The sequence below is a fragment of the Plectropomus leopardus genome, chromosome 19, assembly GCF_026936395.1.
Source record: "Plectropomus leopardus strain MGB_pleo_1.0 chromosome 19, ASM2693639v1, whole genome shotgun sequence".
Lineage (NCBI taxonomy): Eukaryota > Metazoa > Chordata > Actinopteri > Perciformes > Serranidae > Plectropomus > Plectropomus leopardus.
In genome coordinates this window covers 28,491,932-29,062,197 of record NC_142194.1, presented here as the reverse complement: position 1 = coordinate 29,062,197, position 570,266 = coordinate 28,491,932, and the positions used below count along the sequence as shown (strand labels likewise).

Sequence of the window (570,266 nt, the reverse complement as noted above, 5' to 3'; positions counted from 1 at the left end):
GCAGATAGAAAGAAATCTGACTGACAAATATATACAGATCTGCAATACTGTCTCAGCTGGCCAAAAATCGTATCGTCTATGGTCGAGTACAGAGCTTTACACAAGCATGTTAGGGATTACATGTTTAACATTAAACTAATTTGTCAAAGATGTTGTGTTATTTATCTATAGAATAATCTGTTAGAAATACAAGGTCAGGTGTCCCTTACCCCAAAAATCGTACAAAGACAAAGGAGCTTACAGCTAGCCTGAAAGATCCAGTGGTATAAGATTTTGTCTTTCACATAGATATCTAGAAAATATCTCATCTGTTGCATATGCTTCTTGTCCATAAACATATCCTATAAGATACCAGTCATACTGTATATTGAACAGATAGATGTCATGATTCTGGATTTTTCAGGGTCCAATCTTGTTTATGGATGTGTGTGTGTGTGTGGACGCACACACACACACACACACACACACACACACACACACACATGCATGCATGCATACACACACACACACACACACACACACACACACACACACACACACACACACACACACACACACACACACACACACACACACACACACACACACACACACACATACTTGCATGTACACACAGGACCTATAGACCTATATGGATTACATATTTAAGGGTAAAATCGTGAGTGATATTACAGTTATTGTTAACATGAGAATTTAAATGAGACCAAACATCCATTGTTATTTTACACTGAGAAAAAAGGATTAAAGTCTCATCAGCCTGCCCACAAAGAGATCATGGTTGTAACGTAACATAGGCTGTTAGCAACATGTGATGAAGTTAACACAACAAACTGTTTTAAGTGCATGTCAAGATGCAAGGATGCAAGCTGCATGGTCACTTAATTACACCTACAATATAATGCTATCCAATACAACAACAGCTCTGCATAAATTCTGCCTTAAAGGGAAACAACAGCCATTAAAAAAAGAAGATATTATTCAGGAGGCTATATAACATGATGGAAGAAATACAAGAACCTGCTCATGAACGTGCATATTGCGACGGTGTGCAAAGAAAGAAGTCTGAAAAGGCTGAAAAGGCATTTTATTACTTAATCTAAAAATAAGGCCTTAACTGATATTAAAATGTCTTAAATAAATCTTACCCATACAGTGGCAGCTCATCTGTCACCTGCTCATGGGTGATCTGGCAGTGGAGGCTACTACCCAAAAAATAAGTAATGGAATATGTTTCTGTTTTTTTTTTAAAGTTTTGTTTTAATTAATTGATTTTTTTTTTTTGTTTTTTATTTAGTTGATATTCCCCTTTTTGTGCTCAGCTGATGTGGTGGGGGAATACATTAAGTTTTTTTAATTGCACATAGTTTTAAATAGACATATTTTGTTTGTTATACCAGTAAATGTTTTTTTATTGTAAAGTACTTCTTTATCAAATATTTAAAGAAAAAGGTCCCTTGGTAATAATAGTCCCATGCGAATGGGCCTTACGTCTGTGCTGTGTTTTTGGCCACTGTGCCATTACTATCCCTCTATATCTCCTTATTCTTTTGTCTTTCTACCAGTCCACACTCCTCCTGGACTCCTGGACTCCAACACAGCACCCTCTGGTTCCCACACCAGACTGAGCTACCGTCACCAAATTAGATCTACGAATAGTAAGGGCCATTTTTATTTTCTTTAAGTCTGTGTTGTAGTTTTGATTGGCTGCTGTGCCGCTGTGCCAACAGATCTGTTTGATTACTGATCGTGGCCGCCGTGTGATAACTATCCATCTCCCATCTCTGTAACTATCTCTTATCTCTGGCTTTACCTCTCTATCTCTGTCTATCTCTATTCCTCATCCCTCTTTATCTATTTGTGGCCACCGTGCCCTGACTATCTCTATATATCTCCTGTCTATCTCTCTATCTGCTGTGAGATAAGCGTCATTTGCATTTTGCCACCTTAGAATTATGAGTTTCTATCTGCATTCTGAGCGGTTTTGAGATATTGTGCTTCAAAAGTTTGCATTCATAATTGCAAAAATTATAAGAACAGTTTTTGTTTTCAAAATAAATAGTCCCAAAATACATATAACTTTTATGAAACACCTCAAATTGTGTTAATAAGTTGTAACAGAATAAGAATACCTTTGACCTTTTGTTTGGGTGATTTGACCATGACTATCTGTTGTCTATCTGCTTGGATCTATTAGTTTACAACTATATAATACAATAATTGCCAAAATTGAATATTACACTCTGTTATTATTATTTATTACACACGCACACACACATGCACACACAGGACCTATAGACATGCATTAGTTGCAGAGAGATGTTAGACTGATGGAGATGACACATACTCAGAGCTCCAAGCAGGTAGAGCCTCAGTGCCTTGCTCAAAGGCACCATCCTCCAGTTTCCACGTCAAGTCCCTGTAGACTGACCTATTGCCGCCCAACAAGATCTACATAAAGTGAGTGCCATTTTTACTTTTTATGTTTGTGTTGTGCTGACAGAACTCAATCTGTCATGGCCGCCGTGCTAACATGTCTGTTTGGTTATATTTGATGACCACTGTGCCATGACTATCCCTCCATATATCACCCTAAAGTGTCTTTCCCTCATCTTTCCAACTATATCTCTATTTATCTCTATATCTGCCTCATCTCTTTTGCCTCTTACATAAGATATATAGTGTTTTTATTTTCTTAAAATCTGTCATGTGTTTCTGGTTGGCCGCTGTGCTGACTTATCTCTTGGAATGATCTTGTATGGCCGCCATGCAATGACTGTCTGTTATGCTTCTATATTTTTTAGCTTGAACCTATATTAATACAATAATATATTTTTGATTATTAATCCCTCAATGGGGAAAAATTTGTTTTTTTTCTTTTGTAATACCTACATACATAGATACACCAAAAATACACACATTGGCACACAGGACCTGTACGCATGTCAATAACTGTAGAGTGATTCAGAGAGATAGAGCTGCTACATAGTGAGCACTTCAAGCAATTAGGGCTTCGGTTCGTTTTGGTTTTCAAGATAAGCTGTCTGTTCTTTCCAATACCCCCACTACCATACTACACTGTCAGAAAAAGCGGTATGGTTGGGGTACATTCATGTTCTTTAAGGTACAACTGCTGTTGATGTACTGTCAAAGGGTCATAGTTGGTCCATAAGATACTATCATGTACCTTTTCTAGGTTGAAAGGGTACATATAAGTACCAAACTGAGAAAAGGTACATGTCTGTACCATTTTTCCAACACAGATGTCAGATGCAAGGATGGTCATTGTGCAAGGAAAATTGTGAAGTTCAGTTAGTGTATCTATATAAATAAAATTATTATTATTATTATTATTATTATTATTATTATTATTATTATTATTATTATTATTAATCTGTATATTAAGCCTAGGTTCTGTGGTGGGGTAAAGGGCATATATTATTAATGCTAGTGAACTTAGGAAAACTCAGCAATGTAGTGAACAGAGCATTTGATTTCTATCAAAAGGAAAAAATAAAACAAAACAAAAAAACACACTTACATACTTACATACAGTAGCCTGTAGGTTTAGACGTGTTTCGAGGGAGCTCCGCTTCAACTTCAGATTAAAACCTCACCAAGCAGATATTCAACACTTATTTATTCATGTTTTGATCTAAATGTAACATACTGCGCCATATGAAAAGACATGGTAAAGGGAGGAGGCCAGAGAAAGGTTCCAGAGAGGAAGATTCTGGTGACAACTAGTCAACGGTAGCAGACATAGAGGAAGCTAATGCTAACTCTGCTAGTGCCACTGCTACTATTGAACACATCCTGACAGCAATAAGCACACTAAGCAGCACAGTGGACAAGAGGTTTGCTGAGCATAACTCAATCACAAGTCTCAAATCTGCTTTATCTGATGTTTGTGAGAATGTGTTTTTGACTGAGGCTGCAACCCATTCGCATGAGAAGCGAAGAGCTGGAACAGCGCCATGATAGCTTAGCTATGCTAGTTGAACAACAGCAGGCTAAGCTAGATGAACTGGAGGGATGCCGACGGGAACGGGCATCCACATCATAGGGGTTAAGGAGAAGACTGAAGGCAGCAGACCTACAGAATTTGTTGCCCAACTGCTTCCAAAGCTACTGGGGGAGGATCACTTCGACCGCCCAGTTAGTGTGGACCGAGCTCACAGTAGCCCCGCACCAGCTCAAGAGAGTAAATCCAGTGCTATCACTGCAAGGCTACACCGATACCAGGTGAAGGAGCTGGTGCTGAGGCTCGCTAGAGAGAAGACTCAGCTACAATATGATGGTTGCCCGGTGTTTACCTTTCCTGATCCCACTTCAACCACCATGAAGAAACGTGAGGTGTTTCAACAGTTAAGGAAGCAATGCAGAGCCAATGAAATCAGATGTGGGAAATCATTGCTTTAAGGTATGAATTTAACTCAATAATGCGAAAAAAAATTTCAAAGCTTCTCATGCAGGTCAAACAAAGGTATTTCGAGTTAGGTGAGAAACCTCACAGGTTGCTTGCTCGTCAGTTTAGACATAAGGCTTTGAGAGCTATACATCATATCAAGTCCAGCGATGGTACCTTGCTGACAGACCCTGAAAAAATTCTAAATGTTTTACAGACTTTTATAATTGTTTATCAATGGCAGGGTGAACCAGATTATAATGCAATGAAAGGTTTCTTTGAAAAATTAGTTCTACCTAAATGGTCTGAAGACCCAGTAAAGGCACTAGATGCTGAAATCAGTGAGGAAGAGATCAATAGTGTTATTCCCTCCTGTCCGAACAACAAGGCTCCAGGGCCGGATGGCTTTCTTGAAAACTTTCAGCCCTAAAATAGTTTCCTTGCTCTTACATATGTTAAATCACTCTAAATTGACCTCACTGCTGCCATCTACTTTGTACAAAGCAAATGTATCGCTGATTCTGAAACCTAGTCGTGACCTGGGGGTGGTTTCGTCATGTCGCCCCATTTCTTTGCTGCCTATGGAAACAAAAATTCTTGGTAAAGTGTTAGCCAATAGATTGAAAGATTGTATTTGCTCCATCAAAATATTTTTGCCTCTTTTCCAGTTTGTTGAGGAACCCAGCAAGCTGCCCCCTCTCACTGTTTCTGTTTTCAGTGATCATAGAACTATTATCAGCTAGTATCAGACAGAGCCCTCAGATTTCCCCTTTGAACTTGAATGGATACAAAAAATAAACTTGCCCTGACGATATTTTATTATGTCTCAAAACCAAGAGAATACATGTCCCCTCTACTGACTTTAATCAAAACTTTTGGCAGTTTCTCAGGGTTTTCTATAAAAAAAAGACCAAGTTAATGCTGATTTCAATAGCAGATGATGCAACTTATTTACAATCTGTCCCTTTCAAAAAAATCCTTTGATAATTTTCCATATCTTGGGGTGACTATAACGAAAAATTCAAGTGATCTTCTAAGGTTAAATTGGCAAAACAAAATTCAACTTAAACATGATATTGACTTCTGGAAAACACTTCCAATGTCTTTAGCTGGGAAGATTAAATGACAGACAATAAAAATGACAGTTCTGCCATGCTGTCTTCACCTTTTTCAGTCAATTCCATGTTATATTGCTCAGACATACTTCAAACAACTAGACTCAATAGTAATACCCTCCATTTGGAACTATAAGGCTGTCAGGATATCTAAAAAACACTAATCAAAGTCGAAGGGGGCTGGTGGCTTTACCTTACAGAATTTTAAATTGTATTATTGGGCTGCTCATTTATCTGTTATTGCATGGTGGAAAAGAGGCCCCCCCATCCTCCACTGGTGCATGCCCTGCATGGTTAGCAATGGAACGGCTGTTCTGTAAGAAGACCTCTCTTATTGCTCTTATTCGAAAACATTTTTCCAACTTGAAACTGTGACGAAAAGTAAGTCCTTCCTTTTACCCTGGAGCAATTTCTCATTTTTATAAGATCCTACATGGTGTAGGTCCATTGGACACTTAAGGACTTCAACAGGCTTGGGCAGACGAATTGGGTGTAGAACTTAAGGATGAGATCTGGGATGAATGTTTGAAAAGTATACATGGCTTTTCGGTTAATTTAAGACATAATCTCATGCAGTTGAAAACACTCAATAGAATTTATTACTCCAGGGAGAAGCTTCATAGCTTCTTTATTGGTGTTTCACCTCTTTGTTACAGGTGTAAGACTTCTGTTGGTAATTTAACACATACTTTTTGGTGATATAATAAACTGTCATCATTCAGAAAAAGTATTTTTCATTGTTTTTCTGTCGCATTTAAAAAATGTTGGAGACCTTATCCACTTGTAGCCAGCCTTGGAGGTACAAGCCCCTTAACTGCTGCTAACAAATATGAGAAATAAAGCTGTTTTGTTCGGTATGGTGGCTGCAAAAAAAAAAAAAAAGATCCTGAGAGTGTGTAAGATGGATTTTTTACCCACTTACAATCTATGGTTGGGGGAAATGGCGAATGCTTTGCATCTGGAGAGATTGAGACTGTATAATTAGGACAGGGGGAGTCTGTTTTGATTTGAAGATTTGGGACCGTTTACTGAAGTATTTTTATGGTAAAAATTCATGTGTGTTTGACATATGCCATATGCGTCTATGTGTACATTTATTTATTTTTTTTTAAATTTATTTTTATTTTATTTTATTCTTTTTATTCTTTTTATTTTGGTGTCTAGGCAAGAACTGCTTTGTATGTGGTCTGATTTGAAATAGTGTTTGATATGGATGTGCTGCTTTTGTTTCTTTTGGGGGGGCAGGGGTGGGAGGGGTCTTTTTCTATTTTATCTCTGTTTTTTCAAGATATGTTTTGTATATTTCTATAAAAACCAATAAATATGAGTGGAAAAAAATCTGAGGAGCAATAGGGCTGCATTTTCACCTCTGAACTATGACTGTGGATACTGCGTCACTGCGTAACTGCGTCTTTCAACGGTCGCTGTGGATGGAGGATGGAGCCCCCAAACTGATGAGGAGCTTTCAATAGATACGTAGGATACGTTAAAGATGCAGTTAATACTGTATATGAAAAATGCGTCAAAGATCTTTAGCAGATTTGAATGCAGGCTACTATATGCATATTTAAGGATATCAGAGATGCATTAAATATATGGAATCATATACAAATCATAGTAGGATACGTCAAAGATGGTGGTAATATATGAAAAGATCCTACACATAGATCTTAAGCAGATTACATTGTAGGATATTTTATGTATATTTCATCGATGGGTATCCAGATTCCGGATTTTTCAGGGTCCAATTTTATCTGTTTACAGAGATACGTCACGATAGGATCCATCAAAGATGCAATGTCCACATCTCTAACATATACAAACATATTCAAACTTGTGAAATGTGGCTTGAGCTGGTAGGCATACATATGAGCCGAATCCTGTCAGTGTCTGCGATAAATGAAGTTAGCCTAAAATTCAAGGAAAGCAATAAATCTTTATTATACTTAGAATAACAAAACAATTTGACACATTAGAAAAAAGATTTAAACAAAGTTAGAGCTTTTGTATAAGGAACCCCTCATAATATGATGGTTATAGTAAAGTATTCAAACGCAAATAAGAAACCATATTTCGCATGGCTGTGCCTTTATCCTACATTCTAAGGAAAACTGGTTCTTGACAAGTGCTCTGGAGAACCTTTTAATGCTTAAGAATATTTTCTTTCCATTTAAGTTTTTTGGAGAACTGAATGCAAAACAAATAGTTCTTTAAGTCAAACATCGCAGCACTCTCAATGCTGTGAAGAACCTTTTTCTGTTTAACAATCAATAAAAAGCTCCTTAAGAATTATGTCTTAGACCTGGTATTGGTTTTCTAAAGCACTAAATTACATTGGTTCTTTAGAGAACAGCTAAACAAAATGTATTTTAAAACTTGATTATAAGTGGTTCTTTTAAGAAGCGATAATAGTTCCTTGCAGAACCTGAAAAGAGTTCCCATACGGCATCACAATGGGAATCACATTAAGTTCTAACATGAACCCTTATTTTAAATGGTGTAGTGGACATGAAATTGAAAGGAGTTTTTTGTAGACCTGCTGTATTCACGTCCCCAGCTTGATATACAGACAAGGCCATAGCAACAAATGCTGGGCCCCATGCATCAGCTGTCTCTTACCCCTGATCCATGTCTGTCTCACACATCTTTTAAATATACATTTTTTTTCTTTCTTTCTTTCTTTTTGAAATGCCTATTTATCTTCCTTGGGGAAAGACATGGCCATTTATTTTGCTCTTTTAGCAGCATAAGCTACTCATCAGGCTTCACTTGCGTTTGGAGAGAATCCCAGTGCAGGGCTGGACCAAACCATTTTGTACCTTTAATGGGTAAGAGGGGCCTCAGAGAGCTTCCACATTAGTATAATAATTATTATTATTTTATACAAGCTTCAGTCATTCCACAGATTAGTCATCCAGTTTTAGTTTAGTTATGGCACTGATTATTTCTTTTAAAAAATGCAAACAAAACTAGGCTTCTAATTTCAGTTTTTAAACAGCAAAAATAATCCATGCATGTTTGGTTTAAAATTGGATCCTGTTGGTAGATTCAATGTTTTATTCTATTATTGTAATGAGATCCTTAATTTACAGATATATATTTTTATATTTTTATTTTTTTGATATGATGGATAACGATATATATGTGTAACTGGCATTGGCAACTTCAGCCCAAAAATATTAGAAAAAATAAATAACTCTCTCCAAAAAACGTAAGTGCTTAAACTCAGTTTTTTGATGTGATAGGGTAAAAAGGCTCCTCCATAGACAATGAATTGGGGAAATGCTATTATGTGGTAAAGTCTGAAAAATTATATCGAAATTTATGAGGTGATCATATATTTTGGATAACATTTTGTAAACTAATATGGGATTTGCTTGCCTGACACAATTCATAACAGTGGACATTATTTTTTCTTTCATTTATTTCATGATGACCTCACCACATTAATTAGCAATTTATAATCCCTGCCACGATTGCCTTGGAAATTTTGAGTAAATATAGCTGTAAATCTTAATTAATTTATGTTTACCATCTAATTGTTAAGTTTACTTACAAATTGTGTTAGGCTATATTTATGTTATAACATTTGTGCAACCTAAAAATGACAAGTTTAATTAATACACTTTTTCTAATTTGTAGTAACTTTAGTAAACCAGTTTCACAGTGCTATATATCTGTATTTTATTAGTCATATTTATTTTTTCTTAGACGCTCAAAAGCCATAACTCGCAGATCTCCTGTTTTCATTGTTGGCGAAATCCTCTTTGTCATGATCAAGTGAAGTCAGACTAACCTAGTGAACAAGCTAACACTTAAAAAAGAACAATGCTTGCCATGACAATCTGAAGAATTTCATTGGCTGATAGAACAGAAAGCTCTGCAGCCTGCAGACGTTGGCTCATGCTCTGTGCCTCGCTGCATGTCTGGCTACATTATGATGTACACATGATTTGCGTTTAAAATAAATAAGCTCAATTTGTTGTTTATCATTTCTTTTAATATTTTGATTTACTAGACAACTTGCTCTCTCCTGCTAATGTAATTGCTAGCCAGCTATTAAAAAATATGGACATTGGGGGACGACATTTTACAAATCAGGCCCATCACTGGGAGGCCAGCTTGGAAAATGTAACTTCAACTTAAAGATGGGAACTCAATCATTGAACTCAATCATTGCTCTTCACTCTGCTATTTGCCTCCTGATTTCCTGAAGAATCAAAGGCAGCCACAGATGAGCAAACAGTCGAGTCCATGTCAATGATCGTCCCATCACCACATTCAACTTCAAATAGCTTATCGTCCAGTTCTCATGCAAACACTGTGAGTGGGAGTTTTTCGGTAAGTAGATTAGGTTAATGATTGAGTGAACCCTCAGAGCAGCAGGGACAGCAGGAAGATACCAAGCACTGATTGATACATACAATATGTCCACAGTCCTTTTTAACAGAAGACATGATCATACTTGTTGAGACTGACAGTGTTTCTGAGGCTGATCTGGAAATATTACAAAATACATATTACCGTTAGACGAGATTTTTAATGGATTAAAGCTCATTGCTCTTGTAACCTTGTTGGTGTTACATTACTGAGGTTCAATGGCCTCACACATACGGGACAATTCCAAAACCAACAGTATGCACATTGATCTCAGCCTCTGTATTGTGTAATGGTTCACAAATTGTGCAGGGTAAAGTCAATATTTGGACAAATAGCCCACACGGTCGCTGGGTGAAATGTTCAGCAGATAGCTGCTTGATTCCAAAGTGCCTGTCTGATGTGGCCAATTCACACACACACACACACGCACGCACGCACGCACGCACGCACGCACGCACGCACGCACGCACGCACGCACGCACGCACGCACGCACGCACACACACACACACACACACTTTCTTTCTTTCTCTTAATGGTGCTCGGTGGTGGTTACGCATTGTGCCTCATGATGATAAAACTTATTTCAGTTTTAGCAACGTGAGGATAAAGAAAACCAGGTTTTATTTTTAGCTGACCTGTTAAAACTGACACATACACTCGGTGGCCACTTGTTTTTTTTTTTATAAAGTTTACTGATATTATGCCAATAATTTGTTTAAATCAACAACACGTTTTAGTATTTAGGTTATATTTAGAGCAGAGCAAGCACTAACCTGCATTGTATTTGGACATGTCTATGATATTCTCATATATGTCAATTAAAACTCATTTCTGACAATGTCACCAAAAACTACATATTATGAGCTTCATAAAGACAGATGTTCTGGCAGAGCTGTTGTACAGATGTACCTGATAAAGTGATAAAGTGACTACTGAGTGTACATTACTGTAGTACTCTGTAACTGGGTTGATTTAGATGATAAACGTGATTAATATATCATGCATTAATTCAAAGTTATTTTTACAACTCTGCACCCGTGCTAGCCATGGTTGGAGACATTATGTTTTCCGTCCGTTTGTTCCATTCTTGTAAACGTTATATCTCAAGAACACCTTGAGGGAATTTCTACAAATTTGGCACGAACATCCACTTGGACTAAACAATGAACTGACTGTATTTTGGTGGTTATAGGTCTATAGTCAAGGTCACTGTGACTTCCTCTGTGTCATTCTTGTGAACGTCATGTCTCAATACACCTTACAGCAATTTCTCCAAATTATGCACAGATGTCCAGTTGCAACCAAGGTTAAACTGATTAAATTTTGGTGGTCAAAGGTCAAAGTTACTGTGACCTTGTGATTCTCTAATTCTCATGATAGTGATATCTTAACAAGTGTCCGCTTGGACTCAATGATGAAGTTTTTAGAATTTAGGCTGCAAACGTGAAAGGTGAAAGTCACTGTGACCTCACAAAACATTTTTTCACCATAACAAAAAAATCATATGGTAATTATGAAAAGAAATCACAAAAATGTATAATGGATATAATGGATAAAATTATGTAAGGATATCATACCCAAAAGGTCAAAGGTCAAAGGTCAACTTCACTTTGACATCATAATATCCTGCAAAAACACTTCCATTCTACTGTCCATTACTCAGTACAATAAGTGAGGAACAGAAGGGCAGACTGTTGGGCAGATACTGAGTTGGTGACACTAATCTTGAAACAGTGCTGATTGTAGAGATACTCTGTTCTGTCGGGGAGGGAGATGTGTGTGAAGCACCCATGTTTTCACAGACAGACGAGGGGATAATTATTGATTACCAGATTATCATTATGACATATACTGTGGAAGCCATTAGAGCCAGCCCTTTCCATTATTGGATATAAGCAGATCTGAAAAAAGATGCGTTTTTAATTAAAAAGACACAATAAAAGATAAAAAAACTTCCCAGACAAAACCTGACAACATTTCATGGCATTTATATATATATATATATATATATATATATATGTGTGTGTGTTTGTGTGTGTGCGTGTATATATATATATACATATACACACACACACACACACACACACATATATACATATACATATATAAACTGTAGTCTTTTTAAGTTTTGCTGCTTAAAGGTCTTATTTTAGTCTTCACACGCTTATTTGTACAGCACATTGTGTCTGATTAACCCCATGAAGCCTGAAAGAATTAGGTTGAGCTCTGTCAAAAACATGGGATGAAGGCAATGAGCATTGAAAGAGGAAATTACCCAGAAAATTAGCAAGAAATTCTACACAGCATCTGCGCAACCAAGGCCACAGGTTTTTCAAGAAAAAAAAAAGCCAATTTGCACAGGTTTTATAAGGTAACTCAACCAAAGGGTTTTTATTAACTTCTTTTTATTAAATTGAATTAAATAGAGAAACAGTGACAGAACCAATCAACCTGACCAATTACTGTAACTTAATCAAAGCCCTGAAAAACTGACTATTAAATAGGTAAAACAATGTTTTTGCTCTTTAACAGAAACTGACATCAGGTGTCATCAGTGTGGGCAAAGTATTTGATTTCTCTGTCGCTGTTATCATAAGTTACAGAACTTGATCATTCCAATATTCTTTGTTTCACCTCTTTAATAGGATGAAACCCTCATAGACAGACGAGACAGTATTAACACAGCTCACTATCTATTAGCTGTGTGTGTGTGTGTGTGTGTGTGTGTGTTATTGGTGGAAACAAGTTAATGTTTGGTTATATTTGAACGACTGAGGAATGTGTTGACTGTTGACCTTGGCCAAATGGAAGCCATTATCTCCTCCCCGCTGAGGCCCCCCTCCTTCACCCAGCTGATAAATTAATGAGAGAAAACACCGCTTACATCGATACTGGTGTCGCCAGTAGCCGCAGAGACACAGAGAGGGAGAGAGAAGGGGGAGAGAGAGACAGAAGAGGAAACAGAGAGAAGGACATTGAGAAATACAAATATCAGAATGGCAAATATCCTTTCTTTAAAGCATTAAAGAAAAAAAAATGTATTCAGCATTATATTCCTATACACAGTAAATAACAAAGAGGTTACACAATTACCTTTGAAAACCTTTGTGCAAATTGGAATTATTTCTTTTTTTTAAAAGCATATGAAGGAGTTGCCCAGTAGCTTGGTGGATAATGTGGGTGCCCCATGTATATATAATTTTTGGGCAACTTTTATTGTACTTTTTTTTTCTGATTTATTGCTACTTTGGGACTTTTTTCAATTTAAGTTGCCCATTACTTCTTTCCATGTTCTTGAAAGAAATCAGGCCACTTTTTGGTGGTTTCAAATGGTAAATATTAGTGAAAATGCTAGTGCAGAACAGTTATAACAATATTATAACAGATTGGTAACCAGATGTGATGGTAGGTAGTCAGTCTAAGATCCTTCACTACCAGTGAAGTGACCCCTGTTGCTAATGGGTAAAGGAATCACCCCTGGTCAGCAGATACACCCAGAATAAAAGGGGGGAAAACACAAATTACAAAGCTAAAATTATTAATTTCTTTCAATTATGTCAATAAATAATATAAAATATATTTTTATTGACGTAAGATATATTATTAATATTTCCTAAAATGTCTAAAAAAAGCTTACAGTAAAAATAGTTATTTTGGTATTTTATTTAAAAAAAGAGAATAAATGATGTTAAGGTGTTGAATTAAAACAAAACTAGTATTATAGCCTGGCAGCTGTATGCCTCTACTAGTGATAAAGTCCCTTATAGGTGAATTGAAATTGTGGATTCAAAACTTCCGGATGATCCACTCAACTTTTAAAGAGTTATGTGATGCAATAACACCTCTTGTAGCGCCTGCTGCACCATGCCCGAGGGAGCCAGTTCCTACTGACAAGCACATAGCCATAGCATCATGTGACTTAGGAAAGCCAAAAAAGTGTTTTCATTGCAGTTTTGCCAAATATGTTTTTTTTCTAATCGCCTGAAATACCACCTCGTGCAAGCAGAAAAACTTTTTGGAGTTCTTTCAAAATTGATGTGTTCCCATTAGGCGTATTTTATATTTGCATTTAATGTGCGTAATTTGAGTGTTGATAGAAAGCCGCATACACAGAGGACCCAGCTATAACACTGAAGGTAACAGAGTTCTTGTTACAGCCGGGGGCCATTTAGTCATGTGAACAGTTCTGAGTGTGGAGGAACTACGAGTTAAATTGGCCGTGTGCTGATGAGTGTTGAAAGAGAACAAACAGTGGCTCATGTGCTCTGCTGGGTGGCACACAGGTCCAAACAGCTTTCTGAAGACCTGTAATGATGACAAATGTGTGTTTGTGTCCCATGAAAGAAATAGGAGCTGCACACCACCACCTCCTCTGCCCTTAACCTGCCACGAGGACAGTGTGCTGCTTGTTCCAGTCACTTGTTTGGGATGAGAAGTGTTTCAAATGGACTGTTTTTCATTTCAGTTCACATTTTGTATAATTTTATGTTTTTACTTAAATGCATTCAGGATGCCACTAATCCATCTGTACTATCTCAGAGACAGAAGGCCTAGATATAAATAGTTGGTTGATAGGAGGAAGAAATGGCATGTATCTAGGGCATCTAAGTAAAGCTAGAAAACTGATTTACAGATGTCTCTTTCCCAATGTAAGTCAATGGGAAAAAGTCTGTCTGGATCCCATAGCATCACATGGTGGACCCAGCCAGTGTAATTCCACTTTTGGCAACTATGTAAAATTTAACTCGTTCCCAACTCGTCACATGGTGCTGCTCTGTCAGAAACCTTCTGTGTCCACTTATACAGTTTGAGGTATCCCTAAAACGTTCATGTGCGTCATGTTGTGTAAACATGATGCACATGGCAACCAACACGACTGTCACTATGGTTAAGATTAGGCAACAAAGTCACAGCTGGTTAGGTTTAAGCAAAAGAGGCACATGGTAAGGTGCAGAAAAAAACAACCTCACATCCAATCAGGAGGCAAACTCCAGATTCCTGCATGAATGTCAATTGTTTGTGGGATCCTCCCTTAACCCCTTCTGCCAACCCTTAAAGCACATGTGCGTTCCTTATATTAAGTCGTTACCAGTAGCGTTATTACCTGATGCCATCCTTCAGCGTTTCAACTGGTTCCATGTGGACATGAAAGGTGGCTTTTGCCGTCAAGCTCATACACAGAAAAACACTGACAGAGCAGACGTGGTTGAAGAGTTCCTGACGGCTAGATTTTAGTTTAGTCTTGAATGTCTCAGAGGGGCAATTTTGTTTACAACAGTAGTCAGCACAACCAACATACATCATTATAAATAATACAATAGTAAAACCCATTTTACATGCACAGGAAGTCATCATAAGTTCTAAGAGTTCATCAGTCCATGTTTAATCAATCAATCAATCAATCAAATCTTTATTTGTATGGCACTTTTCATACAAAGAGTAACACAAAGTGCCTAACAGAGATTAAAAACAATAACAGAAATGAAAAACATCAAAGAAAATCAAGAAAAATACAGACATCCTGACCCTCCCACCCCCACATATACGTACACAACAAAACACACACATTCATGTAGATATTCCCACACATATTTGCAAAGGCACCTGAACACCCCCCCTCACCACCCAAACACACGCACACACACACCAACACACACCAGCTGTTACTAAAGAGACATGGCTAGGCACTGAGACCTGAGGCGAGGGAGAAGCTACCTTTGGGGGCCAACCTCACTGAGAGAGGTCACGGTCCAGCACCGCCGGGGCGCTGCCACAGAGACCATCCAAACCCGGGCGGACAGGAATGCCCGCACCAAGATGCCGAGCCCTCTAGCCACCCGGGCCGAAACAGTCCACGGTACAGCACCCCCAATGGTGGACCAGAGACAACTCCCAGTCCGGTAGGCCCCGATGAGGAAACACTGGAGCTAAAAACTAACACAATAAAATAAGGTAAAGAACATAAAAGCTAAGAACATAAGGGACTAAAACAGTAAAATAAGACAAAGAATACAAGTGCACAGTAAAATAGTTTAAAGATTATAACCGCTAATAAATAAATAAATAAATAAATGGGAGACTAAAACAGTGGAATAAGATAAAATAAAAAAGTAGAATAAATAAATAAATAAATAAATAAATAGTTAGTTAGTTAGTTAGTTAGTTAAAGGCCTGATTGAAAAGATGGGTCTTGAGCCTCTTTTTAAAAACCTCAACACTGTCTGTGATCCTGTTCACAGGTTCTCCAGCAGGCTGTTCCACAGACGGGGGCCATAGTAACTGAAAGCTGCCTCCCCATTTCTTTTAGAGCTAACTTGTGGTATGGTTAAAAGGCCAGTGCCGGAGGACCTCAGGATCCGCGAGGGTTGATAAGGTAAAAGCAGCTCAGTTAGGTAAGAAGGCCCAAGACCTTTGAGACACTTAAAAACAAGTAAAAGAACCTTAAAATCAATCCTGAAACGCACCGGGAGCCAATGAAGCGATTTTAAAATCGGTGTAATGTGCTCCTGCCCTCTGGTCCTCGTCAGCACTCGAGTGGCTGAGTTTTGCAATAGTTGTAAATTGGAAATGCTGTTTTTGGGAAGACCAGAGAGCAGGGCATTACAATAATCTAGACGACAAGAGATAAAAGCATGCATCAGTACTTCCGTGCTGGCCTGAGAGAGAAACGGGCGGACTCTGCCTATATTCTTTAGATGATAAAAACCAATTTTTATTGTGTTTTTGATGTGTGGGATAAAAGTAAGCTCAGAGTCAAAAATCACACCCAGATTTATTACAGATTGTGATGTTCTAAAAGCCTGTAACTTTGGTAAAAGTTTCTCTTTCTGGCCTTCAGGACCGATGACTAAAACCTCTGTTTTGTCCTGGTTGAGCTGTAGGAAATTTGCTGCCATCCATGACTTTATGTCTGAAATGCAATTAAAAAGGGCATCAATAGGCCCTGTGTCATCAGGAGACACAGCGATGTACAGTTGAGTATCGTCAGCATAACTATGAAAGCTGATGCCGTGACTCCTGATGACGTCCCCAAGGGGAAGCATGTACAGATTAAAAAGAGTTGGGCCTAAAATTGACCCTTGGGGAACCCCACACTTTATCTCATGGATTCCTGAGGAACATGTATCCATACTTACAAAGAAGTGTCGATCTGTGAGGTAGGAGTCAAACCAGTTCAGAACAGTACCAGCAGGGCAACTAGGTCTACAGTTTGTTCAAGAATCCAATAGCCGAAGAACAAATGATCTGTTTGATTTGGCCTTGAATGGAAAAGTATACCTCCTCCCTGATCACAGGAGCCGAAACTTTGTGTGAAGAGGATGATGAGGGTCTGCCAAGATAGCCTTTGCCCTCCGAGTGGCTTTGACTTGATAAACGTGGCCAAAATCATTCAAATCAGTGCTGATAATTTTTTTGGCAGAGTTTAACAACATTTCCCAGCCTATTTTTGTTAACCATACTAAGTTTGCCAAACCAACAGATCAATGCAAAAGTTAAAATAGACTTAATAAAAGATGAATAAAACATTTTCAAGAGCGATTTGTCGATGTTAGGACACCTCAGTTTTAACATGGGGGTCTATGGGGATTTGCTCTGTTTTGAATTCAGCCTCAAATGTACATTAGAGGAATGGGAAGTTTTGGCATTTCTGCACTGGCTTCATTTTTCAGCCTCAGAGGATGCCACTTGATCATGACTGTCTGTAACATGAATCAGGTTCTCCCTGAGTATTTTTCTAAGATGCTCCCTGCCCTCTAGATGCCGACGTCATTCAAACTGCCTCCAGTTTGTACCTCAGGCTAAATCTTAAGTATCCATAATTAAACTGACACAACCCTGATGACATCATTGTAGGGAATTATACAACTCTATTCACAGGCTGAGTAGTACTCTGCCTTTTCTCCTTTCAGACACACCATGATGACACACAGTGATGCTGTCTTTACTGTAACAGTCCAAGCTGAGTGGACGACTTTCAAGTGAGACACTGCCGACCCCAGTGCTCAAAACAAAGAAGTGAAACCACTGTGTGCTCCAAAGAAAACAGCAAAGTGCCTGTCAGCAGGGCTGCAGCCCATGGCATACATTAGAGCATTCACTACATGCACACTCCAAGGGCTCGAGAATACTGCGACACACAAGTGCTCCTGCATCAAGTCAAAGACCCACCAGTCTTGCAAGACACTACAGACAAAGCAGAGGCATACAGACGAGGCTCAGAAACTCAGATAGATGTAAAGTTGATTGGAGTAAGAGCCATCCTTCATTTGGGCTCTCTGATTCATGGTCTAAAAGAGTTATGAAGAACAGCTACAGCTGGCTTTAAATGCTACATGATGTAAAGGCAATGGAGTGGTGCAGGGATGACATTTTCTAAAGGTCCACATACAACTTAGCGTCGCCCTGGTTCCCTCCTCAAAAGGCCTATAGAATTATTCCATAGGACTTTGTATTATTGCAGAAAATAAGCTCTATGGTAAACAAACATTTATATTACTTCCATGGAAGTAGTTCAGCAAGATAATCCTCACAAACAAACACCACATTTGGGATTTTTGAAGCCTAAATGTGCCTCCTCCCCCTAATTCTTGACGTTGTGAATTTATGCCAAAAGCGCTGTCAAAGTGGTGCTATATTACAAGTACAAAATGAGAACAGGCTGATATACCTGATAACTGATATAGGAGTGGGGCGTTCATATGGCCTTCTCTTGTGAAAACAGTACACTGACCCCATTTGAATGCAAAAATGATCACAATGACAAGCAGTATTGGTACATAAATATATCAAAATGTGAGTTGGTTATCCACAAATCGAGTCATTAACGTACCACTAGCTGACTTTTATTTGTTATGCTGGTTATAAAGAAAAGGACCATAATATAAACGACAAACTATGGTCATGGTAATTTAAAATCTTTATTATCAAAGGACTTATATTTGGGTGTGTCTTTTATTTCTTGTGCAGCCATCTTGCTGTCTCTTATAACACTTGGAGTATGCCTCTGAAAACCATCAGTCATGAGGATCATGACCTTACACTCAAGCCTACTCCTCTACCTCAACAAGAATCAGGACATCCTACTGCTAGGGCTAAGTGGTAGAAGCAAGGGGTGTATTGAGATTGCGCCTTTAGATATTGCAGAAAGAGATTTCATACAATAGAATAAATGGACCCAACTGTAAAATCTGACAAGCTGATCTATCTCTGAACAATCTAGAAAACCAATTCTCTTAAAAAAGGTGAGTGTTGACTTTATATGTATATATTGTGAAGGCTACATCTATATAAATATAACTTGAGACTAATCCTTAGATTAGCAAATTGGCTTGATTTCTTTCAGAAACATGGGAAGAGGGCAAAGAGCAACAAAAATAGATATGAAAAAAATTAACAAGAAAATCTGTAAAAAAAAAACCCAAAACAAAACAAATAAAGGAAAATAACCTGATTTTTATAACAAACAAACAAACAAAACAAATAAAAAAGAAAGAGTATAAACTTTTTTAAGAACTGCTTTAAAAATTATTGTTATAATAATAATATTGTGAACATAATTTTAAAAATGTAATTATGATAATTATAAATGAGTTTTCCCTAGCTTCATTTTTTTCTTTTTTCCCTACACAATTTCCTATAACTTTTTATAATTTTTTTTTTATAATTTTCAAAATCTATCAAATTCTTGCAAATTCTTTGTGGGACATTTCTTCCCAACTTGCCTATTGCAGTGTGCTCAAAGTTTTGAATGCTTTTGAAAGGCGTCTGAAAGCAGCACAAAAAATTTATGTCACTCCAGGTTTCAAAGGGTTAGGTAGGATCAGCTTTTGGTGAAACAATACTTCCCCTTCCAAAATACACACTTGATCAATAAAATCCCATCATCATCATCATCATCACTTTTTGATCATCCCTTTTTTGTTCAAATTAATTTCTCATTTTGGAAAACCCTCTCCGCATTCACCTCGTACATTGGGAGTATCAGCCTGCCTTTGTTTAGCATCCCATCTGGTGAGTCAACAGTGAGACCTGGAGTTGTCACAGAAACCACTTATTGGTGTGTGTGAAAAGGATCCACATCCAGACATTAATCCCCAAAACAATAATCCAATAGATAATGCGTGATGGAGGCCATTTGAAGCAATGGAAAACAGGAGAGAGGGCGAGGGGACTCTACAAAAGAGATTCATTCCTCTGGCAGCTAAGGAGATATCACTCACCAATTCATGGGTGCACTCAAGTGTACTATTTGTTTTGCAATTAGCCCATATCCAAATGGAAGATAGGGAGGTTTTAAAAGTATTAACATACTAGTTAAAAGAGTACAGGATTTTCTGCCTCACCATCCAATTTAAATAGAGTCCATCTGAACGATTAGCTGCTCAAACAAGCTGCCCCGGCAGAGCACACACACTGATAATAAATAGTTATGGCCAAATGTTGCAAACATCCGACTGAATTAAGGTGCTATTAGGGCACAAGTGACATTTTAGGAACAATATAAAAGGATATGTCCTGAGGTAAGGCGGGTGGCTTCTGGGAGAGAGAATATTGTTTAATTTTCTGTTGACTGTCATAACAGTCAACCTTTTACATTAGGTGATTTAAAAGGAAATCCCATAATAATGCATTTCCAGAAAGGAACTCATAATTTTTTTAAGGGCAGTTTATGCGGCAACCGTTCTTGCATTAAACATAACCTTTTTTTGCTGTTTGGCCTTTTGTTCACACAGCAACCGCATTTTGGAAACGCAAACTTTTGAAACCAGCTTTCAGAGTTTAATCTTTTGACAACGTCACCCCTTCTGCCGCCATATAAAATAGCAATGCGTAGATCCTGTAAGGTAGAAGAAGGTAGACCAAGGAAATTACAATTATTTTTGATCCTGCTACATCTTTGGAGTTGAAGGTTGAATTGATTAAAATCAGCAGCTACTATGAAGATTCCATCCGGTTGCCTGGTGATGTTGCTGCTGATGGTATCGTTCACTTCCTGCAGCGTTTTTTGAACTTGCATCAGAGTCTTGTGTCTAAATAACCCCTACAAGGTCGGTCCATCCAGTGTAACAGCTTGAGCTGGGATGTCAGGTGTTAACCATGTCTCTGTGAAGATGTGCGCAGAGCAGTCCCAGATCTATAAGATAAGCCAAAATCACATCTCATCCACTTCACTCTCCTGCGATCAGACACTACACAGAGGAAGGCTTGGTAGAGGAACAGCTCCCGCTCCAATCAGGCCAGCCTCACCATGATACCGACTATTCTCCCTCTTTTTGTCTGGCACTTTCAGTTTAGTCCCCTCTGGTTCGACCTACCTGTTAATGTGTGCCGTTGGTGGCTTCGCGGTCTGCTGCATTCAGTCCAAACCCCACACAACTTTTCCCGATGCTGATAAGTGCCACTGTATCGTAGAGAAGTTGTGCTTCAGGAGAAGGGGCCATGGTGTTGAAAAACCATAGGTGAATGAGCCTTACTCGCATCTCATCCACTTTTTTCTCCCGCATGTGGACATTAGACAGATGAATAAAAACACGGCCACAGCGCATATGCGTGGTGTTCTTCTATGTGTCATTACAAAATTACATTATTACAACTACTGTTCTTTTTTTAAATGTGAGGGAAGAACTTTCCATTTTTAATAGAGCCACTCTCTTCTAAACGTGGCCTCAAACCCTACCATATTATTTTAATATTCAGTCTTTACATTTTCCTTAAAGTGTGAAAAGCTACCACTGATGAAGCAGTCACACATACAGAAGACACTAAACGGAAACAAACAAGCAAATAAATAAATGCATGCGTAAACGCATTTCAAAACAGTCTTAAAGTCCATATTGACGGTAAAGCAGCTCTCATCAACTCTTCTTGTCTGCGAATCAGAAGACAGCATTAGCATTTTTCATGGGTTTTAGTTGCTTTCTCTGAGTCATACACGTCTTGTATGTGTGAAACTATACTACATTAAGGTAAGGCAATTTCAAGCAATTTTAAGACCGTTTAGAGACCCCAATATGCAGAAATATTCAAATACAATAGGCCAAAACAACACATTTATGCTGCATGCAAAAACGGCATGATTTTTGCCCGAAGCTGCATGGGACTAGCATGAAGTGGGCATGTCAGTAAAGAGGAGACTCATGGGTATCCATACAACTCATTTTCATTCAGGCATCTGGAGGTCAGAGGTTAAGGGACCCTGTGAAATGACCATGCCATTTTTCATGCTAAAATTTAGCCTAACTTTGAAATGTTATTTTAGCCCCTTCCTGGGATGCTAGCATGATGTGTTTGGTACCACTGGATTCCTCAGGTCTTGTAGTGTCATACAACTCAACCCAGAACAGCCTCTTCAAGAGAGGAATGTCGGCTGAGAGTGCCCTTTATTGACACAATAAAAACAAGAGTCATGTGGTAACTTTAATCACATCTCGATTAAAGTGCTGCGGCCCTAATGAAAAACACAACTGAAATTGGTCTACAGACTGTGTTGTTCTTTCATGGGGTGTTGTGTTTCCAAATGATATTCTCTCTCTCAGAAGGTCAATGTTAGATTTCAGTGCATATAAGTTTGCCATCTCACCACACTGAATTAGAGTATAATTTCAATAACAACCTTTGTGTGTGTGTGTGTGTGTGTGCGTGCGCGTGTGTGTGTGTGTGTGTGTGTGTGTGTGTGTGGTGGTGGGGGGACATAAAAGCCCTCATTTTACAATCATCAGAGAAACATCAGATCATAAATCTCATTCTGTCTCTCTGTACACACAAAGCCAGTATTGTGATGTCTGAGTGGAGTCATGGAATGTCAGAGGAAATGGATCAAACGTGTGGCTTGTGTCTTATCAGCCTGACCCCCATGTCATTGTTGTACAGTGACGCTTTTCTATTACCAGCACTGATTACAGCAGTTACACTTTAAAAACTACTGTGTAAAACAGTAAAACAGTGAAACACATAGTAGAACTGTTGAGTTTTGTAACATGATCCATAGCTGCTGAGGACAGTAAACCTAAACTTAGCTCACCCTGGATCAATTGAAAGGACAGTGTTCACACTTTTTTTCTTATAAATTCATAGTGATAGTGAGGTTTAGAGGATGAATTTATACTATATTAAGTTTAGAAAGAGAATGTGGTTTTGGTTTAAAAAAAAACCAACTGCACACAGGTTGTAAGTAATGTAAACGTTGTATAGTCACAAAAAGAACCTACATAAAGAACTTTGCATAGTTAGTACATAAAGTCCTTAAAGTCCCGTAACTATATTGACTTTTGGTTTGAAAACAAGACACAAACAACAGTCTCACAATTGAAAACCTTTTTTCTTTCACCCAATCATCCACCACCTGTCCTGTACACTATGTGTGAACTTTCTTGCTCATTATACTCGTTCGTCTACCACAACAAAATATCCTCAATGACTTTGCATTGGTATCGTTTTCATGTTGCCAGGATGTAAAAGTTTGTGTCCATTTCACATATTTGCATGAGGCTGTATAAAGTAATGATATGAAAAACAGAATGTGTTTTCTGTTCTCACTCAGAAATCACCTGTGGTGGATTCTAGCTTATTTTGCTGATTAAGCCATTAGACATGAACCATCATATTTGCATAATGCAAGTCTCAAAGGGGCTGAGCAACACGTTCTCATACTCATCACATATTACCGCTCTAAAGGGGACTTCTGTGTCTACATATAAAGCTCTGGGTATTCTTCTTCATCTACTTTTACGTTCCAAGATGCTACAACTGTGATGTCAACAAATGCATGTGGGAACCAACACCGTGACATCATCAAATGCACATGCTGGTACAAATAGTTAGGATTAGGCAAAAGAGACACATGATAAGGATCCCATCTTGCAGCGTATCATGTGGATGCGACAATTTCTATCTGCATGCATTCTCACACTGCCTGTCCGCATATCATGCTGATCTGCCTGGTTGTGTTTCAGCTGATCTGGCCCAGAAAGGTGGATTTTAGTGTTGGGGTCTTGTGCCAAAATCACGACAAAAGCAGCAGTATTTCAAGACCTTGGAATGAGAATGGGCTGGGCTGAGAGGTCAGGGAGCACAATAATATGACTGCTCCAGTTTAGTTACAGTTCAGCTGATGTGCATTATTAGGTATTATCTGAGCAACATATCTATTCACTCAAAGCCGTATGGATGTGTAGAGGCATGTTTGTTTATAGGATAAACGTAGCTTGTATCTAGTTTTACAGTGTGGAATAGCAGCTCTTATCATCCCCTGATAGAGACAAACAGACCCAAATGATCCAGTTATAAGCTTTTATCGATCTGCTGCTGGTGCTTTTATGACATGCTTGTGCTGTTGTTCCCATCCCACACCATTGATTTTTACTGCCCATGTAAACAGCAGGCCCCCTTGTAAAAGTGCCTCAGTCCACAGCGATGTGTTGGGCAGGTTGTGTGTGTGTGTGTGTGTGTGTGTGTGTGTGTGTGTGTGTGTGTGTGTGTGTGTGTGGGTTCAATGATATGTTGATAATCTCAGATCAAACGGGGGATAATGTTTAAAGATGCTACTCTTTCTACTGACAGATGGGAGCCTGATACTGTTAACCAAACCACACAAATATATTTAACTGTCTTTGTTAGAGGGCCCAGTGTCTGCTCTTCCATTGTTCAACAGGATGTCATCGACATACTAGAGGAACTGTCAGGCTAGCCTGACATTATGGCTTCTTCATCTCCACAATCTTCTGCGCCTGATTATTCACCCTGTTTATCCCTTTGAAAAAAGAGAGAAAATCTTTGCACACAGTAAGTAAGCCTACTTCAGGGTTTGAGGTACTGTCAACTGCAAGATAAACACCTAATCACAAAACAAACTCATCACAATTGCTTATAGAAGTTAGACTGCCACCTAAACCCACTAAACTATAATATACAAATATTTTATTTATTATTCTATTTTAAAGGTGGCATGTGTAATACCTGGCCACATGCTCCAAAATACTGAGGGGCAGCATTCCACCTACAAGCCATCTACTAACTAACAGCATGACAAGATTACCCAGTTTTATGTAAGAACAGTTTATAAGTAGTGTTTTGTGCGGCTTTTCAAAACATTTTGTTAAAGTAAAATTGAAAATAAATGATTGTGTATTATGTCCTATGGCTAAGGCAAATATGTTTTGGTGCAGTTTGTGATGTCATTAGATGCCGCCCATTTGTGTGAACATATGCCGTGGAAACGCCATCCAGCCATCTGTATGACGATTTTTGGACTGGGAACAGGCTACTCCTCCACAGCCACTTTGGCACTACTCAAATTCTTCATCAACCTCCTAGCCATAGCAACCAATGCTAACAGTTGGTCCGGATACACAAACATCATCCTGCTATTCTACTATTCAGCAGATTCAAGTCAAGATTGGCTTTATTTTATATTTTGAGGGAAAATAGTTACTGTTATTCCATATGCAAACTAAACAAAGTACAAAGTAACAAAAGTGTACTGAGGCGTAATTAGCAGTAGTCAATGAAAAGCCAAAGACAGGTTGGGGTATTGAAAGGAAGACAAATAATTGAGCTTTAAGTCCTTTACTAGGCCTACACACACGCGTGCGCACACACACACACTTACACACACACAATCACTGCTGGCCTTTGCTTATTAATGTGTGGTTTCAGGAAACTATTGTTGCGCTGATGTTTCCAGCTATACTGTGACTGGCCAGAACAATGCGGTGTTAATTTGTTTGGTTTCCGGCGACGGACTGTGAAAACAGTGATGGCCAGAGAGACAGGAAAGGACATTAATAGATGAAGGAATGCTGGGGGGTGGTGTCGGGGTACTGCCTTACATCCTCAGTAAAGGAGGATGTTGGACAGAGAAAGAGAAGGTTAAAACTAGCAGTGTGCTAGCAATAGGGCGATGAATTAAAACACACATTTTATCACCAAAATACAGTTAGCATTTAGCTCATCGATGAAGGCAATAGAGACTAGTGTTTAGGAATATGATTAGTTGTGTGTATGGAGCACTATGAGTTGGGAAATTCTTAAAGGTCTTTTTCACAATAGGCATTTTGACTTGTCCTGGTGGGAAAAAGCACAGGGGTTACTACAAACAACAGTCACAGTGGCTCTTTTCTATTCAAGTGTCCCAGTAACTCATGGCAGTGTGACTATGAGCCGGCATGAACAACGTCAGGACTCTGACTCACACAGTAACAAAACATGTAGTTCAAACCTAATTATTTTCAACATTTACACCTGTTTGTTGTCTTATTTTAAGGTGGCATAGGAAGCCATTAAGTCATGTCCAGTTTAGGACACTCAGAATTGCCCCGCTTTTTGCAGATGATGAGGTTCACTTGGCTTCATCTCACTGTGACCGTCAGCATGCTCTGGGGCAGTTTGCAGTCAAGCTCAAAGTGGTTTAGGCATCTGATAAGGGTGCTTCCTGGGCACATTACTTTGGGCATTCCCTGTAAATGTCTGGAAGGAGACTCCATAACATGCTGGAGATGGTAAATATCTCATCTGACTTGGGAATGCCTCAGGATCCCCCATTAATATATAGTCCTTATTGGCTGTTTGCTCATGTGGCTTTTGTTTCCCTTACAGTGGCATGGTGAGTGTGGTTGTTGTAAACTCCCCCTACTCCACTGTCTGTCTCTCCTCTTGTGGTAAAACCAACAAATTCTCATTCCGAGGTGCAACATATTGCCACTTTGCAGTGGACTTCCATGTCTACATATTACACTCCGGGTATCCTTCTGCGTCTGTTGTTGCAACAGCAGCACATGGCAATCAACACCAGGACGTCAACAAATGCTCATGCTGGTGCTGATGGTTAGTTTTAGGGGAAGAGGGCACATGGTAAAGTTAAAAAAATCCCAACCAAAACAACACATTTAGACAGGAAAAGAACACTGGACTTCGACCTGAAAGTCAGGGTTTGTTAGATCCATCCACCGCCCCTCTCACCCACCCTTTGGGCGCCTACACGCTCCTTCAGTTACATTGTTGCTGACAGTGTTTCAACTTGAAGCCTCACTTGTCTGCATTTCAGGCTGACGTGGCAGCCTAATATCACAGCAACTGGTTCAGTCCGGCAACTGTCCTCAACTGATGCCATCCAGGAGCATATTATACAGACGCAAAAGGTGCCTTTTGACGTTGGGATCATATGCTGAAAGAACTGTCAAAGCAGCGGTTGGAGATGAAAGTTGCCTCCATGTACATTACTTGCCACCAGATCAGCCAATATTAAATTGTAGATCAATTTAACCAAATGAATTATCATGGCACTCACTTCAGTTGCCTGTTCCAACTAGGGAATATCACAGAGACAGTCAGGATAATCTATAATAAAAGTTGAATGCGTGTTGTTTATAGAGGGGGTGGCATGGAAACCCCATCAAATGCCTGTAACAATTTAATATTCCTCATCATACTTTGATTAAAATGTAACACTGAATAATACTGTACGCACAGCAGACTTATAGTTTAGTTGTGACAGATCAGTCTGGGCAATATTTACATGGATGCTTTGGTGGTGAAGTAGTTAAGTAAAAAACATTTAAATAAATTAAAAATAAACTCAACAAATTGAGAAAGAATTTAAATTACCCCTATCAACAGTAAAGCAATGACTCACAAGATACACATTACATTTTACATTATTCAAGTTGTGCCACTAGTTTTTCAGAGCGTGTAACTTTTCCTTTGGCTTAGTTTTGTTTGTTTGTTTGATGTTCAGTTGTTTTACAAGGCATTTTATAACTGTTTACAACTAAAATTCATCAGTTTTTTTTTCAACTTATTCTTACTGGCACAGCAGACGAGTCAATTGTGTATGTGAGGTGTTTTTTGCAACATATTACAGTAAGTCTAGTGATTTCATTTACAAAAAAAACCCAAAACAAACTCTCCATGGACCCTGCTGCATTCTTGTTATCCATGAAAAGCGTTATCTGAGACAATGAGGGTCACAGGATGTGCTGTTTTATCACTTCCTCCCAGTCCCACTTTGTTTAGGACTGTATCACAGCGAGGGAAAAGAGAAGGAGGTGGAAAGAAACTGAAGAATTGAAGGGGTAAAGAGGAAATTACATTTGATGTGGTCTAAGTAGTGATGGAGATTTTACAAAGTCTAGAGAAATATATAAATATATATATTTTTAGTTTTTCAAGCAGTGTGAGAACTTGTTCTTTCCATATTTCTAGCAAAAAAAAATAAATGCAATGTTAACAGCCAGAGTAACCTTATTTAAAATCCTTTCATTTCTTTTAATTAGTACTTTATGACTGAATGTTGTATTTACATGTTTACTTCAAAGAGCAATATTAGCTATCACTACTAAGAAAACATTAACAGTAGACAACAAATTCGTTTAAAAAAGTAATCATTGCTTTTTTCAACCCTTAGCAGTGCCTGCAGGTGTTCATTACAGTTATAATATAGCTGACTGTCTTCATGCTAAACTCATAAAATAGCAGCGCTCTTGGCAGTGCTTTTGGTGCCAGATCACAACGCCAAAAGCCACCTTAGCATACGCATGAAATACTACTGGGTGGCGTCAGGTGGGAACCTAACTGGAGAGAAACAGTTGCATTGTTATTATACACCGGTGGTTGGCCAGATGGCGGCAGGTTGAAACGCTGTTGGTAACAATGTAATATAAGGAATGCGAGGGCATCTTCTGGGCAGGTGAAAGGGACAGTGGATTGGTCCAACAAACCCAAGACTTTCATGTTGGAGTCTAGTATTCGCTACTGTCTGAATGTGATGGGTTTTGTTTTTTTACACCTTATCATGTACTTCTTTCCCTAATCCTAATTATCTGTGTCCGCATGTGCATTTGTTGACATCATTGTATCGTTTGCCATGTGCTGTTGTTGTCATAGTCAACATAGTATGTGCCATGTCATGCCACCATGTGCATTTATTGGCATCATTCTAGCGCCATCCTGGAGCATAAACAGCAGATGCAAAAGGATAGCTAAAGTAATATGTAGACACACAGGTCCACTGCAAAGCGGCAAACTGTGGGGACTTGGGATGAGAACGTGTTGAATATAGCCTTGATAATAAAATAAGCTGCTTGTGTATAGCTAGAGAGGTGAAACCCAGGTGATAACTAAAAATGAGTGAAAAATACAATTATCAACTCAGATCTTCTCTCAACTGGACTTTATTTTGAAAATCGCCCCAAAACTATAAAAGTGATAGGGGAAAACCATACGAAATTCCTTTTCTTTAGACTGGGCATCCATGTTTTGTGGGTGTGGGCGTAACTTACTATGACTACACCATTCATGGTGCAACCCTAAGGGTTACCCGATTGCCAGGGGCAAATAAAATGCCATGTCGGGCTAGTAAATCTACCAGCCTCATCTCTCTTCCTGCAGGTCTTTGTTATGAGTTGCACACGTGCAGCAACAATTGGGAACTTGAGAGAAAAAAGGGGCAGGTAAAGGCAAAGTTTAAGTACTGAAGTGCAAGTGAGAATTTCAATGATCCTCTAAGCAGGAGTTTAGTTGGGGTCGTGATGTGAGCAAAACTCCAACTATGTAATGCGCAGTTTGCCACAAGTTTGTTTTTCATGACAATTAACCTAACCCTTAGGGACTGTTCAGCATATTTTATGTGCTTTCCAGCACAGCTCAGTCTAAAATACACTGTGGAAACAAAACTGTTCCATTCAAGTGCAAAAAATAACACTTTTTAATTTTTAATCCTACAGCCATCAAAGCATAGAAACATGCATTGTATTATTTCTGGGTGCTAGTCTGGGCTTTTGGCTTTGAATTTGTCATTTTTACTACTTCCCACTTGATGATGTGATTTTCAAAAACATGTTAATGTATAATATTTTTGTAGCCTGATTTCAAAAAGGGCATTTTGTGTGCAGAGGTGTATGGTACGGAGGTTGTATGGAGGTTATGAGTATTGTGTATTGAACCACCCAGATCATATTTTTTAAAAAAATATGATCTGGGTGGTTCAATACAAAAAAATTTTTTTTGTATCCATGTGGTCTCTTGGGCTTTCTGTTGTTTTCCCCTCGCAGTCTCCTTTGACCACTGTCTGTGAGTGTGTCTCTGTGTGTCTTTGTGTTGGTTGAGTGGTGTGGGGGCTCCTTCTCCGCGCGCTGCAGTCAATGATGGTACCCAAAGGATTTGCCTATCAGTTAAAGCACATGTTCTCCTGTTCAAAAACAACAAGCTATCTGAGACCACACATTGTGTCTGCGAGGGCGTATGACTGCATTGCTTTACTGAACATTGTGTGTAAGAGTGTGTGTGTGTGTTTGTTTGTACATATCTCTGCCTCTCTTTCACTTCCCCATTCTAAATGATTGAGAAGCCAGTTTCACAAGTCTTTCACACAGACTTGATTAGCGTGCATGTATTGTGTCTGTGCGTGTGTATGTGTGTAAGTATTTGTGTGTGTGTGTGTGTGTGTTGTAACTGTTGCCTATTGAGTTTGTGGTAAGTGTTCATATTTATTTTATGACTTTGATGATGACAACATAAATTGATGGCTGATAAACTGGTAGCTGGTGCATCAAAAATGCATTTCCAGTAACAGCCTCTTCTCATTCCACATGATGCGTCCCTGGATGGCATCAGTTGAGAATGTGGAGAACTGGTCAAGTTGCTATTACATGCTACCAGATGGCTGGACAGCACCTTCTGCATCAGCCTGATAGGCTGACGGGCGGCGTCACTTGAAAACACCGCTGGATGGAATGTGTTGTGTGTGCATGATATGCCACAGAGCAGCCTCAGGTTGAAACACTATCGCTAACAACATAACAGAGGGGGCACAGGAGCACCTGTAGGGTGGGTGGGAGGGGTAAATGGTAAATGGACTGTACTTGCGTGGCACTTTTCTAGTCTTTTTGACCACTCAAAGCACTTTCACACTACATGTCACATTCACCTATTCACACACACATTCATACACTGGTACAAGGTGCCACCTGCTACTCATTAACCATTCATATGCACTCACACTCCGATGACACAGCATCGGGAGCAATTTGGGTTTCAGTATCTTGCCCAAGGATCCTTCAGCATGTTGCTTGGAGGAGCTGGGGATTGAACCGAGGTTCTGATTAGAGGACGACCTGCTCTACCTCTGAGCCACAGCCTCTCCAGTGGATGGGTCCAATAAACTCTGGACACCTCCTGTCTAAATAGGATGTTTTTTACACCTCCTTCCCCTAATGCTCACTATCTGCACCAGCATGTGTGTTTGTTGATGTTCCAGCGTTGGTTGCCATGTGCTTTTCTTGTGTAAACATCGGCGTGCAGCGTAATCCCATCATGTGCTTATGTTGACATCACAGCAGCAGAATCCCAGAAGATAACAAGCAGACATAGAAGGACATCTAAAATGTAATATGTAGACACATTTGTCCATTTCAAAGTGGCAACATGTCACGACTTAGGATGAGAATGTGTTGCCAGTTATCACATCACATACAAACCAACACCATTTAAGCTCATTTTTGGGATTAATGGGAACTTCAGAGAATGGGTATTTTTGACTGTCAGAACAATGGCATGGTACCTGAAAAGCTTCACTATGTTTGCCTTTTAACAGACCAACAACAGTCACTGACAGTGATTTCCACACGCACAGTTTGAATCTGTGCTCAAATATTCACAAAAGTGAGCTTCAAAGTTCAATCTTGACCTTTGAAACAACAGATTCATTTCATAGCTGGTCTGGGACTTTCAGTTATATCACATAATCTTTATCAGTATGATGGCAAACTCCAGCCACTGATAGAAATCCTGTGTATAATCAAAATTGACCTTATGGTGAGGAAAATTATTCAACTATTCACAGTTTGTTTTTCAGATTCTTTGTCGAACCTCACAGGTGAAACAACTTTATCTGCAACTATAAATATATTTCCCACATCTGCAGATGTTTGTTTGGATAAATCTTCGTTTTATACTTTCACCAAGGGTGAAATACAGCTGGCTGTAAAATGAAGTCTGAACATGAACAAGTTGAGAATCTTTTAGTGTCAGTCTTGAGGCTACAGAAGGCAGAGGGAGACCATTATCTTTGTTTGACTTCCTCCTCTTAGTGTTTGATAAATCTCCATGGCAGGATGATCTTGACCTCTTCATTCAGAGAAAAAGAGGGGTGAAGAGTCCACAGCTCCGCAGACAGAATGACTACACTGCAAATAATCCAGAGTCTACTGGGATTCAGCCTGCAGTCTGCTGCTGCACTGAGAACATTTGGTTTGTATTTATAACCTTTATTTTCTAAACCTTAGGAAAGAAATAAGAATCTAAAAGAAGTTGTGTCACTTTGATGTCTATTCACTTTCATTTGTTTAATAGTATAACCACATTTTCTTCACTGATGGTCTCTGAGCACTTCAAGCATGAGGAAAGTTCACAAATTATACTTTGAGACATCATCCCCTAAATCTAGTACATGAATAAACAAAATGCAAACACTCTCAGTACACAGGTTTCCATTATCGATTTGTGCAAAACTTAAGTTTCATTTTTTAATTTGAAACACAATTATGAAATCAGCGTTTCAACTGAGTGATGAACTGAAGTTCTGCGACTTCTCCTCTGGTGATAACATTCCAAGAAGCATGTTGATGGATGTTCAAAACATTAGCAGCTTTATTTCTATTGCAGCCACCACACTAGCCGTAGTTATTTCCAATCCAAGGCCATGCAGGCCTGTTATGGAGCCATAATGGAAAGGCAAATCCCTTATACTGTACATGGGAGCGGCATCGTATGAGGGATTTCTGCGAGGTGATAGTCCACGATTTCACAGAGGAATTGTGGATTTAAAACTTCCGGATAATCCACTCAGCTTTTGAAGAGTTGTGCGATGCATTAACACCTCTTGTAGTTCCACCTGCATCATGAGGGAGCCAGTTCCTACCGACAAGCATATAGCTATAGCATCATGTGACCTATGAAAGCCAAAAAGTGCAGTTTTGCAAAATATGGCTTCTTATAATTGCCTGAAATATCACCTCATGCAAGTGTAAAAACTATGTTGCGATAAATGGGAGTTTTTCCAAAATTGTTGTGTTTACATTAGGCGTATTTTATATTTGCAATTTCAATATGCACAATTTGAGGGTTATTGAAAATCCGGCTAGTCTTGTGTTGTGTTGTGTTTTTGCAGTTTGTGAAGGAGAAAAAGATAAAAGAGAAAGAGAGAGAGGTGGATAAAAAAAAATGTGTGTACACATGTTAACATTCCTCCTGGTTCCTGTCCACTTAAAGGAGACAGCTGACAGCCTCTGAGAGGTTTATGTCTGCTGAGCAATTATCATGCATGTCAGTGTTATATGTGTGTGAGTGTTATGTGTGAGTGTGTCAGTGAATTTGGCTGAGTAAACTAGACACTAAGAGAGACCCTCAAAGAGCCATCGGGCTTTTTGTCCCGCTCACAAGAGCTCTTCATAGAGACAGACATCCATCCAGAACAGCTTTTTCAGAGCCAAGCCCCCTGTTCATGACTATTACCTCCACAAGCAGAAATCTAGCAGCTCCTTTCAAAGCCAGCTGTATTCAACACTGAAGCCGTTGTGTGCTATCTTTTTTTCTTTTTTCTTTTTTTAAGAAATCAGATCACTCCTAATCATATGCCTCCTAACAGGCTCCAAAAACGACAAATGTGTTTTCACATGGATGGATTTCTTAAGAGCTTATCACGAACAGGCACAGGGGCTCCAAAATGTCCATGGGTGTCTGATCTTCACCTGCATCAAAGTCAGTTAACTTTGATAAGTGTGCGTACATATCAAGCTATGCATGAAGTCTTGTTGCAGCGTGTCATTACTCACCAGAACATTTTCCTGGTAAATCAGATAAAACTCTACAAGTTGTTTTAAATCTGTTTTGAAATCAAGTTTTATTGAAAAGGGGAATTGTGCAAATAGTATCTAACTTGGATAGAAATAACAAATTACATGATCAGTGAAACCTTTTACCTATAGTACTAATTAATGTCAGTGTACTGAAAGTAAGTGAGGAGAAAGTGCCACAGGGTTATTACAGTACAGAGCTCCTGAGTGATGTTGCATAAATCACAGGGCTGCAGCTGACGATTATTTTCATTGTATATTAATCTGCTGCCCAGTTTCACCATTAACTGATTAATATTTGTATATACAATGCCAAACAGTTATGAAAGATGTTGATAATAAAATATCACATTTAAAAAGCTGGAACAAGCAAATGTTTGACATTATTTCTTGAAAAGTGACTGATTAATTAATCACTATTGATTTCAGCTCTAATAAACAGGGCTGTGTTTGACCCTGTAGTGTACCCACGTGTAAATTAATGTGTATCAGATGTATAATTGTGTGCAATAGGGCAAAATAATAAGATAGAGGAAAAAATAACAAGAAACATGCAGTGAGAGAAAATCATGTTAATGAAAATGTAGGAGAGACACATGAGATAATGTACATAAGGAGCACGGAGGTTATGGATTATAGATATTTCATTCATGTGTGCCTTAAAATGTGTTTTTTAATATGCTATATTTCAAAGAAAACAAAAACATGTAATTTGATTGGACAAATCCACAAAACACATGACATCACATGAGGACAGATGGAGAAAGTCAGGCCGGTGGCATCTGCATGTTCTCTGTGGGTCCCTCTGCAGGCCAGCTTCAGTTAGTGCTGCTTCACAATCAGCTGCTTCAACTGTTGTACATAAAAACATGGAAGAAAGCGACAAGCAACTAAACTTTTGCATGACCTCCCAAAATAGCAACACAGTAATAAATAATTACATGAAAATTACCTAAAAAAGAAGTTAAAAATGGGAAATAAATAAATAAAACAGGTTAAATAAATTAAAACTAAAAAATATATTATAATAATTATAAAGGTTATGTATATAGTTTTATTAGTACTACTTATTTACGTTTCCTTAAAGTTGCTTTTGATGTTTTCCTCCCATATTTCTGAAAGAAATCAAACCTATTTCTCAAGTATAAGAGGTTCAAATGCTTGTAAAAGGTGAACTCAGCACTACAAATTGATGTCAATCCAGGTGTAAATTAATAAATAGTGTATTTTAGTTAAGGCCAGATCCCTTTAAGAGAGAGTCGGTCATCGTTGTTTGCTCCAATGGACCGTTTTTTCACAGCAATGACAGAACGTGGAGCATCTCAACAGTTCCCGGAAGTAACATTGATTGCTAGTGGTGCAGTGGAGTTACAGCAGAGAAGACCATTTGTGATGGGCTATGAAGACGTCTAAATTATCGTTTGTCATATTATCAGCATATCTTAGCTAAATTAACATGTGCATTAAAGCATGATATTGTATTATCTTCCGCTAAATTAGTAAGTTTACGAAGCAATAACAGACATGCTAACAGAGTAAGCTGACGTTACAGTACACTATCCTGTATATACTGAACACATATTGTTGGCAGCTAACAGGCTGTTAATTTAAAATGTCCTACTCTTAGATAATTTCATCTAAGATCGGGGAGTTTAAGGGGAGAAAAGGCTTGTGCGATATATTTTACAGCTCAGAGTGAGTTACATGTCAGTCTGATAACAAGATAACATGGTGCTTGATAGCGGAGTGCTCTTTTATGGTACATAAGTATTGATATTACTGTAAACAGAAATGTAATTTAAGGGTGAGTGTTTTCAGCTTCGTGATTCTGTTGACTCCATTTGTCTTTATTATGTTTCAGCTCAGCTGATTTTCCATTGATGGCAAAGGGAGGGAAGCTGAAAGACCTGAATGAGATCACAGGGTAAATCATTTTTTAAAAAAATGAAAGGTACTTGGCCTATGTAATCTTGTTATTTTATTTTGGTAACTTACGATAGGAGCACTGGGTGCTGGAGGAACTATTTCGAAGCTGGTTATAAAAACACAGAGGGCTCTAGTTTAAAGCAGTTCATTAATGTATAAATCCAGTAGAAGACAATATTACGCAGCCTAATGAAGGCTCTCCTCTGGAGCGCAGATCAGACTAATTCATGCTTTCACATACAGTGGTTTACACTTTGTATTAAAATCACTCTCTTATATTAACAGTAGTGTGACGACATAGAACAATGAAATACCCTAGACCTTCTTTTTAAACAAAGGAAAAAGCTTGGACAGAGGGACAGACAAGCTGACAAAGGATCAAAGTCTGATAAATGATTAAAAAATGATCAATATTTGTAGGCCTTTCATATGAAACACTATAGACAAATGCTGAGGTTGACACAGCAAAAGCTAATTTCCAAGCAAGTAATTTACTACGATAAGAACAAACTTAACACAGCTAACAAAGTTTCAGAACTGAAGTTGGGGAACAAACACACCTCATTTCCCAAAGTGGTTTCCCACCCAGGCCTATAAAGGTATGTCTAACCCTCTCTCCTGTCCTTTGCTCCTTCCCTCTTTCAGCAGAGGAGCTACACAGGATTAAATGAAGCCTGGAGATTCCCTGCACGAAAACAGCCCCCTCATCCTGAGTGTCAGCTCCCTGTCTTCTGCAAGCCTTTCTCTGTTTCTTATTTTTGTTAAACCATATACAAGGCTTCCCAATGGTGTGCTGTTTGTTTGGGTAAAATGTGCTGATGCAGTTTTTTAAAATGATAACCTCACATATTCTTTGTAGTTGTAATCTGTGGTGAGTGTAAGACTACTTCTGCTGGCATTACTCAACAACATTTTCCTCATCTGCGTGTCAGTCGAGAAAATGTGCATGCGTACCTCTTTTCTCTTCACGCCTGGATCATCCCCATGCAGCACAGAAAAGTATGGTGGAGACTATCTGAGAGGACACCACAAAAGGACATATACCAACAGCTTGATGTGCTATTTCTGTTTCTGAGTTTATTAGATATAAGATGGATATTAATTTCATTAATTGCAGTTAGTAAGTCAGTAGAAAGACAAAGAATAATAAAATACACATTTTTATATATATAAGCAATAAACAGCAACCTGCTCCTTTATCATGGTAAGGTAAGTCTAAAATATGTCAGCATAACCATGAATGTCATATCCACATCACTCATATTTATATTATGTAATTATACATTTTACATATGAAAGTATCATACATATACAATATGTGTGTGTGTGTATATAGATTTGATATATTTTGTATTTTAAAATATATTTTATTTTTTTGTATTTTAATCATATTTAACCCTTATTTAGCACCCAGTTGCTTCTTTTCTGTTACCTCTGACTCTTGAGCTGCTGAAATGTGAAATGTGTGAATCTCCCGAGTGTGAGATTAATCAGTCTGATCTAACCCTGGCTGTTAACATTAATCTTCAAATATAAGCATGTTTTACTTTAAAAAAACAATATAATAATGAAACTACACACAATTGTAAATCAATGCAGTTATTGACTGCTATTTAGTGAAAATCAGAGTTTTGTCTCTTTGCCTAATATAGTCAAATTGCCCGTCAGACACTTCATGAGTCATGTGACGCCCGAGCATTTTGAACTTCCGTTGTCATTACTCTGTTTATTCTAGTGTACTAGTTCAGGCTAACAAATGTGTTTTTTAAGTTTGATTAAGATTTTTTTGTTGTTTGTGTTTGAATTGTGTTTCCATTCCTTTAGCCAACAGTTCTCTGTAAAAGTAACCCTGAAACTTGAATAAAGTGTTACGTGTTGACGCGTGATATTTTGACACAAGGTAGTACATAATTGTGCTGATATCATATGGGGGTCAAAAATGGCTGTGAACTTTTCATTGTGGCATTTTCTATCCCACAATATGATGTGTGCCAGTTTCTGTCTATGCATGGAGACTGACCCAGCCAGGCCTCAGAGACTGCAGATCATGACTAACTGTTAGAAAGGCAGCTATATTTTGCAGTCATGCAGCCCACAGTAAAGAAATATAACAGATGAACTTCAGTCGTGGTGATACTAAGAAAGGGACAGTTCTATTCATACACTATGAAACAATGCATGAAAACTACAGGCAAAAATATAAAAGAGCTTTACAGTCTTTACAGTACAGTTTACAGAACACATAATTGACTTCTGCATTACTTTGTAAAAATAATAATGTAGAAAAATATTTAGAACATATAATACCTGTGTTTACAGTGTAATTCAAAATGAAAATGCCAGCCTATAGTACAGATGCGGGAGCAGACCACCATTCCAAACAATCTTTACATTGCTGCTTAGATCAACTCCTGAGGGAGGTATCCATCTCTTAATCTGCTGAATCCTCCACTGTGTTTACTAGCGAGCCTCCAACTGTGTCTATCTGCTGTTTGCTGCAGGGCAGGTGGTGAACACTGAATTTTTAGAGATTTTTTCTCTGAAAAAACCTTACTGCCAACAAAAACAATGCTATGAGCCTGGTAGTTGTGAACCAAAACAATAAAGTGACAGAGAGACCCTGAAACGATGAACTGAAACTCACTATAATGCTCTGTAAAGTTGAGGGGAGTGAAAGATTTATGTGATTCTCTGTAGACTTATCACTTTTACATAGAAACAATGTTTTCACTTTGTGTCATTTGATACACGGTTATCGTAAAAAATCTTTTTATTGCTTTAAATTTTTGAAACCTGGTGCAATATTGATTTTTTTCATTTTCTACTTTCAGATGTGTTTCTCAAGTATTTAAATTGTATTGTCTTTAAAAAATATAAGGAATAAAGGTAAGGAATAAATATAAGGAACAAAAAATTGCAAGAAATTAGTAGATTTAGAAAAAAATTTTAAAGCCTAGGGCAAAATGTATAGGAAAAAATGTATAGAGAAAAAGAACAAGCTAGGGAGGGCAAAAATAATTTTACAATTACATATTTAAAAGAGCTAATTTTTTCATATTTTTTATTAATATCTTGCTAATTTTTGGGTTATTTCTTCTTTTGTTACTAATTACCCACTTGCTATATTTTGAAAGACATCAAGAAATCAAGGTTTTATAGGGTTAAGCCAAAGCTAACAGGGCAACATGGCTATTCTCAGATCTACTGGTGACTGACTAGTTTGCTAAGAGCACAACATTTAGCCTAAATAGGACAATTTCTATTTGTTTTTTTTAAACCATACTAAGTCTTTTATGACTGCTTCCAGCCTTTGTTTCAAAGCTACTGTAAACACAGTTTTCAATTTGGTGTGTTGACCAACTTTTGTATTTACCAAAATGTCAAACTGAGATTTAAAACATTGTTTAGTTGGCCCCTGGCCTTGTCTGAAACATCTGGACACCCTGCCTGACTTTAGCAGAGGACCGTCTCCATTCCAGGATGTCCTTCACTGGTATTTGTAAAGAGTGTAACTTACAATGGAGGTCAGCAGTTGTATAGCAGCCTGTGCTCCGGACAGACACAGGAAGCTGGCAGGAAGCTGGCAGAGCATGGACAGGAAGAGCACTTGGAGAGAAGAATAGGCTGAGGGACAGTTCATAGCAGAGCCTCACTGCTGTGATCCATATATCCTCTTTCAAATGGGACACATGCACACATAGTTATCACTTGGTCTGAATTATACATCATTGTTCTCTCCAAACTTTACTTAAAGCATTCTAATGTAGGCAATTTGTAGGCTTTTATTGGTGCTTGATTATACTCACACAGGTCTGATCCAACATGGCTGAAGAACATTATTGTAAAAGTTTGTCACATTGACACAACCAGTCACAAAAATCACTATTCTACATCCCAACATGAAGGTCTAAATGTTGTATCAGTCCTCCAGTCCTCCAGACTGAATTCCCATCACATTCTCATCCCAAATCGTCACATGTTGCCACTTTGCAGTGGACACCCGTGTCTATTCATTACATTTAGGTATCCTTGTGCATCTCCTCTTTAGGCTCTGGGATGCTGCTACCATGATATCAAAACAAGCACATAGTGGGATTATGCTACATGTGATTATGTTTAGGCAATAAGAGCACATGGCAACCAACACTGGGATGTAAATGCTCATAAATAAATATACATGCTATAAATGCACATGCTATAAATGCACATGCTGGCATGAGTGGTTAGGATTAGGCAAAAACATTTAGGAATGGTTAGAATTAGAGGAAGAGGCACATACCATCACATTTAGATGGGAAGCAAACACTACACTCCAACATGAAAGTCCAGGGTTTGTTGAACCTATCCACCGCTCTATAGGCATCCTCGCACACTTTATATTACAATGTTACTGGCAGCATTTCATCCTGATGTTGTCCTGGCACATATCATGTAGACACAACAAGTTCTATCTGGCTGTGTTCTTTTTTTTATAACTTATTTTTTATTAACATTTTCTTTGAACAATTACAGTTAGAAGGTGTATCCTGAATAGTTCATTGGTCAGTTATAGTTTTCTCAAAGTCCTTATTGTCCAGTGGTAATGGTGGTGTCCTCTTCCTGGCTTCTGTATTCAGTCCATTTTTCCCATTTTTCATTGAATTGCGTCTCCTGCAATCTCAATTTATGTGTCAATTTTTCCATAACAAATAACTCCTCCACAATGCACAGCCACTGCTCCTCGGTCGGTGGGTCCACTTTATACCATAGTCTTGTAATTGCCTTTTTGCTTGCCGATAACAATATTTTAAGTAGATACTCGTCCTCTTTTTGTACTATATCCTGTGTCAAATTTCCTAGATAAAATATCTTACATGATTTGGGTATCTTATACCCAATTATTTTTTTAAGGCCTCGCCATATTATTTCCCAAAATCCTTTTATCTTTTGGCAAGACCAAAATATATGTGTGTGACCTACCTGTTGGAGAGCATGTGTCCACATGCTCTCCAACATGGCTGCTGGTTAGATTCCTTCCTAATTTTTGGAGTAATAAAAAATCTATTCATATTTTTCCAGTTGAACTCTCTCCAGATCTTGGAGCTGGTGGCCGTGCACTGCGTTTTACAAATAGCAAACCATTCTTCTTCAGTTATTTGTTCCTTCAACTCTTTTTCCCATTTTTCTTTGATATACAAAGAGGAAACCTTTCTACATTCCATCAAACCTTTGTATGGAGCTGAAATCACTCTGCATTTTTTGCCCTCATAGGCTTTCTGAAAAACCTCAATAACTTCATTTGTTGTATCTTATTTTATCTCCTTTTCATAAAAATCCCTTATTTGTAAATATCGAAATCGCTCGTGTTCATCTAATCCAAATGTTTCCTTTAATCTTTCAAAACTCTGCAATTTACCCCGTTCAGTCATTATATATTTTCATGGTTCCTGCATCTCCTCCCCCTCACTGCCATTAAAATTCCACTCACCTTCCTCTGACCTGCTCTACCTGCAAGCCCCGCCCACTGCTGCAGCCTGCTCTCCCCACAGCTGCAGCTCATCAGCAATCAACCCGGTATTTAAGACATTCCAGCCCACACACACATTGCCAGATCGTCCTCTGCAGCATGCATGTCTTTCCAGCACTCTCCAAACAGATCACCCGTTGCCGACTCTGCCTGTCCCCGACCTGCTCTCCTCGCCTGACTCCTCGTGAACCTACCTGCCTTCTGTCCCTGATCACGTGCTTAGTTTCGGCATTCCAGAAATCTGACGGATTCCCTGGTAAAGACCTCTCTGCTCTGTTTCGACGATTCTCCTGCCTGATCCCTGCTGGTACTGTTGTTTCCGTGACAGATCTTCCCGGTAACTGAACTCTGCCTGCTCCTCGACCACCTCTCCGCCGATCCCTACAACGTCACACATCGTGTTGTCGGCTCACGGAGCTACGGGTTTCGTCACCAGCCACATTGGTACAAGCTTGGTCTTCGTCAGGATTCCCAGAGACATTGCTAGGGCTCACAGCTCAAGAACTAACTCTCAGTCTGTATCCTGTTTTCCATTCGTGTTGGTTATAATAAAAGTTATTACCAACCGCCAGTGAAGTGTACTGTACTGCATCTGGGTCCTCCATACACCTGTTACAGTACGATCTGGCCAGAAATGGACCCAGCAGACTCCGGTGCTCTTCAGTCCCGCCTAGCCCGAGTTGAGGGAATGCTTCAACAGCATGAAGCTCAACTCACTCGAACGCCGGGCGGAGGCTCGCCAGTCTGCTTCAGCATTGAACGGGCGCTTAACTCAGCTAGCCACGCAGGGGTACAACAGATGGCAACCACGCTGACTCACCACGCCGCCTCCAGCTCCGGGTTCCTGCCCAGCCCTGCTCAAGCACCCTACATCATCATCCAGCGCCCCCAGAACCCCCGGTGGGGGCTTCAGAACTCGGTGGGCTCCTGAACGCCACGCTTGGAGATCCTGAGGGTTGCAATACGCTCCTAACTAACTGTTCAATCCTGTTCGCATTGCAACCCCACACCTTCGCCTCAGAAGCAGCCAGAGTTGCCTTCGCCATTAACCACCTCACGGGTCGAGCTCGGGGGGGACGTGCAGAATGGGAGAGGGGCACGCCAGCCTGCTTGTCATTTCCTGCCTTCGCTGAGGAATTACGCAAGGTTTTTGGTCCGATTCCTGTGGGTCCAGACGCCACTGGGGGCTCTGAATCAACGCTTAGGGCAATCGATCCGTCAGCAGACTTCGCCATACAGAGTTCGTGACGACGGCTTGACTGAGTGATTGGAACCCAGCCGCCTAGTGACGCTTTACCTGAACGGTTCTTGCCCCATACATCAAAGATGAACTGGTTTCGCTTGATCTGCCACATTCTTAGACGGCTTGATCGAACTCACCACTGCTTGGACAGAAGAATCCTGGCGAGGAGAAGAGAACGGTTCGGGAGGGGGGGAGACTGGTCGGACTCCCTCGCCATTCAGCCTGGTCCTTCCCTCCAAACCTCCCTCGAACTCTGTACAGGGGACAGAACCCATGCAGGTGGGTCGCATCTGCTGACAGCAGAGGAGCGGGAGAGACGCAAGGCCGGGCAACTTATGTCTTTATCAGGGTCAAGCCGGACACTTCGTGATCCAGTTGCTCGGTAAAAGGGCGGGCTCAGCAGTAGGAGGGGGCATTCTGCTGAGCCGATCCCGGAACTCTGCCTCCAGTCCACGTCCTCTGTTCCATGTCCAGCTCCAGCTCAAGGAGGGACTCCACCCCCTCACCACATTCATTGACTCTGGGGCCGATGTTAACTCTGATTGACGAGGAGCTTTCGTCAGTTAGGGGTGCAACAGGTTCCCTTCCTCGCCCCAGCCTCGCTAGCGCCTTTGATGGTCATCTGTTGGGGACCACACTCATCAAACCACTCCCATCGCCATGCAATTAGCGGGAGACATCACGAGACTATTCAATTTCACATTCTGAGGTCTCCTAATCTGCTCTCAATCCTGGGTATCCCTGGCTTCACCACATAACCCCTCATATCGACTGGTCCACTGGCTCGATCCTGAACTGAGTCCGCTTTGTCAACAGGTCTTTTCTCAAACAACCGGAACCCAAGACCATCCTGCCTGCTCTCCTCGGATGTTTCCATGGTGCCGCCAGAATACCACACTTCAGGAGGTATTCAACAGGCACGGGCTACTTTCTCCCTCCTCACCGAGCCTATGATTGTGCCATCGACTCCTTCCGGTTCTACTCCACCTAAGGGCGCCTCACTCCCTCTCCGGGCCAGAGAGGGAGGCCATGGGAGACTACATCAAAGACGCCTGGCTTCTGGCATCATCCGCCTTCCTCGCTCCGCTGGGGCAGGGTTCTTCTTCGTGGGGGAAGAAGGATGAGCCTTACCCGCCCCTGCATTGATTACAGGGGCCTGAATGACATTACGGGTTAAGAATCAAGCTATCCTCTCTCTCATCGCCTTCTGCTTTTTGAACTTTGCAAGGTGCCACCATTTTTACCAAGCTTGGACCTTCAAATGCTTACCACTTGGTCCGGGTCCGAGAGGGAGATGAGTGGAAGATTGCATTCAACACACCCAATGGTCATTACGAAAATTACCTGGTGATGCCATTTAGTCTCACCAACGCCCTGCCGCCTTTCCAGGCGCTCATCAACGACGTCCTGAGAGACTTTTTGAATAAGTTTGTTTTTGTTTACCTGGACGATATTTTGATTTTTTCCCAGTCCCGACAAGACCATGTCCAGACAGTCCTGCAACGTCTGCTGCAGAATTCATTGTTCGTCAAGGCAGAGAAATGTGAATTCCACGCAGCCTCCATCTCCTTCCTGGGTTACATCATTGGACACAACCGGATGGAGATGGATCCCGCCAAAGTCTCTGCCGTCTCCGCCTGGCCAGTTCCCGATTCACGCAAGCAACTCCAGCGTTCCTGGCTTTTATGCGAACTTTACCGCAGATTCATCCGCTACAGCACTGTGGCAGCTCCTCTATCTGCACTCACCTCACCCAAGATCCCGTTTCACTGGTCCCCGGCCGCAGATGAAGCGTTCCGGCACCTATTCTCCTCATCCCTGATCCCGAGAAGCAGTTCGTGGTGGAAGTCGACGCCTCGGATGTTGGTGTGGGCTGCCCATCCCAACGCCGGCCGACGACGGAAGTTGCATCCCTGTGCCTTCTTCTCCAGACGCCTATCCTCGCCGAGCGCAATTATGACATTGGGAATCGGAGTTGCTGGCGTTGTTGGCGCTGGAGGAATGGCGTCACTGGCTGGAGGGTACCCAGGTTCCGTTCTTGGTTTGGACGGACCACAAGAACCTCGAATACATCGTCAGCCAAAAGACTGAATTCCCGCCAGGCCCAGTGGGCCCTGTTCTTTGCCCGGTTCCTCTTCACGCTCTCCTACAGACCTGGTTCCCGGAACATTAAACCGGATGCGCTGTCCTGGCAGTTCCTGGTGGGGGAGGATGAGGAGGTTTCCCGTTCTGACAGCATCCTCCCTGCTTCCCGCCTCCTCCTGGCCGCCTCCTCACTTGGGAGTTGGAGGAGCGGATCAAGACAGCGCTGGAGGAACAGCTGGTCCCAGTTCCTGTCCGCAGAACCGCCCACGAGAATTCCGGGTCTGAGGTTCTGCAGTGGGCCCACGATCTCGGGCCTGACCGGTCACCCAGGGGCTGCCCGGACCAGGGAGGTCCTGCAGCGACGCTTTTGGTGGGCGACTCTGGACCAAGACACCAAAGACTTTGTAAATGCCTGCCTGATCTGCAACCAGAGTAAGACGCTTCGCCAAGCTCCCTATGGGTCTCCTGAAACCTCTCCCGTCCCTCATCATCCCTGGTCCCATCTCTCCTTGGACTTTGTCACCGGTCTGCCACTGTCAGACGGCAACACTGCCATCTTGACGGTGGTGGACCGGTTTAGTAAGATGGCCCACTTCATCGCTCTGCCCAAGCTCCCCTCCGCTAAAGAGACTGCTGAACTGATGCCGTTCCACGTCTTCCGTCTGCACGGTCTGCCTACTGACGTGGTGTCGGATCAAGGGCCTCAGTTTACGTCTGCATTCTGGAGGGAGTTCTGTCGCCTACTGGGGGCGTCCACCAGCCTGTCATCCGGATACCACCCCCAGTCCAACGGCCAGACAGAGCGGATGAATCAGCATATGGAGACCACTCTTCGCTGCATGGCATCCAACCAACCCACTTCCTGGTCCTCCCAGCTCCTTTGGGTGGAATACGCCCACAACTCTTTGGTCAGTTCTGCCACCAGACTCACACCATTCCAGTGTGCCTATGGCTTCCAGCCTCCACTGTTCCCGGCCCAAGAGATTGAGACTGTTTACCCGTCAGTGGAGAACTTCATCCGCCGCTGTCGCCGAACCTGGTCCCAAGCCCGGTCTGCACTCCTGAAAACCGCCGCCTGCTACACCTCCTCAGCCAATCGTCGCCGCTCCCAGGCACCTACATATCAGGTGGGACAAAAAGTGTGGCTCTCCACCAAGGATCTTCCCCTGAGGGTGGAGTCCCGGAAGCTGGCTCCCAAGTTTGTTGGTCCCTTCCCGGTCGAGAAGGTGGTGAACGAGGTCGCGGTCCGCCTCAAGCTGCCCCGCTCCATGCGCATTCACCCGACCTTCCACGTCTCCAAGCTCAAGCCTGTCAGGGAGCCCTTTATCATGAATACCGGGTATAAACCTTGAATCATCTGCGAACCAACTCAAAATCTTCGTCTCCTTTTCCAGCTTATATCTTTCAACCACTGTGTTCCATATTCCAATTGTAGTTTTTGTTATTAGATCTAAATGATTACTTAATTTGCCCAATAATCCTTTATGTGTTATTAAATTTCGTACTTCTATGTCCTTTATCCCTACTTCTAAATTTTTCCATCTTGCATTATACCCGTCTTTGCACCAGTATATTAAAGGTCTGATCTGTGCAGCGTAAAAGTATTCCTTAAGGCTTGGTAAAGCCACACCTTCTTTATCTTTAGGGAGCTGCAGAGTTTTGTATCTAATCCTGGGTTTCTTTCCTCCCCATATAAACCTTGATATCCACTTATCCCATTCTATAAATTGTTTTTGTGGGATCATCACTGGAAGCGACTGAAACAAATACAACAGCCTTGGTAAAATATTTATCTTAATTATCTCTATCCTTGAGCTAAAATCCAAACTAGTAAGTGACCATCTCTCCAAATCTTTCCTTATTTCTTGATTTATTTTCATATAGTTTGCATCATATAGCTTATCTATTCTTTTTGTGATATTTACACCTAAATATTTTATAGAATTTTCATTCCACTTGAGCTTGTATGTCTCCCTCATCTCCTGTAATGGAGAGTAATTTATTGTCAAAATCTGTGTTTTTGTGACATTAATTTTGTACCCTGAATAGCTTCTGTAATTCTCTAATAATCTCATTAATTTTGGAAAACTTTCATTAGGTTCTTTTAAGAAGATTAAAATATCATCTGCGAACAATCCTTTCTTATGTTCCTCCCCTCCTATCTTCACTCCTCTTACCTCTTCTTCCTGTCTAATCATCTGAGCTAAAGGTTCAATAAACAGTGCGAAGAGACTCGGCGAGAGGCAACATAACTGTCTAGTCCCCCTTTCCAGATTAAATCGTTTCGTCAGATGACCATTTATTTTTATCCTTGCCGTTGGTTCCTGATATATTGATCTAATACAATTCACAGATTCCTCATTAAATCTGAATTTTTTTAATACCCTGTACAGAAATAGCCAGTTTACGCTATCAAAAGCCTTTTCTGCATCTATACTTACCAAAATTGCACTTTCTCCTTTCCTTTGTACATGTTCTATGATGTGTAAACACCTTCTTATGTTGTCTTGCATTTGCCTTTCTTTAATAAAACCAGTCTGATCCTCATCGATCAAATCCTGCATGAATTCCTCTAATGTCTTTGCTATGATGGAGGTATAAAGTTTGTAGTCTACATTTAAGACCGATATAGGTCTATAATTACAACAATATTCTTTGTTTTTCCCTTCTTTTGGGATGATGGAGATGATAGCCTCTTTCCATGAGGGAGGGATCTTGCCTGTCCTGAGAGTATAATTAAATGAGTCATACAATAATGGAATTAACTCCTGTTTAAAGGTTTTATAGAAGGAGGCCCCCAATCCATCAGCTCCCGGTGATTTCCCTGATTTGGCCCGACTAATTGCCTTTTCTATCTCTTCTACTGTTATTATTGAAGTAAACTGCATTTTGTTTTGAGCCTATTGCTGGCAGATCTAATTTGTCTAAAAACTCTAAAAACTGTAATATTCCTCAAATACCTTTTCTATTTCCTCTGGTTCGTATAAGATTTTATTAGTTATTGGATCTCTTATTTTATGTATATTCCTTAATCCTTGCTGTTTTTTTATTCGTCTAGCCAAGATTTTAGTGGCTTTAGATCCTCCCTCATAGTAAGTTTGTTTTATGAACCTTGCTTTCCTTTCCACCTCTTCCATCAGAATATCATCAATTTTTTTCCTCTGGCTGTGTTCTTAAGTGAAATATAATAACCCTGACTGGTTCATGCGGATGCGAAAAGTGGCTTTTGGCATTGCACTCTTACACCAAAACCAACATCAAAGTGGTTGTATTTTACACGTTCAGAATGAAAACAGGCTGGAAAAACTGAATCCTTTTGTTATTGATTGATTTTGTTGGCCTACACATAACTGCACCACGCAATCTTTTTTATTTAAAAATATACTTTTTTATTCATCTATAGCATGAGGTGTGACTTAAATAAAGTAGAGCTGGTCTTGCAAAGTCAGTTTTAACTTTGAGACTCGGTTGGTGATGAAAGTAGCCAAGCCAATAGCAAAATTAAATTGCAATAGCAGGTTTCAACCTTTAGATGGCAGTCACTATGCATATTCATACACAATATGTAGAATTTTAATACTCTGCATTGAAATGTCAATAGCTGGACCTGATTCAATCAACAACACTACTAAATACACATATATATTGGTTTTCAACTGAAAATAAGAAAACGTTTTGGGTTTTCTTTACTCTTAAACTGTAGAAAAACTTATTCTCCTACCATCTATCTGTCAACTTATATCTTAACATACATTCCTGCCTCTTGTTCCCCCACTGTATAGCATCAAACCATCTGTGTGTCTGTTCCTGAAACTCTGATACATTTCCTCTACTGCTGGTGTGTGTGTGTGTGTGTGTGTGTGCGCGCGTGCGTGCGTGTGTTACCACTTCTTGTTTTTGGTGGAGTAATAAGGAAACTCATAGTCAGGGCTTTTGTAAGAGAGTTTATTGTCAACTACTACCTCCACACTCCTAATGGGCCAATCCATTTCAAGAAGAATAGCAGGAAACAGAAAGTGGTTGTGTAAGTTGGTCAAGGCCTGCCGCCTTACTCAAAATGTAGTTTCAGAAAATGTTGCAACCTTTCTGTGGTTCCATTTATTAATATCCACACCCCTCAAGCGGCTCACTTACACATTGACACAGTTATTCATTACACCTTAGTAATGTAGTGAATATTGGAAGAGTATGAGGAAATACAAGCCTTTGGCTAATAATAACATGCACATACACACATGCACACTGAATATATTTAAAAAATCTTCTATAAACTTAAGTGATTAAAAAAATATGTACTTTAATGTACCATATTATAGCACTTAGTACATATAGTAGTGTACTTAAATACAGGTCTGATGTACTTCACTTCTGTAGCCATTTTAATTAACTTCCACTTCCGCTAGATTTCAGAGATAATATTGCAGCAATTTGCAACTTCATGGCACAGTGCACAATGGACAGTGGTGGAGAAAGTATTCAGTTCCTTTACTTAAGTTAAAGTACTAACACCACACTATAAAAAGAACCTGTAACAAGTAAAAGTCCCTCATTAAAATGTTACTTAAGTCAAAGTAAGTAAATATCATCAAGAGCATGTACTTAAAGTATTAAAAGTAAAAGTACCTAATGTAAAAACAAAAAAACTTAAATAAAAGAGAAAACAACACACCCCAAAACCACAAATGTATAATGATTTTTCAAAAAAAATAAAAAACACACACCCAAAACTCAAAATTATTTTTAAAAAGTGAAAGAAATACCCCTGAAAACTCTAAATTGTTAAAAAAGAAGAAAAAAACACACACTGAAACCCCCCAAAATAATATGATAATAATAATAATAATAAATAATAATAATAATAATAAAGAGTTATTTAAAAAAATAAACAAAGAACACTGTCCAAAACTGAAAATTCGTATCTATCGAGAAATCGAGAAAAAAGAAAACACCCAAATAAATGTTTATCAAAAAAGACGACAAATAATTTTCTGCAAAAGCTGTTTGATAAGTTATCCTTAACAAAACATCATACTTTAGAAACTCTTAAGTTTTTAATGCAGGAATCTTAATTTGTAAAGTAACTAAAGATGTCATAGAAACATAGTGAAGTAAAATAGAAAGTAAAATATTTCCCTTTTTTTGTTTTTTGTTCTTTCTCAGGTTTCACTTTTTGCTGTTAAATAAAGTTCAGCATAATTTCAGTCAGGAAAACTTTCTTTATACCCCATTCACTCCCAGTTCTCTCTCCAGCTCACTCCCACTGCTTCCTCCAATCAGCTTACTGTAGGTGTTTGCTCTCTTTGTAAACCAATCAAACTCGGCCACCATCTCTATCAGCCAAACATATTGCTACTATCAAACTTTAAATCTGTTCTCCTCTCTGCTGCTGTCAGCTGTCATTTTAGGCAGAATTGTTGCACCTTTCTCCACCCGATTCACCTCCAGTCACCTTATCCAGACCTCAGCACGAGCTCATCAAGGCCTATTCCACTACACCAGTGTTGCCAGATTGGAAATGTTAAACTATTGTACCAGATGCTCAAAATTATCATACTTTGAGGAAAATTATTGTACGGCAGTTACAATAACGAGAACATATTGGTTAAATTCAAAACTTAAGTAAACAAGTATTTAAACAACTTTTTGACACATCTACAAATCTACCCATACCCAGTGCCTCAGAGAGAAGCTGTTTCTCAGTCCACACAGCTCAGTTGTTTTTTTTTTTCTTCCCAGCATGCTGACATACAGTAGTATATGAATGGAAAGGTTCGGGTCACAATCATGTCATCATGGCCTACACTAAATATGACTGGCTGTAAGGAGATCCTGTGAGACATGATTCGTAAACACAGATGTAGGAGCCAAGAAATTAGTTAAAATGCGACATATAAACTAAACTTGGTGCTTATTGTAAGTGTCACAATGGTCAAATTATCGTACATTACAGCAGTTTTGGAATTATTGATTGTACATCATACAGAAGGCAAAATTATCACACAAATACAATAATTTTCGTACATCTGCCAACACTGCTCTACGCATTCAGATCATCAGCTCCCTCGTCTCGTCTCGTCTCGTCTCGTCTCGTCTCGTCACCACCAGCATCGGGACCTGGTGGTTTTAATGTTGTACTGAACTAGGGATGGTTCCCTATTCCACCCTCCAAAAAGTACTATATGTCATCAAGCTGGATGATGGATGATAGAGCTAATTATGGATGAATAGACTCCACTCCATATATATGACAACCATATTTTGCAGTTACATTGCAGATTTAGATTTTCATACAAAGCACATGATTGACCTTCTCAGGTTCTCACAAGAAAAAAGCAAGTGTGTATTATGCAAAACTATTGCTAAAAGACCAAAGACAGCAGTTGCATATGAGGAGGTTTCTAAAAACCCGGAGCATTAATCACTACCAAAGGCCACAGTTACCACGATACCACTTTATAATCCATTTATGGCCTCAAACTAAAACTTTGGCATCTGCATTTAGTTGTAGCTGCAGTCTGTCTGCAGATTTTTAGATTTTTTTTGGTCCCCCATTTAAAGTCAAGAGGAGAGCAAACCAAAGCAAGAGGATGATTATTGCTGTGTGTTTCAGGAGAGAAAAGACAAAGTTGGTGAAGTTTTTACCATGATACCAGAGGTATAAATATTGTTTATTTTTTATAAGGATTAGATTGTCATACCACCTCCTCACTCTCGAGCATTTTTATTAATTCATTTTTCTACTTGTTGCCTAAAACCAAAAATCAATATATAATATCCAGTCTGACTGCTGCCTGGATTTTGATGTTTCAGTTGTGAAAACAGCCAACAAAGAAAGTCCTCTTGATGGTGTTTCTTCAGGTTTTATTAAACTACAACACAAGAGACTTGTGCTCCAGAAAAGGATAAGCACTCAATGAGGATCCTAGGGTCACTGATCAGCAATTGTGACTTAAAATGAATGCCAGAGAGAGGTCAGAGAGAGTCAGAGAGCAGTGAAGACTAACACATCTTTGGGGTCATCAGGTGGGAACCTCCTTTCATCAGTGTTTCACCTCGTTGGTCCCACAACACCTCCAGGAGGCTAGGCAGTGAGGAGGCTAGGCGTCCCAAAGCCACTCCCCTAGTGCCAGCCCTCACTGCTCCTGTGCAGCCCAAACAGCCCTGCCACCTTCAACAGACCCAGGCTCCGTTTATGTGAGCTCCAGGTAGTGGCAGTACCACCTGGCTATCACAGATAGAAGGCTAAGTTAAACTACTACAAAGTTCTCACAGATACAAGCTAAACTACTACAAAGCTATCACAGTTACAAGGCTAAGCTACACTAAAATGTGGCAATCACAGATACAAGGCTAAGGCTGAAGGCTAAGCTACGCTAGCCATGCTAGCTAGGCTAGTTCTTGCATGGCTATCACAGCCTACAGACACATACCACAGGCTACCACAGATACAAAGCTAAGCTAAGCTAACACATGGCTATCCCCCAGGAGGCTAAACTGAGCTAACTAAGCTAGCTAGGCTGGCTATCACAGCTCAAACAGCAATACCACCTTCAATAGACCCAGGCTCTATTTATGCAGACTCCAGGTAGTGACTGTACTGATGCTACCTTCCCTAGCACATGCATCACAATTGCCAATATACTAAAACTCACATACAAGACTCAAACTAAGAGAAATAAGGGTGAATGGTAGTGATGTGTCCTTCTGTGTTGAGGCTTCGAAGCGTGTGTCGAGTAATTCATGAAGATTTCTGTGAAGCGCGTATCGAGGCTTGTATCAATGATGTATGTGGTGATGTTCGAAGCCTCGGGAGCCGACTATACCACGTGACTAATTCAGGAAATGGTTCGCGGGTTTGGCGTGCGATGCGATTCGAAATATAAGGGGCAACGAAACACAATGGACCTCCACTGTCCCCTCACATTTTGTTGACTTTAGACTTTATTGTGCGTTTGTTTGCAATCTATTCGAGCTTATTAATGAGTATATTATTGGTTTATTGGCATTATCATTTAAGCACAATTCAATTGATAGCTTCACGCACCAAAGCCATAGTGTCATTATAATCACTCTGCCTGTTTTACATTTATTGTCCACTTGATGGCACAGTAGAGCAAATGAAGCACCGTGAAGCTTCGGCCCATGAGTGAACTAACTGGATGGAAAGCTTTGGTGCTTCATGACACTTCATCTCACCATCACTAGTGAATGGATCAACAAACACACTTACTTGGATGACAGCATGGTCTCACACAGAGAGACTCAAACAGACCACTCCCACTCCTAAATACCCTCACACTTCCTGGATTTTCTCCTGAGAGGACTGATTGGTGGATCTCTCCATCTGATCTCAAGGAGTTGTCCATTCATTGGGTCCCCCTGCTGGTCCCCAATTACCATTGTTTCTCCTAATCCAAATCCACTGACTGGATTTAACTGCCTCATCTGACACTTCCCTCACTGTCTTCCTCAAACTTTGTCCCCTTACTACCAGTTCCCCCAGGAGAGAGATAGCTGATCCAGCTACAAGTCAACTACATCCCACTTCAACTGGGCGAACTCTAGCTTTCCATCCTTTCTGCTCAGCTTCTGTCTGTAAGTCTGTGTACCTCATTTTATTCCTTTCATAGGCTTCTCCCACTGAAGCCTCCCAAAGGACTGTAAGCTCAATGAAATAAATGATCCATTGACTCAACGACCACAGCACTATGTCAGGCCTCAAATTAGTACAGACTATTTCCTGGGGGATAACAAGCTTTCCTCCTAAATCTACCTGCATTTCCCAGTCACAAGCTCCCTCCAGGTGACCACACCCCTGCCTCCTCCCTAACTTACTGCCTCTATGTTTCTCCCCCTCACGTACAAACTGGATATCTAGACTCTCCTTTTTAAAACCTCCTTAATTCACGTGTCGTCTTCCCCCCTAAATACCTGCAGCTAAGCTTCTCAACACCTGATTATGTCGCCACGTATACCGGCCCTGTGATAAACTAATTTTGCAGCTTGACAAAATATGTCTTAAAGTTGCTGTACCTGAACACAATGGGCATGATGGGTCGCCATTTACCCAGAGCTTCAGGTTCTGGAGGGCTGGCAACACATCATATGTAGCCCCTATCAGAAATCTAATGCAGCTCTCCTCCATACTCCACAGGTCCCTCCAGCTAAGCTTCCTCCTCTCTACACTTTCCCAATTCAACCAGTGTCCCTGCTTAGCCTGAGCCACTGCCTTAGCCCCCTTACAGTTTCCTCCTGCCTACTGCTGCACTTGGGTTCCATTTTCTCCCCTCGGAAGGATTTGGAACCACATTTATAACTATTACATCCTTACTCCCGTCTAACAACAAATCTGCCCTAACCTTGGTGCACTTAAACTCCTCTGTTGAGCTAGATACTGGCAGCTGAAGTATCCTTCTCCCCTACATTGCCACACTACTTAGACACCTGGGAGTGCCTAACCCCTTTCTAATATATGAGCTAACCACCTTTTCCATTCTCTCCACAACAGATACTGGGACTTCATCAACTGACAGTGGCCATTAACCTAGGAAATAACCCAAACTGCAAACACCACAACTTCAACTTTCCTGGGAGTCCTGACTCATCTATTTTATCCAGTCCTTCAGCGACATCTTTTCTAAATTGCACAACCTGCTCAACATCATTCAAATCCACATTGTACCACCTACTTAGGCTCTTCACTGACTTTTCCCTAATTGTTGGAATTTCCTCATCATCTATGATAAATTTCCTATCATTTAATTTCCTCTCTAGACTTACTTGGCTTGATTTTCATGCTGGCCCACTTGAGGTTCTTATTTACCTTCTCTAATAGTCTTGTTGTACAAGGCACTGCTCTAGTAACTATTGTCATGTCATCCATGTATATATGAGACAAATGTACACAAAGGGAGCAGCTGAAGTTAGTTTTGTTGGCTTCAAAGTCCGGCGAATCACAAGGTCTCTTTTTCCTGTTGCTCCCTCTTTTTCTGCTGACCATAGCAGGTGCCCTAGAATGAAACAGACACATTCTCTCGCTCTCTCTCTCTCTCTCTCTCTCTCTCTCACACACACACACACACACACACACACACACACACACACACACTGTTCTTGAGTTTCCTTCTCTTTCAAACATGTAAAAATTTAGTCCTCATACTTTGAATCAGAGGATAGAGATGGCCAGTGACAGGGTGCATGCTGCTTTACCCGTCCCTCCCAATCAAAGTGAGGAAGAGAACAAAGAAGAAGAGAAAACTTTTGGAAATATTTTTGCTGAGTTAGAGTCTGTGGACCTGCCTCTTGGAACCACTATAAGGTAAACTCATGCAATATTTAGGAAACATTTTTTATAACTTCATCTGCTGACTACCACTGAAGATAGACTCATTACTCTGACTTTGAAATTGAGTGATTTAAAATGCTTATTGATCCTGATAAAGACATCAAGGGATACCAACAACCAAAGAAACTTCTTACATATTTATTTCATATTTGCTTAACATGTCAAAAGTATAATGTGCATTTCTAGCTATATATATATATAATTATTAACATGGTGTGTGTGTTTCATATATATGACACAGCTGAAAGTGCTTTATATAGTGTATCATGCACAACTTGTGTAGTTGGAAAAAAAAGTTGTCTCTGTTTATTGTTTCAAATCATTTAGCAGTTTAACCCTTTAAACCCCGGATTAACATCTGACACTTTTCACAAGCATTTCAATCCCGGAAAAATGAGAAAATTTGGTTTAATTTCTTTCACGAAAACAAATTACAAAAAAACTGCAAAATGTGACAAGAAAATGACCTGGAAATTAGCTTTAAAAAATGAAAGGAGAACCATTAGAAAGTTATCAAATAACAAGGGAAAATATAACAAAAACTATATTCATATTTATTATAACTGTATATTTAATTTTAATTTTGCACTTTTTAAGATCATTTCCTGTTTTTTTCTTCTTTTACTTTACTTTTATTTATTGTGCTTATTTCAGGCACTTGTTTTGTAACTTTTAAAAATATATATTATTATTTATTTATGTATTTGTACTTATTTAGTTTTGGGCAGTCATTTTTTGTTAAGATGCTCATTGACTTTTTTCCTTGTTTTTGAAAGAAAAACCAAGCCACTTTGCTCAAATTGCAAAGGATTAATACTTTTGAAAGGCCACAGTTACCAATATACAAGTTTTATTTATTCCATAGCCTATGTGGGCTTAAACTGAAGCAATTTAAATAGCCTAATTATTTTGTTCTTATGGAAACATTATGACCTATTTAATTATATTAAGTTACTTCCTTGGTTATTAGAAATTCTACAATTCAACAATGACAACAACAGCCATTATGGTCTGGCTACAGTGTTTTGAAGTAAACACTTTGTGTCCATGTGAACAATGTGACAGTAGTGTACAGGATATGTGGCAACACAGCTGCTGACGTTGAGTTAAGCGCAGCTGTAGAGCGCCCACCACAGGCCAGAGCGCGCACTGCCCTGCAGGCTGTCCTCCGCTGGAGCTGCAGTCACAGCTTCAACAGACACACACAACAATCATGGCGGAGAATGAAACCCTGGAGTGTATAACGGAGCACGAGCGGATTTTACAGGAAATAGAGAGTACCGACACGGCTTGTGTTGGTCCCACTCTTCGGTAAGAATATAACGCTTGTCAGACAGTCATCGCCGATCACAATATTCATGTGTGTCGTTGCATCTCCTGCGTTATCAGACCTTTTGTTCATGAGCTAGCTTAGCAACCTTAGCCACCGGTAGGCTAACATTAGCTATTTTAGCCAACAGGCTACATGGTGTTGAAATGAAGAGTGAGCCTAGATGGCTTGTGAGCTAACAGGCCAACTCTGACCACTGTTTGACTCAGTTGACAGCAGCGCTAGTAAAAACGCGTTTGTGTGTGATTTTGGTGGTTGTGTGTGTTGATGGAGGGCTGGTGACCTGTCAGAATGTAAACATGAACTGTGGGTGTGGCTGTGAACTCCACATCTTGTTATCATTATGCAGCTGATGAGAGCTAACGGTGCTAACAATTTCCGCTAGCAGAAATTAGAACATGAACCGAACTGACATTCTGACAAACATGGCTGGATGAGTCATCCTGGAAACCCGGTGTTGTGGTGATTAAAGAGCTGGGTGGTGGTGAAATGGGATGTGGGGTTCTTTGGTTCACTGCGTTGGTTCTGTTCGGTAGCTACCATGCTAGCTTCCAAGGCCATAATGTATGACTTTAGTTTTACAAGCTAGTGTTTATAGAGTGATTGCTGAATGTCTCCACCTCTCACACACACCTGTCCCAGATACATGCCTGCAGGCCGTGCTTGTTTGTCTGCATACCACCTGCGAAAATATGCCCAGAAGGTAACATTATATCAATACATCAGCTTGTTTCAGTTTCACAGATTTTTTATTTTATTTTATTAAAACTGTCATTGTTTTAGCAGATAGACACAATGACAGTACCCTTTGGTTTGACATACCATACATCTCTTGGATTGTTCATTCAAAATTTGAGTTCAGAAAGACACCATCTTTTGTCTATTTGTGCTTCATTTTCAAGCCTTTTTTTCTAGTATGCCACTTGTTTTTTTCTAGGTGTTTACCTGCCTGAAGGGAAAATCCTGGTTTTATTAATAATTGTGTGCTTCCTGTATTGATGCTATGTTCATGTGATGTCAGAAGGTTGTGGTTTCTGAGTTGGGAAGTCATTCTTCCAACTTGGTTGTGTTCATGTGCTTTGAGGTGGTAAAGTGGGAACAACATGGAAGCTACATAGGAGACTGGTGGCATTTTAATGGCCAGAGCATTTAGACAAGAGTTTAATAGCTGTTTTCACTTTATTTATATTTTTCTATCTTATTTTATGTATAATAATATATTTTATGTATTGCATGTTTTATTTTTATATGTCATCTAGGTCACTCTACTGGGACAGCAGTTAACATTAATACCATATTACACTTAACATGTGATCAAAAATAGATATTTAATATATGTGCATTGACCAAACATTGACTTTTGCCCACCATGTTTATGCATTTGTGACATCAAGCCGGCAACTGGTGTTATAAAATAACCTTATCAGTGTTAGTATACTCATTGGCATGCATCATCAAAAGTTTGCTTGCTTGCCACAGCTAAGAGATGCACATTCTAAAATGTGCAACTACTAAAGTACATGATAGCTACAAGGAACAAAATAATGTTTTTCTTTTTGAAAGGCAATTGTTGACCCTGTTTTCATGCTTTCCACCGTCTCTGCTGCCCTGAATGATTATGCAAATGTCACAACTTAACAACTTGGGGATCATTGAAATTTTCCTATGTCCCACTCATGATTACGACTTTGGAGGGCCGTTCATGTGCTCGCAACTTGTATATAAGATATTTGAAAGGAGCACATGAATGCAGTATAAGTTCACTATTGAATGGACTCATTATTGGTTATACTGCATGATGTCTGCTGACAGATATCTAAGCTGATATACAGAAATCATGCTGCCTTTATGATTGATGAGTTTAACTCTCACTATACACTGACTAGAACTAATGTTGAAGTTAGAAACAATATCTGCTCTGTTTATAGCAGTTAGGGAACTGGCAGGTTCTCTCTTCCTCTGCAGTCTGGGATGGAGACATTATGTATTTATTTGTAAATACATTTAAATGATTTTTTCCTTGTGCTTAAAGGTGAAGTATGTAAAATTTGGGGGGATTTGGTGGCATCTGGCAGTAAACTGCAGATTGCAACCAGCTTCTCCCAGCTAGAATTCCTTCAGTTTTCATTATTTTGAGTTTTTTATTGGGAGCTGAATTATCCGTAGAGGTCTCTTTCTTTCTAAAACAAACAGACCTGCTGATTTAAACTGATCAAAAACCATACAAAGCAGTTTCACTTTAAGAATCCATGTCTCTCTGTTGCACTTTGGCATGTCGCTGGTGGCTGCTAGTCCAACACATGCTTATGTGATGTCACCTTCTTTCTCCAATAACTGAAGACTCAGATGTGCAGCAGGTTTTCACCAGAAGCCAAATTATCCACAAAGGTATCTTTCTCAACAAAACAAATGCATCCGATGATTTAAACTGTTACAAACACTGAATAAAGCACTCCAGTGCTGCTCATTGCAGTTGGGCTTCTTACTACAAGGGCCTACATGAAAACGTGTGGCCGTATCTAGACCCAGTGTTTGGTTTTTCCGTTCTGGGCTACTGTAGAAACATGGTTGTGCAACATGTTTATCTCCATAAAAGAGGACCTGTTCCCCATATAAATATAAATTACTTATTCTAAGCTAAGAAAACACAACAATTCTTATTTTCAGGTGATTAAACACTAAAGAAAACAGACTTGTTATATCATATTCCATTTCCATATTCCCCTAAATCCTACACACTGGTTCTTTACAATATGTATTTAGTGGCACGATGAAACTCTAGGTAGGTCTCTAAACCATCTGGCCACGCTAACACCATATTTTCAACTAATGGTGTATGATGCCTGCATACATTTACTAACTTAGTATCATTTTTCTATAAACACTAAACATCATCCTAATGTTTTTTCTTCAGCACACCTGTGATTATGAGAAATGTATTATCCATGACCTTTGTACAGTGACAGTGCAATACAGCACCCCTGCAGGGCAGCAGTCCTACGCTCACCAACAGCCCACATGTGTCAGTCTCATGTTTTGCTTAAAAGAGTCACATTGTAGTGTATTTGTTGTTTGTAGTGGAAAAAAGCCCTACATATATTGTACAGGGTCAGAGAAATTGAAAGTATGCATTCTGGTCATAGTCAAGAAATCTTAGCTCACCATGGAGCACTTTGTCCTGATTGGCTGTTGAGAGTATTTGCAGCTGAATAATCACTCGCTCTCGCAGGCAGTAAAAGATGTTGTTCCAGCATCTGTTTCAAAAGCAGTTTAGCCATCTTTGTTAACATTCACTACCAGAGCTGAGAAGTGAACTGTGCTCCCCTTCTCTCTGTTTTCATCTCCCTTCTCCAGTTCTATTAGAAAGTGTTTATTACTTACATTTTAAGCAATACAAATTGTGTAGAGCACAATATTTGGGTTATTCCAGGGCCACAGATCTCGTGAAGGGAACTGCAGCCATACCACACTAGTGGAGTTTAAACTGTGAGAATGTCACATGCCTTTTATTTATCAGTTTAAGTTACTGCCACCTCACTTGTGGCAGTACTGTAGACCAGAGATACAGGAGGTCAGGGGCCAGTTGCAGCAGCCCCATACATGTTTCTAGGATTTTAAGATATTTCCAGAATTGTAGGACATATATAGGATTTTAGAATGTTTATACGACTTTAGGATGTTTCCAGGATTTTAGGACATTAGGAACTTACCCTGTCAGGGGATGCAGGGGATCGTCTGGAACTCGCACACTCTGGAACCTAGCATAAAAATAGAAAACAATTCCCAGAGTGAATCATTTTTTTATTGTGAATTAGGAGAATGGTTGGGGAGCCACCCAGCACCCTATGGTGGGCCAGATTTGGCCTGCAGGCTGTAAGTTGAGTATCGCTGCTGCTGTAAACACTGAAAATTCCCCTGAAAATCAACTGGTAAACACACTGGAAGGTAGAAAAAGCATCCTGTTACCCAGAGACCACACTAGGCTGGCTGAAGCTGGCTTCCTATCCTGGCAGGAAGTAGGAAAGCAGTGACCTATTTGTCTTAACAACCACCTGCTTTCAATTATTAATAACAGGAAAGAGGAACCTCATGGCAGCATGGAGGCTGATGATAACCGCGCTGTATGAGCGTGCATGCATCCAGCGTGCAAGTGCTGTGGTGTGCTGTCAGGCCTAGTTCCTAGCTTCAGTTCCTTTAATGGTAATCACTCAGTCATTTATAAAAAACACCAAACGTTAGCCAGTGCCAGCTTTCCAATGCAAGGATTCGCTGCATTTCTCTGTCATCGTGGTATACATAGAATATCTTGGGATTTTTCGCACCGTAAATTAAAGCTATTTATTCAGTTTGTTTTTGCGTGCTATAGATTAGCCCTTAAAAACTGGAAGTGACATCACTTTGCTTGTGCTGCTTCCAGGGGCCTTCCACAAGGGTTTAAACCTTCGAACCCCTTTAACTATTTCAAAAACAGGGGGAAAAAGGGAATGAGCAACTTGGTAGGAAATGCTCCACCAATTGCAAGAAACTAGATATTGAAAATATGTTTTAAAAGCTAGGGGAAAAAGTTCAAGAGAAAAAAAAGAAAAAGGCTACAGAAACACAGTGCTTATAATTATCATAATTACATATTTAAAATTATGTTCTCATTTTTAAGTCCTTTCTTTCTTTGTGTTTTGTTTTAAGTTTTATTTTTTAAACTTATTTTCAGGTACCTTTCTCATACTTTTTAGTAAAATCTTACTAACCTTTGAGTCATTTCCTCTTTTGTTGTTAATTGCCTCCTTCTTATGTTTGAAAGAAAGCAAGCTATTTGCTCAGGCTTCAAAGGGTTGAAGAAATCTGAAAAAAATGAGCCCCCTCAAAGTCGAGGATTTGAATCATCAGTTTAACTGCGATTACCTCAAATCAACTCATCTTCAGTTGTTGCTGTTTTGTCAGTCAGTGTGCTTTGTCGACTGTTCAGCGCTCCTCATTTTCACGCTGCTCTTCAGTACAGTCAGCTGTGGATCCAGTCCCAGGGTGGGTCTGAGAGCCTGTGTAGACCTGCTATTAGCATGCATTTCAGATTCAAATTCAGAAAACTTTATTGTCTGCTGTGACAGAAAATAGTCTTAAACATGGCTCAAAATACAATATATAGTGCAAAATAAACTTGAACAATAAACATACAGCATGTGTCTCTAAAAACAGAATAAATACTAAATGAAAATAAGTTGGACAGAATAAAAATTACAATATACTACAATGTGCAAAGTGGCATAGAGCTTATGTAGATGTGTGGATCATAGTTATTTGTTTGAGATGTTTATGGAAGTGGGAATGAAGGAGTTTGTATAAGTGTTTTTCTTGGCCAAGGAGGCTTATAGCGGCAGCCTGATGGTAATGTCTGGACCTATGCAGACGGTGAGTGGGATCTTTTGTTGTGTTTTGCTTTCCTTTCAGCTGCTTGGGTATACAGTACTGACAGTAGAGTCTGAGTTTTGCCAGTTATTTTCCTTGATTTCTTTTTTGATGATTCAAAACACAAGTGGAACGCTGAGACATATTGCTGTTCATATCTGTGTCTATCATGCGTCTCCAGCTGACCAGTTGTGTTTAGATTTTGCAACTACCCTGTGCACAGTTATAACTTTCACACTTCCTAGCTGCTCTGTAGCTGCTTGCTACTCACGTTTGCAAGTCCAAGGACAAGATATAGGAGCATTAGCACACTGTCACCAAAACAACTACACGTCCTGCAATGAAGATGTGGTCCTTGTGGGAGATGCAGTAGAATGGCGTTAGTGCTTATATTACAAAAGATGTGTGGTCAAGTGCACAGACCACCTCCGCAAGTGGTTTGAGTTATGAGATTGAAAATGTGTCTTGGTGGGCTTTTACACCTGTATTCAGCGCTATCCAGCTGTGATCAGATCACCTGGGATGCATGTTGATGCCAGGTCTAAACAGGCTGTGAGTGAGACGGAGGCAGCTGAGGGAGGACAACAGGCCGGTCAGACTCTGAGATAACATTATTATCTGCCTTCTGCTTAGAAGTAGTAAAATAAAGGTCAAAGAAACTTTTGTTTGATTTTTTTTTTGTGTTGGCAATAAATGTTGTTGTACAATTCCAATCTGCCATCAGCATAGTTAGTTAGCATTTAGCTTTAATTTCTAAGTGTTTGTGATTGGCAGCTTCTGCCAGCAGCTGGATCTGACCAAAAGAAATCCAATATCTAGCAAGGCAACATTTTCTTTTTTATGACAGTTCCGATATGAGGATATCATCAATATGTTTAATTTGTGTGACTTTAAAAGAATCCATGTGTGAAAATATAATTTCAGCTGACTTTCCTTGTATAGTAATGTGCAGAGAAAGTACTTCAAATGTTATTACAGTCAGAGGAACATTTTGATTAAGCTTTTCAGCAAACCTATTATGAAAACTTTTTGTCTTTTAAATACCGGGAATTCTTAAGTGACGTCAATACAAGACTTAAAGTAAATTATTACTGTAATGCATGTCTCTATATCATTTTGAGGGCTTCTAATAACATAACCATAGCAGCATGAATAGACACACATCAAAATCTAGATGCTGCTGGGTTGACCGGATTTTACACACTGCAGCTATTGCTCTGTGGTGCTCTGTCTGTGCACTGTCAGTGTCCTCTTTTAGCTCTGTGACGTTATGGGTTATAAATTAGTTTTCACTGCATGACACAATAGACGTGTGGCGTGGAGTCTCACAGTCACTGGATGACACTTTGCAGCCCTACACATTTTCTGTACTAAGATACACCATTGCATTTAGAGCTGTCAATAACGTGCACAGCTTTACACTTTATTTGCACTACCATGCAGATGCAAGTGGGATTTTGAGCCCTGACTTGTCCTGGAGCTGCAGCTGAGCTGACTTCAAACTCCTCTGCAAATTATGTGAAAGTAAGGATGAACATTTGTTTAGGTGAAGCATCATCTGATTTGTTTAACAAAATATCTCCAACTTCTGGCCACTGCATAGCTCCACAGAGGCCATGTCTAATGCGCAGGGCTTGTTTGCTGTATGAGTATCAATTCGGAGTACAAAAATAAACTGGGCATCCCAAATGTGAAGATAATTAGTAAAACATTTGCAAAATAAAAAAAAGAGGGCAAGTAGGCTATTTGTGCTAATACGTAGTAAAATGATCACAATCTTTTAATTGTGTTCTTATTGCCATAGGGCTGCACTTAACAATTATTTTTAAATGATTAATCTATTGGTTTTTTTTGATTAATTGTTTTTTTTATTTATCTAATTATTATTTTTTATTACTCGATTAATATTTTTTTTTACTGAAAATTAAATTTAAAACTTGTCATACACTGCTGGGGATATTTCCCAACAAAAAATAGCCCAGTCCTAACTGGTAATCTGTGACTTACAGTCAATGCAAGAGCTTGGTCCACTCAAGTAAAAGGAATGTAGTGCAATCTACATTTAACAATCCAACAGCAAAATAAATAAAACAATGTAAAATTCAAGTCAACAAAACATCTTACAGTAAAATTAGTGCAATTTGAATATTAATTATAACTAGTCCATTCTTTCTGCATCATAATAGTCCAGCCTTAACGCACGTTACGTGAATCGACGTATTCACATAATGGATTACGTCGACGCGTCGCCCCAGCCCTATACTGCAGCAGCCACAGGTTCGACTCCGGCCTGCAGCCCTTCGTTGCATGTCATCAACTTCCGCGGTATGCGGCCCACTGAATATGTGCCGCAGTGTTTCTCCCACTGGCCTCAAGGCGAGTTCCCACCCTTGCATTGTGATTATGTCAGAGGTTTTGAAATAAACCTTCTCTTTGGGAATGTTTTACAAATATAAATATACCATGGCTCAAAAATTCAGAATTCAGTTCAATTTCATTTATAAAGCCCATTATCACAAAACACAGTCTACCTCACAGGGCTTTACAGCATATGGCATCCCTCTGCCCTTAGACCCCACATCTTCTAAGGAAAAATCCCAAAATAAACCCTGTAGTGAGGGGAAAAAATGGTAGAAGCCTCAGGAAGAGCAACTGAGGAAGGGATCCCTTTTCCAGGTCGGACAATCTTGTTTGCAGTTGGAGGTATCCTGTCAACAGTTTAACAGACATCTCTTTTATAATGGTGGTCTATGGAGAAAATGTTCTGTGGGCTGCAAGGGATTTTTTCACTACAATACCACGAGTAGTCACTGGGAAAATTTGCTGCGAGGCTGAGCAGCTTTCCTGGAGGTTTCCTGGTTGGTCCTCAAAGAATTTGTAAACTATAAAGCAGGCCCACAGGAAAGCCACTTTCCATTTTTCCAATAGACACTCATTGTAAAAGAGTTTCTAAAGTGTCTAAAACTGTTGACAGGACACCTCCAACTGCTAATAAGGTCAATTATGAATCTCTCAACTCTGAATTTTTGAGCCATGACAGTTTTTATATTTATAAACTTTCCTAGAGAAAATGATTTAAAAATCCTTGACATTATTACATTGTGAAGTCTATAAGCCAAGTGGGAACTTGCAGGCGCATTACTGTGCATATTGAGTGGGTCAGATACCCTGAAAGTAAGTTTTGTTGGTGTATGTGCATTTTTTGGGCCAGTTGAGAGCTCTATTCTGTAGCTGAGGAATGCTTTTGATATATAGTGCGGTTATGCATTGCACCACACTTTCAGGGCGCAGAGCGTACTCTGGAGCAGATGGAGCAGTAGAACAGCAGGCCAGCAGCTGCTCCTCTCATCCATCGATTTGATCTGATGAGCTCTGACTGGGTAGACTGATCAATTATCCTCCCGTGACTCAAACTTCACAAACTGCTACTGAGGAAAATAGAACCCACAAAGAGGTCAGCCTGTGTTGGACTGCTCTGCGGTCAATCCAAAAATCCTCTGCTCATGCTCCATGCTCGCTAGCACTCCACTGCTCTACTTATCAACAATGTCTATATTTTCAATAAACCTATTGTTAAATATTAACAAAAACTATGGGGGTGATCAGTTGACACAAAAGTAATTATGGTTTTAATTTGAAGGCCACATTTACCATATTCTGTGTTTGGATGGTTGTGTTAAGGGTATGTAAATAATCAGCCCAGGTGCTCCATGTACCTGTGTTTTTCGTAGATTTCCTTGTAGGTTTATCAGTAATGACCTTCAGCAATGAGTTTCAGATAAAATGTCTTTTGGCAAATGATTTCTATTTCTCTTAACTGGATTAAGTGCTTAAATCAGCACAGCTCTTGTCTGTCAACCTCCAACCACCTACACAGGAAGCTTTGGCAGTCAGATAAAGAGAAGGGGGAAGATGTTGAAAGGGAAATTATGTAGGCTGACAGAAATATCTGAACATTGATCAGGCTTTTTTTATTAGTTTAGATTATTCAGCCAGCACGGCCGATACTTCAGCACGGCAGTTTGAGGAAACTGAGCTTTTGTCCTGTTTGCCTCAATCAACAAAGACTTTGTGAAGAAAAATGGCGTTAAATAAGATGGCTTTCAGGAAAAAAAAAGTGTTTCGTAATAAAAGCAGCTGGAATTCAATAGAAATGAACTGCAATAACCAGTGCTATTGTGAAAGTCAGTTCCTTGCAGCCGTTTGGCAGTTTTTGGCATGAGATGCAGCTTTGGAACAGTGATAATTTGGGTCTGTCACATCTAGGGCTGAGATTGTTCAAGCAAAAAAACTGCATTATTTATTCTAGTATGTTGTGACACATTTTCCCTTCAGCAAAACATTTGCAGTGCCTGCAATTTTGGATATTGCACTTGGCTATATTGCGATTTCAACAGTATTGTAGTAATCTTGCAACTCTGGGCTCTGATAGCGTAATCTTCTGCCTTCTGCTTAGAAGTGGAGAATTTACAGCTAACAGCAACTTCATGCAATGCAGTTTAGTATCAGCAAAAAACACAACACAAACTGTATGTTTTCCTATAAAAAGTGATGCTCCCAAATTCATACACAAAAGTCCAGACTTTCCTCTGCAGACACGTGTTTGGAAATGTGTGCAGTCTGAGTGAACTAGGGTCATTTTAAGGTACATCCTTGCCATGTTTCTTTTTCGAAACATAACCATGGTAACTTTTTTTTGCCTAAATCTTACCTCCGTACCTGTACATTAATTACATAACTGTTCATTGAGGACCTAATGTCATTCGTCGGATGCTAATTTGTATGATATCATTATAAGTGTTGCGTGCATTTACATAGGATTTAGTATGACTTATTGTACAAGAGCACGTTGAACGTGGCCTGTTAACTATAATTCACCAATGTCACTGTTACCCAGAATGTCCTACCAAGCCCTCTTCAGAAATCTAGCAGTTCAGTTAAGTGTATCTTGATAGTCAAAATGAATAAAAAGGAACCTATTGTTAAATATTTGTAACAGCTAAATCTCATTGAAGTGACAAAATTCTTGAGTCGGGTGCAGATGTAGCCACAACCAGCTATTTCAGTACTGTTAGCTCTTCTATTCTGTCTTTATGATAGATGTGAATTCACATGATGTTTTCAAAGAGTGGACAGAGGTACTACAACTCCATACTGACTGGACTGGGTAGTGGTGTACCAGTTCACAAAATTCACAGTTCAGTTCATGGTGAGTTTCTTAGGCACTTTGGAAATGATTGCAAATGGCCTGCCTTGTCCCCGGCACCCCTGGAGTTGTGCTCCTGAAAACCGTTACAAGCACCTGTGAACGCATGTCTGATATTATCATAAAGGTGGTTAACAGGTGGGTTTAACATTTCCCATGAACAGTCCGGCAGTTAAAGACTCTGTGGGAGCAATTATGCTGATAATTTGGATAATTCAGTCTAATTTGCATTTGGATGTAAGTATCCAAAACTATAAAACTCTTATGTTATCAAAGTTCCTTCTCCACTTTATTGCTCCTCGACTTGGGTGCTTTTGGCTCACTGTGCAGAAAGATAAGAGTAGAGTTTGTTGTCACATTTATCTCCCAAATTCTGAGTTTAATCACATAGTCAGCCTACCTACAAGCAGGGCTGGAGGGGATCTTTAAATTTTACATGAAATAGAATAACTAAAAATAGATTCACATTAAATATGGCTGGTTAATATAAATGCTAAGATTGGCCATTGTACCATCAGATTTTCATTTAAAAAGAAATGCTGTTATTTTTAGACAGTGTTTTTTCAACAGTGATGGGTCAGTTATCCTGAGAAACAAAGGGGGACAATACATATTTTTTGATGTTGTTGTGTTTGAAATTTTAACCACAAAAAAATAGTGTGGGCAAAACAAAGGCCTCTTATTTCATGGTGGTTAACTACTACATTTAGCCGTTAATGCTCCAGCAAATGTTTTCACTTCAGTTTTTATCATCTCATCTCACCTCTATCAAGCCATATCTGTATGCTGGGTTTGCCCAACTACATGCAGGTGTGTTTAAATAAACCACCCACAGTGTTCAGGAGGTGCGCAATGGTCCACATAAGTCAGAGAAGTTACCCTGCGATTCCCTCCCCTATTCAACAGCTCATCATGTCAGTGCCAGTTTGAAACAGACAGCAGTGCATCTGTCACAGACATTAAAATCCTCTGTGTGGTGACTGAGGTATCATTTTACCCATCTCTGGGTCACATTTTTTTTAAATTAAGGAACATTTAAAACATTTATGTGTATGAACACTGAACAAAAACTATCCCAAAAGGCCACAACTACTGGTTAGAACTACAGGTACTGACAGGCTACAGAGCTGAACAGCATATACTATGAAACTGAGATTACTAAAATACAGCAAACAGTTCAAATTACATTTTTTTGGAGGAGTGGTTTAATTCATTCTACCTTGGCTATACTGAAACATACAAAGCAACCAGATTTAGAACCAAGGATGTTGTTAGATGGAAAGTCAGAGGAACCACAAAGTCTTCATGATTTCTCCTTTGGGCACCATGGTATCTGCATCAAATGTCACGGTAATCCATCAAATTATTCTCTTGAGACAGGCTTCTCCAGTCTGAACCAAAGCATTGGATCAACTTTGTCATCCCGCGAGCATGACTAAAAGTTATTGTTTTATTCAACAAAATACAGACCTTCCTTACTTTCATGGGATTAGTTTGAATGTTGCTGTGAAGTATGGTAAAATAACAAGACTTAATGAGTGGATTAAATGAGCTATGTATGACAGGTCCTTCTGCTGTTTACTCACCAGCATGTCACCAAGGCAAACACAGAATTTTAATGTGTCAAATGGAATAGCATTGTTTAGTCCTTCCTGAACTCTGATTTTTCACTCCTGATGCGGCACGAGTGTTGCAACTGTAAGGGAAGGCTGATATTGTAAAATCAGTTGTAATAGCTGAACTAAGTGTTACACAACACGTGTAGTAAAAGCCCTGTAGGTAAGCATAGTCACTCACACGTCCATAATAAATATAAAACCATTGCCAGAGTAAAGAGTAAGTGAGAAACTGCTAATTTTTCCGTACAACTATTATTATTTTTATCTGTTTATTTACAGTTTTATGAAAAAATTTGAACTTGAAATTGTTTGGCAGTAAATGCTCCTGTTTTCTATCATATAAAATGCAGTGTTTAGGATCTCTGAATTTTGCTTGACAGGAAATGTTATAGAGTTCTAGGGGTAAATCTAACATAATTTTAAATAGAAAATTGTTATAATTCTAAATATAGTTTTGTGGATATTTCCCCAACTTTTGGGGCTACTTTGCTAATAATCCCCCCTCTTTTTTAAAACTATTTTATAGGTAATTTTCTTATCACGTTACTACTTTCTCGCAATTTGTGGCACATTTCTTACCAAGTTGCTCATTGACTTTTCTCCCCACATCTTCCAAAGAAAAAGTAGCTCAAATTTCTATTAGAAACAGTCTAATAGCTTGTGAAAGGAATCTGAATGCAGCACAAGAAATATATATGTTATACATTATATATTTTTTCCCCTTTGATGGGATAATATCTGGGATAATAAGTCATTTTAAAGTCATCACCTTTTACCTTTTTTTTAAAATTTTATTTTTTATATTTATTCTCTGGACATTTTTTGCCATGTTGTCCAAACATTAATGCCAGACATGTTGACAGAAAATAACCCTGCCCATATAAATTAAATTGTGTACTCTGAGATCATGAGTGTAGCATTGCCATCACATTGGCACTAGATGGAACTGTTACTCCAGTCACAATAAATGGCCACTGTTGGTAGTGTAGTTTGGGATCCTCATTGATCATTTCCTAACCCTTGCTATATCAGAAGCATCTCAAACTTAAAGGCTAATCTATTTGATGTTTTTGATTTCTAGTTGTGCTAATAAATCAATGTTATGGCTTTACAATCAACTGTAGTATTCTTTTTGCCCAGGATGAGTTTGCTCTATGATCTATCTACACTGAGTCATTCAAAAAACAGTCGGTTTTTGACCGAGTTCAGGTCATTGCAGCTTGTGACAAGTTACAATATATAATGACTGGGTATCATTAACAAAGTGAAATTCTCATTTTATTTTATGCATGTTGAATTAAAAAAAAATATATTTAAATAGCATACTTTCAGAAGGAATGAAAATATTGACATGCATTGGGGCCATCTATTACACACTTGGGACACTTTTTTCAGTGTTACTCAATGGGGCAACATATGAAGGTAGAAGGTAGATTTATTAGTTTTTTTTTTTAAACAAATTTTAAAAAACGAAATTACATTTTTCCTTGATCTTGCTACATCTTTGCAGTTGAACCATGTTGAACGAAGTTGAAATAGGTCATTGAGATTGAGACTTGCAATGTAATATGAGATGCAGCCCTATAGGTTGTAAATGTTTTCCTTTCTTAGGATTTTTTTTAATAGCTATGTTTCAATGTTTCAAAGAAAAATGTGAAAGCAGTGTTTCAATGTGAAAAGTGTCCCTCATAGGGATCCACCCAGAATCAGCTGATTCTGCAGCTCCCCTCAGCTTTACAAAGCTTTATTGGCAGTCTGTTCGTTGTTTAGCTTTATGCTTTGTAAATTACATGCTTTGGTTCATTGTCATTGCTCTCTGTTTTTTTCACATTTTTTTCCATTTCTCCATCTGCTGGTCAAACAGTCAATTACACCTAAAGACGTGTCAGCATATTGTGGCCCACTGACACCATTAAAAACTCATTCAGTTGATTCATTGTTGCGTTTTATGAGTGGAAACAAGCAGGTGATAACTTAATTGGCATTAGCTGTATTCAAAATCATCCCCTATCACAGATATAGAGCACTACATAGTGTGTTCACCATTTTGTAGTGGTGTTCGAAGTCTCTGCTGGTAATCTAATCCACAATATAGTGCGCTCTTAAATGCCCACAATGCACAGCAAATTTAAGGGTACATACGATGTACCCTACATATAACTCCCGTCTACCACAATGCAATGCGGTCTTGTATTTCCAACGTAGTGTCCGAAATCTCTTTTGGTTATTTACTATATAGTGCACTATTTAATACACACATAGTGAATAGTGAGTGAGTGAATGAGGGGACGGTTTCAAACACAGCTATAGTCTTTTGGTGTAACAGGCATTTCTTCCTTGCTTTCAAATTCAACATAAGACATTAATAGTTCATTTTCATTTTTAAATTGTTTAACTGTGGTAATATTGTTTCAAAACCATCTCTGAATGATCAGGATTTTGTGTTTGAAGTGAATATCTCAGCATTTCTGTAATATTTCTATGGAGAGTAGTTGTGGTTATAAGCCAGGTTGGGCTAGGTTAATGCTAACCTGCTTATACACAAATACACACATTTCACTTACTTTTACACACCAACACACAGTGACCCACAATATTACACAGCCACAGTAGAGCTCTCTCCTTCCCTCTCACACACACTCATATGTACACACAACCATCTGTGCCTGCTGAAGCCAGGCCAAAATATGACAGATAGCTGTGTGTGTTTGTGTGTGTGTGTGTGTGTGGTTTGTGAGATGCTCAGTAGTGATTCATAGCCAGATTCTTTACAATAATGTGTGTGTGTGTGTGTGTGTGTGTGTGTGTGTGTGTGTGTGTGTGTGTGTGTGTGTTTGGTTTGTGAGATGCTAAGTAGTGATTCATAGCCAGATTCTTTACAATAATGTGTGTGTGTGTGTTTGGTTTGTGAGATGCTCAGTAGTGATTCATAGCCAGATTCTTTACAATAATGTGTGTGTGTGTGTTTGGTTTGTGAGATGCTCAGTAGTGATTCATAGCCAGATTCTTTACAATAACGTGCAAACAAACAACTAGCCACCGAGGCCTCCCCACTAGCACAGGAATTCTGGTTCTCAGTGTTTTTGTAGCGCTGTTGTTCAGTGTGCAGACACTGGTGGTGAATTTCAGTATGACAAGTTACACACAGCACTGCTTATCAAAAACTGGCTTTGAAAATGTGCCTTGTAGAGTTCTTCATCATGTGTAGGCTCGTTGAAGGGCACCATCTCTGGTGCAGTATGCGAGTACTGTGTGACCTCAACCATCATAGATACTGAACAAGAAAGAATTTTTGTTCTGCTTGAGCTAATGACTACTTTACAGCTCAGGTTTGGTTTACTGCATCACTTCACAGATAGAGGAGGTGTCTGATACACCCAAAGTTATTTGGTCCACCTCTGCAGCCTCGATTTAGTCTGCCAGAAAAAATGGTTTTGGATCAGGCCCAGTTGAACCAGCAGATGGCGGGAAAATTTTGTGAATGCGATTGTGGTCTGTGGGGAGTGGAAGGAAAAGTTAAGCATGTCCAGAGCATCACTCATATCTCTGTGTGAGCTCCTTCATCTTTACATTAAGGAAGAATCCATAGCTAACGCCAGTGAGTATTTGCAGTCGTTTCACATTCTAGTGTGGTCATAAATATATATTCTAAAACTAAAGCTGTACTGTCAGATTTTTTTTTAACGGGGAAAGTACTAGGTTTACCACTTGAAAGTCGGAGATCTAAATCATTTGTCAGAGACTCTCAGTCGACTGAGCAGGTGTTTTTTTTCTCTGGTCAGTGTACTTCTGGGGACGTCTTGGTCGACATATAGCGACAGTGGTGCGAGGTAGCAGTGTGTTAAAATCAGCGCCGACAACATTAAAAGCCGATATTTGGATACACAAAGTCGATAGTAGTTACGTGGTGTGTGAGCCTTGTGAGTCAGTGTTTAAACACTGCAACAATACGACAAACCTACCTAACCATTTGAGCCGACACCACCCAGATGTTTTGGAACCTGTTGCTAATGCTAAAGCTGTGGATCACACACAAATGCAGGTTGACAAATCCTGCTTAAATGTTTATTACTTTTGTTAAGTTCAGCTCAGGCAAAAATGTGCACTTTTCTGTACTTAATATTTATTTTAGTTTTAATTTTTATTTAATAAAGAATAATGTAATGGTAAAATAAGTTTTGGTGTCAGTTTGTTCTAAATCAATAAAGATAATGCACGCATTATTGAACACATATCAGAAGGTATACGAATGAATTATCTGGGTATTTCTGACATCAACACACATAACTGAATCAATATTGAAGCAACTGGATGAATATCGAATCAAATTGAAATCAAATCGAATTGTGACCCATAGAATAGAAATTGAATTGAATTGCGAGGTTCTTGACAATACCCAGCCCTATTGCTTGTTATACATAATAAAAAATTCTGCCACTTTGTAAATATCGTACATGTACACACACACTGCCATAAACTGACGAGCAAACATGCAAATACTAATAATAATGTGTCAGCTTTACCATTCTGTTAAGTGCATCTGTCTTGAGGAACCTCCATCAGGCTGCAGACAGACATATGCAAATCCTTTTTCATTTTAACAGTACTGACACTTTTCTCTTTTTGCTCATCTGTGCCCTTCTGTCTTACCCCTCTTCTTTTTCTTTTAACTCTGCTGTTTGTCTCTCCCAGATCTATTTATGATGACCAGCCCAACGCACACAAGCGCTTCATGGAAAAGCTGGATGCCAGGATAAGGAACCATGACCGTGAGATTGAGAAAATGTGCAATTTCCACCACCAAGGCTTCGTGGATGCCATCACAGAGCTCCTTAAAGTCCGAGCTGATGCAGAGAAGCTGATGGTAAGTGGGATCACTGTACTGGTTTCCAGGCCAGAGGAGGTCATAGCAGGACAGTTTGCAACACACGTTGGTTGCTAAATGCCAATACATAGCATTCACATGCACCCCAACCACATACCAACTAGATTGTTAAGAGAATTTAAGAGATATGCTTCACCATCATTGGGTTTGTCAGAGTGGACATCTTATAGAGACATCTGAGCTCATTTTGAAATAATCCGATACATATAGGGCTAATCTTTGTGAAAGAATCCCTCTGTGATAATCTAAATAAATATATATAAATCTGAAAGTGTTAATCAGTTGATTACCTTCAATAAAATCACATTTTAGACACATTAAGAGAGCTTTTTACATTCTGATGCATTATTGCATTATACAGGTGTTATCATTAGTTGGAACCATGCTTTAGTGAAATTGTCATCATTACAGGCCTGTAGCCTGTGTGTGTCCTTGTGCATTCTCCCCTCACACTGTGAAGATTAAAAAGTCTGTTTATCATTGTGACTTACTTCAGTGTATTGTGCTGCAGTCCTCAAAAACGTGTATAAAAGTAATATGGTGGGAAAGGACACAAGAATGATAAAATCACAAATGTACGTGTAGGCCATGTGTAGCTATAATATTTTAACTTGACACGTCGTGATAGATGAAGACCCAATCAAGAGGCAAACATGGTGTCTGCGCCATCCTTATCACAAAGATGGTGCTGAAGGGCCGCAGCAAAGTCCCCCCTTTTATACCGCCCCATCATTTTTATACAGAACCAAACGATGGCGGCATCTTTCCGCTCCAGTGTGTATTTATAAACTACATTGCAACGTCCCCCGAGGAGGCATGACAAGCATGACATTTAACACGTGACATAGAATGTATGTGTCAGCAGCACTATCTGAACAATAACAAAGGCATAACATGTCAACCACAATCATTTACCTTATCTGTTATAGTGACAGCTGATCTCATCCTCTGCTCAGAGTAAGGAGCTCCCAAATCTCATTGTTTTCCAAGTTTTACCTCCTGTAATTAGCCACTATGCTAACAGCTGCTATTTAAGTTTCCTGTGGTAGGTTGCACACATAAATATCTTGTCAAAATGTCAAACCCACGCCGCCCATGGTCACGTCTTTTTGGTTTTACATTTTACACAGATCTTGTTTTGGGACTGTTACTACCTTTGGTCCCAGCTCAGAGGTGAGACCACTCTGTCCCCCCTTTCTGCGATTGGACATTATATACAGAACAGCGAGGTGGTATAATGTGTGATATTTCCACCTTGAATTGGCAGTTTAAATGCAGCTATTGTTCTGTTTCCAACCGTCCAGACTACAACGCAACCCCAGAATTTTCAAACTTAAGTAAATCAGTGTCAGTGTTTCCTAAGGTCTCCTTTTTAGGGGGTCCAAAACAGCAGAGTAGTGTGGATGCTTGGCATAAATGTAGCAATAGTCACTCATTTGAGAATGAAAATGTATTAGCATGGATGTGGCCTTAGCCATTCAGGTCATTCATAGGAAACCAAAAGATCTGAATCAAAAGCAACTGGCCCTGCTGTAAATTTTTCAAAACATTTCACCTCTAATCCAAACTCAACAAAGGAAGCCTTTCTAATGAGAAGTGAAACATTTTCAAGAATGGGTTAGCTCTTCTAAATAAAGCTACTCAGGGCTTTTCTCTGTAATGGGACAAGGTAGCTAATGAGAACAGACACTGTCCCATAATGGAAAGGTCATAGGTTCTACTTCCTGGCCTGACCTATGCAACATGTTTTTTTTTTTTTTTAGATAACAGTCTAGGTTAAGTTTCTAGAAATATCACTTATCTCTTTGCTCTGAAGCACTTCGGCTTTGTTGCTGTGCCCTATCTGAATGAAAAAAAGAAGCAGTGATTATGTAGTCGGTCCCCCCTTGTTTGGAAGCTTCCCTGTTGAAAGGATTGTCATCAAAAAGCCGACTGGTCAATTGGGTCATGGCTCTCAGCCGTGTGACAAGAGCCGAGAGTTCAAAAATCCCCATCCAGAATCGAGAAGTTTGTCACTGAATCTGTGAGAAAGAGCCTGTCACAAGCCATTAAACCCCATGAAAGGCCCAGTACACTGATGATGGGTTCAGGTCCTCGCTGCCTGGTTAATCTGAATTTGCCCGCCTTTGTCCTTGCCCCTTCATGGACAATGAGCTGATTACAAGGCTGAGCAGCTGCGGCGAGGGAGGTAGAGAGGGAAAAGAGAGGGCATGAAGAGGGGGAGCAGACAGAGGACGGACAGATAGACATGTGACAGGGGGTACGGCTGAGCCCAGACCAACTCATTCATACATTCTAAAAAAGTATCCAACTATGTAAGAAAACACAACAAATTCACATTTTCCCCATGAGAATGCCATGGGATAAAATGAAAATTTGGGTCTGTTGGGTGTTTTAAAAAAAAAACAAAACCTTTACATGGCAACAATGGCGGAACATTTTCGTCACCTTTAAATTAATCACACTAAGAGAAAGACTTTATACTTTCAAGATACAATATTGTTTGTGTTTTCATCATGCAGAAGTTGCCTGCAGTTTTAAATGATAAGGCTGGTTTTATTGCATGTTTCTTTTTTTTATTTTTTTTTTGTTTTCAATTCTACTGAGAAGACCAAGTCCAACAATGTCTGTCTCTGTCTGATTCCTACCATTGGCCTAAATCTTCACAAATAGTTCACAAATGTCATATATTATTATTAAATGTCATATTTCTCAGAAATTTCCTAAAACAGCTGGTCACTGTAGCTTTTATCAAACATTACTTACACAGGAAAAATAGTGCATTTGTTGGGGACTATTTTCAGCGGAGGATTAATCTACAATTGGAGTTCAAGCTAGTATTTACAGCTGCAGGATGTTGTATTACAGTGTATGTGTGTTCATGGTAATGAGGGAATGTTTCACCCAGTGCATCAGTGTGACTCACTTATGTGTTTTTTATAGTTTGTTTCTAGGATTTTAGAACATTTTTAGGATTTTAGGATATTTCTCAGATTTTAGGACATTTCGGATTGAAGGACATCTCTTGGATTTGTAGGATCCTTCTAGGATTTTAAAACATTTTTATGATTTTAGGACATTTTTGTGGGTTTAGAACATTTCGAGGACATTAGGATCTTTCTAGGATTTTAGAACATTTCTAGGATTTTTGGACATTTCAAAGGACTTTAGGATGTTACCAGGATTAAGGACCTTCACTGCCACTTTTTTGATAAAAAAGCTATATTTTAATGCTGTTTTATGCAGTCTGGCACCTTATGTATACTAAAAGTACAAAACAATTCTCAGTGTGAGTCACTTTATTTTTATTGTGAATAAGAAAATGGTTGGGGGGCCACCCCGCACCCCATCAGGGGCCAGATTTAGCCTGTGGCCTGTAAGTTGAGAATCACTGCTCGATGGAATAGAGCAGAGGAATAAGACATGTGCTATTTGTTACCAGTTATCAAAAAATTGTTGGAACCATGGGTAGAAGAAAGACAGAATAAAAGGAGAGATTGTAAGGCTGTACCGTTAAACTGCTGTCTGTTTGTTTTGAAAGGGTCAAGTGACAGACACTAATCGAAGACTACAAGAAGCTGGGAGGGAGGTAAGTCCACGTATGCATGAATGTGCAGACGTCAAAATGGTGCTGTGCTGGTGCTGTCAAACATTTGCCTGCTCGTTAACTGCGAAGACAGTTCTGCATTAGACATGACTGTTTTTGAACCCAGTAGTTAGCAGAGGTGACCTCTCTCATTGTTTTCTTCCATTGTGCACTCTTTCCCTCAGGTGACAGCTCAGACAGAGGAGGTCATTCGCTGTCGGATCCAGCAGAGGAACATGGCCACCACTGTGGAGAAGCTCCAGCTCTGTATACCAGGTACTGCTGCTGCTTGTGCATCAATATCATGGTCACCTCACTTCAAGTGTTACTGAGGTGTGAGTGCTGCTCACCTCAGTGAACTCAGGGTGCCTCTGGAGTACATGTATGTGTAGAATATGATGAGTTCACACCTTCTTCAAATCATGGGTGTGTTATGTGAGAAGACATAGACTAGATGAATAGACAAGTATTTAGATGGCAGTGATGCCAGTTTATCTTATTCTCAAAATCTCCTTCCTGTCTTTTCTCCTATGGCCTATATAATTCAGAGCCATTTTTTACAAAAGGAGAGGAGATACTGCAGTCCCACAGCTTCTTACTCATTTGTCTGACAGCTTACTGTTAAAGGCCACACTAGAGACAGTTTCAATAGTCCAGTCTTGCTGAGTGCTTTTTAAGTAGCTGTGATAAGCAATGTTTTTTGCCATGCAGGATTTTGTTTTTGGAACAGATGGGTGATACAGAAAGTAAAATAGTTTAGAAGTTAACGACTTCACTCCTGACTTGTTGAGGCTGTCTTGCCTAAATTCCAGACATACTCAACTGGTATCGGAGAACTCGCAGCAACAAAAGTCGCCTGCTATGTTGCCTCATGTTGCTGTGTGTTGGACAAAAAGTTGTACATGAACTCACCAAAACGATGACCAACAAGCATGTATGTTCTGTCCGTAAGAAGAGATAGAGAAGAGAAGGGCTCTCTCTGCTCTGTGATTGGCTGTGGTTAACTCTCTCTGCTTTGTGATTGGCTGTAGTTAACCCTCTCTGCTCTGTGTTTTTCTGTAGTTGCCTGTTTGATCTCTCCTGTGGCACCTACTTCCTGTTAACAAACTAATAATGAAGCGAACTTAGTGAAGCGAACTTAGTGAAGCAAACTTAGTGAAGAGAACTTAGTGTAGCAAACTTAGTGAAGCGAACTTAGTGAAGCGAACTGAGTGAAGCAAACTTAGTGAAGCAAACTTAGTGAAGCAAACTTAGTGAAGCGAACTGAGTGAAGCAAACTTAGTGAAGAGAACTTAGTGTAGCAAACTTAGTGAAGCGAACTTAGTGAAGCGAACTGAGTGAAGCAAACTTAGTGAAGCAAACTTAGTGAAGCAAACTTAGTGAATCGCTCTGTTCGGAGGGTAAATAAAGTTGAATGCGAGGTGCTCAGTGCCAACAATCTGCAAACCCCCTCAACTCTTTCTTTTTACTATCTCTGATTGCTTCACAATGCCATTGCTCTCCCTATTTCCAGTCCTATGACATTTCTCACAGTTAGGTGTGCAGCCAGAATATGTGGGATTATTTCTGTCATATCTTTAGGAAAGCACTTTTTCTTTTCTTTTTTTAATGCTGATGCCTTTTACAGTCACCAACAATCAGAGTGTGAGGCCAAGTCGTTAGCTTTCCCTGCAGCCTTTAGCAGTCTCTCGTCCACTGTTTAGAGTCCATGGTAAAGTAGTATCATTCCCACACAGTCTGTTCACCTCAACATGCACCCTTAAAAGGTGTATCTAAGTTTCAACCACTGCAATATTCTGAAAGTCACCTGTAAAGAAGAGATGACATTTAGACTGCTAACTAACTTCAGACATTCCCAGGTTTCCACTCACAGACACATGGTGTTTATATTTTTGCACACTACTCAAGAAATAATACAAATGCAGAAGTAATACAAGTAATCACAGACGGCAGTTTTTAAAACTCAAGATTGGTTGATATAACCTTTCGAAGCTGAGTATGAGGCTGTTTTGTTTATTTGAACTGGTAGAGCACTTAACACCTTGGACACACTGCTTTCATGAGCAGCACGTGAGCGTCTCAGAACCTATTGCCTTCAGTGCCCATGTTAACAAGCTAGAACAGCCACACTGTCTATGAGCAGTGCTGGTCAGGCCTGACTCAGCTGCCTCTCAGCTGCGGCACATCTAGAGAAATGGAGTCTTGTCGAGTTTTCCCGCATATGATGCATGCTGTTTACAGCAAAAATAGGATTTGAAAATGGTGTTTAGATAATTATATTGATATTATACCACATTTTACTGCAGTTTCAATTTCTTTCACACACGAGGGAATACAAAAATATCTGTTCCACCTGTGTAAGTTTCAAAATAAAAGCCATCTGACAATGTTTCTGTCTATAGAATCCCTTCAGTTGTTGACACAAGGCATTTTATTTTGAAATATTTGCAGGACAGTGTTGTTGACAAGGTTGGAGCTTGCAGGATTTCATAAATGAGTGAAATATGTGCTTATAAATGTGGAAATACAGAACTCACAGCAGCAGCGTCACAGCAACACCGCTGCCACTGTGAGCACCACAAGCTTGCAAGACACAGCAGTTCAGCAGGGCTACTGTCACGTGCTGCTCATGCATGCAGTGTGTCCAAGGTGCATTATGTTTTATTTTATATACCTATGTATCTTTTTATGCCCAATGAATTTCTGACACCACAGACCCTGCTTCTGATCCTGTTTCCTTTCTTGTCTTCCTTTGCAGTGCTTGAAATGTACAGCAAACTGAAGGAGCAGCTGGAGTCCAAAAGGTATCCATCTTATAAAGCATTTTATCACTGATGTTCAACTGTGATCTTAAAAAAAACTTGGATTCCAGATTCTTAAAGAGTAAATTCACCCAGTCGAATAACCAGCTAGTGGAGACAGCATCCATGTTTTGTCCTTCATAAAACTTGATTGTAAAAAACACTTTATGTTAAAATTGGCAGGAGGAGGGGTGGTTAACATTAGCTGTTAGCTATGAGCTGTTAGCAGCTGTTACACCTGACCACAGTCAATGACGTACAATGTTCAATGTCTACTCAGTAAAAATAATTATTGAGCAAAGATAGATTATGTTGGCATGATACCTTAAAATTTAACTTGGTAGAAATGTAGTTTTTGGTGAGAAACTTAAGAAAAAAAAATGAAGATGGCCACACAGGAGTGAGTAATGTAGACACGGGATGCACCAGATTATGCTTTTTTTAAGCTTATTTCTTTTTTATGCTCTACCCAGAGAAAACTACTGAATTAAGACTTAATTGCCATCCTCTTTATCTTTCTTTTTTAATATTAAAACTAGAGCGCTATTCTTTTAAAGCTCTTTCTTTCCGCCACATATCAGCCTAATTGGCCCTGTCTACAAACAATTGCAAAGGCAAGCAGGTGCTTGCAATTTCAGACATCACTCGGACTGCAGAAACCCACTGTCATGGGTGCAGGCAAAATTACCCTACAGACTGAGGCTGCTCAAGATAGTAAAACAGTTGAGAGCTGTTTCAGCAATTTGACAAGAAAACGAGTGTCGTTCAAAACGATCTGGACTCGATCAGAGGCTCCCTGACTACGCTTGGTGAACAGGTAGAGGAGATGCAGTAATGAATCAGTGCCAATCAGGATAACATTGAGGCGGCTGCTGAATCAGTCAGTAAACTGGACAAAGATATGGAGTCAGTGAAACAAAGAAGACACAAAAAAACAGAAGTTTGTCCGCAAACTTGAGAAATATTAGCGGCCCAAAATCTGCAGAAGGTCTCTGCGCAACAACTTTGAGATAAGTAATAAAATCAAGGTGATGTGTGAATGTAGGCTTTTGTCGTAAAGCCACGGCGAAATTGCTCCTAGTATTCATTGGAGGGTGAGGGGTGGTGGGGAGGCTTTTTTTTCTTTTCAGACAGTAATGAAAGTGCTTATTGAGACCAGTCTTACTCTCCGTTGGTGGGTATTGGGAGGTGGGATTGGAGGGATGGGGCATAGTGCAAAAAGACATGGTCTATATAAGTTCAATGGAGTTGATCTCACAAATTATAATAGTTAGAAGTTATGTGTAAAGTTGCTAACCATCCCCACCTTCTTTTTTTTTCTGATCCTTTTGTTTTATGTTCTTCTTCATGTTTATACCAGCTGCACTAGCATAAATTAGTTGGCTCTATGATGTCTAATACTTTGACATTTATGTCATTTAATGTAATAGGCATTAATAACCATATAAAAAGAAAAAAAATTAAATTACTCAAAGACCCAAGACTGCAGTGTTGCTTTCTTACAGGAATCTCATTTGACAGATGCAGAGCATTTAAAACTAAAAAGAGACTGGGTAGGGGAAATGTTTTTCTCTTCATATAACTCACGGTCAAGGGGGATGGCTATATCATGTCATAAACATATAACATTGAAGGTTTTCAACCAAGAAAAGGACCCTGCTGGGAGATTCAGATTATTCTTACATGTCATATAAATGGTAAATGGTAAATGGACTGTACTTGTATAGCGCTTTTCCGATCTTTTCGACCACTTCACCCATTCACACACACATTCACACAGTGGTGGCAGAGGCTACCGTACAACGTGCCACAAACTAGGTAGTAACCATTCATATGCATACACACTACGATTATGCAGCATGGGGAGCAATTTGGAGTTCAGTATCTTACCCAAGGACACTTAGACATGTTGGCTGGCGGAGCTGGGGATCGAACCGCTGACCCTCCGACAATGCACAGTTTTTTAAAGACATACCATTAGCCGCTGCACAGACTTATGGAACATGTATCATGGGTGGGGATTATAATTTGATACTCAACCCTTAACTAGATAGAACAAATAAGAATCCCCTCCCATGAAGCACTGCAGCTAAAGTTGTCAGGGAGGGCATGCATGATATGGGATTGGTGGACGTCTGGAGAGCACTCAGTCCACTAGAAAAGGAATTTTCATTCTTTTCATCAGTACACAATAGTTATTTGAGAATAGATTTGTTTTTAATATCTAAAACAAAGCTTCACATTGTAATGTTATGTAAATACCAAAACATTGATACCCTTAAACCCAGTTGGTGGAGATTGAAACCCTATCTCCTTAACGACCCTGAATTTGTCATCTTTATTGAAAAACAAATTGATGATTTTTTGGACATCAATGCCAACTCTGTCTCTACAAGTATGATATGGGAAGCCTTGAAAGCTTTTTTGAGAGGACAGATAACATCTTCTTGCTCTCATAAACAACAAGAAAATAGATTAGTTAGAATAGTTTAAAAGCATTAGAAAAAGAACTCCACGAATTGGAAATAGAATATGCAAGAGCCAATAAAGCTGAAACTGCCCATTTGTTATGAAAAAAGAGACTTGAATATTGTAACCTATCTACTAGACTAGCAGAATCAGATATGGCAAGAACTAAATATCACTATTATGGAAAAGGGGGGGAAAGTTGTTGCTAAGCTGGCATGTAAGAGAAGAGGAACGTTTAAAAATAATAAGGTCAATTAAAACTGAGGAAGGTGACAAGCCTGAGGAATTAAATCAATGCTTTTAAAGGTTTTTATCACAAGTTATACAGAAAGTTAATTCATATAATTGAATCCCCTAAACTGGCAAAAGATCCAACATTTGTCATATCTATGGATGCACAAAAAGCATTCGATAGTATTGAATGGGAATATCTTTTTTACATGTTGAAACATATGAACTTTGGTGAGATATTTATATTAAAATCATGTATCGCTCCTCCAAAGCTCAGGTTCTGACAAATGGAGTCTTGTCAAAACCCTTCCAGCTAGGAAGAGGGATAAGGCAGGACTGTCCCCTTTCTCCTCTTTTATTTGCCTTAGTTATTGAGCCCTTGGCTGTGGCAATTCAATCTAATACAGAGATATGTGGTGTAAAGACAGGAATAAAAGAAAATAAACTCTCCTTTAATGCTGATGACTTATTAATTTATGTTACCCAACCTGGAAAATCCGTGCCTCATTTGCTTACAGTATTAGAGAAATATAGCATAATATCAGGCTACAAGCTAAACTACTAGAAGATAATGCCCTTGAACCATAGTGCCACTTGCAACATGAACCCACTGGCATCTCACTTTAAATGGACAGTAGTACGCAATGACTTGAATAAAATATATTAAAACAATTGTTGCCCATTCGAGAAAAAATTAAAGCAGATTTTTACAATTGGAAAGATTTACATGTCTCTCTAATTGACAGAGTTAATATTGTAAAGATGTGTGTTCTACCTAAAGTTATTTATTTATTCCAGTCTATCCCACTTAACTGTTCACCAAGTTTTTTTTATCTCACTTAATAAAATTATTACAAGCTTTCTATGGTCTCTACCTGATTAACCTACCTGATTTTAAGCTATATTATTTGGCTTGCCAATCTTGTAATATCTGGTGTTGGCTTAACAGCGAGGAAGTGTCTTGCACCCCACCCCATTATATGTAATTCCTTTCACTGAAACTACAAAAACCCTTAAAGCTGTGACCACAAACCAGGTCATATGTCACACATTCAGGTGCCGGAAAGAATCCATCAAACTTATAGGTGCCCAGGATATTTTGCTGAAGAGCACCCCTCTTTGGAACAAGCCCCTTATACCTAAAAACATCAGAGACAGAATCATTGATAACTGGAAGATTAAGGGAATTAAAGTGATTAAAGATCTGTGTAACCACAATTTGTTTGCATTTGACATTCTGCCCTCTAATTTTTTATAAATATTTACAAATTAGAAATTGGTTTAAAAAGAAAAGCCCTATCTTCCCCTACATTGTAGAGACACTGATAGAAAAAATGTTAAATACAGCCAAATCACCAACAGGTCTTGTATCTAAGATGTATGCACTCCTAAACAATGAACTGAAAGACAACAGGATGGTTCAACTTAAAAATAAATGGGAAAAAGACATCCAGTATGAATACACAATGCATGAATGGCAGTCCCTACTTGAAAAGACTCAAAAGACCTTAACTAACATAAAACACAGATTAATCCAATTTAATATTTTTCATATAATATATTATACACCTCACAGGTTATATCAGTTCAGCTATGAGACATCTCCATGTTGCCTCAGATGCAATAATAGGAATGCATATGTTTTGGGAATGCGAGAGTTTGAATCATTATTGGAAATTTATATTTGACCAACTATCTAAAATCTCTCTAAAAGATCTGACCCCTGACCCCTGTATAGTTATTCTGGCCGATAGTTAAGTGCTGATAAACTGCAGCAAAAAAGTGTATATTATAACACTGGAAATCTAAGACCCCTCCCTAAAACAAACTATGGTGGACAGAGCTGTTATTTTATTGCACCCCTGAAAAAATTATGTATCATGTAAGAGGGCAACAATGACATTTTCAAAAAGTCTGGGGTCGTGTTGTAGATTATATCCCCAGTATGGGGGGTGAACTAGAGCAGCTTATGTAATATAATTGTAGCCGGTATTTGCTGTATGTTTCTTTTCTCTCCCCCCTTTTTTTTGTTTGTTTGTTGTTGTTCTTGATGTTGTTTTGAGACTCTTGAGTGAGTTCTTAGAAAAATCGTATGTGCTGTTTTCACATGTCTGCTCTTTAAAAATGAATTGTTGTTTGTGGAAATGAATCAAAATAAAATAGTTTAAAAAATGTGAATAATTAAAATGAAAATAACCAATGTTGCAACTGTATATTTTTGTCACCGTTGCATAAAAAAATATTAAACTAAGAAAATAAAGTGATGTTGTTACAGCAATATAAAAAGCATTTTACAGAAAGAATTATGATATAAATAGTAGGGAGGCACGATGATATTGGCATATCATTGGTATTGGACGATATTGGCTAATACTAAAAGTGCTTCTGAATATATTTTTTATCATCATTTGAAAATAAGTTATATTAAATTTTGTTTCATAGATGTGTACAACTGAATTTGTGCTCATTCAGAGGAAGTGTAATGAACGACTGAATGGCTTTGAAACAATTCAGTTATGTTTTTATAATTAAATATCTCTGTTTCCCTGGAATGGGGAAGGGGGAAAGAATATTAACAAAAAAAACAACAACAAGAAAACACTGGTATCACCAAAATTGTTATTTTAAACATCGGTACCTGCATTGGCCCAGAAGTTTACAATTAGTGCATCCCTACTTCATACAAATATGTGTTGCCAGCATGCAAGAGGTAGATCCCAGGAAATCCAACAATGAAAACTGACAATGAAAAACCACAGCCTCACAAACAGAATATACAAATTTAAATGAACATGACCCAACAAAACAAAATCTTCCAGTATATAAGCATCGATGTGTACATCTATTGACAGAATTATGTCCGACTCCTCCGTGACAGGTGAAGATATGCCCCTTTTCAGCTGGTTGCCACTGGACCTTCTTCTGGTTGACCTATTATATCACATATAAAACTAGTTAGCAAGTGGCAAACGGGTTGCATGTGGAACAGTGACAACATGGCTACATTTCTGGCAGAATACATTTCATCCCTACTCCACACTTTACTTGGTATCTTCATTTTGTGTTTTCTTCCCTTCTTCTCCTTTTGTTTTTCCTGACTCACTTCTGCAAATTTATACTATTTGACCTTTGGGTCAAAGCCCAGCGCGGGAACCATGGAGCATGAGCAGAATGCCTAGTCCAGTTCAGGTCCGGTTGAGGCATATACATGAACCACATTATCAAGGTGCATTAGTCTGAACAAGAAAAAATTGACAATTTAAGTCTGACTAACATGTTTTACATTGTATTTTAAAAGTCCAGTTTTAGTTGGACTAACGCAATAATTCAGCTTTTTCAAACATCATGTAAATGTGTTGAGTTAGGCTGGCTATAGTCAGAGGTTAAACTTTGAACCACAGTAGGCAGTAAAAGAGTGCTTTTGAAGCCTGGTATTGAGTTATTTTTATGGAAATGGAAATGCTACTAAATCAGTGTGCAAACCTACATACTTCTGTTGTCCATTCTAAAGGTTTTTTTTTTAACTAGACAGAGAAATTTGGTAATTAATCATCCTGCTAAACCAATCTGCAGAATTACCCAGTATTCATGCTACAGGTTTCCAAGGCTGTGTGAGTTTGATTGAACTTCATTTTACCCCATGGACTTCATGTTTGGTCATATTTACATGCCTGTCTGTAGAAAGAGGGGAGGGGGGTTCACTTTGGACAGGAAAATAATGACCCTTTCTTGTTCATTACTGTGTACCAAAGGAAGAGGCCATTCACTGGCAGGACAATTGACCCTCAGTGTGCCCTTGTTCACAACAAGGCCCCCTCACTGCTGCTCTGTCACGGCCCACAGCCAATCCAAGGCAATTAGACCATGCCGGCCACCTTGTGGGATTTGTGTGTGTGGAGTGGATGTGAATCACTAATGACATAGCCTATACATTTTCAATACATTGAAATGCGTTTGTATGCCGCAAATGCACATCCTCCTCTGTACTGTACGTGCCGATGCCCAGGTCACATTCTGTTCAGTGTCCTGCCACTTGCAGTCTTTGTGTCCTCCGTCCTGGTGCTCTGCACTCTGACAAACCTTTTCACTGTACAGTTTATGAGGCTGTCTTCTGTTCATGTGTATACAACACATTTTACACTCACTGACCGACCAATTAGATCCCTTCACAGCCTGCCTATCAGCCTAATGATGGGAGCTCAGCACACTGACCCAAGGCTGAACCCTGGTGATGTGTGCACACTGTGAAAGACCATAATATCTTTAGAACACAGGTAATAGGCATTGAGAATAACATTGCACTTCATTGCATGCAGTGTACTACACATGCAGCTCTATGATTACCTGGTTGGCCTTTACAGTGTAAGCAGCTTGTACCATCAGAAGGGGATGTTAAGGAGACCACAAGGCTTGGGCAGTATGTAATATTTCATAACGCCATGAAATCTCACCAGGGTATATAGCATATGATATTATAGGTGTGCAGCATTAACCCCTGATGTCGAGTGCCCTACTTACTTTCACCTTTTCAGACTAAACAAAGAATTACAACTGTATTCCTTTCTCTTGGTCACACATGACTGAGGAGGCTTAATTGCCTTGTTAACTCATCAAAGAACACACAATAAAACTCACCCAAACCGTCTCGGTCACTCTTGCTAGTAATCCAGTTTAGTAAGTCCACTGTTCAAACAATCACTGGCCCCGGTTTGGTCCACATACATCCTTAATTCACTAAGTAAGATGTTAAAAGCATGTTGTTATTCCCCTCAGTCTCTCTAACTGCTGGCTGCCAGTTGTTTACAGTCCTATAACTTCTCACTCCACTGCTAGTTGTCACTGTGTCTTCAGCTCGGCTGCCTGTTCCACCAGTAGAGACCACAGACTGAGCTCTGGTGGCGTGTGCTGTGCACTACATACAATGAGTTTGGTAGAAAGAGGAGCAGCTGTATTTATGATGGTATTGAAGAAAAAAACTTCTGGATTTCTAAATACCCTGGTATACTGTAATACCATGATACAGCCAAAGCCTAGAAACCACACTGTCCCACCATATTTGAGTACACTGCACACAATTTAAATGCGGTAGTGTTTAATCCACAAGGTGGATTAAAGACTAATACATTTAAAGAATTAAAGGACAAAAAAAAATTGTTGGGAGGTCATTTACATTTTTATACTTAAACTTTTTATCTCAAAAATGCTGTGGTCAGCTTTATTAAGGATTAGGCACAAACCCTCCTTGGTTATGGTTATTAAGAAAAAAACTCATATTTTAAAAAACACACTCTACCAGGTGAACATCCAGCAGCTCACCTGGTAGAGCGGACTCTCTGTGTACACAGGCTTAGTCCTTGCTGCAGGTTCGACTTCAGCCCGAGTCCTCTGTCTCTCCCCCTTTCACGCCATAGCTGTCCTGTCCAGTAAAGACACGAAAGCCAAAAAATAGTAATACTGATAATGAAAAAAACAGAACTGAAGCTGTACTTTTTGTCTTTGCAGATACTATGCTGCGTTGAAAACCATGGAGCAGCTGGAGAAGGTCTTCATTCCCAGGTAGGATTATGCCATCAAAGTGCTTGAAAAACATTGCACAAAAAATCAAGTCATGCTCATTTTATTTATAAAGCTTGATATCACAAATAATAATTTGTCTCAGAGGGCTTTATAGCATATGACATCGCCCTGTCTTATGACCGTCACAGGGGATAAGGAAAAACTACCCCCCAAAAAAACCTTTAACGGGAAAAATGGTAAAAACCTCAGGAAGAGCCACTTAGGAGGGATCCCTTTTCCAAGATGGACAGATAGAACAGATCAACATAATAAATCACAGTAGTTACAGTAAAGACAGAGAGAGAGAGAGAGAGAGAGAGAGAGAGAGAGAGACACAGAGAGAGCACAGCAAAGACAATAATAACAATAATGACACTAACAACAGCTAATAAATGTAGTTAATAATAGTATGTATGTTCACATGCCTGCATTAAAATATTTGTATGTGACTGTGAGTAAAGATAATATTTATCCTCTGTAGGTTGAAAATGCAAACCTGCAAACAACAGTATTAATATATAAAAATATCCCATTGACTATTTACAGTTAAGGCAATAACCCATGTTCCAATGTTCATGTCAATCTCTCAAACCACATCTACAGCATAATCCACTTCATTGTTTTTTGCACAACCCCTCCCCTCTAATAAATAACAAACTGTCCCTAAGTTAAATTTAAATATTCAGTTCAAATCCTGTTCTGAATTCATTATTTTTACTATAATTTATATTTTAAAAAGCTGCTATATAGTTACAAAAAAGAACTGATAAGGATTATTGATGGTTGTTTCAGAGAGTGTATGATCTCAAAGTCGTGGAAAACCATGGAAATTTATCTGTAAAAATGTGTATCAATCCTGTAGGCATACTTCCAATAAAGATGTTTTGAAGTTTCAATTATAGTGATAAAACATTTGTTTAACAAAAACTAATCATTTTGTTTTCATTTATTTAAGGGTCATTCAGACTGATAATAATAATAATTCTGTAATACTGTGAAATCGTGATATTTTCTGAGACAGTTAACGTACCATGAAAATCTCCGTTGCAACCCTAGATAAGATTTGTAGACTTTTTCAAGTGGACAGAAGTGGACAGGTTGTGCTGTGTCTCCTGCAGGGTAAGCCAGTACAGGTTCTGTCAGATCATGGCTGAAAACCTGCCCAGACTAAGAGAGGAGATCAAAGATATTTCCATGTCGGACCTCAAAGACTTCCTGGAAAGCATCAGAAAGCACTCTGACAAAGTTGGAGAGACTGCCATGAGACAGGTATGAGAATTTGTGTTATTAACAATTCTCACAAGGCATGAATCAGCTGATTGATCCGTGTGTTTTGTATGTCCCTCCAGGCACAGCAACACAGAACCTTTAACAGTGCAGTAGCCAAGCAGGCCAGTATGGGTCACTACACCAAGCCTGTGTACTCCCTTAATGGACGGACTCACACCCACAGTCACAACGGCCTGATGATGGACGACGACACAGGAGATGAGGAGGAAGCAGATGAAGAGGTGAGGATATTTTGTGTAATGGGGAGTGACAGAAAGTGATCATACAGATATAAATTGCATTTATCTTTTAATTATCTGTTTCCAATGTGATGGCTGCTTAGTGTTGATAGAAAATGTAGGTGGAGTGAGTTTCTCTGTCATATAAATGTCATAGCTTTCTCAGAATTTAGTCTATTTATTGTATATGAGTATTTGAGTCCTGATGAACTGGAGAGTCATATGCAGTGAGTTGTGAAATTATGCAATTAGTTGCATAAATAATGTTGTATCAAGAGCTTCCTTTTCATTATAAAGCAGCTCCGTAAGACCATTTTAAAAGCACTGCATTCACTTTCCGTGAAGTATATTTTCATAGTTTTCGACTCTTTTGTTAGTGTTTGCTGTATTCAGCACTGCAGTATGAATATAGAGAAATATTCCCCAGTTTCCCCGTCTGTGTCTGACAGGTTCTTACAGCTCAGGACCTGGTGGACTTCTCACCTGTCTACAGATGTTTACACATTTACACTGTGCTGGTAGGTGTCCCTCTGTCTCGCACATGTGCACACTCATCCTCAAATAGGATCACAGCAATGATGTTGAGTCAAGTCAATTTTATTTTAAAGCCCATTATCACAAATCACACGTTGTCTCAGAGGGCTTTACAGTATGCGACATCCCTCTGTCCTTAGACTCTCACATTGACTAAGGAACCCCCCCCCCCAAGAAACCCTATAACGGGAAAAAAATTGTAGAAACCTCAGGAAGAGCAACTGAGGAGGGATTCCGCTTCCAGGACAGACAGATGTGCAATGGATGTCGTAAAAAAACAATTAAATACAGTAGAAGACGAAATTACATATAAGACAGAGAGAGAGGGAGAGAGGGGGGAAGATGCACAGCAATAATGGTAACAATAACATATCATATAACAATAGTGATAGACATAAAATTAATAAATGCTATTTATGAGAGCATGATGCTACATGCAAATATTGTAAGTGGCTTTAACAGTCCCATGTGTATATTAATAGTGGAGGCAGGACCTATAATAATGGCAGTAGAGGTTGGCGTTGAGCAGGATCACGGCATCAGTGCAACCAAGGCCCATGACACCGGCGCAGCATCAGACATGACCACAGCAACAGCACAGCCATGACCACGATTCAAGCTGAGCTGGAGGTAAAGCATCAGTGCAGCTGCAGCACGAGCACGGCCAAAGGCAGGATCACAGCATCAGCACAGCTATCACAGGCGCAGCACTAGAACTCCAGAATTCAACATGATGAATAAATTACCTCCTCACACCTATTATCGGTCTTAACCAAGTGATGTCACACTCGCATTAGCCACAGTGCATTTTGGATTGATCTCCATTAAGGAGGGTCACAAGCTGTAAACAACTCAACATGGAGCAGTGACTAAATCTAAATTAACTTCCAAAGTTAACACTGGCTCTAACATACAACGAGTCTATTAAGAGAGGACACTCAGTTAATAAATAAAAGATTGGAGCTGTGAGAAAATATAACTGCATCGCACTTTGTTTAGCAAACTTTAGGCAATCATGTTTATATGATTATATGAAAATAGTACAGCAAGTCTACAGTGTAGTATCACATTCTCAGGTATTCTTACTCACTGCAGTATTCATGACATTAAAAAATCTTGTAGATTATCTCTGAATAACAAAATGAAGTTTGTTAACCAAATGAGAAGCTTGAGAGTTTACTTCTAAGATTAGATGTACTTTAATTGATCCCTCGAAGGAGAAAATCAAATTCATGACAAAAAGCAGCAGCACAATGGTAAACATTATACTCATAGAAAAATAAGAATAATACAAAATAAAGATAAAATAACAAGAGAACAAAGTACAAAACGTGCATGACAAATGATATAAAAAAGGCAGCCCGAATGCTTGTTGTGTGAAAAATGATGATTAGATCATTTTCACATCTTTCTAACTCCTATGATGTGAACATGAGGGGATTTCTTTTTCATAATAGCGTAATACACATAAATCTTTTAGAGGGTAGAAGGTAGATTTATCTGTCATTTTTTAAACCCAGTTTAAAAAACGAAATTACTTTTGTCCTTGATGCTGCTACATCTTTGGGGTTAAAGGGTGAGTTGATTCAAATCAGCTGCTACTTTGGCAATTCCATCCGGTTCTTTGGGCACGTTGCTGCTGATGGCATCATTCAGTGCCATCAGCAGTGCATTTTTTGAATTTGCATCAGAGTCTTGTGTCCAAATGGCTTTCACAAGGTCAGTCCATCCAGTGCAACAGCTTGATCTGGGATGTTAGGGGTTAACCATGTCTCTGTGAAGATGTGCGCAGAGCAGTCTCTGATCTCCTGTTGCTGAGTGAGCCTTTTATGCATATATTTGTTATAAGTAAATCAAATCAGACAAAACAAACAAACAAACCATAATCATGGTTTTAAGGTTGATATGCTGAGCACAACTTCACTTGATTACAGTCAAGTGAGCGTATCTTTGCTGTGACACCTTGCTGCCACAGTCCTGCAGTCAAAATGTAAACAGATCCTGCAACCAGCCAATAGTGAAATGTCCATGGGCTTTGAGAGATTTATAGTTTTTGAACTGTTCAGACGTATAAGCAGTGATAACATAAACAAGGTAGCTGATTGATTTGGAGGCAGCAATGTGGCGCCGCAGCTCAGTCTTTTGCTGTTAGGTCTTATGGATCTGTGTTATTGATTGTCAACAATTTAGCCAAATAACGATCCCTGGCATCCTTGTTTGTCTCAATACGGTATCTTCTCATTCCTATTGTGCTTCTCCAGTCTGGTAATTAAGTTAAAATTATTGAACTTTCCAAACGTACTACAACTTCACCAAACTGCTTCTCCCGATCCTTCTGTCGTTTACATTCACGTTACAGCCAAAAATGGCGCCTGGGGGCGTGTTAGCCAGTACACACAAGCAGGACTATGCTCTGTGGTGCCAGTACACTCTGTGATGACGACTTCATCAATCTATACTGTATTTTCCTTTTTCCACACAAAAACATGAGTGACCTTTTCAGATTGGGCATTACGGACATTTGCATTTTCAAATGTAGATTGTTTAGTGAGTGTTTCTCTTTCACTGTCTCCTCCATAATGTACCTATTTGGCTCAAAATCCATAGTTCTCTAAATTCCATGCCATTGCCACAATGGGGGAACAAGATTCCATTCCATATTATTATTTATACTATAAATAAAAGATAATATGGCTTGTATGAACAAAACACATTCTGATCTTTTTGTCATTGTGAGTAACTTGTGGAGAGGTTATTGAAGTCATATTTCTCTGTGTCTGCAGGGTGACCGAGAAACATTTGAGAGCTACTACAGGAAACAAAGGAAAAAACAGGCCCGGCTAGTGCTGCAGCCACAGGCCAACATGGTGAGCAACACACAGACAGCCTCAGATAGCTTTAGAGCCTATGGTTAATATAGTAGCACTATCATGAAACACAAATGTATTGCATTTTTACGAAATTCAAAAAACCTTTGTTAAATTTGTATTCCATACCAGGAATTCACATTCCTGACTTAAACTCTGTTCAGTTGGGCAAAATGTTTTAGATGAAGCAGATCCAAAGACGTGGCAAAGTTGAAAGCCAGTTAAGTGAATAAACATATAAGGCAGCAATACAGAGACCCTTCCAGTTACTGACTGGTGTAATGTTTGCAATTCACTAAAGGAAAAATACAGAATAAAAAGTTAAAGCTCTTAATTCCATATTTGACTTAAAGCAAATTTGTGCAAGAATTTCTGTTTTTGACATATGATGCCCCTACAGTTTCAAAGTGGTATGCCATCAATAGCTGCATTTACACTGCTTGTTCAAGGCAGAAATATCAAGCCATTATACCGCCTGGCCGTTCTTGCAGAAAGGGGGCACAGAGCGGTCTCACCTTTGAGTAGAAAATAGAGGTAGTAACAGCCTGGAAACGAGGTCTGTGTGAAACGTAAACCAGAAAGATGTGACCATGGGCCGCATGAGTGTGTCATTTTGACTACGTGTTTATGCATGCAACCCACCACAGGAGATTTAAAAAGCAGCCGCTAGCACAGTAGCTGTTCTGTGTGAAAATGCAGGGGTGGTTTAAAAAGTGGGCTTTGTTGCAGCCCTGCAGTGCCATCTCTGTGTAAAAGTGGCTAGTGTAAATATGGACCTTCAGTTAACGGCTGTAGCAACTTGAATTCATCCAGCATAAACACCAGTGCTGCAGTCATATCCTGAACAGGCCCAACTCCCTGACCCGTAGGTTAGACCCAGCGACAGAGGTCAAAGTGGGCAGGTAATCTGTCGTGGTGCTTCATTTTGTGCCTGCTGAATTTGAGTTGCTACAACCACTAACTGTCCATCTCCGCAGCTTTTGCTTGCTCTCTTCCTAGCAAACGAGTCTCCTAGCGGTGGGGAGTGAGGCTGAGAGACCACAGGATGTGCTGGCTAGCTAATTATTTCATTTCTTGTCAAAAACAGAAGCAGCTTTTACACAGAGATCACACTACAGGGCCATGAAATATGATTTAAACAATTATAAATAGTAAAAAAATTACATTTATACATGGTAGTCAGCGTTGTTGTGATAATCCGCCACAAATACAGCAATGTGTGGTTAACACTGGACATTTGCATCTATGATGAACACTCTGCTGCACAATCCAGATCATTTTTGTTCAGGGAGTGCAGTCAGCTACAGTATGAGCTCAATGATAGCCCCAACAGCTTGACAGACTACAAAGGGGCGGGCTTAGAAAAGGGTCAGTTCTTGTATTACTTGTTGCCATTTGCCAAACAGGTTTTTTCATCAAAGTTTTGGATTATAGAATTTCACTAAACCCACCAACTATGCAAAACAACACTTGCTCACAGATGCAATACCATGTGATAACCACCACAATAGTAATCTATGTGAGGTATTTAATGCATTCCTGTTCTGTGTGCAAACTTGCTGTCTTGTGTGTGTCTCCAGCATGAGACAGTCGAAGGGTACAGAAGATACTTCAATCAAATTGTAGGGTAAGATGTTCCTCACTTTTTCACTTCATTGTTAGAGCACAAAATCTCTTTTAGCCTTACATCCTGCTGACCTTTGAATCTTGCTTCATTAGTGTGCCAGTCAGCTCTGTCTTCAGTGTGAACATAAATAAAAGTTTTGAGATGTGTGTTTTCTGTATGTGTCAGGTTCTTCGTTGTGGAGGACCATATCCTCCACGCAACCCGGGGGCTGGTGACCAGAGCTTTCACCGATGAACTGTGGAACATGGCCCTGTCCAAGATTATCGCTGTGCTTCGCACACACTCTGTAGGCCCTCAAACAGACACACACACACATACACACACACGCATGAGCACACATGCATGGACACACAGACACACACACAAACAGCGGGGAGTAGACTGTGAATGAGAAGGAGTGTTTAGAGTTAATACAGATAATAGAGCCTGCTTTGGATCTTTTTATCCTGTAAGAAACTTCATTCACTGGCCGATACACGCACGCACGCAAGCACACACACACACACGCAAACCACTGTGGAGGTCGGTGCACCCACAAACACATTAATGATGTCACCCTCAAGAGAAAAGGTCAAAACACACATACGCATGCTGCCAAAGAGGAGGTCATTGGGGCCTTAATGAGAGACAGATTGCAACAATAACAGCAGATTAAGAAGGCATATTCCTGACCGCTGGGCTCCACTCAGTTGTTAATTAGCCCGAGGATTATGCTAACAGGCCAGAGAATGGGCCACACAGCATGAGGTGAGAAGACTAACAAAGGCCCCGGTCTCCCCCTGGCCTGCAGCCCCTCTGCTGGGCCGTGGCACAGGCAGCTCCACACTGCCAGGGTCCTGCCCTTACAGTCACTGCATGGTCAGCCCACAGGGAGAGAACCTTTTTCCTAAAACCAGTCAGTCCATGAGCCGGTCCACTGTCAATGCAGTGTAAAAATGTTCAAAATGAGTTTGGACACAAACTGTCCTAAGATATAAGAAACAGTTCCGCCACTGCTGTGATGTGCTGCTGTGTAGTGCAACCTCCAGCTGTTTGTTGCTGTGTGTGTGTGTGTGTGTGTGTGTGTGTGTGTGTGTGTGTGTGTGTGCGCATGTCTGTGTCTGTGTCTGTGTCTGTGTGTGTGTGTGTGTGTGTGTGTGTGTGTGTGTGTGTGTGTGAGAAAGAGAGAGAGAGAGAGAAAGAGACAGAGAGAGTAAAGAAACAGGCAGGCAGCCGCTGCGTCACGTCTAATCTCAGGCTGTGTTCATTTACTGTTGATTTACACACTCCTGAGTTTGGCAGGATCCTTGGGGTTTAGGGACTCAACTGTGCTGCTTTCAGGGTCATAAATCACTCTACCGGGTGACCAGTGGCTCAGTTGGTAGAACGGGCGCCCCATTAAAGAGGCTACGTCTTGACACAGCGATTCCAATACAGTCTCTGGCTTTTGTTCGATACATATTGCCGGCAAAAACATTGAGCATTTCTGACATGTCTATAGCACCTTTAGCATATGTACTATATTACTTAATAGTGCTGTCATACTGTACTACATAACCTGTTGAAACTTAAAACTTTTTTGGAAACAGAAAAGGAATTGTCGAATATTCATATTAAAAAGCCAAAACTGATTCGACTGACATAATTCTGAGTCTGGCACAGCCCTAATGTTAAATCAGTTGCAGTGTCATTTCCTTGTTTGGATATTTTTTATTAAAAAAAGAAAAAAAAATGACTTCAATACCAACTAGAGTTGTGCAGGAATGAGACCAAAAATGCAGAAATGAGTTCGCATTTTTGTTTTCCTTGTTCCCTCCTCAAGAAGTCAGTGTGTTTTTGGTCAACTGCCTAAGAAAATCAAGCAAGACCGTAAGAGTCAAGCTAGGGAAATTCGTTCTATGACATAAAATACATCATTTCATACCCCACACATGTATTTTAAGCTTTTACGTGTCTTGAAAAAAGGTGGTTACAAGTACCCACATGAGACTACTGAACTGAAAATGGCTTCACAGTCTTGTTGTGGTGGCAATAATGAAGTCATGTGTCACGTTGTGTAGTTCATTTATATTTTGATGTTAGTTTTTTGTTTATGGTGATTGCATTGATGCTCCAAAAATAAAAAAAAATGGTGTTCATTTGTGAAGATTATCTATCTGAACAAGTATCATAAACGTTTGTTTGCCACTGAGCTTATTTTCTGCAATAATCCAAAATCCAATGGAAAAATCCCATAGGCTTTTTGACGAGGGAACCAGGGCTATGTTAACTTCCAGGCCAACCTATGAAAAAAAGTCTTTCCTGCAGCACTCTATTGTGTCAGTTAACAGTATGTTTCACTTATACAAGAGAAAAAAAAAAAACAGGACCAGCTCATGTGCGGCAAACTCAATTCCCTTACCAGGGTCCTGTAAAACTCAAAACAAAAAGAAGACAAGGACAAAGCTACTAGGTCACATTGACGACCGCCTCCCATGCAGCTTTTTCTCGTGTAATAATGTAGCTTACTCATGATGTGCACATTCTTGGCTGTGAAAATAACACTAGATTAATGCCATAGCAGGCATGCTAATATTAGCTGTATATATTTTTAAACATTCATTGTGCACAGTGCTTTACAAATCTCATTAACATTTCTTCATAAATGATTATCCCATTGTAGTGGGACTTCTGCTTTTGGGTCTTGTTTGCTGATCCTGATGTTTGTCTTTCCCAGTCATACTGTGATGACCCAGACCTGGTCCTGGAGCTGAAGAACCTCATAGTAATCTTTGCTGACACACTACAGGTTGGTTCAAATCTCTACTTCACTTAAACACCTTGTGACTCTGAAGTGTGCAGAACTAACAGTAGCAAACACACCTGATGTTGTGTGTTCATGTGTCTGTGTGTGTGTCTGTGTGTGTGTGTGTGTGTGTGTGTGTGTGTGTGTGTGTGTGTGTGTGTGTGTGTGTGTGTGTGTCCAGGGTTATGGTTTCCCCGTGAACCGGCTGTTTGACCTGCTGTTTGAGGTCAGAGACCAGTACAATGAGACTCTGCTGAAGAAGTGGGCCCTGGTTTTCAGGTGGGCTCTGTTGATGTGTGTGACTTATAAGGTGCATGGAGAAGAGAAAGCATTCTTAAAGGACCAAAACTCCAGTGTTGGCGCGTTTTTCGTACTTCTTATCCTTCATCTTTGATAATTTTGGCTGTGTTCATGCATATAGCATACATTTTGGCAAGATTGTGTATTTTTGTTCAATCTTGGAATTTCCAGCTCAGCTCCTATAATAAGTCTAAAAAACACCGTGGAAACTAAATTGTTACATTCATACTGTTAAGTGCAAAAAATGCTCCACTGAAACCCATTCACCCATGTCAACTCCACTTTTTGATCCCATAGCCATCGAAGCATAAAAACATGCATTGTATTATTTATGAGTGTCATTCTGGGCTTTTGCCTTGGAAAGGCACCTGTTATGTATTTTTTTACCCTATTTGGCATATGGAAAAATTACATGCTTTTTTTATTAGGTGCACTGTCACAATCAATGTTGCTGCTAATCACTAACATACTCCAGGCTGTGATAATGAAAAAAAAAAGATGATGATGATGATGATGATGATGATGATAATAATAATAATAATAATTATAATAATAATCTACTACTACTACTCATTAATTATATTGAAAATAATTCATTTTTTGTGGGTCTGTGGGAGGGGGGTTTATCCAAAAACATAGTGGTGTCATGACAACAACATGGCATTCAAAGGGTTAAAATTCTGAAAATTAATAAATATTTGATATTTATGATAAGGACTGAGTTTGGTTTCAAAATTAACTCAATAAAAGTAGAAAATCATATTATTGTATTATAATATTTCAAAGCTTGATTTTGAAAAGCACATTTTGTGCGCAGAGCAATATGAGTGTGTGTGATATTAAAGTGGGCCCTCAAGGTTAAAAGACCAAAACTCCAGCAGCACCTGCAGTATTATGATCAATTTTGTTAAGATATACTTTAAGCGCAGAATGACCATTAGATGGTGAATTACTTACTGCATGTTACCTTGATTTCCTTTGTTTACCTTGACAGCTTTGTTTTTTTTTGTTTTTTTTTACATGCTTCTACGGTGAACAAGAATCCAAAAAAGCAAACACTGTTTAAAATCTGTTTACAAACTCTCACACAATTCTTGTAGTAAAGGTCTCTCATTTATCAAGCTTTTCGCTTAGTGCTTCCCAAACATGTATTTTCACTTAAAACGAAAACATGATCATGAAGCTCCATTTCAGCAAAGTTCAAACGCAAACACGTGCCCAGGCATGTTACTCAGCCATGCCTGAGACTGTTTATGCTGACGTGTTTTAATTGGTAATGTTTTAGTCAAAATTCATGTTTGGGAAGTTGTGATTATACAACTTGATAAATGAAACCCGGTTTAGACTGCAGGAGTTCAGTGAGAGTTTGTAAGTTCATGTTTCAATATAGTTTTGCTGTTGTTAAAGGCTAACTTCAATTCATGAAGTTTTTTTTGCCTCTTTTGGATTCTCCGTTCACCGTGGAGGCATGCGAGAAAACAAAACGTTCTTCAGGAATTCAAGGAAATACATGGCAAGTTGTTTTTACAAATGGTCATTTTATAGATTAATGCCAGCCACATGTTGGGACTCATCACATTTTCCTGGAACTTTGGTGCAACATTTTGGTGCATTTTTGGATGAAATTTGATTAAACAATTAAACAAACTATTATTATTTAGATCATTTGTGTATTAGAGCGGGGAATTCTCAAAGCTCTAATGCCCAAAATTGTAAGTGTGCACAGACACTAAATTGATTTTTTTTTCCACAGGGAAATCTTTGAATTGGACAACTACAGTCCCATCCCAGTGGAGACAGAGGAGGAGTATAAACTGGTAGTCAGCCGCTTTCCCTTCCACGATGCTGAGATAGAGAAGGTAACCAGTTCAAGTGCTAAAAACTCAAAAAGCTATACATTCAATGCAAGAATTAGTAGATGCTAGATAGTTCAATCTCATTAGATATTCACAAAGCAACTATAAGGGAAGTGACTGTCATGAAAAAAGACAGTCCTATATGACATATACAGTATGTTTCCCAATAATGAGTCACGAACCAATCACACTCTCTTACCCTCCTTTAACTTCCACAACATTTCTATCCATAGAACCATAGCCATGAAAGCAAAAAAAGAAAATAAATTATAACCCATAGGATAATGAGTCATTTATCATTGTTTTTTTTGTGTATGTGTGTGTGTGCATGTGTGTAAGCAGCAGGACTTCCCCAAGAAGCTGCCGATGTCCCAGTCTGTCCCTCAGATCTACACACAGGTCAAAGAGTTCATATACGCCAGCCTCAAGTTCTCTGAGTCACTACACCGGAGGTTGGCATCAGGGAAAAATCCCTATATGTTCACTCTCTTGATTATATGTTCACTCTCACATTATATGTTCGCTCTCGGAGGGGCTCATCCATGAAATGATAGTAAACATAAATCACCTTGGTACTAAAAATCTACACCAGATTCATGAATGCCTCGAGAAACTCTGATTTGATTGTAGGCACGTGTGTATGTTAATGAATGCCAATCAATCGTAGATTGAGGGCGCTCTTCTGCTAGTCAGCAATTAGCAGGCATCCCCGCCCATGCAGAGCTAGCAAGCATAATATAGGAAGGTGATTATTATTATGGATTATGTATAGGTGCATCCTGTACACCTGCGAACATGCTGCAAACAAAGACAGAGAGAGAGAGAGAGAGAGAAGGAAAGAACAGTGTTTCCGACACTGAGATTGAAGTAATTTGGAAATGGAATTGAGAATTTTTTAAAAAATTTCTCCTGTTAGTAGTGGTCAGACAAGTTTGGGCTGAGCTGTAAATTCTCACTACTGTCTCGGGCTTGAAACACTTCAGGGTCTTGCTAATTTTATGATTTTTATTTTTATTTTCTTTTATGAAACTGCTGTGAACTGTGTCGTGCTTAAATGGCACTTTTGCAGGAATTTTAATTGACTGAATTAAGAAGCAAAGAGAGATAAAGAGGAGGGAGAAAAAGGGTAAGTGATGGAACAATGGAGTTTGGGGAGAACCAAGGGAGAGAGTGCGCATGCAAGAGATGGACGAAAGAGAAAAGAAAGGAGGGCTGCAAGGTTATGTGTGTAACATGCAGTGGAGTGTGTGATCATAACCTGTGCTCTGCATCGACATGGATCACATGTGTACTAGATGCTATGAAGGGCGCAACCCACTCTGCTGAACCTGTCATGCACGAGATGACAGACTAACAGATAGAAGAGAAGAAGAAGTGGGGTGAGGAAACACGCCAGCCCTTAGCTTGTAATACATGTCTTAATATCAAAAAAGATTTATTTTATAATATATCAGATGTAATATAATATGGGCCTGTTTTTACAGAACAAATTTTGGGCCAAAAATTGAACATAACAGAGTAAAATATTAATTAAAAATTCTGATATTGTCAAGTAATATTTATATGATTCCTTATTTACACAAGGTCTACGAGCAGTCAGAAGCAGGTGTAGATTTGTTAGTGCCTAACTAACATATTGATGTTTTTTGGAAATCATGAAAATTTCCTTCTGTGAAACAGTTAACACACACATTCGCTCTGCTAACATTTTATGAATGAGACTCAATGTGAGTAGGTGGACACAAGAATACCTCTACAGTTCTAAACTTCCTCAACTTATTGTCTCTTAAACTTTGTGTATCCAGTTCAACAGAGATTGACGACATGTTGCGAAAATCAACCAACCTGCTGCTGACAAGAACACTCAGCAGCTGTCTGCAGAACCTCATCAAGAAACCTCACATAGGTCTGACTGAGGTAGCAACAACACTTCTTTCACAAATCGCACGCACATCATCTAGAACAAGAAAGTAGTCACTTAGTCTGATGATATAACCTTCTTTGTGTAGCTGGTGCAGATCATAATTAACACCACCCACCTGGAGCAGGCCTGCAGGTATCTGGAGGAGTTCATAACAAACATCACCAATGTCTCCCCCGAAACAGTACATACCACGAGACTCTACGGCTTGTCCACATTCAAGGTAAATGTGATAAATGTGTCATTGTTTTGTCTTTGTGTTAACACAGTTTGTAGAATGAGATCTTGTTTCTGATCCTTAATGTTTCAAAAATCAATCAAAGTTGCCCAAAGGGTGCTACATTACATATTATTTCCTCTGTCAATATAGACTTGCAGTTTTGTCACCTCCCATTGAAAGCACCAGATTATTGCACACTAACTTTGCTTAATAAAAGCAGCATAATGAGAGAGAGTAAACACTGATCATTGATTGGCTCAGTTCTGATCAAGTGCTTTTTCCCAAAAATGGCTGTAGTACAAAGTGTATAAACTCTTATTATGTATGTTTTATTTTCAGACACACACACACACACACACACACACACACACAATGTAAAATTAAATGAATCACAATGATAGACTTAGATCATGTAAACACAGATACTAATTGTTTATTAAAGGGAAACTCCAGGCAGCATTGGTTGGTGCTGAAGACAAGTTTGATAATTAAAAAGATCTTGAGGTGCGATGTTATAAAGTAGTAGTTCTTCATCTCTGCTGCAGGCTATGTACCACCGCCACCCAAATCTGAAAATCATGTTTTAGCAGCAGGTAAACAGTCTGTGTGGAGAGCAAACTAGGTGAAACACACTGGCTGGACTGCAACATCAGAGCCTATCACAGATCCTTTGATGGTGATTTAGCTTTATATTTCTGCGTGCCAGCCATAGCCAAGGCTGGAGGCATAATGTTTTTGGGCCGTCCGAGTGTTCGAGCGTATGTACATATGGCCAGCAGGCCCATACATGTGAATGTGATATCTCAAGGAAACCTCAAGGGGATTTCTTCAAATTTAGCACAAACATCTACTTGGACTCAAAGATGAACTGATTACACCTTGAGGGAATTTCTCCAAATTTGGCATGAATGATCAAGTGGACTTAAGGACGATCTGATTAGATTCTGGTGGTCAAAGGTCAAGGTCATGCTGAACTTGCATTCATCTCATTCTTGTTAAAGCAATATCTCAACACCTTCAGAAATTTCTTCAAATTTGAGGCAAACATTCATTTGGACTCAACAATGAGCTTCTTAGAATTTAGTGTTCAAAGGTCAAGGTCAGTGTGTTCTTTCATCCATCTCATTCTCATGCATGCAATATCTAAGGATGGCCTTGAAGGAGTTTCCTCAAAGTTGGGACAAATGGCGTATTTAATTTAAAGTATCTACAGTAACATGCAGATATTTGTTGTTTAAAATTAGCTGTAATGACCAGGTCACAGCAGAGGAAGTCTTGGCCCAGGTATCCACTTGCTATACCGGATCTCTCAAAATGCTGTCCGTTGGCCTCAGAGGCTACATGTTGTCAGACCAATGGTCTGACAAATGGCTAACTATAGCATAAGAGCTGGTGAAGCAGTTTACAGGTTTGCTGTTACACTAATCCTAAATATCTATATTTAAAACTGTATTTAGTCTAATGAAGTCTTGACAAATTGTCATATAAAATCTCTTTTCCAGGATGCTCGTCACGCTGCTGAGGGAGAGATTTATACCAAACTCAACCAGAAGATCGATGAGTTCATCCAGCTAGCAGACTATGAATGGGGCATGGCTGAGTCGGACGGTCGGGCCTCAGGATATCTCATGGACCTGATCAACTTCCTGCGTTCCACCTTCCAGGTCTTCACACACCTCCCGGTGAGTCCCATCCACCATCCACTAATCTGTGAGCCATTGAACCCACTGCCCCCCACTGTGGGACTTTCACTTTTTGGTTTTTAGACCCATTTTATCTGCTTTTTGGTTGTGCGTGTCATTTTGTTATTGTGTTTTGTTGATATTAGGGATGTGATCATTTATTTTTCCCCTAAACTCCCAACTGTTGACTTTTGTTTTGCTACGTCACATCTCTCTTAATATCTGTGCACTGTCAGAGAGTGAATTGTTCCACATTTTCTATTTCAAGTTAAACTGTGTTGCATCAGCGATCCGTCCATATGCATGGTGACGGTGCTGTTACTGACTCATGGACTGCTTTTGCACAGACTGACATTATCTTCAACAAGACACATTTGGTGATGTCAGAGTGTGTTTTGGCTCAGACAGCTGACAGCTACAGCTTGTTCAGTTCCACTCTCAGTGGGCCACTTGCCTGCTTTTCTCTCCAGCATGTCTTGAATGAGATCTTGCGTTTGTTGTTTTGTTTTTCAAGAATGCTCCTTGTCTCCCCATCTCCACCCTCCTGTAATGAACAGCACCTAACTAATTTCTTTTTCTGGCAGTTTTATTCCTTGATTAATTTGACTTGTCAAGCATGCTAGATATCTCTCGTTGAATTTACCTCCTCCTGTCCATTTATTGTTGCCACATTTCTTTTCCTGTCCTTTCCCTCTTTCCCTCCCCCTCTTCCATTTTTGGTTGGTTTGGGGGTGTCTACTCAGAATAACAACAATGACCATGCGTCGATGTCGGTGAGTATCCCTGCCTGGCTGTTCCAACACCATGCTGCCGTTCTACAGGCAGAGGGGAGATGAAAAGCATGCTTATGTTTGACTGTAGAAGCTCCACTACCCCAGCCTTTTTGGTTCTTCTGACACCTGTTGTGACCATTACTAAGGACATTGAAGAACAGTGTTTACATTAGCGTTTTAGCAATAAAGCCTCTCATCCATGGGACTTGAGAGAGGACCAAGCAGTAGCCACTGCAGCATAAAGCCTAAGCCAGATAGGAAGATCCTCTAATGCCTGCTAGATACTGGCCAAGAGAACGTATTCATTTGTTTCAAGTCAGTTCAGTCTTTATTTTTGTCTCACTAAGACACGGTTTCAGTGGCTAATATTACTCCTTAACTTTGTCTTGCTTACATGGTTGTAGGTTTGGGTTCAGAGGAGAGGGGAGGCATGAATTCAGAACAAAAGGGATACATAGAGTTTGTGTAGGTGCTATGAAATATTTTTTACAAGTCAGGCAGTAGGGTTGGGCTGGTATGAAATTTTCAAAACTAGTTTGATATTAATCCAAACACTAGACCAGACCAGTTTACCAAATTTTACCAGGTGCCCCACATGATTCAGCACTCAGTCATGAGAGGAACGTAATAACACAGTGTCTCAACAGAAAGTGAGTGTGTAACTATCACATAGCATTACATAACACCGCAGATGTCTGCTCCTCTGTCACTTCATGTAAACAAACCACGCAGCTATCAGCTGTGCGTTCAATATCAGACTGGACACTTAAAAGATGGGTGAGTAACCTACTTGCTATCTTACTACGGTATGTTTGTAATGCCACTTTTTAAATCAGAAAACAGTCATTTTATACTGTGATACTTACTGTAAATTACATAAAGTAAAGCAAACAGCAAGTAACATTAGCCTAGCTTGTTTCTAGCGATGGTCATTTAACTCAGCAGAAACTTTCAGCTGTCCAGCGATCTCCCTCCAGCCAGCTGACACTGTGTTTAGGTTATTATTGTAGAAAAAGCTTTCATACAAGTAATTCCTCATTCAAATTCATGAACCAGCCGGTTCTCATCCACCGAAGCTCTTTCAGATATAAGTAGGAGCATAGCGTCCAACGAAAATTAATCTCAAAACGATTCCTGTAGCCAGTAAGGACAGCTCTCTCATCTGCTTCAAATCCAAAATGTTGCCATATTGGTGCAGTTTTATTCTTTTTAATAGACTAACTCTGCTATCTATGGGGTATGAGAATGTATTGCGTAGGGCTAAGGAATCTTACATAAGGGATTATGGGTAATCTGGTCCCTTTGAGAAGAAGTAAGCGTCTTTGCTTTCATACAATGTCATGGTGTAGATTTTTCCCCTAAATAGAATAAACACTGGGCCAAGTGAAAGCAACACATCATTAATTGCTTTGAGAAAGCGCTCAGCCCTCATGTCGGTTTATACGGAGAAACACAAGTTCACAAGCACAACGCTTTGAAATGTCACCCTTGCTGTCAAGGCAAAAGATGCAGTTTTAATACGAAAACATATCAGTGTGGATGTAGCCTAAAGTGCAAGGGTGAGTATTCTTAGGACAATTTTTCAAAAAGTTTAGTTTTTTGGTGTCAAAAACACTGACTTAGTGTGGATCCAAGGCCAAAATTGAGTTTTAAAATTCATTACAAATTGTGTGAGCGGAAACTTGAGTGGGCATGCATGAAATAAAGCCTTTCTCTGTGGCACATGTGAGTGTGAATGGTGCCTAAGCTCACTACGAGTCTATGCAGAGTAAGCATTTACGTTTTGTGATTGAAAAAACTTGCAGTCAGTAGGCTGAGATGTTATACCAGCTTAGAGTAAAGGACAGCCCTTAAAACTGCCACACCATGTATCACTGCTTTCTGCCAGTCAACTGTCAGCATGAAGGATGTTAAAAGGGATGCTGTGGAGCTCAAACAAGGGAAAGCCAGAGATAATTCATTTGTTTCTGGAAGCTAAATGCTCACATTCCTCATGTCAAACCTCTGTGGCCATACCAGGATTCAAAGAACAACTTTATAAGATGCCATCAGTGATTTCTGTTTTTCACTCACATATCTGTAATGACAGGAATCAATGTGAGACTGCTGGCAGTGCATTGTCCTTGACATTGGGGTCACCACATCATCCCTTTGTTTAACAATTTTTGCATGAGTATCTTTGAGAGTTGATTGTGTGGAGCTGCTGTTCTGTTCACCACAAACACTAACTGGTATTTTTAGATTCATTCAAAGTTATTGTTAGCGTTTCAAACACTTGAGTGGAGGTATAACTTATTACATTCCCACTTGTTTCACTGTGGATTATAAGTTAAAAGATAGCTGCTCACAAAAGGAGCAGAAGCAAGGGCACCTCAAGTGGTAGAAATGCTCACAATTCTTACTTTCTTTGGAGTTGTAAACATGATGCTGTGAAGGTATGCGGAGTGATACATAGGTCTAATTGTTGAATTAGCTTTTGTTGTGCCTTACCTGCATGTCTTGGGCTATATGTTTTATGTGTGATGTCTTGCAAACAACACAGGTTGGGAAATTAATAGCTCTATTAATGGGCTCATACCTTTCAGTGACAGATTGGATGACCCATTAATAATTTGACTACATGGTAATGGTGTGTTTTAGCAGATTTCTGTTGTAAGGTGACCTCTTAAAAGTAAAAACAATCCACTACAGTTAAGAATTGTTTTTTTTTTGTTTGTTTGTTTTTGTTTTTATGTGTAGATACTAGGGATGCACCAATTTTAAAATTCTGGGCTGATACTGATGTGGTTTCACTCCCAATTTCATCAAATATTAACACTTAGTCATTGTCCCTCGCGGTCAGATACGGACGCACTGAGGCACCACAGAGGCATTTTTTGACACTCCGAGCGCATTCTGTAGAATAAAGGGCAAGTTAAGTCATTTTTATTATAAAGCCTAATATCACAGAGAACAATTTGCCTCAGAGGACTTTACAGCATAGGGAAAAACCCCCAAAACCCCTGGTAGAAACCTCAGAACGAGTGACTGAGGAGGGATCCCTCCTCCTGGACAGACAGGCGTGCAATAGATATCCACTAGACAAGAGAGCAGAAAGGCTCCGAAGAAGAAGCTGAGTTAGTTATAAGCAGTAATAAGACATGAATGATAGCAAATGAAGAGAGAGAAAGAGAGAGGATTGCAGTGTATTACAGGAAGTCCCCCAGTAGACAAGGCCTATATCAGCCTCACTAAGGGCTGGTCCAAGGCAAGCCTGAGCCAACCCTACCTAAAACAAGAAAGCAACATTAATTAGCCCTCCCCACCCCCAACCCACAACCCCCACCCCCTCATTTTCATCCCTGGGATGACGGGGCCCCATTAGTTTGGTAACTGATGTATGACACAATAGAACAATATCAGCCACTGCCATGGCAGAATGTCATCTTATTTGCAAGTGGCCATTTACAAGGTCAATATCAGCCAGTACCCATGTTCAGCTGAGAAATCGATGCATTCCTAGTAGATACCACAAGGGGGAAGTGATGGAATATATTTTGGGCTTTGGGGTCCAAGAAATTAAATTAAGCATAAGTAAAAAATCTTTTCTTCATTCTTTTTCTTTATCTTATTAGATGCATCACCCCTTTTTTATTCAACAAGTGCACACATGCAGGGTTCTTGCTTTCAGGATAAAGTCATAATGGCATTCATCAACAGCTTTTGTACCACCAACAGCCACATGCTCTGTCAAAGTGTTTTTCTGTCAGTTTTATGTGTACTGTCTTGCTTCTGTGTCAGTAATTCATTTTCATTGTGCCTGGTTGTTGCCATTGCAATTTGTATCGACATCATGCAGGATATCGATAAAAATCAATGCTTTAAAAGCTTCATGCACCTTTCTGTCTGCACTGATGTATACATTAGGATACATGGTGCAGAGAAGGTAGACTGTGTATGTTGTGAGTGTTGCCTTGCCAGTCTAAAGTCATGCGCTGCTCTTGCTGTGGCCAAAAGGTCTCTCAGAACGTGTGCAGCAGCGACTCCTGTTTTGTTTTGTTCGTGGTTCAAAACAGACTCGTCTTGTTGGCAATCAGCTGTTCACTTTGCGTGTGAATGCCACAGTCTTAGACAATCTTCTCCTGAAAGTCAAGTGGTCTTTTCCCAAAAAGACGTCCTCATTCTCTGTCCTTCTCATTCCCCTTCTAATCTTTGCTATGCCTTTTCATCTTTCCCTCCTCTTTTGCATCCTCTGTCACCTTCCTTCTCCTCCCTCTGTTCCCCTGTCCCTCTCTCTGCAGGGTAAAGTGGCACAGACAGCGTGTATGTCAGCGTGCAAGCATCTGTCTACATCACTGATGCAGATGCTGCTGGACACAGAGCTCAAACAGATCAGTATGGGGGCCATTCAGCAATTCAACTTAGATGTCATTCAGTGTGAATGTAAGTATAAATAAATGAAATGTTGTCATTTCCACATAAAGCTCATCATTCATCATTGTGAACGTGAGCAGAAGCTTAAATCAAATCTTTCGTCAGGTCTCAGCTCTTGAATGCAAGGACGGGCGGTGCAGCAGAGGAAATCTGGCTGAGTTGGAGACTTATTATTAGACCATATTCTGACTGCCATCCAAGTATATGCAGCCACATATCAATCACTTAAGAATGTGTAACCCCCACACTGACGCACTTTCTGTAGCTGCTTTTACATTGAAATTGTGCTTTTGGTCCGCAACAAAGTCAAGTTAAGTCGGTTTTATTTATATAGCCCATTATCACAAAACATGGTTTGCCTCAGAGGGCTTTACAGTGTACGACATCCCTCTGCCTTTAGACCCTCACATCACCCAAGGAAAAACTCCCCAAAAAGAACCCCTGTAACGGGGAAAACAAAGAGGAAGAAACCTCAGGAAGAGCGGTAGAGGATAGTGAGGGATCCCTCTTCCAGGACGGACAGACGAGCAATAGATGTCGTAAATAACAAATGAAATACAATCATGGCAAAAAAGGAAAGAGAAAGGGGGGGGGCAGCAATAATAGAAACAGATGCATGTCATATTACAATAATGGTAGGTGTGAAATTAGTAATTGCTCTCTATGATGATGTTGAGAGAGATGATAACAGTCTCATGCATATGTTGAAAGGGAGTTGTCCAAAGGCAAGATCACAGCATCGGCGCAACCAGGACCAGACCACGATCAGGGCGAGCGGGGGGCATAGAATCAGTACAGCCACAGCACGAGCACAACCAAAGGCAGGATCACAGCATCAGCACAGCTATCACCACGGTCAGGCACAGTCAAGGTTACGGCCAGGATCCAGGGAAACTAGGAAACAAGGGAGCAGGAACACTCCTGAGAGGCAACAGGATTAGCGTAGTGCAGTTCAACAGACCCAGGCTCTGTAATCGCGAGCCCCAGGTCGTGAGAGTACCACATGGCTATTACAGAGCTAAGCTAAGCTTGCACATGGCAATGCAGTTAACAGACATGCATGATTTCTGATGGCGGCATTGAGAGAAGGAAAGGAGCTCAGCGTAAGTCCCAGCTTTATACTGCCCCTAAACGTTTACATAGAACTAAGGCTGGGTAAAAAAAATCGATTCATCAGTGCTTTGCAGTATGATTTTGCCAATACAATATCAAGTCATAAAATCCTGAAATCGATTATTTCCATTGGAATGATGTCCTGCTCCCGTGGGGGCAGTGTGAGTGCCGCTGGAGTGTGATTGACGTTGTTCAGAGGCCCCGCTTGACCCCAAAACAACGTCTGTTGTTTATTCATTAAACTTTCCATTATCGTTATATACAGAACAGCAAGGCGGCATGACGGCGTGATATTTTCCTGCCTTGAACAGGCAGCGTAAATGCGGCTTCTCACAGCTGGCAGTGTCCAGGCTCTATAATTTGGTAGCCCACATGGACTGAAATTTATCAGTGACTTTAAAAAAATAACATGCTTTGTTTTTGTCATTTACAGAATGCTGAAAAGTATTAAACCACATATTTTTATATAAGTAGAAAGGGACCTAGTGGTACACTTATGCTAACCTAAAGTATACTTGATTTGATACTCCTGAGAAGTAGTCATAAATTAAATTGACCATTCATCTGTCTTGAAAAGGGTTGTTTTTCCTTGTAAAATATAGTAAACATATCAGATTATTGTGATGGGCCAACAGGAAGTGTTATCACATTTTTTCCCCTTTGCTGTCCTTTTAAGTCTTCTTGTTGGACCAACCGGGGTATTCAGACACCAACATTATCAGCCCCTCCATCTTGTCATGCTTCTAACTATATGTGGCAGAGCAAAATCTGCACAAATTAACCAGGGCAGCAACCACTTAATACTCCTACCACTGTGTTTGAAACTCCTTCCCCGCTGCTGTCTTCCCCTCATGGAAATGACTGGAGGCAGCCAGTTAGCGCATTGTGATATAAAAGCAGTTTTAGAAGTTGATCCAGAGCCATAGCTTATGACACTAGCTTAGTGGTGTGTACTGTATTCTGTTAATGTATTTGATTGTGGTATCTTTGTTTCCTTTCAGTGTTTGCCAGTTCAGAGCCGGTCCCTGGATTTCAAGGAGACACACTCCAGCTGGCCTTCATTGACCTACGACAGGTAAATTAGCACGGAAGACAAAATTAAGTAATGACATGTTTGTGTACGCAGATTTAGCCTCAGACTTACTGTGCCAATTTCTGGCTTATCCTTGTTGTGTCATTTATATGCTGAATTTCTATGTTTTTATGTTCTTATATCATGTCTTTTTTGTAGAATATTATGACAATCATGGTGCAAATGGTTGCACTGTAGAGTTGGGCCGGTGTGAAAATTTTTCAGCCAGTTTGATATTAAACCAAACAGCAGACGGGGTTGCATTACCTAATTGTCCTAAGTGTCCCACATGACTCAGCAGTAAATCCTGAAACATAACGATACCATGTCCCAACAGAAAGTCTATTACTGTCATGTAGCATTGAGTAAAACTGGAGCTCTCTGTCCACAGTGAATGCATTAAATATGCTCCTCTGTCACTTCATGTAAACAAACCTCGCAGCTGGCAAAGACTGGGAGTTGCCAAAGTTAGAAATGTTCATATCCTATATGTATAGGCTTTGAAGATCAAATTGGGAGTAATAGCAGGTTTCCTGTGTTTTGAAATCAAGCCCAGCTCAACTGAGTATTCTGAGTATTTCAGATTTAAAAGCTTTCCCTCTGTAGACACACAAAAAAACATAACTGGTTTAAGTCAAATGCTTAAACTAGCAAATAACTATGATTTTTTTTTTTATAGGGTGGAAAACTTGAATCTGTTTCCAGCATTTTCACTTCACTTTTACTTCTCAGCACTCCTCTCACAACCAACAATATTGTGTTTCACTGGCCGTTTCTTTTCCATACTCATGTTTATGTGTAACCTTTTCAACTTTCACCTGTCCCATAGTTTACCTGCTCAAGAAAATTCCTCTTTCCAGCACACACCACAAACCCCCTGCCTCCCCTTTTGTTGTCAGCAGCAGTGGTATGTGAAGTGTTGCTGGATCTCATTAACTCGTGTCTGTGGTGACCTGTTAATCTGAGCCTGAGGTAGAGGCTTGGCTCTGCATACAGTCCAGGTCACAGCAGTATACTGACAACATTTGTTAAAAACATTGCAAGAGGACTCAACGCAAGATTTTCACAGTTGCATAGGATCTCTGAACCAAAGTAAACTCGCCTCCCACAGTCAAACCTGTTAATTAGTTTTGAATCATAATTCAAGATATGTAATTAGAGTTAGGATAAGGGAAAAAAAAGGCCGAAAGGTGAAGGAGTCTCCATGCATCAGCCTATTTAAAGCTGAAACTGGTGCCTCACTGGTTCACAGACAGAACAGGACAACTAAAGCATGATTTGGAAAAATGAGATCTAGCATTTAAAAAGTACAGCAACTAACTTTTCTACAGAAAATGTAATCATCAAAGTAAGAAGAGGTAATGGTGGTACAGATATTTAAAATGCCTCTGCAGTCTCTTTGTAACACATTGTTTACGATGCCCCCTCCCCTAGGGAAAAAGGAAATCTTTTGCTCTTCTCTTATTCTAGACATGCTTAATGTTGAGACATTAGTTTTTAACACCTTATTAAAAGCTCTCAGTATATATTTGCACTCTGCATTCTTGTCTTACTAGATCTGCGTCTTAAGGTGGTGGGTGAAATTCTGTAGTGTCTCGAGTCAGTAGGTTTACATACACAGGTTAGTGGAGCTACGGTTTTAGCTCGATTAAGCCATTTAATTGGACTACTGTCCTTGTCCCAGTATACAAGCACTGGGGGAGAATCCATTTATTGACAGAGGTATGTCCAGGGTAGGTGAAGATGCGCCCCTTTCAGCTAGTTTTTGTTGGACCTTCTTCTAGTTGACCTATTGCATCACAGACAGAAGAAGTTAGCGAGCAGCAAATGTCGTTGCATGTCGAACAGTTAGGATATGGATAACTCCTCTATGCTGTACATTTCATATGTACTCTACCACCTTAGACTTAGTATTATTTCAGCCAGACTAACATGTTTACATGTATTTTTAAAGTTTTAGTTAGTTAACACAATAATTCGATCTTTATGTAAGTATACTGCTGTATTTTTTGTGTTTACTGGGTCCAGGGCCAAAGCCAGGAGTTTGGAAGTACTGAGGTCATGTGTTGAAGTCTCTAAATTGATGTAACATGTTTTAATTATTTGGATTTTTCAGCCCAGCACTGCAGTCTAAACCAGGATTTCCCACACGTTCATTGATTTGTTGTGGCCCAGCACAGTTAAAACATCTGCCGACATGTATTAATTACATATTTTTTGGAGCTGGGCCACTCATTGGGAGCGCTTTTGTGATATATATATACATGCATACACACTGTTTGGTTTGTGATTGCACCATACTCTTAGAGCACAGAGCAGACTCTGGGCACAAACAGAGCAGCAGGTTGTCAGATGCAGTGAAAGTGAAACTTAGTTGTTTATTGTGCTGGGTCTAAATGTCCGCAGCAGCTGCTTCTCTTAGCCATCAATCCGATCATATTTGACTGGATCAATTCTTATTATTGTTTATTAATTATTTGAGTTATTTTAAGCTCTACTATAAATTAATAAACACAGGGTTTAATGGATAGGTTTAATTGATTTGTACCAAAATTATAGAGGTCTTTGCTGGAAACAATTTTAAGACAAAATTGTTGAAAAATGACTGATCTGAAGGAAAAAACACTGAAATAACTACAAATAGTTTTGTTTGTTTTTTTAAGTGTAGAATTTAAATGCTACATTGTCTTCCTAAGACCCCAAAGTTTCCAGAAAAGAATACAAAGGAGCTGACCTCAGGGTTCTCAGTTGTAGCTACAGCCCAACCTGGGCCTGTTTTTAAGTTTCCTGAGATGCAGCTCGTTAGACAAGATGCATCCAGGCTGCCTTTTCTACAGGCTGCTAGTTGACATGTTAATCCTAGCCTTAGGTAAAGGGTTTGGGAGGCATCCACAGGCTAAGGTTACACGGTGGTCACCCTTTTACTTTCCCTTTATCTTATGGCTCCGGATTTCGTAGCTATAACTGCTTTTCAGATCGTTATCCTCTTACCATTTAGAGTTATTGAAAGTCAAACATTTAGGGCAACTGATGTCATATCAGCAACAAACTAGGATGAAAAAACCTGGTGAAAAAGTTGGCGCCCTTTTCTTTGCACCAATATCAAAAGTATTAACATCTTTCTGCTCCAGAGATGGTCTAGTTTTATGTAAGGATCCTCTTTATATGGATTTAATACTTCTTTAAGGACGTCATACCTTTGTGTAAAATGCTTTATATATGTAAATGTTGGGGCTTTTTCCCGATTTTGGTGAGGAATTGCAGAAATGTCTCCAGGTACTGGAGACATGGCCAGAGAAACAAATGTTACTGCTCACGCATAAAGCCGCCCTCAATCACTCAACACAGATTCATCACCCATCATACAGGCTGTTTAAGGTGTAAACATGGAGTAAGATGCAGCGTAAAAATGTTCTCATCAGACCGAGAGTTTACCTTTTCTCACCTCTGGACCATCAGTCAAGTCCTTTTATACCAAACAATACAAGGCAATGACACAATAGCATCAAACAGGAGACATCTGAAGTGAAGCTTCACGAGTGCATGAAAAGAAGGAAAGCAAAGAGGGATTTCTAGAGTTACAGAACACCCTGACTTATGATTTCAATGTAAAGGCGAAACCAAGGAGTTTCACGAAAAACCATGAACTAATGTCACAGGTATGGTGATATATCGGACACCATCCTTTTGGCAACTCTCTTTCTCTTTTCCTTCTTCTCCTTCGCTTTCTGTTAATCACAATCATTCGCCTCAGCCTAACCCTGGACATTAGCTGGATGCAGCTTCATCCCTTCTTGGTTACAGTTTAAATGTTTACTGAGAATGTTTCAGAAGTGAAGCAGCGTGTTCTTCAGAGGATCTATTTCCAATATTGTTTAGACCTATTTTTAGTGTTCTTTGTGTTTTGCAGCATACTGAAAACACATTTGAAGCTCATTTTAAAGTTGATGTGTTGATAGATACTTTGTGGCTGTTCTTCACTCATTGTAATGACTGTGTGCAGAACACTGTATTATTGTAGTGTGTATTAGTAGTGGCATTCCTTCTTCTGCTTCCCAGACTTCAGATAAGAGAAACGTGAGGACTGATTAAGACACTTTGGTCATGCATGCTGCAGACACTCGTAGGACATTTACATGATGTTAGAAAAAGTCAAATAATTGTGTTCGTCCGACTAAAACTGGACTTTTAAAATACTTATAAACATGTTTATCCACCTGAAATCATACAGTCCAATTTCCCAAAGTCGGACTAAGTCAAGTCAAATCAATTTTATTTATAAAGCCCATTATCACAAAATATGGTTTGCCTCAGAGGGCTTTACAGCATACGAAATCCCTCTGCCTTTAGACCCTCACATTACCTCAGGAAAAACTTTTGAAAAAGAACCCCTGTAACGGGGGGAAAAAGTAATAAAACCTCAGGAAGAGCAGCAGAGGATCATAAGGGGTCCCTCTTCCAGGACGGACAGACATGAAATAAATGTCGTAAATAAAAATTGAATTACAGTACTCTTTCATGTATACACCTCAACTGGACCTGAACTGGCCTAGACGGCCCTATCCCAGCTGTCATTGGGCGAGAGGAGGGGTACGCCCTGGACAGGTCGCCAGACTATCGCAGGGCCGACACATATAGACAGACAACCAGTCACACTCACAGGCACACCTATGGCAATTTGGAGTCACCAATTAACCTGACACGCATGTCTTTTGGTTTGGTTTTTATATAAATACAAAATATAAAGTATTTTCTAAAACAGTGTCAGTCCTCATTTCATATGTACCAAGACAAATGAGAAACTTTTGTGAAATTCTTATTTCCAAAAGGGTCAAATGCCAGAAAAATCTCAGCACGGTGATTGGTGTTCTGGACCAAATTTGCCGAATTTGGCACAAACATTCAACGTAATGACTCCCAGTAGATCTTTTCCAGGACTTGTACACACACACACACACACACACACACACACACACACACACACACACACACACACACACACACACACACACACACACACACACACACACACACACACACACACACACACACACAGACAGGGCTTATGTCCTTCTTTCTCTTCAATGCCAAAAGCTGAATATTTCCCAGATGTGTTTACTATTTTACTCTGATGATAACATGACTCAGCTCGCCCGGCAGAATCCCACCAGATCACACAGATTGCTGTCTTCACTGCATATAGGGTCATCTGTCAGATGTATGTGACAGAGTGGAGTGGTGTGAAGGATATTCTCCTTGGGGATGGGTGCACTGATGTGTTTATATATATATATATATATATATATATATATATATATATATATATATATATATATATATATATATATATATATATATATATATATATATATATATATATATATATATATATATATATATATATATATATATATATATATATGTAGATATAGATATAGATATAGATATATATAGATATAGATATATTACGATGTCCAAAATCTAAGACCATATCTAGTCTTATGTCACAATATCAATATAACCCTTTTAAACCTGGATCAATGTTTGTTGTCTTGTGCCGTGCTCAGATGTTTTTAACAAGCCCCTAAACCATTAAAAACTTGAGCAAATTGATTTAGTTTCTTTCAAAAACATGGGGGAAAGTTAGTGAGAAACTTTTCCAAAAATGTCCTACAAATTGCAAGAAATTATTCGATTTTTATTTTTTATTTTTAAGCAAGGGAAAAAAATTCTAGGGAAATGTCTGGGGAAAAGTAAAAAATCTAGGAAAAAAACTATGTTTGTGTGTGTTTGTGTGTGTGTGTGTGTGTGTGTATATATATTGTTTTTTTATTTTAATTTTAAAAATTAGAACCTAAGAAATTAGTAAAAATGAACAAGAAAATGCTTTGAAAATTAGTATTTTTAAGGTGGGAAATTTGTTAAAAAAAAAAAAAAAAAAAGGAAAAATGTCAAGAAAATTATATACATTTTATTGTATTTACATATTTAAAATTATCTTACAGAAAAAGTAGAAAAAGAAGTAGTTTTTTTTCTTTTTCTATCTGGTAATCTCCTTGTAACTTCTTACTAATTTCTTGCTAAATTTTGGGCCATGTCTTCTTAAGTTGGTCTTTGCCTTCTCGCATTTTTTCGCAAGAAATCAAACCAATTCACGGAGGTTTTAAAGGGGTAACATGAATACATTGCCCTGCCCTATGAGATCCTGTTATTAGTGTGAAGAGTTGAGTGAGTGTCAGAGAAAGATGGCTGCTGGTGACTCATCATTTAGCTCCAGGTGAGAAGAATGGCATTGTTGAAGAAACCCTGTGTGTGTCGGAGTCTCTCAGTCAGCTGAATAATGCTATTATCACTAAGCTGTTCTTTCACTGCTCTTTCAGCATGACCCAAACACCCAGCTGTTTCACCCTCCGCCATTAGCATATACTGTGTGTGGGTGGGGTAGGAGCGGGGGGGTCATCTCCATCAGGTTAACCAGGGGTCGTGGGGGGGTCATTTGAAATGTTCCTGTTCACACTTAACACTCATCATGTTAAGAACCTCCTCCCTCCTCCGTTCTCTCTGCAGCTCTCACTCTCCTGTCTTCTCTCTGCGAGTGACGCGGTGACTCAGGATACTTAAGTGTTTACTGTCATGACAGAATCTGAACCTGCTGCTGCCCTGGCTTTTCCTCAGCACTCACTACGCTTGGTTTTGATGCAAAAGATACATGTTGGCAGGTTTCTGCTAAAACTACAGGCTCAGGGGAAGTGCAACATTGTTTCAGGACAACTGTAAGCTTTCAGGAGATGGTGAGGGTGACCTCTGTCCTTTCAGCCATCAATCCTGTTTTTTTTTTTCAATCTAAGAAACTGTAGAATGTAAGTTTAAACAGTGACTGTAACAAGTGAAATCAGTACAATCACACCATTTCTCCTGTATGTACAGGTTAATCTGTAAACATTAATTTACCCAGCCCTCTCAGCTGCTACCAGCTTCAAGCGTCCTCTGTTCCACTCTGAGGTTCCTGAGTTATGTTGAATATATCTTTGAGTGTTGTATATCTGTGTTTTATAGCTCCTGGATCTGTTCATGGTGTGGGACTGGTCTACTTACCTGGCAGACTATGGGCAACCAACCTCCAAATACCTGAGAGTGAACCCAGCCACTGCTCTGGCTCTGCTGGAGAAGTGAGTATATCTGAGAATTACACACTGCTGGGGAAAAAGTACACAATACTTCAACTTCACTTTCTTAAGGCCAAGTAGCACTGACAGTTTACATTTGTGCTGGGGTAAAGTTTAGAATGCTGCAGTACTGATAAAGTAGTGATACTCAAAAATAAAATAAAATAAAATGATTCACACTGGGAATTTGTTTGTACTTTTAGTATACATACTCAAGGTGCCAGAGTGCATAAAACAGCATCAAAATAGGGCTTGTCCTAATATCCTAGAAAAGTCCTAAAGTCCTACAAATGTCCTAAAATCCCAGAAAAGTCCTAAAATCCTAGAAAAGTCCTAAAATGCTGCAAATGTCCCAGAATCCTAGATAATTCCTAAAATCTTACAAATGTCCCAAAATCCTAAAAACATCCTAAAATCCTTGAAACGTCCTAAAATCCTTGAAACGTCCTAAAATCCTACAAACATCCAAAAATCTTAGAAACTCCCTAAAATCCTACAATTGTCTTGGAATCCTAGAAACTTTCTAAAATACTAGAAACGTTCGAAAGTCCTACAAATGTCATAAAGTCCTAGAAATGTCCCAAAATCCTAAAAACATCCTAAAATCATTGAAATGTCCTAAAATCCTACAAACATCCGAAAATCTTAGAAACTCCCTAAAATCCTACAATTGTCTTGAAATCCTAGAAACTTTCTAAAATACTAGAAACGTTCGAAAGTCCTACAAATGTCCTGAAATCCTACAAATGTTCTAAAAATCTTAGAAACGTCCTGAAATCCTGGAAGCGTGTATTGGGCTGCTGTGACTGGCCCCTGGCCCCTGAAGGACCACCAAAACCAAGTAACATAAGCATTAGTGCTAGGATGCTTGACTTAACCATAGTAAAGTTTCCATCCAAATATAATGCAGGTTTTTAATTTCATTTTTTTCCTCTTTATTTTAGCATTTCTGATTTTTTTTAATGCACTAATTGAAAATGCAACCAAAAACAGGTGGATAGAATTGCACTGAGTAATACTGAAGAAGCTTTACTCAGACATTTGTAAGAATGTTCCAGCGTGTGGTTGTGTACATTTCATACAAACTCTATGCTTTAGGCATCATTCACTTCGGACACTAATAGGGAAAGATTTGGTGACCGGTTCCAAGATTGCTTTTCCTACATATAATTCATGACAACCCTCGATATAAATCAGCTACTTCGTCTGGTCTCCTCCTCTTTGTGTTTTGGTTTCAACCTTACAATTCTGTTCCTCTAAATCGTCTCTCTGCTGTTTCTTCTGCTGCTGCTGTTCAGAGTCTACAGAGGGTAGGTGCAGCTTCCACACTGCTTCTATTTGGTCTTCTCCATGCATGCTCTGATAATCTAAAAATGGGTCTACCTCCTCTGTAGTACAGAGCTTGTCTCCTAATATATATAAGATTTTTGTTATTGGATACATGAACATAAAGTTTACTCACATCAAACATCTTGCAACATTTTGCTGATTCCGACGACTTGCAGTCCTCCTATGTTTGTAATGTTACTTTTTAAGTCAGAAAACACATGTTTTGTATTATGATATTTACTGTAAATTACATTCAGTATAGCCAACAGCAAGTAATGTTAGCCTAGCTTGTTTTTAGCGATGCTCATTTACCTCTGCAGAAACTTTCAGCTTCTCGACGATCTCCTTCCAGCCAGCTGACACTGTGTTTAGGTTTTGGTAGTAAAGGAAGGAAGGTATTAATGATTTCTCATTTCTACTTGATGAATCAGCTGGTCCTCATCCACTGCTGCGTTTTCAAAGCGAGCAACAGGAATAAATGGTAACACAGTGTTTGAGGAAAGTTTGTCTTACAGCAGCGCCTGCAGCCTGAAAGGACTGCTGTGTCTTTGGCTACTTTTAAAATGATCAGAACATGACATATGATATATTGACCCAACTCTTTTGTCAAGATATCCTGTAGTCCGTTTGTTCTGATTTCATACCATAAATGAACCCAGCCTGTTTGGAACTTAGAGCCTCCTTTTCAGGCGGTGTCAGTTTGGGTGTTTAGTCCACAGCAGGGTTTGATTGACTTCACACTAGTCTTAACACAGCAAACTAAAGTCACCACAGTTTGTTTTAATCCAGTTACACAGGTTACATGTGAAAGCATCCTAACTGCTTGTCTGTAAAAAAAAGTCTTCCATCTCCACCAGCTGAGAAAGTGTTAATTTGTCCAACCAATACAAAGTGAACTCTGGAAAAATCAGTGTCTCATGTCACTGATGGAGAAGCAGGAAGTGACTAATGAAACCTAAATATTAACTCATGATAACAGTAAGCGAGCACACTGCTAAGACAGTACATTTTTCTGACTTGTCTCTTGGACAATCTCTGTCTCTGTCTCTGTCTCTGTCTGTCTGTCTGTCTGTCTGTCTGTCTGTCTGTTTGTTTTTTTCTGTCTGTCCAGGATGAAGGACACCAGTAAGAAGAACAACATCTTCTCCCAGTTCAGGAAGAACGACAGAGACAAACAGAAACTGATAGAGACTGTGGTCAAACAGCTGAGGAGCCTGGTCAACGGCATGTCCTCCTAAACACAGATATACACAGACACACAGACATGCGTGTCACAAAGTCATGTAAAGAATGAAACATGCATGCAGTCACATGCACACACTGAACTGCCAAGACACCCACAGAGGACGCAGATTATCACACATGTAATGAAGCGGTAAACAAACAACATGACAGACACCCAGAAGAACCACAAAGGAAACTCACACACACACACACACACACACACACACACACACACACACACACACACACACACACACACACGGGACTGATAGACAGCATTTACACACACATCACATGAAGGCACAGCAATACACTCACTAAACAAGGCATGCAGGGAACAGACTCCAACACACACATACAGTCATATCCTCTCTACTGTTATACCTGACTCAATACTCAGTGTAATTAACACACACACACACACACACACACACACACACACACACACACACACACACATACTAAACAGTTTACTGGACTCTTCACAGGAATGAACAGTGAAATGTTTGTAAAGTATTTTTAATGGCTCTGATAAGACAGACTATGTTTTTTTAAATTAGTGTTTGCAGCTGCAGAGAGAGACTGCAGGAGAGGAAGAGACACTCACAAGGAACTGGGACAATGAGGTCAAAGGTCAACACTTTTTGCATCACAAGTAAAATGAAACTCTGCAACCTTCCCATAACACCCTTCTCTGCTTCAGCTAGCGGAGATATTTAAAGGTGTCTTCAAAGCGAATTATAATTCCAGCCTGAACAGTCCCTATGTCATATCATTAACCCTATGAAACCTGGATTGACATCACTTTTCTTGTGCTGCATTTAGACACCTCTAACGAGTTTCTCAACCTTTTAACGGTGAGCAAATTGGTACAATTTCTTTTAAAAACATTGGGGAAAAAGGCAATGAGAAACTTGACAAGAAATGTCCCACACTTTGCAATAAATTTGTAGATAGAGATAACAGAGGGAAAACAAAATTTCAGAGAAATATAGTTAAAATTATAATAATTCAATATTTTAATTTTTTTCATAGAAATATTATCATTTTTAAGCTTTTTGTTTGTCTTTTACTGTCCCTTTTTTGCTGTTGTTTTCTTTGGGGGGTTTTGTTGTTTTTTGGGTTGTTTTTTTTTGCAATTTTCAGATAATTTCTTGCTAATTTTTGCCTTCTTCCCATGTTATTTAAAAAATCAAGACAATTTGCCTATGTTACAAAGGGGGCATTAATGGATTTGGCTTGTGCCACATTTTGATGTTCAGGTTGTCTGGTTTTAGCTTGATCCATGGAACCAGAGCAAATTCTGTTAAACTACACGTGTTTTAAATCTCACATTTCACTTCAACAGAAAGTAGACAGACAACCAAGAACAACGATCAGCTCATTGTCCCAGTCCTTGACCTGCTGTTACTGTGTTTGTGTGTGTGCAGAAACAAAGTGATGCTGAGCTCATGGATGGATGGAGGCAGAGATAAATGGATGATGATGTCTTGACAGACTGATGTTCATGTTTTGTTGAACTCCTGGTGGCTTTGCTTGCTGTCCGTTCTCTTTTCTGCCTCACATTGAACATTGAAACCCCCCCGAGACAGATCCTCACAGTGACTCAGCATGTGGGCAGAGAGTAGGAATGTGGGTGAGTGTTTGACACCCAGATTGTATTTGGAATCCTCACATGTTCTCTACACACAAGAATGAGGGTGTAATTCTGAAAAGTGGCTTTTTAAATGATTTGGTCCACATGCAGGCTGGACAACATAACACAACACTTTGCCAAATAATGCAGTCTGTTACAAAAACACACAGATTGATGCAGAACAAGGCCAGGTGATGACAGCTTGTTTCTACTGAATGCTTTTAGCTTGTACAAGGAGCTGGTTTGGGTTTGGGTGTCATAGTGACCACTACATGAAGCAGTCCCTATGGAGGGTCTGCATTTGATGTAGCCATACAAGGAATTTACCACAATCACAGGGAACTGGCATCTGGTATTAACATGCAGTCAGTGTCTGGATATCTTTAAAAGTAAATTGGAAATGATTTCTTTAAAAAAATAACATGGGAACAAGGCAATGAGCACAGAAAGACTAAACGACCCAAAAAATGATCAAGAAATTAGTAAAAATGATGAAGAAAATTGCCTGGAAAGTAGTTTTAAAAAATAAAAGAAAGAAAGAAAAGAAAAAATTTTTTAAAGAGTTGAAAAAAAGTGCTTTGAAAATTATATAATTTAAAATATTTAATTATGAAAAGGATAAATAAAGATTGTTTCCCTTTCTTGTTTTCTTAGACATTTTCCCTAGACATTTTTCCCCAGCTTTTAAATAATATTTTTTTAAATCTAATAATTTCTTGCAATTTGTGAAACATTTCATACCTAGTTGCTTATTGCCTTTTTTCCCATGTTTCTGAAATAAGTCGTACCCACTTGCTCATTCTTCAACGGTTTAAATACCTGTAAAAGCCATCTGAAAGCAGCACAAGTAAAAAAGAGTGGACTGTCTATGATTCGTAACATTGGCAGTTTGATCCCTGGCTTCAGTGTGTGAATGTGTGTGAATGGTAACTGAGTAGCCTCAGACACCAGTGTGTGAATGTGTGTAAATGGGTGAATGTGATATGTGGTGTGAAAGGGCTTTGAGTGGTCAGATGACAAGACAAGCACTTTACAAGTGCAGGTCCATTTAATAGTGCCAGCATGCTTCTCCACTCGCTCTGATGACCTTATTAAACTCAACATTTTCTTTTTTGTCTTTGCAGCAACACATTTATCACTTTTTCATGTCCATGTACAGCTCTGTGATCAGATGTCTTTTTCCAGATCTAGATCACATGTTAATACCAGCTGAAGATGGAGTCTTTCCATTGAGGCCTCCACAGTAGACTTGGCGTTATCCAATACTTAATAACTTCCTGAAATTTCAATGGCGTATACTGTATATGACAGTATAAATGTGTTGCGATAACCCTCCACCCCCCGACATCCAGTGCCCTCCAAATGTTATGAAAAGTAACATTCTCATGCCAGTTTTCCTTATTAAACAGAAAATACAACTGTACTTGGTCACAGAACACTGACGAGGCTTAATTGCCTCGTTTACTTATTATTAAACACACTTCATTCATATTCTACAGAAAACATAATAAAACTTAACTAAAAACTGCCAGTAATATAGTAAGTAAGTCCACTGCTACACCCCAATTTCTTAGTTTTGAGATCAATAAAGTATATCTATCTATCTATCTTACTGTTTCAACAATCACCAGCTCTGGTTTGGTTGAAATAAATCTATAATTTACCAAGTTAGATGTAAAAAACATGTTGTGGTTCCCCACTGTCTCTCTCTGCCTGCTGGCTGCCGGCTGTTTACAGTCCTGTAACTTCTCCCGCCACCTTTCAGCTCAGCTGCCTGCTCCACTAGTAGAGACCGCAGGCTTAGCTCTGGTGGTGTGTGCTGTGCACTACATACAATGAGCTTGATTGAAAGAGGAGCATCTGTTTTCATGGTGGTATTGAAAAAATACCTTCTGGATTCCTAAATACCCCGGTATACTCTAATACTGTGATTCTGTCCAAGCCTACTCCACAGACCAACTGGCACATCGTTGTTAAATCTGACTAACTTTACTTGTACAAGACTTTTACAGATAAGTTTGTTTTCCTCCCGGTATCACAGCTGTACTCAGTCCTAACATCTACAGCAGTTTGGCCCCTCAGTGGTGGTGAGGATAGTCAATGGCATCATGTGAGAGGTGACATCAGTACATGCCATCTTCCTCCCGCTTTACTTCCTGTCAGTTGTAGGGTTAAGGACACTATTTACGTGATATTAACTGCAGTTTTGTCTTACACTCTTACACACACCCACTCAAACTACTTGATTTATGCTTACACAAAAACAAGGCCCATGTGGGAAATTGTTATGTTATTAGTGATTATATATACATATATTTAACAGTAACTAAATACTTTCTTTTTGTTCCTCAGGGTGAAATGGAGCTTTAGAATCTCATAACCCACATATATTCAAAAAGCACAGCAATAATAACTTGGTTGCTTCACAGCCTTACCGGCAGGTGGAGGCTTATCTAAAACCTGCTCATGATTCCTGATGACAAACATTTTGTAACGAGACTGTTTCTATTCTGTTTATGTTTTGGGTCTGTGCTCCACTTTCAGCAGGCATTTTTGCACTGAAACTGATTGAAGTTTGTTCCTTTTAGATTCATTTTTTGCCTTTTTTAAAATTTGCTTGTAAATGCCAATGTATATACTGCATATTTTGTAAAGAAAATATTACAGCAGTACATCTGCTACGAATAGAATTGGAGGTGGACGCTGTGATATGCACCTCCAAAAACATCTAAATATGTAATTACTAAGAGTTTGAATTTGCATTTGTTGCTAATTTGGTGAACAGTTGAGTACAGTGTGAGGAGCTCAGTGATTTTTGTTGGTACCCTCTCTCCACTCATTTGCATGGTTCAGATGTGGAAAAGTCTATATCGTGTTCTAGCGTAGACCCTGTAGAACATTTCAAAGCACTGCTCCGAAAGGTTTCAACTAATTGCTCATCGATGCCATCCAAAATAAAGGACAGTTCAGTGTTTTCAGATTTAGGTCAAGAGTTTCTCTTCCACACACATCTGTTTAGGGTTCATCTCCTTACTGTGAACTGGTGTTCTTCTAGTATAGAGGTGTGTACAAGGACGAGCATTCATGTCCCATTTTACCAGAAAAAATTCTCAAATAAAAGCCGACTTTCAAATGCTGACCAAGTCTCAAATAATAGCTGGTACAGCCCTAACACAAAGGCTGTTGAAAATGTTCATTTCCACATTATGAGCTCCATCAGTAGAGCAACATGTCAGACGCATCACTCTGCTGCTCTTACTTTCTCTTTTTGCCATAAGAAGTTTGCTTTTACTTTTTTTCTAGTTCTCATTTTTTGTATTGCAACTAAGCTGCTGTCAGGGCATCTTAAGAGTCCTAAGTTCCACATTTAAAGCCATATGTCCTTTGAGTGGCTAGATAGCGATACACCTTCCCCTTGTTCTTGAGACCCCGATACGTCATCAGTAGTTGTTGATGCATGAACAGGCACAGTGAATGCTGCCGAATATCGTGAATATGCCATCTTCTTCTGTGGTGATTTCCCTTGTATAGACTGTATGCATCATTTTGCTTTTGTGAGGGTGTGGCAATTCATTTACAACTACTAAATGATCAAACAGGTCATCAAATAAAACAAGAACACTGTTTCATTACCAGACCACGAGCAATGTTGTAATCTGGGACTGTCATGCACAAATTGGGAATAATAATCTAATGTTAGCTACCTAGTTTATTAGCTACTGAGACATCAACATGTTCTCATTCCAAGTCGTCACATGTTGCTGCCATGAAGTGGACTTCACATTTACGTACATGTTACATGTTAGATATCCTTGTGCATCCGCTGTTTACATTCCAAGATGCTACTACCATGATATCAACACAAGCACATGGTGGGATTATACTGCATGTGGTTATGTTTAGGCATAACAAGCACATGGCAACCAACGCTGGGACAATAACAAACGCACATGCTGGTACGAATGGTTAGGATTGCGGGAAGGAGGTACATGGTAGGGTGTAGAAAAAAACATTCAGACAAGAAGCAAACACCAGACTTCCGCATGAAAGTCTGGGAATTGATAAATCACCCGCCCTATAGGCACCCTCATACTCCTTATGTTGGGTTGTTACCGGCAGCCTTACAACGTGACTCCATCCTGTGGTGTTTCATGCAGATCTGACCATCCGGCCGTGTTCTCAAGTGACGCTGCCTTTGTGCGCATCATGTGGATATCATGGCCATCTGGCCATCCACTGGCATATGATTTACTGCAACTGGTTCTATCTGGCCACGTTCTTAGCTGACACAATCCCGCACTGTTCCAAGTGCACATGAAAGGTGCCTTTTGGAGTCGCGATCTTAAACCCCTCCCCAAGATGCAAACATGCAAAACTGAGGGTTAAGGACAAAGTTTGTATTAGGATTGGGCCGTTAAATGTGAAAGTCCTCAGCAGACAGTGTTAGGTTTTATTGAAAGCAACGTAAAAGCAACCCAGAAAATGGCACCTTGTAGTAGTACAGAGAGCAGCAGAATGATGAATACGGCGTGACTCCTGTGTTGGAGTCAGAAGGGACATGAGTTGATATCAGCAGCAAATGAAAACAGAAGATGATCATAAAGAGGGAGGCATCAGATTCGTATACAGCCCAGCCCTGTCTCCAAGAAATTCACTTCACTTTTCTTTTCTACTCTTCTTTCTACTTTTCTTTACAAAGTGCAGGACTGTGGCAACAGAGATGAGTTCATCCTGAGGCAACACAAGCACTTTGCCAAAGATTAAGATCAGGATTCTTGTTAAGCTATAAAAATCGCTAATTGATGCTGTAGTTACTACCATAATATATTGAAACGCAAGATTTGATATTTTGGCAGAAAATAAATTGAATATGTTGTTAATGAACATTTTACTGATATACCCCCTTCACCCAGGTGTGGTGTTCCCTTCGATGCTGATCGTTGCCAGATACGATAAATATCCATGACTACTGCAGAGTCATGTGACCCAAGTGTAAATGCCGATTGTACACTTTTCCATTGCATTGAAAAGCCAAATGTTTGTGTGTTTTTTGTGTTGTAGGAATGAAGCAACACATTCAGTATCAACATTTGACCACTAATCAGATATGATCAGATATTAATTAACACTCATCCATTAACATTTCCTCATTGTTTGAGTAGAAAAGGGAATCCTGGCAATATAAATGTTTCAGTATCTTCAAAATGTATTTGCTGTTGCATATAAAAAGTCATTTCTGGGAAACAGGGTTATCAATTATACTAAGAAAACAAAGGAAGTGAAAACAAGGGCCTGACTTTTATGTATCTTCGTTAATACAATGTTTCACATAATCTTGTGCGAGACTTGAATGTAGTGGATTCAAATCCACATCTAATATAAAACTCAATAACAAAATGAATCAATCTGTGGTCTTGTGATTTGGCAGTGTTTCAAGTGTGTCCTGCTATAATGGCACAAATTAAGATTTTAAAAAATGAAGGTTTTACATTATTGCTTGTATGCCAATAATTATGTCAAATGAATAAAAAAATGTGAGATAGTTTTTCTTGCCTTCCACAGAAGTGGAGAGAGGGTACATTTTGATATCCAAAGGAATCCTTGCTTTACCTTTGTCATTGTTCTCAGTAAGAAGCCCTGACTGAGATGTTGTTTTCCTTAATTGGTTGTTTTTATTTTATGTGCTGTAATAAAAGTTTATTCAACAGTAATGTCTGCCTTTATTGTTACAGTTTTTCTCAGTTGCCCAGATGCAGTTCTTGGAACAGCTCCCCATTTTCTTAAATCTTCACACACAATTTTAAAAAAGTCACACCTCATGGTACAATCATCTAACTTCTGGATCTAATTCGATATCAGTAACATAGAATATGTGACGGTTTGTTACACACTGGAGTGGCTCCATTAAATATTTAAATATTAAATATTTCCAATAAAGAAATAATTGGGAACTTTGACAACACTGACTATTCATATAACCCTTTCAGGAATAACCTGGGAAAGACTTTACAGACATATCTCCACAGACGCCCATCATTGGTGGAAATGTTGATGCTGTCAATTAATTGGAATTGGGAATATTTAGCTCATAGAGCGAACTGATCCTTTGTTTAATGTCAGCTGTCAAACAGGTGTTTTACTTTCATGGACAGCAATGCAGAGCGCAACCTTAATCAACACTCCTCCACTCAGCTGTCTCTGTATTCAAAAACACAGTATGAGAGTGCTAATTTATGATATTGTTTCATTTCAACTCAGTTTGAGAATGTTGTGTTTCACCATCAACTATAGTGCACATTGTTTCTCCACCCTGCTTAGTGGAGAGAGGAGAGCAGTGCAGCGTTTACTTCAACCTCACTTACCGCTGCAAGTACGTGAGCTCCTCAAGCAAAAAGCCAACATGGCTTATGTAGTAATGAGGCGTAATCCACCCAAAAGAAGTGAGAATGACTGAAATAAACACCCAAGGGAAGACTTTTAATTTAGGTAACACAGGTTCAGGCTGCACTGAAGCAGCACTAACACTAGAGAATACTCGTAAAGGGACAGGAACTTCCCCAAGGCAGGCCAAAAAGATTAAAGGGAGTGTTTGTCATTTTATTCTTAATTTTGTGAACTAATTAAATTATAAAATAGCTTGCAGAGCTATTCATTTATTCATACTGTATTGCCAAGCATATGCTATACACTGGATTGATTTTACTAGCTTTAAAGAAGCCTTTAAAGTGTGCACTGTGAAACTATCATCTAGGAATATAAAAGTATTGGATTGGGACTCGGCATTGGCAGATACTCAATAGCTATACTCAGCCATCAGGGATTGACTTTCCCTCTGACAGATTATTGTAATCATCAGATTCACAAGGACAATGTCCTGCTCAGCTGTGACGAGTCTCTGTCTACCTCCAACAAATAGAGCTTCTCAGTTACTGACCTTTGGTCATCCATCACCTTGATAAAAATGACATTGGAGATTTAGTCTATTTGCACCACAACATTATGTATCACATTAACAAAAAGGAAATGTCCTTTTTTACCTTTTAAATGTACGTACAAAGAATGCAACTGACTTAGCTTCGGTTGGGTTCCACTGGCTGTCCAGCTTCATAGTCCTCCCATTTACGAGCACATAATGAACCAGGGTGGCACGAAGTTACAGTAATCAGATTACTAGTATTTGTAGTTGTGTTCCTTCTCCTCTGTGTTGGGATCCATTGTTCCAGAGCACATGGACATTCCTGGAGGCCCCTTTTATTGATCTGTGCAGTTCTGATTGGTGTGTTAACAGTTGGTGCTTATGTGGAATTGATGTGGCATTCAAGTTTAGGTTGTGATGACTTCAGTTCATTAAATTTAGAGCCTGTGTTTGCTGAATGAATACACAGTGGAATGGCAGAATGCTGGGAGTGCTTTTTTGTTGGAACACTGGGATAATGTCCCCCTCAGCACCCTGCCACTGCTTTTCTGCTGAAGAAAAACTCTGTGGACATAGGTCTTTACTCTCTGATACCACTGCTAACAACACACTGTCTATCCATGAGCTGTAAGCTACAGCCAAGTTTATGTACTTCTCTTTCCCTTCACGTTTTTCTAAAGGCTGGTGTCAGCAAAGAGCAACCCAGCAGCCAGGACCGGGATTACTAAAGATCATCCACCAAGCAGTCTTGAACAAACTTTCAATAACTTCACTGCTTACCACATAGCTTGCCTGTGTTCCAGCGGCAGTACTTTTCACAAGATTTGTGAGGGCTGATTGTTGGGCAGAGAAGGCTTATTGAACTGTTCTACCTCACATTTGCACTGTTCATCAGTGAACTTGTCGTAGGATGTGTGATTGGTCTCATTATGGCATTTAACAACCCTAACTGGACCAAAGCTTGTTAGAGGAATGGCAGAGTATTGTATTAAATGTAAGATATTTAAAGTAAAAGTACTATGACGGACAGCAAATTATTGAAATATAATGCATGCTTTTCATGTCATGTTCAGGGTCGCTTCACAAAATTCTTTTGAGGCCTGCCACTGGCCTGCAGGCTGCACTTTGAGTACCAATGCTTTAAAGCAACTGAGAGAAACGAAGGTGCCTCATCATCAACTGAAGCACCCGTCACAATGTAGATATGGGTGTTCTTTCCCTCCCTCTCCCTCTCACAAACACACACACAGACAGAAGCGTCACTTGTTCTGTGAAGGTTTTCTGTCATCTTGTATCTCGCCCTCGCAGCCTCGCTGTAGCACACGCTAACTGGGAAACAGCAAGTGAACTTTGGCCTGGGTCAACGTTTGAATGCGAGGATCCCTGTCGCCGCAGATGTAATGAGGCGAGAGACATTTGGAGAGCTCTATTATCACTGGACAGCAACCACCCTGCCAACACACACACACACACACACACACACACACACACACACACACACACACACACACACACACACACACACACACACACACACACACACACACACACACACACACACACACACACACACACAGAGAAATGTGATTGTTTTTTCCCCAGAGGGTAAAGTGTTACCACAGTCTCAGCTCTACTGTCTTCTTACATTCTGCCCTGCTCTTCTCTAACATGGTCACCTCTCAAACGCTCCCTCTGCCTCTCTTCATCTACGAGGTGGACGTGGGTTTATCTCTCAACACACATCAAACACAGCAATCTTCAATGATGTTATTTAACAGGTGTCTCAGGGTGGAAATTCATCCTTAAATGGCCATATAAATGCTCAGAGTAATGACTGTTTGGTCCACTTCTAAGGGTCAGTTTACACAGCAATGGTTCTTGCAGGAAATGTTGTACTTTTGTGGTGGTTTGGCCTTTCATTCACACTACATTTTGGACATATTTTATGTTGCAGAACAAAAATTAATATTGTTAGTTTAAATATCTTTAGCCTGTGTAACCACAGACCTTATTTAAGGTATTTTACCGAAAAGCCATTCAAAAAACGCATAGACTTTGAGATGAGGCAACCGGAAGTGCAAATAGGCTAACGGACTACTGCGTTTAAGGACTCATTACTTCACTACTCTATTATGACAAGAAATTACTAAGTGATTATGACTTGGGCTGTCAAATGATTCATTTTTGAAGTTGTGATCAGTTGCTGAACTTGGATAGTTAATCACGATCAATGGCATGTTTTTATTGCATGTTTACAATACCATTATTCTGCATTTCAAAACAGTTTTTAAGTCCAAACTGACAAGCTGAACCAGATCATAGCAGATTGTCTTGTTTGGAGTTCCATTTTTGGAAGCTGTCTCTGATTCATACAGCTCCTGTAAGTGTGAAACTAATTTTTGGTTTGTATTTTGCTTGTTTCTTGTTACTCATGTTCTGTTTCCTGTTTTATTTTGTAGTATTGCTCCTCTTGTGTCATGGCTGGTTTTACTTCCTGTCTGTGTGTGTTTTCCCGCCTTAGGGTTTGCCTGGTTAATTTTGCCTGTCCCTTATTAGATGCACAGTCCTCATCTGTTCTCACTTTCATTTTCATTTCACATGCATTTGTCACCTCTAGGCTGGATTACTGTAACTCCCTATTATTTGGTTGCCCCAACAAATCTCTTAGGTCTCTCCAACTGGTGCAGAACGCTGCTGCTCGTGTTTTAATGGGAAGCAAGACAAGGGACCATATTTCTCCTGTTTTAGCTTCGTTGCACTGGCTCCCTGTGAAATCCAAGATTGAATTTAAAATCCTCCTCTTTACTTACAAATCTCTAAATTGTCAGGCTCCATCCAATCTGTCGCAGCTCATAGTTCCTTACCAACCCTCAAGATCACTGCGCTCTGAAAATGCAGGGTTACTTGTGGTTCCCAAAGTTTCCAAATGCAGGATAAGAACCAGGGCCTTCAGCTACCACGCTCCTTTCCCTTATGGAACCATCTTCCAGTTTTGGTTAAGGAGGCAGACACCATTTCCACGTTTAAGGGTAGACTTAAGACCTTCCTCTTTGATAAAGTTTATAATTAGGGCTGGCTCAGGTTGCCTGGACCAGCCCATAGTTAGGCTGACATAGGTTTATCCTGCCTGGGGACTTCCACTGATACACTGAGCTCCTTTTCCTTCTCTCAATGCCGCCATCGCAAAATCATGCATGTCTGTTAACTGCATTGCCATTTGGAAGCTTAACTTAGCCTCAGTAGTTTAGCTTAGCCTTACATCTGTGATAACCATGTGGTACTCTCACTACCTGGGCTCCCGATTATAGAGCCTGGGTCTGTTGAATTGCACTACGCTAATCCTGTTGCCTCTCCGGAGAATTCCTGCTCCCTTGTTTCCTAGTTTTCCTGGATCCTTGCCATAACCTTGACTGTGCCTGACCGTGGTGATAGCTGTGCTGATGCTGCGACCCTGCCTTTGGTTGTGCTCGTGCTGTGGCTGTACTGATACTGTGCTCCCCGCTCGCCCTGATTGTGGTCTGGTCCTGGTTGCGCCGATGTTGTGATCTTGCCTTTGGACACCTCCCTATCAATATACGCATGAGACTGTTATCATCACCTTCGCCATCATCATAGAGTGCAATAAATAATTTCACATCTATCGTTATTGTAATATGACATGCATCTGTTTCTATTATTGCTGTGCCTCTCCTCCCCTCTCTCTTTCTCTCTCCTTTTTGCCATGATTGTATTTCATTTGTTATTTACGACATCTATTGCTCGTCTGTCCGTCCTGGAAGAGGGATCCCTCATCATCCTCGACCACTCTCCCTGAGGTTTCTTCCTTTTTTTTCCCTGTTACAGGGGTTCTTTTTGGGGAGTTTTTCCTTGGGTGATGTGAGGGTCTAAGGGCAGAGGGATGTTGTACACTGTAAACTGCCCTCTGAGGCAAACCATGTTTTGTGAGAATGGGCTCTATAAATAAAATTGACTTGACTTGACTTGACTTTCCGTTATGGTTTTGCTGTGTCCTTAGTCCTCCCTGTCTCTGTTTCCCTCCTATCACACCTGTATTTTATCAGTCTCATCTGCAGTCAGTTTTTCAGCAGTGGTGTAGTTAACTGCTTTGACTGAGTTTCTTCCACGGTTCTGTGGAGATTATCTGTTTGGCTTTGGCAATGAGCTTACCTGCTGACATCAGTCTGACTAGCTACACCTGTGTGCTTAGCTCATTGATGGGAGCAAGATTGTTCATGGACCCCAAATAAGCAGAAATGTTAAAATACATTCGGCAAAAATAACACATTTATACTGCATGCAAAAACTGCAGGGGATTAAAATAAAGTGGGTGTGTCTGTAAAGGGGAGACTCATGGGTACCCTCAGAACCAATTTTCATTTAGATACCTTGAAGTCAAAGTTCAAGGGACCCCTGTGAAATGGCCATGCCATTTTCCTTGCTTAAATTTAGCCTAACTTTGGAGCATTATTCGGCCTCTTTTCCGAGAAGCCAGCATGACATGGCTGGTCCCGCTGGACTCCTCCGGTCTTCTAGTTTCATGATACCATCGCTCAGCCTGGGACAGCCTCTGAAAGACAGGATTGTCGTCTGTGATCACCCGTAAGTAATACAATTTTAAAAAATGAAAGAGTTATGCATGTACTAATATTGCATCATGAATAATGTGTTAATGTTGACAGCCCTAATTGTTTAGTATTTCAAAAAGCTTGTGAGGCAGTAGAAATTTAGGTTCCCAATGATGCTTCACAGCCCACACAGGGTTTGCAATGTGATCTTCCGTCTTGCTCTATATTTGCAAGAAAACTATGTGATCTACTATGCCCAGGTAGAAGTACCTACTATTTTAATATATAATATAATTATAAAAATACATCTTTTAGGCCACATTTACTAATGACCTTACTGCCACTGATGTAAAGGTTAGAAAAGGGTTTGGGTTTTTTGGGGGGGGGGGTTGGAGGGGAGTATGGGTACTTCATTTAGTTTCAGTTCAGTTTTGATATCTGTCAACTTTCACTTTTACTCCGCTAAATAAAATATATACTTTTGCTCCAATATATTTCCCCATTAGTTACTACAAAATCAGCAAGGAAGGGAGGAAGGAAGGAAGGGGCGGACAGATGAATGACAGAAAGGGAGGAAAGTAAAAACTGGATATTGTTCTTTAAATCCTATAAATTGTAAAAAAAAAATAAAAAAAAAATTTAAAAAAAAGACCTGATTTTTTTTCTTGTGTAATGTGCGCTCCAATTCTAAGATGATGTTTGTTATGAAGGATTAAACTTCATAATCCTCCTGCTTTTTTATTAACTGTATTTACTTGTACTTCTATCTCTAAAACATTTAAGTAATACAATTACCATTGGCACTTAAGTACAATAAACATTAGGTATTAGGTAGACTTTTACTCAAGTAATACTCTAGGTGACTTTAACTTTTACCAAAGTCATTTTCTGGTGAGAAATCTGTACTTTTACTCAAGTGAGGCTTTCAGGTACTTCAGATCTCTGCTTACTGAAACTGCACCTGAGTAAAAAAGTACAGCACGTCATCACGATGACACACTCTGTCACACATTATACAAGCTTGGAACTCATTCTGTGAATTACTGCACATTCTTGCTGTGAGTAACTGTGTTTGGGGTGAACCCAGCAGACATTACCTTCCTGTGTCAAAGCATTAGGAAAAAGGAGGGGGGTTCCTTCCTGCAGGTCAACAGGAGTGACGATTATTTTAGAGCAGGGATCAAACACTTTAACAAGGCAGTAAACAGCTTTTACATTCACTTAAACAATACAGCAGGCAGACAGAGGAGGAAGAGGAGGAGACCAGGGACATACTGACTTGCTCTGACCTACACATGCACTAGTGTTACACTGACAGTCTTTTATCTTCTCCAAGATAATGAACCCTGTTCCTTCCTCCCATCTGTAGGATGGTATGAGACTGACAGATCAATATAACAATAAAAGGACTAATATTTCACTGCTCATTTCATATACCTTGATGCAGGTACATCCAGTGGAGGGATGCAGTTATTTCCTGTAGGAGTAAGTCTCATCCACACCAGGATGAATTCTCTCTTCAAATCTCAATTAAATATTCAATTTGTAAAACTTTTGAAAAGTATTGGAGCATAGATTTAGGCTACAGGTATGCTTATGATGAATGTAAGGAGGTCTGACAAAGAGCTCATTCTGTCCCTATACATATTTTATTAAAACTACAGCTGAAAATGTTACTCTGGTGTTTGTCGACTCAGCAAGGGATGGTCTGACCCAGTGATCCTCAACTATGGCCTACAGGCCAAAGCTGGCCGCTGAAATGAAAAAACCCTTAAAAAAACAAGAAATGACCCTAAATCCTAGAAAGGTGCTAAAATCTGAGAAATTAACCAAAATCCTAGAAATGTCCTAAAATCCTATTAACATCATAAAATCTGAGAAATGTCCCTAAATTCCTGGAAATGTTCTAAATTCCGATAGAAACATCCCCAAATCCTACAAATAACCTAAAATCCTAGAAACACACTAAAATATGAGAAATGTCCTAAAATTCTTGAAATGTGTTAATATTCTAGAAATGACCTAAAATCCTAGAATCTTGCATCTAGTATCTCTTGTCTAATCTTAATTATTTGGCTCTCTTATGTGGCTAGTTATTTGGATTCATTTTCTAACCTCTCCCATGAAAACATTCAGAGTTTGTAGAGTTTCTGCAGTGAGAGACAGAGACACACACAGAGAGAAAATTATGTCAGCAGAAAAACAGTGAGTGACCTCGTGCTGAACCAGTAGCCTGACACTCCTGCTGACCTCCTCCCGCTGGGAATGCACCTCAGATTTGCACCTCAAACTACAAATCCCAGAAGTCAGCAGAGCAGTTTCCATAAAGTGTGCTGTAAATCAAAAGCAGACTTACTCACCTAACTGAAGGATTCTTCAGCAGGAGAAGCCGTAACAGTGAGATTAGGAACGAGCTGGGGCAATTGCAACATTTCCTACATTTTTCATGACTCACACATTAACGGTCCAGTGGGTAGAATTTAGAGGGATGTTTTGGCAGAGTTGGAAAATAATATAAAAGTGTGTTTTCTTTAGTGTATAATTATCTGAACATAAGAATTGTGTTCTTACCTTAGAATGGGCCGGTTGTATAAACAAAGGGAGCGGGTCCTCGTTTATGGAGATCGTCACGTTCGTTGCCATGTTTCTGCAGTAGCCCAGAAAGGACAAACCCAACACTGGCTCCAGATATTGCTACTGGTGTTTTCAAATTGGCCACTGTAATTAAGAGTCCATCTGCGACGAGCAGCATCAGAAAAACACAGATTTTTTTAAAAGTTAAAACTACTTCATTCAGTGTCTTAACCCAACAGCTCCATTTGTTTTGTAGAGGCTTGTTGGAGACGACATACTTGCCCATCACATTTGTCATATTGTGTGCTCACCCTTTTCCTCTGATAACTTAATGTGTGCTCATCTTTGTTTCTGAACCAGGTTGGAATGGATGACACCACAGCAGCTTTCAGAGGGCTGAGGTTTGAAATCTCTGAGACTTCTGAAGAGGTTGAGATGGCTGTATTTCAACCCATAACTGTCTGTTCTCCACTGGAAGGACACCTGTCACATTTTCTCCACTAGACGGTTTTCTCCACTGGAATAAACTCAAATATACTTTGCCCCAAAGGAGACTTCATCCTGTTTTCTCCTTCAGAAGGGCACCCTATACGGAGCACTTTATCATATTCTCTCCATAGGAAGGACACCCTAGAGAGCATTTCGTCACATTTTCTCCACTGGAATGACACTCTAGAGGGCACTTCATTGCATTTCACCACTAAGACACCCTAGAGAGCATTCCATTACATTCTCTCCACTGGAAGGACACCGTAGCAGGAGCTTCATCACATTTTCTTCACTGGAAAAGCTACCTACACATTTTCTTCACTGAAGGGGTGCCCTAGAGAGCACTTCATCACATTTTCTCCACTAAAAGGACACACTGGAGGGCACTTCATCACATTTTCTCTCCTGGAATGACATTCTAGAGGGCAGTTCATTACATTTCACCACTAAGACACATTAGAGAACATTCCATTATATTCTTTCCACTCGAAGCACACTGTAGAGGAAGCTTCATCACATTTTCACTGGAAAAGCTACCTACACATTTTCAACACTGAAGAGGCACCCTAGAGAGCACTTTATCATGTTTTTTTCCATTGTAAGGGCACCCTTTAGTTATGTTTTAATGTTTTGAGGGAAAAAATTAAACTAAAACTTAAAGAACCTTGTGTGGAAGATCCTAGCCCTAAGGGCACTTTGTCTATACTGACATGGCACCCAAGAGGTCACTTTATCACTTTCTCTTTACTGGTAGGGCACCTCAGAGTGAATTTTATCATGTTTTATCTACCAAAAAGCCCCCCCCCCCACCCACCCAGCATCTAGAGTCAATGCTGTAAACTTGTTCAACTCATGTTTTACTAAAGTTGGTTAAAAGTCAAAGTTTCTTTCTCCCTATCTCTGTCTTTACGCTCTTTCTCCCTTACTCTCTAGTAATCTATTGTCTCCCTCTCTTTATCTCTCTCTCTCTCTCTCTCTCTCTCTCTCTCTCTGTTTGATAGACAGTGAACTTGGTTGAGCGTGAGAGTTCACTGAGATGTCAGGGTTACAAGCAGGTCAGCCAGCATGCAAGCTGGGGGAGGAGAGATACAAACACGTGTGCACGCGCCGCTGCACTTGTACTGAATGCACGCTCTCTGCAGGTGTGTGTGTGTGTGTGTGTGTGTGTGTGTGTGTGTGTTTTGTATGAGTACTGATAACAGGAAACACATTAACAGATCTCTGAGTGGATTCATCATCAGTATATCAGCTGTAATAGTTCTGAAACTGACACCTTGCCTGAACTTTCATCATCTCAGCAGAGAAGTAAAGTAACAACATACATTTACACAGGTTCTATATTTAATTACAGTTTACGAGAGAGTATTTATTTCTGCATATTCTGTCTATATTGTTACTTCACTACAATTCAGAGGAACTACAATTTGCACAATAATAACCCACAGCTGTGCTAAATTCTGGGCAGACTAATGTTTAGATTATAAAATACATGGTAATCTCATTTGATTTTTTGCTGTGAACTATAGGCATACCCAGTATTGTTATTTTTTTCAGACATCCACCGGGATGCTGCTTCACTTTAATTCAGCTATTTCAGAATGAGTACTTCTACTTTTCATATGTTACAATTATTCGTGTATCCATAACAACATCTGTGAATAAACACTTAATTTTAAAGATGTTTTGCCATCCTGGCATTTCTATGTGTTTGGAAGTGATCAGTCTATTAATTACAAACTGTTAGATTATATGATATGTGCAAAGGTGATATTTTGTCCTGTTGCTATTGCATAGAGTGAAAAGTTTCATCCTAGGGCTGTGATACTCAAAGCCCGTGGGCCACATCTGGCCCCAAATAGGGTGCCAGGTGGACCCCCAGTCATTTTCTAATTCACACAATGAATAATGTGTTTCACACTGGGAATGTCTTACAAACATTACAAGTCCTACAAACATCCTAAACTCCCAGAAATGTCCTAAAACCTGAGAAATGTCCTAAAATTCTACAAACGTCCTAAAATTCTACAAACGTCCTAAAATTCTACAAACGTCCTAAAATCCTAGAAACATCCAACAATCCCATTAGAAACATCTTAAAATCTTTTTAAAATCTTTCTTTTTTCACTCCCAAATTTCCTTGAAAAATTAAAAAACCAAGATGTCCTAAAATCCTAGAAATCTCTTAAAATCCTACAAATGTCCTAAAATCCTAAAAACATCCTAAAATCAAAAAATTCCTTAAGTCCTAGAAATGTGTATGGGGCTGTTGTGACTGGCCCCTGGCCTCTTATCATTTTGCAAAAGTGCCCCCCAAGCAAATCATGTTGAGTGTCACTGCTCTCGGGAGAATGAATGTGCTCATTTAGTTGGCACATTGCCAGTTAGATTATATTATTTCCAGTCTTAACGAAGTTTTTGACCTGACAATGAAGCAGGATACAGACAGTATATTTGAACCAAAGTGTTATGGACTTAGTGAAAACACAACCAAGATACTTTCAGCTGCAATTAAAGTGTACGATTACATTACACAGTGTACACGGCTGCAAATAAAGTGTACTGTTACCTGTACTGTACATGTGACAGTAGTGAAGGTGTAGGTTTCTGCTGATCCTGGAGGGAGACTCCAGCAGGTGATCAGCAGCTTTATTGTGAGTTTATGGAGCAGCAAGGTGAGGTGTAGACCTCGGAATTACTCTCCACACTTGAACCTCCCTTCACCCAGCCACCCCCTCCTCCTCTTCCTCCTCCTCCTCCTTCTCCTCCTCCTCTCTGCTTTATCACACCTGAACAGCAGAATCCTGTTTCACACTTTCACATTGTGATGAGAAAAACTCACCAGCTACAACATGAGCGGCTGGAAACCCATTCACCCTGAACATGCATCACCCACTGCTGTCTGTCTGAGCACAGATAAACAAGGATTAGTACATTAGTATTGTGGCTTCAGTTTTGTTTACACCTATATTGTTAAGCCAAAACATTTCTGTCATGGAATCTTTCTTATTTTATCACTAGACGTTTACTGTTACCATCAGGTTAGAGTTGTCAAAGCTCTTATCTTTAAGGTCCCTAACACTAAAACTGTTTATAAAATAGTAGAATTTCTAGGATTTTAGAATGTTTCTCGGATTTTAGCACATTTTGAGGATTTTAAGACATTCCCCAGATTTTAGAAAATTTCTAGGATTTTAGTACATTTTGGACATTTCTATGATTTTAGACATTTTGTGGATTTTAGGATGTTTCTAGAGTTTTAGGAGATTTTGCAGATTTTAGGACATTTCTAGGATCTTAGGACGTAGGATTTTGAGACATTTTCAGCATTTCAGGATGTTTTAGGATTTTAGGATGTTTCTTAGTTTTTAGAGAGTTTCTAGTATTTTATGACATTTCTCAGATTTTAGAATTTTTCAGGATTTTAGGACATTAGGGTCTTAGCTAGAACCTCTGTGGGGGTTGTGGGAGATCCTCCACTGGCATTTTTTAAAAAATAAAAAAGCCTGACTTTGATACTGTTTATGCACTCTGGTTTATGTATACATTAAGTACAAGTACAATTCCAAGTGTGAATCACTTTGTTTTTATGGTGAATAAGAAAATGATTGGGGGACCACCTGGCACCCTCATGGAGGCCAGATTTGGCCTGCGGGCCACAAGTTAGTATCACTGGCCTCAGTGTAGTTGTTAAAACCCCCAGTAAAAAAAATAAAATGAACTGACATGTCTGCAGTGTGGACAGCCCTGCTTGTAATTAGCAAAAAAGTCCAAATAATAGTCATGTAATTTTACATGCAAGCTTTGCTAGATGAGATTACATATCCAGGCTTTTGTGTGACTGTAATGGTGATAGTTGCCGTGCCTTCCAACGGGGTGAACCTCAGGGCGCCCTCCTTTCCAAACCTACACAGTCAGCCAGAACAGGCAGATCCGTCCATGTAATGTGTCGCTGTAAAAGCTGCAGCCAAACTGTCTCCGTGTGACTGAGCGATGGGCCCTGCCACACACACATAAACACGCGGCCTGTCGTTATGGCAGCTCGTAAAAAAACAAGAGGCCAAATGCGGAGTGAGGATGTGGCGGCTCGGCAGATGAGCGCCTTCTCTGCTCGGTGTTTACTTTTCATGCGGCGTAGCCCGGGGATAACCTTGCGTGCGTGCGTGCGCGTCCCTCCGCCTGTCTCTACTGACCCAAGTTTGAACCCGCTGAGAGAGATATCATTTTTATAGCACACACACACGCGCGCGCGGCAGAACAGAGTGCGCAGGTCAAAGTCTTCCAGTAGATTAGGAAGAGTTCAATCTGAAAGCAGCTTGATAGAGAGCGGGAGTCACGCAGAGGGCAGCGCAGAGAGGCGTTAATCATCATTTCATCACTCATAGTCAGATGCTGCCTCATTGTTCTACTGACACAACATGAAGGCGACACAGACGGATCAGGCTGCCGGTTTAAATAACTACAGAAACATGGTGAAATCTGTGGGCAGCCACATTACATGGCTACAAGAGTTGCAACGCTCCTAAATGAATTTAAAGGGATAGTTCGGAATTTTTGAAGTGGGTTTTTTTTTGTGGTGTTTATCCATAGACGGTATATTAGATACACTAGATGTCAGTTGGCAAGCCCCCATTTTGGAGGAGCAGGCAGGAGTTTGACAAAGACCTGCTCAGGAGCATTTTTAAAAATTGAGGACATTAAAGGCTTAGACCTCTATACAAAAAAATATTTTTTTGGTGAAGAAAACAGACAAGTTTAAAGGCATGTTTTCTTTTTATAAAAAATCTGGCGATTTTTCTATTTTTATAAACGTTTGGCTTTTTTTTCTTTTAAATTATTGTGTAATTTTGGCAATTTTTTTTAACCCATGGGTTTGGAAGCCATGTTTTATTTAAAAATCACCCAAAATTTTAAAAGAAACAAAAATCAGCAAAAGGTTTTAAAGAAAAAAAATCACCAATAATTTTTTTAAAGAAAATTGCCAGATTTTTTTAGAATCACAAAAAATCATGAATCTGAACTAACTCCTTAATGTTGAAGTCCCACAATAACACAAAGGAACTAACTAATCATGCAGCAGCAGACCAGCAGATCCTGTGTTCAGAGACGGTAAATCTATATGTTTCTCAATGGAGTCTGGCTTTGAAAAGAGCGACATAATGAGCTCAATTTTCTCGTTAAAATCACCGCATGATATTAAGGCGAAGCGGTGAAAATACTCTCAGTATAGTAAACACTTACATTTAAATAGATTATTTCAGGTGGGACTTTATTTTAGATGGCTAAAATTCAGTTTGCTGCTGACCCCTTCACAGCAGTACATTGCTTAGCCTTCCTGTCTGACTCCAGCCTGCTTCTTCAAACTGGGGGACTGACATTGACTCTATGAAATATTCAATCTGTGAAGCAGCCCATACAACCCAACTTCAGAAAATCTGAACTATCCCTTTCAGTTTAAGAAAATGAAAAGCAACGTTGAATGGTACCAGTGAGAGCTGGGGGGGGAGGTTAAGACATTCTTCAACCTATAGCCTCTTTTCCATTTAGCTGAAACATCTGAAAATGTGCTGCTTTAAAGATCTCGGCTGCTGAAAGGAGAGCGCTCTGCAGGTATCATTATTGATCCCACAAGCGGGGCTTAGGCCACGGTAATGAGTGTGTAAACTAGCCGCCGTGTTGCCAACAAAGACGTCTTGGGACGCGCCTCCATTGTCTCGGAGGGAATCATCACCTTTTCTCAGTAAAATCCGCCGCGGATTGTCCGCGTGCAACAGGAGGTAGGGATTAAGGATGCGGCCCCTGGAACAAATGGCGAGGCAAGTCAGTCAGTACAGGCCGGAGGCGGGGCCAAGCGACACCCACAATTAAAGATGAACTTTGAGTGAACTAATTTATCTGAGGGAGGAGAAGGTGAGCTGCTGCACGCAGTCCTGACACCCTATAAAAGCGCCGGCTGAGCAGACTGCGGGCTCCACAGCTGACAGAGCTTCACCTGCACCGTACTGCTCCTTCACTGCGCCATGGCTCTCCACACGCTGCTGGCCACTTTCCTGTGCACCATCGTGCTGCCCATCCTGCTGTTTCTAGTGGCGCTGAAGCTGTGGGAGGTTTACATGATCCGAGGCAGAGACCCGAGCTGCCCCAGCCCGCTGCCCCCCGGGTCCATGGGCTTACCTTTCATTGGAGAGACGCTGCAGCTCATCCTGCAGGTAAACGCACTCACTGACCTCCACACAGGGGCTGTTTAGGGCTTTTATCTGTTGTCAAATTGATGAACAAGTTGGATTGATTGCAAGTCTGCGCGTATTTAATTAGTAAATATGCAAATTTAATTAATAAAATGCACCAGTATGAAACGGCTTTATTCATATATATATATATATCTTTGTGTGTGTGTGTGTGTGTGTATTTATCATCGTGATATTATTTCTCAGTTATGAAGTTTTTAATTTTTTTTTGTTCGTGTTTAGGTTTTGTATTTATGTGTTCTTCAGAGCGCTATAAGTGTTACTATATTTGTTTATTTGGTTTGCATGTGCGTGTTTGCAGAGGAGAAAGTTCCTGCGGATGAAGCGGCAGAGGTACGGTTACATCTACCGCACACACCTCTTCGGGAATCCCACGGTGCGCGTGACCGGGGCGGATAACGTCCGGCAGATTCTGCTGGGGGAGCACAGGCTCGTGTCAGTGCAGTGGCCCGCTTCTGTGCGCACCATCCTGGGCTCGGATACACTGTCCAATGTGCACGGAGCGCAACACAAGAGCAAGAAGAAGGTGAGTTACGATTGAAAGGCTCCTTGTTTTACTTCGAGTGGCTGTGAAACCTCAGTGTAATGCAGCAAACTGAGACTGCTACTGCGTTATTATTTCCTCTGTGCAGTCTGAAACTACCAGCAACTTTTCAAGTAATACATTTGATCCCGAAACTACTGTCGGTTTAAATAAAAAAAATGCTGACGGATTAGGTTTGATTTTCAGTAATTAGGGAGCAAATATCCTGGATATTTCCTTACCCTTGCTTGATGCTGTTTATTTTAGATCAGGGATGCACAGCACAAACATTATGGTTGTAACTGCCTAACCCCTCACTTTCCTTGTACTTGTAAGTATTTAAACTTAACTTAAAAAAGTTAAAAACTTCAAACCTGAGCACACTGCATTTGAAAACATGATGAAAAGGCAACAAGTAACTTTGTGAGGAATGTTCCACAAATTGCAGAAATTAGTAGATTTTGAAAGTATTTTTTTAAAAAGCTAGGGAAAACGTCTAAGGCAAAAAAATGCTAGGAAAAAAAACTATATTTATAATTATCATAATTACGTTTGTAAAGTAAATATTTTTTAAAGCTCATTTTCAAGTCTTGTTTTCGTTCATTTTCATTCACTTTTTTCTTGTATTTGTTTTTCTTGGGTAATTTTCTTGCTAATTTTTTAAAACTAATTTCTTGATCATTTTGGGGTAATGTCTTCCTCTTTCTTTCTCCCACATTTTTGAAACAAATCAATTTGGTTATATTTAGAAAATATTTTTTTTATAAAACCTAGGGAAAAATGTCAAGTCAGTTTTCAAGTCAGTTTTATTTATAGAGCCCATTATCACAAAACATGGTTTGCCTCAGAGGGCTTTACAGTGTACGACATTCCTCTGCCCTTAGACCCTCACATCAGCCAAGGAAAAACTGTATAGGTAAAAGGAGAAATAGGCTAGGTAGAAATTATTTAAAAAATCAGAATTGCATATTTTTAATTATTTAAGCACTTCCTTTTTCTATTTATTTATGACTAATTTGTATTACCAAAAGTTTTGGGTCATTTCTTCTTTTGCACCTCATTGCATTCTTCTCGTGTTTTTAAATGAAATCAAGTCAATTTACCCAGGTGTCAAGGGTTAATTTTATTAAATATTTCATAGTTTAATTAGTATTGTGTCTGATAATTGGTCGCTTGAAAAATAGGTCGCAATATTAATTTGTGATGAAGGGATCCTAAAAAACACATTTTCTAAACAAAACTGGAAAAAAATGTGTTTGTGCAGCTAGACCATTTCCACCCAATAGAAATCAGCTAGATTTTGTAGAAGTTAGTGTCTGCATTTAAATACAGTACAGTACAATATAAATGCAGGTTACTGCACTAGAGTTGGGAAAGCTCTCACTTGATTTTAGGAAACTCCCAATGATTAGATTTGCATTTGACAGACAGGCCAACACTTGATCGAAGAAAAACTATAAGAGCTGAATTATGGTAAAATTTCTTCATGAGGAGATGCTACAAAAAGTAAGAAGCTTAGGAAAATAAAACTCAATGCATGGACATTTTCTGTCCTAAATCTAATACACCATCCCTCCTGTCCTCCTCCAGGCCATCATGCGGGCTTTCTCCTCTGAGGCTCTGGAGCTCTATGTCCCCGTCATCCAGGAGGAGGTGCAGGCTGCAGTGAAAGAATGGCTGGCCAAAGACTCATGCGTGCTGGTCTACCCAGAAATGAAGCGGCTGATGTTCCGCATCGCCATGAGGATCCTGCTGGGCTTTGAGCCAGAGCAGATCAAGACAGACGAGCAGCAGCTTGTGGAAGCTTTCGAAGAAATGATCAAGAATCTATTCTCTCTACCCATCGACGTGCCTTTCAGCGGACTCTACAGGGTAAGGGACAAACCCATAAAAATCATGTGTTGTGGTTATGGATAGTTTCCCTGACTAATTCATGCACAGTTGGAGGGCATTATCAGTGATTTTGCATGACATCTTAGCCAACCGTATTTAAAAATATGCTGACATGTCAACAATCAAAAAGGACATTTTTCACTGTGGAGGATTACCTAACGCAAACAAGGATACTGTAATACTGTGATAAAGCCCAAGCCTACTGACTACGTGTAATGTAAATGGATTTTAGTAAAAGGCATAAATGTTCGAAATGGTTGATATGTAGATGTATTTGATTTTGCCATTTCAGTTATGCCCTTACTCAATGTCCTAATACTGGTGCAAAATCAATAACAAGATGTGAAAAGATAGATGGATGTATTTGGATATACAGCAACAAGTGAATGCAAGTACCAGTCTAATTCATCCTCTGACATTGTTTTTCTCCTCTGCCCTTATCCTCTCATCTTTACCCTCCTGTCCTCTGTCCATCCCTCCTTCTCCTGCCACCTACCTGTCCTCAAGGGTCTGAAGGCGAGAAACTTTATCCATTCCAAGATAGAAGAGAACATCAAGAAAAAGGTGCAGGAGTCAGACAAGGAGTCCAAACACAGAGACGCTCTGCAGCAGCTCATAGACAGCAGCAAAAAGAATGGGGAGCCGTTCAGCATGCAGGTAGAGACCTGATCACGTTACATCTCCTTTGTCCAACAACGCATATGAAAAAAACCCCAAACAGAAGTGATTTCTATGGTTTTAAAGCCATTGTTTTGGCTAGAGCCTGAACAAATTCTTTGTGTCTACATGCATATTTGCAGGCCATCAAGGAGTCTGCCACAGAGCTGTTGTTTGGGGGACATGAAACCACAGCCAGCACAGCCACCTCTCTGGTCATGTTCCTGGGCCTAAACCCTGAGGTTGTGGATAGACTGAGGCAGGAACTGATGGACAAGGTAATTCAACAGTAAAACTTTCTATACATTGTTCTAACACCTTTAATAGTTACTGCTGATATTTAGCTTTTCGGCTGCATTAACAGACAGTGTGATGTCATTTTGAATTCATCTCATTCATGTGAGAATTTTATCTCATGGTCTTTACTAGCAAATTAAGTTATTGTCATAGTCACGCATGCGATAATATGTGAGCTATCTCTATGACAACTGAGACCAAAAGTAAAAGTCAATAAGAGGACTTAACATATCGTTAAGCATATTGTTAATCTAAGGGAAAGTGGGTGCCAATATCTGCTGTAATATAGGTATTATATTAAATTACACAATGGGGTTGGTAGGCCCAATGCTTGCCATATAGGTAAGAATCCAATGTGATCTGACAGAAATATGTGAAATGACCAAAATCTCTAAAACACAGCATTACGTGGTGGTGTCACTGTGTTGGTTAGGTTAAGAAAAAGATAATAGTTTACACTAAAATAACTGTTTTTGTATGGGACAAGTGCATAAAGTGATGTAAGTCAATAACGTAGGGAAGTTTGTAAGTAAAGTAAAGTAGGTAAGGTGATGCAAGCACATAAAGTGACAGGTGTACGTAAAAGTCATGTAACTACGTAACGTGACGTAACTACTTAATGTGATGTAACTACTTAACATGATTGTATGACATTATGACATAAAGGACAAATGGATGTAAAGTTAAAATAACTCAACGGTGACTTTGTTTTACATTCGACAATTTGTTTGTTTGACCTGTCCACCATGTCTACCTCCTTGCACTGACGACGACCCCCCATATATAGGATCGTAGCATTAACCATCCCCTATTGCATGATGTAGATGAACCAAAGAATAAATGAGTCCACCATGACAAAGGCTCCTAATTGACTTTCCATTGCTATTGTTTCCCTAGCCCTGGCGGTGTTTGGAGGTTGTTGTCATTTCAAGTATTTCTGTAAGATCAGGTTGTAGTAATCCACACTGAAGCTTTCTTAGAAAAGCTTATTAGTTTCAGACATGTTTAAACCCTGATCAGGAGCCAGAGCTGTGTCAAATGAACAACTAGCACTATCCCGTTTCTCACCAACTATTAATACACTTTGGTTAATACTGTCCTCAACTTCTCCTCATATGCACATTTGTTTGTGTCTTCAGGAGGAGCAGGGGATGGACCTCCACAATCTGAACATTGAGTCCTTGGAGCAGTTGAAATACACTGGCTGTGTCATTAAAGAGACTCTGAGGATCAACCCTCCTGTTCCTGGAGGCTTCAGAGTGGCCCTTAAGACCTTTGAACTCAATGTAAGTTAACACAGATCCTTTAACTAAAACTCTAAATGGCATATTAAAAAGCCACAGCTGAAAACTTTTATTTAGCTACCTGCTTACTGATAATTTCCCCTCACAATTCCAGGGTTACCAGATTCCCAAAGGCTGGAATGTCATCTACAGCATCTGTGACACCCACGATGTGGCAGAGATCTTCCCCAACAAGGAAGACTTCCAGCCGGAGCGCTTCATGACCAAACCTTCGGCCGACTCCTCCAGGTTCCAGTACATCCCGTTTGGAGGGGGCTCCAGGATGTGTGTGGGGAAAGAGTTTGCCAAGGTGCTCCTGAAGATCTTTCTGGTGGAAGTAGTCACAAAGTGTCACTGGACTCTTTTAAACGGGCCACCCACCATGAAAACAGGACCGACAGTCTATCCTGTGGACAATCTGCCAACCAAGTTTACCAGCTATGAACAAAATTAATCTGAGATGATGGGTCATGATTTCTAAAAGCAGTGTAGAGTAATTATATGTCAAAAGTATCAGATTATCTGTGTTTTACCTCCAAATCCACAGGGAAACTACTGTAAAATACAAATAGTTTGGGAGTGTTGGAATTATTCGATGCTTTAAAGAATGCAATCAAAGGCCGCATTTACATGTAATCTTTTGGACTCATGTCAGTATTATTTTTTTGACTTGACATTGATTGTACATATTGTAGATGACTTTAAGAACGTATTTTACATTTTATATTATGTTAATACATCGGATTTGTATATGTTTTGTTTGAACAAACTAAACGCGAGGCACTACACACAGACGTGGAAAACTTTAATCAGCTCAGAGGTGTATCTATAGGATTATGTACATATGTTATGTAGAGTCTGTTTATATAACTTTTGTATCTTACACAAACTTATTTAAGTGATTTATGTTATATTGTATGGGCTTTTTATTTAATAAAACTGTTTTGCGGGGAATTTTGTTTTTTATCTAACTTTCCATTTATATTAAAGAGTAAAACTGTAATGTATAAAAAGAACATGGTAACTTTTGAATAATACATTTATCTCCCCTTTTTGTGAGAGTAAGTGGAAAATATTGATATTTTAATGTCTGTATATTAGGTTGGGCGCTGAAAAGATAATTCTTAGGGCCTAGGTCTGACAGGAGCCATAAAAAATAAATCAACAGTAAGACATTTTTTCAATAAAAATCATCATTAACCCTTTGAAACCTGAGAAATTTGGCTTGATTTCTGTCAAAAACATAGGAAGAAGGCAATAAGCAAGGAAAGGAAAAATGACCCAAAATGAGTACAAATTTGAAAAAGAAAATGACCTAATAATTTTTTTTTAAAAAAAAAAAGAAAGAAAAAGAGAGAAAAAAAAGTAAATGATGTGGAAAAAGAGCATACAATTATAATTCTGTACCATAATTTTAAATATGCTATGAGATTAGATTCATTTAAATATAATTTTCCCTAGTTTTTTTTCCCTGTATGTTTTTCCCTAGTTTTTAAAATAATTTCCTAAATCTACTAATTTCTTGCAGTTAATGGAACCTATCTTACCAAGTTGCTCATTGTCTTTTTCTCCATGTTTTTGAAAGAAATCGCACCAATTTGCTCAGATTTCAAAGGCTTAATTAAATTAAGTAAACATCAAGGGATAAAGCCATGGTCCACACACCTGATATTCATATAAGGTGCTAACAGACTGCAAGCAGAGCACAGATGGAGTGCTAACAGAGCGCTAACGGAGTGCTAACAGAGCAGTGAGGAGGGTCCTTAGAGCTGAGCCTAAAGCGAAAGCCTCCACAAGAAGAGTCTGGCAACCCAAAAACCAACAGGACAGGAGAGAGAAAAAAGAGGGTATCAGTATATCACCCACTTCTTCACAAAGGAAGGCTGGTCATTGTGAGTAATGGAAACTAACCTGTTTAGTCCTCAGTGATTGATTAATCTATCGATTATTTTTTGATTAATTTATTAATCTATTGATTATTTTTTTAATTGATCTAACTATTATTTTTTTGTTACTCAATAAATATAACAATGAGTTTACTGAAAATAACATTTTAAAACTTGTCATACACTGCAGGGCCTTATTCTCCAACAAACAAATAGCCCAGTCTGTGTTTTATAGTCTGATATAAAGTCCCTCCAAACTAAAATTAATGCAAGAGGTTGTTCCACTCAAGTAAAAGGAATGTAGTGCAATCTACATTTAGCAATCCAACAGCAAAATAAATTAAACAATGTAAAACTCAAGTCTCTTTTAGGAGAAGCAAAAAAACAGTAACTCCTTGTTACAGTAACAAACCTCAAACCTAGCAGTCCAACAAAACATCTTGCAGTAAAATTAGTGCAATTTGAATAACACTATCACTTTTCTCTAACAGAAATAATTATAACTAGTACTTTCTTTCTGCATCAAAATAGACCAGCCTGAGCTGGGCCTTAAGGCATACCGCTTCCTGCTGATATGAGTGCTGTATTTTCATATTTATAAGGACCATGGATCTATTATAAATCTGGACACAGCCCATAAGCACATATTCCACTCATTTATGAAGTTATACAAGCTCCTGCGCAGCTGACAACCCTATCCTGTAAACGTTTCAAAATAAAATGCATTTAACAGCAACTGGTGACATTCTGTCCACAGAGACACAGTCAGATAGCTTTTGTTTTGAAAAGGAAGCAAGGAAGTTAAGGTAAAACAAACGTCTTTGTGTTTCCTCATCTCTGCGACACAGAGAGAGACTTAAATTGCGGTATAAGGTGGTATAGAGTCAACAAACGCGAGCGTCACGCGTAAAAAACAGCGAGCCACCGTTTCTCTGCATGTACTGACACTCAGCTCAGACCCGCCTAACAAGCACTGGTCGGGTGAGCAGTGTGCACGCTCTTACTTGATACACAAGCGCCAAAACAAAAAACAATACGCCCGGCGCTGCTCACCCTCTCATTACACGTGCTGTGGTGTGAAACGGTACAACGCGTCTACGCACTTATCGACGTATTCAGGTAATCGACCCAACACTACTTATTTATTTCATACTACGTCAGTTGTCCTCGTCCCTGCCTGTTATCAAGCCAAGAACAGATGCAGCTTCTCTGAGGTTCCTCAGCAGCCCTGTCTCCCCCCACCAATGACTCAGCCCGACTCCCTGCTGAAGAGGGAGGCGAGCAGCTTTTCTGTTAAATCGTGTCACCCGGTAGGAATTGAAAACTTTATTATGATGTATTTCCTGTGGTGGAATAAGTACTCTGATTTTTTTTTACTTAAGTAAAAGTAGATATACCACAGTGTTAAAATACTCCATTGTAAGAGAAAGTCCCAGATTTAAAATGTTACTCAGTAAACGTTCATTAGTATTAGAAAACTTAAAGTATTACAACTTAAACAAAAAAGTACTCATGGAAAATTGCACTTTTCAAAGTATCATAATGACTACTGCATCACATTAAACACATTTATCTATCTATCTATCTATATACATATACATGTACATACACATATACACACACACATGTGTGTATATATACATATATATATATACACACGTGTGTCAGTGTGTGTCTATCTATATACATATATACATACATACTTACATACATAAACACACACACACACACACACACACACACACACGTCATTTAAAAAATCACAGTTAAGTGTAAGTGTCAAATAAATGCCGTGGAGTAAAACGTCTAATATTGCAAATGTAGGTAATTTAAAGCTTTAAATGGGTCAATTGGGTTCTGAAGGTGTGATCACAATATTTGTGCAGGATGTAGAGGTTTAGCCCAATGTAATATCTTTTCATGGGGCCCAAAATTCCTTGAAACACCCCTGTTTACAGGAGTGATCATGCAGACACGTTGCATCAGAATCATACGCTGAAAGCACTGTCAAAGCGGCTGTATTTGACAAGATCAGAATGAGAACGTGCTGGGTACTTAAAATACCAAAAAAATATTTTTGAAAAACTTAGAAGCAGTGTCTCTTTCCAAGATCTGATTACTCAAGATAATCCACAGACCCTGAGAGTAGTTTCATGAATTAACTGTTTTCTTTCTATTGAACTACACCTGGCAACCATATTACTGTGGATCTCCTGCTAGCTCACCTAACATCACTGAGCTAGCTAATATTACAGCTCAGCCAAGGAGGACACTATTAGTGTTCACATCTGATGCTGTAACAATCACGAGCCTCTCATCCATGAGTCGATGCACACTTTGCTCTGCAGGGTAATCTGGTTGGTGGGTGTGGTTTGGTAGAAATAAAATAGTTCCTACACAAACTGCTCACAACAAGGTCTTTAGGTTATCTTGAGTAAACGGGTCATGATTTCTGGAAACAGACTTTGCTGTTGAGATTTCTAAATGTATTCCTTTTATGCATTTTAAGCACAACAAGCCAAATGCCTACTAGTTCCATTTAATAGGAGGGAAGGCAGACATCTCTATGGCCGATATGTCAGCACACACCCAAACTATCTAGATTGATAAAAAGCACAACTGGTAAGCAGATAAATATGATTTTTTTTTCTTTTTTGGGCTGAATTACCCATTTCATTGTACCTCTTGTGCAATGACAATAAAGGCATAAAATTAAAGAACATAATTGAATCAAAGCTTTCATGAAGTCGTTAGTGATAAGTGAAAATGAGAAGATAAAGAGCAGCTCTGTGTGGTTTATTTGCTCCAGGTAAAGTTTGCTGATGACAGTTAATGTATTTACTCTGCAGACACAGAGAGTGGGTGGTCCTGACACACACACACACACACACACACACACACACACACACACACACACACACACACACACACACACATTCCATTATCCTTACAGAATCAATAAGTTGTGAGGAGAAAAGGAAAATAGGAGAGAAATCTGGAATCCATAGAAGGAGGGAAAGCAAAGCAGAGGGCTGATGACCCTGGCAGATGAGCAGGCAGAGGGTGAAACAGAGTTCACACTGATCAGTTCAGTTTCAGGGCAATGAACCAGCATAGACCCTCAGTGGAACAGTGGAAGTAGGCCAGTAACATGGATACGTGTTTACTGTGGGAAATAAGATTCACACAAACGTCGATGAATTGCTGTGTTTATGTTGCAGTAGTGAATGTGAAGCAGACCACATCATTGGACGAAAGGACAGGGTGTGTAGCTGGTAGAGAGATCAGTTGATGATCATCAAAAACACCAGAATCCATAGAGCGACTGAATGGTGAAGCTGCTGCTCTACTGCTGTCCTCCTGCTGCCTCCATCAGCTGTTGAGGAAGGTAAAGATATATTAATTTTGTATTTTATATATATTAATATATAAAATACATATAGAATGATATTGATTTGATTTTTAGGTGGCTCAAGTATGTTTTGCTGCTGCCCCGTCCACAGCAGGACATCACTCAACTCCATGCCAGTATTGTGGGACTGCATTTTAGTGGGGAGTGGCTAGGGTGTGACTGTTTTATTTAATACAAATATAAAACACTACCTTTTCAAGTTGTATGTCCCTCACCAAAGCCAAAATTTAAAACACAAGTCCCTCCTAAGTGCTTACATTTTTTAATGCCTGACCTGTTTTGCAGTACCCTTTCCCCCCTCACACGTAATGAACAATCCCTATCCCTAATCACAGAGGGAGGCCGGCGCAGTGACAAGGAGCATGAGCAGATCACCTAGTTCAGGTAAAGTCCAACTGAGGTGTTTACATGATGGAATAACTCAACTTCCCGTTGCATTATCTGGGTGTGTTATTCCGATTATGAGAAAATTAATTTCGTCTGATGTCAGTGAGACTAGCATGTTTACATGTATTTTGAAAGTTCCGTTTCAGTCGGACTAATACAATAATTCCCTGTTTTCTAACATCATGTAAACATTCTTAGTTTGTTTCCAACCCAGACCCAAAGACCCCCAGACCCACCGGCAGATTTGGACCCCCCCAATGTAGACTCCATGGCTACGGCCTTGCTTTCTGCTGCACCTCTGATTTACACCCAGCCTCCCTCCACTCTGCGGTGACTTCTTAGCATTGTCCTGTTGTCCCTGGCCCTTGTTTATTACTGTGCTACTTGTGATTATTGGATCCACAAATGCTGAACTGTTGTACTTATTGTAAGTCACTGTTGATAAGAGTTTTAGCTTAATGGCCAAATTGTAATAGTAAATTGTAGCTGACACCTTTATGTCCAGCCATCCTATCCCTGCTAGTCCAGCCCTCGAACGATGTGAATGAACTTCTCTGAACTTTGCCTCCTCTCCTCATTCTAAAGAGCGTCTGCTTCCCTCCATTGTTCGCCATCACCCAGTGGAGACAAAACTTTGCGTGGCCAAGGCAATTTTTGTCTAAATTTGTGACCATTGTAGTGAATTTACAACACTGTGTTGAAAGAGGTTTGAAACTAGCTTGCTTTCAATTAGATCCTCGGGCCTGAACATGGTCCAGAGTAAATCATTGTAATAGCTAGAGGAGCAGTGTTATTGAAGGGAACACTTTTATATACCAACCCAGTTGGTTGCCATGAACAAGTGCATGAGAGAGGTGAGGGGTGGAGGATGCAGGAAGAAGAGACAAACAAAGAAATCAAAGGAGAGAACAAGAACAAAATCTGGTCTGCTTTTCAAGATTTTTGTCTGTGTTTGGTTCCAAGATTTTAAACATCCCTGAGACAGTGCATCGTGTAGTCTGAGCATATATGTATTTTTAAGGATGTAAATCAGATCTCTCACATAGACTTTCAATAAACAGAATAGTTTTCTGGTGGACTACTGGATGAAATCATCACTTCATGTTATCTCTACTATTAATATGTTTACATGATGTTAGAAAAAGTCGAATTATTGTGTTAGTCTGACTAAAACTGGACTTTTAAAATACATATAAACATGTTAGTCTGACGAAAATCTTACTAAGTCTGATTTCACAAAGTGGGGCTAATACACCTAGATAATGCATTTGGGGGTCAGTTTACTTTTTCCACACCTGAATTAGCCTAGGCGTTCTGTGCATGCTACATTGTTCCCTCACTGGGCTTTGACCTGGAAGGCGAACAGCAATAATTCATAGAAGAGAACTGGGAAAAACAAAAGAAGGAGAAGGGAACAAAACAAAACAAGACAAAGGTACCACATAAAGACAGTAGTCCAAAAATATGGCCCAACAGTGGCTCCACGTAACTGTGCATGTAACTGGACTGAGTTTAGTTTTACAGACTCTACTAGAGATGTCTAATGTTTTGGAAAAAACGCCTCTCTGCCATCTTACTAAAAATCAAACAAGATGTATTACTGTTATTACTATTTTTTTTTTCACACAAAGGATGATTAGCGTTTCAATAATTCACAACGAAAAAAAATCTTTCTTGACATTTATTATTCATATTTTAAACTTACAATTGGCCATTTGCACTCTGATCAGGACCTAAAAATCAAAGAAATGCTCAGTAGAGGAAGGAAATAATCTTATCAAATGAACGTCACTGTTCTTGATAGCGTCATGTGTGCGTAATCAGGCACAGTGAGGATGCACTTTAACTTCAATGGGCAGTTAGCTGGTCTGATGATCAAGGTCATTTAGAATCAATGGGTTTATAGAGTCTGTGCTGGGGAAGTCAATGCAAGTCAATGGGAGTGTTAATTCTTCAAACTGCGTTTGCACAGCGTCTGCTGGCCCCTTGGCCCCTGCTGTGGAGTCAGATGAGTGCCCAATAAGAGATGCTAATGGCGTCGTTAGCATGGCTGTTGGTGGCTCACTGTGATTATTCATAATTAGAGAGACTGTTGACAAGTTCAGCAGGTCAGACAGAGTTCAGCACCCTGGGAGAGAGGTGCTTATTACATCAGGACTTCTTTATCACACAAGCACACTGATCAAGGTTTACCTACTATTGCTGTGGTGAAATCCCTTACATTTAAAAGAGGAGCATTTACAAATGACTCTAACCAATCATATAGCTGTTATACATAATTACTTTTTTGGTGGATGTGGCAGGGGAGGGCATTGTCAGGTAGTATCCATCCATTTCTTCCGTTTTTCAAAATTAAACCCTTAAATGTTATTGTAAAACAGTGAAGAATGTAGCACAGGCAGAGGGGTTAGAGAGAAGCAGAGGAGATAATCACAGTCCCATTTATTAAAAAATCATTACAATAACTTTTATTGACAGAGGTCAGGAATAAAAAAGCAGCACTCCGACAGCTTGGTGTTTTTCTGACTTTGACTGGCTTCGCCCGTCTGTATGGTAATTTGGTGCAGAGTGCATGGTGCACGGGTGGGAGGACAGGTGAAAACAAGTGGAAGGTTCGTTCAAATGAGGCAGTGAAAAAGGAAATTGTTGGTATCATGGTTGAAGCAGGGTCTATAGACCTTTATGCAGAGGGTGGAAGTCTCAGAACTTTGGCTGCTTCTGGCTCAGTGTCAATCTGCTACCACTGTGGTGATTTTTTTAGTAAACTAACAGTCGGTGCAAATTGATAAAAGTAATGGAATAATTCTTGAAATGTAAATAAACATTAAAAAAAATTGTAACAAAAGCAGGAAAGTTGGTAATATTGCTACATTTGTTTTAAAATTAATAACCTTGATCTTAACAATATCTTGCCACCCAGCCATCTGAAGGCAGTAGGAGACGTGATAAACCTGCAAACTCTGATCTGAGAGTGCTGCACTAGAGCGCAGTAGCTGTTTGCACCGTGCATTAGAATACATCTTGAGTGACCACTTTTGATCTGATCTCACTTCTTTGCTCTAAATGCAAATAAATGCAGATATCATTTCCATTTGCAAAGACCAGGTGGGGGTTTGTTTTACTTAATGCACAGTTGCACCCTTTATTATTTAAAGAGTAACTAGACCTTCGGTCTTTTGGCTTGGATGCCTCCTCCCTGGAATTTGGAAAAAGTCTCAAAAAATGGGCATGGCTAGGAGGAGGGCTAAGACATGCCCGTCACCAAATCGTTTATTTATAATACAGTATGTTATAACAAGTATAACATTTTAATATTTTGTACTCAAATGAGAGAGAGTCGGACGTGAATCAATCAACAACATGACTAAATACCCATATAGATTGCTTTTCAACTGAAAAAAAGTCACTTGGGGATTTATTTACTCTTTAAAATGACTAAAATCTTATTTAATTGTAGGGCTTTAGGCAGCTTATTGACGGCCCCTTCGTGCTTCTCACTTTCTTTACTACCTCATGCACAGTGGTTTTTGCACTAAACTGTTCATACTGTATATTTTTGAATTACATACTGTACATTTGTATATATTCTCTATCTCTTCCTTTTGTAAATACAATTACATGTCTATGTCTGTCTTTTTTTTCTATTTTTCTTATCCCTAACTTATTTCCCTCCCCTGTACTGTGAGCATTGCCAACCTGGAAAAAATTCCTTGTTCCTTATTTGTTGAACTTGGCCAATAAACCTGATTCTGATTCTGATTCTGATTCTGATTTCTCTCTCTCTCTCTCTCTCTCTCTCTCTCTCTCTCTCTCTCTCTCTCTCTCTCTCTCTGTCTCTGTTGAGACAAGTAGCGGTAAGAGACTACTGCTGCAGGACTGTGAGCTCCATGTTGATAAGAGTCTGCCTGGCTGAGAACACACAGTGGCAGGGCTAAGTGTTAGCATCACATGGCTAGCAGTACTTCGGTGTTGGTGTCAGTTTGTCTGGAGCGTTTAACAGCTGCTGCTACAGTGTTAACTTGTGCTAACTGGGCAGACAATGAACTGACCGTTTACCAGGAGTAATGGGTTCAGAGATGGTCCCTCAGTTTAAGTTTGCTTATCTGGTCGGGCCTCAGATAAGTCATCTGAGTAGGTGGTTGTTAAGTGTGGCCCAGGACACATTAGCATTCAAACTGCTAAAAAAAATGTGGCCACATGTGACCCAGCAACACATTCTCAAATCATATTGCTGTTGAAGTCATCACATATTGCCACATTGCAGTGGACTTCCACGTCTACATATTACGCACTAGGTATCCTGCGTCTGCTCTTTACATTACAGGATACTGCTATCTTGATGTCAACACAAGCACATTCTACCTTAGTTGGTTATGTTTAGGTGGCAACAACAACACATGGCAACTAAGACGTCACCAAATGCACATTTTGGCACAGATGGTCAGGATAAGGTAACAAAGTCATGGATGGTTAGGATTAGGGGAAGGAGGCACATGGCAAAATGCAGAAAAAAACCCCCATCACACTTAGACGAGAAGCGAGCATCAGACTCCTGCATAAAAGTCTGGGGTTTGTTGGATTCATCCATCGCCCCTCCCACCTGCCCTATAGGCACCCTCATGCTCCTTATATTATGTTGTTTCTACCTTACGCGTCCTGCTGTGTTTCAAGGGTAGGCAACAGTTTCAGTCCGGCTGCATTCTCAAGTCACGCAGCAGGTGCTGTCTGGCTATCCACGATCATGTCTACTTGGCATGTTTTAACCTGACGCTGTCCAGCGGCGTTTCATGTGGAAGGGAAAGGTAACTTTTGGCACTGTGATATTAAGCCAAAAGCACTGTCAAAGTGGCAGTATTTTACGAATCCGGAATGACATAGGGCTGGACCCAGACCACCTCTGAATGTGGTCTGTGTAATGGCTGACAGTGCGTCTTTGTGGTCGTTTAAACTGTTTTTTGTTTTTTTTTTGATCAGATCACCCAAGATGCATAATACCAGGTCTAAACAGGTTCACAGATGATTCTGAGGAAGTGTTTTGTTTTTGTTTTCGTACTGTGCTGGCAGGGTTTGTGCTGCTGAAGGGGTTTTGGAGTTGAAGGTGTCTGTATGATTCAGTGACTCCACAGTTAGCTGCTATAGATGATTTCACCGTTCACAGCTGAACGTAAAACATCTGACAGTTATCATGTCATTCTCTGTCCTAGACAGGTCAACAACACAAACAGGAATAAAGGAAAAAGGGAGAAAGGAAAGGAAAGTAATACGATCCAGGCAAAGTATTTTAAAAAGTGTAATCTTAGCATTTCCATGCCAGATTTTGACGGATGGTGAAAACCAAAAGGGAAGCAGTGATATCTTGCTATGCCACAGTGAGCAGTTTAAAGAAACAAACCATTAATGAACCTCTGAGGCACTTCTAACTGTTCCAGCAAAAGACAGGAAAATATAACCTAGGCACCTAGGCAAAGGACTCAACCCACATGTTTGTGTAACCTCCTGGATGCTACTTGTTTGTTGGTGCTCTACAAATAAGATTATTATTATTAAATGTTAATTTTAGCATATATTTTTTATAATACTAGCAGACAGTCTGTAGGTCCATCCATCTTCCCAACTTGTCCTCACAAAAATAAGTGAAATGACAACAACCTCTCAACTCTGCATCACTTGGTGGTGCCACGTACTGTGTTAAAATTTCATGTTGGCTCCACGAAAACATTGGAAATGTAAAGTCAATTACAAACCATTGCAGTTTCAAACATGTGGTTGTAAAATAGAAGCAGTTTGGGTAGGTTTGGGGAAAAATACTTGGTGAGGTTTAGTATGTGACATAGCATGGCATAAAGTTCCTTCCTAAAGTATGTTGATGTGATGAGGTTGTGGTCAGTTCATGTTTATCTGTCAGACCAGACTAACTTTCTACCACTTTAATCCAAAGCATGATATCTCCACAACTGCTGTACAGTAGGGACACTTGTATCCTGTCTTAAAACTGCTGATGTCCACAATACAGTAAGTTAAGTGACCTCATGTGACAGCATTTCCTTAAGGTCAACTGGGCACTTCTAGGAGTTGGACTTGGCCCCAGAGAAAGGTTGAAGAAATATCAGTGAACCTCCATCTGTTAACTGGTTTGTACTTTGAGGCCTCTGTCCATGCAACAGCGTAACCATTACTAGTTTTGATGTCATGAATTTGTATTCAGCCAACCAACAGCCTGCAATAAAAGTAAATACATTCTCTAAGAAACCCATAGGTCAGGTGTCACCACAGATATGTAAACTGTAAACCCACATAGTAAGAGCTTGTTTTCCTTGCAGTTAAATGAGCAGTAGTATACTGATTCTTTGAACTGATGCTGTTCTGTGGGGTGTCATGCAGATGTGGCAGGTTCCTTCCAGCCGCATTCTCAAGTGCAGCCAGAAGTCCACATATCAGGTGCTGTCCAACAGGGTATAATAACAACCGGTTCTGTCGGGATGCATTCTTAAATGATGCCATCCAGTGGCATATCACATGCATGGGAAAGGGGTCTTTTGGTGATGTGATTGTATGCAGAAAGCGCCGTCAAAACAGTGGAATTTTACCAGTTCGGAATGAGAACAGGCTGGGTATTTGGATATGCTTAATATTAGTTGTCCATAGTTATATTACTCTCTTATTGTCGACGTACAAGCTGAAGAAAAGCTTTGCATAGGAGCATCGTCTTGATCTATTGCATATGTTTTATTGGCACTGACATGGTTTGTACAGAGTAGGCTTACACACACTTACACCACATTGTCCTGAGAGCTCAGTAGAACAACAGCAGTTGTTTTGGTCTCGGATGGGGAAATCCTCTCCGTTTCACTGCTGTCAAAGTCCACAGGGATTACAGTGTGCAGATTTTCCTGGCTGCCTATTGCCCTCAAACATACTTGGCCAAGTTCAAAAGTTCAGCACAGCTCTGAACTCTGTCAGGGACTCTGGAGGCAGGCAGTCCATTCTTCTGTGTTAGTCTGTACTTCCAATAAAAGCTATTCCCTATAAGGTTCAGGGAATACTTTGGATACCAGGGGAGTTACACCTTAAGGCCAATGTGAGGGTGACACTAATGACTTAGCAAAGAGGTCATCCAGGAGGCAGGCGCACACACACACACACACACACACACACACACACACACACACACACACACACACACACACACACACACAAAACGTGGTTCAGTGGTCGGCAGTTATTTCTACTAAATTAATACTAAGGGGTAAATTCACAAAGAAGGGATTGTAGCTGCTGATAGCACTGGGAACTGTGCATCTCTTGGAATCGCATCTCATAGTTCAGTTCAAAATATTGTGCTAATGATATTATGGCGCAGACATATCCATACGTTTTTGCGGCTTCGACTTATTTATTCCCGGTTGCAATTATTCATGTGGCAATGTTTAAATATTGCCTTTGTGCCTTTGAGGCAGAACAATGTGTCAGAACTTGTTTTTTTTTAGGTTGAAAAAGAAGGGTTATACACACATCACATAGGTGCAAAGCTGTTAAAAAACTTGCATTTAGAAAAAAGGTAATGCCTGGAGTAAGTGCGCTATTTTTTTTACCCACAAAACAGTATCAAGGGTTTTTACGCTTACTGTCATAACTCTCAAACTTACTTTATTTGACCTCCACAGTAATTAAAAGATTTTATATCTTTTGGTTCAAGATAGTGCATCAGAGGAACCTGACTTCTCAGCTATGTAGATCCCTCCTAGAGGATAGTAACGTAAGTGAGGATAGTAAGGATAATAACAGCAGAGAGGGTTGATGAAAAAGAAGTGATGTGTCAACGTAAAATTTACACAAAGTTGTCCATTGTTTGTACAACTCAAGTCAAGTCAAGTCAAGTCAAGTCAAGTCAAGTCAAGTCAAGTCAATTTTATTTATAGAGGCCATTATCACAAAACATGGTTTGCCTCAGAGGGCTTTACAGTGTACAACATCCCTCTGCCCTTAGACCCTCACATCACCAAAGGAAAAAGAACCCCTGTAATGGGGGGGCTCACATGAGCGGTAGAGGATGATGAGGGATCCCTCTTCCAGGACGGACAAATGTGCAATAGATGTTGTAAATAAATGAAATACAGTCATGGCAAAAAGAAAAGAGAAGGAGAGAAGGGAGGAGAGGGGGAGAGAGGCACGGCAATAATGGAAACAGACGCATGTCATATTACAATAACGATAGGTGTGAAATTATTAAATGCACTCTATGATGATGCTGAGGGAGATGATAAGAGTCTCATGCATATATTGATAGGAAGGTGTCCAAAGACAAGATCATTGGCATTGGCGCAACCAGGACCAGACCACAATCAGGGCGAACAGGGGGTACAGTATCAGTGCAGCCACAGCATGAGCACAACCAAAGGCAGGGTCACAGCACCAGCACAGCTATCACCACGATCAGGCACAGCCAAGGTTATGGCCAGGATCCGGGAAAACTAGGAAACAAGGGAGCAGGAATGCTCTGGAGAGGCAACGGGATTAGCGTAGTGCAGTTCAACAGACCCAGGCTCTGTAATCGTGAGCCCAGGTAGTGACAGTACCACTTGGCTATCACAGATGCAAGGCTAAGCTAACCTACTGAGGCTAAGCTAAGCTTGCAAATGGCTGTCACTGATATAAGACTAAGCTTAACAGTAAGGGTAATGTGACAGCTAGGATGGAGCCTGACCATTTAGAGATTTGTAAGTAAGGAGGAGGATTTTAAATTCAATCCTGGATTTTACAGGGAGCCAGTGTAAAGAAGCTAAAACAGGAGAAAAAAAATCCCTTTTCTTGGTTCCCGTTAGAACACGAGCAGCAGCGTTCTGCAACAGTTGGAGAGACCTAAGAGATTTGTTGAGGCAACCGAATAATAGGGAGTTACAGTAATCCAGTCAAGAGGTGACAAATACATATACTAATTTTTCAGTATCTGTTTGGGGTAGGATATGTCTAATTTTTGCGATGTTACACAAGTGAAAGAAAGCAGTCCTTGAGGCACAAGAATAATCTTGATCAAATAAAACTCAGAGGTTCCTTAAAGGTGTGCTAGAGGTCAAGGTAAAGCCATCTAGAGAAATTACATCTTCAGAAAAGGAGCTTCTAAGGTGTTTGGGGCCAGGAATAACAACTTCAGTTTTGTCTGAATTCAACATCAGGAAGTCAATGCTTATCCAGGCTTTTACGTCCAAGACATGTTTGAAGTCTAGATAGCTCATCAGTTTCATCTAGTTTCATAGATAGATATAATTGCATATCATCAGCATAACAATGGAAATTTATAGAGTGTTTGGCAGAGTGTCATGTTGCCTAGAGGAAGCATATATAAAGTAAAAAGGATTGGTCCAAGCACAGAACCCTGTGGCACTCCTAAGACCTTAGTATGTGCGGAGGATTGATCATTGATGTGAACAAATTGGGAACAATCTGATAAGTGTAATTTAACCAGGCTAGTGCTGTTCCTTTAAGGCCAATTAACTGTTCCTGTCTGTGCAGTAAGATTTGATGGTCAATGATGTCAAATGCAGCACTGAGATCTAATAAAGAGACAGGAGTGTGTCCCTCCATGGACTGATCAGCGTCTGTGTGATCAGAGCCACATGGAGGGAGCAGCCAGAGGACCCAGTCTGAGCAGGGACGCGGGAGGATTCACCTCCTTATCTCTTGTTCTGAAGATGCAGAAATATGCAACAGGACACCTGGCAACTCTTAAAGAGTAGTCTGCCTGGGATGTTGAGCTCATCTCCCTTTCTCTCTCTGTCTTCATTTGCAAACATTCATGTCTTATAATTGCTTACTCTCCAGAGCCTTTGTGCTCCCTTGTCTCATGATTGTGGCTGTGCCTGGATTATGGGTCGTTATTGTGTTGATGCCATTGTACTGTTTGATGCCAACTGCTACTGCTATTATTATCAGTCATACTTCCACTTTTATTATACACATATGATCATTATTGTCATATACATGTACTACAATATATGCTTGTAACATACATATATGCATATATACATATACACATATAGTGTGTGATAGAAGTGAGATAGATTAAAGACGCATAGTTAGTGGTAACGTTGGTGTAGTTTAAGTCACAAACTCAGATCAGTGTTGTTTCATTCTCACTGGAACAAGTTGCCTGTGATTTGTAATGAAACATACAAAATAACCTCAACCATTGTTGCAATTTTTGCTTGCCCCTGCAATTTAATTGCAAAAAAAACCATTGCATTAAAAAAAAAAACTGCTGTGATGTCAGGCATTTCAGGCCGCAAAAAGCCTGTGAAATCCTTGAGGGACTGTATTATTTGGAAGTTCCAAGGACATCATATGAACAATCTTGCTCTCTGGTTTTAAAAAGTAAGGCTGACTCGAAGACAGGATAGAGCAGCTGAAAAGGTCACAAAGGTCACATCCCTGAACTTTTACAAGGATTCCCAGCTTTAATGAGCCGAGGAGCAATCAAACATCTAAAAAGACAATAAAAAAGGGAATAAAAGACACAAACAACACTCGTTCCTTCGTGCTGGTAACATCTCCTCAGTGTAATTTACATCCAAATGTCACACCCTGCCTCATAAACATTGATGGATTGGATTCTCTGATGTCTTCAGGTGAGGCACACACACACACAAACACACTATATACAAATCACCTTTTTACTAAGCCGTACTGAAACATTGCATTTATAAATAGACACCCACTAAAATACACCTCAGATTATCTGATGGTGTGTTGGAGTGCCATAGAAAAACCAAAGGATCTAACAAGTATATGTCACATTTGAGTCAGTCCTTTGATGAGAAAGAAAAAGGTTATCAACCTGTCAAGACCTGTCAGGATGAACAGAAATCCCCTTCAAGCCTGCATCCACTCTCTCTCTCTCTCACACACACACACACACACATGCACGCACGCACGCACACACACACCCACACACACACACACACACACACACACACACACACACACACACACACACACACACACACACACACACACACACACACACACACACTCTAAAACAAGTGTCCTGCCTCTTCATAAAGCTGATAATGCAAGGCCAGAAACTGCTGAAGGGTACACACACAAATCACTACCATGACCATATATTTAATGATTAATATCTAATCCAAGATATGTCCCCATGTATAGAGGTTCTGTCCTCACTGCAGCGGCCGCGGGCTCAATTCCAGCCTCTGCCCTTTGCTGCATGTCACCCCCTCCCTCTCCCCTTTTCACAATTGTGCTATCCTATTAATTAAAGGTAATAACGACCAAAAACATATCGAAAAAAAAAATACAGCTTATTTGTAAGTGCTTTTGGGGTAAGTCTGCATTACCAAAAGACACATTTGCATGCGCATGAGATAGAGCTAGGCGGCATCACGTGAGAACGTGGCCAGACAGAACCACTTGCTGTGTTACTATACGCCAGTGGACAGACAGACGGCACCTGCCGCATCCACATGAAATGAGGTAGGGCGGCAACAGGTTGAAATGCTGCTGGTAACATTGCCACAACTTTCATGCAGGAGTCCAGTGTTTGCTTACCATTTGAATTAAATGTTTTCTTATTACACCTTACCATGTGCCTCCGTCTTCTAATCCTAACAATCCATGTCCCTTTTGCCTAATCTTAACCATCCCTTACTTTGTATAAATCTATTTTTTTTATTTTTTATTTGTATCCCGTACTTAATTCTGTAAAAAGCTTTTGTACTTTGCACTGAAGGAATGGAGAAGCTCTCCAATCTCGTTATACACTGTATAATGACAATAAAGAGCATTCTGATTCTGATTCTGATTGTTACCTTATCCTAACATCTATGGCAGCATGTGAGTTTGTTGACTTTTCAGTTTTGGTTGCCATGTGCTTGTGTTGTCTGCACATGCACATTTCCAAAAAGAAAGGAATGCTCTAACAACTTCTGAGAAAGGTGTCACTGTTGTGGGGGTAACATGTAAAGCTGAACATCAAGTGACCATCACACAGTGAAGCAAAGGCTGGAACAAAGGCAGGGAGGGGGACAGAGTAGGCGTGAAAGAATGCCCAGGTCTGGAATGCATTTAGAGGTTGCCATCCAAGCACTTTCCACAAAGACCAGCACTTTGCTACATGTACTGAAGGTGTAAGGGCATGCTGGTGACAGACACAGAGCATTAAGATGGAAAACAAGTCTGGTGTAAGCTTACAGTTCAACCAAGGTGCACCAGCTGAATGAATAAACAGGTAAAGGTGAGACAGAAAAGCCTAGAATTAACACATTTTTATTTATTTTTTTTATTTTGTTATTTTCTTTTACAGTCTATTTTTTTTAAATCATTTTACAAGCTATTTTTATCATTTATGTATATGTTCAAATGATTGTTATCATAAATGTGTATGAAGCACTCTCACAGTAGGTGGGTTTCCATTACATATTTGCATAAAACTTACATGATATTTTTAAAATTTCAATAAAATACAATTCTGAGATGATTGCGTTTCCACTGAGTCATTGATGTTATGCAACTTTCCTCTGGTGATATGCTTGTATGCTCATGGTGGATGTCCAGAATATTGATAGGTTTATTTCTATTGCGGCCACTCAATAAAGCTGATCTAATATCATTGTAATTTTCAAAATATATTTCTTTAACCCTTTATTCACCATGTGGTGCATACATACAAACAAATACAAAGTCAACAAAGCAATAATATGTGATTCAATATTAGATATAAGTAAGAAAGAAACAATTATGAACATAAATATGCTTTGAAAAGAAAAGTAATAAAATAAAATAAAATAAAATAAAGAAAAAAAAGACAAACAGATAAACAAAAGACAATGCAAACAAATAAACAGCTAGAGTGTTGATCGCTTGGGTTTAGTTACATTTCATGAAAGAGTTTGCGGGATGAGTTTGTTACGGCATTACTAATTCTTTCTACTTGTGTCTTTCCACACATACTTCTTTTTAAAAACTCTCTTTCCCTTTTCCTTTCTAGCTGTCCTCTTTTTCCCCCCTCCTTTCATTCCATTCACTTCCACAGCTACACAGTTGTGTTTACATTTATAACTGTATTGTATTGTGGCATCAGCACACTGGCAATGTGATGGAGCTGAGAATTGTTGAATACATTTTTCTGAATTGTTCATGTTGGTTTGATTGTAGAGCAGACTGGTTTTCCAGTGATATCTGTTGTGTTAGGAGATCTAATCATTGGGAAATATATACCTTTTTCCTGCAAATACCTCCTCTCATCTAATGATCTGATCAGCTGTGAATGTATCAACAGATCAATTATCTTGGAGGAGATAAAAAGAACTCCGCCTGCTGTGCTGCATTCATGGACCCGCAAAAACTAGAGTTAGAGTTATAATGAGACCACGGATAGAGTGACACAAACCACATAGAAAACAAACAAGAAAAACAAAAGAACAAGGTAAGTAAGAGTGTCAACAAGTTATCCATATTTTCAGTGTTCAACATTCAACCCGTTTGCTGCTTGCTGACTTGTTTGGTATGTGACATAATAGGTCAACTGGTAGAAGGTCCACCAGTAAATAGCTGAAAGGGGAGTCAGAGATGGTGCTTAGGGTTAGGGTTAGGGTTGGGGAAGAGGACAGTAGTCCAATTAAATGGACTAATCGAGCTATAACTGTAGCTCCACTTGACTGTGCATGTAAACATAAAGAGTGATACAATACTAATAGATGGAGCTAGAAACACCGCTGTCTGTCGATTTTTCAAGGACTGCAACAGAGATTGTAAATTAGCGCAGGTGCAGATGTTCCTCTGCATTGTAGGTAAAGAGAAAATACAACTATCCTGCCTACATTTTTTTTAGATTATTTTTGGGGGTATTTCCCTTTATTTTATAGGACAGTTTGAGAGAGACAGGAAAGGTGGGACAGAGAAGGGGGAACGATACGCAGCAAAGGGCCACAGGCCGGACTTGAACCCTGCTCCTGCAGGAACTTGAGGCATATGGGGTGCACACTCTAGCCAATGAGACAGAGGTCGCCCCTACCCTGCCTACATTTAACAGTACTGTCTGCAGTGAAAAAGCAACGATACAGGTTATTTATGATTCTTGCGGTATTATACCTACAGTGTTTGGAGGAAACTTAGCTTTCTGGATCAATTAAAATTGAGTAGGGAAGTGAAACCCGACCAACAGTGTTCACTGGAGACATATTCTGATGTCAGGTGTGAACTGTGTCAGCTGGACCTACACACAATCTGGAGACACGTGGATACAGGATAATGGGTCTGAGTATGGTTCCAGTTTGCCTAGTGTGATGTCCTGCACACCTACGCACATACACACATAAAGTCACATATATATGCAAAGCATCCCCCACCTACACGCACAAATACACATTTGTGCGAACACATTTATCATCCAGTTTCATTTTCTGTTTGCTCTCATGATCAATCATAGTCCCAGTGTTTGCTCTGCTACTGGCCATCTTTCATTGTCACCTTCAAAGGACTATCTTGTCTTCATTATGGAGTGGTGTGTGTGTGTGTGTATGCATGTGTGTGTTAGAATGTGAAAGACATAGACGGAGATTGTTGTAACTTTCTCGATAATCACTGGTGCTTGTATTTGGCTTTTTTTCTAAAACAGTGCAGTTTTATGTTGACTGTTCGGAAGTTATATCAATATAATACACAGCAGCAAGTAAAAGTTTGGGAAATTTAAAGGCCTTTTCACCGATGTCCCTGTGTAATAAAGTAGGAATGGATCATTTTGATAGCTGAAAGTGTTTACATTGTAGCCATATAGTTCTCAAAATCAAGCATAACCAAGAAATATTTTTTTCTCTTTGATGGAGTCAAAGTGACAGAGGATAGAGTGAGGTGGAGGGTCAGGCATCTAATTTTGCTTAATTTAAAAGCAGAAACATGCGTGATTGCCTTACTTTATTTTTAGATTTCTTTATTATGGTCACTGCTGAGTCATTGTACAGCATCTGTGTCATGTGGTGTGTTTGGCTTGTAAGGGAGTTGGTAGTTGTGACAATAAAACATCTATATTAACATATTTTTTAATATTCATTAGCTTTTTCATTTTGACTTTAGAAAACCACAAGGTGACGTCCTAGAGCTGTTCAGATTACTGTATTAAATCAGACATTGGCATTAAACCAACTTAATTTTTTACAATGTTTTCCATCTTTCTAATCTTGGGCTGTGAAGCACCTGATCAGCTGATCTTTTCAGGTCAGCTCGCGCTCACCAGCGGGGAGACTCGCTGGGAGTTTGGTGCAAATTGGACTATGCTAAATGGAAAATTATATTAATTAATGAGACAGGCAGTAGAAAGTTAGACTACATGTAGTTTTCAGCTGCCAATAACTGATTGTTACCCTATTGACTGGAAGGGTGTCTATCAATCAAATCAATCAATCAAATCTTTATTTGTATGGCACTTTTCATACAAAGAGTAACACAAAGTGCATCACAGAGATTAAAAACAATAACAGAAATGAAAAACATCAAAGAAAATCAAGACAAATACAGACAGCCTGACCCTCCCACCCCCACATATACGTACGCAACAAAACACACACATTCATGAAGATATTCCCACACATATTCACAAAGGCACCCGATCACCCCCCCTCACCACCCACACACACGCACACACACACCAACACGCACCAGCTGTTACTAAAGAGACATGGCTAGGCACTGAGACCTGAGGCGAGGGAGAAGCTACCTTTGGGGGCCAACCTCACTGAGAGAGGTCATGGTCCAGCACCGCTGGGGTGCCGCCACAGAGACCATCCCAACCCGGGCAGACAGGAGTGCCCGCACCAAGATGCCGAGCCCTCTAGCCACCCGGGCCGAAACAGTCCACGGTACAGCACCCCCAATAGTGGACCAGAGACAACTCCCAGTCCGGTAGGCCCCCATGAGGAAACACTGGAGCTAAAAACTAATACAATAAAATAAGGTAAAGAACATAAAAACTAAGAACATAAGGGACTAAAACAGTAAAATAAGACAAAGAATACAAGTGCACAGTAAAATAGTTTAAAAATTATAACCACTAATAAATAAATAAATAAATAAATGGGAGACTAAAACAGTGGAATAAGATAAAATAAAAAAGTGAAATAAATAAATAAATAAATAAATAGTTAGTTAGTTAGTTAGTTAGTTAAAACTAATGTTATGTCTTGAAATACCTTGATCTGAATTTATTGCCATAAGTCATCATTTCCAACAATCAAACCTTACAACCATGAAGAAATTGACACTATCCTGGCTGATGGCTTGACACTGCCTTATTTCAGTGGACATATTGTATACACTTGTACAGGAGCATATCAAGCCGCACTGCTTTGGTGTGTCATGTACCCTATGTGCTCTCAACATACAACGGGATATATCAATAATAGAATAAGTGATAAAAAGTATATATCATGAAAGCCCATTCAAACTGCCAGAGGGTCTAAATTCACATAGTTACAGCTGTGTTTAAGATGGCACTGAAGATGTCACTGGCATACTTTCATTACAAAAAAAATCTAATCCATTCTACTTGTTCAAAGCCTCTTTGTGCAACAATTGGGCAAAAGCAACACAGGGTCTTACAGGGTAGAAGTTCAACATTCTTTGATTTCTTGACATTACACATGTGCAGCTCATGTGCACATACAGCACCTGGTGTTAGACTGACTACAGCTATAGTGCACCTGCAGTGATTGAAATAGCTGAAGTTTTACAGTTACTCTCACTTTTATTTTATTTCAGTGTCCCACTGTAACCAAAGACGCCAGACCTAGTGGGAGGAAGAGGAGACAACATGAATCAGAGATGTTATGTCAGAGAGAGTTCTCATTGCAGCCACACCAGAGCCTTTTGCAATTTTTCAAAACAAAAACACTGAAAACAGACTTTAACGTTTACTGTGCCCATCCCATTCACCTTTCATGTTGGACAGAATCCTCTCCATCTGATTCATATGCTGCTCTCAGGTTAAGGAAATAAAATGTTACTCTGTGACACAGTCTTCGTTGTTATGACCCATTTAACCAGTGTTATTCAGTGACTTGTTTTACTGTGTAGATAAATAAGACCAACCTTTCCAAAGAACAAAACCTTGGTCAATACTGTAATTAAACTGCAAATCTCATTTCTTGTCCAGTGAAATTCTATTTATGAGATAATTATGTCTTTGGGAATTTCGTTATGTAACAGTGTACCAACAACAAAAAACTAAGCCTTAATGTGGCTCCACTAAATGTATTTTTTACTCACCAAAAACAACAACGAAAATGGGTTTGGTGAGTTTGTGTTCGGATGACCTGAAAAATAATGTGCATCTGAAGGTTTTTAAATAGAAAGCAGTTACCCTCAGACTATCAATATGTTACTACTCAGAAGTAACAGGGTATAGTCAGTATATGTCAACACTCATGGTATGGCCAATAGCAGAGCTGGTAATCTTACGTAAAAACTAACCATGTATTCAAACAGGTAATATGTGGGAGAGCTTTAAAATGTGACATTTTAACTCATGAATTGCTAGAGGAGTCAGGAAGTTTGACACTCTACTTCAGAGCTCCCAGAGCCATGAAATCAGAGACAGCTATGTGGTACGCTGGAATATGGGCCATTTAAATCTCTCTAATTTTTCACTGACTTCAAGCTTGCCCAAAGAATGATGAGAAAAGAATAACTATTCCCTCAAGGAATTTTCATAGTTAAATCAAACAGAACTTTTTTTTTCAGAACACAGAACAACATTGTTAAAAAAAGAACTTAACATTAAAAAGTTCTGTTTGATTAAACTATGAAAATTCCTGTGGAAATTCATTGTGTTGTATTCAGTTATGAGTGTGAGTTAAATCAATGATACAATGATGTTTGATTGTTGGAAATGATGACTTATGGCAATAAATTCAGATAAAGGTATTTCAAGACATAAACACCCTTAAGTCAAGTCAAGTCAAGTCAATTTTATTTATAGAGCCCATTATCACAAAACATGGTTTGCCTCAGAGGGTTTTACAGTGTACGACATCCCTCTGCCCTTAGACCCTCACATCACCCAAGAAAAAACTCCTGAAAAAGAACCTCTGTAATAGGGAAAAAAGGAAGAGGTAGAGGATGATGAGGGATCCCTCTTCCAGGACAGACAGACGGGCAATAGATGTTGTAAATAACAAATGAAATACAATCATGGCAAAAAGGAAAGAGAAAGAGAGAGGGGAGAGAGGCACAGCAATAATAGAAACAGATGCATGTCATATTACAATAACGATAGGTGTGAAATTATTAAATGCACTCAATGATGATATTGTGGGTGTTGATAAGAGACAGCACTAGTAAAAATTAATAACGACTTATTTATCGCTTCTGACACAGGTCTGGTCTCTGTTTTAATCCTATTAGATCTCAGTGCTGCATTTGACACCATTGACCATCAAATCTTATTGCACAGACTTGAAACCTCAATTGGCCTTAAAGGAACGTCACTAGCCTGGTTTAAGTCATACTTATCAGATCGTTCCCAATTTGTTCACATCAATGATCAACCCTTCGCACATACAAAGGTCTGCTTTGGAGTGCCACAAGGTTCGGTGCTTGGACCAATCCTTTTCACTTTATATATGCTTCCTCTAGGCAACATAATTAGAAAACATTCCTTAAATTTCCATTGTTATGCTGATGATACACAATTATATCTATCTATGAAACCAGATGAAACTGATCAGCTATCTAGACTTCAAACATGTCTTAAGGATGTAAAAGCCTGGATGAGCCGTAATTTCCTGATGTTGAATTCAGACAAAACTGAAGTTATTGTTCTTGGCCCAAAACACCTCAGAAGCTCCTATTCCAACAATTTAATTTCTCTAGATGGCATTACGTTGGCCTCTAGCACAACTGTAAGGAACCTCGGAGTTTCATTTGACCAGGATTTATCCTTTGCCTCCCATATAAAACAAACTTCAAGGACGGCTTTCTTTCACTTGCGTAACATCGCAAAAATTAGACATATCCTATCCCAAACAGATGCTGAAAAATTAGTACATGCATTTGTCACTTCTAGGCTGGATTACTGTAATTCCCTATTATTTGGTTGCCCCAACAAATCTCTTAGGTCTCTCCAACTGGTGCAGAACGCTGCTGCTCGTGTTTTAACGGGAAGCAAGAAAAGGGACCATATTTCTCCTGTTTTAGCTTCTCTGCAGTGGCTCCCTGTGAAATCCAGGATTGAATTTAAAATCCTCCTCCTTACTTACAAAGCTCTAAATGGTCAGGCTCCATCCTATCTGTCACAGCTCATAGTTCCTTACCAACCCTCAAGATCACTGTGCTCTGAAAACGCAGGGTTACTTGTGGTTCCCAAAATTTCCAAAAGTAGGTTAGGAACCAGAGCATTCAGTTACCATGCTCCTCTCCTATGGAACCATCTTCCATTTTCGGTCAGGGAGGCAGACACCGTTTCAACTTTTAAGGGTAGACTTAAGACCTTCCTCTTTGATAAAGCTTATAATTAGGGCTGGCTCAGGCTGCCTGGACCAGCCCATAGTTAGGCTGACATAGGTTTAACCTGGGGACTTCCTCTGATATGCTGAGCTCCTTTCCTTCTCTCAATGCTGCCATCAGAAATCATGCTTGTCTGTTAACTGCATTGCCATGTGCAAGCTTAGCTTAGCTCTGTGATAGCCATATGGTACTCTCACTGCCTGGGGCTCGCGATTACAGAGCCTGGGTCTGTTGAACTGCACTACGCTAATCCTGTTGCCTCTCGGGAGCATTCCTGCTCCCTTGTTTCCTAGTTTCCCTGGATCCTGGCCGTAACCTTGACTGTGCCTGACCGTAGTGATAGCTGTGCTGATGCCGCGACCCTGCTTTTGGTTGTGCTCGTGCTGTGGCTGTACTGATTCTGTGCCCCCCGCTCGCCCTGATTGTGGTCTGGTCCTGGTTGCGCTGATGCTGTGATCTTGCCTTTGGACACCTCCCTTTCAACATATGCATGAGACTGTTATCATCTCTATCAACATCATCATAGAGAGCAATTACTAATTCCACACCTACCATTATTGTAATATGACATGCATCTGTTTCTAATATTGCTGTGCCCCCCCCTCTTTTTGGGGAGTTTTTCCTTGGGTGATGTGAGGGTCTAAGGGCAGAGGGATGTCGTACACTGTAAAGCCCTCTGAGGCAAACCATGTTTTGTGATAATGGGCTATATAAATAAAACTGACTTGACTTGACTTGACTTGATAAGAGTCTCATGCATATATTGATAGGGATGTGTCCAAAGGCAAGATCACTGCATCGGTGCAACCAGGACCAGACCATGATCAGGGCGAGCAGGGGGCACAGTATCAGTGCAGCCACAGAACAAGCACAACCAAAGCAGGGTCACAGTGCCAGCACAGCTAAAGTTATGGTGAGGATCCAGGAAAACTAGGAAACAAGGGAGGAGGAATGCTTCATACATTTACAGCCTGTAATGATGTGGCATGGTCTGATCTACACCAAACCTGCAGTGAGTCTTCTCACTGACAAGCGTGAGTTACTCTAAAAAAAAATCAGCTCTCAAAGTGCTTTCCAGCCCGAATTACCAAGTTTTATTTCGACATGGTTACTTTTTACTTCCATGTAACGTGACCGTCCTAATTCATTTTTTCACTATTTTCTATTAAATCACAAAAAGAAATGGACATAAACACAATTCTACCATTATTTTGAAATTCGTTTTCTCAATTTTGGTTTCTGACCAAACATTGGATCATAGAAAAACGGCTCTGAACTTCCGTTTTCTTGTTTAATGGTTTAAAACAAGTAAATGATTTCTCATTTTTCATGCAGTTCAATCCCACCTAAAAACGAATTATACTTTCATACCCTGACTGCTCTGTCTTTCAAAGTCCATCTAGTGTATTTGAAGTCTGCATGTCCAACACATTCTCACCTCCACCTCATCAAATACCAATGCTTGGTCAGTGGCCCTACATATCACACTTTGACGCTCTAGATAGCCCTCTAGGCCACTTTTAAATGCTTAGGGACAGTGTGCGAATTTCCACTTGTTATATGCATTGTATCTTTCGAAATTGAACTTCCATGTAGAGTTATTATGTAATGTGCAATACACCTTGGTGGACCATATCAATATATTTATTTGTCATATTTGAATTTATCAATGCTCTTGAGGTGTTTATTTGTCTCGGCTGTTTGCAAAGGCTTTGGGTCAATGTGTGCTTCATTACTAGAGGGGCCACAGAGGAGTGACAGTGTGCCATGAGCACCCCTCGACACATACTGTTTATTGCATTGTTTTTGTTTTTGTTTTTGTTTTTGTTTTTGTTTTTGTTTTTTTTCTTTTCTTTTCTTTTCTTTTCTTTTCTTTTCTTTTCTTTTCTTGATCGTTGTGGATGTATGTATGGTTTGGTGGACTGCCAAACTGAATTGCCCTTTGGAATAAATAAAGTTGTCTGAATCTGAATCTGAATCTGAATCTGAAATTGAACTTCCATGTTCACAGTTTCTGCTTGTGGAATATATAATTGCTTTTCTAAATAAACTTCCAACATAGGTTTACCTAGTCTTTAAGTTTACTTCTTTAAAGGTGTTTTCACACAGGCATTGTTTAGGTTGGCCCAATCGAACTTTGGGCCCAAGTGTGGTGCATCTGGACCAGTGTGAACACAGCAGTCACACTCTGGTGCAGAACAAAACAGCTGTACTGAAACCTCCCAGAGGGGGTGGTCTTGGTATGGCTACCAGCGAACTCTGGTGTGGTTCGTTTGTGGTGTGAAAGCGCTCAACCTCAATCCATGGTGTGTCAGTATCTGGTGTAGAGGGCCACTGACTAAGCATCAGTATTTAATGAGTTTAGGAGTGAGAATAGGTTGGCAATGTCATGTCATGGAATGGTTAACGTCAGTCTTTTGATAACAACTTTAAATAATTTAAAGTAAAATTTTCATTATTGCTGTATCACACTTTATGTCCTTTGATCATATTTATGTTTAATAATGTGTGCAGTCCCTGACAGATAGACAAATGAAATTGTAAATTTGAGTGAATAAAGGTAAAAATATCAAAGTGAAGCAAAATTTACAAGGAGAGAGTGATTCAGTTGTCCACAAATTTAGGGAGTAGCAGGGTGGCAGCAGAGCAGGACTGTGCTGATGGTCCATCATTTCCACATGCGTGACAAGTTTGGCAAAGCAAGAAATCAACAAAATACCCCATGAAACCTCTGAACTGAGATCAGCATTTGTGCTGAAGGGCTTTTGCTGACACAAGTAAAGGGCAGACGCTGTGACAGCCCTTCCTCCATCTCAAACTGTCACCTGGCCTGCACATGAACCCTGCTCATCTCCGAACCCCAAAGTAGCAGCATGCCTGGCGGTGAGTGGGTTTCTCTTGACTATCATATATAAACATCTTGCTGTGCTTCATGCGGCTGCAGCAGGTTCCGGACGGCTGTCTGGTGTAAAATAACACTGCAACCTGTTCTGTCTGGCCTTGTTCTCACCTGTCACCGTACAGTGGTGTTTAATGTGCATGCGAAAAGTGGTTTTTGGCATTGGTATCTTACACCAAAAGTACTGTTAAAGTGACTATATGAAGTATTTTATGGATTAGGAATGAGAAGGGGCTGGTGTATCTGAGGTGGCACCTGACTCTCCACCCTCCCCAGGTTTCAACAGTAAAAAGAGTCACGCCATCAATCATATCTTCATTGGTCAGGCTAGTGTTATTGGGTTCCTGGTGGGGGAAAACACTTCCTGACAACAAGCTGCTAACACACGTGCGCACACACACACACACACACACACACACACACACACACACTTCCTCAGGGGTCATCAAGAAAAAAAGAACAATAGAAGTAACCAGACGACCTGACTCCTGGCTGATGGCTTACCTCTTAGAGCTGACACACACACACACACACGCACACACACATGCACACGCGCACTCACACACACACACACACAGAGAGTATCTATTTAAAGGAAAGGGGTCATCAAAGGATTTCTACACCATCAAAATAATTTACTGTATCATATCATTTTATTGATGGTGATAAACAATCTGTGGCAGTTTATCTGTCTGTTATCCCTCAACATATCTGTTTATCTATCCACACATCCATCCATGTTTTGTGTACCTGCACAGGGCAGTAAGTGTGTGTGCTGTAGTAACATGGTATGATGAATCTGTCTATAAATCAGAGTTGTCAGGGTTCGAGTGAACTATTGGCCTTTAATGGCCAATAAATACAGGTTAGCAGGACAGAGGTTGACTGCAGGTCACAGGGTGGAGGAGTGTGTCTTATTTGCTGTTGTTGGGGTGGGTTTAAAGGGTTTACAAATGGGGCTGAAAGAGAGAAAATTAGAATTGCTAATTCAAACCACTCCTTCAGTCAAAACAACTATAAAACAACTGACATCCTAGAATCACTGTCCTCACATAATACATGTAAATACTGTATGCCCCCCAGTAAAGTACCTGTAATACTGTCATTCTGCTGTTCTGTTATTATGCATTGCATAACCATAATATTTTCATCATCATTTTTTTTTAAGCGTTCTCTCTCTTTCTACCTTCTGAACTCACTGTCTTCCCTCTGACTGGTTTTCCAGCTGGAATCATCAACAGCCTCCCCCTCGTCTCATCTGTCCGTGTCTGTCTCACTGAGACAGCAGTCACCTTTTAGCCCCGTGAAAGGCTCGCCCTTCAGTCACACCTCCCACCGAGACAAAGGGGTCAAAAGCGATCCAACCCAGGAAGTGATTTTACGCCCTTCACACATGTGAGGAACTTTTTAAGAGCACAGGGAGAAGACAGGAGGCTGAATGTGCAATGATAAGCACCACAGGCCTCAGATCTCCTTACTAGTCATTTAATGAGAACATGTTTATTCCACATTCACCTCTCATCTGCCCTACTATCCCTTCTTTTCTATTCCACCCTCCTTCCCCACTACCACAAGCCCAAATCATTCTCTTCCTCCCACCAGTTTTTATCATAATTTGTCATCATTTTTTCTGTCTCCACCTTCTGTCTCCAAGATAAAATAATTGACCCTTTGAAACCTTAGCAAATTAGCCTGATCTCTATCAAAAACATGAAAAGAAGACAATGAGCAACTTAAGAAGACATGAACGAAAATTAGCAAGAAATCTGTAAAAGGTAGAAGAAAATGACCTGAAAATTAGAACAAAAAAATACAAAAGAATTCAAAAAAAGAAATAAAGAAATGACCTGAAAAAAGGATAAAATATAATTCTGCTTCATCAATGTCAATACAAACAAAAACAGTGCAATGGAATTACAATTTATATGTAAAATAAGAGACACTTATGGCTGTTCTGACCATGTTTTACGACCCAATGTTTATTTTTATTCTAGATTCTATATATTTGCAGTGAATATTTTAGGTCTACTTAAAATCAAGAAAGCAATTGTTTGTTATAGCTGAATAGCTATGCATTAGGAAAATATTGTTTGCTATAGGCCTAATATTTTGTATAGTTTTCCATATCCCAGTATTTTTTATTTTCCTGGTATTTTCTATTTTTCTATATTCTTAGGGATGACTCGATCAGTTTCGGCCTCTAATCTAATCTGAGTTATTTAATATCAAATACTTGCTGATACAGAGTCCCAATCCAATTTGTCTGTTTTTCTAGATACAGCTAAATACTGTGCACTTTAAGTAGGCTTCTTTAAAAAGTAATCCAGTGTATGGTCTGTGCTTGACAATATGAATAACTAAATAGCTCTGCAATGTTATTAGCCATTTTATTAACTCACTGATTGCCAGCTCTGTTATATAACGGAAATTGGCTTGTGCCAGCTTTTCTGGCCATTTTGAGTCATCTTTCAAGACGCACAGAATATTTTGTACAAAGACTCTGAAAACACCGAATAGCTCAAGTGAAAGAAGAAACTCTCTTTTTCGTCATGGAAAAAAATGTTTGTTTGCACCTTGTTCCATTTTTGATTCATCTGAAGTTGATTAGTGGCTAGTTTGATCAGAAAGACCACTTTTTTTCTCGAAAGCTGAGAAGCATTTTTGTGAAAGGGAGTCTGTCAAGCAAAACAGGGATTTGAATGTTATAACTTTGCCTTTAATGACAAAAGACATCTGAAAATTGTATTACAAATGTTATTTTATTGTAAAATAAATATATAAACTACAGCACAATGCAATAAATCATGGCCTCAGGTCAGAGAGAAAAAAACCCACAAAATTACATTATTTCTACCTGCAGTATTCGGGCGACCAGGCCGGATTTGAACACTAGAGATGAGAGTTTCTTCTAGCGTCCACTGGCGAAATTGGCCACTTGACCCTCTCCGTTTTTGGGGGGGGCATTTTGCTGATATTGAATTCATGTAGCTTTGTTGCTGTAGTTTCGAATCACCTCCATACAGATCACTCTGCTCTCTGATCCCCGCTACTCCACTTCATGCTTTGATCTACCATCTTTTGTACTACAACTACAAATTTATACACAGAGAGCGAGAGAGCACCCCCCCGTGCCAGCCGCTGAAAACACACTTTGACATATATATACGTCAACGGCACTCAATGAGTTAATAGTTACTTATTTATTTCACAAAATAAAGTATAAAATGACAGTGTGTCTGTCCCTTTTGGAGAGTATTCCCCAGTTTTTGTTGCTTCGGTGAAGACTGTTTCTGCATTACCTAAATGAACTGTATTCCTTTGAGTGTTTATTTTTGTTGTCCGCACATCTTTTGGGCTACATCCCTAGTTATTTACTGGCTTATCCACTTATTTACTGGCATCTCTTTTCCAAAGTAAATCAATGGGGAAAAGTATTTTGGGGCCAAGTTGCATCACGTAACAGACTCAGAAGTTATACTTCACAACGAAGATTGGCTTCATAGCCTAGTTCGTTGAACCTCCTACAACTGGTCCAAAATGCTGCTGCTAAGCTGTTGAGAAGATCCACTAGAAGGTCTCATGTAACTCCTATCCTTGTGTCTTTGCGCTGGCTCCTAATTAAATTCAGGATCCAGTTTAAGATTCTTGTGATTATATGTAAAGCACTGCATGGTCAAGCACGTGCTTATATTAATGAGCTGCTGAATCCGTACAACACCAGCAGGACCCTGAGGTCCTCTGATCAGGGTATCCTGATGAGACTGTGCCTTTGAGGTTGCAGCTCCTCAACTTTGGAACTTCCTTCCTCTGGAACTGAGAACTGTGAACTCTGTGCACATTTTTAAAAGGCAGTTGAAAACCCATCTGCTTAGACCAGCCTTTGTTTGATATGAAAGGTGCTATATAGATAAGCTTTACTTACTGCTGACTTTACTATCACAATTCCTGAGAGCCTACTTATTCCACCCAGCCCACGTGTTCCTCTTCCACCACTGTCATCCAGTTTGTCATCAACAACCAGACTTTAATGCCTGCAGTGTGTTTCATGCGTGTGGTGTTCACTCATGCAGCGTTGTTGCAACGTCGCTGCTGCATCACAGCCTGCAGGTATTAGTACTGTATTTTCATATTTATAAGCACAATTTTCACTCATTTATGAAGTTGTGCAAGCTCATGCATTGCCAAAAAAATGGTCCTGTAAATGTTTAGAAATAAAATGCATTGTATCAGCAACTGATGGGATTCTGTCTACAGAGAAGTTGTCCACAGGGCTTTTGTTTTGAAAAGGAAACAAGGAAAGTTGGAGTAAAACAGCTGTCTTTGTATTTCCTCATCTCTGTGACAGAGAGAGACTTTTAAACTGCAGTAAAAAGTCATATAGAGTCAATATAATAACCAAAAAACCATATTCCTTGTCTTTTTCTGCTGACAAATGCATGCGTTACACATAAAAAATCGGCAAACCATGTGCATTTGTTGACATCACAGTAGTGGCATTAGAACATAAAGAGCAGATGCAGAAGGATACTGAAAACATGATATGTAGCTGTGTTGCCTCAGCTCTTCTTCTTCCTCCATTTCCTCCTTTGATTCTGTCCGTCTGTCCTCTATTCCTCGATCATCTGTCTCTTTCTCTTCATCCATGCTCAAACCTCCACTTTACCTCTGTTTCTGTTCGTCCAGGGATATCTATGCAGCACACCTCATCCTCAGTGTGTGTTTGTGTGTTTCTTGACAGATGAACAAGGCTTAAAATCAACTTGGTGTATTGTGTCTCTGTCTCTGTATGTTTATGGGCCTTATGTGCATAAGTGCCCCCATGTGTATTTCCAACAGTGTGTATCTTTCTGTTACTGTGCACAACTACATGTACTGTATATGGATGTCAGTGTGGATGTTTGTGTGTTAAGACAGCAGGGCGCCACCTCCGGACTTAAACCCCTGTATGACCCCTATGTGATCAACCCAGTGTTTAACACACAGCCCCAGCCCACATTCCATTCTGTAGTGTGCGCAAGTGTGTGTGTGTGTGTGTGTGTGTGTGTGTGTGTGTGTGTGTGTGTGTGTGTGTGTGTGTGTGTGTGTGTGTGTGCATGAGCCAGAGCGTGCATGATTGCATATACATGTCAGCTGTTATGAGGTGACACTTCAGACACACCAGAGCTGCACTAAATGCAGTAGAAGACTTAATTCCTTGGCGCAACAAAGTGACACACACGTGTACAGTCAGGGTGTATTAAGTAGAACTGAAATAAAGACTTGGTTAGCCTAGCTTAGCACCAAGACTGGAAGCAGGGGGAAACTGCGAGCCTTTTCATCTGTTTCTCCAAAGTAAAGTCAAAGTAAATTAAAACTGCAAGCAGCAAGTTGAGAAGATGAATATCACTCTCATATCTGTCCATTTTGTATAAGGCTACACCCAACAGCCAGTTAGCTGAGTTTAGCATAGAGACGAGGGGGCGGGGGGTTGGTAAAACCTCAGGTTTGGTCTCTCCATCTTCAAAAAAAAGCTTCAGGTGAAAGTTGTTCCAAAGAAATATCGAATTTGGACATATTGGCCATGATATTCACTGAGCACATTCATGCCCCCAGAGGACAGACCCTCACCATTTTGGACACTGTGTCCTCTGCATTGATGGATTCTAATAATAGCTAAATGAGTATGCTCTTTGTTGTGACCAACACATCACCAGATCTGTTTGTTTTGGAGAGGAAGAGATCTGTGTTGGTAATTCAGCTTCAGAATTGTTCCAAGGTGAAAACCTCTTGAGTGTCTTGATCTTAAATTATCAGAGAAAAAAGGTGACTTTCCATAAGCATGCACTGGACAAGCCACCTGCAGCAACATGCCAAAGTGCATCAGAAATATATGGATTTTTAAATCAGCAGGTCTGTTTGTTTTGGAAAGGAAGAGACCTCTACAGATAATTCAGCTTATGGTAAAAACCTTCTCAACTCCTGGATCAGAATAAGGTAAAGACAAATTAATTCAAGACAGAAAAGAGGTGAACATGTTGTGGGCGAGCAGCCCATCCCCGAGATGTCAAACCATGTCAGAGATTTACTGAATTTAATGTGAAACTTGCCTGGTTTGTTTGTTTTGGAGAGGAAAAGACCTCTGTGGATTGTTCAGCTCTTGATAAAAAAAACTCCTGAATAAATGAAAACTAAAGGAATTCTAGCCAGGAGAAGTTTAGGATGGTTGCAAATGCTATTCACTGCCAAACACCCCCAAATTTTACAAACTTCACCTTTAATGGTTCTGAAACCCCAGGCCAAATCCCCTACTGTTTCAAGTATTCAGGTTGTATTCATGTCATTGTCATTGTTTACACGGACATATAACAAACTGCTGAATAATATGTGGTAACTGTGGGGTCAGAGCCTCTGGATCAGCAGTGCAGTGCAGGAACTGCCATTTGCTAACACTCACTTCACATATCCATAGAAAACACACACACACACACACACACACACACACACACACACACACACACACAAACACAGAATGGCTGTGGTCATAGAAAAAGGCAGATGGTCCAGTGAGGAAACCCCAAAACGTGCACATACACGCCTGTGTGTGTGTGTGTGTGTGTGTGTGTGTGTGTGTGTGTGTGTGTGTGTGTATTTGTGACTTTTAATGACCACAGTCACACAGAGTTCAGCAACAGTTCATCCAGGTTAACAAAGGGTGCAGGGAGATACACTACTCTCTTTCTCCCTTGCTCTGGACATGCACACATGGTTTGTATATTGTAATAGATCAGATATTAAGGATATGTCCATTTGATGGAGTGGTGCCCAAATTCAAAAAAGAGCATATCTGTTGAGTATAGGTATTAGTATTAAGTGTTGGAACAAGCATATAAAAAATAATGAATAATGTTAAAGATGTTAGATGATAGGGCTTGGTATTGTCAAGAACCTCACAATTCATTTCAATTTTGATTGACATTCTTCGGGTCATGATTTGATTTGATTTCGATTCCATATTGATCCAGTTGCTTCCATATAGATTCAGTTATGTGTGTTGATGTCAGAAATACCCAGATAATTCATTCGAAAACCTTCTGATATTTGTTCAATAAAGTGTGCATTATCTGTATTGATTTAGAACAAACTGACACCAAAACTTATTTTACCATTACATTGTTCTTTAATAAATAAAAATTAAAACTAAAATAAATTAAAGTACAGAAAAGTGCACATTTTTGCCTGAGCTGAACTTAACAAAAGTAATAAACATTTATGCAGGATTTGTCAACCTGCATTTGTGTGTGATCCACAGCTTTAGCATTAGCAACAGGTTGCAAAACATCTGGGTGGTGTCGGCTGAAATGGTTGCATAGGTTGGTCGTATTGTTGCAGTGTTTAAACACTGACTGGTGGCATCGTGGTTAACACTGTTGCCTCACAGCAAGAGGGTCCCTGGTTCGAAACCTGGGGGGCGGGGGCCCTTCTGTGCAGAGTTTGCATGTTCTCCCCATGTCTGCGTGGGTTCTTTCTGGGGTCTCTGGCTTCCTCCCACATGCAGCTCAGGTTGATTGGTGACTCTTGCCCTTAGGTGTGACTGAGAGCGTGTATGTCTGTGAGGTTGTCTGTCTATATGTGTCGGCCCTGGGCTAGCCTATGAAGAAACGACCCCCCCACAACGACTGCCACCAGGCAGTTGACCAGGCTTGTCAGGATGCTGCCGATAGCTGATAGCTGTGCTGATGCTATGTGCTGATGTTTCCTAGTTTTCCCGGATCCTGGCCGTAACCTTGGCTGTGCCTGATCGTGGTGATAGCTGTGCTGGCGCTGTTACCCTGCCTTTGGTTGTGCTCGTGCTGTGGCTGTACTGATACTGTGCCCCCTGCTCGCCCTGATTGTGGTCTGGTCCTGGTTGCGCCGTTGATCTTACCTTTGGACACCTCCCTATCAGCATATGCATGAGACTGTTATCATCTCCCTCAACATCATCATAGAGTGCAATTAATAATTTCACAACTACCGTTATTGTAATATGACATGCATCTGTTTCTATTATTGCCGTGCCTCTCTCCCCCTCTCTCCCCTTCTCTCTTTTTCTTTCCTTTTTTGCCATGATTGTATTTAATTTGTTATTTACGACATCTATTGCTCGTCTGTCCGTCCTAGAAGAGGGATCCCTCATCATCCTCTACCGCTCTTCCTGAGGTTTCTTCCTTTTTTTTCCCCGTTCAGGGGTTCTTTTTCGGGAGTTTTTCCTTGGGTGATGTGAGGGTCTAAGGGCAGAGGGATGTCGTACACTTTTGTGATAACGGGCTCTATAAATAAAATTGACTTGACTTGACTTGACTTGCCGATAAAAGTCAGTCAACAGGGAGGGGTCCAGAATGAGGGACCCGGAAATCCAGCTACATTCTTTTGGACCATAGCCCCATCCAATCCATCAGAAACTGGAACCCCCGGCCCCAACGATGGACATCCATGATCCTGCCGTCAGTGAAAGCGGGATGCCCATCCACAAGCCGGGCGGGCAGAGGGGCGACAGAAGGAGGGCACAGATCACTGATGACGACAGGCTTGAGCTGGGACACATGGAATGTGGGATGGATCTTAAGTGCTGGTGGCAGTTTCAGACAGACAGCGGACTGATTGATAATCTTTTCAACTTCGTAGGGACCGATAAAGCGGGGTGCCAGTTTCTTGGATGGAATGTTGAGCGGAGTAACCTTGGCCAACAACCACACCTTCTGGCCCGGAAGGAAAACAGGGGCCTGAGTCCTATGACGATCCGCTATCCTCCGATTCCTCTCACAGGAGTGCAGGAGTGTAACACATGTCTTCCTCCACACCCTGGGCATCCTATGTAAGTTGTGCTGGACAGAGGGAATCGAAACTTCCTCTTCCTGGACAGGGAAGAGGGGCGACTGATAACCCAGGGAGGATTCAAATGGGGATCTACCAGAGGCCGAGCAGGTGAGTGAATTGTGCGCATATTCAATCCAAGTCAGTTGGGAACACCAGGATTTGGGGCTGCGGGCACAGACACACCGTAGCGTAGCCTCCAAACTCTGGTTTGCTCTCTCCATCTGGGCGTTTGATTGAGGATGATAACCGGATGTCAAGCTGATGGTTGCCCACAAAGCTTGACAGAACACTTTCCAGACCTGTGACGTGAACTGGGGACCCTGATCCGACACTATATCTGCAGGTATGCCATGGATGTGGAAGACATGGTTAATTAGGAGATCGGCCGTCTCTGCCGCCAAGGGCGGCTTAGACAAAGCCACAAAATGGACAGCCTTGGAAAAATGATCCACTATCATCAAAATGACAGAATTAACTCTCGTGGGGGGCAGACCAGTCACAAAGTCGACAGCGATGTGTGACCATGGGCATCGAGGTTCAGGGAGTGGTTGTAGAAGACCGGCAGGAAGGCGGTTGGAAGACTTCCCTCGAGAGCAGGTGGTGCATGCAGAGATGAAATCTCGGGTGTCCCGGGCGATGGTTGGCCACCAGAAACATTGTTGGAGGAGAGTCAAAGCCCATGAGATTCCGGGATGACAGGCAAAGTGGGAATTGTGCCCCCACTGGAGCACCTGGGAACAGACTTGGTCTGGGACAAAGAGACAATTAGGGGCCCCCCACCCGGATCAGGTTGTGTAAATTGTGCGTTTCTCACCACTGCCTCGATGGGGAATTCTGCAGCACCCAATACACAGGAGGCGGGAACGATGGTGTCTTCCGTGGCTTCCCTCTCACCGTCAGACTGGAAACTCTGGGATAGAGCGTCGGGCTTGATGTTCTTGCTTCCAGATGGGTAGGTAAGGGTGAAGTTGAACCACCCAAAGAATAAGGCCCACCGAGCCTGGCGAGAATTCAATCTCTTAGCGGTTTGGATGTAGGCCAGGTTCTTATGGTCGGTCCAGACAATGAAGGGTTTCTCTGCTCCCTCCAACCAGTGTCTCCACTCTTCCAGGGCCAGCTTGACTGCCAACAGCTCCTGATTCCCGACATCATCATTCCTCTCTGTGGGGGACAATTTTCGAGAAAAATATGAACATGTAATTTTCCATCACCTGAGGATCTCTGAGACAGAACAGCCCCAACACCCGTATCCAAGGCATCCACCTCGAGGATGAACTGGCGAGTAGGATCAGGCTGGATGAGGACAGGAGAGGAAAAGAAACGCTTCTTGAGTTCTTTAAATGCTGAATCCGCCTCGGTGGTCCACACAAAGGGAGCTGAGAGAGAGAGGTGAGACGGGCGAGAGGAGCCACAATCATGCTGCAATTTCTAACAAACCTGTAGAAAGTTGCAAACCCCAGAAAATGCTGAAGCTGTTTCCGGGTAGTAGGGACCTCCAATTCCATGACTGTCTGTATCTTGGCCGGATTCGTCTTCACCCGCCCGCTTTCCACAATGTAGCCCAGGAATGACACGGATGAAGTGTGAAATTCACACTTCTCAGCCTTGACAAACAGCTTATTTTCATGCATCCTCTGCAAAACCTGTCTGACCTGCACCACATGTTCTGGGAGGTTACGAGAAAAGATCAGGATATCATCAAGATATACGAAGACTGACATGTTTAAGAAGTCCTGGAGGACATCATTAACCAGCGCCTGGAACACTGCCAGAGCACTGGTGAGCCCAAAGGGCATGACCAAATACTCAAAATGTCCCAACAACGTGTTGAAGGCGGTCTTCCACTCACCCCCCTTCTTCATTCGAACAAGATGGTAGGCGTTTCTGAGGTCCATTTTGGAAAAGATGGTGGCTCCATGCAGAAGTTCGAATGCTAAACTGATGAGAGGGAGCAGATACTTGTTCTTGATAGTTATTGCATTTAAACCACGAAAGTCAATACACGGTCTGAGTGTACAAAGAAAAATCCGGTCCCAAGAGGAGAGGACGAGGGACGAATAATACCAGAACTGAGTGATTCATTGATGTATTTTTCCACTGACTCACATTCCGGTGCAGAGAGGTTATACAACCTACTGGTAGGTAAAGGCGCTCCTGGCAGCAAGTCAATGGAACAGTCATATGGCCAGTGGGGGGGTAGAGAGGGCTTGCTGCTTACTGAAAACGTCCGCCAGGTCGTGATATTCAGGTGGAACAGATGACAGATCAGGAGGTTTGGGTGGAGCAGAGCTGGAAATAGTTTCACATATAGGCTGGGCTGACGGCAGGCAATTAGCATGACAGAATGAACTCCAACTAATGATTTTCCCTTCTACCCAATCAACCACAGGATTATGAATTTGGAGCTAGGGAAGACCGAAAAGGATGGGAGCATGAGAATTGGGCAAAACATGAAAGGTCAATCAGAACATTGTAACAAAAAGGAGCTACACTCACCCATGTTACCACTAAATTGTACGGGGGCAGGAACAAATGGTTCTCGAGGTAGTGGAGAGAGAGCAGACTAGGTCGGAACCGTCATGGCTGGCGGAGGAGCAACTGGTGGGGTCGTGGGGTGGTTCTCCACGCTGGAGCGATGGGTGGTGAGTTTGTGCAGAGAATCCATGATGCTTTGGAAAGCTTGAGCGTGCTGTCCCAGAAACACCCCCTGACTGGAAACCACGTGTCTCAAGGCATTAATCTGGGTACTAGTATCTGTGTCAGCTGGGTCCGTGTTGGCCAGAGAATTCTGTGATGTGTTGGACATTTTCTGGACCCAAGCGCTGACACAAGACACCAGACGATGATTAAGGTGAAACAATAGTGTGATTTATTTACAAAAAGGTGAATGAGCTGAGTGGGGGAGGGTGAGTGAGGTCGAACCGTCCTTCGGTTGTGACCTGAGGTGGAAGCTCCGTGCGATCTCCACTTGCGAACACATCCAGTCCAAAACCCTCGTTATGATCCCTTTTGTGAGGTCTTGAGTGCTCGGATGATGATGGGAAGCGAGCAGGCAGGCGGGCAGGCGGGCAAGCAGGCAGGCAGGCAGGCAGGCAGGCAGGTACACCGACGAGTGAACACCAAGATGGCTGGAGCAGGAAGCAAGGAGCAGCGGTGACTCTGAGACAGGAGGCAGAAGACACAAGGACATGAGCCACACAGGCAACAACTAGAAAAAAACTTGGAACAACAGGTAATGCTGAGAGGCTGTGAGAACATCTACCACTTGGCAGGAGTAATACTCTGGCAACGAGAAGGTCTGAAGCCACTGCTAAAGTACTCCACCAGCCTGCACCTGGCCCAGCCTACAAAGAACGCCCACACTCACACATACACACAGGTTAGAGCACAGAATAATCAGCAGGGAGAAATCCACACAGAAGGAAGAGGGGGAGGGACTGCACCGCAGCCGAACATGACAACATCTGTACAATGCCAATTGGCTTTGTCAAAGTACAGCTGAGGCCGATGGGAATATCAGTGTTTTGCAGATATTTGGTCATAAACCAAAGTATTAGACAAAATGAAATTCTCAATTGCTGGTGGCACTTTATTATTAGAAATCTAAAAATATTAAAGTTATTACAGTTAGTTTTGAGGGGAGCATAACTGTGGCCAATTTTATGGTCCAACAGTTGTTGAGATATTTCAGTCAAAACAACAAACTTCATGGTGGCACTGGAAAAGTTAGAGGACCACAAAAGTCATCGGGATTTATCATCTGATAACCAGTAATGTCTGTTCCAAATGTAATACTCCTTTTGGTAAATGTTAAGATATTTCACAGGATAAGTGAAAACTCTGACCTGCTGGTGATGCAAGAGCATTTTTTGTCAGTCCATTTGATAGTGAGATATGTCATTCTAAACCAAAGTAGTGGACCATTAGATTGACCAACCCCAGTGGTGTAGTAGAGGGTATATGTGGGTAATATGGGGTAAAAAGCCATATATTGAAGAGTATACACATATACCTCATCAACTTCCTACACCACTCATTGCGTTTACATGCTAAGTTAAGTGAAGCGACAGTTATAGCTAGATTAGGTAATTTAATTAGACAACTGTCCTTGTCCCAGTATACAAGCACAGAAAACAAAAGAAATATGTTACCAAGAAATATTTCATAATAGTTCATTATCAGCATTTAGGACTTAACAGGTAGGTTGCAATAAATGTGTTGCAGATTGGGAGCATGTATAAATCATTTCCAGAAGATAAGGTTGTCCTCTGCTGATGTTTTGCCTGTTGGCCATGGACTTGTTTGTGTATGCTGGTCACCTGCCTGTGAGTACCAGGCCTTTCAACTGAACCTGATTTGCCATAACAGCATTTATGATTCTGAGTTTGAATTATTTTCTGATACCATGGCAGGGATCAGTTAATTAGTTTATTGGATAGTGAGGGTATTTCCATTAAGCAGCAATATGAAGAAGACAACTGCGCAAGTGTAAAATTGTGAATGGAGATCTTAAATGTGTGCATAAATACACAGAACCATCCCCATCCTCTTGACTTGTTAAAGCATTTCAGTAACAGTGCTTGACTTGTGAGTGTTTGTTGAATAAAAGCTACATTGTTTTTTAGGACGTATTTCCTTAGTGTGTGTGTGTGTGTGTGTGTGTGTGTGTGAGTGAGTGTGTGTAGTAGCATGTCTACTGGAGCCCATTGAGATTATGTAACATTTGAACTTGAGTCCCTCCTCCACGGTCAAATAGAGTTCACCTCGCATCGCTGCCTAGGTCATAGTGACAAAACATCACTGTAAGCCACCCTGCCTCCCCACACAACCCTCCATCTTCATTTCTTCTTTCCCGTAGTCAACAAAATAAAAAAGGGGAATACATGGAGTAAGGGTCTCACCAGGAGACAGTGCACAGTTACAATAGGAATTTATATAATATCTTTTTTGCTCACTTATTTGCTCACTCTGCTAAAGAATGAGCAGGCGTATACAGTAGTTTACCATACAGCACTACAGCAAAGTTGACACTTGAATCCACACGCCTCTGTCTCACTGTTAGATCAGGAGGACAACAAGGAAGAGATGAATAAATTAGACCTCTGACACATGCAGCACCCCCACCAATTCTGTCCAGCCACGTTTTCACCTGACATTGTCCAGTGGTATTTCATGTAGACAAGTAAGGTGGCTTTTGGCATTACAATGTTACGCCGAAAGCACTGTCAAGGCAGCAGCATTATATGAGTTTGGAATAAGAACCAGCTGTATGTTTGGCATAAAAACACAGGGGCACAGAATTAAAAGTGGGAATATATATATATTTTCACTTGATCTTTAAAGGTGCCCTTTGAAAACTTCAACTGCAATTTCAAACAACTTTATTTATCCCAGCAGGGCAATTCAGTTTAACAATCTATCCAAATCATACACAACCGACAGACAACAACACGCAACAGTAGCAGTACATAAGAGAAATCAGCACATGGGCAAGATACACACTAACAGCCTCCTGACCCATGCGATAACCAGGCAGAATAAAAAAAAATAAAAAAACAAAAACAATTCATAGAATGTATGTTCTGGCTTGCCAGCCAAGTGAAGAAAGAGGCCCAATGAATAACCAACCAACGAGTAGGGAATAAAACATTTAAAAAGACTACTGTCAACATTTATCAGCCTGATAGCAGAAGGAATAGAAGACTTGGGGTACCAATGTTTTTGTAAGAGGTGCTTTGTAGCGCTGGCCTGAGGGCATTAAAGCGAATTCACATGATAAAACATGATCAGGTTGGTTTATAATTGCTTTTGCTTTCTTGGCTACATATTTCTCCCAAATGGAGCCAAGGTCTCTCTGCTGGACACCTATAATCCTGGAGCAGACTTTAACAATAATGTTCAGACTGTTCCTGTCCTTTACAGACCCTTAAAATGGTGTTGCAGACTTTAAAGGAGTTAAGTTTCCGTAGTAGATGCATTCTTTGTTGTCCACGTCTGATGATCGACTCTGTGTTTGCATCAAGCTTAAGTTGGGAATCAAACAGGGTCCCCAAGTACTTATAATGGCGCTTTTACACTACATGGTACCGGCTCTACTCTACTTTGCTTGCCTTTTTATGTTTTTCCATTTGGAAAAAGTACCTGGTACCACTTTATGTAGTACCTGCTCTGCTGGGGTTCTAAAAACAGCCGACCAGGTACTAAAAGGTACTAAAAGGTGACATGGACACACTGCAGACCACTGATTGGTCAGAGACACACGTCACTGCGTCAGTGCATCAGTGCATCATCAATTCGCGGCACGCAAGAACACCCAGAACAGCACAAATAGCAAAGCTATTGTAGCGGCCACACTTTTGTACAATTTTTTTTCTTTCCCAAAATGGCAACCAGAAAGATCACGCCATGGTCACTCAAGGTGGAAAAGTTCCTTACTTTGCTGCCGACGAGCGTATCCAGCGAGTGCAAGTCTGTGTGTATGCATAGTTCGATTTAAGGGGGAGCTAAGGTGGGCTTGGATCCCCTGAAAGCCTTCCTTGAGACATTCAGGGGCAGCTCTAAAAATTGTTCACTTTTGTGTTACAGATTATATATTTTCTGCACATAAAGGTTCTTGAAATAATAAAAATTAGAAGTAACATGCCAATGTTGTGTGTTTATTCACTCATTACGTTCCATTTCCGAACATCTGTCTCCATTTTTTAACTTCTCTGTCTATCCCTGCTGCGGCCATCTATGCCTGAAGCGGTGCTGCGCTCAACTTCTTACATATACGTAGTCACCTGACCTCCCCATCATCCGTCATAAGCGACAGAGCAAGAGAGAGGAAATGCTGCTGCTGGTGTTAACTGCCTACAGTGGTATTAGTAGAATATTTTTTGCAGTAACCCTGTTATAAGCCCCTTTAGATAACAACCTTTTTAGTAGGTATGACTGAATTAACACAAAATGAGATATAGGACAAAACTGTGTCACAGAGCTCATCTAAGTCTTTACAAGAATCATAAAAACATTGCCAGTCAGTGCATTCAAAACATGCCTGAAGAGAAGAGACACTGTCCTCTGACCACGTCTTTACATTTTTCAAATCACACTCCAGACGCCTGAAAGAAGGTTTGTATATGGGCATAAGATTACACTGCTCACTGAACCATAACACAGATCAATCGTCGTGTTTTTTTCATGTGGTGGCACAGGTCACATATTGTTTATATGTCCTAAGAGTCTTGTCTAAATTGCAGTGATTAAAATCCCCAAGGATAAATTTGGGAGCATCTGTGCAGAGTCAAGTCTGTATGTCACCTGGCAATCATCTGTGCCGAGAAGAGCAAATAATAGTGGAAATGACCCTAATGCCTACATAGAGTCGCTGGTATACAGTCCACACACACAAGATGTTAAAAACAAGCAAAACAGTTAAAAGCGGTTAGGTAGACTGCTTGGGTCGCACACTGAGAAGTGCCCTGAATGCCACGTCAGCCATCAGCCATCAGATTTTAATAATTATAATAATAATAGCTTGGATTTATATAGCACCTTTCATGGGACCCAAAGAACCACCAGTAGGGCTACAGGCTATAGGGGCCTTCTCTTTAAGACAGGTATTTGCAAATGCTTTATAAGAAAGGAAATGCGGACAACATGTTTGTTAGAGTTTAAGGATTAATAGCTTAAGTATGTTTTGGTGAAAAACACTGAATATAAGGAGACATTTATTTCAGTTCAAGAAAAGTTCACATAAGAGCTTTCAAAGCAGGAAAGTAATATCAGTAATAATAATAATAATAATAATAATAATAATAATAATAGCAGTAATATTAATATTCCATGTTAATACCCAGTGTTTCGCTCGAGAACCTATTGTCTGACAAAGAGCTCTCATGAACCTGACATATTGCAGACTTCTGGATCAATAAGCTTAGAATTATCTGAAAAGGGTTTTTGTTTGTTTGTTTGTTTTTTACCTTTCATGTAATCCTGTACCAGATTGTATCCCACTGAGATATAATCTGCACTGAAATTCTGTCACACACATTCATAACACAATCGTACCAAACCTTACAACACTTGCACATGTTCAATTACAATTCTTCTGCTTCTCTCTCTCTCTGTCTCTCTCTATATGATCTCTCTCTCTCTCTCTCTCTCACACACACACACACACACAGAGAGAGAGCCACCCACACACACTCTGCCACACCTGTCCTTCCTGACCTTGTTGCCAGTTGGAGTCAGATCCCTGCAGAATGTTCCGGTAAAACGTTGTGAAGCGTGAAACCGGCAGTCTGCTCCATGGCTGCCAGCCCTGCACTGAAGGTGCAGGTGGGACTGTGGAAGATGAGTTTTTAACCATGGATGTGTTTAATATACCATGGGTGGGCCTACAAGTCAAAATTATTGTAGAATTACGGAATGCAGTGTTCTCATCATATTCATATTTCATTTTGCAGCCAATTTTCTGCGAATTATTTGACCAACTAGCCTGCTTTCACTCCTAATGTGTAGAATACTGCCGCTTTGACAGTTCTTTTGGCGTGAGATCCCAACGTCAAAAGCCATCTATCACGAGCCCATGAAACACTGCTGGACAGTGTCAAGTGAGAATGCAGCTGAATAGAACCTGGTCTTGGTGGTATTACACGCTGGCAGTAAGCCGGACAGCACCGATGGGACCTCTTGTGTCCACATGTAATGCGGCAGGATGGCAACAGGTTAAAAATGTGGCCAGTAATATAAGGAGCTCGAGGTCGCTTATGGGGCAGGAGGTCCCCGGACTTCCATGCTGGAGTCTGGTGTTTGCATTGACTCCCAGCCCCATTATCTACAGGTGCTGAGTTTGAGAAAATCGCATTATGATTTCAGTCAGACCAACAGGTTTACGTTTATTTTAAAAGTCCAGTTTTGGTCAGACTAACACAATAATTCGACTTTCTCTAACATTGTGTCTACAAATTCACATAAGGTGAAAAAGTCAACTTTTAAGTCGAATCATCACACTACACCATCTATTCAGTCCTGAGCACTTTAAGGACTTGACCAGGTTTAATGTAAAATCAGAGTTGTTGTTTTTTTTTTTTTAACTTTGGAAACAGTTGACAAAAACAATCTACCACAAGGTGCATTCAGCAGCTGTTCTGGTTTGATCATATCACATTGATTGTTTAGTTAGACTCTGCTTCATTACCAAGCCAATTTCAAATGTAAAATCAGAGCATTCCCTTCGGCTTAGACCAATAATTGGATGTCACAGCAATAAAGAGGTTAGAATAGTTCTTCAACTTTTCAATTTGGTGCGAGATTCACCAAACCATGTAAATATCCTGAGTAAGCATTTCAAATATTTGCTTTTTATGCTTTCATTCATCAAACAAAAATCAAAGATGAAGTAATGAGTTCATCACTACAGCACATTAGAGTGGGAAAGTGTACATTCCAGTGTGACAGAATGGATCATAGTTTTTTAAGGATTCTGTGGTTCAGCTATACATTCACACACAATTCTTTTACCTGTACCCCCCCCCCCCTCCCCTCTCTCACACACACGTACACATGCTAAGATGGGAGCCTCTTGTAGAAGTAAAGGGGGTCGTTCAGAGGACAGAAACACACAGGCAGTCTCTCGTCTGCCCTTCACTTAAACCCTTGCACACACACACAAACACACCTCCTCTCCTCTCTTTCCCCTCTGCCCTCAACTTAAACCTTCACCCCAACCTTACCCCTACCCTCTCCACACAGCCTTAACCCCCACCCAACATCCTACGCCCACTGCCCCATTCCCCTGTTACCTCTCCTGCCCCCTCCTCTACCATATCACACACACGCACACACACACACACGCACATGCACACACACACGCACGCACGCACGCACGCACGCACGCACGCACGCACACACACACACACACACACACACACACACACACACACACACAGAGCAAGCCAATCCAAATTACTTCGGATCCTTGATTGGCATTATCTGCAGCAATCAGATTGAGATAACACATTTTTCTGACCTTCCACTTCGAAAGTATTTCACTACAGAGACTTGGAATTGGTCCTTTAAAGCATGAAACTCAAATCAAACGTCTGATTAGAAACCTTATAGTTGCAGGGACTCAGTGCAGACTAATTTATGCAACACTTTAATACACAGAAATAATCCAAAGTGCTTTACCCTAAAAACCATACAATGACAAAATTCAAAAACAAAATTCAGATTGCAGCTTAATTTTTTTTTGCAAAAAGTGGCTGTTTATCAGCTGACTCTCAGGGCTTAGAGGCTGGAGGTTTCTGCAGCACATGAATAACCCTCTCCACAATGTACACAATCACACAGCAGCCTGCTACAAAGATTACAAACAGAATGAACAGCAGCTCTTTGCAAGGAAGAAGCTACCACATTGAAATGGTCTTTTCTCTTTTTTTTTAATTTCTGGCAACAGAGTCATGCAAAAGGAGCTCTGCTCAGTAGCTGGTGGGAACTATGGTGTGTGTTATGTCTTCTCTGTCAAAATATGAATTAATATGTTTTTTCTAGCAGCTACAGGTGTATAGTTACTTTCCTTCTGTGTGTCAGCCTCTCCCTAACCCAGGTATGCAGTTTCATGCATGTTGTGTGTTGAAATGTTAAAATATGTGGAACAGACTGACAGGCAGCAGGAGTGTGAGGCTGGGGTTAGAGAGCTGCTGTGTCTGTTGGAGTGTGAGAGAGGCAAGCACCTGTGCTTCACTTTTACTGGAAGCAAACCTCAGTCAGCCAAATGGAGATATGCTGAACACACAAACACGGGCGCGTGTGCACGCACGCACGCACACACACACACACACACACACACACAGCCAGCTGTTGTTAGTGAGCTGTAGGCGAGTTCACCTTGGTGAAGACACAGCAAGAGTCTGTGACCTCCACACACTGATCTGATGGTGGAATCAGGGAACGAGGGCCAAGCTTGTGTCTGATGTTGAACTCTTGTCTGAGCCTCACAGTTTCTGACAGCAGAGGTATGTTTAAACTGCTTCAGATACTGCTGAGTCATTAAGAGGGCAGTCTGTTGATTTTACATGACAACTCACTAGTGATGAGTTGACCCCGAGATGGCTGTGTTGGCAGCCAGAATCAGCCCAGTTAACCCTTTGAAACTTGAGCAAATTGGCTGGATTTCTTTTAAAAGCATGGGAAGAAGACAATGAGCTACTTGAAAAATTAAAAAACAAAAACAAATGAAAGAAAATGACATTAAAATACATAAAAAGTCTATTTTTTATATAATTTATAGATAGATAGACAGATCTGAACTACTGTTTTCTGGACATTTTTCCCTATTTTTTGTTAATATCTAATGATCATCCCTAGCTATTTTCAGGTCATTTTCTTATCACCTTTTACTATTTTTTTGCAATTGGTGGGGCATCTCTGACCAAGTTGCTCATTACCTGTTTTCCATTTTTCTGAGGTTTCTGAGGTTTAAATGAGTGTGTCTGAATGCACCACAAGAAAACTGGTGTCGATCCAGGTATTAAAGAAACCTCATATTTTCATGCAGGACTCCAGTGCTGGCTTCACGTCCCATCTTAATGTTTTTTTTCCCTTCACTTTACCATGTGCCTCTTTCCCCTAATCCCAACCATTATCATTCTTGTGTTGACATCATGGTACTGGCATCCTAGAATGTAAAGAGCAGATGCAGAAGGATACAGAGATCAAATATGCATAAATTCACTGCAAAGTGGCAACATGTGACAACTTGGGATGAGAACGTGTTGCACTACATGTTGGTCTTGCATATGGGTTCACAGCCAAAAAAGTTCAGGAAACAGGGTCCAGATAAGCGGCTGAGCCACTGCTTGGGACAAAAGCTCAAATAAATTATACCATCATCATTGTATTCTGCTCACATGTAAGAGCCTGCAGTCACTGAACCCATGTCTACCAGATGACAGTGTGTGCTATGCTTTCACTCAGATTTATCCTCATGGTTTGGGATTAAACTGGTGACTCTCTCATCACAAGCCCCCTTCTACCCTTTAGAACAGCGCTGCCCCCTATTGGGGATGACTCTGTGATCTGAGGCCTTGCCATGCTTAGTATGTATCTATGTGTTTATAGTTACAGTAGAGCTCAATTACTATAATCCAAGTCAGAATTATGCACAATTGCAGCAGTGCATGTGGTCTGATCCTGTTTGCAGGAACATGATGGACTCTGTGCTGGATTGTCCTCTCTTGTTTGCAGCTCTACTCTCCTCAGCCTCAGACAGGGAGGAGCAGCTGGAAGCTGCCTGCTGTCAACACGCACGATTTATGACACCTCGTCTCACTTTGAGGAACGACTTCTGTTTGTTTCTTCACACTGACTGCTGCAACCAGTCTCACACACACACACACACACACACACACACACACACACACACACACACACACACACACACACAGACACACACGTACACACGTACACACATACACACACACTCAGGCAAAGAGGTAGAACAAAACATACACTAACTGCTGCAACCATCCACACACACACACACACACACACACACACACACACCGACACACACGTACACACATACACACACACTCAGGCAAAGAGGTAGAACAAAACATACACTAACTGCTGCAACCACACACACACACACACACACACACACACACACACACACACACACACACACAGACACACACGTACACACATACACACACACTCAGGCAAAGAGGTAGAACAAAGCATACACTAACTGCTGCAACCACACACACACACACACACGCGCGCGCGCGCGCACACACCCACACACACACAGTAGTCATAAAGATGGTCCAGTTTAAAATCCTGATATAAGGACAAAATATCAATCATTAAAATGCTTTATGAAGCCCGGACAGACTCTATGTGTGTGTGTGTGTGAGTGTGTGTGTGTGTGTGTGTGTGTGTGTGTGGGTGTGTGGGTGTGTGTGTGTGTGGGCAGAGTTACATTGCAAATGACCTGTGGCTGAACCCTGAAGACACTTCCTCTTTCTGTACTTTGACAGAGGGCAAACACACATACACTCCTGAGTTGTTGTGGTTTGAAAAGAAGCAGTCAGCAAATAATGAATTCTGTTAAAAGGCCATTTACACTTAAGTCTCATTCTTACTGCATAAATAACACACTAACACCCACCAAACTGTTTAAAATGATCTCAAATAAGAACCATAATAGCTGAAGCATTCATTCCTTTCGCAGCAGAAAGCTAAGAGATCCATATTCCTCGTCATTGTTTTTAATGACCTTAAGTTACCTTACTTTATGTGCAAATGGTATTTTACCCTTATTAAGCCCATATTTTCCATAATAATCACCCCAGACTTCTGTTTGCATAATCCTGTAGATCCATCCATCCATCCATTTTCTTCCGCTTATCCGGGGTCGGGTCGCAGGGGCAGCAGCCTAAGCAGGGAAACCCAGACTTCCCTCTCCCCGGCCACTTCATCCAGCTCTTCCCGGGGGACCCCGAGGCGTTCCCAGGCCAGCTGAGAGACGTAGTCTCTCCAGCGTGTCCTGGGTCTTCCCCGGGGCCTCCTACCGGTGGGATGTGCCCTGAACACCTCACCAGGGAGGCGTCCTGGAGGCATCCTAATTAGATGCCCGAGCCACCTCATCTGGCTCTTCTCAACACGGAGGAGCAGCGGCTCTACTCCGAGCTCCTCCCGGATGACCGAGCTTCTCACCCTATCTCTAAGGGAGAGCCCAGCCACCCTACGGAGGAAACTCATTTCGGCCGCTTGTACCCGCGATCTTGTTCTTTCGGTCACTACCCAAAGCTCATGACCATAGGTGAGGGTAGGAACGAAGATCGACTGGTAAATCGAGAGCTTCGCCTTTCGGCTCAGCTCCCTCTTCACCAAGACAGACCGGTGCAGAGTCCGCATTACTGCAGACGCCGCACCGATCCGCCTGTCGATCTCCTGTTCCATCCTTCCCTCACTCGTGAACAAGACCCCGAGGTACTTAAACTCCTCCACTTGGGGCAGGACTTCATCCCCGATCCGGAGGGGGCACGCCACCCTTTTCCGGCTGAGAACCATGGTCTCGGATTTGGAGGTGCTGATTTTCATTCCAGCCGCTTCACACTCGGCTGCGAACCGATCCAGTGAGAGCTGATGGTCGCGGCCCGATGAAGCCAACAGGACCACATCATCTGCAAAGAGCAGAGACCTAATCCTGAGGTCACCAAACCGGACCCCTCAACACCCTGGTTGCGTACAGAGAAATTCTGTCCATAAAAGTTATGAACAGAATCAGTGACAAAGGGCAGCCCTGGCGGAGTCCAACCCTCACCGGAAACGAGTTCGACTTACTGCCGGCAATGCGGACCAAGCTCCGGCACCGGTCATACAGGGAACGGACAGCCCGTATCAGGGAGTCCGAAACCCCCGAAATCCTGTAGATATCAATCTAAAATAAAAGCCATAATAGCTAGGACATTCTTTCTTTTTGTAGCAGAAAGGTAAGACGTCTGCCTTCCCCATTAGCCTGTCATCACCTTCTGTTACCTTCTCTCACGTGCGGTGCATATGTAGAATTATGCCGGAATCTCCCTGAGAATTTCCATACTCTTTTCATAGCCCTGTATATATCAATCTAAAAAAAGCATATTAGCTAGAGCAATGATACTAAACTTACGACCCATGGTCTGACAATCCGAGAAATGTTCTAAAACTCCCAAACATAACAGAATCCTAGAAATGTCCTTTAATTCCAAAAATGTCGTAGAATCCTAGAAACATCCTAAAATGCATATGTCCTAAAATCCTAGAATAATCATAAAATCTGAGAATTTTTCTAAAATCCTAGAATCAACCTAAAATGCTAGAATTCTACTAAAATCCCAGATTTCAAACAATCCTAGAAAATCCTAGAAATGTCCTGAAATCCTAAATGTTCGAAAATTCTTGAAACATCTCAAATCCGAGAAACATACCGCAACTGACCCTGGCCTCCTGTCATTTTAAAAAATGTGGCCCCCATGCAAAGCGAGTTGAATATGCCTGAGCGAGAGCATTCTTTTTTTAATATCAAAATTTCATTACTTGAATCAGTTACAGTATTATCTTTTATTTATTTACATATCCTTTTAACTTAGGTTGTACAGATTTTAGGGATCTGAATTATTGAAGATACTACAAGAAATTACATCACAATAAGCAAAAATACCGGTGTATGCACCAGCAAACCATTTCTGTTGCAGAGTTCAAAGGGTTAATGGAAAAGGTCACAATCGGCATTCACTCCTGGGTCAAACAACTCTGCAGCAGAATTGGAGAATTAACTCTTGCAGAATTATAACACCCGTTTGGACACGCTCATTTCAGCCCCTTTGCCAGCAAGATGTGATCAAGGGCCACCTCAAAATACTTACTGTCTCCGTTCAAGCAGAGCTTGATCATCAATCAAAATTAGTTTGCACAGAGTCTGAGAGACAGACTTATTAACGCTGATGACATTTCCTCTGGCTAACCTGTTTTCTCACCAGTGACACACAAGTAAAAAAACAGAAAGGCATACTTGTATGCAGTAGAGCTGTGTACTTAACTCTGCTCTAATGGCAGTGGGAATTGATTTTGCCTATTTTTAGCAGGTTTTCCTGTCTAAAAAACAGCGTACACATGCTAAATATGGTGAAGAAAAGGTATGACAGAGGCAGAAAGGTCATGAGTGATAGATCCAGAGACATGAGACATATCAGACAGAAAGAAAAAGAGACATATAAGAAAAGAGACTGAAAGAAAGATTACTGATACTGAGAAAAAATTAAAACAGAGATGTTGATAAAAAAAAAACAAAGATACTGATGCAAGAAATGAAAGAAAGAAAAAAGGTGGAGGAGGAGGAAAGAAAGAAAACAAAGACTGAAAGGAGGAATTAGAGAGAGAGAGAGAGAGAGAGAGTGACCTCTGTATGAACTCACTGGTGAACTTCTGCCTCAGTGTACTCCAGTTAACCTGTCACACACACACACACACACAGTGCCGGGAGGCACAGTTTCAGCTGCTATAATGGGGTGCAGGAGGATAATATGTGTGTTTCCAGTTCAGCTTTGGAAGTATGAATGGGAGCTGATCCCAGCATTAGTCATGTCAGCACTGACTCCTGTCTCACACACACACACACACACACACACACACACACACAGAAATACACAAGCATGCATACACAACAGCACAAACGTTTTTCAAAGCAAACGCGTCACAACAGAGAAAACATGAAATGAGGCAGAAAAACAGGCCGAGTCCCTCACTGTCTGCTAAATGATGTCATTCTAACGCAGTTTAGTCAAAGAAAAATATCTGATTGAAAGAGGTTCACTCTGAACCTTATGGTGGAGCTGCAGTGATATGTTTAGCCTACTTTACAAATATTAAAAGAAGGCAAGTTACTGATAAATCAAAACAAACAACAGATCAGTGTAATAACCCCAGGTAATGTTTGACTGCACTACATTAGACAAAGCATTAGTGATAAGGACTAACCATGCTGATCTGCACACAGGGCTTTGGACAGTGATAATGTGTTTGCATAACCATGTATATATATACTGATTTACAATAAGAACCATAATAGCTAATTTCAACATTCATTATGTTTGCAGCACAAAGCGGCAGCTCCTGACTTTTCTGTTAGTATTTTATCAGCTGATGTTACCTTACCTATACATGTGGTGCAAATATAGTATTTCACCAAAATTACACTGAGAATTCAAAAATGAGGGGAAAAAAGTCATGGTGTAGTATGTCATAAAAATCAGAAAAAATGTCACTCTTGTATTCCATAAAAATGCAAAAAAAAGTATATGTCTTAAAATGAAAAAAAAAAAAGTCAAAATATAGTAGGTCAGTACTGATAATATAGTATTATAGTATTATAGTATTATAACATTGTATAGTATGTCAGACAGAAAGTTAAAGTGCACTTTGCAAAAATACTCCCATGTATACTACGTCATAAAAAGTGCAAAAGAATCCTCTGTATACTTTCATATTTTTGACTAATAATTTGACTGAATCAGGAATTGCTTTCATAATCAAACTGAGTACATGTGCAGGCTGTGATATATTTTGAGCATATGTTTTTATACAATGGCGAGATAGCCATTAGTTTAGATGGGTTATTGATCACGTTTTTCTCCATCCAGTGCTGTGAGTAGAGAGCTTTGTCATTTTGAAAGATGGTTAAAAAAAATTGAAAGGTGGTGTTGATTACACCTGGTGTGGTGATAAAACTTAACCTGCTTATTTTAATGCTACATCCTACTTTGCTGTTTGTTGCATCCTATCTCTTATTAGTCAGTTGTGAGGAAAGGTCAAGTTTCTTAGCTTCTGATTGGCTGGGAGGCGGGACAACAACATGCAACGCTGTGTGAGATTATTTTGTCAGTCTCTTGTTTCAGCATATGAACCAAATGTTACCGCTATTAGAATGTTTGGAGAAGAGCAGTGTTGACACCACACAGTATCTCAAGAATTCATTAACTAATTATGACAAAATTCCCAGATGTATCACAGAATGTAACGGCTGGTCTGCAGGTGGTCACTTTTTACCAGGCTAGGTCACTGTATCTGGTGGTGAGAAGCTCCCAAAATGGCTTCACCAGATAGCTGACGTGGGCCAAGCAGGCCCCCAGGATGTGCGCCACCCTCTGAAGCAAAATTTACATAATTGCCGAAAGTGGAACTACAGCCTCACATGATGCACACTGGCCCAGAAAGACTTTTCCCCATTTGTTAACATTGGGAAAGAGACGTCCTTAAATCACTGGATAATTTTTTTTGAGACATGATGACTTTTCAGAACGCATTTTTTAATAGCCATTATTGAAAACAGTCCTTAAGTCCTTAAGACGTAAAATGCGCCATTTTCCGAATAATCATTTGGAATTCTGTATTTCTCCAGACATAAAATGAACACGCATAGGACCCACGGGCCTCTACTGCATGAACGTGCATGTAACTATTGGAGTCCCTGACACAACACAGGCTTCGTGCCGGCTGTAGTAATGGATATTTTTGAATCATAATTCCTCATTTTTACCATCTTACAGCACATCCATACGCTGTTGGCTGTAAAGCCTGTAATATGGACGTCTTACCGTGTCTGTATCAGAGACTGTATATACAGTCTACGGTCTGTATTCAAACTACCGGTTATCAGTGAGCAACACAGAGCACTAGTGACAGTTACTAAATGGTACTTCGTACCATTTGGCCATCGTAGTATTTACTTAAAGTTGAGCTGTGTAAGAATACAAAGGGAAATGTTACAAGGCACTAGTTTTTACTATATTTTTGTGAGCACAACACATTTTGATTCTGTTAATTTAATTTCTCCGGTCATGATTACGATAGGATTCCCTGATAAGATGTATGTATATGTGTGTGTGTGTGTGTGTGTGTGTGTGAAGAAAGAGATAAACATACCATTATCTGATTCTCACGTTAATATTAAAACCGACAGCACTGTCGTTATACCGCTGATTAGCTGCTGTTGCTAATAAACTAAGCTACTACGTGTGAAACTTGTGTGAGTGAGCCAGTGAGTTGGAGTCAATGCTCGGGTACACTCGGCCGCACTCGGCCGCGTTCAGCTGTCGTTAATCACTTCTACCATGCTCTATGAGCCAGTAGATCCGGGTATTTTACACTTTTCTAAACCTGGAAAAAGAGTTTTCTCTGCTTCATGCGCCACTGAGCAGCTCTCATAGGAATGAATGAGGCCCCACCCCCACGGCTGTATCCAGATTTATAATAGATCCATGGGGCCAAGCCCTTTCAGCCCCAGCAACCGGCTTTGATGCTGCATGCCCCACACTGCACACAGGAAGGAGAACAATGAAAAGGACCCACTCACAAACAATTTAAAATACCACATAGCACACCGGAGGAGAGTCTACAAAACCTGACAGCCCACACCTAATTTAACACATCAAGCAGAACATAATCAGCTGCATACCTGCACACAGGAGGAGAACAATGAAAAGGACCTTCCAAGCAGGAGTGAGGTTGCTTAAGTAGTAGTGAACTCACCTAATCACACCTGCATAAAGTTACCCATTACAAACACACACATGGACACCACACCCACCAAGCACAAAACAGCACTCAACATTCATTCATTCATTCATTTTCCGCAACCGCTTGTCCTCGCAAGGGTCGTGCGGGGGTGGGGGGGCATGGAGCCAATCCCAGCTGTCATCGGGCGGAAGGCGGGGTACACCCTGGGCAGGTAGGCAGACTATCGCAGGGCCGACACTCATAGACAGACAACCTTTCACGCTCACAGTCCCAGGCAAATTTGGTGTCACCATTCAACCTGTGGGAGGAACCCACGCAGACACGGGGAGAACATGCAAACTCCGCACAGAAGGGCCCCCGACCACAGACCAAACTTTGAAACCAGTGAGGCAACACTGCCATCCACGACACCACCATGCCACCTCAACACACAACACAAAAATCTAAATAAACAATGGATACAGTTCTACCCATTACATCTGTCTTAAAAATTCAGAAAGGTCATTGTGTAGTAAGTAATCAAAATGCAATAAAAAAAGTCAGAGTGTAGTATGTCGTAAAAATAAAAGAAACTAAATTGTGATGAAAGGATGTCAACAAACAACATAATCATATGCAATAAACAAAAAAACAAGCCATAGTGTAGTATTTCATAAAAATCTTTAATAAATGTCATAGTACAGTTGGCTTAAAAATTGGGGAAAATTGCAATCAACATGCCAAAAAAAGTCCTAGAATAGTATGTCATAAAAATCAGAAAGAACATTATAATGTAGTATGTCATAAAAATGTAAAAATAAGTCAATGTATACTATGTATACTCATAAAGATACAAAAATATTATAGTATACTGTCATAAAAGTAATAAAAAAAAGTCATAAAATAGTATGTTGTAAAGATGAAAAAAAAAACAGAAAAACTTCATAGTACAGTATTTCTTGAAAGTCTAGATTAAAATTATAGTACTGTATGTACAAAATTCATAATATAGTATACATATAGTTGTAGTACATGTAAAAAAAAATCATAGTGCAGTATGTCATAAAATCAAAAATAGTCTTAAAAATGCAAAAAAAACCCCGCCATATTATAGCATGCCATCAAAATGCACAAAAAGTCATACTACATCATAAAAATCAGTAAGTCATAGTGTAGTATGTCAATAATAAGTCAATTTTTACTATGTCAAAAAAACGGTCATAGTATGCCTGAAAAAATCTAAGAAAAATATGTCTTAAAAAATGCCCAAAAAGCCATTGTATGCCATAAAAAATGCTATTAAATGCCAAAAAATACAATTAAAAGTGCATCATGGTATAGCATGTCATAAAAATACAAAAAAGGTCATAGTAAACTATGACATCAAATCTGCAAAAAAAGGCCAGAGTCAAATATGTCACAAAAGTCCGAAATACAAACTCATAGTATAGTATATCATAAAAATACAAAAAGTCATAGTATGTCATAAAAAAATTGAAAAAAAGTCATAGTATAGCATGTCTTAAAACGGCCATTAAAACGTAAAAAAAACAAAAACAAAAAAAATTATAGTATAGTATGAACATCGTAGTCTAGTCTGTCATAAAAACCCTAAAAAAATGTCATTAGTAAAGTATGCCATCAAAATAGAGGATCTGCACAAACAGCATACGCTGAGCTGCCAGTCAGACCTGAGGGGAGGAATGAAACTGAAAGCGCTGGACGAAGAGAGGGAGTAGAGCTGGCATCAGGGTGAGCCTGACAAGAATTGGACTGAGAGCTGTTTCTCTACCAAGCCTTCTTCTGGCTAATGTCTGGTCGCAAGATGTGATTGACACTCAGCAGCAGGAGATCAGAGATTGCTCTGCGCACATCTTCACAGAGACATGGTTAACCCCTAACATCCCTAATGTTAATATCTGAAGATTAATGTTAAACAGCTAGAGTTAGATTAGATTGATTAATCTCACACTTGAAAAATTCAAACATTAGCAGCTCAAGAGTCAGAGGCAATAGAAAAAAAGTTATTGAGTACTAAAAAAAGGGTTAAATTACAAAAAATAAAATATATTTTAAAATAAAAAATATACAAAATCTATATACATATAGTCTTTTTATATGTAAAATGTATAATCACATTAAATATGAGTGATGTGGATATGACATACATGGTTATGCTGACATCTTTTAGACTTACCTTACCATGATAAAGGAGCAGGCTGCTGTTTATTGCTTATATATATAAACGTGTATTTCATTCATCTTTGTCTTTCTACTGACTTACTAACTGCAATGAATTAATTTCATTGATATCTAATAAACTCAGAAACATAATTAGCATATAAAGCAGTTGGTATATGTCCTTCTTTTGTGGTGTCCTTGCAGATAGTCTCCACCATGTTTTGCTGTGCTGCACAGGGACGATCCAGGCATGTAGAGAAAGGCAGTCGGCATTCACATTTGTACACACAAATGAGGAAAATATTGTTGAGAAATGCCAGCAGAAGTAGTCTTACACTCACCCCAGATTACAATTACAAAAAATATGTGAGGTTATCATTTTCAAAAACTGCATTAGAACATTTTACCCAAACAAAGAGCACACCACTGGGAAGCCTTGTATATGTTTAAAAAAATGAGAAAAAGGGAAAGGCTTGCAGAAGACAGGGAGCTGACTTATAACCCGCTTCCAAACAGCATGACCTTCTTACATTTTATAATGCCTAGTCATTCTTCTGAGGTCATTTTGGTGAAAGTAATGCAAAATTTGTGTAATGCATTACTCTCCACAGATAGTAATATTGTACAGTAACAGTGTATATTATATATTCAGTAGAATAATTTTAAATTTTAATTCATTAATATAAAATGAAGTATAACAGGCTAACATGTAAGTATGATTGCTTATTGCTGGAACTTTTTGAAACATTAACCTTGTTAAGTTTTCAGTTCCACAAAGGTCCACTCAGTACTGATCTGCAGCATCCTCCATCACATAGCAGTCCATCCATAGCTGTTCCTCCAGCACCCAGTGCTCCTATTTTAAGTTACCAATATACAATAGCAAGATCACATATACGTATATTAACATATATATTAACACCATGATAAAATATATTTTCAGCATGATTAATAATATAAGACAGTAGTGTAACAATTTCAGTATTTAGAATAATCCCCCATTAAGCCTAGTATGTTTCATTTTTCTAAATGACATAACCTGTGATCTCATTCAGGTCTTTCAGCTTTCCTCCCTTTGCCATCAATGGAAAATCAGCTGAGCTGATACATAATAAAGACAAATGGAATCAACAAAATCACAAAGCTAAAAACATTCCCCCTTAAATTATATTTCTTTTTACAGTGATGTTTTTTTACATTCTGTTTAGATGTCTCAAATATGCACTCTTAATCCATATCAATGCTAATGTACCACAAAATAGCACTCTCCTATCAAGCACCATGTTATACTTAACAAAGCTGACATTTAACTCACACTGACTTGTAAAATAAATCACACAAGCCTTTTCTCCCCTTTAACTCCCCAATTTAAATTTACAGGCTGTTAGTGGCTGATGAGATGACGATTTAGCAGGGGATAATCCAATATCATGCTTTAATGCAAATGTTTATTTAGCTATGCTGTTTATCTATGATAATGATCTAAGATATGCTGATAATAAAAAAAAAAACGATTCTTTAGACGTCTTACCCTTTAAAAGTCCATCACAAATGGTCTTCTCTGCTGTAACTCCACTGCACTGCTAGCAATTAATGCAACTGATATGCTCCACTTTCCGCCATTGCTGTAAACCCATGACTGCACTCCCAGACATCAGGAGAATTCATGTGCAGTATGCAGACGACACCACCATCATATTACGAACAATGATGAGAGTTCATTCCAGGAGGAAATCAACAATCTTGCTGAGTGGTGCACAGAGAACAACCTACTGCTCAACGTCAGTAAAACCAAGGAGATGATTGTTGATTTTAGAAAGAAGGAGCCAAAGACACACACTCCTGTCTACATCAGTAGAGTTGAGGAGCTGAGGTGGAGTAGGTGAAAAGCTATAGGTTCCTTGGCATTAATATCACTGAGAACCTATCTTGATCATCATACAACAAAACCCAGTTAAAAAAAGCACAGAAAAGGCTTTACTTCCTACGGAATCTCAGGAAGGCTGAATTCCAGAGCAAGTTCCTGGTTATCTTCTACAGAGGCGCAATAGAAAGCATACTGACTGGAAATATCCCAAAATGGCATGGTTCATGCATCGCCCAGGACAGGAAGGCTCTACAGTGGGTGATTAAAACTGCCCAGAACATCAATGGTTCCCATTGTAGTGGATGATGAGAACAACTCTTGATAAGAAGATATTCAAATGCCTTCCTAAAACTGAAACCTCTTTTGGAGATTCCTTAGATGAACCTCAGGGTCAGCTAATGGATCTAACTGCCTTGTTGAACTTACAAATCTTGTAAGCAGAACTAAATTGCGACAAATTTTATTGCCCAACTGACAGTTTGAGTTAACTTATGACTCATTTGGGGCAAGGAGCTGTCAACTGAACTCCTGCAAAGACTCAAGGAGACATCAGGAGATCTCTACATCATAGAAACTGACAATTTATGTCTTTGTTGCACAACCAACACGTGACATATCTGCGCATCTCCAGACAGTACCCCCTGCCAGCAGCGTGCTACACACTGAACTGAAAGACTCTTAGTACAGACTTGCATTTTGATATACATCTCCTCTATCTGTATCTTAATTATCCTTCCTTTACACTGTTGCGTGCAGATTCTATATTGTTTTGTAATCGTGCAATTCGTGATTTTCTAATTATAAGTTTTGTTGATAGACCTTTGGTCATATTAAGTACTTTCATACTTTCTTATATGTTGATGCTAGTACTTGTATACCTTTACTCAAATAGGATTTTTAACAACCTTTAATTATATCAGAGTGTTTTGACACCGTAGTATTACACTTACTTTTTTTCACACATATTTGTTATGTTTGTTAAACGTGGTTAATACTGTTTTACTTAGTTAACAATCTGCCAAATAATTATTTGGTTTTCTCATACATGGTCTGGTGTCTGCACAGAGCCCAAAGGATACTGAAAAACAGCAGCCACCCCAGACAGTCTGTTCACCCTGCTGCCATCTGGAAAAAGATAAAGAAGTATCTGTTGCAGAACCACCAGACTATGGAGTAGCTTCTTTCCCCAGGCTGTGAGACTCCTCAACTCCTCCTTTCACGCCAAAAAGATGTAGCAGGATTTAGGATCAACTTTAATTATATTTCTTCTTAAACCATGTTTAAGAAAAATGACAATAAATCTACCTTCCTTCTACATTCTATGTCATATAAATTTTAAAACTAAAACGTCATTGTATCGCCTGTCTTTAAAATGCAACAAAAAAACTGTGATGATATAGTATGTCATCAAAATGAAAGAAAAAAAGTCAAAGTAACTATTAAAGTAGAAAAAAAAAAAACGTCATAGTGAAATACCTCACATACAACAAAAAATGCTCCAGCCCTGAGCTCGGGTAAAGTTGGAAAGATATTGACACATTTGATCTTCAGGGATCAATAACATAGGCATGACTGAAAGGAGACCTCTAGTTGTTGTAGTGAATTTCATGACTGTACACTGAATAGCACTGAAGACACTTAGGATTATTTCCAATAATAATTTCCACAAATTACATAAAAGCAAATCTTTCCAAACTAAGTGCATGCAAAATTTATTTTGTTAGGTAAAAGTCATGACACTAATGACACAGCAGTGACATTATTGAATTACCTATAAAAATTCCCTTTATACATGCAAAGGCACATTTTCCCTAACTAAGTGCTGTAGCATAATCACCTGTAGACCATTAATGTGTGAGGTAAATTTGGTTTTAATACACCATATAAAAATTGAGCTATTGAATATTTTCACTCTATGGTGTTGCACTTTGTAGACCTACCCTCAGCACTCGTCTGACAGCCATAGCTATTTTAGATGAAAATGAGGGTATAGCTCATTTTCAGTCCAACTGCATTTTCCTTTTGCATTTGTTGTCATATATGCAGCGTATTTCTCTATATGTAACTTATTTCTGTTTATGCAGCACGTATGAACTTGCCACCATAGACCTGCGCCCGTGGTACTCTGACAGAGCAATAGGGAGGGTGGTAGGTGGTGGGGCCCATGCACACGGCTTACAGGGATCTGAACCTGATTCTCTTTCGATCAGCCGGGGGTGAGGCAGGCCATCAGCCCACCCTACCAAACAGCGTTCGCCTATCTCTTAGGACTGACTGACCCATGTTCAACTGCTGTTAACATGGAACCCTTCTCCACTTCGGCTGTCAAAGTTCTTATTTGAATATTTGCTACTACCACCTAGATCTGTCTGGGCCTTTGCTGTAGGCTTCAGTGCTGTCTGCAGCAGCCCTTCTACTCGTCCAGGCGTAGACCTCATGGTCCCTGAGATGGCATGGTATGGGCCTGATGCTTCAGCGCCATCCATTTTCAGAGCTGGTTGAATCGGCAGGTGAGTTGTTACAGACTCCTTAGTGGATTCCCAACTCCATGGTCTGCTGTCTATATGAACCAACTCCTTTTCTGGGGTCTGATGAGTGTCTGCATCGGGCGCCTTAACCCAGCATTTGGTTTATTCCACAATGCCAGTTCTGCTCACCAAAAGTGGCCCAGAGCCAGCTGTCCTGAGGGAAACTTTGGAGGGAACCGGCTACTAGATTTCATTGCACCACAGAGTTTGGTCCACCCTCTGACTTTTGCATGCTTTAGACTCCTTGATCAGTGTTTAAAGATGGGTCAGATTGCCAATATCGCAGCTCACCCCTGGCGCCTTTTATATGGCCTGCATGGAATGCAGTTGGGGACAGACCACTCCAGTCAACATTCGCATTGGGAGCAGGGGGGCCATGTCCCTCCCTGCAAGGAAAGGGGGCACAGTGAGCGTTCCCCCGGGAAGGAGCAAGATCCGAGCGCAGGGCGCTGTAAAGCTTGTGGCCAGAGCCGCGATCCACTTTCATCCCAAGTTGACCTGGGGCCAGTTGCACGGCATTGCCTAAGAGGAAATGTGCCTGGTGAGGGTAAGGCCAGCAACTTGGAAAGGTCCCAAATGGGGATCCTCCCACAACAAGCAACCAACCCCAACCCAGCAAGTTTCATTTCCTCTTGAACTCTCTCTCTTTCCCTTAAGGTACTTGTCAACTATCGGCCTTGTGCCAGTATTGAGCCTCAGATGGAGTTTACCACCCGCTTTTGGTTGCATTCCAAAACAACCCAACTCCGAGGACACTGGACCCCAGCACGATGGGGGGCATTACCGGCCTCACACAGTCCACAGGTTGATCCTCGATCAGAAGGACTCATGTCCCCGAGCAACACCAGTCAAGCGGTCCTCCATATACCACATTTCCCCATTCTGCTCATCAGAAGGGGACTCGATGTTGGGTTCTTCCCTCCTCGCTCGCTGCAACTCAGGAAATCCTGGTTTGTTTCTTTTCCTACACTTAATAATATGCTTAAATTATGTGGATTGTCTCATCTGAGCTGAGGTCCTGTGGAAGGTAGCAGGGGGTGGCTTCAACTGCGGGAGGCTCATGACCTCTGGATGCAATGACAGTTACCCTGCAACAGTGGAGGAGGGCCTGCTAGACATCCCCAACCCTTTGTTCCTCCCTCTTGTCTCCACAGGAGCGACACATGTTTAACACGGGCAGCACAGAGACTCAGAGTCCACCAGCAGCCATGCCCACACATGCGGATCTAACAGGGCATGCCTCCCTGGCTCCAGAGTGCCGAGAGGGAGGGAAAGAGGGGAATAGCACCGATGGGATGGAGGATGGGCCAAAAGGCCCCTGCACCACAATGGGTATCCTGCCAACTGGTCTGCACTTATGGGGACAAAAGCAACGGGAGTGCCTGTGACAGCCCCAGCAGAGAGACCTTGATGTTCTCTTTAGTGATAATTACGAAGATGATGATTAGTAGTACAATTTTTTTTAAAACTGTATTTTATTGAATTTTTGAAACAAACAAAGACAACAAAAACATACATGACAGCATCTAACAGCAAGTTAGTTTCCCCTGAGAGTTCCCAAGAATTTAAGTATCAGAGGGCAACTCCAAATGCAGTGTATGCAAGACCCAACCTCTATCTGCACATGCCTCCTCCCCGAACTTGGTCCCTAGGTCCCTCTCCCAAACGCTTATGATTCTGTCGGTGTCAAATGAACGCTGATGGACTGTGATTTTCTATAACCGTGTGATATAAAAGTTTTTACTGAGGCAAGACTGTAGTAAAAGTGAGTCAATAGCAGAGGCTATTGGCTGAGTTTCAGAAAAATTAAGATTGTTAATGATGTGCCTGACCTGAAGAAAGCCACAGAAATGTTTAGAAGATATGTCATATTTGGTTTTCATTTGTTCATATGATAGTAGTTTTTCAGACTCAAATAAATCAACAAGGCTGAGTAAGGACAAAGAGGGGCAGTGCTCAGCGTCAATATGGATCTCCTGTCTAGAATTTTAAAAGTGCCTCAGCCAGTCTGACACTATACCGTGTGCCAGTTATAGAACATAAGGTTGGGCATTGAAAGAAAACACCTCTCTTTTGGCGGCTGTAGTGTTTTGAGATTGAGGTGTGTTTTTTTCCCATGCCAAATAAATTTAGAAACAGCTTTATCGATATCAGAGAACCCACACTTAATCCTTAGAGGGAGCATTTGCATTGGGTATACGATCCTTGGAAGGATGTTCATTTTAATCAGACTGACTCTACCTAACAAGGAGAAAGGGAGGTCAAACCACCTGAGTAAATCACTTTTAATTAAAGATACAATGGGGGTAAAATTAAGCTTGTATAGGTTATTTAAGTTGGCACAGATTTTAACACCTAAATATGTAAAAATAGATTCAGACCACTTAAAGGGAAAGTTGACCAAGGCACTTTTATTCCCAAAGTCACACAGTGGCAAAGCCTCGGATTTGTCGTAATTAATTCTGTAGCCTGAGAAACTGCCAAAAGAATCTATTAGTTGAAACAAGAGCAGGAATAGAAATTTTGGTTTAGTCAGGAAGAGAATGATATTAGTACAATTTAAAGTCTGAGGTGTTGGAATTTGTAGTTTTTGTTTATATTCAGCCAGGAATATGTACTACTACAGTTTAAAATTGATGTCACAATTTTACAACAGTGGGCCTTAAAAGTTATCAATAAAAAGAGATACAACCATAGCAAAAAGTGTGGCAGGACGGTAAGTTTCTAGAAAGGTGCAGACAACGCCACCTGGGGTATTTCGCCCCAGGAACTAGTTTTAGTGGGTTTGATGCAGTTAACACCCGGTAAAAGGTCACACAGGTCCGATTACACACAGAATGTCTAGAGACGTGATTCCAAAGTGTAACAAGTTTTATTGTAACAACAATTAAAATGGTCCTTACTACTACTTAAAAAAAAAAAAAAAAGATTCACACAGTCTGTTTTTTTTTGCTCTTGCTGGGCTAACTCAAAAAAAAGAAAGAATAACTATATACAACTTTAGGAACTAGGGCTTGGGCTTACCAGGGCAGCCAGCAGGGAAAAGGCTTTATGTAAAGCACCACGTGAAAAAAATCAGGGACACCCAGAGTGCACTTCACTGCAAATGAATACCACCACCAAGGGATCTGGCTGCCACGCGCTGGGGGGGCCCACAGCTCCTGTTCAACACAAAAAAAAAAAAAAACACAAAGCAATTACAAGCCCAGCAATAGAAATATTAGCAAAAATTAATCTAATCAAATATTCAAAGAAAATTAACCAAACATAATAAAATGCAAAATACCGAATGAAATGAACCAAGGTCAAATGCAAAATAACACTAAAGAGATTATGTTGACAAAAAAAAACAGTGGACAATACACAAACAATAAAACAGGCGATGGCCAAAGAATTTCAGGCCTACTGCGCACAACGACCAGCTAGGCTGGAATCAGCAGCCTAACAGGCCACGCCACCGCGTGGTTTTGATGGCATAAACCACGCTGATCAGAACAGCGGATTAAAATAAGGACACAAAGCACAGATAAAACAAATCGTGTTAACAATAACAAGAACCAGTGAAACAAAACAGCAGCTCTGTTAGGAGTGGCGGCCAGCGTTAGCAAGGCCGCACACCGAGGCTCTGAGCCGAACGATGAGTTGGCGTGTGAAACTGGGAGCTGAGATGCTGATGGCTCTACAGCTGCATGGAGAGCTAGGATTAAAGAGAAATGCAGCCATTACTAGAACGCAGCTCAGCAAAACAACTGCAGCAGCAACAGAAGAAAGGCCTACCTCACAGATGAGAAAAAAAAAACACCGCAATGAGCCGATCCCACGCAGAGTGTGAGCACTATCATCCGCTGTCAGTCAGACAATGCACCCGCTGCAGACACACAACACTAATAAATACTCCGTGAGCACCAGTGATCGGATGGGCAAAAGGGGGCAGCGCTTACCATTCAAGCAGTTTCGGAGTACCAGGTTCCAGCCGACGCCAAAACAGACCCGTATCCCACGCTTCAGCCTCACGCCAGCTGAGCCACGCCACTGGCTTTCAGGAGGTGAATGTGGGACAGGTGTGCGCCAGCACATATATACTCCAAGCGCCGTCTTCCAATCAAGGCAGCAGCGGGAGAAAGAGAGAGAGAGAGAAGGAGCGAGAGGACAGAGCAGAGCGCCACCCTCATCCTGCTACAAAAGGAAAGAGAAAGAGAGAGGGGGAGAGAGGCACAGCAATAATAGAAACAGATGCATGTCATATTACAATAACGAAAGGGGAGAAATTATTGCACTCTATGATGATGTTGAGGGTGATGATAAGAGTCTCATGCGTATATTGATAGGGAGGTGTCCAAAGACAAGATCACGGCATCGGTGCAACCAGGACCAGACCACGTTTAGGGCGAGTGGGGTTACAGAATCAGTACAGCCACAGCACGAGCACAACCAGAGGCAGGGTAACAGCCACAGCACAGATATCACCACGATCAGGCACAGCCAAGGTTACGGCCAGGATCCAGGAAAACTAGGAAACAAGGGAGCAGGAATGCTCCGGAGAGACAACGAGATTAGCATAATGCAGTTCAACAGACCCAGGCTCTGTAATCGCGAGCCCAGGTAATGACAGTACCACATGGCTATCACAGATGCAAGGCTAAGCTAAACTACTGAGGCTAAGCTAAGCTTGCAAACGGCTGTCACAGATATAACACTAAGCTTAGCAGTAAGGGTAATGCAGTAAACAGATATGCATGATTTTCCGATGGCAGGATTGAGAGAAGGAAAAGGAGCTCAGCATATCATAGGAAGTCCCCCGGCAGGTTAAACCTATGTCAGCCTAACTATGGGCTGGTCCAGGCAACCTGAGCCAGTCCTAATTATAAGCTTTATCAAAGAGGAATGTCTTAAGTCTACCCTTAAAAGCTGAAACAGTGTCTGCCTCCCTGACAGACATGGAAGATGGTTCCATAAGAGAGGAGCCATCTATTTAAAAAATGAAACACAATAGGCTTAATGGGGAAATTTCTAAATACTGACATTGTTATGCTACTGTATTATATTATTCTTTATGATGGTGTTATATATGTAATCTTGTTATTGTATATTGGTAACTTACAATAGGAGCACTGGGTGCTGGAGGAGCTATTTTGAAGTGGGTCATAAAATCACAGAAGGCTCTAGTTTAATGCAGTTCATTAATGTATGAATCCAGTAGAGGGCAAAATTACTCAGCCTAGCAAAGGCTCTCCTCTGGAGCACAGATCTGACTAATTCATGCATTCACATGCAGTGGTTTACTCTTTGTATTAAAATCACTCTCTTATATTAACAGTAATGTGACGACATAGATCAATGAAGTAGCTAGACAAACAAAAGGAAAAACCTTGGACAGAGGGACGGGCAAGTAGACAAAGGATCAAAGTCTGATAAATGATTAAAAAAGGATCAATATTTATAGGCCTATCATATGAAACACTATAGACAAATGCTGAGGTTAACACGGCAAAAGCTAATTTCCAATCCAGTAACTAACAAAGTTCCGTAACAAACACACCTCATCTCCCAAAGCAGTTTCCCACCCAGGCCTATAAAGGTATGTCGAACCCTCTCTCCTGTCATTTTCTCCCTCCCTCTTTCAGCAAAAGAGCTACACAGGATTCAATGGAGCCTGGAGTCTCCGGCACTAAGACAGCACCCTCATCCTGAGAATCAGCTCCCTGTCTTTTGCAAGCCTTTCCCTGTTTCTTATTTTTATTAAACCATATACAAGGCTTCCCAATGGTGTTGCAGGGTTTGAGGTTCCTGTCTGTCACTTCCTGTTTTATTTTGTATTCTCCACTTCCCCTGTGTTATCTCTGACTTTACTTCCTCCCTTTGTTCCCTTTCCCACCACTGGTGATTACCCTCATTTGTCTCACCTGTGTCTCGTTCTGCCCCTCCCTCGTGTGTATATATGCCAAACTCTCCCGTCCCTCTGTGCCAGTTCATCTTGTCTTCCCCTTGAGCAAACGTCCCAGCGTTTTTGTATATTGATTCATGACCTTCGTGACCAGTTTCCAGACCTGTGAGCCTTGCCTGATCCTGTACTGTTGCCACGAGTTTTGATTCCTGTGAACTGACTTTGGACTGCAATAAAGACCACGTTTCTGCATAATCCTGCTGCTGCATTACTGTGTCTGCGTGCCTGTGAGTTTGTGACATGGTGTGCTCTTTATTTGGGTAAAATGTTCTAATGCAGTTTTTGAAAATGATAACCTCGCATATTTTTTGTAGCTGTAATCTGTGGTGTGTAAGACTACTGCTGGCATTACACAACATTTTCCTCATCTGCGAGTCAGCATGCCTTTCTCTTCACAAAAGAAGGACATATACCAACTGCTTGATGTTCTATTTATGTTTCTGAGTTTATTAGATATTAATGAAATTAATTAAGTCAGTAGAAAGACAAAGATAAATAAAATACACGTTTAAAAATATAAGCAATTAACAGCAACCTCCTCCTTTAGAATGGTAAGGTAAGTCTAAAATATGTCAGCATAACCATATATGTATGTCATATCCACTCATACTCTCATACACTCATATTTATACTATGTAATTATACATTTTATACATAAAAGTACTACTATATATGAATGCATGTATGTATGTATGGATATATATATATGTTTGTGTATTTTATATATTTTGTGTTTTACAATAAATTGCATTTTCTATCATATTTTAACCCTTATTTAGCACTCAATAGCTTCTTCTCTATTGCCTCTGACTCTTGAGCTGCTGAAATGTGTGAATCTCCCGAGTGTGAGTTTAATCTGTCCAATCTAACCGTAGCTTGTAACTAAATCTTCTATGAGGAGCCAAGGCACTCAGGAATCAAACCATATCTGTATTTGTAAACTCACTGTAAGACATCAGTTTTTTGGGGTTGGAGATCGCCTTCTGAATTCTCCTAAGGTTTTTCCTTGTATTGAGTGCAGTGTTCAGGTTCCTGATCATCATCCCGGTTGCGCCGTCTCCCCTTCACCTGCCAGGTAGACAGGATTCAGATCTCCTCTTGGTCTGAGCAGCAGGGGACCTCACCACCGTGACTGGCAACCCTTGTGCAGCCATATCTCTCACTTTATTCGTTTTTCTTTCAGCACTGTCTTGGCTTTGCCATATTCACCGTGATTCTTAAGCACTTCAGGAGGAAAGTCGTATTGTAGTTGTTTCTTAAGTAGCAATGATGTGTGGAAGATGAAGAAACCTCCGCTGACACCAACTTGGTTGCATAATAATCAATTTATTACAACAAAGTTCAGCATCCACCAGGCACCATGGTCTGCCTGGGAGAGGATTAAGGACCAATGCAAATCTCTCTCTCTTACAGCTCATGTATGGCTCTTATATAGGTACAAGCATCTACACATTCATCAGTAAAGCAACTTCTCACCTGCTGTGATCAATCACAAGACCCCACAAATATCTCCTTTTATGAAAGGAGCCTCATTCCATGTTACTTTTAGCCTGGTGCCAGTATTCTGCACACTTGGCTCCCAGGCCTAACCATCCCTAGACCTTTGACCTGAGGCCTCCTTGCCTAACCGAAATAAGAACCTGAAGAAACTGAGCATAATACACCTCAGTGGTCAACACAGAAGCAAACATTGTCACAGAACACCTTCCTAAGCACCTCTTCTTTCATCTGGTAACTCCAGAATTTGGCCACTATAGACCGGGACTTTGGTTGGTGCTCAGTCTGCTGGCTCAGTTCTGAGCTCCTTTTCACAGGGGAGGTCGAGCACCTATAAAAATAAATCCTCAAGTTATCTCGCCGCGCTTGTCGTACAGGTCAGAGAGTTGCCGTGGCTACTATGCCTTACTTCGGTATCGTTTTGTGTCATGTTTTTTTTGTTGTTGTTTTTTTTTAAAGATTTTTCTTGGCATTTTTGCCTTTATTAGATAGGACAGATCAACAGTGCAAAAGGGGGAGAGAGAGGGGATGACATGCAAGCGATCCAAGTCCCAGTATGCCACCAAAAGGAACAAAGAATGAAGCCAAAATGGACGAGGAGTACGTGTCACTCATGCAGGTAAACGAGCTACTGCTGCAGCAAAAAGATGTTCACGGCTTTACTGCACAACAACTACAACACAACAACTTTGAAGTATTTGTTAAAGTTATTATGGACTCATTTAATTCCAGACTGGATATGCCAGCAAAGGAAGTTCAGGAGCTAAAAACAGGCCTACAGCTCACACAAAAAGAAGGGGACAATATCAGAATTGAGAATGCCAAACAAAGTGAGCGATGCAATTCAATACAGGCTGATGTTTAGAAAGTGTAGTCTGCTAGCTGTCACGGACAAACTGAAGTATCTTGAGGGGCAATTCCGGTGAAACAACCTGGTTATTGATGGGATTGTGGTGTTGCCGGGTGAAACCTGGGCTGAGACAGAGGAGAAAGTGAGTAAGGTACTGGCTGAAAAACTAAACCTACAACAGAGATTGAAATGGAGAGGGCACATTGCACAGGGAAAACTGGAGGAGACAGACCAAGACCCATAGTAATAAAATTCTTGAGATACAAGGACAGATCTGCCATACTACAGCACACCAAGTCTCTTAAAGGTACCAAAATCTATGTTAATGAAGACTTTATTGACTCTGTGAGACGAAAGAGGAATGAGCTGATGCCGGAGCTGAGAGCTGCACGAGAGAGGATATATAGCCTATTTAAGGCACGATAAACTGATCACCCATCCCAGAAGCAGCACGCCACATCCCCGCAGCATCACTCCAAAACCAGCAGGAGACATATAAACAGCAGACAGGCATGCCGACCTCTGAATGTCAACAAAAATAACAATCACGCCTTCTGACCAGAGCCACTCTGACCAGAGAGCACATAGGACTGCTGAATATGATGAACTTGAACTAACAACTTTTCAATATAAGTGAACATGAACAGAGGTGGTGTGGCGTTATTTGTGGACAAGACTTTTAAATTCAAGATGGTGGAAAAATTGACATCTGTGATTGATAATGTATTGCAATGTGTTACAATAGAAATAGTGGAAAAAAAGAGAAACATTATTGCGAGTTGTATATACAGAACACCAGGCTCCAATATTTACACTTTCAAGGAATGGATGGAGGCTACATTTGCTATAACTCACCAGAAAGACATGTTTATCTGTGGTGGTAATGGTATGGTGGTAACACTGACCTGCTAAATCTCAGTTCATATCCCAAAATCACAAGACCAAGCCGAATTACCACACACTGTACGACACTAATTGACAATATTTTCATTAATGTTCGAGATAATACTACAGTGAGTGGGCTGTTAATTAATGATATTACTGACCACTTACCAGTTTTTTGTTGTCTATGAAATGTTACTATAAAAATGAATGAATGAAGGACCATAGACATCAATACAGACAGCTGAGAACAGCAGCATCTATGGATGCTTTTAAAAATGATTTGTTGGCATATGACTGGGACACAATATACAAAGAGAAAGATGTCAACGCGGCCTATAATGAATTTCTAAGAATATTTAAATTATTATATGATAAAAATTTCCCATTCTATGTTCCTTAAAGTGGCTGAGGAAAAGAAAATTATTGATATTGGCAACAAATACAAAAACATAACTTCTACAGACTCTGAACAAATTGAAATGAAAAAAAAAAAGGTAATCCTGGGGATCTCCAAACCACTAACACAAATCTGTAACTTGTCATTTCAAACTGGACAATTCCTAGCAAAATGATACAAAATAGCAAAATTAATACCCATTTATAAAAACTTTCAATTTCTTAGATAAACACAATTTAATCACTAATAACCAATATGGATTCAGAACAAATCAGTCAACATCACTAGCGTTAATGGATCTCATAGAAGAAATCACTAATATCACAGACAAAAAGAAATTCGCTGTTGGGGTTTTTATTGGTCTTAAAAAAGCATTTGATTCAATAAACCTCAATATATTATTTAGGAAAATGGAACGATATGGGATTTTGGGGGTTGTGCTGAATTGGATCAGAAGCTTACTTAACAAGCAGGCAGCAATTTGTGAAGATTGAAGAGTATGAATAAGAGTGTTTGGATACAGTGTATGGTGTACCCCAGGGGTTAGTGTTGGGACCATTTTTTTCAGCTTGTACATTAATGTTATATGTAAAATGTCCAAAGTATTCAAATTTATGCTACTTGCAGACAACACAAACATCATGGGTTCACATGAGAGCTTGCATCAACTCTTGTCACAAATCACTATAGAAATGAATAACCTAAAAGAATGGTTTGATATAAACAAACTGTCGCTAAACTTGAGCAAAACAAATTACATGATATTTGGAAACTATGAATATGATAGTCACAACCAGGTACAAATAGAGGGTGTGGACATAGAGAGGGCACATGAAAATAATTTCTTGGGTGTCATAATAGATGAAAGATTTGCTGGAACCCTCAAATTTAACATATCCACAGTAAACTGTCAAAAAGCATTTCTGTATTGGCTAAAGCCAAACATATTCTGTACCAAAAATTACTACATACTCTTTCTAATTTATTGATTGTACCATATTTAAGTTACTGTTCAGAGATCTAGAAAGACATACAAAAGCTCACTACAACAGATATGTAAACTTTAAAAAAGAGCCATGAGAATTATCCAGAGAGGTGCCACCACCATTATGACAATTATAATAATAATGGTAATTATTATTATCACAGTAATGGTAATTATTATTATTATTGTTATTGCTGGTGTTAATTAATATTATCACTGTCATTGATATTATTATTAACATCAATATTGGGAAGTTGGATAATAATATTTATGCAGTCCATGCCCAAACTGTTTTCTTTGGGCTTTTCTCACCCTTTGTTGCTGTTTGGAGTTTTTTTGTTTGTTTGTTTGTTTGTTTGTTTGTTTGTTTGTTTGTTTGATTTTTTTGTTTTTATTTAATGCACCATGTTCAAATACATTTCAAACCTAACCTAAATGTTGAATTTATTGTGATAATGATTTTAGGTATGAGCTTCAGACCTTTGCTGGGAGAAAGTTTTAGTAACTGGACCTCTTTGGATTTTAGTAGAATAGGTCCGCCAGTTGGTGATGCCTGTTCTACAGTATATTTGTCTTATATTATGTCTGACATAAACTAAATATTTTTTTAAAAATTAACCTTATGATATCTTCATATCTCACTTAGGAATAAAAGGAAACCTTTAAGCTCGACAGAAATAGTGATTTGATCTATATCGTGATATATATTGATATCGACTGATATGAAAAAAATTACTAATGGACTTTTCTCCATATTGCCCAGCCATACATCATAGAATAGTATGCCATCAAAATGCCCAAAAATGCCATAACATAGTATGTCACAAACATTTAAAAAGAACGTAAAAGTGTAGAATCTCACAAAAATCCAAAATAAAAAGTCATAGTATAGCATGTCTTAAAAATGCAAAAAAAAAACCTACAAATGTCATAGTTTAGTTTTTTTTTTTAAAAAAAAGTCATAATATAGTTTGTCTTAAAAATACAAATAAAACTGTCACAGTATATATATATATATATATATATATATATATATATATATATATATATATATATAAATCAGAAAACATCTTAGTATAGTGATGAAGTATGCCATCAACATGCAAAAAACAGTCATAATATAGTTTTATTTTGTTAAAAAATCTGAAAAAACAGTCAGAGTCAAAGTGTAGTCTCATCAGAATATAAAGCAAAAGTCATGGTCCAATATTAAAAAACATAGTATGTCATAAAAATCTGCTTAATAAAAATGTCACAGAATGTAAAATAAATAAATAAATAAATGAAACATCTGGTGTAGTATGCCATCAAAATGTAAAACAAAAAAAAAAAAAACGTCATCATGTAGTATGCCCTCAAAATGCCAAAATACGTCAGAGTGGAGTGTTCCGTAAAAATTTGAAACAAAGGTTATAGTATAGCATGTCTTAAAAATGAAAATAAGTAAACTTCATGGTAAAGTATGCCACAAAAATGTCATAAAAATACAAAAACCCATCATAGCCTAGTAAAAACGTCATATTATAGAGTGTGATGAAAATCCTAAATAAAGCGTTACAGTATAGTATCAGCCATCAAATGCCCACATACATCATGGTCTGTGATTTTATAAAAATACAAAAATGTCATAGTGTAGTGTGTCTTAAAAATCAGGAAAAAGGAATGTCATAATAAGGATGTAATAAAAACCTGAAATAAAACGTCATAGTACAGCATGTCATAAAAACTCAAAAAACGACATCATAGTGTAGTATGTCATAAAAATCTGAATTAAACTGCATGGTGTAGCATGTCTTTAAAATGCAATTAAAGAAACGTCACAGTATAGCATGCCATCAAAATGCGACAACAACAAAAAATCATAGTATTTTATATCATATAAATCTAAAAAAAAAAAACCTGTCATAGTATAGAATGTCATGAAAATCTGAAATAAAATGTCATAGTATGGTATGTTACAAAACCTTAAAATAAAACATCATAGTACAGCATGTCATAAAAATGTAAAAAATCATAGTTTGGTATATCAAAAAAATCAAATAACATGTCATAGTAAATAATGTAATAAAAGTCCCAAATTAAATGTCACAACATAGTATGCCATAAAAATACAAAAAAGTTATAGTATGTTATAAAAGTGCAAACAAACATATTAGTTTGGAATGCCATCAAAATGCAACAAAACATCATAGTGTAGTATGCCATCAAAATGCAACAAAACGTCATAGTATAGTATGCCATAAAAATTCAAAAAGAAGGTCATATTGTAGTATGTCTAAAAGATGCAACAAAAGAAAGTTCACGGTATAGTATGCTATTAAATGTAAAGAAATGTCATCATTTGACATGACATAAAAATTCAAATGAAATTGTCATAAAAATGCAAATATAAATCGGTGTGTACTTATGAAAATCAGGAAAAAAAAACATCAAAAGTGATAATATAGCTTGACATAAAAATGACAAAACATCATAGTATTGTATCAAAATGCAAAACAAAAAATTTATTGAAGAATATGTATTAAAATGCGAAAAAAAAGTCCTAGTTTGACATACGTATATAAAAAAACAAAAAAGTCATGGTGTAATATGTCTTAAAAATGAGAATTAAAGCTTCACAGTGTAGTATGTCATCAAAAAGCAAACAAAAAAATAGTGCAATTTGTCATAAAAATGGAAAGTTAAGTCCAAGTACATCTTAAAAATGCAAAAAGTAAAACAACAAAAAAACAAAACCATTCAGAGCACGTCTTAAAAATGAAAAAAAAAAAGGCATACTATAGATGGCATAAAGCATAAAAGTCATAGTTTAGTGTCTTACAAATATAAACATGAGTATAGTAAGTTAAAAAATCTCAAAGTATAATGTGCCATAAAAATCTGATAAAACCCAAAAGTATAATATGACAAAAAATGTAAGGTAAGGTAAGGTAATAGCAAAGTATGTCTTAAAAATGCAGAAAAAAGTCATAGTGTAGTGTGTTAACACAGTATAATATGTCAAAAATCTTTTAAACCTTTTCTTTACCTTTAGTAAATCTTTTAAAGGTTCTGCAGGGCTTTGAATGTTATCAGCAGGGTCTTGTAGTATATCCTGAATTCTACTGGAAGCCAATGGAGGGATGCAAGAATAGGAGTTAAGTGGGTGCGACGGCTCATCCTAGTCAGTACTCTTGAATCAGTTGTAAAGGATTTAGAGCAGCTTGACTAAGGAATGTGTAAAGGGAATTACAATAATCTAAGCAGGAGAAAATGAGAGTGTTTATTAGTAACTCAAGATCCTTGGAAGACAACATACATCTGATTTTTGCTATATTTCTAAGCTAAAGAAAACAGTATAGTATGTCTGTCTTAAACGAAAGAAAGGTCATACAATAGTATGTCAAAAATGTGAAGAGAAAAAAATGTCAAGCATAGTATATCAAAAAAAGTAATTGTACAGTATGGTATGTCATAAAAATGCAAAAAATGAAAAGAAAAGAAAAAAACTAATAGTATAGTATGTCATAAAAAATCTGAAACGTCTAAAATCTAGTTTAGTGTACACACTAAAAGATTGGCTGGTCCCTTCAAATTTTGGTAAAAAGAAGGCTGCTTTAATTGGTTGCACTGGTGGTGAATGAAAACAAGACTGGAGATGAATAACCAAACATTACATGTCAGAGTCAGATTTAAGATGCCATCAAAGCTAATTTGAATCTTTCCTCCCTCTGTGTCCATCAGGTCAGCAGGGGGTCGTCACACAGTACCCGCCGGAGAACAGGTAACAGCTTCATGACAAACAAAATAACATGGAATAACAGCACCACCCACTGGTGATGTTCACATAGTGCAAATCACATGAGCATATTTGATACACAGCATGCAGAGATTCACCTTCATTCCCCAGGTCTCTACCATTTATTTTAAAATCTGTAAGACTGAGCATTACCTGTAGATATGTTTTCTTATTGTTAAAATTCTCAAGTGAATAGATGTTCTTTTCATAATGTCATGCTCTTTTGTTGGTACTCAATTATGAATCAGTAATTTCATTCTTTATTTTCAACAGTTAACATAGTGTAATAATACTACATTACAGCTGTAGTTGGTAACCGTTATAAAAATAACTTTTGTGTGACTGTTTCAGTTTGACAAAAGATTACATTAATAAGTTTCCAACTGTAGCTTTGATTCTTTTCTGAAAATTTGTGGATTTAAATTAATTAAATTCTTACTGTGGTTGTGATTTTGAAACCTGTAGCAACATCACTTTTCTTGAGCTGCAACTTGGTAAGAAATCTTCCATGAATTGCAAAAAAATAAGTACATTTAGAAAATTATTTTTGAAATTCTGAGGAAAATGTTTGGGGAAAAAAGATACAAGCTAAGGATAAACTTTTTTTTATTATAATTATAATTACATGATTAAAATTATGTTCCAAAATTCTTATCCAGGCCATTTCCTTGTTTTTAAATTTTCTTAAATAGTATATGTCAACGGAAACATCATAATAGTCTGACATTGAAAATCATGAAAAAACGTCATAGTTTAGTGTGTCGTCCAAAATCATAAAAAAACATCATAGCATAGTATGATGTCAAAAATTATGAAAATACATCATAGTATAGTATGTCATCCAAAATCATGAAAAAACGTCAAGAATATAGTATTTTCTCAAAATCATGAAAAAAACATAGAAAAAATGTCATAGTATAGTATGTCCCCCAAAATCCAGATATAACATCATAGTATAGTATGACATCAACATCATAGTATAGTATGTCCCCCAAAATCCAGATATAACATCATAGTATAGTATGAAGTCAACATCATAGTATAGCATGTTGCCAAAAGTCATGAAAAAACATGATATATGTCTTCCAAAATGATGAAAATACATCATAGTATAGTATGTCGCCGAAAGTCATGAAAAAACATCATAGTACAGTATGTCGTCCAAAATAGTGAAAAATCGTCATAGTATAGTATTTCATCAAAATCATGAGAAAAACATCATAATATAGTAATTCATCAAAATCATGAGAAAAACATCATAGTATAGTATGACATCCAAAATCATGAAAAAAATGTTCTAGTATAGTATATCATCCAAAATGATGAAAAAACATCATAGTATAATATGTCATTAAAAATCATGAAAAAAATCTTCTAGTATTTCATCCAAAACGATGAAAAAACATCACAGTATAGTATGTCATCCAAAATCATGAAGAAAAGTCATAGTTTAGTATGTCAAAAAATGATGAAAAAACATCATATTATAGTATTTTGTCAAAATCATGAAAAGAACAATGTAGTATGTCATCTAAAATTGTGAAAAAAAATCACAGTTTAGTATGTCGAAAATGATGGAATAACATCAGTTTTTCATCAAAAATTATGTAAAAAACATAGTGTAGTATGTCATCTAAAGTAGTGAAAAAACATCATAGTATAGTATGTCGAAAACAATGAAAAAACATCATAGTATAGTATGTCGAAAACAATGAAAAAACATCATAGTATAGTATTTTGTCAAAATCATGAAAAAAACTGTAGTATGTTGTCTAAAATTTTGAAAAAACATCATAGTTTAGTATGTCGAAAATGATTTTCTATTTTTTCACCAATTTCTTGCAAATGTTTGGGACATTTTTTCTTTTGTTGCTCATCGCCTTTCCATGACTTTTCATGACTGCACCTTTGAGCTAAAAAGGATCTGGTTAGTTAACTGTCAGTCATCATGTAATATACTAAATAAAACACCTGCCGCGTGAGTAAACCTGTAGAAAGAAGGCTTTCAGCTCGTAGTGTGTCCACATTGCAGCCTGAGCCGCTGCAGCAAAACACAACACCATACATCTGATAAATCCATTTTAATGGAAAATGTAAAACCCTTTTGAACTTCAATGTACAAAGCATGTAACACTTGCACTTTAAAATTTGAATTGAAGCAAGCCATGTTTAAAAAAATACCTCAGTGAATGTATATATGTATATATTTACACATTATAGTAAACATTTTCATTATTTTAATCTTTTAACTTCAAAAGTTCACCATAGTAAATCTTAACTCAACAAAAAACAAGACAGTTCATTCTTTTCTTAAATAAATTACATCTTTTTTGTAAATGTCTCAATTTTACAGCAAATACTTTTTTTTTCATAAAATGCTGAAGTGTATAAGCCATTTTGTTCTTTCTTTACATAATACAACTTTACACAGTCTTTACAATAGTTTGGCAGTTCATTTTCAAAAACAAAAATGTATTTATGGCATGAGGACTGTAGAGCATCAGCATTTCCCAAAGGTACAGGCATTAGCTGGTGTGTGTGAGTGTGAGTGTGAGTGTGTGTATGTAAGTGTGTGTGTGTCCTCCATCACAGTAGAGCCGTATTACAACAGAAAACCACATACAAAAAGAAAAAAAAGAAACTGTACAGGTCACATTTACATGAATGCTTTTTTTGTCTCAATAACATCGCATATCATACAGCTATAAAATAAATACATCTTCACAGAGGAAATAAAACAACGTATGAAAAAGAAAATTAAGAACAAAACAGCAACAGACAGAACTGGAACAAAAGGACAAGAACAGACAAATTACAGAAGGAACAACCAACGAGGGCGCAGCAGAGCTCACTGCCTGTTGACTCAGCTGATATTTCTGTTTTGCATTTTTCCCCTCTAATCCTTTTTTTTCCTTGATTTTTTTTGAACAGCAGAGATGACAGTTTGGGTCCTGATGCTGCTTGCTGCTGGTGATGCTGTCTTGATCAGCGAAATCTTCAGTCCAAGACGTGTTGCTGCTGCTACAGACAGGGATTAAAGCTCCTGGCCTTGATAATCCACAGCAGGTGACAGTTGGAGCAGTGGGCTCAGCGTCTCCATCGTCACTGCTGCTGCCTCAGCCTCCAGGTCAGTCTGAGTCTCCATGGAAACAAACCATCAGTCACACTACAGAGTTCAGTCTCAGCGGAGGCTCGTAGTGCCGTTTCACTCCAGCGTAGTGGCTTTCAGAATGTCCTCTGTTTCCCAGAATTCCTCTGTCCTCCCTGTGGAGTGAGTCTGTGGGCGGGGTTAATCCCCGTCAGTGCAGCGGCCCCTCTGCTCTTGGCTCTGTCTCTTCTTGGCACTAAAGGTTTGGGGGTGGGCGTGCCTTGAACTGGCCACCTGGGTGTGTGATGCAGGTGCGCTTCACACCGTGAGGTCCCCTGGGTCACATGACCAGCTCTGACCCGACCACCTGCTGTGGTCACGTGACACAGTCCTCTGTGTGAGGAGGTGGGTGTGGGGAGAGCAAGGTGCTGATGCGTCCCTGTCTGGAAGTTGTGGACGAGGCCGGGGGGGTGTCATGAGTTCTCCTCCTCGTCATCCTCCTCAGAGCTGCTCCTCTTCAGGGAATTCACCGCCTCCTTCACACAGTGGTACAGAATGTTCTTCACCTGAGGAGGAGGAGAGTTTTCAAAGCTGCACCGATTCCACAACAAGACCTCACATCCACATTTTAGCCCTGTTTCACACATAATCTCTGTCCACACACACACACCTGAAAATGCATAATCACATGACTATTCACACACAGATGGACAGACAGAGACAGACAGATGCACACAAACACAAGACAGATGGACAGACACAGACACAAAGACAGACACAGAAAGACAGACAGAAAGAAGCACAGACGTACTGACAAACAGAGAAACAGACAGAAAGACACACACACGCTGAGATGGACACAAACAGAAAGACACGCAGACAGACTGCAGACCAACAGACAAACAGAGACAGACGGAAAGACAGATGGACCCACACAGGCAGAAACACACACAGAGACAGAAAGAGCACAGATGGACAGATAGACATGGATGGATACACAGACAGACACATAGACAGGCAGACAGACGGAGAAACAGACAGAAAGACAGACCCACACAGGCATGCAGACGGAAAGACAGAAAAAACACAGATGGACACACAGGCAGGCATAAAGACAGACAGACTAAGACAGACAGAAAGACAGGTGGAAAAACAGAGACGGACAGACACACAGATGGACAGACGGAAAGATAGACAGACAAACAGAGAAACAGGCAGAAGGACAGACCCACGGAGGCAGAAACACACACAGATGGACAGACAGACAGACACACAGACAGACATGAGACACACACACACACACACCACACACACACTAAATAACACAAACACAGACAAAAAAACAGACAGACAAACAGAGTGACAGACAAAAAGACACAGATGGACAGACACAAGGACCCACAGAGGCAGAGACATACACAAACGGACAGATGGACACACACAGCCAGACAGACAGAGACAGAAAGACACACAGACGGGCAATCACAGATGCCTGTCTATGTGTCTGTCCGTTTGTCTGTCCAGACAGACGGTGAGACACACACAGATGGACACATGGACAGACGTGCGGACAGACAGAGACACAAAGAAACAGACGGACAGACGGAAAGAGTGGACACATGGACAGACAGACAGAGACAGAATGAAGCACAGATGGATAGACATGGATGGATACACAGACAGACACACATAAAGGTTGAGAAACAGACAGAAAGACATGCAGATGGACACACAAACTGAGATGCAGGCGGTAAGACAGACACACAGATGGACACATGGACTGTCTGTCTGTGTGTGTCCTTTCAGGCGGACACACACAGACAGACGGAAATACAGACACAAAGACACAAATAGACAAGACAAATGGACACACACAGACAGACACAGACAAAAAAAAACAGATGACACAGTGACAGAATGACGCAGATGGACAGTCACAAGGACAGACGTACAGAAAGACAGATGGACCCACACAGGCAGAAACACACAAACAGACAGACACAGATAGAGACAGACAGAAAGACAGACACACAGACAGATAGACAGAGACAGACAGAAAGACAGACACACAGACAGATAGACAGACACACAGAAAGAAACTGACGGATACACAGACGAGGACGGACACAAAGACAGACTGACAGGTGGACATACAGACAGACAGAGACAGAAAGACGCACAGATGGACGGACAGACATGGATGGAAACACAGACACACAGACGGGTGGACAAACAGAGAAACAGATAGAAAGAGACAAACAGACACACAGACCGACATGCAGATGGAAAGACAGACAGATGGACAGATGCAAAGACAGACGGACAGACACACTAACAGATGGGATACAGACAGACAGAGACACAGATGGACATATGGATGGACACACAGATGGACAGACACAGAAAGACAAACAGGCAGACACACAGAGGGACACAGAGACAGAGAGAAGCACAGATGGATGCATAGACATGGATAGATACAGACAAACACAAAGACGGGCAGGCAAACAGAAACAGACGGAAAGACACACACAGATGGACACACAAACAGAAAGACACACAGATGGACATGCAGACGAAAAGACAGACAGACAGGTGGAAGATAGATGGTGACTCACACCTCCTCATTTCCAACCCTGTGGATGGAGAATGACTGTGTGGTGTCCTCAGAGCAGAGGGACTCAATGTCCACAGAACATCACTGATGATGACTCATTCTGCTATTCTGTCTGTCCTCATTTTACACTGACACTGACAGACACACACACACACACACACACACACACACATACACACACACACACACACACACACACACACACACACACACACACACACATACACACACACACACACCAAAATGTTCTCTAGAGAAGAGTGAGAGGCAGGCTGCTGCAGTGAGTGAGACAGAGGACGGTCAAAGGCTGATTCTGGATCAGTGACAGATGACAGATGTTGTCTGAAACTGCCAACACAACACTAACAGTGTCCATGTGAGAGGGAACCAGTACACACAGAGTAATGAAACTCTTCTTTTATCTGAAGCTGACTGAGCTGCCGTCCCTCACCTGGAGTTTGTCCTCGTAGTTGACCTCCTCCTTGTTGGGCCGCAGCTCCTGGGTCAGGTGGAAGGAGTTGGCCACGTGCTCAGGGGACACAAAGTCATTGATGACCTGGACACAGCTGTGAAGGTTCTGGACCTGACAGACGGGACAGAGAGTGAGGACACATTACTGATCCCTGAACTCACATCACATCTGGACCCAGTCAAAGGCTCGTGTCACCATGTATGTAAAAAGGTCTGAAAACATGAAATACAGCATTGTGCTTACAAATGTGTGCTTTAAGACATCTGATGGTGTAAAAATATGCTTTTATGTAAAAAAAATAATAATAATAATTAAGTTGTTAAGATAAGGTGTCCATTAAGCTCAAACAAATTTTATTAAAATTTCTGTAATTCTGTAATTTTTCTCCTTTTTAATAAATGCAACAACTTGATTGTCTGTCAGTACTTCCTGCTCCGAGCCCATTGGTTCCTACTGAAGGTTTAAATCTTTAAAGGTATACTATCTTAGATATACCAGGCAGGATTTTCCTAAAAAACTATGTTGTTGTATTTGTCTGCAGAGACTCTGCAGGTGAGGTCAGGACTGTATAAACAGGAAGTCAGCACGAGCCAGAGCGTAAGCAGCAGCCATCCACGAGACACAGCACCAAAACATGCAGACACAGAGGTGAAACAGCCAATGAGAATGAAGCTGAGAGTTGTCTTTTACAGTTTGCTAACATTTGTTCAGTGATGTCGTTTAACAGCTGGTCACTGTATTTTTAAACAAACCTTCCTCTAAAGGCTCATATATGCTTTCTTTAAAAACAAAAATAAACACGTTTGAAATACAGCCAATATATGGCCCCAGAGGGCAAAGGTAAAAGTTCCACACATGGTGGAGGAGCTTCTTATATTGTAACTCTGAACAGAGAAAGCGCTGTAGACAGTGAAGGTCTGTGTGGCCATTAAATGCATGTGGATGGAGAATTCACTAATTTCACTAAAAGGTACTATAGTACTACTATGTAATATTATGTATTACTGATTCATGCCTTTCCGCAATGATTTAAATTTCCTCCATCGCCTACAGTCATACCATGCTTGAACTGAGCAACTACCTCCACAGTCTTCAGTGGTATGACTCCGAATCAACCATATCCACACGCTCTCAGAAAACGAGCACAAATATGATCTGGAGTACGGACAGATGGCGCCGTCTGTGTCTGTATGTAACGGCGAGCAGAAATGGGCCCTGACAGGAGGAATGTTACTGGGAACCTGGATTGACATCAGCTTTCTTGTGCCGTGCTCAGACGCCTGTCACAAGCATTAAAACCTGTGAAACCTGAGGAAATTCATTTGGTTTCTCAAACTTGGGGAGAAAGGCTATGAGCAAGAGATGCCTCACAAGGAAGTGGGGTTTCTTGCCTAATTTTGTAGGAATTTAGGTGACGATGAGAAAATGAACTAAAAATCTGATAAGGTGAGAGATTAAATGATTAAAAATAAAAAACAGGAAATGTCCAGAGATGTTACTTATTGGCCAATATGGGATTAAATATTAGAACTATTTTTTCCACTTTATCTCCTTTTTTTATTTTTATATTTTACCTCTTTAAAAAAGCTGTTTTCTTTTTCTTTAGCTTATTTTTACATAATTGTCTTGTACATTGGTCATTCTTGTACAAATTTCTCTCTAATTTTGAGTAATTTTGCATTAAGTTGCTCATTGCCTTCTCTCCATGTTTTTGAAAGAAATCAAGCCCACTGGCTCAGGTTTCAAAGGGTTTAACAAGTTTAAACCACTGATAGAAATGAAAAGGAGGCTGAATTCCTCCAACACAAGTCAGCAGTACTCAGTGCCATGAAATATTTTCATTATTTCACCAATCAGGTGATCTGTGTGTGTGTGTGTGTGTGTGTGTGTGTGTGTGTGTGTGTGTGTGTGTTATATGTGTGGGAGACAGAGAGAGGAAATATTGCACATACCTGGTGCATGGCCCCTGCTGGTATCAGCACAGAGTCTCCCAGGAACTGAACCACAGTCCAGCCCTGGACTCCGTGTTCGTCCAGCAGCCGCTGACGCTGCTTCCTGCTCAGGTACAGGCCCTGCTCCCTGATTGGGTCCTGGTCCAGCGGCACGTCCAGTCCCTGCTCCTGACAGAGCCCAGGTGGTGGTTGGAGAGTGAGGGGAGAGAGAGTGGTAGAGAGCTCAGTATTTGGAGTAAAGGTCACTACATGTCCATCAGAGACAGTTACTGGGTGTCTCTTTCAGAGCGCTAACCTTGTGCAGGAACTCCCGGATCTTTTCCATGTCTTTGTTGAGGTAGATGTGCCACAGTGCCCCCGGGGTCTCACTGGAGTCCTTGAGCCTCTTTCGAACCCCCTCATCCAGATCCTCCTCCTCCAGACGCTTCAACACTCCTACACACACATACACACACTCGTGTTTCTCAGGCTGCTCTGAATTATTATGTACATTTTTTAAACAGCACATTGATTCTGTTTCTGGTTAACTAAATAATTCTTCACAGTTTAATGGTTCATGCTGTGTTCACATGGATTCAGGCGGACAGCAACCTGATTACCATTTTAGTGGATGAGACCAGGATGTAAAATTAGGCGAGGCTGGCAGAGAACACTGGTAACAGCATTGCCGTCCACGATTAAAGTGTTTTAAATCTTTGCTTTCCTGCACAATGAAACGTGAACTGAAAGTTACACAGCTCTCTTAGAAAAACAGGAAGAAGCTAATAACTTTTAATTACATACAATAATAGACACTATATTAGAATATTGTCCTTTGATTTTTTTCTAATCTCTGTAAAGAATGTTGCATTACCATAGCAACATATCATTACGTGTTTGGTTTTGACTTCTGCAAAAATATACGAGTGTTTGTTTGTTTTGTCCCTGCAATACAGACGGCGTCTGTCTACCATCTGCTGGAGTCCATGTGAACGCAACACGAGTCGTTCCGAAACACATCCCTCCAATACCCACACTGCTCCTCTGCCCGACTGTCCAAAATCCACACTGACATGATTCACTTTACACTCATCTGACACAGAGAGGAGAGCTCAGCTTCACCTAATAACTAACCACTTTCAGTCTGTCTGATGAATACATGGCGTAGCTGGACACATTCTGTGATATTGATCTAAAAATATTGTTTATACAATATTCATGCAAAAAGATCATGTTTTTACCACACCAGGCTGAAAAAAAAGAGAGGGGGCTGCTATTTTAGCAATCTGGTCTTTCTGTCATCTTGTGTGCATGCCATTAAGGAACACTGTGGTTGTAACTGTGGTTCTTTGAGCATATGATTTCTTTTGCATCCATTTTTGTTTCCCACATCAAAGTGTGCTGTGAATTAAACAGGAGAATAAAACACATGCACAAGATATTCCAAATCAGGAAAAAACACTTTCTTTCAGTTAGTCTAATACACACACACATACATACATACAGTCCCACACACTCACACACACTATGGTTGGGCAATAATCAAATACCCCTACTGATGATAGTGCTAAAAAAACAACAAAAGAATCATTTAAAAGAGAGAGATGCTCATAGATAAATATTTCTGGTCTGGAGACACTGTTGCAATACCTACAAGTGGCCACAATGTCCAGGCAGTAAGAGTAAATATAACAGTAGAAGTAGTACCAGTAGTAGTAAATATTAAGTGCTGAAGTCAACTTTTAGAAGAGAAGTATTTGGATAATAAGTGACGTGTGTCAGTGTGTGTCTGTGAATCCTGATGTTCATTATGATAGATGGAGGACGTGAAGAGGACAACCATGCTGAGACAAAGAATTTAGCATTTAACTGTTTCCAGTAAGCCTTACCAGTTTTGGACAGGACTCCATTGCCTTTGGCTACTCCTACATAGACCAGGACAGAGACAACATCTGAGACTTCCACATGGAGGTTGGCAGTCCCAAAGTCCTGGTCCTGAGACGCAGCCACACCTGTAGGGAGACAAACAAGGGATTCATAAGAAGAGGGGCAGACTTTGGTTCTGTCTGCACGGCATTTAAATACAGAGACAAAAGTTGAGACTGCAACATTTACAGGCTGTAACAAATATACTCAAGTTGAGATTAACTGGAATCTACGATGATCAGACAACTATCAAAACCTTCCTCACTGCACACGTGTAAGTGAGGTGGATCTGAGGAGTATCTGAGGAGAACAGTTAAGTTAAATCAGTGCTGCTGTTTATGTTCTTCCTACCATAAGCACAGCAGAGTCTGGGTCCCAGATCTGGCCTGACAAAGAAAGAGGGCAGGTGGGAGGCCAGGTTGAGGTTGCCCTCTGGATCAGAGTACTCCGGCAGGGGCAGGTTCTTCATCAGGTCATCATATCTGCAACAAAACACCTCTTTCAGATGGGCTCACAATCATCAACTGTATTATCATCAGCAGCATTTTTAGCATATTAGAGGTTTGCATGAATGAAATAATGGTTTCGGTTGTAAAGCTTGAGATCCAACAGCACAGAGGGTCCAGGGGGAAAAGAGGTTTGATGTGTGTGTGTGTGTACCTGGAGGGCATGAGGGCCATGAACTCCTCTCCAGACGGCCAGTCCTTCAGTCTGTAAACCATAGGCTCTCCATCTTTGGACTTGGGCCGCTCTGAACAGGTGAAAAGACTTGAGTTAATCATCAATCATTGTTTTCAGGTTCACGTCAGTGATGTGGTGACTCATCACTGATGTCACACACAGCTACAGTTTTTAACATTTTGAAACCTAGAGCAGAACCACTCAAGATGTTTTTTTTTGCCTTTTTTCCTTAGTTATAGATAGAAGAGCTTAAGCATGAAAGAGAGGGGATGACATGCAGGAAAGGGCTACAGGTTGGAGTCAAACCTGCGGCTGCTGCAGGAAGGGCAAAGCCTCTGTACGTGGGACACCTGCTTCAACAGGTGAGCTAACAGCTACCCTGAGAACTATATTTCTACTTATTATAATTATATATTTAAGATTAATTTGAGAAATAATTAGAATTTCAAGCAGTTTTTTTAAAAAATCTAGTCATTTCCTCCCTTTTTTTAAAAAAAAAACTTCCTTGTTTGCTTGTTGTTTTTTTGTTTTGTTGGGTTTTTTTTGCTAATTTTCAGGTATTTTTCTTGTACTTTTTACCAGTGTCTTCCTAATTTGTGGGTAACTTCTCCTTAAGTTGCTTGTTGCCTTCTTCCCATGTTCTTAAAACAAATAAGGCCAATTTGCCCACATTTCAAAGGGTTAATCGATCAACCTGTGAAACCAAATGGAGATGAACTTACTGGTGATGTCTTCAAATCCATCCCAGAACTCCTTGATCCCGGAGTTGGACACCACCTGGTCTTTACAGTTGAGGAGGTCTCCCTGGTGGTCTGCAAACTCCTGGTTGAAGGAGTCGGCTTTCCACAGGCTGCCGTTCAGCCGCTTGTGGATCCCTGACACCAACACAGGCTGGACAAAACAAAACCATTCAAATGTTGACCTTATCTCTAATGACTTCACTGATTGCTTTTAATACAGCTCTGTTACTATGACAACTGCTGCTGCTTCTGGTTTTCACAAACGGATGTGTACCTGTCCTTGTTTCCAGCACTCTCTGAACAGTTTCCAGTTGTTCTGATTGCGGTGGTCTTTGAGCCACAGTAACCGCCTGTTGTTCAGCCAGCAGTGGGGAATATCTGGATACTGATTGGTTGATTCTTCGGGCGCTGGAGCAGTGACATGAGCTGACTTCTTCCTGTCTGGTTTGGCCTCCTCAGCAGCAGCTCGGGCAGGGTTGTTGTTGTTTCCTGGGTTAACCGGCTCCTGCTTGATGGATAGCTTGGTGGTGATGTTCTGGCGGCTGGCAGGGATTTTATTCTCAACCACTGAAGCTATGATGTCATCCAGGATGTTGGGCATGGTCCTGCCACCTTTCCCAGTCTACACAGAGAGGAGGACGGAGGAAGAACTACATTTCAGTATTTTATAACTCATATGTTTGTAAATTTGAAAAACTGACAAGATGTGCAGCTGATGTGATGTTGAAGGTTGATAGATAACCTAATATTTTATGTGTATTTATTACACATATTTGATTTACAGCACACTGAGGAAGGATATACTAAGCAGATGATCACATCAGGTGTGTGTAAGTGTGTGTACCTGTGATGCGGTGGAGTAGACAGGTGCGAAGGCAATGCCTGCGTCAGTGGAGCCCAGCTTCAGCTTCCCTGCTGTTGTGGTGAGCAGGTCTCTGAGAGTGGAGCCCTGCTCTGTGCTGTTAGCCACCAGTGAGGTGGTCTTACACTGCTGCAGCACCTCCAGGCTGTCCCCGTCCTTGTCCTCCTTCACTGATTTACCCAGCACCACTGACTTGTTCTCTGTCAGAGGAGGGATGAGGGTTACTCACAACATTCATCATGACTACATGAGTCAACAGTGATAAAGAGGACTGACAACAAGTTAACAACATAAAAGTCCATAAGCCCTCCCCTCACCTTTCTTCTCCTCCCTGGACTTCTGCTCTGCCAGGTCAGCCAGGAAGTGCAGAGGAGACTGGGACTCAGGTGGGGTGACAGGAGCACTTCCTGCGTCACTGCCAGGACTGCTTCCTCCACCGCCCCCTCCGTTAGTCTCCACCTTGGTTGCTCCCTGGTCAGAGTTCTGCTGGGAGCCCGTCTCAGCTTTCATCAGAGACAGTTTATTACTGTGGTTCAGGACATTCTGCAGAACCTGCCACAGAGAGGAGAGGCTCAGTTCAATCTTTACCCTCTTTAAAAAAGTGTTCATCCTCCAGATTCTGGCAAAATTACCCAACAAGATGCAAAACAAAGGTCTGTTAGTCTAACTCCCATAAATCATCAGCATATACATATCCTTCACAAAATGCAAAACAAGATCCCTGACTTCCTTTGCATGTGAGTGTACTAGTGTTTTAGCAGTTTCATGGTTTGATTTGTCCCCTCTGCTCCACAGGAATAATAGAACATTAGAGCATCAACATGCCCACTGCCAGCAGAGACACTCCTCAGATCCACTGTAGTCTAATTCTCAGGGAGCGGAGCTGCTGTGTGCACCAACCACCGGGTGACATCTGTTAGGGACTGGCAAGACAGGTGGGGCCAGGCCCCCAGGAAAGAAGCTCAGCCTTGCAGCAAAATTTACCCAGTAGCCACTTGTGGTAATGCAGCAAAAAAATCCCGTGCAGCCCTGATAGCATTTTCCTCACAGACCACCATAGTAGATAATAGAGGAGATGTCTGTCAAACTGTGAACAAGGTCAATTATGTTTCATGGTCTATTATAATTTTTGAGCCAAAATTTCCCGGAGCTGAGAGGAGATGTTTAAAAACCTGTGATATCATCACGCTGTAAAGGCTTTGGGCCAAGCAAGAAGTCACAGGCAGGGCCAGCAGGAGACACACTACTGCACATATTCAGTGGGCCAGATTCTGCCAAAGGAAATCTGAAAGGTAAAAAACTTTTTTGGCATGTGCACCAGTTGAGCAACTAAAGTCTTTGTGGGGCCCACTGGAACAACGTCGGGATTCCACTCTTACAAATGTAACAAAATGGCACTTAAGAATTTGAAGAGTTTACAAACAAATATAACTTGTTTGAAGCTGTCACAAAGCAACACTTAAGTTATGTCTACAAGGTATATCTAATGCATCTGGGGTTACTTGTGTTTAAATGGAGTCAGCCTACCATTTGCTGTACCCAAAATAATGTGTGCTGTGGCCCATTAGAAGTCAGCGTGTAAGTTTTATAAGCACCATTTACAAGAAACTCTAAACAACACATTAGGTAACTCTAACAGTGAGTGGTACCTGTGAGACTCCGTTGGTGGCAGGCAGTTTGCTGAGGAGGTTCTGCTTGTTGGTGCAAGGACAGTGTGATTTGATGTTGTATTTGTCTCTCAGAGCGTGCATGGAAGTCACCAACTCTGTCAGCACTGAAACATCAAAGAGGTGCAGCAGAATTTAAACATTTCAGGAAAATAAAAATGTTGAAGGGAAAAAACTGTTAAAATAAAACATGATCCAGTCAGTTGGGATGAGATAGTTTCTCATTAGTGCAGCTACATGATGCATGTCACCGTCTGAGGTAATCTCCCAAAATAAACAGTCCAAAAACATAACTATCTATGTAACATTGCTGTATGTGTGCTCAAGAAATGACAAGACCAAGCAGCAAAGAGGTCTAGAGGACCCTAGTGTGAAGAGGAATATAAACAGAGTGTACTGTACCTGTGCCAGGTATGATCTGTGTTGGCATCAGGTGTTTGTGATCGTGGGGTTGGCCTTTGACACACTTGAGCCAGCCGTACAGCTCTTTATCTGATCACAGGGAAAAAGACACAAGGCAGTTAGTGGAATAAGAGCACAATGAGCACACGCTGCATCATCCTGCAGCTCACTGAGGAGTTCTGTCAAGGCACTGCTGTTTACTTCTTCCAGTGATGCATTCTCTGACTTCAGTTCACATCAGTGCTTCTTGAATTTTCAATAAATGCTGCTTTAACCCTTTAAAACCTGGAGAGGCATCACTTTTCTAGTGCTGCTTTGAGACATCTTTCACAAATGTTTAAACCCTGAGCAAGGTGTTAATTCTTTCAAAAAGAATAAAAAAAGGTAATGAGCAACTTGGTAAGAAACGTCCCACAAATTCCAAAAAATAATAGATTTAGAATTATTTTTAAATAATCTAGGGAAAAATGTCTAGGGAAAGGCTACTATAGAAAAAATAAAAGAGCTAAGGAAAAAGAAAACTAAATGTATAATTAATATATTTATATATTTTAAATTATGTTATTAAATTATTAAAATGTTTAAACACTTAAACACCATGGCCTAAATATGATGATAACCAGCATAAGAGTCATAAACAGGTTATTCATGTCCATGTAACTGCAGTCATGTTTACATGCAGGTTACCTGCAGAGACCTTATGCAGAAAATGTTACTTGTTTATTTGCACTGTAACAGCCTGGTTGATTTAATTTCATTATTACAAACCACATACAAGTCAGTAGAAAGACTTAACATCAACAATTCCCATTTACTTTGGATTTTAACCAAAAACTGTGGAACCTAAGGCAAGCCAAAAACACAGAAAAACAATAGAAGTACAGTACGATAAAGAAAGTTCTAAAGAAGTAAGTACAACTTGACATTTAAGACGTTCTGTGTAACCTTTGAGGCTACCTTTAATGTGGGTTTCATCCCCGCTCGCCTGCTAGAATCAGTTCACTGTCTGAGATGTGAGTGCATGTAAGACTGACTGTTTAGCTGCTTGTGTGGCCTCTTACTTGGCTGCTAACTGTCCAAACATGCACACAACTGACCTTTGGAGCTTCTCCTCTCCTTGGCCTTGTAGCAGTCCAAGCAGACAACAAAGCCACATTTCTGACAGACCCAGTGGATGTTGAAGAGGGTTGCCTCGCAGGCGTCACACATCTCCCTCACCCCCCTCACTGCTCGCTTCCACGCCAGCTTAGCTGAAACACACACAAAATAGGATACATTTCAAAAACATAGTTTGGGTTATTTCATCTATATGTCAACCTTTTTAAATGACACCTTACCATCCTTCTTGACCCAGGTGGCTGCAGTATTCTCAGTCACAACCATCTGACAGAACTTGTCTCCTATGAAGCTGAGGATGTACTTGGCAGTGGCTTGGTCCAGGTGGCTCTCCTCCATCAGCCCAGGGACCCACAGGGCCAGGGCCTCATCATCAAACTGGTCCGGAGTTGAGAAGCCATCCATACGGATGACTCCATTTTTACTGTAGGAGAGCCTGGATGGGAGGAGACAGGTCACTAGCACCTCTGTCCAGTGAACAAATAGATCAATATGAAAGGTGTCCTTCATGACAGAAGCAGAAACAGATTTCTTTCATGTTTAAGTTCAGCCGCTGCATTACTTTGAGTGGAAATACATTTTTTGTTGTCCATTTTATTGTGAAATAGTTTTACTATAATGCTGTAATAAGCACAATTGTGAGCCACTTTATTTGTTATGACTGGGAATGTTAAGGTTCATATGTAAAACGACTTTGAATATATTACTCATTTATAATCTGTAACTTTTATAACAGTGCTACACCGAGTAGAATTGAGAGCTATTTCTAAAGACATTTTACTTTGTTTACTTATTTAATTTTATTTTAGATCACTATGCAGCACTAAGTCGAATTTGGGAGGAACTGTTTGGATGCAGACATTTTTTCTTGTATTGCATTACAGAGCTAGTGACTATAATAACTATAAGTGCTTGAAGTGTGCATGGTGCAGCTGTTTTATTAAGGTAAGTACAAGTATCAGATACTCAGTATCTAATGACTGCATATATTACTACAGTATATGAATACAAGTGTCATCTTCTTTTTGACATATCTGTAAATTTCAAAGCATCCATCCATCCATCTCTCTATATACTGTATTAGTAATCCTCATAACTCTCCTGTGTCATGTGGGCCATTTGCAATTATTAACTGGCTAAGAGAAACAGAATGAGACAATGGTTTTCTTTGTCTCTGTCTGCACATTTTGTCTCCATCTCTCTGTAAACCCACCCATCCTGTGGTGTCCTTAAACAACCCAGTCAGCCATATATATCCAAGCACATTACAGTACCAAAAGTAAAATCTCTCTCTCTTTCTCTCTTTCCCATCCATCCATCCATCTCTGTTTATTAATAATCCATAATGCCCCTGTGTCAAAAAGTAGGGCAAATATAATTATTTACTGGCACGGAGTGACAGAATGAGACAATGGTTTTCCCCATGACACATCTCCCTGCACACCCACCCCATCTAAAGTGTCCTTAAACAACCCAGTCATCTCAGGTGAATGTTTATGAAATCCCAGTCTACTGCGTCAGACGGGTAGGTGGTGCCATAGGGTGAGGGAGCCAGAATTAGAAGTGGAGATGCAGAGAAGGGGAGGGGGAGACAGAGAGATTGCAGTAGCAGCAGTTCAGCAGTGAGGAAAAGATTATAGAGCAGAAAATCCTCTTTACCCTGTTAGACCCCAGACTGCAGCTGCTGCTGCTTATCCAACTCAAGGATGTGTGTGTGTGTGTGTGTGTGTGTGTGTGTGTGTGTGTGTGTGTGTGTGTGTGTGTTTTGTGTGCATTCACTCTGTGCATATAGATAGAGGCAGTAGATAGTGCACATGCCATATAATTAATAATCTATGTGTTGTAGCTCAGGCAGGATTTTTGATGACGACTCTCTCCATCTGTATTATTCTCTACAAGCAGCCTCTTAAACCAAAGCTCCAAGACTCGTTCTCTTTACGGAGAGCTATAGTGAAGGTACATGGAGTGATTGTTTATCCTTGAAGGGAAAGAAAGGAGCAAAGCTTCTACAGAAGCGAGGAAACCATCTGAATTAAGGCAAAAGGCAGAATAACGTATGGGAAAGAAAAACATGAAACTATTACCGTCTGAAGTAGTAGAAGCGACAGAAGACAGGGGAGTGTGCCGGCTCCTCTCCCTTCTTGCTGCGGACAACCCTGCACTCCCGACACTTCTGCAGGTTGGGTCCAATCTCAGCACATGAGTCATCCTGCAGGAAAGACTCCCCTGTCTGCTTCAGCTTCTTCACCTTCCTCCAGTCCTTCAGGACAGAGCGAGGGATTCCATCTGAGCAGAGCGCACAGTATTAAGTCATTTACAGTATCTAAATACATTTTATTATTTTTAATAAAGAGTTCTTCATAGTCTTGTTGTTAAAGACTTCAAACAATTCAATCATAAACAGGGAAAATCACCAAAGGACAGAAGATGAGCTCTCTTTTTACACTTATAGAACATTTTGGCTTCAAATAGCAAAGAAGTTTGGCATTCATACATATCATGAAACTATGTTTTTGTGAGGTTTTTAAAGGTTCTTTGTATAAGGTTTTAAACTTTCTCGTTACGAAAGTTAATTGTAATGTCTTAGTTGTCTAAAAGAATCTAGCATTAGATTAATCACAGTTAATATTAGCTCTAAACACACTGTGCTGACCAAGCTCTCTTATGGTAGAGTCACTGGTCACATATGGTCACTTCAGGCTGCAAAAATCCAAGATGGCAACAGCCAAAATGCCAAACTAGGCTTCAAAATGGGAGTCCACAAACCAATGAGTGGCGTTACAATTGCTCTGTCCTTTATTTTATATAGTCCTTGGTCAAAACAAGAAATCAGCCAAGATTAACTTACAGTGGACTACTGTTTGTTCTATTATAATTACGACCAGGTGCTGTCATAATGCAGCAGCACAGGTCAGTATTAGTAAATACTTTCAAAGTGGTACAGCTAAATAGTCCATGCCTAAGAAAGGCTGAGTCAGGAATGGACTGAGTGCATGATGTTAGAAAAAGTTTAAGTATTGTGTCCAACTACAACTGGAATTTTAAAATACATGTAAACATGTTAGTCCGACTAAAATCTTACTGAGTCAAATTTATCTAAGTCAGACTAAAACACCTTGATAATGCTGTTGAGGGTCGATTTACTCTTTCATGAATGCACCTAAACTGGACCTGAACTAGACCAGGCGTTCTGCACATGCTCCATAGTCCCCATACCGGAAGCATAAATAGCATAAAAAAACAAAATAAGAAGAAGTAGGGATGAAAACAAAACAAGACGAAGATAAAAAGCATAGAGTACGTACTAAATACAGCACCAAAAAGTTATCCATGTTGTCACCGCCTGCTAACTTGCTTGGTATGTGACGTAATAAGTCAGGAAGAAGGTCCAATAGAACTAGCTGAAAGGGGCGTATCTCCACCTAACGTAGTGGAGTCAGGCATACTTCTGTGAATAGATGGATTCTCCAACACTGCTTGTATACTAGGACAAGGACAGTAGTCCAATTAAATGACCTAACTGAGCTCTAACTGTAGCTCCAATTGACTGTGCAGGTAATCTGTAATTGGAATCTTTCAATGACAGACAGGAACAAAAAGACTAAATATTGCTGGCCTGTGTTAAAGCTTGCTGCCTGGGAAACTTTTGAGAGAAAAATGATAGACTTTTCTCCAGTAAGACTTACTGCTGCTGGCCAGTTTGAGTTTTGTCTTCTCTCGGGCTGATCTGAAGATGCCATTGGGCTTCACATCATCTTCCTCCTTGTCGTCTCCTTTCTTCTTGGCCATGTCATTCTGTTTCTTCTTGTAGGTGGGTTTAGGCTGACGCTTGGCTCGGCCCTCCATTTTGCTCTCGCTGGCATCTGAGTCGTCTCCCCCGCTTTCAGATGCAGACTCGTATGACCGCTTGTTCCCTCGCCTTGATGAGGGAGCTGCTCTCCTCTCCTCCCCTCCTCCTGCTCCAGCTGCTACTCCTCCCACCTTCTCCTCCAGCTGTCTCTCTCTCTCAGCTTTGCCTCCAGCATCTTTGCTCATCTCCATCTCACTGGAGGTGGAGGCGCTGAGGTTGACTGTACAGGGCTTGATCATTTCTGACATGGCTGTGGTGTTGCTTGTGCTGGTGGTGGTGCTGGGCAGTTTTTCTGGCTTAGTACTGGTGGAGATTGTAGTAGCAGTAGTGTTCCTGTCCTCCTCTGAGTGGCGAGTTAACCAGGCTTTCTTTAGCTTGTGATAGTTACTGGGCTGCCCGCTGCTTGATGAGGCTGATCCAGAGGTCTGGCCGTTGGGCAGGGGACTGGACTTTCCTGTCATGCTCCCACTTGCCGAGCTGCTGCTGCAGCTGCTGCTGCTGTCGATCGAAGATGATGAGGCTTGGCTGGAGGAGGGCGGAGGGGGCGAGCTGTGAATGGGAGTTTTGTCGACTGAATCCGTAGGCAAGGAGCAGTTTCCAGATGTGACTGCTGAGGGAGCAGTGGAGAAGTTGCTCCTGGATTGGGCTGCAGCCAGGGCAGCTTTGTGCTTCTTCAAGTGGACAAAGGAGGAGGAGTAAGGCTGATTGGAGCCTGAAATGGAGCTAGGTGTTGGGGTGAGACTTGGACTGGACTGGGGTGTCCCTGCTGGACTAGGGGGAGGCAGAGACCCCCCTGGAGATGTAGTGCGTGAGCCTAAGCCCTCCTGGTAGTCTCCTGGTCCTGAGTGGCCAAGCACCCGGCCAATTTTATGGGCTGAAACGTCTCCTCGTGCTGAGCCTGAGTAGCCCTGCTCAGGGATGGTTGTCCCACTGAAATTCTGTATGCCAAAAACTGATGCGGCTGAAATGTCAGTCCTGCACACAGAGTTTGTGATACCGACTCCAATAGTTCCCTGCACGCCACGTTTTTTATACTGGATGCACATGTCATCCAGGTTGGAGTTGGGTTGGATAACCCTGCCAGCTACAGCTTCTCTTACACTCTCCCCTAATCGAGGAGATTCCGCCTGAAGCGTGGATTGGTAGAACCTCCCCTGGGGGAGCTCCTTAAGGATCATAGCACCAGATTTGATAGCACCAGGACCGTCATACTTCATAGATGTCGATGGACGCACAATGACTGATGCCATTGCAGCTTGGGGCTTTCCCCTTGACACTCCTTTCTCTCCAGAGAATGAGCCTCCTCTTTCCCGAATCATCTCTCCACCTCTCCACCCGTCTGCAGATGAAGTCATAATCTCCCCACTCATGGCTGAGGCCACAGAGGTGATGGCGGCAGCGTTTCCATGAACTTTGACGTCCCTGAGTTCCGGCAGCAGCGTGGGGGGCTTCTGCTGCTCCGCTGATGTTTTGCTACCAGCTGCTGCTAGGCTAACTGGCTGGATGGGTGTGAGAGTTGGTGGAGACAGGCGTCCGCCGTAACCTGCTCTCTCCCTCTCTCGCTCCCTTTCCTTCTCCCGCTCCCTCTCTCGTTCGGCAGCCTCTTTGCGCTCCAGCGCGTGCTGTGTGGGCGGATGGAAGACAGGCGCTCGGTGGAGAGATGGCATTGCCCTGAGCTGGTGTTGCTGCTGCGGTTGGTGGTGGTGGTGGTGGTGGTGATGGTGGTGGTGGTTGGGTGCTGAGGAAGAAGAGGACAATGCAGAGGAGGAAGGAGAGATGGCAGGGCTGCGGCGTTCTATCCTGTCCATACCTGCGAGGTGCTGATGTTGCTGTTGCACTAGTGTCACTTGCTGGCTGAGCTGCTCAGTGATTTTCCCCGCTAAACCCTCTCCCCCCTCTGGCTGGTGCTTAATGAGAGGAGGGGGCTTAGAGAGGGAGGCTTTGGAGCTATAGCTGCCCAGGGACAGAGCTCCCTGACTTGGCACAGCCGCCCCGACACTGGCCACAACCCCTGGACCTCCGCCAGACACTTTCTCATAGTAAGAGCTGAGCTCCTTGGAGGGGTAAAGTCTGGGAGGCTCATTCACCACACTGTTGGACAGCGTGGTAAAGTAGTTGCTCTTTTCTGATTGGATGACATGGGGATGGATGTGGCCAGCCTTGGGGCTTGGGGAGGCAAGAGCTGGTATCCGGACAGGGAAGGCTGGATCTCTGCTTCTCTCTCTGTCCCTGTCCATCACATTGTCAGTGGTGCGTTGGATCTTAGCAGTGAAGGGTGCGACCTCGATGCTCTCTTTCAAAATTTGCCGATTCTCCTCTTTGTATTTACTGGCTCTGTCTGCTGCCTGAGCTGCATCCTGTGAAAGAAAACACAAACATTGTTTGCTCATTTTTAGACACACTCAGTGCAGCACTCCTGCTACATCTTTAAGGTCATTGGATTTACACATAGACCACAGGGGCTGCGGTGGTGTCCACCTACTGTTAAACAAAGAGATCACTGTCACCTTGGACAGGCGTTACTGAAAAGGCTCAAAAGAAAGCAGACAGATCTTTGGCAAGATAAGAGTCATTTTAAACAATACTCCATCATACGGATCATCTATCATCATAACAATGCTTCATTAAACAGTGCTTTATTTAACCTTACTATAACAATATTTGATTTGATTTGATTATAACAGTACTTTATTTAAATTAAAGCTGCAAGCAGCGATGAATGGGCCCTTGCACCTCCATGCAATTCGGGGTTACTGGCATGACTCCCAACTGTCATGATCTTTATTTTAGCATTTGATGCGAAAAAGAAATCATTTTAACAATACTTCAACTTTATTAAACTACTTTATTTAACCTTACTATAACAATATTTTATTTGACTTGATTAGAATAGTACTTTATTTAAATTAACTATAAGCATACATTAACTATATAATAACAGTACTTAATTTGATTTTATTGTAACACCACTTTATTCTAACAGTACTTTAAGCAACCTTACTATAACAGCACTTTAACTATATTCTAACAGTACTTTAACTTTATATAAAAAACTATGTTAGAAAACTGCTTAATTTAACTTTACAGTAATAGTGCTTTATTTAACTTTACTGTAACAGTAGTTCATTTAGTAGTTTAGTATTTCAGCAGCCAATATATACTTTGCATCGCAATATAATCAAAATCAAGCAATTATGCAGCCAATCATGCTGCGTGACATTTCTATTTGTGCTCCTGCTACTAATAACAACAAGACAGACATAACAATAAGACATTGTGTCAGTAGTGTACCTGTGTATTAGCCAGACGAGCCTTGCTGTGGGGGTCCAGGTAGAGGCGGTGTAGGTGGACATCTTTCCCTGTAGGGGTTCGACTCCTGTCTGTATGCTCCTGTTTCAGATGGGCCAATGTCAACGTCCTGATGGGGTCCACAAAGCTTTTCTTCTCCACATCTCTGCACACAGACAAGTCAAACACATAACAAGTCATTACATTACACAGGTTTAACTGTATGTGCTAACTGAAATCAGGAAAGTAAGGATTTTTGTGGATTTATGAAAGACGAAATAAAAACAAGTTTAGGCTATCTGCAGGTATCATGAGATTACTGGCTGTTGAGCAGATTTTAATGAACATAACATAACTAGGCTAATGAGAGAGACAAGCTATGCATGATGTTTCCTTTATGATGCTGTGTGTTTGTGTGTGTGGGGGTATTCAGTGGTGTCTAAGTAATGGCTGGTGGTTACATAAGGAGAGCACAGGCTGCTGAATGAACAGCATTCTGTCTGAACTGCTTTAATATTGGATTAGTGCCACTTCACTTCATCTGGCTGACCTGGCGCTGCCTGTCTCAGAGCTAACTTAGCTCTCTTGCTGCTCTGTGCGTGCTCTCTGAACACATCTAGCTTTACAAAGGAAAGGGCACACTATTGGACTGTACAAGACAAAAGCAATGCCTTGTGTTCCCACTGACTCTGGGATCTTTCACAGACTATCCCCACACTGCAGTGCTTTGCTGACTAGCTTCCAATGCAGCTGGCCTGAACATCAACTAATGCTATGATGCTATGATGTGTGAAAATAGTTTTAGCTGTACACATTTTAAACAGATGGCTTTTGAACTTCCCTTGACCTCACCAGGGAAGTTAGTCATTTTCCACATACTCCCTGCCTGAAGCCTGATTCATGCTATTTCAAGGCAACCCAAATCAGACGGTGTGTGGAGTAAAAACTAAGCAACAGAGTCCTTGAATGTTTTCATAATTAATTTACATGTTCTGAACAGATCATTAAAATGTAAGGGAGCGCTGGTTGGTTTCAATGTCCCATTATTAAACATGCATTTTTTAATTCAATTAGTTATGCTTGATTGGTGTTAGACTGATGGTACATTCCAAGGTGTTTTCACATAAAAGAACCAAACTCTCTAAAGTGGACCAAAAACTGGACTAACAGAAAAAGGACTCCATTCTTTTTGTGTTCACATTGTCATGTCATTTGAAAGAGGACCCAGGTCCCTCTGTGGTCTGCACTCTGATGGGGTTTCAGTCCTCTTTCTGTTCACACTATAGCCTATATATATCCGCCTCTATCTTTTCATCTATATCTTTCAATATCTATCTATCAATATATCTATCTATCTAGATAGATAGACAGACAGTTAGATGGATAGATAGATACACACACACACACACACACACACACACACACACACACACACACACTCATATACATAAATTCTTCTTTTAATAGGGGTCAGAGGACCCCAATGTGGGAACCAGTGGAGTAAATTGTGCAGTGACAGCGGATATATATGTATTATTACACTGAAGGAGAGGGAGAGAGAGAGAGAGAGAGAGAAGTGGTAAATCATGTATTATGAAGTACTTTTGTAATAGTTTTTTGCACTTAAGTGCTCTTATGAAGTTCCTTGCTTTCATATTGAAAACAGGAGGAAAACCCTGACGTTGCGTTATAGACTGTTGCGATTTGATGTGTTTTTCATCACATCTGGCCGTGCAGTATGTTCCGCGGATTAACCTCCTTCTCATCCGCCTCCCTGCTAGCGGTACCAGCTGTCATGGTTCCCTCTGCGTGTGTTTGTCCAGCGTCGCAGAGCTGTAGCATGTTATCTGAGCCAAAATACAACGGATACCCGGAACACTGTGGTCACAATGCACAACTAAAGTGAACCACATCGCCGAACGACTGTTCACATGCACGCTAAACATGCTGAGTCACTGGTCTGGGTCCGCTAGCGGGCTGAAACAGTCCAAGTACGAAAACAGCCTTTTCCCACATCCCGGAGAAGTTTACATGCCATTGTTTGTTGTACTCACTCTTTATGCGCGTTCACGCTGGCCTTACACAGCGGGGGGCTTGTGTGTGTGTTGATCTTGACTGGGGGGCGGTGGGCGTCGGCACTGGCTGGCCGAACGGGAACGTGGCTCAACAAACCCAGACCGTCACCAGGGCTACCAGCAGCCTGGTGCAGCCATGGGCTAGCTGTGTTCTGCACACACGACACAAAAACAGGCATTGCGTTAATGAACCAACAAATTAACATTTAAATTTAAGGAAAATAGAGTCAGACATGTCACAGTACAACAGCAACACTGGCTGGGTCCCAAGTCTCTTTTTTTCATGTCTTCGCTTGGACCGGAAGTCGATCTTGATGCGCGAGCTTGAGGGTTGTACCAAAGCGCTTATTTGTATTGAGGATCGAGGAAGGGTCACTCAGGAGCGATAAGCGAGGACACCATGGAGCAGTCTTTACCAAAGGCTTTTCTCGGCCGACACAACCCCGTCAGTTATTGATTGACAGTTTCACACCAGAGTGAAGACAGATCAACGACTACAATAAAATGTATCACTCCCGAGTTTGATATTTAATTTATATCCTGATTCACTATCCAAAAAACAGAACAACAAAAGGGCTAAAAACAACTGTCTTCATTTATTTTTTTCACGATTGATTTGCCCCATCCATCTTTATAATGAAGTCAGTTAAAGTCAGAGAGTCTGTCTGTCAGCATAAAACAGTTTATTACTCATTCATATTCAGTCATATGTGAGGCTGGTCATCCCTAATCATTAGGTTTTGGCCCTATAAATAATTTCCAGTGTTAAAAAGACACCATGACCACATTCTGAGTTATTAAATAAAAAAATACAATCAGAAATAAATAAATAGCCTGCAAATGCAAATAATGAACAGCCTAAAAAAGATAAAGGCATTCTGCGACTCTAAGCGGGACACAGTACGGTATGAATACAGAGTTGTTAAACAGAGAAACTGCTGCTGTGCCACTGACAGGCTGAACTCTACCTATATTATTAGGCTATTAGGCTCAGACACAACACTGGTTCAGTGAACACAGCAGCTGCAGCACCAGCTCCATTTTTGGTTAATGTTATTATAGTAATAAATACAGACAGACAAATACAACTATCACACAATACAAAAAGCGAGAACAATCTCCAGTTAAAATGCGAAAAGTGCAATCATCAAATTTCAGTAATCATTGGAGTAGCAGTCACATCGACCAATAGTGTTATTTTCTCTACCTTTTAAAAGCAACTTAAATTCCCCCATAGTGATCAGCTCAGACAGTTTTAAGTCCTTCTGTAAGTTGTTCCATGTGGAGGGGGTGGCAAATATAAAAGCTTTTTTTCCAAGTTCTGTGCGAACCTTGGGGACAGACATCAAAAGAGTACTGTGAGAGCACAGGCCATATTGATTCTGGTTAGAATAGTATTATAGACAGTTATTTGGGCCTATGCAGTCAGTCTGCAGAGCGCTGTTTTTTTGACACATAAGCTCACTGAAACATACCTGCGTTCATCAGTGAGACAGAAACATTAGTGGCCTTGCTGTCATCAGAGCAGAACACTTTCAGAAGCTGTCATATAAACATATAATGTCCTCATTAACAACCATTTAATCATTTAATGATGTCTATAACGACCTGGCAGCAGGTAATGCAGACATGTGTTTCTCTGCCTGTTCTACAGTTCTGCTGTAGTGGAACAATATGCAGAGTTTGTCAAGTTTTGTGGCTTTTCCTCTGTTCTGTGTGGGCATCACATTATGCTTAGTGCACCCAGACGACCAGCAGCGGCCTAATCAGCTGATCGGCTGCTGCCTTTATCAGAAACAGGCTTCAAAGGAAATGACATCTGATGTCTCTTAAACTGTCTGTGCTCATTTCCGCTCTCCTCTCGTGGTTTCTTGCATCTTTGCATCTCTCCATGCATCCCTGGTGGGCAGGGCTTAGACTCAAGGAAGAGACACAAGTGAGGGAAGCAAGGATGCAATTTAAGGGACTTGGGATCCAGCCACTGTCTTGCACTGTAGACATATAGCTGTGATTGGCTGGTGGCTGTGAGGACACATAATCAGCGCTCCCTTACTCACAGCTCTAAGGTCACTAGTTTCAGCTATTATTAGGCTTCTTAGCTCTTTTCAGGGTTCAAGAAATTAAAGCTTTGATGATTCAAAAGGTCAAATGGTGTAAGACAGATCATACACATCAGCCAGTGCTCATATGTAAAATAACACTACAAGCTGTTCTACATCTCAATAAAACTACAGACCTTCATGAGTGTACAACTTAATTTACATTAGTTGATTTGGACCTGTTTCTTTGAGCAGAGAACCAAACTGTAGCGATGTCACTTAAGGACAAATCCTGGATGTCCTCCAGAGACAATGAATAATGAAACTACTCCTGGGACACAGTGGCAGCAGCCACAGCGACTTTGAAAATGACTCTGAACACGGCTGTCACCGATGCAGAGGCATAAAACTTGAAAGTAAATGCTATTTTCATCACAAAAAGTTCTCATGTAAAAAATCATTGTAAGAGCAGTATATTTAGTCATTTTCAAGGAGGAGTGTTCTTTAAAGAGCCCAGGAGCTACATCTGATTTGGTCTCAAGAAGTTTTTATTTATTCCCTCTCAACTTCTTCAAGGAGATTTCTTTTAAATTATGTACTAATACATAGTATGTCACATGCAGTATGCAAAAATTACCAGGAAGCCCTACATCTAATTAGATTTTGCAGTATGCATTGTTGTATTCCTTTTTTCTCTCTTTTTTTCTTTCTGTATTGCTATTGTCTGTTACCTGCCAAGGGACTATGGATGTAAATTAGCAGTCCTGCTAATTTGGCATATTTACATTTGTATTTTATACTCATGTTCATTAATATGCTGTGTTCCTTTTAAATAAACATTGAATAAAATAAATAAATAAACCAGTGTGCTATTCTGTCTATTCTGGCCCACAGTCCGGCTGATTCGTCACAAAGACCGAGCCGCAAACAGATGACAGCTCACTGACTGCATGATCTGTCAAAAGGTAATAATAGAAATATAAATTGTTCAAGTGAACAAAATAATCACGGATTACCAACAATAGAAAATGATAAAAATAAAAACAATCACTGAGAAAAACATAGACTAATGTAAACTAATTTAATGATTATAAAATGTTAGAATCTGCAAAGTATGCCATTATAAGTTAAACTTTGCAAAGTAACAACAGCAGAACTTGCAGGGTTAACCCTCATTTCTTGTGAGTTCTGTGAATGGCATTTTGTTTTATCTCCATAGTAACAGATATATTAGCAGGAGGGTCAAAGTTCAGGGTGCAGTTTTAAGAAGTAGTATGTCCTGATTGTGTGCAGACTGCATGCATACATACTTTGTAAGGGCAGTAGCAGTACACACTAGTAGTGAAAAGAGACATTATAGGATTTCACACAGACATGAACAATTTCTCCAAAACTCAGACATTTACAGGCCAATAAGTGTACACTTACCCTCCTGAGAGAGGCATCTGAATTGACAGCAACAGGATTGTCAGGGTGGACCCACTTGGCTGTGGGAGGCAGGTTGAGCCCTGGGGGATAGGAGGTTGGTGTTCCGTTAGGGTACTGCCAGAGGATGGGGTACAGGCCCAGTCCTGCTGCCCCGCTGTGAGCCTGGGTGAGAAGAGGAGGTGGAGGGGGGCCCTGACCCTAAAAACCAAGACACATGTTTGGGTTAAGTATCTTTTTAAGAGGATCATGCAAATGATGGTCAACTGGAATATTCATACTTGATAAACTGGGAGGAATATGCTTCCTGCACATTAGAACCATCTCCATAATCAAATCAATACGCTCTTACTCAGACCTAAAGAAGGTAATTCATGCACTCATTTTCTCCAGACTCGACCACTGGAACTTTGTCCTCTCTGGCATCAATTTAAACATCACTCTCCAGCCTCAAACTAGTTAAGAATGCAGCAGCTCAGCTTCTCACAGGTTTTAACAGATGACATCACATTACCCATCACATTATCCTGGCTTCCCTCCACTGGCTCCCCGTTCTTTTAAGAATTGATTTTAAGATTTAACTGATCACCTTTAAAGTTTTTCTGGGTCTGACCCCCAGCTACATAACAGAAATGTTAACCCCCTATGAGCCGGTTCACAGCCTTAGATCCTCAGGTGGGGCCCTTCTGGCTGTTCTGAAGATGATACTAGCAGTACGTACTGATTTGGTCAAAACGTAGTATGCAGTATGCAGTAAGAGAACAAAAGTGAAATCCACAGCATGCCAGAAATACCCAGATGTCATACTGATTCAGAAAAAAAACCTTAGTATGCAACTGACCAGACTGTCTCGCCTACTGTTTCCCACAATGCATTGTGACTCTGGCACAGCCATCACACAGCTGGGCAAACGTAAGTCACCAGATGGAGTCCTTGGCTTGCCCTAGTGTTACACTTTATTAATTAGACCTTGCTAAAATCATATTTTTATCTTTTAAGGTCATTTACATTACTTTTATCAGGTAAACCACATACCAATGTATGCTAATAAGAGTACAACTATACAGGAGACATGAGCATATTTATTTTTAATTTTTCTTCTTTTAAAGATTATTTTTTTGGCTTTTCATGCCTTTATTATAGTGCAGTCAGACAGTGACAGGAAAGGGGGAGAGAGAACGAGGATGACACACAGCAAAGGACCGCAAGCCAAAACTGTACTTGGGCTGAAGCTAAAAACTCTGCCTACATGGGGCACATGCTCTACTCACTGAGCTAGAGGCCATCCCGACATGAGCGAATTTTTACGTATTTTATTAAAAATATTTGGCTGCTGTAAAGGGGATATGGTTCATGATACCACCAAACCAGCCTGGGCTTTCACATGAACAAGATACAATCAGAAAGTTTAAAAGGGCACCCTGTATGATTGAAGCAGAATAAAGAGGATAATAGTGTGTGTCCCAAGCAAAGTTAAATTAATACCGGGGAACTCGGCAGTAATGCGGACGTAACAGTGGTACATCTAGTCACTTCCAGTCGTTACAAAGGCATTATTCATCTCACAGGTAAACCTTCATCACTATCCTCTATATATATCATTTGTTTACTCTATTTCGAACTGTACATGGATGCTACGCGGTAGAGGTTTTGCTATTGTTTGCTTCCGGAAACCAGCCATGCCTGGTTCAGCATACTGCAGAACTTAACAGCTATAGTGCACACTACTGTGGAACGTAGTATGCAGTATGTAGTGCATACTGCATACTGAGTCCAACTTTAGTGTGCTGTACACCGTTTCGAACATAGCCAAGGTTTAAATCTAAAGGTGACTGTTTTTGCCATCAGGACCCCTTGGCTTTGCAACAACCTGCCTGAGGAGATAAGGCTGCAGAATCAGTGACTTCTTTTAAATCACTTCCTAAAACCCATTTTATAGACTAGCTGTTATGTGGTTTCTTTTTGTTTCTTTTTATTTATGTTACCTTTTGAATCTATTTTTAATTTAATTTATTTCCTTTTGTTTGACATTTTACAACTTACATCTTGCATTATTTGTCCTCTGGTTTTAATTTCATCCTAACTCTGCCTATCTTCACCTTGCTAATGTTCAATAGGACTGTGGCTTTCTGTTGCTGTTGTTGATGTATCCCATTTTTCTTTGATTTGTTTGTCAAAGCACTTTTTAAACTCTGTTTTTTCAAGGTGCTATATAAATAAAGTTATTAAATAAAATAATTCTTAACAAAAATCTCCCTGTCCCCATCTGCCCTCCCCCCAATTCGACCCCCAGAGCTGGATTCTACAGAACAGTCTTGTGCTGTGATAATATCTCAGGAGTCAGACCTGTAGGAACTGCTGCTGGTGTGCGGCTGCTGGGTGAGGCAGGGCGAGGTGGCCCAGGCCGCTGGGGGAGTCGAGCCGAGGGTGGCCCCCAAGGAGAGATGCGCCGGGGGGAGGCATGGCCGGGAGCACCCCAGGTGGCAAAAGATGTGGGTGAGGTAGGGCAGAGGTGTGGGGAGGGGCGAGGAGGTGGGAGGCAGCATGGGGGTGGGATGTGGAGGTGAGGCAGGGGGAGTGAGGGGAGGGGGAGTGGAGGGTGTGCAGGTGGGGATGGAGATAAGCTGCCACATGGTTGGAGGAGACGGTGGCAGAGACGGAGTTCTCTGCGTCTGAGCGGACCAGTGCTGGGTCCCTGTAAACAGTGAAGGTCTCATTCTTGTCAATGATCAGGGGGCTCTTGGTGCTGCTGCTGCTCGTGCTCACTCCACCTGACTCCGACCGTGCCGGCACCGGCTTGAAACCAGACCGTGGAGGTTCTGCAGTTTCTACTTTAGCTGACAAACGGCTTATGGGAGGTGGGGAGGTATCGGGGTATCTCTGTATTTTATGTTTGGAGACCTCTGGGGAGGTGTTTGGTTTAGGTTTGGAGATGTCCAGCAGGCCCGGGTGGGGCGTAGCCTTGAGAAAGTCAGCTGGGTTTGTGTTGGGGTAGGGGTGGCTCTGAGAGTTGTTGGTGTGCTGGGGTTTCTGTTTTAGGGGGTCGAGCTGAGCTGGGTTGGGGCTAATTTTGGATTTGGCTAAGTCAGGGGGGAGGACTGTGTTCATCTTGTGCAGTGGAGGTTGTTGCTGTTGGTGTTTTCTCGTCTCCTCACAGAGAGACGGGCTCTTAATGCTGGGGTGGACAGATGTGTAGTGTTGTTGTGGTTGTGTGTGCTGTGGATGATGCTGCTGCTGCTGCTGCTGTTGTTGTTGATGATGATGATGATGATGAAGATGATGAGGAAGGACAATTTTCTCCTTCTCCACCAGCACTGCATTTTCAACCATCGACGTGACAGGCCTGAAAAAGGCACAGAGAAAAAAGAATTTTACAAACATTTGTACAAAATGATCGATATATTTGTATTTGAAATAGAGAAAGATGATGCTATTTAACCTCAACCACTGCTCCTTTTGGTGAGAGAATATTTTTATTCAAATCTCTATTATGATTAAGTTTTCACATTTCAGCCATGTGTGCATAACACAACGTGGCGCCTTTTTAGCTATGACCACAGAAATGTGTGTTATTTTCATTCTTGTGGTGCATAATTACAGGTATGCTACATGCAGAAGCAACAACTACATTGGCTACAAAATTGGTGTGTCTAAGAAAAATGGGTTCATGACTTCAATTTCAAGGCAAACAAATGATTCACCAGTTGCTGTCAAGCACAGTGGCCGGGACTGAAAAACGAAGCCAACACTGAGGTGTCAAATGCTGCAGTTCATCAGATGGCCACTTGAGACTGGCTCCAAAAGTGAGTCTGTACGCTATGTTGAAATGTCCACAACTTCAACAACAAAAATTAAGTTATGCATAATTAAAGACATGGCTGCTTTGAGTGACGGTGGCTGCCATCCACTGACTAGTCGCTACCGTGGCAACAACGCTAGTTAGGTTTTGTCACTGTTGCATAACCCTAGATTCACAAAGTACAGGTGTAGCCTTCACTGTCACTAATTCAGTTACGTTTTGGTTTCTTAAAAAGTCTTATTCATCGTGTCCTTCATATTAAAGCCCCTCTAAGGAGTTGCATTTTCAATATTTGCGGTATTCAGCCTTTGGAAGTCAAGTAGTTTGAGTTGGTCGGTGTCCACCTCTAAAGAATTTCAGGGTTTCTTGTATTCACTTTATTTTCGGCACACCATGATCAAAAAATCTGCTGCCAAAAATAGATTTTATATTTTTGGAGCTGAACCAATAATTACAAGTACTGCTGAAATATACTTCTATATCACTCAGTGATTGCTCCACAGTCTTGCAGCAAAGAGTCTACTCTGGGCACAGATGGAGCTACAGAATGTCAGGTTCATTAAAAGTGACACTTAACCATTCATTTTGCTGGGTCTAAAAGGCTGATTGGATCAACAGGTCAATTATCCACCCTGAGAATTACAAACTGTTGCTGGGGAAAAAAGAACTCCTGGAGAGCTCCACCTGTACTATGTTCACAGATAAGTATAAAAACTGAATTTAGAAAGGGGAATGATACAAACTGACACACCCACATGTAAAATAAAAAAATAAAAAGTTTGCTGTCATCGACAGGGACTATTGCAGAGAACAGGATGGACTATCTAAAAACTACGCCTGCTGCCCAGTCTTCATATCAGGACCTTAAAAAAGAAACAGGTGTTGTAACATTTAGCACCTGGCTGGAAGAAATAAACTTAATCATAACTCAAAGCCTTCTGTTCGTACCTGATGACCTCAGAAGGAGCAAACTCTATCTTGTTGCCTAAGCTCCTGGATGCTGTCATGCTGCCTCCCATGATGCCCTGCTGCTGCTGCGACTGCTGCATGGGAGGCTCAATATCCGTCCTGCGGCCACCTTCTGATGGCGAGGGAGAAGGAGGGACCGGAGGCGAGGAGACAGGAGAGGGGTTGAGGGGGAGGTAAGGAGAGAGTGCCGTGGACTCGGCGTTCTGTGAGGCGAGCAGTGCTGACACTGCCTCTGAGCTCTCCTGGTGCACCGTGGCCTGGGCGTCTTCGGTAATGTCGATCACACCGCCGCCATGGAGCTGTGACAGTGATGGCGTCTGGGATCGAGATGACGCTAAAAAAAACATTACACTGTAAGAACACTGAGCTGATTGATAATATTTTAGATAATATTTAACAGTTACATCGGCTGCCTGCACCTTTCACAGTGTTCTTGGTGCTCTCCATACTGCCACCCTGGATGGTGTCAGACATCAGAGGGGTCTGTTGCCGCGGAGACTGGGTGATCTGTGTTACTGCAACTAATTCCTCCTCCTCCTTTGTTGTCATTTTGCTCGTTTCCTTCACCACACCTTTCTTGCTGTCCTCTGCTGCCTGGAGCTCCGCCCACGGGGACAGGCGACCAATGAGAGAGGAGGAATCGTTCATTTTAGTGCCCTGCATCAAAGGCTTCTCCTCATCCTCCTTTTTAGAAACACTGCTTTGTTTCACATCGCTGCTGCGAGTCTTTAGCTCATTCTCAGAGTTGGGCTCTGAGGAAGAGGAAGAGGACGAGGAGGAGGAGGATGAAGACGTTGAGGAGGACGAAGAGCAAGAGGAGTGGGCGGTCCTCTTGTTGTGTGGGTTTTCTGAGTCGCTGCTCTCTGACAGATCAGAGGTCATGTCAGTCTTTAGCCTCTTTAGGCCTGCCTTCTTCTCATCTTCTTCACCCTTCCGGCGCTTGTTCACCGCCTGCTTGGCCTTTGACTTCGAGTCTGGGACAAATGATCATGAAAAACAGACAAGTAAGATACTGCATTTCAAATCAATTGCTGCAAAAACAGCCTCAGATCATTTAAATGTCTACCTGCAATGACTTTATTTGAATATAACTTAGATGACTGCTTTGTGGACACTTGTGTTTCTTCCTGTGGTGACTGACAACTAGCACAGTGCAATGTAAAGGCCCTAACACACCAAGCCTATGGTTGGCTGTTGGTCAATAACGGACCATCTGTGAGTGTCTGTCAACCCGGATTTTGTGGTCTGGCACTAGTAAGCCCTTGTCGGTGACTTTTTGGCTGATTCAGTGTGTTTTATCAGCATCGGAGAGGATCAGCAGCTTCATTTCGAGCCACAAAACACCCTTTAGCATTGTTAACTATGTTAGCACTACTGGCTGTGTTGACACTGTTGACAGGTCTAACATTTGCTGAGGGGTGTTTGGTACAGATTATTATTATTATCATTATTAAGACTTATGGGCAGAACATCTGCATTGGCCGTTATTCACTGTGTTGACCATCATCAGCCATAAAATGACATTTACCTGTGGCAGTGGCCGATGTTTTACTGTTGTGTCACAACAATGTTGCACAGATTACAGCATCCCATCATCTTGGGGACAATAGAAAACGTGTTTGGGACAAACAGAAATCTTCCTCTGGATGCCTTCAGGACAAAAGGATGCTGAAAACTCACTGTCAATGTGTCAGGGGACACTATTGTTCCCATGATAATCCTATACTGTGAACAACTCAGTGTTGACATCACTATGCGGAGAGCTAGTTAACATTAGCTGTTAGCATCTGGGGGCCAGAACAATTTATAATGTAATAATTTATCATAACTTTGTAAACATAAACCCAGTTAGATCATTAATAAAAACGTGCTTCTATTCAGATTGAGTCAAATTAATATGTAAGTAAGTGTGTGAGAATTTGGGCATGGAAAAAAAAGAGTTGCAGTCTGAGTAAAGTCACATTTTCTGATCTCGATTGTACAGCTGTGTTTGATGGTGACTGTCCTCACCTCTCCCTGTGGTCTCCTCTCTCCTGTCCTTGTCCTCCTCTGGAACGCTGCTATCTGATCCTTTCCTTCTGGAGGAGCGGGAGCTGCGCTGCTCTCTCTGCTCCCTTCCGCTGCCGCCAGGCGAGTGGTGCGATTGGCTGGCTGCTTGTTGGCTTTGCTGTGATTGGCTCTGCTGCTGAGTGGCCAGCGTCCCCTGGGAACCTTTCGGGTTGGGGCCTGATGAGGTCATGATGGGGCGGGGGCTGTTGGCTTGGGCTCGTGTATAATGACTCTGCAAGGAGTAAAACAGTCACATTAGCTCATGCAAAGACATACATATCTGTTACTTACAAACATTACTATGAATGTACATACTTAAGTAACCTCTACAGTTTAACCCTTTCAAACCTGAGCAAACTGGTTTGATTTCTTTAAAAAAAAACCCAAAACATTGTGTTCTTGTGTTCATTCTGTCACATAATTTAAAAAATAAATAAATAAATAAAATATAAAAAAAAAATATATAATCTATGAATAACATTTTTTGACAGTTTTTTGATAATCCTCCTCTTTAAAAAAAATAAAACAACAACTAATTTTTAGGTCATTTTCACCTTTTACTAATTTCTTCCAATTTGTGGGACATTCCTTGCCAAGTTGGTCGTTGACTTCTTTTCCCCATGTTTTTATTTAGGAAATCAAACCAATCTACTCAGGTTTTAAAGAGTTGGCAAGAAATTAGTAAGAAAGTACAAGAAAATCACCTGGAAATTAAAAAAAGAAAAGAAAGGAAAAAGGAAAATGAAAAAAAGGAAATGACATGAAATAAACTCCTTTAGCATATGACATCATTTTCAACACATACTTATGATTGCTATAAATTAAGTTTTTCCCTCTTTTATTAAAAATAATTTCAAAATTTCCCTATGTTTTTAAAAATAAATTAAAACCAGTCTGCTCAGGTTGCAAAGGGTTAAATACTTATCAAAGGCATCTGAATAGGAAAAAAAGTGGGAAAAGTGATGCTGCTTAAGGTTTCAAAGGGTTAAGCCAATGTTATTTGGTCCATCTAACTAAATCTAATGAAGTTAAATCCATCAGCTCAGCAGTAAATCCTCCTTGAAGGTTATAATGTTCTATTTTTAGTGAGAGAGGTGTCAATTCAACTGAATGATCATTTTGGAGGATGCAGTGTGGTGATGCAGTCTGCTGATGCTGGGCTCCTGCAGTGATGTCATAATGCTTAAGAAACAACAATAATAATGGATAGCTGACATTATTTGTCAATCAGTGTGTGAGAAGTTTCAGTTTCTACCTCCTGCCCACCTGCTCTGTCTTGATGCTACAGAGCCAGGTACTACAAATACATATGTTTCATGCCTAAAACCTCCTCAGTTGTTTATGGGCCTAAAAATAGCAGCATATCCTCAAACAACCTCAGCCAACTCCATGGCAACAGCTGAATCTACCAACAGGATCCACAACCAGCCTGCGCTGCTGAGCTAATGAAGAAGACATTAAAGCTCAATTATTAATACAACAAATGGCTATCGATGTGTCCACCACTCATCCATACTAACAAGTGCTCAGGGTGCTTTATTTCAGGGCTGTTGGATTAGACTCCATCAATTTGATGTTTAGCTCTTTGAAAGCAGTTTGGCTTGATTTTTTTTTAAACATGAGAGGAAGGCAATGAGAGCGGAAATGACCCCAAAAATAGCAAGAAATTTGTAAAAAGGACAGAAAATTAGCACACCTGAAATTTAGTATTAAAAAAAACAAGACAGAAAGAAAGAAAGAAAGAAAGAAAGACATATAATATAGTTAATTGTAAATATAGTTTTTTCCCTGGCTTTTTTCTTTTTTCCCATGACATTTTTCCCTGGCTTTTTAAAAATAATTTTCTAAATCTACTAATTTACTTTAATTTGTGAAACATTTATCACCTAGTTGCTTATTGCAACTTTTTGTTTTTTAAAGAAATTGCACCAATGTGCTCAGAGTTCAGAGGTTTAGATATTTGTGAAAGCCGTCTGAACGCAGCACAAAGAGAGTCAAGTTGCTCCAGGTCTCAAAAGGTTAAGACAGGTGCTCTTAATAAAGTAAGTATATATCAGATTGTGTCTCCATGTTGTATGTAAATGGTAAAGGACAGAATATTAGAGACACATTTTGAAGAAACTGTATTGCTGTACAGCACAATGAGCTAATAAGATATATCAGTCTTTCAGAAACTGTTGGAACATTCTAAGTTCAACATTCACATGGTAACATATCTGTTATCTTCAATTAAAATGCAGGGTAAGCCATCCAGACACTTGCTCACATCAATGAACTATGTGTAAATTCTGAGCAGTTTGTCTTATTTAACATTCTTCTACAGGGGCTAGATTTCTACAGAAATTAGAAATGCTGTTGTGAATCCACAATGACTGAAAAAACAGGTAAAAACACTAACTTTAACTAGACATCTACAGCACAGTCAGAAAGTATTAGAGGGTAATGTGTTTTTCATTGTTTTGACTGTACTCTTACACATTCATCCATCCATCCATCCATCCATCTGTCCATCTTTGCTAATCCACACATACACACTGGATAGAAAATGAAAACATGATCCTGAGGTTAAAGTTCTAACTTTCAGTTGTAAGGTTCAATCTTAGGCTAAAAATAAAGCAACCAAACTTACTTTTTAATTTTAAATGGCCAAACAGTGGAATGTTATTGACTGTCCAAGTCAGTCACCTGACCTAAAGTCAAATGATCATGTGTTTCCCTGCTGAGGAGAAAAAGCTCTTGAAGGCAAAAAACTCCTGAAACAAGTCAAAGTGAAAGCCACCTGCAGTGCAGACAGAGCATCTACAGGGAGGATACAAAGTGATGACACTGTCGTCTGTGGATCCAAATTTCAGACAGGCAAACCGTTTTACACCAAATACCAAATCTTACAACTTTAAGTTTTATTTGTCTGATTAGTATCTGAGCCGACTTTTGGAGGACTATGATATCAATGTAAACAACCGCGAGTTAGAAATCTTAAAGTCAATGTTCATTTCCAATCCAATGTGCAGTTTTACAGACACACAACAAAGAAATCATTCATCCAATCCACAGTCATGTAAAAGAGCAACAGGACAATTCTAATGGTAAGACTGAGTTGGTGTAGTCTTAAATAGTTCCTATGGCATGTTATACTGTGTGAAGACAATGCCAGAGGTTAAGGAATGTTGCTTCTCAACTGTGCTGCAGCAGATTCTTTTTATATCCAGTGACTGCTTTTTTTTTAATTTATTTATTTTTTTACAAAACAGGAGTGGCACCAGTGGGAATTACACCCTTAAAGGTCACGTTTAGTGTTTTTCAAACTGGACACTATTTTCCTATGTAGTGAAACAGGTTATACTGTACCCACTAGAGGAATATTTTGCACCATCAATATGCGTCCACTAAAAGTGCTTGTTTTTGTCACTGACAGGCTCAGATTGTTGATTGTTGATTGTTGTCAACCAACATTATGCAAAGGATCCACACAGAGATAGACCTTCTTTGTTTAAGAGTAAGATCCATTTGTTTAGCAAGAAACAGCCCCAAAATCACCAAACCTACCAGACTCCATTTAATAAACTGTATTTTTATCATGGTAAAACACACTTAATTTAAAGTTGACTGAAACAAAATAAAACTCACATTAACAGTTTTTGTTCGTCTTTCTACCATTCCAACAATCACCATCTCTGGTATGGCTGAAAGATGTGAAAATATGCAGCCTCTATGTGTGCTAAAATTACTATTTATTTAAATGAAGTGTGGGGAAACTGGTGATGGCAGTAATTCTTCTACTGCAGTGTTTACTGTCTAAACTCATAAAGTAAAGTAAATTGGACTTCTGAAGCTTGGCAAACAGTAATTTATGTAAAATCAAGTATGATTATTGTCTTCATAACTCTTTTTATCAATTCTTTACAATGCAGTTGTTATGCTAATAGTGAAATCATTTTTAGGGAACTTATCTAAACTTCTAATCTGTATTTTCAAGAAACAGCAACCACCAGCAGATCCGCTCCACTGCTTCTGTCTGATGTGTGGGTTGGAGCTGAGGGAGGTAAAGTGAGGGGTTATCGGAGTAGCTGTGGAGTGATGCTGCATGCAAAACAAAAGAAGCCACGATCTGTCTAGCTGAGAAGTAAACAATAGCTGTGCCTTCTACAGGGAGATCTTCTTTAAAGAGAACAGAGACTGACTGATGCTGCTCCTACTACTTTTTTACCACATATGTGAGTCCATTTGTCATTTGTATATCAAAAGGAGTCAAAAACACCTGCATGAATCCCCTTATTCAGAGACAAACCAGCTTGGAAATCATATAACTATTATATTATATAACATATTACTTCTGTTATGAATACAGTCAGAATCTGGTTTCTATGCCTCTGATAACACAGTCATGCATTCTGCGATATCCAGAAAGGTCAAGTACACACTCTCAGCGGTAGGTGTCAGGTTGTTCTTGTGTTGTTGTTAACCTCATAAGAGTAGAATAATGTGTCAGTAATGCATGCATGCATGTATATATATGTGTATATATATATATATATATATATGTATACATTTATTGTAGTGGATGATGAGGACAACTCTTGATAAGAAGATATTCAAATGCCTTCCTAAAACTGAAACTTCGTTTGGAGATTCCTTAGATGAACCTTGGGGTCAGCTAATGGACCTAACTGCCTTGTTGAACTTTAAGCAGAACTAAATTACGACAGATTTTATTGCCCGACCGACAGTTTGAGTTAACTTACGACTCATTTGGGGTGAGGAGCTGTCAACTGAGCTCCTGCAGAGACTCAAGGACACATCAGGAGATCTCTACATCATAGAAACTGACAGTTTATGTCTTTGTTGCACAACCAACACGTGACATACCCGCACATCTCCAGACTGTAAGAGGGGAACACATTAACTGCCTTTCATATTCAAAGTAAAACGTACTTTGAAATGTTGTGTGGAGGTCTCACACTTACAGAACTGGAACTCTGCTTACCTACAGATTTTGAGGCCAAACTCACAAACACAAGCTGTGCCTGTGTGTGTGTGGAGGGGTATGACCCTTCGTAACCCTCTGCTAGCAGTGTGCTACACACTGAACTGAAAGACTCTTAGTACAGACTTGCATTTTGATATACATCTCCTCTATCTGTATCTTAATTATCCTTCCTTTACACTGTTGTGTGCAGATTCTATATTGTTTTGTAATCATGCAATTCTTGATTTTCTAATAAAAGGTTTTGTTGATAGACCTTTGGTCATATTAAGTACTTTCATACTTTGTTATATTTTGATGTTAGTACTTGTATACCTTTACTCAACTTGACATTTACTTTTCTTTAATCTTAATTTTTCATCTGCTTGATCATCGTGAGGTTTTTAAACTCTAATTTTCAATGTAAACTTATTGTTATTGTTCCTGTTAGCCGAAGTTGAGTCCCATTACTCCACTTCATCTTTATACCATTCATGTTTCTGTGTCATAACTTTGCATTATGAGTTATAGTTACGTATTTTGGTATTGATTAGTTAATTAATAAATAATTTGAATTAATTGCTAAATAATTAATAAATCCCCTATTTAAACCGCTACTATATACACAGTATATATGAAATTTACTTGAAAATAAGCAAAAAAATTTGCAAAAAATTATTTTGAAAATGTATGTATAATTTTTTTCTCTGTAAGATATTATTTTTTTAAGGATTTACATTTATAGTAGATATACCTTAAAGATTTGTTGAAAATGTTTCCTTTTTCAAATGTTTCTACCCCCTCCTTCCTTTCTTTCCCCAACTAATTCTGAGATTACATTAATTTCCTTGTCACTTTTTTTCTAATTTCTTGAAACTTGTGTGATATTTCTTTCCAAGTTAGTCATTACCTTTTCCTCCATGTTTTTTTTTTAATAAAAACTGTATAGATCCTATGCTAGTGCTTACAAACACTGATGTCCACATAGGTACTGTGTATATATGTTGGAACTGATGTGAGTGTATGTGTATGTTTGTGAGATATTTTTATTTTATGCCCCTTTATTCTATTAGGGCCCTGCTCAGGCAGTGAGCATCTGGATGGGAGAGTTACACATCATGGATGGTCCGGTAGAGTGAGATCAATTCCTGATCAGCCCAGTCAAATGCACATCATTTGTGAAAGGCAGAACTGCTCTCTCTCTCTGTCTTTCTGTCTAATCCTAACCTCTCACACTGAGCCTGATCCTGCACTGAGCTACTGAAGCAGATGGATGAGGCTATGGGGGTGTTCACTTCAACCCACAAAAATAAACTGCAACATCAACATACAGCGACAACTACACAGCAGAGAGGTCACTGTTCCTCTGAACGGCAGCGTGGACTTGATGTCAGAGTGCTGAGTTTGATAGGAACTCCACAGAACACAAAGCCACTGCTGCACTGACATCTGTGGGGTGATCACCTTCTGTCAGCAGCCATAACCACAGCTGCTCTGATGTCAAACTGTGATGTAGCATTTCTGCTGTACTGCAGTGTGTGCACAAGAAACTGACACCACTAGATGGCAGTGCAGGGAGGGTGTTTGGCCTGGGTGGAGTTGCTTTTCAAATGAGTATTTCACTGTGACATTTCATCTCCAAGTTGTGGCAGACATTAATCAGTGTGCATCCAATCACGATCACACACTGTCTGTGGACCTGCATTCATATCCTCTACTGCTTCATTTCTACTCTGTGACAGGTGCAAAATTCAAAGGTTTCAACTGAGGTTATCAAAATAGTCACTGTTTTGTTTCAACTAGTGTAGATACATTTTTGATACCCTAAAAAAAGCCTTAGCTCCACTGACTGCTCATGCCATTTGTGACAGGGGCAGATATACAGGTCAAAGAACACATTGAGAGCTATAAAAATACTGAAAACATGAAAAGTGCTCCAAGGATCTTATACCGCTTCATTATTAGCCGGTTCTGGAACCTCACAGTTTAACAGATTACTTTGACTAAGTCTATATAAAGGGACAGTTCATCAAAAAATCAAAAACACATATTTTTACTTTTACCTGTAGTGCTATTTAACAATCTAGATAGTGTGAGTTAACAAGAGTTGGAGATAACAGCCATCAAGATGTCTGCCTTCTCTGTGAGCAGCTTTAATGTTGGAACTATTTTCTTTCTACCGAATTACACACACCATACATATCACAGCACAGATGGACATGTGCATCTACTAAGGGATGAGAGGCTTGCTCACATGACAGCATGAGATGTTCGCATTATGGTGTCCTCTTCTGCTGAGCTGTTGTTAGCTAGCTCAGTGGTGCTTGGTCAGCTAGCAGTAGTTGAACACTTCCTTTTGCACTGTGATTGGGTTGGTGGGTGTAGTTCACAAAAAATGCATTTTAACCCTCGCTTTACTGCACCACCTTTATCTTTTGTGCTAAGTTTCTTAATCAGTGTCACTGGTTTTATTCTGCACCTTTTCACCTATGGGGTGGGTCAACATACAGTATTTATCACTTTTGATGTATAAAATAATTTCATTACAGCCAAATACTTCACAACAAGGTCTGTGGATTATCTTGAGTAACTGGGTGATGATTTTTGGAAAGGCAAAGGCACACCACAAGCTGAGTGCTATCTAGTTTCATTATATTGAAGAGAAGTCAGACATCTCTATAGCCGATATCTCCAACACTCGGCAACTCACACGCAAACTATCTGGATTGGTGATTAGCACTACCAGTAAGAGGAAATATATGTATTTTCCATTTGGGGATGAAATGTCCTTTTAAGTTTCCCACCAATAACCACTGACAGGGCCAATCTGCTGCACAGTTTATGGAGGTGTCAATTTTTTTTGCCTGACATTGATAATTTTGAAACTTTTCCTTTAAGTCAAGCACAGATCATGTCCGTCAGCTGTGAGTACACACTTAGATATTTTGCTTTTGCTGAATTTGCAGTGTATTGTGGACATTGTGGGTGTGTAGGGTTGAAAGCTTGTGTTGGGGGGGTACCTGAGTGTTGCCAGTGGTCCCGCCGGGTCTCCCTCCCGCCATCTTTAATGAGTCAACAGCGACAGGGGAAGAAAAACAAAAGAAAAACAGCAAAATAGAATGAATATAAAGAAAATGTAGGGCAAGGAGAGATCCTGTTAATGACTGTTCTAGTGTCTTAACAGACTGATTCACCAATGAGTTCCTTCCATATGTGCTTTGTGTGCGCTTTTTCCAAATTTGAAACAGTGTTCTGCTGACATTACCATCACATGAATGGAGCTAGAGCCTGGTATAGGGAACTAGAAAGATTTGCAATATGATGGGATTTTCCTAATTTGGAACTTTGCACAACAAACAATTTGAGAAGGTTTGTAATGCTGTGTTGACCAATGTCACGGAAACAAAACAATAAACAGATGCAGTGTAGAAAAGGTCAAGTTAACGGTTGGCACAACAATGGTCACCTATTGGCTGCATCTAGCTTCAATCAATCAATCAATCAATCAATCAATCAATCAATCAATCAATCAATCAACTTTTATTTATATAGCACCCTACAAACTAACTGAATGCAACTCAAAGTGCTTGACAGTTTGACTGAAGAGACAAAAACAAGAATAAAGTAGGAAATAAGCTAAACGGATCCTTAAAAATGGATGATAAATAAAATAAGTAAAAACCTTCAATTGTGATGTAAGACACAACATTTAAGCCAGACTGAAAAGATAGGCTGTTAGCTTACATGGCATAAATTAAAAGCATCTCTGAGATGTAGTCTGGTGCAAAGCCATGTAGTGCCTCATAAATCAATAAAACATTTTCAAAAAAGTTTTCAAACACTAAAGTGGCCTGACATATGCTGACATTTAATAATCCAATCAATACATTTAGAAAATTAAAAACAGACTAATAGATGATAAAAAACAGTTGCCGCTCAACTCCATACCCATCCATCTTGCAATAATCTAAATGAACAACTCCAGTGTGGTTTCTGTCCCCTCCATAGCACTGAAACGGCACTTCTTAAAATCACCAATGACCTCCTCCTCGCTGCTGACTGGGGTTCACTACCCATTCTCCTCCTGCTTGATCTGAGTGTGGCCTTCAACACTATTTCACACACCATTCTTCTGAATAGACTTTCATCCGTTGGTGTCATCAACGCACCTCTCAACTGGTTTCATTCATACCTTTCAGGCCGCACTCAGTTCATTCAGTTAAAATTATTCACTTCCCATCAAGTCCCCGTCACCACAAGTGTGCCCCAGGGCTCTGTCCTGGGGCCCCTGCTGTTCATCACTTACTTCCTCCCCCTCGGTCACATTTTCCGTAACCATCATATTCACTTTCGCTGCTACGCGGAAGACACCCAGCTCTACCTCTCAACAAAACACGATTCCTCACCTCCACCCTCATCCCTAACCAACTGCCTCTTAGAAATAAAATCCTGGTTAATTTCAAACTTCCTCAAATTAAACAGCAATGAGATAGAACTTATTTTAATTGGCACAAAATCCACATTAAACAAACTCCATAACTGCTCTATTCCCATCGATAACTCGTCCATCTCCCCCTCCCTTCAGGTAAAGAGTCTGGGTGTCATCCTCGACAGCACCCTCTCCTTCACCTCCCATATTAATCATGTCACCTGGCCGCCTATTCCCACTTATGTAATATTAACCATCTCTCACCCCCCACACCACTGCTATTCTTGTTCACAGCCTTGTCACCTCCCGTTTAGACTATTTCAACTCTCTTCTGTTTGGCCTCCCACACAAAACTCTCCATAAATTACAACTAGTTCAAAATTCAGCCGCCCATATGATCACACCCCCCCCCTCCATCCACCACATAACACCCATTCTACAACAGGTCCACTGGCTCCCCATCACACACTGTATCAACTACAACATACTTCTCCTCACCTTTAAAGCCATACACATCCTTGCCCCTCCATATCTCTCTGACTTCCTCCATATTGCCACACCCGTCCACACGCTCAGATCCTCCTCTTCCATCCATCTCACTGTCCCCCTGCTCGCCTTGTTACCATGGGGAGCAGAGCATTCAGCCGCTCTGCTCCCCGACTCTGGAACTCTCTCCCACCTGGCCTTCGTAATACTGACTCGCCCACTTGCCCATCTGACCACCACCATTGTCCATTTTTCTCTCTTTCTTTCTTTTCTCTTAAATCTTTTTAAATTGTATTTTACTGATATTCTTATTTGTTTCTTAAACTCTGTTTATTTTTTATGATGTAAGGTGACCTTGAGTGTCCAGAAAGGCACCTATAAATAAAATGCATTATTATTATTGTTATTTTTTAAATTAAAAAATAACTGTCCTACAATCATGTAATCCATTTGAAGTGTATGACACAACATGTAGTAAATGTGAAATATGAGTGTTGGTCTAATTTCAGAGAACCGTTCATGTGTTGAAGCTGTTGTCATTTTATTATAAAGTTATGGACCAGGGACATTGCCCACGCAACACTGTAAAGCACTTTGATGCAGAAAGCTTACTGACTGGATGAACCTTCATTCACCTGTTTGTGACACTGCAGTTAACTCACCAGAGGGGTATTCCATCAAAGCGGACAAAGGAAAAATCTGAATTATTATGATAAGTTTTGCTAGTTTAAGTGAGAGATCAGTTCTATGAACGTGACATTTGTGAGTCCCAGCTCAGTAACCAGGATAATTTGTCCTGCTGAACTAGTCTGCTCCATGGCAGGATAACTGTGAAGCTTAGTTTAACTTTACGTTAAAAAAATTCCCAAAGACAGTTCTGTATAGCAGCCTGCCTTTACACCCAGCATTATTATTAATAATTAAATATTTTTTTTAAAAAATCATGTCTCACCACTTTTACTGTCTTGAGAAGCCAATAAATTATCTGGCATAGGCCAACCTATCTCAGTTAATCCTCATTAATTCATTATCACCTTTGTTTTTAAGTTTTTAGACTGTATATTGTAATGATGCCCCATATCCCATCATGCCCAGCAATGGACTGCGTAGATTGTGGTTTGCTGTTTTATGTTCCAAAATGCAACTATCACTTTTTGTCAGTGTTTATAATGTGTCTGACCTTGCACCCTTCTTTATAGGCTCCTACCATTCTCGAAATTGTTTTTGTACTTAATGTTCACCTGGAGCTATGTATTTTTCTGGTTCAGGATGTTTCCTGTTGAAATGTAACAGAAGAATGACCTACCATGGGTTTGGTCTGACAGGCTTCACACACCTCAACATTTCAGGCTACAGCAAATGCAATAAATGTATGTCACACTGCACATTGTTCTGCACAGTCAAACACATCTGAAATAGTCCACACTGCTGATTATAGAGCCACAGTCTGACTGTAGCCTGACAAATCTAAAATAACTAGGCTTCTAAACTTCTGCATTTAGTCTGCCAGGATATTTCCCAGGCCGCCTCACACGTCCTGTTAAGTATGCATCGCTTTATACTTTTCATGGAGCTCCATTAGCAGGGCTGTTCTACTGCTGAGAAGAACGCAGCTCTTGTTTTCCTGTTTGTGACATAACATCCTCGTTCTGACAGTCGACTGTTCGGGGCTGCTTATGTACCGTGCCTACGCTCAGTTGAAGTTTATTCCATCCTGGCTTGAAGTTAATGCTGATTAGTCAAGTCTGAACTGTGTGAGTGGAATGGTTTGAGCTTTATTGGAAGTTGATGTTAAGTCAAACGTGGCTTTTTCAGTTGAGCTCAGATTTCCTTAAAGATGTTGATGGAATACCCTTTTGGCCAAAATAGCATGCTTCCTGTTTTGTTTAGTGCTTCCGGTATGTTCAAATATTTCATTCAGGGTGTATATGTCAGCTGATTTTTTATTTACTTCTGACTGATGTTGCTTTGATGACAGAATGGCATCACCTGTATGAGCCATTGCATGTACAATTCTGTTTATTTGAGGTTGAGTTATTTGAGGAGTGAGTTTAATTCTAATTTATGGGCAGTGTTTTCTTTCTAAAACTTACTTTCACCCAAAAAAACATATCATAACATGTGACCATTGTGCATGTAACATTTTTATTTTCTTCATTTTTCCATTGTATTTTTATGCATTTTAATATATAACACGGCTTACAGAGAGTTAAATACGTCGGTATATTTTTGAATATGCTCCTACTCACTACCACAGTCAGTTGTTTGGAAGCTGTAACTAATCTATGTTGTGTGTGTGTGAGTGTGTCTACTTACATGGGCACTGTTGTTGTTCTGGCTGGATCGTGACCTTCGTCTGGAAGTGATACCGATGTTTTCTCCTTTCAGCAGGGAGTGAACCACATCATCCAGAAAGGTCATCTGGATCATAGATGGATCCACGTTCTGAGGCTCTAGCACCTGAACACACACCACAGTCACTTTACACTGAGTCCATTAGACCTAATCATCTCCTGGTTATACAGGTGTTGTACTTCACTTTCACTGTGGTTATGTAGTTAGTGGAAACTGTGACAAAAACTGTGCTGACAACCTTTTCTCCATAGCAAAAATAGATATGATCACTTACGGTCACCAAAAAAACAAACCAAGATAATAGCCAAAATGTCAATCAAACCAATCTTCTCAGGTTTCAGAGGTTTAAATACTAGTATGAGGCATATAAATGTAGCTCAAGAAAACTGAAGCCAATCCAGGTGTTTTAAGATTAACATATATGTGAACTAACTTCATCTATAATGCCACAGAAAATAAGACAAAGCGCAGAAATACTGGGACAAACTACAAAAACAGCTAATCAAACAGTCAAAAGATTTGGAGTAATGTTGAGGTTACTTTCAGATGATTATTCTTTATGTTGACAGAGTATCAGTACGAAGGAGTGCAGGATAAAAGTCAGCTGTAAACCCTTTGAATTTCCCCCAACATTTTTTCTAAACGAGTATGTAGCCATCTCTCTTTTAGCTGCTCATTTAGGATAAGCACAGAAACATTTTTGTGAAAAAATGGATGAGTTTAGCTGCTGAGCGATCATGCTGCACTGCGCTGAAGAACAAAAATAGCTATATGACTCTGTCCAAAAAGTCACATACAAAAGGGGAGTGACAACATCAGGTACCAAATACTTACTGATTTCTACATTTGTATCATCATGTCATTCCCCACACATGCATTTTAATCAACTTTCCGTGTGTGTGTGTGTGTGTGTGTGTGTGTGTGTGTCTGTGTACCTGGTCATTCATAACGACCATGTTTCGACTGAAGAGGTCGTGGTGTGTAATGATGCCAGTGAACCACTGGGTGGCCGAGTCCTGTCTGTACACTCGCACACGGTAGCCATTCAATGAATAGGGACCTGGACACAACAGGAAACAAGAGTTATTGTCCCACTGCTGCAAGAATAAAACTTTAGTACAGGCACACACACACTAGTTGCAGTCGTTACATGACTGAGCAGACAGAGTGCACAGTCACCAGAACACCATGACCCAAACAGGGAGCAAACTATTTCACTGGCACAATGATGTCTTCAGAGTGTAATACTTGGCAATATAAAGAGCCTCATAAAAAGCTTACCTTGCATAAAAATTTCCTGCACCTTCTGGTCTTTAAGCCAGCCCCTCACTTCTTCATGGAGCTGGTGGTTGTCTCTTAACACTGGGTTCTGACTGTCCACCTCATCCTGAAAGACACGCAAACACACACACACGCAGAGGATATAAAAGGATCAGCATCAAACACACACACAGTACATTTACATGGTGTTAGAAAGAGTGGAACTATTGTGTTAGTCCAATTAAAACTGGACTTTTAAACAATTAACTTTTTTGTCCACCTGTCACTGTGGCTGCTGGATTCAAAAAATTACCAGCCACTCATTAGTTTATCATTGTTTTATTGGCTGGTGAGTTAAGCAAATCTAGCAGTCACTTGCACATTTTCCAAACATCTGGCTGGTGTTTGGTGTGAATTTCCAGCCCTGTCCATATTCAGAAACCATATTTAAAGGAGCCTTCAGGACTTCTGTGAAGCTGTAATCTCACAACTGTTCTATATGAAGGCAAAAACTGCTGCTACAATGCAGTTGTTCTTCAGCTGAAGTGTCAGTGAGGAGACACTCAGTGCGTTGACATGATGATGGAAAAAACTGGAATTATTGTGTTAGTCCAACTAAAAGTGGACTTTTAAAATACATGTTAACATGTAATGTTAACATGTAATCCAACTGAAATCATATGAAGAATTTCTTCAAGTCAGACTAACACACCTTGATAATTCTGTTGGGAATCAATTTACTCTTTAATGTATGTACTTCCAAAGGATCTGAACTGGCCTAGGCGTTATGCAAATGCTCAATAGTCCCATAGTGCCAGGCTTTGACCCAAAAGATGAAAAAATAAATAAATGTGAAAAACCGGGAAAAATAAAATAAGACTGTTAGTATGTATTTTAGGATTATGCGTCCTCCATAGTTAGTTCGGGACTCTATGTCTACCTCAAGTAAAGAGCTACCCATATATAGTGAAGTCTTAGTGCCGGCAAGTTGACCATAGATACCTGAGATGGACCAGTGCCAGAAGATTTAGTAGCACAAACACATTCCTCACTTCTCAGAAGAACCTTAGTTCCTGACATGTTAAAATTTGATCCCAACCATCTATGTCATAACATCTGCATAAATACCACTGGCTTTACTCTGTTCGTTGTCGAACGGCCACTTGTATGTTTCCCTTGTTCGTGTGTCGGCCCGAGTGCTTGTAATAAACGTTTCCTGATTAAAGCTTCAACCGGTGTCTCTGCTCCTCATTTCCACCACAGAATATCATCCTATCAAAGACGAAGAAAGGGAAGAAAACAAAACAAGACAAAGGTGCCAAGTAAAGCATAGAGTACATACGAAATGTGTATTACCGAAAAGTTATCCATGTCGTTACCATTAGATATGTAACCCAATTACCACTTGATAACTCGTTCGGTTTGATATAATAGGTCAACTGGAAGAAGGTCAAATGGAAACTAGATGAAAGGAGGCGTATCTCCACCTATTGGTGGAGTCAGACATAAGAACCACTGACACAACTTTAGGCCACCATCACCTTGAAACAATCTGTAATTTGTAAGCTGCTGTGCACATTTGGCTTTAGTAATCAGTTTTTGGTGATTTCTTAAAAAAAACAAAAACAAAAAAAAAACAGTCAAAGTATCTAAGCATCAGTGATATGTTAACATCGAAGTCAGTGCTGTTGTTATTGTGATGTACTATTATATGGTAAGAGGTTTAAGGAAATACAGCTATTCCCATGTGAGAAACAGAAACAAACCCTGCTGTGCTGCTTGCCATTCTGAGCAACATAGTGAAGATAAACAGCAGGGTTTCTGTCAAGCAGCTAGCAATCAATAGTGAAATACACACATACACAACAGAAACAAATACTCTAATCCCTCTAATCAAATTGTGATTCCCGTAGGAACAATTCATTCCATAAATGATGAGACCATCATACAGTAACTGCACAGAATCGAAGAGTATTTTCCTGTAAATACATACAAGAAGTGCAGAGCAGAAACAGAAGTACAGTCATGTGAATAAACAAAGCACAGCTGGAATTCACTATGGAAAAAAAAAAATTACAAACACACACACTTTGATGCACAACAGCATAGAGGGGAGCCATAAGAGAGACATGGAAGAGAGGGTGAAACAGAGAATCAAGAGAAGTGGGAGAGTCTATTTTGTTATTTAATGAAAAAGATCAAAAAAACACAGAAGAAAAATAATAAAATCATCTTCAGCACCTAAAAAACACACAAACCACCAAAATACACGACGCTGACAGATGACAGAGAGAGGAAGAAGAAACCAAACCACAGCCACCACACTGGTGGTGCATTCAGTTTTTCTGTGTGTGTGTGTGTGTGTATGTGTGTGTGAGTGCACGTGCATGTGCAGTTCAGCTGGGGTAGCCTTCAAGGAGATGCATCACATGTGAATCATTGATGAACAGAAAATATGTTTTGTTATTTCAGTACAACCTGAATGTGTCCTCACAATGCAGAGCTGTAGGTGTCAGTCTGTCCTGTCTCTCTCTTTGACTCTGTGTGTCTGTGTGTCTCCCTCTCTCTCTAGTCCTGCTGCAGTGTTCTACTTTCCCAGCCTTGTTCAGCTCTAAATTAAACCAGCATATACACTAAAAATAGCACAGTGGAATGCAGTGCTACAGAGGTCAGCATAAACGTCTCTCTTATATTCTTACAATTTGTCGCTCTGATGATTTCTTTTACCACTGCTATATGAAAGGCACAACTAAAATCAATCCAGTTGATTTCACACACAATAGGTACATGGATGTGTAAATAGTACTGTGATCCTTGGTTTTTACCAAAGATTCTAAAAGACTTTTGCTAAACCCAGATTGACCTCAGACACAAGCTCTGCAGCACAAAACCCTGTCAGTGCATGACAAAAGGATATATCATATATATGTAGATCCTAAATTAGTCATATGCGTAGTATTACAAAGCATTTTATAGTTAGATCATTAGAGAACATCCATCCACTGCATGGTTCAGCTCAACTCAAGTCCACACAGTTTTAGTACCATGTCCTTTTTTCTATTTAATTCTGCACTGCAGACAGTATCTCTTTAGTGTAGGCATGATTCTCAGCTGATTACCATAGTGACACCGCGTGAAACTGGCGTGATGTCATCTTCAACATGACGGTCTCTGAAACCTTTCATCGGCACCCAAACAGAGGAACGTCTGCATTTCTTCAGGCATACAGCACAGCATGCATAGGGCGTGAAGTGAACATAGTGTACAGCTTTGTGTACATAGTGTAGTGAATGTACTATACTGCGTGATGCACATGGCGTATGCTGTGATGTACATGGTGTACTGCGTAGTGTAAATAGTGTGCAGCACTGTCTATAATGTACGGCTGCATAGTGATACAGCACAGTGTACATGGTGTATGTTGTACATAGGCAGCGCACGTAGTGCACAGCATGACCATAGAGCCGCGGGTGGCTGTGGCTCAGAGATAGAGTGGGTCGTCCTCTAATTGGAAGGTTATCAGTGGTTCAATCCCCAGCTCCTCTGGGCAACATGTCGAAGTATCCTTGGGCAAGATACTGAACCCCAAATTGCTCCCGATGCTGCGTCATCGGAGTGTGAGTGTGTCTGAATGATTTCTGAGTAGCAGGTGGCCCCTTGTACGGTAGCCTCGGCCACCAGTGTGTGTATCTGTGTGTGAATAGGTGAATGTGACATGTAGTGTTAAAGCGCTTTGAGTGGTCAATAAGACTAGAAAAGCACTATATAAGTATAGTCCAATTACCATTTACCATCTACATGGTGTAACAGTGTACCATGTAGTATACATAGTATATGGTGTAGTGTACATAGCATATGGCTACATAGTGATATGGCATAGAGTACACAGTATACAGTGTAGTGTATTTAGTATACGGCGTAGTTAACATTGTGTAAGGCGTAGTGAACATAGCATATGGCTACATAGTAATACGGCACAGACTACATAGTGTACGACGAAGTGTACACAGTGTATGGTGTAGTGCTACACTACAACATACACTATGTTCCCCTCCTAGTGTACAGAGTGTACAGTGTAGTGTACATAATGTATGGCGTAGTTTACATTATGCACAGTGTAATGTGCATGGTGTATGCATAATGTACACAGTCTACAGGGTAGTGTACAGAGTGTAAGGTGTAGTATACATGGTGCTTGGCATAGTGGAAATAGTGGTGTCCAGTGCAGTGTACTTAGTGTTCAGTGGTTTAGTGTCTGCATAGTTTTGCAGGCTGCCATTTTTAAAAATATGATTCAACTGAGGTTGAGTGGCATAAGTGATGGTTCTAATGATAATTTCTCTGACCAGTTAGTGGCCTGCAGTGTATTAACACCACCTGCTAGTATAAGAACTGTTCAGTCGGAACCTCTAAAGAGGTGGTTCCACAAAAATAGCAGGTATCAGGTACTATTCACAACTTTCGCTTAATGCATGGGCCATACACCAGTGGAAAATCAGTACTACTGTGTAAAGACACAATATGACCAGCTTTGGTCATAAAATGTCCACCATAACTTATCCATTTCATTTTTACCACTTCTTTCATCTGAATCTGTAGGGATGCTGGTAACACTGGAGCTGGAGGATCTAATCAAAGTGCTGTGTGTGGAACCTTTGCACCTTTGCACCGCCTCATAAAGCCCTCACTTTCCTGTGCTAGAGCTATGTTTAGCTTTACTTTTACAAAAAATAACAAGCATGTATGCGCCTGAGAGTCTATTTATACCATCACCACCACAATCTATTCTAGCTTGAGGTTGGCCTGTTTAGATACGATACACAAAGAGACTGTGTTACCAAGGCAACATGGTCACCATGACCACATACTGGTCTCTTTTCATAGTACTAGAGAGAAACAGAATAAATTCACAGAATCAAGTGCATTAACACAAAGATTCACAGTCTAAAATGTGATTCAAGCATGTCATAAGCTTATGCAAAGTTAGGGCTGGGGCAATAGATATAACATCTATCACGATAGATATATATCAGTGTTGCTTGAAAAAAATGACATTTTATATATATATATATATATATATATATATATATATATATATATATATATATATATATATATATATATATATATATATATATATATATATATATATATATATATATATATATATATATATATATGTCATTTTTATATAAAAGCACTGATTTACATCTTGTGGAATTAAATGTTCTGGAAAAATGACTGTTTAAGCTAACTGAATAATAAACATCAATGTTGTCATTCCTTTCATAATAAATCCAACACTGCCATTAAGCAGTCTTGCTCAGTCATTGGCCTAAACACATTCAGAGGAGTGCTGGGCCGTATACCGATGGCAATCCCTGTGAAAGACTTCTGGGGGCACCACTGAAGGTGTTGCAGTACGCTATTCCAGTGAACCAGCATGCACTATGCCCTCAGGTGTCCCCTAAGACGGACTGCAGCCATCATTAATGACCATAATTAAACCATTTGAAACCTGAGCAAATCAGCTTGATATCTTAAGAAAACACACAAAGGAAACTAGCAACTCAACAAAAAATGAACCAAAAATTAGCAGCAAATTAGTAAAAACTAACAAGAATTACCTGAATATGAGCAAATGAAAAGGAAAGTCAAACATAAAAACAAACGAAAGAAAATGGCCTAACAAAAGTACTAAAAATAAAAATAATTATATAATTTGTAACATTTTGATTCTATAAATTCTAATAATAATAAATATTTATTTATATAAACATTTTTCTTTTTGTGGATAATTTTCACATATTAATTTCCAGGTTGTTTTCTTGTCACATTTTTTTTTAGAATTTGCTCATTGCTTTTCCCCATGTTTTTGAAGAAAAAGGTTTCAATTCTTGTGAAAGTCATCTGAATGCAGCACAAGAAATGACAATTTAAAATGTCTGCTGTGAAAGAGGCCTATCACCAACTTGTGTATACTACCAACGAAATGAAATTACTTTTATTCTTTCTGCAAGTAACAACTCATTAAATGCAACATGAAAGTATACAAATAAAAGTATTTGCATGCTGCCTCCCTGTCCAATGTGGTTGTGGAAGGTGTTGTGGAAGATTATGTGCTATATATTTTAATCAACCACTGCAAAATGTAACACAAGTTCCAGTTAGGTATAACAACCTGTGCCTTTGAAGCTGAGCTGAATGAATGACAGTCACCATGGCGTGAAACCAATCTCTGGTTCTGTTTTGAACATGCTTCAATGCCATTATCATCTTGGTAAGAACAAACTAATGTTCACAATCTGAGTATAAAAAAAGCTCTTTCAAAAGGAAATGGGATTTTAATATGCTTTTAAAAACATACAGATTTTATGATCTACTGATTAAAACACATTATGGATTACCACTTTCTTTATTGTCTTCAACCTTGTCCTATTTCTAAGATTCAAGGCTATTTGTTCTAGCTGTGTTGTGAATACAACAAAGGGCTGAGGCAAACACACCACAGCGTGACACAAGGAAAACTTGTGCACAAGATAATTAGTGACATAACTACAAATTTGACACACATTCACATTATGTTTGGGAGACAAAGACAGATGGCTTGTTAAAGACTTCAAGCATACTTCCTTTCGGAGATAAAAGTGGTTGCTGTGGAGACACAGAGGCATGAGGGAACCAACTGTGGGAGAGCTTCTGATTATTATCATTTCAGCGCTGATGGTCATATGGTTGCTCAGGGATTAAAACGATGAATGTGTATGTAGGTTTTGTATATGTGAGAGGGATTACAGTACAGTACAAGGTGACTGAGGATCAGCTGGCCAGTGGTCATATTATTTGACATCTTGTAGCTGTGGCACTGTGTCCATTTTAGAACCATAAAAGAACCGTTACCATTTTAGAACCAGAACAATCAACTAAGATTCATTTGTCTGGCAATGCCATTTTCATTTAATGACCGTCATTTTCTATTTGCAACCAAGATATATGAATATTATGGATTTCCCTGGAGGTTTAGCATCTCACTGATTTCACTCCAACAACAGCTCCTTATCAACTCCTGATGACACATGCTCCTGCTGCCAAGGCGAGGACTGATCTGCTCCAGTCCCTGAATCAAACACATGGACACTTCACTCAGCGTCAGTTCACTTGTGACTCTGTGTAAAAATATGATATTCCAGAGTCAGATTATGATCATTTGCTGTGATATAGCTGAACTATTTTTTAAATAATACAGCTTTGACCCAAGGTTTTTGTTTTTTTTTTTAATATATAAGCTAAGATGTAGTTTAACTACTTTGGTAAACTACAGTTTTAATGTAGTCTGCCCAACACAGTATGTATGTATATTTTCATTTATGATGTATACATGTACATTTGTAAGCATACACATGTGCATGCAGTGAAACCACGCAAATTTTCAATTACAGTTTGTCTTGGATGAGGTTTGGTTAACAGTGAAAAACATTATTATTATTATTTCGCCAAAATAGCTGAGCTCAAAGTCCAGTCAAGGTGTCAAGTGTCATCATATCACTGATGAACCATACTTGAGTCATGTGATGAAAACTGAGCTGACTTCATTTGCTAATAAAATTGCTGGTAAGTCCAGTGTTAATGTTGAGCACATCCTACAGGCTGCTGCATATTACTGGCTATGGCTACAATCACACCAATATTCCACTATTATTCCAAATATGACAATATTCTGAAGTTGATTAGGGTCATACAAACAGCATATTCTGCTTAAATATTCAAATTAGGCCAACTTTCTAAACATTATTTGAAGATGTTTACAGCCAATTCAGAATATTCATCTCAACTCTGGTCATACCTGAGTTGGGAGTTGACACACAGTCTCTTGTCAAGTCAGGTCTATTTTATTTATGAAGCCCGTTATCCCAAATCACAATTTGCCTCAGAGGGCTTTACAGCATATGACATCCCTCTGTCCTTAGACCCTCAAATCAACTGAGGAAAAACTCATCCAAAAAACCCTTGAACAGGAAAAAAAACAAAAACAACATGTGTTTACGGTTGACTCTGTCTCTCCCCAACAGTTTGCAGAGCTGGAATAGAGTTGCATGCAAAAGAAAATCCCACATTTCTGGTCAGAAGCAGAGACACAGCTGTTTTTAAACTTTATAAAAGACTTGGATATCAGCCGGTTTTGGATATGTGCACATATCGCAGCACCAACCTTTTCATGAAGGTGATGGAAGGAAAGAGAGAGTCAAACAAGTACGCCACCAGAAAAAACCTGAAAATACTATTTAGATGCAAAAAAGCAAAGTGACACTGGGCTTCAGCCGTTCTGCTTCTTCATATTGTGACAACATGTGTGTGCACGGCTGCATGCAAACAGGAGTGTTAGTGGAATAGTCATTTTCATTACTCGTGTAAACAGCTATTCTGTGCATGTTAATGTACTCACTGTTGAAGCTTGACATAGGACACATCGAGCAAGATCATTTTCCAAAAAACCACTCAGCTGATTTCCTAAAGCACAATAAAGTCATATAAAGCTGACTCTTATTTGAAGTAATATAGACTGGTGTTTTTCTTTCCCAGGAACACATCTTTAGTCATATCTAAACAGTGCACACATCTGCTTTCATGGAGCACACAGAGCAGAAAACAGCCAAGAGTTTCATTTGTCTTTTAGGACAAGTTATGGGATTTCTGTTGGTAATCTACCACTAACAGATGTCATTTCACCTGGCCAAATCAATTGTCACCTGCTAAAATGAGACACCTATTGTTGGTAGTGAGTGAGCCGGCAACCACATGTAAGGCAATCCCTCTATATCTGGTAACAGTGTGATTTGACACCACAGGTGTCTCTGTGAGCATGTGTCCGGGTGTGTGTATGTGTAAGCACACGAGATGTTGTCAAAGTAACATGACACTGGGATGAAGTGTGTGTGACAGCAGGGAGGAGGAGGAGGCTGAGAGAGAGAGAGAGAGAGAGAGAGAGAGAGAGAGAGAGAGACTGCTCTGTAACTGAGCTCTGTGTGTGTTTGTGTGTGTAGTTTGGTTGAACTGAGTCAGCACTAACAGTTTTATTCTGCACCTCCTGTCCTTCAGCCTCAACACACACCATAACTTTGTAGCAATACACACACACAGACTTGAGCAGCAGGCTGGGTTGGCCCACTAAACAGTGACTTCATTGTACAGTTTATGCCAAACAGATTGTAGCCCCCTCCCTCTCCCTGCCTCCCTCCCTCCTCTTCCTCCCTCCGGTCTTCCTGTCCAACTGGAAAAACAGAGAGGGGAGTGGCCACGGCTTGACTGCTCTGAGTGAGTGTGAGAGAGAGAGTCATACTGTTTTTACTGCTCAGTGGGGTTCAAAGGTCTCCAGAAGAATAGGCAGCTCTGTGCCGGCATATTGGTCTAAGAATGGAGGAATCTCTGTGCTTGTGTGTGTGTGTGTGTGTGTGTGTGTGTGTGTGTGTGCGTGTGCGTGTGTGCGTGTGTAAGTACAACTCTGGAGTTAGTAGTGCCAGCAGAGAGGCTCCCACTCTCCTTCACTTCAGATGGCTGCAGTTTTCTGATGATGTGGGAAAGTGTATGAGTGTGAGTATAGCGGACGTCGTGATTGAGTAGAGTGTTTCTTACTTTGAAAAGAAATTACACTGACGTAAAACAATACATGTACATGGACGGAATCCGCTTAGTTGGATTTAAGGTATGAGTATATTTAGGACTGACAAGATTTTAATAAGACTTTAATAAGCAAGTGTCTCCTCTCCTAACTGCTAAATATCCAGCTAAAGGCCATCACTCAGTGGCAGACAGGAGCAAACATGCTGCATCTTAAGAAAATGTATGCAAATAGACAAAAAACAAGCAAAGGATGATACATCTTCATTAATTTATAAACTTTTTTGTTAATGAGAACAATGATTATTACAGAGTCCAATTTTTTGGTCTAAAATGCAGTTTTCACTCAGTAGTTACTATGGTGTATTATAATTTTAATGTATGTTATCTAATATCACCCATTTTGTTATATTTATTTATTTCTCTTTTCTCTTTTCTATTTGTGTATTTATCTATTTATTTATAGATTCATTCATATATTTGTTTATTTATATAATCATTTCTATGTGACAGACAGACTGACTGACTGACTGACTAGCTTGTTGAATGAATGTGATTCACTTAAATGAAGCTTTAATTTTAAAATCAGTTCTTACACTTATTACATCCCATTAGGCTGTCATTTTCAGATTGAGAGTTGGCTTGACTGCAGTAAAAAACACTTAGATTTTAGCTCATGTCACAACATCACGGAGGGATAGCCAACTCCGGTAACTTAAGTCACAGTCCGCGGCCAAAACAAGCACGTATGAATGTGTACATCACTTTTAAGTGTCCTCTGGAAACACTTCCGTTGTGTTGCAACCATGCAGCAGACAAGTCTGCCTTTCTGTGTGTGTCCGTGTGGGTAATCCCCATGTGGATTGTTTTGGTGTGTCCATGTGATATCACGGACAGGCTGAAAAAACAGGTAAACGGTAGAAAGCAGCAAGACCAGAGATCTCTGAAAACTTCACAATGGTTGCTTCTCTTTACATATCTCTTACTTATTCAGTCTCGGAGTCATTTTGATGGGTGCTTTAGAGCTGCTCAGGAGAAGATGGAGCGTAATTAGTGACGGAGCGTCATTGCACCTGACTGGTTAAGGAGCTGAAATTATTGTGCCCACCCAGGTGTTGTGTTCCCATCAATGCTGATTAGAGTCGGAGGTGATAAATACCCGCAACTACTGCGGAGTCATTTGACTCAGGTGTGAATGCTGAATCTACACATTCTCATTGCATTAAAAAGCCAGATGTTAGTGGGTGTTAGTGGGATTTTTGTGCAGTGGAAATAAGGTGTTGTGTGTTTTCCAAGTGCTGCACATGTTTTCCTCATTTGCTTGTGTTTGTCTACTGCAAGGTTTTTACTTAAGTTTCAGCACGTTTGGCCCTTTTGGCCATGGTATATCAAGGCAAAAATGACTGAAAATGCCACTGCAAAGCAATGTCAAACATTACAGCGCCAGTTGCTGTTTTGAAAATCATTCATATAGGATGTGACGAGAGCGCTCAGTTGCTTGTGTGTTCTCTTCATCTACCCATGATGTTCTTTGGAGTACAAATACTGACACGCATGAACAGAAGGTACATCATGTCACAGTCAGCTGGCCATCAGCCGTGAAGTAATGAGACTCAATGCATTTGGTTTTCTTTTGGCATATCGCCTTTACTGGACAGTTGACAGTGACTATTCTCAGCCTGGGAGGAGAGGGAGATGAGTATGACATGCAACAAAGGTCATCTGGAATCAAACCAGGGACGCTGCAATCATGTGACATGTTGGTAAAACATTCACCTACCAAGGCGCTAGAGCCGAGGTGGCATGGCAGCTGAGCATGGCTGCAGACTATGCTCAGTTGGCCATCTTCACAAATATCACTTAATTTACAGTTCTGCATTAACTCTTTGAAACCTGAAGCAACATCACTTTCCTTGTTTCGCTCTCGGAGACCTTTGAACTCTGAGCAAATTGGTGCAATTTCTTTTAAAAACATGGAAAAGGGCAATGAGCAACTTAATAAGAAATGTTTCTCAATCCGCAAGAACTTAACTGTTTCATAAAAAAAAAATTCAAAGAGCAACTGAAAACTAAATTTACAATTGTCATAATTACATATTTAATTATATTACAAAATTATTCTAATTTTTTAAGCATATTTTTCCAGGTCATTTCCATGCTTTTTTGTTTGTTTGGTTTTTTTTTACTTTCTCTTTGTTTTTTTTTTTTTGGTTTTTTTTTGGTTTTTTTTTTACCAATTTTCAGATGATTTCACTTTTTAGAAATTTCTTGCTAATTTTAGGGTCATGTCCTCTTTTGTTGCTCATTGCCTTCTTCCCATGTTTTTGAAAGAAATCAAGTCAGATTTCAAAGGGTTAATAGGTTACACAGTAACTAATGCTCGCCTCCTCAGAGGTCTAACTACATATCACTGTTACAGTTGCCATTGCAGGGTTTCCCACACATTCATGTACTTCTGGCAGGCTACCACTATCAAAACATAGATTTTCCAGCACTACTTAAATATATATACAGTGCAGTTATTCATTGCACCACACTCTGAGCGCTGAGCGTACTGTTGTCACTGCAAAAACACAGGCGCAGTGAAGCTGAATCTTAACTGTTTATTGTGCTGGGTCTAGAAGTTTGCATTCACTCACTCTGTACTCTGCTGCTCCTCTTATCCTTAATGCAACTGATCAATTATCCACACCAAGGCTCAATCTGCTGCACGGGGATGTAAATAATCATGAGTTTTGTCTGCACTGTGCACCTGCAAAAACATCTGCATTCAGTGTGACAGCAAAATAATAGAAAAATCCGTGGGAAACAGTGAATAACAACAACAACAACGACAACTGTGATTGGTCACCTTGGGCTACTTGTATTTCCAATGCTGCTGGAGTTTGTTGATACTGAGGACACATTGGAGTGAGCTGAATTCTGCTGCTTTTCATCGACACACATCTAACAAAACTATGTCTACTGTAAATGTTGAGCTCACCCCAAATCCCGCTCTGTCACAATGAGACAAGGCAAAGAAGCAAAGAAATTACCAGGATCCGACTCCAGTTCTATAAGCACTAATGTACTAATGTATCACATACAAAATAATGTACAGATTTACTGAATTGAAGCACAATATGGCCTGATTATGTGTATACATGTGTTTAGTGTTGCTGAACTATCAATCAACCTTCACCGGTATCTCTGTGGTTTATTACTCTGTGTGTACGTTTGAACGGTGGAGTGTGTTGCTGTAACAAAATGTTCCTAGAAGTGATGGAGCCATCTTGTTTCTAGTAAGTCTGGGCTACTACATTTCTCTGCTCTATGTCTGAGCAGCAGCCATTACATAATACACTGCATTTACTTTTACTAGTCGATCTGTGGGCCATGGTCTGTTTTGTCACTGCACTTCTTGAAAGAGTGAATAGCAAAGCCTCTTAGTTTCAAAGTGCCTGAAGCTAATTAAAGGTTGAAACACGACAGACTGTGCTCTGGGAGGAAAAGTGCTGCAGAGATGTGCAATCCTGCAAGCACCATCTATCATTCATTACGTGAGAGAAGCTGAGAACATCATTCCACGCATTAGCTTTTTTATTATGTGGTTTGTTTTAAATGAGGGGACTTCAGATATAAACAGGACATCCTTACAGCTGTAAGTGAAACATTTTACATCATGTTACACTGTACTGACAACCTGCAGTTTACCACACACTTTAACCCTCCAAAACCTGAGCAAGCTGGCTTGATTTCCTCCAGAAACATAGGAAGAAGACAATAAGCAATTTAAGAAATGTTCCTAAAATTTGCAAATAATTAATAAAAAATTCAAATAAAATTATCTGAAAATAAGCCAAAAAAAACCCCCAAAAAACCCCAGAAAAAGTAATGCAAACAATAAAATGGCCTGAAAAAGGTGTGAAAAACTAAACTAAAACTGTTGTCAACTCCTGTAATATAACTTTTAAATACATTTTAAAACAATTATAAATAAGAACTCTATACATTTTTCTATCTTTTTAAAAGCTTTTCTAAAAATTTTTTAAAATTTTTCTAAAGAAATCAAACCAATTTCATCAGGTTTCAGAGTTTAAATACTACTTCTAGATGCAGTTTAAGAAAACTGTAAGACTGTGCAGCTTAGTCCAGGTCATTCCAGACTCCACAGGGAGACAACTAAGTCCACAGTCTGTCAGTGTCACAGATATCAGGTGTGTGTGTGTGTGTGTGTGTGTGTGTGTGTGTGTGTGTGTGTGTGTGTGTGGCCCTCTATAGTAAATAGGACAAGGGGAATTATGCAGACAGTATCCTGCATCAGACGAGCCTATAACAGCTCTGAACACACACATTTTGCTCCTTGCTGCAGAGCTGGACTGCAGTATGACTTAATGATGTCAATGAGCCATGGCTCCAGTGATGTACATATAAAATACATGACACTGGTGTGAAATTTATGTCAAGCTACAATCATAAAGTTTGAATTACTCCAATGTTAGCAATAGGTAAGCTAGATCAGTCATCGCTGGCTTATTTCTAAAATGTTTTGTCAGACACATCATTCTGCAGCAAATCTTGGCAAACATTTTGACTGTGAAACACCCAGAAAAGAGCATGTGAGCAAAGTCCTGTTAAATCACTATCTAAACTTAATGATAGAGAGAGACAAGCACTCCCTCTGAGAAACCTTACTGAGAGCACCAGCGCAACCATCACACACAAGAGCTGTTATGTATAAATGTCATAACAACATGTTAGTAGTGTCAAGATACTTAAAGCTTCATTTAGCCACAGAGTGGATGGGATGGATCCTAGGCTACTTAAAATTTAACACCAAACAGATTGGTTGATGTTTATCTGCCAAAAAGCAGCACCTAAAAACACAGGAGATACCACAGACTTTCTTTGTCACCTGAAGCAACATTAAACAATAAAGCACACAGGGCTATCATCAACCAAAAACACCCTGGTTGATTGAAATTCTCCCTACTCCTCAACCAATCCATTAGTGCCAATACCACCACCAGGTAAAGTACACTCTCCCTGGTAGTGTTATGTGTCCACCAAAGTCCTTTATATATAAAATGACTATCTCGCAGACATCGAGTATAAATTGTCACATTGTTTTTATAAGTCATCTGCGTTTCGGTTCTTACAATCTCTCCTCCGTCTCTCTGCCTCACACACACACATGAAGTAGGGCTTTTGCAGAGCTCCGATCTCTACAATTTAGTCACAGTTTGCGACCATGGAGTACTACTGCGACTTGGAAATATAAGCAATATCTGAACTGAGGAGCTGTTGTTGCTGCTCACAGTTAATGAATCCTCACGGTTTTTGGTGCTAATGCTAACATCTAACTGTTGACCAGAAGCTTCCACACCAAAGTCCACACCAAAAACATCAACACTTCCTCCCTTACACAAGTCAGGTCCTACAAAATAAAAGCACCATGGCCCCCACTCTGATTAATTCAATTCTAACAATACCTTTTAAAATTTCATTATGAAAGTACTTTATTTAACTTCCTTATAATCATATTTTTTAAAATGTTGTTATAATAGTAGTGTTTTTTACATGACAGTAGCTTCTTTATTTAACTTTAATGTAACTGCAGTTTATTCAATGATTTTGTATTTTAGTTGTAAACATTTGTATAAAAGACATTAAAAAATATTGAGATATATATCGTGATATAGCCTTAAAATATCGCAATATTATTTTAAAGCCATATCGCTCAGCCCTATATGAAGTTTACACTGGTAAAAACAGGTTATCTGCAAGTTCTACAAACTGCTTTCAGACCTGTAAATGCCATGCTGAAGGAAAATCTAAAGCCACTCAAACAAGCAAAAATGAAAGCAAGCACTGAGGCCCAAGCGTATCCCTACCAAATACAAACGGGCAGTCTGCTGTTGTCTTTTTAACTTTCCACCAGTTACAAATGACCACAGTTTGCAATGACCAATCATGCACAGGTTTTTTGTGACTAATGAGAAAATAAATGATCTCACATCTCAAACTTGGAAATCACTTTGGAGTTATTATACTTTGGAGAGAGAGTTCAGCTGAACAGAACTAAGCAAGGCAACTACATGTGAAACCATCAAGCTCCTAGAATACAGAATGTTTTGCTGCCATTGGAATACAATGTTACAACATCCATCTCGTCTGTTGACAAAGTCTGGGTCATTGGTGGAAGCTCACCATGACAGAGTCAGTGCAGTGGCCAAGGCGGACAGCCACAGAAACTACTGCACAGATTCAAAGCACGAGTCACCAGAGGACACAGCAACAGCAGATCTGACTTCTGATTGGCTAAAACCAAAGGGAAAAAAATAGAAAAAGTCTCTCTCTTGGTATTTGGACTTGTCTTAAAACAAACTGATGACTGACAGTGAGAGCGCAGAACACAGTCTTCCCGTCTGCTTGACACTGAGTGGAACACAGTGTTCCAGCCAGCACAATACAACAAGCTGTGTTCAGCTGCAGAGCTCTGACACACATACACGCACACATCACACACTCAAATACACAGCTGCATAACACAAATATACATCCCTGTGATTTACAGCCAATTGTAAAGCTACAGTATCTATTGTGTGCCACTGTATCAGTCAGTATTAATGTGTGTGCATGAGTGTGAGTAATTTATGAGTCAGTAGCGAGCAGTCATGTGTAAAATCACTCAGAGGACAGACTGTGGCTGCACATGTTGGCTTTATATTCACATTAAACCCTGGCAGTGTCAGATCCATATGGAACACAGCGCCCAACCCTGGCTGCTCTCTGGGGCCAACAGCTCTCCATGGCTGCAGTATCCAGCCTCGAACTAATTGTGAATGACTAATTCTTCATTAGCAAATGAGATCCGGTTACAATGTGTACATCTGCCAAAGGACAACACATTTATGGTTCCTTTTTAGCCAACAGAAACCATTTATTCCCTTCATGAATCATGACAGCAGGTAGCTTTGGTTCCTTTTATTTCAGTGTTAACCGCCCTGAGACTGAAACCAGTGCTATTACACAGCACAGCCAAAAAATCCAGCTTTAATTAGCCATCATTTTCCTGACCGCTTTCAAAGTGGGAATAGTATTTCCAGTGGTGGAGGGGGTATTCAGATCCTTTGCCTAAGTAAAAGTACTAATAGCACACTGTAAAAAATACTATCTTTCAAGTAAAAGTCCCGCAATGGAAATGCTCCAGTATTAAAACTCACTGAATCCATAAAAATCTAAAGATAATAATGATAATAATAATAATAATAATAATAATAATAATAATAATAATGATAATAAATAAACAAAACTAAATTATTCAAAATAGATCACTACTAGTAGTTAAATGTTAAAAAAAAAAAAAAATTCTATATAGTTTTCTAATACTTTTTATGCAAAATTCTTATTTTGTAAAGTAGCTAGTAACTAAAGCTTTCAGATAAATGTAATAAAAACAAGTACAATATTTCCTTCTTGAATGTAGTGGAGTTGAACTATAAAGTGACATGAAAAGAATAGACTCAAGTTGGGTGAAAGTACCTCAAATTCACACATAGGGACAGCACAGAAGTAAATATACTTAGTTACATTCCATATCTGAGTATATCTTAAAATGGGAACCACATGGTCAGTCAAAATTTAATGCTTCCACAATGCCTTGCTAACTAAAGGAAAGGTATCACCACTGACAGGACAACAGGAAACGTTTTTTTCTTGAATGCAAAGCACACTATTTTTGTGTTTTCAGTTTCACATAACTGCACTGACAACTGAGATCAGCTGAGGCTAACAATTTAATTACATGCACACTGCAGCATGTGCACGAGCAATCATTCAAATGTAAAACAGCTACAATTTGGCAGAAAGCAGACGAGTTGAGAGTATTTGCAGTAAAGGAAAGATAAATATCTTTATGTTACTTTAAGACAGAGCCAAGCCTTTGTGCGACGCTGAGCTAACTGGCTGCTTGCCACATCTCCATATTTACCACACTGACATCAGTATTAATCTTTCCATCTCCTATTCAACTCCAGGCAAGAAACCAAATGAGTGTGCACTCTAAGTAAGTACACACTACGATACAGTGAGTCATCAAGCATCATTTTGATTAGAATTGATTTTTACAGGTGTCTTTACAGATCTATGGCATTTTTATGTGTCAATACAAAAGTTTCTTAAAGGTCCCATATTATGCTAACTTTCAAATTCATACTTTCTACTGAAACATGTTTACATGCTTTACTTTTCAAAATAAGGACCATTTTTCTCATTCTGTCTGCTTGAATATACCTGTATTAACTCTCTGTCTGAAACGCTCCGTTATAGTCCCTGTCTCCCCTGCCAAAAAGCCCTGTCTGCTCTGATTGGTCAGTCAGTATGTTTACATGAACAGTAAAATTGAGCTTATAGCTCCATTAGGCCATTTGACTGGACTGCTGTCCTTGTTCTAGTATACAAGCACCGGGGGAGAATCTATTTATTGAAGTAAGTATGTCTGACTCCACCACAGTAGGTGAAGATACAGTATGTCCCCCTTCAGCTAGTTGCTACTGAACCTTCTTCTGGTTGACCTATCACGTCATACCAAACAAGTTAGCAAGCAGCACATGTCGAACGGTGATAACATGGATAACTATTCAGCACTGTACATTTCATAGATACTCTATGTTTTACTTAGTACCTTTGTCTTGTTTTGTTTTCTTCCCTTCTTCTTCTTTTATTTGTCCTGGCTTTCTTCTATGAACTTATGCTGTTCGACTTCTGGGTCAAAGCCCGGCGCAGGGACTATAGAGCATGTGCAGAGCGCTTTGGCCAGTTCAGGTCCGGTTGAGGTGTAAACATGAAGGAGTAAATCGACCCCCAACTGCATTATCAAGGTGTGCTAGCCCAGCTTTGAGGAATTTGATTCAGTACGATTTCAGTCCAGTTTCAGTCGGACACATTATTTCAGGGCTGGAAATTCACACCAACCACCAGACCGCCAAATGAACTGTGTGCATTTCTTTTAGGATTAAGTGTTTTGATACTTTCACAGCATTTATGTACTGTAGCAACTGTACCTGCTATCTAATAAACAAAGTTACATCAAAATCTGACTTTCCATAATGGGACCTTTAAAAACCTCCAGACACAGCAAATTGATTAAGTGGGCTGAGTGTGATTGTTACCTGGTATGGTTGGAGGGTCGAATGGTCAGACAGGAAGTCCAGCTGTCGGTCTAACAAGAATTCCACTGCTGTTACTGATGACAACAGGCTCTTCCCCACAACTGGCTTAAACGCCTGTAAACACAAAAACACACAATATGGTCAACAACAACACAGAGACAGTTCCACAGTAACATCATAATATCAGTCAGACAGCTCCTGTCTTTGAGGAATGAGTCCATTTTGGAAAAGTCATTTGTAGAATTCATTAATTGTACGACTATGTGATAAACAACACATATACAAGTTCTCTTTGACAAAACAACATAAACCAAATTTGAAAGAATGGAGGCAGAGAACGCACAGAGAGAAGGACAGAGCAGCAGAAGAAATTCGAGGGAGGAAAAGCACAAGCGTGATGAAACGAGGGATGGAGGAAAAAGAGACAGAGCTGGGTAAAGAAGGACAGCTCCAGAGTGATGAATAAATTAATAAGTAGAGGAAGTCTGACAGTTCAAAGGCAGTACACTCCACTTTGATGTCGCCATTTTTAAACATCCACACGCGCACACACACTGATGATGTCTGTCAGCCTGCGGCCTGAGCTCAGCTGTTAGTACACATAGAAAACACAGAGTGAGCTGCACTCACTTCCACATTTCCTCTTTGTATCCGTCTGTATTCGTGAATATAGTGCAGTGTAGAGGGGCTCTCCTAAGGTTTCTTTACACTCACATCACTTCTTATTTTCCGCTTTAGTGGCTGATTTCAGTCAGACAGATAAAAAAGGAACATATTTGGTGAGAGGGGAGAGCCACAGTGGACATGTGCATGTTTGTATGTGTGTATGTGCAGTGGGGGTGGGTGCTGCTGTGATTTATGGTTACATAACAAGGTCAGTCTGATAGAGAGATGAGAGATTAGAGGTGAGAAACATGATCACTGTGACCCCCCCAAACACACACAGAAGGCAGGAGCACATTTGCAAGCAAAACATGATAGTGTGTGTATCTGTGTGTGCAGCTCTATTTCTGTCTGTCTGTACAGTACATATCACATTTCCAGCCTCCACTGGCAGAATGCAGCCGGCAGCTCAGCACTAGACATTATTTTGGGAATTGTTTATTTAAAGCTGTAAATGTCACTTTTGTCCCCCTTTGGCAGCACACAGAGTCTTGACCCATTCTGCAGTATCATAAGAGCACTACACTGACAGTCAGTATGTTTATATGAAGTCTAGAATCCCGGGTTAGATTATATTTAAGGAGAACAGGATTTTTATATGGAACATCAGTAACCTGCATCTTCATCAGATCAGCAATGAAACACTAGAGTAACAATCAAATTTATCCTGTGCACTACCATTTCCTTTTATCTTAGCGTGTTGACATCATTACATTGTTAAACCATTGTTAGATATTGTGAAAGGCCTCTGAAAGCAGCACAAGAAAAGTGATGGTGCTCCAGGGTTCAGGGTTAAAAGGAACACATTGACTATTTATTAGCATAACTGGAGTTCAGAAGGCAGACAGCAAATGTAAATCAGAAACTTGTATAGATGATAAATTGCAACAGCATCCCGACTCCTACCTCAGTGCTTCAGTCTGTACACACAGGACTCTTAGAAACCAGGATGAGGATGAGATTACTTCAGTAGAAAAAAAACTCAGAAGCTGGCTCATACTTTTTACCAGACACACAACAAGGTGATAGCCTGACATCACCAGACTAAATCACAAATGTGAATTAGTCACGAACCCGCTTTCGATTAGCATAGCACATTAGGGCTGGACTTGATGCAAAGCAGGAGAGAGACAGAAATGCCTAAGTGATGGCACATGTAAATAAAGTACAGCATGCACAGATGAGCTGCTATATTATGAGTACATTGAACTTTTGCCAAATCCTGTTGGAAGTACGGCAAACACATATTACTTCTCATAAAAAGCTTTCACTGCAGGTCATTGTTCTATAAGTGAAAATATACTGTCCGGTTTGTTCAATAATGACACGGTAGCCGCTTTAACAGAAAATTCCACATCAGTTACAGCCATCTTTTAGCCATTTAGTCATCGTATCAAACACATCAATACTAGATAAATAGTTGTGATTGGCCTGGCACATCTCAGGCTGCTGTAAATCTGTTGGAAGCAGAGGACAACCAGACGCATCTGCCAGAGCAAATAAAAACTGAGCTTGCAGACTGGTATGGTTCCCAGGCAAGCTGCTCCTCATAGATTACTTTGTAACATGAACACTGTGTTTCTAATGCTAACCTCGCAGCCATCTCAACCAAGAACCAAATTAGCTGCTGCCATGATAACATCCCAGAGTTGTTCAATCCTGTCTCAGATAATGCTTAACATTTTTGTTTTAGCATTTCATCTTCAGCTATCTGCTTTTATTGTAACACACAGCTAGCTTTGGTCTGATTGTGTTTACATGTGCAAACAAATTACAGGTTTCTTGTTCAAAACACCCAAGAGAAAAGTCTACTAGAGATTCTAATATTTCATCATTTGATCGGAAATTCTCCCTTATTAATTCTTCTATGCATTCACTAGCATTTGCCACAATAAAGTGAATGAAGTGAAGATGACAGTGCACAGAATCTGTGTGATGAGCCATCAGAAGGTGAGAGTCTCTATTGAACCTGACATGATGGGACCTTGGCAAGATTTGCAGCATGTTAAAACAGAACACATGAAGTAGGCTTGTTACCATGGCAACCACTGCAGGCACACTAAGCTGATAAAGCTCTGTAAAGGATGCATAATAGACCTTGGGTGAAGAGTATGACTCAACTGTGAAACACATATTTGTAGATCTAAACGTGGTAGTAAATATGCCCATGGAACACAACTTCAAATCCAACATGAGATCCAAAGTTGAGGGCCATCACAGTGGACGTGCTCTCTACAGTCACAGGCACCTCTCATGAACTGGTCAGAATGAGTCTGAACAAGATTACAGCTGTGTGGGTGTTCTGGAGGCCTCATGTTTTATCTGGCACACATTGAGCAGCTGACGAAAAGATCCCGGTACACAGAGTTATTACATTATCTAGCAAGTATTTCACTTCCAGCAGACAATGAGATTTGCAGTTTTGTCTCTGCCTAACAATGGTCTTAGATAAAATGAGGCCTACCTTATGTATGCTTTTAACAGAAAAAAAATTGTTTTGGTTCAAATTTTGTTAGAAGCCCATGAGATGTGGTTGAAAGCTGTAGAGAAACCAGACTTAAAGTGAAGAGTAGGCTCATCTTGAAGTGGAGTAGTTGACAAAATAATGTGCTACCACCACTCATAGATTATAATTCTGTGAAAAACTCTTTGAACATTTGACTCCATCCACTGATGAAGTCTCAGAAGCCCAGTTCAGACCAATGGCTCGGGACAACATGAAACTGTTTAGAATGTTGCAATGAAAAGTTACAGCAGTGTGAATTGGCCCGTTTTAGCTTGACTCAGGCCAGCTGATGGTGTCACCTGCAACCCAAGTCTCCTGCGGCTGTTTTTTTTACCATAATGCACTTCACCTGTTTCAACAGCCAACCAACTTATAGTAAAGTCTGCTGTTGGAGTCAGTAATCTGTCTGCAAACAGTGTCTCACTGCTGCTGCAATAGCCTTCTGTCCTCGCCATGCCCAAGTCTGGCTCATTCACATCCTCGCGGCTGAGAGCAAAATTCCGTCCTCACGGTGTCCTGGTGTTGGACGGTGGGTCGCTGCTACTACTCACTGTATGTGCTGCATGTCACACACATAAACACACTCTCATTGACTAATTAATCTGATAATGAAAGTTACTGTGGTGGATTTTCTATGAACACTGGCTGTCTGAGGCTCAGGTCCTTTTTTTTTTTCTCTGTTTCATCTCCAGCCTGCTAGAGATGCAACTGTAGCCAGTACCTCACTATCACTATCCTCACCCTTATCTTAAGAGGCTACAAATTATATTCTGTTACAAAATAAACCCTAAAAGCTGGAAATCACAAGAAAGTACACAGTTGTGACAGAGATGTTACATCATCTCAACAAGTTGAATTGGTGTGAACTGACTGGTTTTTAGAACGCTGAAGACTAGCACATTGGATGTAGTTTCAACTTGTCTCATTGCAATTCTTTGGTCTGAACTGGGCTTCAGATGTAGTTGAAAGTTCTGGATCATTGGCTGAGATTATTTTATATAACGAGTTAAGCTTTGGAAACAAAAAAAAAAAATCCTCAAAAGTTGCTCTTTATATGTGGAGGTAAAAATCTCCATTTCCATGAAATTCCATCTTTTGGAGATGACTGAAAGTTTGACTACACCTACTGATGAAACCTGTGGTGAGACCGTTTTTGTCAAGTGTTACTTTCCATGGGCCAAATATGATATTTTATACTAAATTATGCAGGTCTCCTGTTAGGTCTTTTATCAGCAAGGAAAACAAAGGAAAGTTAATATTATGAGTGATTCACAATGACTTTTAGTAAAGAGCCGTGTCATGGCCGACTTCATTGGCCACTTAAAATCACACCTACCAGTCAGCTTTGAATCTTAGTCTTTTAATTTCAATCTTTGGAAACAAGGTGGTTTTGTGTTAGCTGGAAAATATCAACCAAATTAATGCTAACATAGTGAAAACCAGCCTTTGATAACAAAAGAACGACTATTAAAAAAAAAAGACTACAGAAAATAACACAACAGGAAGGCAATTTAGGTACATGAATGTCAATTGTGTTATTTGAAACTGCTAAACCTGCTCTAGATTCATCTAGGTCTAGACATGTCTTGATTGGTAAAAATATGACTTCTCATTACTGAATTTAACATATTTTGTTCTTAACTTCCAAACTTGACACTTTTGTACACAGAGCATGGCTGCCATCTGTGGATCCCTGCTCTGATTCCTATCTCCTCTCTCAACAGGACAGGACAGTTCCTCCATCCCCTCAAAAATGAGACACACACACACACACACACACACACAGACACACAGACACACAGACACACACACACACACGCACACAGACACACATAGCCTACTCAACCGCAATTGGGTCACATCTGCCAGCGTGCCAGGAAAAAGCATTCTGTCACTGTGTATTTCTAGACAGACAACAGGAGAATGGATGAGCAAAGGAAAGACATATTCACTCACTGTCAATACACGTACAAGACACACATTAAAACCATTAAAACTACATAGAAACAAGAGCAAACATAATGGCAAAGCATATTAACACACACTCTGTCTCTCTCTCTCTCTCTCACCCACACACACACACACACACACACACACACACACACACACACACACACACACACACACAAAAGTTTCAAGGCAGGAATCACATCTGAAAATGACACCATTCTGAGAAAGCAGATCAGTCTCCATGAACACACAACACATCATCCGTTGTAAGTGCGCGCATGTGCGTGTATAAGCGTGATGAATAATTGACAAAGAAAAGTGCAGCAGAATGTAAAGGAGATGAAGAGGTGATGATGGTGCTCATGCATCACTAAGTGACCTAGAGAGACTCTACACATACATACATACATACACACACACACACACACACACACACACACACTAAAGCTTTGTCATTCAGGGGGCTATTATCTGGTGAAGGTCAGAGAGGGGGAGAGAGACTGATGAGTCAGTGTGGCATACATAAACTTGAATGTACATCTTCTAAACAAAACACCACATGAAGGTTTTTTGCTCTCTCTCTTTCTCTCTCGGAGTCCTCTGACATGCAATCAACCACCAGGGCTGACTGAGTGCTCAGCCAGGATGCTAGAAAGTTTTCAATTGCAAAAACAGAAAACATGAGATTAGGTAGAGCACCCACCAGGATGTAGGCTAGATTGTGAGATAAATAACAGTGGGTGGTTTGTTGGTCAGTGCCAGGTGTCAGCTTCAGAAACCCTGTATCTAAGTGAATTAATTCACACAGATGTGGAGTAAGTGTTTTGCTATTGGCTAAGAGGTGGTTTGGCAAAGAGAAACATCAGTGCAACGTGATAATTTGTGTTGGAGAGCACCCAGTGAGCAGGGCAACAAGATAAACATCTGCAAAACATGCAAAACAAGCAGTAAGTAGCTTTTGTGATAAAGCAAAGGATATTCAGTCAGATGGTGACTGACGACAAAAACGAACCAGGAGTTGACACAAGTGAAAGCAATTATATATTAAATGGCATGATTAAGAATGGACTGCAAAAATCCTGTTGTTATAGAGGCCCATGGGTCTGTTGTAGACTGCTTTTCCATTGATGGTGGGATTGTTAAACAGGCATTTTGAAGTAGAGCTGCAACCAAGCGGCAGCCTCTGGGGTTTAATAATCTGCAGCTCCTCTAATGTCTACTTGATGCTGGCTCCAAGAACGAGGCCTGAAATAGGGTCTGTGGTTAACACAAGCTGAAGGACTTTCACATTTCATTCTACGACATAAAATACGCCAGTAAATACCCCACTGTGAACTTTGAAGCTTTAATTGTCTTAAAAAAGGTGGTAGCTATCAAGTGGCTAAATGAGACTACAGAACTTCATTACATCGAGCCACACTGAAAACGGCTTTACAGCCCCCTGACGGGGGCGACGCAACCGTAGTGCAGTCAGTTTAACGTTAGCTTTTTACTTCTGGCAATTATATTTGGCTTGAAAAATCCCAAAAGTGGTGATCATTTGTGAAGATTATCTTGCTGAACAAAACCTATTATAAATGCTTGTTTACCACAGAGCTTATTTTCTGCTATAATCCAAAATAGACTTTTTGATGAGGGAACTAGGGTGACATTAGCTTCTGGGTTGGCCCATAGAAAAGCGTAATTCCTGGGGCACAGTTTAAAGCATGGCTTTGTCATTAATTGTTCATAGTCTATGGTTGCGACTAATAGTGATGATTTGCAGTATAGATTCATGTTTTTTTCCAATGAATCAATATATTGTTTATCTAGCAAATGTTAGACAATGTAGAAACAAGCCCATCATAGTGTTTCAGAGTCTTGCCAGTTTTGTCTGATCAACAATTAAAAATGAGAAGAGATTCATTTTACAATGATGGTAAACTTTTGGGAAGCTGGAACCAAACAATGTCTTGCTTGAAAGATTAATCAGTTAAAAAAAAATTTAAGGTAGAACTCCAGTGAAATGTGATCCCATCAGCTCCTTTAACTTGTGCACTGTGATTTAGTCCTTTTTTCATCATCTTACATTGTTGGCTGCTGCTCCATAACCGGCATACCAAAAATTTACGCTGAAGAATCAGGAAATTAAAGTGAAGTTTGACTCCCTCTGACTTATGTTCAACCCAGGTCAGAAGCAGGGTCACAATGGAGGTGACCTGTTCAGATTCACTGTCCACACAGACGTGAACAGCACCACTACTCCTGTGTGACTGGGCTTTAGATGAGGATGAGAAGTTGTGAAGATTTTACCAATAAGCTTTATTTTAAAACAGCTTCATTCTTTTTAAACAAATGAACGTGTGTATTTAAATGTCAAGTGTCCCCTTGTTGTCCATTTCTCAGTGATCTAATCTTTCTATGACCTTACAAAGCACACTCTGTATTGTTCCCTGATTAAAGCTGCCAAATGTTACAGAGACTCTCATAATACAAACTTATTTTCCACACAAGCATTTCCTTTGACATTTGATCATAGTTGTTGTTTCACATATGTTTTCCATTACCAGTAAAAAAAAAAACAACTCAAAAATGGTATAGATAGAATATGCAAGATGTGTTGCAGAGTAGTGCTGCACTGAGAGCAGTGTTCCCTAAGTGGGTCACAGTGCAACAGCTTTTTTCCAAGACACACACACACAAACAGGTTGTGTTCTGATCCGCTTGTAGCTTTGATGGTAAATGATCAGAGTTGTGAAAACACAGATGCTCATACTCACGCACAAATGAGGTAATCTATGTATACTAGCTCTAAAATATGAGCTTGTCCTTTGCTCACTGTCCAATCAACATAACCTGACAGGCTGGTTAGGCTGATGACATTGCATAGGTATATTCCACAACCTAAACTAGTGATCAACATGGTAATGTAAGAATCAGCTTTAGGGGTGTTAGCAGTTAAACATTAATTAGTTCAGTTAGCTATTTAAAAAAATTGATGCATGAAAAGTATAATAAAATTACTTAAATTATAATTATGATCATTATAAATGATGTTCCCTTGCTTTTTTGTATTTTCACTAGACATTTTTCCTCTATTTATAATAAATTTTCTTAATCTTGAATTGTATTGCAATTTGTTTATTATGTCTTACCATGTTGCTCATTGCCTTTTTACCTATGTTTTCAAAAACAAAAAAACAAAAAACAATTCGCTCAATTAGTTTAAAAGTTTCAATACTTGTAAAGGTGTGAGCCAATCTCATAAAGTATTCGTTCTACACTGGGAAGTAAGCTGCCAACTATCGCTGTGCACCACCCAGGCAGGGCGGAGGCTGGCAGAGCAGCTCATTGGGTGATTGCTGCTTATGGCTGGTCGGCATGCTGTAGAAACATAGTGCATACCATCTGGTCTTCCCCGAGGTCATCACAATGGGTGAGTGGCTTCGTTTTTGGCTTCAAAACCCCTTTAGCATTGTTAAATATATTAGCACCGTTAGTTCTCTGTGCCCAGTTAGCACTGTTAGCAGTATCAGCCCAGCAAGTGGTGCTAACATAGTAAACAATGCTAAAGAGTTTTTGTGGTTCAAAATTAAGCTACTTATTTCTACAATTCTACAATTTCATTTAGCAGACGCTTTTATCCAAAGCGACATACAACACAAGCAAGAATTTAGACTTAAGGAAAAAAACCCTTAGTAAGTGCAAAAAGTGCTTCAGGTGTGATTGGTCACAGGTATTGCCGTCTAGTGGCAGAAGAAGTGCCGCACAGCCCCCCCCCCCTTTTTTTTTGGAAACCAAAGTAATAACCAGTAGCGATCTCAGCATCTGAGATTCAACAATCTCAGTATCACTACTTATGATGACAGTCAACATACAGCATCGCACAACTTTGTCAGTTATTTACTGGGTGACCTCGGGAGGAGACTGGAGGGTGGGCACCATGTTTCTACAACAGCAATAACTGCCGAAATAGCAGCGCCGCTAACTAACTTACACCCAGCTGGTGCGCAGTGCAGAGCAGCAGCAGCAGCTATTTATCCAGTGGAGACTAAAGGCACCATGGATCTACATGTTAATGCAGCTAGCTGCTAAGCCAAAAGAAAGATAAACCTAAGGTGATACATTTACTTCACAAACCATTCAAATTTCACAGCTCTAAATAGATGGTGCTTCAGAATGCAGTACCAAACTCACTCACACTGAACCAACAGAGCATCGCACTAAAAGGAAAGTGCCTCTTGTATTACACCTTTCATGTTTTTTGGATCAAACTACTACTTACTGGTTTTTTGCAGGTTAACCCTTTGAAACCATCACTTTTCCCGTGCTGATTTCACACACCTTTCACAATTATTTAAACCTTGAGCCGTGAGCAAATTGATGCGATTTCTTTCAAAAACATGGGAAAAAAAGCAATGAGCTACTTGGTAAGTAAGGTTCCACAAATTACAAGAAATTAGCAGATTTACAGAATTACTTTTAAAAAGCTAAGGAAAAAAATCCCGGAAAAAAAGGGGAAAAAAACTGGGGAAAAATATCTTTATAATGATCATTATTATATATTTAAAATTATGTTACGGATTTATTATTATTTTTAACACTTTTCCAGGTCATTTCCATTTGTTTGTTTTTTTAGCAAATTTTTATGTAATTTTCTTGTACTTTTTACTAATTTCTTGCTTATGTTGGGTAATGTCCTTTTGTTCATTGCCTTTTTCCAGGTTTTGAAAGAAATCAAACCCATTTGCTCAGTTTTTAATCTTACAATACTTAAATGCTGTTGGTCTATTGAAAGCAAAATTAACCAATACTGACATCCCTAATAAGACTCTCTCACCAACATGACGGTATGTTTTAATTTGATTAAATTTTAAACTTCCAAGTATCTCTTCAAATGTCAATTGTTAAAGCTAACAAAATTCATTAATTCACCTACAATTTAAACATCATTATAATTATTAATCAATTAAACATGAACAACTATAGCCAAGGCACTGTTTCAAAGAATGGCTTTGTATTTCATACCCAGTCTTTAGTGTTAGATGACAGCAGCTCAGTATGTGGTACAGAGAGGGAGAGATGAATGACACATCACAGCAGGGTGAATAGAAATAATGTTTCTGCCTCCATCAAACAGGTGGCTGAGTGCTTTTCCTCTGTGCCACTCCACCACCCTTAAGTTAGTCTACTCCACAGGGAACCACCCAGCATCTGGACTTATACTCCAATCAGCCAGTGCAGCTGGTAGCACGCGCTAACAGCACTCGGTGACTGCAGTCTTACAGACTTAACATAGGAAAAGACTTTTCTTTTGAACTTCATCCCAATGAAAACTGCTACTAAAAATCTACATCTTATTAGATGTTATGTTCAATAACAAATAGCAGAATTAGTCAGCTGTTAATGAGGCAACAGAGCTTCAAACAAGATACCCATCCGTTCCAAAACGGCAAGTGTATTAGTCTCAAAGATTTTAATAGTTTAACGAGTGACGGGAACGTTCCAGAGTGTCATGAAATCTGCCAAACAAGTGCATCGACAAAGAGGAACTAAGGTAACAACCTGAAAGTGAGGAAGAGGAATCTAAATGACGGATAGAGGAAGTCGACTAACACATATTAGAACCCACAGCTGTAGTCGTGTATGCAGGGGTGAGTTAGTTCATTTGTCTGTTTTGCTTGTAATTTTATTTGGTAATTTCATTTTGCCTATGCCCTTTAAGTATGTACACACATATAAACATATAACCAGTCAAATTCTAACATGAGTGCCGCTGCACCTATTTGAATTATTTTTTGTAGTCATTGATATCTTAGCATACAAGAAATTACATTCGTAGTTTTAGGCCCTCAGGGCATGAAAGGTGGTCTGGACATACACAACAAAATATATGCACATCAGAAGAAACTTCACAGATTTTCTTCTTTCTAATCTCAAACATGAAGACAGCACGAGATAGTGCATCACACACTACAAGATTATCCTTCCAAAGGGAGCATGACTGCATCACCTAAGCAGGTCTCACGGAGAAGCAGCAGTAAATAAAACAGTCTGTGTGTGGTGCGACAACTTGCAGTAATGTTACTGAGGTTTTGAGGTAAAAAAACTAAAAGAGTAAATGAGTGTGGATGAGAACATGGTTGGACAGCCACGGTCAGATTGTCCTTTCTTAAGTGAGAACTGGATGTGAGATTTTAACTTTCAGTTTCATTACAAATCAACAGTAGTCAACAACTCCTTGTCTCTCTCACTGGCTTTTGCGCAAATACAAACATAATCATAACTGTATTAATCCAGATTTTAATGCATACATATCAAACACATTTGAAATGATAAGCCCTGCTTAGTCTGTAAGCAGTTTGGGAGGTTTCAGGCTGAATCTGTAAACTCCTCTCATTAGCAGATTATCATCGGAGCCGGACATCAGTATTGACCAAGGTCCCAGACCAGATTCTGGCCCCAAATTCCTGTAGTCTAAACCCGGCTTAAAGGCTAGCCCAGTAATTTAAAATGGAACGTCAATAAAGTTGAGACTTGCAAGGGAGAGATTTAAAAAAAAAAAAAAAAAAGGTTAAAACTAAAGCACAGATATCCTGTATTTTAGTCAGTTTGGCTCCAAAAACAGTGGATCCTACACTTCCCATAATGCAACTCAAGTGCCCCTTTCATTACATTCTCTCTGACCTCTCTGTACACTCAAACATCTTTCAAACTAAATGCCCACAGTTGGTAGCCAGACTTTCCATTAAAAGATTGAAGTTCCAAGCCCATTCCAGGATGGCCCTGATGACATCATCAGGTTGGGTCTGTCACTTGTGGTAAAGCTTGTTTAGAGACAAAGGAGGCTTTACACAACTGTTTTTACAGGCAGGATTTTTCTCCTGTTCACAAGTAAGCTGAATTTCCTAATTTGCAGGAGAAGTCTATGCAGGTCCACAAGTCATGGATTATCCTAATGACTTAACCTAATGACTTCTTAAGATGATGAAAAAGCCAACAGATACTGTAAATCAAAACTATCATGGAAAGTTAAATGATGTGAGCCATATTTAAGGCTGAGCAATATCCTGTAAGATCATTAATCGGACATCTACAAACACACCATGGGCCTTCCTGCAGACTGTGAGATTTTATCAATCTTATAAGTTTAGCGCAGCTAGACTGTGTGACATGGATATAATAAAGTTGGGTACAACATCAAGTTTGATGTATGCAGATGTGCAATGACGTCGCCTACAGAATCGCAGGCTAACTACGTCCATCGATGTCAATACGCAAGAACAAAATGTCCTCGGCATGCGTCATCCATCTATGTCACTGTAGTGGAAAGAGCAAAATTTAAACAAACAAATCCAGCCCTCACTATAGTGGCATTTCTGTGTGTCGAAAAAAGTCTGAAGAAGTGGAGGAGAATGTGGACGCAGTCATGGCTGGGGAAAAGAAGCCAGCTTGGCACGCCAATCAACGAGAGCTTGAAGTATTTTGTAGCATCTACTAGCATTTAGCAGTGTGGCGCTGATCAGTGTGTCATTTGATGCTGCATTTCTATTGGCTGGTTAGTAGATGTAGGTCATAACAGCTGTGTGAGATTCTCATCCCACATTTCTGACACTGTAAGAATTCGATCCCAAGCTGTCTTCAATCCCAAAACAATGACTATGTCCATTCTTGAACCTCTCTCACTGGTTACGGATGGGGATTGAAACCCGGCTCTGAGGCCCCGGTTTGACTCTTTTCAAAACCCTAAAATCAGTAACGTTTGAGCTTATCCACACTACTGTCGAGTCCCGTGGGTCCTGTAATGTAACATTACATCTCGAGTGTAGTCAGGTCATTTTAATCCAATCACTGGTCTACATACATCAATTGTACATCAAATTAAACCTAAATGCAGAACCTTCGACTGTCTGCGGGTTAAAAAACAAATCAGCTCATTAGCTGCTGCTGCACAGCCAGCAGTCTTCATCATCATCCACTCACAGCAGCAGTGGGAAGCACACCCAAACTTAGTTGCAAGTCCCGTCCTTAAAAATAGTAATCCAATGTTGAAACCCCAGTTAAAACCAGCAGGATAACACTACACTACACTAACACTATGATGTGTTCAAGGTAGGCTCAGTAAAATGACTATTAGGCAAAGGTAAATAAAACGTCATCATGATGTGATCAAATGTAACATCAAAAAAAGGAAAATTTAGTTTTTGGCACGAAACGTAGGCAATGAAAAATATACTAGTTCTGTTAAAAATGTACTGTCGACTCATCTTGCCACCAAATAATAGAAAAGACAATGGTATAAATACAGATTTGGATCATTAGGGACTCTCGATAATGGTATCAGTATCAATAAAAAATTACAATCTCCATCCCTACTCACTGTTCGACGTAGGCCTACTGTTTTAAAACCACCAGCAAAGATATCCAACGTTTCTGTCACGATGGTCATCTGTTGTCCGAGACAGCTCAAAATTGTACAGTGCACACTGGGCTTAAGACACATGAAAATATTTACCACCTTAATTCAGAAAGATAAAGGAGCCTCCTGCTCATCAACACACACAAGCAGAAGTGTGGCCTTGTGATGCTTAGAGGAAGATGAGGGTGACAGAGTGACAGAAAAGTCATAGAAAAAAACCCATCTGAGGAAAAGAACTGAACATAGCAAGAATTAAAACTGAGTTTGGGAAAAAAACAAGTAAAGTGAAATCCACGGTCAACTCTTTTTGAGGTCTTTTTGAATACAAGATTTTTGTGTTCATTGAGTATTACTTTAAAAGCTCTAATGAAGCCATCTGCTCTTCAGCAAACACTACAAATTATGACAAGCTAGACTGACAAAGCTGTGCTACAGATTACGACATCAGTTGTAGTAGGCATGTGGTAAGAAGGTAGGTTATTAGCAGCTTGATTATAATGCCATCAGCATCTTCACAGACTGCTACAGGCTACACACTCTGGCATACATACACACAGCAACACACACACATACATGTCGACATCTAGAAGCGATTAGAACGACCGTTCAGTCTATTCTGGGAAATGTGCTCGGTCTCCAGGCAGTTTGTTACTTCAGTCTCATGGATCAAACTCTCCTCGATGAAAAACAGCAGCGATTTGAGCAACAGCAGACATTATAAAACTGTAACATTACCTCTTTCCTCTGTCTCCAAGCAACGTCAAGGAGCAATGGCTCTGAAGAAAAACACTTGACAAAACTAGCTTTGATCCAGCAAGCAGGGGAAAGGCAGGAAGAGAGGAAAGAAAGGATGAAGGCAGTAAAAAAAAAAAAAGAAAGAGAGAGAACGAGAGAGAGTATGGTTTCTTCTTGTGGTAAGAAAAGACAGATGGCCAAGAGGGAGAGAAAGCGGAGCAGAGGACGAGCTACACAGCCGACATTTTAACTGCTGCTGACGCAAGGAGGGGGAGAAAGGAGAGAGGGAGGGACGGAGGCAGGGCTGGCCAACACACACTTCCTCTCTCTCTCTCTCTCTCTCTCTCTCTCTGTGTGACGCAGGCTTGCTCTCTCTTACTCACCACACTCTCTGACTTGCTCTTTCATTTTTCTCCCTGCCTCTCACTCCCACTCCTCCCCCTCTGCTCTGTTCACTTCAACTTTATTGACAAGAATTTCCTTCTACATGGATTCTCACACTTAGACCTAAATAGTATCAAATTCTAGACTCTCAACTACTGAAAGTCATCTTCACATAGCTGGTTGTACAGAGCTGATTACAATAAAACATAGTTTCCACACACTGATCTCATTTCCACCTGGTGTTTACAAGCATGGTTTATAGATTTGTGTACTATATTTGTCTTTTGTCTGCGTAGAATGGTAGGGGGACAGGTAAAGCTTGCTGTGTGGAACTGATTCATGGTACTGATCTAATAGGTTTAACTCTTTGAAACGAGGGCAACAACAATAAAATAACCGGAAAATGTGTCAAACAAATACATAGATAAATCATAATACACAAAAATTACCTGGAAAAGTGTTTAAAAATAATTAAAAAAACGTGACATAATAAAAATATGTAAATATATGTAAAGTTTTTTTCCTAGCTTTTGAGAGCTTTTTTCTTTTTTTTTTTTCCCTCTAGGCATTATTCCCCTTACTTTTTTACATAGACATTTCTCCCTAACTTTGTTAAAAGAATTTTTGTAACAACTAATTTCTTGCAATTTGTGAAACATTTATAACAATGTTGCATGTTTTTGAAAGAAATGGCACTAATGTGCTCAGGGTTCAAAAGGTTTAAATACTTGTGAAAGGCATCTGTAAGCAGCAAGTAATGTCGCTCCAGGTTTCAAAGGGTTAAACAATAGTGTTGTTTCAGTTTGATAATGACAGTGACTAAGAAATAGTATATAAAGCTCCATGAGTCAATACTTTTATATTCACATGGATGAGATGACTTTGGAATGTAAAAGGGGTCGCTTATAGCGATGAACCCACAAAGAACACCAGCAAATGTGCAGCCCCCTGTCTCCTCTGTCTGCTCTTTGTTTTGGTTTGACAGCAACAGCAGGCAGCTGTTTTTATGAAAAACAGCCTGGGGCTCAAGAGCCACATCATTATCTCAGCAGTTTGTGGAGACCAAACCACAACCAGAATATTGGATCATCAGTTGGACACAAACATGCTAATGTTGCTCTGTGTCTCCTGAATGTGTGAATAGGCAACTATCTGCTAACATGTTGGGTTTTTTCAGATGGGTAGCATCACTCAACCTGCGTACCAGCTGGGACCTGTGTGGTGTCACTGCCCTTTTCATGAGAACAGGCCAAGTGGACTGAAAAATGAAGCCAACGCCAAAGTGCCAAAAAATTGCAGTTCCCCATATGGCCACTTGAGGCTGGCTGCAAAAGTGAGTCAGTCCCCACAGACCCTAATGTTAAAATGCCAAACTTAACAGCAGACACAAATGTGCTTACAGCCTGGTCTCTAAAGCTAATTTCCCTCTTCATGACAACATGAATGGGTGCTGGATTTCTATAGAACTCATCCGTTTACATTACAATAACCCTTAAAGTTTTGCATAATTACAGATGTGGATGCTTTGAGTGACAGGCTGTCTGCAGACAGTGTCTTTCATAACTCCACCCTCCTGACCAAATATGGCTTCAATATACCAAGATGACAAAGTCACGCTGACTGAGTTTATTATTTTATAGTCTATGGAAACTTTGTGAGGAAATGCCGAGCACTTTGTTTCCATTTCCATGGAAACAGCTTCTGTGCATTCCTGCATCCCTAACAGTAGAACTGTATTTTCTTTTTTGACATAGAAAAATTTTTAAAAATCCACATGATAATCTTCTTGAAAATATTGACAGAAAGCTTCTTCACCGCTAAATTTTGCTAAATTAGAATAGTCGCAACTTCATAGCCAAACTTAAATTAAATATACACGTAACGCTCCCAGTCTTGTACCAATGGTCAAGCATGTAAAAGCCCTCCTGTTTATGTCCCAAAAAACTATAGAGAAAACTATTAAATAGTTGAAGGATCTCAAAAATGACAGGATAAGTCTCTCATCCACTGATTTGCATTGTGTTGTGCATACAAAAAAAGTTCAAGAAAATTAAACTTAATTGAAGCTCCGCCTCTCAGGTTGCCCGTCGCCTCCCTACCTGCCTGCTCACTTCTTATTGAAAATGAATTTCTAGACATGTCAAGTGCTGCCTGTCTGAAGAAGCCTTCAGCCACAACAACTTTAAAAGTGGCCAAAATCACTTAATGCAGCTTTAAAGCTATAATCCTTGAGACATTCATAGTAAAAATTTACTCTGCCTTCTTTATCCCATCTGCCTGATACTAAATCTGTTTTATAAGCTAAATATCAGTGAAGATACACATCCACTACATTAGAGTAGTGGGCCACTTGATTTGGAAGAATATGGTTGTGGTGATGAATCTGGGCAAAGTTGATGTTTTTACTTCTTCCTTGAGTGCTGTTGCATACCGTGTTACATATGTGACCTTCTACCAACTAATTCGAACACTCAGAGAGACTTTATGTACGTCTGTGTGCTGCCGATGTTGATACGCTGCAATACGACAGATCTGAAAATTTGCAAAGAGCCACCAAATGTTTTTCTTGGTATACATACAAAGACATGGTGTTGAGAATAGCTCAATTCAAATTATTTTACAGGTGACGTCATAAAAGATACAATTTTGATGAAATGACAGAATGTTTAAAATGTCAAAAAAACAGTGATGTCAACTTGGAGTAGAATCAGTTTAGTCTCAGTCACACCCTCAACGCGCTTCCTCTGAGCAATTCTGACAATCTGATAAAAAACCGCCCTGCTATGAGTTATGGAAATTTAGAGAAATGACTGTGCACATACAAGTGTAATTTGAGGTGTTATTTTTACAGCGACTTTTCATCAAACACAGGTGTGTTTCACTTTTCTTCTGAGGAAATTGCAGCAACAAACTCAACTTGATGATGCACTCACAGTAATATCCAGGAAGACTGCAAGCATTCACACAAGGACACATGAAGACATCCAACACACTGAAATACTTTTTAAGATAAGTGATGTCAGTGGACACTGTCAGAGCTGGTTTATTGCATATTTCTCATAAATGTATGCCACTGTATGTTTTAAATTGTGGTAAAAACACCGACAGCGCAGTGGCCATGTTTGGTGTGTACTGTCACTATGTTTATGGTTCTTGTCTATCACAAGATTATCTGAGGGGAGGGATTATTAATTATCAGTTCAGTTCACACCAGCATGCAGTAATCCAATTAAAGAGAAAACAAGTTCTTTTAAACTGATATGCCTCCTGTCAGTGCTGAGCTGTCTGAACACGGTGAGGGAAATGTCAATCACAGAATCCAAGGGTTAGTTTCTCAGATGATTAATCCTAAATCCTGACCCCAATTTAGTGTTGCTAAATTGGACAAGTTGGACAAAAAGAAATGTGGCAATGCCAGTTCAGCTTAGCCAGGTGCAGCTGTGTGTATGAGACAGATGAGATAGTTTCTGGGCCTCAGGCAGTAACCCTGCTAAGTGATGAAAGGACCTAATCACCATGTTAACTTTTATGCACAAGGGAAAACGACACAAATGGAGGCTTCTGGTCTCTACCAAAAAAGGGAGAGGAACAGACAGAGGATGACAAGACTATCAGTCAATGTTGCTCCTGCATTGCCAATAATGTGTCCCCTTTTCCCCTAATGGGGAAAAGTAAAGTACTCTGACTAGGCTTGGGAAGTATGTAATATTTCATAGCTTCCTGAAATTTCCCTGGGGTACATGGTATAAGTTTGGTCCCTGCCTCCACTGTTCCAACAATCACCAGCTTCAGTTTGGTAGAAATAAATCCTTAATTCACTGTGTTAGACGTAAAAAAACATGCTGTTATTCCCCACGGTCTCTCTCTGCCTGCTGGCCGCCGTCTGTTTACCGTCCTGTAACTTCTCCCTCCACCACTAGGTGTCACTGTCTCTTTCAGCTCAGCTGCCTGTTCCACCAGTAGACACCGAAGACAGACTGAGCTCTGGTGGTGCGTGCTGTGCACTACATACAATGAGTTAAATAGAAAGGGGAGCGCCTATATTTATTACGACATTTAACCCATGGGGCCCGCTTTAATATTACACACATTATTATTGCTTTACATAAAATATGAAGCTTTAAAAAATATGAAACATTATTATTGTTTTCTACTTTCATTGAATCAGTCCTAGTCATAAATATCACATATTCATTAATTGTAACCCTTTAAATGCCAGGTTTTTGTCATGACGCCACTATATATTTTCAATATATTACATGCAGAAATAGATTTTTTTGTATTATCACAGCCTGGGATATGTCAATGATTAGGAGCGACATTGATTGTGACAATGCAATCAATGTTGGATTGTGGGAATAGCACATAGTTTCTCCATATGCTAGATATGGTAAAATGACATCATCAGATAGAAAATAGTAAAAATGACAGATTTCAAGGCAAAAGCCCAGAATGACACCCAGAAATACAATGCATGTGTTTTTATGCTCTGATGGCTGCAGTTTGAATGGGTTTCAAATGAGCATTTTTCGCAGTTACAGTATGAATGCAACAATGTTGTTTCCACAGTGTATTTAAGACTTATTGTAGGAGCTGAACTGGAAATTCAAAGAATAAACAAAAATACACAATCTTGCGAAAATTTATGCCATATGCATGAACATAACCAAAATTATCAAAAAATTAAGAATGAAAATGTCCAGCTAACTCCTTTTCATGTAGCTAGCTAGTTAGTTATTGTGACAAAGTCTTCTTTGACAAAACTGCCACAATGAAATTAATAATTTGCAATAACACACAGGACTGATACCAAATAACAATAATAATGAAATAGTGTTTGGTCTTAAATAGAGCTGGCTGGCCCACTGTTGAACCCTGATACACACACAATCACCCTAAAACCATCACCTTTGAACCGATCAGCTGACCACAAACGAGCTCTGAGTAATCTGTTCATCGCTCAGCAGATTTACACTCTGCTACTGTTACAATGCACACACAGAGATACACACGCACACACACACACACTTGTGCAGTAATATCCTGCAGTCCATCTGCTACACTGATGCAGGATTAAAGCAACAGTCATTCTCTCTCTCTCTCACACACACACACACACACACACACACACACACACACACACACACACACACACACACACACACACACACACACACACACACACCTGCTATTAAATCCTGTATAACCAACAAACAATAACATACAACAAAATCAAAAGCATTTTGACCGTTTCAACAAAAAGCTAAATGTGTAGAATCGATCAGGGTGTACCAACACAAGACAAACATGATTTACTCCCTCTTCATCTCTCCAATCTTATTTTCTAGCATGGCATCAAAAATGTCTGCCTTAAAATTTCTAAAGTAAAGTGACTGTAAAGGAGGCCAGAGACGCCCCCTGTGTGCTGCTGCCACTGTTTGTCAGAGTGAAAGTCCTGAGCTGCTTCTGTGCACAGAGACAAATGTTTTTTCTGCAGCCCTCACTGTCATAAAGGTAAGCTATAATTACACATGCACACACAGATCCACAGGAGGCAGGAGATTACACTAGACCAGCTCCATCTGCTCAGGGGGAGAGAAAGAGGGAGACGGGTGGGGGGCTGGAATTTTTATTGACCCAATTTCCACCAAAAGTACATCTCAAACAGTTGACTGGTTTTCTCTCTGGCTGGCTAACAAGCCCAAGAGCAAGGCACGAGCCTCACACTGTTGCAGTACTGCAGATGTAGATGTCCTCCATGGCAACACACACACACACACACACACACACACACACACACACACACACACAAAACCAACAAAGTGCAAGGCAAGCTGTGCTATAAACACATTACAATGGTGAGCACTGTCTAGAGCAGGGAATGACAGGAGGCCAGGGGACAGTTGCAGCAGCCCCATACATGTTTCTAAGACTTAAGGACATTCATAGGATTATAGGACGTTTTTCGGATTTATGACACCTTTAGGATTTAAGGACGCTTCTAGGAGTTTAAAGCCCAGTATACACTGTGCGATTTTGAGCTGTCTCAGACATGAGATAACCACTGTGGCAGAAACATGGCGATATCTTTGGTCGTGGCTCTAAAACGGTTGTTCTATGTCACACAGTAAGAAAGGTGCAAGGATGGTCGTTGTCATGGTCGTGCGATCAAAGACAGACTGGGATTTTATCTGACAGTGTTGATACTGTTATGACCTACGTCCACTAACCAGCCAACAGAAATGCAGCATGAAATAATGCACTGACCAGCGTGACAGTGCTACATGCTAATAGATGCTAATACTTACTTAGAACTCTCGTTGCAAAACTGGCATGCCAAGTTGGCCGTATTTCCCAACCATGACCATTTGTTTGTTTTCATTTTTCTCTACCGCATTCCTCAAATTTATGACATTTCTAGGATTTAAGGATGTTTTGAACGGGCTATAAGTTGAGTATCACTGGTTTAGAGCTTTCAAAAGAAAAGAGCTGCATGCGATGGTGTACACACACACACACAAACACACACACACACACACACACACACACACAAACACACACACACACACACACACACACACACACACACACACACACACACACACACACACTCCTTTGTTCTCCTATCATCATGAACAGAGCCAGTTCAGTAGCCAGATAACAAGATGCCTGCTGATATCTATTTGCGAGTGTGTATGCGTGAGTGTATTTCATTTTACATTGGGCCATTGTTGCTAGGTAACGTAGTAGGACTTGAGCCATCTGCAGCCATGAGAGAGAAGTCAAACAAAGATATTACACTGACTTCTATTCTCACTCCGTCGACCTCTATATCGCTGCCTTTTCCTCCTGGTCCCCTCTGTAAAGCGCAGCACTGACTCCCGCCTACCTGCTGTTTCGACTCTAATCTCTTCCCTGTATCAGGCCGAATAACAAGGTTACTGACAGACATGAATCACTGCATCACTTTATCTCAGCTGTCATTTTTCAATGATTCTGTGTGGGAAAATGAGTAAAAGCAAATGAACAGAGATACAAGCTTTGAATCAGAACCCATCAGGACCGGGAGGTTTATTTTGGGAAGATATTTATGGTATCTCTTCAGAGATACTTGCATCAAATCCTCTTTCTAGTGGCAGCAGCTACAGATAAAACCTCCTCAGGAATCCATTTCTAAAAAAAACCCTAAAAAAACACAATACACACACACCCTCACAAGATAAAACCTTCAGTTCTCCACATAAACAAAATCTCTGAAATCACAGCCTCTCCCTCTCCCTCTCCCTCTCCCTGTCTGTGTCTCTCCTGCTCTGAAATTAGGACAGAGAGCTTTGCCAGATAATGTTGGTGTGTAGCAGCGCATGGGCACACAGATCGCAGCATGAAAGTGTGTGTGTGTGTGTGTGTGTGTGTGTGTGTGTGTGTGTGTGTGTGTGTGTGTGTGTGTGTGTGTGTGTGTGTGTGTGTGTGTGTGTGTGTGTGTGTGTGTCAGCTAAAAGTGTGTCCCATTAGTTTTAATGCTGGCTCTGCATCATTTGCCTTTCTCCAGAGGTGGCAGACACACTATCATGTGGCCTGTCAGTCAGTTCAGCAGTCTGTCTCCATTTAAAGCAGGGATGGCCTCTCTAACCTGTAGGCTTTCTAACAGCCACTACATGTATATAGAGCTGTGCTGTATGGATTTGATTTTAAATCTTAGCATATGGAATATTTTCTATGGAAATGCAAGGTTATGACTACAGTAACTATATTGGTGAAGATGAAACAAACATATGTCTTTTCATCTAGTCAAATAAATACACAGCAAATAATGCAAAAATCCTTTGAATACAATATTTCTCAAAGCATTCCATGCTGATTGACTAACTGATTAATCCGCTTACAATGATAATAAGCTAAAGGTTTATACTGTCATATGACAACACTAAGCATGAACATCATAAAGTGCTACATTCCATTGTTCTACAATTGCAAGCCTTCCAAAACCTTTCCTGCCTGTAATATCTCTGCAGTCAATCAAGTCAAGGCAATTTTATTTATAAAGCCCATTATCACATTTGCCTCGACGACTTTAAAATCTATCCAGTAAACATATCATGAGATCCCTGGTTTCAATGAGGTAAAACTCTACTACACAAACTTTGACTGGGAAAGCTGGAACAGTTTATTTCGTAACAACAAATCTTCCAGTTATTTTCCTAATTAGCAAAGTACTCATTTGCTCTATTAAAAAAATCGGAAAATAGTAAAAAGTCTATCACAATTTCCTACAGTGATATCTTCAGATGGTTTGTTTGTCCAATTAACTATCCAGTACTCAAAGATATTCAATTTAGACTGCATATAAAGATGAATAACACGGCAGTTTCCCCAAAGTGTAGCTTTTTAATCTGGATCGCCCCCTGGTGTCTGACTGCAGTATAGGTCATAAAGCCCACCCTCTCCATGGTAGTGAATGGAACATAGGCCAAACGAAAAACTCAAAGTACACGCCAAATACATTTTTCCCAAAGATGGTTTCTGACACTGAAGGTAGTTCTCATCACCCTGATGTTTGTTCAAGTGATCATTTTTATGTTAAGTTTGGTTTTAATGAGATATTCATTTCTACAGAAAAGGGATTTTCCCCCATGACTGACAGCTTTGACAGCCAATCCATGTGCTCCCATTCAATGGAGCTGCTTGTAATTGGTTGGACAGGTGTTTTGGCCAGAAGTCCCCCACTGTGGATATTACTACTGCGCAAACTCTGCATGACTTCACCAGAGCAAGCTGGCAGCGGCTATATCAGAGATATGCAAACTTCATTTAAGCATAGCAGGGTTAAGAAGGGGCGCGTCAAATACACTGCTTGCTCAGTAGTAAGACACTGTGTGTTTCCAGCTGGGTTTATGCCCTCAAACATGGAGTTTCCTACTCACACCTTAACCACAGCATTGTTGAAATGTTTAGAAAGATTGAGTTATGACATTGGCTGTTTAATGCAGTAATAATGACAATCTGGACATACTGGTCAGTTTAGCAGGAGCTTTCTACACTTTATCTATAATTCTATTAACCACTACTAATGCCTAAGTAACAGAGTGATAACAGTTGAAAGGAGTGTCTGGACTGTAAGTTGTTGACAAAGAGGTGTTTTCACGCAAAAGTATCTTTCTGACATTGTGAACCTGCCAAGATATGTCCCCTTCAAATTACCCTCACAATTTGGCTAAGTCAGTTCCAATAATGTTAAAGACAGCTGTGGAGCTTTTATAGCAACTGAGGACAAAATGTCATATGAAGGGAAGACTGAAAAACATTTGCATTCAGAGAAAGAATATGTTTTATTATATACTACGTCCTTTCCTTCATTTCTTACAATGCTATGATGCCGCATGGCTGACACTCTACCTCCTCTCTCATTCCCTTTGTTCACTTCCACACTCCCTCTCTCCCTCTGCCCTTGGGTGTAGTCTGGTCATTGGAATTCACTTTGTGTCTTTGATGGGAGTCTGCAGTGAATGTCTTTAATGAGTTCACACAGTGCTCAATGCTCCGTGGGAGAGAGAGAGATGATGTAATATCTGGATCTGAGATGCAACCGAGCACACACACTCGTACACAAACACACACACACACAGAGCAAAGGGGGACTGAGGTAACAATAGACAGGTGTACAGATCAGGAGGGCTAAGACTTTTTAAAACAACCTCTCCCTTACTCTCTCGTCTTCCATCCACCAGTCTCTTCCTCGTCTCTCTCTCTCCTGCTGTCAGTCTTCCTCTCTGAGGTGTCACATGAGATCTGATCCCATGTCAGTGTCAGAGGAGGCCAGAGCATAGCCATGCTGATGAACCAAAACACCAACACCAGGTACAGGTGGCCAGTGACTGATGGAACAACAATGTGTTTTGGCCCAGCGGGAGTAAAGATGGTAATGCTGCCATGGCACAAAAATGACCCCCAAACGATAAGACTAAAGACTCGAACTAAAAGCTTTTATCATAATCAACGTCCAGACAAGAGCAGTTATAGTCTACTGCAGGGATTCTAAACTTGCTTTGCCTGGGGGCCAGTCGAATCAGTCCCATACATCTTTATAGGATTTTAGGACGTTTCTAGGTTTTATAACTTTTCTGGTATTTTAGGACATTTCTCTGGTTTTAGAATGTTTCCAGGATCTTAGGATGTTTCTAGGATATAGGACATTTCTGGTATTTTAGGACATTCCTCGGATTTTAGGACACTTCTAAGATTTTAGGAAATGATATTCATCTGACACTATTTAAAATGCATGACTTAATCTTGCATTGGAATATGTTGACATTGTAGTATTGCAACATGTAGTTTAGTAAAATATCATAGTTTTCAGGACATTCCTAGAACTTTGGGACATTTATAAGATTTTAGTGTATCTTAGTTGGGGGCACCTGGCACCCTACCAGGGGCCAGATGTGGCCCGTGGGCCATAAATTGACACATGTGGGCCAAGAAGTCATGTAACAGTGTTGCTTCATTATTTCCCCTGCTGTTGTGTAATGCTGGCACTGTGCTTCAGTAATAAAGTCATGTCAGAGAGAGATTCCTCCGGATCACAGTAACAGAAAGCTGTTACGTCAGTATGTGGAAGCCAGAAGACGCCCTTCCTATGCACAGTACAAAAACAACAGTCCGGGAAATAACCAGATAAACACACAGCCACTATCAGCTTTATTAACTCCACTAATGGGACAGTTTCTGCAGCTGGACGCTGACTGTCAGGTGGGACTAATGGAACAAAATGCCAGCAGCATCTGTGTGTGGTAAACAAGCATCTGATAAGCTACATAAGCAAAGAGCTGCTAAACCATGCCACAGCCTACACATGTACAGTAAGAAAGATGGTGGAACTTAACTGAAATTGATTCACTGATTCACAGACTGAAGACATAATTAGTGATTGGTGTTTACAGCAAACTGTTCAAAATGTAAAAATGTCCAATTTCTTTTATGAGCATTTGTACATATGAACAGAAAACAAAGAGAGATATGCTGAGCACCTGTTTAAAGCCAAGATCAAACAGCTTTTGTTTTTTCTACATTTAAAAGATGAAGCAAAGCTCTGTGTGACCAAAACAGCATGAGACAGCTTTTGGAAAAGCCAGTTACTGCAGTAGAACAGCCAAGCAGCAGGAACATCTCACTCGACCCAAGAAGCAGGTGATAAAATGAAATATATGGTGATTCAGGATATTCTGGGCAACACTGCAGACCAATGACCAGGACTTATTTATGGTCAAATTAAAAGTGAAGATGATTTCTGCATCATTGAGATGACAACTGATCTCTCTGATATTTGATTTGCTTCAACACTGAGCAGCAGTTTTTTTTAACCCAGTATTACCATTACATACAGATACAGTGACAGAGGATTTTATCTGTATCCATCTTATTACTGGCATAACTATCCATTGATCTCATCTCATTCGTCAAAAAGTTTTTACACTCGCATGATATGGTTTTTCAGGCAATTCAAAAAAGCAATAGTTAGCAAAACTTCAATGGAAATACTTTTTTAAAAATTTTATTTATTTACTTTTTTAAGATTATCTTTTGGGGCTTCTATTGCCCTTAACTGACAGGACAGTGTTAGCGTGATAGGGGGAGAGAGAGAGGGGGGAAGACATGCAGCAAAGGGCCAAGGCTGGATTCGAACCCGCAGCCACTGTGGCGAGGACACAACCTCTGTACATGGGGTGCTGTTTTATCCCCTGAGCCACCAGGCGCCCCTGGAAACACTTTTTAAACTAAAGAATTTGCATAACATCATTCAGTGGAAACGCAGTCATCTTACAATTGTGTTTTATAAACACTTTAAATATATCACAATTAAGTTTTGCGCAAATCTGTAATGGAAACCCGTCTAGTGTTTCCTGTCCGTAATTGTCTATTAGAATTGCATTCATTTTACTACAGTAAAATGTGCATAAATATTTGCATTAAACACTAAACCCAACGCAGCCTGCTTCATATAATTATTAATATTACATTATCAGAGTTGTTATTGATCTTGTTTTTATTTATTTAGTATGTTTAACTGATTTTAATTTACTTTGATTTTGTCTCTATAAAGCATCTTTGAGCATTGTGAAAAGTGCTCTCTAAATAAAATGTATTATTATTAATTTTTAAATAATAATGATAATAATAATAATAATAATAATAATAATAATAATTATTATTATTATTATTATTATTATTATTATTATTATTATTATTATATACTACTGTTTCAGATACACTAAAGACCTTTGTTTCATCAGAGCGTTATATCACATCCTGTACATCGGCAGCTGTCCTCGCATTAAAAGTGTAATGGTGCATGTGAGAGTGTAGGAGGAAGATGTGTCATCACAGACCACATGTCACACACAGACTGATGGGGAGATCAGAGAGGCTGCGGTGGCTCAGAGGTAGAGCGGGTCATCTTCTAATTGGAAGATGAGCAGTTCGATCCCCAGCTCCTCCAGGCAACATGTCCTCCAGGTCAAGAGACATAACTGAGACTGAACCCCAAATTGCTCCCGATGCTGCGTCATCGGAGTGGGCATGCAAGTGAGTGGTTACTGAGTAGCAGGTGGCACCATAAACGGCAGCCTCCGCCACCAGTGTGTGAATGTGTGTGTGAATGGATGAATGTAACATGTAGCTTAAAACCGCTTTGAGGGGTCAAAAAAAACTAGAAAAGCACTATATAAGTACATTACAAGTAAAGGGGTGAGAGAGAAGACAGAGAGAGAAACTCTGATAAATGTAGCAGGAACCACAGCGGCCGCGGTTTCGACTCCAGCTCACAGCCCTTTGCTGCATGTCATCCCCTCTCTCTCTACCTTTCACGATATTGATCTTCTGTCCTATCTCATAAAGGCAAAAATGCCCAAAAAAATTATCTTTAAAAAACCCACAGACCACAGACCAGCAAGACTGCAAACAAATGTGTATTTCAGTCACATAAAGCAGTAATCTGTCCATCTGATATTGTACTGTTTCAGAGGATTTTGTCTTTTGAAAAGATCAAGATCACGATGATGCAACTGGCCCAAATTCCCCCTCCCTGTCATCTGGTGCAAGAGGCAGAAGCAGAAAAAATGGTGCTGGCTAGAAAGTGAGGGTTACATTCACCAAGATTTAAAACAACTGACCTATTGCTAAGCCCCGCTCTCGAACACAACAAGCCAATCAAATTTGGTGAAGCTAAACAATGCACTTGGACATCCTGCTCGTAGACCTCCTAAGAAAAGCATCAGAAATGTTGATTTTCCTGCAGTTTTATTCACATACATAAAATACATACAACTAATACATAAATTACATACAACTTAATAAATGATCAAAAGATGTGCATGGGGTAAATGCAACACTGATACGAGGTATCCTCAGAAGCCGGAGGATGGACTGCATTTAAATCCGTTTCCTATCACATACAGAGAGCAAAGTGCCTCCTTTGGATTAAGCTGTGTGGCAGACCGCACAGTGAGCTCAACATAAACAAGATAAACAAACAAGGTACGGCAACAGCGTGAAGTCACAAGTAAACATAACTTCATACATTATGTCGGCAACATCATGTATAAACTCCCTGCATCAACCTTTGCTAAGTAACATTAGCTTAAGTTAGCTAACAGCTGCTATTGTTATGGCCAACTTCAGCTTGGTAACATTAGCTCATCATGTCATCTGTATAACTTAGTCTTAATGTTTTTGTTCTTTGAGATTTGGACATCAGCATTAACTGTAGCAAGAGGTTGTAGTTAAAGCCCACCCAAATGACAACCATTAACGTTAACTCAGCAGTAATGTTACAAAGAAAGCAAAGGCTGGCTAATGCTAACACCACGGCATTGTAAAGACCCTTTTGATTGCTTCTGTGTGAAATACAGAGCTTCTGTGCCCAAAAGTTCTGAACAACATCTTTGGATTTTTTTGGACACTGACAGCTACCACTGTAGTTTAGGCAGCACACTGACTGTTTGTCCCAATGAGCTAAAGGGGCTGGGCTTAGCGATAGGTCAATTTCAGCGTAGCGTTTATCGAGAAACACATCTGAGCTGGACCTAGCTATAAATTTGCCAATTATTCCTCGTAGTGTCTTTTCTCAATATATTCAGAATAACAATGGGCCTCATTCACAATATGCACAAACGTGAGCTTTAACCATGGGTACAAATGTTTTATGTACCTATACAGAGCTTCACAGTGAGTTGCAGCTCATTGTTTAGTTGTCTGGTCTGTATCTTTACTGTTTTGGTTCACTCTCACTGCTATCATAGTGATGTTCTAAGCCGTCATTACCTGCTCAACAGCAAACAGCAGAAGGACACAGAGACTAACTCGTGAACAACATTGGAGCATTTAGCAGCTAATGAAACAGATATTTACTCCAGGAGTTGGTGGAGACCAAAACCAGAACTAAAAGAGAGTGAATATTGGACTTACATTCATCTGTTGGACACAAATACCACTCTTAATGAACTACTGTAACTACTGGATGTGTAACTGTTTGTTAACAACATTAATATCTAACTTAAGGCATGTATATGCATATTTAGGAAAAAATCCTGCAAGGTCAGTAACACCATACAAGGTTATTGCAAGTGGTTTTCTGTAAAGCACTGACAAATAAGTGCCAACAAATATACAAATTTTTATGTGGACCTGAATTTGTCTATAGTTTGACATGATGAGGTAACACTGAAATAGCACAGCATCTATCCCTGCTTTTGCAGTCAAAATCTACCATAAATAAGGGTAATTTGCTTCTTACATCTTTTATTATTCAAATAATGTTCCAAGAAGCAGCAACTGATAACAAAACTAAACCCTTAGTTAATAGATCCGTCTTCTAATACTTGCTGGCAATGTAACAAAGGACAAAGCACAAATCTAACCTGAAAAAGTTATATCAACTTTAAAGAATGTCATAATAGTCCAAAGCAATATGACTTTGCCAGTCATTTAAAATATGAAAGTTAATGATTTTCTAAAACACAGCCTATGCTAATATCAAGCTGATTTCTTTGTGCTAAATACTGCATGTTACCTACAAAAATGGATATAATGGCAGGACTTGTGGATGTAAAAATAATAGAGTGTGTAAAGAGTTGGGCAGCACACTGAAACACAATATCAGTTTCACAATGAAAAAGTTCAACACTTAAAGCTGTAGCATTAACATTACTGCCATACGACATTGTGAGCGAGAGGAAAATGAAGAGTGAAGATAGTAGAAAGAGGCAATCCTGCCTCACTAAACACCTTATCAGTCCCCTGGCAGACAGGAAACCCACAGAAGACTCATTTCCTACACACACACACACACACTTGAGTGAAGTGAAGTGAATGGGGAGGTGTGAGCACTTCCTTTCTTATGAGCGAAAACAATATGAGCAGAAAGCAGAGCAGTGACAGCCAAACTTGTAGTGTGTGTGTGTGTGTGTGTGTGTGTGTGTGTGTGCATTTGTTGTCCAGGTGTTTCAGCATGTGAGCTGCAGGTTCATTATTTTGTGCATACATCTGTGTCGTTGACTTGCATGAGCAGTAAATGTGCATGAGGTTTGCCTGGTGTATTACTGTGCACATAATTTGGAGCATTATTTGACTGTTATTAATTCATGACAATCCAAACTGATCATCAGCTGAATATTTACTGGTAGTTTTTAAAATGACAAAATTGGACTTTTTTCAGATTACACTACCTGTTTCAGTATTTAAGGTCTGTTCTTTCTGAGTGGCTCCTCCCTGCTTGGTCACAGTCTTAGTCGTTACTTATACAGTCATCTGATAGTTTCTGACTTACGCAGCACTGAGGTTGTGACCTCCCTGTGATATGTGGACGTTATCAGTGAGGCAACATGTAGCACTACTTCCATGTTTTACTCACTGCAATCTATCTTCACTGTAGGAATAACATAGACTGTACTCTGTTTGCTGGATTGTGCTTATCACTGACAAATGACATATTAAGAAGTGGCAGATGAACTACACAGCAAGGCTGGAATTTTAATCACATCTTTTTTTTCTTTTTTTTCTTTACGATTTTGGCTCCCCTCCATGTGTGTGTGTATGTGTTAAGTAATCATGATTACAATATCAATATCAATCAAAACAATGATGAAATGATCATCAAAATATTCTTGATTAGTATTTTTGGCACAATTGAGCAGCCCTACTAGGCAGCACTCTGGACACACAGTATTTTACTATTACTCTAGTCACCAGTGACATGACAAACACCATGCTACGTTTAAGCACATTCCATGTCCTGGGGTCACTGGGGACTTTACAACTCACAACAGACCCAACCCAAACACACTGTTCCTGTCTCAAATTACTGCTGCCATTAAACAGCAGCCCTCCTGTCACACACACCATATATATCACACTCTAATTTACACAACACTTCTCATTGACTGCCTATCCTCTCTCTCTGCTCTATTAAAAGATGCCTGCATCAGCACAGTGGACAGCTAAACACACACACACACACACACACACACACACACACACACACACACACACACACACACACACACACACACACACACACACACACACACACACACACACACACACACACACAGAGAGAGAGAGAGAGAGAGTTGCACTGACATACTTTAACAGATGACTGTAGTCTGAAAGGGAAAAGGTCACAAACATCTGTGTGTGTGTGTGTCTGTGTGTGTGTGTGTGTGTGTGTGTGTGTGTGTGTGTGTGTGTGTGTGTGTGTGTGTGTGTGTGTGATGAAATGAGCAGTTTCCATTAGCTAACAGGGCTAAGGTTATCCTACAGGAGAGATAAATGACACTGCAGCCTTTCATCACCTGACACTACCTGTCATTACACCAACACACACAGGAACATGCCTCATACATGTGCACACATGCAACACTGAGAAACATGTTCTTGCACATGCACACACACATAGAGAATAAAACACTGCCCTCACACAAATACAAACTTTAGCCAAGACTGTAGTGGATGCACTGTATGAGCGGCATTTCAGAATCTCTATCTGTTGACATCAGAGTTTTTTTTTTTGTCTGGGTGGAGGAGTCCATGAAACAGCAATCATTCCAGCTCCTGAGGATTAGCTGAAATCAATGCTCTAAAACCATGTCTATGTGGATCTGGCTCATAAGCTGCATATAGGATCTCATGTGAAACATGCCAGACCTTTCTGTTGAAGTGTAACACTTGCTGCTCTTTTCAGACATGAACTCCTGAAAGATTTTCAGGGGGAACACAGCTTCCAATACGCTTTTTCCACACAAGTTAGTGCATGTCTATAGTTTTTTTTAACGCACCTGTTAAAGATAGGCAATTTACTGCTATCTCCTTTTCAGCAGACCAAGGTGGTTCTTTTTTTTTTTTTTCTGGCGTGTAGAAAGCAGCATGGAAGCCAGCGAAGATGTTATAGTGGTCACTTTGCAATGATGTTGGAGGACTGTTTGGATGGAGACTGGCAGTATTTTGTGGCTGCCTGTTGTTGCATCACATCAAAGGGGTTAAAATTAGTGTTATATTTCCATCACTGCCAATCAAAGCAAATCGGAGCCAGAGCAGATAAATGGACGTGAGTATTGCAGAGTCATTTGTAAATGACCTTTATAACCGTTCCCATTGACCCTCTGATACCTGAAGCAACATCACTTTTCTTGTGCTGCTTTCAGACACCTTTAACAAGTATTAAAACCTTTAAACCCTCAGCAAAATGGTACAATTCTTTTGAAAAACAAGGGGAAAAGGCAATAAGCAACAAAAATGTTCCGTTATAATAAATTACTAGATTTAGAAAATTATTTTTTTAAAAAGCAAGGGAAAAACATATTTCTAATTAAAAAAATATTTTACATAATTATTAGAATTTTAACACTTTTTTCTGCTCATTTATTTGTTTTACTTAAAAAAAACATTTTCCGGTAGGGTTTTTTTTTTTTGTACTTTTTACTAATTTCTGGGTAATTTTGGGGTAATTTCTTCTTTCACTGCTCATTGCCCTTTTTCCATGTTTTTGACAGAAATCAAGTCAAAAAGTGCTCAGTTTTTAAAGGGTTACAAAAATACAAAAGCAAAATGTTAGTGGGGGTTAACAGGTAGTTTGTGCAGCAGGAAAGGGACTCAAGAAAGTCATCCTGTCTTTTGTCCAGACACCAACAGAACAATTCATGGATGGTTAGTAAGACATTGAGTGCCTGCTATCTAGACAGTCTGTGTGATGAGGAGGTGCATACTGAAAGCCCACTGGCTGGTCAAAGGCCAACTGTGATGCAGTGGTCTTCAGCCAAACACACAGTGTCAACTAGGTGATAGATGTGAAGATGGTTGAACTGGTTTTTCTTGCTGTGTGTAGAAATCCGCCTCAAGCCCTCTTCACACAGCGCATCATCAGCCATCACTGATGGATCAATTTTAACTGTCAATCTACATCTTACAGGCATTTAGACAGGGACAGTCCTCCAAGGAGACTTGATGTCTGGCTGACTGACCATTCGTCTAGTGGGACACAGATTACTGAGAGGTGTTTTTTTTCTAGGCTGCAGTGGTAGAAACAAGGACAACGGTCGGTCAGCTGATGAAATTATCAAGCACTAAAATAAGAAGACAATACCTGCCATAGCAGGCTTTGTGATACTTGGAAGCTGTTATCTACTGAGCTGTGAGCATCTCAGATTCAGCCTGATTTCTGTGTGTGAAGTTTCCATGTTTCCCCATGTCTGCTCAGGTTTCCCTCCACAGTCCAGACACATGCATGTTCCGTTAACTGGAGGGTCTGAGTGCTCTGACAGACTGGACACCTGTCCCCATCATACTGGAATAAGCTCAGCTGCTTTTATTCCTCAACAAGTACCTCACAATAACCACAGTGATTGAACGATATTTTGTCCCAGAAATAATTGCAATAACAGATATTAATGTCATTTTGAGACCTTTAACTGCAACTGCTATAATGATAATATAATAGCACAGTAATGGAAGTACACCCTTTTAAAGAGAAATCAACTTTTAATTCTAGGGAGTATTTAGACAGAATTGGAATATGACATAATATCCAACATATTTTACAAAAATGTAATTAACACTTGTCTGTGTCAACAGTAAAGTATATAAACTTTACGTACCTTTAAAGCTCAGTTACTCAATACTCAGACTTAATACAAAAAACTGGACAACAAAATCAAAACCAAGTGATGCCTCTTGTGACCAAAGCCTCATTCCCACTGCACAAGAAAATGCTTACAACCTCTAACATCTGGCTATTTAATGCAGTGGCAAAGTGTACAATCGGCATTCACACCCAGGTCAAATGGCTCTGCAGTAGTCATGGGAATTTATCCCCTACAGCTCAGTTCGACATTGATGGAAACACAACACCTGGGTGAACGCAGTTATTTCAGCTCTCTAGCCGGCAAGATTCAATGATGCATCGCCACAGATTTCCCTCTGTCTCCACCTATATCTCTAAGATAGAGATATGTAAAGAGAAATAACCACCATGAAGTTCTCACAGACCTCTGTCCATGATGCTTTCTACTGTTAACCTGCCCTACGTCCTGTCCACGATGTTGCACGGAGAAACCAAAACAACACACACACACCCCGTCTGCTGCAGAGCCCTGTACACAGCTCTTTTCTGCTGGCAAAAGAAAAACAGTCCATAGTCTACTTTTAGCGCGTTCACCCATGTTTAAAATGTTCTTGTATGTTACACTAATTATTGCTAACTTTTGGGTCATTTCTTTTTTTATTGCTCATTGCCTTCTTCCAATGTTTTTAAAAGAAGTCAATCTGGTAAGTTTCAAAGGGTTAATGAGGTCTGTGCCTCTTCCATTTCAAAAATGATGCTGCAAGCTACCAGTAAGCTCCACTGTGTCATCTTTGAACAACAAGAAGGCAGGATGGGCAAAAAAAAAAGGGAGAATCACTGTGCCTAGCCTTATAACAGATGTCTGAGCTGTTTAGTCTGGCATCATGTTGGCTAAATTATTAACATTCTTATGTAAACACACAACCATTACACTTTATGTTTATTTGTCAATAGTGTTAATAAAAAAATGCTCTGAGGAATAGCCTGTCACAAGGATTATGTTATCAGTTCTTCATATGATATATGGACACGAACTCAATCTTTTTGCTGACCTCGGTATTGGCTGTTGTGTTCATGTGTGTTTAATTATAATCGTACAATGCAGATACACCAACAGCCATATTTATAATACCTTAAAAACCTTTATCACTTCTGTTAGCATGAGCTATAGAAATGAACACATTCAGAAATAGAAGGCAGATCAGTCTCACAACCTGTAGCTGATACATCGTCTCAATCTTTTCCAGTTCTTATTCTGGTTATCAGATTACTGTACCTCCTGCTGCTCCACCTACTCCTTCTCCTGCTGCAGCTGCTTCTACCAGCAGCTTCACATGTTCTATTAATACTCTTACTACTGCTGCTGTCACTAGCATAACACAAGCACAGATCAATCCTGCAATAGTGGACCAGAGGCAAGTTCTGCTGCATTTCAGTTCAGATGATCCTTACTTCTGATACTCAATTTTCTCCTTTTTTTCAGTCCAGTCCTGTGTGTTTCCACTCTGCCGGGATCAGGCTGTTTAACTGCATCTTGGCTCAGCACAGCTAATTTGCTATTAAGGAGGAGAGCTAACATACTTCCACTTGCCTTTGTGAGAGATTCCACACACTGCCTAAAGTGAGTAATAACACACCCGGCTCACAGGACGCACAGCAGCTGAAGACGCATCCACTTACTTGGACACTGTGGCTCTGCTCTAATGCAGCTTTAAAGGGGGAGTTAATGACCTTTAACCTCCATGTGGAGCTCTAACAATGGACTGATTAGTGGATCAACACAACAAGTATGATAACTTTAAATTAAAGACTAATGGTCTAAATACCAAAAATTAGCTGACTGCATTTTTTGTATTGTAAAATAAATATCTTTGGGATTAGAAATGTTGACAATACTCATATCATAATAATATCACTATAATAGTTCTTTTATTAGGGAAAGCTTCAAGACAGACATTTTAAGGTGAGCACATTTTAACTATCAAATAAAAAGGCATGTGTTTTATGTGGCATGGGACAGAAATATATTTTTTAATAAACATATTGGTATTTTGCCAATAGCAGTGTATTTAGTTCAAACAAAACAATATGACATAATGTTTACATGGTGTTAGAAAAGCTGCTACAGCTGGACTTTTAAAACACATGCTGACACGTTAGTCCAACTGAAATCGTATTTCTCAAAGTCAGACTAAAACACCTTGATAATGCTGTTGACAGTCGATTTACTCTTTCATGTATGCACCTAAACCGGACCTGAACTGGCCTAGGCATTCTGCACATGCTCCATAGTCTCTGCTGGGCTTTGACCCAGAAGTACAACAGCATAAATTCATAGAAGAAAGCTGGGAAAAACAAAAGGAGAAGGAGAGAAGAAAAACAAAATAAGATGAAGGTATAAAGTAAAGGGCAGAGTACGTACGAAATGTACAGCGCCAAAAAGTTAACCATGTTGTCACAGTTCGACATGCAACCCCTTTGCTGCTTGCTAACTTGTTTGGTATGTAATTGGTCAACTGGAAGAAGGTCCAATAGCAACTAGCTGAAAGGAGGGCATAACTCCACCAATTGGTGGAGACAGACATACTTCCATCAATACATGGATTCTCTCCTAGTGCTTGTATACTGGGACACAGCCAGCAGTCCAATTAAATGGCCCAAATTGAGCTACGATCATCACTCCACTTAGCTGTGCATGGTAACATACTGTGAGTTATAGTAGAGAACTCTGAAACAGGCAGCATATCAACACATAAATGCATGTCTACAGACCTCAGAGACAGACACAAGACAGACAGAAGTGAAGGAGAATAAAAGAATGAGAAAGAAAGATTCTCTGAGGGATGCATAGAAAGAGTGAAAAAAGGCTGAGGCAAAACTGTAATAACTGTAAAGAAGTGGGAGAGCAGGGAGACGCCGAGTGTGTGTTAGTGTGTGGAGGTCAAAGGGGTTTAGTTATGTAACGATGTAATAACTAGACAGGCAATCTGCTGGGTCTGTCTGTGACGACTAAGCTGTGTGTCTACTGTGGTGGACGGCTCAGTTTCCAGGTGAACGTGTCAATAAAAATGAACATCAGTGTTCCTGCAGAACTGTTTCAAGCATGTGATTGTTTCGCTAAGCAAGTCACACTTTCTGAACATTTAACTTAGAGTTTAATGTAAGAGCAAGTATTTCCTTTTATTTAACCTTGATTTAACCAGGAAGTCCCTTGAGATTAAAGTCTTTTTGAAGGAGACCTGGTGGAGATAGCACACTATTTCAAGTAAAGTAAAAGTAAACATCGTAAAATAAAGAAACCCTTTCACATGCCACTCCTTGTTAACTAAATGGATGTTGTCAGTATTCCTTAGCACAGATTAGTTCTCTTTGTAATCAAGTTAACTCCTCCATTGCCATCCGTAGCTAATGCTCATGCAAACACAAGTGTTCCTGCACTGGCTTCACAGTAGAAAAGTCTACTGGTGCCTCCATTCTACAGGCCTTTCATTAACGCTCACCAGATTCCCCACAGTGTAGTGCTCACTATGACTGTTGTCTGTAATGGTGTGAGATCATTTGTTTGGTACTATTTACATGTTTCAGTTCCAGAGAGAGCCAGACCTTTATTTGACACAGGTTTATATTACAGAGAGGTCTTTCCGTCTGCTTTCCTATTTATAAGCATACTTCATTAATATGTTTTAGTAAGAGGCCTTCCTGTTTTCTTATCTGCACTTGAGTTAATTTGCAGTTGACACTGTTTGTTATTGATTCAAACTTCATCTATGATGTCCTGTTTAGATAAATCTAGAATAAAGTACATTTCCTCAGCATTGTAGCTGCTTCTTCTTTGCTGATTCATTCATTCATTTTTGACAGACATTCTACCTGTATAGATGTTTCACAGGACAGCCTTGCAGTAGCTTAAAGGACATAATCCCTTCATTTCTACATAAGCTATCTTTGAATTTAAAAGAAAAAAAGAAAGAAAAAAGAAAAAGTAGAAGTGTTGAGTTTCACTGACAGTGATAAAAAAAACTTATAAGAAGACTAAAAAAACAAGATAGTAAAAAAAAAAAAATGTAAAAAAGAAAAAGTGAAAAATGGGATATCACAATAACTACAATATCGCAATACCACTCTATTGACAAGCCATCAGTATGGGATGGCAAGCAGCTACAGCAGTATTTGTTCTTTTTTAGCAGCAGTGAGATGAGGCACTGAGTGTAGATTCTGTGCTGAGAGCTGCATGTTTGCCGATTGTTTCCAGATCACCAAGAGTTGATAATATTCAGCTTTGCATTGTTTCTTTTAAACCAGCCCTTAAATCACAGTTGAGGAGGGAAGGGACAAATTCCACAAAGACCAAACGTCACACAAGTACTCTACTTTCTGCTTACACATAGGCAGGCATTCTGTATCACAGCAACCAGATACAGCTAAAGCGTCTTAGCAGAAAATGAAATGCTGCTCCCTTCATAGCGCCTCACTGCCTTTCTGTTTTCTGCATTTAACAATAGATAGTATTTATTTTGTTTTAAAACTGTGTCATTTTTGTCAATTAAAAAGCAACCATACACCTAATAACAGATATGTCAAGTGTGGCCTGGAGGACTATTGTGGCCCTAGGAGCAATTTTAAGTGGCCTCAGCTTGACTTTCTAACTACATGTGGCCCGCCACACAGTTTCTTGATCAAGCAAGATCACTTTGCATTTTCTATTTTTCTATAACAGTGTGTAGACATGTATCAAGTAGAAACTATGCATGCAGAACTAATGTGTTTTAATAGACCAACAGTAAACAGCTGGCATTTCCTGCGAGGTAGCAAACATGACTGAGGCAAAGAAGCATAAAGATGACAGCGAGAACCACCATTTTCAGGGGAAATGGAAAGTTGAATATGTTTTCACAGCAAGATGAAACTGTTGCATTTGTTTGAGATTTTTTTTTTTTGGCTTTTATTGCCTTTAATGGACAGGACAATTTAAGTGTGAAAGGGGGAGAGAGAGAGAGGGGGTGACATGCAGCAAAGGGTCGAGGTCAGAATCAAACCCGTGGCCGCTGCAGCAAGGATACAACCTCTGTTTATGGGGCGCCGCTCTATCCAGTGAGTCAAGAGGCACCCCGTGTAAGATTTTTTTAAATAACCAATTTGATGCAAGAAGCAGCTGGCCCCATGTATTTTCACATGATCTGTGTGGCCTTCATTCAAAAAGAAACTCTTGAGCCACCATTAATCACCACAGGGGAGGTTCCTTCACTGTGGCAGCCCGACGTATTACAGCTTTTGTTTGAGAATTTATACTAGGTAGTTAGCACAGGCTTGCCCATTAAAAGATGATGTCTGTTTGGGGTTACATATTTCAAAATCATGTAAAACTAACTGCTGGGTCTACCTGCTGATGATATGATGTTATATGTACAAACTAAGTCTTATCACTGAATTTTGATGTGGTTGTCATATCTGTGCCCACATTTATTCATCAAAGTATTCATTCACTGACCCAAAATTTCCAAAGACACCAGCAGCAGAAGTGAGGAGCTGGAAAGCACAAGAAGAGAAAACAAAGTCTGCGTAGTAGAGTATGCTCCCACAAATATTTCATATAATTACATCCAAGGTGTCTTTTCGGGCTACATGCTCTTCATCAGACTCAGCTGATGAAGCTGGAAAGCGTCATGAAGCTTCAGCATTTCACAGAAAGTGAGGGAGAGATTTTGTTTGATTTGATTAAAGGTGCTTCTTTCCAAGACAAGAACATTCGAGCAACAACAACAATTCCACAAAAAAAAGGAAATAATATGCTTGTCAATGTTCCACTTCATGTGCAACTTTCTTTTAATCTATCATGTCGTTGTTTTTCATTAAAATTGAATGCATAACTGAACATTTTCTTTGCAAAAATCAGAGGGATTGTTGAGGCTTATAGCTCTATGTGTGTGTGTGTGTGTGTGTCTACTAGATTTTGATGTTGTTGCTATGACAATAGCAGCAGAGGGGCAGTGATATGACGAATGTGTGGAGAAAAAAAAAAATAGGAGGCGGAGTCAGACAGAGAGAAAAACAACCAGGAAAAAACAGTGTGTGTGTGGAAGTCTTTGAACTCTTATCTCCCATGTGTGTGCCAGATGGTGCTGTGCGCTCTGCTATTACATAATCAAAACAGTGAATCACATTCTGCATACACACTTGCAGTCACTGTCGCAGAATAACATGCACGCAGTCCAAAACTAAATGCCACCAATGTCAAACATTTATTAACCGACTTCAGTCAGGAACAGTCACAAAAACATTCAGCTCCAACAGACTGCACATATGAGTTCACTGCCAGAGACAAACACACAGCCACACTGCCTCAGCATGAGCCTGTCTGCACACACCACTGTCATCTGAAGTGGGGCTGATAGTGTGTGTGTGTGTGAGACATACAGATGACATCAAAAACACCACAGGAACCACACTGGCACCACACCAAAGCGTGTGTGTGTGTGTGTGATGACAGACACACAGAGCAGACTCAGCATCAGAGTGCTGAAGTGTTCACAGATTATACAAACACACACAAACTGACAGGCTCCTATTAAAACCACTTTCAGACAATCACATTTCACCTGTGGTTTCAGCTGTTACTTTACTCCAACAAGTACTCACGACAGTCACTTCACTGTCTTCAGCCCTCATCCAGGACACCGAGAGGAACTCTGGCATTGTAAGAAGTACCTCAAGTTTAACCACCAACCTGTAATCTGATCCTCTATTATCTAAATCAACAGAAAACTTTACAACTTTACAACTTACAACTTACAACTCAGAAACAACGACATGTCTCACTATCTGTTTACTACTGATCACATTTACAGTCAACTACCAGCTGGCTATCTAACTAGGTCACCTGAAAACAGAGATCAGCCTTTACACTACTGTAGATGGCTTACAAACTTGTAGCAGTATCTTGCATCTGATGGTGTACTGGGGAAAGGATTTACAATAGAAAAACTGATAATTGTTAATTCTGCAGCACCCCTCTAAATAAATTTTATTATCAGCTATTCTACTTAAGAGGTCAAAGTTACATGAAGCAACAAAAGTACTTTTTGACCAAATATATCCAAGAAGTAAGGATGCCAAGGAACTAAACTAGGAATTTGAAGTCCCTTCTATACATTCCTGCTTGTGCTGAAGAACAGTGAACAAATGCTAAAATTACACCAAATGACAGCGTTTATTGACACATTTTGCACACACACAAAAAACAGTCACATTGGTCTGGGCAATTCACACCAGGAACAAAAACAATAATTTATCATTCTAACTAAAGTGGAGTCCACACCACAACATAGCAACTACAGTGGAACAATATCTTTTGCATATCTTTCAGAGCGATTAGTATAAAGATATATTGTAGGAGCAGCATAGGTCAGTAGAGCAGGGCAGAACATAGAGTGTGTGTTTGTTTGTTTGTGCATGTGAAGTGTGTGAAGTGAGAGAAAAGGAGAGAGTGACACTTCACGCAAAACTATAGCAATATATTCAAAATGTCAACACAACACCATTGCCAGATGCCTGTGTTTCCACTGAGTGATGTTATGTGACTTCTCCTCTGGTGATAACATTCAAAGAAGCATGCTGATGGATGTTCAAAACATTAGCAGCTTTATTTCTATTGTAGCCACCACACTAGTCGTAATTTTTTTCCAATCCAAGCCCACAAAGGCGTGTTATGGAGCCATAATGGAAAGGCAAGCCCCTTAATACGTGAGAGCGCTATTGTAGGTGTGCATGTGAGTGTGACTGGTTGTTTGTCTATATGTGTCAGCCCTGCGATAGTCTGGCGACCTGTTCAGGGTGTACCCCACCTGTCGCCCAATGACAGCTGGGATTGGCTCCAGCCCCCCCCCACGACCCTTACGAGGACAAGCGGTTACGGACAATAAATGAATGAATGAATGAATGAATGAATGAAATACCACCTCATGAGCATAAAAATCTTTTGAGATAAATGGGAGTTGTTTCGTAATTGATGTGTTTCCAATGGGCACATTTTATATTCGCGATTTCAATTAGTACATTTTGAGGGTTAATGGAAAACCCACCTAGTGGAGGCGACATATTTAGGGTGAGTGGCAGGGGGGGCTAGAGAAGGGAGCTATTGAGTGGTAATGAATTGTTGCACAAAATAGTTTACCATATCTTGTCCCTGAAGCAGGAAAATCTAACGGATGAAAATACTAACAGCTAATCAAAATCTATCTGAATTTACTGCCAAAACAGCTGGAGCATGTAGTGTGGCACCATCATTTACAGAATGTCATTGTTCACCAGTGTGGAGTCTCACATTGTTATTGTTAAAGTTATTTTTATAGTTATCGTTCTTGGTTTGGACGGCTCTTTACAGACAGTCTGCTCAGTGTGTGTGTTATGTATTTCTGCTTTAATGTGTCTTGCAATTAAACAAAAAGCGAATTACACTTTGTTTCTCTTCCTCACAAGTTTTGCCCCTCAGTAGCTGCCCTCTGCCACTTCTCGTTTCTAAAATCACGCTCATGGTGGCCAGTGCTTTCTTGGATGTGGAAATCAAGCTGAGCACAAGTTGGAGTAGCTGAATGATTGACCAATCAGTGTTTCTGGGGGCCAGTATAAGGTATCCTAAACGGCAGTTGGGTTCCTGGAAAAGTTCCTGCAGTGGACACAAGGCTACTTGAGGGGGACAAGTTTGATATTTCAGAGGTCACAAAACAACATGATTGATTGAAAAAGTGTGTCAATATTCCAAACAAACCTCCGAACAACAAGGGAAAACACAGTCGGCCTTTAGAGCTCAACAGCCACGGCCCAACACAGAACAGCTGGTAAACACAGCAGGGCTGCCACTCAGTAACCACTCTGACAAATAAATGACCACAAAGACAATAAGTGTAACAGCGCAGAGCAAGGGTGAGGAATGATCCTCAGGCCTTAAATTTAGATGAAGAGAGGCGTGCTCACATGGCTGGCTCCAGCCTACAAATAGAATACAAAGGTCTTACCAGGGCAGGCCACTGTATGTGTTTGGCCTTGGTTCCCTGCAGCAGGCCTCCTGCTCCTCCACCTGCTCCTGCTCCTCCTACTCCTCCTCCTGCTCCCTCCTTCCTCTTGGCCCAGACCAGCTGGTGCTCCAGTAGAAACAGCTGGAAATCCTCATACACCTTCACCCACTCTCTCTTCTCCCACTCCTGGTCATCAAACTCCACATAAACCTGCAAAACACACAGGAAGACACTTTTCAACAACAACATCACAAAACAAACCCATGATTAGATCTAAAGATTTGGACAAGAGCTGTCTGCTAGGACAAAGGGTTAGACTTTGCATCAAATTAATCAATCAAGCAATTTATTTCTCACATGACATCAGATAATATTCAATACAGTAAAATGTAATTCTGTTCAGTTCCTTCAAAGGGTTAAATCTTTCTACTGTGCAGGATGGAGAGAAGAGGAAAAGAGAGAACCAGAGAGGGGTGAGAAGTAGACAAAGAAGTGATAGAGGAGGATGAAGACATGAAGACAAAGAAAAGGAAGAGAGCAGAGGAGGAGGACAAGTATGGGAAGAAGAAGGTAAAGAAAAAGAAGAAAACGAGGATGAGAAGAAGGACGAGGACATGAAGAAAAAGAAAAAAAGGGTGGATGAGGATGTGGATGTGGAAAAAAGAGAATGAGGAGGAAGAAGAACATGAACACGACGATGGAGTGGATGGAGATAAAGAAAAAGGATGCAAACACAAAGAAAAAGTGGAAGAATGAGTGATGAGAATGTAAAAAAAAGGAATAAAAAGAGTATGGAGCAGAAGGAAGAGGGAGAAAAGAAAGGGGTGAAGAAGAAGAAGAGGGTTGCTGATGTGAAGAAAAAGAAGAAGGGTGTGGAGGAGAAGGAGGATGAGGACATGAAGAAAAAGAAGAAGGGGTGAAGAAGGAGGAGAACAATGATAAGGAGAAAAAAGACAATAGAGAAAAGAAGAGGGGTCGGAGGAGGAGGGGGTTGGGAAGAAAAAAAAAGAAATGGGTGGAAGAGAACAGGGAATGTGAATGAAGGGGAGAAGAAGGACATAAAGCAAAAGAGGAAGAAAGGGTGGAGGAGAAGCAGGATGAGGATGTGTTGAAAGAGAAGAAGGGCGTGGAGGAGAAGGAGGATGAGGAAGCTAAGAAAAAGAACAAGATGAAGGGGTTGGAGGAGACGGAGGATGATAAAAAGAATAAGAGGGGAGTGAAAAAGGACATAAAGAATATAGCAAAGAAGCAAAGCGGAGAATAAGAATGACCACGTAAAATAGAGGAAAGGAATGAAAAATGAGGAGGTAAAGAAAAAAGAGGTAGAGGAGAAGAATTGCATGAATTGCATGCAATTGTGTACAGTCTGCACGTTAACACACATACTGTTCACACAAACACAAATAAAAACACACTTGCGGTTACTTTAAATACACACAGCGTAACTGAATGCATGTGAAGTGAAAGAGCTCTGGATGCTGTGAGTGAAGCAGCAGCAGCTGTTTGATAATAGATGATGATAATAAATGCAGTTTGATCACACAGTCGATGCTGATGTAAAGGTATTCTCATGTTGCATCGCTGACAGACACAGGAACCTTTCCCTGTTTACTGCTGCAGGTGTCCTTTTGTGTGTGTGTGTGTGTGTGTGTGTGTGTGTGTGTGTGTGTGTACGTGCGTGCGTGCATGTGTGTGTGTGTGTGTGTGTGTACGTGCGTGCGTGCACGTGTGTGTGTGTGTGTGTATCTGTCTTTCTTCATCTCCTCATTTCATATTCACTCCCTCCTCTGTCTCATCTTCTTTTTCTCTGTTCCCTCATTCCTGCTTCTATATAACACACCCCTCCCCCATCCTCTATAGGAACAGAGAGGAAGGGGGGATCAACGGGTGCATCTTTCCTCAGTCAGCCTCCCACCCTCCCCCTCTCCCATAATGCACTACTGCAGTCAACTGAGTGATCACTCCCTGCCAGCAGGCACTGAGGCAGCTCCATCAGCCTGTCCTCCTTTGTTTAGTGTAATCACTCTCTATATGTTTATGAGTATCTCTCTGTACGTTATCACCGACGTCCAGCCGTCAGGTTAGTACCCGTCTCACTTCTCCACACCCCTTCATCTGCGCTCATTACCCAGCTCTGTCCAGTTCACTTGTATCAACAGGAGTCATTCGAGGACAGCGCTCCCTCCTTCCACCCCCGTCTGATTTAATCTATCACTCTCACATGCTCCACCATCCTCTATTCATCCTTTCATCTCTAATTCATCCCACACAACAAAGGTTAACCTCTATCTGTCACTGTCTCCGTTTCACTTCAGCCTTCAGTTTCATTAACATTTGTCATTAATTTCACGTAATTTAACAGCCTATTCTTTCAGCATGATGTCATTGAGCAACACAACAAGCAATTATTTTCATCACAGATTCAACAACTGTAATTGTTGATTATTTTAATTTAGATAATTCATTGTTTAGTCCATACAATCTCAATCTCCCCATCATGTTCCACAGGCTAACGTGAAACCAAGCGAAGAGATTTCAGTTTAAAGATATAATCAGAGTTTTAGAGTAGGAAGCAAGAGAGACCACATACTCCTGAGCTGCGTGTCAGCTGCAGCACATCTAGAGTTTTAAAGCTACAATGATGATGATGATGGTATCACATGAAAGCTAAGGAAGACCTATGAAGACCTAAGGAATAGTGGTTCCAATCATGTCATGCTAGCGTCTCAGGAAGGGGGACAGATAATGCTCCTAAGACATGTTGCAATGCTGTGAGTCTCCCCTTTACAGACTCCCAGTTTATGCAGTATGCAGTTTTTTGTTGTCATTTGATTCCTAATCAAGACAATCTGGTAAGAATTGCTTTACATCTTCATTGTGGATGTCAAAACTGTTTTGTAATGCAAAATAATGGAACTGAAAACATGATTTTAAAAAAAATGTCATTAATTGCGATTAACTACTGAAATTCAGCGATTAAAAAAAAATGAATTGTTTGGCAGCTCCAGTGACCATTATCACCATTATCATTGTTTTAAAAATAAGGCTTGTAATTTTTACAGATTTTTCCGTCTAATAAACAAAAGAGAGAATCCACTGATCTGTTTCCACTTATTTTTACGTACATTTTACTTTAAACAAACATACTCTAAAGGTGATGTTGTTAGGGGCTCCAATGAGACAGTGCTTGCCACACTTTGGAGTAAACAAGGTCGTGTTTTCTGAGCTCTGCTTGTCAGAGGCTTAAAAGGAATGAGATGGGGAGAAATGCTAATGGAGCTGCTGATTATGCGGTAGAGTCCCTCTCAGTAAAAGAAAAACACTAAACACAGTGAAGACTCTTTGCATTGTAATTGGTATTTTCTCATTTTAAAATCTGATGTTCACCTGTGTTTTTAAGAATCCGAATAAACACCAAAACATTTTGGCAATCCATACCAGCTGCGATTTTTAAAGGATTTTTTAAGCCCATCATTTGTCAGCCTCATGGAACAGATCTGCTTCCATTTTATCAAATACAGCAATACACTTGACAAGATCGCCTACATTTGTTTACACACCATGTCTTTTTTTGGGTGTGTTTATGTGTGCTGTTGTAAAAGTCTAAAGTAGCATTAATGCCACAAATAAACAGGATACACACAAATACACACACTCATGCATATGCACATTTTGCTACTCTGCCCAGCCTGTATGTCAGCACAGGCCATTAAAACTCAATCTGACACTAACTGTTGCTCGCTGGCCCGGGGCCAATAACAGGCCATGTGGGGAACAGAGAATTATAGGGCTGAGCCCAGTCGGCCAATGCTGGAAAAAAACAAAAAAACATAAACAAATATAGAACTAGCCTTGATCGCTGCTTCCAGCCGACCCTTTACACTCCTACTATACAACACATATAATGTCAGACAATCACAACACTGCATATCACTGTCAGTGCCAAGACTGTCACACAAAATAAGTTACGTTTGCTAACAAAGTCAAAGATAACGTAAAGGCTACAAACAAGTTGTGAACATTTAAAAATCATCATCTTTATAGCATCCCAGCTAGCCATTTTTGGTTCTAAAAACATTCTGAGATGGCACAATGCAAATAATGAAATGTTTTAGTTACATTTTTAGAGGCAAGTTTTCTTTTAGTTCCCAAAATGTTCTTCTTAAAGTTTGGGTAACATTTCTATAAATATTAAAAAAAATGTTAAAAATGTTTGTTTTTTTTGGTTAACATATCACATTACATTACATTTTCAATAAAAAGGTCCTTTTCAGTCCTCAATAACATGCTCTGAATGTTGCTTTCAAAACATTCTTCCTTTGTTCTCATGTAACATTGTGGGAAGGTTTTATAAAAGAACATTCTATGGTCTGTCACCTCTCACCATCACCAAAACATCCTCAGAATGTTGCAGTTATAACGTTACATCTTAGTCAGCATTCAATATCATACCGGAACATTATTTGAAATGATAAAGATCCTTGAAAAATTTCTTGATCATTGGATTCAAATGTTTTCTTTAAAACATTTCTGCAACTTGTAGTTAAGATTAACCAATGTTGTTGGAATGTTCCCTGCTAGTTGGGATTGCAAATCTGTTAGCAAGCAGCTGTAATTTACAGATATGGTAGTTACGGAGCAACATTCATATCTGTCACTTTCTGGGGGAAATATCTGTCTCTTTAGCTGCTAAATGCTCCACTTTGTTCTCCAGCTAGTCTCTGACTGTGTCTGCTGTTTGCAGCTGGGCAGGTGGAGTACATTGGCTTTTTAGAGTGTTCATTAAAAACAGATGCCTGCTGCAGATGAAAACAACACTGAAAGCAGTGGGAGTGAATCTAAATGGGAAAGTTACAGAGCAAACAGCTATTCAACTAACTATAAAGCTCTGAAAAGCCAAGAGAAGCTGCAGATTCAGCTGAGAATTCTCTGTGGGTCAATCAAGCAACCCCTTTTACAGCGAAACACTGTTTACATGTTCTCATTCAATACGTTGGTATAAAAAAATAATTATAGCTTCTTAAAGTAAATATCATGTTGATATGGAGAATATTTTTTCAGTATGAATAAATATCACAATATGGCTTTTATCAGGTACGAACCCAAATATCAGCCTAAATAATATTTATTATGATTATTGCCCACATCATTGCGTAACATGTAAACGGTGTCAGGATCATATGTCTCACAATCATCATTGTACTTTTAGTCAGTGTATCAGTTTTACAATGTTCGAAAGTCATCTACAATTACAGTAACTCTGATCCATCAGTATTTATTATATGGCACCATTATTAGTTCTTTGAAAACATCCTTCAGTTTAAGCTGCACACTGTTACCCAAAGCACACTTAAACGTGTGGATGGTAAGACAGTTCAGCTCTGTGATGCAGAAAACACCACCTGTAAAGAGTTAATACTGCACCTTATCCAGTTGTTTTTTGCAAATTTCTCCTCATCATAATTCTCCTCATCATCATAAAAATGTGAGTAGTGTGTCCTTAACACAGCAGCCAGCCTTGTCTATCTCAGCAGAATCTGCTGATGCTGCTCTCTGCCTCTCTGTCAGACACAAGAGGAGACATGATGACAGGCAGAGTGAGACATTGCTGTTAAACCTGTTGTGTCAATCACTTCCTGTCTGTGTGCATGTCCATGGACTGGAGTGGCAGCAGCTAGATGACAAGTGTTGGTCCTTTAAAAGGTATCGATATACAAACCTGAGTAATTTTACGGCTTTATGGCTCTTTTCACTTTTCATTCTTGATCATTTTGGCTGTTTTCATGCCTATGGCTGAAGTTTTATCATGATTGTGTATTTTTGTTGGATAATAGAATTTCCAGCTAAGCTCCTACAATAAGTCTAAAATACACTGTGGAAACTAAATTGTTACATTCAGACTGTTAAGGTCAAAAACTGAAATGAATGAAACCCATTTGGACTTACATTTTTGATCCAACAGCCATCAAAGCATAAAAATATGCACTGTATTATTTCTGGGTGTCATTCTGGACTTTTGCCTCGGGATTTGTCATTTTTACTATTTTCCACCTGATGGCATCATTTTTTTTTTTATCGTATTTGGAGAAAATGCGTACTGTTTCCACGCGGTGCATGTTGCTGCTAATTATTGACATATCCCATGCCGTGATAATAAAAAAAAATCTACTTCGCATGTAGTAAATTGAAACTAATTCATTTCTTGTTTTGTTTTTTCATCTAAAAACATTGTGAGATCATGACATCAATCTGGCATTTAAAGGGTTAATATTATGAAAATTAAGTTAATATTTGATATTTATGATTAGGACAAATGTTGGTTAAAATGAACTCAATGAAAGTAAAAATATATTAGTGCATACATTTTTTTTAAAGCTTGATTTTGAAAAGTGCATTTTGTGCACAGAGCAATATGAGTGTTTGTAATATTAAAGTGGGCACTAAGGGTTAAATACACGTGTCTGTATTAACATTTCTTTCTTTTTGCTGACTGCTCTATCATCTGGACCAATTCAGATGTATATGACCATATACAGACAAAAGCATGATTAGGGGAACAATGTGAAGTGAAGAGCAAAAGTCCTGCTGTCGATTCAGTGTGCCATTCATCTGCATACACTGATTACTATCAGCAAGCGTATTAATAACCCTGACACGTCCAGAGCAAGGATGATACTGTAGTCTGTCTGCACATACAGAGCACTGAGAATTCAGCCGGGGAAAACATACACATGACAGGAATGGGAAAAATCTGTTGCTATAGCAACGGGAGGCAGCAGTAAGCATTGGCCATGGACACACACACACACACAAGCACACACACACACACAGCTCTGAATCAGTGGGCTCCTATCAGCCACAGTGAGGAGTAGAAATAAGAAACAGAGAGAACAAAGGAGAGCAGGTCCCATACTTGAAACTGTACAGCATCTGATGTTATCAATTTCAGCTCTCACTCCAGGCTGTGTGAGTCTGCAGCACTAATACTGCTGCCTTCATCAGTCACATCTCACTGACAGTATCATTGCCATTACTGTAAAGGATGGCTTTTATTAAAGGTGCAGTGCCGAACTTTTGTCTCCCCCCTCTGGCAGTGAGAGTCATTACACAAACAGTGTTGATGTGTAATTATTAGGGCTGGATGTCAATTTACGTAATGTGCGACGATGCGTCGCACCATTGTACACAGCACGGGTGATGAAAGCGTGAGCAGCGCCGGGCGTGTTGTTTGTTTCGACGCCTGTGTATCAAGTTAGCACGTGCACACTGCTCCCCCGAGCAGCACTTGTCAGGTGTTTCTGAGCTGCGTGTCAGCTGCAGCACATCTAGAGAAACGGGGGCTCGCCGTTTTTTACGCGTGGCGCTCGCGTTTGTTGACTCTATACCACTTTATACTGCAGTTTAAAGTCTCTCTCTGTCACAGAGATGAGGAAACACAAAGATGTTTGTTCTACCTCAACTTCATAAATGAGTGGAATATGTGCTTATAAATATGAAAATACAGCACTCATATCAGCAGGCAGCGATATGCCTTAAGGCCCAGTTAAGGCTGGACTATTATGATGCAAAAATAATGTAATAGTTATGATTATTTCTGTAAAAGTTATAGTGTTATTCAAATTGCACTAATTTTACTGTAAGATGTTTTGTTGGACTGCTAGGTTTGAGGTTTGTTACTGTAACAAGGAGTAACTGTTTTGATACTCCTCCTAAAAGTGACTTGAGTTTTACATTGTTTAATTTATTTTGCTGTTGGATTGCTAAATGTAGATTGCACTACATTCCTTTTACTTGAGTGAAACAACCTCTTGCATTAATTTTATTTTGGAGAGACTTTATATCAGACTTTAAAACAAAAATGTTATTTTCAGTAAATTTGTTGTTATTAAACGAGTAATAAAACATAATAGTTAGATCAATTAAAAAAATCAATAGATTAATTGATTAATCGAAAAAATAATCAATAAAAATATAATCGTTAGGTGCAGCCCTAGTAATTATAACATATGCATGCAGATTAGCTCACTGAATCTCCCCTGCCCCTCAAAGCACTTTCTTCAAATCTTTTTCAGACTCTAATCCTTCCTCTGAACCCTGAGTGTCATTTTTATCTGGAGCATCCACCCCAAAAAGTTTTCTTCCCCCATACTCCTAGCTGTTGCTCTGTCGCTGTGGTCTCTCTTGCTTCCTACCCCCTTTGTATCTGGTTGGTTGAAAAACGTAGGGCTGCCACTTGAAAGTAAAATCATCAGTCGAAGACCCTCAGTCGATGGGGACATTTTGGTCTCCAGATTTTGCTGAGGAGTGAGTGCTCTTACTTCTCACACTACTCTTTGCAGCTGGAGACAGGTAGCGGAACAGGGAGAGAGAGACCGCACCTTAAGGTAAAGAAGTGGTGAATTTACAGCTTACAGGAAGTCAATATGACACAGTCTCTGGCTTTTGTTTGATATCTAGTGTCGGCAAAAAAATGTATTGCACATTTACGACCCATCGTTAGCACCGTTAGCTTGTTTACTGTATTAGCCTATGTGAATACTGCTGTCACAATGAATGTCCTGCTGAGCCCCCTTCAAACTTAAAAAACCTGTATGGAAAACAAAACAAATTATTAAATATTCCAATTGAATGGCCAAATCCAATTTGACTGGCATTATTCTGAGTCGAGTGCAGCCATGGTAAAATGCATCACTTTCAGTGTGCCAGCATAGTTTAGTCGCCACATGCACCACACACCACAACTCCAGTACACTGAGAAATACACAGAGCCTTCCCAGGCACTGATAGGCTCAATCAGCATTGTCTGAACTAGTTTGGTAAGGGCTTGAATGTAACAGACACATATTCATTTGTTTAAGGCAGCCTGTGATAATTAAAACATCTGCCAGCATGTACTGATTTTATATTTTCAGAGCTGGACCATTCATTAGGAGTGCTGTTGGAGCATTTTGTTATTTATGCACATCTCGGAGCACAGAGCACACTCTGGGCACAGACGGATCAGAGGAACACCAGGCGCAATGAAAGGAAAACTTAATCGATAACTGTGCTGGCTCCAAAAGTATACTTTCTCTACCTCTGCAGCTGCGGCTCCTCTCATCCATTGATCTGATCAGCTCTGACCAGATCAACAGATCAATTATCCAGCCCGCAACTCAAACAAGCTCCACAGCCAACATCACCCCATCCCAAACCGTCCCCCAAACACTGCCATCTATATGCAAAATCCAGCATTCCAGCTTTAACTTCACAGGGGCAATTTTAGAGCAAGTGAAATGTCTCAGGAACACATTGTAACCTTTTTTTTTTAAATAAACTTGTATGAGTAATAAACTAAAAAAAAAAAACAATTTAACCTGAGGGGAAGAACACAAGCTAACTTCAATGAGTAAGGGATGTCAGGTGGCTCAGTGGATAAAGCAGGCCCCCATATATGAAGGCAGTGTCCTTGCTGCAGTGGCCACGGGTTCGATTCCAGCTTGCAGCCCTTTGATGCATGTCATCCCCTCTCTCTCCCCCTTTCACGCTACAATCTGTTGTCCTATCTAATAAAGGCAAAAATGCCACCAAAAAAGCTTCAATAAGTAATATTAGTGCCAATTCTTATATCATCATTTCAATGTCCAAAGCCACAGTTTGACTGATGTGAAATGTTATGACTCATTTCCAACATTTTCCTCCTCTGATGAACTGTAAAATGCCACAAGAATGCTTTAAAAAAATGCACAAATCAGAGAAAATGGTACCACACTTTGGCCATCTCTATTCAGCCATTCTATTTCTGTATATCACAATTCCTATTAAATGATAAGCTATGACACCCAGCCAGTGACCACACTCTAAACATTTTGTATCCCACAGAAGTCATTCCCAGCTCAGATATCTATGAAAATATCCAAAGATTAATTACTGTTTACCTGCAGATTTAGATTTGCGCTATAGGTGGGAGGGGGTAGGAGGGGAGGAAGTTTGAGTCCCATCATAGTGTCAGAGTGATTTCAGCCTGCCACTTGTGAAATAAATGAAGCTGACTGCCTCTTTCAGGTTTGTACATTAAAGGCCTTGAGTGTGAAAAGAAGAGCACCAGGTACTCTGAGGGATCAGTGGCCAATATTCAAGAAGTGTTTATCCGAAGGTCTCCATGATTGCATTTGCATGTTCATGTACAGTATATGACTATAAGTGATTATATGTGAATGTGTGTTTCGCGGTGCAGTGGTGTATAATCTGCCCATCACTAACGGCTGCAGAGCAGCTTTCTGGCTGGCTGCACTGGAGGCCACTAGCAGCCAATGAGCATGAGGCATGAAAGCAAACGACCAATGCAGATAGAGAAGCTGAATCTGCCTTTTAAATAGAGCGCCAGAGAAAGCTGGGGAGAACACATACTGATACAGAATATAGAATACAGAGGAGACGAGAACAGAGGATGTACTGGGACTATTTTCTCCAAGTCCACACTGTGTGTGTGTGTGTGTGTGTGTGTGTGTGTGTGTGTGTGTGTGTGTGTGTGTGTGTGTGTGTGTGTGTGTGTGTGTGTGTGTGTGTGTGTTTGCAGCCCATGTCTGTCTGCTTGCTTTCTTTAGTGTAACTGTGATTTGCATGATAAAATTGCAAGTGAAAAATGTGTTTTTCTCCTTTATTTTACTGAGAGTGACCTAGATGTGAAGACTCAATCTTGAATCAATCAGGTCACAGGCCCTACTTTTATTCTGCAGCACTGAAGCCGTTGTGTTTCTGGCCCGACGAGCCTCTTTTACCTTTTTTGATGGTTAATAAGGTTTTGAAGCAGCAACATGACCCTCCTCCTTCTCTCTGTCTGTCTGTCTCTGAGCCCCAGTCCTGCCCTGCTGTAAGTCACGTCAACACACACACACACACACACACACACACACACACACACACACACACACACACACACACACACACACACACACACACACTCACACACACACAGAGCAAGCTCTATCCTGCTCTCCAAAGCTCTAATCTGATTTATTGAGCTTGACTGCACAGAAAACATGTAGACTAGCCAGGCTAAAAAGACTCCTTTATCCCGTTCACCTCCCAACCCACAGCCCTGCAGCCCTTCGGCCTCGCACACACAACAAAAAGTGCGCACACACAAAATTACAACTAGTTCATGTATTTAAACCCAAGCCTTCCCACCACTATTTTCAGCAACAGAAACACTGTTGCTCCCGCTGCAGCAAATGTTACGTCACAGTCAGCCTCACCACAAACAAGTCTTAATGTGAGCCACTTGTGCATTTGTGATTACAGGGATTATTGTCAATTTTCAGTGCCTTATTATTGATTATGATAACAGTGCGGTTGGTGCATGGTTTCAATGGTCATTGCACTGTTGTAGTTGCACTGTCAACATTTCGACAGAATACAGGACCACATCAGGATAATGAAGCACATGAGATTTTTCGAATTTTTAATCTACCATTGATAAAACTGGGATTAACAAAACAGAGCACCTCTCAATGTCGTGTTAATAAAAGTTGCACCTTATACAGCAAAGCAAGTTAAAGAAAAGATCTTACGCTAGATCTACCCCGGTGTAAAATAGTTTCATAACATCTAGAACTTGATGGAGGTGGGTTTAAACTGACAGCTGAGTGTGTACATACAATTATGCTGAATCGGTTTTACAGTTTGATCTATACAAGGGAACATAGGCTGAGATATCTCACCTGCTGCTGCTGTGACTTTGACTGTTCTTTTTAATCTGTCGTGAGTACCCTAACTTAATGGAAGTGCAATAAATCACTGGAGTGCTCCTTAGCTGGCACAACCCTCCTGTACGTAATGGCTGAAAGGCAGCCCCAAACCCCCCATTTATAACAACAGCCTGCAGCAACCACTGTGTTGCTACAGCTTGGAATGAAACAGACAGGGTCTTGAGGCATGAAAGTAATTACCAAACTGCGTTCATGTCAAACAAACAGAAAATGCGAAAAACATCATGCTTTATGTTTCAGCGGATGTTTCTCGTGTCACAAACAACATGTACTGGAACAACAAATGTTACAGTCAACTGCATGTCAGTTGCTTTATATCAGGGACACTCCACTTGCTTTACTTATAGGGGCAACTTTTGCAAAATGACAGGAGGCCAGGGGCATAAGCAAGCATAGCAGCCCCATACATATTTGTATGATTTTAGGACATTCCTAGGCTTTAAGGACATTTCTGGGATTTAAGGGCATATCTAGAATTTTAGGGTATTTCTAGAATTTAAGGACATTTCTAAGATTTCAAGACATTTATAGGATTTCGGGATGTTTCTAGGATTTTAGGACATTGTGGGCTTAGCTGAACTTCTGTTGGGGGATGCAAGGGATCCTCTACTAGCACAAGCTCTATTGTGATGCTGTTTTATGCACTCTAGCATCTTATGTATACTGAAAGTCTAAAAAAAAATTCCAGTGTGAATCATTTCATCATTTTAATAATTTTATTGTGAATTAGACAACGTATTACTGGCTAATATAAATCAACAAGTCATGATGGAGAGGGCACTTTAACACTGCAAGAGTGTCTGACTGCCATGTAAGATCTACTCCACTACCACAAATACAGAGCCATCAGTGCTTTTATTTCAGAAACAAGAGAGGGAGAGAAAACCACACAAAAGCAGAGGTAAGGATGGCAGTTGTGCCTGAAAAGTCATGTCACTCTGTGCTCATGTGAAACTGTCAAGAGCACAGATCTGCAGAAAAAGAGAGAGAATAATAGGGAGGCTTACTGAAGAAAACAATGCAAAGAACTAATTATGTTACAAGAGATAAATAAAGAATAAGATGGAAAAGATGAGAATGTCTGAGCAGAGAGTGTAGGAGTAGAAGCATAAAGGATTGATTAAAAATACAATCAGAATGAAAACCAAGGGATTTTATGGGAGGAACATGGTGTTTCTGAGTTGTAAATGGACACAAGAGGACAAAAAAAATACAAGACGAAAGGAAACAAACTAAACAGTAAAACTGCTGATTATTAGAAGGACAATGTTTGATTGTTATTAAAAATAGGAGAAAGGAGAAAAGAAAAATGACAAATCTGATTCTTATGCAATCAATGAAAAGACCCATAAAAATAGAGGGACGAGATGATGAAAGAAATAAATTCAGTGGCATGGGGGAGGAAACAGACAAAGAGAATCAAGGAGCAGAGGAGAGTAAGATGAAAATGAAGAGAGAAAGCATCACCAGAGATGAAAATTAAGCAGGGTAGAGAAGAAAGGAGGATGAAGAAGAAGTGAAGGACAGAATGGAAGGGAAGGAAAAAGATGGGAGGCATGTGACATCAAGAACAAAGAGGAAATGAAGATGCGAGCATCATCTGTACCCAGTGATGGAGAAGAAATGTCAAATACAACTTAGGGCAAAAAGGATTAGGGCTGGGAAAAAAAGGAGGATGTATGAGATGGATGAACACAAAGAGTCGAGCTGCCTGGAAACTGAGTGACTAGCCTACCACAACGGCAACCAGGTTGACAACACCGTAACCAAGGCTCCCCTTCCCTGACAACAGACCAAATGATGCTGCTGCTGCTGCTTTCTACTGCTACAGAATATCAATCAGCAGAGGAGAGAGAGAGAGAGAGAGAGAGAGAGAGAGAGAGAGAGAGAGAGAGAGAGAGAGAGAGACTTTGATAGAGAGATGGTCCCCCAGAGGTACATAAATATATGAAGCAGCTTCTGAGTCGCTGGGCTGCTGGCTGGTTTCCCGTTGCAATTACCAACAAGCAAGAACGAGTCAAACAGTCAGATGGAGTGAGAGAGAGAGAGGGAAAGAGAAAGGAGAGAGAGAAATCTCATCATGCAAAAGAGGAATTCAAGTAGGGCTGCTGTGGGCAAAGACATGTTTGATGTTCCCTTCTAGTACAAAACACAGAGATATTATGTGTGTGCATGCGTGTGCGTGTGTGTGTTGTGTGTGTGCGTGCATATGCAAGGTTTCATTACTACTGAAATTGCGGAGTAAGGCAGGGCGATCGTTCAATGAGAAGACCTGCAGATGAATGAGGACAAAGGGAGATGAAGGGGCAGAGAGAAAGGGGGATGCTGAAGGGATGGAGAAAGACATGTATGGACTGATGGAAATCTTGGTACCCAGGACCTGATCATGAATAATTCAACTTAGGGCTAGGTGATAGAGTTTTAAAATATCACAATATTTTAAGGCTATATTGCAATATAAGATATATAAGGAAGTTAAACAAAGTACTTTTATAATGAGATTTTATAAAGTATTGTTAAAATTAAATAAATCAAAGCAGAACCCATGGTGCCGCAACCTTTAACCGTAAGGATTCATTCACTGCGAGTGGCAACAAACTAACACCTCTTCAGTTCATATATTACTAATATTTGCAAGTTGTACTGGTGTTCCGTAGTTGCAAAATGTGACTAAAAAGTCGCAAGCTCTGCAGATAAAAACACGACCTTACCTGCTCACTATCACTCATACGTTAGACTGTTTCCGAAGAGCTGTTTAACCTGATGATTTATTCTCTGTAAGCTGGAAATGAACTGACAGCTCTCCAGTTCAGATATTAGTAGTATCTGAAAGTCGCAGTAGTGAGAGAGGGCAGGGGAATCAAAAAGCCAGTAGCTTATAAAGACAGTGTGACTATCTCTCCTTGATTTTCGCAAAGTAGTCATTTTACATATCGCACCTGGAACATGCCACAATTCCTTGAGTATATTACCCACCACTCATTTACTGAGGGTTTATGGGCCACGCTGCGGATGGTCCAGTGGAACTGCTTGTACATTGGGACCAAGACATCAACTGCTTTGTGTTACATTTTTCAGCTGTTCTATTCTTACTGGCTCTGCACACACAAACAAACGCACTGTTTACTTGCACACCTACACCTTCAAACTGAAAGCAGACTCACAGTTGAACTGTTCTCTTGTGCTGTAAATGATAGCTCAGTTGCTTTTAGCTCCTACTCTTCACCTGTTACTTCACCTGCTTCTGAGCACTCAGCACAACTGCTTTTTTGCTTTCTTTCAACTAAAGACTGTAAATAAAGATTGACAACACTTCTCAGCTTCCTCCCACTGTACAAAAAAGGAAGCCAAAACATTCCCAACACGGGGGCAGCCGTTTTGAGCTGCTGACGTCATAAGAAGAGGGCTCTGCAGTGTTAGCAATTCACTCAAAATTGGGCTTAAAAATTGAATTGTGCAAATTGGAAAAAAAATATTTAGAAGCACAGCATGCAAGTAACAGAAACACTTTTTTTCAACTACAAGGCTTTGAATTTAAAAAGACAGTGGCAACACTAACTTCAGTGTAAGGAACTTTATCACAGAATCAGGGACAGATGACTTAGGCTTGAAAAAACTATCATGGATAAAATTGAAGCCCTTTCATTTCTATTTTCTGCAAAGAGAGGAGGAGGAGGAGTCCGGCGATAGACTTTCACAAGCAGGGTTCAAAATTAACACCTGCCAAGTGCCAAATGCGGTTAGATTTTTCATTTGGTGAGTAAATCTCGGAGGGCTATTTGCCTCACTGGCAGGTAAATGTTTATACCAAAATAGTCATGTAGTAAACCGTGCTGAGAGTCTCTGTTGTGTTTCGGTGTCATTTAGAGGCGCACAGCTCTGCTGCTTCTACACTGCTCCTTAGGAAGACTACGAAATAAAAACATGGAGGGCCCCGTAGTTTGAACCAAGATCCCGACTCTCCCATATTTTACCTTTCACAATAAAAGCCCTCAACATAACCAGCGCATCACTGCTTACCAGAGGAAACTTCTTCACACACGAAGGCTGTGGTGGTTTAATATATTCAAATAATTTTGCTTCAGATTTTGTTCTGGCCTCTTCTTTAGGTTTGTATTCAACATAATACATTATTACCACAATTAAATGTATTGAAACAAATGTGTATGTGAAAAAAGAAAAGGGAATTTATCCTTTTGGCTGGTAAAAACAATACTTGGCCGGTGGATTTTTTTCATCCATCAGCCACCTTGGCTGGCGAGTCAAAAAGTTCATGTGATTGAGCAGCTGATCTTGGCTCATCATGATGAAAGTTGACCAGTTGACTGATCTGTGCATCTCTTCTTCTGAAAAAGCTACATACAATATGCTGTCTCTCTTTGCAGAGAACAAAGACAAGTGGCAAGTCACGATGAAAGATTCGGAGTGACTCAAAGATTCTCCAACATCACTAAGTGTGTCCACAGGTAACAACTCCAAAATGGAGCAACACACAAACTGGTGGAATCTTAAAGTTTCTGTAAAATCACAAAACTAATAAAACACCCTAAATGTAATGTAAAATAAACAAGACTGTAAAAAAAGATGAGTAAAAAATGGTGCATCCATGTTAGAGCTCCAGTACAACAGAGACAGACAGAACATAGAGAGGGGAGAAGAGTGACTCTGTTGTGGAGGTGCACTGGGCTGGAAGAAATGTGGAGTAGAGAGATAGAATAAGAGAGCACATGAGCTGAAGTAATACCCAATGACAGCATGAAGAGACATCCCCTCTTCTACAAGGTCATCTCTCCCTCCCTCTCTCTCTGTCAAACCCACATGGGAACCAGAGCAGACACAAAATGGCAAGAAGTGAGGAGACATGCAACGCAGGACAGAGATTTGAGAGAATGCATGTGTGGAAATGGGAAAAAGTAAGAAGAAGAAGAGAGAAAGAAAAAAACTGACAGACAGAAAAAGAGCTAAACAGAGAAAAAGATGGAGAGAGATAGGCAAAGTAAACAGCCTTGAGCAGAGTGATGTGACCCAGCTTCCCTGCTCCTTTATTCCTCCTTCATCTCCTCCATATGAAGGATGTGTGGGCCCAGGAGAGAGGAGGGAGGGAGGGAGGGAGAGGTGAGAGGAAGAGAGGGAAGGAAAAGGCACATCCAAAAATAGCACTGTGTTGTTGTAGACGCAATACAAGGAAAATACTAACTCAAACACTTCCTTCTGAACCACTGATTTCAGGCTGAAATGGGTTTGATCCTCCACAGTCTACACTGCATTAGCACTGCAGTTCTGCCCCGAAAATATGTTGACTTAGCTATCACAGGTCATTAGACACAAGATATTCAGGTATCAATCCAAGTACACAAAGTAAGTTCATGTGAAGATTAAAAAATGAATTCATCAAATAGAGATAAATCAAAATATATAACACAATTGAACCCTCTGAAACTCTGAGCAACACTACTTTTCTTGTGCTGCTTTTAGATGCTTTTCACACGTATTTAGTAGGGCTGGATATTGATTTAGATTTTCCAAATCGATCCGATTCGATTTACAAGGTCCCAATTGATTTGATTCAAGTTTGGATTGGATTGGATTCAATATCGAATCAGTCAGGGATATTTCAGTTAAATACCAATTTTGGTTTGATATAAAAGAAATTCTCTGAAACCTAATGCTGTAAATTTAACAAGGAACCTCTGACCTGGTGCATTATTATAAAAAAACATTGTTTACATTAAGAATTGACCCGAAAGCAGTTACATTAATCATGTACTTTTATTAAACATGACCTGACCAACACACAAAAATTAAATAAATTAAATTAAATCAAATCACAAGGCAGACTGTAAATAAGGTGGCAACAAACATTTTGTAAACTGAGGACATCTACTTTGCTGCCTATAACTGTCTCACAAAGCTTTTGTGCAATATACTGCAGTGGTTGTGATACACACATCAACTATATCAGAAGAACAACAACCAAGAGAGAAACAAACATATATTAATTCATAAGTAAAAGTAAAGAAATTGAAATAGTGCAATAGGTCAGGTTTTTTTTAAAACATGTTGGAAAAATCTTGTGAACTTCAACTTAAAGCATACAATGAAAAACTGAAAAAAGTGCTCTCTGACAAAATGTGTGGTGAGACTGTGTCTTGCTTTTAAGGCATTCTTATTCTGTACTCCCCTTTGTGTCTGTTCTCTGTCATTTCTTCATCCATCCACTCTCCTATCGCCTCGGACAACATTTCACATATATTACTCGCCGTGTGGCTGGTTTCAACTGCCCTGGTTTGTAGGACATGAGACATGAGGCTCCAGTCATCGTCTATGTAGTGAGCAGTAACTGTCAGGTATGAATCCGTTGCTCTTGATGTCCAACAGTCACAAGTCAGGGCGTCTCTCTCTGCTGACTGAATTGAAGTTACGATGCTCTGTTTAATATCTGCATACATGTTTGGGACTGTCACTTCTCTTAGCTGTTTGTGTGTCAGTAAAACGTAGCGTGGCTCCAGAGCCTTAATGAGGCTTTGGAAATCATCGTTTTCAACAGCGCTGTATGGTCACATATCCTTGCATATGCACGTTGCAACAGCCTTATTTTCTGAGCATGTGGAGAGTTTGCTGGTAACTTATACGCAAATGCCCTCTCCAGGTGGGTTTGTTTCAGCTCCGATGTCTTTGCAGACGTTTGTGGGCGATGTCTCGTTAAATGGTTGCGGAGATTCGTGGTCTTTCCACAGTATTTCACCTCTAAGTTGCATATCTTGCATATGGCTTTGCTTGTGTCCAACTCATTGCTTTCCTCGTATATTTTAAATCCAATCCAATGTTCAATAATGTTCACCTCACCTAGCAATGACATCTCAGGAAATCTTGTGCCATGTGCGCGAAATGCTGATCACGGGGGGTCACGGGATCACTGGGTTGAGACTGCAGGCTGCTACCAGCTGTACCATACATCCACAGCACATTTACATTAAAAGATTGATTTTTGGATTTTATTCATCGATATCGGACCATTCAAAGGAAAATCAATTCAAATCGATTAAATCGTTTTGGTTTTTTTTAACCCAGCCCTAGTATTCAAACCTTTGAACCCTAAGCACATTGGTGTGATTTATTTCAAAAACATGAGTAAAAAGGCAATGAGCAACTTGGTATGAAATGTTCCACAAATTACGAGAGATAAGTAGATCTAAAAATGGTAATGTACATTGATAGAAGACGCCAAAATCTTGCTTTTTCGTGCCCACAGGACAAGAATGTGAACACCCATTAGCTATATAAGTCATTTGCTAGTTTTGAACAGACCCCTGCTTGCAAACCTCTGAAATCTGTCATATGATGACTTAAACATAATACGCTTGCTGCCTGTCAACGATGTCAAAGAGGAAACTATAACATTTTAAGGTTTAATGTCGGGAAAGGATCGCTGTAAAAATCTCCAAATAGACTATATTCAACAAAAGTAACAAATTATTGAAATTTATAAAAGATGTTTTTTCAAGTAAGAAACGTACACTTCATTACACTGTATTATTGCACTCCTTACACAAGGTGTGGACTGGGTCTGGATTGATTTGCTTTTCGGTCTGGATTCAGACTGGTGTCTGGACTTTGAGAATGCCTGCTTTTAAGAGTAGCAAACACATTTCCAAACAGCAGAGAGTAATAGTTGTGGAGAGAAGCCTACAGAAATGCTGCCCTCGTAATCCATTAATTTCTAAATGTTTGACCCTGAGTGTGCTAACCGACTTATGGACTTAGACTGTCGCCAAATCCAATTTGTTTCTCAGGTGCAGCCTTTACAGCTGTCTGTTCATCATTGGGAAGTGATGAGATCAGATTTGTCTGTTGAGGCATTATTAGCCTGTTAATCAGCTCTGTCTGTGGTAAAAAACAACATTGGCATGCACACTGTGGATGAAGAGCTCCTCTCAGAAACAGCAGCAGCGGTAGTGACCAGCACTACAATCACAGCTGGATAAAAGACTCTGATAAAGCTTTCTGGCCTGTCGTTAGATATGCCACCTACTGAAAAAAAGTCTGATCAGTCAAACGTAAAACTAGCTGATTATAAGCCAGCAATAATTTCATTCCTGTCTTTACAGCTCCTCCCTCTTTTAGATCACTGTAAATCAAATGTCCTGAAACACACTTTCTAAGAACTTGTGACAAGCATCATTTGAAGAATTTATGAAATCACATGAGGTGCCACTTTGACCAACATAAGCCAGATTGGAAGATGAGCTGACAACACTCAATTACACTGTAGCCAAACTCTGAAACTTCCATGGAGCTTATATCAACCAAGGGCTGACATACATAATACTGTAGAGAACACAAACTTCTGGTGGAAACCAAAAGAGAAAAGTGTTGAATATTCAGCAGAAGGGGAGGACACAAACTGAAAGAAAACAAGGCATGCTTTTCTTTTCTCTTTGCCACTTTTTCTTCCTCTCTGCATTTTCTTCCTCCCTCCTCGCTCACTCACTCCATCTCTCCTGATAATACAGCTCTAATAATAGCCGAGTTGCATCGAGACAATCGTTTGGTGGAATCTAGGGCAGCCGCTGCAGAGGCAGTATGGGAAAATCCCTCCTGTCTTCTCCAGCCTGCAATGCCTGCCTGCGGCCTGTGCACGCACATGTGTGTGTTAGCATTCAATCCATCCTGCACAGACAGCAAACAGATGACTTTGTGCCTAACATCTACAGAGCTGATCTTCAGAGTGGGTCCTGCTGGATGGTTTTCAATACAACACAGGCTAAAGCTTTCACTAAATTTAGTATGCAGCCCCTCTAACATGTTTTTGATGTTGGTAGGGTCTTTGTGGGAAAACCTGCACCAAACTTAAGGATAGTCCTCCATAGAAACAATGTGTTCCAATCATACTAGCAGAAGCTCATCACTAAATGTGTCGAATGTTTGAGCACATATGCCCCACATGTTTTCATTTATGAATCGCAAGTCAAACGACTGCGACACTGTCATACCGGGTGTCCCACACATTTATTTGTAGTGGACCACCACAACTAAATTACGTGCTGGAACAAAACATTAAAGTGCTTTATTCAGTGGTTCTAACAATTTAAATCAATGGATCCATTTGTTCTGGAGAGGAACTACCTTTGTGGATAATCCATCTCCCAGTGAAAACCCTCTAAAAGTCTGGATCAGAAAAAGGTGAGGACACATTAACTTATGAAAGAAAAAAGGCGTGCCTATGAGAGGCCGTCTCTGAGATGCAAAACCATGTCAAAGATTCACTAATTTGTAACGTGAAATTGCTTTATTCAGATTCGTTTAGAGGTGTTTAAATCACGTGGTTTGTTTTAAGGAGGAAGAGATCTCTGTGGATAATTCTGTTCCTGATTAAAACCTCCTAAATAATGAAAACTGAAGGAAGTCCAGCTGGGAGAAGGTTTAGATGGTTGCAATCTGCAATTCACTGCGAGGCCCTTTCAATTCTGCCTAAATTTTACAAACTTGACCTTTAACAGTCATCACAAAATACAAGTGCAGCAAACTGTAATTAGCCTACTAAATGCTAAGTTGTGGATGAGTCAAGGGGTTAGATCAGTGGTTCCCAACATGGGGGTCTTAACCCCAGAAAGGGTCCAAAAATGAATCTGAATGTTACAGGATGATTAAAGGACTAAAAAAAAATTAAACATTTTTTCACTTTTAAAATCCTGTTGTTGCTTTGTTGTTTTTTTTGACAAATTCATTATGATCACTGCAACTATGCTCGACCTCAGAGTCTAAAAAACCAACATTTTAACATGCCAATCCCTCAGAAGAAACTTGCAGGGCAAAATGTCATTTTCAGATCAATCATAGCTGACGGTATTCATGTCTGACAACTTAAGTATAGTCGTGTTTGCCTATTTAGTTAACTATGCCTAATTTATGATTTGTTTATACAAATGTACCATAACAACAGGCTGGCTGGTTAACAAGTGCCAACTAGCCAATTTACCAGACTTGTTAGCTCCATTATGGTCTATTCTCAGCTTTATGTAGTCTCTGAAGCTCTGTTATGGATCACATCATCTATACTGTTTAAATATTAAGACTTTGACTGGGAGGAGGGCAAATATAAATACACACACACACACAGAGACCACGGGTAGTCAGATTACAATCACGTGAACTCTGCTCAGTGGTGTTGTGTCAGGCCAACATGGGAAACACAGTAGGGCTGGGTCCTACTACTGATTCATGTGACTTCACCAGGGTTAACTGAGTGCGTGCGTGCGTGCGTGCGTGCCTATGTCTGTGTGTGTGGGAGAGAAGGACTGAAGGAAGAAGAGAGGAGAAAGAAGAAATGTGTGTGTTTCAGAGAGAGAGAGAGAGAGAGAGAGAGAGAGAGAGAGAGAGAGAGAGAGAGAGAGAGAGAGAGAGAGAGAGAGAGAGAGAGGGAGAGAGCCTGAAGGACAGAGTGGAGGCCTCTGGGCAGTATTTTATACACACACACACACACACACACACACACACACACACACACACACACACACACACACACACACACACACACACACACACACAGTGTTCTGGGGTTGATGTAGTGAACAAAGAAGACCTCTATTTGTGCGAGCATGCAAAAGTAGGTCTGCACTGGGTTTGGAGAGCAACAAGAATGAGTGTGTGTGGCGCGTGTGTGCTGCAGAAGACAAATGGTCTCTGACATCTCAGGCTATTACAGAGGAACAGCCTGGTACAGGGGGAGGGTGGGGGAGGAGCTTACTGCTGACCTTAGTTTCCTCCTTCACTACAAATACACCACGTCAGACCTCCACCAGCACAGATGTGATCATGTCTTTGACAGCACGGCTCACACCTTTGAGAGCCGCTCTCTGTGTGCTTCTCAAGCTGCCTCAACACTGATTAAGTGATTTGAGAGTACTATTTACACACTGACACTTTTTTTGTCAACAGCTGCTTTCCAGATTATTGTAGAGAAGAGGTTATTATCCACAATGCTACACAGAAAAAACAGAAAAATGCACAGTGGAGTGCACATACCACTTGAACTCTCAGCTTTGTGCAATTTCAACAGAGCAGCTTTTAGTATTTTTTTAAGAGTGTGTTGTTTCCTGAACAAACCATGAGGAGTTTGACTTGGATGCCAGAAACAGAGCTGCAAAAATGAGTCAATTAATCAATTATCAGATTACAAGAACATTATTTTGTTGATTGATTGGTCATAGAGTTATTTTCAAAGCAAAAATGACAAACAGTGTCTCTGTCCAGCTAGTAAAATGTGATAATTTGTTGCCTTTCTTTGTCTTATGGGATGTTTAATAAAGTTGGGTTGATTTCCGGTTTTGTAACATACTTATGGAGCAACTAGTGTCACATAGGTCGTGTGTAGTTTACTGCACCAATATGTCAGCACTTTGGATTTTAAGGTGACAAAAGAGCTGTCCTTACTGGCTGCAAACGCTGTTAAGAGCTCAACCTGTCAATCGCTTTGAAAGTGCGTCAGTGGAAAAAAGGACCGGCTCATTCATGAAGTTGAAATGAGGAATTATTTATATGAATACTCCTTATTTCACAAAAAATTCCTAAACATGGTGTCAGCTGACTGAAGGGAAATCACCGTACGTAGGAAACGTAGGAAAATAGCAAGAAGACTGCTGTGTTTACATCTCCAGTCTGATATCGAGCTCACAGCTGATAGCTGTGTGGTTTGTTTATATAAAGTGACACAGGAGCATATTTAATGGATTCAGTGTGGACAGAAAGCTCCAGTGTTACACAATGCTACATGATAGTTAGACACTCACTTTCTGTTGTGACATGGTGTCTTTATGCCAGTCCAGTGTTTGGCTCAATATCAAACAAGTTTAAAAAAATTTCACATTCGCTAAACCCTTATGGTTAGCTTATGGTCTTTTGTTTTTGGACTGTTCATCTGACAAAACAAACTTTTTGAAGATGTCTCCCAGGTCTTTAGAAAATTGCTTTTAGACATATAAAGAAACAATAATTAATAAACAAAACATAGCAGATTAAGCCATAATGATAATTGTTTGTTGCAACCTAATCACATGATAAGTACAGTTGGATCTTCATATTAGGCATACACCAGTTTATCGGCAGCACATCAGTATGGGCAGGTATACACCTTTTGGCCTTCGTCTGCTGATAGGCAAGTAAGATGACGTTCACTGATGGCAGTGGTCAATGTTTTTCTGTTGTGTTGTGTGACGGAGCAGTGGCATTCTTGCATTCTTGAGGGAAAACTTGCTAAAGCCTTGCTTCAACATTTAAGTCTGCGAGATTCCTACAGACCAGGGTTTCTGGACTTCACTTCCTGTCTGTTTTCCTTTCAGTTGGGCTGAAAACATCCAACATAACACTTGTGTAAAACACATCATTGCTGTTATAAAAGTCGAGTCTCATCAACAGCTGATTAACAACTGAAAAGGCCACCTGGATGAGAGGTGAAGCATCTTCAAGAAACTCAAGCAACTCCAGTTACCTACGATTTAGCACCTACGATTATAATGATCTGTATGACTGAGAATCTTCAATTCAATTCAACAATCTCACCAACATTTCTCCAGCTGTATATCCTACAGGCAACCTCTGTAGTTTTGATCCATAAAAAATAAAAGACAGTGCAGGCAGTATTTTAAGATTGTCACACACAAAAAGTGCATGGTGTCTAAGGTGTCTGATTAAAGTGATCACTCTCTCCTCTAACTGCTCCTTGATGTGCTCGGGTGTGGATGGATTCCAGTGTTACCTGTCTGAAATCTGACTCCACACACACCCACAGATGCTTCCACAAGCTGGGCGAGTAGAACAACTTGTTTCCAGAGGCTGTTATTCTAGTGGCGTTAATTACCGTGAATGAACTGGCGCACACACGCACACACACACACACACACACACACACACACACACACACACACACACACACACACACACACACACACAAAGAGCGTCTCCTGTTTCATAGCACAAGACAAGCGACTGGAGGCACTTGTGAAAATTGGATTGTCTGTTACTCACTTCTTTCATCCTCTCCCCCTTTCTCTTCGTCAACTCTATCCTCTCTTTTTCTTGTTATCCTTTCCCCTTTTCTTCATCTCTGAACTTTGCAGAGGGAGATATTGTTACCATACTCAGGCCTGTTATTACTGCAGTCAGACACATGTTACAGCTGAATGAGCAGGCAGTCTTTGTACTGTAAGTATTTCTAAGAGTGAAGTCATTAAAAGGTCAGACTGCTGTCAACAGAAATAACTTGTAGTTTATGATACAATTTCAATGCAACCGCCATAGAGATAAAAGTTTACTACATGTCATCATGTTGCCCAGGAAAAGAACTTCAGTGCATGAACAGCTGAACCATCTCGATAACAATTGAGCCAAGAACGCTATTCACTGATGAGGGCCGCAAGATGGGATAAGAAAGAGAAAGCTAGTGAGTGAACCGTTTACAAGGTGAAGAATGAACTCTCAGATTAAGAACTGTTTCACATCAGCTGGAAAGTTCATTATTGACTTTCAGGAAAAGCAATCTATCAAAGAAATCTCAGCCTCTAAAAGAAGCAGTGCTTTGTGCGAGAAGCCCTCAATTGATCGACGACAGAATACTGTAATGTGATAGTGCAAAGATTTCAGAACTCTACAAAACATTTTTTTGCCTTTCTTTTGATGCAGACTGTAAATATACAGACAGGAAATGCAGAGATAAAGGGAGAGGGGTATGATATGCAACAAACATCTCTAGCTGGAATCAACCCTGGGATATTGGAGATATGTGATGTATCACGTCACTCTCAGACATAGGGGTGTGCGATATGACGATAGTAGATTGTGAAGAATTAGAATATGTCCACGGTCTGCCATCACAGAGAGATTGTGGTATTGTGCTACAGTCCACATTCTGTCTGTCGTAGTTCTATGCTCACACACGCAATGCATCCAAACATCTGAGCGGGGCTGCAGAGGGAGGATGTGTTAATGATCAGTGGGTACAGCTCCAGAGAAAGCAGCTGCCCTCCACTGTGTGACTGCATATAAGGTTGAGGTTATTGTTCTGCATTTTAACATATTTCAAGGTTGCCAACTCTCACACCCCTGGCATGTGACACACACTTTCACCGTCAGTCTCACGCTCTCATGACACCAAAGCAAATCTCACGCAAAAACACTGCGACACCAGAAGTGTTGGACAATCATGTAATGCAGTGAAGGACTGACTGTAGAATACAGCCGATAATTTGACAACCGCACAGCGTTTCATTATCTCAGATCAAACAGCTGCTAGAAAAAGACAGACAGAGCGGAGCTTCTCCTCAAAACACCAAAGTGTCTGAATGAACCAAGAGACAAATATTTAGAGGTGGAAAGTGACTTCTTGAAATTTCTAAAGACTATTTTGTTTCAGGTTTAGTCAGACTTCGGATGGAAATATTTTAGAGTGCATCACTCCGTGTCTCATCCAGCAGCTCGAACTGAGCTCTCATTATTATTACCAGGGGCAGACGTAGTGATTTGGGGGCCTGGAGCCACAGGCACATTGCTTTGTTTTCAACTTTTCTCTGAATTTAATATGAAATATCCCTAACATATGTCTTCAGTGTACTGTATGATAGTAAATAAGTCCCTGAAGGAAAAAGCTTGGGAACCACTGTACACGGTCCAGCCATATACTAGGTTTTAACCTTGTCTTGTTTTGTGTTTGTATTTATTGGTCTGAAAAGCTGAAACTAAGTAACGCACTCACAGTCAGGGGGTTGATGGCACCACACACTTATATAGTCATATACCAAATGCTGCGGGGACATTTCAGGAAGGTATGATGGTATGAAACATTAATACAGGCCAAGGCTAATGTGCACCACTCTTACTGAAATTTTATGTCCTTAATGTTGGTGTTCAACTCAGCAGTAAATTGCATGGCCTGTGAAACATAAATGGCAGTGTTAGTCTGTTCATAAACAAAAATAATACGTATATCTATTGAGTTGTCATATTGCTTTGTATTCATGCAATACAAGTTGGATTTACATTGCTTGCTGATAGAGCCTACTTTTCAATTTTAAAGAAACTGTTACATGACAAATGTCATTTTGACCAGTTTGCATAAAATCAAACTGGTTTATACTTGTAAACTGGACCAGACTGGCCAAACTGGAAATCGACTCATCTCTAACAGAATATGACCCGAGCTGTGACTTTGGTTTACTGTTACAAAACAAGTATGCATTTTAAACCACTAGGCCGACAGACGCAAAGATTTCAAAACTTGAAGTCAAGTTAAGTATTCGAAGCTTTGTTAATTCCATTCTTATTAATATATGCCTGCTTCATTTCCTCTTCCACACACACAGTGCTCTGACTGCAGCATAGTGATTCTGTCTGAGTGAGTGCCTCCCAACAGGAGTGGTTCACAGGCCTTCAGGCACCAAGAAGTTTGAATCCAGGCAGAGACAAGCAGCGACAAGCAGTGATGGAACCACAGACACATTCATCCAGCACTACTGGCTTACATGACACAGACTCCCCTCTAATTCCAGCTGCAATCCAGTAAGACTAACGCTGCCAGTGAACTGACTCATATATATCTTTTGTATACTGTTAAACTCTAAGTACAAATATGGATGATTTCTCACTAACTGCACCAAGCAACCTGGGCTGTGAATTAGACTGTTTTTGCTCTAACCCACCACCATTTCATCAGAAACATAGTGTGTGAATGTTGGAAAGCCAGGCAGAACAATGAGGGTGTGTAATGTGAAGCACATTCATGACTTGGATCTGCATGCAAAACAACATCTGGTCGAGTATTTAGAGCCCAATGTCTCAAACACACTGAGCTAACAACAAGCAGACGCCACATCAATGTTCCCCTTCTCTGTTATTCTCTCCCACAGTCTCTCCCAAATCAATTATTTATATTGTTCTATGAGGGAAAAGGTCACATATCTAATCACACACAGATACACACTAGCACCACATATATATGGCTATTGCCTTTATCAAACTTTAAGTCAGATCTTACAAAAAAGAGGGATGAGTAAGATACTCCTTTTTTGCAAACTGCTTCTGTCTATTCTTCCCTACATTTGCATTTACACTGCTTATGTATCTGTCTGTGCTCAATCACACAAACCCATTGTATTCCAGATATAATGTGTCATGGTATTAGTGATCATACATTTAGTGTCTTGGTTTTCTGTCATTACCTTTACATGATGTTAGGAAAAGTCAAGTTGTGTTATTCCAACTAAAACTGCACTTATAAAATACATGTTAATATGTTCGTCTGACTGAAATCCTACCAAGTCGAATTTCTCAAAGTCAGACTAAAACACCTGGATAAAGCGGTAGGGGGTCAATTTACTCTTTCATGTATATGCCTCAGTCCAACTGGCCTAGGTGTTCTGCACATGCTTCATAGTCCCCGTGCTGGGCTTTGACCTGGAAGTTGAACAGCATAAATTCACAGGAGAGAGTTGTGAAAAACCAAAGAAGACGAAGGAAAGAAAACAAAAAAAGACGAAGGTACCAAATAAAGCGTAGAGTCCTAAGGAAATGTACAGAGCTGAAAAGTTATCCATGTTGTCACCGTTCGACATGCAGCCTGTTTGCTGCTTGCTAACTTGTTTGGTGTGTGAATAGGTCAACCAGAAAAAGGTCTAACAACAACTAGCTGGAAGAGGGCATAACTCCACCTATTGGTGGAGTCAGACATACTTCATCAATAAATAGATTCTCCCAGCTTCCTTTACACTGGCACAAGGACAGTAGTCCAATTAAATGGGCTAATGGAGCTATAACTGTAGCTTGTCTTAATTGTGCATGAAAACATGCTGAATGCTTAGTGTCTCTGCCGGTAAATTTGGTTCACCAAAACACTCAGCCTTAAATTATCACTAACCATCAGCCAAAATACGAGCAGTATTGATTGGCTGGTGAGTCATACATCTTGACTTGTTACTTTGGCGGGTCATCAGTCTCCGTTAAGACCGTTTGACTGAGAAAACATGGAAAAAAAAACATCTTTTGGCAGCTCAGAAGTTCAACTCAGTGGGGACATTTTGAAAGCTCTTTTACTCTTGCTGGCTAATGAATAAGTCAGTGCCATCTAAATTTGTGTGTGAGTATATGTGTGTTTGAGGTTAGAGAGAACATGTCTGATAATGGTGGCACTCAGCCAGTTCAGATCCCCCTGGGAGAAGAGAGTCTAGCTGGTAAATGAACCCAGTGACACCACTGTTCAGACCAGTAAATGGTGTACATACACACGGTGAGCATTCTTTTTTTATGCATTACAAGCATGTAAAATCAAAATGTAAAATAAAACACCAAATACAGACGATTAACAGAGCACTTTTCAGAAATGAAAGGACAAAACCATGGCCCTGGGTAGAGGAACTGGCTCTTACTGGGTCTACCCTTCACACAAAGCATTCAGCTCCTTCTCCTACAAGGCAGCATCTATTCATTAGTGCAGCTAGCATTTGACCCCTGTGACCCCTTCATACAGAACATCCTGTAGACTCACTGCATTCGCACATCAAGGACAAAACACAGGATTTTATGAGGCATTTGCCATTGTCAACCAGCCTCGAGATGATGTACATTTATGTCCAGTGACATGGCTGCTAATCCTCAGTAACAGTGCTCTAATTAAATGATTTTTGAATGCACCGAAACATGTCAGGCAAACATCCTTCCTCACCTACTGCAGCCAAACTGTTAATAGCATTTTTTAAATCACATCTATGTAGCCAAAACCAGATTGACCACATTGTTACCTTTTTTTAAACTCAGCAATGGAGATTAATGCAGCCTTGACATTAATTGTAATGAATTTGAAACTTGAGCGGCCTGTTGATTGGTTGTCATACTGTTTGGAAATAAATCACAACTAACCCGCTGCTTTAAAGGTAAATTGAAAAATCTGAAACACTATCATGGTTTACAAAATGGAGACCAGTAATGTAAAGTTTGTGCATAAAAACAATAAAACATACATTATGTGATTTTCTGTTGTTAGGGGTCACCATCAAAACAATTACAAAATATGTAGCAATTCTGTCATTGCAGTCAGCTGCTCCTGGTTAGGATACCTTTAGTGTTCATTGTTCAGTGATTTTTTACCACAAGCCAAATTGTGCACAGAGGTCTCTTCCTCTCAAAATCAAACAGACCAAGCAATGTGAACTAGTAAAAACATTGAATAAAGCTGTGTCAGTGTTGCTAATGGTTGTTCAGCGTGTTTCTCTAATAACTTAATATCCAATCAGCCGATTTTTACCAGGAGTCAAATTATACAGAGGTCTCCTCATCGTTTACGTTTGCTGCGCTACATCCGACAAAAGCTTATTTATGATGGCTTCTGGCAGACAACCATAATTCTGACACACACAAAGAGGATATGAAGCCATTGGCAGGCCATGGATATATTTGGGAAAATGCAATTACACAACTCAACTAAATATATGAGACTGGTCTATTCGTTTTTAGACATTTTAATGTGGAAAAGTTACAAATTATATCTTAAAGTAAAATAACTGCTCTGCTCCCTGAACTCCCTTGACTGTTAAAATACAGACAGAAGCAGCCCATAACCGGGAGCCCCTTTAAGTGACAGAAGTACAAGTTACAATGGCTATTATCACTCTCTACAGCTAAATGAACATGTGGAATGACTCTAGCAAGTGTCACTTGATGACATCACATACTCAAGTTCTCGTCCTCACATTTTTAGCTTGACTGTGTTTTATAAACTATAAATTTACTAACCAAAATCACTGCAATGGCATAAAATACATTCTGCTGAATAATCCCAGCTGGATGATACCTCTAACTGTTCCATGTGTGGTGTAGTTTGATTTGGGAATTCCACACAGATCTGTTACATGTTATCTGCAGCTACTTCTCCTTTCAAAATCCTCCCCATGTTGTTATTGAACAAATTCCAAAAACAAATTCCTGAGTGATATGAATAATAATGATCCTTTTCATCCATAAAGAGAGCTCTCACACTCTCTAGTCTGGCCCATCACTTAACAGAATTATTCTAATACAAACCAAACAGTGATTGTATTGTAATGATATCACTTTCAATACAGTCTATCAAGGCAGACCACTGAGTAAGAAGCATCATAGCCTATTACACACATGAACCAACATGCTTAGCAAAGGATTGCACAGCTTTTTAACCTGGTATTAAGTAGCAGTAACATCACTGAAGCACAATGTGTTAGTATGAACCAGCTACAAATGATCACACAATACAACTGCAAATCTAAACAGTACTTGTGGTCATTTTCCCAAGATGTATAAAGTCATGTGAAAGCAACATTATCTGACAATTGTGATGATTTGTGTTTTGCTGACCAAAGTTTCTTATAGTATTTAGAGCACATACATGCATGCAGGGAAAGCAATTATGGCTAGACGCAGAGAGGGTTCACCACAATCTTCTGTAACTGTCCATTCATCAACAGTTATCTAACCAGCCACACTCAGAGGCTCTCTCTCTCTCTGTGTGTGTGTGTGTGTGTGTGTGTGTGTGTGTGTGTGTGTGTGTGTGTGTGTGTGTGTGTGTGTGTGTTGTGATGATGAGGGGGACACCACTGTCCTAAAACAAAGCACAGTTATGAAAACAGTTTCCCTCTCCCTGGATTCAGCGTGCATTGGGGCATGGAGGAACTGGAGAGACTACAGTCACGTCATACAGAACCCATATAGTGTTTCACTTTTACTGTCAGATTCTACTCGTTAACATGTCAGGCTCATACATCGTGTTGGGGCACAGTACATACTTATAAACACTTACAAACACAAGAAATACAGTACTGAACATGACCTTGTTTTTGTTTATTCTGACATCATCAGGAAACCAAAGCTTTCTATATTCAGATATTAGATATTAAGATATACCTGTCGATATCAAATATAAGAGACGTAGATTCTGATACAATCTTCCAATAATGGGGATCGGGTCTGTAGCGGCAGGGAGTGAGGTGGAGGACACCTCACTCCCTGGCCAGAATTTAAGGCTCTAGCTAGCCAAGGTAACATAAACATGAACTTGAATCAGCCACAGTCTTTGGCCAAGGTTATCAGAGGGCTAAACTAGCATTTTCTCTTCATCTCCAAAATACTTTCCCAATTATTTAGTTTTGTTTATTGTCAGACTTTGTTTTACAATCTCTTTATATATACGTGTGTGTGTGTGTGTGTGTGTGTATATATGCGTGTGTATATGTTTTTGTATATGTATATATGTATATGTGTATGTATGTACGTTCAGGTATGTATATAGATATGGATATATATGTGTTATATTTTAATTTCATTTTCTGCAACTGATGATGTTTTACCTTGTTGTCTTACATTGTATGGTATTGTATTGTGAAGCACTTTGTAACACTGGCTTACAAGAGCACTATAGAAATAAAATGTATTGTTATCTATTATTCTTTATTGGGATTGCTTTGCGGGGTCAGCAGTTGTTGCTAATGCTGAGGTAGGAACTTTCTCTGCAGGGTTCTCCTCCACTGAATCAAGCTTTCGCCATCTGAGGGGACATGCATGCACATCCATATTTCTAGAACAGCCAATAGGAATGCCCTCTTTTGAAAATGACTTGTGACTGACCAGTCTCTCGTCATTGTGAGCTAGATTTTCAAAAGCCTGAAAAAAGAGCCAAAGAGGTTGAGAAGTCTAGTTTTCTCTCAGACCACTCAAATTCCAAAATGTTCAAAGTTTATGATGGGGTTTTTGCTGAATGACACAGCTCCAGCTTTAATGCAGCTGACCCTTGTTATTTAAGCAGTTCTTGTTTATGACTGTTTATTAAACATGTCATGAACTCTGTTGTGTCCTGGCAATGTTTACCTATGACTTCCCAAAATTAAGTGAAGTAAATGTCTAACTCTAGTTTCAGAATATAACGTGGAGTATCTCTTTGGTAAAATTATTTAATGGTAACTGTCAGCTTTTGAGGATTTCACCATCGTCACAATTAGAATGCATTTACTGGAAAACAACCCCCCCTCCTCTTTACCTCTGCACTACCGCTAAGGGCGGGACTGCACACACACACACACACACACACACACACACACACACACACACACACACACACACAGAGAGAGAGAGAGAGAGAGAGAGAGAGCGAGCGAGAGCGAGAGCGAGTGCGAGAGAGAGAGAGAGAGAGAGAGAGAGAGAGAGAGACTGCCACAGCTTTTGTCTGTTCAATAGCAGACCTAAATAGTACAGTGGTTTAACCACATATTAGCACACACACACACACACACACACACACACACACACACACACACACACACACACACACACACACACACACACACACACACACACACACACACACACACACACACACACACATACACATACACACACATAGTCACATCCACAGGGGACAGATTAAGCAGTCCACAGTGTCTGTAGTCTGAAATCAGTGTTTTCCCTCCACTGTGGGTTTCATGGCAGTAAACACTGGGGATGTAAACAAAATACTGCAGAGTCTGACAGTAACAAAGAGAGAAATACACAACAGAGCTGAGAAATGTGAGCTGTGTAAACACTTCAACCAACACTTTGAGCACTAGAACGCATTTCATAATGACAGCTGGAAACACTGTGGCCCCCGCAGCAACAGAGGAGACACATCCAAAACCTGAGAACAGACAGGAGGGCCTGCCAGGTGGACTGAGGCTCCCCCTCAGTTTGATTCAGCAAAGATTCAACCAAGATCATTCTCCCCATACTTTTATCCTGCCTCTGCCTGTGTAAAGGTTTTCTCCCTAACATTCCACCTATTTTATGTGTTTTTCCATTTATTGTTACCTAAACATTGTAAGTGAGGGTCTTTGTCTGCTCAGTGGCCTGATCTTTTTCTTTGTGAAGACAGACGTGGAACTGCATCCAGAGTCCGAATCGATTCCATTACTTCTTGACAGGAGAACAAATTCAAGCAGCTATGGACCAGGTTTGTCAGAGTTCTGGATAGATGCCATCAGACCAAAGACCAGGCGACTGATAGGCTGCCTATCAAATGTATATATCTGAGGTTTTATCACAGTCCAGCAGGAATACAGAAAGGATCCCTCCTAATCAATTCTTGATCAAATCAGAAGTGTGTTATCTACAGTGTCTGGTGAGGGCAAAAAAGAGACAATACATGATCTGCTGGACACGCATGACAAAGAAGACAAAGTTGTCTAATCTGAAGAGAATAAATGTAGTATGAAACTATTTACAGAGACAGTATCAACAGAAGGTTCCCTTTCTGCAAACAATACACATATCTGCTACCTACTAAGGCAAAATAACCACAGGAGGTGACTGACATTTTTGGCTATATTTCTACACTTTGGTGAATGTGTGGTTAGGTTTAGGCACAAAAACAACTTGAGTATGGTTTTAAAAAAAGATCATGTTTTGGCTTTAAAAACCCATGTTTGGTGGCAATAAATTTGCTGGAAAAGTAGGGAAAGTGTTGGTAAAATAAACCCGGGATTGGTGGCTCAAACACCACTGAGAAACAAACAAACTGGAGGGAGTGTGTATTTTCAGAGACTTCAGAGAAATGGACTTGTGTTTTTTGGGCAATGGGATGTCTGAGCTATGGGCTTTTGATGCAGTAGGGCAGTTTTTGGACTACTGGGGTTTCAGTATTTTGGGCAATGGCACCAATGGCATGGCAGCAGTCATACTAGACCCAGTAAGGCTGTAGCAGCAAACACTTAATTGTTTAGAAGTGAACAATGGTGCTTTTCTGCTGACAACTTTTCATTTATTTCTTCTTCAAAGGTATTCTCACATCAAGAAATACTGAATTATAAAATCTTTCTGATCAATACTGATTACATGCAGTGCAAAATTCATGAACAAAAAAAGAGTTAAGCCTTATTTTCTTTACAGACAGGCCAAATCTATAAAACGTCATTGTATACATTATATGTCACTTTAGAGGCAGACGCTTGTGTGTTAAACATCACGCCCATCATGCCTCCTTTGATAGCGGTTTAGTGTATAATCACAACTGGAGCAGAATGATGCTGCTGTGTAAAAGGGCAGGGGTGGTATAAAGAGGGGAATTTGTTGGCCCTGTAGCGCAAAGTCTGAGAATGAACTTTCACACTCAAATTATATTTTTTACAGTTAATGCCGCAAATCCTCATATTCTGAAAAGAAGCTTTGGGCCAGGTAATGTTTGCAATACTTCTTCGCAAATGACAAATGATTAATTGATTGTTAAAATCCAGAATGATTAATGTTTCTGGCAAATGTCTAATCCATTAAGTGATTAATTGTTTCAGCCGTGATACTCACAGTAACATCTGTTAAGGCCTCTCCTTGTTTACTCCCTGTGTTTATATCATCTTGATTAAAGTGATTGTGATTTTTTTTAGGTGATCAGCAGCATGTTGTCAGAGACAACGGGAGCTTGAAGGATGATAACAAAGCTTTGAAACGCGAGTGTTGGAGCAGAGTGTGAGCCCTTTGTGTGTGAACGAGAAGCACAGCAGCCTGCCTGACCTCTAGCTGGATGTGTGTGACTTGCACTGCTCTGCTATCACTTATACACTGTTACACACTGCTGGCACACTCTGACACTTGTGCCTTTCTTCCTCCTGCTACACTGCCGCACTTTAACAGGTCTACTCTTTGGTTTTTTTTCATCATCTTTGCTCCTTCCTTTCTATTTCATGCTCTCCCACCATCTCATTTCCCTTTACAGATATTTTCCTCGCCTCAGATTCTCAATTATAATGTGAAAGTGTACTGGTGACAGAGTGAGGGACAGGAGGCAGAGAGAGAAAGCAGCAGACAGACTGACTGACAGCTCCACACTGAGCTCACTTTTTCTGGGTTCATGTCAGGGCCAGTGACTGACATCATGGAAAGTAGCTTTTCATAATTCTGCATCATTACGACCACTTGTCAGCCCGCTCTGGCAAGGAAACTGTGCATGTGTGTGTGTGTGTGTGTGTGTGTGTGTGTGTGTGTGTGTGTGTGTGTGTGTGTGTGTGTGTGTGTGTGTGTGTGTGTGTGTGTGCGCGCGTGCATGTTTGTGTCAAAAACAAACAAGTCTTTCAGCAACACTTGCCCCAGAATATAGACTCAGGAGCTTTAGCTTTAATGTGGCCTCTGTATTTTGCTGTCAATCAGCATGCTTTCTCCTACCCACTGCTACTACAACTGCAGTAACCAATAAACACACACATGTAAATATGTCTAAGAATACAGCATGTATGTGGCGTGTCAGAGCTGCAGTGCTGTCTGTGTTTGTTGACTTGTTAAATCTAATCACAGTTTGGTTTAAATTTAGTTCCAGCTTAATTACACGGGACATAAGACTCAAACCTCACAGAGCTATTCTGGCGCCCAAAAATATAAGAACGGTCTTGCTATTACGAGGCCTGTTTACTGCTGGCTCTGTCAAGCCAAAACCATGGAAAGCAACATCCACATTTCAACAAGGAACAAAGCACTGACCCTACTGCCCGAAAACAAGAAACACAAACAATATGTCTCTAAACAGTTGAAACTTAAGTCAGTTGTGTGAAAAACATTTCTTGTGCTGCTTTCGCACGCCTTTCACAAAAGCTTTGAGCCCTGAGCAAAAGGCAATGAGCCACTTGGTAATAAATGTTCCATGAAGTGTTTAAATCATAGATTTTGAAAATAATTTTAAAAACAAAAAAAAAGCAAGGGTGCAACTCTGTTATAATTATCATAATTATATTTTTTAAATTATGTCACAGAATTATGATACATTTTTCAAGTACATTTTCCAGGTCATTTCTCTGTTTTTTTTATCTCTCTTTTGTTCTAACTTTTTTGGCAATTTTCTTGTACTTTTTCACTAACTTCTTGCTAATTTTTGGGCCATTTCCTCTTTCATTGCCCATTGCCTTCTTTCCATGTTTTTGTAAGAAATCAAGCCAATTAATTTAGGTTTCAAAGGGTTAAAGATAAAAAAAGCTGCATCAGTTTTAAAGTGGACTTTGACTGCAGCTCTAAACAGACAGCTGTGCAGCTGGTCACAAAAATTCCCGTAGTGAGAGCAAGAGAAACAGAGAGGAGCTGTGACTCAACTCTAAACTATTTGACGCAAACATCAACAAAGTCAGTGTGTGTATGTGTGCGTGTGTCAGGGTGTGTGTGGGTGTTTGACATTGATCCAGCAGAGCAGCAGGACGCATATTCTGCCGTGTCAGGGAAAAAGCTCGTCTCTGTGTTTGCAGTGAACTATTGTAACTTATCAGTCTAAAACTCAAACCGCACTCAACCTTTCCTCTGACATTATGAATGAAGACATCATACACAGTGGTCTTCCTTTTCTTTGTGTGTCTGCTGAAATCATCAAACTCATCATCAAATGAAATTCTATATTAAGAAAAACTGGTCAGAATGCCCAGTCTTAGTAATAAAAATAATAAAATAACACACTTAAGGTTGTATAGCACCTTTCAAAGAAAAAAAATGCAGCTCAAAGAGATTCATAGTGATAACACTGAAAACATTACAAGAAAAGTGACACAAATTTAGATTTAAAGAAAAGAAAGTTTCCTAACTCTTAATAAAACCTGTAAATGTAGAAATGATTTGTGCAGTTTTCACCAAAAAAATACTGAGATTTCTTAAAATAAGAGTAAATGGGGTTTATCCATAATTAATGTTCCCATTCACCTAAACCATGTTGTTTCCTGCTCCAAAAGGCACTGTTCACCACAGCTAACACTAAACAAGGCGCAGAAATGCCTCCAGTGTTAGAAAGTGAAGAGTTAACTGGTGAGAAACATGACAGAGCTTGTCATCAGGCAGAGGGAGAAACAAGAAGTCCTTAAATTACAGGGTATACACTGAAATTATATTTGGAAATAATTTCTTTATGTGGATTTTTGATATACTATGTAAGAAATATAGTAAAATTGTAATAATAAAAATAGTTACTCATTTCATAACATTGCAAAATCATCTGCTGCTGAAAATGGCCCCAGGCTGAAACACTTTAAAATTCAATTATAAATGCAGTTTTTAATATAGTGGGAAAGCAGACTTTGAAATAACTAATGCATTGAGATTAATAACACACGTGTCTGTGTCATGCAGAAAAATCATTTTCTAAATCTACTAATTTCTTGTTATTTGTGGATCATTTTTTGTCAAAACAGTTGTGAAAGGCATCTGAAAGCAGCACAAGAAAAGTGATGTAGCTCCAGGTTTCAAAGGGTTAATGGCCACTATGTGAGACTCCCCCTTAATATGTGCAAACCAGCCATGAGCAGAATCTGTAGAATCTGAGTGTATATGTAAAACCAACTTTGCTGTTGTTCCCACCAAACACACTTTTGGTGTCTCTACTAAAAAAGTTATGACTCACACTGACTAACAAAACATTTACAGCATCAGACTGCCCTCCCCTCTCCCCTCTCCCCAAAAATGCTTTGTCACTGTGGTATATAAAAGGAGCCGTCCAGACAGAGGTGAGTCGGCTGTTTAGTCGGCAGCCACTGTTAGAGTGATGCTTGTGTGCCAAGGTTTTCTAGTGCTGGTCATATATTTGTCAGTATAAATGTCGAGCTGGACTCTTGTGTATATGACTGTATGTGAAGATTGGACAGGCAGGAAAACAGCATCACAGATGCATTTGTAAATCCTACCAAAAAGGTGCATATTGATGATCAGTTAGTCAATACATTGATTAGCTGGATAGAAAACAATAATTTACAACTATGTTTTAATGTTATTAAGTGAAATTATAAACATTTCCTGGTACCAGGTTATCAATGTGAGGATTTGATGCTTACCTTTGTTTTTCATCATTGTAAACTAAGTATCTTTGGGTTTCGCTGGATCACAATAAACAAAAAATTTAAGGACTTACCCTCAGGCTCTGGGCACTTTGACATTTAATGCAATCATTAGTCGCAGGCAGCCACTGTGTGTTTAATGTATGCGTGAGATGTGATGACTCTGGTGTGGGACTGGTCATGTTCTTCCAGGACTATGGAGCATTGTGCAGAGCGCCAAGGTCACTTCAGGTCTGGTTGAGGCGTACACAAGTCAATCGACCCCCAAACACATTATCTAGGTGTGTTAGTCTGACTTTGAGAGATACGATTTAATATGATTTCAGTTGGTCTAACATGTTTACTTGTATTTTTAAAGCTAGTTGGACTAACACAATAACTCCATTTATTCTATTATCATGTAAACGTGATGAATGACTCACTTGATCACAACTGCTTTTGATGCTTATTGGTTTTGAAACTGACTTGAACTGGTTTTGATCTGCAGCTTGACAGGCTTCTTGCCTTGGTGACATGCATCCACCATCCCTCCACCTCCTGATGACAGTCACTTTACATACTACCTCAATGTAAAAACACATACATGATACATATGAAACGTGTAAATTGAAGGTATTCATGGTTTTCAGACATGCACATTCTCGTGGCAGCAGGCTGTATGACAAAATGATGCATTCAATATATGATACTATAGTCTCAGTAAACAGAAGCAAGTGAAGCCCCTAAAGTGAGTAAAGACCCACTAGATGAAAAAACTCTCTCTCTCTCTATCACACACACACACACACACACAGATGAACACACACGCAACCCTCACATGTTCATGTGTGAAAGCCAAGAGACAAACACAGCAGGATTGTTGAGCATGTTAATTGAAACCAGACACAGTAAACCTCCATCTCGCTCTCGCCGTCTCTCTCTCTCTCTCCTTAAAGTGCCTGATCCGACGGTGAACACAGTTTGTATCAGTGTCTCCTGTTGGAAGACGACAGCCAGCCCTGGCCCCAGCGTTCATGCCTTCCTGTGAGGAACCGAACCATCGTGGCTGGGAGCATTAGAGAACATTCATTTACAGGACATGTTATGTCACCAACAGGCTCTTCTCTCTTCATCTCTCTCAGTTCTGTCTGCTCCTTCCATTTCTCCTTCTCCCTCACTTTTCTTTAAAACACGTCTTTTGCTGTTTGTTAACAGACTCGCCTCCTCTCCTGTTCCTCTCTTCCTCTGTTTAATGCACACTCATTTCTCCTGGCTGTGTCTGTATTTCACCACTGTGCTGTTCTCCCTCTCCCCCTCCCCCACCCCCTCCTCCCTCTCTCTCAGAGATGGTTTGAGGTCAACCGGCTCACGTGTCTTCGTCTCCTGCTACAGCATGTGGGCTAGAAATTCCACCATCCCACCGTTTCAAATTGCATGTTTCCTGGCTCGAAAAGAGCATGTGCACACACACAAAGCCTGCCTCCTGCAAAATGGAGCACAGACACACACATCCTCACATGCATATTTTTCACCTACATGCACACGTTTTCATGTGCAATCACACACATACAACAGAAGAGACATTATATAAGCAACAACCTACTTGTCTCCAGGCAGAAGACCATTCAGTCAATTGAACAGGAAGACTACGGATTATTATGGAATAAATACCTCTAATTGATTTATGATTGTAATTTTCTATCAGTTCATAATGACTGCAGAAAGATACTCCGTTGTCTACCCCTGGTTACATTAAAACTAGCACCAACTCATGTCTAATAACATTTGAGCAAACAATATGAGACAGCCCTTCAATCATCCTGTTGACAGGTTTCCACTTTAGCTGTTGAGCTAACATGTTTTAGTTACATAGAAAAAAGCTACTTTATTGGGGCGCCCAGTTGGGGCGCCCTACCCAGTTGGTAGGGCAGGTGCCCCATGTACAGAGGCTGTGTCCTCGCTGCATCTGTCCTGTCTCAAATAAAGGCAAAAGCCCAAAAAATAATCCTGTCATCACCTTCAGCTACAGTAGTTACCTGGCTGTTACCTGGCTGTTACCTGGCCGTTACCTGGTCGTTACCTGGCCGTTACCTGGCCGTTACCTGGCCGTTACCTGGCTGTTACCTGGCTACTTAGAGCCTTTCTGAAAATGAAGTATTGTGATCAAACTTTAAAATCTAACAAGTTGATCTTACTTAAAATAATTTCAGACACCAATTACCTTGTAAAAGTAAAGTACACATAAACATTGATCTTTATGTTTACGTTATATCTAATTGTTAAACTGTATTTACCTAATTTTGTGAAGTTGTTTCAACTTAAAAATGACAAGTAAAATGACCCTGTTCTTTCAAAGTGTTAGCAACTTCAGTAAACCAAGTTAGTCTGGCTTAACTTCATAACAAAGAGGAATTAGCCAGTGATGAAGTTAAGAGATCTGTGAGTTCTGTTTTCTTAACGTGTTTAAGAAAATACAAATACAACTGATTAGTTTGTAACCAGCAGATTACAGATATACAGCACAGTAAACTTGGTTTACTGAAGTTACTACAACATAAAAAGATTTATTTAGTGAAACATTTTTAAGTTGCAATAACTTCACAAAATCAAGTAAATAAAACTAAATTGTAAGTGAACTTAAGCATAATTAAGACTAACAGTTTTATTTACTTAAATCTTTCAAGGCAATCAGTTTCCTAGATTTTTTTAGAAGTGAAACCAACTTGACAGATTTTGCAGTGCAGCAGGGCGATCCCGCTCTCAACTTGTAAAATACGGCCATTTTTACATACGCTTCAAACTGTGATAGCCACACGGCAGAAGTAATTATGAAGAAATCAAAGTAGAAAGTCATGTGACGTATTGTAAAGAGCAGCAAAGTCCATGGATGAAGGTTGTTGTAGATAGGTGGGTCAAACAAACAGGAATTTCATTCATTAGAACTCCACTTTTGGTTTTCATTAGAAAACCAAAAGTGGAGTCTATGTTGATTTAACTTATGTGCGTACACAAGTTGACGTGCGCGATGTGCTGGGCTTTAGTTGAAAAGATTGGGAATTTCTGTTCTGTAAGGTCCAAATTCACCTCATGTTTCTACTGAAGATATTGGTGAGTATGTTTTGAAAAAAGTCTTTTATTCATTTGCTTTCCAGTTTTCAAGTTTTCAGTTAGTCAGATTATGTTCATGCATGGTGAGAGAATAACATAGCTATTGATCTCAATAAGTGCATTGTGTATTTTCAGTGCATTAGCAGCAATCCTGTTTTTCTATCTGCTCACCATTTTGGGGGGTATTCTTGGACAATAGAAGATAGTTGGTTACTTACCTTTTCCAAAACCAAAAGTTGTGCTTTAAAATATCTTTGGCTGAGCAAAAACACACCAAAAAGAGCACATTTAAAAGACAACAGTCAAGAGTTTCTTTTGATGGTTTGGCCAACTGACAGGGAAGGTAAATTAGCTCCAACTGTTGTCATTTGGAGCTGTCAATGATGTGTCTCACCCTAATGGTCATGACTGAGTTTCTCCATCTGGTAAACAACTGGAACCTGACTCACTGCCAGCAAGAACTTCAGCAGTACAGGTTCGACAACCTCTATGGGAACACGCAGCAGAAAGACATGGTAAGAGATACATCTACAATCAGTGGATTTAAAGTGCACACATGCACATAAACACACATACATGCAGTAATATGGGGTTCTCCCCTGCTGCAGCCAGGCAGTGTACTGAGCCCAGAATCATGTGGAGATAACAGACTGCGCTCTCTTCACTGGTAATTCCCTCCTCTCCTGTCTGTGTCTGTGTCTGTGTCTGTGTCTGTCTGTGTGTGCGTGCGTGCATCCCCTCTGGCTCTCTCTACCCACTAAATCCATCCCTACAGGATCCTCATTCACAAAACAAAAGTCAACCCTGATTCATGCTGCTTACTTTCTTCAGCAGGTTAGTGACAGCAAAGTCAAGCTCTACAAGTCACCAAACAATAGCTGCTTTTGCACAGAGATGGCGCTACTGGGCCACAACAAGCCCCCCCTTTATACTGCCCCTGCATTTTAACACAGAACTGAACGATGGCTGCATTATTCCGCTCCTGTGTGTGATTATTCACTGCATCATAGCATCCCACAATCAAAAGAGGCGTGACATTTAACACAGGAGCGTCCAACTCTTCTGTGACAAATAATAGATTTGTCCCATCCTAAACAATGATAAAGGCATAACATGTCAATCGCAATCATTTACCTTCTCTTTTATATGGTGGATGATCTTGTCCTCTGCTCGGGGGGTTAGAAAGCTGAATCCGCCGTTCTTGTTCTTTATACTAGCCGCTGTGCTAACAGCTGCTTTATAAATCTTGTTACAATGTTGCTCCTACCTCTGTTTCCGACTGAGAACACTATGTCCCCCCTTCCCGCGATCACACATTTTATACATTCTGTATAAAACGATATAATGTAATAATAATTGTGGCTTACGAAACATGTTACTGACTTCACTTGTCTAGTGTCTAATGTAAGGTTCACTGCAACTTCATTATATTTAAAAAGAGTTTGGAAATCCCATTCCCAACTTTTTAACAACTATAATTGGGGATATGGTTGTCACATAGTATCACACTACTGGAAACTGATTTTCAACTGACATGTATTTAACCCTTTAAAACCAGGATCAACATCACTTTTCTTGCACTGCATTCAGATGCCTTATACAAGTATTTAAATACCTATGAATCCACAGCAAATTGGTTCAGTTACTTTAAAACACGAAAAAAGAGCAATGAGCAACTTGGCAAGACGTGTCCTACAAATTTAAAGAAATAAGTTGATTTAGTTATATTTTTTTTTAAGTGATGGACATATGCCCAGACAACTATATCTCATAATTGTATATTTTAAATTATTTTACATAATTACTATAATTTCTAAGCAATTTTTTTCAGGTCATTTTCTTGTTTTTGTTTGTTTGCTTTTAAACTTTCCTGTTTATTTGATCGATTCTTTTTACTTTTCAGATAGTTTTTTTCTAAAAAATTGAACAACTCTATTTTGCAAAACTATAAGATATCATATAGAAATGTCATTCCACTATAAGTTAATAAATGACAATACTGAATTATGGCCCAGCCCTAACTGTAATAGCTGATAAGAAAGTAGGTGATTAGGTTTCATGTTGATGGAAAGCTCACACAGAGTGCCAAAGAGTAAGCAATCAGTGTTCACTAGAAGCTTCATAATGACTGTTATCAGTGTGAAGGAGTGTATGTGCTCATTCACAATAGTCCTCCTGTTCCTATTCTTAAAATGGGACTGTTTTCTTCCTGGTTTGGCAGTCAATGGCCATGCAAACCCTCTGAACTTAATTGCTTCCTGTATGGTTTATTGATTTATGTCCACTGGCCAAGAGGTAAACTCTTAATATAAGACTAATATAGACTTTGAGTACAGTTAGAGAGGCTCAGCCGGTGTGTACACTGTGGTGGGAGGAGTGTGTATGGGGACACATTGTGTCTCTATCAGGTTCCAGATTTCAACTGAATAAACATCGCAGCCTGGCTTTATGGTGACAGCAACAGTCAAACAAAAAATGGCATCAGCAGTCATGGAAGTATTTGAAGCAGTAATAGAACAAGTAGTAGATCATAATGGCTGTAACAGTTATAGTTCTGATGTAATAATTTGGCTCTTTATGTCAATTAAGCACTAAGGACATGTACAAAGTGAAGTGAGTTTACAATCTACTATCATCTACTATATATATAAAAAATACACATGTTGAGTCTTAAAGCCTGATTCTGATATTTTTGAGGGAAAACTCTCACATTTAACTATTGTAAGCCAATTAACTAACTAAAAAAGGAATTTCAGATAACATATCATCAACAGTTAGGCTGAATACAATTCTAAAAATGTACAAAATATAAATGTACAAAAACAGTACACATAAAAGCAATAAAAGAAAAGTAATAGCTGTAGACCCAATATTAGCAGCACTGATAGTAACAGCAACAATGGTGTGGTGGTAGTAGTAGTAGTAGTAGTAGTAGTGTTAGTCATGTTTTTACAAATTTTCCAGTTGTACTTGTGCTTTTGAAGACAGAATGGGTATAACATATCCAAAGAATCTACACTAAACCTAATGGTGTTTCTCATTTCTGAAGCACAAAGAACAACTATGCCCTGCTGACACTTTGAAAACTCTCTCTCTCTCTCGCTCTCTCGCTCTCTCTCGCTCTCTCTCTCTCTCTCGCTCTCTCTCGCTCTCTCTCTCTATCTATCTCTCTATCATGCTAAAGCTGTCTGAGAGCTGTGAAATACTACAGAAAGGTGACACACTGTGCTGCAATGGCCTTAACGCAGCACAGTGCAGGAAAGCCACTACACCATGTCTATACATGCTTTATGTTCAGGTCTGCTGCAGTTGGTGTTATCAAAGGGTGCAGAGACTTTCAGAGGGCCCTTGTCGTGGTCACATAGGGCTACACACACACACACACACACACACACACACACACACACACACACACACACACACACACACACACACACACACACACACGGTCAATTTGTGGTAGTAGCAGACTGTTGTGGTCTTTACAAAGGTTAGACCTGAACCTTAAACAATCCATCTTTCTGGATCAATATCAGTATCGATTCAATGATCAACAATCAAACCATTGTCTTTAGGATACACTTTTTGTTTTTTTAAATTCCCACTATATGTCTGTGTCACTGTCACACAGTGCTAGGACCAGTAAGAATGGCAAGCAGCCAAGAAAAAGACGAGGTTATTTACTCCCCTCTCAAGAGTAAATCAGCAGTGTGGAAATATTTTCATTCAATTCATAGAAAAGATGGGTCAACAGACAAAGCACATGCCATATGTAAACAATGCTGTTCAACAAAAATACTTGGGAAACAAGACAAACCTGGCCAGACATCTCACTCCACTAGGATGTTTCTTAGGACATTTCTAGGAGTTTATGACATTTCTAGGGTTTAAGTTCTTTCTAAGATTTTAGCACATTTGTAGGATGTTAGGACCTTTCTAGAATTTTAGGACATTTCTCCAACTTTAAGACACTTCTAAGAATTCTTAATGATGTTTCTAGAAATTCAGGATGTGTCAAAGATTTTAGGACATAAGGGTCTTAGCTAGGACCTCTGTCAGGGGTGTGGGGGATCCTCCACTGGCACTTTTTTAAAAAAAAAACAAGCTCTATTTTGATGCTGTTTTATGCACTCTGGCACCTTATGTATACTAAAAATACAAATCAATTCCCAGTGTAACCCTACATTTTAAGTTGAGAATCACTGCCCTTGTTAGACCGAGTTTTTTTAGTGGTTGAAGAACTGATTCCTTAGCTAGCTAATTCTTGTCTCATTCGAAGTCTGACAAGCAGTAAAATCATGAAATTCAGTTCCCCATATCACTATTTCCAAAGCTACTGTAGCCATCACATGTCACATTAACCATACGACTACACTGGAATCACAACCGGTTTCATCTAAAAAGCTTGTAAAAATAATAGGCTCAAATGGGTCCGTTGACAATGTGCTTGTGAGAAAGAGACAGAGACAAAGAAACAGAGACGGAACAGGGTGTGCAGCTCCAAAAGTAGAAATAAATCAATATGTGGTGGACAATGTTGATATTGTGGCAGGCCACCACAAAGACATTAATGTATGGGAAACCATGTACACACATGAATACAGGGTGATAAGGCATAAAGATGGAAAGACACTCAGAAACAGACATCCTGTAAGCAAGAGCAACATAATAAGGGGAGAGTTGTGTACTGTGTCTTGTGTGTGACTGTGTGTGCGTGCATGACTTTGGCAGCCTAACAGACATCTGCTGTGAAGGTCAAGTTTCAGTCTGTATGGAACCAATCAATGGATCCAGCAGTAGAACACCCCTCCCTGCCTTCATCTGCTACACTGGGACACACAAATACACGGGCACGCACATACAGCAAGCAAGGATTCATAAAAGTATGATCACACATACAGACAAAAAGTTATCATGCATACACACGCCTGCTCTAAAACACACATACCTGCTTTAAAACACACATACCCATGCTTTTACACTGTTCTCTCCAAACTACACATTTGCTGACAAATCCCATCACAGAGCCAGTAAACGTGCACATGCATAATAAATATATGCATGCACACTTGGAAGCAGTCAGGCAAGCTGAACACACACAGACCGGCACATGTGTGCAGAAGGAACCTTGCCCTAGATTCTCCAGGAACAATCTCGTGTTACATCTCTGCTCTCCCTGGCCTTTGTCAAGGCTGCACAAAAGTCTCACAGGCTGCCATACAGCACTGCACAGGCAACATATCATGCTCAGGTGGAGTGCTTTTGGTTTAGTGACCTTCATGCTCAATGCTTCTGTCTTTCCACACTTTAGGAGCTGAGCATTTTGTGGAAAAAAATAAAAAATAAGATGTTGACGCACAAAATGAAAGAACTGGAAGTAGAAGCTTGTTTCTGATTAAACCCAGAAATCAAGTTGATAAAATAAGAGAAGACAAATTGAAAAGGGTAAACAAAATGTTCCCAATGAATAACATTTCAGACAACATTTTAAGGTCTTGACCTTATAAACCATTTGATATTTAACATTTGAAACCTAAGCAATAGGCATGCACTCCAGGAACTGAAAGATGCCATCAGCAGCAACATCACCAAGTAACCGGATGAAATCTTCATAGTAGCTGCTGATTTTAATCAACCTTCAACTCCAACAATGTAGCAGGATCAAGGATAATTGTAATTTCGTTTTTTCAAAACTTTGTATACAAAATGACCAATAAATCTACCTTCTACCTTGATTTCTTTAAAATATGGGAAGAAGGTATGAGCACCTTAACAATACATGACCACAAAAATCAGGAAGAAATTAGTAAAAAGTTAAAAGAAAATTACCAGAAAAGATAGTATGACAAAAGACAGTATGTACAATAAAATGAAATAAAGATATTTTTTCTGTAACATATTTTTTAATATATTATAACAAGAATTATAAATACACAAATTAATTCATATTTAGTAAATTCAATTCAATGCATTTTCTTGTCACATTTTACTTTTTTTTTTCAAATTTTCTGGACATGTCTTGCAAAGTTGCTTTTTGGCTTTTCTCCTTTTTTTCCAAAGAAATCCTTTCAGCTTCCATAGGTTTAAATGCATGTGAAAGGCGTCTGAACACAGCAAATCAAAACTGATGTCGATCCAGTTCTAAATTAAATCCAGAAGAGGACTGGCCTTCTCATATGCTTTTCTTGCGAACATAAACAGCTTAAGAAATGTTGTTTCATTTTAGATTCTCAACTTATTTGATAAACATTTTTTTGACAAAATAAACACCTTCCAATTTAATATAACAGGGAAAAGTGGGAATAAAAGACATTGTCCAGGTAATGCTGCTTTTCAGAGACAACTGAGCATTAGTTGAAGCTGTAACAATGTACTGCTATAATGTCAACAGAAACTTTGGACTTCACACACCACTACATCCACTATCCCCATCAGAACACACACTCAAATACACAACCATACAGATAGCACATGCACACACAACATGTCAGAGTGCACTGTGGTGGCTTAACTAGTTCTAAGGTCAAACAAGATCATTTACATTTAACACATCTTAGTCATAAAGAAGCTGTTTGTACAAAGTTTAGTCTTACATGTTTGCTGCACTGGTGCCTGTCTTTTACAGCTTAATATTTGTGCAAAAGGACAGGTTGAGTTCAGGATAAACTTCTGCTTATGTAAGGACATTTTAATAAGTGACAAAGTAACATTTCCAGGAGTGCAGAAAATATGCCTCTTTAGGTTACTGTGGCTGTAAAACATCAAAATTCAACAACCAAAGAAATCAAATCCTAATATAGGATCTCATAGACCCCTTTACCACTCATTAAAATGCGTTTGGGGAATCGGATAGTTCTTGACCACATGAAAGTACACCTGTGAATGCACCCTAAATTCACTGAGGACAGATTGTGATCCAGTAAGCCAAGCCAGAGTTGGTCAGAGACACACTGTGACCACATTGAACTTAATTTGAATGCAATTGCATTTTCAACAAGGGGCAACCTAAGGAGCAACAGCATTAATGCCAAACTCAGTCTTCCACAAAAAACAATGGGTGATATTGTGGTTGCTAAGTATACTATTTTTTCCAGTCTATAAACCAGCTATGTAGCAGCCATTAGCTAGTTAGTGCCCTAATTTACTACCAGCAAAGTAGCAAGAGAGCTTATGGATTAGCTTAGTTTATGGAGATACTCGAAGATGAAGTACAAATGATAGCAACTATCTTTTTTCAATTTGGTCCAACAAAACTAGAAACAAACATAGCAATAAACATTGCAAATATATTTTTTTGTTTTGTTTTGTTTTGTTTTATTTTATTGGACCTGTGCAAAGGAGAGGACTGGCGTTTGATTGTGTGAGCTGGACAGAGCAGGTTAGATACAATCTGGATACAAGGCACATTTTAATGAAAAGTGTAAAGGGGGTCAAACGTATGCCTACCTAATGGTGGATGGGTAGAGCAGTTAGAGGCAGTGGGAATATCCCTCCTTGGATATATATAGCTCTGGCTTCATTTAGGCTTAAATTAAAGAAATTAAGCACAAGCCAAGCCTGAAGTTTAACAGACTAAATGTTTTCATGAAAGACATTTTCTAGCCTTACTCAACCCCCCCCCACCACCACCACCACCATCCAAAATCACAGCATATAAATAAAGCCACCACTGTGCCTCTCTCTCCATTCACAAGCCTCATTACACTGCAGGATTCCACTACTACAGCCACGCCTCACTACATAGACATGCATGTGTGTGGCTGTTCAGAGCTCAGTCACTCACACCACACTTTTGTTTCCAGGTGTGTCATGCTGGAGCTTTATTTCAGTCTCTTTTATTTTCTCCCCGTCTTTCTTTCCAACACAAGAAGACAAAAAGCCATGTTTGAGTGCCTGTGTATGCAGACATTTGCAGCCCACATGTGGCTTTTCTCTGTAGCCTGTGTGACATAAGGGGACACAGTAGAGAGCTGAGGAGAGGCACTTTGCTGTACAGACTGACAGCACGGTGAGGTGACGGCTGAGGGGGGTGGGAGGTGTCTGCTTGTCTGACAAGCTGCATAGCTTCGTGTCTGCAACTGCTGAATGAGTGCTCAAAGACTTTATATGTGACAATGGCAACACTAATTCGATACCAACAACAATCAGCTATTCAAGACAATAAGTACGTGAGAATGTATATAATGAGCCAGTATGATCAGGTTTTCTGATATAAGGAGGTCATCACTTAGCTATCAGTAAGATAGCTTTTACATTTTCAGACTTAACTGACAAGAAAAGGTGTAGAGTTTATTTTAGTTTTTCATACTTGTATCCACAGCTGGCAGGTTGTGTGTACTGGGATTTACATGCCTTATAGCGTTTACAGAAAGCCATATTCATATCTATGTAATTTTATAACTGCTGTGTGAGGGCAGGTTATTAACAATGCTTTTATGGTGTGGTAGCAAGTAAGTAATAGCCCAGTCTAGGTAATGACAGAGGAAGAGATTAGGACTGACACTGACTACTTTTAAATGCACACTAATACACCCAGTATTATTACGAATCTGGCAATATTCCAAATTTGATAACAGTCACTTCAACAGCAATTTGGATATTCTAAATTTTGCTTCATTCCAAATGTAGCATTTTCCACTTCAGACATTTGGGAGATACCTATATTATTCAGCATTCTTTGGACATGCTTACAGCACATTCAGAATATGTGTCTTAGTTAAGGTTTGTACCATGGTTCGTGACACATGGCCTCATGCCTGTTTACTGTCAGCTCTGTGCGTTGTAAACAAACTAACTAGACAACAGTTTGCAAGGCTGGTGTAGAAGAGCATGCTCTAAGGAAAAGCCCACATTTCTGTCTGGAAACAACCCTACTTTTAAACATCATGAAAGATTTGAGATCAAGTCAATTCTGGATATGTGCAGATATCACATTTTCAAGAATGTGGCTGATGGAATGAAAGAGTGTGGCTGTTTTTGCCTGTCAAACAAGTCTGTCACCAGCTGCAAATTCAGCTGCACCTGAATGGAAATATTAGTGGAATATTCATTTTCATTAGCCATGTAAACAGATTAGTAGGAATATTCTTTTATTTTAGAATAAAGGCAAAAACTGGAATATTCTGTGCATGTAAACATAGTCATTGACTGTATTTACATTACAAAACCTGGTTACTTATATCCCTGTATATATGGTCAGAACAGTATCCAGGTTTCAGATCAGGAGTGTCTTGATTTCTCATGATCTCAGTCGCTATATTCTACAGAATGTACAGACACCAAATTAAGAATCAAATTGATCTGCAACATTTTGTGTGTGATTTATCATTAGAATTACACAGTAAGTAAAAACAGAAGCCAAACATTGTATAGCTCAAGCTTCTCCTCCCCAATACATTGCTGTCTCTGATTATACTGTTGGTTAGTGCTGGGTAAAAAAATCGATTCATCAGTGCATTACAATATGTTTTTTGCCAATTCAATATCGAATGAAATCCTGAACTCGATTATTTCCGTTGTAATGACACAACGCTCCCGAGGGGGTAGTGTGAGTACTGCCGGAGTGTGATTGACGTTGTTCAGAGGCCCCACTTGACCACCAGACAACGTCTATTTATTCATCAGAATGGCGCCAGTGGTGCGAGGTAGCGGTGTGTTGAAATCAGCGCCGACAAAATTAAAAGCCAACGTTTGGATACACAAAGAGATAGCGATAGTGAAGCGATAGTAGTTAAGTCGTGTGTGAGCCTTGTGAGTCAGTGTTTAAACACTGCAACAATACAACAAACCTACGTAACCATTTGAGCCGACACCACCCAGATGTTTTGGAACCTGTTGCTAATGCTAAAGCTGTGGATCACACACAAATGCAGGTTGACAAATCCTGCTTAAATGTTTATTACTTTTGTTTATTTTGGCTCAGGCAAAAATGTGCACAGTTCTGTACTTTAAATTTATTTTAGTTTTAATTTTTATTTAATAAAGAATAATGTAATGGTAAAATAAGTTTTGGTGTCTGTTCTAAATCAATACAGATAATGCACGCTTTATTGAACACATATCAGAAGGTCTTTGAATGAATTATCTGGGTATTTCTGACATCAACAACATAACTGAATAGATATTGAAGCAAATGAATCAATATCGAATTGAAACGTGATCCAAAGAATCGAAACTGAATTGAATTGTGAGGTTCTTGACAATACCCAGCCCTACTGTTGGTAACTGAAAATCATTGGGGTTCTGGGATGTTGGTTGGACAAGACAGGTAAATTGAGGATGTCATTATCAAGTCTTTTTCTCAAATGTTATGGATTAAACAATAATTTAATTCATGTAAAACAACAACACTTTATTTAATAATGAAAATACCTATTATTTGCAGCTCACAACAGTACTTGTGAGAGACTGTGCCTATTTGTTCTCAGAGACAAAAGATAGAGATGTACAGAGAGAGCTGACAATGAGGGAATGAGTTCTATGTAAGGGAATCTTTCCTCTCTCAGGTAACAAGAGTTAACTTGTTTAATTGCGGTTCACATTCCAGCTGAGACACGTCAAATACCAAGTCTACTCACACCAGGGTTAAAGCAATATGGGTTTTTAAGGCCAATAAACACTGCAGTATTCAGCAGTCTGAGCTCTGTGTGTAGGTGCTGAAGCCCTCTTGATCTTAACATTCAGTATAAATAGTGTGCTTTCTAATTTAGATAGGATGTTTAACTGAACACACAGGTATAAGTAAGATATCTCAATAGTAATTAGAAAAACTACACTGGTATATTAAGACTTAAATCACAGCAAATATAAACTCAATACGTTTTAAGTAATGACATGTAACTCTACGGAGACAAAAAGGCCAGTAAATCTTTTTTTGTTTTGATCATCTAATAACACTGGCATTTAATGGACCAACAGTCATAAAACACAAACTTTCAACTGGCAAAAATATTGAACTGAGAAATACAGATCCTAACATCTGAATCTTTGTGTCCACACACACATTTCATTTTCTATTATTTCCTATGGTGCGAATTTATTGTCAATATTGTTCAGGTAGCATTTATACATGCTGAGAGGAGATTTGCAGAGATTAACTCTATACCATCTGGAACGAATTGGCTAGCTGTTGAACAAAAGGAACGTAGTGAAAAGAGAGAGGAAGAAAAAAAAAGAAAATCTATGGGTGAAATGGAAATGCTCTGTTTCAGAACTGTAGTAGACTATGGAGCTGTCTGAAACTGTAACACAGGTAGGAACTGATTTCAGATCCCCAGGCAATGATCATGTTCTTTTCCTGCCAATACAATCAAAAATCCAGTATACATTTATTTAGTTTCTCTTCTTTGTCCCAACGTGTGTATGAAGGTTTTGCATTGGGATACACATGGTTCATGAGCAGCACAGGGAGATACAGTTTAAGCCTAACTACAAGACTAAACTGGAGTTCAAATAGTTTAACAGTAGTTTAACAATAGTTTAGTAACACTATAATCAAACAACTGTTTTGGTACTGTAGACTAGGGGTGTGCCATATCATATCGTTCATAATAATACTGGTATATTTTTTATATGATAAAAAAAAAAGTGCATATTTCGATAATGGCAACATTTCTACCTCTTGACGCAGTGACGTCAAAGTATGCTCTTTATTTTCCTTAACAACACTCCACTGATGGCCAGAATGTAGACTGTGGATAGGGGATGTGATGTTACACACTCTTGTGCAGTAGGTGGTCGTATGCACCTAAATGTTGTTTGCGATCCGCCAGTAGATAAGAGAAGAAGGAGAAGAAGACGTCAAAGCACGCAGCGCGCAGCAACAACAAGCATGGCGGAAAGCGAAAGTACCGGCTCCGCGGTGGATGAGTTAGTTCCAAAGAGGGGAACGACTTCAGTAGTGTGGAATTGGTTTGGTTACAAAAGATCAGATGCACAACAAACTACGGTAATATTTTAGAAGTGCAACAAGACTGTAACAACAAAGAGGGGCAATACATCAAACTTATTTCACCACCTCAAACAGAAGCACTTGAAGGAGTATGAGGAGAGCCAAAAATCCCACGAGGAGAGCTCGGCAACAACAACAACAAATGCAACAAGTTCAAGCAGACAGCATACACTAGCTCAGCCTAGCATCTTTCGTAAGTTGCACTCCTCACAGAAGCCATCATATTTTGTGTGGCTAAAGATATGATACCAATTCAAACTGTCACGAGGGAAGGCTTCATCGGCTCATTAAAAAGTTGATTTTTATTTTGTTGTCAGTTTTTATTTTAAGGCAAAATGTCACATTGCTGACATATAAAACAGTAAGACTGTGCTGCTTATTGCCCACCCGTATTGTAGACTGTAGGTATGTCTGTACTGTGCTTTTAAACCTGTATTAATTATACATTTGAAAAAACAAGCCTTAGCAACATTTTCTCTGATATACTGTGATGACAGTCACCTTACTGAATAGAGTTTCACTTTGCCTTGGCCAAGAGATTTGATTTGTCTGTTTGCATTTCTCTGACAGAGTGAAGCTGAGCAGCAGATTCAGGAAACCCACAGAAACCCATTTTGTCCCACACTGGCTCCAGTCAACAATCATTCCACTGTTTCCTTCTTATGCCACAATGGAATCATTTCACTGTTCTGTTACTGCTATTCTATTCCACTCTATATAACAACATTCTATGACAATATACTGTTCTGCTCTATATGAGGACATTCCACTCTACTCTATGTAACATTACTCTGCTCCATTCTATAGGACAACTTTGGATGACTTGTACAACAGCACTGTATTCCACTCTATCACGGAACTCTACTCCGCTCTATGGACAACAGCATTGTATTCCACTCTATCACAGAATTCTGTTCCACTGTCTGTAAAACAGCACTGTATTCCACTCTATCATGGAATTCTGTTCCGCTCAATGTACAACAGCACTGTATTTCGCTGTGTCACAGCATTCTACTCTGCTATATATATCACAGCAGTGTATTCCACTCTATTGTGGAATTCTGTTCCGCTCTATGTACAACAGCAATGTATTCCACTCTATCGTGGAATTCTATTCTGATCTATGTACAACAGCAATGTATTCAGCTGTGTCACAGCATTCTATTCTGCTATATGTATCACAGCAGTGTATTCCACTCTATTGTGGAATTCTGTTCCGCTCTATGTACAACAGCAATGTATTCCACTCTATCGTGGAATTCTATTCTGCTCTATGTACAACAGCAATGTATTCAGCTGTGTCACAGCATTCTATTCTGCTATATGTATCACAGCAGTGTATTCTACTTTATCACGGCATTCTGTTCCATTATATGCACAACAGCATTGTGTTGCATTCTGCCGCAGCACTATATTACGCTCTACATACAACAGCATTCTATTCCCCTCTGTTGCAGCATTCTATTCCGCTTTGTGAAGACACGCTATTCCACTCTCTCACTTCATTCTAATCCATGCTATGTGAAGGCATGCTATCGTGCTCTATTTACAATGGCATTCTACAAACCCCAATTCCAATAAGGTTGGGACGTTGTGTAAAATGTAAATAAAAACAGAATACAATGATTTGTAAATCCTTTTCAACCTATATTCAACTGAATACACTACAAAGACAAGATATCTCATTTTCAAACTGATAAACTTTATTGTTTTTTTTGCAAATATTCACTCATTTTGAATTTGATGCCTGCAACACGTTCCAAAAAAGCTGGGGCAGGGGCATTTACCTCTGTGTTATATCACTTTTCCTTTTAACAACACTCAAAAAGTGTCAGTGGAACTGAGGACACTAATTGTTGAAGCTTTGTCGGTGGAATTCTTTGCCATTTTTGCTTGATGTACAACTTCAGCTGCTCAATAGTCTGGGGTCTCCATTGTCGTATTTTGCGCTTCATAATGCCCCACACATTTTCAGTGGGAGACAGGTCTGGACTGCAGGCATGCCAGTCTAGTACCTGCACTCTTTTACTACAAAGCCACGCTGTTGTAACATGTGCAGAATGTGGCTTGGCATTGTCTTGCTGAAATAAGCAGGGGTGTCCCTGAAAAAGACGTTGCTTGGATGGCAGCATATGTTGCTCCAAAACCTGTATGTACCTTTCAGCATTAATGATGCCTTCACAGATATGCAAGTTACCCATGCCATGGGCAATAAAACACCCCCATACCATCACAGATGCTGGCTTTCGAACTCTGTGCTGATAACAGTCTGGATGGTCATTTTCCTCTTTGGCCCAGATGACACGATGTCCATGATTTCCACAGACAATTTGAAATGTGGACTCGTCAGACCACAGCAAACTTTTCCAATTGGTGTCAGTCCATCTCAGATGAGCTCGGGGCCAGAGAAGCTGGCAGCGTTTCTGGGTGTTGTTGATATATGGCTTTCGCTTTAACCTGCACTTGTAGATGTTGCGACGAACTGTGTTAACTGGTTTTCCGAAGTGTTCCTGAGCCCACGTGGTAATATCCTTTACAAAATGATGTTGGTTTTTAATGCAGTGCTGCCTGAGGGATCGAAGGTCACGGGCATTCAATGTTGGTTTTCGGCCTTGCTGCTTGCGTGCAGAGATTTCTCCAGATTCCGTGAATCTTTTGATGATTATGGACTGTAGATGATGAAATCCCTAAATTCCTTGCAATCGTATGCTGAGAAACATTGTTCTTAAACTGTTGGACTATTTGCTCACGCAACAATTGAGCCTTTCAAGGATGCTCCTTTCATACCCAATCATGACACTCACCTGTTTCCAATTAACCTGTTCACCTGTGGAATGTTCAAAACAGTTTTGTTTTTTTAGCATTCCTCAACTTTCCCAGGCTTTTGTTGCCCCTGTCCCAGCTTCTTTGGGATGTGTTGCTGGCATCACATTCAAAATGAGTGAATATTTGCAAAAAACAATAATGTTTATCAGTTTGAACATTAAATATCTTGTCTTTGTAGTGTATTCAATTAAATATAGGTTGAAAAGGATTCACAAATCATTGTATTCTATTTTGATTTACGTTTTACACAACATCCCAGCTTCATTGGAATTGGGGTTTGTATTACATTCTATGCAAAGGCAGTTCAATCTGCTCTCTGTACTCTATTCTACTCTTTAAGACATAATGTGACAATATTCTATTCCACTCTCTGTGACAGTATTCTATTCTGTTCTATGCACCAGTATTTCACTCCACTCTATATCACGTATTCTATATGATGGCATTCTGTAAAGCCCTAAGTGTCTGCATTATTACACTCCCTGTGATTATTCTATTCCGAAAGACAGTATTCAATTTTGCTTTGTGTGACAGTCTTCTTTGCCACTTATGACAACATCACACTCAGCTCTAAATGATAGTACAATTAAATATCAAGAGTACTAAAAGGTCATATAGAGTAAAATAAGATTGGCATTAACTCTATGTGAAAATTTTATTTCACTCTATATGATGGTTTTCTATTACTGTCAATATGACAACATTCTATTCCACTCTATATATCAATATTCTATACCACTCTATACATCAGCATTCTACTCTGCTTTATACGACAGTATTCTAATCCAATCTACATGAAAATATTCTTTATAACTCCATGATTACATTCTAGTCCGCTTTATATGATAGTATTCAATTCAAAAGTCAAAACGATAAGTGCTCTATAGTCAGTGAACAAAGAAGAAATCAAATCTATATATTACACATTTTGTTTGTACACACCGTCTGTACTCAATTGTATTCTGTTCTAATACTATCAAGGTATTCCATTTGAGCCAGCTCGAAATAAATTCAGCCCAGTTCAGTTGATGGAATCAGATAAGTCTATGTATGTTTATTCTGTCTGGAGTCCTCTTCTGTTCTCCGGCTTTGTGCTGCTGTATTGTGCTGTGATCCAGAACTGAAGGAGTTAAGTTCTGTGCAGTGGGTGAACTCAAAGGAACTGGCGTTCACGTGGCTAAGCCACTGTTGCTATGGGAGAGAGGCCAGACAGAGGAGAAAGAAACCCCTCTCTCTCCGTCTCTCTCACATTCCCATTTTCTCTCTCTCGTTCTCTTTCCCTCCTCCTCTGCTCTGTCGTTCTCTCTGCCAGAGAGCCTGGCTGGCTGGAAAACCAAACGACTAATGAGAGTACACAGCTCTCACTCTCTCTCTCCTTCTCCTCATTTTTCAAATAACATTCACCCTCTCTTTTACTTCAGCTCTGAAACATTTCTCTCTCTCTCTCTCTCTCCTCCCTTCATCTGCCCATCTCTCTCCTCATTCTGTCCCTCTCCACCCTACTCTCTCTCTCTCTCTCTCTCTCTCTCTCTCTCTCTCTCTCTCCTTCTCTCTCTCTCTGTGTCTCTCTCTCTCTCTATCTCTATCTCTCTCTCTCTCTCTCTCTCTCCCCTTCTCTCCCCTTCTCTCTCTCTCTCAGTCTTTCTGTAATATCAGAAAGCCAGCCTGTGAGTCATGCACCAACAGCACAATGCCAGGCTGAATTTGCCAGCGTGCGTTTCAGCCCTTTTCAGTGCTACCAGAAATTAAAGTCAAGACTAATTTAAAGACCAAATATACAAGACCTAGCTGAGAAAAGTAGCAGGCATATAACCAAATGCAGCTACTAAAACAGTCATCTATAGATAAGAAAAACACAACCAGGAAACTAATTGTTAAAGAACATGAAGCTGTGTTTAGTTAGGCAGATATGATGCAGAGTGTACAGTTATCTCTCCACTGGATTCATTTCAAAGGTTGGGCCCAGCAAGGAAAACCATCACAGCTTTATGAGGAAAAAAGCATTTGTACAATAGCGTCTGGGAGACAATAAATATTTTCATAATCATGTTACCTAAAATTCTTTATATGCATCAAGTATAACAATAATATATAATGAATAAATGCAGTAACATACATTTGAGAAGCTGGAACCAGCAAATGTCTGGCAGTTTTGCTTGAAAAATGAATGAAACAATGAATCTATTATCACAGAAATTGCCAGTTAATTTTCTTTCAATTATTCCATTCATTACAATTATTTAATCAACAGCATCAGCTCCAGTAGCTTGCTAGATACATTTATTAATAGGAGACGTCATGTATACACTTTCCATGACTTTTAAAATCAAAGGTGATTATAACCATGAAAGGCAAAAACAGAGAACAGTCTAAAAAAATTGCATTATTTATGATGATTATCTACACAGTCAAACAATACTCACTTCCATCTCTCACTGTAAAAACCCTGTTATTTAGGCAAAAGACAAAATACAAGTATGGCATATTTGAACATAAGTATGAAAAAGAATTTGTTTTACAAAACACATTATCCCTTCAGTCCAATGAATATGAAAGCATATCCTAGGGCCAGACAGGGTAGATCAGAGGCAGACAAGAAATGACAGAACAGGTCAGGGTGGACTGGAACAGGACAGGACAGGACTGGGAGGACAAGACAACATATTACAGCATAGGACAATAGAGAAGAGCACGAGACAAAACAGCCAAGAGGGAAACGACAGATAAGGACAGGGACTGGGCTAAAGCGGAGAGGGTTTAAAAGCTATGACACAGCTCATCCAACAATCTAAGTGTCTGTTTATACTATAGTAGTAACAGAAGCCACTTCCCCGAGGACACTGGCACACATAACAATATGCACTATATATTATTAATCATAAGCTTTACTAACAGTTTTATTTGAATCTTTTTTCTTTCTTTTTGTTGCTTAGAGAGAACAAACTGTTCTTGAGGACAACAGAGACTCTGTCTGAAATTCAAGTAGAGACAATGTAAGCTCACCTATTGTCATTCATCCCCTTGTAGTGTCCCTCTGGCACAGAGCAACCATGTTAATGTAATGAATTTGATGATGAAAAGATTAAGTGTACTACATTTCGGGGTCAACTGGTGTCAGTGAGGTCTGCAGAAAGACGCATCACACAAACAGGTGAGGCAGCATTCCATCAGCCCCCGCTTTCTCCAGCAAGTAACAATTACAGGTTCACCTCAGGGGGTGGACAGCGAGTCCCTGCACTCAGCCTGTGTCCCAGTCCCACAAATAAGCAGAATATAAACAGCAGAGGTGTGTGAAATCTTGCTCTTATGAATAGATACAGCCAACGAGACCGACACGCATGAGCTACAGTTGCTTGATCCATTTGGGAGATGTTCCAAAGTGAACAAGCACAACCTCCTCATTACTGGCTACACCAAAATAGCTTCCCTCACATTCTTTGGTAAAACAGTCTCGTTAGAGGGCCGGGCCAGTGTTCCCTGACAGCAGGACTCGAAAATAGACAGGGCAGCTCTGGGTCCAAGATACCACTTGGACTGACATGACTCTTTCAATGGAGCTTAGCAAAGGACATTAAAGAAGTATTTCACCAACATAAGGAGAGTCCTCATGTAAAACTAGCCCGTGTCTGCAGTAGAAAGAGGACAATTTTTTAGATATTGGTGCAACATAACCAGAGAACACAAAGACAAAGGGTGCTTTTGCTCAAGAGGTAGAACACCTACAACTACCAGAATGCAGGACGCCAAAACAGTCTACTAAACGCTCCTGCTGGTGGTTAACATCACTCAAGACTGGTATGTTTGAAACAATGGCAGCTGGCGATAGCATTTTACAGTTAAACGCTAAGCTAAAACATGTTTCTGAAAATATTTGAGGTGAGAAATATGTAACTCAGTTACAGAAACTTGGTTTATATTTGATCAGTGCTGCTTAGTTTTTGTCAGCCTGCGTTTTCACTGTGCAGGAAGCAGGATCACATCCACTTCCTGTTCGCAACTCTCACTATTACAGCTAAACAGGGCGTTAAAATATGTTTCTGAAACCGTTTTAGGAAAGAAATACACAGTGCAGAATATTATCTTGATTTATAATCAATGACCACTGTCCAGTTTTGCTTTTTGATCAGATTTTGAGATTGAGAGACAGAGATAGAAAGGCGGGTGTGTCTCTTGATCAGCTGTGTGGCGGCGGGTGCTGGGCAATATGACAATGCGAAAGTACAGCCTGTTGTTTGAGCAATAGCCCGAGAGCCAGCGAAATACCACCAAATGATGTAATTTATGTTATTTGGTGATGTTTATATATCTAGGCCCTGGTTAGATAGAGGAAGTTCATCCCCACATACTACACACATTGTTTTGATACTAAGCTGGTTGAAAATCAGAGAAGTAGGACTTAGTAGTATTTATTAGTATCCCATGGCAGTCTAGCCCTACATTACAGGCTTTCCACCCAAGAAGAGTAAACATTTAGAAGAAATAGCTGTAAATATCTGCAAATTTTGTACTCAAGGTGCTAGTTTGAGTCTAAATATGTCAACAGTGGGCTTTAAAACCACATTTGATCAGCTCCTCTATCTAAAACCATGGAAGCACAGATTTCATTCAGAGCAGCTGAGAGCACCGGGGCTGTGTGACGGTGGGATGGAGATAACAGCAGTCAGACACGCTGCGGTTTATTCATTCCATATTCTGGACACAGTCGCAGTCAGTCTGGGCTGCTGTCTCACTGAATCTTTTACTAAAAAGACTGTGGATCGATTGTTGAGATAACCCAAAGACAGTTCAGCACAGCTAGCAATTACAATGTCTCACTTTAGCAAAGATGATTATCACAAATCAGTAGTAAATTCAAAATCATGTTAAATGCCAAACTCATTGCTATTCATTTGGCATATTAATCATCCAAACATTTGCATCCACAATCTGTCTAAAACTGAGATCTAGTTGTTGGGATGTGTTTTTAGCATTATGAGCGTCTACAATACAAATTCCATCACAGCACACAATGAGAATAGAGGTAGTGCAGCACAGTACACCATTCAGGTCCGAAATGGTCCTGCATGAAACCACAGCAGCTGTCGAGTAGTAGAGCCTGATGTATTCCCAGGGTTATCTGGGAAGCCGGCGAGCCTATAGGAGACATTATGGCTGCCGTATGTAGCAGTGTGTGTGTGTGTGTGTGTGTGTGTGTGTGTGTGTGTGTGTGTGTGTGTGTGTGTGTGTGTGTGTGTGTGTGTGTGTGTGTGTTTCAGAGACATGGGGGAAGGGTACATCCAACCAGCAATCCAGCCAGCCCATCCTGGCTTCAGATTACATTTTGTTTCCTTAGGCACCAGAAAACAAACCACTAACACTCTAAGTATCCAGTTACGGCACTGCCCAAACACCACATAACCTGGAAGTCACATAGCAGTACTGCAGCTTACTGTGCAAATATCAGCTGGATAAATAAAGGCTCATTGTGACACTGCTCTACAGACTACTTTTATATTTTCTTATACCTGATTGTAATGAAATCAACTAGAACCGGCACTGTTAAACAACATCAAGCAGCAGAGAGTGTGAGGAGTTTCTGTGTTACTTGTAGACATCAGCACCAATACATGCTACACTAAGACAAGTGATGAAAACATACCTGAAGGTTATTCAGTGAGAATAAACAAACTTGTAAATGTAAACATTCAATCCATTAAGTATCTAGACTGCTGATAATGCTATGTGAAGGCTGACTGCACAAGATGAATAAACCACCATATATTCACATACCTGATGCAGCTCTGGGGACAAAATGTCAGTCATTATTGTTCTTCATTTCTCTAGGTCACAATTAGGCAACATATGGCTGCGGGGCCAGAACCAAGGCCAATGAAGCATCTTAATATTGCCTCCTCAAAAGAAAAAAGAAAAAAGACCTCTACTCAAAACAATCAATAAAACATAGCATTATGTTGATGAATCTTGAGGCAAATGACTACAATTCTTTTTACACACAGACTGCTCTATAGAGACGCTAGCAAGTCCCTTTATCGCACCGCCTTTGCATTTTTACACAGAACTAGCTAACTTTAGACAGCATGCCAGCATGCCAGAAAAAAGGAAGAGACATGACAGGCCTGATGTTTAACAAAACAGCGTCCGCCTCTAGTGTGACATATAACATATGTGTGGACAGTAGGGCTGCAACAACAAATCGATAAAATCGATTATAATGGATTATTAAATGTGTTGGCAACGAATAAAATTATCGATTCTTTGTGTCGCACAATTATAACGTCACTCGCCGTTTTTACCGAGAGATGGTGCTATAGGGGCCACAACAAAGTCCCCTCTTTATACCCCTGCATTTTTACACAGAACCAAACGATGGCGGCATAATTCCACTCCTGTGTATGATTATACGCTGCATCACAGCATCCTGCTATCAAAAGAGGCATGACACAACAGCCTCGGCCTCTAGTGTTACATAAAATATGGCCGTCAGGAGCGTTTTATAAATAATAACAATGGTATAACACGTTAATCACAATCATTTACCTTCTCTGTTACACAGCAGCTGATCTCATCCTCTGCATGGAAGGTAAAATGCTCTAGAATCTCACTATTTTCCCAGTTTGTGGACATTTACAACTGCTGTTCCCCTTCTTTGCTGTTTTCTATGCTGCTTTTTAAATCTCCGCGTTGGGTCAAACAAATAAACACATCGTCAAAACATCACTCTTTCCCGACCGTGGTCACGTCTTTCAGGCTTTATGTTTTACAGACCTTGTTACAGTGCTGTTACTATGTCTGTCCCAGCATAGAGGCGAATCCACTCTGTCCCTTCTTTCTACGACTGGACATTATACACACAACAGCAAGATGGCATAACGACGTGATATTCCCACCTTGAGCAGGCAGTGTAAATGCGACTACATTTTCCAGACCTAAGAAGGCAGATGCAGAGGATGCTTGGTTTTTTTTGGCTCCACGTATGTTTGAGCGAACAAACTTCTTCCGTGGTAAACTACAACACATAAAGCTACAGATCACAGTTGATGGATAAACATCTCTGTGCTGCATATTTCAACATCTACCATGAGTTTGATGAATTCATTCTGAATTCAAAATATTCAAAGTTATGTCTATTCTGTAGGGCTGCAACTAATGATTTTTTTTTTATCAATTAATCGATTAATCTATCAATTTTGGTTTTTTTTATCTAACTATTTTTTTTATCACTCGATCCACATAACAACAAATTTACAGAAAATAACATTTTACAACGCTGCAGAGCATTATTCCCTAACAAAAAATAGCCCAGTTTTAACTGGTAATCTGTGTTTTACAGTCTGATATGATAAGTGTCTCCAAAATAAAATTAATGTAAGAGCTTGTTCCACTCAAGTAAAAGGAATGTAGTGCAATCTACATTTAGCAATCCAACAGCAAAATAAATTAAACAATGTAAAATACAAGTCACTCTGAGGTGGAGTAACAAAACAGTTACTCTTCGTTACAGTAACAAACCTCAAACCTAGCAGTCCAACAAAACATCTTACAGTAAAATTTGTGCAATTTGAATAACACTATAACTTTTCTCTAACAGAAATAATTAAAAGTACATTCTTTCTTCATGAAAAAAGGCCAATAGGCCAATAGGCCTTGACTGGGCATATCGCTGGCTGCTGATATGAGTGCTGTATTTTCATATTTATAAGGACCATGGATCTATTATAAATCTGGATACAGCCCATAAGCACATATTCCACTCATTTATGAAGTTATACAAGCTCCTGCGCAGCTGACAACCCCATCCTGTAAACGTTTCAAAATAAAATGCATTGTAACAGCAACTGATGACATTCTGTCAACAGAGACACAGTCAGATAGCTTTTGTTTTGAAAAGGAAGCAAGGAAGTTAAGGTAAAACAAACGTCTTTGTGTTTCCTCATCTCTGTGACAGAGAGAGACTTTAAACTGCAGCATAAAGTGGTATAGAGTCAACAAACTCGAGCGTCACGCATAAAAAACAGCGAGCCACCATTTGTCTAGATGTGCTGCAGCTGACACGCAGGTCAGACGTGACTGACAAGCGCTGCTCGTGTGAGCAGTGTGCTCGCTCTTACGTGATGCATGAGCGCCGAAACAAAAACAACACACCCGTCGCTGCTCACCCTCTCATTACGTGCGCTGTGTGAAACGGTGCGACGCGTCGACGCACTTTACGTCTGTCAACGTACTTACGTAATCGATTACGTCAATTACGCCGATGCGTCGCCACAGCTCTACTATTCTGTAGTGGAAAATATGGCCAATTCCATATTATAGTGTTTGTAGTGGCCTTTCTGAAGCATCTCCATTTGAAGGTGAAAGCCTCTCTCCTGCCATGTTTGTTTTCTGTGTCTCTTGTTTGTGTTTGTACTCTAAACAATGCTACTATTCACCACCCAAAATACAGTCACACGCAGCTTAGAAAAGTTCCTAAACTGGCTGAACTGCAACACTGGAACAACCACGCATGGATTCTGTATGTGGAAGGTTCTTCCCCGGTCACAGCCTGTCATTTTTTGCTGATTAGCCACACAGAGATGAACCTCAGGCCACAGCCCTGAAAACAAACTAGCAGCACTGCTACTGTACACACACTCTCAAACACACACACGCTGGACTGTAATGGAAAACAAAGGCTCCTATAGGCAATGACCTGGCTGCCCTGCTCTTTCCATTCATTGTGAATCCAGATGAGTGTGGCAGTTTTATGCCTAACGTGCCAGCGAACGGTTCTGCTGCTGAGCTTTTTCTTTTGCTTTCAGCTCATGTCAGTGTCCCTCAAGTCCCACCAAAACCCAAGTGTCTGCAAGGAGATTACAGTGCAGTTTGGACGCTCTGTATTTCACAATGTACGTCACTGTTATTGTTGGGAATGTTATTTTTCTTCATCTGATTTTTTATTGTGTTATTCAGGTTATTCATTATTATTATTTATATATATTTTTATGCCACATTTTAGCTCTTTGATGTGTTAGTGTGTATGTTGTTGTATGACACTCTGTTAGTACGTTTACATGATGTTAGAAAATGCAAATTATTGTGTTAGTCCAACTAAAACTAGACTTGCATGAAACTGTGCATGAAAACATAGTGAATGTGTAGAGTTTGTTTTGTATATCCTGGAAATGAAACGTTATTTTCAGCTACCATCCATTGTAATGGAAAACCCTTGTTGATTTAGCCCAACAGATATTATATTTTGCGCTTAATGGCTGGTAATCTCAGACTGATCTCTCGACTGTATATTGCATTATATTTCTACAAAGATATAAAGCCATGAACCAATAAGCCTTAGTGAGCCGTTGCTTACCCAGTATACTCCTGCACTACTGGCCCATCTGACCAAATACACTTGACAAAGGCCTGACAGCTTGGCTTGACACACTTCTTCTAATCTAATCTCCAATCCTTCTCCACTGTATTCACTCAGCTAGTTAAGCCCCTTGCTAATGAGACTGTGCCCCATTGTATGGAATTAAACCAGAACACTACTCACTGCCTAAATCACATCACACACAAGGACCAATTCTACAAGGGAATTAGGGAAGCTGGGAGCATGTTTGTTGTGCGGTATAAACAATTACATGTGATATGCAGCGTAGATGAGGGAGCATGCAATTACACATGAGAGAGATGTTTAGCTGTGCCACAGTAATCAATTCATGGAATTATGTCACCTTGCTGTTTCTGTCAAAAATACAATGCATGAATGCATGAATTAAGTGCAGAATAACACAAACCCCCTAAGCAATGGATGTCATCTAAATATTGTCTCCAAGCTGTATCCCTGTTACAGATCAGGATTCATCAGCTTCATGTAGCCCCATTGTTGATTGATTGTATTTTAGAATAATCATTTGATATATTAAAAACACCTAAAGACCTGTTCTGCATACCCCCTTGTTTACATTATGACCATTTTTTGTCACAGATTCTGTTTACTCATTCATTTAGGCTAAAACTAGACCTCTACTAAATTTTCGCTTTTCAACCTTAAATAACCAAAATCTAAACATGTAAAGACAAATAACTCTAAATGTATAAAGACAAATAGATGTATAATAGACATTTATTAAATGCCTTTCAAAGTTAACTTTCAGTTGGAAGCTTTGAAGCATTTAACCTGAAATGTATCTACTGTCTACATCACATAGAAGGCTCCACGCGCAGTCAGTACATGTGAGAAGAACCCATGCATGTATGCTGGACGAAATGCTTTAAAATACACACAAACAAGTAAATCGGACAGCCACCGATGACACCCAAATTAAGTCACACATAGCAAATAACCCTATCAGATACGTAATATCTGATGACTTACAGTCCTCAAGAAATGGCACATTATGTCCTCAGAAACCACAGTAAATGATCAAATCATAACTGTGCTGGGGTTTGGCTGGTAATCTGCACAGGCAGATAGAAGGATTCAGCAAACAAAAGAAAACGGGAACAGGCACACAGTACAGTGAGACAGTACTGTGTATGTGCCAGCCAAGGGCTTGTCAGGGCAAATATTTCATTGTTTGCTGTTTTTGGCATGTTTGCCAATTATGAAAATAGCTCTTTTTTTGAAGGAGGGGGATATTCAGACCAATATACTGCTAAGATTTTCAGCAGCCCTTGTCTGCCTACTGACTGTATTGGGAAAGCAATAATTACACATCAAGCAGGAAATATGTCTGCGCCTGAAAGCTCCACAAGTGACTACATGGAGTTGTCTTGAAATTGTGGACAATATTTTACATTAAATTCCCAAGCATTTCTGCCTCCCTGTTCAAGTCGGAGAGGTTGTTGTCCGCCAGAAAAATACAGGCAGACGGAGCTTCTATGGTCGACAACCAAATAATATGGATTGTGACCAATAACCAGGAGATATTGGGGATTAGCCTAACGTGAGGGCTGTAGTGTATGGTAAATCTATAATCTAACCATACCTCCGTCAGCTGATTTGCAGTATACAGCAGATTAAAGCATTTAGCTGCTCGGGACTCAAATTCCTCCACATGCTTTTACAAATGCAGCCGCTCTCAGAGGACATCACGATCCATGGTTCAAATGCTGCCAGGTGCTTCTCGTAGACTAATTGATTATTTTGAAATTAACGCTTTACATTATGGGTGAAAGAAATTGTGTACCGTTACCTACATGGAGCCCACTGTGGTTTTACCATTCTTTGTACTAAATGTGAAAACATGGAGGCTTGTCTTAGACATAGTAAATGGTTCGGGGGGAGAAGTTTTAAGGTTTTGGTGTAAATAAGCACAGTGTCTGGACCACCGCGAGTTGTTTGCTTTCCATAACCCCCTACTGGTAGTCTGTCTCCCATTAACTTGCAAGTTAAGAGGGCAAATAACTAACAAATCAAAGTTTTACACACAACAATGACACATATTTTGGCGAAACAATGATGAATAGCAGCGCTATATCCTACCCTTTGGTCCAAAGAGCCATAATAACTAAGAGAAAGCCACATAATAATTTCCGCCTGGCAAGCCTACAACATTGCCTCGCTGGCTAGCCACCAACCGCAGAGATTTTCCCATTTGCTTTGCATGTAACAGACCAAAGCGGAGGACAAAATCAGCGTTTGCCTTACCGTCAGATCGGGATTGTCGCTGTCACGATGGTTAACGGCTCGTATGACCCCGGACCTCCACGGCCACTGAGCGATGTCGCCGATTTCAGGCGGCTCGTCCCCGTTGACACAGAGGAACCGCTTCCCGACCAGCTCCGGCCGAGCCTCGACTGCCATGGCCCTTCGCTGGTCAAAACCCCCCCGCGAAAAAACTTCCCAACAACGACGCCCTTACAGACCTGTCATTTAAGACATTAAACCAGTTCTAAAGAATCCAACGGGAGAAAGAAAATAAAAAAGGAAAAGTTGTTTGTCGCTAAACGCTGAAAAACCGACCCGGGGGATTTAAATGTGTAGCAGTCTCCACCCGCTAGAGCGTCAGTCTCTTTTCTCTGAGCGTGAAAAAACGGTGGAACACTGAACCGCATCACCGCCGCTATCCATGCTCGTCTTTCTCCGCTGGATCCCAAGGCATTCACAGGCCGCAGCACGGTTGTGTCCCTCCGCTCAATTGAACCCCATCGGTACTATTTTCTCAAAACTACTACTGTTTGTACATGTAGAACTGCCACGACTACTGCTAACAGCACGTGTAGACAGCTACTGTTACCACTGTAACAGTGGACTGTTTTTCGTCCTAGTGCGATTGCTGGTATTACTGCTACTATTACAAACAACAACAGCACTATCTATCTATCTATCTATAGATATGTGTGTGTGTGTGTGTGTGTGTGTGTGTGTGTGTGTGTGTGTGTGTGTGTGTGTGTGTGTGTGTGTGTGGAGAAGGGTAGGAAGGAATATCTATCTATCTATCCAACCAAGATAGGTTCCCTGTCTGAAATTATATGGCAGGTTATTATTTTTGATGTAGATCTCTGTTTTGAGGTTCAAGTGAAGAATATTGTCCAGTCTTGCTTTTTTCAGATCAAGAAAATCTTCTAAATAAGGTCATTTTTGTCTCCTACTCATATGATTACATGTGCATTTAGTTTTCCTTCCTGGAATACTGTAACACACGTTATGCTGGTATCAGTCAGAGCTCCATCTGTCGCAGAGTGCTGCTGTTCAAATTTTAACAGATACCAATAAATACGAATACATGACTGCTGTGCTTTAAGACCTGAAGGGACATCACTTTCTTGTTTTGCACTTTTTGCTTTCAGATGCATTCACAATTTGCAAGAAATTAGCAGATTTAGAAAATAGTTAAACATTGAAAATTAAAAAATAAAACAGCTAGGGGAAAATGTCTAGGGGAAAAAAGGGGGGAAACTAGGAAAGAAACATTTTTTTAATTATCGTAGTTATCTATTTAAAATTATGTTACAAAATTATTCTAATTTTTAAAGATTTCCTCATGGTTATTTGCTTGTTTGTTTGTTTTTACATTCTCTTTCTCTCTCTTTCTTTCTCTTTTTATACAAAATTTTAGGTAATTTTCTTGTACTTTTTGCTAATTTCTTGCTAAATTTTGGGTCATTTAAAAGAAATCAAGCCAATTTGCTCAGGTGTCACAGGTTTATACCAGCAATTTTCGTGTGCTGCTTTCAGACACCTTTCACAAGTATTTAAACTTTTGCACCATGAATGAATTGGTGTAACTTCTTTCAGAAACATTAGGAAAAAGGCAATGACCCACTTTAAGAAATGCTCTAAGAATTTCAAGAAATTGGTAGATTTAGAAGATTATTTCAAAAAGCTAGAGAAAAATATCAAGCACAAAAAGAAAAAGCTAGGGGAAAAACACATCTAGAGAAACCATAATTGCATATTTAAACTATTACAGAATTATTATTATTATTATTATTATTATCATCATTATTTCCAAATGTACAGGTACTAATTTCTTGCCATTTTGGGGTCATTTCAAATGTCATTGCTCATTGCCTTATTCCCATGTTTTTTAATTAAATAAAGCCAATTTGCACAGGTTTCAAAGGGTTAAACATAGATTATTGTTAGGCCTCAATATTCCTATTATCTATAGTTCCATACTTCATAATCTGCTGCTTATATTTGTATTTTACACCTCTTTAATCTTGCTCTGGGATGTGAACATTTAATTCAGAATTTTAAATGCAGCTGACCTGTTTGGTGTCTTTCTTTCAGTGTGGATTTGCTAGTTTACTAGTTTGCATTGTCTTGCTCCTTACAGCCTCAGACAGAGAGAGACTTGGCAAAGGAGAGAATGTGGGAGAAGGAGAACAAGAGAGGGAAGGTTTGTGTGTGTGTCCAGTGTGCTTGTGGCTCCATGGAGGATTGCACGCTTGTGTGCTCTCGCTTGTGTGTGCAGAGCACAGGGATCTTAAGGACAGTATAGAGGTTTGTGTGTGAAGTGTGGAGGAAGCAAACTGCCTGAAGCGACCTCCAGGGTGGGATGCAGGAGGATAAGGGAAAGAAAGGGAGAGATGGAACGATACAGGAAAAGAAGCAGGGGAGGATGAGTAGAGAAGCTGCAAAGAAAAAGAAGAAAAAAATATGCTGAATAAACAAAGTCATTCTAATGGCACATGAGCAAAGAGATGACAGAAGCAAGAAAAAGAAGAAAAGGAAAGAAGACATGACACAAAATTTAGCCAAAGAATTTAGCCAGAAAATTATCTGAAAATTGTATGTATTCATATTTCAAGGTACCTGCTCAAATTTGGGCAGCAGCACTCTGCACCAGATGGAGAAGGTGTGTTCAGATTCAATGCAACATAGATTTCTGATCCATTTGGCCCAATTGTAAAAATAGCAACAATACAAACAAACCAACAGATGTAAATTCACCTTCTTTAGAGGTGAGGAAATGACTCCCATCTATACAAACTGAACAACTGAATAATAATGTCTGTACAGTCACCTTGTTGGTGTTTGTGGCGGATAAACACAGAGGCCAAATACAGCTTTGTGGTCAGACTGGAATAAGGTGGAAATTTGCACCTTAAAGGTATAGTGTGTAAGAGATAGTGACACCTAGTGGTGAGATCGCAGATTGCAATCATCTGAGGCTTCTCACATGTGCTAAGCTTGTAGGACAGGGGTGTCCAAACTTTTTTGAATGGGGGCCAGATAAGATGATGTGAAAATACCCGAGAGCCAGCTGTTTCTCACATTATATGTGTTATTTCAAAAAATCACACACAAATGACACAAATCCAACTGTTTCATCTGTAAATGAAAAAGTATGCAAGTTTCCATCGCTCCTGAAAGCAGGAGCCATGCTGTTGACTTAATGCGTCTTGCTGTAGCCATGTTTGTCATGTGGCAGGAAATATGTGGCGTTATGTAACTGCTTGTTTGTTTGTTTTCTGCTGTCTGTTTATGTAAACACATTACTTTCACCTACACAGTTCCTACTGCGCGCATGCATACAAACTGCTTGATTAACCTATATTGTGTTAATCATATCATAAAAGACAAGCTGAGCGTGGTTTATATTCAGTCTAGGCCCAAACTGACTCCAGGCTGGACTTTGGACACAACTGATGTAGGAGAACTACAAAGCCGACACAAAAATGCAAATGGCCCTATCCAGAGCCAGTATTTGGTTTGTCTGTTGAAGGCTACTATAGAAATAACATGGCCAACTGCATAGAATAGTATTCACCAGGACACCAGGAAGTGCATCAGGTTTTAAAGTCAATTTTCACAGTGGCCAAAGAGTGGAATTAATTCCAAGTCCATCACTTCATGCCACTGGACCCATAAAGACTTTTCTTTCTTATTATGGGAAAGAGATGTCTGTCAATCAGTGGATACATTTTCTGAGCATCAAACCCCCCAAAAAATGAATCATTTGATCGTCAGGATTTGATCTATTCAGTACGATAACAAGTCTACAGGAGCAACAACAGCAATAATTTTAATTGGGGGCGGCTGTGGCTCAGAGGTAGAGCAAGTTGTCCACTAATGGAAAAGTCAGTGGTTTAATCCCCAGCTACTCCAGTCAAGTATTAATCAAGAAGTACCCTTTGGCTAAATACTGAATCCCAAATTGCTCCTGATGCAGCATTTTCAGGGTGTGAGTGTGTGTTAATGGTTACTGAGTAGCTGGAAACACCTTGGACAGTAGCCTCGGCCACCAGTGACAGTACTTTGAGTGGTCAAAAAGACGAGAAAAGCACTATACAACTACAGTCCATTTTACCATTTATTCCTTGTCAAGTTAGCAGAGCTCTAAACCAGAAGTACATGGCTTAGCCGGCAGAGGTTTTTAGTGCACCTGCTCTTACGGCATAATGACGCAGAAGCAGAGCCAATAGACCAAAATAGAGCTTTTTTGGCTTCACTTCACTGAGCAACTTTCATAGAAATAAACGGGGTCCTGCCTCCAACACTGCATCCAGGTCTGTTAATACATCCATGGGACTCACTTCTCATGTAGATATCAATGGCTCATTTTAAGGTAATGAAAACACAACAATTCCTAGTTTCAGGTAATTACACACTGATGAAAACATACTTCTGAATTTTGCATTTCTGCCAATAGATGCTCCTAATTCCGATACACTAGGACAAAACTATCAACACACAGGGCCTTAAATGTTATATAGATAGGCTATATCTTTGAAAGAGGAGCTGCTAGAGTTAAAAATGTTGTGGGAAGTTTTGAAGTGCCTGTTTAGCCTCCAGAGTTGATGAAGTGTTTGCTTAAGACATTGTGAGACAAGCAGGTAAATGACTGCTTTCAAGCAAGCAGATGGGACAAAAGGTCAAATTAGAGATTCACAAGATACCTGCAGCAATCTGAATGCTACAAAACTGTGTGTGAGTGCAGGTATGTCATCTGGATGGGAAAATACGACAAGGGAAATATGAAGCAAAACTGTGCAATGCACTCGCAAAGCAACATGTTAAATGAGAAGCATGAACAGGACATAAAATTAACAATTGACACCTCAAGCAACAAAACTGGAACAACATCAATTTTCTTGTACTGCTTTCAGACACTACCACATGCATTTGCTTTGAAACCTGTTGAAACCTGAGCAAATTGAATTGACTTCTTTTGAAAACATGGCTATAACGGCAAAGAGCAACTTGATAAGAAATATTTCAAGAAATCTGGAAAAGGTGAAAAGAAATTTAGCTTAGAATTGGTATTAAAAAAGATTAAGAGGGAGTAATTATTCAAAGTTAATCCTTTTCAAACCAGGATCGACATTTATTTTCTTTTGCTGAATTTGAATGTCTTTCAGAGGTATTTTGAGCACTAAGCAAATTGGTTTGATTTATTTCAAAAACAAAAAAGGGCTATAGTTTTCGAAAATTGTGTGAACTAAGACTGGTAAAATGTTGAGAAAACTATATTTAGAATGATCAGAATTGTATATTTCAAATTACATGAAAAGGGTTGTTTCTTTTTTTAAAAACACTTTTTCTGGTCATTTTTCTTCTATGTACATTTTGTGTTTTTGTTCTTTGTTTTTTTGCAAATTTTTGGGTTATTTTTTTCAAAGTAATCAATCCAGTTAACTCAGGTTTCACTTTAGAAAATAAATGTCCAAAGAAATATTCTACTACTGCTGCTGCTACTACTACTACTACTACTACTACTACTACTACTACTACTTCTACTACTACTACCAATGATAACAATAATGGTTATGTATGTATGTATCTATCTATCTATACATACATACATACATACATATACATAATATATACACAATACATTTTTTTTTTTTTACTTTTTTCTTTTTTCTTCTAAAGTAATCAAGTAATTTTCTTGTAACTCTTAACTTGTACCTTTAAACCATATTTCTGAAGGAAATCAAGCCAATTTACTCAGAGTTGAAGAGTTGAGAGCTGGAGTAAGATGTCAGTGAGCAGATGCACTGAACTGTATACTGTATTCTTGATAAAGCCATGAATGTATTGTTGAACAGGTTGTGAATGTATATATAACTGAATAGTGATGCCTCACCTGATTGAATACCCTCAAGCACCAACAATGTCATGACCAATAAACTTTTTTTTTTTAACCAAGGGCTTATTTCCAGTATATCTCTGCTCGGTTTGATTTATTTGCAGATATGTGTCTGACTGGATTTTGCAGCTGTGCGTGACATTAGACAGTACTGTGAGGCTAGCAGTGGTGCAGCTGAGTGCTCGATGTGGAGGTGTTTTCTGTTCAGCTGTGATCCTGATGCTGATGCTGTCCCAGACAAGCACTGTGACCAGAGAAGCTCCACTGGGAATCTCCCTCACACTGCTGCACACTGCAGTAGCTGCCTTCATGAATAACAAGTAGCTACGAATCCAAGCCCCCTCCTCCACCATACGCACATACTCGCATCATATGTACACAAAACACGCATATGCCTGCATGTGGTCACAAACATGCACATCTGTAAATACACAAAGGCGCAAGCTCATAGTTGCACACATACAGGCTCACAGGCACGTTGATGTGCTCAGATATCACTATCTACACACACAGACTGACATGCACACACAAAGAGACAGGCATGCTGAAGTTCACAGATGGGGACTGTGTCTGCCAAGTGCTATGTATGGAAAACTGTAATGAATATGATTACAACCTAAAGACTGATGGGGTTTATGCAATGAGCAAGACAAAGGCAGTCCACTGCGTTTGTGTTTCAGCTGGTCAGTAGGCTGTCTTTTTCAAAGCCACTTACCTTTTGTACAAACACGATAATAAATACATAAAATAAATTATTTTTTAGCCATCTAATCTTACAGCATTTTGCTGTTGCCTCAGTACAGTCCCTTGTGTAAAACTCTTAAAATTATACACATTTTTTCCTTAAAATAAATTGTCTATTACAGAATATAGTAGTGTAGCTACATTTCAACAACACACAGTGGGTCAAGAAAATACATAAGACTTCCCGGTTGAGTAGAGGTGTAGAGCAGAAGGAGTAATGCATCATTAATGGTTCACAGCATCATTAATGGTTCACAGTTAACCCTTTGAAACCTGGATGGATACCAGTTTTCTTGTGTTCAGACGCCTTTCACAAACTATTTGACACTTTGAAATGTTAGAAAAGTGGTTTGAATTCTGTAAGAAGATGTGAAAAGAGGCAATGACCAACACGGCAAGAAATATCCCATAGAGTGCAAGAAATAAGTAAAAGGTTTTTCTTTTCTTTATAAGCGGGGGGTTATTAGTAAATCACCTCCAAAAAGGGAAAATGTTTAGAAGACTGTATTTATAATTATATTATATATTAAAATAAATCATCAGTACGTTGTTTGACATCTTTGTTTTTTAAAGAAATCATTTTATTTCTTTTTTTTGTTGATGCTTACTTTCAGGTATTTTTTGGGCTGTGTCTTGTTAAGTGGTCCTTTGCCTTCACCCTCTGTTTTTTTTTTTTACACAAATCAAACCAATTTGCTCATGCTTCAGAGTGTTTACAAGCTTTAAAGCTTTGTGAGTTTTTTCTTTTCTTTTTTAATATTATTGAGTTTTGGATGGTGTTCTTTATTTTCTTTTTGTTAAATAATTTTGAGTTTTGTGGGTGTTTTCTTCTATTTTTATTTGAGTTTTTAGTATGTTTTTCAAATTTTCTTTAATTTAATTTTCTAATAATTTTGTGTTGTTTTCTTTCCTACCTTGGGTACTTCTAAGTTCTACCTTTAATAGGCTACTTTAAGTACATTTTCCTCAAATTTGCATCTTCAATGCAAGATTGTTACATAAAACAGAGTATTTTCACAGGATGGTATTAGTACTTTTACTTTAGTAAAGGAACTGCATAAAATTAAGTTATCGTCCGTTTCCGTGTTAGGAAAAAGCTCCCCAACGAAAACGATTGGAAAAGCCATCAAACAAACTCATCACTTCACTCACTCATTGGACAAAATTCGCCACGAATCGGAGACGGACCAATTAGCGCACAGGTCGCTGAGTTTGAAATTCCACCGCTTCTTCCAAACGCAGAAGTCACATGGGTAAACGCAGCCAACCAATAATAGTCTGTGTTTGTTGTAAACAGAATGAATTGTCCAATAGTGTGTCCGGGAGGCAGTTCTTTTCCTGTTGACGTCAGTGGCTATCTGTGTGCACCGTTCTGGTGCCAGGAATTGGGGAGGAAAGTAGAGAAGGAAGGAGGAAAACTGGAGGGGATGAGAGATTGCTACACAAAACAAAAGGAATCACACTGGATAGATATCCCATCGCTGAGCTATGGCTGCGGAGACAGAGCAGTGAGAGTGAAGGTTTTTTTATAACATGTTGGTCGGCTGATGTACAGCGAGATAGCGAGCTGCTCCTGGATCCGCTCATCGAAGTTTGGGTTTAAGAAGTTTACCGTTCCAGCGCTACGGTTAGCATTTAACATTATCACCGGGCTGTCTGCTACCTGACACATCCCCGTACAGCAAACATGGTGTCCTGGATCATCTCGAGAACGGTTGTGTAAGTACTAAGACCATTCAAGTGCTGAAACTGAACTCAAATGGTCCTTTTACTTCGTGGCGAAAATAATCGCTGCTGGAGGGATTGAACTTTGTTAGCTTGCTTGGCTAACTTGTTAGCGTCCTTGGTCTAAGTTGTGACCTACCTTATTTTTTTAGACTAGCGCGGGAGCTTTGTCAACAAGAAACGACATATTTTGTGTCGACAAACAGTTACCACAAAAACACATAAATACTTATACGTTCTACAAATGCATAAATAGCTAACGGCTAGCCTTGCTAAATTGCTATTGCGACTAAAGCTAATGCTAGCATGTTGTTTATGAATCATGATCATGCAGGTTGATGAGTCAGCCGCTACAATACGTACCTTTTTTAAGTATCGTTGAAAGTGGAAACTTTCAAGTTCTACTTGTTCATGTGTGAAGGAGTGTCCGATACAGCTGTCATCTTGAAGATATTATTAGCCAGCCCAGCCCAGTTTAACCTGGCAGCCATAGCATAGTTAGCACGCAGGAGGAAAATAGTATTTAACCGCATCAAATGAATTTCTTTGGCTTTGCATGGATTTGTCTGGTTTGATAGTTCATCCTCTATTGTCATGCTGCTCGGGTCCCTCGTGAATAAAGCAGAAGTCAGAGATTCAAATTTAACCATCTGAAAGCTGAGCAAAAATATCGTTTTTAAAACATCGTAGGAAGGCATTGAGCAACAAAAGAAGAAATGACCCCCAAATTAGCAAGAAATGTGAAAAAGTACAAGAAAATTACCTGGGGAAAATTACCTTGTGAAGAAGAAAACAGCTAAAAAAAAATTACGGAACATTGGTCAAATAAGGTCAAAGTTTAAAAACATACCTAAAACTTGGTGAAAGTTATAAAACTTATAAAAAAAAAACATGCTTAAAATGATACAGATTTTGTAACACAATTAAAAATATGCAATTATGATATTTATACACATTCCCCCAATTAAAAAAAAATCTAAATCTGTCCATTTCTTACAATTTGTGGAACATTTCTTACCAAGTTGCTGGTTTCCTATTTCCACATTTTTTTTAACAGAAATAGGACCAACTTGCTCACAGTTCAAAGGGCTAATACAGTGTAGATGTGCATATTTTGGGGTAAAAGTGTCATCTTTTGACCCAACACCATACCCTTTTATCATTCTGTCTATCTCCTGTTCTCCCTTTTGTTTTTTTTTCCTGCCTGTATACATCCAGGAGGAGAAGTTACGTAACTTGTTATAATGGAGGAAAGGAATGTAGCGGAAAGGACAGAAGGGAGTGGAGGAAAATGTGAAAAAGCCTCTCCCTCACATGCAACTTTAGATCACAAGCCGTCTGTTGTTGGATTCTGAACATATTCTTCTGTATCAGACTGTGGTCACAGGTAATAATGCAGTTTATCAGTGTTTAGTCGAGACCCAGGTTTAAGCATTGGGAGCAGATGAGAATTTTAAACTTTCATGCCTGTTGGACATGTCATAACCTGTCCTTAACCTTGTCTACTCTCCTGCCTCTGTGCTGCATTTCATCACACACCAGACTGTTCCAAAGTCCATTAATGATTAACAGCCCATTGCTGGTTTCCAATAAACAGTCCAGCATTTGTTGTTGGTGTGCCTCTTTACTCTGGGACATTATACTTAACAGTGACTCTAAGGTTCAAGCTACAATAGATAACTTTTGAAAAAAATATACTTTTTGTCATATTTGCTAAAACTTTCATCCACACAGTAGTACATGAGATGGATAGTTTGTGACCCAGTGGCCATGTCAAGCTGAAACCGAGCACTGCCTGGAGCGAACCGTCTCATTTTACAGCTATACAGTACACTAAAATATGTTTCAAAAAAACATTTCAGGTGAGAGATAAGCAATGCAGTAACAGAGTCACATTTAATCAGGTCTGCCAAGTTGTTGTTTATGTTCAGCCATGGTAGATTCTAGCATATGCTATTAGAAGCACTAAAAGGAAAAACATTTTTTTATTTTATAGAATATATGTCTCATGTACTTATGTGTGAATATAGTGAGAGTTTCAGCAAGTATGACAAAAAGTTTTTTTAAAATATTAAATAAATTAGTCACTGTCCACCAAAATTTGCATGTGCATGCAGGATTTTTTTAAACATGGGTAAACCATTTAAACTTAGACTATAGACTGCTTTCCCGTTGCCAGTAGAACAGAGCTGTGGACACCGCTCTGCTGCAGACTTTCTGTGTGTGTGGTTGTTTTGATTGTTTTGGTCCGTTAGATGCCACAGACAGACTGGAGAACAGTAAAAATCAGCAGGGACAGAGGTGTGTGAAGACTTAATGGTGGTTTCTTCTCTTTATATATATATATATATATATATATATATATATATATATATATATATATATATATATATATATATATGACATTTAGCTTCACTTAGAGTTTATATATATCTGCATCAGATGAACAGTGCTTTGACTGCATTGTACAATTGGATTACATTGAATTCTACAAAATGAGATACACTTAGTGTCCTCAATTTTGGTGTCCAATCATTTGCAGTATGAATGGTTGATGTCCGACCCACAGACATCTACAAAGCAAACACTGTAGCACCCTGATGGTGAGATAATTAACTGATTTTCTTCATGCCCCAGACTGAAGTTGAGTAAAACAAACAAAGATATCTGAAGCTCAGTAATGGTATGATGTGCTGAGTCTACTATAATTTTCTCTGGGCAAGCTAAAACTGATCTTGAAGTATTCTGGCCTAGATTCTGTACACTGGATCTTAGGTCTTGTCTCTTTGACAAGTGTCCAATGCCCATGTCAGGAGGGTTGATAATTTCCATTACAGTGGCTTGTTGGGTAGTAGCTGTTGCTGCAGTGTATGGGGTAAAGTTGGATGCTCTAAGCATGCAGCTCATGCATAATGTTAAAATTATAAAATTATGCAATGACAAATTCAAAAGGATTAATAATTTTATTCTCTCTGTTCACAATAGCATACTAAAAAGAAAAACTTAAATGGCAATGCATTTAATAAGAGAGAACTAAAACTTATTTTGGAAACTTCTAATATGTTCACTATCAAAGAAAGAAAGCACCATAAAACATGCTCAGCAGACCCTTTCTGCCTCTACACATCTCCTTTCCAACAACCATTTAAACTGTCTAGTCATGCAACAGTTAAAAAAAGTCAGACACTGATTTTCAACTCAGCACTCCATGACCAACTAATTTTAGGTTGGCCGCCTGCAAGGAATGGCTCCAGCATATGTGTGTGTATCTCTCCAAGTCTCTATTTCTCCAGCTTTTTCTCCATGCAGCGCAGTGGGCTGTTCTTTGTTACAGCCTCCCTTCTGACAAAAGGCATTTAAGTTGCCCAGCAGTTAAACAGCCTTGAGAAACGCTGATATGCTTCCCAAGAATGTGGACCTCTATGGTCATAATTATTATCAGATAGCACAGTGTTATTGTTCAACCCAATTGCCAGAAAAATGTTGGCATTATAAGTTTCTGCAAACCATGGATATGTTAAATTTGCATGTTATTATATAGCAGATATGTTGAAACTTTATGGTAAATGCATAGTTAACTTGAAGCACAAAAACCACTTGGTTATAGTTAGGAACAGATCATATTAATGTAATATTTGAAAACTAGTGTGTTCATGAGTGGAAGTGTATTGATTTCTTCGGGGCCATTTACACAGCAATGGGCCTTGCATAGAACGTTAAACTTTTGTTGCAGTTTGGCTTTTCATTCACACAACAACTGCGTTTGGGGGCCTGAAAACACAAACTTTCAGAACCCGGTTCCAGAGTGTAATCTTTTGAAAAGGCCACCCTTTCTGTAAACTGGCAATGCGCTGACTCCGTTAGAGTGGTGGCATCACGGCCACACTTGGCGCACGTGTGCGGTGTTCTTCTGTGGTGTGTCATTACAAAGTTACACCGCCAACTATTGGCCTGGCATGCATACAACAGTGTTGTTGGTTGTTTTTGAGGATTTGTGTACACGAGGATCAATCTCACAATTTTGTCGTATAAATGCAGATTTTTTTCAAAACACAAAGGGAAGAATAAACGTGGCCCTAACTACACTGGTTTTATTGTCTGAAGTTGCAATGTTGCATCCAGTATGCTAGCTGCAGTCTGCTTGTAGCTCTCAGCAGAGTGAGTAACCAACCTTTCAGGAAATTTAATTGCCTGTGGCGCATGGACTTATTGCCACAGGCAGTGCCTTATTTATATTCATCGCTGTTGAATAATATGCTAAGCCAAACAATATGCTTATAGTGTATCTGGGTAATGCTGCCTTGTGAAGGCCATGGAAACACTATTTCTATCAGTTGTTTTTCCAAGTGATTTTCTCCTACATGATCACACATTTTTCTGCTAAAATTTTGGTCAGAATGTGATATGTGGGGATGTTCACCTATGTTGCCACGCCCCTGCCATTCAAATCACATCAAACCACACCCATACAGTCCTGACAAAGCAGAGTTTTGGCTGGTAAACTGTTTGATAAGTTACACCCAAGAATTAGGAAAGAAAGACACCTTAAGCAAACTTGTGAAATCAGAGATTAAAGATCCACATGAAGCTGGACTCACTTTATGACTGTTGAGATGATGATGTTTGATGGGTCTGACAGCTGATGGGACTAACCTGGACCGGGTCTGTTCCAGTCGGGGTAAGTTGTTGTTGACAGTCTGCATATAAAATCGTAAAGTGTGTGATAAAGAGTTCATTCTGAAGTCTTCAGATCCAGTCGCTGTCATTGTTCCCATAAAACTTGGTTAATATTTGTGACAGGCGTCACTTGTAGGGGTGTAAAGATATGTTTTAACAGCAATACAGTGCGTGTTACAGTACATGTTCAGCGATGCATGACAAGAACGAAATGGGCTCATGTAGAGAGTTGCGATATGATACGACTCACTGACTAGAAATCGATATAGCAACTTTTTTTTCCTAAATAGAGGATAAGAAAATGCCTATATCTTTGGAGTGGTAGTGGAGGTAAAAAACTGTTTAAAGCACGATACACCAAACTCCACAAACATTCAGGTCCAGGCCTCTATTCACTGTGTGTGAAATAAGTACCTGGACAGTGGATTCAGCAGGATTTTTTGCAAGGAAATCAGAAAGGAATCAACACAATAAGTTTACACAACAATTACATGGCGAATTGTCATTGTATTTCATCTCCTATCTGCATATTTTGCAAACAGCAAGCATTTAATCAAGAATTTTTTACAAAAGACGAAATGTGTCCAGATCTTGGATAGCAAACGCAGACTTAAAATCTCTTACTCTCCACTGATCTGGTGCTTCCATGCCATGATCTGCCATTATCTGAATCCATGCTGCTGAGTGCTGACTCTATACACATGCCTAGAACTTGGGGCATTCTTAGCAACATTCCAGGTGTGCTTACTCTCAGTTTATCTTCCAAATGAAATGGATAAACTGTTGGTCTGTTTTTAACTGACGCCTTTTTTTAAAAAAAAAAAAAAAAAGGTTATTGTGCAATAAGGTGATAGTACAACAATAAGTGAAGGCAAATACAAGGAACAGACATTGTATGGGGGAAAAAAAGGCAACATAGTTAAAACAGGTCACTGTAGACTAAAGAAACAAGAATATAAACTGGCTTCGAATTGGCGGGTAGTGATAGACTTTGATATATATAAAGAAATAAAATAAAATGAAGAAGAATCTGGTGGGAGTAATGCATACTGGTGCAGTTGCGTGTTTTGGGATTCCTCCAGATAATGTATTATCTGTTATGTAATTGTTATGTTGCTCTGTGTGTGTGTGTGTGTGTGTGTGTGTGTGTGTGTGTGTGTGTGTGTGTGTGTGTGTATGTGTGTGTGTGAGAGAGAGAAAGAGGGAGTAAATGTGTATATAGTGGTGAAGGGATGACGTAGCATTGCAATGGTTCCCTCGTCAAAAACCTTATGGGATTTTTGAATGGGATTTTCAATTATCGCCAAAAATACACTCGTGACAAACACAAGTTGATAAGACTTACACGTTTTGTTCAGCGTGATAATCTTCACAGATGAACACCACTTTTGTGTGTTTTGAATAGTAAATGAAATTGCCAGAAGCAAAACCTTTTTTGTAAGCTTATTGTTAGGCTATACACGAGCTACATCGTGGACGTACGTATTAAACAATACCACTAAAAACACTGTAAAAACATGTTAAAACGCAAAATATTATAAACAGATAAATCTACAAGGTCCAGTACAACTCTGTAAAGCTGTAAAGGCGGACAAGTGCATTTAAGGTTTCTGTGTGATGACGTCTAACGTCCCAGACAAACACTGTAGTCCCATTTAGCCACTTTTTTGCAACCGCCTTTTTTAAGACGTGTAACAGTTCCTTAAAAGTTCAGAAATCGGGTTTAAGTGGATGTATTTAATGTTGCAGAACAAATCCTCTCAATATGTTTAGGCTATGTTAACCACAGACCTTATTTAGGGCATTTTACCGAAAAACCATTCAAAAAACTCAGAGACTTTAAGACGAGTGGAACTGGAAGTGCTAAAAGGCTAATGGACTTCCCTGTTTCAGCACTCATTACTTCACCACTCTATAGGGTGAGGGAGGATGGGGTGGGCAGGTCTCTCACATGCAGTGATTGGGTGGGCCCCAGATGAAATCCACGGTGGAGTGGCCCCCAAGTGCAGGTATCAGACCGGCCGGACAGGGGAGATGAGGTGCTTGTTCCCTTTGTTTATTTTATTTTGAGTTCATGTTTTTTAGGTCAAGAGGTGGAGGCTGAGCTTTGGGTGGGCAACCCCCAGACCTTCAGGAGGGGGTCTGCTCTTCTTTGTCAGCTGGATCAACCTTGATTTTTGTTATAGTTACTGTGGATGTAACAGGGGAGCACTTGCATCCTTCTACCCAGCCAGACCGACCATGGATCGGTGGGCTCCGGTGATGGTGAGGTCCGGAGCCCACACTGCCTGGCAGATGTCACCTTACAAAGGAGAGACCCACGGGGGAAAATTGGGTTGGGAGGGGGGGGGGGGGGGGGCGAAGGTTGTGTTGTGTGATTGAGTGAGTTGATGCTTGAGGTGTGTGTGCTTGCATGTGTTTGTGTGTGCATGTGTGTGTTTGTGTGTGTATAGAAATTTTAATTACTTAGTCAGAAATAATAAAGTGAATATTATTACATATTATATTATTATATATACATAATAATAATTAAAAAAATGTAATGGAAAAACAATAAATAAGTAAATAAATAAATACCGCTAGTTTAAGATGACAAAAGTAGATAAGACAGATAAGACAGATAAATTAGTGCAGAGCAGAAAAAAAAACCCAAAAAACTCTTAAGGGCAGAAGCCTAACCCAAATATGCTTATCCAAGATAGTAATAATAATAATAATTAATAAAACAGAAATAAGTAACAAAGGTAAATAGAAATATAAATTGGTGAAAAATAAAAAATAGGGGGCAGAAAAAAAAACAAAAGCAAAAAAACACTAAGGGCATAAGCCGAAGACGGATATGCTTATGCACAATAATAATAATAATAATAATAATAATAATAACAATAATAATAACAACAATAAGAAAGGGGAGAAAGATGGCAATAAAAATAACACTGATAACTCCGTAATAATAATCATAATAATGATAATAATAATAATGATAATAATAATAATAATAATAAAAGAAATAATAACAAAAACAATAGTAGTAACATAAGTACATTAGATAACATTTTTGTTTTTTTTAATTAGCTGTTGGTGAGTTGGTTCGTTGGTTAGTGGGGTTGAGGGTTTTAGCTCACAGACACTGTCGTTTGTAAGTTTAGTTTTTCCAGGAGAGGAGAGGTCCAGGTTGTTTCAAACAGTGGAGTTTGGTCTTGGGGACAGGCTGAGAGCTTTTCCATTGAAATGTAATGTATATATTTCCAGTTCAGAAGTATAGTTTTCTTGGCGGTGGCTTATGCATTAAGTATGGATCTGGTGTTGTCTGGTGCTGGTGTGATTACGTATACATCTCCAAGTAAACAGAGGGAGGGGGGTAGTGGAAGGCTGCGTCCCATTAGGCCAGATATTTTGTTGGTAGTGTTTTCCCAAAAGGTATGTATTGGAGGGCAGAGCCACATGGCATGAATGTAGTAATCGGGTGTATTGTGTGTGCAAGATGAACCTTTGGGTGAGATTTTCAAAAGTGATTAGGTTATTGTTATGGATGACATGGTGTAAGTGTGTGATACCTTTTTCTTTCCAGGTGGTAAAGTTGAGAGGTTTGTTGTTCATTTTGAAGTCTGAGTTGTGCCAGATGGGGGTGTATTTGCTCGGGGTAATGAGGATTTTACAATTATATTAGTTTTCCACCAAGCTGACAGAGTCATCGAGATGACAGAGTTTTTGAAACAGTTGTGGTGTTTTATGGTTGTGTTGAGAAATGGTAGGTCTGATAGTGATGTCTTGACATTGGGCTTGTTCTATTTCTATCCATGAATGGTTCTGTGTGGTGTGATTAGTCCATTTAATGATGTATTGTAATTGGTTTGCTAAAAGGTAAAGATGAAAATTTGGTGCTGCTTGCCCTCTTGTGGTTTTACTTTGTTGTAGTGTTGCTAATTTAATTATTGTTTTTTATTTTTCCGGTGGAATTTGTTTGTTATGAAGTCTAGCGATTTAAACCAATTGGAGGTGGGTTGGGTTGGGATCGTTGTAAACAGATAGTTGATTTTAGGTAGTATTATCATTTTGACTGATGCTACTTTACCTGGAATGGAGAGGGGAAGTTTCATCCAGCGGTTTAGGTCATCTTCTATGTTTTTCAGGAGTGGGTGTGAAATTTAATTTGAACAACTCTGACAGCTAGGGGGAAATGTTTATTCCAAGATATTTAATGTTAACAGCAGAAATGAGAGTGGTTCTATTTGGGGATGCAGCATTCCCGTTCCCCTCACATAATGGCAGAATCGTGGATTTGGTCCAGTTTAGAGTAGTCTGATATCTTGGAGAACTGATTAATGAGCTTGATGGATTCTTGCAATGAGTTTGATGTGGCCTGTAGGTACAGTAGGATGTCGTCTGCGTAAAGACTTATCTTGTGATGAGTGTTGGAGATGTGGATGCCTTTGATGTTGTCATTTTGTTGGATTGCAGCTGCAAGGGGTTCAATGAATATGGCAAGTGATGGAGAGAGTGGGCATCCTTGTTTTGTTCCCCTGCACAGAGTGAATGGTTGTGATGTTGTTCCATTGGTTGTGACTATGGCCATGGGTGATGTGTTTAGTGTCTTAAGACAGTGAATGAACGACTCTCTGAATCCAAATTCTTGTAATGTTATAAATAGGAATGTCTAGATGAGTCTGTCAAAGGCTTTTAAGCATCAAAGGAGGCAATTATGTTCTTTTAATTGGTTTTTTCCCCCAAATATTTTTATTGAAGACAAATAAGATACTTTCAGTCACAGAATTACAATTTACCTTCTTTTCTTTTTTTAAAAAAAATATATACATATATGCATACATACACAAATTTAGACATATGTACACATACACATATCCAAATGAAAACAACAAATGAAAAAACACTCTATAAACAGAGTGTAGAGAAAAAAAAAAGAAAAATTTACGGAAAATTAAAAATGTAGCGAAATAAACTGAACAAACAAACTGCATCCTCCCACGCCCTAAACTCACCCCACCCCGCCTCAGCTCATCATGACCAGTACCTACTAATGATTACTTGTAAATAATAAAGTACAGCAACAACAGGCACACATTCAATCGGGCAGTAACTCTAAATTTGTGAAATACGAAATAAAGGGTTGCCATTTGTGGAAAAACTTCAGTGTACGTCAGTACAACCTCTCAGCGTGTATTTAATCTTTTAATTGTTTAATGTAGTGATGTTTATCAAGTTAGATGGTCTGCGCATGCTGTCAGATGAGTGTCTTCCTTTAATGAATCTGGTCTGATCAGGGTGTATTATAAGTGGGATGATGTTTTCAATGCAATTGGAGTTTTATCTATTATTTTGATATCTGTATTAATGAGAGATGGGGGGCAGTAGTGAGAACATTGAGTTGGGTCTTTGTTAGGCTTCAGTAGTACTGTGAGGAGGGCTGTGTTCATGTGCTGTGGGATCTTGGAGCTATGCTTGATTTCTTGACACATATTGATGAATAATGGTGAAATGGTGTTCTCTAAAAATGTTTGTAGAATGCAGCAGAGAAGCCATCGGGGCCAGGTGCTTTGTTGTTTGGCTTTTTGGTTAAGTGCTTCTAGATATTCCTTGTGTGAGCGGTTTGTCCAGATTATTTGCCTGTTCTTTGGTCAGTTTGGGACGGTTTAATGTATTTAAGAAAGATTTAATGTCTGATATGTGTGGTTCATGGTCTGGGGTGTATAATTTGCTGTAAAATAATCGAAAGGTTTTGTTTATGTCTACATCTATTGTCACTGACTTCCCTGCTGAATCCTTTATGACAGAAATGATAGATTTTTCTTTATTGTGCTTGAGTTGATTTGCTACATACTTCCTGGATTTGTTATTGTATTAAAATTTTTCGTGTCTTAATCTTTTAATCATGAATTGTGTTTTTTAACTGTCAAAGTCTAGATCTTTAAGCAGAGAGATATTGAAGCACCATCTAGTGATAGGGGGCTTGAGGTATGTGGAAAGGAAAGGATGGGGGCGTGATCACTGATTAGTGATCTCCAAGTGTCCCCAAGACCAAAACAGTTTATATATTGCTTTAAGGTTTCTGTTGAATTCCAGGGTTTGAATGTGTTTGAGATGCTTGTCAATTGTGGGGTCAATATCAGTATTGAAGTCACCTCCTATGACAACTGTTGAATTTGGTATGTCACTAAGTAAGGAAAAAAGCATGGAAGAAGGAAGGGTCATCATTGTTTGGGCCTTAGACATTTGCAATTGTAATGTTGTTGTAGATTGACGCATTGATAATAATGTAGCGGCCCTCTGGGTCTGCTGGTGTTGATTGATTGATGGATTAGTGGTATATTTTTGCTGATTAGAATTGAAACCCCTCTTTTCCTGGAATTGTAACTGGCTGAGTAATGTTGGTTGTGTTGTGAAGATTTAAGTCTTTGCTGTTCTGAGGGTAATAAATGAGTTTCCTGTAATAGACATATGTCTGCTTGTAATTTGGTTAAATGGTTGAATCTTTTTGTCTGTGAGCCAATGCCCAGGATATTCCAGCTCACAAATATGAGGTTTGACTTTAGCATTTCATGTGGAGTATAGCGATATGTAGATAAAAATGGCCATATATGATTTCAAAACATAAGCGAAGCATAAACACATATAGAAATAGACATAATCAAGAAGAGAGAGATGGTGTGTGTGGGGGTAGATGTGTGTGCAGGGGGTATTGATCATTCATTCCGAATGCGGTTCCTTTCAGTTCACGCCCCTTTGATTTGACAAGTTCCTTTAGTTTAAAGTGTTCAAATTTCGTGGTTATGGGCCGTGGTTTGTTTTGCATGCGGGGTCCGAGTCGATGAACGCAGTGAAATGTTATTTTGTTGATGGTTTTTGTCGGGAGTTTTAAAGCAGTATGAATGAAGTGTTGAGCGGGGTCTCTGGGCTGTCAGATGTGCTTTCATTGATTCTGGAAAATATTAGATTGTTGCGCATTTTTCTTGTTTGTACATCGAGGATTGTTTCTTGAAGTGTTTTGTTTTCTTTCTTGACCATGTCCATTTGAGATGTGAGTAGATTAATGCAGAGTTTGAGTTCAGTATTGTCTCTTTGGAGGTCGCCGATTTGTTGGTAAGAGAACTCAAGGTTTCCTTTTAAGTCCTTTATTTCTTGGTGAAGTGCGCCGAGAACGTCAAGCTTTTCGTTTTTTGATTCAAGCACACTAACCTGTACGTCAGTGGAAAGCAGGTCGTTGGTATCAGTGGATGAATCAGTTTTTGAGGGGTCCATTGTTCGGGTTGTTTTCTTTATGTCCGTCATCTGCCATTGTGCACGTTTAGTAATAATTGTCGATGAGTGCCTCCAGGTACTCCGCTGTGAAAGATAGTGTTGTTGTCCTGTTGTTGTTTGGGGAATCTCCAGTGGTGTCAGAGAGAGTTATTATTTGCTAGTTATAGTTTAGTTTAGAATTTTTCAGAAGTGTTTACAGATCTTACAGCCGGGCGCCGCCATGTTGAATCTGTGGTCTCACCATTGTGGTCTTGCGATCTCACAGCATCCTATTGTGATTTTTAACTGACGTCCAACAGCTTGTGTGTCTTCTTGACCCACTGGACTTTCTTCATGACAATGTTGTTTTGTTCTCAGATATCAGCCATTAACTTGGCGAGTACACCGTAAACATGATTGATACAAATGATGGTAAAACTAACTAAGATAAGCCTTATTTTGATGAATTCTTTTTAAATAGACTGTGTGCCTCATGCAAGTCAGTTGCTCCAACTTCATTAGAAAGGCATCTCTGTATTTTTCTGCTGCCAGAAGGGGGAAAAACTGATCTTAAGTCTGAACTTGTATATGATGTGTGAAGTCAGTATTTGTATTTGTAAGATTCGGAGAGCTGTGAGACCAGTCTAATGATGTATGTCATTTTTTTCCCCATGAGGAAATGCTGTGGGTATGTACAACCCCGCACTGTAACCAGTCTCATTTGCTGTAGCAGCAGTTCTCTCAACAATCCTCCCTCTGTGTTTTTAGGGGGAAAGTCATGTAATCAAATTCTTATTGCTGAAGCTCAAACCAGATGGTGGAAGCTCAAATCTTGGAGATCTCTGTGTTTTTTTTCCTCTCTCCTCTGTTCCTCCCTCCTCTACTTTCTCTCGGTATGTCTCCTGTTTTTATTGCTCTTGTTCTCTCTGTCTCTCTTTCCCTTTGCTCTCTCTCTTATCGTCCTGTCCTCCCCCTCCCTCCATCTGGTTGTTGGTCGTGTACGGTGTCAGGAAACTAGGGAAATTGACCTGGAGCCCAGAGTCAAGGTCTATCTAAAAGCAACAGGGCTATTTTCTCAGCTGCATGCAGAGAGAGAGGGAGAAGGTGTTGAAATGGGAAGAAGGGGAATGGGGAGGGAGAAAAGGGAAATAGAGGGATGATAGTTCTGGTATGAAGAAGGGGCCCTGCTTTTCACTTAATTGTTTCAAGAACATTTCGGTGCATGTTCAAAGTCTTTTGTGTGAGTTTGGTGTATAGAGACACTTGGTTAAGGTGTCTCTGCTGTTGTGTAGTTTCTCTTAATAATGTAAATGTACCTTTAAAAATATGAAGAAATGCTAGACAGAGTAGTTGGAAGGCCAAGGCAGTGAAAGATGAGACTTTTTTGGTACAAGCTGAATCCAGTAAGTTCTACCAGGTTGGACAAGGAGATTTTTTGCTTAATGAATTATACATGCGTGGTTTAAGAAACTGCTGCTGCCTAAAGATGTGATCTGGTGCATGGCTTGTGCCATGTTAGATTAGCCTTGACTGACGTATTAGTAATCAATGAAACTTAGATGATTATTCACAGTTTGTGCAAGTAGCATCATGTCATAAATTCATAAAAACTATGGGCCTGATCTTTCTGATGCCATTTGATTAAGCCCTTTGAAACCTGGAGCGGCATCACTTTTCTTGGGCTGCTTTCAGACACAATTGGTGCGTTTTCTTAAAAAACCTGGAAAACAGGCAAATGAGCAACTGAAATATTCCACAAATTGCAAGAAATTAATAGATTCAGAAAATTTTCAAAAAGGTAGGGAAGAAAATGACCAGGGAAAGAGAAAAAAGCAAGGGAAAAACGGTTTTTCTAATTATCAAATGTACAGGTTTAAAATTCTGTTACACAATTATTATAATTTTTAAATGCTCTTTCTGGGCCATTTACTTTAAAAAAAATGCAGCTTTTTCTTCATTCTTCTTTAAAAAAAAAAATCATGTAATTTTCTTGTACTTTTTTTTCCTTCAAATTTTTGGGTCATTCCTTCTTTCGTTGCTCATTGCCTTCTTCCCATGTTTTTGACATAAATTCAACCAAATTGTTCAGGTTTCAAACAGTTACAAACCCTCACCTCCTCTTCTCAAGATCGAGAGACACCAAACCGACTTTGAAGAACTTTGCCGCGACAAAGGCTGACTGTTGTCGCCTCGTGCCACCACTCACGTACACACAAAGGCGCCATTGTTGTTATTGTTGTCCTCCTACTCACACATGGCTGTTTTTCTGAAAAGCAATGGGCATGCGCAAAGTGCGGTTGTGATGTCACCAATCTTACAGGACTGGTGCATTGCCAGTTTACACGGTGACTGAAGGTGTGGCGTTTTCAAAAAATTATACTCAGGAATCCAGTTTCAAAAATTAGTGTTACAGGACCCCAAAATGCCATTGTGTGAACAATAGGCCAAACTAAATCAAAAGTTTAAGGTTTCATGCAAGAACTGTTGCCATGTAAACGGCCTCTGAGCTAAACAGCCAATTGGGTTGATTTCACTCACTGAGGGGCTTTGATGCTGATTCAGCTTGCTGTATTGCCCGCAAAAATAATGATAAGGGCTGATTAGTGCAACCACAGCACAAACAGGATGTTTGCGGGACACACTGCAAAAACTAGGGCAACAGACTCTCTCTAGTGGCCTGACATTGACTGACGGCCAACAGAAGGCATGGTGTACATTTTAGCATTATCAAGACTCAGAATTTCTCATTGTTGTGGTTATATCCCTTGAACACCGTTGTCATTCAATTACAGATCATAATTGTGTGTTGAACACCTGTGCAAATACAGACAAAAAAAACTGCTTCAAATTGTGTAAAACTTAACCATTAAAGCTGTCCTCTTGAGGCATGTCATCATGTGTATTGATGGATTTGATGGATTACTCTAAATTTATGGGCAACAAATAACCACTATTTGCAAACATTGAAATTAGTGCAGCATATGAATTTCCAATTATTCCCTCACACTCCGATCCACTCTTGAGGCTTGGTCTTCCTGTCCTTGATTGCCTTGCTGTCCCAGAGGAACCTTTTGAGAACCCTCCCCCCATTTTCCTGCATAACAAGCTTTCCAAGTGGCACAGTGTTCAGTGAATAGTGCGTTACACTTGTGAGCAGAGTGAAATGACACCAGTAGTAGTTTTTTACAAAAAGCTTCTCACATAACTCAAATTAAAAAAAACAAATCCTGGGGCACATCCATGCTCATATTTTTTTGTTTCATGCATATAACTATTGCTACGTTTACGCCTTGCATTCACACAAGTGTTTCTGAAGACCTTTAAAAACACTGCTGACCCTATTTTATTTGGAAAATGTTTGGTTTGCATTTAAATCTGGATGGGCAGAAACCGCCATGTCAATCATGACTTGTCAAGCTTGATCAGAACTGTGTACAAGGCCCTGCAGCAGATGAGTATGTATGTGTGTGTGTGTGGGTTGTTTTGGTGTGTCCGTTCGATGTCATAAACAGGCCGGTAAACAGTAGAAAACAGTCTTCAGAGAGTCCTGTGAAAACTTCATGGTGGTTACTTCTCTTCTTATATCTCTTACTTATTAAGAATAGAATAGAATAGAATATTCCTTTATTGATCCCCCATTGGGGGAAATTTCAAATGTTACAGCAGCATGAAAAAGAGAAAGTGGAATGTAACAAAGAAAATAACAATAACACAATTTTACAATAACACAATTATACAATAACAAATAACAATAAATAAGTAATAAAATAAAATAAGTATGTACATAGAGGAAAAAGGTATGTACACATAATAAGTAAGTAATAGAATAAGTATGTACACAAAAGATGGATTTGAGAATAGAATTTACAAAAATTTGTTGTGCAAATTATTCAGCCAGTGATGCTGATGTTATAGAGTGTTATTGCAGATGGGATGAATGACCTGCGGTAGCGCTCCTTCTTGCAGGGTGGATGTCGCAGTCTGCTGCTGAAGGAGCTGCTTAAAGCCCCCACAGTCTCATGCAGTGGGTGAGAGGGGTTGTCCATGATGGATGTGAGCTTTGCTAACATCCTCCTCTCACCCACCTCCTCAATGGAGTCCAGGGAGCAGTCCAGGACAGAACCGGCCCTCCTGACCAGTCTGTTCAGTCTCTTTCTGTCCCGATCTGTGCTCCCTGCTCCCCAGCAGACCACTGCATAGAAAAGAGCAGATGCTACCACAGTGTCATAGAATGTCCGGAGCAGAGTCTTGCACACTCCAAAGGACCTCAGTCTTCTCAGCAGGTGGAGACGACTCTGGCCCTTCTTGTACAGGACATCTGTGTTATTAGACCAGTCCAGTTTATTGTTAAGGTGAACACCCAGGTATCGATAGGTCTCCACCATCTCAATGTCCAGACCCTGGATGTTCACCTGTGTAGTCTGGGGTGTCTTCCTCCTGCGGAAGTCAATAACCATCTCCTTTGTCTTACTGGCGTTGAGCTGGAGATGGTTCTGCTCACACCAGTTGACAAAGTCTGTGATGACGGTCCTGTACTCCCTTCGTCCCCCTCAGATATGCACCCAACAATGGCTGTATCATCGGAGAACTTCTGGAGGTGACAGCTCCCAGAGTTGTAGTGGTAGTCTGAAGTGTACAGGGTGAAGAGAAAGGGGGAGAGCACTGTCCCCTGAGGGGCCCCTGTGCTGCAGACTACCATATCCGACACACAGTCCTGAAGCCTCACGAACTGTGGTCTGTCGGTGAGGTAATCGATGGTCCATGCAGCCAGGTGACAGTCTACTCCCGCTCTTTCAAGCTTCCCCCTGAGCAGTGAAGGCTGGATTGTGTTGAATGCACTGGAGAAGTCAAAGAACATGACTCTCACAGTACTGCCGGTGTCCTCCAGGTGAGTCAGGGATCTGTGCAGCAGGTAGAGGACTGCGTCATCCACTCCAATGCCCGGTTGGTACGCAAACTGCAGTGGATCCAGATGTGAGCTCACCAGGGGGCGGAGGTTTCTGAGAACAATCCTCTCCATGGTTTTCATCAGGTGAGAAGTGAGGGCCACAGGTCTGAAGTGGTTGGGCTCCCTGGGGTGCGCTGTCTTCGGGACAGGAACCACACAGGAGGTCTTCCACAGCGCTGGGACCCTCTCCAGACTCAGGCTCAGGTTGTAGATGCGCAGAAGAACCAGGCAGAGCTGATCTGCACAGTCCTTCAGGAGTCTGGAGCTGATGCCATCAGGACCCGTGGCCTTTCTCGCCTTCAGCTTCTTCAGCTCACTTCTCACCTGATCAGCTGTTATGGAGAGGCCGAGGGTGGCGGAGGAGGGGCTGATGAGGGGTGGTGGTGGAGGTGGTGGTTAAGTCTCTCTTTCAAACTTGGTGCAGACTAATTTGGATGGATATTTTAGCGTAGCTCAGGAGAAGTAGGATGGTAATAAGTGGCAGTGCGTCATTTCATCTCGCCAGTTAAGGAGCTGAAATAAGTGCATTCACCCAAGTGTTATTCCCATCGAAGATGATTGGAGCCACAGCGATAAATACCTATGACTACTGCAGAGTTATTTGACCTAGGTGTGAATGGCGATGTACACGTTCCCATAGCCTTAAAAAATTACAGATATTAGCATTTTTATGTGCAGTGGGATTGAGGCTTAATTTCTGAGTTTTAGGTCTCATTACCAGGGCACTCTATGAGGTTTGGGAGCTCTGAACCCTCCAAGCAGAGAACGATATCAGCTGTCATGGTACATGGAAGGCTAAATGATCATTGTTGCCATATTATGCCCTTATTATTGTTTAAAAATGCTGCAGATGTGTTTGATTATATGTTACACTAGAGGCAGATGTTGTAGTGTCAAATGTCACACCCGTCATGCCTCCTTTGTTTCTGTGATGCTAACATGCTGTCTAAAATCACACACTGGAGCAGCATGATGCCACTGTTTGGTCCTGACTAAAAAAACAAACAAACAAAGGGTCTTCATAGGGGCCATAATGTGCAATCTCTGTGTAAAAAGGTATCAAGCAGCCAACTGCAGAGTAGACAATCTGCTCCTTTTTTTTTACAGGGGCATACACATGCCCAGTCAGAGTATTTGAATGGTCATATGATATTTGTTTTCAGACATGTAAGTGTTTTTTTCAGATTTTTTCTGAAATTGTGCTGAAAGATCTTTGTGTACAGAGATAGTTTTCAGATTAAAACAAAAATCACAGATTGTGGATGTGGCCTCAGGCTGCAGAAACATGTGGGAAGGCAGCCATATGTGTTCAGGAGTTCTGTGATTAGACTCACTGCATTTAAAGCAGATGAGGAGCAATTCAGGCAAAAATAGATACCTGCCACTATCACAGCATCAACACTGCCCTTCATTAGCATGACTAAAATATGCTAGCCAAACACAAAATCTTCAGGTTACAGTGTTGGAGAGGAAAGACTTGTCTGGAGTTGCACAACTAGAACTGACCCTCAGGCTGCTTCTCCTGTGTGCTCAGCCATTGTGGGGGGGGGGTTCTAGGTTGTTGTGTAACCAGTTTCTCCACTACAAACACACCCACACACCAGTGTAAGACAGGGATTTATTCAACTTTATTTTGGATGGGTGGTTCAGCACTATTGTTCTCTACATTTATGCAGATAAAGCACAGTGAGTTGACAGTGAGATGCAGACATAAGAGAGAGCATACAAGCTTTGGCAGCCTGGCTGTTTCTATAGCAACAGCAGGAAAATAAACTGCTGTGGTTGTTGGCGGCTCGCCCGTTGCTGAAGGGACTCTGGTTGGTGTGTCTGTATAGACAACTAGATAAACAGTGTCTGTGTTTGTTTATAAGTTGCTGTTTTTATTATTAAACTTAAGAAGGAGGATCCCATACTCCTGCAGGAGCTCCTTCATACATCCCTCCTGTACAGTCATGTCAGTGTCATGGCAGCAGGTCAATCAAATAAGTAGAGACCAGGTTATTAATGCATCCTCAGATTTCTTAATCCTTATGGTCTAAGACTACCAGATGGTTTGGTCAATGAAATCCCAACCATATGGTGGTTGGGCTAAAACAAGACAGTTATTATTATGCTGCAATCAGACTACATGCTATTTTTTGTTTGTTAAAATGGTGTCTGGGTCAGATTACATGATCACAGTCTTAGCTTCTTGCTGTTACATGGCAAACTACAAGTTGGACAGTCATACAGTGGCAGGTGCTGAGCAATATTAGGCTTAACAACTGAAGTACTTGCAGTACTGCTCTCTTATACCTAGTTTTTCTTTAATTCAGTGTATGACCCCAAATGGTTTTTCACATTGACATCTGACACATCACACACCATTTGTAAATTAGATTCATTAGCAATATGCATGTCAGTGGTCACTACTGAGTACACACAACCCACATGAATGTCAGATTCACATATTACATCACAGCTACATGTGTTACTAAATGCACACACACACACACACACACACACACACACACACACACACACACACACACACTCTCTGAAGCTGGAATTAGCTAAGGAGTGAGCCATATGGTTTCATCCTCCTCTCAGTTGAGAGTTGCACATGCACCATGGATGTATTTAGAAGATCTGGATACAGTATTTATTCCTATGAGAGCTGCTCAGTAGCACATGAAGCAAAAAAAAAAGCTCTATTTTTGCATATGAAAGTACCCAGATCTTCCGCATTATTAAGCCCATATGGCATGTGCAGCGTTGCCAACGTGGCGACTTTGTCGCTATATTTAGTGACTTTTCAGGCCCCCTTGGCGACTTAATTAGTAAAAAGCGACCAGCGACAAATCTAGCGACTTTTTCTGGTCATTTGGAGAATGATTGTGTTGACAAAGCTCTGCAAAAAGCATCTAACAGATTCTATTCTGAGCTCACGAGAGCCGAGTACAGCCAGGTCGGCTGCCATCTCCTCCTCATCACTCTCACAGCAGTCATGCAGCCAGTCTGACCAGCAGACCAACAGTCCCAACCTGCAGAGCTGCTGGCCCTGCAAATGAATCACGCGTGTGCAGCTTACTACCATTCACAGATGATGACTTTATCCAGTTACAACAGAGACATTATGTTTTGTTTAAATATTCACTCTTTTTTAGTTTCACACCCCAAAATCCCTCACACAGTTCTCTCTGTCTCAGTCAGTCTCGCTCCGTCAGCTGCTTGTCCCTCTTGTCGTACCTCTGGCCAAATATAAACTAGAACCCCATGTTTTTGTTTTGCTCTGCATTCATTAGGTCACTAAAAAAGAAAAGAAAAAAGCTAACATTATAGTTATATGGCAGCAAAAAAAAGTTTGTAAATACAAAAATTAATAGTTTGTAAACTATCTTGTCAGCCTTTTCTATAAGTTTTGCCTCTCTCTTAGTTGATTACGTCATTTAGCTACTCCTAGCGACTTTTGGGGGAGCCAATAGCTACTTTCCTTACAGAGGAGTTTGCAACACTGGGCATGCGCACTAGAGACTTACGGGAGCTGAGTGCAGCCTGTGTACCCAACTGGGTAACTTAAGCCCTCTGAGCGACTGATTACCGGTTTAGCACTTTGCTGGCTTTAATGGCGGTCTAAAGAATTTAATCTTGCAGCTCCTCTAGACTTTCCAAATGTTAACAGACTGGATGGCTTTTATCTTGATAGTGAAATGAGTAGTTTTGCTGGGATTTTGACGCTCACAAAAAATTATCCACTGATTTCTTCTTTTTCCAGTGTAACTCAGTAAGAAAGACCAAGACAATGTAATTAAACCTTTGGCCACTATCTTAAATTTGCTTCTGAGCCTGGTGCACTTTCTGGGGGCTCTCATGAGTTAATGGCGGTGGGTAGAGACAAAATTTGTGAACTTAAGCACAAGCAGTGGTGGATGAAGTGCCTTAAAGCCACACTTAAGTAAAAGCACACGTCTTGCCAGAAAATGACTTTTGTAGAAGTTAAAGTCACCTGTTAGAATATTACTTGAGTAAAAGTATTTTAAGTAACTGATGCTTACGGCACATAAGTATGGAAAGTCATTTTATAATATAAAATGTACTTAAGTATTAAAAGTACAACTACATTCTGTGAACAAGAAGCAAGCGGTCAGAATTTTGAGAATAAGAAGTTAATTTCTTTGTAACATACACCACATTAAAATGGAGAGTACATTACACTTGAGGAAAAACTATGCATTTTTGCAACTTAAAAAAATTTAAAAAACTGATTTACTGACAGTGAGAATGTATGCTTGTGGGAGAGAGAATAATAAAAAAGTGATGTAGCGATGAGTACAGTGTTGGAGATAACGAGAGCCAGAGACTCCGTGAATTGATGGAAGATATGGTCTGACAAAGAGCAGATAGAGATTTGTCAGCATCCAAAAGATAAAGCAGATTTAGAAATGCACAGTTGTTATGTAAACAGCTTTTATACCTGATCATCTTGAAACCTGAGAAAAGCTCCCGGAATGTACCAGGTAGTACGAGCAGAGATGGCTGAGGATGCAGTCACTGTATATATTCCAGCTGAACAGATCCAGCATGCATCCTCGGCAGATCTGCAGAGAACACACTGTGCTGCAGACATGGCAAGCTCAGTGTGCACGAGGAGGAGAGAGGAGCAGAAGAAGAATGCTAGAGAGGGAGAAAGAGAGAGGGAAGGAGTGTCCTGCTATAAACTGATATAGTCGTTTTTCTTCCCCTCCCTCTCTTTCTCTCTTGTGCATGCACACACACACATACACACAATTCTGTCAGGGAAAATATATGGTGTGCAGCTTAGAGCAGAGAGGTCGGACAAACTGCCCTTGTTTCTCTGTGTCTATGACTGAGGGTGTGGATATTCATTCTTTTGTCAGTACTTTTACTGTGTGTGTGTCTGTGTGTGTCTGTGTGTGTGTGTCAGGATGGAAAAGAGCTCTGTTGATTACATTAGATGGTTTACAGTAGCCACAAAGACGTATAGTTTTACTCTGGCTGTAAGTGGTTGGTTCTTTATTTATACTGGTGTTTATCTCATGAATGAAGCAGACATCGGTAGTATCTCTGAAAACAGCGTCTAATACATGCTTAAAATACACAATACTTTTTAGAATTACTCTTTTCTTGTAGGACTGCTAAAAGTTAAGTCAGATCATGATAAGTCGATGATAAGTCAACTCTTCAGTGCATTGCAATATGTTTTTTGCCAATTCAATATTGAATAAAATCCTGAAATCGATTATTTCCGTTGTAATGACGCTGCACTCCTGTGGGGGCAGTGTGAGTGCCGCTGGAGTGTGATTGACGTTGTTCAGAGGCCCCACTTGACCCCAAAACATCATCTGTTGTTTATTCATTAAAATGGCGACAGTGGTGCGAGGTAGCGGTGTGTTAAAATCAGTGCCGACAACATTGAAAGCCGAAGTTTGGATACAAAAAGTCGATAATAGTAACGTCATGTGTGAGCCTCGTGAGTCAGTGTTTAAACACTGCAACAATACGACGAACTTACCTAACCATTTGAGCCGACACCACCCAGATGTTTTGGAACCTGTTGCTAATGCTAAAGCTGTGGATCACACACAAATGCAGGTTGACAAATCCTGCTTAAATGTTTATTACTTTTGTTTATTTTGGCTCAGGCAAAAATGTGCACTTTTCTGTACTTTAGTTTATTTTAGGTTAAATCTTTATTTAATAAAGAATAATGTAATGGTAAAATAAGTTTTGGTGTCAGTTTGTTCTAAATCAATAAAGATAATGCACGCTTTATTGAACACATATCAGAAGGTATTCGAATGAATTATCTGGGTATTTCTGACATCAACACATAACTAAATCGATATCGAAGCAACTGGATCAATATTGAATCGAATGGAATCGTGACCCAAAGAGTCGAAATTGAATTGAATTGAATTGTGAGACTCTTGACAATACCCAGCCCTAGTGGCTGCAATAGAAATAAAGCTCATGCTCATGTTTTAAGCATCCATTGCCATGCTTCTTGGAATGTTATCATCACGCAGTTGTGTATTATTATATTTTGTATTAAGTTTCGTGCGAATCTGTAATGGAAACTTGGCTACTGACTCTGGCACTTCATGTGCTGTGGGCAGATCAGATAGTTGAGTTTAGAAGCATTCAAGATGCATTGATATCTGATTGCTCAAAACACATTTTTGCCAGCTGTTGCAAAGGTATAAAGCAGTAATTTCTCCAAGACACATACAAGATCTTAACGCCTCCCAGGGTAAAATATTGTTGTAGTAGTCCCTGAGAGGTTGTGCACCTCTTATCATGAGTCTTTACAAATGGCATGCACAACTTTTGTCTTGCTGGAACTCCACCCGTGTGAGTCATGTATGTGTCCTGCTGACCAGCTAACTTAGCAGTTTTTAGAACAGCATTACCATGGATGTATAAAAAGAACTGGATACAGAGCTGGAGGCGGGGCCCTGTTCACTCCTACATGGTTCCCACGGTCATGAAAAAACCTGAAAAAGTTATGGAATTTTATCATACTGTTTTCCAGGACAGGAAAAGACATAGAATTAGTAAAAATCATTAAACACTTGGGCAAAGTCATGGAATATTGTTGTGTGTCCTTAAATTATTACATTAATCTTTTGTGGATAACCTTCCACATAATGTAACATAATGGCAAACTTAAATACTATAGCTTTCACAGTAACATAATATGTGTAATATTTTGATTACCATCATGTATGTTTTTTACTTCCTTCCTTACTTCATGTATGCCACTTAGCTTAAATTATGTTTGAAAAAAGTTTGAATGTAATAAGTTCAAAAAAGCTGGGTAAATGGGTAAAGGAAAAAAATATATATTGTGGGTCCTTGAAAGTCATAGAAAAGTTTTGGAATTTTGTCCATGAAAATGTGTGGGAACCCTGTTCCTATGAAAGTTCAGTGGTGCATGAAGCCAGAAATGTTCTTCTCGGGTGTGAAACTACAAGGATCTTCTGCATCACTGGTCTCCTTGGGGTTTTCAACTGGTCCAGCCACGGGTTCCAGATTTCTCATTAGTTCAAGGTCCACACATTAGAAAAACTACCACATATTCAATTTTATTTCACAAAATGTAAACACCATGTTGGCATAGAACACAAAGAAATAAAACATATTGCATGAATAAACACAAATGGCTTTTCAAAATAAAAGTTCTGTGCAAGAAATTCACTGTTACTTAAAAATGAAGTATATGTTTCACAACTTGACATGTTCCCAAGTCAGTTGTGGTCCATTCAGAATGGACCCCTGACCCACTTTTGGACCGCGACCCACCAGTTAGGGACCACTGCCATTCCAGATCATATGTAAATACTGAAAATGAAAGTGTATAAAATTGTGTCTGCAAAAATAAACAAAATAAACAGACACAATTATAGCAGTAAATGCTACCTAAGGGGCAGGTAAAAACTGAAACAGTATTGTGAAATGTTCATGGAATTGAGCGGTTATTAATAAGCTGTTTGTGTCTTACTACACCCAAATAAAACAAAACAAAAAAAAACAACGAATATGTCATTTTTACATAACAAATAATGTGTATTTGAGCTCAGAGGAACTTAAGAAGAGTGCTGTAGTTGAGGCAGTGTTGAAACCTGCACTGGAGCAGACATGGAACCAAAGCCCACATTACCCCTAACCGCTGCCACTGCACAAGATTGCAGGGGAAACATTGAGTCATTGTCTTGTGTTCCAGTGGTTTTCAGACTCTGGGTCAGAACCCAACACCCCATCATCGCAGGATATAAATCCCTAGATTGTTCTGCAGGAACACATGAGGACTTTTAACTGGAAAAACACAATGCTGTATGTAAGCCTCAGCACACTTTGGATTATGCTGTCTGCCATTTTGGTGTGAGTGTAAAATCCCCTTCACAAGTGAGTGAGGACTGTGTGGTTAAACTAAATAGTAAAGGCAGAGATAAACTAAGTCTTCAAACTGTACTTTTAATGAAAACAGAGCGGTTGTATTCATCAGTATTTGTAAAACCACCAATACATTTTCTACTTTTCATGCTAACGGACCTCATAGATCCATCACATAATTATATATTCAAATGGCGTGTCTGTGGCTGCCTGCAAAACATATTTAATTGCTTGTGAAGTGGGAAAACAAAGACACATCAAAGTGAGAACTCTCCCACATTCATCCAGGAATGTCAGTGTTGTCACAACATTGACAGCATTTCAGCAGTGTGTCTGTGTTTTCAGGACTGCAAGGTTGCAAGAAGTATTATATATGCTGGATAATTGAGGTTATTTAAAATATGATTGTGATAGAAATGATGAGCTGATGAGATGTGTCCTCTCTCCCTGCAGGCTGTTTTTTGGGACTCTGTATCCTGCATACTACTCTTACAAAGCTGTCAAGACCAAAAATGTCAAGGAATATGTAAGTATATGAGCATTACTCAGCATGTACTAATGACCTGTTTGATTATTGTATGATTATACCACACACACAAATACACACATGGACACTAACCTCAACCAGCTTCTAAACTCACATGTGTATTGGCTGGGATGGTATGTAATATTTCATACCTTCCTGAAATTTCGTGGTATATGGTATATGACGTTATAAGTGTGCAGCGCTCAAACTTGACAGAAACAAAATAAAACTCATCCAAATGATCTGGGTTACTCTTGTTAGTAATCTAGTTAGTAAGGCCACTGTTTCAACGATCACCAGCTCCAGTTTGGTAAAAATGAATTCTTAATTCATAAAGTTAGATGTAAGAAAACATGCTGTTATTCCCCACAGTCTCTTTCTGCCTGCTGGCAGCTGGCTGTTTACAGTCCTGTATCTTCTCCCTCGAACACTAGGTGTCGTTGTGTCTTTCAGCTTAGCTGCCTGTTCCACCAGTCGAGACCTCAGAATGAGCTCTGGTGGTGCGTACTTCAATGTGTTACAATGTGGTTAATAGAAAAAGGAGCACCTGTATTTATAATGATATTGAAAAACATGTGGCGGCACGGTGGCGTCGTGGTTAGCACTGTTGCCTCACAGCAAGAGGGTCCCTAGCGGGTCAAAACCCGGTTGGAACGGGGTTCAGTCCATGGGCGGGGTGTTGTTTCTAAATTGCCCTTAGGTGTGACTGTGAGTGTGTATGGTTGTCTGTCTATATGTGTTGGCCCTGCGATAGTGTAGGGTGTACCCGCCTTCCGCCCGATGACAGCTGGGATTGGCTCCAGCCCCCCGCGACCCTTACGGTTACAGAAAATGACTGACTGACTCTTGTTTCTAAACAACCTCATATACTGTAATACTCTGATTCTGCCCTGAATATTAAAGGTTTAAGGGTTTTTAGGTAACCTGCCCAAGTTACCGGATATTCTGAATTTTTACTACCCTAACTGTATTTTTTAGCAAATCAGAGTGCCATTACATTCGTCATGTTCATTAGATAATATTAATTAAATAATATATTAATAATAATATTATAATAATTATTTAAAATGATAATAACAATGCATATATATTTATAGGTATGTTTCAAAGCAATTACCCCTGATAAGTCACATTTAAAAAAAAGCAGAAATGTATCCATACATCATAAAATCAAGCAATGCAGTGATATACAATAATAGGCTAATAAAATATCTAGACAAAAATCATAAATATAAAAACTAGGCACTGTAAATGTATGTATCATTTTATTAATGACAGCTGAGTTATGCATTCTGAATGCTTATTGTGATGTATCAACTCAATTTGCACTGTTGTCAGTAACTGAATATGTGTAGGTGTAAGACATTTAATTGAAAAAAACTCTAACCATTTACTTTTCTTTTGCTGATAATCAAAGAGCACATATACAGAAATATATTGGAACCACATGGAATCTACCATTAGCTTCCACTGGTCCTCTAACTCAAGGGAAACAGTGATCAAATATTCACTATATCTGAAAAACAGCGTCAACTCAAAAGTAACCAGATCCAATTGTCATGCCATGTTTTGGGGTATGCTAAATTAAACCTCCAGTGAATTCATTATTTTTATATTTAGAGAACGTGGTCTGCACTTGAGAATTTAGAGCAAGTGTTGTATTTTTCAGAACAAAAGCAGGGGTCATCATTGTCTTTGTGCATGTGATCTTTTGATTAGATCGGCCCAGTTGCCAGAATAAATGTTGGCATTGTAGATTTCTGAAAAACCACAGATATGCTACATTTTCACGTTTCAGATGGAGCGGTTATGTTGAACCTTCACATTTTGTTGCGTTTCAATTTTCAGTTTCATGTTATGTCAACACTGTGGTTAACATGTGGTTAGGTTTTAGGCACAAAAACACTTGGTTAGGGCCAGAAAACATCATGTTTTGCCTTAAAATATCCTGTTTGGTCACTTCAATTACGGCTGGACATGTCGTGAACTCTCGCTAAAAAAATAACCACTTTTGTTGATCTTGAGCAGTGGTTGGCTGCTGTCATGCCAACCTCCGTTCCGCCTCAGGAGAAGCTCAGCTTCTATGCATGTAATCTAAACTATGCCATGTGTATAAAACCTATGAATGTAACACAACCAAATTGTTTTCTTTTTAAATGTTATTTTGTACTGGCAAATAATACACACAACAGACACAAGAACTTGATGACATGAAAATGCGATCTCACGAAAAAAGGTGAACAAAACTAATGGAAGAATAAAAGTAAATAAAATAAAAAACTGAAAATAGAATTGATAGGATCACTTCAGTAATTTAGATAATTGGGGCAATAGTACTGGCACACTTGGAAAGAAACTGTAGTATACAGTGCTTTATTTTTTGGGAGTGCCTATAATTTACTTAAGTTTGTCTATTTCTGTCAACTGTCACTTTTACTCCACTCCATTTCCTAAATAAAATACTTCACTACATTTCCCCTGAGCATTTTAGTTACTTACTACAAATTAGGGAAGGAAGGGAGGAATGAAGGAGGAGATGAATGGACAGTTGAAGGAATGGAAAAACTGGATTTTGTTCTTTAACCCTCATTTCACACGCTTTTTATTCTTTTTTTTTTGTTTATTTATAATTTCATACTAATGGCATACATTTTGGCAAGACTATGTGTTTTTTTTAAAAAAAACAAAAAAACAAGTGTGTTTATTAATTTTTAGGTTGAGTAAACACATTACAACAACAAGAAAAAAAAAATATACAGGTGCAACACAGAACCATCACAGTAAGGCTCATCTTCAATAAGATAGACATCACAGGGCATTAAGATGTATTATTTTGCACAGTGCAGAAGATACATCATCCTTTACCTTAGAGAAAAGCATTTCAAATAGAACAAAACAGAAACAAACAGACGTACAGTAAATACATGGCAATTTCATTTGTTGAAGGGTGTGGCTTTAAGATGGCGCCAGTGTGTGAGGCGTACCGTCGGCCGCTCCGAATGTTATGCATATTTGTGCTGTTTGTATCACTTGTTGCACATGTTGTCGACTCCTTACTGGTGTACGATTGTCAAACGTTGCTAAATCTGAGTGTCTTCACTGAAGATCCTGTCATCTTGCAACGTTTTGGACAGAAATCTCTGCCTCCTTTACTTACGGAAATCCTGACATACCTTTGCCGCACATCAGCGTCATCCTCTTGGCGAAAACGCCGCCGCCGCTGTAGGAACCGGGGCGGGTGCCTGGTGAGGCTGAAGGCCGAGTGGCTGCGCACTGGTTGTGGCGGATGTGGAGCGGAATCTCGCCTTTATGTCTCTCGACGCTGGCTGGATCCTATCGCCGCCTGCTTGGTCCCGGTGGCCGGCTCGGATGATGTGTTTTTACCCCGCGATTCCTGCCCTCCTTGCCCCTGATGGCGCGGAGTGGATCCTGGGAACCTGCGTCCTCTCCTTAGGGACCCACAGTCAGCTGCTCGCCCAGACCCGCCGGCTCCTGCCAGGTTTGGCCTGGTTAACGCAAGATCGCTTGCGAATAAAACATTCATCCTGAAGGATTTCTTCGCATCTCGAGAACTGGACTTCCTCTTTGTCACAGAGACCTGGCTGCATGCTGGTGAGTCCAGTGCCTTCACAGAACTTCTACCTGATGAGTGCTGCTATTTTAATTCTACGCGGACATCTGGTCGAGGAGGAGGAATTGCGACTATTTTTAAAAACGATTTTAAATGTAAACTGACTTCTCCATCATCCGCCTTCACCAGCTTTGAATTAAGTTTGTTTGAGCTAGGTAGTTCTCACATAGTGCTGTGTGCGGTGGTTTACCGGCCTCCTAAATATAACAAAGACTTTCTAGCTGACTTTTCTGGGTTCTTGGCTGATATTATGCCGAGATATGACCGGGTTCTGATTGTCGGGGATTGTAATATTCATGTATGTTGTCCGGAAACCCCCTTGGCCAGGGGTTTCTTAAACATAATTGATTCTTTTAATCTTGTACAGTCTGTACTGGACCCGACACACGTTCGTGGTCACACGCTTGATCTTGTTTTATCATATGGTCTGCCTGTTTTTAACCTGGAGATCTGTGAAGCATATATGCCTATACTGTTTGAAGCTACTGTATGCACCAACACAGTTAAACCTCGCGCTGCTGCTCGCACACAGCGGGTTATTAACTCTTCCACTGCTGCTCGCTTCTCAGCCGCTTTCAGTCAGAACTGCGTCACTCCCGACCCTGTGTGCGATGACACAGAGGCTCTTTGCTCTATGTTTGTTGGCACCTGTCAAACTGCCATTGATGCTGCGGCCCCGCTAAAGAGCAAGCAGCATAAAGTGATAACTGAGCCTTGGTTGAATGAAACAACCCGCACTGCCAGATGGGAATGTCGCAGAGCTGAGCGGAGGTGGAAAAGAGATAAACTGAAGGTATCTTTTCAAATGTTGAGGGATTGTTGGCGTTTTTACCAGTCCACTGTGAAAGAGGCTAAAAGAAGTTATTTCTCTGACATTATTGTCTCAAATTGTCACAAATCTCGCGTGTTGTTTAAGGTGATTAACTCTGCTCTGAATGCTCCACAGACGGTGGGAATGGATTCCTCCCCTACTGTGTGTGAAAGCTTTCTGCACTTCTTCATTGCTAAAGTCACTTCTACCAGAGCACTTATTTCACCTCCTGATTACGACCCTTCAGTGTTGGTCCCCTGTTCTGCTGTTTTTGACTCATTTGAGCCTGTGTCTTTGTCTATCGTGCAGGAGACTGTGGATCATTTAAAGCCTTCAGGCTCACCCAGTGACCCTGTTCCTCCTCGTTTATATAAGGAGGTGTTCCCCACTGTTGGTCCACATTTACACAGCATCATTAACAGCAGTCTGTCCTCTGGAGTGGTCCCTGTGAATTTTAAACATGTATTTGTGCAACCCCTGATTAAAAAACCTGGACTGGATCCTGCTGTTATGGGTAATTTTAGGCTCATTTCTAAATTGTCCTTCCTCACCAAAATCTTAGAGAAGATCGTCTACTCTCAGCTCATAGACTTTTTAAGTGAACATAATGTTCTTGAGATCTTCCAATCTGGTTTTAAAAGTCTGCATAGCACAGAGTCTGCCCTTTTAAAAGTTTTTAATGACATTTTCTTAGCTACTGACTCTGGTCACTGCGTTATCCTGGTGCTCTTGGATCTAACTACAGCATTCGATACAGTGGACCATGACATACTGATTGCTCATCTGGAGCAGTGGGTGGGAATCAGTGGCACGGCTCTGGAATGGTTCAGGTCCTACCTGTCCCATCGGACATTCTGTGTTAGTCTTGGTGACTCTGTGTCCTCCGCTGCTCCTCTCTCATGTGGGGTCCCACAGGGTTTGGTCCTGGGCCCTCTGTTATTTTCTTTATACCTCCTCCCACTTGGCTCCTTCCTCAGAAAGCATGGTGTTGCTTTCCATTGTTATGCTGACGACAGTCAGATCTATTTCCCCCTCAAAAAGGCTGATTCATTCTCTCTTCAGCCTCTTTTAAATTGCCTGGATGACCTCAAGGCCTGGATGGCTCTAAACTTTCTGAGTTTTAATGAGAGAAAAACTGAAGTGTTGGTCTTTGGTGGCACTTCTGTGACCCCCCCAATTGATCTAGGTCCCTTGGCACAATACGCCAAACCCATCGTTAATGATCTGGGGATTATAGTGGACGCAGATCTTAAATTTGACAGCCAGATCAAAGCTGTGGTGAAATCAAGTTTCTTCCAGTTAAGGCAGCTGGCTAAAATAAAACCATTTGTTCACAGACAGCACTTTGAAACAGTGATCCACGCCTTTGTAACTAATTACTGGATTACTGCAACGCTCTGTATTTGGGGGTTAGTGGGTCCTCCATTGCTCGTCTCCAGTTGGTGCAGAATGCCGCTGCACATCTTTTAACAGGCACAAGAAAGTTTGATCACATTTCACCGATTTTAGCTTCACTTCACTGGCTGCCCATCCATTTTAGAATTCATTTTAAGATTCTTTTATTTGTTTTTAAATCTTTAAATGGTCTTGCCCCACCATACCTCTCTGAGCTTCTGCACCCCTATACACCCAGCCGGTCTCTCAGGTCAGCTGACCAGCTGCTCCTGAGGGTGCCCAAGACAAGGCTGAAGCTCAGAGGGGATCGAGCGTTTTCTGTTGCAGCTCCAAAACTTTGGAATGAGCTGCCGCTGCACATTAGACAGGCCTCCTCACTGTCTGATTTTAAGACCCTTCTTAAAACCCATCTGTTTTCTTTAGCTTTTAACATCACGTAGGGTTGTTGGTTCACATGTGCATAGATACGACGGGCAATACACTTTTAGCCTATTTATTAATTATGTTTTATTGTTTATGCTGTTTTTAGTTCTATTATTTTATTGTCCTTTATTGTTTTTATTATTTTTATTTTTATTGTCTTTGTACAGCACCTTGGTCGACTCTGGTTGTTTTAAAAGTGCTTTATAAATAAATCTGATTGATTGGTTTACATACAGGGGGAACATGCCTCCAATGCTTCCCTCCCCTCTAAGAACACCATAAAAGATCTCCACATACTGTCAAAGATGGGGTATTTACCCTTTAATGTGAAGGTGAGTTTTTCCAGTGATAGTCCTGTAAGCCAGACACTAATACTTGGTTTGGAAGTGGATTTCCAAGATCTGGCTATAGTGTGTTTGGCTTGTAACATGCAAAAAATGATCATAGATTTGTTTGCTTTGCTAAGGTTATGGTTTGTCGGAAAGATACCAAGAATACATATTTTGGGGTCTATTTTTATTTTTATACCTGTAACATACAAAATCATATCCATCACCTCACTCCAAATGTCTGAATCTGTGGACAGTCCCATAAGCAGTGGTATAATGTCCCCTTTCTACCACATTTGTAGCACGAGTCAGGGTTATTGGGGTTAAATTTATTCAGTTGAGTTGGTGTAACGTATATTCTCATTATCCACTTGTACTGAAGTAGTTTAAAATGGGTATTTATTGTATGTGTTTGGGATTTTAAGCAAGCTTTCTACCAGTCCTCAGTGGAGATAACAGAATTCAAATCTTCACACCATGCCAGTCTTTTAATATCTGAAGACACCGATGATCCTTCCGTAATCATTGCATAGAAGCTTGAAGTCAATCCCCTCTTAGAATGTCGATTTGTTACTATTTCTTCAATGGGACTAAGAGTAGGTAGAGATAAAGACTTCTGTAGCTTAAATATATAGCTTCTTATCTGCAGGTATTTGAAAAAATGTTTTGGTTGTATGTCATATTTTTGTTTCAGATCTTCAAACAACATGAGAATGTTATTGTCAAATAAATCTGCAATTTTACTAACGCCTTTGTTTGCCCAGATTTTAAAGCCCATATCTTGCTTGCCAGGTTTAAATTCACTGTTACCCCAGATTGGTGTATATTGAGATAACACAGGTATCTCACCTGTATGTTTGTGAACCTCATGCCATACCAGAATCGTGTTTTTAACAAAGGGATTATGTGTTATTGCCTTTAATTCTTTTAATTTAGCTGAGTATAGATATGAATTGAGTGGTAGAGGGGATGACATACTTCTTTCCATATTCATCCAGGACCATGGCGTTTCTTGTGCAAACCAGCAAGAGGTAGTAGTGAGCTGAGCAGCCCAATAATACCATTGGAGATTTGGGAGTTTCAACCCTCCTCTATCATAGGGAAGATAAAGCAAAGATAAGCGAAGTCTAGCCCTTCTGTTGTTCCAAATGAAATTACAGAACATGCTTTTCATCTTTGAAAAATAATTAATAGGAGGACCCAGAGGAATGGAATGAAAGAGGTAAAGAAATTTTGGAAGAACGTTCATTTTAAGTATATTGATCCGCCCTATCATAGAAATTGGTAGCGTTGACCATCTATTAATAGATTCTGAAACTGATTCTATCACCGGATTATAATTTGTCTCTACTAAATCTTTAATTTTAGGGGTGATCCTAATACCAAGATAAGTGAAGCTATCCCTAACTATTTTGAATGGTGTTTGTACGGGAGGATTTATTCTTTCCGAATGTTTAAGGAAAAGTATAGCAGATTTTGATTGGTTAATTTTGTAGCCAGATAGCTTGCTAAAAGAGTTAATGGTCTTAAACAGGTGTTGCAATGACTGTTCTAGATGGGATAAAAAAATTACAATATCATCCGCAAATAAGCCTATTTTGTTGTCGATCTCATTTATTTTGATGCCTATAATATGTTGATTGCTCCTGATGGCAATAGCCAAGGGCTCAATCGCCATCACAAACAGAAGAGGTGAAAGGGGACACCCTTGGCGTGTGCCTCTTAAAAGATTAAAGGGTTTGGATATAATATCATTTGTTAATACAGATGCAGCCGAGTTGTTACATAAAACTTTAATCCAATTAGAAAAATATTGGCCAAAGCCAAAACGTGCAAGCACGTGATGGAGATATTGATGTTCGACGCGATCAAACGCTTTTTCTGCATCTAGCGAAAGTACTGCTGTATCTGGATTTTCTGTCTTCGCATAAATAATATTAAGGACCCTGCGGACACCGTGGAACGCTTGCCGTCCCTTAACAAATCCATTTTGGTCTGGATCAGAGAGACAAGGCAGGTATTTTTCAAGTCTTCGTGCCAGCACTTTGGCAATTATTTTGGCATCAGAATTAATCAGTGAAATTGGTCGATAAGGATCACATTTTGTTGGTGGTTTTCCAGGCTTCAGTATCAAAATTATAAGTGCGTTGCACATGGATGGTGGAAGTTTGCCGGAGTTGAAGCTTTCTACAAATACATCTAACAGTGGAGATAATAGTTTGTTCTTAAAGATTTTATAAATATCAATAGGTAGTCCGTCTGGGCCAGGGGCCTTTCCCCCTTTCATTTTGTCAATTGCTTCAGATATTTCATCTGATGTAATAGGGGAATCTAAATCCGCTTTAGCTTCCTCACTAAGAGATGGGAGCCTTAACTGTTCAAAAAAATCTTGAAATAATTTGTCAGTAACTAAACACTCCGATGAATATAACTGTGTGTAATATGATTCAAAAATTGTATTAATTATTTGAGGATCTGATATTATATCTCCGTTAGCAGTGATAATCTCTGTGATGATTCGTTCATTTTGTTCTGTCTTTAAGCGCCATGCAAGTAATTTCCCTGCCTTCTCTCCCTGATCATAATAGGTCTGCTTCAGTCTAATTAAACCTGCTAGAGCTTTATTGGTGGATAACCTATTGTACTTCGCTTTTAGAATTGCTAATTTCTGTTGTTTTTCTTTGCTATTATCACCAGTTAGTTCCAATTCAAGTTCCTTTATATAGCTTTCCAGCACCAGCATCTCTAGATATTGTTTATTCGATTTATTTCTTGTGTAACCCATCATTTGGCCCCTAATAAAAGCTTTGAAAGCCTCCCATCTTACTGAGGCAGATGTTTCTGTTGTATTTAACTGAAAATAGTCATCAATATTTTGCCCAACGTAGTCAAGAAATTTGGGATTTTGTAACCACTGTAGCCTTAGGTGCCAAAGTCTTTTCCCTTTGACCGTGGTTGTAGCAGAGTAATTAAGCAGAAGCAGTGCATGATCAGAAATGAGGATACTCTTGTACGTACAATCACTAACATTTGGAGCAAACGATTTGGACATGAGAAAGTAATCTATGCGGCTGAATGTATTATGTGTAGCAGAATGACAAGAGTACTCTTTCTTTGTAGGGTTTTTTATTCTCCAAATATTGATTAGGTTAAGATCCTGCATAAATTGATGAATTATTTTCCTGCTTCTTGCATGGGTTAGATCAATGCCTGAAGAGCGATCAAGTTTCGGATCAAGGGTACAGTTAAAATCAAAATTAACAAAAATAAATTATTATAAAAATTAGGATCGTCATTATTAGGACCGTATAAATTCACAAGAATCAAGTCTTGGTTTATTAATGAAGCTTGTATAATAATAAATCTGCCCGTTGGATCCAAAACAGTCTTTTGAATACGAAGAGGAACAGACTTATGGATAAGCACTGCGATTCCCCTAGCATATGATGAAAAACAGCATGTGACTATTTGACCTGGCCATCTTTTCTTCAAACGTCCTGTTTCATTAGAAAGCAAATGTGTTTCTTGTAAGAAGACTATTTTGGGATGATATTGCTTAATCCTATTCATAATTTGCTTAACTTTTACTAATTTTCTTAGGCCTCTAACATTCCAGGAAATTATCTGAAGGTCTAAATTCCTATTAATGTGTTAATACTGTGAATATGGCATAGCCCCGATGATAACATTTTGCCATTCCTGTGAAATGCACCTCAAAGTTAACAAAAAAGAACAATAAAACACTCATAACAACACAGAACTGTTAACCCTTCCCACCCCTTGTGATCTAGTTTAAACAGAAACCCTCCTCTCTTATAGTGACTTGGTTATGTTCACTGATCCTTTAAAAGGAGCAAGAGAAAAAAAAAAAAGGAGTAGAAAAACTTCTACCTAAATTATCTAGGTCAAGTGCTCCGATCCTGGTGAATATTAATTATGTCAGCCATCACCCTCATGTTTAGAATGCAAGTATTAGCATCCAAATCAGATTTCCTTGTATTCAGGATAGACAACATTAAAACACTGTGACAGTGTCCTTAACTGTCCTACATAGGCATAGATGTGTTTAATATTGTGTTTTAGCTTACTTAATGTTGGCCATTGTTTACCCGTCTTTCTGTTGGCAAACACGCTGGATGAATGCTTCCACCTCTCCCGGTGTGTTGAATAGGTGCTGACTGCCTTTGTGAAAGATCTTCATTTTTGCTGGAAATATAAGTCCAAAGTCCAGGTGTAACTCCCGGAGTTTCTGCTTCACACCACTGTATTGCCGCCGTTGTTTCTGTACCTCCACAGACAGGTCTGGAAAGAACATGACTTGATGCTCCCGGTACATCACCTTTCCTTTTTGGCGAGCTGCTCTCATTACCCGAACTTTATCTTGATAGTTGAGAAACTTCATGATGAGAGTACGCGGGGCTCCGTTCGGGTCTCGTTGGCCGGGGAGCCGGTGGGCACGTTCAATCATAACGGGTCTGAGAAACGTGTCAGGTCCGAAGATCTCGGGCAGCCAGGCTTGAAGAAATGCGACCGCATCTTCCCCCTCAGTTCTCTCTGGTAAGCCGATCAGCCGTAGGTTCGATCTCCGGTGTCTGTTTTCGAGGTCATCCAGTTTTAGTGTAAGCTCTTCAACTTTCTTTTGAAGGGACTTTTCCTTGCCAGTTAGCGCTGAGATGGCGTCTTCAGCTTTGCTAATGCGGGACTCGGCCGCCGTTAGCCTCTCAGAAAACACACCAATTGCTTCTTTTATCTCCTGGTTAGACGAGACGACTTCACGCAGTTGAGTTGAAAAGTCGGCTCTCATTGAATGAATGGTGGCTAAAATGTTAGCCCTGTCGTCTTGGTGAGCCGCATTAGCATCCTCCGAGTCCGTCTCGCCATCCACCGAGGCATTGTCCATGCTAGCATCGTCGTCGTCGATGCCACCTGTTGCCGTTTTCATCTGATTATTTGTTTTCTTTCGTGGCATTTTGGTTCACAGTATGCCTAAAAAGCTTTTGCTGTACTAACCGAGTTGGTTGAGGGTCGACTTAGCAAAATGGAAAAGTTAAATAGATGTCGCGGGATCGGAGCTCAGCAACCTGCTGCTGTTCAGGCAGACGTCATAACCGGAAGTCCCCAAGACTATGTGTTTTTAATTTAATCCTGGAATTACAGCTCAGCTCCTGAACACACAGCCGTCAAAACATAAAAACATGCATTGTATTGTTTCTGGGTGTCATTCAGGGCCTTTGCCTTGGAGTTTGTCAATTTTACTATTTTCTACCTGATAATTTTTACTAGATTTGGCATTTGGAGAAAATACTTGCTATTTCCACTAGGTGCACTGTCACAATTCATGTTGCTGCTAATCATTGACATATCTCAGGCTGTCATCATCAAAAAAATCTACTTTGCATGTAGTATATTAAAAACAATTCATGTTTTGTATTCCGATTTGTTCTGGATTAAACCCCAAACATACTCTACCTAGCAGAATAACAAGTTTCCATGCAGAATTCCCAATATTACATTTAAAGCAGTAAATTCAAAACAAATGTCGAGTGGCCCAGTCAATCTTGGATTTGGTCCATAAACTTGCAGCATATGGACAATAGAAAAGCACATCTGTGGTTTGCAAAAATGTACAATGCCAACATTTGTACATACATCGAGTGGCGACTGAACTGGGTTGGATTCAATACTTAAGAAGAAGGCCAGCAACTTGATGACACTGCTTCATTTAATTTTATATCTGCATGGGTTGGCAAAGTCAGGCCATGTGTATATAAAATTGGCCAACAACATTCATTTGTTTATGTGCTGCGGTTTAATGTGTACAACAGTGTATTTAAACTATGTGCAAATCAAACAATCAAGTACTTTCTAGCTGGCATTTACCAAAGACAGGTTTTATATTTCCTGTTAAACTTCAGGTGGATGTCCTACATGATTTCCTGCATGAACTAAAATGCCCCTAAACTATCCCTATAGAAGGAGCATGTAGTTGTAATTAGTGAGTGAACATTGTCACCAGTCACTTACCTTGTCTATTTTGTTGAATTTATCCGATTTTTTTTTCTTTTCTCTTTTGACTAAAATGCTTCCCCAGGGTTCAATGGTGTGCGCAAATTTTTTTTTTTTAGAAACACAGCGTGTGGTTAACAGAAAAGCCGCAACAGAAATGCTTTTTTTTTTTTTACTGGAGGGCTTTTAATCTAAAATAAAGAATACTTGAAGTGACGACACTAACTTCAGCCTCTGTAACTTTATGATGAATTATGGACGGGCGACTTTCGCTTGCATAAAGGGTAACAATACAGTAACCTACATTGTGGAGAAAAATGGAGCTCATTAATTTTATTTTTGGTAAAGAGAGGGAGAGCAAGGTTTGACTGAGCTGGTGGCTAACACTAACATGGCTGATAACAAAAAGGCCAACATGGCAGCTAACGTCAGTGAAGCTACCGTAACCCTGCTGTCCTCCTGTTGAGCAGATGGATTCCACTCCTGCTGTGGACCGCTGGCTGACCTGTAAGCATGCCAGACGGCCAAAATATGAAAGCAGTTGGACAGCTGATATCTATTGCATTTAGTAGACATGGGCCAATGTGGCCAACACGCAGACAGACAATGAGAAAAAACTGTATCTCAGAACCACAGTACACAAGGAGAGGGAATGCCTGTACACACATAATATAAATATGTATGCAATTAATTATTTCATAAACTCTGTTGGAACTTTTCTTTGTGTGCTCCTAATATTTTTTTTCATTTAGGAGCACATTTACTTCTTGGGGAAAAAGTTAGCATAGAGCCCCACTCCCTGAAGTATTCAGATTTGTCAGTAGTTTGACAAATTGAAGTTATCTGTAAATACCATTTTAAAATGACAAATTTATTATAGTTGGCACTTTTGGTAATATTTGATGTAAAGTTTTATGTTGATGTCAATCACTTTGTCAGAGAAGGTTTTCCTTTGTAAAAAGAAAAAAAAGGGAGAAAAAAAGAAAGATGAATATCAGTCTAAATGCAAATTACATGAGCACTGGGATTTGATTATACCGCTCAGTTTTTTGTGTATTTGAGCCAATGTCTGTCAGGGACACACTTCATTCCTGTGTCTTCTCCATATACATTTATTGCACTTATCATCCTAGAAAGTTTTGAAATCACAGCTGTAGGCCCTCTCTTTGCACGCAACTTATTTTAATTCAAAGTGTCAGAGATTGTTCTTTGTGCAAGTGTCACCTGATGACAGCATCCAGCTGTCTGGGTTTGTAGACACTGTGTGTACTTTCCAAAATCACTGGAACAGCCATATATAAATTATGTCCTAGCACTCATTTGCATTTAAACTCAGGCTCTGATTGGAACCTATGCATGAATATAGGTTTCAGGGCTTGGAGGTGTTTTTTTGGTGGAGCTGGCTGATGTAACCAATGTCAGTGAGAGTGAAATCCCCATCCGCTGACATGTTCTCACACAGCTTGAACACAGAAGCTCACAGATTCAGACACAGTAAGCTGTGGTTTTGCCTTCAGACTCCTTCTCTTTATCTTCTTCTCAGCCTGCTTCTGTCTCTTGATCTCTGCTTTTACCGATTCACAAGTTCACTTATTTTGCATAAAGCAGTTGATTTGGTTGAGGTCAATGACCTTAAAAAATATTTTAACAACTCTGAATGCAAGGAAGGAATGGATGTAAATGGAGAACTGTAGATATTTCCAAAAATGATCAGAAGTCCAGTTTGAATATTTCTAAAATGCGAAAACACCTGATGTCCATTTGTTCTTGAGTGTGCAAGTGTGAAACGTTATCACTTCAGCCCTTATGTTTTTCTGCCTCAGTGCAAAAACAGCACAATGCTACAAGGTACAAGGTACATCTATCTGCACTTACAAATAGGACTGGGCCACATTACATAGAGCAATATCACTATATTATTTTGAATATATGATTATATTATATCACTGTATTATTTTGAATATCAAATACATTGCTCAAAGAAGCATCACTATATTATTTTGAATATTAAATACATGAATATCATTACATATTTTTAATGACAACTATTTTGACAAATGAATAGTCTGTTGATTTTTAATTTGACTAAAACATTTTAATGAGATAAAAAGAAAGAAATACATTTGTATTTCCAGCCATTATTTCCAGCATTTTGTTCAGTAAAGTAGGGTTGCACGATATGTGCGGTGGCTGCACTGATACTGTACCCTCGGCTCGCCCTGATTATGGTCTTGGTTTTGACACAGCTGTGGTAATGTCTGAAGCTACGCCTGTGTTCGTGCTTGACGCAACCCTCTACTGCCATTATTATGAGCCGCGCCTTCACTATCAATATATGCATGGGACTCTTATCAACACTCACAATATTATCATTGAGTGCATTTAGTAATTTTACACCTGTTGGTATTGTAATATGACATCTGTCTATTTCCATTATTGATGTGCATCTCTCTCCCTCTCTCTCTTTCTCTTTCCGTTTTGTCATAATTGTAATTCAGTTGTTATTTACGACGTCTATTGCACGTCTGTCCATGTGTGTTCAGGAGTTTTTCCTTAGGTGATGTGAGGGTCAAAGGGCAGAGGGATGCTGTATGCTGTAAAGCTCTCTGAGGCAGACAGTGTTTTGTGATAATGGGCTTAATAAATAAAATTGACTTGACTTGATATTGGATTTTGGCGGATAACCTGTACCAATATTGATGTATATATATATATATATATATATATATATATATATATATATATATATATATATATATATATATATATATATATACACTTTTCCAGTTTTAGTGATCATCAAGTCTCTGTAGTGGAATTAACTTCATATTATGCATACTCTTATCATGATGGCCCACCAGCAGGAGACGTGAAATATATGCAACATCTTTCATTGTGCAAAATAAGAAAAATACTTCAATCTAGGGTTGATATTTTTTTGTACATGTTCAGATTGTCAGTAAGAAAAATTATATAGGTTTATGATACTGGCAGAAATCAGCATGTTGACTGATTGAGATATTTCATTTTAAAGCCAATATCAGCCCATACCAATGGCATGCCGATGTAATCATGCATCCCTAGTTGCAACTATTTTGATAATGGGTAATCTGCCTATAATTAGATAGAATTATAATTTCTGGCATTTTATTCAAAGAATAAGTAATACTTCATCTTCTAAAGGCTATGATGCTGTTTAAAACAACTTGCAAAAGAAAAAAGCATATGCATTCTATATTAGACAAGTCAAGGTCTTCACAATAAAAAAATTAAATACATGGACTTGTATGTAACTAATATATATTTGTTCAGATATTGCTCAAGTTTCTGTTGTGACGAAATTAAGTATTCACAAACAGCCTCTGACTAATGGCCTGTGGCTTGATTTGAAAGCACTGCTAAAAGCTATGTTCCACTTTTGCATTTGATCCCAGTCCTACACATATGTAACTGACAAGATGAGGCTGCATTTTCCACAGCAGAGGTACTGTGCACGTTGCATCAACCCTCATTTGGCTAACCGAGTTGTCTCATGACATCCGTTGAAGGATCCTTTATTTTTTTCGTGCAGTGACGTTGTCAGTTGCAGAGTCCTCTAAAGCTGATGTACACAATTGCTAGATGCTGGGAAAAGAAGTCTTCCTGAGGAACGAGTTCCTCTTGCTCTACATGTAAGATATGTCTTATAACTTGAACCAACCTTCTTCCCCGAATGGGAGCAAGACCTCAGCTGCACACTGCACACTTTGCCCCCCTCAGAAAATGTCAAGAGGAATGCTGAATCAGTGAATGAAGACTGGATCTCACTGGAGGATAAGATAGGAGCAGCATGCTGTTTGCAAATAAGCCACGGGCCTTTCATGATCATCTAACCAAAACAAATTCATAAGATTGAATTTCTCAGTCTTTCATGAATTGAGTTTTTCAATCAGTTGGCCCCAGGCACATATGTGAAGGACTCCATGTGTACATTGATGAAACAGTTTATTACTGGAAGATAGCAGCTATTCTACAGCTGACACAGACCTGTGACTGTTTTTATGTGACTTGAGCTACAGCACGCCCTGCCAGAGGTTACTCCAGTTCATGACAAAGTTGGCTCTAAACATTCATTCCAAAAGCCAAGCCCTCTTTTTCATGTTTTTGTTACTTCAGTGTGTATTTCTGAGTGTGCATGTGTACATACAGTACACACAGTTGCATGCTGACAGTCTTGTTGAACACTCTCACCTCTACTCAAAGTAAAACCAGGGACTGAAACAACCTCTTCTGTCTCATTCCATAAATTCCCTCCATTCTTCCGTCACTCCACCTCATTAACACAGTTCAGTGACAGCAGAAATAACATGGCTATCCATCGTCCCTCACTACATCTCTGCTGTCTATCTGCTGTAGACGCAGAGATAACAAAGTGTTGAATGAGGGTAGTTAAAGATTGGGAAGGCAGGTTTTTTTTCTCCGTCATTAGCAAGAATTGAAAAAAAAAATACCCTGTGATAGGGTCTTTGGCCAATCACAGGTCATTTCAGAAAGGAGGTATTCCTGCTGACAATTGAAGATGTGCATGCAGGTCCCTTTAGTGAAAGCCTGATTCAGTGACAAAAAAGTCCTACAAAAAGTTGCTATTTCGGCAACAACAACTGCCTACATTGCTAAGCAACCCAAAAGAGAGCACAGCTCGATGCTCGGGACAAACTGCGTGTATGAGCAGCGCTGCTGCAGAGCTGCCTGCCTCTGTAACTACTGTATTTCCACAATTTAAAAAAAATACTGTACTCCACTCATGGAGACTTGCAAATATTTCACAATAAAAGGCCCTGTGTTAACAACTAAAGGGATGCTTTTAACAGAAACATAGAGGGCTGTTATTTTGAAACAGAAACATCAAGTTTGTGTAAAAGATATTTGTTTGTATGTCCTCACGTCTGTGGCAGATAAAGACATTGAAACCGTAGTAGGGGGGTATAATGTCCATTTAATTATCAAAACAACATTTTCAAAGTCTATTTTTGCTGAAAACTACACGCATCATGCAGAAAGGAGAGGTATTTCTCTAGACATTTCTCTAGATTTTCTGTGGCTAAGGAGCAGCCTAGCCTGAACAGCAGCTGAAACTAAACAGCACTGCTCAAACCTGCAGTGTGGCTACTCTAACCTGTTAACATAGCCGCCAAAAAGCAAAACAACAGGTTCGGTGACACATATGTGCCCTCCACGCAGGCAGTGTGGCTCAGGCGTTATATCAAAGAGTCTAAAGGAAAGTCCCACAATAAACAAATTAAACGTGTCAATATTGGCAAAGTGTTTCAGAAATGGAGAAAAGTTTTTTATTATGTAATCCGTTACTGGTGACTTCTGTGATAGCGACTTTGGGGCTTTATCTGGTTCAACCAAATGGCTCGTACTCTTTAACATAAAGGTCTGTATCTCTAGGGATACTTTCAATAAGTTGTCAGAAACGTATGAGAACAAACTGTCAGTGGCAAAAAGAAGCACTTTTAGTGGACACCAACTGACGGTGCAAACATGCCCCATTGCAGACTGTTTTGGCGCTGCCGTCTGCAGCAGTCTCACTCAATACTGAGCCAATTTCAAAAATGATTTTTCCTTTTACTCACTTAGACACAAAAACATGGGAAAACCAAACGTACCTGTGAGAGCCTTTGGGCTACACTGTTTGACTCCACTCTGTGTCAGATAAATGGGCCTCTGTGCTGAGCGGTTTGGATCCCAGCCTGACTTAGGCAGACTTGTCTGATGGCCTGTGTTGTTACCGCTTAAACCACAGAAAGCAGAAAGAGCTAATTTTAGATACAGTGTACAGATTTATTTTCTGTGTCAATTTAGGCAACTCCTCATATGTTAAAGGATACTCTGCTTCTGGACTTATTTGGATCACACGTTAGCTCTAATTGCAACATGAATGAACACAAATTACGATGATTAGAATTAAAGGAATACTTTTCCAATTTTAAACCAGCTTTGTATCAAACAAGCGTGGATAGTGTGTTTAGATGAGCGGTGGGAAACTTCCCTCCATCTTATCAGTGCCTGGATATCCTTCCTTCCACCTGGCGAAACTCCGCCAAATGATGTTTCACCGGCTCTCAGGGCTGTTGCTCGAACTACAGGCTGTACTTCCACATTTTCATTTTGCCTGCCAACCATGCTGCCACAACGGACACAAAGAGTAGACAGCAGATCAAGAGACATACCTGCCAATCTATCTGTCTTTCAAATTTCGACCGAAATCCAATTAAATGCTAAAACAAGGCAGTGCTGATCAAATGTAAATCAAGCTTATGTTTCTGCACTGGCTATTTTTCTCCTAAAATGTTTTCAGAGACGTATTATAATGCCCTGTTTTGCTGTAATGGTGAGTTTATGAACAGGAAGTGGGTGTCATTCTGCTTCATGTACAGTAAAAACGGAGGCAAAAAAACAAAAACAAATATTGAACAGGAAAAACCAAGCAGAAATTTCTGATAAAATACAGCTGATCAAATACAAATCAAGATTCTGTTACTGAGTTGCATATTTCTCACCTCAAATGTTTTCAGAGACATACTTAAACTTACTGTTTAACTGTAATGTAAGATCCGGCTGGTTGCCATTGTTTCATATGGACCAGTCCACATTACGTCACCCATCAGCGGGAGCGTTCATTGGTCTGTTAAAGCACATAGCATTCTGGTACTTGTAGGTTTTCTTCCTCTTAAACCAAATTGTCCCTTTTCTCTGATTACTTTGGTCATATAGCCCCAATTTCAAAAGTATTTGTCTCTCTCTACTGCAGAGACAGCCCAGTTTTATATGGGGACTCTCTTTATATCAGTGAAATCATACTTTTCATACTCTAATGTTTTATTGAAACAATTAGGTGGTACATAGAGAAAATAGAAAACAGACAATGTTTTCTTCTTTTTTTTCAAAGACTTATCAGACCCTCTACCACAATCCTCTTTCATTCCAACCCCATCCTACCCCACACACCTCAAGTGGCCAGTGGAAGCGCAACATAGCAGAAACACACAGCAAGAATTGGAGGACAGAAAACCAAAAAAATATAACAATTCCAAACAGAATATTATATGGTAGTGCCTAGCAACAAGAATAAGCAGAAGCATTGAGGAAAATAAATAAGTTAACAAAGGTAAATAAAATAAAATAATATAAGCAAAAAATGAAATTAAATCAATATTCAAAAAAAAAAAAAGACAATGGCTAGTCGCTGATGTCCAGGGTATCAGGCCCGACCATCGAAGAGCCAAAGGGGAAGGACTAGTGAAATCCATGTTTAATGTGATACACCTGCTGTCAATGCCATCAGTTTCCTCAGTTGTGAAATAATATTTGGCATCAAAACTGTTCTGATAAAACTCAAGTGAAGGTACAATAAAGAAACTGAAGGAGCACTCCAAACAGTTGAACCTCAAAAGGAAAAAAGCCAAAGAAATAAAAAAAAATCAACATAAACAGTATTTACCCTTTTGAAATTTGCAGAGTTGTTCAGCTGAAATGAAAGTTGTCGGTTGGTGATGTGTCATTCATCTGCCCCCTATTGGTCAGTCTCCCTTGCTGCCCAGTTCAGTCTTCATGCTCAGTTGACCAAGTTTAGCTCTACCAGTGGGCCCAGTGGGTGTAAAGAGCTGATGTCAGGTGTTTTTTTCCCTTTCTCTTTTAATGGAAGGCAGTTATTCACAGAAAGGGCCAGTAAATGTCTGCCTTGCCTCAGGAAGGCAAAATGGCTGCTGTATATTTCACTGAGGTCACGTCTTAATGTCCTCCCTACTGATGAGATGAAGGAGGGAGGGAAAGAGAGAAAAAATGCTGTGAGAGATGGAGAGAGAGAGAAGAGGGCATGAAGTGGAAGATGAAAGGGAGAGGTGGACAAGAGACAGAGGGAGCCGAGGCACAAGTGGATTGAAACATATAAATTAGACGTGCTCTCCATCTCACCAGCTCAGTGTTTCACTCTCTCCCCTCTTTACATTTATCATTCCGCAAGCCTCTGTGTGTGTGTGTGTGTGTGTGTGTGTGTGTGTGTGTGTGTGTGTGTGTGTGTGTGTGTGTGTGTGTGTGGGTGTGTGTGTGTGTGTGTGTGTGTGTGTGTGTGTGTGTGTGGAAGGTTCACGATGAGGTCACCAATTAACCAGTCCAGCAGTAATGCGAGTCAGACTGCAGGAGTGTGTGTGTGACTCTGTGTGTGTGTGTGTGCGTGCGTGCGTGTGTGTGAGAGAGAGAGAGAGACAGTTGAATGTGTGTGTCTTGCCTCTCTCTTGTTCTCCCTCTCTCAAACAGACTTTACTCCCTCACACACTCACTCTCTCTCTCACACACACACTGACATTTCATTAGCTGGTGTCAGTGTGTGTTCAGTCATGCGGCAGTGGCCGGGTCTGGCTAATACCACAGCCTGCCATGTGACCGTCTGCCCGCCTGCCACCGTCTACCGCTGGCTTTGATATGGAAATCCAGCCACAAGAGCCTGGAAAGCCCTGAGAGAGAGAGAGAGAGGGAGAGGGAGAGGGAGAGGGAGAGATCAGTACAACTGACCTTAGAGGTATAGGGGTGTGAAAAATCATAAAAACTTCATTTTGTAACTCTTACCGAGTTCTTTTTTTAATCCAAAACTATGTTTACTGGCTTTCTGTTCATTTTGAATAAACTAAAAGCACATTTACTAAAACCCTTCCTCCTGTTTAAGCATGCTCAGTGTAATTATAGACAAGGAAACAGAAGAATATATACGTACACATTAACAAGCAACAAGCTGGAATCTCTGTGCTGACAAAATAGTATATGACAGCAGAAAGCTGAACTTCCTGGTGAGGGTGTAACCAAGTGATACTGAACTTGCAGCCCGCGGGGCCAAATCTGGCCCCTGTTAGGGTGCTTAGTGGCCCCTCAACCATTTTCTAATTGACAATAAAAATAAATTGATTCACACTGGGAATTTTAAGGTGCCAGAGTGGATAAAACAGCATCAAAGTAGAGCTTGTTTATCAAAAAAGTGCCAGTGGAGGATCCCCCACAACCCCCAACAGAGGTCCTAGCTAGTCCCCTAATGTCCAAAAATCCTAGAAATGTCATAAAATCCTACAAATATTGTAAAATCATAAAAACATCCTAAGATCTTAGAATTGTCTTAGAATCTTAGAAATGTCCTTAAATTCTAGAAATGTTGTAAAATCCTAGAAATGTTGAAAACTTCTCAAAGCATCCTTAAAGCCAAGAAATTTCTGAAAATCCAAGAAATGTTCTTAAATCCAAGAAATGCCCTAAAAACCGAGAAATGTCCAAATAATTGATTTAATCAATTTAGTGAAACCATGAGCAAGTGGCATGGTAAAAAAGAGTGATGAAATTAAATTGGTGACTTCCTTCCCCTGAAGTGGTCATGAAGGTCGAATATGTGTCCATCCCTCTAATATTTAGATTTTTCTCAGTCTGTATGGGTCCTCTGATCAAGAGAATGAAATTACTTTTCATTCAACTAATCCAGTCATTGTCACATAAAACAATATTTTCTCTTCCTCCTGCACCATGTTGTTTGGTATGTTTCTGTGTATTTTGCACCACAAGACAGCCCCCAGAGAATCTGTGGGAGGATCTTCCAGCTCTGCCTGTAATCAGTGCTCGTGAGCGATGATTCCACGTAACTTGCATCAGTCTACATACTGTGTATTCTGTGTGCACCAGATCACAAACCAAGTGTACAGTGATGGTGATTACATGAACTGTTGCAGCCCTACTGCCCAGTAATAAAATTTCATTCGGCAGTCGAAGCCTTCCAGGATTGTTCTGTAGGTAGAGGAGACACAGTCGAGCATGCTCATTGTTCCATATGAAGGCGGTGAAGCTTTTCTTATGAGTTGTGCTCTATTGATGAGTGTTCTTTCTTTTTGTACGTGTCTGTGTAGGTGCGATGGATGATGTACTGGATCGTGTTTGCCCTCTACACGGTGGTGGAGACCATCACTGACCTCACACTGGCATGGTGAGTTACTCACCTACAGTTCACACCTACACAAAAGATATGTTCACTTATTCAAACTTATTCAAATTTAAACTTATTGTCTCAGCTCATATGTACTCTATGTTTTGGTGATGGTAGGATTCTATTACAAGTGGAAATGTTCTTACTGCTATAAATTATGTTGATGTATGGAGTTTAAGTGTTAACTTGTGTATTAAATAAAGTCACGTAGCAATGAGAATGACTGAAGAATTATAAGGAGAACTGACAGGAACTTGCTTGTTGTAAAACCGCAGAAAAACAATGCTCCTGAATTTTTGTAAATATTTTTGGCTCTCGCCATGTGCCGAGTAACATCTATTTTCATTATTTGGAGAGAAGGAAGAAATCTCCAAGGCCGATATGTCCAACACGCAGCATCTCACACCATAACTATGTAGATTGATCGATAATACTACAGGTTAGAGAGAAAAATGTGTTTTTGATTTTTGGGTGATCTGTCTCTTTAAAAAGAGTTAACCTTTTGAAACCTGAGCAAATTGGCTTGATTTATTTCAAAAACATGGGAAGAAGGCAATGAGCAACAAAAAAAGAAATGACCCTAAAATTAGCAACACATTTGTAAAAGTTAGAATGAAATTTCCTGATAATTAATTGAAAACATAACAAACAAAAAGAGAAAAAGAAATACAAAGTTAAAAAAAAACCAAAGTGATCATTATACATTTATTTATTTATTTATTTGCGTCCTCCTCAGTCTCATTCTTGTGAAAGTTATATCTCAAGAAAACATTAAGGGATTTTTTTTTCAAATTTGGCAAAAACTTTAACTTGGAGTTACGGTTAAACTGATTACATGTTTTTGGCCAACTCAAGAAACTCTGTCGTCCACCTTGAAACCATGCAGATTGTAGAGATTTTCTGTGCTGCTGGGTTGAAAGATGTGTGTGAAGCATCCATGTTTTCAAAGACGTGGTTGTAAACCCCATGGCACTATATCTAGTTTGCCCTGTCTTTGATAGAAATTGCACCATGGTTTGCCCAGGTTTCAAAGGGTTAAATTCTTGTGAAAGCTTTCTGAAAACAGCATAAGAAATGTGATGTCACTCCAGTTTTCAAAGGTTTAATGTCAGCCTGTATTAATGTAGGGGTGCGCTCTCTGTGTTTGTGTGTGCATGTGTCCAGGTTTCCCCTGTACTATGAGCTGAAGATAGCCTTTGTGATCTGGCTGCTGTCCCCCTACACCAGAGGAGCAAGTCTCATTTACAGGAAGTGTCTGCACCCTCTGCTGTCCTCCAGAGAGAGGGTAAGATCACCTATCCATCCATCCATGTATCTATTGTTGACAACATTAGAGTCACACTACTTTGCACTTTATTAAACTGTCTACTGGAACTGTTATTGATCATCTCCCTGCAGGAAATAGATGAGTATATTGTGCAGGCCAGAGAGAGGAGCTATGAGACCATGGTCAACTTTGGCAAGCAGGGACTGAGCATCGCAGCCACCGCCGCTGTCACTGCAGCTGTCAAGGCAAGTGTCTCTGGCTTCTACTCTACATTCTGTATGATATTTGTTTACTTACTTTTTTATTACTTTTATTGTCGATTTAGTTAATTTGGCTTCTAATATTTATTAAAAATTCACATTAGCATGACTGAGTAGCAATTTGTGCCCTATATCGCTCTCTTGTGGTATTTCATGAAAGCAAGGCCTAAACCCAATTCACCCTCTTCCCCCACCACTTAGCTCTTACCTGTTTCTTTTGCTTGTTCACATTTAGGGGTAGGGTGTCCCAATAATTGTTGGGATAGAGGTGTAGGATGAAGGGGCCACATGGCGCACTCCAAATTGAGTGTTATGAGAAATCATCTTCAAGATGGTTGCACAAGCAAAAGAAGAAACCCATAATGTATGTTCTTCATTATTTAAGATTTAATCATTAAAATAACCACCGTATTATCTTAGTTTAATGTTCTTTAAGTGTATGATGGTTCTAGCCAATGTCGTAGTAGCCAGAAAGCTAGCAAACATTACATTGTTATGGCTGATTTATGCAGGGAAGTCCCCCCTTCCCTTTTGATGGCATATGACGCCCAACATTCCACAGTCCAGCCACAGTCCAGCCACAAAGTTGCTGTACTTGTTAGCGCTGTGCTAATATCAGTGCAGACTGACAGGCTAGGAGCACTGGTTGCTAACATTAGCCCAAGTATCGGGGTCTTGGGTCTTGAGACTTCGCACTCCACGGCTTCACAGTAAGGTGTGGAGAGACCTGCGTCAGGTGAGAGAGAGACTCTGTGCGCCACGGAGCTTCAGTGTAACGTGACAGAGAGCCCAGTGTGCCTCCGCGAGCTTGATAGCTTTGTGACACTTTAATGTTTGTCAATTAAAATGGCTCGACTCAGTCAATAAACCTGTTAGTAACCGTTAGGCAAAGTTATCATTTCGTCACTGTGTGTGTGACAGGCGCAGCAGCAGGATCACAAACACTGAAATGGTATTCATCCTCTGCAAAAAAAAAAGATTCAAATGTCTACAATGAAAACCAAGTTCCTACCCAATTCATGAATATTCTAATAGTCGGATTTGGGTCCAGCCCTAAAAGGGAAAGATTTCAACCACTACCCCAAAGAAGCACTCGAAAACGAGGGGTAGAGGTAAAAATAAGAAATGGGATTAGGCCAAGGGACATTTCCCATGAATGCCATGGCTTTCTGTTCCCTCTCTGTAACATCATGGTCTGAACTGAGAAGGATAAACATGTTGAAAGTCATTTTCTTCATTCTATTTCCTATCTGAATCTGTAATGAAACTGCAAGGACTAGAGCTTTACCTGTTGATGCAGTAAATCAGTCCAGCAGATTGTTTGGTTAAAGTCAGCCTGTTGGTACAGAATGTACTCACTTGGCTCGCTAAACCACACACAAGAAACCACTGACAGAAATAGTGCTATTGGTGTGTAAAAGAATGCAAGAGAGTTACATTACATGTTACATCCTGAATCAAATCAAAGAGGAGATACTATCTGAAGCATTGTGTTCATGCAAATGTATCTAGTGTGAGTGAGTCTCCACGGGGCCGTATTGTCCTGCAGCTAGCACTCGCTGCAGAGTCAGTGTAAATGAAGTGTGTTCAAGCTGGTTTCATCAGCATTGCGTGAATACCCAAGCGTGTCAGATAATCCCTATTGATCTCCTGTCTTCTCTGCACTGAGGTAACCCCAGACAGTGGGAATCTACTTTTAAACACAAAGTCAAGTTACTAGAGCCACATTCACAGCACAGGCTGTCCGGCACAGATTTAGTGTGATGTGTGATTCGTGATTTGTTTTATTTTTGAAGAAAAACAAGTAAAAGCAAACAAAGTTGACCTTTTTGAGGTGGATCATGTAGCTTGGCTCCAGACACTGAACAGAAAAAGACAAATGTGCTGTCTCTATCAGCTCCAGGCTTTCAACATTTTTACCTTTTTGGTCCTTGTGTGTCATTCCAATAACACATTTACATACTGTACCTTTTATGATAAAATTTTCAAATTGAGAGAAAGAGTAAAGCGGTGAAACTCAAAAATTAAAAAGAGGAAAATGTTAAAAGGGAAGATTGTGAAGGAAGAAACTTCCAGTATTTGATGAAGTTTACATGGTTTTGAGGCTTGATCACAAGCGTGATTGTATGTTTTCATGGAACAGTAGGCAAACCTGCTCATTTCATACCACCTGGTTCATATTAGATCAGAAATCGACACATTTTGCTCATGCCAGCGTAGATCGGCGGCAGCTTTTGTTTTTTAAACCATTTTTCTTATTTTTTGTTTGTGCGATAATTTTCAAGTAATTTTCTTATAACGTTTTACTAGTTCCTTGCAGATTTTGGGTAATTTCTAGTGAAGCTGTTCATCATCTTACATGTTTTTGATATGAGATTGATTGGTTGCTCAGGTTTCGTGGGGTTCAAAATTATACATGCTTGTCATGATTGAATCCAAAGGTGGAGAGTCCCGTTACTGTCTCTGACAACATTTCGTGAAAAGACTAAATCAAAGTTCATCACGGCCTCTCTGTTACCGGCTACAGTTCTATTTTAGAAATTCAGGCTCACACCTGTGTCCTCACACCCTGTGGCTCTCCATTGAAGCAGTCGTCCACACCCTTGTCATTGTATAACAAGTTGCACCCCAGCCAAGTCTAGCACAGCCATAGAAAAGCCTGATTATTCATTTCCATGTCTGCATGTTTGAACATTATGCAGGTTATTGATTAGTCCTGCCAGCCACTGCTACACCAAGGATGCAGCCAAGGTGCCTTTTCACAATAATGTCGGGAGGGAACTTGTTTTGCTGGCGAGGCGAGCCCTGAAATTAAAATGGCTCAATCCCCACAAAAGAAAACCCCACATAAAATACTGAAAGGCATTTTAGCGTGTTGGTTATTAGCTTGGCAGTTGTTGCTGTTGTTTTAGCGGCAAAATGATGTGTGGAGAGAGGTTTGTCATGACCAGTTGCATGTAGCATCTGAGCCAATAGCAGGCTTTATACCTGCAGTCTACATCCCATGAGCCAGAACATCTTCTGACTGCAAGCAGCAATGCTACACTGACTGACATACACGAGCAGTTGAGGATGAGCCCAGTTCACTTGTGATTGTGCTGTATGGAAGATAAGAGCAATATTTCTGTTTTTCTCTGCATCACTAGTATCAGTGTAATAATAGAAATGTTTTTGTCATAATTCATTTCTTACTCTATTTGAGGATGCACCTGCATGCATGGCAGACGGTGATCAGAAACCAAGATCAGTATCCTAGTTTCTGTAGTCTTGCAATCATTGATAGCAAGGACCAGGAGCAGATTTCTCCTCATCCAGGTTTCTGAAACTGAATATAATGTTTGGATGTACATAGACATGAACATTCTATTCTTTCAGCAGTCAGGAGCCATTAGGAGGTCTCAGTAAAATTAGCCTTTGTAAAATGCCACAGGACAGAGAATGACATTTCTACTAATGTCCTCTGGTTCACAAGCTCTTCAGTGTCACTCCTTTGAAAACTGGGCCACTCTTACTCTTTAATTCATTTAGTTTGTGTTGGACTTAAATGTAGCCACAGAGTCCCTTCTAATAAAAACCCTTGAAGAATGAATAACTAGAAGTGTAACAAAGGAAATGTGCGTCAGAGTCAGTGCCATGGATGTGACTATATGAACTAAGGAATAGTTAGCAAATTGGTTTTATTTCTTGCATAAACAAGGGGAGATGGCAATGAGAGACTTGACACCACATGGCCCAAAAATTATTGAGAAATAAGTAAAAAGTAACAAGAAAAATACCTAAAAATTTGCAACAGAAAATGACCCATAAAAATGCTGAAAATTTGACAAAATGTATGTGTCCTTTTTTTCTGTAACATAATTGTAAACACATAATTGTAATAATTATGAATATAGTTCTGTGTACATTTTTTATTTTAAAATTTTATTCCCTTTTAAAAAGAATCATCTATTTTTTGTCACCTTTTACTAATTTCTTGCAGTGTATGGGACTTCTCTTGCCAAGTCGCTCACTGCTCTCCCCTATGTTTTCAAAAGAAATCAAACCAACTTGCTCAAGTTTCAAGGGGTTAAACAGCTTGTATATGACATCTGAGCGCAGCATAAGAAAACTGATGTTGATCCAAACCTGTGCAAATTAGCTTGATTAGCTTTTCTGCAATTTCTGGAAAATTTCTTGCCATGTTGCGCGTCGCTTTTTTTCCTCATGTTTTAGAAAGAAAGCAAACCAATGTTCTCAGTGTGCGCAGGCTTAAATACTTGTAAATGCGTTTGAATGTAGCACATGAAAAGTGATGTGGCCTCAGGTTTCAAAGGGTTAACTTAACTGTTGTGAATATGTCCTTATAGAGACAGCGGTCTAAAAGCCCTCCTGTCTCTGCTAACATTAAACATGTCATTAATCGCTGCTTCAGAGCTGCGCCTCTCTCTCACCCTCCAACATTCCAGTCTCCTGCTTTCTCTCCCCCTCCCCTCTCCCCCATCCCTCTCCCTCTCTTTGCCATGCTTTGTGTGTCTTTTTATTTGTCCCTTTCTCTCTCTTTATCTCTTTCGTTCCCTTTATTTCTACTGCCTCTCCTTGTCTTTATTGTTTCTCTCTTCTCTCCTCACCCTCTGTGATTTATCATCAGTTTTAGGTCACAATGCTATTTCAAATCCTTTAAAAGCTTTTTGTGTTTTATGCAGGAATTTGATTAACCTTGGCTTGTACAATATGAGCAGCTGCATCGTACATAAAATCCAGCCGTCTGAAGCTGCCCTAGAGAGCAGAGGAAGCAGCTCAGAGAGCACTCTGAAAGATCTCAACAGAGACTGGAGCCGCAGTTTGGTTTACAAATGCAGCTCAGCATTTAGACCATGTGTAGCCAGCCTTTTTAGCATGTGATTTTATTGAGTGAGAAACTCCAGAGACCCAAGCATTTCACGCAGCAATATGCAGCCACCTATGTTATGCATGCAGCACACATGCATATCGACGTTCATTTAGCCTGAGGCAAATTTCAGTTACATCTGTGATGCCTCTACAGGTGTGGAGAAGCTCAACTTGTCTTTTCTAACTGCTCCCTTCAATTGTCTGAGTGATAACTCTGCCAAGACTCACTTCTGGTCACACCCTCGTTTCACACCTGCAGCCAGTACACCCCACCTGAATCAGTGTGTCAGGGTTCAAAACGTACATGTTCCTCACACTGTGCAAAACTCAAGCCCAAATATGCTGTATATGGGCATTGCCATCTTACATTGATGACGTAATTTGCTGGTGATATCTGCACATTAGTGATTTGCAAGTGTAGCCGTGGTATCAAGGTCAATCACAGCTGTCAGTCATTACATCACACACCCGTTTTATAGCAACAAAACCAAATTAGAACACTTGAACATACATCAGCACAACAGGAACCACCTTAAATGACAACAAACCATCTTTGGGAAAAGTTTATTTGACTTGTAATTTGAATTTTTAGTTAAGATTTTGTCTCGTCTGCTGAAATGGAGGGGTTGGGGTTTATGATCTGGACTGCAGCCAGACACTAGGAGCACATGAGATGTTTTGGCTTCACTTTTGGGAAGCTGTTATGGCATCCATGTGTACATACAGCCACTGATTCAAATATGTTTGGCATGGTGCAACCTAGACAGGTCGCCGTCCAATCACATGGCTGACACATAGAGACAGACCGCCATTCCCGCTCATACTCACACATACAGGCTATGTAGGCTACATCTACGTCACTCCATTTTAAATTTAAGACGCATCAGTATTGCTATGTTTCAGCCAAGCACTAGAGGGTGTTTAAGCAGCCCTAAAATGGAGTAGTTTGGAAAGGCATTTTATTATGGAAACTCGCGCGCTGCCGGGCTGAAATGGAGGGGTTTAGAAACGCTGACATTGACACCCCTGTTTGCTTTCTCATTGGCTGTTATAAACCATGACATGTCCTTGTCTGATTTGTCATGCCCAAATCATGTGACCATTTTCTGGAAGAAAATGTGCTTCATAAGCCTGAATGTATCTATGAGCCTCGCTTACCTGACGTTATTTTAACTTGGCTGTTTTCGGTCTTATAGATCTGTCTTCAGTTAAGGCGACCACAGGAGCATCCTGTTGACACTAGCTGGCACATGCACAGTGTACCTGAGTGGTCATGTAATATGTGTTTAAGGCGTGTTAGTATCGATGGAGATTAAAGCTTCAATGTTCCTAAAACGTTCTTATGGATGGGGATCGTTTTTGTTTAAAGACTGTCTTCAATTTAAAACAGAGTAATGTGGATGTAGCCTTGGAGTCGCCAGTCAACCTAACCTGCATGTCTCTGGACAGCACCTTCCATCTGTGAGGCACCAACTGTGCGTCCCTGGTTAATTATGATGACAATCTGAAATATGTTACATTTCATAAAACGGAGTTAGAATCAGCTTTAATAGCCACAGTATGGGTGCACATGCATTAGATTTGACTCTGGTCTTTTGTTGCTCTCAATGTATCCAAACAAAAATACACATATAGCTAAAAACACAGACAACAAAGCACAGGAAGGTTAACACATTACTTTACTACTATAAACATGTCATTACTATGTACAAATATAGATATATATTGTAAAAGTGCATATAGAAATATATTTAAACAACAACACGGTGAAGTTTATACACACAAAATACCACAAATTACAAACTACTGATTTGACATTTGATAACATTTGACTAAATGAGTTAATAACGTCATTAGCTCAGCATTATTGGATTTTTCAAAGTTATTCTAGACTATATGAATGAGACTTCCTTGAAAACACGCAGAATGTCTCCATGTACACAGATATAAATACAAAAAACCTTCATTCAGTTTTTGGATGTTAATGCTAGCCTGTGATGCTGCAGTGACTTCAGGTTTGTATAGTTGTTCTTGACTGGACTGTGCTCTAGATGCCTCCCCAGAAACCTCACTAGAAACTGACATTCTGAAGTTTTAATGCTGCAACCTCAATCACTGGTTCAAAACCAGCAGGTAGTTCCTCTGAACTTTTTTTTTTTTAATCAAACTCAGATATCAATTTCTGAACAGCTGATGTAATCCAGTCCTGATATGTGTTTTAAATTGATTAGAGGTTATCAGAATGCTTGTTTTTGCTGCTACAGCTCAGGCAGTGGAAGATTTTTACATTGGTGCTTAAGTGTGAACTGTTTATATTGGGAGCCTTTGGGGAACACTATCACTTCTGTGGGCTTCCGCTCTAAGTGCTTAACCACCATGTACACTGATTTAGAAAGTCTGAAACCACTTTGCTAGGTTTCTATTTTCTTTATTGTGATTTTCTCAGGATGATGTTGCCCCAGCTTGCCTACCAGCTAACCCTCTTGTGACTTTTTTTCTCTTTCTCTCTCTGTACTGACATCCTTCTTTCTTCAGGGCTTGTGTGCTTCAGCAGGCTGCTCTGGGAGGTAAAACCAGTCAGTGTAAGCAGCATGGACATAACTTTCCCTTTCAGTTTCATACCAGCATTATTCTCCCATGACACTGTGCTCCTCATCCTTTGATTTTCAAACATTCCTGTTCTTTTACCAGACAAATTTTAGTGTTTGTTTCTTTTTTTTATTGTGTTGTGATAAAGAATCGACATTTTACAATACATTAAGTCAATAGCTACAATCTCATATGTCTTCATTTATATCCCTGGATGTCTGGAGTTTTTCTTTTGTACCTGTGTTGAAACCTTTCATTTCACCATAACACTTGACTTATTCTTCCTGTTTTCACTCGCTTTATGTTTGATCAAAAATCTCCTCAGTTTGTTCCTCCTCTGTTACTTTTGCCCATGACGATGCCATCATCATTTTAGAATTTGGATTCTTGTCAAAAATATTCCTAATGATCACAGCATTTTTCTGTGCCTCAGTGTTCAAGTAAGTTTATATCAGTGTATCCCATCTTTATATTATGTACATTTCTTATTACGTACATTTTTTATTACAGTATGTATGTTAGACAACATTTCATAGGGATACTGCAGTCAGAAATCATGTTCATTGATTTAAAGTTGAATTGGCTGAACATCTTTAACATTAGGGACCCTGTAAAACATTTCTGTCCTTACATTTAAAGCCCTAGACAGGCCTCTGTCTCGGCTGTATGTCTCTGAATGATGACAGAACAGCTTTAGTGTAATAGATTTATAAACTATTATTATTATATTATTATTTACAAACCTTATAAACTGCCAGCCATGAGACAAAATCACTGTTGCTGTTATCACTACCAATTCATCAGCTTTACTACACTAATTCTTCCAAAAAATATTTTGTGTCACACTATAGTCAATTGTTAAAGTAACACGTCGCCCACAAAAATGACTATTTACATATCAGTTAATCAAGCCACGTTTCCTAGAATTAATAAAGAAAACTTTTCTTGCATGCCTCCATGGAAAACAGTGGAAATAATGATTGTTTGGGGACCACATTTAACAACAGCAAAATTCCATCAAACATCTGTTAGCAAACTCTCATACAACTTGGGCATTATAATACAACAATTTTATGAGTTGTATACTCAGTACTTCCCAAGGTACTGGATATATAAGAAAGCATTTGAAGAAAGGCTTTGAGGAATGCAAAAATAAGTTTCATTTTCAGTTCAGTTAAAATTGTAAAGTTTTAGCTATATTGCACCTTGTGATGAAAAAATTTAAAGCCATTGAAGTGAACTGAAACCATCTACATACAAGTCCCTAACCGAATGTGTTTTTACAGCCAAGTGGGGAATTGGTTTACTTCAGACAGCTTAGCCAAAACACAAGTTCAAAGCAAAATGATTTAAGCTCAGTGGACTTAAAGACTCTCTTGAAATGCCATGGAAAGCAGCCAGAGTTGAGGAGTAACTAAATCCTCAAACCACTATTTTCAGTTGAGAAGCAATATATTTAGTTGATATCTGTTGATTGATTCAAATCCAACTCTCGACATTTGAGTGCCAAGTATTAAGATTGTATGTATTGTGTATAAATATGCATAGTGATTGCCATCTAGAGGTTTAAACATGCTATTGCAGTTGAATTGCAATTATTGGCTGATCCTCATATCAGGAGCCTGCCTTCATCATCAGCCGAGCCCCCGTCACTGCCCCTTCACCAACAGACAGGGAGGTGCTGTGAATCAAGAGGAGGCACGGATGCCTTAGCTCCACCTCCCAGCCCTGCTCATTTTTGAAACTTTTTTCACATTCCAAAGAGGAGGCACTCAAGTGGAGGGTTTATTTACTCCTTAACTGTTGCAATTACTGCACATGAAGTGAGCATAAAGGCATTGCGGATATCTTGCTTATCAAGCTGTCTTTGACTTTGGCAGAGTCATATCACTCACTTAAGAGAGAGGTAAGAGACCTGCAGCCATAGAACAGCTGTGTACAAGTCAGAAGAAAGTGACAATCCAATAGTACTGGTATAGTTTGGACTGTCTGTCAGTATGTTTACATGCACAGTTAAGTGGAGCTATGGTTATAGCTCCTGAGGGCCATTTAATTGGACTACTGTCCTTGTCCCAGTATACAAGCACTGGGGGAGAATCTATTTTTTGACAGAAGTATGTCTGACGCCACCAGGGTAGGTGGAGATATGCCCCCTTTCAGTTAGTTACCATTTGACCTTCTTCTGGTTGACCTATTAGGCCTAATACTTAACAAGTTAGAAAGCAGCGAACAGGTTGCATGTTGAACACTGATGACACTGATAACTCTCCCACGCTGCACATTTCATATTTACTCTTGGCTTTACTTTACTTTACTTTACTTTACATAGGCCTTACTTTCTCTTTGCTTTTTCCCGGCTGCGTTCTAAGAGTTTATGCTATCAGACTTTGGCGCCGTGGGAACTCTGTAATGTCTAGGCCAGTTCAGGTCCAGTTGAGGCGTATAAATAAATGAAAAAATCAACCCCCAACCGCATGAACTATGTGTGTTAGTCCAACTTATAGCAATCTGTCTTAGTGCTATTTCAGTCGGACTAACATGTTAACATGTATTTCGAAAGCCCAGTTTTATTTGGACTAACACAATAATTCAACTTTTTCTAACATTATGTAAACATACTAAGTGGCCCTAATGTAACATCAGATTTACCAAGCCCAGTCAGAGCTGGTCAGCTGGTCTATATCTGCTTCTAGTGAACTTGTCAAATTACATTCAATCAATAGAATATTTGTCAGGGGATAGGATGAGTGAGGCAGCATACATCAGTTCATAGCAGCAGTCAGTTGTTAGGTTGTATGACAGAAGCCAATGATTAAGAGGATTACCACACTCATTTACAACAAACTCCCTGCCAATCACATTCTTGTCTACCAAACAAACTGAGATTTTTTCTGACTAACAAAAGTCTCACCTCACCCAAAACAGCCTGTAGCCCTCCAGATATTCATTCACAACCAGCAGACTGTTCACCATCTGTAAATGTGGAGGGGAGAAGCTGGTAGTTAGCTGTGTTCTGTTGACACTCATTAACTTCATCAGTGTGTCGGATTTTGTCCTGTTGATCCCTGAAAGGTCTGAAGTGCTGTTTGCCGGTGATGTAATTTTGACTTGCGTGTGTGTGTGTGTGTGTCACAGGGTCAGGGGGCCATCACAGAGAAGCTGCGTAGCCTGAGTATGCACGACCTCACACAGATAAGCCAGCAGGACGACGGAGGAGGAAACCAGCTCTACCAGTACAGCTCCCGTTCAGCCAACCCCGCCATCAGAAGATCTCAGAGCACTGACGCCGGCGACGGAGCTGGTACACGCACACAAACACACACACACGCACAGACTACATTGTGTCTTTTTTGTGTCCCAATCAAGTTTTTTTTGCCCCTGATCCCGATCTAATGAGATACTTGTATTTACCTGAATAATTCAGCTGCACAGTGCACACTTCAAGTACTTTGAAGTTATTCAAATCAATCCAGTATTTTTGCAGTATATCTTCCAGTATATCTGCAATGCAGTACAAAAAAATGTCTGAATCAAAACAGTTCCTTAAGGGTTTAATTTAATTTTTACAAAATAACAAAGTAAACAAAGTAAAATGTGTCTTCAGAAATTGCTCTCAAATCCACTCAGTGTAGCATTGTAGTAAAAGTAAAGAACACTATAAATGAGTAATATAATCACAAGACCACTTCACAGAAGTGTTATACTTGAACTGAAACATTCAAAGTCACAATAAATAAAATAAAATCAGTAATAAATAAAAAATCAGTCACAATTGTGCTTATTACAGCATTATAGTAAAGTAATGGTAAAAACATTTATAGTTCCATTTAAAGTGCTGTAGCAGCTTAAGTTAAACATGAAAAAAATCTGAATACCTGACGCAAACGTGGAGGATATAAACAAAGGATTGGGTAAAGGGTAGGGCATGCTAAAAATATCCAGTCACAATCAGTTTAAAAATACTTTGATTGGGCCTGATACTGATTCTTCTGATATGATCAGTTCATCCCTAGAAATGACATTAGTTAGCTAACAGCATTAGAGTTATTTTAGGCTAATGCTAATAACAAATTAATGTAATTTCAGCTAATGTTAACGTTAGTTTGCCAGTGACATTAGCACAGCTAGTTTACAAACTCATAAGGATGCTATTATGATAATCAAAAGGTCCACCCGTAAGGACTCATAAGGTTAGTATAAGTTATTTGCTGGGTAACACTACGTTACTAGCTATAATGTGCAGTTATATTGAAATATTAGGTTGTATTTTATTTTACACTGGTGTTATATTGCTAGAGGGCACGTGGCCTATTCCAACTATTGAGCAACGCTATCGTATTCTGATGATGATAATCTCTGGCAGGAGTACACAATTTTGGACTTCCTTCTCCAAGCTCGGGACCGCAAAGGTTTCGACGGTGTAGGTGGGCCAGAGCCTGGAGCTCTGCAGTCAGACCCTTCTCAGCCAAATATAGGAACATCTGTTCCAGCTGACACCTAGCTCAGTGCATTTGCTTTTATCACTCAAAGCATAATGGGAACTGTGGCAGGTGTTTATCCTATTGGAAAAAACATACTGTACATGTGCTTTTAATACATTTACATTATATTACTCAGGCCTCAACAATGAGAGGAAAAGGTAACTTGAGAAGAACACCAGTGACTATAGAGGATGTTCTTGTGGGAATAAAAAGTGTAACACTGTCTGAGTTAAAATCTGTTCATGTGGATTCACAAACAGTCTCTTTGTCTGTACTTGGGTCTTGAAATATGGTGCAAATTTCCACATTTTTGGGCAAAACACCCCCAGACAAAAGTGCAAGTGTGAAAGCAGCCTGGATATCTAGCTAACAGCAGGCACACAGATAGTGCTGTCAGTATCACTGCAGCACCATCATGGTGTCTAACAGCCACATCAGCTTAACATTTTGGTTTTATGTTTCTTTGTTTTGTCTTTGTTGCTCCCTCCCTTCCTCCCTTCCTTGCTTGATGAGAAGTGCAGGCTGGCTGGCATGTCAATGAAAGCTGTGTGTGTGAGAGAGAGTGTGTATGAGATGACTTCCCAGCAGACAGAGGGGATGAGATGAGGTTGAGTGGGATGCTGCTGGAATGTCAAAGACACACTCTCTCTCTCTGTTCCCTCAGTCTATCTCTCTCTCTCTCTCTCTCTCTCTCTCTCACACACACACACACACACACACACACACACACACACACACACACACACACACACACACACACACACGCAGGCAGTCAGTGAGGCGTGGAGAGCGAGAGAATGGGAGCAGAGGAGGAGGAGAGGACTGAGATGAATGTATAGTAGGATAGTGGAGCTGTAAGGGATGGATGGAGGAGTGAATTGGAAGAAGAGGTGGATGGATGGAGGGAAGCGACGCTGGTAGACAACATTAGCATACTGAGAGGGGAAAGACTGTGTTATGTATTCAGTACAGCCTTCCAGCAAAGAGATGAAGGCAGGCAAAGGAAGAGATGTTTTTATCCTTTAACCGCTCACTTTCATATGCGTCTTACTGCTGTGGAGGGCTTTCACATGACATCACACACCCTCTGGTGGACATATTGGAGATTCTCAGCTCTTCTGTTTTGTCTAACATGCGACTCAACGGTGATTTTCTAGTTTTATCTTAGTTTCATGTGCAGAGCCAAACCAACAACAAATGCATCTACTAATAAGCACTGGGTGTATCAAAGCCAGATAGATGGTCTTCCTTTGTGCCACACTGTTGCACTGGGTAACATGTACTCTCATTACAATGAACACACTGTAGTTTATTTTGACCCAATCCTGCATACACTTAATTTTCTGTCACAAATACTCACTACAGGCAACCAGATGGAATCTTCATAGTTACTGCTGATTCAAATCAACTCAACTTTCAACCCAAAGATGTAGCAGGATCAATAAAATTTTGTTTTTTAAATTTTGTTTAAAAAATAACCAATAAATCTACCTTACCTTACCTTACCATACCTTATAGCACCAAAATGTGGATTCATTTACCACTGAAAATAGTCCCCAAGAGTTGTGATCTTTAAGAGCAAACTGAGAGAAAAAGTGTGAGAATGTGCGCACCTGTAGGAAAACTCTGAACCATGCATACGCATATTGTCAAGAAAGGGGAAACTGGCAAGGCAGATGGTGAGGTGGTGAAATGAAGCCAGACTGAAAAAATCAAATTATTTCACATTTAATGATGTTTCTCACACATTAAATTTCACTTCACATCACATATTACTTGTAGATCTGCCTTATCATAAACATTCAGTCCAGCCGTTTTATTTCTGCTTGTAGCAGGGAGCCAAACTGGATCATCATCAAGTTTTTCATAAATGGGGACGTTGTTGGGATGTACTGGGCTGATGTGAGAAGTCATATATTACAGAGTATCATCTGCGTAAAAAAGTAATGTGATATTATTTTTGAAAAATGTGAAATGAAAAAAGCTACTGCTACTTTATGAATGACCGTATTGATTAATTGGACTTTTGTCAGTACAAACACCACAAGTACTAAATATATTGAGGCTTTTAGCTCTTGTGCAGCTGAGCTGGGGTTTTTTGTTATTTGAGGCAACAGAGGATGAGAACAGACTCAAATATGGAACAGTTCAGCACAGAGTAGAACAGATGCCTTTGGGGTTCAGCTCTGAAAGCCTCAGAGTTATAAAAAAAACCCCCAAAAAAACCCAACAAAACAAAAAAGAAACACACTCTCTTCTTTTGTCCACAGATATAAGCTTGACTAGAGTTTCCTGGTGAAGTTGGAGTTGTTGTTGAGTTCCTTGAGAAGATGGAATGTGTTTTGAGAGTGAAAGTAAAGCTCAACAGCAGCCTTAATTGATGAAAATATCCAGAACATGAAAACACTAGATTGTGCTTTTTTTGTTCCTGAAGAAGCATAGAAGGATTTCATGATCCTGGTTAGATGAGCTGCTCCAGGTCTTAGCTGTTGGCTGAGCTGAGCAGAGGCTTGTATAATAAAGCCCTCAGCTCTCTACATGACAGGAAATTGGAGAGTTCTGCACAGAATAGACTGCTGATAGCTGGAATGACTGGAATGACTTGGATTTGTTCCTCTCAGTCCAGACAGAAATTTTGGATTCCATTCTGGAACATTACTGTAACATGTTATTCCTGTGCAAATTAGCTTTTCATGTGAGAGTGTAAAGTTAGGAGTTGGGGATTTGAATCCTGCTCAGACAGTACAGTCAGTTTACAGTCATTTCATGTTTTATTGGTGTAGTGTGTGGTTCGAGCTGTGTTCTGTGAGCCGCCGACTGCTTTCTCAGTATAGTGAAAGCCAAGCGGGCCGGGGAGTTTTAACTGCTGGAGTCAAACACTGACTGTACAAGTAGCAAGACTGAATTCTTTCATCACCACTCAGAACTACAGCAGTGTTTCTGCCTATTTGTGATAGAGGCCGATTACCTTCCAACCAACACATCTAAAATTCAGATGGTATTTTTGATCTTGTGTTGGAATGTGAAATCTCATGTGAAGCTGGCCTCCGTCTCATCCCACCCTGTTTCCTCTGGGAGGCGAAAGGTTGCTTCCAACTCTGGAGAGTGGGAGGTTTGCTCTTATAGACTCCAGATGTGACAACAACAGCAGCAGCAGGGGCTAGAACCAGAACAAATGGAAAACACATTGATGTTTAAAGACTAACTCAACGTTACAAAAATGGTTTAAGGCAGTGCTTGGATGACAGAACACAACCAGGTGAAGTAACAATATTTAACAACAGAGGTGCAAGCAATGATTTGTGATGCGAGCCAACACAGACTGTTGGAAGTCAAAGGTTGCAGGGGCTCAAAATCTTTGACAGTTTGAGATGTTTGCACTAGTCAGCACGTTTACATGATAAACATGTTAGTTCGACATGCAGCTGTTTTACCGCTTGCTAACTTGTTTGGTATGTAATAGTTCAACCAGAAGAAGGTCCAATAGTAACTAGCAGAAAGGGAGCATATTACCACCTTCTATGGAGGAGTCGGACATACTTCTGTCAATAAATGGATTCTTCCCCAGTGCTGGTATACTGGTACAAGAACAGTAGTCCAACTAAATGTCCTAATGGGGCTATAACTGTAGCTCTACTTACTGTGCATAACTGAGTGATAACTAACAGATTTATGACTATCAAACAGATGCTAATTCATTTATGTCCAAACCTCTGCCAGGCCACACTCTTCTTCTTGGTCTTGGCCACACTTTCCTTAGCTGATGTGAGCGTCTAGGACAGAGGGATGTCGTACACTGTAAAGCCCTCTGAGGAAAATTGTGATTTGTGATAATGGACTTTATAAATAAAACTGATTTGACTTGACTTTACTTCTCTGGCAATGCTGCTGCTCCCTGTTGGTAAATTGTAGAAACATTTTGTATACATACTTCAATAGCTTAATTAAAAAATAAAAATGAGTGTGGTGATGTTTGGACAAACTTTCATTGATTTATGGCCAAATTTTGCAGAAGGTTAGTGCACCTGTTTGGAGCTGGTGTCACATCCTATTTAGCGATTTTAAATAATTTTAAACACGTTGTTCAAGAGCATTAGAAAACATAAACCACAAATTGTGTAACAATTGGATGATCTATTTCTGATTCACAGTCTGATTTCTGTTATGCTACACTCGTTTTTTTTTCATCCATTGCTCCTCTTAGTGTTTAATTAGCAACACAATGAGATATAAAGAAGCTTTTGATAACATATGATGAGCTTGGTTTAATGCTGTACAGAGAATGTGGTATCAGTTGGACCTATGGTTTTAGATGTCGCAAAACTTCTTTTTAATAATTTAAAACAGCATAAAATCTAGATAGGCAGACTTTAAAGATTCATAAGACTTTTTTGTTGAACACATTGAATTGCACTTGTGAGTCCAACTTCAACTAAATCCAGTGTAAGAGTTATGCCAGTTCAAAGTTGAGCTTTAGTTGTAGTGTCCCCATCAGGCCAGTAGGGGTCATATTTCTTGGGCAGCATTTGAACACAACTTAAAATCATTTGTGAAAATGTCATGTGTCTATAATATAATGCACCATCCCAGGGGAATTTGGGAAAACATCTCTGAAGAAAAATGACTACAAAAACAGTAGCATTTCAGCCTTCTGGGCTTGATCCCCTAATAACAAGGGTATAATTGGACTTTTACAGAAATATGATTCTTAACATTTGTTTTTTAACTTTATTTAAATGATTTACATTTGCATTAAGGGCTAGTAGTTGATTTGTTCATTGTGACATAAAGTGTGGCATGATGTGGTAGTTTATTATGCATGAAACAGCTTGTGTTGAAATGATGGTTATGCTGATTAAAGTCTGATTCTTGCCATGTTCATCTTCATGAAGGAACAGGAAAAAAAACAGAGGAGATGTTGAATGATGATCTGTATTCAAATCTAATGAGTTGCTGCTCCCAAAAGCCTTTAAGAATATGAAAGAGTGAAGTGTAGCTCAGTGCTGGAGTGTGACCTCTCAAACTGTTGTGTTTCTGAAGAGAGACAAAAAGCTGGAGGAAGGCAGCAGTGAGTATGCTGAGTGTCTGCTGACCTCTGCTGGATGAGCTGACTCTCACTCACACTCTGACTTCCTTCAGCTCTGCGCACAGTCACCTCTAGAAATAAAACTAACAATTCATTTAATTGGTTTGGCCTATCAAAAATGTAAGTCAGTGCCCCGATAACCAACTCGAATGTCTTGTTTTCTTTACAACTCGATATTTAGTTTAGTGTTTTAGAAACGGTGAATAAACCCAAATATAAACTAGAATCAGAGATTTTTTTTCTTTAAAAATTATTCAAACCGATTAATCGATTAATCATTGCAGCTCTAGCCTCAACAAAAAAAAAAACAACACAGGCCTGCAGTCAGACTCTTCCATCAGTGAAAGCCATACATGATTGTCAGAGTTATCTCTCAGGAGAAGTAGAAATTCAGCGAATATAGTTTAACCCTTTGAAATCTAGACCATCAGTTTTCTTGTGCTGCATTCAGGTGCCTTTCACAAGCTCTTTGACCCTTTGAAGCCTGAGCTGATTGGTTTTGAAAACATGTTGAAGAAAGACAATGACCAACATTAGTATTAAAAAAAGGGAGAAAATTCTTAGAAAATCATCCAAAAGAGTATTGAAAACTTTCAAGAAAACTGTATTTATAATCATATAAATTTACATTTAAAATGATGTTACAGAAAAAAAGTGCACAATAAAACAAACATGTGTATATATATATATATATATATATATATATATATATATATATATATATATATATATATATATATATATATATATATTATTCTGAGCACTTTGTAGGTCATTTTCTTATTTTTTTTTTTGCTTTTTGTTTACTTTTCTGCTTTTTGTTTTGAGAAGTTGACCCATGTTTTTTAGAGAACTGGAACCTTTATGTCTCTAGTTTAAGTGCAGAGTGCTCACTATTATAATGTTTTCTTTCTTTCATTCTACCCTTGTAATTAATCATCTACTGTAATTATTTTCTGTCCCTGTTTCTTTTTCCCGTTTTGGGTCAAATTCTAATGTAGTTGTAATCCACCATCTCTTTCTGCTCTAAATTAACTAGATAGACTAGAAGCTAAATTTTAAAGCTATGCTCTAGAGTTATTGTCAGTTAGTTTGTTAACAGCATCACCTGTAAAGGGGAAATGGAAGGCCAACTCCAGTTTTCCCACTTTACTTTTTTCCTGGCTATAATTATGGAGGTTTGTTTGTTTGTTTTTGCTTTCTTTTTTATTTTTTCTTAGTAATTTTCAGTTAATTTTCTTTTACTTTTTTCTAATGTCTGGACTCGCATGGTATCTAAAATGTTAATGTTGCCATGACACCACTGAGTCTGAGTTTCAGTGATTTCTTAGTGTGTGTCTGTGTTTTTCAGATTACTGTTATGACCAGGAGGATGATGAAGAGGCCGAGCCAACGTTCTCTGAAGACGAAGCAGTGACTCAGAAAGGACTGAGACGATCGCAGAGTGTCAAGATCACACGATCCAGAGTCCGCAAAGATGTAAGTGTTCCCTCCACATTGATGGAGGCTGTGTGTTCATACAGCAGAAAGTGTCTGTAGTTAGTTCCTTCTTATAGTCTATGAAAAGAATGTAACTGGACATATGAAATAAAAAAAATCATAGAGAAAAGGTGCTTCAGAGTTTGTACATTTAGTATACATATATTATAAAATCATTCTCTATCATCACAAACAGTGCAGAGACTGTAGGACTTCAGGAAATTTCTGGGATTTAAGAATGTTTCTAGAATTTTTTGATGTTTGTAGACTTTTATGCTATTTGTAGGATTTTAGGATGTTTCTAGGATTTTAGGACATTTTTAGAATGTAAGGACATTTCTAGGATAGTAGGACGTTCCTAGGATTTAGCAAATTTATAGGATTTTTAAGGCTAAAGGACATTTCTCGGGTCTTGGGATATTTCTAGGATATCAGGACATTAATTGGATTTTGAGACATTGCCAGGATTTAAGGACATTTCTAGGATTTTAGGACATTTCAATGATATGTGCACCTTTTTAGGATTGAATGGCCTTTCTAGGATCTTAGGACATATCTAGGATTTTAGTGCATTTCAGAGATTTCAAGACATTTCCAGGATTGTACAATGTTTCTGGGTTTTAGGAATATTCGGGGCTTAGCTAGGATCTCTGTCTGAGGGTGAGGGGGATCCTCCACTGTCACTTTTTTTTATAATCAACCTCTATTTTCATGCTGTTTTATGCACTCTGGCACCTTATGTATACTAAAAGTACAAGAGCAATTAATTGTGAATTAGAAAGTGGTTGGGGCGGGGCACATGCCACCCTTTCAGGGGCCAGATTTGGCCGGTTGGCTGCAAATTGAGTATCACTGGTGTACAGGAACATATAACTGTCATAACTGTATTGTTTTCATTATTTTCTCACCAGGCTCGTTATGGATCCCTGAAGATCAAAGGCAAGAAGAGGCCAGCGCTGAGCTCTGTTAACTATGGCATGTGAACAGAGTACAGCAGACTCACACTCACAAACACAGACATACACACAGCAGCGCAGTCTGCTGATTGGTGGATGGTATTCCTGCTCTTCTCAGTCTGACTTTTCACTCAGCTGAGTTCGTTTATCTCCTTTATGATGAGCTTTCTTCTGACATATTTATTACTTAATTCATTCAAAAGCAGTGACTCTTGAAGAAGCTCCACTCTGAGGACTTCAGTCTTTTTCGTTGGGTTGATGATGACGTACATGATGTTTTTTGCATGGACTTGTGTGTGTTTCATGTGTTTATTAGAACAGTAGTTTTTAGGTGTGATGTTATGTCTGTGTAGTCTTTTAGATTTTAGATACATCAGTAAACTTGAGTCTTTTCATTTAATTTCATACAAATTTTGTGGTGCCACCTTCTAATGCGGCATCCTTTATAAAGAGTTCCTAAACTGCAAATAATGGTTCAACTAAATCATTTACTAATGCTTTTTAGTATAGTTATGAGCCATTAATAAGAACAACTTTGGGTTCCTGGGTGTGAATCCTTCAGCCAGTGTTTATCTTCCTCTAACACTTAATTTTTTTCTAGCTCTGTAGGATTGTCAGGAAGAGTCTCCCAATATTTGTATGAAAACAGGTCTCATTATTTTACTAGTTATCAATTGCAACTGCTGATTATCAGAGAGTGGGACCCTGCAGCCCTTATTAAAGCTGCATTCATTTACATTTTGCCACTTGGGGGCAGCACAGCAAGCTATAAAGGCAGAGCTATCTTTTCTTTAAGTTGTTGTGGTGAACATGTTGCTTATGTACACAGAATATAAATCCAGTATTCATCCTCCTTATAGCTCACATTACACATGCTGGTGTCTGCGCAGTAGGGATCTCCGCCATAGGGGAGTTCCCGCCAAATCACCCGTCCGACCAATCACAAGCAGCCCAAATGAATGTGAGCGCATAGATTGGCTGTCACAGCTGTCAGTCATGGCAGAAAAATCCCCTTTTTGTAGAAATTAATATCTCATTAAAACCAAACTTATCATAAAAACAAACACTTGAACAAACATCAGGGTGATGAGAACTACCTTCAGTGATAGAAACCGTCTTTGCTAAAAATGTGTTTGGTGTGTACTTTGAGTTTTTACTTTGGCTTATGTCCCATTTATTAACATGGAGATTTAAACAATCACTAACTCTGCAGTTCCTCTCAGCTATACTGAGATTTTTTTTGGCGTCTTTTAGCTCAGTGTTTTGGCTCACAGCTTTACTGTTTTGGCTATGGTGCTGATTTTGTCCACAGCAGGCACCTGTTTCAGTGGGAAAAGCTGTAAACCCCACTGTGCACACCAAGCAGCACACAAAGTCAAAGTCAACAACTAGCCAGTGAGTAAAATTGATACTGGACTTTTTATCAACTTTAAAGATTTTCCAATACTTTTAATTGCAAACATGATACAGAGAGAAAGAGATTTTTAACAACCTGGAAAACTACAAGTTGTTAAGATTAATGGCTAAGTGACATATTAAACCTTAGCTAATTATTTTATTACCCATTTGGTAAGCTATTAGTTTCAGCTTAAAAGCTCTTTATAAAGAGTACTTTATTGACACATTGCTCCTGCTGCCTTTCAGATATTTTATCAATGATACTAATATTGGGGTCCATTATTGTGGCTCAGTATACTAATGGAGACTGTTTTTAGCCTGAGGGACACATGCAGGTTCAGACACATGCAGCATTCCCTGTCACAGTGCTGACAGTCACAGCAGGACTCCTGCAGCTCCGACACCAACACTTCAACTCGGGGAGAGCGGCTCTGGATGAATCCTATAAGGAACCCAGCTGAGCACCAGCAGATGAACACTACTCCTTATTCCAGTCAGAGGAGGGACATCGAACACCAGTACAGAGAGAGAAAAGGAAGAGAAGACCAAAAGAAAGAAACACAGGATTCTTTCAGGTTTCTCTGAAAGTGTCAGCCTTTATAAAGGCCCAGAACTGCCCGCTCACCATGAATGATTTGTTATTTTTCTGCTTTTTATTCTTGTGTTTTTATACAGCTGTGTGTCCCGATCACACGCCAGGTTGTAAATTTCTCGCTGTATTTCTTCGTATCAGTGAAGATTAGTTTTTGTAAATGTCATTTTGAGTGTTTTGTATTGTAACCACCTGTTTTTGCACATATGCCTCCTCCCCAAACCCTTTGATCAATGCTGTTGTTGCTTGTCATCTCATTTTATAATGTTCTTTGCTGTGGGAGGACACAGCACACATGAGATGAAGCATTCTGGGTGATGGATGATAATACTAACAGCCTCTCGTGACGTGTTGAAGTTTGGCTCGTTTTTTTCCTGCACATTAGAGATAGAGTAGTTTGTTTATGTGTGCTTCTGACTTGTGACCATTTAAGCCTTGCTGGCATGGTTGGGATGGTCATCAGCAGCAGTGCACTGCAAGATGAAAGATGACGCCTTGATAACATTTTGGAGCTGTGTTGGTTTACACAAATTACACAATGAGTCTGCAACCCTTTGAAACTTTAAATTGGCTTGATTTCTTTCTAAAACATGGTAAGAAGGCAATGAGCAATGGAAGAAGAAATGCCCCCAAAATTAGCAGGAAATTAGTAAAAAAGTACAAGAAAAAATGACCAGAAAAAGTGTTTGAAATTGTTAAAGGAAAAATATGTACACATTTTTGTGACATTTTAAAAATATAACAACAACAACTATCATTATTATTATTATTATTATTATTATTATTATTATTATTATTATTATTACAGCTACTATCTGGACAATTTTCCCCTTTTCAAAAAATCTACCCTTTTAAAATCTAATTTTCATTGCATATTCTTGTCATTTTTTATTGCAATTTGTGGGATATTTTTTGCAAAGTTGCTTCTTGCCTGAGCACGATTTCTTCCTGTTTTCAAAAGAGATCAATCTGCTAAGGTTTTAAAAGGGTCAAATGGCTTGCAAAAGGCATCTCAACAAAGCACAAAAAAGTGATGTCAATTCAGGTTTCAAAGGGTTAAACAGCTCATTTACTATTGACTCTCTGTGCTGTTTTTCCCTACAATATTTCCTTCGGCATGTCCGCCTCCATTTTTGAATATATTTGACATTTAGGCAGCTTTCTCCACCCTTTTCATCAAAACACAAATGAGGGAATGGATTTAGGAGAATACTGTTTGTTCTACTCACTTTTCACCTCAAGGATCTGCAGTATGGATGTTTAGTCATATGCCATGTCTGCGAGAGCCTGCACTTGCCTTGCATCTTCTCATCCACCTGACATTCAGTGTACTAACAGAGCTACACCCGTGTCTGATTTGGAGTTTGTCAACAAGCCAAACTTTCTCATGTCACTTTGTCCTTTAATGCTAATAACTGAATAATGACACCAAAGCTTCATGTAGCCAGAGCTGTGTGGCCATGGTTTTTTGATCTGTGTGGGGAAAATGTCTGGTGTGTGGATTGTAAATGCAATACAATAAAAGCTGTCCAAATACTGAAGGTGTGTTTGTGCTGTGATGTGTTTTTCTTCTGCCTCTGCTCCAGCCATAGCCGAGGCCGGAGGTAATATGATTTTGAGTTGTCAGTCCGGTCCACTCTCGTGAATGCGATATCTCAAGAACGCCTCAAGGAAATTTCTTCAGATTTAGCAAAAAATCCCCATTTTGACTCAAGGATGACCTGATTAGATTTTAGTGCTCATGGGTTAAGATTACTGTAACAGTTTGTGTCTCAGTCTTGTGAACAACTTGGCAAGAAATGTCCTGCAAATTGCAAAAAAATAGTAAAAGGTGACAAAGAAAATTAACTGACAATTAGTTTTTAAAAAGGGAGGAGAACTATTAGAAAAATATCAAAAACTGGGGGAAAATGTCCAGGAAACTGTATTTAATGAGACTATGAGCTTGATAATGTAGAACAAGAAATTATGAGATTAAGTGAAGATCAGAATTTGACATTTTTGGAAATACACATAATGGCTTTCTTGCCAAGCATTGAGAGATGAGAAGATCAACACCACTCTCATGTCTGAGTTCAGGAGGTGATTAACGTAGCTTAGCATAAAGACTGGAAGCAGGGGGAAACAGCTAGCCTGGCTCTGTCCAAACTTCAAAAATATTCTGACCAACGCCTCTCAAATTTTTCAAATAATATGTATCTTGTTTGTTAAATCCAATGAGAGGATGCACTTGTCTGGCAAGTCAAGTCAAGTCAAGTCAGTTTTATTTATATAGCCCATTATCACAAAACAAGGTTTGCCTCAGAGGGCTTTACAGTGTACGACATCCCTCTGCCCTTAGACCCTCACATCACCCAAGGAAAAACTCCCCAAAAAGAACCCCTGTAACGGGGAAAAAAAAGAGGAAGAAACCTCAGGAAGAGCGGTAGAGGATAGTGAGGGATCCCTCTTCCAGGACGGACAGACGAGCAATAGATGTCGTAAATAGCAAGTGAAATACAATCATGGCAAAAAGGAAAGAGAAAGAGAGGGGGGAGAGGGGAGAGGGGGCACAGCAATAATAGAAACAGATGCATGTCATATTACAATAATGGTAGGTGTGAAATTAGTAATTGCTCTCTATGATGATGTTGATAGAGATGATAACAGTCTCATGCATATGTGAAAGGGAGTTGTCCAAAGGCAAGATCACAGCATCGGCGCAACCAGGACCAGACCACGATCAGGGCGAGCGGGGGGCACAGAATCAGTACAGCCACAGCACGAGCACAACCAAAGGCAGGATCACAGCATCAGCACAGCTATCACCACGGTCAGGCACAGTCAAGGTTACGGCCAGGATCCAGGGAAACTAGGAAACAAGGGAGCAGGAACGCTCCCGAGAGGCAATGGGATTAGCGTAGTGCAGTTCAACAGACCCAGGCTCTGTAATCGCGAGCCCCAGGTGGTGAGAGTACCACATGGCTATCACAGAGCTAAGTTAAGCTTGCACATGGCAATGCAGTAAACAGACATGCATGATTTCTGATGGCAGCATTGAGAGAAGGAAAGGAGCTCAGCATATCAGAGGAAGTCACCCGGCAGATTAAACCTATGTCAGTTTAACTATGGGCTGGACCAGGCAACCTGAGCCAGCCCTAATTATAAGCTTTATCAAAGAGGAAGGTCTTAAGTCTACCCTTAAAAGTTGAAACGGTGTCTGCCTCCCTGACCGAAAATGGAAGATGGTTCCATAGGAGAGGAGCATGGTAGCTGAAGGCTCTGGTTCCTAACCTACTTTTGGAAATTTTGGGAATCACAAGTAACCCTGCGTTTTCAGAGCGCAGTGATCTTGAGGGTTGGTAAGGAACTATGAGCTGTGACAGATAGGATGGAGCCTGACCATTTAGAGCTTTATAAGTAAGGAGGAGGATTTTAAATTCAATCCTGGATTTCACAGGGAGCCAGTGCAAAGAAGCTAAAACAGGAGAAATATGATCCCTTTTCTTGCTTCCCGTTAAAACACGAGCAGCAGCGTTCTGCACCAGTTGGAGAGACCTAAGAGATTTGTTTGGGCAACCAAATAATAGGGAATTACAGTAATCCAGCCTAGAGGTGACAAATGCATGTACTAATTTTTCAGCATCTGTTTGTGATAGGATATGTCTAATTTTTGCGATGTTACGCAAGTGAAAGAAAGCCGTCCTTGAAGTTTGTTTTATATGGGAGGCAAAGGATAAATCCTGGTCAAATAAAACTCCGAGGTTCCTTACAGTTGTGCTAGAGGCCAAGGTAATGCCATCTAGAGAAATTAAATTGTTGGAAAAGGAGCTTCTGAGGTGTTTTGGGCCAAGAACAATAACTTCAGTTTTGTCTGAATTCAACATCAATGCCCAGGAGCCCAGGTCCTCGGGTGTTCTTTATGGAAGACATGAAAGGCAAAAACTGTTTAAGTGAAGTCAACAGTCCCATCGTGTCAGCAGTGTGCAAGCAATACTCAGCAGACATGCTGCTGTCGGCCCTGTGTTTGTAAATCATACTGAGAGAAGCAAGCTTCAACAATAAGATAATAGAAGTGGAGCTGATGGTAGTAAAGCACAGATAAGACAAACTGTTCTTTTTCTGCTGTTACTGTCACATATCAAGCCTCTATCATTTCATTTCAATGAAAATGGAAATGATAAAATGTGGTTTTTACAAACCACAAAGGTTAAATTTGCACGTTCCATATGAATTATATCAATGTTTTATCTGTGACAATGTGCCACATAGCCGAGCTGCCTGCAGGCAGCTGGTCAAGACAAACAACAAATCCAGCTGCTTTTTAGCGAGTCTTCACTGTGTCTTCCAGCAGATATTCACCACCAAACCTGGATGTTTTTAGCAACCCATCGCAGTGTTATCAGCAGGTATAGTGGTATGAAAAGTGGTTGTTCTCACTGGGTATATCTCACGAGATATTACACAACTCTTTTTGCAGATGGAGTTGTACTACTCAAGATGAGTAAACTGAACTTAATGAATACATTTGGATGGAACCATTTAGATTTACACTCTGTTCTACCAGCAAACAGTGGCTTGTAACAAAAGTCACATGATTCACACTTAGCTGAATAATTGGACAGAAGTTTTTAAATAAACAGACGATGCAAAGACAATAGGTGCAGCAGTCCTACACTTCCATACAGTGTGGGAGTTCCTTATTTTCCATCCCTGTCTCTGAGAATCACCTCCTACAAAATCACAAATCAGTTTACACCACAACCTGCACAGTGACTGATGGTGGCAACACAGAATCACTGAGAAAGCAATAAAGTGATCACAATACATTCCTCTCAGTAATGATAATATCAAAATACAGCTGATTCTATAATACAATAAATATAGTGCAAGACAGTAATATGATACATCCAGATTAACTATACACTTACAATGAAAAAATCAGATTGTTTTTCAGAAACAATTACCCATCAGACACTGTGTTTATTCACTGCATTATTAAGTGCTTCAGTGATATTTATAGACATGCTCCCTAAGCAGTTCAGCTGTGACCTTTTACACATGTATACATGTGCAATCATACATGTCTTTAAAAACAGCCACATGCTGGCGAAAGGCCGAACCAGCAAAAAGCACTAAAGAGTTTAAAGTGTCTGCAGTGATGACAGGAAACAGCTCCAAAGTCCAAAGTCAAGAATAAAAACACAGATGGCACATAACTTCACAAACAGCAAAAAAACACAGCCATATGTTTACCTTAGAATAGCAATCATTGATAACAGCGCATCCATAATAAATACCAAAAAGCAGGAAACCTTTATCTATTGTATGGAAACCTGGTTTTCTCTAAGTGCATATTATTGTGTGAGAGAAGAACTGGTTCTGTTCCAAACGTTTCACGAGTGTGAAAAATCAACTGCATTTTCATTCCATGATTACAATTACATTATTTTGCATTTCAGGATTATCAGGGGGAACCTTAGACATCTCAAAGTCAGATGTCCTCTGTACGTCCAGATCACATGTTGAACATTTCATAACACATTTGGACATTTTTGGTCCAGTTTGAACACGTATGTCAGGAGCTGATTACTGATTATTCCATTTTGACATCACAGGATGTTCCCTCCCAGATTGAAAGGGGTGAACTTCTGGGCCTGCTGAGCTCCAATCTCGGCAACGTACAGTGCGCCTGTCTTCAGGTCCAGGTCCACCAGGTGCGGCTTCACTTCTTCAGCCAGCTGGATAACACTGACCACTGTGCACTGGCCAATCACGCCCACCGGAGGGGCGTCCAGCATCGAAATCTGGTTGGTGTTGAGCTGTACAACCACAAAGTACTTCTTGTTTGGGGTCAGGCGGACGGAGTAAGGTGCATCCTCAGTGAAGCAGCTCCCCCATGTCCCCAGCCAGTCCCCAGTGATGGAGTTGAAGACCTGGATTCTCTTATTCCCTCTGTCAGCCACCCACACCCTCTGGGCGCTGTCCACGGTCACACTGTGGGGGATGTAGAACTGAGCCGGGTCTTGTCCTTTCTCTGCGTGCATCCACACCACCTCCTGGTCTTTGGACAGCTTTATGAGGCGGTTGTTCATCCCGCCGTCACCGTCCACAATGTACATCTCTCCAGAGTCATGGACGAAGATCTCAGCAGGCTGGTCAAACTGCAGGGGGTTCAACCCAGAGCCGGCCTTCCCTGGAGTACCAAGCACCTGACAAAAACAGGAAAAAATATTCAATACCAAGCAACATTCAGCTTTTCTATTTCTATAATACTGCAATGGAAAACAGATTTCTAGATAAAGCAGTCAGTCACCTGCAGGAGCTTCCCCGATAAGGAGTACTGTTTGATGCAGTGGCCGTACGGGCCGCTCCCCACATCTGTGATCCACAGAGTGGGGTTTGACGAAGCAGCATCTGCTAAAAATATACCATGAGGCATCTCCAGGGTGGTTGTGTTCCAGGCCATTAGGAAATCTCCATCTGTGGTGAACACCAGCACCTTGGGTACATTGTTACCTAACAGCAAAGCAAAGGCAAACACCATGTGACAGGTTAACACCAGGCAGCATGCTTTATATTGAATGGACTTTCTCTTCAAAGTTAACTATGGTCAAGAGAACAGAGAAAGAAAACATTGAGGCAGTGATACTCAAGTTACGGCCCACGGACCAAATCTGGCCCCCGATAGGGTGCTGAGCCCCCCCCCCCCATTTTCTAATTTACAATAAAAACAAATTCAAATTCAAAAACACTTTATTCCTCCCTGATGATTTTTTTTTTTTAAAAAAAACAACAACAAAAGATAGCTACAAAAAACTGAAATGTGTAAAACTGTGTGACATAATCATGACTTGAAAGACATGTTGCAGTGGAAAACTAAACTGATTCACACTGGGAATTGTTTGTGTACTTCTTGTAAACATATGGTTCCAGAATGAATGTCCTAGCTAAGCCCCTAATGTCCTAAAATCCTAGAATGTCCTAAAATCTTAGGAATATCCAAGAAACATCCTAAAATACTAGAAACTTCCTAACATCCTAGAAACACCCTGCTGAAATCCTAGTAATGTCCTAAAATCCAAGAAATGTTCTGAAATTCTAGAAATGTTCTAAAATCCCAGAAACATAATAAAGTCCTAAAAACTTCCTAAAAATGTCCTAAAATCCTAGAAATGTTCTAAAATCCTTAAAACATCATATTATATTTGAAATGTTTTTAAATCCTTGGTTTATTAGATTTTTTTGTCTCTTTGTCTGAGTTTTAAATCAAGGATCTGAGGACATAGGGTGTTGTCTGCTGTGCACCCTGGAGAGAGGCATGACTGTGCACAGGGTTTCTTTGGTTTAATAAAAAAAATGGACTTGACTACTGACTATATCATAGCTGACATCCTGCACCTGCCCACTGACGGGCCCACATCAGTCTGCTTACCAAGCCAACCGGTCTGATGAGCAAAGCATTCCACCACACCCTGCACCACCTGATCTAACAAAACACTGTTGCACGCAGCCTGTTTATAGACTTCAGATCCGCCCTTAATGCCATCAACCCACTGTAACCCTTTAAAACACTCTTTGATATGGAAGCTGTTAGTTCCACTTCAGGTGAATCATCAGACTCCCAATCGTTTAAAAAAGAGCTTTGACAATCACCAGGTGTTTACATGGATTTACAGTTGTGCTCATAAGTTTACATATCCTGACAAAATTTGGGATTTTTTGGGCATTTTCAGAGTATATGAATCATAATACAAAAACCTTTCTTTCACTCATGGTTAGTGATTGGGTGAAGCCATTTATTATCAAATTATTGCGTTTGCTCTTTTTAAATCATAATGACAACAGAAACTACCCAAATTGGTAATAACTTAATATTTTTAAGTCTACGTATGCAGGTGTGTATATGTGTATGTGGATACATATATTACAACAATAGGATTTCTATATGGAAGTTATTTTTAATAATTTAATTATTGAATAAAGGGGGGGGGGGGTCACACACATGTAATTTGAGGCATTTTGTAGGTGGGTTTAATTACGACTTTTTTATTTGTTATTTGTTTGTTATTTGTTATTTGTTATATTTGTTTTTAATTACTGGTTACTGGTAAAGACATCAATCATTAAACAAAACAAAACAAAAACAAACACAAACACAATACAGCAAAATGTAGATTGCTTCAGGGTGATGAAGTGAGTTGGAGCTGCTGTATGTCCTCACCTCTCTGGGCCACATACACCACAGCAGTGTACTGGTTGACCGCCACGGCGAACACCTCCCCGGTGAACACCTCCGGGTTCTTGGGCCAGCTCAGGTCCAGCTTGTACAGCGGTCTGCCCTGCAGCTGGTACTCCCGCCGCAGGCCGGAGCTGACCGCCGGCTGGCCGCCCCGCGAGCCGTACAGCACCATCATCAGCACGGCCAGCATAGCCATGCTGGACGCGATCAGACACGTATGGCTTCTCTTCTTCATCGGTGTCGGTGGTTCAGCTGCCGCTGCCTTTAATTTCCTGCTCCAACTCAGTGCTTAACAGCCCCTGAGAGAACACTTAGTGAAGTTATCTTCCGTAAAAGCCTCAGCCTGCTCTGAAACACGCAAAGCGTATCTGTTAAGATGCTGCAAAGTTATAAATCGGATACATTCTATATAAATTGAAATCTATTAACCAATTTCAATGCAGAATTCACTTCCGCAAGTCCTCAAACGAGAACAAATATAAGACAAGTGAAGAAGACACAGCATTTCCGTTTAACGTGTCACAATAAAAGCGTTACTCAAATACTGGCTTTTGCTCTAACGTTAATGTTACGAGTCAGGATATGAGGCCACCGGGAGAGACTCGGCGGGAGAGACTCGGCGTGTGATTTAATGTTTAAGGGACGTCGTTGTGCTCGGGCAAATGCTTGTTTTGCTTGTTTTTGTTTTTTGACCGTCGTAACAATTTCAATGCTGTTATTGTAACGCTTTTATTTTCAGGGCAAACCCAGCGCGTGCCGGTACGACCAGAGCCCTTTAAGAATGTATTTGTTTATTCTAGTGCACTAAGTACGACGCAGCAAAACATCAGAGGGACGTACTGCAGAGCAGCTGTGACGTCACGACGTATCGACGCAGCGCTGGCTGTGCTCTCCTGACAGCAGCTAACATTCTCAGTTATCTTTTCTAGACGTTGTTTTATCGCAGGGCGAATGACAGTCGGTGAGGGACAGAGACACTTTTCATGTAGTGTAAACCGTCGAGGAATCGATTCGATGGAAGTCGTGGACAGCCCGCTCAACCTCGTAAGTGTCGCTCTTGATGTTGCAATAACAGGCTAACGTTACTGGAGCTAACCGATTGCATAGGGAAGCTAGTGGAAGCTAAGGTTAGCTGCCACAGTAAGTTAGCGGCTAACGGCTCTCTTTGCCTTGTTCCTGTTGTTGTCTGGCAGCTTCGCCGTGCCTAACATGATACATTTAGGTTTTGTCCTCTACACAGCGTGCAAAACGCCTGGCGCTGGCTCATAGCAGCCCCATTTGTTATTTTGTAATTATAGCGAATGTGTTGTAAACGTTAGTTTGCTTGTTTGCAAGGCCTTTTGACAGTAACCTGCTGCTTATTACACGGTTACACAGGGTAAATGCTACCCCAGTTTAATTATAACTCAAGAATATCTTGTTGTCAGTTAAAGATGATAACAGCAGCATTCCCCTAAAGGCAAGTTACCTGATCTGTTTTAGCAGACAGCGCTGTAATCAGCATCATTATCAAGGAGGAAGACATCAGTGGGTATAGTGTCAGTTACAGTCTGAAAAATGAAAGATACACCAACTGAAAAAATCTATGAGAATTGTAAAATGTACTGATTTTTTTTGTAAAAAATTGGTAAAAGTTAATACAACAGCTAAGCCATAAATTCTACCTTTATGAAATGAATGTGTAAATTCACTTAAAGTTGGTGTTGTACTGGACTACGTTATACTTTGAGGTGTATCAAATACTTTTGTCTTTTCCAGTTACATACACAAGTGTAGCAGGATAATAGAGCACCTCTCAATATAATGCAGTCCAGTACACAACACAAACTGTGGTTAAAAAAAAACAAGAACTTGTAGGCATCATAAAAGTAGATTTTATGGCAGAACAGTTGTATTAGCTTGTATAAGTGTGTGTGTGTGTGTGTGTGTGTCTGTATATATATATATGTGTGTGTAAATATATTTGTATGTATGTACGTATGTATGTAAGGGATGAACAGTATTGGATTTTTTTCCCCCATATCTGATATGCCGATACTTTACAGCTCATTTGACCAATAACCTATGCCATATGAATATTTCCATTTTTATTCCCACCTATTTTGAGTGATTAGCGAATCTCCTCTGTAGTGGAATTAACACAATATTCTGCATACTCTTATAGTGATAGCCTACTAGCAGATAGAGACATGAAGTATAATGCTTTTCAGTTTACGTAATGTTCAGTCATTGTGCAAAATAAGAAAAATAATTTAACTCAGGGTTGAAGTTTTGTACATGTTCACTTTTTCAATTTTCCAATATTTCACTTTAAAGCCAATCTTTGCCAGTACTGATGATGGGCCAATTATATGTGATGTGCTTTCAGAATCCTTAGACTCCTAAACATCTGGCTAAAATATTCTGTTCACTTCATGATAAAAAATATGCCTTTTTCCTCTGAAGTTGAATTCTATTTCCTGATCCAAACAAAATTGGTTGCTGGAAATCTTCTTGCCAGATTTTTATATTTTTTATATTTTTTCTTGTGAATCTCAAAACAAGCAAGGAGACATGCCCTTTCAGTCCGTAGGTCTAGGAAATAGTGTGTCACACATCTTGGAAAAATTTCAACAGGACATGCCAAAAATATATATTTTTGCTCAGATTGAGAGCAGTCTTTAAGGAAATAATGAAAAAAGACTGCAAGCTTATGTGGCCCTGCAGAGGGATAAGAATAGATAACAATAATGCATGGATGGACAGAGTCATGCTAAACTCTGTTAATGAATGAGAGGTATAAGCTGGAGGTCCGTGGTGGAGAACTCTGTCTAACATACAGAGGGGGTGTGCTTTAACTTCATTTTAGCATGACAGTGATGCGGTTAGGAAAATGTACTTGCGCCAAGGTCTGCAAGCATCACTGAAGTGTTGGGTTGAGATGACCTGGTGTCCTGTGTGTGCTATGAACCCTCTCTCAGAGTCATAGATTTTATCCTCTTGCCATCTTGAATCAAGATCAAGGTCAACTGAGCCTGCTCAGAACTTCTGTTCTTGTCACCAAGCACTACTGGATGTTAACTGCATAATTTTGTCATATGATACACCAGTATGGAAGCATTTGCTTTGTTTCTCCACTTATTTACTCAGGTTTTGCCTTTAAAGAAGCAGTTTGCAACTTTTAGAGGTGGGTTTACCATCACAGATATTCCCAAAATTTAAGCCATATTTTCGAGATGTAGATAAAACACAGTTGTGAGATGACTGAGTTTCCACTGAGTGATGTTATGCGACTTCTCTCACAATATTTTGCGACTGTTGATCAATGCTGTTGTTCGATGTTCCATACATTAGTAAGTTTATTTCTGTTGCAGTAGCCGTCATTATATTCAATTGAAGGCAATGTAGGGGTGTTATTCAAGCAATAATGGAAAGGTGAGCACCTTATATGGCCACGTTTGAGGGCTTTCTGGGAGGGGATAGTCCACGATTTCACAGAGGAATTGTGGATTCAAAACTTCTGGATGATGTACTCAACTTTTGAAGAGTTACAGCTCTTGTAGCTGCTGCTGCAATCATGAGGGAGACAGTTCCTACCGACAAGCCATAGCGTCATGTGACCTAGAAAAGCATTTCCATTGCAGTTTTGCAAAATATGACTTTTTGGAATGGCTCTAAATACCACCTCATGCAAATAAATTGGAGTTTTTTGACAAGTTGAAATTCGGCATATTTTAAATCTGCAGTTTCAATTTGTGCAATTTGAGGGTTAATGAAAACCCACCTCATAGTTCAGAGTCCATGGCTTTGTATTGTATGATTTATCTGCACTTTTACAGTGGCTTTTTATTGTGACCAGCCAAAGGCACACCTGTGTAATGATGCTGTTTAATCAGCAGGTTGATATGTCACACCTGTCAGGTGGAGGAACTATGGAATATGTTGGCAAAATGTCACTAACACATATTTTTGAACAACACTTTAAATAACTAAGCCTTTTGTGCACATAGAAAAAGCATTGCATCTTTTATTTCAATTCATGAAAAAAGGGAGCAAAAGCAAAAGTGTTGGAGTTATATTTTGAGAGCGGCACATCCTCACGTTTGAGAAGCTGGCACCACTAAATGATCAACGTTATTGTTGGAATAACGGCTGAAAGTATGAAATAATTATAAAAATGGTTGCAGATTCATTTTATGTTGATTATATGAATAGATTAATTATTTCAGCTCTAGTTGCATCTGTTTCAACCATGAAAAAAAGATTCCTTTGATTTTTGGGATGTTGAATATACTGCATATGAACTACTCCCTCTTTTTACCCTCTCATTTAATTGTATGTCTTTTCCACTCATTCACTCCCTGCGCCCTCTCCTAAATTCTGTAGGCTGTTCCACCTTTTAAACTATTCCACCACCCACTGATTGTGCTCTGTGTTCCTCCGCTCTTCTCTTTTCCCTCCGTGTGTGCGTCTCGTCAGGCTCATCAGCAGTGCAGGAAGGCAGACCGTTTGCTAGTAGCTGGGAAGTATGAAGAGGCCATCTCCTGTCATGGAAAAGCAGCAGGTATACTCAGTGACACTGACACCCCTGCCACCTTTGAGGATAGCTGCTATTAAACGATGGCATGACTTCCTTTTGTTTCTGTGTCTCGGCATGTTAAGTGTATTTGTTTTGTCTTTCTGCATCATGTATTTTTCATGTGCAGGACATTTCTGCTGTTGTAACTGTTGTAACTGTTTCAGGGTGCTGCAGCATGTTTGCCCTTTTGTCCACTGTACTGTTTGCATTGATAATATAAGTGTATGGATGCAGAGGAACAGGCCAGGTTGTTGGCTCCCCGTCATGTTGCTCACCCCTCTGCCTCTCTCTCCCAGATCTTTTGACAGATGCGATGAAGACAACAGAGTGTGACCAGGTGAGGTGTCACTCCTTTCCCATCACCTTGGCTTCTCTGGCAATGGACAAAGCTCCTTGTACCGCTCTAATATGACGCTGTATTTGCTTTGTAATGACTCCCAATCAGTTTTAACCCGCTTTGACTGCCTTATACTCATGTTAATTTCAGTAACAGTTCCACCTTGTTGTCAGTTATGTTTTGCCATCTCTGTAGTATTTTCTGCAAGTAACTAACCACAGAGTAGACAACCAGCTTCCTGTTTGCACTAGTATGTGAATGCCCAGTATATGTGAATGGTCATGCGTTTTCAGGTGTGTTAATATAGACAGAAATTATTTCTGAAAGGGTACTAAAAGCTCGTGTTGTATGGAGATTGTTTTTGTTTAAAAATGCCTTTTTCAGAACAAGTATGTAAATTAGTGTGGCTGTGGCCTAACACAGAGCAGAGGAGAGGCTGTTCGTGTGACTTAAAGTTAAACTAAGGCCATATTTCCCACTCTGCTGATCTCTCCCTGATTTCTTTAAGTACCAATAAAAGAACTGACCTTAAAAAATCTCTGGATACAAATTTAGAACCAGTTCCATTTCAGAACCAGGGTCCTGTTTATTAATGCTTGACAGAAAATGCTGCATACTGACATTCAGTTTTGATCTTGTATTAGTTTGGTATATCAGTGTTGCTGTTAGTCCTGCCAGTGCTGTGGCTGGTGTTGATACTGTGTGTCTGCAGGCCCGTCTCTCCATGGAGCTGCAGAGGGACAGTCATATCAAACAGCAGCGACTGATCCAGGAGCGGTGGAAAAGAGAGGCTCGTCGTGAGGCAACAAAGGCCCGACCAGGCCAGGTGCATCCCTCCAGCAGCCCAACTCTCCTCACCCAAACCCAATCCACAGGCCCGCTCCAGCCCCATGGCTCCCCCGGGCCCTCAGCTGCAGAGGGGGTGAGAATCAGGGAGAGAGAGTACGACACCCTGCTCTACCAGCTTCAGACTCGGCAGACTGGAGGCTGCCAGCCTTTGACTCCACCGTGCCCTGGATCTAAGACCACCAAAGATGACAAAACTCGCCTGGAAGAACAACAGACCACCATCGATGACCTTCGGCGCCTGGTCGACCACCTGATGGATGAAAACCAGCGGCTGACGGCTGAAAACGAACGGCTACAATCAGAAAACGCCCGGCTGCGCTCCGAGGCGGCTGAGGCAGCAGACTTTGTGGAGCGCTCAGAGCTCTGGGTGCTCCCACAAGCAGGTGGCGCGATGGGAACCGGGGGTGGGCAGGAGAGGAAAAGCACAGGGAAGGGAAAGGAGATTGCAATCCCTCAGCTGCCACCGCTGGAGATGCCCGCTCAGGAGGATCTGTGTCTGGATGACCTGCCTCCTCTGGAGCTGCCAGAGGACATCCAGAACGAATTACAGGAGCTACTGGACAGGGATAAACTGTGAAGAGACATGTTATTACACACACACTCACACACACACACACACACACACACACACACACACACATACACATACAGGCTCTGGGGGTTTCATTCAATATGGCTTTTGAGTTTGGATGCCAAAATGTTTGACATGTGAACCCCAACGGTTCTTCCTGGTCAGATCTCTGCTCAAGTTAAAGGTGGACAGTCTGAGCTATCATGAGTCTCACAAACTCTCTGCACCAATCAGATGATACAGGTGCAGCAAAACTGATATCAGTTATCAGGCAGATGAGTGATTACATCTTTACCACTAATACAGTGCAATCCAAGTCAGAGATCAAGGAATTGTTCAGCCACAGTGTCATTTGAGACATCAGGGAGATTGTGTGACAGTGATGCATGAAAAGATGGATTTTTTTTAAAAAACTTTTTTACTTTTGTTTTTTACCTACAGGGTTCCCACACTCATGGAAAACCTGGAAAAGTTGTTGAATTGAACAATGTCATTTTCCAGGCCTGGAAAAGTCATGGAATTATTGAAAATCATTGAAAGCTTTGGAAAAGTGAAGGAATTTAGTCGTGCAAAATGAAATTAATTGTTACAGTGGGCTTTTGGGGACAAACCTCCACATAATACAACATAACAGTAAATTTATTTTCTGCAAGTTAGCTGCTGACATAAAGTCACTCCTATCTGTGTCGAAAGGTGCAATGTCAAGTGAGGCAGATCAACTCAACCAACTCAGTTGCTGCTTGATACAAAAGGAAAGCTCACACAGTCCTCATTTTCCATGACCGATACCAGCCAAGCCTCCCCTTTAAGAGGTGCCAGTGTTTGTTATGGGAAGTGAGACTCCCCTGTGTGTTAGTGTGTGTGTGTGTGTGTGTGTAAAACTACTGTAACCCGGCCAGCAAGTGCCACAGACACATTGACGGGCATGCTTTTTCCAAAAATTGAAGTTTTATTATGGGTGCTTGAAAAGCTATGGATAAGTTTTGAATTTTGTCCTTAAAATTATGTGGGAACCCTGTACATAGCATCAGGAAACATCCATTAAACAACTTATGGTGTGTTCACATTGAACGTGAAGCGAATTTTTGCCACAGGTTTCTTGTGCTAATACTTGGCATTTATTCTTCCTACAGTTGTGCTCACTGACTGGGGAAGGCAGCTGGCAGACACCTTGGTTCGTAGTAAAATAGAAGCGGTGTGATTCGATCATGATTAACACAGAGGCTGTGTGCTCTGAATCAGCTTAAAGCAAGACAGCAACACTCTGTTATTTTTCATATTGTCCACGGCAGCATATTCCGTTAATGACCTTCCACAATAAAAAGACCAGCTTAAATTATTCAGCATTTTGCGAAGAAGCAATTCAAAAATATCGCTTACATGTATCAAATTAATATCTTCAAAACTTTTTTAACCTACTCGCGTAGTGTTCACTATGGAAGCAGAAGCTATGCAAAGCAATCCATTTTTCCATGGCGAGCTGCCTGCTTTCTTTTGGCGCTCGTGTTCAGCCTTAAATCTGGTCACACTGGACGTGCTGCGCCCTCGAGCCCTGTAGCAGGCTCACAATCTGCAGTGATAGTTTTGGCGTGTGGTCTGTTGCCGCAAGCCAAAACACACTGGCAGGAGAACACACTAAAAATGTTTTGGAAACGGCATTAAGTTTCTATTGAATATGATATTAATGATGTAACCATGATAAATGGTGAAATGTGCATCTAATGCTTCCACATATTTGTCAGTTGTGTCTTAACCATGGATGTATTAAAGGAAGTCTGGTTGCAGCCATGGAGGTGGGGCTCTTCATTACTATGAGAGCTGCTTTCTGGTGCATGAGGCAAAAAAATGCTTTTTACAGGTAGAAAATACCCAGATCTTGGGGCCTAAGAAGCATGCACACTAGAGACAAATTTGGTAACTTCTGCCGGCAGAGCATCTGACGTCTGGTTTAGTGTTTCGCTAGCTTAAATGGTAGTCTAAAAAATTGTATCTTGCTGCTCTTTTTGATTTATACAAATGTTGCGGAACTGGTTGGATTAGATCGAGATTGTGAAATTAGTCCATTTATGGGGGTTTGACTCACAAAAATTTACACACAGATTTACAGAAGTCTCTTTCCCAATGAAAGTCAGTGGGAAAGTCTAACATATGCATCAGAGCCTGGTGCACACTTGGTCAAAACAGAGGGCAAAAGAGAGACACGTTGACACACACACACCCACACACACACACACACAAGCAAACACAGACAGAGCTCTTCATGTAATTAGAACATTGCAGAGGAGCAGAATCTCTTGCTGACTGGTGCAGAGTAATACGCTTCCTGTGAAAACAGTTAGGCATTTGCTGACAGGGGGCTCCCCGACAATAAACATATCCAGGCGCTTCCACATCCTGTGTGAACGCAGCTAACTGTCTCTGTGCAGGACTTATGTTGAGTGGTAGAGCTCTTGGTGCCCACAGACAACAACAATAAGTTTGTCCTCCAGTTCTTAATCTCTGTAACATCAGGAGAATCTTTACTAGATTGCCAACACAATCTCTACTTGCTTTTTTAACAGTGTCACAGGAACTTCTCACCCAAGTTGAGAAATGGTGCATCTTTGCATTGACTTACTTGATGCTTGTGCTGCACAAATGGCCTGAGAAGCTTTCAATGTGAAAACACCACACTAGGCAGCATTATTTCAAAATTTTAAAGCTAAGTTGTTGTGCTTTTTATTTATAGTATTTACATAATTTGTACTTCCTGCAAATGTCAGCACGGTAGCCAACATCCCTTTAAAAGCTGCTGGACATATTGTACTAAGCAGAGAAGTGTGTGTGTGTCTGTGTGTGTCTGTCTGTGTGTGTGTGTGTGTGTGTGTGTTTGTACAATCTGAGTGGTAAAAACTGGAGGAAGACAAGCACATGTCGGCCAGTGACTGTAGAGACTGATCAATAGAAAATGATAAGAAGTAATAAGTGGACTGTTTAATTCAGTAAGCATTAAATAAACAACAATATTACACTGTTTTATGATCAGATTGGTGGATTTATTTTTTGTCATTTTTGTTTATACAAATGTTGGTGTAATTTTGTATTACTTTTTTCTTTTTTTACTTCTGAAACAAAACCTATAAATTTAGTTTTGTTTCTGACTCTATAGGAAAAAAAAGTGACATGTTAAAACACGACGTTACCTGAAGATGTCTTAAAATGTTGTTTGTTTCAAGTCATGACTAGTGTCTACTTTTTAAAAATAATAAACATGGACTTCTGGCCTGAAAGCAAAATAGACAATAGAAATACACTTAAAATGCTACATGAGCTGTTTGGAGTTAAACTTCAGTGTTCCCTGCAGCCTCAGTTAGGGAAATTTGATTTGGAGAGTTTAAATCATGCTCCAAACGCACTGACCTGATGTTACACTGACTGAATGGAGAATGTGTGGATGACCTGCTCCTTTTATGGGCATCATTGCAAGTGCTCAGTGCCAGCTTGACTGCCTGTTAACAGTGTGAGAGGTGTTGGTCTAACCCATAGACTGTATATAAAGTTGTATATACCCCCTTTATATACAGTCTATGGTCAACACACGCACATAATGCAGTATGAGAGTCACAGAAATGACCATATTGCTGTTGTTGAGGAAAAACTACATTGCTGCATTTTTTATTTTTTTTTTAGCGTACTTGAATTAAAGGCTTCAGTGATCATTTATGTGTTGTGGTGGTTTTTAATGAGCAGTTGTTTGATATGTTATGGCTACCAATGAGACAATAAGCACTCTGATTTCTTGCAGATCGATGTTTTTGTGCAGCAACAGCAATATTGACACACAACACACTCAAACACACTGATAACATTAAAAACACCAAGACTAGCGCGCACACAGCTGATATAGCCTCGCTGACACATCCAGTTTTTCCCTAGCTTTTTTTTTTTCACTTCGATGTTTTTCCTTAGTTTTTTTAAAAAAGAACATTTTCTAAATCAAGTAATTTCTTGCAATTTGTGGAACATTTCTTACCAAGTACTTTATTAAGTGGAACAAAAGGCTTTGAGCAACTTGGTAAGAAATGTTCCCAGTTCCACCAATTTGCTCAGGGTTCAAATGTTTAAATATTTGTGAAAGCAGCACATGAGAAGTGTTGTCACTCCAGGGTTCAAAGGGTTAATGCTGCACTAGTCAATTTCTAAGGGCTTAAGAACTCCAAAACATGTTGATTGACACGGCCCACATACATTATTAACCTGCAAATATGTAATGGCTAACATGTCAGCAAACAGATGACTATTTACACATCTAGCAGATTTTAGCATTGATTTGGAGTCACATTTGTAGCCCGGTTTATTTGCTTTTAGCTCTGCTTCGGTCTCTACCAGCTCCTGAGAGAAATGTCTGTCTCTGTTAGCTGCAAATGCTCTCTTACCTTCATCAGTTAGAGTCTAACTGTGACAGCTGTTGACACAAAGAAAAGAAAAGGACTCGAGGTGACTTGTTGACTGTGCTGCTTGCAGTGTGAATGGGGCATGTGTATGAACATACTGTCACACACTGTGAAGCATCTGTACAAACTCATGGACTCACACTTGGAAGCACATTGTATTTCCTCCCTGACACATTAATAATATGCAGTGACAGTCACAGTAAATTTGGGCTTTTTAAAAACAACATTATTGAAAGTAAAACAAAGTGAAAAGGGAAAACACTGTGTTCCGAAAAGCTGTGTTGGTACTGAAAATGTTCCACAGAAAAACAAAAGAGACACATTAAAAATTATTTTGATGTTTTTGCCTTCTAGTGAGGTTTTCGATAATGTTCTGATTTTCCCTCATGTCACCTTTTTTTCGGTTTCTTTTTCTCTGACATTTTTCAGTGTCAGTTTTCCATTTAAACTTTCTGTCAACACTTAGGTGTGGAGGAGACAATAAAAGCTTGATTTACATTTTTATGTTTTTTTTCAATGACAATTTTTTTTTAAATTGCTGCCAAGATTTACTGTCACTGTTCTAGCTCGGTACAGAACTGAACTTAAGAACAGGACTCTGCTGTGTTCACCACCTATGCAAAGCATGGTAGATTTACATTTTCATCAATAAAATAGCCTAATGGCATAGTGTTTGCCTCAGCTTTCAGCTGTTAAATATTAGAACAGTAAGGGGTAGGATTGAGCCTAATGCTGACACGTAGACAACTGCAGAGAATAATTTCTTTTCAAATGAGCCAAGTGAGTGTGATTTTCAAAACCTCATTGTTTCTGATCACAGCTTCTAAGCTAAGCTATGGCACAACGTAATGTCTTGCTGCATGTTAGTTTGATCTTAAGCATTATGTGAACATGAGTGATAAATGTGGAAAAAAGGTAAATAAGGAGCTACAGAAATCTACATTTTTAGACTCTTGAATATCTGACACTGCTGGCTGGCCAGCTAGGAGGAGGAGCCAAAACAGCTTCAACAACCCTCCAAACTCTGTACCTTCTTAACAAACCCGACCCCTGCCTTGGACAACTTTCTGGACTGTGGTGGCAGTCACATCTTTGGATCTTCAGATGGACAAACCTTTGGACATACAGTCTGAGACAGTGATTTATCAAACTGTCCACCGGACAGACAAACACTGACTGAAAACGACAGTTCTAAAGTCATCTTTAGAGCTGTCTCCTGACTCCCAAGAAAAGCTCACCTCTGTATCTGTTACACACTCATTTGTGAGAAAAAGAGGGTACCTAACGCAGTTTCACCACAGGCCCAGTGCAGCCTGCTGTAACCACGCTGGGCCGAGCTGTGATCATGTATTTTTAATATGTCCTCGCAGTAAGGGACAAGAATCACAACCTTGTGGTTCTTCATGTCCAGGTCCACCCTGTGAGTGTCTACCCTCCAACCAAACCTCTGTGTTGCTCTGCACAGATGAACTCGGCATTTGGCTGTGTCGATGACTAGAGAGACAGCTCTGCTCTACATACATTACTGTCTGCTGATTGCTCTACTGCTGCATCAGAGCTGTGTTATCCCTTTGAAACCTTAGCAAATTGGCTTGGATATTTAAAAGAACACTGGAAGAAGGCAATGTGCAACTAAATTAAACCCACTCCCCCCAAAATTGTAAAAAAAATTAGTTTAAAAGTTAAAAAAAATCTTGAAAACAAGAAAAACAAAACCAAACAAAATTAACTTACTAAAAAACAAGATACTTACCTCGAGAAAGTGCAAAAAATAAAAGTTTTTTTTTCTTTAACAGTATTTTAAATATATAATTATAAGAATTATAAGAATAATTATTAGAATTTTCATGTCATTTTCTTCACCTTTTTCTGGTTTATTTTATTTTATTTTATTTATTTAATTTTATTTTTTTGCAATTTTCCAAACATTTCTTGCCAAGTTGCTGAATACATTTTCCTTTGTTTTCGAAAGAAATCAAACCAATATTCTCAAGTGCCATAAGTTTAAATGCTTGTGAAAGGTATCTGAATGCAGCAAAAATGAATCTGATAGAGATCCAGGTTCTAAAGGGTTAAGCTCCTGCTGATGAAAACAATACAGATTTCTACTGATACTGCTTCACAATAAAGAGGACCTGTTATGCTCATTTTCAGGTTTATACTTGTATTTTGGGTGCCATTAGAGCATGTTTACATGCTTTAATGGTTAAAAAACACAGCTAGTTTTGTCTTACTGTTTGTGCTGGAACTCTTGTATTCGCTCTCTGAGGCACTTCATTCTTGCGCCTGTCTCTTTAAGGCCCCTTCGGAAAAGCACAGTCTGCTCTGACTAAAAAAATGTTTTGAGGTCCTCCAAAAAAGGCTTCTAAACACAGTTGAGCATGTTGCAGGAACATTAGCAGGAAAAAAATAGGGCAATAGGGGTTAAAGAATACATGTAAAATTAGGCTACAAAATATGAACTTACCATACACTAAAAAAACACTTCTATGGCTCCCAATTTATCAGAATTCACACCGCTGCCTCTGGGGAGGATTTATATTGCAGTGGTATTCCCTAACACCTGGAAACACTTGGATATGAATAATTGGTGGAAGTTTTGATAATTAGTAGTATTAGACTGAACCATCATCATGCCAAAAATCATAATGTGTACCTAACAGAATTCAGACCATGAGATGCTGAAGATGTGAGCTCCGATGGTTTTACAACTGCAGACAGTGAAAGGATGTGATGTTAACTTTCACCTGCTCCTACTCTCTCTCTCTCCTCTGATGAAGAAGTGCTTGATGACTTAAGTGATGTGTGTTGTTAAGATATGTGATATTATGTGATTTGACTGATGTGTTTTTGTTCTACCACCTGAGCGACAGAACACTGTTTGTGTGAGTTGTGTGCTCCATGTGTTATTGAACCTGTGTGTTGTATGAGTGAGAGTTTATTAGGATATGACTGAAACAGGGTTGGAAGGCCAGTTCCAGTAGCTTCTGTAACAAACAGTTACCTATGTTTTGGCTCATAGTTATTCATTTTTGATGATACTGTATCTGTATCAGTTGCCACCAAAGAGTAGGCCAGTGATACTCAACTTAAGCATGTGAAAGGGTACTGTGTGGCCCCCAACTACTTTCTAATTTAAAACAAAAAGTGATTGACACAGGGAATCGTTTTTGTACATTTAGTATACATAAGGTGCCAGAGTGCATAGAACAGCATCAAAAAAGAGTTTGTTTATGAAAACAAATACCACTGGAGGACTGGACTGGAGAAATGTCCTACAATCCTAGAAACATCTTAAAATCCTAGAAATGTCCTCAAATCCTAAAAACATTCTAAACTCCTAAAAACATCCCAAAATCCTAGAAATGTCCTAAAATCCTAAAAACATGTATGGGGCTGCTGCGATGGGCCCTTGGCCTCCTGTCATTTTCCAAAAGTGGCCCCAATGCAAAGCAAGTTGAGTTTACCTGGAGTGGACTGGGAAACTAAAGCTAAAATATTTAAATAAACTCCCATTGATAATAAAACATATCCATGAAGTGTAATGAATTGGATCCAAATTGCTTTTACAATTACATTTACAATTACAAAAAGCTACCAGAGTGCAGTTCTTCAGTTTGACAAACCAGATCATATATCTCATACTGTATATCAGCAGACAGAGTGACAGTAGTTTGCCTTCTATCAGTCACACTGTCAGCACTGACAGCTCTGTACAGTCTTTCCTTCCCTTCCTTCTCTTTTATCTGTTTTGCTCCCATCTCCCCACCAGCCTCTGAAGAGCACAATGTTTGTATTGTTGTTTTTTTCATTTGATTTTTGTTAATTCAAATGAAAATAGTCATTTAATGTATTTGCTTTGCTTTACAGTGCAATGCACTACATTGTTTGTAGTTAGACAGCAGAACTGTAACTTATTGATGTGGTCATGTTTTTGCCTTATAAAGAAGAAGCTGAGATATATATCTCTGGTCTCAGTTTGTCATTGGTGTTCAGGTGTTGGTCACAGTCAGAAACAATCATTGCGTACATCATGTGTGTGGCACTGTTCGTTGAAAAGATGAAGAAATAGTTGCACACGGAAGGAGTATACTTTGTCACTTGCCGGTTCTCAGGGGATTCTGAATGTGATGCTATTCCTGCTAGGCTCACCTTCGTCAGTAGGGGGCGCTCTACGCTTTACACAGGACTGAGCATCAGTCGCTGACACTGGTAGAGCAGAAGTAGTACTCAGTACGTTCAAGAGAACACTCCTCATCTGAACAGTACCTTTATAGAGAGAGAGAGAGAGAGAGAAAGAGTGTGTGTGTGTGTGTGTGTGTGTGTGTGTGTGTGTGTGTGCGCCCGTAACGCCTTGCATTTGTATTAAATATGTTCAGCGCTGATAGAAACACCTCTCGTGGCTAAATACAAAGCTAGTGACTGTGAGTGAAATGACAGTTTCCAGAGTACATGGTCAAGACTTAACTCAACATGCTCATGCTTCCGCTCATCTGCTGATGCCACCGCTCCTGTTTAATCCTCAAATCGTCGAGTTCAAAGGAGCATTTCATGGGTTTTGGAAAATAAAAGTAAGTTTGTACCAGGCTATTAGCTTAAATAGTTTTATTATCATTCCTGTGTGGTTAGTGGGAGTTAAATACAGCAACTGATTTAAGGTTAAAAAGAAGTTAGATAATTCAGTTCAAAAGCATAATAAATAGGTGTTTAAAAACCGTGATTAAAGCAATGATAAAAGCAATGATATAAGTGAAATAAGACAATTTCATATGGTCACTCCATGCTCACGTTCTCGTTCCAAACTCGTGACATGGTGCTGCACTGACAGTGAGCTTTTTAAAAATATATATACTTTATTCAACTTTTCAGTTACACACAAGCCCGAAATACACACACATGCTCTAATGGGAGCTACACATGCACTAAATGGAGAGATGTCAGAGTGAGGGGACCATGGATCTTTTATAAATGTGGATACAACTGGGGGGGGGCGGGGCCTCATTCATTTCTTTGAGAGCTGCTCAGTACCACCTCTGAAGCAAAATTTACTTAGTGGGTGAAAGTACAGTCTCACGTGATGCACAATGGCCCAGAAAGACTTTTCCCCATTTGCTTAACATTGGGAAACACAAACACACACACACACACACACACACACACACACACACACATACAACTTATCAGGGAATCATATCGTAATCACGACCAGAGAAGAGTGATGTACTCACAAAAATATAATAAAAGCTGGTGCCTTGTAACATTTCCCTGTGTATTATTACACAGCTCAACTCTAAGTAAATACTGTGTTCAGTACCTGTCACGTCTGCTCCTCTGCAGCCTCTCCTCACACACCTCTCTCCTAATCAGCCTGATTTCTTCCACCTACAGTGCTTCCCTCTCTCTCTCCCTCTGCCCGGCTGCACCCTCGTCAGCAGTAACCTCCTCCACCTGTTGCTCATTTCCTGTCTCCGCCTATATAACCTGCCCTGTGTCTCACCCTCAGTGCCAGATTGTTCTACCTGATGAGAGACTTTCCAGCATTCTGTTCCTGCCTGTTTCCGACTCTGTCCGTCCCCGACTAACCTGCTCTGTCTCTGCCCCGGTGATGCGACCTGCCTTCTGATTCTGGACACCGAGTTTGATCTGAATTCCACTTTCAGCCACTGTGTAAATTTTGCATTAGAGTGTGGCGCACTTCCTGGGGGCTTGCCATGGGCAGGTGCTCTGAGCATTTGGAGGTTTAGTGTCTTGCACAAGGGCACCTCGGACGTAAACTGGCATCACCAGGAGGTAAACTGGCACCTCTCCAGTTACTAGTCCACGCACCATGTTTGATCCGGACAGGGACTTGAACTAGCGACCCTCCTTTTCCCAAGCCAAGTCCCTATGGACAGAGCTGCTCCCATTGTTTTTAGGTATCCTTCTGCGTCAACTGTTACCTCCGGGATACCTTCAGGATGATGTCAACAAATGCACATGGTAGGATGACGCAGCATGGTCCTTATGTTTACACAACAGCATGGACTGTCATGATGGTTAGGATTAGGCACCAAAATCATGGATGGTTAGGTTTAGGCAAAAGAGGCACATCTTAAGGTGTAGAAAAAACACACATCCACAGAGGAAGTCAGCATCAAACTTTGGCACAAAAGTGTCAGTGTTTGTGGGATCCATCAACCTCTTCACCCAGCCTACCCTATAAGCGCACCCACACTCCTTATATTCCTCAGTTAGCGGCAGTGTTTTTACTTGACGCTGTCCTTCAGTGTGAAATGTGCACACAATGGATTTCGTCTGGCCGTGTTGTAAAGTGACACTGCCTGTGCATGTTGCAAGTGGACATGTCTGCTGTCTGTCAGCGCATGATAATCCATGTGCTTTGCAAGTGAGATGGTGAGATTTTTTCTTTTCAATTCTTCTAGCTAATATTGACATGACATTTTTATAATCCACATTTAACACTGATATAAATGTATTGGGACAGTATTGTTTAGAATGTAGTTTGTCTTTGCCTTCTTTATGTATTACTGACATTATGGCTAACTATGAGAGCCCAGTTACATATCTGGGGTATTCTTGGAATTATCTGTTCACTAAAAGATTTATACCATTTGGCTGTGAAGCCATCTGAGCCTGGACTCTCACTTCAGTCTCGATATTGCTGCCTTTACTTCAGTATCCATGATATCGGTAACCAGGGCTTTATTTTGTTTCTGTGTGACTATAGGCAAATTCAAATGTTCAAGAAACTTTTCTGTTTCATTTTATTGAGGAATTGTCTGCTTCTGTTTCCTCATTTTATATGCCAATAATTTCATTGCCTTACTTCCTGCCTCATAATATCCCTGTTTTAGAAACATCAGTTTCTTTTTAACTTCCTCTGAATTTATCTCATCTATCTTATTTTGTAATTTTTTAATTGCTACTCCCTTATCTGGTTCTGCTCTGTTCTTATGTTCTTTTTGTATTTCTTTAAGTTGGCAATATAAACTATTGAGCTCCTGTTGTTAGCGTTTCTTGAGTGATGAGGCATAGGAAATTATTTCCCCCCTTAGTAAAGCTTTGTATGCATCCCACACCATAGGTGGGGATACTTCACCATTATCATTCTCTTTAAAGTAATTTTCTATCTCCTTTTTCAATTAGGTGTAGTCACAACTAATTGGGTAGAGATCCCTCCATACATCAGTAATACCAGTTTCTTTTATAACAGAATTTATTTCACTAATTAGAGATTTACTATGTCCTAAGCTGGGACCGGATGAATCCATCTTTGACAATCTTATATTCATATCACAGTCTCTCTGGACCTGCTCTTACAGTGTTTCGGGTGATTTAAGCACGGTAACTTGAAGGCCCTTATCTGCCATCTCTTTCGTTGCTTCTTCAGTCGTGTTGTAAATGCAGGTCCTCTCCGGATAAAATACTTGAAGTCTAGCCAGGAAGGGTGTCTGAAATCGAATCCCGTTTTCCTTCAAAACCTTCTTTGCTTCTGCGGACTCTTGTCTTTTCTCAAGGACACTTGTTGCGTAAACATTATTCAAGCTGATTTGCCCATTCTTCCAAACAAAGCCCTTCTTCTGCCATGCTGTTCGTAAGATTTCCTTTTGTTCTGTAGCTCAGAAACTTAACGATGATGGATCTCGGGGGAGCTACTATTTTCGGCGCCAGTCCGAGCACCGGGTGCCCGTTCAATCTGGAGATCCATTTTGGGTGCCCAGGATAAGGTTTCAGTAGCTCTTCTACAAATCGTATCATCGTGGGAGACTCATTCTCACACCCCTCTGCTACGGAATAAATCCTGATGTTGTTTTGTCTGGATCTTCGTTCTTGGTCTGATTGCTTTGCTTCCAGGTAAGTCTGAAGTTTTATTAGCTCCTCCATGATTTGTTCCATGGATTGCATCCTCTCCTCTGTGTTTGAAATTCATCGAGTCTCAATTTGGTTTTGCTAATCTCTTCCTTGATTTCTCTGAGTTGTTGGTTGTTGTCTTGTCGGAAACTTTTTATTTCAGTTAATATAGTTTTCAGACTGACATCCATGTCTACCTCTTCTTGTTCATTAGCTGGTGTGCTACAGCTAGTGTTAGTTGGGGAGCATTCTTGGCTCCGGTCTTCATGTGGGTCGGCATTCTGTGCATTTTTCTTGAGTTTGCCTTCAATCTGCCAGTCACTCATCAACATTTTGCCCTTATCCATCTTTTCAGCTTAAATTTAAAACAAGTTTGGTAAGTTTAGAGGGCAGTTTTGTCCTATTGTCGGGAGAGAATTTGCTGCCATCTTTGTGGCTGCGCAGTGGCAGTCCCTGAGACTTGAGTTTAAAGACTTGAAATTTACTTGTAACTTGAAAATGATGACATTGTCCGATAAGACCTTGCCAAGTGGTTCAGATGGACTGGAGACGGTTGTCATTTCATGTTGGTGGATAGAATAACAAACAAGATCAGCTCCATATCTCACCAGTAGATGGAGCCCAGGTCATATAGTTTCCTGATTGTAGCTGCTCCCATGAAGAGATAATTCATGATTTCACAATTATTTTCTTGGGGAGTTTTGTTGATTAATTGTTGATTGCAGCTACATCTCAGTTTCACAGCTTAAACATATCCAATTTCATTATCTCAAACTTATGCACAGTCTGAATACATAAACACGTCATACACGCGTGCAGATGAGCATGTGCTGGTTTCTAAATCATTTCAGGAAGTTTATTATAAATTTGTTGCTACTAAAAACACCCTAAAAATATGTGTTTGCTGTTTATGTGTCTCAAACTTTAAATAAATGGGATACTCCATTTATTATTTTTTTCCACAGCTACACACAGTATTCTTATCTTACTGTAACATTCTTATATTCTTGTTTTTACTGTTAAACCCTTTGAAACCTGAGCAAATTGGCTTGATTTCCTTCAAAAGCCCAGAAAGAAGGCAATGGGCAACTAAACAAGAAATGACCTAAAATTAGCAAGAAATTAGTAAAAAGTCTTAAGAAAATTAACTCAATTAAGTTAATTAAAATAAACAGACATGGAAAAATAAAAAAACAAAAACAAAGAAAATGTGTGTGTATATATATCTCATAATTTAAAATATACATTTATAAGCATTATGTTTTTTCTGGACAGCTTTCTTTAGTTTTTTGATAATAAATTCCATAATAAATGCTTTTGAAAGGCATCTGAATGCAGCACAAGAAAACTGATGGTGTTGAAGGGTAAAATGATTCATTTATAATGTAACACCTTTGTGATTCTTCATTTATTTGAGTCAAGTTTGTATCTTTGAGGTGTTATCACACAAAATAATTTCATAAATTCCTGTGTTATCTATTATCATAATTCACTTGTATTAAATCAGTGGCTATTTTTTTTTATAATTCCCATCAACAGTTTGTGTACATTTTGAGGTTAACTGCAAGAACATGAGCCCAGCCTACATTCACACAGAGCAGAGTTTCCAGCTCTCCTCACCACTGACTGAGAGGAACTCTGTAGGCGTCCATGCAAACAACAGACAAATGTGAATTGAGTCATGGCTCATTGAATAAAAGATACAAGTGGAGAGCGCCGGGGGGGGGGGTCTATAGCAAGAGAGGCAGAAGGCTGTGAGTGAGAGGGAGGAGGGTCAGATGAAGAGCGAAATGAAGGGGGGCAGATGAATATAGCACAACACAGAGCTTAATAACACAGTGGTGTCATCGTGACAGGCCTGTAGTGGCCTCTCAGCACAGGAACATCAGTGAAAATAGAGAGGAGCAGAGCAGAGATCATGGAGAGATGTGACAGCTGGGCAGAGCTGTGGACACTGTCTAACAAGAGGACACCCTTAAACATGATCCTAAAATGCCTCCAGGAAGTCCCACAGTCAGGAGTCTATCTGTGGTGAAGGAAACATGGAGCAACAAATAGAAGAGTCTCACTGCGTTTTGGTCATTAACCCGCTGAAACCAAGCAAATTGGCTTGATTTCTTTCAAAAACATGGGAAGAAGGCAGCTACGAAAGAAGAAAGGACCCAAACATTAGCAAGAATTATAAAATTATAAATGATAAAAATAAAATAAAATACAAAAAACTCATTTTTCAAGTCTCTGTATGCCTGTAAAGCACCGATATATTAATGAGTCATAGTTTCACAAGTTTCTCTCAAAAATGTTTTAAATGCTCTGCAGACATAGGCGAAATAGGCTCAGTAGACACAGTGTGAACGCTCCATTTCAGCACTTTCAGTTGCTTTTCTTAGCTTGTCGCTACATGAGACATAATGAAGTTCTGTTGCAATAAAAAACAAACTCAGTTTAAAATTCACCAATGAATTTAATATTGTTGTGTCTGAAAAACTTTGGACATTTGCTGTCTAACAGCTGGACGCAGTGCATATACTGATTTATGTTATATGTAGGTTTTTATGGTACACAGAATTTACCCTTCAGTGTTTCACCTTTGTCTTCTTTCATTCATTCAAAGCTGTTTTCTAATGGACATAGGACTGTCCACTCCGACTTACACCCTCATGCTCTAATAATCGAAACCTTCACACTAAATGCAGTGGTGGAATTTACCTAAGTACTGTAGTATTTCAATCCCTGGGTACAATTTTGAGGCACTTGTTCTTTACCTGAGTATTTCCATTGTATACTGCTTCATACTTCTACTCTACTACAGTTTAAAACAACATTTTGTTATTTTTATAGCAGTAGTTGCAATAAAAGTAAAAGCTTAAACATGAAAATGCAGTGTTAAAGATCAAATCAGAAGTTTGCAACTGTTTTGGTTTAGAGATACAAAGTTGTCATCCAGCAACAGGTATCTGACTGTTCATTTGTACTATTTGTCTAATCACAAAACAATCCATCAGAACAGTGTTCTGTCATCTTTTCACACCGTGGGATTCATATGTACACCCATTTTCAAAATTTAAACCTATTATTCCTATGGGCTCAGAGGGTCTAAACATGTAAGTGAACATGAACAAGTCTTACCGAAATCCAAAAACTCGAGTGCCAAAACTCAAATTTGTGATGTCATAGGGTATGAAGTCGCCATAGACAATAAACGGTGAAGGATGTTCTAGATGTCATTGAGACCCGCTACTCACTGTCTGTGGAGCAGCTCCAGATTTTTTACTCCATGACATCACAAGTTTGAGGCTTAATTCTTTGCTTTCTGGCTTTGAGAGAGAGTAACTCATGTCCACATATATTGATTGAACTTCTCCAGGCCATGGAAAATACATACATTTTTTGATAGTATCCTCACCTGATAATTTACCTTTCTCTAAAGATGTGAAATTCTTGTGTCATGTAGTGGTATTAGCGTGTAGTCTTTATGCAGCAGGCCTGCCAAGTCCTTCATCCTCCTCCCTGTGTGCTGTCACTGATCAGTGAGCTGTGACCATCAGAGGGCGCCAGCTGACAAACTGCAGCTGAGAACTGTGCCGCATGTGCACTCTCCAAGCTCTTATATTAACAAAAAGATGACAGGCATACTTACCTGTGGAATTTTTTATGTGTTTATTATTTTGTACTGTTTAATACTAATATCAGTGATATTTGTAGAGATGTGATGCCGACAAAATATCAGAATTTCATGCATTTAGTTAGAGCTGTGAGTTTGGCAGTGGGGGATAGACTGAGCTGTAATACTCTGGAACTGTCTCAGTGTGTGTGTGTGTGTGTGTGTGTGTGTGTGTGTGTGTGTGTGTGTGTGTGTGCTATTTACCCAATATTATATGTATATGTGTATATATATATAATTATTATATTGTATATTAAATATTTTATATTTTTGCATTTAAATTACTGCTCAACTTCTTGGTCACAAGCAGCTTTCAGAGTTGTGACAGCCCCCTGTTAGGTTCCTCTGCAAGGTTCTTCTGCTAGGTTCCTCTGTTAGGTTCCTCTGCTAGGTTCTTCTGCTAGGTTCCTCTGTTAGGTTTCTATGCTAGGTTCCTCTTTTCTTCTGCTGCTGCTGATTATTTTCTGATTCGAGGGCAGCAGACTTGATGAGTCCAGTCAGTGTCATTGGACACACCTGGGCCTGATGTGCAGCGTGCACATATTTGAGCAGCAGCAGCAGCAGCAGCAGCAGCAGCAGCAGCAGCAGCAGCAGCAGCAGCAGCAGCAGCAGCAGCAGCAGCAGCAGCAGCAGCAGCAGCAGCAGCAGCAGCAGCAGCAGCAGCAGCAGCAGCAGCAGCAGCAGCAGCAGCAGCAGCAGCTGCTCTGTGGCCGGCAGACCTCACCACCTTTTGCTTTGCTTCCTTTGTTTTTGCAGCATTCTTACTCATCCACTCTCTGCACTACTCACTCTACAGATTCCTCCTGCCTATTTGTGAAAGCTGTTTGAATTACTTTTAGTTAGTAAATCATTTTAATGGTTAATTTTACCCAAGTGCCTCCCTATTTTTGTCCATGGTTTTGACACAGTAATCATATCTTTTAAGCTGATGTACTGTCCCATTTACAAATTTAAATTTTTGATAGGAGACACAATCTCACCACTGCTATTGTCTCAAGAATCTAAATGTTTCATTTTGAAACTTCCATTGAATTTACTGATGAAAGAATAGCTTAAATAACCTGGTTCTTCATTTGTTGCGTGACATGATGGTGGTAACTGAAACTCAGCTATTCCATAAAACCTGTTGTTGTGTGTTTAATGATTGGAACTCCTAACATACTTACAGGTCTTTCTTTATGTTTTTGCCCAACTGTGCAAATCTGGTCGTTCATTCTTTGATTAATTAAAAATTGACACTACAAAATACTCTATTAGCTTTTATGGGTCCTACAATGTTATTTTATCTGGTGGCCCTGTCTGACAGAGGGGCCCTGTGTCAAAATCTAGTTTGAGGCCTTAGTTATTTAGATTTATTTTGTGTGTATTCCTGAATAAAGTTCTGTTTGATTAAATGACTCAAACAAAGTAACACATAGCAAGTAGGAGGCAAATAGGAGTAGCGGTTGTTTTGGGGCTCTGCAGAAATAATGATACTTGTATGAACTGCTGCATGACTGAAGCTTGTTGGTGGAAAGGGGTATACAAAATACACAAGAGGTGGGAGATGAGAGGCCAAACTGCAAGTTTTAGCCCCTAATTGGTTAATCTAATTGTGTTTCATGAATCATTCTTTGCATTATATGTTGTTTTTGCTGTCTTGTTTAAGTGTTAAAATCTTTTGCTATTAAAACCGTTTATTTGCATAGGTAAATAGTAATAATAGTATAAAAGTACTCCATTATGAGTAACAATTATACATTCATAGTATTATATTTAAACTACAGAACAGCAACAAAATGCATTTTCAGCATCAAAAGTTAATCCCTTGAAACCTGAGTAAATTGGGTACACATGGAGCAAGGCAATGAGCAACTTCATAAGAAAAGCTTACAAGAAAAGTACCCGTAAATTTGCACACAAAAAAGAAAATAATTTTTTACATATCATTTTAAAAAGTGGAGGAGTAAAGTTTCATTTCAGGACCACTGAGACATTCTGTACAGTAGATGGAAGTTAAAGTGACAGTGTTGTTACAAGGTGACTGTGTGAATGGTAGCAGCAGTTATGTAGACAGTACAGTGTAGCAGTGCACATTTTTAGCATGAAATAGTGTGCAGGAGTAGACCAAGGTATACTATGGTACAAGGTGCAATATAGTCGAAGTAACATATTAAGAAGATGGATATATATGGTATTCGAAAAATGTCAAAATAAATATTAAAGTGCAGAAATACAATGTAATGTTATTAAATACAGTGTGGAAACTAAGCATCAGAGTCTGTATTGACAGTATTCGGATTGTGGATGGGGGGGGTATCAGTGCAGTGACAGCATGTGGCCTCCACTGCTGTTATACAGTCTGATGGCAGTGGGCACAAAGGAGCGCCTGAAGTGCTGAGTTGGGCTCCTGGGCGGGATGATGCGCTGGCTGAATGAGCTGCCCATCTGCCACAGCTCATCATGGAGAGGGTGAGAGGGGTTGTCCAGGATTGCCCGGATTTTGTCCTTAATCCTCCTCTCAGCCACGTTCTCCAGATTTTCCAAGTGAAGGCCCACCACAGAGCGGGCCTTCTTAACAGTTTATTGATCCTGCTGACCTCACCAGCCTTGGTGCCACTCTACCAGCACACCACAGCAAAGACGAGTGCGCTGGCCACCACAGACTGGTAGAAGATCCTCAGGAGTTTGCTGTAGATGCCAAATGATCTGAGTCTCCTCAGGAAGAACAGCCTGCTCTGTCCCTTCCTTAAGAGGGTGTCCATGTTGTGAGACCAGTTCAGTTTATTATTAATGTGGACCCCAAGGTATGTGTACGAGTCCACCCTCTCCACTTCCTCCCCCGGGATGATGACGTGGGCAGCGGGCCTCCTGTTCCTCCGGTAGTCCACCAACACCTCTTTGGTCTTGCTGATGTTGAGCTTCAGGTGGTTGTTGTTGCACCATGTGACGAAGATCTCGATCAGTCCCCTGTACTCCCCCTCGTTGTCATCACTGATACATCAAACAATGGAGGAGTCATCGGAAAACGTTTGAAGGTGGCATGAACCAGAATCAGAAGTCTGAGGTGAAGAGAGTGAGGAGGAAAGAACAGTTCCTTGGGGTACTCTGGTGTTGCTCGTTCCGACCTCAGAGACACAGCCGTCCACCCTGATGTACTGCGGTCCGCCTGTGAGGTAGTCCAGGATCCAAGCTGTTGTTTGGGGGTGCAGTTGCATTTCCAGCAGCCTCTCCCCAAGGAGGCAGGGCACAGAAACAAAGAAATAGCTTGAAGAAAAGTGCTAAAAATGAAATAGAATTACAATTAAATAATCATTTTCAGATAGTTATGATCTAATATTTTTCTCACTTTCTATCTCTTGTCTCCCTCTCTCTTATTTATTTAGTTATTTACTAATTTTCAGTTCATTTTTTGTCAGCTTTTCTTCATTTTTTGCAATTTATAGTACTGATTTGTAGAACATCTTATTCCTAAAGAATATGGCGAAAATGTATTTATTTATTTATTTTATTTTTTGCGATTGTCTCTTGACAGCATTTTTATATGTAAGGAGTATTAAGAAAAGATATCCAAAATTCCCTCGATACAAATCTTCTTCTTATGTCAGCACAATGAAATAAGAATTTTGAACCTGGCTTAATCAACTGCTCAGATATCCATTCTGGAAATGGATGCAAAATGCACATATTTTATTACTTGATGCCTCATTTGATTAATTAAACATGAGATTTGAGAAAACTTGTAATACAGAAGACAATTGTCTTAATATGAGTAATGAACTGGGAAAGTTTCATAGTGATATCTGTTAAATTTTTAAATTTAAATTAAAATTAAAATTAAAATTTTAATTTTGTACCATAGTGTGGTATTTTTTGTCTAAGAATGAATGGAATTTTACAAATCTTTAAAGGCCATTTTCTCATACTCCTACCAGAAATCTCCACCTCAGTAGCACTTACATACACCATATTTTTTACTTTTATTCTTGGGAACATTGTGAAGTTTTTTTAGTGGGATTTTTCTATCTATCAATCATAGCCAGATTTTAATCCTAAAAACATAGCAAAAAAATTGTTTATGGCTGTTTCACAATATTTTCTAATTTATGGAGTTATAAAAAGAGCTAACCAAAGCTCCCTCTGAAAAGACCTTTGACCCCATTGGGTTAAGTCTACCTGGCTTTTTCCAGTGTTCAGATTTATGTTTTGGAAATATATTCAAATCCAGAGAAGTTGCATGGTTATATTTATCATATTTATTTATATTTATCCTACTTGATTCACCTAGGGTGTCTGCTTTACATACACAAAATGTTTAGAATTGCTAAATAGGAATAGTTGAAGTAAAGTGTAGTCAAATAATCATATCAAATCCGAACCAAAACTAGTAGCCATAGTTGCCAAATAAATATAATTGAGTAAAATGTGCAATATTTCTCTTTAAAGTATTTGCAGTAGCAGTGTAAATAGTAAAGTACAAGTACCACAGAACTATTATAGTACACCAATGGTGCATGTACACGTTCCCATAAAATATAAATAAAAAGTAAAGCCAGCTCGCTTTTTTATATGATCGTATTTCTTGGGCCCTCAGACCACCTCAGGGTCCAAAACAGAAGGCCAGAGCTGCTGTTTGTGAGCTCTCCTGCAGCTCTCAGACTTCCTGCTGCAGGTACTGATGCTGTTGTGCTCATGGTGCAGCTGTCAGGGCTGTGTGCGTTCATACTGTCATTCCTGTCGATTTCCACATAATACTGAGGAATGTGAGTGTAGGAGTGGACCTATTCTGCACACCAGGATGGTCACACCGACACACACTTTCTGCATCCCTGTGCACCTCACATGCTCTCTCTATCACACACTTGCCTTCCTTTCTTCACACGCTCACCCTCACATGGCCTTTGTTTTCCTGCACTCTCCTTATTGTTTTCTTCTATGGTTTCTGCCTTGCTGGCTTTTTCGCTGACAGACTCCAGCTGGATGTCATTGCTGGGACAGAGGCGGGATCCTGAGTGTGTAGGCTGGCCTTTAGAGCCCCTCTGTATGGGGAAAGCCCACACAACACTCCCACACGCCTTCCCCACACACCCAGGAGGGATTCCACTCTGCACAAGGACACTTCCTTGTGTAATGGATTCGTTTGTTCAATGCATCATATTAAGGCTTTGCCGGAGTTCTTCTTTCTGTTTGCAGAGGAAGAATGTAAAGAAATCCTGTTATTCTTAGCCTAAAGCTAACAGCAATAGGTATTATGCCAGATAAGAGTGATAATATGCTATAAATAAATAAACACAAAAGTAAAACAAAAATGACAAGGAAAAAAAAGCTTAAAATTCTAATAATTCTGTAGAATAATTTAAAATATATATTTGTTAGCATTGTTCTCTAGAAAAATGTCCCTAGCTTAAAAAAATAAATAAAATTCTTGCTGCCCATTGCCTTATTCCCATGTTTTTGAAAGACATTGCACCAATTTGCTCAGAGTTCATATGTTTGAGTACTCAAATACATAAGTCTTCAAAGTTGCTTCACAAATAATTGTTTTCTATTTTTTTTAGTAATTTCCTAAAAAATCTGGGCACTTGAGTTTTAACTGATGTTAGGCAAACAAAAGGGAACAACTGATTAGGTGGGGACTATTTTCAGAGGTGGATTAATCCACATTTGGTGCTCTGCTAAGTATTTACAGGCGTTTTCAGCAGTTCGAAGAACAGTGGAGCTCTATGACACAGAGGAGTAAGATAATTCAGGCTATACACACACTACTTCATTGCTGGTTTGAGTCTGCACAAAGGATTAATTGACAAAAATAAAATAAAATGAAAAAGAATTAGACTTTCAAATCTTCAAAATTTGAATGCAGTTAAAAATAATCATAAAGCTGCTGTTTTTCTCTCTTTCTTTTACACGTTTCTGTTGTATTCATATTTTAGTGTGACAGCCTAACCTTTAGAGAACAATGTGAAACACTAATGTGGTTAAAAGACTTTCAGTTTGTTATTGCTGTGGATAAAATAAGAAAAAAAAAGCTGGTTAAAAGAAATCATGGGTCAGTAAACCTCTATGACATAATCACAGATAAAATGCCATTTGATAAAAAGTCCTCTCAATGACAGCTTTCCATTTGTTCTCGTGACCTTACTAACAGAGGTACCTCGAGTTCCATGCCTCCTCTGTGCTCCCCTTCACCAGCCACTTCCTGCTGCAGCACAAAACTGCAGGCAGGGACATTATTGCTGACGTGTCGTCATTCCTGTCTTGTCCTGTCAAAGAAACAAAGACACAGTGAGATGGACGATGTGATGCTGTGTCTATGTGATGACACACTGACAGCGTCTCTCTGCATGTAGAGATGTAGAGTGCCATTGGACGGCTCCTGACAAAAACACTGGCAGGATTTCCATCCACAAACAGTAATAGGCACGAAATTTGGGATGAACTGTGAGCAGGCGAACCATGGAAAACCTATGCTCTACCAAGTCAGCTAAACTCAAAAGCAGTGGTGAAATGTAACTAAGTACATTTATTCAATTGCTATACTTAAGTATGAATTTGAGCTACTTGTACTTTAATTTTCATTCCACTTTAAACTTTTACTACTACATTTCAGGGCAAAGTATTATGCTTTACTTCACTACATTTATCTGACAGCTTAAGTTACTTCACAAATTAAGAATTAGTTCAGTTAGTTGATTAACCAACCACTTGATTCACTGAAAATTAATTTCCAACTATTTTGATAAACATTTAAGTCTTTGTCTATGTTTTTTTATAATTGAGTTTTAGGTTGTTGTTTTTTATGTCTTTTTAAAATAATATTTTCTAAAAAAAATTGTCAGTTTTGGGGTGTTATTTTCTATTTTTGTACACATCAGTATTTGTACATTTATTGGTATTGGTATTGGTAGCGTGTATCTACTGCTAGCTCACCTAGCACCACCAAGCTAGCTAATGTTACAGCTCAGCTGAGAAAGATATGATAATCTGTCTCTGTCTTGAGCTCAAGCCTCTCGTCCATGAGAAGATGCAAGCTTCCGTGTGCGCAGTGATACAGTTGATGGTTTTACTTTGGTAATAAGAAAGTAGCTCCTAAATGAAACTAATGACAAGGTGTGCTGTATCATGCTCAGTTTCTTAAAGTTCCTAATTTGGTCAGGCAAGGAGGCCTCGAAGTTAGTGGTCTAGGGATGTTTAGGCCTGGAAGACAAGTGTGTAGAATACTGGCGCCAGGCTAGAAGTAACATGGAATAAGGCTCCTTCCAAATAAGGAGATACTTGTGGGGTTTTGTGATTGATCACAGCAGGTAAAGAGTTGCTTTACGGACAAATGTATTGATGCCTGTACGTATATAAGAGACTTGCATGAGCTGAAAGGGAGAGATTCGCATTGGTCCTGAATCCTCTCCCAGGCACACCATGGGGCCTGGTGGATGCTGAACTTTGCTGCAATAAATTGATTATTATGCAACCGAGTCGGTGTCCGCGGAGGTTTCTTCATCTTCCACACATCATTGCTACTTAAGAAACAACTACAAAGGCCTGTGCATTATTTTGAGTAACTGTGTCAAGATTTTAGGAAAGACACAATGCTGTCGAGTTTTTCAAATGTATTGTTTTTAGCACTTTTAGCACCACAAGCCAAGTGCCACCTGGATCTATTATACTGGAGAGAAGGCAGGCATCTCTATGGCTGATATCTCCAACACTCTGTGGCTACTATCTAGATTGCTAAATAGCACAGATGGTAAGAGGGAAAAAAGTCTTTTTTTGTTTGTTTTTTGTAATTTTGAGGTGGACTGTCATTTTTGACCATAAATATTGATAATATACTCAATATATTTGGAACAAAGTGCTGAACTAACAAATCGACCAACATCTCCAAAACCATGATGGGTGTCTAAAAGAATGTAATCATTAAATTGAAAATGTTTTCATCCACCTTTTCTCTTACAGCCTAATTTTGACCCCATAATGAAACTAGAAACAAGACATTAAACATTAATATTCACCCTCTGGGGATCATGAATATCCTATCTGTGTAGGAGAAATGATCAGAATGATCAGATCCTGCTGTGGGCCAAAGTGTAGGTCAGCATGAACAGACAGATCTCCTCTCAGAGGGAGCAGCAAGCGGGAACAGGACATGTGGAGCTGCAAGCTGGGAGGAGGCATGGAGGAGTAGTACTGACTGTCATCTGGGAGATGGATGGATGTCTCAGTTCTACCAGCACTCCCATAGTCAGTCCTTAGGGGGCACAGTGTGGTGCTGGAATTGCACTTGTATCAATTTAGTGAATATATATGTATGCTTATTAAATGTTGTGATATGCCTGTCTGTTTGTGCATAGTGTGTATGTTTTTTTTATTTTACAAATAGTAAATATTAAAACCCTTTGAAACCTGGATCAACATCACTTGTCTTGTGCTACATCCAGATGACTTTCACAGGTATTAAATCTTTGGAACAGATGAAATTAGTTTGATTTCTATCAAAAACAGGAAAAATGGCACTAGACAACTTTATAAGAAATATTCCACAAATTGCAAGAAATTATAAGATTTATAAAATTATTTTAAAAAAGCTAAAGAAAAATGTCAAGGGGAAAAAAGAAAAAAAACTAGGGAAAAAAACTATATAATTATCATGATTACATATTGAAAATTATGTTACAGAATTATATAATTTAAAACTCCCTAAGTCTTGTTTACCTTGTTAGTTCTTTTCACTCTATCTTTTTAAATTGAATTTTCAAATAATTTGTTTGTTCTTTTTTACTATTTTTTTGCTAATTTTTCGGTCACATCCTCTTTTGTGGCTGTGTTGCTCTTTCTCTGTGCGTCTGTGTGTGTTTACTCAATTATCAAGTAGTTTAATGTATTTTTTTTTACAAATTTTCTCGCTAATATTTAGATAGTCTTTTGTTTTGTGGTGTATTAAAGCACAGAAAATGCTCTACTTCCCATGGAAACTTAGGAAGGCTAAATTCTAGAGAAAGTTCCTGGTTAACTTCTATAGAGGCGCAATAGAAAGCATACTGACTGGAAACATCACAAACTGGCATGGTTCGTGCACGGCCAAGGACAGGAAGGCTCTACAGCGGGCGATTAAAACTGCCCAAAACATCACTGGTTCCCATCTACAGAGCATCAGTGACCTCGGCGAAGTGAGGTGTCTGCACAGAGCCCAAAGGATACTGAAAGACAGCAGCACCCCAGACACAGTCTGTTCACCCTGCTGCCATCTGGAAAAAGATATCTGCTGCCAAACCACCAGACTACGGAGCAGCTTTTTTTCCCAAGGCTGTGAGACTCCTCAACTTTAATTTCATTTTTCTTAAACCACGTTTAAAAAAATGTCAAAATAAATCTACCTTTTACCTTGTACCTTATTGCCTACTTCCCATGTGTTTGAAAGACAAGTCCTGCAAAATATGTTATTTTTGAAAAAGATGGGGAAAATATTTCTAGAGACTTATACTCCTAATTACCATTAATATATTTAAAATTATTTTACAGATTTGTATTTTTTTTCCAGGTGACTTCTTTTTTGTTGTTGTTGTTTTTTATTGTTGGTTGGTTATTTATTTATTTATTTGTCTCATTTTCAGGTAATGTTCTTGTACTTTTAAATAATTTCTTGCTGATTTCTGGGTTATTTCTTAAGTTGCTCATTGCCTTCCTCCCAAATTTTTAAAAGTAATCAGGCCACTTTGCTCAGAAAATATTCACGTGCATATTTCCACATGTTCAAATCTTGTGCCCAGTTTGAGGCAGCCAACAAAAAGAAGATGAATAAGTAGAGACGAGGAGGTGTAGTGAGGGGGTGTGTGGTTCCCTGGCAGAAGCACTGCATCAGTTCCTGTGTGTGGTTGAACATTAACAGGCTCTCCATCACACGCTGCCACTGCGAATGGAAGTGAGTGAAGCTGCAGCTCTCTGCTGTATCCTGAGGCCCTGCTGGGACAGACAGGACACTTCCAGTGTCTCATCATCACAGAGCCGTCCAACAAGATCCTCTGGCTTTGTTTGTCTGGACGGGACAAGACAGGGATGACAACACGTCAGCCATAATGGCCTCGTCTGTAGTTTTCTACTGCAGCAGGAACTGGGTCAGCGGGCGGCAGAGAGGAAGGCACAGGAAGTAAGGAGGTGGACAAGATACGTTCTGCTGAGCTTTCAAGCACCTTTCATCAAGCTGTTTGTTGTCCACATGGTTGCTTGTATTAGAGATTTGAAGCACATCATTCCAGTGTTTGTTTAGAATTTTGTGTAGTTTTTTCTTTAGGACTATTTTTTTTAAAGTTATTTTTTCTATCTCCATATATGTGTCTTTCTTTTTTCCCCCATGTACGTATTCTTGTTTTATCTTTATTTATTCATGCTGCATTCAGACGCCTTTTACAAGCATGTATGCTTCTGGAACCTTAAACCAAAATTTAATTTAATCTCCTTTAAATACATGGGGAAAAGGCAATAAGCAACTTGGAAAGAAATGTCTGAAAATTGTTAAAGGTGACAAAGAAAATGACTTAAAAATTAGCCATGAGGAGATTAGTGGTATTCATATTTTAAATAATAAATAAATAATAATTAAATTAAATAATTAAATAATGATTTTTTAAATGGGATTTTATTTTATTTCTAGCACTTTCTTAAGATCTTTTTCTATTTCTTTTTTTAACTTTTCTTTTCATATTTGCTTACTTTTAGGTATATATTAATTTTTTTAATATAAGTTTTTATTAATTCCGATGTTTTTGAAAGAAGTCAAGCCAACTTGCTTAGGTTTCAAAGGGTTAAGAATAGATAGTGCTGTGGGATAATGCATTGTCTTTGAAAGCCCTCTTCGACAGGTTTATGTTTTTGGCTTTAAAAAAAAATCATATATATATATATATGAGTTTTTGTAAACATAAAAAGTCACAACCAACAAACATCACTCCCTGAACCCAAGGGTCACAACCATTGCAAGAACAATAAAATATAATAAAATAAAAATCCATGGCACTCTGAGTATAATAACAGTCTGTGTGCGGTTATTAAACTGCACTCTACTGTAAGAATCACAATTGCTGTTTTGTACTTTTGGATAGATTAATGTGAGCTTCTCTTGGTTGTTGAAGAGTTCAAAGATTCCATGTTTTTCTTTTTTTCTGACCCAATTGTCCACTTCTGACCTGTGTCTCTCTCTTGTTGTGGATGTATGTGTCCCGCAGGTTTAAAGACACATTTTCTTCACTGGTTTTTGGTAAAAAAAAAAAAAAAACCCACACTGGAAAATGAACCTCCCATAAAGACGCTGTCCTGATATCAGCAGGTGATATGAATGAAGTGCAGATCAGAAACAACTCTAATTTAAAAATGGAAATACGAAAATGGTTTAAACCTTAAGACAGTATGTCATCTACAAGAAGCGGAGCAGCACTGATTGGGAGGGTGAGTCAACTGTTTTCATGTTTCTCTCATGTCTGAGGTTCATTTCTGTAGATTATAGTGTTCTTTCTTTGTGTTGTGTGTATATGTTTGCCTGTGGTCAGCTGGTTGGGCCAATAAAGGGCATAAATAAGCTATTGTTGTGGTGGTTTTTGGTGCATTTGTGTGCCTTTACGAAATGGTTTGGGCCACACTGCTGTTTAATTGTGCTACTTTACGCGGTGCTGCTGATCATGCTGTTGTGTTGGTTAGTGTGTGTTTTTACACGTGGCGTGAGTCTTTACACAGTGTTGTTGATTTTTTGGGGGGGGGTCTGGTGTGTTTTTTTCATATTTGCATCGTGCCTTTATGTGCCGGCTTCTAGAAACGAATTCACCTGCTGCTGCTGTTGAAGTTAAAGCGTGCATCTGTTGTGAGACTTTCAAGACTTGGAGACTTTGTTGGAGACATGTCTCTGTTTTTGCAACATACTCTCGAGCAATTTGGACACAGCTGACAGCAACAACAGATGTCAGTAGATACTAGCAGATAGAAGCGAGCACCAAAATTAGGAGCAAACATTACATTTGTACTGTATAGAGTGTTGTGTTGTTTTGAATTATGTTTCATCCGTTCACACAATGTTAACTTCAAAACGAGGTTAGGATATGCGGAGGAGAGATGACCACGCCCACTTAGGAGACTGGAAGTGAATGCGATATTTTTTTTATCATGTTTTTTTTATGTTAGAGGATTTTTGTTACAACATACACTGAGGGCATGTGACTTCATCACTCCACTTTATATTTTCATAGCAAGTAGTTTCTTTGCTGCTATATGAATGTTTTGAATGTTCCTATAAAGACTTAATCACATTGCACATCCTATGCCTTGTATGTCTTATTTTCATACCATATAATCATTTCTTAAATTAATAATTCTGTATGAATGCTTTAAGATATTAAAGCATCAGTAGCATACCAAATTAAGCAAAACTTAAAAGATCCTAAAAGAATGTAGGCTACATATCTCTTAAAGGAAAAGGTGTAAAGTACCTTTATTTTTGATAATTCTTTATACATGTGACCCAAGAGCCAGGCATTATCACAGTGTAAATGAATTTATGAGCTTTTGGCCTCAGTAAGAATTTTCATCATGTCACCTAATCGAAGTACAGATTTTCAAACTGGCCATTTACTGAATGTGCTTGGATATAATATGCAGATAAATCAGGATTTTATTAACACATCACATTAGTCTTGAGTTTACGGATTTACGGATTTCAGCTCCAAAAACAACCTTTTGAAACTGTTTTTGTCTTAAAGCTTCATTGGAAAATGAGGATGTTAGTTGCTCTGGGAAGAGGATGGCCTTATAGTCTCTGTCTCGTCACACACACACAGAGGTCATCCATCTCTGGGTACCTTTGTTCTCTAGACAGGACAAGACAGAAGTGACAATACATCAGCCATAATGGCCATGTCTGTAGTTTTAACTCAAGTGAGGGAGGAAGCTGCAGAGGAGAAACCAAGTATGGAGGTGGAAGACAGGAAAAATCTTATAAAAAACTACTAACAGAGAATGTGCTGAACTTGCATGGAGCTCGTATGTTGAATTGGAACATAAAAGCTATGTATTCAAAAAAAAGTTCAGTGAATGTGACAGAAAGTCCACATGAGAGATTTAGTTAAAACAATCATAATCTATTAAACTAAGAGTAACTTAAATGAACAATGGAGTGTCTAATAGCAAGGTCAGTTGTGAAAACTGTGTATGGATGTGTCAGGTGTGCTGTGGAGGTGCTGAAGGTGCAAAAGGCAGAGATGCAGGGTGGATGTCTGCTAAAGGAAGGGAGAGAGTGAGTGTACAGCAAGTTTCTTGGCCGGCTTTTATAGCCTGTAAGGACCAGGCAACTGCGCAATTAGGTTGGCCAGGACAGATGCTGCATTCATGTGATGCTTATTCAAGGTCGTAGTTTCCGAGTTGGGAAGTCATTCTTACGACACCTTATTTATGTGCTTTGAGGTCATAAAATGTGCAACTACTAGAAGTAAACGATAGCTACTAGGAACAAAATAACCAAATAAATAAGTTTTTACAGTCAATTGTTGACACTGTTTCCATGATTTCTGGCATTTCTGCTGCCCTGAAATGTCACTCAAATGTCACAACTTGGTAACTCGAGTATCATCGAAATTTCCCACCCATAATTACGCTCCTAACTCATAAATTTGATATTTCTGAGGAGCATGTGAAGGAGGCCTGGACAGAGCCAGTGGTATTATTGTACGCCAATGGACGTCCAGACAGCACCGAGCGCATCCACATGCAACGTGTACAGGTGGTGTCACTTGAGAAAGGTTAGGGTTAGAACCAGTCACATGCCAGTCACATGCACATGAAATGCTGAAGGACAGCATCAGGCAATAACGCTGCGAGAGCACAAGTACACTTATATGGTGGATGGGAGGGAAGGTGGACGGGTTCCACAGTTAACTGACTTTGGTCCTGGAGTCTGGTGTTCACTTCCTGTGTGGATGTGTGGGGTTTTTTTTCTACATGTTACCATGTGCCTCTTTTGCCTAAATATAACCATCTGTGACCTTGTTGCCTAATCCCAACCATCGTAACAGTCCGCGCTGTTTTATAAACATGAGGATCATGTTGTGTCATCCCACCATGTGCATTTGTTGACATCACCATATGGCATCCTGGAGCCTAAACAGCTGATGCAGAAGGATATATACTAAAATGTACTAAACGTAGACGCAGAAGCTTGCTGACAGAGCAGCACGTTGTGATGGGTTGGGATAGGAACGTAGTGGATATAGTGTCTCCTTTAACTTATGTATACCCCCGAAAAACATGAATCTAGCTGTTTGACTAACATCTCATTGAGTTGCCTTTTTACTGTTAACCTTTTCTGTGGTTTAAGATTGTGATGATGCAGCTTTCAGCTGTAAACATACCACTAAATAAAGATCAGAGCACAGCTGAAAAAGTCTGATCTGACCAAAAGCCCTGCCACAAAGCCCTGAGATATTGATTGCTGATAAGTTATGAGCGGGGTCTATTGATCCAGCAGGACATATGCTCACAGCAGGAAGATAATGTGCACTTCAGCCCTGACCATGAATATTTCAGGAAAGAACAAAGATCAAAGATCACAAAAATCATAAAGATTTAAATTGCTTCTCATGAATTCCTTATTTAAAAAACTCTTTCATGCTTGTTTTTCATAAAAAGAAAACAAGTTGACTCAGGTTGATAAGCATTAAGAACACATAATTTATGAAATTCATGACCAGTGATTTGAAGCAATTAGTTATGGGCAAGTATTGATCTGGGCTCTTAGTGACCACGGGACATTAAGAGAACATCACACTAACCATCTGCATGAGACGATGGAAAATTGCCAACATGCAAAGACTGAGGAATGACATTGGGGGCGGCTTTGGCTCAGAGGTAGAGCACGTTGTCCTCTAATCGGAAGGTCAGCGGTTTGATCCCCGGCTCCTCCGGGCAACATGTCGAAGTATCCTTGGGCAAGATACTGAACCCCAAATTGCTCCCGATGCTGCGTAATCGGAGTGTGAGTGTGTGTGAATGATTACTGAGTAACAGGTGGCACCTTGTACGGTAGCATTGGCCACCAGTGTGTGAATGTGTGTGTGAATGGGTGAATGTTACAGATAGTGTGTAAAGTGCTTTGAGTGGTCAATAAGACTAGAAAAGTGCTATACAAGTACAGTCCATTTACCATTTACATTCAAAGACCTCATATAAATTAAGGCAATTTATCCTGCTTTCTGTGGATATTCTGGGACGTGTTACCCTAACAAAAGCTGAGATCTGCTGCAGAAGAAGAGGACAACATTGTGTCTCTGTAAATGTCTCTGCACTACGCTAATCCTGTTGCCTCTCGGGAGCATTCCTGCTCCCTTGTTTCCTAGTTTCCCTGGATCCTGGCCGTAACCTTGGCTGTACCTGACCGTGGTGATAGCTGTGCTGATGCCGCGACCCTGCCTTTGGTTGTGCTCGTGCTGTGGCTGTACTGATTCTGTGCCCCCCGCTCGCCCTGATCGTGGTCTGGTCCTGGTTGCGCCGATGCTGTGATCTTGCCTTTGGACACCTCCCTTTCAACATATGCATGAGACTGTTATCATCTCTATCAACATCATCATAGAGAGCAATTACTAATTCCACACCTAATATGACATGCATCTGTTTCTATTATTGCTGTGCACCCCCCCTCCCCTCTCTCTCCCCACCCTCTCTCCCTCTCTCTCTCTCTTTCCTTTTTGCCATGATTGTATTTCATTTGCTATTTACGACATCTATTGCTCGTCTGTCCGTCCTGGAAGAGGGATCCCTCACTATCCTCTACCGCTCTTCCTGAGGTTTCTTCCTCTTTTTTTTCCCCGTTACAGGGGTTCTTTTTGGGGAGTTTTTCCTTGGGTGATGTGAGGGTCTAAGGGCAGAGGGATGTCGTACACTGTAAAGCCCTCTGAGGCAAACCATGTTTTGTGATAATGGGCTATATAAATAAAAACTGACTGACTAAATCAGTAGGTTGACTGTTATTAAGAAATCTAAAGTGAAAATTAGGAAGAGTGTTAATCCATGCATAAGATCCAGCCACCCCAATTCAAAGTGTGGAGTGTCAGATGAGGCAGCAATAGAAAAACTGAATACATTTTCTTAGCAGACTCTATATCATTATGAGGAGAAAATCTATTGTGACTCTGGCTGGATGTGTCAAGAAACAGATCAGTTAATTTGAATCCAGTGAAATCACAGCCACTCATGATGATAGCTACACCCATAAAAATGTCACAGGCCTGCTGGTAGATAAAAACCTTCATGAGACACATTAAGAGATTAGAAAAGATGGAAAGATTTGCTCATCGCATCATAAGTCCGAAACATTCTCTTCCCAAGTCAACACGTTATAACTTTGCTGTGTCTAAATATCATGCTCTGGGTATCCTTCTGTGTCTGCTGTTCATGTTGCAAGATGGCACTACTGTGATGTCAACAAACACATGCTTGCAGGGATGGTTAGGATTAAGGGAAGATAGTACACCGTAAGGTATGAAAAAGAACATCACATTTGGGGGCTGTTTACACGGCAACAGTTTTTGCATGAAACATTAAACTTTTTTTGTGGTTTGGCCTTTCTTTCACACGACAACAGCATTTTTGGTGGCCTGAAAATGCACACTTTTGAAACTGGATTTCAAAGTGTAATCTTTTGAAAACACCACCCCTTCTGCTGCCGTGTAAACTGGCAATGCGCGGATCCTGTGAGAACGGTGACCTCATGGCGTGTCATCACAAATTTATACTGCCACTAGACTACTGGCCTGGCATGCATATGGCAGCGTTTTCAGTTGTTTTTGTGCATCTGTGTACATGAGGATTGTTTTCCCAATTTTATCATATGGACACAGATTTTTAAAAAAAACCACAAAGACTTTTCCGTTTTTAGTAGAGCCATTCTCATTTAAACATGGCCTCAGGCGGGAAGCGAACACTGCACTCCCGCATGAAAGTGCGGGGTGTGTTAGACCCACCCGCTCTATAGGCTCCTTCGCACTCCTTATGTTAGGTTCAGTAACATTTCAACCTGACGTTGTCCTGCCACATTTCATGCAGATGAGACAGGTTCTGTCCAGCTGCATTCTCATGTAATGTGGCAGGTGCTGTCTGGCTGTCCGCCGGCATAAAACAACACATTCTCATTTGACGCCGTCTAGCGGCATTCAATGCAGATGTAAAAGGTGGCTTTTGTTGTCACAATCTTACATCAATAGCACTGTCATAGCAGATGTATTTATGCGTTTGAAATTACAACGGGCTGGCTAAGACACAACTGCTTTTGTTTTTTATTGGGCTCCGACAGTGGTCTGCAGCTTGGCAGGCATCTCACCTAGATGACACACCATCCGCCATCCCCTCCACCACCTGATGACAAAGCATACATACTTTATCACTTTAGAAAATGTTGGTAGATACATATGAAACACACAAATGTAATGTCTTTGTGGTTTGCCGAAATGTGCAATGGCAATGACTGGGATGTGTGCAGGTGTGTACACATATACACACATACAAACCCACACAAAGTGACTCTGTTGACATCTAATATATCAATATTTTACATTACAAAATATTTGAATAAAAGTTTTTACTTGATTCTGAAAAGAAAACTTGTGAGTGTGACCCACAGTGGTGGAGCTGAGGCTTCAGAGAGGCTTGCACATCACTAAGTTAAAAGTTTCTCCATTACTCCCTCCGTGAAATTACAGCCTAATGTTTCTTTAGATGCAGATTAAAGATTATTATTTGTGAGGAAAAGGGATGGAGATTGAATAACTACAAAACTAATAAGGGAAATGGTTCCAGGAGTTTCTGTACATTCCTTTATTCTGAAGAGAGGGAGAGATTTTGCTATTTTTGGTGCCCATCAACCTCAGATCACATCATCTGCACCGTTCAATAAAACGGTAAATACATCCGCACGGGCTCCGAGGCCTCTCTACAGCAGACACACAACACACACAAAGACCATCAGCCGAGACAGAGGGATTCTTGATGATTTTCTAATAGGGTTTATTCCTCTTTCCTGTCATTAGTCAAACGATGACAAATCCATTTGATCTCCGCTGTGTGATGTTATATGAACTTCACTAGGGAAACTCTCTCCACTCCTGCCCAGATGAGGCTGAAACCTGAACCCTCACATTCCCTTTTTTGCTTAATTGAAGCATTGAGAGGCAAATTAAACAATAGCCCGGTGTAATTAAATCTCAGCAATACCCTGTTGTGGTAGTTTAAGCCTGTAATGATGTTTTTGCCGTGCTCCTCTCTCCTGTTCCCCACCAATTAAAACACGCTAAAGAGCGTGAAGACAGCTGGATCAAGTTCTGCTTAATGCCGGTGTTTTGGTTTTTATGCTGTCCTCCAGTGGCACTGAAATCCAATAAATGGTATATTGGTGGTTTCTTAATGACAAGACACAGGTGCAGGGTGATTTGTTTTTCTTGATTTGGCGTGCAGGATAAGATTTACACAAAACAAAAAAGTTGAAGTTGCTTAATTGCTGCAGAATCAGCCGTCAATGTGATATAAATGTGTGAAGGTTTCAAGACACAGCAGCTAATTCACAGCAGCATTTTTTGCTTTACAGAAATCAACACTGAATTGTTTACTGAGACACATGGTAGCTTGGAGCCTCCAGTGAGCATGAAATGGACCTTTAGCAGCTTAAAATCACTAAAATACCACATGCAAGAAAACAGAGATTTTTACTTAGCTTTATAAGGTAAAGCTAACAGTAAAAAAAATTTTAAAGGTAGATCCAGCCTGTCCTCATTCCGGAGTCATCTAATACCACCATTTCCACTTTGCTTTTGGTATATGATCCTGACCCCGAATTTAATTTAAAATAATTAAATAATAATTTAAAATAATTTCATCGGCCTGACATCAGGCTGATGAAATTATTTAATGCACCAAGATAATGATGTTTCGAGCACACTTGCTCTTCCTTTCTACACCTTACCATATGCCTCCTTCCCCTAGTCCTAACCATCCAGGCAAGCATGTGCGTTTGTTGACGTCCTGGCGTTGGTAACCATGTGTTGTGTTGTCTAAACATAATCCCACCATGTGCTTCTCCGGCATCCTTGAACGTAAAGAGCAGACAAAGAAAGATACCCTGAGCATAATATGTAGACGCGAAAGTCCACTGCAAAGTGGCATCATGTGACAAGTTGGGATGAGAGTGTGTTGGTGTACTACTAGGTAGATGACTAGGTTACCAAAGAGGGAAGTGGGAATACTCTCTTATATATTCCAATGGCTTCTTGCCTAACGGTGGGTATACTGTAAAAAGCCAGAAAAGAAGAGGGTATATTCTACATGCCTGAGCGTAGCCTCCACTGCACCACTGCCCCTGTCAGCGCATTGGTCATGTGATTGCAGTCCTCCAGATTACATGGTTTCTATACAAAATACTGACTCTTAATAATGTGGGTTATATACGATTTTTGCTGCATTAATTTTCATAGAAATATGTACAAGAAGTGCATGAGAACAGTCTGCCTACACACAGACACAAACATTTCAATGCACTCAATATTTGCTAATGAGCTACTCCCAAGCTTGCAAGCATTGACATGCCCACAGTTTATGTATAATGTTCTAGATGTCCTCTGCATCATTATGTAAATACAGTATTTGCCCTGAATCCAGCCTGACATATTAAGTTTCACTGAAACTTTGGAATGTAAAATATATTGAAAAATTAATTTTAGTATGCTTATATTTTTCCTCTCCTCTCTTCTGTGACTGGGCTGGTTGTTTAACTAGTGTCTGTACAACTGAGTGGCATTCAATTATAAGCGCTATTATCAGCCTGGAGGTTAGGGCCGCGTCTAATTCACTCCTACTCTGTTGTCACAACATTAAGACCCCCAACCCACCCGCTACTCCACCGTTATCTAAACTACACACATTGGCATCTGATAATAATGCCTGATTATGATGTCTACACCTCATCTGACCACCCCCCTCCCCCCAACTTCTCCCCAGCTAAATGAAAGTGGGGAGTAGAGGGGCTTCTCCTATGCTGCTTTAAACACATTAAAGCGCTGGGGCAGGTACGGTTTCCTATCAATTTTATCCAGGAGGAAACACAAGACTCACCAGCATCATTAGTGAGCAGACATAATGTAATCACTCATGAACACGGTTTGTGTGTGTGTGTGTATGTGTGTTTGTGTGTGTGTGTGTGTGTGCGTGTTAGGCAGGGGGTTGGTAGCTCTATATTACATTCATCAGCAGCAGCAGTTATTAAAAGTGAACTTTTCTGACTTTTTGTGTGTGATTGTGTCTGTCTTTGTATGTATGTGCGCACACATGGCTGTGTGTGATTTGCATGTTAAAATCAGCACGGGTAATTGAAGATAAACTTTGGGCGTCAAGAGGATTGGAGGTCAGAGGTCACACATTCATCACAGTTAGATGTCAGATACACGGAGTGGGTGGGATGCTGTGGGTCCATTTATATATGTCTTTGCGTGTGTGTGTGTGTGTGTGTGTGTGTGTGTGTGTGAGTGTGATCACTGCAGGATGATATGAGTTATCTTTGTCAAACTGTCACAGAGAAGAGTGTAGGAGGAGAGGATGGAAGCAGAACTTAGAGGAGAAGAGGGAAGGAAAGGAAACGAGAAGACAGAAGTGGGTGTGGGGGGATAAAAGGAGGAAATAAAAAGAGAAGAAAGCTGAAAATAAGAAAATAAAATCAACTGAGGAGAATAGAGGCAACTCAGGAGAGGTGATTTGAAAAGAAAGGGGACGAAAATAAAGAATGGACGAGAAAAGAGATGAAAGGAGAGAAATAGGAGAGAAGTGGAAAAAAGTAGAAGGAAATTACGAGAAGAGATAAAAGATAGCAAGTATGGGGCGCCCAGTAGCTCAGTTGGTAGAGCGGGCGCCCAATATACAGAGGCTACGTCCTCGCTGCAGTGGCCATGGGTTCGATTCCGTCCTTGGCCCTTTGCTGCATGTCATCCCCTTTCTCTCTCTCCCCTTTCACACTTAAGCTGTACCCAAATAAAGGCAAAAAAGCCCCAAAAATAATCTTAAAAAAAGAAAAAAGATAGAAAGTAAACTGAGGAAGGGAGGAAAAGAAAAGACACAAAAGCAAGAGGAGATGAAATAGAGAGAAGAGGAGTGGAGAAGTGAAAAACGAAGAGGGAGGAGGAACAGAGAGGAGAGCTGAAAGCAGGAGAAAAAGTAGGAGCAAAATTAGAGGAAGAGGAGAAGAGATAGGTGACAAGTAGAAGAAACTGTGAGGACAGGAGGAAAAAGAGAGAATAGGAGTGGAGACATGAAAACAAAGGAAGAGAAGGGGAGAACAAAGAGGCGTGATGAAAGCAGAAGAAGTGAGTGGAAAAGAGTGGAAGAGTGGAGAAGTAGAAAAAAAGGAAGGTAAATGGGGAGGAGGAAAAGACAAAGCTAAAGAGATAAGAGATAAAGAGAAGTGGAAAAAGGGGGCATGGAGGAGAGGAGAGATGAAAAGAGGAGAAAAAGTGGGCGACAAATGGAAAAAAATGGGAGAAAATTAAGGGAAGAGGAGGAGGGAGATGAAAGAAAAAAAAATTGCAGAGAAGTGGAAAAATGTGGAAGGAAATAATAAAATGAGATAAGAGATAGCAAGTAGAAGAAACTGTAAGGACAGGAAGAAAAGACAAAAACACAAGAGGAGATGAGAGATAGAGTGAAGTGAAAAATAGAGAGGAGAGATTAAAGCAGGAGGAAAAAGTGGAAGAGAGGTAGAATAAAGTGGAAGGAAATGTGGGAGAGAGGAGAGGAGATAAAGAGTGGCAAGGGGAAGGAAATGAGAGGACAGAAGAAAAGGAAGAGACAAAAAAGCAAGAGGCAATGAGAAACTGAGAGACAAGGAGGGGAGAATTGAAAATGAAGGAAGAGGGGGGAGGGGCAGAGAGGAGAGAAGAGATTAAGCAGGAGAAAAAGTAGGAGAGAAGTGGAATAAGGGAAAAGGAAATGGTGATGAGAGGAGCAGAGATAAAGGTGGCACGGAGAAGGAAGAGTTGAAAGGAACATGAAAAAGAGAGGGGCGTTTGTAAAAGTAGAGGAGGCAAGGTATAAGGAAAAAAGGGGGGAGGAGAGAACAGGTGAAAGGAGAGAAAAGAAGGAGATAAGATATGAAGAGGGGAGATGAGGGGAAAGGAGCGAAAGAGCAGTCAAAGAGAAGGAAGATTAAAAAATTTAAAAAGAGGAAGAGGGAAAAGTATGAAAGAAAGTAAAGGAGGGGAGAGCAGGAGATCAGAGGGGAAAAGAGATGAAATGTGGAAAGGAAATAAAAGAGGAGACACAAGGAGAGGAGAAGAGGAAAAGGTGAGGAAGTGATGAGAAACTGAGAGAAGTGAAGAGGAGGGGCAGAAAAGGAGGAGAGAGGAGAAATGACACAGAAGAAGAGAAAAATAGGGGTGGAAGGGAAAAGAGAGGGGAAGCGGGAGGAGAAGTGGAGAGCCTCTTATATGTGACACATTCGGTTAGAATACATAAAACCAATGCACCATTATACTCCACAATACTTCATCCTGTGTGTGTGTGTGTGTGTGTGTGTGTGTGTGTGTGTGTGTGTGTGTGTGTGTGTGTATGCATGCTGAAGAGGGCTGTTTGCAGTTCACATGTTCCTGCTGCAATTTTGTACTCTGGCTTTTTTGTCCCTGTGGCTGCGTGTCACTGATTACCTCTATTAACCCTTCGTTGTTTATTTGCATTAAATAGGATATCAAGACAGGGTCTCACTGCGCTGAGGTCAATATGAAAATAATATATATGCATGAGGTTGATAGAGCTGTTGATCCATGCAACTGACTCAGTGATGATACATTCAGGTTGGTGCATTAACCCCTTTAAACCTGAACAATTTCCTTTCAAGAACATAAGAAAAAGGGACTGAGCAACTTTATAGGAAAACACCCCCAAAATTAGTATGAAACTGATAACAGTTAGAAGAATTTTTCCTGAAAATTAGCACACAAAAAAAGTTTTAATAAATAAATGAAAATTTGGAAATTAAAAAAAAAATTCTTTTGGTTAATTTTGTAGTAATAATATGTCTTCTTGTTCAAATTATAGTCATCTTTTACATTCATTTTCCCCCAAGTTATCAAAAGAAATCAAATCAATTTGCCCAGGTGTCAAAGGTCTTAAATTCTTGTGAAAAGCATTTCAATGCACTATGACAAAACTGATATAGCTCCAGGTTTTAAAGGGTTAATACAGTATTATATAACAGTATAATACAGCTGTGGCTCAGAGGTAGAGCGGATTGTCTTCTAATTGGAAGGTCAGCGGTTCAATCCCCAGCTCCTCCTGGCACCTTGTACAGTGGCCTCAGCCACCAGTGTGTGAATGTTTGTGTGAATGGATGAATGTGACATGTAGTGTTAGTGTGCTTTCTAGTGTTAAAGTGCTTTCTAGTCAATAAGACTAGAAAAGTGCTATACTATACTATAAGTATAGTCCATCTACCATTTACCATCCCAACTCGTCACATGGTGCTGCTCTGTCAGTGACCTTCCGCGCCTACTTTACATTTTAGGTATCTGACTCATAGACTCGCTTTACCAAGCCACCCCCTCTCAGTAGAAGGCTAAACCTGTTGGAACAAACACTTCTGTATTCTTATGGAATTCCTCATATTGTAAACTGTGAAATCACAGAAAGGACTCTTCCCAAAAAAACATCTCACAACTGACATGTGCATTTCGCATGTATGTTGTGCTAAGTTATGAACAGGTTGTCATAAATTCCTGTAATTTGCTATGTGGATACAGCAGAGACTTTTAATTTTGAAAGATACACGTTAACGTTCCTGATTTTTCTGCTTTGTTGTCCATTTACATTTATGGAAGTAAATGTGCTCTCATGTAGACTTGTGTGCTTTACCATGAAAAGGACAGGAAAGTTAAGCAATTGTGGTATTTTTATTTCTTTTAGTCATACATTAATTTACTTTCTTTTAGTCATTTTATTTCATTCCTTTTAGCTTAGGTGTGTTTTTACTTTTACTGGTTTGTCTAGTTTTGACTTATTCTTATCTGTAGATTTTAAAACTGAGTATTAACCAATATTTTCTTTGAAATCTTCGACCATAGGAATGACAGGTATGAATTTTGAAAATAACTGTAGTTCCCCTTTAAGGGGCATTTAAGATGGGGAAAGAAAAAGGACTGAAATAAAGACAGACAAAGGTCTTGTCTCCTTTGCCTGGTGACAGCAGAGACAGTGAAGAAGCATTTGAATGTCAAGACAGAATCAATATAGGTGAAATGATGGGTTACAAGGAGCACGAGTTGCCTTAAATGTTGCCCATGAGTCAAGGCTTTAGTGATGGAGGATCAATGCAGCTAAAGAGAAACTGAAGCCAGATCTGTTCTCCTCAGCCAGCCTTTAACATATGGGTAATTGTCCCTGCTGCAGGTCCATCAAACTCATTCATGTGCTCCTTGGAAATATCATATTTAACCGAATTTACAAGCTATGAGCACATGAATGGTCCTCCAAAGTCGTAATTACGAGTGGGAAATTGGTAAAATTTCAATGATACCCAAGTTGCCGAGGTATGATGTTTGCGTGATGTTTTAGGGCAGCAAAAATGGCAGAAAGCATGGAAACAGTGTCAGCTGTAATAAATTATACAATTCCGGATTTTGTTCCTATTAGCTATCATTTACTTTTATTTTTTAGAAGTTGCACATTTGGTGAGGATGTGCTCTTAGTCATCCATCATCTGAACATTGTAATTGCATCACAGCAGACCCATGTCAATAACATCCGCCGTCGCATCATTAAAGAGCCAAGAAGTGCAGTCGGATTCTCTAAACACCGTGGTCGTCTTTGTGGTCACATCTTTCCTTGACATTGTGACATTTTCTAGAGAGGTTACATAAAGTGGTTAGGAGAGGAAGTTATTTGGACTTTTCGACCACAGCCTAGGCCCCAGGTCCCCTGCTGATCAGGAGCTGTTGGGTGCAGCTGTGCTGTTTTCCCTCAGCTGCAGTCATCAGCCTGCTGGGAGGTTATATAGGGAGGTTGGCTTTTCCTGCTCAGTTGGTTGTGTGTTGTGTGTTGGTTGAGTCATCACCTTCTGTTTGCTTTCTGTGTTTTTTGTTTTGAGTGGAAATCTGAGTTGAGTGTGTGTTGGAAGTGGAATTCTTTGTTTGGTCATTCATCTTGCTTCTCCCCCACTCAGTGACTCCCACTTTACTTTAGTTTTGGGGCCAGTGCTTTTGTTTGTCTATCATTTTTGATAGAATCAGTGGGTGGCTGTGGGGAGTTTCATTCCCACGCCACCTTTTAGAAACCTAAGGGCTTGATTTTACTTTCACTCTTGTGCACATGTAGTGTTTTGTTAGTTTCCCAAGCCACAATCCATGTCCTTTAGGTTTTGTTTTTTGGGGAAACGAACAATTTGGGGCTTGTCCAGGATCTAAGATAAAACTGTTTTGCAGGTGATGTGTTGGTCACTCAGTTATTGAATAGTCTGTTCACTGCATATACCATGGAGTTCGAGTTAGAGTCGTTTATTGAGAATCTAACTTAGAAGGCACTCAACTTGTGCAAAAAGGAGGACCTAATGCAAGTGGCCTGCCAGTTTGGCATTACAGAGACAGCAGGGAGCAGAAAAGATGCAGTGAAACAGGCTGTGGTCATTGATGATTCTGAGGCTGCATCAGAGAGTGTGGGTGAAGAGGGCGACACTGAAGAAGGTGGCACTGATTCTGCTGCAAAAGTGAAATTAAAACAACTAGACATGACGCTCAAGCTAGAGCAAATAAAGTTTGAGCAAATCAGATTGCGGGTGCCATGCCAAGAAAGGCACAGTGAAAAGGAGCAGGCCGTTGGTGTAAGAGAGCTGGAGCATGAGGAGCTCCGCATCAAGTAAGGTCAGCAGTTTATGCTGAAGAACTTTGATTTAACTCTGAACTGTGCCGCCTTTCATGAAAGGGAGGTGTGTTTCACAGTCTTTGAGGGTGATGCTGACACTTTGAAATGGCCAGTGGGGTTCAGGCCATGCTGCTTCAGAGTCTGTTGGTCTGTTGGGTCTCTGCTGCTGAAGCGGTGAATCATTAAGAGAACTGACACAGTCAAATCAGCTGCTGTAAACGTTTCACCTTCTGTATTTGAAGTGGTTGCCATGGTCACACAGTTATGGCAAGTTAAAAAAGTTGACCCATAGATTACTGTTAATGCAGGCCTTCCTCTCACAGCTGCAGCTGCTGCAGCTGCTGATGTCGGCCTCCTGTCAGAGAACAACTGCAGCCAATTCTAATGCTCCACACAGTGTCCTCTGCATGAATCTGTGTTTACAAGGATAGCGAATGCTCAGCTTACCCTGTTCTCCCTTTCAGTGGCTAGTATTCATTGCCTTTGTAGTCGGGGGATTCAATCCAGATTTTAAAGGGTTAAAACCTTTGATCCCTGAGAAAACAGGTGCAATTTGTTTCAAAAACAATGTTCCACAAATCGCAGGAAATTAATAGATTTAGAAAAGTATTTTTTCAAAAGCTATGTCCATACAACTCTATTTACAATTCTCTTAATTATTTAACGTTATGTTACAGAATTTTTTTTAACACTTTAATTTCCTTGTTTTCTTTTTCCATTCTTTCTTTCTTTTTGCTTATTTACAAGTCAGTCTGCTCAAGTTCTAAAGTGTTAAGATTGTATCTGCAATTTTGAAAATGTTTTTTTGTAGTATAATTAGTAAATTATTGATATTGAATATTTTTGACATTACATCCTGTATGAAGGGCAATCATTAGTTTGCGAGCAATGCAGGTTCTATTTCAGTTTTCCATTTTAATAACAGAGACTTCTACTTTGAAAGGTACTTGTTACCATTTACACTTTTGTTAGATTACATTTGTAATAATGTATAATGTTTCTGAATTTTTAAAAAAAAAATTTGTATTGTGTCTTGAGTGTCTTGAGTTATTTATTGCACTACTTCTATGTAACTGGGCCAACTAAAAACTTTTGCTTCCATAAGCAGCTTTATATTATTTTTGTTATATTTATTTTATCTACTTGATTCCTCTCCAGATAATATTGATTAGCTTTACATTCAGTCCATAAGATTCAGCCTTCTGATAATATTAGGTGGTCACTTTTTATTTGTCTTTTTAAAAAAATATTATTTTGTCTTCTTATTTTAGAGATATTAAACGCTGCGATTTAATTAGGGTGTACATGTTCTGGATGATAATTATTGAAACATTACATTCCAGACAGATTGGACCTAGACCTGTGAGTGGCATGTTAGTGAATGGTTATGTTTGGGCAGGGAAAAGAACACCTTGTCTCTGTTTGGGAATTAGACCTCATTTGTTGGTACTGAAGGTGAACATGATCTTTTTAAAAGGTAAGTCCGGTAATGTTTATGAGGAGAGGAAAATCCCTTGCTCGGACTAGACACTGCTGAACGGGTTAGCTGAATGTCAGACACACACTCATAGCTGAAACTGAAGAACACACGGCGGGGATTTCCTTTCCCACCCACCACTCTGTTGTTTGTGTGGTTGCAGAGGTGCATGCTAAGCATCCATGCATTTCACTGTGTCTTGAATTCAACATTTGGTTTGATGTATAGGCCTCCAGTAATGTGAGCGAAACAGTGTGGGTGGTGAATATTTCTGCATGTTTTCAGATCTATACTTAGCTACATAGAATGCCTGCTGAGCAAAATCACAGTCACAATAAGAAATACTTCCTGGCTCCACAGGCAACAGCACATGACCTGCAAACATTTTTACAGTTTGTAATAAAAGACAAAGTAATCAAATCAAATGCTAATCAAAACCTCAAACCTGGTCCATTGAAAAGGAGAGTAAATCCTCCCTAAACACAAATCATAACAGTTACCTCTATTACAAAATGCAGACTCATACAGGCTGTCTGCTTGGTGTTCTTCTTAATCCTTGGAAATCTAGAATGACATCAGTTTTCTTGTGCTGCATTGAGACGCATTTTACATGCATTTAAACCTTGAAACCTAAGCAAATTAGTGTGATTCCTTTTGAAAATGTGGCTAAAAAGACAGTGAGCAACTTGGCAATAAATTTCCCACAAATAGCAAGAAATAAAAAAAATTGGAAAAATGACCTGAAAATTAGTTTTTAGAGAGACTTTATAAGAAATGAATGACAATTATAAAGAGAATAAGCAAAATTGTCTGCAAAACTAAACTAAACTACTATTTATAATTTTAATTCAATTGATAATGTGATCGATGTCAAATGATTCCTATACATGTATATATATGTATTTTCATGTATATTTTTTGTATTTCGTTTATAAGTCAACTAACTTTTTGCCATGTTTTTGAGAGAAATCAAGCCAATATGCTCAAGTTTCAAAGGTGTAAATGACTGATATTTCCAAACATTTTTTGGTAACACTAGTTCAAAATACTGAGTAGTCACTAACGAGGCACCGCAGTTTAGAAATTTAGAAATTTAATTCTTAAATAACTCTGAATCAACAACTGTACAAAGAGCAGAGATACTCTATTAGTGAATCACAAGGTTATTAATATCTAGATATTAGTGAATCATGGTACTGACCACTTTCTTCACGGGTCATTTTTGATGAACTTACAGAGCTGGTAGCTATTTGTAAATTTTCAATTAGTTAGTGTTATACAATTCTTGCGCCCCCTACACATTATGCATCATAATGAGAAGTTATTTAGTAGGTCTAATAACTGCATTAATAACCGACCTTTACTTAGCCTCTTCTGCCACCTTAAGTAAATAAAAGCATCATCTTACAAACAAGTAGCTTATCTAGAGAGATTTTACACAGGAATTCACAATTATTTCTTCAATGACAAACCAGAGACAGCAGGATATTAACAATCATATTCAAAGCACACTGACATGAATATTCATATCTGTACACTCCAGTCAGACTGTAACCAGCTAACACATCATTGGTTTAGAGTGGTTTGAAAAAGCCTTGCTTACCATCTTTTTTTTCTGTTCTTATCAGGGATACATGGGGAAGATTTTTCTTTTGGTAAAGTATGAATAAAATATTATTATTGTTATTATTATTATTGCCCAAACTCTATTCAAATTAGGGCAACAAGTCAATAAAAGATTCAGTATTTAGTAATATAAAGGATTCATTTTATTGTTGATAGTGTGAAGAAGGCTTTGACACAGGCTTTAAACCCTAATGTTGATAAATTTAAGTTTTCAGAATAAACAACACAAACAATCCAAATTCATTAGACATTTGAGAGCACTTTTGTATTGCTACGGGGACTTGTCGCATTGTGGGGGGTTGGCTGTAGCTCTGAAAATATTTTACAAATATCAAACCCATGTGGCTGAAAAATGTATTATACCCAACACATTCTCATCTACATATTATGCTCTAAGGATCCTTCTGCTATTTATGTTCCAGGATGCTGCTACCATGATGTCAACACAAGCACATGGTGGGATGATGCTGCACGTGGTTATGTTAAGGCAACAGAAGCACATGGCAACTAATGCTGGGACATCAAGAAAAGCACATGCCCCCATGGATGGTAAGGATTAGGGGAAGGAGGCACATGGTGAGGTGTAAACAAACCTCATCACAGATGGGGAGTGAACACCAGACTCCTGCATAAAAGTCCAGGTTTTGTTGGGCCCCTCCACCAACACTCCTGCCCCCCCAGAGGCGCCCTTACGCTCCTTATGTCGTTACCAGCAGCGTTCCAACTTGTCACTGACTTGCCATTTTTCATGCAGATGTGACTGAATCCCTTCGGCCATGTTCTTTAAAGACATTGCAGGTGCTGTCTGGCTGTCTGATGGTGTTTGACCCTTTAAAACCTGGAGCAACATTACTTTGCTTGCACTGCTTTCAAATGCCTTTCACAAGTATTTAAACCTTCGAACACTGAGCAAATTAGTGCAGGTTCTTTGAAAAGCATGGGGGAAAAAAGGAATGAGCACTTCAGTAAAAAATGTTTAGCAAATTGTAAGAAATTAGTAGAAATCCATGGGAAAAGACAATCTTTATAATTATCATAATTACATATCTAAAATTATATCACAAAATTAGTATAAATTTTAAGCACTTTTTTCAGGTCATTTTTGTAAAACTTTTTTAAAGTTTGATTGATTGATTTTTTTTGTTGTTGTTGCACATTTCAGGTAATTTTCTTGTACTTTCAACACTGTTTTTTTGTTGCTTATTTTGGGTCATTTCTTCTAATGCTCATTGCCTTCTTCCCATGTTTTTGAGAGATATAAGCCAAATTAAACAGGGTTCAAAGGGTTAATAACATCCAGACTGGTTGTGTCCAGCTGCATCCTCACCTGACACCATTCGGCGGCATTTCATGATGATGCGAAGGGTGGCTTTTGGCATTGTGCTCTTACACCAAAAACACTGTCAAAGCGGCAGTATTTTGTGAGTTGTGAATGAGAATGGGCTGACATACGATTTATCATAATTTTTAAGTGTTGCTACATATTTTGGTAATAATTATTATATTCACAAACTCAGTTTGACAGTGTATCTTAACACAGTTTGTTGTGGTATTTTTGTTTGGTTTCATGCATTTTATAGTTCTTACTGAGTTGTAATGAATGTAGCTACTTATCTTTTTTCTTATATGTAGGTTAGATTAGTGCTTTCAGTTGAAGCAGTGTCCTACAGCAGATTGTGTGTTGACTGAATATAAAGGCATATTTTCTACACTAAAATAACCCACCATCATCTGTTTTCATTATAGTCTTATTATTCACATTTTAGTCAAATAATATCTTTACATTCATATTTCTACACGTTCATCCTCATAGAGTCATGCCAGAGAATTTGGAGATATGGATTCAATATTTTTTCTGGCACCTTCTCATGCTGTCTCTGTCTGTCTTTTCACTTCGTACACATATGATTTATGCCTCCAATTAGCATACAATCAGCCTTTATAACATTATCTTTATTTCTTTCATTCATATCATTTAACTGTACAATGAGCCCTGTGAATTTGATTTGTCATTTTATTGACTGGGACTAATCGATTTATGCTGAACCATCCAGCTTCTCTGAAGAAGAAAGTGGAAGAAAAAGCAGCCATGTAGTGATGCTGATGGATGGTTCATTTGAGAATCTGTTAGAGTGCATTGGATGAGGTTCTGTGGAATTTTAACAATGTATTTGGTTTAGGTTCATCTAGTCTTACAAACAACATCTGATAACCTTTTACTGCCAAGTTTAGGCTATTATTAGTAAGTGTCCTGAGCTTGTTGACAGCTTCAAGTACATCAAATAACACTGACACAAACAGGGCCCCCACCCCCCCAGACTCTTTTCACAGGGGTGGCCAAATGGGGCCACTGGTGATCTTTGGATGGCACATCAACACCTAAAGCCATGACTTGATTTTAGGTATTCTGTTATGCTGTAGTAGTATATAGACTGTTACTACCCTAAGGTAAACCATTGAAGCCTGAACCACTTGATTCCTGATTTCTCCTTAAAAAAAAGGGTACAAGTTACAAGAAAATTACCAATGACCAACTCCCCCTCCCCCCTCCTTCTCGCTCTCTTTTAAAACTAATTTTAGGTCATTTTCTTTTTGTAATGTCTTGCGATGTGCTGGACATTTCTTGCCAAGTTGCCAAGTTTTCAAAAGCAAGCAAACCAATGTGCTCACATTGTGTGTTGTGGCTGTTTGTATATTACTAGTTGAGCAGAGGTAACCTCAGCCGAAATCAAAACAAAATCTGATCCTCCAGTTCCCAAATCAAACGGGCCAATTAAACAATCAGTCCCCTCATTAGCTCACCTAGCTGTGTTAATGGACTCGTTGAGCAGAGAGAGAGTCAAAGCAATAACATGTTAACATGATTACACTCAATATCAAGAAGACAAGCAGAGGGGGTAGGGATTTGAATCAGTGTGTGGACCAAACTGAGGAGAGTGATCACACCAGTAATGTATATGTGTGTCTACGGACGTGATTATATCGAAGTTACAAGATGGTGTCCATACATTTACATTAAAAATTACACAGGGAGAGCGAAAGGAAAGGAAGTTTTCTACATCTGTGTTTGTGTTGTATGAAAGTGCTGACAGGCAAGGAGAAAAAAATTGTGGGCAATGATTCACCAGCTAAGTTAACCTGGTCTGTTGGTTTGTATTGGAAATGCTTGTGGTAGGCTTATTAGAGTTTTATGGTGGTGGTGTATTGGTAATGGTAGCACAAAACAAATATGATTCAATCTATCTACAGTAAAACATTCTGTAGCATGATCGTATTTGCAAAAGTTGAAACATTTATTATATTATATTTGAATGCACGATCTAAGCAGCCTATCGAACCAGCTAATAACCCGGTTTAATGTCCAAACTTTTATAAAACAAACTTTATGGCAACCAGACTGGGCCTCTAATTGATGCAGGCCTTTATTTGTCAAAATGTGTTGCCACACCGGGCTAGTAAAAGGGACTGGATGTCTGATTGGGACTGGGCTTATATTTGAAGTTTTAAGGTATATAGAAAGCTCACCTTTTTTTTGAGTAGACTAGACGGCTTTTGTATGTATGGAATAGAATCCAGCAAAATCACCTTTGGACATGGAGCATCTGCTCTACCCACTGAGCTACCGTGCATCCTAAGTTTTGTTATGTTTAACATTAGACCTTTGTAAATCTTATACAATGAAGGTAATTTTTTTTTTGTTAATAGTTTTATTTTTATCAGGGAGGTCATACATATTCTAAGGTTCAAAGGTTAAGTACATACATCATTTCACATATAAATTACATTATGAATACATAATGATGTAAACATCATTCAGATAAATGTACCAATCCTTTTCATTACTTTAATATATAAACATCTGAATAAAGAAACAAAAGATGTCACACTCACTAATTTATACATAAAGATCCATTCACAACACACTCTTCTTGGTAGTGCAGTAGGTATGGCAATTTAACAAGGTAATTAAAGCAAATCTGGTCTCCGTGGACTAATGTACCTGAAACATTTTGACCACAATCCTTTAAACTGATGGCATTTTTATAGAAAATGTTAGTCTCTCCATTATGTAAATTTAATGGACAATTTTTAACCAATCTTCTAGTGTTGGAGCATCTGGTTGTAACCACTTCCTTGTCAAGACTTTCTTTACTCCGACAAGTAGTATTCTCATTATGTATTTGACTGCTGTAGATTGGATATCCAATGCTATAGTGCCCAAATGTATTGTCAGAACATCGAATGGGATAGGAATTTGAAAAACAGTTTCTCAACACTCATGGACTTCATGCCAGTAGAATTTAAGTTTTGGGCAATCCCAAAATAGATTATAATGGTTGGCTACATTTGATCCATATAACCTCCAACAATTTGTTCCAACACCTTGATGCCTCTTCTGAGCAGGAGTAATGAAGTACTTCATGATGCTTTTCGACCCAAATTCCCTCCAGCTATGTGAGGATGTAGTTTTCACTGTAATTTACAAATATTTCATATGCCTTGTGTTTGAATTCAAAGAGTCCTGAAAACCTTTAGATAATCTTGATATTAATTTAAATCACACCCAGGACTCTTTTATAAAAGGACCTTGCCTGCAGTGATTGGGTCTCTGCCTGCTGGAGCTGCCGGGGGTGGTGTTGAATGCTGCCGTTCAACTGGAGTTTCCTTCGTAAACTAGGTTGGTGGAGTGAGAGTGTGGATAGGTAAGATGGGGTACCTATTTTTCACTCATGTAGGTCACATTGTCTAAAAACATTTTAGGTGCCACCTTTGTATTTATTTTTCCAAAGCTTCTTTTTAAATAAGAAAGTCAGGTTTTGTTTGAGTTTTCAAGACCAGGTTCAGCTTAGGCCCTGTTTTATTGTATTTTTTTTTTTGTTTGTTTATTTGGCACAACCTCTCATCCAGCCCTCCTCCTCCACAATTGTGAATTTTTGTTAGTAGTAGCTTCCAAAAAATAATTTTCTTTTTGCCACACATACTCTGACTCCATCATCTCTTTTGATTGTTGTGTTGATGTCTCCTTTTCACCCATCCATTGTAGGAGACCTAACATTCAGACAGGAAGCAATCACCACACTCCTGCATGAAAGTCCAGGTTTGTTGGACCCTTCCACCACCCCTTACATTCCTTATATTACGTAGTACCAACAGCGTCTCATGGACACACAAAAGGTGGCTTTTGGTGATGTGAACTTACGCCCAAAGCACTGTCAAAGTTTTGGTATTTGACTCATTCAGAATGAGAGCAGGCTGGGCTGTAAGGAAAGGGGTAATTTGTGCAGAGTTAGACAGACTGGGAAATCTAAATGCTATAGACATGATATGCTAGAAAATCAGGCAGAGTGGAAGTGGCAGGATTTGTTATAAAGCTGGTAAACAGCAACAAACATTTAAGACAGTCAATATAAGAGTGGACTCAAGACATAAAAAACTGAAATGGAAAATAAGTTTTACAACCATCTATTGAAACCGAAAATGATTACTCTTTTTAATTCCTATGTATATATGATTGCTTGAATGTTCTCATTTTCCTTTGTTCTTATGTTTCATATCAGGTTCCCACATCTGCTAAAAACACCTCTGTCAGTTTTCAGAGTGCTCTGTCTAAAGATAACATTACATTTCATTAGAAACATTTACTTCCATTCAAAAAACATTTTCCTTCCAGTTTTATTCCAAATCTTTTCCCACCATCCCATGCCATGAGAGTAACATAGCATTCTCTCTCTCAGCAGAGCCAGATTACCAGGATGTTGTATTTCAAATTAAAACAGAGTAACTGATTGCACAATTCAACAAAGCATGAAATTGCAAAAGTTAAAGTTAATGAAGATGATCAGATGTCACAGTGGTATCAGTGAAGACATCACGGTCATGGTGGAGATACACATGTTTAATAATGCCTGAATGCCAGTTTCCCATTTACCAGCCTGTAAATTTTATGACTTTAGTTTAATGGATGAGAATATGGACATGTACAGTAAGTGTGTGTGTGTGTGTGTGTGTGTGTGTGTGTGTGTGTGTTTGCGTGAATGTTTATATAGGGCACTTGGCTGGTCAGGATCCTAATCAGCCAGGCTATTAGAGAAGGGTCAAGCCTCATAGGGCTCCAGTGGTTTTGTGTATTAATATGTCTGTGTAGATTTGATGGTTCTAATAGGTTGCCACTCTTAAAGAATATGGTCTGAAATATTGATAGTAGTAACAGCCCCAGTACTTGCTGTAAATGGAACAAAGTATCCTATTGTTCGACATTGTATTTGAAGGCATGTGTGGCAGGGGCGTAAGTATAGACAGCGAGGCAGTGCAGCTGCATTGGCGCCCGTATTGTATAGGGGCCCATGGCATGAGCGATTATTACTAAAGGGCTGAGGCTGGAATCGAACCCACGGCCGCTGCGGTGAGGACACAGGTCAGGAGCAGGTTATGTTCAGAGTTTCAGCTTGAAATCAGCTGAAAAATGTCTGTTTGTTTGGTTTTTTTTTTGTGTTTGTTTTATACACAGGAACCAATAGTTTATCAGTGATGCAGAAAATCTGAGCAAGAATACTGTTTACCTTATTCATCTTATTGTGGCTGTCACTGGACTACTGAATGTGTGTGTGGTGTTTTCTGGTCAATTTGTCCACAGTGACTCTAAAAGAAGATTCTTTAAAACCACAGATCGCTGTATGCAGAAACAGGTCACTACTTATTTTTAATCAGGATGATAATAACTTCACATTAAATGGGGTATAATTCCTTCAAATCATACCATACCGTTACCACTCATCATGTTTAAATGCTTACTGTTTTGCCGAAGTCTGTTTTAACACTGCTATTATATTACAGCTGAGCGATCAGTTGGTATTCATCACGGGACAGTGTCAGACCTAAATATAATTCTTGATTGTAATGTTTAAATCTGCTGCATCAAGCTTAAAGTTTAAGAGCTGCAAAACGAGCAGCTGTCATGTTATAAATAATGTGCAAACATGTGCATTCACTATATGTAATTTTCTGTCAGCTTTTGCCTTAATTGAAGCAAAAGTGTTGCTTTGTGCGGTAATCTATTTCAATATTCCTCAAACGTCAAAATCAGCGGCACGTGATTGATCATTTATAAGTGTCAAATGACTCGCTTAATGCGTCATTTGACTAATTTTTTCTGTGAATGCGCTCAGAGGCTGAAGCAGAAAGCCTGAGTTAGAAGAGATAGCAGACAACCACCTTCATGGTTCCCTGTTAACTCTGACCGAGGCTGCAGGGTTTGTAGAGCCTGGCTCTAATAATATATGTAATAGGTGGGGCTTATCATCAGTCGATCATACCCATATGTTCTTTTGTTGTCCAAAATTAGCAGAGTTTTGGTCTTCCTTCTTTAGTACATTAAGTGAAGTTCTTAATATGACACTTGATTCCAGCCACTTAAAAGCTATCTTTGGGTACCTCCTGTGCCCGTCAGTCTCTCTAAGAAACACTCAGATGTTGTTTGCTTTTGCTTCACTCATTGTCCGTAGATGTGTTCTGTCACATTGGAAAAAACCCAGTCCTCCATCTGCCACATCCTTTTTATCTGATTGAATGTCCTTTTTATGGAAAGAAAAGGTGGAATATTTCCTGAGAGGCTCATCTGCCAAAATGTCCACTTTTATCCTCCTGAGCATGTTTAGCAATATGCCTTTTTACTCCTGCTGAAAAAACAGTAAAATCAGCTTATGTTGGTAGCTGGTTTTAGTTGGTTGAAGATAATCTTAGATGGTCCTAACAGTGGATTGAACCCTTTTATAAAACTGAGCAAAGTGGTTTGATTTCTTTTAAAAACAAGGGAAGAGGGTGACAAGCAACTTAACAAGAAACAGCCAAAAAATTGCAAGAGATAATTAAAAAGCTACAGGAAAATGACGTTAAAAATATGTTTAAAAACAGACAAGTAAAACAAACAAATAAATTTAAAAAAATAAAAATTACTTCAAGAAAGTTCTAAAAAATCTGAAACATAATTCTAAATATAGAATAAAGAGTATTTTAAATACAGTTTTCTGGACATTTCTATCTTGTTTTCTGATCTTATCTAATAATCCCCTCCAGCTAAATTATAGGTCATTTCCTTGTCACCTTTTAGTTATTATGTATTTATTTGATTTGTTTGTTTGTGGTTTGCAGGACATTTCATGCCAAGTTGCTCATTATGTTTTTTTCCCATGTTTCTTAAATAAATCAAACCAATTCTCTTGGGTTTTAGAAAAATAAATGCTGGTAAAAGGCTTCTGAACGCAGCTCAAGAAAACTGATGTCGATGTAGGTGTTAAAGGGTTCACTGATTTATTCCCTTTGCTTTTCATACTTTCCACTTATGACACTGTTGTGCTTCATGGATTCGGTTTTAATTTACAGGAACTTCAACGAATAAACCAGCTAGAGTGACCATCACAAGATGGTATGACCAACTAAACTATCAAAAATTATGCAAAAACATACCTTAAGCTGGTCAAATAAGCTGTTCCACTACCTTAACCATCTTAAACTTGTCAAGCTGTTTTTTCAGCAGGGGTGCCTCGGTGCCAGTGATAGCCAAAGTTGAGGCACTATGTTTTATGGTTGCCGTTAGTCCGTTAGAATGTGACATCTCAAGTTTTTTTGTCTTTCAAATTCACACATAAATCAGTCTGACCCTGTCATCATATTTAATCCAACACACATTTTTCACATAAATGTGCTTATTTAACCAAATGGTGCATGCTGGACTTCAAATAGCTCATTCTGATTGAATGAGTGTTGTTGGGGGTCATTATAAGTTACAAACGACAACAGCAAACAACAAACACAGAAGACAGGTGAAGACATAACGCTGATGGGAGACATTAATTACTGCTGCTAAAGGCGGTTAATTATTTTGATGGACAGCAACTCATTGCTGAGGGAAGCTCTGTGTATGATTAATGTAGTCATCGACTAATGGGTAAACTTCCACCATGTCTATACAGCCTCACGCAGTGCACACACAAAACAACACACACACACACACGCACACACACACACTCACACACACACACACACACACACACACACACACACACACAACCAGAGGAGATGGTTAGTTGGACTCTACCTAGCGCTAATGTCTCAATGTGACTGCTGGTAGTAAATTAAATAGCGATTAGTTGAGGTCATTTGTTAGCCTGTCTGACACCGGACCAGCTCCTGGGAGGTGCTGGAAGATGAATGGAGAGCTCCACAAGTACGAAGTCAACAGGTGAAGATTAACTGGCTTTAATGATGCCATTTGCTTAATGTCTTTGCCATTTTCTTTCTATCTGTTGGTCTTCTCTCTTTTCTCTGGGAACAAAAGTAAATTGTGATGAAATGTTGGTCAAACATTCTGAGAGCTGTTGGCTCAATGTACAGTTTAATAAAGACTAGCAGGATGGTCCTAAAAGAGAACCTCTTAAAGGACCACCTGAATACAATGTAATTATAATCTGATGTTCACAGGTAAGCACTGGGTTTGAGTCCAAGTATTGTTTAAAACAGATGAAAACATTCTTGAATTTAAACAGCAGGGGGAGAGGTAATCAGATCTATGACTTCAGTGAAGTCGCAATGCAACAATGTAAAAATCCTCCGTTACAAGTAAAAGTCGTACATACAAGATGTTACTTTAGTAGAAGTGGAATATCAAAAATGCAGTGAATTTGGTGCATGTGATGTAAAAGTTGAATTAATGTCTGAGAAGCATTTTAATGCTTAGGCTGAAAGAGGTGAAACTATATTTAAGTAATTCATAATATTGTTGGGTAGTTTTATCTGTAACAACTTGTAGGGGTGGACAGATTATCAGCCTGGCCAATTATTGGAGCTGATATTTGGGATTTTGATGATTATCTTAGTGATCACAGATAAAATGAATCAGTTAAAAAGTGTATGTACTACACTCAGCCACCTGCAGGGAAGGCAGTCCTTAATACATGCAAAGAAAGTGTCAGCATGTGAGGAACTTTTACTCTGTAAAACCTGAAGTACAATAAAATGAAATGCACATGGTTATGTTTAAACAACATAAGCACATAGCAACCAACGCAGGAACACCAACAAACGCATGAATGGTTAGGATTAAGAGAAAGAGGCACATAGTAGGGTGTAGAAAAAAGACATCACAATCAGAAGGGAAGCAAACACTCCCGTCCTATAGGTGCCCTCATGCTACTTTTACTATGTAATTTTCGGCAGCATTACTACCCGATGCCGTCCAGCTACATTTCAGATGCAACAAGTTCCATCCAGCCATGTTCTCACTTGACACCATCCAGTGGCGGCATTTTATGTGGGAATGTGACGTTTGGCATTGCAATCTCACTCCAAAATTACTTTCAAAGAGTAGGTAATTTACGAGTTCTTTTCCATCATATGAAATGGTCACATTATTACATCCTATAAGCAAAACACTGACAGTATCAACCTGAAATAAACTGACTTTAATGTAATGGAATTGAATGTGAGTATAAAGTCAACACTCGGGGGACCAAGCCCCCCACCCCACACCCCACCCCCACGTCTACAATGTAGATAATAGTATGAAGATTCTATAGAATTTACACATGCAGTGCAACATAAATGATTGACTCTTTACTCAAACTTCACAAGGGCTAACAACCATAACTAACTAGAGAAATTACCATCAGTTGAATTCAGTTATATGGTCTAGCTAACATTAGTGATGGTTGATTAGCACTCAAATATTGGCTAATTTTCACCAAAATGTTTGTTTTCACTCCACGTAGTTACTTTTTAGCTCAGTATTATTTGTCTTTACAATGGCAGTTCCATTGTGAAATGACATAGTGACATGATTTAATATTTATTTTGAACATATTTGAATATTATGAGGGATATGTGTCTCCAATGCTAATTACTTCCTTGGTATACCTTGTTGTAATGAGATGAAGCATCAAATAGTGGAGCTTGGCTGTTTAACATAATTATGCTGTATTCTGTGCCATTTTCCACAATCAAAAAGCCACCAGTGGCTAATTTCACCAGAGGAGGTGTACATGAGACATGTTCTCTACCTCTTTCTGCTTGTGTTTTTTCCCCTTTTTCTCACCACGTTGAACATGGTGTGAAATGAGGATGACACATAACACGACTGTGAAATGATAGTGAACTCTTTGACCTGTAAGACTCTGCTTCCCTGTAGTACAGGCATCCATTAGTTCAGAGCAGCCCCATCATTTCCAGTCACAGCTCTTGCTCTCAAACTCACTGTGGATGGGTATTGATGGGGCTGTCAGAATCTCTCTCTTTCTCACACACACACACACACACACACACACACACGAGTACATGCACAGTCAGTATGGTTATGCACTTACCTACATTTACACCTATGTGTACAACAGACAAGTGTAAGCTCTTTCTCCATCTTTCTCTAATGACGTTGATGTGAGGGAGCTTTTTTTTTTTTTAACTCTTTATTGCTGTTATAGGACATTAGCATTAATGTCTTCTGATGATGGTACAGAAGTCAAATGTCAATGGTGGAGCCCGGCTCAGTCTAATGACTGAAGCAAGGGATCGCTTTAATGAGTGGAAACCAATTAACTCTGACCTGCTGATCTTAGCTGCTCCCATGTGATCCTCTAGACATGCTGCACATGATAAATGGCAGCAGCAAGATTCATTCCACGATTATATAGCCATCAATTCAAAAATGGGATTTTGATACCTGAAGAATTCAGTTAGGTCTGGGGTGTAGAGTAGAGGCTACTGCAAATGACAGACATCCTGAAATTGTTAAATAAATAACTCAGTTTTACTTCTTTTTACTAGTAAACATCACAGCTGGGCAGCATGAAGATCATGTAAAATGCTGTCTGTTCTGCGCTCAAGATCTTGATTATATTAAAGACACAAAGTTGTTTTTGATAACTCACTTTAAACTCAGGGGTGGTTACTCAACCCTGCTTTAATATTACACACTTTCATGTTGCACAAAATGCACCTTTCAAAATCAAGCTATGAAAAATATTACGCATCAATATTACTTTCTACTTCCATTGAGTTTATTTTTTGAACAAACATCAGGTCTAATCATGAATAACAAATATTCATTAATTTTCAGAATTTTAACCCTTTAAATGCCGGGGTTTTTGTCATGATGCCATATTTTTTTGAAGAAAAAAATCCCACTCAAAAAAAATAATTTTTTAAATATACTACATGCAAATAGGTCAGTGATTAGCAGCAACACTGATTGTGACAGTGCACCTAGTGGAACTAGCATGTAGTTTCTCCATATGCCAAATATAGTAAAAAATGACATCATCAAAATAGTCAAAATGACAAGTTCCAAGGCAAAAGCCCAGAATGACACCCAAAAATAATACAACACATGTTTTTATGCTTTGATGGCTGTGGGATCAAGTGTGGGGAAAAGTGCAGTTTAAATGGGTTTCAATTGTGATTTTTTTGCACGCATTTTTTATGAACGCAACAATTTAGTTTCCACAGTGTATTTAGACTTATTGTCCTAATATATCTTAATTAAGGTCACCTAGGGTCTAATTTATATATAACTGTGACTTAGTGTCAGGCATTGTGTTTCATGACAATATACAGTTATACTTGTCCATAAAGACAAAATTTCTGATCCCATCCACAGTTCTGTAATCCATTAAGAATACTGATAATCAAAACGAAATATTTAACTAAAAAAAATAAAAGAAATGGATGCATATGAACTTGATTTGGAATGCACTGTAAGACCATAACCTACATTAATATGTTTTTTTCTAATTTGTTAAATGTTCATATTTGCCTGCCGAACATTTATCAGGATGAAACAGTGTTCAGGTGATATGAAATGTTTTCTTAAAACCCCTTGACACACTTTAATGCTCTGACACCTTTTAATAATTTTAGAGAGCAATCAAAATATAAAATCAAACTGAATAAAAAAATTACACCAATATAGTCAGTAGAAAGATGGTTGATAGACCTTGTTAGTAGTAAATCCAAACAGCAACCTCTGGGACTGAAAAACGAAGCAGATGCAAGTGCCACAATCTTCAGTTCTGTTGACAACCACAGTCACAACGTTGATTAGTGTTAGGGTTTGGCTACTCAGTGAAAAGATTAAAGAATGTTAAAGATGAAACAAAAATTCAACATTACAATCAGAATCAGCTGTATTGCCCAAGTATGTGTGCACATTCAAAGAATTTGATGCCAGTTTTTACATCACTATATATATATATATATATATATATATATATATATATATATATATATATATATATAACTTGTCAGATTTTACAATGTATTTACACAAATCAGACACTCTATGAGGTTATGCAGCAATTACTTAGAACAACTAAGACTAAACACCGCTTACATTTTTTCTACAATTAATACCATTTTACATTATCCTTCCAAGAAACATCCTAAATATTTACATTTTAGTCAGTTCCTTAGAAATGGTTAAGAAGTATGACGCGAATGTAAGAAAGTGGTTATTAGTAATGTAAAGTTAAGTTAACTGGTATTGTTACTGGTTTAGAGGATACTCTAGTAAGATAAACTGTTGGCTGCAGAAAAGACGTAAGGAAGTGCTGACAGTACGGTGCAGCAGAAGACTGAGGCCAGCATGCTCTGCTCTCTTTCTCATTCACTCTCATTGTCCCTCTACCGTCATGTGCTCTCAGGACCTGTTATTGTCCACCCACATCCTCAGATTCCCCATGTCACCCTGCACTGCCAGGACACCCCCAACACACACACACACACAAACACACACACACACACACACATACACAGAGTGGTGAGGATGACCATGTGGGAGATGGCTGCTTGTTTGGCCGGCAGATTCTCTTTCTTCTCCTCGGGCCGTGGGAGGTTTCTGTTATTCTTGGTAATTTGGTGTAGGTGGCTCTTTCCTCTATTGAGGCTGACCATCAAAGGAATCTGAGAAAGAGGACACTGAAATAACATGTGACGGTGGAGAGGAGAATTACCATCATCTGATTGTTGCTATTCTAGATTAGTGCTTTACTGGAATGATTCCACTGCTGGAATTATAAAAGTATTTTTGGAGAAACTGATGAATGGGAAGCTTTGCTGTGTTATTTACAACTCTTGAATTGTTTTGCTCCTTTCCTAATAATTCTTCCTCTCAACACTCAAAAGCATACAAAGAAAAGAAAAAAGGAAAATCCTAAAAACATTTGAAGATTTTTGGCAAGACTGGGTGAAAAGCAATGGCATTAGTGTATATGCTGTCAAATTGTATCAATCTGATTAGTCTGACTTTGAAAAATGTTCCCTAAAATAAAACATTCAAATGCAGCAAAACTTGAAACCCACATACAGAAACACGTGTGAATATTATTTAGGAGTATGTGAAAAATTCCCCCTTTTTGCTCCCTCTACAATCCACTCTGTGAAATGAGCCACTCGTTGATTCAAAAGAGAACATTTCCATCTGTTCTGAAATCTGCTCACAGACAACATACAGTATGTTAATACCTACTAACAGCATGGACCATGCAGCAGCACAGGGAGACGATGCGGTGTGAATTGGGGAAAAAGGCAAAAAGAAAAACCACATACAGATGCACAAGTATGCATGTTAACTATGAACTGCATTCAGTTTTGTGGTTAAAATCACAAGAAAATTATTTGTGATTTAACCCTTTGAAACCTGAGCAGAAAGGTTTGCTTTCTATCAAAACATGGGAAGAGGCAATGAGAAACAAAAGAGGAAATTATCAAAAAACTTACAAGAAATTAGTATCAGCTGTACAAGAAAATAATCTAAAAAAATGTAAAAATAAAGAAAGAAATAAAGAAAGAAAAATCAGCATCAAAACAAAAAAAATAACAATGACATTATCTGGAAGAGGTGCTTAAAAATGATAATAATTCTGTATCATAATTAAATAGCCTAAGGTACTATAATAATCTAAAACATAGTGGTGCCCAAGGTTTTTTTTTTCTTTTTTAACGGTTTTTCTTAGCCGTTTAAAAACATTTTTCTAAATCTACTAATTTCTTGCAATCTGTAGAACATTTCTTACCAAGTTGCTCATTGCCTTTTATCCCATGTTTTTGAAAGACATTGCACCAGTTTGCTCAGAGGTCAAAGGTTTAAATATTTGTGAAGGGATTCTAAAAAGCAGCACAAAAAAAGTGATGTGGCTCAGAGTTTCAAAAGATGATTTATAGGTGAAGCAGTAGAAGTGTGTGCAGAGCTGCTGCAGCTACTCACTGTCTGATGCTGGTCAGCTGCTGGAGGCGTCTACCTCCCTGCTTTCTGACTTGTGATGGACAAATTGTGGCTAAACACAGGCAGCCTGCTCTCCCTCTGGCCTTGCTGCATTTGCACGAAAGGCCATTCGCAAACATCCACTTGTAAACCTTTTTTACAAGAATACCTCACTGCCTTGGCCAGTTTAGTGGATTTTGTCATTTCTGACTGATTTCCTGATTGCCTGAGCTGAAGCGGAGGACTGTACCCATCCCCATTTAACTCTGTGTGTGTGTGTGTGTGTGTGTGTGTGTGTGTGTGTGTGGGTGTGTGTGTATAAGAATCTGTGGCTTCTTAAAGAGAGCGTGTTTTCTTCCAGGTAAATGATGGGAATTGCAACAAAGTAAGATATAAAGTTTCAATGATATCTTGATAGGGACATCAGTGTGTGTGTGTGTGTGTGTGTGTGTGTGTGTGTGTGTGTGTGTGTGTGATTTCCACATGCTCTGGGTGGGTGATGGTGTTGGCCTTCTGTGAATCATGGAAGGCAGAGAAGGGACATCACCTTCTAATTGGAGTTCTGTTTTGAAGCTACGAGTTTGGCATTTTGGCTGTTGCCATCTTGGATTTTTGGAGCCGAAGTGACAAGCTGTCAGATTTTACAAGGTAGGATGCATTGTCCATGTACATTAATATTTTATCTTTTGTATTTCCTTTGGGCATTTTTTTTTAATAAGCCATTACACACCACCCACTCGCATGTACTTAATATTTATTATTTCATGTGATTTATATTTATGTTTGTCTAACAAATAAGCTGAAATATATGTGGAATATGTAATGCTTTTGTCAGGAAAAAGTATGTACTTGCTAAAAGTCTGTTCATAGGGAATGATTGGAGAAATACCTGTATTCAAAAAGTAAAGTTTGGCTTTATTAATGCAGATATATATGTAACAGGGGCAATGAAGATGTGGTTGCATATATGTGTTGCTGCTTATAATTTCTCATTAGAGTTCATCCTTACATACTGTTCAAATCTTATACCTGTATATGGTCCATGTCACCTTTTCCTGGACCAAGTATTCTGTCATAACTAGTGTCTATACCAAAATTTGAACCACAGTTCTTTCTAGAATTTATAATTAGCCTGTATGGCATTAACAAATTGATGATTATTGTTTCAGAGAACAAGGATTTTTTTTTTTTTTAGGTTTTACACCACTAGTTTATAGAGAAAAACTTATGTGAGGCATTATCATATGCTATTTTACCTAATACATCAAAACATAAAAGCAAGAGAGATTTAAATAGATTTTTAATCTAATCTTTTAATGCCAATAACATGCTGAAATTGTGGGATTTATTATGTACCCACTTACACATACATACACACACATACATAACAACCATTAAACACTGTTCTCACTGCTAGTCTTTATCATAAAAATACCCATGCCTGCCATCTAATTCTAACTATTAAATATAAATTGAACATTAACCAACATGTAACCAACAAACAAAAGAGAAAGTAATTGCTAAAGACGAACTAGTCTTCAGATTTAAAGCAGTGGTAGGAGACTTTGCATGTGTGACCATTGGACGTGCATTACCTACCTTTGCAGGTAGTTTTTTTTTTTTTCATTTTTGGGTCACTTTAGAAAAAAATCAACAAATTTCAGGCATTGAGGGCGTTTTTTTTTTTCTAATTTAAATTTCAAAGTGGGTCAAATCTGACCCAAACAGAATGTAAGGGTTAACAATAATAGATTCATTAGAAGATGGATTTCACTTCATTTAATTTGTTTTCAGTTGAATTCATATCCCTGAGTTCCCCATTAAACAAAAAGTCACAATTACTGTCAGTTTTCTTCACTCCTGTAACTTTATTACCCATAGCGACACATGAAACAGCAAAAATATCAAATGAATAAGAATCATAAAACTTTTCGCAGATTGAAGGATCTCCAGCCGGGGTTTGTGACTTTATTTGCTGTTTAGCAGAGACAGGGGGGAACACAGAGGGATTATGTAAGTCGGCAGCAGAACATAAATGCTGATTGATCTTGTGATCAGGGAGCTGGAGGGGACCGGGACCCCGCTGCTTTTGGCCCAGCTGATCGAGCGGCCGGCGTGGCGTGGGCGTGCCGAGCGTTCGGCCAACAAACCCCAAAGGCCTCATCAGCGAACCTCTCCTTCTCCTCTACTTTCCTCCCCCCCCTTCCTCCTGTAGTCATTCTCTTTATTGTTTTTCTCTTCTTTTGTTTTTCTCCTCTGACTCTTCTCCTTCCCTTTTTCGCTTCCTGACTTTACCTCCTCTACTCTGTCCTTTACTTCCTTTTCCTCTTCCTCTTCTTTTCCTCCATGTCCCCTCCCTTCTCCAGCCTCTCAGATTTATTTTTTTAAATAAATCTGAGGGGCTGTTTCTCCTTATCCCTAATTGTTTTATTTCCTCCCATTTCATTCCTTATTTCTATCACTCCTTCACACGCTCCTTCCTTTCCAGCTTTTCTTTTCATATATTTCCTTTCAACGTTACTTTTTGGTTCCTTCTTCTCAGCATTTTGAAGTTTATTCGTTTCACTTTGTTTCTTTTTTTTTTTGCTTGTCTCCTCTTTAATTCCATCTTTTTTCTGATTGTTTTTCCTCATGTTTTCATCAGTTTTCTTGTGCTGAGTTCACACAGCTGTCACATGAATTCAAACCTTTGAAACCGGTGCAAATGGTTGCGATTTCTTTTGAAACCATGGCTGAAATGCTAGTGTTCACCTTGAAATTGGGGAAAAGAGAATGACCCAAAAAACTGTTCAGAGAGAGATAGATAGATAGATGTGGGGTGGGGGGTTCAAGATAATTTAAATATTGGGAACATTTTTCAGAAAACTGTATTTATAATTGTTATATTATTATTATAATTATTATTAACTATTTTATCTCGACATATTACTTATTATCATTATTATTATTATTATTATTAGTAGTAGTAGTAGTAGTAGTAGTAGTAGTGGTGTTGGTGGTGGTAGAATTAGTAGTAGTTTTGTTTTGTTTGTTTGTTTTTCTTACGTTTTTTCTTGTCTTAGGTAATTTTCTAGTAACCTGTAACTCATTTCCATGTTTCTGAAAGAAATCAACCCAGTTTGCTCAGGTTTTAAATGGGTAATTGTCTATTTCTGCCCCTCTTCCTTTTTTCCCTCTCTGCTTACCCTTCCACTCCTCTCCCTTTCCTTTCCTCCTTTCCTGTCTTATTGCTCCGTCAATTCTGTCTTTCCTTCCATGCCTCCCCATATCTCTTCCTTCTCCTTTCCGCTTTTTCTTCCTCCCTATCTTCTTTTCTCCTCCCTCTCTCTCCCCCTCTCTTTGCTCCGCTCCTCTCCTCTTTTCCTCCCTCCACCCTCTACCCCACCTCCCCCTCTCCTCCTCTCTTATCTGGCAGGGCTTTCACTCATCTCTCACTTCTCTGCCACAGTGTGCAAACATTTTTGTGCCCGTGGGCGAGACAAGAGAAATACAGGCTGCATTATCTGAGGACGTCCCCGCAGCCAAAGCGTTTCCTCGTCTGAGTTTGTGGAGGCGGACGAGAAGCATTCCTGAAAATGCGAAACATTCAGATGAGGCTTATTAACGCCGGGGCTTTTCAAACGCGTTCAGTGTTCTGCAGAAACTTAGAAGCTTTTGTGGCGGCTCAGCTATTGTCAATGGACTGCTCACACAATCTGCGTCTTCTGTGTTTGGACTGAGCAGCCTCACTGTGCTCTCAATGACCGCCTGTATACATGAGCATCATGTGAGAAGCATTGTTGTCATCTCAAAGTTTATTACCGCATTGTTTAAGAATACCAGTGATGATTAAGAGCATCTATGGCCTGATGGGAAGTCACAGACCAGCTTATTTATAGGAGGTGACTCGGAATACGTCACTAAAACAACACTACAGAGTGCTTGACATTTCCGAGTTAAATCAGCTAAATAACTGTCATTGAAATACCAAAAATAAAATTTCTACTGTGCAGCAAGTAGTTTTCAGATCTTTTACTCAATGCCACAGTGTAAAAACACACTGCAAGAAAGGTTTCACATGGTTAAAAGTACAAAGTATTAGCACCAAATTATACTGTACTTCCAGCTGAAAAGAAAATATTTCTTCATGATGTTCTGTTTCAGACTTTTGTGTTCTATGATAGTGTGAAACCTACTGAGGCTTCCAGCAGCTGCAGACCAGGTTTCACTGCATGTCTTGTACTGATAGACTATAGCCCCGCTTACCCCCACTAAGTGAAGTTAAAATATTCAACATACGGGTGCTGCCATCTTGGGAGGATGATGTCATTAAAAGCCAGATTCTGCGCAGAAATGTTATCCATAGTGGGGGAGTTCCCGCCAAAACATCTGTCTGACCAATCACAAGCACCTGCATTGAATGCAAGCGCACAATTTGGCTGTCACAGCTGTCAGTCATGACAGATAAATCTCCATTTTGTGTAATTTAGTAACTCATTAAAACTGAACTTATAAAAACAAACATTTAGTAAACATAAGGGTTATGACAACTACCTTCAGTGATAGAAACCATCTTTTGGAAATGTATTTAGCGTGTACTTTGAGTTTTTAGTTTGGCCTATGTCCCATTTACTAACATAGAGGGTCGGGCTTTATGACGTATACTGCAGTCAGACACCAGGGGGCGATCCAGAATTAAAAAATTAACCTTTGAGTCCTAAAATCATAAAAATGTCATAAACTCCTAGAAATGTCATAAAATCCTTGAAATGTGTATGAGGCTGCTGTAACTGGCCCCTGTCATTTTGCAAAAGTGGACCTTAAACAAAGTAAATATCTCTGGAGCAAGGTTTAATACAATTTGGGTTTTGTTTTTGGCCATAGATTATAGTTATGATAACATTGTACTCATTGAGGTAATTGCTTGGATCATGGCCAGATGAAGCTGAGAGAGGGCCACATTCCAAAGCAAAATCAATGGAATCAGCATTAACAGGTGGCTTGGTGTGTGTGACATTGCTATTCCAACTTCAAAGAAATGTGCTCATACACACAGGTCATGATATCGAGGTTAGGTAACTCTGGTAAATCTCTGTGTCTGTGATAAGCCTTAAAGTGTGTGTGTGTGAATTAGCATGACAACAGACAGTTAATTCGCTGTCAGCGCATATCTCCACGATCTGGCAGATGATCTACAGCTAGTGACAAGGGACACAATAAATATGGCCTGTAAAATGGAGGACAGCCTCATTACTCACAGCTTTCATTATGGCATGACAGTGTGTGTGTGTGTGTGTGCGTGTGTGTGTGTGGATGTGCAAATGTGCCATCCTTTAATCGCTTCTAATGCACCACTACTATGTATGTACTCTGTATGTACATGTATATTTAAAGTGTGTGTGTGTGTGTGTGTGTGTGTGTGTGTGCATGTGTGTGTCTCATTATTTGCATTCAGGCACTGGGAGAATGTTTAAAGGGTTTTCCCATTGACACTGGCCTATCAGTGAGGCTTTAGCTGCTCTGTCAACCCATCTGTCACATTAATGTGTGTGTGTGTGTTTAATGTCTCTGTCAAACACTCCTGCCATTTACTCACACAGTGATTATACATTAGCAGGGAGGAACATTTCCCCTCTGACAGTCTGTGTGTGTGTGTGTGTGTGTGTGTGTGTGTGTGTGTGTGTGTGTGTGTGTGTGTGTGTGTGTGTGTGAGTGTGTCATGCTGGCCAGGCCTCACTACTTGGAGTGTCTATTTTATGGTTAGCATTTGAATTTGGGGTTGAAATCAGGTCAAACAGAAAAGTGGTATGGTGAAATTAATATACACATCCACAGGAAGCTTAGTAACACACACTCACTACTTGTGGTGAGCTACTGCAGTTGGCTGGCTGCACACTTACAATAAAGCTATCTGGGGACATGTTAACACTAGCCAGCCACCAGGTATGTCAGACCATACTCATGTCAAAGTTGTAAGATAGCACTGCTTTGTCAGTGCTTTTGGCATAAGATCGCAATGCTAAAAGACACTTTTCACATCCACATGAAACGCAGCAGAATTTTGTCAGCTGAGAATGTGGCCGGACAGTTGTGGTGTTATTATACGCTAGTGGCCTGACAGACGCCGTCTGCTGTGCCACTTAAGAACGCGGTCAGACAGAACCTGTCACGTCCGCATTAAACTCAGCAGGATGGCGTCAGGTTGAAATGATGCCAGTAACTATGTAATATAAGGAACATGAAGGCACCTATAGGGCGGTTGGATAGGTCCAACAAACCCTCAACTTTTATGTGGAAAAACAGTGTTTGCTTCCCATCTGAATGTGATGTTTTTTTTCTGTACCTTACCATGTGACTCTTTTGCTGAATCCTAACCATCCGTGCCAGCATGTGTGTTTGTTGACCTGGCCATGAGCTGTTGTTGCCAAAACATAAGTACATGTAGCGTAAGTTAGTAGTAGTAGCAGTTTGTTGACATCACAGTAGAGCCATCCTTGAACATAAAACACAGACACAGAAGGATACCTAAAGCATACCTGTAATATGTAGAGGTTGAAGTCCACTGCAAAGCAACAACATGTGACGATTTGGAATGAGTACGTGTTGGATATCGGCAAAAATCATACACTGTATAAATAAATGATATAGCTACCTTGATGTTGCCCATTGGTTTGTGGACTGCCATTCTGTAGGCCCAAGTTCATCATTTTAGCCATTGCCATGTTGTCTTTTTTTTTTCAAGCCAGAAGTAGTCATATTTGCAAGAGGGGCTGGTGTTGTAGAGAAGCAAGGGGTTAATCTCACTGACTGTGATGAGGCAGACAGCCTGTCACTCAAGCAGCCCTTTAAAAATGTGTAATTTTGGCCCTTGATAAAACGTAAGCAGGTGACTTATAAAAACATTTTCCTCCCATACAGTTGTCTTGAATGTAGAAATTAACTAGAGATTAAAATCATTTTTTGTACCAGGCAGTAAACATTTTTACTCCTGCTGCAAATTTGGGCATTTTAAAATTGGGGGATATGGGGATTGACTCGCTCTTGGAGCCAGCCTCAAGTGAACATTAGAGGAACTGCAGCTTAATAATTTTTCAGCTTCGGAGGTTGCCGCTTGGCACAAACACATCTGAAAATATCTTGTTACAAATTGCAAATGCTTGCAATTGCAAAAACAAAAGTATCTAAATTGAAATCAAAATTCTGGTTAGACAAAATGTATTTAAATAAAATACATGTAAAATGTTATTTGCTAATTAATTATTTTTTTTATTTTGGATGGGAGAAAACAGAAATGATCCTTTTTTTTAATATTCTGTTGTCTCTTGGATTTTGTTTTAGGGTTTTCTGTTTGTGTTTTAACTTGTTTCATGTATTCATTAAGGTCAGGCTGTTTCCTGATTTTTTTGGTATTTATCTCCTCATTTGTCATGTCAGGTGTTACTTACCTTTGTCTGTTTCCCACCTGTTTTCTGTCACACCTGTTTTACATCAGCTGCAATAGTCCTTCCTCCTCTTCAGTTTTTCCCAGCCAATCAGCTTCCTGCCTGTTTTTCTACCTCAACACCGTATTCCCCTCACCTGAGCTTCTCCACCCTTTTTCTCCACCTGCACATCATCCCCTCGTCAGACTAGTTTGTATTTAAGTCTGGGTTTTCACTTCAGTCTTTGTTGGATCCTTTTTTTATTTGTATGATGTTTAGTTGCTGTTTTTCTGGGTTGAAGAGTGATCTGTTTGATTTCTGGGTGCCAGCAGTTTTTTGAATTTGGGTCCACTCACCCTGCATTACATGAAAAATACACAAATATATTCAATGTAAACTGATATTACCACATTTTAGGAATTTAGTAGGGGTGTCAAACACCAGTTTCATCACAATACGATATTAGATCGATACTTAGGATGACGATACGATATTTGCCAATATCACAAAGTCTGCCACGATGATTTGGATTCAGGGATTGATAAATGATGATGTCATATCATATGCCCATCTAACATAACCAGTCACATTTATATCAACACAAAAAAACCTACCTAAAATGTGATTTGACACATTTATTTCTGAGCTCTCCCAGACATAAAAATGAAAAACAGCCTTTTTTAAGCAAAAATAAAATAAAGAAAAATAATAAAACTTGTCCTCCTGTTAGGGCTTGGCGATAAAACGATAACAATACCAATTGCAAAATAATCACGAAATAACTTTTCCTTGATTGAAATATGAGACGTAGTCAACAAAATGTATCCAGCCATGTTTTGACAGACAACACGAACAGCAATGATAACAAGAATAGCACCGCGGCGAACCAAATGCAGTGAAGGACTCTGACTGTAGAGTACAGCTGAGAGTTTGATAACCAAGTCATATGTGCTTCCAAAGCATTTCATTATTGTGGATCAAACAGCTGATGGTCTGACAGCAGAGACAGACAATCAGAGCGTAGCTTCTCCTTACAGCACCAAAGTGTTTGAAACAGACAAATTTGCAGAGATGGAAAGTGACTTCTTTAGACTTCTACAGACTACTTTGTGTTAATTTTAGGTTTAGTCAGACTTTGGATGGAATTATTTAGAAACACCAGGACGCATCGCTCCGTGTCTCATCCAGCCGCTTGCACTGAGCTCTCATTATTATTAGCAGGGGCAGATGTAATGTTTTGGGGGCCTGGGGCCACAAGAACATGACCTTATTTTCACAATTATATTTTTACAAAAATATGGCCTCTGACCTTCTGGTTTAGCTCTGCAACCTCACGTATGAGACAATGGGAAGTTGCATCTCTCTCCTCCTCACTTATAAATGGCAGCATCTTGAACCTTACATCTAAAGCAGATGCTTTATGCAGGACCTGCTGCACCTCCACATATCTCTGTTCAAGCTCCCTGGATCATAATCTGCTTCATCTCTGTTACTAGAGTGCAGTCTTCCTCTGAGATCACCTAAAGTGCCCAACAGTTTAGCTTTCAGTGGTTTAATAACAGACACAGTAGGCTGAGCTTCCTCACACATGATGGTGGTAGCACTTTGCACAGGTACCATCAGCTTTACCAACTATTCAGCTGCAGTGATGTCACTCTCATTGAGTGTATGCACATCATTTGTGCATTTCCATAGTTTTCTGTCCAGGAGTGAAGCACACACTGCAGCTTGTTGCTCCAAAAGACACTCCAACATTTCAAATGAGCTGTTCTGGCGTGTGATCACGTCTTGTTTTAGTTTGTGATTTTTAAGTCTAAGCAACTTCTGCCTCTCTTTCAAAACTAAGGTCGCTACTGTGCTACGGTGGAAAAATTTTAAACAATGTCTACACTTATCCTTTTTACTCTGCAGCGTTCATCATATACCGCATAGTTTTACAGGTTGCTACTTTTTAAATCCTTAGTCTTAGTCAATGAAAGACTTTTCACTTGCTAATTTTGTTTATGTACGGCACAGCAGATATGTTTTAACAGAAATGGATGGATGGATCGTGAATTATGTTTAATCATCATAATGGGAAAAGGTTAGTAATAAGTGAGTATCTGCCAAGTTATACTGTATTAATTCTGATGTCTTTTGAATTTTGTTCTTATCCTTTGCAAGAAATGTTGTGCAATCTCATAAATAAATACATAAAATAAATAAATAAATAATATGTGACAAAAAATTATCTAAAATTAACTGAGGTTGGTCATTTGATATTATCAAAAAAGCATGAGAAATTTGTCCAGATAACTATATTTACCATTATCTTAATTATATATTTTCAATTATGTTAAAGAAAAAAATAGCACTTTCTTGAGGGCATTTTCTTTTCTTTTTTTATTTTGTTTGTTTTTTACCATTACTTTTTTGTGCCTATTTTCTGGTAATTTTCTTGAAACTTTTTTCTAATTTCTTGTTAATTTTAGGGCCATTTCTTGTTAAGTTGCTTGTTGCCCTCCGTTGTTTTTGATCAAAAGTAGAACAATTTGTTCAGGTTTCTAAGTGTCAGTATTTTTATGAATATGCCTATGGGCTCTTGCAGCATTTGGTTATGGTTAGGAAAAGATGGTGATCTTGGTGTCATACTATAAAAATGACATGCAGCACAAGACCAGCATGTTAACTTTATTACATTTAACCAAAACCACAATCTTTATCTCACATTAACCAAAGTGCTTTTGTTATCTAAACCTAAACACACACACAAAGCAGAATGTGTACCCCAAACTGCAATGTCCAAGTTCCGTGCTTTGTTGTCCATCCATCCATCATGACCAACTTCCAGTGACCTGTCTGCAAGACAAAAAGGTGTCACTTCATTTACTGAAAAAAATGCCAGTGAGCACATTTTGGGTTTTTTTTTTTTGTACCATTCTTACTCTTCTCTCATTACTCATGTGCGACTACACAGTTTCATGGTTGAATACTACAAGTGCACAAACAATCCAGGAGCTGTCAGACAGAGACAGGACAGGAGCCATGCAGCAGTGCACTGGAGACAGCAGTGTTTCCACAGTGGAACAGTGCTGTGCAGTGTGATGTCGCATCAGTCAGACCACAGCAGTGCTGCAGTGTATTGTGGAGCAGAGGTGGATGGTGACGGGGACGATGACTGTACACTTACAGCTATGACACTTTACTCTGGAACTTTACAGGGGCGGCTTCATCTTTGTATTAGGCAGGGTGGAAGGCTCTCCACACATGCAGCCTGTACACTGACACCATTTGCACTGATGAAGAGGGACATTCAAGCTTACTGAAATCACCTGCTGAACTCATCCTCACTGTATTAGTTGTATTATGCTGATATATATTAGATGAAATAAACAATACTTGTACATAGACAAAACAGAAAGAAAGAAAAAGAGAAAATAAAAAGGAAGCCACAGACTGTGTGTGTCTTTGCTTGTGTATTTGTGCCTGTGTGCAGTATGTATGTGTGAATCTGTGTGTCTGTGTGTGTTTTTGTGGTCAGCCTCTTGTTGTGGGCTTTGTATGCATTATGGTGAAGCTCTGCTTCATGGGTGTTTCAGCAGAAAGTGTCTGAGAGGGCTGCGTGCAGGAGGACAGTGTCAGGTAAAACAACCACAAGGCTCTTTCAAAGTTAGCATAAAAAATATTGTCGGATCAATGTTTCTCTTGAACTGTAAATGGAGTTTCAGGGGCAGCCCCCATTAAAGTAAAATTTAAGCTGGGGACTTACATGTCATTCCTCCTTGCTCGCTTCCTGTTCCATCTTTCTATCTACACTATCTTGGCAAGAAATGTCCCACAAATTACAAGAAATTAGGGAAAAGAAAATTAGATGAAAATTTGTTGAGAGGGTGAGAGAGACAGACAGACAGATAGAAAAACAGACAGAAAATATTACAAGAAAAAATAATAGTAATATAAAAAGATATATATTTATTATATTTACATATACTGTTATTATTAGAATTATTAGCTGTTTCTCTTTACATTTATTTATTTATTTATTTATTGGGGGGTACATTTTTAGCTTAAAAAATTTAGTTATTTAAAAAATATATATTATTAACTGTTTTATATTTCTTTCTTTCATTATTTATTTATATGGGAGAGTAACTTTTTTTCTTTTTACATGTTTATTGTACTTTTTTTTCTACATTTCAGGTATGTTCTTGTAACTTCTTCCCATGTTTTCGAAAGAAATCAATTATTTGCCAAGATTTCAAAGGGTTAATCTACAGTATATAGAATGTCCAGTGGATATTGTAATAACGTCAACAAATAAATCAGTACTACCAAAGAAAGAATAGTTCAACAAATCAGAAAAAAATGCATTTGCTTTCATTCAAGTGAGTCTGTGTGTTAGGGACAAAGCTGGTGTCAGGGGATAGTAGGCTTAGCATAGCATAAAGACTTAATGCAGGAGGACACAGCTAGCCTGGTTCTGTCCAACATTCAAACCTATACCTACCAACACCTCTAAAACATCTTAAAAAGGCTTGAAAGGAGGGACATTTTTAACTTGCACAGACATTTTTGTGCCAATTCATGCCACCACGGTATGACATTATGCCACTTCTTAATTTTGCTTCACGTTCTGTCTCAGCACAGTCAGAAAAGTCAACACAGTTAGTATTTCCACAAGTGTTCAGTTATCCCTTAAAGTAAATCACATGAAAAAATACACAAATTCTTGTCAATATATGAAATCTGGGGACGAACATTATGGATTCAGCACAGTTATGCAGAACAATAACAGTTACAGTATAAAATATAAAAGTTTGACCACTCACAAAGCTGCTGTTGAGGCTGGCTGAGACAAGGCCTGTCTCTGTGTCACCGAGCTTTCCCACTCTGCAGCTCTTCTTTTATCCATTTCTCTCTCTTCTTTTCTTGTCCTCAATCTTGGAATGATATCAGAGCGTTTCCACTGGCTTTCATGTTTCACACAGCGAGCAATGAAAGCTGTCAGTCCGGGATGCAACAAAGCTGACAGTCATAGTGGCAGGAAAGCTGCTTTCAAGAAAGAATTATGGATTTAAAAGCGTTGACTTTCAGAATTAGGGGAATGATCTTCCACCTCAAGGAAAATGGCATGAGTGTGTGTTCCAGTGGGCACTAGTGTGGCAGTTAGAAAGACCATCCTGTTGAAGTGTCTTTGGAGGACCTGCAGCTCTAGATCAAAGAGTCAGCTTCCGGCTTCATGGTCAGTGCATGTGCTGTTGCTTTGAATTAGTTGCCACAGGTCTGTCCAGATGAGTTTCAACATGAGTAGCATCTAAAGAGATGAGAAAGATATAATGGCAAGGATGGAAACAAAGCAGAATACATAAATCTTCACAGTAAATATTCCTAACATTGATATTTTTATACTGTATTATGGATATTTCTTTAAAGAATAGTTCAGGTAATAAGTTATTTTCTTCTTTGGCAGAGTAAGATGAGAACCTCAATCTCATGTCTGTGTTTTAAACACAGACAAAAGCATGGTTAGCCTAGCTTAGCATAAAGACTGTAAGCAGGGGGAACAGCTAGTCTGGTTCAGTCCATAGTTCAAAAACCAACTTACACTTCTACAGCTCACTGTAGAACATGCTACATCTCAGTTATTTAACTATTTAAAAAAAAAAAAGATAAATGTAAGTCTAGTCCCAAGTCGACACCCGGTCCCTTTTACTAGCCTGTGTGGCTACACATGTTGACAAATAATGGCCTGTCTAAAATAGTGGCCTTGTTACCATGCAGTTAATTTTTATAGTAGTTTTTTGGATGTATAACACCAGGTTGTTGGCTACCTGCTTGAAATAATGATAGTTAGCTGCTTAGATAATGCACACAAATATAAAAGTTTAAACTATTGTTAATATGGACATGCTACACACATTGTTAGCTTGGTAAGATTATCTACAATTCATTCAGTTCATTTTACTGAAACTATGAGCACCAAAGACAAGGGTAATACCTGCAAAATAAAACAAGGGAGGCTCAAAAAAAGGTTTAATGAAACAATTTAATCGTATTTCCATCTTTGCTGAGAAACAGTTTTATGTGGAAGGAAATAAATGCGTGTCTCATAAGGATGCCTGTCCCTAATATAAGTCTGTTGAGTTCAGTGGTTCAAGCAAATAATGGCCCTGGTTATTAACTAATATAGGCTTATCATGTCCTGTCTCCAGCTCTGTAGGCTAGTGTGTTTTTCCAAATTTAACTTTCCATTGGCCTCACCATGTTCTGATGCACACCTGGTCCCACCAGTTCTCATTCCAAACTCATGGAATACAGTTGCTTTTATAGTGCTTTTGGCTTAAGATCACAACGCCAAAAGGCACCTAGGAGAGGTGGGTGGATGGGTTCAGCAAACATCAGACATTCATGCAGGAGTCTGGTGTTTGCTTCCTGTCTAAATGTGTTGTTTTTTTCTGCACCTTTCTATGTGCCTCCTTCAACTAATCCTAACCATCCGTGCCAGCATGTGTGTTTGTTGATGTCCCAGCGTTGGTTGACATGTGCTTGTGTCGTCTAAACATAATCACGTGCCACATAATTCCACCATGTGCACTTCTTGACATCATGGTAGCAGCAGCCCAGAACAT

The 570,266-nt window shown here is 39.8% G+C and overlaps 6 protein-coding genes and 1 pseudogene across 11 annotated transcripts; 4 read left to right on the top strand and 3 right to left on the bottom strand.

Annotated features, from left to right (window-relative positions):
• The first annotated feature begins 54,601 nt into the window (after positions 1-54,601).
• Positions 54,602-127,651, top strand: exoc6 (exocyst complex component 6). 4 transcript variants are annotated; one of them, XM_042507556.2, is made up of 24 exons: positions 54,602-54,825; positions 73,100-73,271; positions 76,834-76,881; positions 77,064-77,154; positions 79,637-79,682; positions 87,882-87,935; positions 89,054-89,204; positions 89,285-89,446; positions 89,893-89,961; positions 92,761-92,844; positions 94,425-94,471; positions 94,637-94,757; positions 97,167-97,238; positions 97,417-97,514; positions 99,289-99,394; positions 99,734-99,843; positions 101,197-101,308; positions 101,401-101,535; positions 103,035-103,214; positions 103,958-103,987; positions 108,268-108,409; positions 110,515-110,588; positions 117,642-117,754; positions 120,192-127,651. In XM_042507556.2, the coding sequence occupies exons 1-24, from the start codon at positions 54,686-54,688 to the stop codon at positions 120,316-120,318; spliced, it is 2,484 nt and encodes an 827-aa protein (XP_042363490.1). In that variant the 5' UTR covers positions 54,602-54,685; the 3' UTR covers positions 120,319-127,651. The 4 variants fall into 4 exon arrangements, with proteins under 4 accessions (XP_042363490.1, XP_042363492.1, XP_087925796.1 ...); XM_088069670.1 differs by lacking the exon at positions 54,602-54,825 and adding an exon at positions 56,008-56,163; XM_042507558.2 differs by lacking the exon at positions 103,958-103,987 and having other exon boundaries at positions 54,603-54,825.
• A 14,740-nt stretch (positions 127,652-142,391) lies between these two features.
• Positions 142,392-148,541, top strand: cyp26a1 (cytochrome P450, family 26, subfamily A, polypeptide 1). Its single transcript, XM_042508085.2, has 7 exons — positions 142,392-142,690; positions 143,031-143,255; positions 144,843-145,124; positions 145,653-145,802; positions 145,946-146,080; positions 147,239-147,385; positions 147,498-148,541. The coding sequence occupies exons 1-7, from the start codon at positions 142,502-142,504 to the stop codon at positions 147,834-147,836; spliced, it is 1,467 nt and encodes a 488-aa protein (XP_042364019.1). The 5' UTR covers positions 142,392-142,501; the 3' UTR covers positions 147,837-148,541.
• Positions 148,542-209,487: 60,946 nt separating this feature from the next.
• Positions 209,488-210,934, bottom strand: LOC148186383 (28S ribosomal RNA; annotated as a pseudogene).
• Positions 210,935-226,317: 15,383 nt separating this feature from the next.
• jmjd1cb (jumonji domain containing 1Cb) lies at positions 226,318-402,719 on the bottom strand. 3 transcript variants are annotated; one of them, XM_042508074.2, is made up of 31 exons: positions 402,330-402,719; positions 334,260-334,469; positions 291,508-291,621; positions 272,762-272,867; positions 272,416-272,540; positions 271,442-271,585; positions 267,231-267,272; positions 259,209-259,479; positions 257,618-258,172; positions 257,178-257,532; positions 254,777-255,773; positions 252,434-252,631; positions 248,946-249,118; positions 246,895-247,057; positions 243,440-245,960; positions 241,838-242,039; positions 239,975-240,189; positions 239,735-239,887; positions 238,638-238,727; positions 238,218-238,342; positions 236,886-237,120; positions 236,551-236,768; positions 235,981-236,328; positions 235,689-235,857; positions 234,946-235,036; positions 234,637-234,767; positions 234,249-234,371; positions 232,676-232,815; positions 232,381-232,542; positions 230,408-230,539; positions 226,318-227,905 (listed from the first exon to the last, which is right to left on the bottom strand). In XM_042508074.2, the coding sequence occupies exons 1-31, from the start codon at positions 402,483-402,485 to the stop codon at positions 227,813-227,815; spliced, it is 8,757 nt and encodes a 2,918-aa protein (XP_042364008.2). In that variant the 5' UTR covers positions 402,486-402,719; the 3' UTR covers positions 226,318-227,812. The 3 variants fall into 3 exon arrangements, with proteins under 3 accessions (XP_042364008.2, XP_042364007.2, XP_087926428.1); XM_042508073.2 differs by having other exon boundaries at positions 232,381-232,548; positions 402,330-402,718; XM_088070302.1 differs by lacking the exons at positions 334,260-334,469; positions 402,330-402,719 and adding an exon at positions 305,760-306,156 and having other exon boundaries at positions 232,381-232,548.
• A 7,608-nt stretch (positions 402,720-410,327) lies between these two features.
• On the top strand, positions 410,328-483,084 carry reep3b (receptor accessory protein 3b). The gene is made up of 8 exons (XM_042507327.2): positions 410,328-410,685; positions 435,899-435,971; positions 458,490-458,566; positions 459,731-459,851; positions 459,965-460,078; positions 470,687-470,852; positions 478,470-478,597; positions 479,509-483,084. The coding sequence occupies exons 1-8, from the start codon at positions 410,654-410,656 to the stop codon at positions 479,578-479,580; spliced, it is 783 nt and encodes a 260-aa protein (XP_042363261.1). The 5' UTR covers positions 410,328-410,653; the 3' UTR covers positions 479,581-483,084.
• Positions 483,085-486,120: 3,036 nt separating this feature from the next.
• nhlrc3 (NHL repeat containing 3) lies at positions 486,121-490,228 on the bottom strand. Its single transcript, XM_042507886.2, has 3 exons — positions 489,747-490,228; positions 487,839-488,041; positions 486,121-487,734 (listed from the first exon to the last, which is right to left on the bottom strand). Exons 1-3 carry the CDS (start codon positions 489,997-489,999, stop codon positions 487,135-487,137), a joined length of 1,056 nt encoding a protein of 351 aa, XP_042363820.1. The 5' UTR covers positions 490,000-490,228; the 3' UTR covers positions 486,121-487,134.
• Positions 490,229-490,408: 180 nt separating this feature from the next.
• nrbf2b (nuclear receptor binding factor 2b) lies at positions 490,409-499,781 on the top strand. Its single transcript, XM_042508128.2, has 4 exons — positions 490,409-490,808; positions 494,223-494,307; positions 494,619-494,659; positions 495,372-499,781. The coding sequence occupies exons 1-4, from the start codon at positions 490,716-490,718 to the stop codon at positions 496,083-496,085; spliced, it is 933 nt and encodes a 310-aa protein (XP_042364062.1). The 5' UTR covers positions 490,409-490,715; the 3' UTR covers positions 496,086-499,781.
• The last annotated feature ends 70,485 nt before the right edge of the window (positions 499,782-570,266 follow it).

Coding starts and splice junctions, on each gene's coding strand:
- exoc6 (XM_042507556.2), top strand. CDS start 54,686: ATGGCCAGTGACAGGGTGCATGCTGCTTTACCCGTCCCTCCCAATCAA. Junction 94,472..94,636: donor TACTTCAATCAAATTGTAGG/GTAAGATGTTCC, acceptor TGTATGTGTCAG/GTTCTTCGTTGTGGAGGACC. Junction 103,215..103,957: donor AGGTCTTCACACACCTCCCG/GTGAGTCCCATC, acceptor GTGTCTACTCAG/AATAACAACAATGACCATGC.
- cyp26a1 (XM_042508085.2), top strand. CDS start 142,502: ATGGCTCTCCACACGCTGCTGGCCACTTTCCTGTGCACCATCGTGCTG. Junction 145,125..145,652: donor CTTTCAGCGGACTCTACAGG/GTAAGGGACAAA, acceptor CCTGTCCTCAAG/GGTCTGAAGGCGAGAAACTT. Junction 146,081..147,238: donor GGCAGGAACTGATGGACAAG/GTAATTCAACAG, acceptor TTGTGTCTTCAG/GAGGAGCAGGGGATGGACCT.
- jmjd1cb (XM_042508073.2), bottom strand. CDS start 402,485: ATGGCAGTCGAGGCTCGGCCGGAGCTGGTCGGGAAGCGGTTCCTCTGT. Junction 239,888..239,974: donor CACCTGGGTCAAGAAGGATG/GTAAGGTGTCAT, acceptor TGTGTGTTTCAG/CTAAGCTGGCGTGGAAGCGA. Junction 237,121..238,217: donor CCACCAACGGAGTCTCACAG/GTACCACTCACT, acceptor TCTCTGTGGCAG/GTTCTGCAGAATGTCCTGAA.
- reep3b (XM_042507327.2), top strand. CDS start 410,654: ATGGTGTCCTGGATCATCTCGAGAACGGTTGT. Junction 410,686..435,898: donor ATCATCTCGAGAACGGTTGT/GTAAGTACTAAG, acceptor CTCTCCCTGCAG/GCTGTTTTTTGGGACTCTGT. Junction 459,852..459,964: donor TGCTGTCCTCCAGAGAGAGG/GTAAGATCACCT, acceptor ATCTCCCTGCAG/GAAATAGATGAGTATATTGT.
- nhlrc3 (XM_042507886.2), bottom strand. CDS start 489,999: ATGAAGAAGAGAAGCCATACGTGTCTGATCGCGTCCAGCATGGCTATG. Junction 488,042..489,746: donor GGTGTATGTGGCCCAGAGAG/GTGAGGACATAC, acceptor CTTTGCTGTTAG/GTAACAATGTACCCAAGGTG. Junction 487,735..487,838: donor TATCGGGGAAGCTCCTGCAG/GTGACTGACTGC, acceptor TGTTTTTGTCAG/GTGCTTGGTACTCCAGGGAA.
- nrbf2b (XM_042508128.2), top strand. CDS start 490,716: ATGACAGTCGGTGAGGGACAGAGACACTTTTCATGTAGTGTAAACCGT. Junction 490,809..494,222: donor TGGACAGCCCGCTCAACCTC/GTAAGTGTCGCT, acceptor GCGTCTCGTCAG/GCTCATCAGCAGTGCAGGAA. Junction 494,308..494,618: donor CTGTCATGGAAAAGCAGCAG/GTATACTCAGTG, acceptor TCTCTCTCCCAG/ATCTTTTGACAGATGCGATG.